The sequence below is a fragment of the Peromyscus leucopus genome, chromosome 4 (assembly GCF_004664715.2).
Source record: "Peromyscus leucopus breed LL Stock chromosome 4, UCI_PerLeu_2.1, whole genome shotgun sequence".
NCBI classification, from domain to species: Eukaryota; Metazoa; Chordata; class Mammalia; order Rodentia; family Cricetidae; genus Peromyscus; species Peromyscus leucopus.
This window is the reverse complement of record NC_051066.1, coordinates 85,097,362-85,630,735: the sequence shown is the minus strand read 5'-3', so window position 1 is coordinate 85,630,735 and position 533,374 is coordinate 85,097,362. Positions and strand designations below refer to the sequence as shown.

At 37.1% G+C, this 533,374-nt stretch overlaps 4 protein-coding genes and 2 pseudogenes across 7 annotated transcripts; 2 read left to right on the top strand and 4 right to left on the bottom strand.

Annotated features, from left to right (window-relative positions):
* Positions 1-57,513: 57,513 nt before the first annotated feature.
* Ano3 (anoctamin 3) lies at positions 57,514-312,834 on the top strand. Of its 2 annotated transcripts, XM_028882377.2 has the most exons (27): positions 57,514-57,806; positions 118,109-118,303; positions 125,308-125,379; positions 137,715-137,833; positions 176,801-176,959; positions 187,513-187,613; positions 191,183-191,227; positions 196,543-196,674; positions 200,138-200,244; positions 202,369-202,424; positions 205,603-205,724; positions 210,347-210,481; positions 224,374-224,470; positions 240,027-240,087; positions 275,266-275,348; positions 275,739-275,879; positions 276,734-276,898; positions 285,806-285,842; positions 290,355-290,466; positions 291,294-291,351; positions 296,562-296,659; positions 299,103-299,236; positions 300,465-300,617; positions 301,024-301,171; positions 304,821-304,901; positions 305,060-305,165; positions 310,390-312,834. In XM_028882377.2, the coding sequence occupies exons 1-27, from the start codon at positions 57,761-57,763 to the stop codon at positions 310,570-310,572; spliced, it is 2,946 nt and encodes a 981-aa protein (XP_028738210.1). In that variant the 5' UTR covers positions 57,514-57,760; the 3' UTR covers positions 310,573-312,834. The 2 variants fall into 2 exon arrangements, with proteins under 2 accessions (XP_028738210.1, XP_028738211.1); XM_028882378.2 differs by lacking the exons at positions 57,514-57,806; positions 118,109-118,303; positions 125,308-125,379; positions 137,715-137,833 and adding an exon at positions 150,001-150,680.
* LOC114702100 (developmental pluripotency-associated protein 4-like) lies at positions 120,338-121,999 on the bottom strand. The gene has a single exon (XM_028882379.2). It carries the CDS (start codon positions 121,742-121,744, stop codon positions 120,848-120,850), a length of 897 nt encoding a protein of 298 aa, XP_028738212.1. The 5' UTR covers positions 121,745-121,999; the 3' UTR covers positions 120,338-120,847.
* LOC114702101 lies at positions 136,322-137,514 on the bottom strand (annotated as a pseudogene).
* On the top strand, positions 137,891-138,000 carry LOC114702117 (annotated as a pseudogene).
* On the bottom strand, positions 240,302-254,401 carry Muc15 (mucin 15, cell surface associated). Of its 3 annotated transcripts, none has more exons than XM_037205083.1 (4): positions 254,163-254,401; positions 246,768-247,492; positions 244,512-244,661; positions 240,302-241,561 (listed from the first exon to the last, which is right to left on the bottom strand). In XM_037205083.1, the coding sequence occupies exons 2-4, from the start codon at positions 247,453-247,455 to the stop codon at positions 241,401-241,403; spliced, it is 999 nt and encodes a 332-aa protein (XP_037060978.1). In that variant the 5' UTR covers positions 247,456-247,492; positions 254,163-254,401; the 3' UTR covers positions 240,302-241,400. The 3 variants fall into 3 exon arrangements, with proteins under 3 accessions (XP_037060978.1, XP_037060979.1, XP_028738213.1); XM_037205084.1 differs by having other exon boundaries at positions 240,302-241,506; XM_028882380.2 differs by lacking the exon at positions 254,163-254,401 and having other exon boundaries at positions 246,768-247,549.
* Positions 312,835-320,177: 7,343 nt separating the features above from the next.
* Slc5a12 (solute carrier family 5 member 12) lies at positions 320,178-365,213 on the bottom strand. Its single transcript, XM_028882381.2, has 15 exons — positions 364,569-365,213; positions 362,095-362,160; positions 359,364-359,415; positions 358,447-358,514; positions 349,801-349,955; positions 349,544-349,684; positions 346,083-346,212; positions 345,054-345,142; positions 342,220-342,332; positions 336,574-336,641; positions 331,479-331,565; positions 327,589-327,755; positions 326,789-326,892; positions 322,604-322,731; positions 320,178-321,236 (listed from the first exon to the last, which is right to left on the bottom strand). Exons 1-15 carry the CDS (start codon positions 364,905-364,907, stop codon positions 321,084-321,086), a joined length of 1,860 nt encoding a protein of 619 aa, XP_028738214.1. The 5' UTR covers positions 364,908-365,213; the 3' UTR covers positions 320,178-321,083.
* Between the last annotated feature and the right edge of the window lie 168,161 nt (positions 365,214-533,374).

Sequence of the window (533,374 nt, the reverse complement as noted above, 5' to 3'; positions counted from 1 at the left end):
GCTTTATGCAGCTCCTTGAAACTTCTACGATGTCGGCTGGAAAATTTGAGCTGCATAATCTTTCTCCCAAAGTCTTCAGACATGAACGGGATTCCAACACTGATTTTACTTTAACCAGTCTGACTGAGCTCTCTAGTGACTCCAGTCAGTGGGAACTCCAGCACTCTGCTTTTGACACCACAGGTAAGTCAAACTTTAGATTGCTATGTACGATAGCTGAACATATATCTGTAATTCCTTACTAGTAAAGGCATGGAAGGTAACACCTCATGTCATCTAATTTGTGACACTACAACTAATGTAATTTTAGGTTCTTCTGTGTCTTGTTCTTCAAAGTGTACAAGTGGGTTTTGAAAAAGAACAGGAGAGGGTGTGGGTGGAAACTTGCTTTACAGTGAAGTGTCAAAAGAAAAAAATAGCAGGCTCAGAAAAATTGAGAACAAATGTACAGATTTGTTCTCTAGGTGCTCTGCCATATCAATGCTAAATTTTCCATGATTGATGAAATCAGGCATTTATACTTAAACTGAAGACCATAAGAAACAGTATCTTTCATGCATCTCTTCTATTCCTGAGTCATTTAACATTTATGTGATGGATACTCTATTTTATATTTTCATTGAGAATAAGTGGTTATTCCTGTTGCGTATGTTTTGACATAACCTGGTATATATGATAAGGTATTGCAAAGTTGATAGATGTCAGAAGGAAAAACAAACTGGAGACACATAGGAATGAGTAATTTAGAATCTCACATTATTTTTTTTTTACTTTCTCTGATATTTTGAGGGAATTATGCTCTTATAGTTTGTATTCATCAACATTTTTCAATTTCTGAGATTATAATATAATTACAACATTTTTCCATTCCCACTCCCTTTCCTCCCTTCAAACCTTTCCATATACCACTTTCCACTATCCTTAAAATTCATGGTCTCTTTTTTCATTAATTGTTATTGCATGTTGATTGCCTAATGTTAAATTGTCAAGCCTGAAAACACACACACACACACACACACACACACACATATATATATATATGTAACATTATGCAGACAGAGAAGATTATATTTAGGAATATATATGTAAATATACAGACATGCATGAACTATTAAAGAATTTGAATTACAGTGAAGAGTTTTCAGATACCAATGGATTGATTGTTCTTTGTAGTTGGCTTTTTTTTTTGCACTAAATGGATACATTTTAGGTGCTGTAAATTAAAATCACATTATGATTGCTTTCCTCAAACAGGAAAGTACAAATCCAAATGGTCAGAAGAATTATTGGTACTCTGGTTGTCATTAGATATTTATCTTCCCCATTGTGAATTATTTTGGGAGATTAGACATTCAGTTTCACACCCAGAGGATTGTTCTGAGAATTTTGCTGCATGTCTTCACTATGGATTCATTAGCAAGAAGTTTTATATGAGCAATAAATAAGCACTCATATTGGATGACTTGTTCATAGTAAATGGCATTCTGAAGCAGTAAGATAAGACATCCTTTGGAAAGATTCTTCCAATGATGAGAAAAGAAGTCTACATGCTACTTCCCTATCCTTAAATCACAGGGCTATTTCTTTTTTCAGGGACTTAAAGTTCTTGTCATATAGGTCTTTCACTTGCTTAGTTAGTGTTACCCCAGGATATTTTATATCTTTTGTGGCTATTGTAAAGGGTGATGTATCTCTGATTTCCTTCTCAGCCTGTTTGTCAATTATATATAGGAGGGCTACTGATTTTTTTTGAGTTGATCTTTTATCCTGCTATGTTGCTGAAGGTATTTATAAGCTGTATCAGTTCCTTGGTTGAATCTTTGGGGTCACTCAAGTATACTATCATGTCATCTGCAAATAGGGAAAGCTTGACTTCTTCCTTTCCAATTTATATCCCCTTAATCTCCTTATGTTGTCTTATTGCTCTGGCTAGAACTTCAGGTACTATATTGAATAAGTATGGGGAGAGTGGACAGCCTTGCCTTGTTCCTGATTTTAGTGGAATTGCTTTGAGTTTCTCTCCATTTAATTTGATGTTGGCTGTTGGTTTGCTGTAAATTGCCTTTATTATGTTTAGGTATCTTCCTTGTATTCCTGATCTCTCTAGAACCTTTATAATGAAGGGGTGTTGGATTTTGTAAAATGCCTTTTCTGCATCTAGTGAGGTGATCATGTGTTTTTTTTTTCTTTGAGTTTGTTTATATGGTGTATGACATTGATGGACTTTCATATGTTGAACCACCCTTGCATCCCTGGTATGAAGCCTACTTGATCATGGTGGATAATTGTTTTGATGTGTTCCTGGATTCAGTTGGTCAGTACACCTAATTGTGCTAGAAATCTTATCCAATGACTGAGGCACCCGGATGCAGAGAGCTCCAGGAGTCCAATTGGCGAGAGAGAGGAGGGTTTGTATGAGCAAGAATTGTTGAGACTAGGATTGGAAAAAGCACAGGGACCAATAGTCAAATGAATGAAAACACATGAACTATGAACCAATGGCTGGGAGGCCCCCAACTGGATCATGCCCTCTGGATAAGTGAGACAGTTAGTTGATCGGCTTGAATGGTTTGGGACCGGGTCCTGTGCTCAGTGCATGAGATGGCTGTTTGGAACCTGGGGCTTATGCAGGGACACTTTGCTCAGCGTGGAAAGAAGGGACTGGATTTGCTTGGACTGAATCTACCAGGTTGAACTCAATCCCCAGGGGAGTCTTTGCCCTGGAGGAGATGGGGGGGGGCTGGGGGTAAGGTCAGGGGGGAGGACAGGGGAATCTGTGGCTGATATGTAGAATTGAATTGAACTATAAAATAAAAAAAAAATTAAAAAAAAATCACAGGGCTAATTGGTTACGGATCCAATTTTTCAAATTTAGGAAAAAATTAATTCTCTATACATCAGCAAAGCCTCATAAAAGTGTACTTGACAGCTTAAAAGCAGTTGGGGTATTCTATGTCTCACTGTGTTTTCCCATTTTTGTTGGGGCTGGGAATATCTGATCATTTGTCAGAAGTGAGCCTTTTCTTAGACTTGGCCACTGTCTTTATGTAGCTGACTTTCACCTCTTTCCCTCGGGTGTAATCTCATTCCCAGTGCTGTATACTATAGAGAGCCTTGAAGACATGTTTACCCCATTATTTAGGCGGTACATCAATTCAATGCAAATCAGCTGAATTTACTAAAATTCATGTCTTATTCTTCACTTTATGTTCTTCCTTTTGTCAGTGACCCCAAAGTTAGCTTGACTAATCCTTAGCACTTACTGTAATAAAACACATATATTTATCTATGTGTATGCTAGTTTATTATTCATCTTTCTGCATCTTTGTCTACCTTGGAAATTTGAGTACATAGTAGGACGTGGAGCAATAAAATCTTCTTAAAAGTATACTTTGAGAAATAGTTTTCCCCAGAGATGAGCATACCCATTGCTTATCCAATTTCAAATAATCATCTCTGAAAACATACATACAAGCAATGCAGCACAGACTGAGCAGGTTATATTTATGAATTTTGGAATATATATATATACATACATACATACATACATATATATATATAATATATATATATATATATATATATATATCCATGAATTTAAAAGGGGGCAGAGAGATGTACATGCCAGAGTTTGGAAGGAGAAAAGAAAAGAGTAAAATGGTGTAATTCTATTCTAATCTCAAAAAAAAAATAAAATAAAGGAACACAAACATTTTGACACATATACTATCTTTTTGAGGGACTGACTGAAAGGCTAATCCTCCACTCCTCCCAACACAAGCACCTATGCAGTACTCTAATTGGCCTCACTTCTCTAGGATTCTGCTAACAACCTTCCTGCCCCCGATAGTCAAAAACATCTTGGCACCACAAGACTCCCCCACCTCACCTTTGTTCATTTCTACATCTCGGTGAAACTTGTGTTACTACCTACCCTATTGCTCTGAAATATACACTCTCTAAGTCCCCCTACCAATTTTTTAAATTCCTGTGTAGCCTGCACATATTCTATAATAAGAATAAACTGCTTTCTTAAGCTACTGCTCATATTTTTCTTTCAAGAAAATTCCCATTTGCCCTGCCCATTACCACCATTTATTACAATATCACTGTAATCAGTATTATCTTTTTTAATGCCTGTGGTTACCTCTCTGTCTAAAAGGCTCCGTCTCTGTTACTGATCTTCTACAAAGATTGTCCTTATGGAGCTCTTTGCATTCTAGATTTTTCAAAAACTGCATATACCCATGACTTCTCGCCTAATAGCTGATTTTTCTTGTGGCTTACTTCCCTTTCATGAATGTCTGTAGTTTGTGCACAATGCACACGCAATTGATTAATAACACATCACTGTATATTTTAATCAATTTTCTGTCATGAAAAAATTCTTTTAAATTAATTAACAATTTTATTTACAAAATACTACATATCGCCGGGCGGTGGTGGCGCACGCCTTTAATATCAGCACTCGGGAGGCAGAGCCAGGCTGATCTCTGTGAGTTCGAGGCCAGCCTGGACTACCAAGTGAGTTCCAGGAAAGGCACAAAGCTACACAGAGAAACCCTGTCTTGGAAAACCAAAAAAAAAAAAATACTACATATCAATCATCACACAAAATACTACCTGATGATACTGTTGTTTTAAACAACATTTATATGAAATTACTCTTTCACTTAAAGCTTTGTGAAGTATTGAACACATCAGACTGTATTCTGCATGTTGCTTCTTTTGCTTCATTTTCAAATTTTAGTTAATCATTCAAAATATGTTTATTTAATATTTATGGTTGGGTATTAGTTGCTGGCAATAAGAATATGATGAAAGTTGGGGAAGAGCTGTACCCTTTTAACCTTGACATTATAGCATTTTGTTGGTAGGCTATTGCCACATATATATTCCTAGAATGAGAAAAAAATAACAGCTGAGGTCAGAAGAAGTTGAGTTATATGTCTAAAAATAAGCTTCTCCTAGTCAGACAAGAACAGTATGAACAGCCTTCATACATATAATCATTAGATGGCACATAACTCTGAACAATGGCAATAATTCTTACAATTTTTTTTTTTTTTTTTTTTGGTTTTTCGAGACAGGGTTTCTCTGTGTAGCTTTGCGCCTTTCCTGGAGCTCACTTGGTAGCCCAGGCTGGCCTTGAACTCACAGAGATCCGCCTGCCTCTCCCTCCTGAGTGCTGGGATTAAAGGCATGCGCCACCAATGCCCGGCAATAATTCTTACAAAATTTTTGAAGTAATGATCATTTATTTTTCAACTCGATTTAATAGATAAATATCTAAATTCTACAGAAGAAGACTGAAACCATGCCATTCTCTTTACTGTGTGTGGTTTTTTTTGTTGTTGTTGTTGTTTTCGAGACAGGGTTTCTCTGTGTAGCTTTGCACCTTTCCTGGAGCTCACTTGGTAGCCCAGGCTGGCCTCGAACTCACAGAGATCCGCCTGCCTCTGCCTCCCGAGTGCTGGGATTAAAGGCGTGCACCACCACGCCCGGCAACTGTGTGTGGTTTTATAAGTGTTTCATGGCCAATGAGAGGAAGGTGTAAAGCTCACAATCTGTTTTCTCAAGAAAACATACTTGCCTTTTCCTCCCCAATGCTAATTTGCAATTAAGTTTAAAAAACAGTGAACCAAAAAAATAGTTCTTTGTATTACAATAATGTATTTATTCATCAATTATAATAATCATACAGATGTTCTCTCTGGATTTTGAAATGTTCTTTAAATAACTTTTTAGGCCATAAACTGTTAACCATCATAACAGTCATTCTGTTTTAATGAAAAACATATATGAAGTGTTTTTATGCATCATTGAATGTCTTAATTGGTAACTACAATGTAGAACTATAAATTGTAGGTAATATTATGTATACAATATTATATATTTTATGTAATATATACTTTATATAGATAGATAGATGATATACAGATAGACGATAGATAGATGGATAGATAGATGGATAGATAGATAGATAGATAGATAGATAGATAGATAGATAGATAGAGAAGATATTCACTTAATCCTCAAATGAGAAGTTTATTCCTATGCAGGATCAATAAATATTAATTCCATTTTAGGAGAGCATAAAATTAATTTTAGTAAAACACACAGGTAACAAAGACTACTATTTATTTTCAAATCCATTTAATCCATTTTCAAATCCATCTAGTTTAGATCTTAATTCTTTTATATGTTCAACTAACCAAGCCATTCTTTAATAAGGATATTAAGTATTTTTTGTAGATCAATGAGCCATTTTTCCTTTGTAAACAGTGGGACATATGGTTGACATAAGTATAGCCAACTTTGTTTCCTAAATAAATGATGTAAATAGACAAAAGTGCATGAATATAACAAACATCTTTAATATTTCACAATAATTTATTATGCATTTATCATTCATCATCTGTTGAAGATGTGACATCTGTAAGTTTAATGGTTGTTTGATTATTGGCTGTCCTATAGATTTAAAAGTACCAAATTAGGTGTAAACCTGTGTGAGCAGAGATGGGTATAGTTTTAAAGAATATCCTCTTCTCTTTTCTTCAGCATTACTTTTATAATGTTGACATTGAGCTAGTACAATGCTTGATCTTTAAAACTTTACTAGTTCCTTGATGTTTCTGAATAGTAAACTCTAGGGACTTTGGCCTCTCATTTTTATTCTCATTTATTGCTATTAACTTTAGTAGTCAACCATCACTTAGTTTTACAATATATCTATCACACTTACAGAGTAACATACAAAGAACAAATCATGTAATTGTAAAAAAAGTGTACAAATATTATATTGAGACAAACTGTTGACAACAAATATCAAGTTGGATAAGTGAGTTTATATTTAAACATAATAGATCCTACTTATATAGATATTCAAATGAATGGTGTCCACTGTGGTGGTACTAAATATACAGGTTGATGACAAGGAATATATAGTTTAGTCTTTCATTCCTTTTAGCTTCTGAAAGAGATGTGTCCCAGTGTTAGTACTTCAATTTACAGTGTAAAAAAGCAACATTTAAACCAAGGTGTGTTTCATATGCATCACTTAGCTGTAAGTCTTTAAAACAATTAAATGGTTAAAATCTTTTGAACAGACAGGGCATGAAGACGCATGCTTATTCTCCCAGTACTTTGGAGGGTGATGAGGGAGGGTCATAGAAAATTTGAGGCCAGCCTGGACTACTTAGTAAAATCCTGTTTCATAATGAAATTACTCATAATGTGCATTATAATCTATTCCCATGGTTTTCTAACAGACTCAAGTATACTTAAAATAGAAATAATTAAGCATTATAGATTTATTTATTTAATTTCATTAACTTAAACTAGAATTCCATGTATTTACAACAACAGATCCTTTGTATATAGGATATTTCCCAAAACTCTTCAAGAAGGACTTTTTGTGCCGTTGAAGAAGTAAGGTGACTATTCTAAAAGTAAGTAAGAAATTCCTGCTGTTACCACAGGTTGTGCATCAGCTTAGGCAAGGCTGTGATCTTCTAGCTTAGTAATTTTCTTTATCTCAGTAAGTCTAGATTAAATTGATCTCAAAAGCCACATAAATCTATATTAAAACCTTACCAAAGCAATTTTGATGTATAACATTAAGTTAATTAAAATCTAAATACAAAGAAGCATATAAATAACAAAGTCTCTGATAATAATATAAAACTGCAATTTATAAGGAATTTTTAAAGGTTTTTACACATGTTTTTGTAACAGATTCCTAATATTCCCGCTCCTGAAATACTTCAAGCACCAGCTTCCCCATTACTAGTTTGCATGGCACTATGGTACCAGTGAGAAAAGCAATGACAAATATAACTATAATCCTTTGTAACTGCTAAGCCAGATAATTGACATTATAATCTAACTTCATATTATTATAATCACCTATTATGTTTCAATGTAGGTTTACATATAGTTAAATCACATATTGCCATACATTGCTTACGACTTCATAAAGTGGCCCTTGCAGTAATTACTTCTTGTTTCAATATATTAAGAGCCTATCCACTGAGGATATTTTCTGCTTAATACCAAATATGTGCTATTTTTCTAAAATCAATTGTTCAACTCTCCTAGATTAATTAGACGAAGTAGAATTTGATTCTTCTATAACACTTACACCTAGAATTAGTTTGAAATCACAGATTTAAAGGTTAAGTCCCTCAAGACTTCTTCCATTTCAGCCACCCAAGGCACATACTGAATTCTCAAATTATTTACACTTTTGTCAACATTGTTACAAAGTTGGGGGTTCCTACATTCTTCCCAAATTTCAATGTCTTCCAGAAGGATTTAATTAATTTGTAGAAAAGAATACCTTTATTATACTTTATTATTGAAAGTAAGAGTGAACAGATCATAGGATAAGATGGGGAAAAGTCTAAGCCATGTCCCTCAGTCTTCACAGAATTAAAACAAGCTGCCCAAATCTACCTATGAGTGATTTTTTGAGCCAAGAAGATCCCAAAACTCATAATTCAGGAGCTTCCCTGGATATTTCATTATACAGATATGACTTTCATGCAGCTTCAGCTCCTGTTCTCTCTCTTGTTGCTGAAAGATGAAAATTTGCAGTTTAGGCTTGCCTTGGGTTCTGGTGAGCAGCCTGTATCTTAAGGCTGGCTATGGGTTTACAAAATGACAACTCTTGAGAGCAGCAAATTCCTCACTAAATTGCAACCACTTACATGCCAGAAACCTGGGACAAGGTCCAAATATAGCTCTGGTTGTATCAAAGCATTGAAGGATATAAAATAAAATTCCAAAGAATGGATTCTAATCTCTGACCCTTGAATAGAGACTGAACATTAGACTAACTGAAGCCTAGAAGATCACATCTGCCTAAAGAGCAGAGGACACTGCATAAACAATTTTTTTCAGAAAGAAGTTTGGTGGTAGTGTGTTCCCCAAAATATTGTGCACCCTAATAAACTTATCTGGGGTCAGGGAACAGAACAGCCACTAGATACAGAGGCTAGAAAATGGTGGCACACACACCTTTACTCCTAGCATTCCAGAGGCAGAGATCTACCTGGATCTCTGAGTTCAAGGCCACACTGGAAACAGCTAGGCATGGTGACTCACACACCTTTAACCCCAGTGAGTGATGGCAGAAAGCAAAAAGGTATATAAGGCGCGGAGACCAGAAACTAGAAACTTTTGGCTGGTTAAGCATTCAGGCTTTTTAGAAGCAGTTCAGCTGAGATTCATTTGGAGAAGGACTCAGAGGCCTCCAGTCTGAGGAAACAGGATCAGCTGAGGAACTGGCAAGGTGAGGTAGCTGTGACTTGTTCTGCTTCTCTGATCTTCCAGCATTCACCCCAATACCTGGCTCCAGGTTTGATTTTATTAGCAAGACCTTCTAACATTCATGCTACAAAAAAAGTGTTCAGGAGTCCTAATTTCTGAGATGCTCAGAGCACCAGTTATCTGTTTATATTGAATCTGTTCCTGATTTGGTGTTCCCTCAGCAAGCTATAGTCATCACATAAACATTCTGGCATCAGATTTTAGAGCACGTATACACATATTCTCTGGAAGAACCCAGGAATTAGCAGTTCAGAAATTTCCTGTTATGTTTAAATACACAAAAATTTGAAAACAGTTGCTCTGGTAACAGTTATAACTGGCTAAACAGGAAAAACTCTCTGCAATGAATTCTAAATAATAACCTTTGCTTTAAATGATTTCTGATGGTAATAGCTGTACTCAGCTATAGCCTTTGGTCATTGGGCTTTTATATAATCATATAAATGATTTACAGACATCCATTTAGACATTATCCAAAGATTTTTTTTTCTATTTTCTGTTTAGATGTTAACTGCAAATGTACTCATATTTTACATGCCATTATTCACATCATTTCTTCACAATAGCACATTTACATGCCTCATTTATAGTGAATGCCCAGAATGACCAATTTGATACCATTGATAATAAAAGGAAAGTTTTATTTCCTTTTAATTCCTAAATTTAAATGTTTCAGTCTTTAGGTTTTATATTTGGTTTTTAGTGTACTGTCTTTCAGCTAAGAATGGTATTTCATAGGGTCATAAGTATGGATTACTTCACTCTTTCCCAGGGAGAGATCAGCAGAGAGCACTGTAAGTGGAAGAAACCAAATCATTTGCTATTAATATGACTTAAAATGGTGGATCAACAGATAAAATCCTTCATGACCTCTAAATTTAAAAATCCAACCCATCTCCTAATGTCTCTGTCTATGGCTGTTAAACCCATTCTCTCTTATGAGCAATCTCAGCTCATATAAAATGCATATTCTAGGTGCTGTGGTAAAATAAAAAGTTAATGTTAAAGTGATGCTGTGAATGTAAAGTGCAATAAACTCCCAACAAGCATCATTTTGTTAAATGCCTGCAGAAAATATTCTGCTAGGAATTGAATGGATCCATTTTACTTCAAGTGATGAGATATGTTCTTTTCTGATAGTCATAAGCAAGGGGTAAAAGAAGTATTGGCAGATAGCCATTACATTACAGTTTCACCCAGATGAATTTCGATAGATATATAGAGATAAAGATAGATAATGACACAGGTATACATATATATACAGATACAGAAATAGCTACAGATAAAATACAGGCTTGTGGACAAGAGATGGCTCAATGAGTCATATCCCATGCTGCACAAGCACTTGACCTGAATATGAATGCCTGAGGCCAGCTGGAGTATCACTTGTCTGAATTCCAGTGCTCCTGTGGAGAGATGGGAGTTGGGACATGAGAATTCCCCAAAGACTAAAGTCCATTTAGCTTGGCATGCACAATGGCAAAACAAAAGACCGCATATTAAGGTGAAGGTAAGGACTGACAATCATCAAGGTTGTCCACTGACCTCCACATGTGAGCCATGGCACAACCAACAGTTACACATTAATACCCACATACAAAATATACACAAACATTTTATGTGTAGATGCAGAGATATCTTCCTTCAAGCATTTCCTCGTGTCATATTTTCCTCTTAACAAATGAGTAATTTGAAAATGTTTTTGTAATAGAGACTGAGACTTCAGTTATTTCATATATCTGTGAAATAAAGAAAAGATCTATGGTAAATGTTTATGGTGAAATACTTAAGTTAGAATTATAAAACGTAGTCATGCCCTTTGCTTCATAAGGCTCTTTCCTGGAAATGAGGATGACAAACTCTCAAAGCACCGGGTGTGTTCTCATATGCAGTATAGAGTTCAGATGAACCGAGAGTGATTTATAATTGCAGGAAATGGAATGTAGAACAAGTTGCAAGTATCATTCCCTTAAATGTAAAAATGTTTAAGAATCTCTCTAGTCAATCAGTCTCATTTCTTCCCAATGCATGTTCTAATTGGGATATAAAGTAAGAGAATACTGCTACATTTAGTGATTATTTATTCTCCTTACATTTCAATAGCTTTGAATATAGAATTTAGAACTAAAATTATAAACTAATATTCAGGGATATAAACATGAGACAAAGGGTAATTGGGAAGACTGTAAATGAATATAATTTGTCATATTTCAAATAGCTTTCAACTCATAAACAGTCTTTCATTCATAGATTCTACACTGAGAAATTCGTTTCATAAAAATCAAGTGTGAATGTAGTAATATTAGGGAAGTTTAAGAAAGTGCATTTTAGTCACAGATGGTTGGATATCTGAGGATTGATTTTGAAGTGGCCCATCTTCTTGAGTCACCTTCTGATGCTATCTGAAGAAAAAAATGACTTATTAGGTATTGGGACATATTGCTCTTTCTCCTAGAATTATTAGCCCTAGTGCTTAATATCATTGTCATTTAGAAGTATTCAAATTTAGAATGTTGTTCAAAAGCAAACAAATAGCAATTTATTTTCAAAGACAATCTGCAAATGGCAAACAACTAATTAGTTTTGGCTGAAATATAATATTTGAGTGCCTTAATACTATGCAATCTCAATGCTCTCTCTCTCTCTCTCTCTCTCTCTCTCTATCTCTCTCTCTCTATCTATCTATCTATCTATCTATCTATCTCTATCTCTCTCTCTCTCTCCCTCTCCTTCTCTCTCTCTTTCTCTCTCTCATTGGTTGTTTTCATTTTCTTTGACACTATAATTACATAATTTCCACCTTCATTTCCCCCTTCTATCCCCTCATATACCCTCCCTGATCTTTTTCAATTTCCTGGCCTTTTTTCATTAATTGTTATTATACACACACACACACCAAAGTTCTACATATGTGAGTTTGGCCTACCCAGTCTTTATAATGTTTCTTGAACTAATATATTTTATTTTTATTTTCCTTTTTTTGTTTTATTACTATTAAGACATTTTTTATTCATTTTATATACCAACCACAGATTCCCCCTCTTCTCCCTCCTCCTGCCCCTCAGCCTTCCCCCTGCCCAAACTACCCCCTATCCCAACTCCCCCAAGGCAAGGCTTCCTTTGGGGAGGCCCCTTGAAGTGGGCTTAGGATCGGTCCCTGGTGCATAAATGGGCTTTTTGGAGCCTAGTGCCTATGGTGCAGGAGGGAGGGGGCTGGACCTGTCTCAACTGAACTAATATATTTTCAAGATTGACCAACTGGTATTTGATAGACAGTTTGATGCTCTTACCTAAACATGAGATGAATAGGCTAAACTAGAGTAGACATGCTAAAGTAGAAAAGGAAAATCTCAGAAGGCCTCAACCTATACAAGAACTATAGGAAACTAAGGATCACTGAGAAGGAAAATAGTCCTCATTTTCTTTAACTGTATCATCTAAATTATGTGGATATTGCTGATTGGAAGACAATGGCTCCTGTCAACTAAGCTTCAAATGTCATTGCTGCCACAGTAGTAACCATAGTGAACTAAGTTATATTTTGTAGCTCATTTCACTCACAGGAATTTCTCTACAGTCCTACTTACTGCTACAATCTGTCACAGGAATGAGAAAGATGCATTGAAGAAAGATTATGGCTCACTGAGATAATTTTTATATTTTTCCTTCAACTATTGATTTATTTATATAGATATTAAATAAAAATAAGCTATCAGACATTGTTATGAAGGAGGGATGCACACAGAGGAAGATGGGGAAGTAATTTATATTAAAGGAATATGATTTTAAGTTACTGTTCATAAAAAGTGTCAGTCATGTAATTTAAAAACCAAAGAAATGGTTTGGAAATGCTCTGGTTTATGTTTACCTTATTCATATCAATGAATTGATGAGTAATTGTCTGTATGATATAATACCTTTTATGTTTAAGCTTTAGTCACCACATTTGTGAGACTGGTCAGCATAAAAGACACATAAATCTGGACTTAACTTTTAAGCAGACATATTTGGATGCAGGCTCCTGAAATGAAATACAATGTACCAAAAATGTTCTATTTAATGGGAATGGCCAAATCTACTAAGACTAGTAGAGAAAATAACACTGTATTTTATTTATATGTTAGAGTATTTCATGAATACAATCTCCTAAGAGTGAAATATGGTTCTTTAGAGAATGCTAAAGACTTTCATTTTCAGTGCATTTTTTAACCAAGATTAAGTGCCTGGCTTTCTTTTGACTATAAATGCTGAGTGTCTACTTTACAAAATCATCCAATTACATCTGTAAGCTAAAGTAATGTGTTAAAAATTATTTCCCAGTGAGACAAAATTATTATGATTATTAAGAAAAATAGCATAAAATAATTTTTTCTGCTTTAGCATTTTCCTAGTTTGGTTTCTATTGAAATAAACAACATGAAAACCACAACTAGCTATAATACAGAGATCAAGTGATCATGAGAATCCCAGCTCCAACTGATAAGCCTACATCAAATTCCCTGTACCTAAGGCTTGGGGAACACTGAGGAATCGGGGGCAGAGCAGAAAAACCGTAAGAGCCAGAAGCCTGGGGTCTTCATGAGATTGTGTCTCCTGGAAATGACAGAAAAGCAGCACCCGTGATAGCTGTCACAACAGTATGCCTACCTAAACAAGACATAAGCAATGTGAACTGACATGCTAATGCATAAGGGTGAAATATCCTGGGGTCTTACTTGTAGACAAAGAACTGCAGTTAACTAATGACTGCTGAGAGAGGGAGAAATAAACTCTCCTGTAGCTGGGGTTTTTTTCTCTGGCTCCCGCCAAACCCCCACAGTCCCACAGCCCATTTATAAAATAATCACTCAGACGCTTATATTACTTATCAACTGTATGGCTGTGGCAGGCTTCTTGCTAACTATTCTTATATCTTAAATTAACCCATTTCTATTAATGTATACATTGCCACGTGACTCGTGGCTTACCGGTACCTTAACATCTTCTCATGGCAGCGGGCTGGCAGTGTATCCTTGCCTCAGCCTTCCACTTCCCAGAATTCTCTTTTCTCCTTGTCCCGACTATACTTCCTGCCTGGCTACTGGCCAATCAGCATTTTATTTATACAGAGTGATATCCACAGCATTCTCCCATGGAATAACCCCCAAAGGAGTTATCCAATGCAAAATGGACAACACTGAAATCATATACATCTGAGCCACACTAAATTACTCAGCACACTGTATTTATATATTTAAGCATTTGATTGTGTAACAATACATTTTTTTTTTGAAAGAGGCCATCAGTTGTAGAGGGAGTTGCTAAGACAGGAGAGGTAGGAAGTAGGAGAGAGAAACGGGGAAGTGATGCAATTTTTTTAGTTTAAATTTTTAATTAAAAAAGTAAAAGAAAACTGGGCAGTGATGGTACATGCCTTTTATCCCAGCTCTTGGGAGGGAGAGCCTGGCCGATCTCTGTGAGTTCAAGGCAAGCCTGGTCTACAGAGCGAGTTCCAGGACAGCCAGTGCTACACAGAGAAATCCTGTCTCAAAAGGAAATCCTGTCTCAAAATAGAAAACAAAACATAAAAGGTAAAAGAAGTAGCAAACTAATATAGCATAACTCGTAGCTTGTTCCCCAAATCTTTAAGAACTACCTACTTTGTTTGACAGGAATACAACAGATTAAATCACATTTACCAAAGTCAATTTCATACATCTATACAAGCCTTTACTTCTCCTATGTAAGATAAAACAGTTTACTGGATTCCCACTGATGTTTTCACTCTGGAAGTACTCTCCAACAAAATGTTAACAATCTTCATGTATTTAATGTCCCTTACCTTTGGATTTTAATGGATAGTGCTGGTCAGTTGGCTTGCAAATGGTGCAAATGAAATCTCATCTAACACCTGGTACATTGACCTCTTCTTTCACCATAATATTTTTTCTAGTCTTTGATGAAATTACCCTTATAGTTCATTTCTGTGAATTAAAGTAGCAGCAATTACTTGGTTATAGCTGAAGCAACCCTGCCCTCTACTGGCTGCCCTTCAATTTGCACAGCAGAGATTTGTTCCTCTTTTCACTTGGTTAGCGTGGCAATCTAAGTGAGAAAGAAATCCATACACAGTAATTAATTGTCTCACAGTTTCACCAAGTAATAGTGTTCATATTTGGGTTAATTTTCTTAGGATAATTTTGAATGTCTTGAAATAAATATAGTCTCAATTAAAAATGAAAATTAGTGGAGTAACAGAGCGGGAACATTTGAGGAGAGACACAGAACAGGAGGGGAGAGGAGGGTAAGGGAGAGAGGTGCTAGAGGGGTCAGAGGGGAGAAGGGGGATAAGAGAAGAGAAAGATGGTTAAAGGTAAGTTTTCAAGATCTGGAATGAAGACAGCCTTCAGTGTAGATAGATCCCATTATGAAATGCTTCAATAAAAGTAACATTAAAGAATCTGTTTTGACTCCCTTGGTGCCTCTATCTTAGATCATATGGATAACAGGCTAAAGTATAAGTTTACTGGCAATCTAGAAATTAGTCATTCAAAATCCAGCTACAATCAATCCTTTTCTTATCTCCTATGACCACTTTTCACATAAAAAGGTTTTAACCCTGTGGCAATACAGACGGAAGACACCTTCTCAGGATATTCTATCTCTAAACTGATAGTTTCTAAGCTTTTGATTAAAAAAGCTTTTCATTGACACAAAACTATAAGAAATTTTACAAATTTCAAATCTAAAATATATGTAGAACTCATACAACCCTCAAACTAACTGACAAATGAAACAAAAAGTCAGGTAAGTGATTTGAATAGACATTTCTGCAAAATAGATGGACCAAGACAATAAGCATGTGGAAAGTATTGCTGCCTGGACAGGGGCAGCATCCAGCAGCACAGGGTTCAAAGGGAAATCCACCGAGTTGGCACATACAAGACTTTCTTATCTGAGTGGGGTTAAGGGAATCAGACCCTCACTTTTCCTTTTTTATTCTCTATTCTTCTGTGATCTTTCTATTGTACACTTTTTCTACAGCTTACATACCCCAACAATGTTTTTTCAAGCAATATAGGAATTACAATGTGGTTACATTCTGTTTTTTCAAGTGAATGATTTACAATGAATACAAAACAAACAGTAAAAAAAACCCAGCATGTTTTACATATCCCTTACATGATTAAACGTTTTAGGTATTACATGTGAAAAACAAATTTTTCCAAGAACTCACATATATTTGTACCCAAGCAACTTGTTATAGATTAACCAGTTACAAAGAAAGGGCCAGTTACTTTATTATTTATATTGAAAGATAACCTTATAAGGAATCACAAACCTAAACTTTTATATGTGAAGAAGAATCAGTCAACACTACTTTAAATTTTAAGTTACATACTCACTCATCAATAGATTTTTGTGTCAGGATATTGAGGGCAAAAATGGGTACAAGATATAGATCATCATTTTTGGTCATCAACCAATCCTAGGAAGAAAAGTGCTTCAGCTAGTAATAATTGGGCTACTTTGTTATTGTTCCCTGACCTTAAAGAGTTCAGCATTCAACTATGTGCCTTTCTGAAACTTTAGATTATCTTCTTGGGTTTTTCACCTCAAAGCTATTTGACAAAACATCTTAGTCTAACTTTATTTTCAAAGCTTGGTTTCAGTTGTGATACACTCTGTAACCTATGAACACATCTCCCAACATTAAGGCTAAAAGAATTTAAACTAGCTAGCTAGCTGAGACTCAATTGTTTTTTTTAATCATTAACCTAAGCCACAGTCTATACAGCTCCTCAATAAAAACTCATGTGTTCTAGCTGTGTGACACTTCCTTGTTTTATTTTTTACCATCGAAACTCTATTTAAACTAATGTTACTATTATCAATTAGACAGTACAGCTTAGGAAGAAATCATCTTCATTATAATCCACACATAAAAATGTTCAGTAGGATGGGATGTTTACATAAGATAAACAAACTATATTACAGGCAGTGAGGATCTCCCCACACCCATTCACACCATTTTAGAGACCATAGAAAGATAACAGCATTGAACATATTAAGGCACAGCAGAAACAAGACATTCTAGGGTCTGTGGTCTTGGGGCCTTGCCTATCCTAGATACACCCATCAGGGATTTTCCTATTGGTGGGCTGACACCTGAAATTCAATTGCCCTCTGCTGCTCCTCTGACATGAACACAACCAGTAGAAATAATACTTGTCACCATTTGTCATTTTGCTTTGTGTGATTTAAAAGATAAGGCAAATGAAGACAGCCTTGCAAGGAAAGCAGAATCTTCTAGAGAACCACCAAACATATTAAATGATGACAAGTATCTGGGGATAAACTGTGGATTTACTGTGTTCCATTGGCGGATTGCCCAACTTCATACCTTCAGAGTGGTGGTGGGCTGTTCTATTTTAGGGCTCCTGTAGTGCTAGAGAGAATGTGATGGGAATAGAGTATGTCAAAACAACTGAATCTTGCTGATTTTAGTTTAGTTTTTTTTTTTTTTTTCTAGAATAAGATCCACTTGGATAGCAGTAAATCTTTGTTTCATTCCCAGAGAGCTAAAAATAGTATCCACTCCTCCAACCCCACAGTGTTTTCCACAGGATCTGTGCTCTCCTCACTGGTTCTCAAGGATAAATTTTCCCAGTTGTTAACTCTTACAAAGGCAGCACAACTGGAGGTGACCAGATGTCTCGAATGTTATGACTGCTTACTCCATATATGGCGAGTACTATTATGGTGTCACAAGGGTTTTCCTGCTACATTCTATAGCCACAGCTACTTTGAGAGCAGTTACTACCTGTGGTGCTAAAATGTGAAATTGTGAAGTATTTTTATTCTGTTTTCAGGCCCACTCCTTCAGAACAGGAAGGACTTCTAATCTGTCCAGAATTCACTATAACATGTCAGGAGAGTTCCTAATCTCTGTACAGCCGCAGAAATGCCACTCCCATATGCTTTATGGAGACTAGGACCTGACTGATTGATTCTTGTTCTAAAGAAACTCAAGAAGAGTAGAAAATGCCTATGTCCTTCACTGGACCACACAGTCACTATCACAATAAAGTTCAGATTTTTTTATTGTTTATAAAATTTTCAGCATGTTTTGGACAAGAATCTAGGTTTCAAACTCTTTGGAGAGAGGAAATGTGTGGTGATATTTTATCTGTGTCCCCTAATAAAATTTATCTGAGGATCAGAGGAAAAAGCCAGACACTGTATTAAACATAGAAGTCAGGCAATGGTAGCACACACCCTTAATCCTATCATTCGAGAGGTAGAGATCTGTCTGGATCTCTGTGAGTTCAGAACCACACTGGAAATAGAGCCAAGCATGGTGACACACACCTTAAATTCCAGCATTAACCGTAGAGGTCTGGAGGTTTGGACAGGCAGACAGGAAGTGATGTAGGTGAGAGGAGAGAGGAAATGAGTTAGCATAATAGAAAGGAAAATAGGCATGGGTATACAGGAAATAGGTCTCTTTGAAAGCTGAATTATTGGTGAGGTGAGATTAGCTTGTGGCTTTTTCTATTCCTCTGATCTCTCAGGTTTTCACCCCTATATCTGGCTCCATGTTTTTTTTTTTTTATTAATAAGACTATTTAGCAATTTGTAAACAGAAATGCAAGCAAAAAATAAATTCATAATATTCATAATTTGGCAACAAAATAGCTGTAATTGTAGTAAAGCAAGAATCTAAAAATGTTTTATCAAGCAAGGTATGTCTTATAAAATGATGGGACTATTTCTATTGTTACAATAATTCATATACTTATTGGCTGTGTCTTATTATCTGTGTTGTCATTATTTTTAAAGAGCATTTAAATTACTTTTTTTTGAAATAGTTAAAAGTTAGCATGTAAATGTCACCTCCCAATCTATGTTTTTTTTTTTTTTTTTTTTTTTTTTTTTTTTTTTTTTTTTTTTTTTTTTTTTTTTTTTTTTTTTCCCCCAATCTATGTTTTTATAAGGTCATGCAGTGGGCACACGTTCCAGGTGCCATGTTAATGATTTTATGTGTGTAATCTCGTTTACTCATTCGCAAGGTGTAGGAGTGTGGGTTTTAGATGTGCTGCATAAAGAGTGATGCTGAAAGGTCCCTTCTCTATGCATGCGCTGATTTACAAAGTGCACTTGGATGGAAGCCACAGTGCCCTACTACGGTCTGTGTGATGCCTTCATCACTCAAAATGGAGCCCCTAAGGTGGTGGCAGATGAACGCTCTCCAGTGAAGCATGTGTTTCTAATTTGGGATTGTCTTCCTGCAGGGGATCTGACATCAAAGATTCTGTGAGTTCTGAAAGGCCTTGAGGTTTATCATTTGTTGTCACCTCACAGGGAATGATGTGGCATAAACCACCTTTTGCTTAGGATATGATCATCCTAACAGATGGCTGACTGCTCAGCCTACTGGGAGCTCTGCTTTCCATCTGGAGACCGTCTGGTTAGTCCTCCAAAGCCTGAGCATGCTTGCCATGGAGCAAAGTTCAGGGGTAATGAGGACATGCAACAGCACAGTCAAGAAGAACACACAATCCTTACTGTATACATTTTTATCAATAAATGTTCAGGACTCATCTAATCATGGAAAAACTTAGAGCAAAAAATGTTTAACCTTAAATATTAAATAAGAGGATGAGATCATTTAATACTTCTATAAACTACTAAGTCCACACTATTCTTCTATCTCCTTTTGTCTGCTAAGATTAAGGAATTGTCAAATAATGTAAATTGTTAACATCTGAAGAGTCTTAGAATGACCCTCTGTAGATCCACATACTTTCACTTCCAAAGTCCCATGGGGATCTGCTCTGCAGAGGATAGTGTCACCACTGTCTTCATCATGAAATTATCTGGAAAGCAGACAGTGGCACTCTTTCCTATAAATAATCTGAATATCTGCAAAGACAAGGGACAAAGCTCCTGGGGATAGACACCCAGGAAGCCTGGGAGGGTCTGATACACCAACTCCAGCAAGGATGGGTCAGTGTGCTTAAATATAAAACTATCCACATTTTCTCTCATAGTTGCTTTGAAGATGAAGTCAACATTGACTTCATGGTTTTATCATTTTTGATAATCTGAGGCTGGCTATTGAGAAGGACACAAATGGATCCCATTTCAGCAGGTAGAGCAGGTTTTTCCATTTTCTGTTTTGTTAGTTCTGAAAATGCAACTTCACATGAAATTACAATCCAAACCCTTTCGTGGTTGCTTTTCAGTGAATGGCTAGCAAATAGAACAAATGCCCAGAAGTAAACTAAGGTGGATGAGTGAAACCTGTCTTTCAATTTCAGACCAATTCTACTGTCAAGTGTGTGTCTGGAACCAAAGGGCAAGAAATTCCTAAAGTAGACACATCTTTATTTCTGTACGACCACCCAGAAAGCAGCAGGGTTGGAGAGAGAAGAGTATTGCTTAGCCAACTGGATATATCACATGAGCCAACACAAATGTTTTTGAAATTGAGAATACTAAATGATCCCTGGGTCTGGTATGTAGTACCTATTTAACTGTAAATGGTACACACACATAAATGACAATAATTTAGACACTAAGTTTTGCAATGCTCAATGACACTATATAGTTAAAAGTTATTGCTATTTCTATAAGACAGATAAAATCATGTATTTATATAAAAATCCAGGTGGGAAATAAGTACCTAACATCAATATTAACTAACAGATCAGATTGAGGTGTTTAAAGGTTCTTAGTAATATATCTCTCTGATTTCTTCCTGGAGATGCTATTATTTGGAGGTATGTCTGAGAAACAGAATTCTTTGAGGTAAATACTTCTCAGGTCCTCCCCTTGACATTTTACATTTTGTGTTCTGAAAAAAACTGTCTAACTCAGGATGACTGCCTGAGCTGTTATTTATTTATTTGTGTTATTTATTTATGACCTTGGGAATTCTTGTGGGATAAGTAGGCTCCAGTGTGAACTGAAAGGGAGATGGTTGAAATACCCCATGGTACACAGATACCATCACTATTGCTTATTGCCTGAGTTGTCTTGCTATAGGTTTTTCAAGCAAAGAAATGCAGACAACATAGTTTAGTATTCTTTATAGGGTCAGCAAAGTGGTTCATTTGATAAAGGAGCCTGCCATCCAGTCTGACGACCTGAGTTCAATTCCTGGAATCAACATGGTGGAAGGAACTGACTGCTGAAAGTTGTCCTTTGACTTCCACATGCACACATGCATTGCCTACCCAACCCCCCAAAACACATGTGCATGCACGTGCATACACACACACACACACACACACACACACACACACACACACACAAATATATAAATAAAATTAAAATGTTATCCTTAATAATTGGCATTAAATAGGGAGATTGTTTCTCCTTTTTGTTGACAACTGATTTTATGTGCAGTGATTTATGTACAAAAATTATTCCAGGTACCTGAGGTAAATGTTTTCTCTTTAAATATGAATTTATTAAAACCCTCCTGTAACACTAACTGCTACATGGTCTTATAAATAAAAAACATGGAGCGAGATATTGGAGTGAATGCTGAAAGATTAGAGAAACAGAACAAGCTACAGCCAACCTTACCTGGCCAATTCCACAGTTGCTCTTATTTCCTCAGACTGAAAGCCTCTGACTCTTCACCAGAATGGATCTCAGCTGAACTTCTCAAAAGCCTCTAGTTCCTCAAAATTAACATGACCTCAGAATGTGGTTCTACCAGCTAGACAGATTGGTTACTTTTATAACCAAGATTAGTTTTATCATGAAACTTGAAGTTTTAAAAAGGTCAGGAATTATGAGGAAAGAGAGAGTGAGTCATTCTATATGGAGTGACAAAAATTATCTCATATGTGGAAAATTATAGATACCTCTAATATTTTGCTATAATGAGTAATTGAAATTGATGACTGATAGCAAAGACTCGGTTTGGGAAACACCCATATTTCTAAATCTAGTGGAATTTTTAAAATTAAAAACACATTTCCATAATTTGTATATTTGTGGAGTTAGCTTTCATTATGAGAGCTATTACCTTCTAAGCTGCATAATCTCAGGTTTACTCTGAGCCCTTGCATATCACTCACTCAGTGCTTTAAACGGATGTTTCTCCACATCACCTACAACTTCCACTGGGTACCTCCAGAGATAGGGAGCCATGATCAAGGCAGTCTTGTTCACCTGTTTATCATTTTAGACAAGTTTTAAAATTACTTGATTCAAGCCGGGCAGTGGTGGCGCAAACCTTTAATCCCAGCACTTGGGAGGCAGAGGCAGGTGGCTCTCAGTGAGTTCAAGGCCAGCCTGGTCTACAAAGCCAGTTCCAAGACAGCCAGGGCTGTTGCACAGAGAAACCCTGTCTCGAAAAACAAAAAAACAAAAACAAAAAAAAATTTACTTGATTCAAATATTTATAAGGTATATTTTAGGAGATAACTCTTGAGATTTCTTTGTACAGATTGAGGGTGGAAATAACTGACCACTGTGTTCTTACTTGTCAAACATTACCAGTTCACTGACTATTCCTCTTAAGCTTGTGAGTTACCCTTTCTCCTCTTTTCTCAATATGTGCATCTGTAATACCCCCTTGACCTTGCAGATATCTATCAGGATTGTCATTTGTGAGGAATTTTATTTTTAAGGAAGTGTGTATTGGTCACTATTAGAAATAACCAGTGGGTGTCAGTGTTCCAACACAGAGAACATCTGGCTGTTCTCAGAGTCCAAAAGCAGCTTGTGGAAGGAATAAGCAATGTAATTATGCAGAACATAAGTAGTGAGCTGGAAGGGTTCGGGGTCCTTTTAATCCACCCACATTAGCTACTGTAGATAGTTTGGACAGATTGTCTGGCATCTTTTTTTTTTCACTTGTCTCCTTCAGTTTCAAAAGATTTTTTTTTATATTTCTGACATACATTACATACCAATTTCAATTTCCACTCCTCCACTCTGCCCAGTGTCTTCCCAAACACCCCCATCCACTACTCCTCCATTCCCCTTTAAAAAAATGCCTCCAAGGGATATCCACTAAATACGGCCTAACAAGTTACAATGAGACTATGCATAAACCCTTATATCACAGCTGGACTAGGAAACCCAGTAGGAGGAAAAATGTCCCAACCATAGGCAAAAGAGTCAGAGACACCCCCTGCTCCCACTTTTGAGAGTCCCACAAGAACACCAAGATGTACAATCCTAAGGTATATGGAATAACCTAGTTCAGACACATATAGGGTCCTTGTTTGTCTCCAGTCTCTGTGAGCTCTTATGTGCTCGGTTTAGTTGATTCTGTGAGCTCTTATGCGCTCGGTTTAGTTGATTCTGTGAGCAAAGTTCTCACGGTATCCTTGTCAATCCCCTCTGGCTCCTACAATTCTTCCTCCTCCTCTTCTAAAGGATTCCCCTGGCTCCACCTGTCATTTGTCTGTGGGTCTCTGTATCTGTTCCCATGTTGCTTGACGGTGCTCCTCTCATGATACCTGAGGTAGGCACTGATCTATGAGTATAACAGATACCATAATATCATTAGGAATCATTTCAGTTCCTTTATTGTTCTTTTGCCAGTACTGTTTGGTTCTATCCTGGTTCTTTAGGCTGTCCTGCCTCTGGTTCCTGGCTATCCAGTCAGTGTCAGGCATGGGTCCCCTCTCCTGGCCTAAGCCTTGGATTCCCACAAGTTCTGTACCACCATTATCCCAACACATCTTGCAAGAAGGACAGATTGAAGGTCGAAGGTTTTGTGGCTGATGAGTCTTGTCTTGTTATAGAAGATGGCCAGGTTGAGCTAATTTGTATTACAAATTACTAGGGACTTCACTAGGATCACCCTCATGGATTCCAGGGAGTTTCCACTGCACTAGGTTTCTACATCACCTCTATGTCCTCCAATTGCAGTCATCTCCCTGAGTACTTTCTTCCTCCACCTCCTCACACCTCCAAACTGATCTCTCCTGTTCCCATCCCAACTTGCCCTCGGTCCACCCACAAAATCTATTTTATTTCACTTTCCAAGGAGATCCACACATTGCACCTTGAGCCCTTCTGGTTACTTAGCCTGTCTGGGTCTGTGGATTGTACCATGGTTACCCTTTACTTAACAGCTACTATCCATTTATAAGTGAGTACTTAACATTTTTGTCTTTCTGGGTCTGGGTTACCTCACTCAGAGTATCTTTTCTAGTTCTATCCATTTGCCTGAAAATTTCATGATGTCATTGTTTCTATCAGCTGAGTGTAAATGTACCACATTTTTCTTAACCAGTCTTGGGTTGAGGGACATTTAGGTTATTTGCAGATTTTGGCTACTATGAATAAAGCTACAATGAACATGGTTGAGCAAGTGCCCTTGTGATAGGATGGAGCGTCATTTGGGTATATGCCCAAGAGTGGTATAGCTGGGTCTTGAGGTAGATCAATTCTCAATTTTCTGAGAAACCTCCATATTGATTTTCACAGTGGCTGTACATGTTGGCATTTCTACCAGCAATGGAGGAGCATTCCCCTTGATCCACATCCCTGCTGAAATGAACTGTCACTAGTATTTTTTTTTTATCATAGACATTGTGACAGGTGAAAGATGGAATCTTAAAGTATTATTGATTTATATTTCCCTGATGGCTAAGGATGCTGAACATTTTTAAAATGTTTTTCAGTCATTCAAGAGTTCTCTATTTAGATCCGTTCCCCATTTTTTTAATTGGATTATTGCTTTGATGTTGCCTAGTTTCTTAAGTTTTTTAAATATTTTGGATTAGTCCCCTGTTTAATGTGAAGTTGGTGAGAATCTTTTCCCATTCTGTAGGCTGATGTTTTGTCACTTTGACAGTGCCCTTTGCCTTACAGAAACTTCAGTTTTAGGAGGTCTCATTTATTGATTGTTGTTCTCAGTGTCTGTGCTATTGTTCTGTTCAGGGAACTGTCTTCTGCCTAGTGAGTTCAAAGCTATTTCTCACTTTCTTTTCCATTAGGTTCAGTGTGTCTGGTTTTATGTTGAGGTCTTGTACTTGTACTTGAATTTTGTGCAGGGCAATAGATATGGATCAGTTTGCATTCTTCTACACGCTGACATCCAGTTAGACCAGCACCATTTGTTGAAGAATATTTCTTTTTTTTTTTCCATTGTGTATTTTGGGTTCTTTATCAAAAATCAGGTGCTATAGGTGTGTGCATTTATGTCTGGGACTCCACCGATGAACATCTCTCTTTTTATGTTAATACCATGAAGTTTTTATTACTATTGCTCTGTAGTACAGCTTGAAATCCAGGATGGTGACACCTCTGGATGCTCTTTTATTATACAGGATTGTTTTAGCTATCCTGATTTTATTGTTTGTTTGTTTGTTTTACAGATGAAGTTGAGTGTTACCCTTTGAGATCTGTAAAGAAAGAATCGTGTTGAAATTTTTATAAGGATTGTGTTGGATCTGTAGATTGCTTTTGTTAGAATGATCATTTTTACCGTTAATTCTACCAATCCATGAACATGGGAGATCTTTCCATCATCTAATATATTCTTCAATTTTTTTTCAAAGACTTGAAATTTTTACAAGTCTTTCACTTGCTTGGTTAGAGTTACCCCAAGATTTTTTTTATAGTATTTGTGGCTATTGTGAAAGGTATTTTTCCCTAATTTTTTTCTGAGCTCATTTATCATTTGTATAAAGACAGGATGCTGATTCTTCTTAGTTAGTTTGTATCTAGCCACTTAACTAAAGATGTTTATCAGCTGTAGGAGTTTCCTAGTAGAATTTTTGGAGTCATTTATGTATACTATCATATCATCTGCAAATAACAATACCTTGAATTCTTCATTTCCACTGTGTAACCCCTTGATTACCTTCAGTGGTTTTATTTCTCCAGCCTAATTTTCATTTAGTATACTGAATAGATATGGAGAGAATAGAAAGCCTTGTCTTGTTCATGATTTTAGTGGAATTGCTTTGAGTTTCTACCCATTAATTTGATGTTGATTATTGGCCCCCTGGAAATTGCCTTTATTATGTTTGGGTCTGACTCTTGTACCCCTAATCTCTCCAAGACATTTATCTTGAAGCAGTGCTAGATTTTGTCAAAGGCTTTCTCGGCATCTAATTAGGTGGTCACATATTTTTTTTAAATTTCAGTTTGTTTATATGGTGAATTACATCAGCTGATATTAGTATGTTGAACCATCCCTGCATCTCTGAGATGAAGCCTAGCTGATCATGGTGAATGATCTTCTTGATGTGTTCTTGGATCCAGTTTGTCAGTATTATATTGAGTATTTTTGCATCCATGTCCATGAGTATAATTTGTTTGTAATTCTCTTTCTTTGTTGAATCTTTGTGTGGTTTGAGTATCAGGATAACTGTGCCCTCATAACATGAATTTTGCAATGTTCCTTCTGTTTCTATTTTATGGAATAAATTGAGAAGTATTCGTGTTAGCTGCTCTTTAAAAGTTTGGTAGAATTCTGCACTAAAACCATCTGGCCCCATTTTGTTTGTTTTTGTTTTTATGACTGCTTCTATTTCCTCGGGTCATATGTCCATGTGTCTTCTCTTGATTTAATTTTTGTAAGTGGTATCTATTGTAAAAAATGTCCATTTCTTTTAGATTTTATAATTTTGTGGAATACAGGCCTTTAATGTATAAAATAATGATTCTTTGAATTTCTTAGGTGTCTGCTGATTTTGTTAATTTGGATATTCTCCTCTCTCTCTCTTTCTCTCTCCTCTCTCTTCCCTCTCTTCTCTCTCTCCCTCTCTATCTTTTTGTTAGTTTAGATAATGGTTTGTCTATCTTATTGATTTTTTTTAAAGAATCAACTCTGTTTCATTAATTCTTTGTATTATTCTCTTTGTTTCTAGTATATTGATTTCAGCTCCAAGTTTAATTACTTCCTGCCTTGTACTTAGCTTGGGTGAGCTTGCTTCTTTTTTCTCTAGTGCTTTCAGCTGTGCTGTTAAGTTGCTAGTATGAGATCTCTCCACTTTCAAAGAAAAATTTATGTTGTTTTCTTTTCAAAATTTAATACTTGCCATTTGCTGAAAAATGTTGCTTCCACCATTCAACATTGTGTAGTTCTTAAATACAATCTTTCTCCTTGATTTCAGTTATTTGCTCAGTGGGTTATTGACAAAAGGGGAAGACAATGATTCTTGCTGTACACATTTGTATCAGGCTTCTTGGTAAGCATTCTATGAACATCATTTACTCTTTAACAAACTAGTAAAGTATTCATTCATGCATTGAATGAGTCTGGGAGAGAGGTAACAAGAAATCAAATAACTTCACTCTATAAAAAGCATTCCAATAAGTAAGAGAAATTGTGTTAGAAGTCAAAATGACTGGAGTCTCTGTCTTCCCATCATATCCTTCTTGCTTCAGGCTATACCTAAAAAATCAAGGCCCTTAGAATCAATATCCCTGTTCTTGAATGTGTTGGATTTTTAACAGATTCAATAATGGTGTCTCTTATTTCATCACTTTGATTCTAAACAATTTTGAAGTAGATACAAGAGAATTAGGGATGGATACTTAAGGACTACTTGTGTAACTGACAAACACTTTAAAGTATATGGCCATTGACCTTATCTACTTCCCTCTCTTTTATCTGAATCTGATAAGAGTTGTCCACCTATAACCAACACAGCCAGGAAAGCCCAGGCTACCCACACAGGCCATTTTTTCATACCACGTGTCTAGAGAGAACAGAAGAATATAGAACAGAAAAACAAAATTGGCAAATCTAGCATTCCAAAGTCATTTTCCCCTGTTTTCTTTTAAACTAAAATATTATATAATCCAGATAAAGCAAGATTTCCTCCAAGTAAGAAGAAGCCTGTTGTCTATATTGTCACTCCCCATGAAAACATGAGAGAGTAAGAGAACTGTTGACAAAATACCCATGTTTTAATATTTGAAATGTCAAACAAGATTATGTCAAAGAAGATGTAGTACTTTCTCTAATGTGGTGGTTGTCTGGAGTTAGGTTGTATGTAAATAAAATTCATTGACTCTACTGAGTGATGAATTTTAAGATGAACCATCATATTGGCTATTCTTCATATGTTAGTACTAACACACACACACACACATACACACACACACACACATATGTTCATAAACATAGAAAGAGTACCATATTCTTCATGCATGTAATAATGGGGCTTCTGAGATGAGGAAGGGAACCAGCAGGAATGAATGAAGGATAGAGAATGGAGTTGAGGAGAAAAATTAACAAAGACAAAATGTGTAAGAAAATTTCAGTCAAACCTGTTATGTGGTATGCTGCATTGTAAAAAAAAAATCAAAAGCAAATAAAATGTAAAAGCACATGGGAGGAGTCTAAAGGACTAAATGGAAAGGGAGAAATGAAGCAATTTTGTTTTAATTAAAAAATTAAAGGACAGAGAATGGGAAATCAGTGAGCTGATGTTTCAGGGTTAGTGAGTGAAATAGAAACATCTATACAAGGAGAAGAATTGGTCTTAGTAAGGAAATAGTTGGTCTCAAGTAGGAATGAGATGGTGGGATATATCACTACAGATGTGAGTAGGTGTGTGGGGACTGGAAGTTTCTTCACAGCACTTCAAGTGAGACAGGAAGCAACCATCAGCTGACTGAGATTTAGAGAGGCGGTGTTGAAAGACAGTGTTTGAAAGTGAAGAAGACGATAAAATTGTCTTCTAGGTAAATAAGAGAAAAAGTGTGTAGGGGAAATACATTTTCTCTAGTGGGCAGCCTTTATGGCCTGCTTGAAGTCTTTATAAATCTGAATATATTTAGTGTTAGCTTTTTTTCTCATATAGTTGCGCACTAGCTGTACAGACATGATGAACAAATGCACACACACACACACACACACACACACACACACACACACACACACCAGATACAGAAATACAAACATACATACAGAGAGAATCACAGACAGATACACACACCCACACTTCTCATCCCCCATACTTTAAAAGAATTTTATGTTTTGTAGACTCTTCAAAACATCCTTTGATTTAGTGCTATATTCATATTACAGCTATATTTGAAAACTATTAAAAATAAGTTCACAAAGAGTGGATATGATACATAATTGTAGGCTGGTCTACACTCCTTCTCTTCTTCCTCTCTTCCTCCTGTTCTTCCCACCCTCCCTTCTCCTCCATCTCCACTCACTCTCCTCCCTGTTGGCCTTCTAAATTCTGAAAATTGCTCTTAATTGTAAAGCAAATAAAAATATGAACACAAGCATCCAAACAAGATAAGTAACTAAATATATAAAAACTAAAACTCACTTGAGAAATCACTCTTCCCATTCTTTACACACAGGGATACTGAGGATCAAGGAGAAGGACTAGTCAAAACTTTTCCAGATTTTATACATTTCTAACCAGCCATGCATTTCTACCTTGTCATACCACAGCTTGTTTCATTTGGAATACTTACTATTCAGCCTCTAATAATCATTTTAATTAACCATTTTGAAATAGTATAGATACAGTAGTGATGTCCAGTATAGTTTAAGGTATGAAGAATTTATGTGTAAAGGTCCTTCATGGGTTACATTAATGCCATAATGCCCTTTTATATGTTAAATTCATGATAAAGTATTTATGTCTTAAAACTAACTTTATTGTGCCATGGTGATCATTGATGTGGTTCTTAGGTTTCATAAGTTAGTAAAGGCAAGAGGATCAGGGAGCTTATTTTGAGACTGTGTCTCCTAGTAATGTCAGAAGCTATATCCACAAAGCCTCACTGACTTCACTGAAGAAGGACATGAGCTGAAGAAGGATAATGGCAATGGGCATTCCAAACTGGATGGGAAAGAGCTCATGAGGCTTCAACCCAATACAAAGAACTATGGGCAACTAAGGAATACGGCAAGAGGAAGAGGTGGTCTTCCCCATGGAAGAAACTCAGCAATTGATAGTCTAGTACCAAATAGTCAGCCCTGAAAACATACACAAGCAAGGTCATACAGACTAAACATATTATATATATATATATATATATAATAAAAATTGGTTAAAGAAAGAGGCCATGAATTTGAAGGTGAATGGGGCAAGATATATTGAGAGTTTATAAGGAGAAAAAGGAAGGAAGAAATATTGTAATTACATTATAATCTCAAAAAAAACCCCTAACTTTATCACACTACAAACACTGATTATGACATGGTGAATTGTATTCCAAAAAGTGTAAGTTCTACTAAATTCTCCTCACAAAAATACTCCCCACAAATAACTACTCTTATGGTTTAATATCCATACTCTTCCTTATATTTCCTGACTTATGCATCATAGATAAGTAAAAATGGTGAAGCTACAAATAATCATTTTACATTTCTGATGCTTTCTTCTTTATGTAATGTGTAGTGATCTCTTTATACATCCACACTATAATACCACATCATTCATTTTCTGATGTCTTCATTTGTACAAAAATATTTTAAGATTTACATTCAATTTTTGGTATTATATATGAATTGCAACATACAACATTCTCCTTTGATTATTTTGTTTGTATATATGTTTTATTAAAAAGATCATAGCAGTTAATTTTTTAGTTAAAAGATGCATATTTGGGATTGAGCTGATGCCAATTTCTCTAGCAATAATGTAATATATACCCCACTTCTCTAGAGTCTCAACTCTGTCTATCACTGTGTTTTGAAAAATGCTGAGAACTTGCTGGATAAATGGCATTTTTAACTTTATTTACTAGTAAAAGTCGGTACCCTCTTCTTTGAACAATGTTTATATATATCAAGGTATGATGTCAATCTAATTGTATTTTGATTTCTCTTGCATTCAGATTTAATAATGAGCTTTATGAAACTCCTGGAATTGATTTATAATTTTACTGAAGTATAGGCAGACAATAAACTCAACAATGTACTCCTTCTGTACCATTAAGTAAAAAAAAAATTCTGTGTCTACCTGCTTGACAGCCTGTGGATGTGCAATGATTTATGGGAGCTTTTTCAGGCACTAACAAAGTCTAGATGGAGATTGAGCTACTCTTTTTCCCCAATCAATCACACAAAAGTATATCATACCTGTAGCTGAGGTTGTCTCATGCTTTCTATTTATTGAATTCACATTTTTATATAATTACATAAAATATACACACTACTATTTTTGAGCAAGCAACCTGACTGTATTCTATCCATACTTCTCAGAAGCTTTTCTTCCTTAAAAGAAGAATTTATTTTAATTTATTTTTTTTATAAATTTTGTATTTATTTTCCCATGTAATCTATTTCCACATAAACTTAATAGTCACACTCATTGTTTTACTCATATATTTTTTTTTTTTTTTTTTGGTTTTTTCGAGACAGGGTTTCTCTGTGTAGCTTTGCGCCTTTCCTGGAGCTCACTTGGTAGCCTAGGCTGGCCTCGAACTCACAGAGATCCGCCTGGCTCTGCCTCCCGAGTGCTGGGATTAAAGGCGTGTGCCACCAACGCCCGGCCTTTGTTTTACTCATATTTGTATCACATATTCATGTGTATGTTACAGATCTATGATCTTGCGTAGCAGAAGTGATAGGAATGTCATTCTGTATGCTGTGAATGTGTGTTGCTCTGATTGGTTGATAAATAAAATTCTTATTGGCCAGTAGCCAGGCAGGAAGTATAGGCAGGATAAGCAGAGGAGGAGAATTTTGGGAAGAGGAAGGCTGAGTCAGGAGACACCACCATTGGGCATTGATCCACATAGACCTAAGAAAGCTTAAAGATTCTAAAAGCACAGAAAAGGAGCCACATTAGGCTTCCTGGTCTCATAGTCTCAAGCCAGGAGTAGTGCAGACTTGTCTCCTGACAGCTGCCTGCAAGATGGAACTGGCCACCAGCCACCATGAGCTAAGTGGCATGGCTGCGGATTCCCGCCACAGCAGTGTGGTGCATGGTGGATTTAGCCTTTGCTAGTACAAAAAAAAAAAAAAATGTTTCTGGACTATACGCTGCTTTAATGAAGACATAGACCCACTGTTTCTGAGAGTTGATGGTACTCATGGCTCCCAGAACTGATGATAAATATACCACTGCCATGTTAAAAAGTTGGGGTGGAGAGTCAGCAGCCGAGGCCCAAACCACTCTGCAGTTTAAAGCAATAGATTCACAATAAGACAGATCCAGATAGAACAAAACTCTACACTGTTTACAGAGTCTGTAAAAATGTACATAGGCTTGGAAGAGAGAGCAAAAGGAATATGGACAGTTATATAAAGAAATGGATATTTAAAAAAATAAAGTCTTTAAAGAGAAAGTAAAAGTACTATAAAATATAAGCCACATAGAAATGAAAATCACACAGAGAGTCTGGATAATATTGTTGTTGGAATTTTAACTTCAGAAAGACATTTGATTATAAAAGCTGTTGAGTTAAACTAATATATATATTTTAAAGATATCTTGATTTCAAAATCTATGTCTAAGGATACATTGCTTTAGAAAAGAGGTTCTGCTTTTGTTTCCACAGATGATGATAACCTGTGGATTGCTTCCAGACTAATATGGCTTGTCCAGCCAAGACACCCTGAAGGTCTCCAATGACAACATACCCCAGATCATCCAATATCTAAAATCAACTTCAAGGCAACTTGCTCAGAGAATATAGCCTCACACACTACTCTAGCCAGAACTTGACCATAATCCTAAAACTTTATTTGTATCCCCATAAGAATACAGTGCCCCTTATTAGCAGGAAGTAACCTAGAAAACTACACCCACATTCCCAAAAAATGGACTATAGATGTTTGTCTTTGTTTAGGTTGTTGGTTACAAATTGTTATTGGTCATAGTCAATATCTTTCTAAAAGAAGAAAGGAAGATATGACATAAAAATTATAGGATATAGATATGATAGGATAAAAGGGTGGATTGTTGAACCTACTTTTAAACAGAAATTTGTTTGAAGTGTTTTACATTGCTATAAATTTTAGTTTATTGATACAAATTTAAAGTTAATTTTGTTATACTGTAAGTACATCTCTTATTTAAGGTGTTATGTTTCTGTGATGCTTTTAAATTGTAATGGATAATTAAGAAACAGATTAATAATTAGTCTTCTATGGTAGTCAAACTTATAGTCATGTTAAGTTTTCTAAGTATACATAGATATAATTCATATAAGTAGATAATCTTCAAACACTTCAAAGACCTACAGAATATGGCATTTAAAATGCTTTAAAAACTTAGACTTTCTGGACAACAAGGCACATCTGCTTCTGGCAGCACTGAATTATTTCAAAGAGAAAGATGGGCATCAAAGACACTCCATATGGAATTTATCCTCTTCTTGGCAAAAATAACCATTTGGGCAAAAAAATCTTCTTGCCTGGACTGCTTGAAAAAAATGTTGTATCAACTGGACATGCAGGACCCATAGAAAGGTGACCACTGAACTTTGCAAGGTGAGATGGTCCTTCAGGTTCCTGCTTTGCTTAAGAAACTGACAGACATTCTATAGGACACAGAGAGAAGCAACTGAGAGACTCTAGGCCTGTAGACTGAAGATGGATGCCCCAACATTACAGAAGAACTTTGGGTAACTGTCCAGGTAGCCAGCTGTCTCTGTCATTCTAGATTTTTGGAAGTTGCTTGTAATGTTCTTTCTGTTTACTTACATAATATTATATCCTTCTTGGGTCTTTGGTGTAGTTGAAGACTAAATAGTTATAATTATTATTTTCCTTGGTTATGATAGAAGATAAATTAGATAGGAAACTTTAGATTCACAAATATAGGATAGATGATAGAATTTTCTTTAATTTTGCCAAATACAAATAGATTAGATATTATAACTATAATTCTTGCTTGATAACTGTTTTGTTATATGTAATTTCACTATGTTGAAGTTAAAAACCTTACTTTTGAATAGAAAGAAAAGAGGAAATAATGGGAATGTTGTTCTGTATGCTATGAATGAGCATTGCTCTGATTGGGTGATAAATACAATGCTGATTGACCAGTAGCCAGGCAGGAAATATAGGCAGGATGAGCAGAGGAGGAGATTTCTGGGAAGAGGAAGGCTGAGTGAGGAGATGCCAGTGCTGCTGAAGGAACAACATGCCAGCAGACTGGTAGAGCCACGGAACATGTGACAAAACATAGATTAATAGAAATGGGTTAATTTAAGTGTACGTGTTAGTCAATAATAAGCCTGAGTGAATAGCCAAGCAGTTATAATTCATATAAGCCTCTGAGTAATTATTTTGTAAGCATCTGATGGACCACCAGGCTGGAGGAATGTGGGGCCTGTCGGGACTGGGCAGGATGGAGAAAACTTCTAGCTACACAGAATTTTGATGAAAATACATGCTGTGATCCAATGTTCCAATTCAATACCTTGTAAATTAAAAACAAATAGCTGAGGAACCCCCAACTCTGAATAAGTGAGACAGTTGACTAGCTTGAACTGGTTGGGAGGCACTCAGGCAGTGGGACCAGGACCTGTCCTTAGTGCATGAGCTGATTGTTTGGAACCTGGGGCTTATTAAGGGACACTTGGCTCAGCCTGGGAGGAGGGGACTGGACCTGCCTGGACTGAATCTACCAGGGTGAGGTGAATCCCCAGGGGAGTCTTTGCCCTGTTTGCCCTGGAGGAGATGAGAATGGGAGGTGGGCTAGGAGGAAGGCAGGGGGCGTGGAGAGAACAGGGGAATCCGTGGCTGATATGTAAAATTAAATTAAATTATAAAATAAAAAAAATTGTAAAAAAAAAAGTGAGTTCTTCTGTAAACAAGTTCAACCCATTCATTTTATAGAAACATAAATTAATACTGAAAGGTAAATTCCTCAAAGTTATCCAATTAGTTAAGTCATGACTCACTTGCAGTCAGAACTGACTCATTAGCTCTTTTGAAGACAAAAGCAATATCACACACTGACAGCTCTGGACTTAATCATGAAAAACAATTGTGGAACAAGTGTGTATCGTCATCAATAATGTGTGACTCAGTCTAGTTTGAAGATCATCATTTGCCATGTATGCCAGTGAGTGGTTTCAGACAACACTGAAAAGTTCCAATTTCTCATTTAAAATTGTCTTGGAATGAACTTCCTTTTCTCTCATCCCCTTTTCAGTTTGTGTAGCTCCCCCAACAAAGATTGTAATAGGCCTTGTAATAGACTAAGTAACATATTTACAGAATTTTAATAAGATCCATGTAAGCTTTACTGCTGTGATAGAAAATAACCCAGTGTTGGCCTTATAAAATCATAAATGATTAAATATATTTCCCCAAAAAAAGCAAGTTTGATAACATTCAATGCTTAGTCTGGATATACTTACCTAGAAGCCCTCATTTTAATAAACTATTTAGAATCACTTTTGTGTTTATATCAAGTTAGCTCATTCATTTAAAGTTCTTTAACAACTTTTAAATAACTATTTTAATATAAATCTTAATGTTTGGACAAGTATATACAGGCGCTTGCATTTGAAACTGTTGTTCATAGGTATTGGAGACACCCTCCATAACGGCATTTAATATCTAAGATTCTCAATCACAGAGCTGAAAATGCCATTGTTTTCAACACCAAATAATCCATGCATGGCTTTCACTTTTTCACTGTTTTCTTATTTCTTCTAAACAAAGGTGGGTAATAGCTAAGACTCTGTCCCGATCCTTACATTTTTTCCAGTCTCCTCCTCTCTTTTAAAAGCATATTCATTGCACAGGTTCAACACTCATTGTTGTATAACATTCTAATTCATGTCTCCCATTGCCATCTGCCTCTCTCTCTCAGGCCCCTGGATACCTGGATGGAATTGTCTCGAATTCAACCTAACATTGGTATATTGGAAATGGTGATTGCGTTTTTACAAACACTTGGTTTCCTTCCTCATATTCCTGACTTGATTAATGAAAATATACATGAGAGTTTCTAAGTCTAAAAAATAATAATAAAATATGCCCCCCCTCAATTTGCCATCTTTTTCTCCTTGTTTGCTCTTAAGCTGACTGACTGAGGGTTTTTGTTTCCTTTGCAGTTACTTGGTAAGCCCCTTCTCTACTGCCACAGTCTTTACTGGAAGTCCCGTTCTGTCATCAGGGATTCCTGGACAATCTGTGGAGCTCTCTACCATTACTTTCCCATAATCAACTGTAGATAGTTGCCTAAATAATTTTTATTTTTTGAAAATGTCTTGCATGTACAGTTTTTCTTCCTCACTTCTGTCTTCCATTTCTTCCTTCGAGCTATTTCTACCCTGTCCCCATACACCTCCTACTTTCTTCTCAACTTGGTGTCTCTTACTTTTTTAGATTATAATACAGTTGTATCCTTTCCTCCCTCCAAATTCTCATATGTCCCTCCTTGCTCTCTTTCAAATTCATAGCCCCCTTTTTTTCCCATTGTTAATGCATGCTTTTATGTACAAGTATGTACAGGTATATTCCTAAATACAACCTGCTCAGTCTGCATAGTGTTACTTGTGTGGATTTTGGGGGGATGGTATTTGATATTGGATTACCAAATGTAATGCATATTACATTTTTATTACTTTAAAATTTGTCTCTTAGACTCCTCTGACCAATAATTCAAAAGGAATTTTTGCTTGTCTGGTACTGTGGTCTTTCTTAGACAGCCTATGGCTTTTGGGAGAAAACATTATCACCCTGAGTGTCATAACTTAAGCTACACACACACACACACACACACACACACACACACACACACACCACATTTGTGTGTGTTATATGAAAATTTAGGAAAATATAGAATACCATGGTTCCTTGTTTCTTTTTTCAAATATCCTTACTGCTACTTATCTCGCCTTCCTCTCCTTCTATATTGTCTCTCCCCTCCAATTAAAGTTCCCCTGCTTTTCCCATTTCTCCCTTCACACAGCCTATATTCTGGTGTTGTTACTCTCTTGATCTTGTGTAGGTCTTGTGCACGTAACCATGTCTTTTATGAATTCATGAATGTAGCAGCCATATCATGTCCAGAGGCCAGCCTTTCATGGTACTCCTCATTCTGTGACAAATGATCTTCTTAAAATTTAATTTCCATAAATAGATCCCATTTCCAAATATTTTTCCAAGGTAGTTAATAATATAACAGAAAAAGAATACAATACAGTTTTGTTGGCCATCACATAATTGGCTTGAACTATGCCTGCTCTTAAACTTCCTGTAATTGTACAATCCTCTTCATTTCTTTGGGATTCTGTCAACAGGCTTGTTCAATGCAGTGTTTCTTTCTTTCCTCTCTAAAACCATTATCTATTCTGACTCTTTGTTTCTTTTTTTTATTTCTAACACTTAGGAATAGTCTCACTGTATCTTGTAACTTGTTATACCATGTTTGGTTTATATCCCTGAGAGAATTGCTCTTTTCTGAGTGGAAAAAGAGGAGTGGATCTGGGAGAGAGAGGAAGTGTTTGGGGGCACTTGGAGTAGTAGAGGGAGGAGAAACTGTGTTTAGGATGTATTGTATGAGAGAAGAACAAATTTAAAGTAATTATTATACTGATCTTTAATATCTAGTTTTTGTCTCGCCGAAACCATTTATCTAATTAGCTTTCTTCAAACACACAGAAGTGCTGGGCAAGAAAGAATAATGAAGATACTAAGATTTAAGACTCAGCTCAATGACAAGTTGTGTCCCTCATGGTCATCTATGGCAAATGTTAAGTCTAAAGTTTGCAGTTTGGTAACCTGTGAAATAAGATAGGTTGAATCAGCTTGTCTCAATAATCTCTTTCAATTTATATCTCATAGGCTGATACTTAAAGGCATTTTAGTACAAAATACACCTTACTGGTACAAAAGATAAGTGATAAGGTAGACTATGGAATTAACATTAATTCTAGTGAACATTAAGTTCTTAACGTCCAGACCCATATCAAAGCTTTCAAATGTCAAAATAATGGATATAGATCGTTTTGCTTTTATCCTCTGGGATGATTTCTAAAAATACTACATGAAAACTTGGGGTTTTTTATTTAAATTATAAAAACTGGTAAACACAAGTAATAGTGTCAATCATTTATAAAAGAGGTAAAACCTACATAAACAAAAGAATTGGTGAAATATTGGGCATTAGAGATTGTTGATTGTTATCATTTTAATGAATAATTGCTGTGAGACAAGATCTATACCACAGGCTTATTTATATAAAACCTAATAATATATATGTGCCAACTCTAATTTTTGCAACATTTCAGTGTTATTACTATTTCTATTTTCCAGGATTATGGTCAGAGAGCTCAACATTCCCAAAGTTTTATGGCTATACTGTTAATAATGTATTTTCCACTACATCTTGTTGCATACCTTTGTGAAGGAATGCTTTCCTCGGTCTCTGTCTCTGTCTCTCTCTCTCAGTCTCTGTCTGTCTCTGTCTCTCTGTCTCTCTGTCTCTCTGTCTCTCTCTCTCTCTCTCTCTCTCTGTGTGTGTGTGTGTGTGTGTGTGTGTGTCTAGTCCAGAGGTTAACTTCGGGTATCATTCCTCAGGAGATATCCACCTAGTTCTTTGAAATAGGGATTCTCAGGTAGACCTGAGGTTCATTAATTCAGATAGGGTGGATGGCCAGCAACTCCCAAGAATCTTCTTGCTTCCCCATCCTGGGATTACAAATGTGTACCACCAAGCATCTTTTCCTTCTTCCTTCCCTCCCTCCCTCCTCCCTCCCTCCCTCCCTCCCTCCCTCTCTCCCTCTTTCACTACCCCCCTCCCCTCCTCCTTTTCTTCCTTCCTTCTTTCCTTCCTTCCATATGTGTGTGGCTGTCTGTGCCACAGCCAGTATATGAATGTCAGAGGACAACTTGTAGGAGTCAATTTTTCTTTCCACTATGTGGGTCCAGATTTTCAAAGTCAGGTCACCAGACCTCACTGGCTGGTTGAACCATCTCACCTTGCTCCAAACCTGACTTTTTTTAAAAAAAGATTTATTTATTTATTATGCATACAGTATTCTGCCTGCATATATGTCTGTAGACCAGAAGAGGGTGCTAGATCTCACTATGGATGGTTGTTAGCCACCATGTGGTTGCTGGGAATTGAACTCAGGACCTCTGAAAGAACAGCCAGGGCTCTTAACTGCTGAGCCGTCTCTCCAGCCCCCTGGTGCTTGAGAGTGAACTGACCCTTCCACTTGCATAGCAAACACTCCACTGACTGAATTATCTACCATCATAGAAAATTATTTTCTAAAAGTCATGAGTATCATTAGATATCGATTTTAATTTGGGAAATTGGCTTTGAAGCATCACTTAGAGCTGTGTTTTAAAACATAAAATCATAATTTTTACTGACCTTGTGGGCAAACAAGACATTCTAGTACAGATGAGTAAATCAGGAGAAACTGGAGTTAAGGAAGTACAGGTCATGGTTATGGAATTTTGATGGCTTAATGTGGCTATGAAAAGGAGCATTTAAGCAAGGAAAATGGTACAGCTTTCGAGGTTGGGTTTGCAGGATACAAAAAGAGCATGTTACTCACGCTGGGAGAATATAATTGGAAAATCTGGCCATTCTATGCTTTTTCAACGATGACAGCTAAATCAGCTTACATAACAGCAAAGGGGAACCTACCCACCTGGTTAGTTTTTAATGCAATTTACTGAAAGTTGTGTCTTCCTACACACTTCTTCAGAGTAACTTCAACCTATTCCACATAGTAGTTTTACTGCAGCTACAGTAAATACAATAGCTCTTTTTTTTTTTGGTAATTTTCTGTTCTTTCTGGTCTACTGATTTTGGAGAAATTTTGATCTTGTTCTTTTGTTCCCTCTCACAGATGTGCAAAAGTTGTACTCATCTTGTCAAGGGCTTGAGAAGAGGATGTGGGCAGCCCACGGTGAATACAATGAAGGTAAGCTTTGGGGTTGAAGTTTTAGGTGCTGCCTCCAACTCAAACCCCAACATAATATGGTAGCAATTTGGGAAGTTTTACTCAGTGTGAAATTCTAAAATAAAAAATTATTTTTACATTTCATATATATAATGCTATATAGCTTAAAGAGTAGATTGCAAAACAAATTCACACCTGCTGTTTAATTATTTCCTCACAGCCTAAACTTCTAATGTAATTTCCTGAACTTATAAACTTTTAACACAAGATTGTATACAAACATTATTGGTGTGTTCATTGTTAAAAGATATTTTTACATCTGAAAATAATACCATCATCTCTATAGCAAAGGATAATCAGCAAAGACTACTGGATGAATCATGTATTATATATATATATATATATATATATATGTATATATATAAACTTTAAAATAAAATGTACATTATATGAGGTCCTGGTTCAATTTATATGCATGATTACATACTATCTATATATAAAAGATCCAATTTCCCTATAAAATATTTGGAAGGTAACCATATGTAAACCCATAAAACTAAAATATTATTAATTAAAAGCATATCTAATGCACACCATTATTTTTCCGAAAGTCCAATTCAACAAGTAAACAAAGTTATTGTTTATTAATAGAACTAAAGAATAAGTCACTTGAAATGTTAGAATCAAGGGGCCTGGAGAGGTGGTTCAGTGGTTGAGAGCACTTGATGCTCTTTCATAAGACCTATGTTCAGTTCCCATCACCCACATGGTGGCTCACAACTACCTGTAACTACAGTCATAGGGAATCAAATGCCCTGTATATATACAGACATGCAGACAAAACCCCTCATGTACATAAACTAAAAATAAATATGTCATTTTTTAAGTGATAGAGGTCAAGTAAGAAAAAAAATAAAGTAAAATGCAAGCACTGATGATTTCTGTCAGGAAAATACTTCACAGAAGTCTATATTCAAATCCAAAAATACCCACTGTTTAAAGAGCAAATCGAGAGAACTACATTTGACAATAATAGTCAAATGATGTCAGCTTTCCAAGTCACACAGATAATTTACCTTATCTTGGTTCTGGGTTTGACCAAATCCAGAGGTTTGTTTGTTTGTTTTTTGTTTGAGTTAGGGTTGTGTAGCCCTGGCTGTTCTGGAAATTTCTTTGTAGATAAGGTTGGCTGCAAACTAAAGATCTGTCTGTCTCTACATCTCAAGTGCTGGGACTAAAAGCATTCACCACCAGACAACCAGAGTCTTTAGATTAAAATATGTTCCTAGTGTATCCTATAATGTGTTTGTTTTGGCAATATATGTACTAGGTTCACACTATGAATGTTAGTGTCCCAGGAGCACTATTTTCCATAAGAATCATTTTATTAGTAATTTATTGATATTTATAACAAATCCTATAAACTCAGTTATTAGGACTCTACTTTTGTAAAAGCAAAAGTATTTTTCTAAAATTTTCATATCTCTCTCTCTCTCTCATGTGTGCTCGTGTGTGTGTGTGTGTGTGTGTGTGTGTGTGTGTGTGTGTGTAACTGATTCATTCCTTCACTGTCTAAAGTCAGGTCAAAGTCTTTCAGTCTGGCACAGCCTAGAATCAGGTGGGAAGAGAGTGTCAATGAGGGACTGCTTAGATCAGGTTGGTCAGGTTGGCCTGTGGGCATTCCTGTTCTTTTTTTTTCTCAATTTTATGAGTGAGATTAGAAGACAAACCATGATTGTGCATGGTACCATTTTATGGACTTCCCCCTGAATTGTACAAGAATAAAGAAAGCCACCTGAACAGTAAGCATGCATGGTTTATTCTCACAGTAATAGTTACTTGCTTTAATACTGAGTTTCATAAATCCATATTATCCTTTCTATATTTCACATGTGATACTTGTATTTTCTCTGTAAATCTCAAGCAGGCTTTTAACTATGCTTTTGGAATAAACAAAGAGAAAGTTGTAGATTGTCATTCTTACATATGGCTTCTGGAAATTCCATCTAATTGCCCATCAGTCCATACATGTTCATTTATTATCTGTTATTTCCTATACTTATCTCTCAGTCTATAAAGATCAAATTCACCACAGCACCTTAAATTCCTCTTTGGTTATAGATTCCATTTGTTTACCACTCAAATTTCTTCAGCTGGAAACTTCTCTTCCATTTGTTTTTTGCACTGTCCTGAAGTCTTCCCTTCAAATTCCCAGACAGGGATCAATCTGAAGCTTAGAATATTAAGTTCTTTCAAAGACTCGGCTCACCATGTGGGTGATAAGTATGGACCACAAACAAAATTGAAGAAAAAATTCAATCTACACTTGACTTTAGAAGTGTGATGGATGAGTTGGAGTCAGGCTGGAAAAAAGGCATTATCTGTTCAATTGAACAGCCTTTTGTGATGTTTTAGACAAATAGCCTCCTTTTTACAAAAGAAGCTGAAAGATTTGACTATGTGTTCAAACCCTTTAACAAGATAAAACATTGGTAGACCAGATTAAACAACTCCAAGCTCAGATTTGTATCAACTGGATTCTCTGCTGTATGACCTTGACATCAAATAACTAGCAGCCATTTCTCATGGTTTCATTAAAGTTGTCATCTCTCACTGGAGGAAAAGGTATAAACAGGCCTGAACTGATAATAAATCACCAATCTCCTGCTGCTCACAAATAGGGTACTTTGTCCCAGGGTGAACACTAGATGGAGACACCAAAGTTTACCAGGAAGAGTTTCTCATTTCACACCTGTGGGTCTCATTGAGAATAATTATTGATAGTGACCGGACCCCTTTCATGCTAAAAGAATAAGCCATGGGCTGCAGATGTAGCTCAATGACATATAGCATATGTTTAGTATGATGTACATACATTTGATCTATAGTAAAATATAAATGAAAGAAGTAATTGAAAATAAGTTACATAGTCACACTAGTACTGGGTAACATGTGTCTTAGCTATTACCATACTAAAATTACACAAATGTGGGTGTGTGTTTGTGTAAATAACTGTGAGATGTTCTATAAGATAACCTAGCCAGGCTCAGAGCAGACTAGTTGACTTCAAAATTAGAACAGTTTCAATAATTTAAACTTATTTTAAGCTTCAAAATCTATTTTTACAGATACTGAGACAAAGTTTTGGTAAAGTTCTAGTCATGGAAATACCCTAGGAATTCACAGCACAACATTTCCTGAGATCTTTTAAGGTCAAGACTGCCTATGTCCTCAGCTGTTATCTCTTTGGAAACCAGAGACCAAGTATTATACTATATATAACCACACTAAAGGTACAATTTAGTGACACATCTCTTAGGAGAAATAGAAAACACAGCACATGATTAATACTTAAGAGGACATGACTAACTGGCATAGAGGAGTCAGAGAACAACCATGGTTTGCTTTAATTAAGTGTTAACTTTCTTAGTAAGGATAGAGATATTCAGAAGACATCTTGTGTGGGCTAGTATATTCAGACAATGAAGGGTCTTGGAGAACTAGACTAGTGAGCAGTAGGTGGAGAACAATCTAAAAACTCTCTCTCTCTCTCTCTCTCTATATATATATATATATATATATATATATATATATATATATAATCAAGTGGGTACACAGAAGGGGTTGAAAGTAGGAAAAGGAAAGGGAATATGATATAATTATATTTTGATTTTTAATGCAATTTTTTTAAAAGAAGGTAACATTTTGTCTACTTTATACATATTATATATACATATATTAAATATATATTATATATACTTATATGGGTATATGTATATGTATATGTGTCTGCGTGTGTGTGTGTGTGTGTGTGTGTGTGTGTGTGTGTATGTGTGTACATTTAAGCTGAGAGTCTGTACTGATAAACAGAGTGGTATCTGGTTAATAAATCATTAGACTAGATGGTGAGATGCCTTTAATGTTCAGTTTTTTTCATTCATACATATGCATAACTTTACAGAAATCACAATTATAGTAATGCATATTCTTTTGCATGTTCAGCCATTTCTCCTTTTTTCACTTTTGGCTTCTTCTCTCCATATCTTTTTCTCTCCAGCCATATTTATATACCCACCTATGTTAACTAGTATCTAACTTTATAAATATTCTTCTCATTTGAATAATTGAATAGATTTCATGGTATGATAAATATGGAATAATTTGACACATTTCTGGACATTAATATTTTCAGTGTTTTGTAACCACAATCAATGATACAACAGACACCCTGTTGTATGAGTCACTATTTGTTGGCTGTTTTGTTTGTATGAAATAGTCTTCCAGGACATTCTTGGTTAAAGCATATGCTATCACTTCAATTCCAATTAAGGCATGAAGAATACTTTCCTTAACATCTATAAAAAATTAAATATATGGCTCCTATCTACTTTCTTGCTAATCAAGATTTTCTCATCACACCTTTTATTTTACTGTTTTTAATTTTTTATTTATATTTTATCCGACTAATATTTCTTTTCTCCATTTAAGATCATTTTCTTTGGAAAGATTAGAGTCTGTGAATGTAATTGGTAGACATTCTATGTTCTTGTTCTTAAAGCATCATGGAAGAGAGGATTTATTAAAGAACTATTAATTCATGCAGGTATAAGATTAGTGGGAGAAAAGAGGCCTCAAAGGGGAAGCTGGAAGCTCAGAGGAAGGTCACATGAAGAGCTTGTGAAGCACAGCCATAGACCTGAGGTGGAGTCCTGATAAGGCACCAGTGGAGCAGTCAATAGAAAGGATGTGGCCTCCATACTTCCTGGTAAGCTGCAGTTTCAGAAGGACTAGGACTAGAAGGACTAGTCAGAAGCAATCTGTCTGCAGCTGTTTCATTCACTATCTCTAAGAACAATTCCCTCCACGCTGCAGTGGTTTTGGTTTCCAAATGCCTTTCAAGACTTTTACTAAGTTTTCATTCTTTTCTGAATTGAAACCATACAAGGAAGAACCTTCCAGAAAACACAGTAGACTGCAGGTGGTACTCTGGTTATTCCCCAGCTCACTGGTGTCTGACAGTGTGTTTTGTAAACTATTTTAAAGAAAGAATATGGAATGTGTAGTGGAATGGACACAGACCAGAAGTCATAAACTACATCTAAAGTAACCATAGATCATACATATCATAGATAAGTAACCGGGAAAAGCAATCTGGCACTTTGGGTGTTTACTTTTATCTATTATTTAAATGTTTAGAGAGCTATTGTCCCTCATTATATTTGCAATTATTACAGTTTTTATTACCTAACATGTTGATATTTATATTGAAAATTGCATGGCTTGCTACTTAAAATATGTGATATTATATCTTATTTGTGAATTATACCTGTTTTCTTTAATATTTTACAATTTGCAATGTAAAGTTTCCCTTCTCTGTGAAGCAACCATGACATCTGGCTCCAAAACATAGAGCAGTTTAAGATTAGTTATTAGGAACTATGCTAATCGTAGGCCATAGATAAAGACAATCCTCTATGGACCTGAACAGAGGGATAAATCTATTATTCTCACTTTTGAAAAGTTAATTTTGAGACTTCTAGGATGCAAGGGGTCATACAGCTATTGTTCATAGACAAGATGGCCATCCTTTGGTAACCAGGCTTTTGGATGGGTCCCCTAGGCTGAATTATTATTCCCAGAGCCATCAAAAAACACCAATGAAAAACAAAGAGATGTCTACTCTGATCTCAAGATCTGTTCTTAAGTAGGCTTTTTGTCCTTCTCTTCAGCTCTCTCTCTTCTCTACTGATGAGGACAACTGTGTTAACAACCTGTGATCTGTAGTTAAGTTTCACCATTGTAGAATAAGGTTGGAAGAAAGTGTCAGAGGCTACATCAATCATTGGAGTTCCAATCTGAAAAGCTTCAACATTCTAAGCAGGCCTATCTGAAAACTTCTCTCAATTCCTCCATATCTGCCTCGGGTCTTACAAGCAGGAGACCTGTGCCTTTTGTGGGACCACATCTGTTCAGCCTTTTCTTTATGGGGGGAAGTGACACTGAACCCTATTTCAGTGGGAACCTATCAGAAGACTGCACAGTCAGTAAAGGGCCTGGATAGGAAGGAGAGGATGTTACAGTGGTGGAGTTTGGGCCTCTAGCCTCTTCTCTGTAGGAAGAGTTTGGGTCCTGGTGTGTTCAGTGTTAATTTTGTAGCTAAAAGGGCTGAGTCACTTTTACATAAGCGAAAAGGCTTCAGATTATCCTGCAGAGAGTTTAGAAAGCCTGCACACAGGAGATCTATGACCACTTCCCTGCTTTAGGACAGAAGCCATCTAACTGTTGAATCATATTATGACTGATATTTTTGTCAGAAGGTCAGGTTTCCTCAAATTTCAATTTACAGTCAGATTAAACTGTGGTACAATAAAATACGAGATATGTCCCTGCAAGGTTGAGAATCAGAGCATCCAAAGAATCCTAAGATGCACTCCAGAAGATGGGGTCTTGTTCAGGGTGGTTCCACTTCAAAAGAGAAGGTAAAGGTGACCTTTTAAGAGAAGTGCATTATAGCACATTATGTAAAGGAGAGAAAATTAGTGATTTTCCCTTCTTCTAAAGCACTTGTATTTTTCTGTTTCATGTAACACATCTTTTGAGAGAAAGCATTTCTTTCACTTTCTCTTCTCCTTGGCTTAGGGTGTCCCCACCACTGGCCTCTTGTTGACTCTTGGCACTCACAGTTTGAGCTGACAGGAGAAGCTGCTCTCCTTACTTGAGTCTAACTCAGAATTCTCCTTGTCTGTCTTCTCATCTTCCCTCAAAACTCCTGAAAATACTACGAACTCTGACTCTCCTGATCTTAAAAGCCAGAAATAATACCTTCTAACTCAGTGTCTGAGGTGGCTCTGAGCTCTGCCAATTCCTGTGTTCTATCATCCATTATCTTTTTTTTTCTTATCACACTAACTTCCTATTTTCAGGAGGTTTTTCTCCTTAGTAGTATAATTTTCTTTCCCTTCTTTAACACACTTCAATCTTCCCAGTTCTGTCCCTGTCATTCCCTTTTCATTCTGGACAACTCCATGCATCCTAAGAGGAATACACTTTAACGTACCGTGTCCCTTCTTTGCCAAACACATGCTACATTCTCTACATATTCTTCTCCTATTAAGTGGTTTCCCATCCTCTCATGTTTTACATGTATATCGTTTTTATTTCTGATTTTATAAAAATGATTTCTCAAATTCTAGCTCCACTTTGTATTCTTTATAATTATTTTCTCCAGTGTTTTTGTTTTTTTTTTTCCCTGATGTTATGAGGTTCTTTTATAGACATATCTCCTCCATGCCTTCTCTGGGGGATTCCTCACTATGCATAAATCCCATGCCTTGTCTTTTGCTTTTCTTACTTATTTAGAATATTTTTCTGAATTCAGAGCTTTCTTTTTCAAAGACTCACTTCAGCTCTTTCCTGGACTAGAGGTAATCATAATACCTCAGTAACTTTGTTCTACCTGCCCTAACTTGATTGTTCTGTTTACTTAGCATTATATTTTCCATTCCCCTATCAAAACTGTACACAGAATACAAACCCACCTAATATGTGATGTTTTAAATAGGAATGTTCCACATAGGCTAATATATATGAATGCTTAGTCATTGACAGGGGTGGGGAGACATGGCACTTCTTGAGAAGAATTGGGAGGTGTAGCTTTGTTGGTTTAGGTGTGGACATGTTGGAGGAAGTGTGTCACTGGGAGTGTGCTTTGAGGTTTCAAAAGCCAGGCCCAGTGGCTTTCTCTCTTCCTACTTACTGCCTATAGATCCAGATGTAGAAATCTCAGTTATTTCTCTAGCATGATGTCTACCAGTATAACATCATGTTCCCCGCCATGATGATAAGAGACTAAACTTCTGAAACTGTAAGCAAGCCCCAGTTAAATGCTTTATCTTGATTGTTGCCTTGATAATAGTGTCTCATCACAGAAACTGAACATTGACTAAAACAAAATTGCTACCACTGAGTGGTGTAGCCATAAGTGTTCTCAGGTCCTGCCTGGCCCCAGTGTCCTACAGGCTCCTATAAAATAATCATTCAGAGGCTTAATATTATTTACAAATTGTATGCCCTATGGCAGGCTTCTTGTTAGCTAGCTCTTATAACTTAACCCTTTTCTTTTTTTATTTTTTCTTTTGAAATTTAATTTAATTTTACATATCAGCCACTGATTCCCCTGTCCTCTTTCCTCCTGCCCCACCCACAGCCCAACCCCCATTCCCATCTCCTCCAGGGCAAGGACTCTGCTGGGGATTCAGCTCAGCCTGGTAGATTCAGTCCAGGCAGGTCCAGTCCCCTCCTCCCTTCACACGGCTGAGCAAAGTGTCCCTGCATAGGTCCCAGGCTTCAAACAGCCAGCTCATGCACTAAGGACAGGTCCAGGTCCCACTGCCTGGGGGCCTCCCAAAACACTTCAAACTAACTGATTGTCTCACTTATCCAGAGGGCCTGATCCAGTTCCATGGGGGATCCTCAGCTATTGGTTCATAGTTCATGTGCTTCCACTAGTTTGGCTATTTGTCCCTGTGCTTTTTTTCAATCATGGTCTCAACATCTCTCCCTCATACAATCCCTCCTCTTTCTTGCTGATTGGACTCTCAGAGCTCCACCTGGGGCCTGGCCGTGGATCTCTGCATCCAGTTCCCTCAGTCATTGGATGAGGGTTCTACCACGACAGTTAGGATGTGTGGCCATCTGATCACCGAAGTAGGTCAGTTTGGGCCTTCTCTCGCCCATTGCCAGTAGTCTATTGTGGAGGTATTTTTGTGGATTTATGGGGATCTCTCTAGCACTTTGCTTCTTTCTATTCCCATGGGGTCTTCATTTATCATCGTCTCTTATTCCTTGTTCTCTGTCTTTGTTCTTGTTCCAGCTGGGATCTCTCGCTCCCCTAAGCTCTTTTTCCCTCAACTCTCGCCCTTCATTAGAGGTCTTGGGGCCAAAACTCAACCCATTTCTATTAATCTATAAGTTGCCATGTGGCGGTGGTATTACCAGTCTGAGGGCATCTTGCTGTTCCTTAGGCAACAGCTGGCATCTCTCCTCTGCCTCTCCCTTTCTTCTTTCTGTCTCTCTCTTGGATTTCCTGCCTGGCTATAACCTGACTCGCCATAGGCCAGAGCAGCTTCTTTATTAACCAATCACAGCAACACATATTCACAGCATACAGAAAGACATCCCACAACAGAGTGGCATATTGCTGTGATAAATCCAATCATGCTGTTAGTTGGAGGAATATGAAAGACTTTGGGACTTTGGACTAGAAAATTGTTTGGACACTTTAAGCATGTCTTAATGGGCCATACTAGTAAGAGCATGGAAGACAGTGGTGCTGAGGTAGATATGAAATGTGGGGACCCAGCAAAAGAGTTTCAGAAGAGAAGAATATTAGTAAGTGGTCTAGGGGGTTCTTATGATATTTTGGTGAAGAATGTGGTGGATTTCTACCCTTGTTCAAAAAATCTTCCTGAGGCTAAATTGAAGTTTGTTAACTTATGGCATAAGCAGAGGAGATTCCAAGACGGCCTAGTATTGACTCTGTTGTATGGTTTTTCAGTTGTCACTCTTATGTGGATTTATATTGAAAAGGAACAAAGTGAGCAAAGAAAAATACAAAATACAGGGTTTGAGATTAAAAGGAGCACCAGGAAGTTTAATAGAGGCAAATCCAGTACTCAAAGAGAAAAAAAGTATGAAGAAAAGTCTGGTGTTAAATGGAATAAAGGGATTGGTTACCTCAGTACAAGACCTCTCACAACTAAGCTTCCAACTTATGATAAGTAATTAAAGAAAAGCTTAAGCAGTGAAGAAAACTATTGAGAACAAATATATATGTATATAAATGATGTATATATAATTGAAAGAGGGTGCTATGTTCCAATGTCAGTAAGTAGGAGAACTTGGCACCTTCAGCCATGTTCTGGCTTTAGAGTCAAGGATACAATAAAGGGGTGGTGTAAGCTCCTTCCACTGCTAAGGAAAACTTCTGAAGCCAGGCCTGTATCAAGAGTATTCATGCATGGAATCACAGAGAGTTACTGTGCAACACTCTGGAAGTGAAGTCTGCATTATGTTGGAATGCCCAAGAGATGTTTAGAGATGCCAAAACCATGGGATATCTGCTGAGGAAAACCACAGACTTGATGTAGAAATAGACCAAGAGAGAGAAGGTGTTGCTGTCAACAAAGCTAAAAGAAGTTAGAGATCGAAAGAGTGCTCTGACATCAAAAATAGAGATGCGGGATTTGTCCAGTTGGTTTTCAGTCTTCCTTTGCTCTAATAGTTCCTCACTATGCTCCTTTACAACAATCTTGGAATGTTAATGAATATTCTGTGCTATTAGATGTTAGAAGTATATGATCTGCTTTTTTATTTTTATTTTATCAAGAGTTATGCTTAAAAAATTACAATGACTCTCAGAAAAGACTTTGAACTTTGTACTTACAAAGAGTGTTGATACTATGAGGAATTTTAAAATTGGATAAATGACTTGTATTTGATATGGCTACAAACCTAAGGAGGCTAGGGAGTAGAATGTGTTGGCTTAAATAACAATGGCTCTCATAGACTCAAATATTTGAATGCTTAGTCATTGAGAAGCACTACTTTAGAAGGATTAAGAGGTATGGCCCTGTTGCAGTAGGCATGGCCTTATTGGAGGAAATATGTCACTAGGGATGACAAAGCCTAAGCCAGGCCCAGTGGCTTCCTCTCTTCTTGCTGGTTGAAGATATGCATACAGAATTATTTGCTGTTTTTCCAGGATGATGTCTGCCTGTGTAACACTATGTTCTCCACCATGATAGTAAGATACTAAACCTCTGAAACTGGTAGCAAGCCTGAATTACTACCTAAATACTGGACAAATTTTATTAAACCTGAAATATATCTGTCAAATTGCCATGGGATAGCCTATTGAGGAATGTACCCTATCCATTAGTGGAGAAGGTTAATGGAAGGCTACCTATTCATCTCCAGGAGAGAGATGACAAAGGGAACATCAGTGGGATGTGCTTCTCATTCTCCTTCTCAGGGGAGAACATTTTCCTTCAGAAATCCTATTTAAAACTACTACAGATAGTATTGGTGTTTTACAGTTGTCCCAAAGTAATTGACAGCCCAGTTTGATACTCTGACTTTCTGCCCCTGAATAACACTCCATCATGTATTTCCAGAGAAATTGAGGTTGTAGCTGAAGGAAAGGGGAGGACATAAAGTTGAATAGAGGAGAGAGGTAGGATCTGGGAGATTATGGGAGAAAAAAAGCATGATCAAAATATATTGTATGAAAAATATTTTTAAAAAGCTGACGGAATCCAAAATGAAAAAAGAAAAAGAAAATAGCTTTCATAAATACATCTTTACTCTTTAGGGATAATATATAATTGATCTCTGAAGAAGGAGATACTTACTGTAGTCTCCATTTAAACATGACAAGCCAGTCATAAGAGTAACACTATAATACTAATCAACTACTTAAAAATGTTATGTGCAAAAATATTTATTTACTGGGAAAATATTCTTGATACCTATTGATAAATGTAGACAGCAAAAGTTCATTACTTTTGTAAAGGGTATATGTATATCTGTCTGTAATAATTACAAAATGTAGCTAAATCTGCCTGAAGATAATATGGAATAAATGATTCTATTTTCTTTTGGTTAGTGGTATTTTAATCTTATTTTCCACTAATAATAGAATAACATATGCTAAGTTGACTTTGTTCTACTGTAATTATTAAAAGTCCCAAATTATAAAAATTCTATATATTTTTAATTTAAGGAAGAGAAACTTGGTGTAGTGGTTTGAATGAGAATGGCCTCCTGTGCTCATATATTTAGCTGAAGCAGGTATTGAGACACTAAAAGGGGTCTTAATTCTGTAGGTGCCTTCTTATTAAAGCATTGAGCAGAAGCATGAAATATGAACTTTCATATAATAAATTACCACATTCTCTAATCTAACTCTCTACCATCTCTTGATGCTATCTTCTCAAACAAATCATTTGTGTTCTTGTCTCAAATCTGCTGGGTAAAGATTAGAACTCAGGAGGCTAACCTCAGACAAGGTGAGGATATTGATTTTCCTCTGCTCCCTTTTCTTAGTAACATCTATTAGGCTTGTCATTTCTGAATGATGCTCTGAGCACAAGTCTGGGTGTCAGCAAGGCTGGCCTGATTAATTCCATTGTTATACTGTACCTAAATCCAGGAAAAGGGGCTTTGAAGGAAATAATTGTTAAATTACACTTCATCCTTCCTAGTATGATTGCATATTCTTTTCAAAAGTTTCAATTCTGTCTCTAATAAAATATGGAGGTAAATGAGAATAAAAATTCATTTGTTACATTAAAAATATAATTAAAACATATAAATATTTTAATAGATTGCCTTTGTCTTTGATCAACAAGAGGAATAACTGCTAATACCACTAAATAAATACATTTCTGAAGAGACTTTAACAATTTTAAAATTCATTTATTTGTACTTTACAAGCATACATGAAGCCTATGGAAAAAGGAACTACACTCACTGGTCTATGAAGATAGTTTACTAATCTATACTTAGTCCTGGGGTAATATAGTATATACCCTAGTAAACTTGCCTGAGAATCAGAGAAGCAGAGCAGCCAACCACTAGTTCTTACCTCTATGAAATCCTCAGCCTAAATAGAGTTCCTGTTTCTTCACACCTTATATACCTTTCTCTGCCCTGCCATAGTACTTTCTGGGATTAAACGCATGTGTGCTTCTGAAGCAAAGACATGAGTTCTCAAGTGCTGGGATTAAAGGTGTGTGCCGCCACTGTCTGACCTCTATGTCTAATCTCGTGGCTGGCTCTGTCATCTGATCCTCAGACAAGTTTCTTAGGATATTCAATATATCAGTACACAATCCACCCTCGAGGAGACTACCTTTCTCTCTATTATGTCCTGGGGTGAGAGTTTTCTACTCCTTGCTGCTTGCAGATGAGTGTTTTACAAATTTCCTTTGTGGTTTCTTTCACCCATTAATACCTTAAATAACTTGAATCTATAAGGGAAACTCTGCAAAGACATATTCTATTAATGTGACTGTTTAGGCAACGAGAAACAGAAGGCAACTTTAATCTTAATTAAGGCTGCTGACTCAAGACCCAAACGGGCAGTCAGATTTCTCTTGATTCCCCCGATAGAGCATAGGATAGAGAGATGGAGAATACCTTATGTCTATGAAAGCCATTTTGCAAGATTCAAAAGATAAGCGCCTTCTAGTTATGTAAAAATTGAAATCCTGGACACTCTGGGAGGAAGGAAGGGGCTGATATATTGCTTAAGGACAGAAACAGGTGGAGAGTTTTCAAGGGAAAGAGCTGAAGTAACAGTTCCTGCAGTCATTGACTAAAGAGAAAGAAAGTGAAATAATATCAAGATAAATATGAGAGGTTTGGAGGAAGGTGAAGATGTATGTATGATTTATGTATATTATTGGCTTAAATATCAGAATAAAAAGAGGGATGTATTGAAAGTAGAAGTCCTAATTGCAATTTGCTGAAGTAATTAATCTGGACATTTTTGGCCTGTTTCTTCATTTTTATATTTTGCAAAACATTGAAAATCATTGTGTATATTAGACAAATCATGATATTAACTGGAAAAATACAGAAAATAAACAATTTTCTCAAAGCATTAAAATTTGGAGAATGTTTTGAAACCAAGAGCCACCAGAAAAAAACCAATCTACCACAGTTTGGTCTGCCTATTGAGGCAACTTAATGCACACTGCTAAACGTTTTACAACAGCGACTGCAGTCTAAAAATGCTTCACTGGATCACAGGAAGATTTCTTTTCAATAAGGTTGTTGTTCTAACTCTTCTTTGTTCACTTTTTACCTCTAATACATACACACTCTGTTTTACATACACACACACACACCACACACACACACACACACACACACACACACACACACACACACACACATTTTCCCTGCCTTTTTTGCAATGTCTTTTCTATCAAGCAGATGGAGCTTAAAATTTCCCCAGCCCCTCACAAAGCTGTTTCTCTAGCAACCTTCCCTAAAAGACTGATTTCAAAACAAGTAAAAATGTTCTTTAAATCTCCTGCTAATCAATCTGGCAGTACAAACTCAAATGATTTTTTTTTTTTTGCTTAAAAAGAAAAGTAACCAAGTATATATGAAGATGATTTAATCATAGCTATATTACAGAGGTGAATGGGATGATATTATTCTAAACTCATTGCTTAAAAATAATCAACTTGAAAAATCTCAGTTCATCTCCAGTTCAAACCTCAAATCATTGTATCCTTTCTTTCCTCCTGCCGGCAGCTGGTCAGTATGTTAGTTGGAGGCAACCATTGATCACCCACAGAGGTTCTAGGAGGCTAGAGTGCTGTTCCTATGCCTGGAAGTGTCTTCTAGAAACAGAGGCTTTTATTTCCTTTCTATGAGTCTCATGGTAGTTAATTAAATTAGATGGTTACATCTCAAAGTTATTCCTTATTCCAGTAGTTTTGAAACTATTAAAAGCAAATCAGATCTCTAATCAAATCACATTGACAAGGATTTATTGTGTGTTAGTTTCTTTCTATGATTCAGTTCCAAAATGTACTGCCTGGTTTTAGCCTCATGTGTGAGGTTTGGGTTGTCTTAGAATCTCAATAGTTAGAGGGCATCTGAATGAACTATGAGCTCAGTTTTACCATCATTTTAACTTCAGATGGTATAAACAGAGAAAAACAAACCAGTCTCAGGATGGTTATTTATTGCTCCTGGATTTGGTCTAATTGTCTTGAAAAGTAGCTGTATAAAAGTATTTCTGAGCCGGGCAGTGGTGGCGCACGCCTTTAATCCCAGCACTCGGGAGGCAGAGCCAGGCGGATCTCTGTGAGTTCGAGGCCAGCCTGGGCTACCAAGTGAGTTCCAGGAAAGGCGCAAAGCTACACAGAGAAACCCTGTCTGGAAAAACCAAAAAAAAAAGTATTTCTGTTTACTTAAATTTTCAGATTATGACATATTACATCATTCTCCTCTTCGTTTTCTCCCATACATCCCTTCTTGTTCTCTTTCAAATCCATGATGTCTTTGAATATCAATTGTTACATGCATATATGTTTCTGTATATGTATATATATTTCTAAATATAACCTGCTCAGTCTGTCTAATGTTACTTGCATATGTTTTCAGGGCTAACCATTTGGTATTGGATAACCAATTGTTCCCTTTCAAGAGGAAGACCATTTCTTAGCATTCCTTAATAGCCTGTAGGGTTGTGTTCTCTTGGGATTCCCCTGTCCAGTTTGGCATGCCCACTGGGTGTGGACTGGTCAAACATGAGCTGACGAAATGCTATGTCACGGGTAATGGACTCAAGTGTGTCTATTGTGAGATGAAGATCTAGCAAAGACCTACCCATTGTCTCCAGAAACACATGTTAGGTGGCTGAACAGATGGGAAGGGCATTAAAGAACACTTACTGCTCTTTCAGAAGGATTATTTTGGCACCTACTTGGAAGCTCACAATCTTCTTTAATTCAGGATTCTTTAATCTTCTAATTCAGCTCATGTTTGACCAGTCATCTTCATGAGACTTTATGGGAGTGTTTTCTGACATTAATAGGAGACACAATCTTACAGCAAATTCCTCTATCCTCTGCCTCTTAGAATCTTTCTCCCAATTCTTCAGCAATGTTCCCCAAGCCAGAGGTGTGGGAGTTGTTTTATAAGTGTATCCCTTAAATTTATAGTCCTTTTTAATTTTTTTTATTTATCTGATGTGAATAGTGTTTTGCCTGAATGTGTGTATGTGTCACATGTGTGTACAGAGTCTTCAGAGACTATAATGATCCTCGGGGACTAGAGTTAAAGAAGATTGTGAGCTTCCAAGTAGGTGCCCAAAATAATCCTTCTGAAAGAGCAGTAAGTGTTCTTTAATGCCCTTCCCATCTGTTCAGCCACCTAACATGTGTTTTTGGAGACAATGGGTAGGTCTTTGCTAGATCTTCATTTCACAATAGACACACTTGAGTCCATTACCCGTGACATAGCATTTCATCAGAGTGTGTGTGTGTGTGTGTGTGTGTGTGTGTGTGTGGCTACTACTCATTGCTCAGTATCATGGCATATTCTTCTAAAGTCCTTCTACTCAGAGTGGATCTCAGTAGCACCTGTTCTGTCTCCATCTCTGTTGACTTCTTACTTCCTCTCCGTTTTTGGTTCAGATTACCTCACAGCTTGCTACTGTAATATCAAAAGTACTCTGAGAACAGCCTAATTGATGCTATCCCCCTTATAAGTCACCTTTACAAACAGTAATCAACTGGAGCGTTAAGCTTCTCAGTTCTATAGACCTTGGTGTAATGGGGATTTCTTTCTTTGAAGCCGATCTTACTTACCTCTATAGTCTTTGAATCATGCAACCTGTACGAAGATAAAGCAAATTTAATGGTAACTCCACCTATTTGAGGTTTTTAAAATTATGAAATAGGATTATCACTTTAAAACCTGCTTTTATTTGCACCTTAAACTCATTCTAAATTAATTAGTCTGACAAATCTTCAAATTCAGAAACCAACAGACCCTTTATTGTATATCTGTTCAATAATACTTTGTTTATCCTGTTCTGTGAGGAACTTCAGGGTTGGAGTCAGGAAGCTATGGTTGTATGGGGGGGAAAAGGAGGTTACACTGGAATATTTGTGGAGCTGCTTCTTGTTCTGAATTAGCCACTGCTGTGGTCCTCCAAAGGCTGTTCCATTTCTTTGGGTATTAGGCACCTTCATTTCAAGTGTGCTTCCCATTTATGTAATAATGGGACTTACAAGCTGCTGTGAGCTTCCCTTTATTTATAATATAATATAAATTATTTTTAATTGCTTTAACACAATTATATTGTATACCATGGGTGATATTTCTTCAGCACCTGTTTGGAAGAATTAAACATTGCAGGATCACACACACACACACACACACACACACACACACACACACACACACACACACCACAAATGAAATCGAAGTAGCTGAAGCAGAAGAGAACTTTAAATGCAAACCTTACTGCTTATCTACTAACACAGACCATGGATGCTCTGGTGGCCTCCCCCACATTTAAATTTAAGAAGGAAAGAGGAAAACAGCCCTGCATCTGTTAGTACCCTCTTGTCAAGACAGATTCCAACTTCACCCTTCTTTATTTACAGACCAACTTCTAGGAAATTAATACTGATGCCTGGGTGTGCTAAGGAGGCTCAGAGCTTGAAAATGAGCGCATTCATAGCAGCTCTAGAGCAATGCTTGGATTTATGCGTCGTCCTTAAGAAATTTCTGCCTCTCCCACATACACCAAACCCCTTGCAACACCCACCCTCACTGCAGCACGGAGAAACAGCCTGGATGTGGGGTTATTACACAAGTAGCCACTGAGGGGAGCCGGTCGCAGGACTGCCCTCCCACGTTGCTATGACGATGAGACTGGCGGGCAGACAGCCTTCAGAGCTAAGTGCTGGCTAAAGCAGGTGTCAGATTGCGATGAGCTAGGTGGCTCTGGGATCACTCAGAGCCCCAGGAGTGTCTCCAGAAAGTCGGGCTACTATTCTGCTGCATCCCTCTCGGACAGCTCCTTAACTCCTTCGGAACAGGCAGAGTGAAAATGGTCCACCACTCAGGCTCCATTCAGTCCTTTAAACAGCAAAAAGGTCAGTGAGAATTCTCTCCCTGCGGGCACCACATCCCGATCCGATCTGCGTTTCCTTGCAGTTATGCGGGAGCATCCTTTCCACCTGTGTGTTGAAGAGCTAAGGGACTCTGTAAAGTTAAGACCCCCTTTTATAGATGTTTCACCTGCATAAGCGATGAGTCTGATATCCGGAGCCCCACAGAGCTCTGGAGGGAGCAGGATCTGTCTTATCAGGACTTGTTTGTGTGTCTCTTAACTATCCTTCAGTGCATTGCAGTGAACTCTTTCAGCAGAGAAGGTCCCTACAGCACCCTAGGGTTTGAAGACTGAAAATTTGGGTGATATTTGCCCCAGTGTACGCTTCTAGTGCCGCTTAAGGTTCACAAGAGCAAAATGCATTACTTTTGCTGAGCTAGGGAAGTCGTAGGATATAAATGATTTTGTGGAAAATTCCAGAAGTTGGCCAGTCCCAGATGAAAGAACTCTGTAATTTCCTTAGAAAACTTTATATTTCGCCCCCATGTATGATTCTGGGTTTCCGGTTTTTATAGTTATTGAGTTTTTCTTCCAGGAACTTCCCAGCATATCATTTAGCTTTTACAAATTTCTCACTAGTTGCACGGTCAGATCAAAAATGATCATCACTCTTTGTTCTGTTTTCTTACTTATTTAAGTGGATTTTCATAAAGCACATATTTTTTGAAAGACACAGATTCTGGGAATTTTATTGTCGGATGCATTTATTCAACACTACTGGAATTTAATGAATGAATAATGGTAAATATGTCACATTTGCTTATATGGTTGCTAACATATGTAATTCTGTAGTATTACATTTGTTAATTAAAGTAATTATTATTACTCCTCTTCTGTCACTGCTAGTATTCCTTCTCCAAATGGTTTAGGGTAGATCTTTGGCTTTGTTTTTAAGCAAAAACCTTGGATAACCCCAGAATAACTTAGTAGGAATTCATTCTTCAGGCATAATATCATGCTGAAAGAGCTTCCAGTCGGGAATTATAATCTGCACAAATTCCCATGCTCTGGTGTCTTTTGTATATATGTTAGAATTGAGGCTGAAGTGAGAGACTGTGGGAGGAGACTGAAATTTGGGCTCCTATGCAGTTCTATTTAAGCTCAAAGATTTCAAAAGAAAATTCAAGAAGTTTCCTTTCTTTACATCATTAAACACGTATAAACATTAGGGACAAAAAGAAAGAAATAGAAACCTTGAAACTGCCTCCTCTGGTTATGTTCTAACGCTTTGGGAGACCTGGATACTTGAAATGTGCCCCAGAGTATCCGTGTTTTGATTCATGTTATATGTTAGGGAGCAAAGAATCATCAACTTTGAGATTAGTTGTTTTTACTCAAATGAGTGATAAACTTGTTCAATTCATGACATTTCATAATTTCCATTTTATAATGCACCATGAGCCAGTTATTTTCAAATCTCACATTTTGGCACACACAAGAAAAAAACAACATTAGCAAAAACGTAAACATGAGAAAATGGAGGTCCCCAAAAGAAGCAATAACTTTTAACTAAATGGTTCTAGTTGTGTTTTTTTTAACACCACTTTCTTTAATCTGTTGTCCCCCCCTCCAGTCCCTCTGTCTTCCCTTCTGTCAACCCCTCCATGTCCCTTGTCTACTCTCTAGCTGATAGCCTGTTTTTCTTTATTATTGTTATAAGCAGACATACTCGTGTGTGTATTATGAATATACACACATTGAGTCTATTTTTATTGTTTGTGTGTTTATAATTCAGGACTGACCTCTCTGTATTAGACAACTAATAAGGGGTGCACTTCTGGGAGAGGATAATTCTCCCAGTAGACATTAGTTGCTTATGGTTCTTTGTCTAGGGGTAGGACCCTGCTAGAAAATGGTAACTCACATTAAGGATCAGCTATTTTAATTTTTTCAATAGGAAGAAGCATGATGACACTCTGTGCTCCCTCTGACCTGGAAGTGCTTTTCAGTGCTGCTCGCCACAACCTAAACTCAAAGGGAATTCTGTACTGAAATTCTAGAGTCTTAGATTTCAGTCTTGCCTTTGGTGCTAGATGAACAATTTTGGAAAGTGTTTATCTACTTATGATATTAATTTATGTATAATATGAAGACTGTTGATTTCTGACCTTCTGTTCTCCTTCCCTCTACTGATTATACATTTAATGTTAAATATATAAGCTAAGAGGTTTCACCATATTTCCACCCATTCACATAATATAATTTTGATGATGTCATCATCTTTATACTTTATCCCTCTTTCCTATTCTCCTCCCTCTTTCCAGTGTCTTGTACTTCCACTTTAGTTTCAGATTTTTCTACTACCCCACCCTCAATTTCCACATATGAGAGAACACACACAATATTTGTATTTGTGGGAATGGGTTTCTAAACTCCTCCTCATGTCCAATTCCATTATTTTACTGTAAACAACATAATTTCATTCATCCATATAATTTGATAATTTCATTCATCCATAGATGGGCACATAGAGTAATTCCATGGCTTGGTTATTGTGAATAATGCTACAACAAAAGTGGGTGTGCAGGTATCCCTACGTTAAACTAACTTTTATCCTTTTGAATAGAAATGGTATGTCAGGATCATATGGAAACTTTATTTGGGAAACATCCATACTGGTTCCCCCTGTGGCTACATTTTTTCTTTTGTTGGATAGCACATGCAGTTAGCAATGTGAAGGCAAAGATTTTTTTCTTCTGATCTAGGAGAAGAAAGTCCTATTTTAATTTCATATTTAGGAAATTGTTTAGTTTAGTGAACCAATTGTGCCATTTATTTTTATTTTATTCAATTGTATTCAATATCTGTTAAAAAGCATTACTGACCACTCTGAATTGGACAATCAACAGGGAGTCTCATTCATGGAAGAAGCTAATTCTCCTTTCCCCAGGAGTCACTAGTTGCCTGTAGATCTATGTCTAGGAAACACAGAATACACTGTCATCATGCATTAAGACCTAAATATTCATGGATATTGGAGACATATGTAATTATATATTTGTTAATCAAATACAATCACTGATAATGCTTATTCTAATTAATAAAACCAGTGGAGATGACAGAATAGTTATCTATTAAAAAAAAAAAACAATTGTTAGTCCAAAATGTCCATTACTTGATATAAAGCAGTAGTTTTCAACCCGTGGGTCACAATCCCTTTTGGGGAATCACATATCAGATATACTGTATATCAGATGTTTACATTGTGATTCATAACAATAGAAAATTACAGTTATTTAGTAGCAGTAAAATAATGTTATGGTTGAGGGTCACCACATCATGTGATAAAGGTCACAGCACTAGGAAGGTGGAGGACCACTGATCTATATTTTTTTCTATTTGTCCTGAACATTAACCTTGCATGTGCTACTGACAGCTTTAATATTAAGTCTGTTAGTGCTTACCTGAAATGAACATAATATCTAATGTACAGTATTATAATAGAACTAAAAATCTGTGTGACAGGTAGTTAGGATCCAAAATTTAGTGACCGATAAAAGACTAATTATTGTCATTTCCAGTCTTATCTATCTTTTTATTGACATAGTAGGCCAATATAAGAAGGCCTCAGCTGTACACACACACACACATACACACACACACACACACACACACACACACACACACACGCAGATTCATTTCTTTTTCTATTTTTTCTTCATTTGGTTTTGATTTGGGAGAGTATCTTATAAAAACAGTGGGCTCTGGGCATTAGAAAAACTTTTCTTTGTAATAATATCAGTTACAATCACACACTCTACCTAATTAATTCACTGTCCCCAAGGAAGTTTAAAAAGTTGTCATAAAGAAAATTCAGATGTACAATTAATTTCATACGTTAAAGATTGCAATGCAGTAAAATGGGATTTATTCCCTCTATATTCAATGCACATTTACATAGCTATTTTTTGCTTTGTGATAGTATCATTCAGAACATTTTCATTCCTGAACATCTTACAAAAATCAACAAACAAACAAACAAATACTCCTTTCCACTGAGAAGTTGATATAGTAAGAAATCTGAGATATCTGCTGAATCTATGAGAGTTGTGGACAAATCTGCATTGTTGTCGGGTTGATTTTTTTTTTCTTGATAATGTCCTTTGTGTTTCTAAAAAGATCAACAAGGTATGTTTAATTTTTTTCCATTTAAAATACTAGATTTTTTATGAAAAATTTTTAATAGATTAAGACATTTTGAAAGTGAGAATCTTCAGCAAATATGAGAAATACAGGTAATTTCCTTATGTATGATGTTTCAAGGGTATATTGGAGTGTTCACGATTGCAGACAACTTGGAGGACACACTTGTTATTACTTTAGCACAGCTTGATGTAAACACAAGCTGGCAAATTAGAACTCGTTTCTGAGTAAAATCTGACATTGTTCAGTAGACTGATGTGTTGTGTTTCACTGAACTTATGATGGATTAATATGTCATATAGACATGGATGAAAAAAAGGGCAATGATAGTTCTGGCTTCTCATGGCTGTTTATTTAGCAATATAGCTACCAAGATATTCAGGGAGGTCATAGGTTACATCAAACACAGGCTGTCTCAATCATCTTGGACTTAATGATCAGTTAAAGCTGTGAGGGTTTCATTAAAAATCCTGTAAATGACATTTGGTTAAACACAAAAATAGTATTTTTTAAACAATTCTCCAGAATCAGGCATTTTTGTACCCAGACTAACTATTTAATTATTATGGCTTTAATATTTATATGAAGATCTGCAGGCTGAAAATAACATGCGTTCTCTTTTTCACCAACTAAATTGTTAATGCAAGTACCTATCTGCAAGCCTCTTCTAAATTCAACTTTGTGCTCAATTCCTGCTTCATGACACACAGAGGAATGCTTCTGGGGAATTACACCTACTCTCCAAACCTCTGCTTCTTAAACTTCATGTTTCCTTGGACAACATCTTCAGCATCAAAATATTCCTGTACACTTTAGAAAACAAGAAAAAAAAAGAACATAAATATATTGAGAGAAATCTTTTCACCTTTGTGCACTAATTCCCACTGGTATTTCCAGACTGGCCTTTTATTTATTACTAAGGAAAGAAAGACTATCTCTTGTAAAAAGAATCCTAAGTTTTGTGAGTCATAGGTGAAAAGTTGAAGTGAAAATCCTGGTATGACTGAATTTGATATCCAGTAAAAATCTGAGTATGTATACCTATGTGTGTGAGAACTATGGCACCTAAGGGCCCTGCCATCAGACTGGATCTGTGACATGAAATACTTTAATGTAGAGTAAAAATTGATTATGAGGCCTGTGTCTTTTCTAGGAAAGATACCTTTTTGTCAATGCTCTAATTATGATGGGCACATATCTCAACAATTGTGTTGAGAACCTGTGTTCTGGTAGCTAGTCTTGCAAACGAATACAATGGCCACCCCATTGCATCAAGTAGGTGTCATGTCTCTTGTTTAATACTGTTACCTTCTAAGCCAAGAGTTGACTTAAATTGCATAGGCATTCATGGTCAGATTAACAGTCCTGAGTGCCATTGTAGGGACTCAAATATGATTTGTTACAGAGTTCCAACTGTGCCCACACAGAACACTTAAGAGCCAACATAACTTTCTTAATAAATGATACCATAGTAATAAGGACCATACTCTTAATATCAAATGTGTTTTCTCTGAGATAGAAGACAGAGGTATGACTTCTGGATAATTCCCAGTCCATGATGCAAAAGTAAATGATTAGTAGCTGGAGTCTTTCTATCTTTGACTGGGGTTTTTGTATACTCTTCTCCAATAATGGAGTCAACTGGAGTACAAACAGCATGTCTCCTGTCCTTGGCAAATCTTTAAGAATGGAGCCTCAGGGCTGGTAGCTTGTGCAAAAATGAGTCCCTCTGCTTGTAGACAGTGATGGAATCTGGTAAGCTGGACTACATGGGTGGATGAGCTTGGCACTGGAAAGCAAGCTTCACAAAGGATGGGAAGCTCTACATGAGAAGACATTTCTACCTTATCATTGTTAAGTGTGGGAAGCACCTGAGTCCCATCAATTTCCAGAACACCTGTCTGTAGCTAATTTCCTTGCTCTACCTGTTTTCTTTATCAATCAGTACATTTCCATGACGAATTTTACTATATTCAAGCTTACTCATTGGCTCTAATAGGCCACTGTCCTTTCTGGGGTCAGTCACTTTGTATCTAAAACAAAATTGTGTGGGACATTAAGAGCCAAATCCTCTGCTCTTGTTTTACTTCAGCAGGAACTACAGAAGTGTGAAATTATATTCTAAACTTGGCAGCACATTAGTACAATCAACCTTGCTGTCTCTTCAGCTATTGTCTTTCCTCCTAAATTACACTGCAAATAGAAACTACTTTCAATTGTGGCCTTGACCCAACACTTAGCTATGTAGGAAGCCTGGATCTACTGCAGAATACAGTAAAACATGAGTCTCCCATCCTCACAACTGAGATCTGCTGACCCATGAATCAGAGGTCTTCTTTGTAGGTTAAAATGAGTGGACATGGAAACTATGTATCTCAAAATATTTTGCAAATGTTATATATTAATTGTTCATACTTATCAGGTTCTAGAAAGTTACTTGATTGACAAAAACTTATCACATATATAACCCATAAAAGCATGTATGTGTTATTGTTGGCTTTGACACAAACACTTCTAGAAGAAAATTTTCAGCGTAGTGGTGGCTAGGTATTAAATATATGCACAGATACAGATGAAAAGAATTCGTCCCTTCATAGTAGTTTGAAAAATTTATTTTATCTACTTTTATTCATTTATCTAAATCTATGTGATCTAAACTTCTTAATTTTCAAGATTCAAGAATTATCTAGAATTCAATGAAAATCATCAGGCCTTCCAGTCCATTGAATTTAACTTTCATAGAAAAGGACTAGGACTTTGTATTCTTAACAATCAAGCAGAAATGCCCAACAAGTAAGTCCATTTCAGAAACAATAGAAAAAATTAATAATATAACTGTGCAAATGCTGATTTTTTAAATGACTTCAAATGAATTACTAGTGGGAATTATTTCATAGCAAATTTTATAAATTCTAAAAGTTTAGTTGTATACATGCATTACATACCATGCAAACATAATTGTTCTGTACTTATAATATTAATAAAAATATTCAATTCTAGAAGAAATGGTAAATTCCCAATCACATATGACCTTTCAAAATTAGTCATGGGAATATAAACAGCTTAAACAGATCCATAACAAGAAAGGATTGAAGTACTAATAAAAATCCTGTCACTTCAACTAGCCAATGAAGTTGGGGCAAAGAGTCATCTACCATAAGGTTGGACTGGAGGTGGGACTGACCACTATGGGGGAGAATCCTCCTAAACCTCTTTGGGTCTGGATCTGAGTTTCTGTGACTGTGCTTCCATGACTATAATGTCATTTACAGTATTGAGAAGAGAATGAAAAATTCATCCTCTCAACTCCTTGATGTTTATATAACCTTAAGAAGCTATTTTCTATTTTTATTGAACTTTTATTCTTACACACTTAAGTGAAGAGGTTTGTGGATATATAAATTGTCAAAATTGAAAAGATGTGCCTTTTCTTTCATTTTATTTTTCTCAGCTTTGACTTTGTTTTTTGCTATTTTTATCACCTCCTTCATCTTTCATCTTTTGTTGGTTTGGTGTGCGGTGAGTTTGAAGGTATATATTTTGATTTTTATTTTCCTAGTATCTGGGACTATTTCTTTCCCTAATGCAATATATATTAGATCATTTACATATTTACTTCTTCACTCTTTTTTTCTTAAATGTTTAAATTATGTTTACCCATTTGGGTGAAGGATTGGCAGAGCACATATGTGGAGATCAGATGATTACCAGCAGGAGCCCATTCTCTTCTTTACCATGTGCTCCCAGGACTCAGCTTCTCAGGCTTAGGGACAAGCGCCTTTACCCACTAGACCACCTCGCTGGATTGTTTTCTACATTACTCTGGTTACACTTATCAATTCAAAAAATGTTTCAATAATGTAGAAGTTATCTCTATTCTGAATGTTGAAAGCATTGCCTAAGACACATGACATATTTTTATTTTGTTTTTGCTTAAAAGGCTGATGGAATCTAGATCTCTTTAAAAAGATATTACTTAGTTCTCTTTTAATTTTGACCATAAAGAATTTTTGCTGAAATTAAATGATTCAGCACATATAAATACTTGTGCAAAACTGTGGTAAGCAGGTGATATGTCTAAGACTATAGTGACTGATTTCTCATGAAACATTTGAAAAACTAAAATAAATACATTTTTCAATCTTATATACTATAAGGTCTTTATTATAAATTTTTAATTTAATATTAATTATTAATTAAGAATAATTAATAACATGTTATAGAATTTTTGAAGTTGCTAAGGAGGTAGATCCTGTGTTAACTCCTCTTAAAAAAAGGCAAGAGGCAGGATCAACGTTTGTAAGTGATGGGTATATTACAGCATGGAGAGATGAAAGTTGAATCTTTTCACAGGTTTATATGTAGATACAAACACCTTATGCAGTCAAGTTGTATACATTAAATGCCAATAGCCTTCAAAGCACTTAAAATAGTTGGGTAGCTGGACAAGATGTCACATACCTAATATTTGGTAGGTAAAGGCAGGAAAATCAGTAGTTCAAGTTCAACCAGGAATGCAAAGTGAGTGTGAAACCATCCCGGGAATAAAGGAAGCCCTGTCATATAAAACTGAAAAGAGCAGGGCAGTGGTGGCACACGCCTTTAATCCCAGCACTTGTTAGGCAGAGGCAGGCAGATCTCTGTAGTTCAAGGCCAGCCTGGTCTACAAAGCAAGTTCCAGAAAGGCACAAAGCTACACAGAGAAACCCTGTCTCAAAAACAAAAAACAAAACAAAAAAAATTAATTAAATAAATTAAACTGAAAAGAAATGGCAGAATAATGACAAAAGCTAAAAGTCATCAGTATCATCTGTGGCTGATCTGAATTCCTCAAGTATTATGTAATTTATTTGTTAAAATTAATTTCTTACAGAACTACTTGAAGCTAGCTTTTTAAAAATAACATTCTTATTGATTTTTTGAAAATTTTATACCTTTACACTGAGGATCTCTTTTTTTATTTTATCAGCATCAATTTGACTAATCAGTGTGTAGTGTTATGTTTTTATTAAATAGATTGATGCTTAATCAAGTAGGAGTTAAATCATTATGCTAAGGTTAATTTTCTTTTTGGTAATTTTTCCCAGAGAAATATTTCAAACTTTTTCATTCACATTATTCATTTTTACTCTTTCCTAATTTGTTTGAAAGTTTAAAAAAAATTACATATTAACTATTTTCTCCTTGTTTGAAGTTTATAAATTTTTGATGTGTGGTTGGCGAAACTAAGGAGCAATCATAAGCCTGTAGTAGGTGAATGAGTGAATGAACTCTTGATTTTATTTTCATGATTTTTTCTATTATTTTATGATACACTTTCTCCAATATTTTCCTGAAAGTTAAAGAGATAATTGTTTAGAATTTGCAATAAAATGTCTTTATTCTCTTAATTACAAATGTTTGATAATTTGTCAGGTCTGCACAGATAGGGTCCAAAAACTGAAAGAAGCAGACTTATGTCCCCATGGCTAATGTAGAAGCAGTCACCAATTGTTAATCACTTGCAAAGAAAACTTTAGTTTCCTCCAAGGGAGACTTACTTGGGAAAATAACTACTATTAAAGGTAGGCTGCATGCCCAGCAATAAATGACCAACAGAAAACAAATTAACTGCATTTTTGAAGGTTCCTTATAATGTTCTTTTGAAGGTTCTCAAAATGTCAGGTCTTTTTCTTTTTTTTATATTTTGTTCTTTTTAATTTTTTTTTATTCATTTTATATACCAACCATAGTTTCCCCTCCCACCCCTCCTCCAGTTCTCCTCCTCCCGCTCCCCTCCTCCCACCTATCCCCTCATCCACTTTTCCATAAGAATAAGGCTTCCCATGGGGAGACAACAAAGCTTGGTACATTCAGTTGAGGCAGGACCAAGACCCTACTTCACCCTGCATCAAGGCTGAGCAAGGCATCTCACCATAGGGAATGGATTCCAAAAAGCCAGCTCACACACCAGGGATAGATGCTGGTCCCACTGCCAGGGGCAATTTTTCTCTTATTTATTAATTTTATTTTATGGTTTCCTTCTCTCCTTTTAACCTATAGGTCCTTTGGATGTATATAATGGCTTCCACTTTATCATTTTTATGAGATTCTTGAGTATGTAAACAAGCGCGTTTCTGTGGGTTTTTTTTTGTTGTTTTGTTTTGTTTTGCTTTGTTTTTCTTCGTGTGTGTGTGTGTGTGTGTGTGTGTGTGTGTGTGTGTGTATGTGTATGGCTTCTCTTGGCTTTTTTCCTTATGCTTGTTAGTTTGTCCAATTATTAGGTATTAGTTTTTGTTTAATACTATTATATTTTGTTTTATCATTATCCATTAAAAGTTTATTTTTTAATGAGAGACAGAAAGAATCAATACAGATGGGAGGGGAGGGGAGGAGGAACTAGGAGAAGTATAGGGTGATGAAACAGTAGTCAGGATATATCATGTGAGAAACAGATTTATTCTCGGAAAGGAGAAAAGTAAAAAAAAAAAAATGAAAGGTCGTGAAGTTGAGAGGAAGTTGGGGAGACACAGGAATAGTTGGAAGAGGATACAGGAGGTGTAGAAATAATATAAATGCATCATTCATTCATGTATGAAATTCTCAAAAGTAAAAATTTCACTTAAAAACAAATAAGTAAATAAAATCTCAAAATGAGATTTAAACAATTCTTTTTTTTAATTTTATAATTAGTTTAATTTTACATATCAGCCATGGATTCCCCTGTCCTCCCTCCTTCTGCCTTCTGCCCCGCCCCCTGCCCTCCCACCATCCACTCCCACCCCCCCATTTCTATCTCCTCCAGGGCAAGGACTCCCCTGGGGATTCAGCTCAGCCTGGTAGATTCAAACAATTCTAAATGAAAACTGCTTCTTCTTAAAACTTTAAGAGCATGATTTTGTAGTTAATTTCCAGTTGACAAATTTACCTTTTTGTGTTCTTAAGGTCTTTCTACATCCTTGCTTTTTTAGCATAATTTTATTATATTTCTATTCTTTCGTTCTCATTTTAGCTCAACATTTGGATAGTTGAACAAACAATAAATATATGTTTGACAAATCTGCTCTCATTATGTGGATGACCTGACACCTTTTGGCATCTTTCTTGCAGTGAGAATTTTTTTTTTTTTTTTTTTTTTTTTTTACATCAGAACTGGTAGCATGCTTAGATATTGTCCTTAATTATTTCTGCAAATTCAAGTTCACACCTAAGTTTTATCCTAGATTCATACTCAAAATACGAGAGTACTTTATAAACTTGTTTGCTAGAAGCCAGAGAAAGACAGGCTAGGTTTCAGAACTAATTTAATCATTATCATTTCTTACAGCCTGGGTAATGGCTATTGTCAGAAACAAGGCATATACAGGTACCAATGTCTCAGGGAGGGAATAAAGGCACCCAGGTGATTTTTTTTTTTAAATTTTGTATGTTAAAGAGAACATTAGAGTATTAGATGTACTTTTCATTTCAAGTATATGATGACATTTTACTGTTCCAAGCTTTCTCCTAAACCATAGCTGTGAATAAAATCAGAACTGCATTGAGTCAACCAATTTTTTATTGTAACATTTCCAATAAAACATCATTGTATTCAATACAGAAATGTGTTTTCACTGCATTTTGCAATATGATTGATGGTGCAATTATAATGATTGTTGAACTGTTGCTTATGCTTCTCTGTTATGAGTGCCAGGTATGAAGGACTAGAGGACATTTGCACGTAATATATTTACAGCGTGGGAGAAACACTGGTAATTTTCAGATTGCTAATGCCAGCTGCCAAAGTTCCTTGCTGTTATTATGATATACAAGCTCATATTTGCAAAATATTGTTCCAAGAACATTATCTATGTCCCATATGGGAGAATGGTAGTCCCTCACAAACTGTCAGTATACTGCAATCTTTACTTTTTTATTTTTATTTTTTTTATATTCCAGGTGAAGATATTAATTTTTTAGGAACAGCAACCCAATTAATTAATCTGTGTATTTGGTTGTATTCTGGTTCTACTTGTAGATTTTAAAATCTATTCTATTTTTTTTCTAAAATGCCTCTTTTATTGTCTCTTGCCTCAAAAAATATATTTGAATGTAGCGTTATTGCTACTAATTCTTTAAACATCCTCAGCATCTGATTCACAGATTTGGTAGAGTTGCATATTATTGTCTCTACTTGCTGTTCCCTTCTTTGATTGTGAGTTTATATCTTGACGGTTACAATTAAATGACTTCCTTGTCTAATGCCAATGACATCGCATTCTTCATGGACCACTGCTGTGTTTCTCCATTCAGATGAGACTCAAATGTTCTCAAGAGAATATACTGGAAAGCTAAAGTTAGTACTACAAATTTGCCAATCTTAATTTTTGAAACAAACTGAACTCTGTATGCTTACAGAGTCAAATATCCAGTTTGAAGTTCTTTGTGTTTTATTTCTTATCATCATGGTAACTACATAAAATAGATGTGGTTTTCCGTGTAACTGAAGATTTTAAAGAACAGGTAACCTAGTGAAGCTCAGGATGTTCCTCATGGACTCTCTAATACTTCTATGCCTGACCTTGAATTCCCTCTTATTTAATTTTGCAAGCCAATTTATCTTAATACAGTGACTAGCTGAAAGCAAAAGTTGCTGATTTTTAAGCAGATGGTCTGGTGGCAATTACAAAACCATCCCAACAAGAGCTGACCCCCACTAGAGTTATTTTGCCACTGATATAAATAAATGAATACATGTGCATCTTGAATATGCCCATAGTATCAATTTACCTCATAAATCAATTTGATCTTTAGGGAAAGGAAAGACCTTTCTGTTTAAGGCAGAATTATATTGCTAAGGCTCCATTCTATGATTTAGGAACTAGACCAAAAAGTGAAATTATACATCTCCCAGGGGGGAAAAAAAGAAGATGAGAAAAACAGAGGTTAGGAAACTACCTTTAAACATGATGTGTTATGACTGAGAACAGCATAAAGAAGCCAGTATGGTGCTGTACAACTTTAAAATTAGCACTCAGGAAGCTGAGGCAGAAGGATTCAAAGCCAGGGAAGCCTGAGAGTATACAGTAAGAACTGTCTGAAAATATAAAACAAAAAAACATAATAAATACAAAGGAGAGAAAGAGAGGGAAGGAAGAAGGGAGGGAGCGAGGGGAGAGAAAGATAGTATGAAAAGAAGGAAGATAGAAATGAAAGAAGGAAGAGTGAAGGGTTTTACAATCATAACACAGGTGTTTTGTCCCCATCAAAAAGTTAGAGAGAACATATCTACACAGGCAAATACATTCTCATTTATTTGTCTACTCCAAATGAGAGATATTTGACTCTGAATCAACAGAACTCTTCAACACTGGAAGGTCATGTATGTGCATATGTGAACACAGTATACTGGGGAAGGTAAAGGCATGTAGTGGTTATTCAAATTCTACAAAGAAACTTAAAAAAAATATTCCCAAATCAAGTCCATTTGGAAATGTTTCAAGGTCAAAGGATCCATTCAAACATCTAAAAATAACATATATAAATATAAATATATATGTATATATTTGTGTGTGTGTGTGTGTGTGTGTGTGTTTCTGTGTAGTTTTCAATGCATCCAGGGAGTAATTTCCCCTCCCTCCACTCTTCCCAATTCATCTCTACCTCATCTCTCCCCCAAATCCATACCTCCTCCATTTCCCTTTTGAAAAAAAGCAGGCTGCCCAGGGACATAAACTGAGCATGACACAAACCCTCACATCAAGACTGGATGATGCAACCCACTAGGGCAAAAAGGGTCCCAAGAGCAGGCAAAAGAGTCAGAGACACCCCCACCCCCACTGTTAGAGGAGTCTGATAAGAACACCAAGCTAACCATCATAACATATGTGCAGAGGATTTAGCAAAGACCCATGCAAGCTCCATGATTGTTCCTTCAATTTCTGTGAGCTCCTAGGATCCCTGCTTAGTTGACATGTGTGGGTCCAGCTCTCCTTGTTTCCTCGACGCCTCTGGCTCCCACAGTTCTTCCTCCATGCATTCAAATTTTCTTGTTTTCATTATTCTTCCCATTGTCCTCCTCTCCCTTTGCCTCCTCTTACTACTCCTCCTCATACTTCACCCCGAGAGTCTTCCCTGGCACTCCTTTTAAAACTGTCTTCACTTCAATCTGAAAGCTCCAAAGCTAGAGAAAATAACATATTGTTGTGGGTTATTTTTTTTTTAATTTTTCTGTTTAAAATTGAAAACATTCTGTCAAATACCAATGTTTTGTTCTTTTTTTCTTTACCTTTGTTTTAACACCCATTACAAATTTTTGATTATTTCCTCAATTTGACTCTCTCTCCCTCTGTCTTCTTCTTTCCATTTTTCAGTTCTTTCTTTCTTTCTTTCTTTCTTTCTTTCTTTCTTTCTTTCTTTCTTTCTTTCTTTCTTGTTTCTTTCATCTTCTGCTTAACTTTATTATCTCTTCCCTTCTAAAGGTACCATAAATATATACCATTTTTGCATGGTTTAACCTTTTTAAATTCAATTTTTATTTTTTGTAAATTTCATATATTTTTACTGTATTTATATCATTTTCATCACCTCTCCCCACCTCCAGCTCCTCCTGTACCCCCTTTCAAATTCATGACCACTTATTTAATGCTGAGTTACTTTAGTGTTGCTCATATATGTATGCATTTAGGGCTGACAGCTTAGCATTTGATAGCCTATCTAGAGGGCTAACCTCTGGAGAAATCTCATTTTCTTTCTCTAAAAAGCCATTAATTGATTGTTGCTCTTCATGTAGAGTAGGGCCTTGAGAGATTTCCCTCATCCATGGTGGTGTTTCAATTGGAATTGCTATTGTGCAGGGCTTGTTTGGACTAGCTTTCAGTATCCGAATATGCTGTGCCAGTTGTCAAGTAAGAAAACAATGAATAGTGTTATGCAACTGTAAAATCTATGGACCACATCAATCAGCAGCTCAGAAAGGTATCTCCAATGTTATAATAGTGGCACATACCCAGGGAGTGTGGTGATATATTGTGTCCCCCAATATATTGTGCACCCAAATAAAGCTTATCTGGAGATCAGAGGAAAAAGCCAGCCACTGTATTAAACATAGAAGTCAGGCAGTGGTAGCACACGTCCTTAATCCTAGCATTCGAGAGGCAGAGATTCATCCAGATCTCTGTGAGTACAAGGCCATACAGAGCCAGGTGTGGTGGAACACACCTTTATTCTCAGTGCTAGTTAACCATAGAAGTCTGGAGGTCTGTACAGACAGACAGGAAGTGACAGAGCTGAGCAGAAAGAGGAAGTGATGTAGCTGGGCAGAGAGAGGAAGTGAGATGACAGGGACAGAAAGAATATAGGCATGAGTATACAGAAAGTAAGTCTCTCTCTTTGGCTGAAGATTTCTAGTGGCAAGAATGTGGCTGGCTTCTTTCTGCTTCCCTGACCTCTCAACTTTTACTCCAATATCTGGCTCCTGGTTTATTATTAATAAGACTGTTCAGCAATTCGTCTTACAAGGGAGTAATCAATAGTCGTCTAATTGGGCTTAAGTGCTCCCCACATAAGAGAATTCATGCCTGGTACTATTAAAAACCCATAGCTAGTGATGTCATGGACTTCAGAAGAGAACCTACTACTGCCATTTTCCTAAGCCATTGTAACTTCAAACTGCACTCTCAATACAAATCTGTAAACCCACAGACATACACTTATACCCACAGATCAGTGTAGCTCTCATCCCTCATCAAAGAACTTCCTTTTTCAGCAGATGGTGATCATTGCAGAACACTACAGCTAAACTCTTATTTTCAACAAGGTCTGATGTTTCACTTAAGAATATCTAACAAATTAAATTTGGAGGGGGCAGTGGCGTTGAGACAGGGTTTCTCTGTGTATAGCCCTGGCTGTCCTGGAACTTTCTCTGTAGACTAGACTGGCCTTGAACTCACAGATATCCACTTGCTTCTCCTCCCAAGTGCTGGGATTAAGCCACCATCACCAACACCAGTTGAATTCTTAACACAATCTTTTGCCATATTTAGATCTATTTTCTTTTTGTCTACTGTAATGCTGCATGTAAGACAACATCATCCATTGCTGCTTCAAAAGACACAGAGCATTCACTTGATTACTGTTATTTTCTAAACTGGAATGTGTCCCTAGTTGGGTTCAATGCTGAGTCATCCTGTGGGAGTTAGCTGTGGCTCCTCAAAGCATTTCAATTAGTCAACACTAGCATGTGTCTTTCTTGTATACTGCTGATACCCTAAAGACAAAATGAAATTAAAAGGATGAATTTTCTCTTCTCTCCCTCCATCTAGTCAAGCTGCACTCTTCATGTTAAGACTAAATCTCTTCTTGAATAAAAATTAAATTGTCCTATAACATGAAACATGTGCGCGTGTGTATATGTCTGTGTGTCTGTATGTGTGTATCAGGCATTCTTATAATTACAGCTATTAACAAAACAGACAGAATGTAGACAAATTTTAAAACAATCTTATTAAATAAAAAAATCACGGAGCCAAATATAGGGATGAAAACCTTGGAAAGATCAGGGAAATAGGGAAAGCCACCCACTGGCCTTACCTCACTAAATCTGCAGCTTTCAAAGAGAGCTACTTCCTGTTTTACTTACGTCCTTATGCCTTGCTGTTCTGTTCTCTCATTGTCTTCTTAGCCCAGCTACATCACTACCTCTTCCTGCCCAGCTCTGTTACTTGCTGTCTGTCTGTACAGACCTCCAGACTCTATGGCTGGTACTGGGATTAAAGGCGTGTGTCACCACGTTTGGCTCTGTTCCCTAGTGTGGCCTTGAACACACAGAGATCCTGCCTGCTAAAGGATTAAGGGCATGTGCTGCCTGACTTCTTTGTTTACTTAAAATGGCTTGCCTTTCCCCCTGATCTCCAGACAAGCTTTATTTATTAAAGCACAAATAAAATATCATCACATTTCCATACAAATAAAATATCACCACAATAGAATTATGATTTCTAGGGCCTTATTATTCTACTTGTTAGAAAGAATAAGATTAAAGAAAATACATATTACATCATATAGCAATTGGTGTCAGACATAACAATAAAGAAGGAAAATGGATTACAGACTATAATAGGTCAATCAGTGGATTTTACATAAAATAGCCATGTTGACTTCAAAGTTTATATTTATAAACTTTGTATTTCCAAGCATGCATTTCCACGGGCACAAAAAATGGCATATATTTACTATAAACTTGTTTGGATAATACAAAAAATCAACTATGACATGAAATCAATTATAAGTTGATTTTTATTAACTAGAAGTTTCATTTTTATCCCTTCTGCTTATTTTTCTAATTCTAGAGATTTACAAACATACATGTACTCATGCATTTATATATACACATGTTCATTGATAGAGCCCCATAGATACATATAAACATGTTTTTCAGTCCCCATTTGTGGTTATAGAGCATCTATGAATGAATATTATACTGGGATTTTCTCTGTTTTTAGTTACAGAAATAATTTATTTGGTTTGAGTAAGAGTACCTCTTCTACCTCTTCACTTAAATAACAACTATTCTTTCTCACTTTCATATTTGTGTGACAAAAAATAGTTTGAAGCATTGAGTATTGTTTCTGGTAATAGGTATCAGGTATTATTGTTGGAATATATTTAATATTAGAAACTTGCCATGACTATGGCAGGAGTGATGACTTTCATTACAAGCCGATCTTAACAAGTAAAGACCCATCGCTACAGTATATGTATGGCAAGCTATTTGAGGATCTATGCTTTTATTAAGTATTTTCACTATTGCTGACTTAAAGAGTCTGGACATTAACTGCACAGAAATAGTTTGGTTGTTGATAAATTCCATACATAATGGTGATCCCCCAGGATTAATTGTCTAGAAGTGGTGTTATCATCTTATCCTGTGTAAGTACTCTCTGATGTTCCTAAAATGATTCATTTTCCTAAAAATTTATGTCCCTATTGTAAGGAAATACATAACTACAATTTCATTAGAGTGTCTCATATGATTACACTCTAAATTTGATCAAGATAAAAGTGAATTCTTGTTTTCTAAATTTATATGCAACTATTTCTATTCATACATTTTATGTTTGTGTACATGCAAATGCCCAGAAACTTATCCATCCACACAAAATAAGTTCCTAATAAATATTTAATATGTCATGTATTTTTGAATTTTATTAGCTTAATTATTACTGCCAAAAATGTTTTTAAAATACAAATTATGAGATATTCATCAGTATTTTATATATATGATCTATGAGCTCAAGCACCCTGATGTTAGATGCAGCCAAAATTTTAGGTATTATAATAGTTTTGATTGTAAACTTGATGTTGTCTGGAATCACTTGAGAAACAAGTGTCAGTGAAGGATTATCTACATAAGGTTAGCCTGTGGGCAAGCCTGTAGGTATTTTCTTCATTACATTAATTGATGTGGAAAGACCCAGTCCACTCTGCTTGGCACCATTTCTGAGTTTGTGTCCTGGACAATATAGGAGCGGAGAAGATGAACTGAGCATTAAGCATTGCATGCATTCATTTCTTTCTACTCTTGACTGTGAATGTGTTAGGACTAGCTGTTTTAAGTTCCTGACACCTTAATGGCCCTGCCGTGCTGAACTGCAACCTGGAATTGTGAGCTAAATCAACCCTTTTGTCTTAAGTTGCTCTTTCTGGGGTACTTTATCACAGCAATGGAAATGAAAGTAGGAGAGAAGGGAAACACAGTCGTGACTTTATACTTAAACATGTTTATAGTTCAGTGTTTGAGTCAGAAGGCACTGGGACAAGATGGGTGTGTATGAGACAAGAAACACATTCAACAACTGCATAATAGCAGAACTCTCACACCCTGGCAGATACAGAGGATATTTTTGGTGACAGAAGATGCCATCTTTGAGGCTTTCTGAAAAGAAACTTACTAAGAACAATGTCATACAATGATAAATGTAGTCATATTTAAAACTTTTCTCATGGTTGATAGAAAAGAATAAAGATTTTTTTCCCAAAGGAAAAACTAGATTTTCACAAATTTATGAATCTGTGATATAAAAAAAGTATTGCATCAAGGATAATAAAGGAAATAATTACAACCTCTAAAAAGGCTTATTTGTCTATTTTTGTGAGCAGAAACTCTCACTGTGTAGCACAATATGACCTTGAATTTGCCACAATGGCTTCAAACACCCAATCTTTCTGCCTTAGTTTGTCAAATGTTATAACTGTAGATATTCACCACCATGTTCCACTAATAAGTCACTTTAACAACTCATAACTCTGATATAAGTTGAATTCAGATGACCTCTTAGCTGCTAAGGAGTATGCATTTGGTTGTTGAATGATAAATGTTATAGTTGCATGAACAAGTGTCAATTGTTCAGTCCCAAGAGCCTCCCAGTTATAGTCTTCACTCACTACTCTCACCTAATCTCATAAAATTAAACTAAGTTTTTTTGGAAACAACTACCTAAAATGTCCAAAATGCAAGTCTATCCATTATAAATATACTAAAGACTAAAGATAAATTAAAATGGAAATTAAACTATTTTTAAAGGATATTGAGAAAAGTAACATTGATATCATGAACAAATTTTGAGAAAAGAACAAAATGTACTACTTTTAATATCCAGATTATTTTTATTTTATTCAAATATTATTTACTTTAATTAGAAAATTAAAGTAAAAATTAAAAAAAAACTAGAAAGTTTTGTTCTGAACAGTTCATTTAATTGGGTAAGTAAAAATTAAACTAATAATTTTGTGAAGATAGACCATACACACATTGTTCACATATATTCCTTGCTGGCATTAATTTTCATGTAAACATGTATGTCAGTTATTTGCATATAGGATAGGTCTTTCTTTGGAAAATAATATGGAAGAAAACTATTCCATTTATGTGGTATAAACCTGACATGATATGCTATCTGCAATAGATTGAAGGAAAGATATGCCAGGAAGTATTAAGAAATGTTGCCAGCTACATTTTTTTCTAATGTCACATATGTTTTATGTTTTAGTTTCACTTTAAGAATAACACAATTTGTCCTAATTTGCAATTTCATCTCTGTTATTAGTCTCATTTTTTATTGTTTTAGAATTTCAAGCATTGTATACTATATTTTTTTAATCAATTTCAACCTCCATCTAAGCCATTTCTCTATGTCCAAAAGTTATGTTTTCCTTAGCCAGTGTCTATTTTGATTAACCACCTTTGCAAAAGGCTGTATTGATTGGTCACTGTGAATCTCAGCTGTAACACATTATATCCCTTTATGAGTGTGGCAAAGTAAACTAAGAAGTGTTCGGTGGCCAATCTCAAACATATTTTGACAAATTATATGATTGGTAATTGATCTTGAGGTATAAATGTTATTTTTTAGTGACTTGTGGACTAACAGCAGAATTTGTACTTTATTTAACTATTGACAAAAAACAGATCATGTTAGGGAATGTCCAATTATGTTGTTGGGAAGTAATATTATTTAACTAAATAGTAGTAATTAATATATGGCCTTATTGGAATTATGTAATCATGTAAAGACAGATGATATACATAGCGGCACTGAAGGAAAAAAAACTAAAAGAATCATGTTCTCCATGAGGAGGTGAGAAAATGTTTGTATTTGCTATAGTTCAGTGGGAAGTAGCACAAGTATACTGTTGTTATAAATGTTAATAGGACTGGAAGGAGGGCTCAGGGGTAAGAGTACTTGCTGCTCTTCCAAGGGGCCTGAGTTCTGTTCCTAGCACATATGATATGATAGTCACAACCACCTGTAACTCCAGATCCAGGAGATTGGATGCCCTCTTCTGCACTCCAAGGGCACCAGCATATACAGGCACATACTCACATAGACTCAGACACACACAAATGAAGAAAAATAAATCTTAAGGAAAATGTATTGTAGGCTGATAAATACAAATATACCAGTTACTTTTCTAATTACTGTGAAAAGAATCCTGACAAGATGACCAGGAAGAAAGGGTTTGTTTTGTAAGAGAAGCATGGTAGCAGAAGCTTGATGCAGCTGGTCACATTGTTCTTCTGTAGGAAGGCAGAGAAAGATGGACACTGTTTCTCAGGTTGTTTTCTTCAGGCTGGTACCTCTGAACAGCCTCTCACATCCAGAGTTGACCTTCCTTCTTCAGTTAAACCTTCCTGGAAACACTTTCACAGACAAATCCAGAGATGAGTTTCTGTTCTGGTTCTAAGTCAACTCAAGCTGACAATGTCAATTAATGATCGCAACTAGTAAGTAAGGTGAACAGTTGAATTCCAAGAGTGAAAATAGAAGTCATGGGGAATAAATAGTTGCTTTCCTTTTTAAGAATTATTTTGTCACCAAGTGGTGATGACACACACCTTTAATCCTAGCATTCAGGAGGCACAGCCAGGAGGATCTCTGTGAGTTCAAGGCCAGCTTGGTCTACAGAGCGAGATCCAGGTCAGACTCCAAAGCTACACAGAGAAACCCTATCTCAAAAAAACAAAAAAAAAAAGAGAATTATTTTGTCTATTTTTTGATATTATAATACAATTAAATCATTCACGCCTTCCCTTTCCACCCTCAAACTCTCCCACACAACCCTCCTTTCTCTCTTTCAACTTCATAGCTTCAATTTTTCATAATTTTTGTTACATAAATATATGTATATATGTGTGTGTATATATATATATTCCTTAATATATAAATGAAACTTTCTGAATTTATATAATGTTATTTATATAGGGTTGACCATTTGGTACACGAGCTGAACAAGGACAAATACAATATATATGCTAAAGCGGGAAAACTCTACATGGAAAACTAAAGGCAACTAAGGAATGCTGAGAGTCAGAGAAACTAGTCTGTCCCGAGGAAGAACACACCAATTAGTTATCTAAACCAGATAATAACCTCCTTTTATATTCAGATAGCAGTTCAAAAACACACCTTCAATAGGGTTTTTCCTGCCATGAAATCCTTTTAAAATAGTATTCATGTTATTGCACTCCAAATCCCATCTCATTGTTATATTTTGTTTTATTTATGACATATTGAATTATTTATGTAGTATTGATTTTGTGTCTTTGTGTTTTCTACTAGAAAGCAAATATGGCTGTCTTGCTCACTAAGGCACATCACAATACTTGACCCATGATGGGAGATAATAAATGTTTAATGAAATAGTGATTTCATTGGATGTCATTTAATAATCAGTAGAGCCTAGTTCTCACATTGATGTCTAGTCCATAATTCTTGTTTGTCTGATCTAGAATACCGCCCCCCACCCCCAAAATAAAAAATCAAGTCCTGGTACCAAACTTCCCCTTTCAGGAGACTAGACAGGGCCAATTCTGTCAAGGTAGTTAATTTTTAAAATTTTATTGTTTGGATGTTTCACTTGCATGTATGTCTGTGCACCACATGCATGCCTGGTTCCATGGAGGCAACTAAAGGGTGTCACATTCCCCTGTAACTGGAGTTACACACAGTTGTGTGCCACCATGTCAGTGATAGAAATCAAACCCTGATCCTCTGGGAGAGCAGCCAGTGCTCTTATCCTCTGAACTGTGTCTCCAGCCACACACATAGCAACTTTTAATTGTGACATAGAACTCATGAATCTCTCATAGAATGGCTGCTGAGTGTGCTCCTTTTAAATATAAACATAAAATGTACATACCTTTTCTGTAAGAAAACTTCTGATTATATTATTTGTCAACTCACATTTTAGAGGTAAGATTATGTTATCATAATCAGTTTATAATAACATACATTCCTTCTTAAATTCTTCCTAAATTCTAAAAATTGGAGTCTAATAATTACACGAATGTGTGTATTTTTATATTATACAAATAGATTACCAGTGTCATTAAAAGTGAAATAGTTCATTCACTTAATTTAGGCTACAAATACAGAGTATATTAGTTTTTGTTTTCCAAGTTAGTTCTGAGACAGTAATTTGAGTTCTATTGATGGTCGAAGAACAATATCTAAAGAACAAATGCACAGCATGATAACTTTCAATGCAATGAGTATTTTTTTAAATGATGGCCATCTTGAAACTATTCACTTTGCTTGGTTTTCCAGAGATGAGACTTTAACTGGCAAGAACATCTCTAATATATTGCACTAGTCCCTTCTGTTCTTATGCCTCTCCCATTTCCAGTACTACCTCAGATTAGAATGAGTATAGGACTGCTATCCTGAGACAAATTTTAAAGTTAGTTAAATAAGACAATATAAAACAGGAAAAACAAGAAGCAAGTTCCTGAAACTGACTGTTGTCCCTAAACATTTCTCTAATGTGAAGTTAGTCACCAATGTGAAAAATCTCATTTCCATCTTCAGCAAGCAATAACAGTTATAAGCCCAAATGTTTCTGAACTGTATTATCTGTCACCTTGAGAAGACTCCAGTGATATGCAAATTTGCACTGCTTATATAATTAGAAGTATATGTTACCCAAGCTGTGAAAGTGGCCTTTTCAGTTGTGAAATCACTGGCACTAATTAGGAAGCAGTTAGGGAATTACAGCCCCTAAGCATAAGCATTTTTGAGTCATTATATCATCTTGTAGTAAAGAGAATTTGGCTTTCATCTTTGATGTCTCCATCACTGAATGAACAGGTACCGATACTCAGATACCTATGGATAGATACCATTTTCATTGAGTTGAGTCTTGTGTGGGAAAATGTTAAATCACAGATATACTGCCCTCTATCAGACAACACTGTCTATAACATCGTTTTCCAAAGCATGATATAAAGAACCCAATTATATATTCTAAAACAAAAGATGTCAGTGATGAAATAAGAACTTGTTTCTTAATGGTATTTATCATTGCCAAATCACTTCTGGGATGGACATTAATAATAAAAACTAGCACATTAAAATTGATTTTACAAGCTATGATCAAACTTGTTTTAAACAACAGAATTTATCTTCACCAATATTTTCTAACATCTCAAAAAGTGCCATATAGATACTCATAGAGAAATGTCAGTCTAAGAGTAGAGCATTTAAAATATTGTATCTGTCATGTCAAGCAATAACTCTCTTCATTTCTAGATGCTAGGTGAAGAAGAAATTTACGGAAAATGTGTGGGAGAGTATGTGGGGTGTGGGGTGCGTGCGTGTGTATGTGTGTGTGTACATGGCACTTATGTGGAAGTCAGAAGAGAGCTGACAGAATTCTATCTACTTTCACCATGTAGATCCTAGAGATTGAATTCAGGTCATTGAACTTGGAAGTCCAGCTTTTGACTTGCTGAGACATCTTACTTACTCTCTCAAGATTCTTCTTGTGGCTCTATAGGACTGGTAAATACTTTTTATAATTAAATTCAAGGAAGGGGTTGACTATTTAAATATGTCTGACTTAAGTGAATTTATAATATAAAATTTTGACTGAAAACATGTCAGTTGATATTTTTATAGCAATCTCAAGTTATTTCATAGAAAAGCTACATTAATAAACAAAACAAAACAGAAAAAGAAAAAACGAAAATGATCCTGAATTAAGTACCAGATTTCAACTTGGACTAGAAAGTAGAAAACAAAATTGCATTCATAGTTCTAATTAAATGTGTATATCACTTAATGTAATCAAATGAAAGCTGTCAAGACAGCAAAGGAAAACAAATAATTTTAAAAATTCCCTTATTGTCTGATAAAATAGACTTTAAACCATAATTAGCCAGAAGAGCCAAAGATCACTTTGTATGATGAAGGAAACAATCCATCAAGACATAACAGACTCTTGCCCTGTGCCCTGCACCCCTGACAAATGGGCAGAAGCTAGCCACAGGCTCACTTGGCAATACTCTGCAGTGCCACTATAATGAACATGTATGTGGTGGGGAAATAAGAGAGAAGAAGACGCAGAGTGGTTCATACACTATGGAGATAAGTGGAACTGAAGACACAACATTGATGGAGAACAGGCTGGTGTGGATGGTCTATGCTGCAACCTGGGGCCATGTGATGTCCAGGCCTGTGCTGCCACCAAGTACCATGTCTGGGTCCATGGCCCTACCACAGCTAGGGTCTGTGTTAATGTCTGTGGCCCTGTGTTGATGTTCATGGCCCATGTTACCACAGAAGACCATACAGATGCCTATGGTCTGGGCAGCCATCTGAGGCCATGTTGATGTCCAAGGGCCATGCTGCCACAGGAGCCATATTATGTTGAGTAGCCAGCACTGCTATCCAAGTCCATGGAAATGTCTGGGCCAAGTTGCCATGTCTGGGTCCATGAACCTACCACAGCTGGAGTCTATGTTCTTGTCCATGGATTGTGTTACCATCAGGGGCCATTGGAGAGCCAGGCCCAGTGGCCTGGTAACCAGAGAACTCTGGTCCTGCCCCTAGCTGACCTCTTTAGTGGAACAGTTTCCCCCCAACCCTGCAAGAGAACTGGCCCTAATGGAATAGGCATTGGAGAGATGAACTTCACCTAAACCAGCCTTCTGAGAACTGCCCCTCTTCCATGCTACAACAATGGAAGAAGAGGCCCCACTCAGCAAGCAGGAGAGCTGGCCCCACCCCTTGCCATCTGCCAGTGGGAGAGCTGGCATTGAGCCTCACCTGGGGGGTGGTAGTCCTGGTATAGGCCCAGGCTGACCAACTCAGCTACCACCTAGGCCCACATCCAGGGTTTTGAATTGGCCCACCCCAACATCCACACCATCTGTGACCTGCTAGAGTTCATGAAGGGAATGGTCCTGGGGAATCATAGCCACAGGATCTTCATGACTCTGAGCAAAAGCAGGATATCCAGAAGTTATTTCTGCGAGGGTCCAAAATTGTTTGTATACCAGAAACCAGAGGCCTTGAACTAGACCAACAATTCATTGCAATGAACATTTTCAATAAAGGCTTTTTGGGCAAAAGAGTATACTGTGTGACATATTGCAGTTCCCAAGGCCACTACTACAAATTATTACATGATGGAGAGGCAGGAAAGATAGAGCAGCGAGATATTCTTAATTTTATTTTGGGGATGGGAGGCTACAAAGCTGGAGGGATGACATGGAAAAGGCTGGGAAATAAGTGGAACTGGGGTGCATGATATGAAATTCCCAAAGAATCAATAAAAATTGTGGACAAAAGAAGACATTACAATTCTGAAGATACGTGCAGTGAACATATGTGTACCCAGCTTCATGAAACACACACTAGTACATGTAAAGACACAGATGATCACCAACACCATAATAAATAATAACTAAATAAAGTGGGTATTAATAAAATTATAAATTAACAGCAAAGAGATACTCCATGCAGGAACATACATATGGAGTAAGAACAGTGCACTACAGAATGATGAATGGTCATTGAGGAAATTAAGAAGAAATCAAAAGAACTAAATGAAAATTAAACCATACAAGTAACATTATATAAACTTAGCAGGTTGTATTTTTGTATTTAGGAATATATATAATATATAGGAATATATATACATATATATAATGGGAATAAATATATATAGTGATGGTTTGGTCAAAGAACATTTGTGTTTTCTTGTAATTTTTGGTTATCCTTAGTAATATGATGAACAAATACAATATATTTTAATCATATCCATATACACCTCCAACATCCCCTCTCTGGCTCCTCTGGGGTCATTCCCTCCCCCATATCCTCTTCCAAACTTCCCCTTGCTTCCTTCCTGTCACTGAGTCCAATACATATTGCCCTTATGTGTCATCCACCAAAGCATGGACAAACTACTACAGGCCACACCAATGAAGAAAATTGACTCTCTCTACCCAATTTGCTAACAACTACCAAAAGGTCCTCAGCTAGTGGCAGGTCCTGGTGAGCCAATGTGGAGTATTGACTGGCTTAAACTTGTCTAAGTTTTGTATTGCAAACACAGCAGGTGTAAGTACAAGAGTGTGGCTGTCTATCTGTCCTGGGTCAGTGTGCCTGAAACCACTATCATTTGATCCCTAAATTAACATGATGAGGCATTCCAACTTTTTTAAATGGGGTGGGTCAAAGTAACTAAGGTTAGCACTTAAGTTCTCTTTTCTTGTTGCTGGACTTTCTTTTAGAATGCTACTAGAGTCCTATTTTTTAAAATTCATTTCTGGATTTTTAATAACTAATGGAAAATTTAAAAACAAAATTATACACATATGGATATTAGTAAACAAATTACATAAAATAATTATTTGAAATGACACATTTTACCTAGCTAGATGCAAAGCATCCCTGTTATGTATGATGAAAAGCATTGAGTATTATGTGTCAATTAAAGCAAAAATAAAAGAAAATCAAGCCTGCAACAATTTATTTAATGAAATTATTTAATTAAAATATAATTATTTCATTCCTGCCTCCTCTTCTGTTTCTTGCTCCTCCCATATATACTCCACACTCCCTCCAAAATTCACCTCCTCTTATTTAACCATTGCTATTACATATACATACAAACAAATAAATATAGAAGTACAACCTGTATAGTATTGCTTGAATGTATATTTTCAGGGCTGAACAATTATTATTGAATAAGCAATCAGCTGAGACTGAGCTGGCCAAAGACTGGATAACCAATCATGAGGCTCATCCTTGGGGAAGGCTAATTCTCAGTTCCTCCACAGCTGTCAGTTACTTGTAGCTCTTCATATAGAAGTGGACTGTGACTGTTGTTGAAATTGTTCAAATTTTCTTTATGCAACCAAGTTGTTGTGAGTCAATGTTATAGCTTACAGGTCTTAGACAGAAGGTACAGAGTGAGAGAGAGAAGAAGATGGGGAGAAAGTACAGAAAGGAGAGAGGGGGGGAGGGAAAGAAATGAGCAATAAATAATTCTCAATCTCTAATACATAATTACCATGTTGTGTGTTATATATTTCTCTAACTGCTATCAATATATGCTTCTTATTTACAAACACTTAGCAAATGGGTTACTATAGATAGTATTTCATACTTCATAAACCTTGATTAACATTTATAAAGAATTTCCTGATTCCTAAGAAAAGTCTTACATTCTAATTATGAATATGTATGAAATGTACATGTTTGCTAATTTTGTCTGAAAGTTGAATATCTCAATTACATTTTATTGTGCTTTATTTTTTCTTTTTACAGCTTTTAAAAAGCTATTGTTATATTCTTGAATTAAAGACCAAGGAATATTGAAATTCTAATTTTGTGTATATTCTCTAAAATTCTAGAATTTAAAAGAGGTTTAAAATAAATTATGTACTTTTCAAATATCATAATTAAAAGACACTGTGAACCTCTGGTCCCTGTCTCTGAAATCCCTGCCAAGACGTATTAAAATTTCAGTGTGGGTGGCATGAGCTGGCTTAAAATGTACTACCTGAGAATAGACAGAAGAGTTTAAAAAGGAGACAAGATACAAAAGACATCAAGAAACCATTCACTGTTTTGGCATCATGATAGTCTGATAGTTAGAGGTAATTGTCAGCTTGATAGAAATTGAGTCATCTCTGGGCATGCCTGTTAGGGATTCTCTCCATGGGTACTGACCTGAGAAAAGGATTGTGAATAGAACTATTCTGTGGAGTGTGGATCATGGACTGTATAAATGGAGGAAGCAAGCAGTAGATGTGCATTCATTGCTCTCTGCTCTTGACACAATGGAACTAGTTGCTTCAGTTCCCTGCTGCCTTGACTCCTCTCCCATGAGTGGCTGTACTTCCAACTTTGAGAAAAGCAAAACCTTTCTCTCTGAAGTTGCTTTTGTGAAGGTATAGTCATCACAAAATGAAAAGAAAGTACGACAGGTAGTCTTACTTTTACTAAGTGTTTTCAAATTTTTGGAGCCCATAGGAAGTAATTTTGTAGCTGGCAGACAATTTTAGTTCTAACCCTAGAATATTTACAGTAGTGTCATTCTGTTTGATTGTAGTGAAACCTTAAAGACCCATGCTTGAGATTTGTGTTGGATATTAAACTGAGTATAAAGAGAAACCACCTCTCGTTTACTCTCTGACGTTGATTTCTTCTGTTTTATTTGGATGGGTACCTTTTCATTCCTCTGCTCCTTCCTCATTTCACCATCTTTCTCTTACCTTGTCACAGCTGAATAATCCTGCTGTAACAATTCCTCTTTCTTATAACATCATCAGTGCGACCACAACATTTGAGAAATTGTCTTTTATTGAAAAGCCTTGTTGCACAGAATACCAGAGTACCAAAATACCACCTAATTTGATTTGGCAGACTGTCAGGATCAGTAGTTCGTAGTAATTAATAAGAATTTAGTTTTAAGTGGGCACAAGTATGTAATCCTTGACTCAGGTCTTGGGAAACTGAGACAAAAACATTATTTTATCCCAGGATTTGGGGACTTGCTTGGATATTATAGGGATAGCCCTGTCTAATACACACACACACACACACACACACACACACACACACACACACAGAGAGAGAGAGAGAGAGAGAGAGAGAGAGAGAGAGAGAGAGAGAAAGAGACAGACACACACACATACATACACATGTATGTGCATATACATGTCTGCCAACAAGCTTCATGATCAGGTCTGTCACAGCAATACCCCACTCCTGGTAACAACTTCTGTCTTAGTCAGTGTTCTATTGTTGTAAAGAGACACCATAACTATGGAAACTCTTATAAAAGAAAGCATTTAATTGGAACTTGCTTACAGTATCAGAGCTTTGGTCCATTCTCATCATGGTGGAAAGCATGGTGGCAAACAGACATGGTACTAGAGAAGTAATTGAAAGTTCTACATCTGAATCTGCAGGCAGCAGAAAGAGAGAGCCACTGAGTCCAGCTTGGTATCTTGAAAACCTCAAAGCCCACCTTCAGTGACACACTTCCTTCAACAAGGGCACACCACCTAATGCTTTCAGATAGTCCTACTCTCTGGTGACCAAGCATTCAACACTATGAGCGTATAGGGGTCATTCTCATTCAAACTATCATAAATGATAAATAAGAGGGTACTGCAATATTCCAGGAAGGAGGAGAAGTGTAACATGAATCTTAAAAAGTCTTATTAATAAAAAACCCAGAGCCAGGTATTGGGGTGAAAGCTGAAAGATCAGAGGAATAGAACAAGCCAGCCAAAAGTTCTCACTGCTAGGAAATCCTCAGCCCAAGAGAATTACTTCCTGTGTACTCACACCTTATATACCTTCCTGTGCCCTGCTATTTTATTTCCTCTCTCTTCCCAGCCATATCATTTTCTCTTCCTGTCTATCTCTATCACTTCCTATCTGTCTGTACAGATCTCCAGACCTCTATGGTTAATTAGTGCTGGGATTAAAGGCATATGCCACCATGCCTGGCTCTGTTCCCAGTGTGGCCTTAAACTCACAGAGATCCAGATGAATCTCTGCCTCCTGAATGCTAGGATTAAAGGTGTGTGCTACCACTGCCTGACCTCTATGTTTAATATAGTGGCTGGCTTTGTCCTCTGATTCCCAGGCAAGTTTTATTTGTTAGAGCACAAATAAAATATCACCACAGAGAAGTTACTGTGAATTCAGATATGGTCCAGAAGAAGTTAAGGAAGAGAAGGGATGTTTACTTTCTAGCTCTCTATATAACCATGTACCCAGAACCAAAATAACCTCTGCCTGGAGACCAGTTCTAAGTTGCCCTAGCTCCAAATTCATTGAACATGCATGAGCTCCTAGAAGACTAATATCCAGAAAACTAATGGGCAAAACCTTTCTGTGTGTTTTGTTTATAATCAGAAAACAGTCAAATAAGTATGTATGATTACCACATTGTAGTGACAACTTGTACTACCCACCCATGATAAAGAATAGTACTCATTCGTTCATTTATCCAATTGGCATTTGTTGCGTGCTTTATAGATACCAATCATGGGACATGAATCTGTACTCAGAGATTTAATGCTATTTGGATGTATCTAAATTTTTGAACTCTTTTGTTTATGTATTATATATCATATATTATGAGTTTCTGAGGTGGCTCCTGTTTTTTCTATCAGTTTCTTTTTTTAAAATCATATATAAATTTGATCAGTGAGAATTTTACCTCGATTTTTAACTAAAATAATCTGCCGTATGCTAGGCACAACATTCTCTTTCTCTGCTTCCTGAAAAAACAAGTCGTAGAAAGAAATTAAAATAAAAAAGGTAAAAAAAAAAAAAAAAAAAAAACTTAATGCTTATCAATAAGCTGAATAGTTTTGAGGGAATTTGATTCTTTTAGGCTAGTCTCAAGCCTAGCTTGCTCACTCACCAACTGAATCATCTTGAAAAATAACACTAAATCATTCTCAAAGTAAGAATAATGACATGTGAATAGATTATTTTTAATATAAAATCATATGATAGAACTTATAAATTCTAAGACTACATAGTTAATTTCAGTTTCCCTTCCATGTCTTAAGAATCTTCAAAGGCATGGACTCTGGAGCAGCTGTTAACATGAAAAAAGGCCTTTAGCAAGGATTGAAACAAATTTTGGCAGAACAACTAGACATGTGTACATCTCAGGTCTTCCCAGACTATGTTGTTCCCACCTCACTCTGGTGCTGGCCACTGTTCATGGCTTTGTGGTCTCTGTATTTTATTCCTTTTACCCAATGCTGCCCTCGCTGACCTCGCACTACATTACCAAGCAGAGACCTGCATAGCTGGGAGTGAAAGAAGGCAGACATTTCTGGCCTTTGCTTCTCCAAAATAACACAAGCCCAGCATTACTGCAGCATCCCCCCACCCACCCAGGAGGAAAGAAGAAACACACACACACACACACACACACACACACACACACACACACACACACACCACCCTGATATAATTTCAGAGTTGTCCTCATTCTTAAAAAGGTATTTTCAAAACTTTACGTGAATAAATAGTTAAACATACTATTATGCTTTTGATGCTTTGGTGAAAGTAAAGAGATTATTTTGACATTTAGAGGAATCAGGCCTGGACTATTAAAGGGAACTAACTTTCAAGTTAATCTTCTGTCAGCAACCAATTGATCTGTAAATGCATTTTAACGTTTATTCAAAAGGCATTTACAAATAAGGGAATGTTTTCACCAACTGGATGGAGAAAGCTGATTTAAATTCTCGAATACTGAAAAGTCAGGGGTGGGATTTCTTGACTGTCTCCTATCTCCATGCTGGGACTGGCCTGGCTCAAGCACAGATCTTGTGTGTGCTATCACACTCTCTTTAAAAATATTATCTTTATAACTGAAAATAAAAGTTTTTAATATTTTATTTACTTGAATGCACTGAGAAAAATTGATATCCATAAACCCTAGATACAATTGAATTGCTATCATTTGTAAATATGTCAAATGGCAAAACCAATCAAACTTTATCTTCTGAAAAACAGTACTATGTAATGTCCCATTAATGAAAAGAAGTTAAAAATTTAAAACTGATTTCTATAGATTTTCACAATTTTATGTAGAAAGTAAAAATTAGTAAATTAGTGTCAATATATAAGCAAATGCTCATGTAATATTATCTCTACAGAGGTCTCAGTTTTCAGAGGTTCCTGGAAGAAAATACCTGACGGATAAACCTTTGTGGAATTTGGGACTTATCTAAGCCTGAAAGTTTAGATAAACAAAGTGATTAAATCTAGTGGTTATAATGTCTAATTTTACAAAGAAGAGGTGTTGAATACATAAAAAGCTAAAGAAAGCAGGCCCTTCCAGACTCATGCTGTATACCTCTTGTCAGTTTTACATCAGGCAGGAAGCATCACACTAACCTCCCTATAAATTTTTAATGAAAATAATTTCTTCATCATTGTGCACACAGTAATCGATGTCTACTTGAGCCATCTTGTTTATTTTTGATCTTATCATAATTCTCTCACTTCCACTGTCTTTCTCTATATTCTGAGGCAGAAAGGTGTGGTCCTTTATCAGAAGACTTGATTGTTCTTTTTGTTGTTGTTTTTCACATCTGTAGTCCTTCATTATTATCTTTTAGTTCTAACATAGATTCTGAGATTCTGGTATTAGTATGGGTTGTGTTTAGGAGAAAATGTGATGATTTATTATTAAATAATTTCAGAGCCAACTAGTTCAAGTATTAATTTGAAGGAAAATGTGTTATCTCTATTTTTAATAATTTAGCCATCGATAACTTTGAAGTACTTGGACAAGCTCTTACATGATCACTTTTTAAATATAATATTTGATAGTTTATTCTATGGTACTCGTGATCTTTATAATAAACTTTTTATGGAGAAGTCTTTTTGTCCTTAACATCAAGGTCAGACGACTACTAGTTAAAGGTCTATTTAAGCATCTACAGTCCCACAGTGGCAGCCCAAGCTCATGATAGAATCGTTCTTCCAAACTGCTGAGCATTGTTCCTTCATTTTCTCATTCTCCTGGTCCTTAGAAAAGTCTGTCACTGCAGTTGTCATATTTTATTGTAGCCATTGGAAAGTGTTCTTTCTTAGTCCTTTCAGATAGTATGTTCCAAACACAAGGATGAGTGATAGTAACTAAGCCCCATTCCTGTGAGTTTTTTCACACCCTGGCACATTACTTTCAATGATGTGTTAGTATATGCTTATGAGGAGTCCTGCAACACCACACTCTTTAGTCTTCAAACTGTATAGACTCAATTCATTTCCATAGTATAGTAACCTAATACATGAACTAGCTATTGAGTTCTTGCTGTGTAGCATGCACTTGGCTACAATTTAAACTGCATTGTTTAATCTGACCCTCTGGTCAGATTAAGATGATCACAGAAACTCGAGTTTCTCCTTCTCGTAAATTCAATATAGATATATGTGGTTATTTTACCATTTATAACTAAGTAGATTTGTATAATGTTGCCTCATGATCAATTAACATTTTTTTGTTTGTTTTTCAAGACAGGGTTTCTCTGTGTAGCTTTGTGCCTTTCTTGGTAGCCCAGGCTGGCCTCAAACTCACAGAGATCTGCCTGCCTCTGCCTCCCGAGTGTTGGGATTAAAGGCATGCGCCACCACATTTTTTAAACCAATAAATTAATTAGAGAAAGTTGCTAAAGAAAAAAGACAGACAAATATGGGTTAATACTCAGACAGTTTTGGATCCTAAATATCTATGGACTTAAAAAAAAAACTAATTACTAATCCTAAGTATCACATTCTTCCAGTATAACAATATACAATTTCAAACATGGCAATGTGTACACATGTGGAAAATTATATTCATACATACACATACACACACACATATGTGTATAATATATATATATATATATATGAGTTGTGATATACAAGATCTAGTTACACTGCATGTGCTTCCTAAGTTTTCATTTAGTATGATAGTGTCTTTCTTTTTTTAAGCCTGGAAGTTTGTTGTAAAATAAAATATTATCTTGTATTATATAAGATAATTAAAAATGTTAAAACTTAAAAGGATCTTAAGATTACTCTGAGGAAGTCAGTTCATGAAAATACAAACAAAATTCCCTGGTACAAAAAGAAGGGACAGAATAGAAACAATGCAGATTGTGAACACGATCAAATCACATGCATGCGTACATGTATGGAAACATCAACATGAAACTCCTCTCTGTGTACACTTAATATGCACTCATTTTCTAGGAGGGAATATCTTTCAAAGAATAGAACTATATTTTGTATATATTTAAAAAAGATGAAAACATCTTCTGGGTGATTTTTTTTGACCCAGTCTCTTGTGGATTGTGATACTTTTAACTTATCTCTGACATTATCAGTTCCTATATTCAACTTTAAATTGTGAGGAAATCGCATTATCTTCAACCTTTCAATTGTTAGAAGAATAAGTAAGAAAACAATCAAGAAAATAACAGCTCTGCACATACAATAGTACTGTGTTGCATAACAAATATGTGGCTAAAATCTGTAAAGCTCACTAAATATTTCAGAGAAAAGCACTCTAAAAATAACTAGGTAATGCCAAGTGACAGCTTTGGCTTAGAGCCCATTAATAGGAATGAACTCAGAATCATGCTCTCTGCCTATAATGTCTGCATTCTTAACTTTTGTAAAGCCATATACAGCACAAGTGATTTTTAAGGCAATTGGTATTTGCAAGAAATGAAATGGCAAATCAGCTAGCATATAATCATGGCATTGTGTTTTATGAATTTGCAAGAGATTTCTAGGACTACAGTTTTATCTTTGAGAGAGAATATAGAAAAACTGCCTGAGAATGGTAAAAATTAGATTTCATATGAGTAGGCAGCATTTTATTAGTTAAAAAGCAAAACCCTGAGCAATTGTACTAAAATTTTCTATTTTCAAAAATATTATTTGGTGATTTATGGTAATATGGGTGATTATTTAACTTTATAATATTGCTTGTTTACATATAAGATATTAAAATTGGTCATCACATAAGGTTTCATAGTATAATCATATATGAGATTATGATTAAGAGAGTGAATGAAAGTAAGTGTGACTTGAATTTTGGAAAATACAAAGATGAATGAAAGGTAAGCAGATGCAGGGTTTCCTCACAAAATCAGGCAGGATGCACCCTGCAAAAATAGTCAGGGATGCTATTTGTGTAAATGGCTCTGGGACTTGTGTCTCTAGTATTGGTGCATACAGCAGCCCAGGAAGGGGAGAAATCAGAGGACCATGAAGAACCACCACGCCATTTAGAAATAGAATGGAACTAAACAGGCAAATCCAGTTCATGAATGTGCTAACTTTTCAATCCATCCTAAAGGAGTAGGATTTATGGAGAAACCAGGTAATAAAAGGGATACAGATCATTCTTGCCTGAGGGAAGAGCCAGTGTAAAGTCACAGAAAGGGGAATCTATGTTGCACATACATTCTCTTCTCCAGAATTTCACCCCTGTGTAGCTAGAGTTTTCCTGCCTTGCCCACAGTCAGGACAAATCTCTGTCACCCACCAGTCCCAAAGCCGCTCAGACCCAACCAAGTAAACACAGAGACTTATATTGTACAAACTGTATGGCCATGGCAGGCTTCTTGCTAACTGTTCTTATAGCTTAAATTAATCCATTTCCATAAATCTACACCTTGCCACATGGCTTACCGGCATCTTCACATGCTGCTTGTCCTGGTGGCGGCTTGCAGTGACTTCCTTCTGCATTCCTGTTCTTTTTTTTCTCTCTCTGTTAGTCCTGCCTATACTTTCTGCCTAGCCACTGGCCAATCAGTGTTTTATTTATTGATCAATCAGAACAACACATTTGCCATACAGAACATCTTACAGCACTCCCCCCCCTTTTTTTTCAAAAAGGAAGGTTCTAACCTTAACAAAGTAAAATTATATATAATTTGGGAATTTGGGCATAGATTCTCTTACTACTTCTGCTGGAGGGGCACGCTGTATCTTATGGGGACACAAAGAAAACTTTAGGATTATAGAATAGTCCATGAGGCTGTATTGTCTGAGCCAGTTGCCTTCAAACCATTCTGGGTGTTGGATCATCTGGGCCATGGTGTCATAGGAGACCTTTCACGGGGTCTTGGCTGGTCAAACCTGATGTAACTTAATTTGGAACAAATCCATAGCCTCTGGCTTTCTGTGGGAACAAAAGCAGAGTCTCCTTTCCAAAACAACACATCCTTACATCCAAATTTTGAAGTCAAGATATCTTTAAAATATACATATTGGCTTAACTCAACATCTTTTATGATCAAATGTTTTTCTGCAGTTAAAAATTCCAAAGACAACACAATCCAGATTCTCTGTGTAATATTCATCTTTATGTGGCTTACTTTTTATATTAATTTTATTGTCTCTTTAAAGACTTTATTTTTTAAAACTATGTATTTGTTTATATAACTGTATATATCACCTTTTTTGTCTCTTTCAAGCCTACTTATATTTTACACACATTGCAAACTATTACATCTGAATCTGTCTTATTGTGAATCTATTGCTTTAAACTGCAGCATTTGTAAGACTGAAAGGGCACTATGGCTGCTGGCTTCGCCCACCTCAGCTTCCCAACATGGCGGTGGTATGTTTATTGCCAGCTCTGGGAGCTATCGTGGGTCTATGCTTTTATCCAAGCAGCGTGTAGCCCAGAAACCTCTTTTTTTGTTTTGTACTAGCAAAGGCTAAATCTACCATGCAGCTTAATGTGCCACTTACAGAGGCCTCATTCCCGCCATACTGCAGGTCAAACTCACACACCAGGAACCCACAAGTAGCTCAAACTGGCAAGCTGCCACTCATTTGAGAGAGACAATTAGGAAGCTGTTTTTAGCTCCGTTTTGGAATCCTTTCTCAGGTTTTAGGTAGAAACTCTTGCCAACTCGTCGGGCGTCATTTGTAGATGTAACCAACCATCTTATTAAATAAGAAACACAGAACCAATGCAAAGAAGAAAGCCAAGAGGTCAGAGCTAAGAGCTAAAGCTTACCCTTCCTCCTTTGGTGGTTCTACCTTTCCGAACCAGAGCTACTTCCTGTGTTAAAGTCTTTATATAGTTTCTGTTCTGCCTTCTCATTGGTTGTAAACCCAACCACATGACCGCCTCATCACGGCCTCTCTGTATAGACCTCCAGGTTTTCTATGGTTGGTATTGAGATTAAAGGCATGTGTATCCAATACTGGCTGTATCCCTGAGCACACAGACTTACCTAGCACTGCCTACCAAGTTCTGGGATTACAAGCATATGCCACCACTGCCCTGCTTTCCTATTGCTTGCTAATAGCTCTGACCCCCAGGCAACTTTATTTATTAACATACAAATAACATTTTAATACAAATAAAATATCACCATACCCCTGTCCACTACAGATTCCTGACAAGACTCAAGGTCCTCAAAATCTGTGGAGATAAAATTAATTCTAACCTTCCCCCACCCCCATCTGCTTGGTAGTCTATTTTTTCTTTCTTTATCCATCCGTCTTTGGAGTTCCCCCAATGCATGCTGGAGCAGTGAAGTCTTAATCTGCATGAGTCACCTCTCTGGGGCATGTGGTTTCTAAAAGTGGACCACTGGAGGAAGGATGGAGCTAGCATTTGTAGAGTCCTTTGCCTTAACAGCTTTTCTAAAAACAATACCTCTGTGTTTGAGAGGCTTCAATTGCTTCCATTTAAAACAGCAATCCATTAAATACACACTTCTCCACATGACCTTCAGGACCTTGATGATCTGCTTTTAAGCTTTATTCTGACTCCTTGCTATTTTCCCTGTGCCTCAGCTGCTTGTATCTGAACCATCTTCTAGCTCCCCTAGAGGCCCATATGGCGAGGAATGGTTGGCAGCCTTGCATCAGATGCCGATGGGACTCTGTTACACCATTCACCAACTGTTGTCATTTGGACAAGTTATTTCCTCAGGGATTGTTGAGTCCTCCTTTGTAAATGGGAGAAAAGCATTTAGTTTTCAGAGTTTCTGTGAGATTAAATGAAGGAGATATAAATAGATTAAGAGGCTTTCTAACATTCATCTCTCAACATCATTAGTTCCCCCTTTGTACTTAAATATAGACCTTTGATTTTGACATTGTTTGAAAAGTGTGTGTGTGTGTGTGTGTGTGTGTGTGTATGCACAAATGCATGCTGTCTTTCCACTAACAACATTATTTTAATTAGTTTTGTCTTATATATTTATTTTGCCCCTACCACACTGTACAATAAGACTGCCTTCCTCTTTGCATTTCCCCTTCATGGTGTCAATTATCTTCCTCAAATCTACTGGCTTATTGCCTATGGATGGGCCTTTGCTGTTCACACTCTGCAAAATGCAGATATTGTCGGGATTCAATTTTTAGCAAAAACTTCAGAAATATATACAATTCTACAAGCCACATAGAGACTAGATATGTTTCTCCCTCTGGTGTGTAACAGTATTGTCCTAAGAGCTACATAACTGTGTTTGGTGATTTTGTAATGCAGAGATTGTTTTTCCATTTTACTTCTGACCTGGAACATTAACAAAAGCATGTGAGAAAACTTCAGTGTGATGGGTCATCAGGAGAAATGGTTTCTGGTCATTACTGGTAATGGACCCACAGTAAATTGCTAGAACATTATCATAATCAAGTCTTGATTCTAGAAAATACTTAGCTGGCTGTTACCACAAGCACAACACAAGTCTTCTGTGTATAGGATATAGAAAAACACATAGTATACAAAAAACTCCTAAATTGCAATTTGTAAACTGAAAATAACTATAAAGCATTTTTGAAAATAACTTTAAAAAACTGACTTGTACAAAATTTTAGGTTTTTATTTTTATATCACTGATCCATCTTTAACCTTAAGTGTGTATGGTAGGTGCCATTGTATATGATATCCTTTACTGTGTAATGTATCTTTAATACTTCTAATTTTTTTCATTAAAATGTTTGCTTTCTGTGGATGATATATTGTGCACCCTGATAAAGCTGTCCTGGGGATTACAGAACAGAAAAGCCACTAGATTAGACATAGAGGCCAGACAGTGGAGGCACATATGCCTTTAATCCTATCACTTGGGAGGCAGAGATCAGTCTGGATCTCTGTGAGTTCAAGGCCACACTGGAAACAGAGCCAGGCATGGTGGTATGCACCTTTAATCCCAGTACTTGAGATCTCATGCCTTTGCTTGGGAAAGACACACACCTTTTATCCCAGGAAGTGATGGCAAGAAGCAGAAAGGTATATAAGGCATGTGGACTAGGAACTAGAGGCTTTTTAACAGTAGTTCAGCAGAGACACTTTTGGGTGAGGACTCAGAGGCTTCCAGTCTGAGGAAACAAGATAGGCTGAGGAGTTGGTGAGGTAAGATTGGCTGTGGCTTGTTCTATTTCTCTCATCTTCCAGCTTTCACTCCAATATCTGGCTCCCAGTTGTTTTTATTAGTAAGACCTTTTAAGATTTATGTTACAGCTTTCTACTAAGTCTTATTCTAGATATTGAAGATACAATGGTGAGTAATGTATGTATAGCTAATTTTAATTATGCAATGTGTATATATATGTATATGTTTATATTAAATGTGTGGATTAAATGAAGCTTTGTTAGTTTAGAGACAGAGGAAATTAACCTTTTTAAATTAATAAAAACTATCATTGAATATTGAATTTTACAAACGCACATTCCCTTGATTTTAGATATACATCATGACAAGGCTCACACTCTACACCCTAGAGAAAAACACCAAGTAGTTCCTATGAACTACTTTCAACCACTAGTCAAGTATGCTATCTTCATTAGTCAGTGTTTTGTTTGAATTAAATTTATTTTGAACCGATGAATAAATCATAAAATTGAAAATGGTGATAGGTAGCATGATATTCAAGTACATGTATGTACTCACTGTATAATGTTTAAATCAGGTTAAGCAGGTCTCTATTCTCAGTTATTGTTTCTTTATGAAACATCCTTTCAATATAATTTCTTCCAACTTTTTGAAATATAAACTTCACTGATTTTAGTTGTAGTCACGCTAGTCTGCAATAACCCACCAGAACTTGTTTTGTTCCTAACTGTGACTTAGAACCCATGAATCATCCTCTCCCCATTTTGTCTTTTTCCCAACTCTCCAGTCTCTGGTATTCTGAAATCCACTCCACATTTCACAAGATCAACCTTTGTAAGTTCCAGCATATGAGTGAGTTCATGTGGTTGGCTTGTTTACCTTCCCATAATGATTTCGTGCATATCTATGTTGTGGTAAATGCCTAAATTTTGTAATTGTTATGACTGAGCAATATTTAGGCATACACAACTTTAAACATTTATGTATCATTAGTCAGTTGTATTGTTTCCTTTCCTTGGTGACTATTAATAGTGGTGTAATGAACACTGGAAAGCAGGTATCTTTTTAATACACAGGTTTTAGTTTCTTTTGGATTTGTGCCCATTGATAAGATTGAAGGACGTTGTGATAGGTCACTATCACATTTTTGGAGGAACTTCCATACTCATTTCCTTGTTGGTCTTAATGTATATGCTCATCAGTAGTATATAAACATTCCTACTTCTCTAGATCCTTCCTACCAGTTGCTATCTTTAGTTAATCCTATAACATAAACTTACTGGCATGATAGGATGCCTCATTTTGGTATGGATTTTCATTTCTCCAAATATTACTGATGTTGAGTATTTTTCCTCATACCTGATGGTTATAGGAATGTCTATTCAAGTTTTTCCACAATTACTAACTGGGTTATTTATTACTGGAAAGCTTTTGGAGCTACTTGCTACTTATGTATTTTAGCTATAAGTTCTATAATGTGCATGGTCTCCATTTTTTTCCTTTCTATACATCATATAGATAATGGCTTCAATTTGTTAATGAGTACATGGTTTATCCTAACTTCTCTATTCTGTTTGATTGTGTATGTGTCTGTTTTTATATGAACATCATAATGTTTGGTTTAGAAGAGCTTTGTAGTATATTTTTACTTTTTTGAGAGTCAGGGAAAGGGTAAAATGTGGAGAGGATGATTAAGGGGTTCTCCGTCACTGTTTGGAACAAAAGATACCTGTTTTTGGTTTTGGTTTGGTTTGGTTTTGGTTCTACTGTTGTTTTGTTTGGTTCTAAGGAATGCTTGAACTTGTTTTGTCTGTGTTTCTGGTTCCATTTAAATTTCCAGATTATTCTTCTATTCCAAATTCCACTGATATGTTGACAGAAATTGTAGTGAATTTTTAATATAACTGAAAAAAAAAGTTAGCCACACTTACATACCCTTGACAAGATTACACAGAAACTGGGAAATCAGAACATGTTAGTCATTGAGTTTGAACTTTCCTGTATGCCTGCTGTGGTCAGGTGCTATATGGTCAGGTACTGTGTAGTCAGGTGTGGTGCAGATGCTCAGTCATGTACTCAGTGAGTATGCTCAAACAGATATCAGACAGCTTCTGACTCTACTTTGTAAAGGGTTTTCCTTCATTTCTTTTCTTCCATTATGCTGTTTCTGTTTCCTGAGAGAATCCCCTTCTCACATCCTTGCATTCTTACATGACATGATAGGTGTGCTTTACAATCTCAAAAGACATACCTGGAACATTCAGTGCAATTGAACTCAGGGCTTTCTGTATGCTAGGGAAACACCCACAAATGGAGCTACATCCACAGCACAAGGAGTTTTTAAAATACATTCTTGATACATTAGGAGCTAGTAACTCAATTTTTCAATGACCTAGATTTTAGACTTTCTCAATATTAGTGTTTCACCTGAATTGAGTACATTAGTGGTCATTTGCTTCTTACCAGTTCCCCATATAGGTTGGGATAGGCAAAATTTCCTGAATTTTTATAATGGCATGTCCCTCTATACAATCTTTCTGTCCATTGTGCCAATTCTTTTTTGCTAGATTTGCTGTTTCTCCAGCTCATTGCCCACAGCTTTGGCATAATATTGAAAGTTAAGGTTTCCAATACTATAACTTTTCAAATCATCAACAATCATTTCCTTGGAAAAGATCTGTTTTCTATCTGCATTGAATTTGATTTATCTGAAGTTTACCAAATCTTTCTTTAAGAAATTATTTTTGAAATTAAATGTAATTAATTATATCATTTCTTGCTTCCCTTTCCTCTTTCCAACACCTCATATGTACCCTCCCCTTGTTCTCTCTCAGATCCATGCATTTTTTCTTGTAATTGTTCTCTCTCTCTCTCTCTCTCTCTCTCTCTCTCTCTCTCTCTCTCTCTCTCTCTCTCTCTCTCTCTCTCTCACACACACACACACACACACACACACACACACTTCCTCAGTCTGTATGATGTTAGAAGTATGTGATATCAGGGTTGGCCACTTAGTATTGGATACCCAGTTGACCTTCCCCGAGGAAGACTATTTCTGCAGCTCTCAGTATTTCTTGTTGCCTGTAGTTCTTGTCTAAGATTGAGACCTTTCTTTCCATTTTAGCATGTCTATCGGTATAACCATTTTTTAGGGCTTGTTTATATCATTACCTATTGTTTAGATTTTTTCTTTTCTCATATAATACATTCTGACCATAGTTTCACCTTCTCTACTCCTCCCACTTGTCCCCTTCTCCTTCCCCTTTCCCAGATCCACTCCTCTATTTCCCTTCAGAAAAGAGAAGACATCCCAGGGATACCAACCAAACACTGCACAACAAGTTATAATGAGTGTAGGCATAAAAGTTCATAGCAAGACTACATGAGGGAACTTTGTAGGAGGAAAAGTGTCTCAAGAGCAGGCAAAAGAGTCAGAGATGTCCCCATCCCACATGCTTACTATTAGGAATCCCAACAGTGAAGAACACCAAGCTACACAACCACAACATACATGCAGAAGACCCAGCAAAGACACATGCAGGATCCATGATTGCCACTTCAGTCTCTGTGAGCTCCTATGAGCCCAGCTCGATTGATTTTCTGTGCCTTATTCTCCTGGTGTCCTCAACGCCTCTGGCTCCTAAGATCTTTCTCCCTTTCCCTTCTGAAAGGTTCTCTGAGCTCTCCCTAATGTTTGGCTGTGGGTCTCTGTATTTACTCCCATCAAATGCTGGATGCTGGATGAAGCCTCTCTGATGACAATTGGGCTAGGCACTTGCCTGAGGACAACAGAGTATCATTAAAAATCATTTCAGAGACTTTTTTTTTAAATGTCAGTCGTATTTAGTTCTGTCCTGGGTCTCTGGGCTATCCAGCCTCTGATTTCTGGCCATCCAGGCATTGCTGAGCATGGGCTCCTTCTCCTGGCATGGGCCCCAAGTTAGACCAGTCATTGATTGGTCATTCCTACAATCACTGTGCCATCATTAGCCCAGCACATGTTGCAGACAGAACAATGAATGGTAGGTCAAAAGTTTTATGACTGAGTTGGTGTCCTAGTCTCACCCCCGAAAGCCTTGTCTGGTTACATAAGATGGCTAGTTCATGCTCCATATCCTCTATTACTAGGAGTCCTCTCTAGGGTCACCCTTGTAGATTACAGGGAGTAACCACTGCACTAGATTTCCACATCCTCCCCTAAATGCTCCCCAATTCCAGTCATCTCTTCTGGGACTCTCTCCCTCCACTCTCTTACTCCCTATAGATCTTACCATGTTGATACGATTTTATGGTTGTAGCTTTTCTGATGGTAGTAGAAGACACATTCTCACAAAAAAAAAAAACTTCCTGTTCCTCTGGCTCTTATAATCTTTCAGCTCTTTCTTCCTCCATTTTTCCTGAGGCTTAGGTGCAAGAATTGTATTGTACATGTATCAGGTGGGACTGGGCACCATATCACTACTTTCTCTCTGCACGTTCATGGTTGCAGTTTTCATTAATAGTCTTGATCTGTTTACAGAATAGTTATGTGTTTATTAGATTTGTGTTTCTGCATCTAAGTAAAGATGGCTTAAAAATGAATGATAAAGTACATTACAAAGGGTAGGACTGATGAATTAGTCCCCAAATGTTGCTGCTACTCAAGAACATCTGACAACTTGGCATACATTAATAGCAAGAGCAGTGGGAATAACTGTGGCCATTCAACTGAAAAGTTCCATTTAGTAAGAAGTTCAAAAATGGGCCATTTTAGAAACTAATAGTTCACATAATGTAAACATTATTTCTGCTTACTGAAAATTTATAAAGAGGAAAATACAAAGTTGCTTTTCAGAAAAGGCTTCATGGATAGTGTTGCATGTTAAGGGACATTTTTTTTTTAAATCCGAGAGTAGGATTTAGTCTTTTCTAATACCAAAGGACCAATTTCAGTTAGAATATATGGCTATTCTATATTTATGTATAATACATATAATATATGGCATAAATTATATATATATATATATATTATGCCAGTATACCACATGCACTATGAACTTACATATCAAGATATATGTTGTAAAATGACATATCTCACATTATCATCAGGCTACAAAGTACTTTGAAAATGAATAATGTTCATAGCTGCTGTGGGACTGTGAGATGAGGTGATAGTGTACCTATGATTTCCATTCCAGTGTTAATCAGCTTTTAGCTATCATCCCAAGTATGTTCTCCAGAGATGCTTCAGAGATTTTTCTATTCTGTTTTAACCAGAGATAATAATTATATTGTCTGCATGATGTGTTTGTTCCTAAAATAAGAATATTTCAAGCTAAGAAAGCTTGTATTTTTGGAGAAAACCCTTCTTTGAACTTAATTTAGGTGCATCTCTTTAGAATATTCTGTGCTTTGAATTTCATTTAGAGGACCAACCTGCCTAGAGAATTTTATTTTGAAATCCAGCCTGTCTTTATGTGCTACAGAGCTAATTTAAATTTGTTAAATAATAAGAAATTAATGCCTTACTTGAGATGGGTGACTAATTTAATCCTAACACACTAATGCTGTAGAAGACATTTATCTATTTGTCATTTTTGATCTCTGGGTTTTATTAATATTTCTATTGAAAACAAGATATAAAAATTGGCTTTAGAGGATGAGTGGATCAGTGGCTAAGAGAACATATTGCTCTTGTAGAAGATCCAGGCTCTATTCATGGCCACATTAATAGACTGCTCACAACCACCTGTAACTCCACTTACAGGGGTATCCAAAAACCCCTGACTCCTGTAGGCAATAGCACTCACCTGTACATACCCACACTAAATATTTTTTTAAAGTCTTTGATAGGAAGACTGTGTTTTAGAGATAATTTAGGCACAATGGCTCTTTCCCAAGTTTATAAATATACACATACCAACTGAGTCTATAGCTTCCTTCTATTTATTGGCACCTTCACAGTGGCAGACTTAAGGAAGTTGAACAAAGGCTAAATGAAGTAGAAATGAAATAACTAGACTATGTGATTTTAAAATAAAGATTTTCAAACTTTTTTTAGTTACAGAGTAATAAAATTTAACCAGAGAATTCTCCAATCTTACAATTGGACTCATGTAGTAGGTGGATGTTTTCAATCATTGAGTAATATCAATTGGGGATATTATTGTTATTTATTTAACATGTAAGTCTGTGTTCAATGTTCTCTGACCAATTCATTTGTTTAGGTTCAAGCAAAACTGCTTAAGATTTAAAGGACTGAATCTTTTATCTTTTAACTGACTACATTTACCTCTAACACATATAACCATGAAAATGAAGCTATATAACCATAGCCAAGCCAAAACTCAGTTCAGAGGAGATGAGTGTGGGATGTTGTGGTATGGTGTGGTATGGTGAGGTGTGGTGCGGTGTGGTGGTGGTGTATGGGTGTGTGTGTGTGTGTGTGTGTGTGTGTGTGTGTGTGTGTGTGTGTGTGTGTTCTAGCTCAAAGCGCTTTATTATAATATCTATCTGGATTCTTTTTAGAAGTTCCTCAATTGTCTTACACTTTCCCTGAAACAAATTTTTCAGGTGGCAATCAGGAAAAGAAACATGTTAGAAATATTAGAAAGTTCAATTTTGTTGTGGTGGCTTGAGATGAGAGTATTATCTATACCTAATCAAGCACCTTACACATTCAGAAAGATCTCCTCAAGCCTGAATGAAGACGTTGCATCCAGAGTTTCAGTGTTATACTCTGTCTTGCATTGAGTCCAAAGGCATCTGTTTATTATTGCACTCTTTTACTACAAGTGTTGACAGGGACTCTAACCCATCTGCAAGTTAAGAGGAAGAGAGTAACTTCAGTGAAATTGCATGTCTAACTTAGGAATTATGGTTCCAGCTTCTGCTAAAAGCTGAAACAGCTTGTAATATAATGCCTATTGAATCTCTTTCACTTTGTATCTCATTACACTTCATCTTTTTTCATGTAAAAGAAAAAAAGAGCAATTTCCATCACTCTTTCAAAGAAAATGCAAAGCATTGTTTTGAGATAGTTTACATGAGACTCTACCAAGGTTCAGTGAAAACCAGGAAAAAGTCAGGCATATGTTCTCTTTCCCTCACCTTTGAACTGGACATTCAATATCCATGCTAACAGATATTTCCAGAAAAGACTAAATGAGGGAGAACGATCCTCACCTGACTGAGATGCACCTTTCAATGGGTGGTCTATGTATAAAGAGGCCCAGAGAGAAAGGAGTGCCTTTGCCTCTTGCTGGTGGCTGTGTCTATCCCTGTTGATGTTTTTGCTGCTGCTGTCTTTTGCTGATGGAAGACACCAGGTTCTTCCCTTCCAGCATGCACTAAAGACAAGCAAGAGTAAATTACTGAAGCAAGACCAAAAAATACTGCAGAGTCTCCAAGAATTTTCTGGGATCTTAGCCCCAGATTTAGACTGCTGAGGCGTCAGCCTTTTAAAATGAGTGGCTACCAGGTTCTCGGCTTCTCCAATGTTCGCATGACCATTGTTATTTTACTGAATCCCTTTTGTATAAGACTACATCGTAAATCCACTTTCATAACACACACACACACAACACACACACACACACACACACAAGCTCCACATAATTTTTTGTAATATAATTTTTTAAACTTAGTCATTTACATTTCACTGGTTCTAGTAGATGAAAGACAAATAGACAAATACAGAATAGAAGAATGATCAGGAAAGACTATACTTGCTGGGATATTTTCATCTCTTGGATTAGCATACCATTGGAGTCATTCTCAAGAAGTCTGGAATAAGAATGTCTTTTTCTGAGATTTTCCCTAAGGCCTCTGCACCCTGGCAGTACAGTATAGGAAAGGAAAGGTTTTGTAGTTATTTTCAGGCCATGGATACCATAACTCCATGCAGGATGAGAGTCAAAGTAATATAGCTGGGGCTTCCATTGGATTTAATTTATGTTTTGTACTTCTTATTATGAATGTCCTTAAGTTTTCTCACTATTAATTCAGTGTGGTTAAAATTTCCATTGAGGATTTTTGTGGGAGTTAAATGTATCTATCTGCTCTGTGACATTTCATAGAAAAACATGGACAAACACCTGTTTACCACAGATGGAAACTTGACACCAGACCAAAGAAATGATTTTACTGGTCTACCGAGTTTATATGGTTAATTCCAGAAGGATATGTGTTTCAGGTGGCCAGGGTCTATGCTGTCTGTATACAGATTCTGTGTTTTATTCAAAGAATTGAAATAAACACATGAAGATTGCAAAGTACTAAGGGTGCTTTATTCCAACCAATGCAACAATACAGATTAAGAGGGGAAATATTGTGAAAATTTGCAGCATACCTCATGAGTTAAGGTATTCACAGTTCTCAGTTGATGACAGGGCTTTCCATCTATAGGACTCAAGAGAAGGAGGCACTTGATTGCCAAGAGTGTGGCATGGGTGGTTTTCTATTTTGATTTATGGGTTTGGATTAGGTTGGCATTTGCTTACTGTGCATGTCCTTCCCATGATGAATATGCTTTTAATTATATGCATGCCCAATTATATATAGGCATAACATGGTAAACAGAAAATTCTCTCTAACTGTTCATATGAGGACACAGTTTTGCCTTATTGTGCATGCATCTAAAACTATTCTAGACTAGACTAGCCCATTATCCAGAGTCCCCAGACTATGTTACTGTATGTATTGGAATAGAAATGGTTGTAGATGAATTTATAAACAGTTCTTATTAAATAAGAAACACAGAGCCAATTACAGGGATCCAAGCTGTAGAGATCAGAGCAATAGCCACCAACTAACCTTAGCTCACCACGTCGCCGCAGCTTCCCAAGAGAATCTCTTCCGTCTAACCTGCGCCTTTATTGCCTTCCTGTTCTGCCTTCTCATTGGCTTTAAACCCAGCCACTTTACTTCCTTGTCCCTGCTTGTCTATACAGACCTCCAGGTCTCTAAGGTTGGTACTGGGATTAAAGGCGTGTGTCACCATGCTTGGCTGTGTCCTTGAACACACAGAGACTCTGCTTCCCATGTGATCAGATTAAGGGCATGTGTTACCACCGCCTGACTTCTGTTTATGGCTGACTATGACCTCTGATCTCTAGGCAAACTTTATTTATTAACACACAAATAAAATATCACATTTCAGCACAAATAAAATATCACCACAAATGGTACATTATCAAGGGGCTGCCAAGGATTTAAACTAGTGTTTAAAATAGTAATACCTACAGCTTCCAGCAGGTAGAGGTCATAGTTTGCTAACAGGTGCCAGGCATGTTGTTCAGAGGTATGTATATAGTCCAAACCAAGTGGAGTTCCAGATTGCTATATTATTCCTTATGTCTGCTTACCTCATAGATGGAGAGTTGCTTACAATGGTATTTTTGACTTGAAAGTAGCTGGATCACCAGCATTGGGGATGACTAATGAAACCTGCATCTCTGTAGGTACCAACAACTCATACGAAACTGCACTGGCTGGATAAAGCCCCCTTTCTGTCAATTATTTACTGCTTTCATAACCTTGAGCATGGGCTGTGCAAATCTTGTAAGTTTATTTGCTTCCAAAGCCCTATTAAGCTGTCTCTACTTCCTAAGTACTGTGAATTTCATTTTCTTCCCAAGTCTCATAAGCCCCTCCACTGTCCAGGAGGGAATGTCTCAGTCTGAGGAAATAGATACACAACAGCATCAACTATCATGCAGAAATGGAAGACCTATTTCATAGCCAAAGAGCAATCAATAAAATTGACCACACTAACAGATTTAAACTGAACTAACACAATATTTAAGATCAGAAACAGCTCAAAGATATCTACTTTTACTATTCCTGCCCAATATTTTATAAGAAATCATAGAAAATCCAGTGAGAAAATGAATGAAACTAAAAGAATTCAATCATATAAGTGAGAAATAAAACTAATCATACTTATCAAGAGTAAGTAATGTAGTAAAGTGACAATTAAAAACCTGTTTCTGATGTTAATAACCAAATTTGAGAGTTCACTGGATTGAGTCCTCATCCTCTGAAGAACAGAAAGTGTCCTTTACCATTGAGCAAACATTCCAGGCCCTGTAAATTTTCTATAAATGAAATATAATTGAGATCAAGTTGATGTGTGTATTATTTATCAACAAATGTATGGCCTCTGAAAGAAAAATACTGGAAACTATAAAGCTACCAGAAAAAAAATAGCTTTCAGGAAAATATCCTTCACATTGACCTTGACAATGACATTCTTGATATTATATCAAAAATTTAGATAACAGAATCAAAAATAAATAAACATAGCTGAATTTACAACAATTTGGTAGCATAATTCACAATCAGAAAAAGCTGAACGCAATCCCAATATCATGCAGTTGAAAAGTAGATGAACAAATCATAATTTATCTACACAGTGGAGTGACTACAAAATATAAAAAGTAATAGATTGCAAAAATCAATTCAAAATCAGACAAAGACCTTAATGTAAGATCTAAAACTGTGTAAGGAAAAACACTTCACAATGTAGACATGGACAATGACTGCTGAATAGGACTCCCGTAGCTCAGGAAACATACCAAGAATTGGCAAGTCAAATTACATTAAATTAAAAAGCTAGAGTAAAACAAAAGAAACAATTACCAGAATGAAGAGATGTCTACAAAATGGGAGTCTTTGCTAATTTATATGCACTGTAAAGATAGCAATCATGTCTGAAGCACATGACTCTCTTGTTCTAGCGGGGATATTAAAGATTGTTCTTTCTCTCTTTGGTTACTCTTTTGTATTTGTTGAGATTCAGATGTCTGCATTTGTGTTAGTCTCTTTCCGAATTTTCTATTCACCTGACAACAGATCAACAAACTAAAGATCTAAACACACACACACACACACACACACACACACACACACACAACACACACAACCCAACAAATAGATAAATGGGCAAATGAACTGAAAAAACAGTTTTCTTAAAGGAAGTTCAAGTGAATGTAGTTGTGCATGCTTGTAATCTTAATGCTTGAAAGACTGAGGCAAAGGGATCATTAGGTGGACTACTTAGCAAGACCCTACATTTGACTACTTAGCACAAAAATAACAAAACAAACATACAAAAATACAGATGACTAATATATGGCTTCAGAGAAATACAAATCAAAATTACAGGAAGATTCCATATTATGCCTGCCAACACAGCAACATCAGGAAACCAAACAACAGTAAATGCTGGCCAGAATATGAAGGAAACCCTAACACAATGCTACACTGTTTTCTCCCATATGTGGAATCTAGTGATTTTTTTAATGACATGAAAATGGAATTGGTACCATTTGAAAAGAGGAATGGAAGAGAGATAGGAATAAGAGAAGATAATAAATTGGTAAATAATATCAACATATACTATATACTTTATGAAAATGTCATAATAGAATCTATTATTTTATACAGTTAACATACAGAAATAGAAGTATGAAAGCAACGGCTTTTTCATACTCCCAGAAGAACATCCTCAAATATATTTTACTATGGAAAGAATGTAACACTGAAAGATATGGTGTGATTACTATTACATGGCAGATTAAAATTGAAAGCTAGACATAAAAATTATATAAGAATGTATTTTATATATGTGTATACATGTGATATGGTGTATGCCTCAGTATGCATGTGCATTCACCTGTACATGTATGTGCCTATGGAGAGGTTGATGTTGCGAGTCTTTACAACTGCCTACAAATTTTTTGTTGTTGTTGTTTTGCTTTATTTTAAGATAGGATCTATCACTGAACTTGTAGTTTAGGCTTTACTGGCTGACCAGCAAGTCTCTAGGATCCACCTTTCTCCAAATCCATCCTCCCCTTGTACTAGAGCTACAATACACACTGGAGCTCCTGGCTTTTATGTGGGTGATAGAATCTGAATTCAGTTCCTCAAGGTTACATGTCAAGCACTTTGAGCACTTAGCTGAGACATATTTCTAGCTCAAAAGCCATCACCATCTTAATCAGAATATCTGTGATTACATGCAAAATAACCCTATGATTAAACAAAATAACTTTCCATCATAGGGTGATATAATGAGGATCCTTAGACCCTCACCTGAATTCTAGCCACTTCCTCCTGGTTTTCCTCACATAATTCTGCCACAACTTTATGTGGTCTCAGAAGGTGATGGATTATGAATAGTTAACTGTAGAGGGAGCTCTATTTATGTAACTATAAAAAAGTTGGCATCCACTCTGAAATATAACTTTGCAGTGATGTGACAACTTTGAGGTCATCTGTCCTCCTGTATGTAATTCACTCGCCATGCTCCTATAATTATGCACTAAATCATTTCATCATTTCATAAAGCTACACTGGATGGGATCATTAGTTTGTTCTAACCTTTGTGCCCTATCTAGGGTGAGTAGACATTTATTCACATCTCCCCAGGAAAGTTTACACAACAATGTCAAAACTCACCTGTATATCAAAAAGTGAATTTCATTTTTGTAAATCAGAACCAAATAAAATAAAATAAAGAACCAAGAAAATTATCCCATGGAATGCACATGGATTTTAATGAGACCAGAAAATACTTAGCAAAAAAATTCAGCTTTAGGTTAAAATAACTCAAAACTGAAAAACTTCATAATCTATCTGACAAGCACAAAGTATAATGTTTAAAATATGATTTAAAAGATGAAGGATCAAGTAATATTAAAACTAAAAAATGACTTTCTATAAAGAAAGCTATAAATCCATGGGAGTTTATTTAGGAGTATTATAGAAATTTATTAAGGTAAATTGAGGAAATATACTCATGAATACAGAACAGAGTAGACAGCTGAAGTCGTCCTCTGATCTGATGGGGAACAAATCCACCTTGCAGGCAGGAGCAGGGAGAAGGGGCATGTGACCCTTCTCCCTCGTCTTTTAAGCTGTCACTTACAATGACTGCCTCCTTTGGTCCCTAAAGCCCAAGGTCATGGATAGAGCAAATACCACTACATATAAAATATTGCTGATTGAAAGGAACTTTGGCAATACATTAACCATCATTTCTACAACATAATTATTGAACAATGACAATGAATACTATTTGTCTTTGTTACATATTCTCTCTTAAAAGCTGACTTAATTTTTAAAATAACATGCAGTAGCAGCAACTGAGATTTTACAATTTTAGACTGGTTGAAAAATAATTGAGACATTTTCTTTTAGCATTAGTAGAATAAGTTTGCCCATGCATGAACACTTGAAATTAGTTTTTTCCACTTTTGAAATATCAAGCTGTATTCCAAAGCAGATGTATAAATTTCTAGCCTTTGGCACAGCGTGTCAAAGCCCACACACAAGAACAAGAGCAGCAGGTGGCAAGAAGTGGGAAGTTGTGTGACTACAAATGTTCAAGAGAGGCTAAAATATAGAACAGGTTGTGCCCCGATACAAGCACTGCTTATACTAGACACAATGTGTTTGGGTTCATATTCTATGCATCAACAAAATTGCTTCTAGCTGAAGTATTGCTTTTACCAATAGTGTGCGTATATGAACATGATTGGCTCAGATTTCTACAATTTATGTGACATTATACCTGCGAGACATGGGTCTCTGGAGAAGTCCCCACTTCTACAGCGAAGTGTAGCATGGGTTCTCTTATTGGGTTCAAGTAACTCAAGCAGAACACAAATGCTTTTCTTGAAGTCTTTGGAATGAAACAGCCTGTGCTGCCACATTCCTCCTGGCAATAGCACAGATTCTGCAACTTTGCAGCTTGTCAGAAGCACTACTAGATTTTACTCTTGTGTCCTAATCTGAACCCAAGATGTGTTCTCATTAGTATACATTTCCATAAAAAAGTACAGAAACCCCTGGGCCAGCATAGACAAAAATAAAAACATATCAAATGAGGTGTGGTAGACACAAATACAGTTTTTATATTGATGTTTACAAGATATTTGAAGAGTGTATTAGCATGACCTGGGTTAAAAGAGTTACAACTGATTTTCATATCTTAGCCACAGTGCTGCTAGCAAAAATCAAATATTAAATGTGATAAACAGATATGGCGACTGAGAAATTTACACTGAATGATTATTCAAAAATGATCTGTTTTTAGCTAACCTCATACAGGAGTCAGTTTGGCAGCAAAATCTTAAAGGTATCTTGTCCATTCTGGTGAAGATTCACAAATTATCTTGGGTTACAACCTTGGAGCAGGTCAAAGGTCATACATTTTAGACAAACATGGTTAGATGATAATCTTCCATCAGAAACTCTGAATGCTGAAGTTCCTTCAATGGTTACTACATAGTAATCTATTAAAAAATATTGCCATTCTTTCTCCCAGCCATTCACCTGTAACTTTCTGCATGAGGCTTGCCTATGCTACATTAATAGCAGAAAATGTCCATGGTTTCAGGGACTATAGGGAGATAATTTGAAGAGTATACTTACACTTGTGATATACTCAATATCACTTGTGATGCCAGTAATAACCAGACTGTCTCTAATTGGTGTTCCCATAAATTCCAAACAAGAAAGTCTTAGATGGTATATGAAAAACAGCATGTAGTACACATTCTTTACTCTTATGTCAGCCCTATTATATTAAAAGCTTAACCAGGCAGTTCAGCATGAGCATTTACTCCCATTTATTGTCCTCAATCAGAATATTTTCTGTGCTGGTGAAATTCCTATAATTTCCTATGAAGTGGGACAGGGGTTGCTATTGCTTTCAAACTTGAATTTGTAGAGAACTCACTGTACTTGCTGTTTTTTTTTTTTTTTTTTTTTGTGTGTGTGTGTGTGTGTGTGTCAACTTGACACAAGCTAGAGTCATCAGAGAGGAAGGAGCTTCAGTTGAGGAAATGCTTCCACGAGATCTAGCTATAAGACATTTTCTCAATTAGTTATCAACAGGGGAGGATCTAGCCCATGGTAGGTGGTGTCATACCTGGGCTGGTGGTCCTGGGTTCTATAAGAAGGTGGGCCAAGCAAGCCATAGGAAGCAAGCCAGTAAGCAGCTCCCTTCCACGGCCTCTGCATCAGCTCCCGCCTCCAGGATCCTGTCCTGTTTGAGTTTCTGTCCTGACTTCCTTCAGTAATGAACAGCAATGCTGAAGTATAAGCCCAAATAAACCCTTTCCTCCCTAACTTGCTTTTTGATCACGGTGTTTCATTGCAACAATAGAAACTCTAAGACATTCACTAATTTTCAGATTTTCACCTCTTATTCACTTAAGTCATGAACTACTACTTTCTTTTAACATAGGAGACTGTCCCTTAAGCATTTCTTTTGGGGATCCTCTTTCAACTATTTTATTGTCTTAACATAGAGGCAGCCACTGAAAATGTCTTATGACCTATAGAAGCTTTGAAATAATAAACATATACATTTTACATAAAAACCTTATTTTTTTCATTACACAGAAAATAAATTCTAATTTAACTTTACTACATAAAAGTAGCTTTGTTTCTAGGAACTCTAAGTAAAAGGAGGATTCAGAATGGGAGGCAAAAAGAAATTGAACTGGGCTATGATAGCAAAAAATGAAAAGGGGTCTATATTCTGAAAACTTGAAATACATAGATGTATGACCATAAAATGCACCTAATGCTTGGTAGAATGATAAAAATTCACTTAGGAAAATATACATTATAAGAACCACTAACAAACTGTCAGTTTTGCTTTGAGATAGCTTGCTTTAAATAAATCTTTTACTGTGAGTTTTGGAGTCTTGAATTTGTAAGCTTACCACTTAGTTTCAGTTTTAAGTTTATACTTGGTGGCATAGTGTTAATATTCATTACCATTTTAAAGAGCTGGCTACTAACACAACTATTGGTAACTATTGAATCTGTGTTGCTCAGGATGGGGAGGGAAGAAAAAAAGGAGGGAATAAGATAGCATGGGATGGGATGGGATAACATGGTATGGGATGGGATAGCATGGGATGGGATGGTCTTTTGTTTCTGCTACACTATCAATAATGGGCTTTCTCGAGGGCTCCTATTGGATATCCTGTTGTTGTCCTGAGTTGTGGAAATCCTGCAGTTTTGGATCTATAGGTTCATCCCCTTCACATTCTCTGACAGTTTATGGATTCAGTGGATGTTGGGGTGCGTTAACTCATAGTTCTGGGCCTAGGTGGTAGCTGGATTGGTCAACGCTCCAGCTTTCCCTCCACATTACTATCCAGGCAAGTTCTCCAGCACTGCCTTGGCTAGTAGCATGCCCAGTGAAGCCTGCAGCAAGGCCGGTTCTCAGGTCCTCAGGTCCCAAGATCCGTCAAACTCACACTCACACCACCAGGGCCAGTTCTAATGTTTTGCCCAGGTGAGGTGCAGGGCTCTCTCTTCCTACTGCTGCAGGGGATATATGGGGGTAAGGAGTCAGCTTTCCTGCTCTCATGCCCTCAGGGTCAACGCTAGCATGTTGTCCAGGAGTACGCAGGAACCGCTCTCCTGTGTGCAGCAGCTGTTGAGGGGCAGGAATAGCCCTCTCACTCTCATGACCCTGGTGGGCCAGCTCTCTTGCCTATTGCAGGTAGCATGGGGCAGGGTGGGGAAGGCATCTTTGCCTCACCCATGCCACCACATGACAGACAGGGGAGCAGGGTCAACTCTACTGCCCTTACCACCCTCAGAGAAGGCTCACCGGTGTCCCTGACAATAGGTTCAGCTCTAGTGTGCTGTCCTGGTGAGTTGCACACCAATGGTGAGGGGTGGAGTTCCAGGGTGTGTTAAGCTCTCCCCTGAGAGGTGGGGCCAGCTCATCTGCCATAGTATCCAGCAAAGAGCTGGGCCTATTATCCCAGGGCAAAAAGGGCAGGGCTAGCTCAGCTCAACCCTCAAATTTCCACACATGTGGTTCCTATCACCCACTGTACTTATGCAGGCCATGGACATCATCACAGACACCAGCTGACACAGGACCACAGACCCAGACATGGCCTTCTGCAGCAGCCGGGTCCCAGGAAGTCACCATGACCCCCATGGCAGCACAGGCCATCCAGATCAGTATGGCACAGTATGGCCCTCAGAAACGAACATGTTCCCAGGTGACTGACCAGAACCTGGGAATCCTTCCTAGTTCAAAATTCTTGTAATTGTAATGCGTGTGTCTTATTTAAATTGTGAAATTAGTATTTAAACTAAAGTAACTTTTAAACTTAAAGCAGAATTCCAGAAGTCTAACTACAGTGCACTTAGGTTTCAGAGTAGTGCAGAGAGAATGGGTCATGTTTAGTCTTTATAGTATCATGGAGCTTTCCCTATGTTGTCCACTGCTGTATGACTAAATATTCATTCAGATATTATGTGTGGAGACATACTGCCAGGCACCCAAACTGTATATGTTTATTAACTAGACAAACATGAATCCTACCCTCATGCAGTATGTTCCATGCTAAAAAAAGAGAGTGCTAAATAATAAACTCATTAAAAATGAAGATAGGGTCTTTAACCCAGGAGCCTGCATGGAACTGACCTAGATACACTGCATACATGTTACAGTTATGTAGCTTGTTCCTCTTGTAGCATTCCTAACAGTGGAAGCAGGGGCTGTCTCATACTCTTTTACTGGCTTTGTGACCCTACTCCTCATACTGGATCACTTGCCCAGCCTTAATACTTGGACATGGGCTTAGTCTTACTGCAACTTGATATGAAATGTTTTGTTGCTATCCAGTTGAGACCTGCCCTTTCATGAACAGAAACAGAAAGGAGTGGATTGGGGGTGGGTGGGAACAGAGGGGAGTTGGGAGGGAGCGATAGAAAAGGGAGGAGGGAGGGGAAACTGCAGCCTGGATGTAAAATAAATAAATAAAGCCCTTCTACATACAAATGGTAAATGGGCTGAGAAAGAAATCAGGGAAAAAACACCCTTGACCATAGCCACAAATAATATAAAATATCTTGGTGCAACTCTAGCCAAGCAAGTGAAAGACCTGTATGACAAGAATTTCAAGTCTTTGAAAAAAGAAATTGGAAAAGATATCAGAAAATAGAAAGGTCTCCCATACTCATGGATCCATAGGATAAACATAGTAAAAATGGCCATCTTAACAAAAGAATCTACAGATTTAATGCAATCCTAATTAAAATCCCAACACTATTCTTTACAGACTTTGAAAGAACAATACTCAACTAAATAACCCTGTACAATAAAAGAACTTCCGGAGGTGTCACCATCCCAGATTTCAAGCTCTATTACAGTAGAATAATAAAATTCACCTAGTATTGGCATAAAAACAGACAGGTAGATCATTGGAATCGAATCAAAGATCCAGATGTAAATCCACACACCTATGAACATCTTATTTTCAACAAAGAAGCCAAAATTGTACAACGAAAAGAAGAAAGCATCTTCAACAAATGGTGCTGGTATAACTGGATATCTGCATGTAAAAGAAAGCAAATTGATCCATCTTTATTACTTTGCACAAAACTCAAGTCCAAATAGATCAAAGAACTCAACATAAATCCAAATACACTGAACCCAATAGAGGAGAAAGGGGAATAGCCTTGAATGCATTGACATAGGAAACAACTTCCTAAATAGAACACCAACAGTGCAGACACTAAGACTGACAATTAACAAATGTAACCTCATGAAACTGAAAAGCTTTTGTAAGGCAAAGGACACCATCAATAGGACAAAAATGGCAGCCCACAGAATGACAAAAGATCTTTACCATCTTTACATTTGAGAGAAAGCTAATTTCCAAAATACTATAAAGAACTCAAGAAACTAGACATCAAAATACCAAATAATCCAATTAAAATGATGTATAGAGAATCTCAACAGAAAAATCTAAAATGACTGAGATACAATTAAAGAAATGTGCAACATCCTTAGCCATCAGGGAGGTGCAAATCAATACTACTTTGAGATTCCACATGTCAGAATGGCTAAGACAAAAAACACAAGTGACAGCTCATGCTGGAGAGGATTGGAGTAAAGAAAACTATCCTCCCATTGCTGGTGAGTGTGAAAACTTGTACAGCCTCTATGAAAATCAATATGGAGGTTTCTCAGAAAATTGAGAAGCAATCTACCTCAAGACCCAGATATAACACTCTTGGACATATACCCAAAAGATGCTCAATCATGCCACAAGGACATTTGCTCAACTATGTTCACAGAAGATTTATTCATCCAGTATTCTTACTCTCAGCTATCCCCAGCTTCCATCTGCATATCTCCCTTAGTTTTCCCCAAAGAACATTTGTTTGTTTACTTATATTTTTTTCTTATTTCTATAGACAGCTCTGAAAAAAAGCCACAGAGAAATAGTTAAAAGTTTAGTGTTCTGTGCTGGAGGTTCTTATGCAAAATGATGATTCACAGAAGTCAAAATTATTTGAAGAATTTTTTTCTATGTTATCTCTTGATCTTAGTATTTAAACCATAGTTGGTCCTCATTTGTAGGGAGCATGTAGTATTTTTAATGGTAGCTTAGAGTATTACTTGAGAATAAATGTTTCAGTCATTGTCATTACAAAGTCCTAGAAAGCTAAGAGAGTGGATATAAGTTCTTTCAATCAATTCACAATTCTTCCTCACATCCAATTCTTTTCATATTTTATTTGCATAATAGTATCAAATACATAATCATGTAAAATCTCTGCTTGTTAGCTTATTCATGTTGCTTTCTTTTGAAAGAAAGGGTGAGATGGGGTAAGAGGGAGAGAGAGGGGGAGGGAGGGAGAGAGGGAAGGAGAGAGAGAGAGAGAGAGAGAGAGAGAAGAGAGAGAGAGAGAGAGAGAGAGAAGAGAATGCATTTGGGTAGGTAAGGAGGTGGGCAGGATCTGGGAGAAGTTGAAGGAGGATGACCAACTATATTGTATACAGAATTTTTAAATAAATTTTACTTAAATATTCAACATCCTTATTCATCTGGAAAATGCAAATTTTAAAAAGAAGAATTCTATGAAGCTATTTTTATTGCCATCAGAACAGACTCTGTTCATGATGGAAACAACTATTGTAATGTTCCCTCTTAACCCTTACTCACTGGTCATTTTTTGTACCATTCTGTGTTACATTAATGCCAGTTCTAGGTGACTGTTTATTTCATTTGTGCTTTTAAATAGAATACAAATGTGGGGTCTTTTCAATAACACTAATTTGGATGTGTTGGGTTTGGTTTATTCTTCTGCTTGCAAACCTAAACAGTTAGGTTTACACATTAACAGTCCTAGTAATTGCCATCATAACTGCTAGGTTTACACATTAACAGTCCTAGTAATCGTCATCATAACTGCTTAAGTATTTGTCCAGTTTCTTTTGTTTCAGAACCCTCAAAAATGGTGAAAGCTCAACTTGATGAGAAGCTATTTATTGCCATATCTATATGACTCTTCCCTTGGCAAAAAGAAACAAAACAAATTCATTTCTCAAATCTAGATTTTTTTAATTTTTAAGAGTATATTCCAGGAACTACCATTATAAAACTTATTTATTGGTCTCTGATACAAGAATTCCATTACTAATAATCATCATTTTGTATTTATAGGAATGAATGTAAGCAAAAGTGAGATAACAACAGAAGCTTCGTTGAAACCATCTCGGAGATCCTTGCCTTGCCTGGCTCACAGCTATGCTCATTCAAAAAGCTTGAGCCAATCTGCCTCACTCTTCCAGTCAACTGAGAGTGAATCTCAGGCTCCAACTTCTGTAACATTTCTTTCTGCTGATAAGCCTGAGCACGGTGAGTGACAGTTTATATTATCTGCTGTTAAGTTTTTAAAAAATAAGGCATTTTAATAATTGCTTTTTTCCTGCTTTGCTACATTTGGCTAGTATTTACTTAACTCTTTAGGAATGAGTCTGGCGAAAGTAGGAAATCAGTACAGTATATGGGTCCTAGGAAAGGCTAGTTGGCTAGATGTATGTTTATTTTTGTCTTGCTTTACAAGTTGCCTATCCCATGGGAATCTGAACTTTATATTGGGTGTGTTAAGAGGAAGACAAAGCCAGCTCATGAGTCACCAGCTCATATGACTCCTATTTTATATCCCTGTTGATAGAACATCCCTGGCAATAATTTACAGACTGTATTCAGTAATGTGTCAGCAATAAAGAATTCTATTTCCTTTCAAAAAGCACCACCTGAAGACACTCAAAGGAATTGCACACAAAAGTAAGAAATATGTACATAAACACAAAACCTCAGACAGATTAAATATTGCTAGAAAAACAGATAATTCAATAGCAATAATGAAAACTATCAAGTAGTTATTTAGTAAATTATCAATTCTCCAACATAAATAAAGGAGAAATAAAATTATACATATCATCTTAAACAACTAGGAAAAATCACCCCCCCAAAAAAAAATACCAGCAATTAGTACATACCTTTAAATTATAATGCTACATATAAATGGTTTTAATTCTGAAATAAAGGTATAGGTTGACTGACTCATCAGAATACAAAATAAGATCTAGTACTTCCTGCCATTAGGAATCTCACACCATCACCATACACACACACACACACACACACACACACACACACACACACACACTGAGAGTGAAAAAATAAGATAGGCAGCATGGACAATGCCCACAGACACTCAACACAGACAAAATCTCAGCACAGAAGAGGAAAGAAAGCCTGAAATCTCACCCCTAGCCAATAAACTATTCACAATTGATACCTGCTGAGAAACAGAAAATCAGTTTTCTTCCATGGCTTGACACTGGGTATATCAACCATACTCCAAAGTGGACTTCATAAGCAGTAGTTGGCCAACACAAATGGGACTTTTGTCTTTGTGTGTGTGTGTGTGTGTGTGTGTGTGTGTGTGTGTGTGTTTTAAGAAAGGGAAAGAACATAGATATGGCTGGGTAGGGAGGTGGGAGAGGAGCTAGAAGGAGTTAAGGAGGGGAATTAATACCAACATGTATGAAATTCTCAAAAATAAATAAATAAAATCATTATTTTAAAACATGCTATAATGATTGAAAGTTAATTTCTTTCTAGTGATTCAAGAATGGATATTTCAACATAAGAAAATCAATAAATGTAATATATCAGGTAAAGAAACTGAAGGACATTAATATCAAAGTATTCTCAATAGAAACAAAAATGACCTCTGATAAATTCAAAAACCTTTTATCATGAAAACTCTTGAAGAAATTAGCAATATAAGGAATATGACTATATGTAATAGAAATTATATTCAGCAAAGCTACCAATAACATTTTATTGAATTGGGCAAAAGTTAAATCATTGCTCTGGGATCAGAATGAGATAAGTATCCATTTTTGCCTCCTGTTACTCAAATGCATTGAGTAAATGCATTGCTTTTAATCATAGCACTCAACAGGTTTAAGCAGAAGTTCATGATGTTGACAAACTGGGCTATATAGTGAGGTCCAGGCTAGCCCATCCTCCATAGACACTCTCTTTCTCAAACATGGAAGCAGGCAAACAAAGCCACACTACAGTTCCATAGTACTAAAGACAACATGGCACAGGCACAGTATTCAATACATGGACTAATAAATCTCTGCATCTATAGTCACCTTACATTGACAATGTTGCCATCATAGATGTTGTAGATAAAAGAATCGTTAGCAAACACTTGAAAAATAACATGCAGAAGAAACTCTATACCTCTGTATCATCATTCACAAAAAGCAAATCAGAATAGATCAAAGGCCTTGGCATAAACCAGAAACTTAAGAGGGAAAAATAAGAACACTTAAAAATATTCTAAGACTTTTTTTTGGTGTAATATTTTGCAACAGTAGAAAACACACTTAAGGACCACACACTAACATAACACAACCCAGGAAAGGGGGCATGCGGAGGCTACAGGCATAAGCTAAGTCTCTATAATGGACCACAGAACTGGCCAAGACCCTATTGTGCTGGAGACAGGACAAGCAGTACTATATCTAAGTACTATGTCTGGAGATGTCATATTCCTGACCCAGGACCTCTTTGCAGCAAAACCTGTAGGACACTTTCTGTTCTTCACACAACAGGAGGAGGTATAGCTACTTAAACCTAGTCTTCACAATGAACAGAGGTTCATTGCGTCTTGGTGGCTTCACTGGTTCATTTCTCAAGCTGCTCAAACTACAGCAACAATTAGCGAATGTCCCATAGTTTCTGGGTGATATGGGCATCTTCCAGGGCATAGATTCGGGTTTCCATCAGTCTCTATCTTGGCTGCAGTTCCATAGACCACTCCGCCAGAGTGGGTGATGACAGCAGCTAGCCCAAACCTAAGAGATCTTCCCTTTATCCATGGAGGCTCTTATTTAAGATCTTGTTCTTGTGAACACACTTGGGGCACAGCATGTTGTCCTCCAGGTGTGGGGGTGGAAAGTTGCAGGCTGGAAGCAGGAAGAGGGCAATCACTTTCCCTTTCTTCTCAGAGACCCAGGCCTGTCCAGCATGTAACTGCAGCCGAGCCCAACCACTTGAGTTTGCAGGAAGGCTTCTCCCATGAACCACACACCACATTTCCCCATAGGTCTCTGATGTTGCTGTGGATGGCACTGCCTCATTTTTCTTAGCATTGGCTGCAATTCTGGCCCAAGATGCCAACACGGCCTCCGAGGCAGTTGTGGTCACAACAGTTGTGGTGCTGACTTCTTCATAGAGGACAGGAGGCTCCGTAAGGGCAGGTACCTGCTCCTCAGGTACAGGTATAGGGACCACTTCAAGGGGAACTGCCATCTGAGGACAAGGCACTTCACCCTCCTCTGTCTTCATTTTCTTTCGAAATGTCTTCACTCTGGCCTCTTTGGGTGTGTCAGGAACGTTCTTTAAATCGGACATTTGCTCTGGGAAAGCCCTTGCAAGAAGTCGTTTATAAGCATCTAATTTCTGGCCTTTGCTGCTCAGCTTCACTTCCTGGCACCATGCCTGCGAAACATCGCGGTGAATCAGGTTCACTGGGGGCAGATGGGCCGGTAGAGGAGGAATTGGTACCTTCCTACGAGTGGGTCTTGGAGTCTCAGCATCTCCTGCTTCCTCCTTTGGTTTACAATCATTATCTTTCACTGTCTTTCTTTGTTTTTTCCCCTTTGCCGGGCTCTTTGCAAAGGATGTGCTTGGCTGACTGGACATCTGGCAGTCTACTTCTCTTGACTCTCCTGTGCTGCTCCACTCCTTGCTTCCAGCATGCTCCATCTTCAAATCAGATGAACCCGGCAAAAGAAAATTCTTCCAGCTTCCAAATGACCTCTGGCCTCAGTCGGCTTTTTCTCTAAGACTTTTTGAATATGACTCTAATGGCTAAGAAAATAATAAGAATTGACAAATGGGACTGCATCAAATTGAAATGCTTTTGCATAGCAGAAGAAACAAGGAAGGGACAGCTATTCATCTGTTGGTAGATTAATTTCCAGAATAAAGATCTACAAGAAAAAAATAAACACATAAAGAACAAACAATCAGAATGATCAAAGGACTGAGAAGACAATTTATAAATGAAGGAGTAAATTGTTGCCAGAGTCTTCCTGCCTTGCCCACAGTCAGGACAAATCCTTGTCACCTGCCAGTCCCACAGCCGCTCAGACCCAACCAAGCAAACACAGAGACTTATATTGCATACAAACTGTATGGCCGTGGCAGGCTTCTTGCTAACTTTTCTTATATCTTAAAGTAACCCATTTCTAGAAATCTATACCTTGCCACGTGGCTCATGGCTTACCAGCATCTTCACATGCTTCTTGTGCTGGCGGCATCTGGCAGTCAGTCCTTCTGCCTTCCTGTCCTTTTATTTCTCCTCTCTGTTAGTCCTGCCTATCCTTCCTGCCTAGCCACAGCCAATCAGGTTTTATTTATTGATCAATCAGAACAACTTGACATACAGACCATCCCCCAGCACAGCCAAGTGCAGACCATCTCAGACACTTGCACTCAGGCCCATGGTCCTAATCATCCTCTATGCGGACCTGCTGGGTAACACCACAAAGAACCCAAGAAGGGCTCCCACAGGACATACAGAACATCCCACAGCAGTAAATGGACAAGTACATATAAAATATCTGACAAGTGAAGTCATCAGGGAAATTGAGTGTAAAGCTCCATCAAGTTCCAGGCTTGGTAAACTGTGTCTGAAACCTAACACTGTGGATGTGGAGAATGGCAGATTATTAGTCTGAAGCCAGCATGGTCAATATATAATTGTTTCAAAGTCAATCTCAGCTATAGGGTGAGAATCTATCAAAACAAAACAGAAAACCAAACAGACAAATAACAACAGCAAAATCTTCTAAAATGTACTTCCATCTTATCTCATTTGGAATGGCTATCAGTCAAACAAGAGAGGCACAAACAAAGCAACTAAACAAAACATACTAATAAATTTTGGAGAGGATATATGTAAACAAAGAACTCTATACACTATTAATAATGCAAAATAGTTGTAAATTCATTTTGGAAATTAATTTTTATGCTTCTAAACGAAGCAAAGGCTGAATATAGTAAGGATACCTACATGCCCATGTATATTAACGCCTCATTTATAATAGCTTTTACAGAGCCATCTTATGCCCATCAATACATAGACAGGTAAACAAAATGTGACCTTTATTCACAATAGAATATTATCCATAAAGGCAGAGAATGGAATGCTTGTCACTTCAGGGAAAAGAATAGAATTGGAAATGTTCATATTAAATGAGATAAGGCCAGATTCATAGAGACAAATAGAATATGCTTTGAATCTGGGAAGGAAGGCACAGTCAGGAAAGCAAAGTCAAAGTCAGACTATTAGAGAATAATAAAAGGATCAGTAAGAGGCAGGTAGGGAAAAGAGAGGGAAATGGGAAGGCCATAAAAGATTTGAGAAATGTAAGAAAATTTCACAATGAATCCAGTTGTTATGGAATTAATATATTTAAAAGTAAGAAATACCAACTGTTTTCATTCATAGTGATACCAAAACAGTAAAGAATTGATAACTAGAGATGAGGTGGTATTGTGTAGCACGAATTGTTAGAGAGTCTTATTAATAAAAGCAAACTCAGAGCCAGGTATTGGGGTGAATGTTGGAAGATCAGAGAAGCAGAACCAGCCACAGCTTCCTCACCTTGCAAATTCTTCGGCTGATCCTGTTTCCTCAGTCTGGAAGCCTCTGAGTCCTCATCCAAATGGGTCTCAGCTGAACTACTGCTCAAAAGCCTAAAAGCTTAACCAGGCCAAAAACTTCTAGTTTCTGGTCCTCACGCCTTGTATGCCTTTTTGCTTTCTGCCATCACTTCCTGGGATTAAAGGCTCTTGTTACCAGGCCTGGCTGTTTCCAGTATGGCCTTGAACTCACAGAGATCCAGGCAGATCTCTGCCTCTGGAATGCTAGGATTAAAGGCGTGTGTGCCACCATTTTCTGGCCTCTATATCTAGTGGCTGTTCTGTTCTCTGACCCCAGATAAGTTTATTAGAGTGCACAATATTTTGGGGGGACACAATATCACCACAGTATTGGGAGCAGAACAGAGTTGAATTTTAAAGCATATACCAAAAAAGATGCTATAGTGAAGAAAAATTGGAGCTGGCATACTCTTGTTCACACATTTACTCATGTAAGACACATAATATACTTTTAGACAACCCTGATCATAAAATGGAGCCATACTCTGTCATTCAATAGATGCTTATATTTTTCCATTCTCCTCTTGATGTTTTTCCAATGAAAATGTATTGCATTAAGAGTCTTTATAGAAATGCAGAATTTTGTTTTACTTTTCTTCTTTCTTTCTTTTTTTTTTTTTTTTTTTTTTTTTTTTTTGGTTTTTTCGAGACAGGGTTTCTCTGTGTAGCTTTGCGCCTTTCCTGGAGCTCACTTGGTAGCCCAGGCTGGCCTCGAACTCACAGAGATCCGCCTGCCTCTGCCTCCCAAGTGCTGGGATTAAAGGCGTGCGCCACCACGCCCGGCTTACTTTTCTTTTTTTAATCTATGTTGTTAACACACAGAAAAGTTAATTGTTTGTGTGTGGAGGGACATATGTCACAAACAAAATGTCTCCCAAGCTGGATTGATGATGGTTGATGTTGGAAAACATCTTTCCCTGATAATTTTGAAAGACTCCTCTTTGCTCTCAGGAGAGACATCCTGATGTTGACATATGTGACCACCATGGCACAAAATGCCTTGTGTGGGAAAACTCCAAATTCATTTTTATATCCCTCTCCCCCTGTACCATCAACATAGACTTAGTTCCCTTAAAACTGAGATCTTTTGGAACCTGAGCCCCAAAATTGTTTTGCGGGTCTATTGGGCAATCTGGACTTTGCAGTGGTATCATTGAGTGTCCTCAAAAGAGCAGGAGTTCCTTTTATAAAAGATTGTGGATTGTCAGATTGATACTTCTTCCCTGTTCACTTCATTTCCTGAAAGTCAGGGTCAGCTTGTGAAAAGTTGTTAATCTGGCAGTTCTTTCTTCTTCTGGACAACTTGGGAATACTAATATTTTCTTTTCAATAATAGAGCAACATTTTCTATTATAGTCAACTTACAGTCATTTACAATGGTGTTAATTGCTCAAGAGAATGAACATGTTAAAATGTAACATAGGTGGTGTTTTGTTAAAAGTTAAATTTTGACTGTTGTTCAAATAAAATTTAAATCTCCATACATTAACTTAAAACTTTTTTTTTTTTAATTGAGCATCATTTAGACATCAGGTATTATAGGCATTTTATAGTTATGCATTTATTTCCCCAAATTACAAAGTGTCTTTGTTTTACAGTTAATTCTGAGGAGAGTAAAAAAGACTCTACTCTCAAATGTTCCTTTGCTGACTTCAGTGAGTTTTGCTTGGGTGAGTTAATTTCCAATTTATTTTCCTCTCGCCAAAAATAAACTATGTTCTTCAAATCTAGAATAATTTTGCGTAAAAATGTTCATTTTGGGGTCTTTAAAATTTGAGCAGTGAATATAAAAATCTGAGTTTTATAATTATTAATTGACTTATCACACAATTTAAAACTCAAATAATATGAGACTGCAGTGAATAATACTATAACAAAATGTCAGTGAATTTTACTTTTAACTTCTTATGAATTTCTTTCCATTCTATACAAATAAATATATTTACACTGATATCATGAAATGTACCAAATTTTGCCACTGAATGCTTTTTGTGCTAGTAAAAGTTGAAAGATCTATCGTGGTTCTCCATTAGTGAATAATATACATGTTTTTCTATACTTTTCCTATAAAGTTCAAAATTAATCTATAACTAACAGATACTGGTCATGAGTTTTCTTTATGAAAATACTGTTGATGTGTTTGCATTGCCTTTTTGATTAAGTGTGGAGAGACTGAAGACTTCTGAGAGCTTTTAAAATTCTGTGATCACACCAGCAACACATGATCAGGTTTAATTTGTCTAGGGGGTGACATGAATATCCACACTTTTTATTATTTCCTGGCTAAACATAAATGTAGCAAAGACAAAAAATGCCTAGCCCAATGTTTTTATCTTGTTCTAATTTTTTAGAGATTGTCAAGACATTTCAACATTTGCACTACCTTGAACTGTGTTGTGACAACATTCTGAGAACTACAAATTAATCATGTTTTCATAATATTTTTTAAGCTGGCATAGAAACAGGGCTACCTTATTAATTTCCTAATTAAACATTATCTGGTTCATTTCACATAAAAAATCAAAAGGAACTTTTCATCAGAACACAAGAAAGTTTTTTGCTTCAATACCTCATTTTGTAGCATGATCTTCAGTCACTCATTTTCTGAAAACAAAACAACATGAAAATACTTGGTTTTCTTTATTCAACACATCCACACAGGTAGTAAAGTTTACATTAAATTTTTACTAAACTAGTACCACTTAATACTTTAACAATTACACCAGAATCAAAATACTCTCATTAAAATTCCAATGATCTTATTTTTTTTTGAAAATTTGTTATTCCAAATTGAATGTATTTTTTCCTATACCCAGTAGATTGGAACAAATTGTGTTGGTGGGTCTCAACCCATCTGATATTGATATCCTTCTACTTGTCCAGCTTTACACTTGATATTTTATAATTTGTCAGTCTGTAACTCCAGTATTCAGAATGCTGAAACAGATTACAGCTTTCAGGTTAATCTGAGCTGATAGCAAGACTGACATTAAAAGGAGAGAAAAAAACTTATCCATTTCAAATTTCGCAAACCGTATTTAAATGGAAAACTGCCATTATAAGGAAATTTGCTAATATTTGTGTGACTATAATCATGCTGAACACCCACATAATCCATGCGGATATAGCTCCTAGTTGACAGATACTTTTATCACTTATCTCTTAGAAGGTTCTCTTTACAGTAGGTGGGGATTAACAGAGAAGTCTACAATTGGCCATGATGTGGAGAATAAACGACTGCAGAGTTCTCAGCCCTTATTGAACATATATACTACATCCAGTCTTCCAACAGATCAAAGTTCATGGTAGAGGAGGGGGAAGCAAGAGTATAATAGCTTGAGGAGTGGGTGACTAAAGGAAACAGTGTCTATAGGATACAACAGGGAAGTTGCAGATATAACTCACACTAGTTATGACAGCATGCACAAAATGTATGCAACCCCAAACCAGACCAAATTCCAGCCTGGAGATGGGAGTTTGGTGTGAAATTCAATGACTAGCCCTGAAGATATTGTCCATTCTGCTGTGAGAGGAAAAGACAGTCTTCTCTAAGAGTGTAGTCCTCAGTAAGTCAACTACTCTCTAATAGAAGACCACACATGTAAAGATGTTTGGGCAGCACAAATTGGTCTTGACAAGGAAAAAAAAAAGTTAGGTGGATTTGAAAGTAGTCCTGTATCTGAGATGAGTTAGGAGGGTAAGTATGATATTAAAAGTATAAAATAGTCAAATAACAAAAAAGAAAGTCTACTGTATCTCTGTAATATGATGTTTTCCTTATCATTGAAGGGAGGTCAAAGGAAGTAAGAAGCATTGAGTATAATTAAATAAACATGAGCATGTCAGCAATGCATGTTCAGCTGCAAATGCCAAGCAGTCTTATTTTCTGCATTTGCCTTCAGAGCACCATTGTATTTGAAGGTATTGAACAGGAATTTCCAAGCACTGTGAACCAAACAAGTGCATCTGTGTAATGACTTTCCCTTTTCACAGTGAACTACTTGGCACTGCTAATGAGAATATTAATGCTGCAGTATAACTGACTGCATGTAGACACTGTTTCATTGAGGACTGATATTTCCCCTTCCTTGAAGGAGGAGCTCTGAAGGAAGAACTTACTTTTATTGCATTAGAGCTTATGCTTCCTGCAGAGCTGATGTTTTAGTTACTTCTCCAGCTGCTATGATAAACATCCTGATAAAAACAACTTAAGGAAGGAGGATCTATTTTTAGGCTCATAGTTCAAGTGTTTGATCCATCATGGTAGAGAAACCATGCAGGCTAGAGCTTGAGGTAACTGGTCACTTTGCATCACCTCTTAAGGGCAGAGTGCAAGTGGTGTTTGTGCTCAGCCACTAATTCCATTTATATAGTCCAGCACACAAGCCAAATAATGTTGGGTGGGTCTTCCCACTTCAGTTAACTTAATCAATTTAGTTCCTCACAGATATGGCCAGAGCTTAGCCTAACCTAGATGACCACTCACATGCTCGCCTTGTGGCTGGTGTTTTAGATTATTCCAGATCCTATCAAATGACAAACAGTACTAACAATCACAGTTGCCTTCTACAAGTCTTTCTTGATTAAAATGTACTTTTCTAATCCATCCATCGATCAAATCATTCTTGTATCTACTAACTCTGTAATTGTGGCATTTTATTTCATGTCTCTGAGTATTTGTGATTTGATTTGTAAATTGGAATCAATAATTTATAGTTTGCCTGACTCTTGTCTTAAACAAAGAAGCATAGTTTTACCATGGCTACTAGGACACCCAAAAAAATTCATTGATGTGTTTAGTGACTCAGTTTATTTTCACATTTAAATTCTGATGAATCTCCGTGTCTTTGCCATACCAATTCATGTTTAGAGATCCTATTACCATCAAATATGATACTTATGATGTAACATAACAACAGTAATTCACTGAACTTCTTATCACACAACACTTTTCTTAGTTCATCTCATGTAATTCTCATAAAATCCCTTGAGGGTGAGTTTGTTATTATCACCTCTTGAAAAATTTGAAAACTAGTTCTCAATGGATATAATAAATTTTCAGATGATGAAAAGCTACGCAATAGGGAACTGGAGTTCCCTGGAAGTCTTAATCCTCAACTTCTCTTTCATTATTATCACATGCACAAAGATCTTTAAGGTAAAACATAAATAGTGCTGTCCACATAAGACTCATTCTGTAATATTTTCAGTTTCTAACTGTGATTAAACTGCATGGAAAAATGTACTTGTGGAAATGATTGATTTAAACTAACCAGACTTTCAAAACTTGTTGTTTGTTTTCTCCATTCTATTGTGTGACATAATGCTGAATTCTGCTTTTCCTGAAGCATCTCATAAAGTCAGAATGTCATTGTCATCTGTATTTATAAAACACACACACACATACATGTGCATGCACACAAGTGTGTACATGGGTTCAAGAGTACACATTCAGTTATGTTACTCATTTATTCACCCATGCATTCACATAAATCATTCAACAAAATTATAATTTTAAAATCATTAGTTTTGGAATCCCATTAAAGTTGGAAAATGACAAGGATATGATAATTAACATGGATGTGTTTGATTATGACTAGACAATTTAAAATTAATTAACTTAGAAATAAAATAAACTTATCTAATCAAAACCGGTATATTTGACTTCAGCCAGTCAAAATGTGTGTTTATCCAATCAAATTGTAATGTCAAAATTTTGTTAATGTTATTAATGCCTCTTAGTAAGGGGTCTTACTAAAAAGTTAAGACATTTACTTGCTTTCTACAAGCTCAATAGTTCAGACTGACTGAGTAGTAATTGTTGCTTCTTAGAGTAATATGGCTAAATGATTATATGGTAATTTTGCTTTCCTTACATTGACATTATCTCTATCAAATTTTATTAGTTTCCCAAAAGCATTTCATATCAAATATGATGTAAGGAACAACTACCTACTAACATAGCTAACCTACTTAAAGGTTACAGAAATAAGAGAATTATTCTTAAATCCCCATTTGCGGTGATGACATTACATTTATGGCAAACATTTTAAGTTATTTGTCAAACTTGTATAATTAACAGGTATTCTTGGTTCAACTTTCAAAACACATTCAGAATATGACCACTGCTTACCCCATTCACTCTTTTACGTAGTCTGGTCTATGACTTCCTGGCTATCCCGGTGCAATGGGTGTCTAATTAGACTCTGTGATCAAACTCTTGCATCCTTACAGTCTATTTTCCACAGTGCTATACTGAAAGGAAAACTAAATTTCATTATTTCTCTGCTCCAGTCTTTCCAAGGTTTCTCATTGCTTTTAAAATATAAACTTACTTCGGCCTTCAGAGGCCCTGTGAAATCTGGGTCTATTCTATATAGGCCAGTTTTTAATGCTTCTTTTCAGTAAAAGTGCTGCAGTCAACTTATTCTTGTGATTTTTCATTCATCATAATATTGCTCTCATCTCAGAACCTCACATTAAAATAAACCCGATCTACACCAGCTCCCCCTTCTGTCCCAAAGCATTTCTTCAGAACGGGTATTGTGACTTAAAATTGTATGATTTATTTAGGGATCCCTACTAGAGATGAAAATGTAGAGACCTTGTTCGTCATGTTAGCATTTGTAGCCCTATAATCAACAATAGTATATGATACCTATTTTATGCACAAAAATATTTTAAGATCAGTTACAGGAGTGAGGAGCAGAAATAAGTCAGATTATATTGATACATCCACACACTTTCAGAGAGTCTGGTGTGCCATCCGCTGGCTGCTTTGCCATTCATTACAAGGAAAAATGAACAACAACCTGTTAGGGATAAATGCATGGCAAATTTTTGCCCTGAATAAGATAAGATGTTACGTGGAGTAAACACTGGTGCACAGGCATACTAGGGTTCTCTGAGTACTATCAATAGCATGGATGGAACTCTCTTGCAATAGTAGTATAGAAATAAGATATGGTTATAGACAAATAAGAAATACAGGAATAGAAAAACTTTATTACATCCTGGGTCCTCATTATCACTATATTAAATCCCTGAATAATCTATATAGGGATCATCCAAAGAAAGTTCCATATGGATAATTATAAAAAAAATGAATATGTTATCATTCAAAGGGGGTAATTTTGTATGCCAATCCTACATCTTACTACCTGGATTCACACCATTTGTACGTCAGCTTTCTGAGTTGTAAAATGAAGACATTGTTGATTCCCTTCTTATACAATGGATATCAAGCAGGATAGAATTAAGATTTTTGTGACAGTCAAGTAATACAATGTATGTTGGATAAGACATGTAAATTATAAACATGAAAATGTTAACCCACTATAATTATTTAATTATGCATTCTCATATATTCTGATAACCCTAGATAAACTTTAAATAGAAAAGTTTCAAATTAGGGAAACAGACTGATAATGTTCTCACACATTCAAAATTCTCCAAAAGGACCCTCATCCATTCCCAGGCATCTCTCTTGTACCTTTGGTAAAATAGAATAAATAATTAGATGAAATGACATTATGAGAAATAATGGCAGTTGGAATATGATAGCTACTGAAATTATAATCTCAGTTCTGGCTGCAAACTTTATTCTTTTATCAAAGACACCTACTTAGGGTAGAAAATGAAAGGTATGTCCTTTTAAGAAACTCCAAATGCCATTTATCTTACAGATATATAAGTACTAGAATTGTAAATTAATAGCAAACAGAAGGAATATGTGTTTGTTTAATATTTTTTTCAAGTAATTTTTCATGGATTTTTTCCATTTAGTCCTAGGAAGTAATCCCTATAAATATTTTATTACCTCCCAATTTTATGTTAGGAGACTCTTGCAAACCCACTGTCATTTTAATAGTAAATGAGAAAGCCTAGATTTTAAGTTATATTGTTGAAGCTACAGTTCATACTTTTCTCACTCTATTAGCTTCCTTATGTCAACATGTGATTTAACTTTTCTTAAATTTCAAACTGTTTTCTTTTATTGGGTGCATGTTGTTAGACCTTTGGGAAAGGAAAAATCAGTAAGAGTTCTATTGGTTATGGCAAATGTCATCAAGTGTTACTGGCCCAGAAGCTTCTGTGGTTGGTGCTTTGAAAGTCATTTTTTTTCTTAAGTTTTCATTTTCTGAGTGTCAAGATGCAATTAAGTGCCGAAAGCACCATTAAATTACTAAGAACTTTCAGGGGAAAGTGGAGAGTTACCATGTTTGTTAAATATGTATATTGTGAACCTTATTTTAATTTCTGAAATGCTATGATGTGAAGAAAAGGTTTATAGAAGGGAAAATATGATGGATGTTTGATACAAAATTTCAATGTTATTACTCATAGAATTTTTTATTTGAAATTTAATTGATATTGTAGGCATCTGTGAAAGAAATGCATTGTCAAACGAGGAGGATTGAATACAAATAATACTGTCTTTAGTAAGACCCAAAACACACTGGCAGATTTCATTTATATTTCAGGAGATCCACTAGCAAAGGGGATTTGATTAGCTTCAGGAATCTAAACACAATATGGTCCTCTCCATTGTTGCCCACAGATGTAGACTGGCAGAAATACCAACTTAAGACAATTTTAAAGTTCTGACAGTTATGATTCAAACATCCCCTGCTAAGAATAATAGAAAAGATCTAGAACTGGGGCAGGAATGAATTTCTACTATGGCAAATCTAAAATAAACTATCATATCTTCTTTTCATACTGTATTTTCCACTCTTAATCCTATCTTAACCTATACCTAGGGTATTTTTTCCTGGGACAGTGATAAAATACTCAGATGAAAGCAGCTTGGGGTGGGTTTATTTTCTTTCACTTACAGCTCAAGGCACAGTCCATCATGATACAGAAGTCAGGGCACCAGTAGCTTAACATACCTATCAATATCACATACTCTCTCAGCAAGCTAGTGTCCAGCTCACTTTCTCCATTTTATGCAGCCTAGTTTCCCTTGTCCATGAGATGATCCTCTCTATAATTAAAATGGTCCTAGAATATCAGTTGAAGTAATCAAGATAATCTCAGAAACTTCATCGCATGCCTTCTGTTATGTATTTGTATGTAATCTTTGCTTTCTGGATTGATGCTTCTATCATTGTCAATTTGAGGATCATATTTACAATCTAGTGTTTACAGCATTTACATTTAATGAATGCATGAAACTTTTATATAGTTATTTTTTCCCTCTTTGAATCTTCTGTTGCTCTCAAGTCTCCAGAGTGCTGCATGGCAGTCCTTTTTCTGCATGAGGCAGTAACATGCATAGTGGCATGGATTCCTGAGTATAAATGTAGAGCAGAAGCACACCAGTTCTGCTACACATGGGATGAAGGACTTCAGGTTATGATTTCAACATCCTAAAAGCTAAAACCAAGGCTGCCAGCATGAATTTTAAAGATGTGGTAAAGTAATACATGACACTGAGACCCTTTTGTATTCCAGTCATGACTACCAAAACTGCTACTGACTTATTTCTTATGTATGCTATATTCAATAAAATTGTCTTTTTCTTTTAAGATGACTCTTTGATCTGACAAGTATTAGCATCCCTATCAACTTGACCCAAACACATCTTCTCTCCTCAGTCTTTACAAGGTCTTAGTCTCTTTTTCCTCTACCTTTAGCCCCTCAGTCTATTCTTTTCTTTGCAGTATTGGTTTTGTTAAAATAGAGATGATGCCACTCTGGTGTCACCCTGTTTAACTAAGATGAAAGATAAAAGCTGCCCAGTGGTTCACAGATCTACAGATTCCACCCTTCTCCTCTACCGTCACTCTCACACATCACCATGTCATGCCCTTCTCTTTCCTTCCCCAGCAGCATCACTACCACTGCCTGGAACGTGCAGGATGGCATACTCAACCTCAGGAACCTATCCTTAGTAATATCCTTTGCCTGTATCATGCTTCCATTGAAATCCACTTCCCTCAATGACATTTTGTTCCAGGGGTAGTTCTGGGTGGCAGCTTTTGGCAACCTTTTTAAAAACATTACAGTCTTTCCCTACCTAATATTTACTTTCCCAACTTCTCCTCCAGTTTCTATTTCTCATTGACTGTATTAGTTCCTAATACATATGTTGTTTCTTCTTTACCACTGTCAAGTTCATTGAGGTAGAAAGTACATTTATTGTGCTTTGTGCTGTATCCCACCTGGAATCATCCAAAGTACACTGCAGAGCTAAATATATTTATCCATTGAATGGAGAGAAAATGTCACTAGAATAGGAAATAACAGGAATAGGTTGGCCTCTGGCATCTTTTTGACCCACTGGCCAGTGCAAGCTCTCCAATGTTAGCTATCTTTTACCTTCTCCTGTTTAACCACACATGGGGATCCTGATTGCTGTCTCATGTGGGAAAGAAGAAAAGAATGGGGGCAGGAAGACAAGGAGAAACACACATACTAGCCCCTCCCTCCTGTCCAAACAAGAAGGCAAGTTGAAGGCACCAGAAATTTGGTAATTTCTCAAATAAAGTCTAAAATGGCAACTTTCTTTTATCATATGTAACAGCAAGAGACATGTCTACAATGTGCACTTATTGCTGTCACTGGATGACCTCTTCTTCCAGTTTTCATGGGTAACTTTCTGCTCTTCCTCTTCATATCTGTACTTAAATGTCCTTACTGTCCACTTTATTAAATTAACACCACTTCTTTTATCACTTGTTTCTTTCCCTCCTATCGTATTTTCTCCAATGCCATAGCCATATGACATAGTTTTCTTAATTTTTTTCTTCTCTTTCATGTATGTTTTATGAAGGGGAAGTTGTGTTTGTCACTATTATATTAAGTCTTTTACTTAGAGAAGTGGTTTAATGACTAATTATTAATGATATGTAGTTTGCCTTAATTTATAGGAAATATCATTTAATATTCACAAATATCAGCTTTAAAATCATACATAGACTTTACTTTCATGCATATCTTATTAGCATTATAACTTTACATAATCATTAATTATCAGGTTATGTATTTATTAAATATAAACAAAAATAATATACTTCACAAAGTTATTAAGTTAAAGAAAGCAATGCATATAAAGTTTGTGACTGTGAGCAAATAGTAACTGTCAATCAGAGGATCATTTTTCTGTCCATGGAATCATAATTAGGTTAAGTAACAAATTTAACCACTAAATATTCAGAACATCTTATATAACCGGTTATTAATGTATCTTAGGAGATAAGATACATAAACAGCTTATACTAATGTTTTTATCATAGTAGCTTCATATGCATCATAACATAATATGTATTTAAAGTTAATAGTTAAATAAACTAATGTTCTCTTTGTGAGAAACATTGCTTTTCTTCCCTGTAGTAAGTCAACTGACTGAATTATTCAAAGTACTGTGTACAGGCCTTCATGTCAAGTTCATGTTTGATTGCTATAAACAACTTTGATAATTATTTCCAAGACTCTTATTTCTTGGAAAAGGTTAAATATATAACATTTAATGAGATATTTGAGTCTTATGAAATATGAATTTTGTAAAATATTCATAGTTCTTTATGGTAGAAATAGCCATCATAGATATTTCCTATCTTATAATCTATGTTAATTATTCCTTATAGACATCTTCTTATGCAATTGACCTTATAATGTAATATAGTTTTATTATTCTAATCATTTTAATTTTTTATACTTTCTTGGCAATTGTAATTTTTAATCACCTAATTTCTGTAGTCTTCATAATATTAGTTAGCATATCTCTTATAGTTTGCTTTTGTGGATTTCTTTAACCCCTTAGTCAAACTCGGATTTCTAAAACTTCTCAAATTTTAAGGCAATGAACCCCAAATTAATGTATTTGTAATATCAAAATGTGATTAAGAATCTGTAGTCAGAAGTTTTCCTGTGTCCTGCCTGGTCCTATGGCCACTCAGAAACAAGTAAACACCCAGAGATTTATATTATTTTTAAACTATGGCCATGGCAGGCTTCTTGCTCGCTAGCTCTTATATTTTAAATTAACCCATTTCTATAAATCTATACCCTGCCATGTAGCTTGTGGCTTACTGGTACTTTACATCTGGCTTCTCCTGATGGCAACTAGCGGTGTCTGCCCCCATCTTCTTTCTGTCTCTCTGTCTGGATTTCCCACCTGCCTCTAAGCTGCCTTGCCATAGGCCAAATGGCTTTATTTATCAACCAATCAGAGCAATACATTTTCACAGCATACAGAAACACATCCCCCATCAAGAATCTACTCAATCATTACAAATATCTTCACCTAAAATTTCAAGTCATACAATATGTCTAAAATAGTTTTCATGGCTCTGGGTGTGTATTTAAGGTCTTATATACATTAAGAAGCACAGAGCTGCTGAGTTCACATGGAAATCATTCTAAGCTTCAGCATTAAGACAGTAATTAAGGGCAGGCAGTTGTGTGATTGTTTTGAGCTTATCCTTTGGATAGACATTATGTAAATATTTTGTTTAACTAAACTTGAGAAACTTAAAAAGTACAGAAATTTTCTTTTTTCTTTTTTCTTTATTTTTTTTTTATTTTATTTTTTTCGAGACAGGGTTTCTCTGTGTAGCTTTGTGCCTTTCCTGGAACTCGCTTTGCAGACCAGGCTGGCCTCGAACTCACAGAGATCCACCTGGCTCTGCCTCCTGAGTGAGAGTTCATGGGGTGGTGGTTAACTCCCCCGGTTCTGAGGAAGGGATGATACCTTAGGAAATCACTGAGAATCACACACTGCCTCAACATTCCTGGGCCAATACAGGGACAGAGAAAGCCCTCAGGAAGACATGATCTTCAGTCATCCTTAATCCAAGAGGACAGGTGCATAGGGACAAAGACACATGAGTAGGGGTGGGGCGTGCTTCTCTGGAGAAGAAACATATCCACATCTCTGGAGGTAGTGCTCATGATAGCCACACTCATTTCTTACCCTTGATGAGGCTGTCACTCCTCAGAGTACAGCATTCATCCTGTAGATTCTGCACTAGATTGACAGCAGCAACATGTTGTTCTGTGACATGGCAATCCTCTTAGAGAGGGCCTGGGTGGCCCAGATCTTTCTGCGCTTGATGTAGCCAGGATTCCGATTCAGTGCTTCATGGAGCCTCTTGGCAGCCTCAGCCTGCACTATCTTCCCTTGCTGTTCCTGCTTTGCATTCTCCACCAAAGGTAGAGCCCACTGGGCTTCCGACAGGGCCACTTGTTTGGCTTCTATAGCAGCTGGGTATTCTTGGCTAAACCTCAGATCTGTGATAACTGCATCACTCAAGATGAGGCTGAAGTCCTTGGTGTGCTCTGCCAGTTCTTTTCTGATCAAGGGTGATACCTGAGCCTACTGGGTAATCAGCTGTGAGGCAGTAAACCTGGAGATCACACTCTTGTTGACAATCAACAGCAGCACTCACTCCTAGTGGTCTACCCTAGGCTCTGTTAAATGCTAGAGGCGAGGGGGGGGGCGGGGGCCGGCGTCCTTAACTTTGAGTCAAACACCACATGCAGGGAAAAATTCACCAGCTGCAGGTCTTTTGAGCCTGTAATGGAGGAGTTTTTTTTAGGGTCTAGCCCAAACGTCATTGATGATAGAGTACTCGAACCAGGATATCCTGAAGTTAAGGCCTTCATCCAGGATTGTGTCCTGATGTATATAGCCAATCTTACTAACAAAGATTGGTCTATGATCACCTTCCAAAGTAAACATGGATTCATAGATATCATATGTCATGGCCCCCAGTAGCAGTTTCACTGCCATGACCATGCCCCAAAGTCCCTGGGACAGGCACCCTGCTATGTCCTTCAAGTTCTGGGCCATATCTGATCATCCTGAAGGCACTGGCACCAGAGGTTGGGAGATGGTGTCCACCTACTTCTATCTCACTCCAGTTCAGAGACTATGCCCTGTACATGAGCATCAGGGACCACGGTGCTCTCCAAAAAGCACAGATTTTAAGTGAGGTATTTTCTGAATAAAATGAGTGGACAAAAATGCATATAACTTTTTCTTTTTCTGTTTTAGCTCTAGGCAAAGATAAGGATTACATGGATGAATCTGAACATGCCAACTATGACCGATCTCGTCTCCTTAATGACTTTGTTATCAAAGATAAGCCTGAATCGAAGACAAAATTATCTAAGGTAATTCATACTGGATTATCTATGCACAATTTTTGTAATGTAATTTTTAAAAATTTGGTGTTGTATGAAAGGAGAGAAGGTTAGCACTCCCCTTGACAAGGATGGAAGAGGCCCTTGGGCCTAACAACACACTTACGGAGCCGGGCGGTGGTGGCGCACGCCTTTAATCCCAGCACTCGGGAGGCAGAGCCAGGTGGATCTCTGTGAGTTCAAGGCCAGCCTGGGCTACCAAGTGAGTCCCAGGAAAGGCACAAAGCTACACAGAGAAACCCTGTCTCGAAAAACCAAAAAACCAAAAAACCAAAAAAATAAAAAATAAAAAATAAAAATAAAAATTTGAACAGTAGTCTGTATGATTGGATTTGTGCTGGAAAAACTAAAAAGACATGTAAGTTAATATGTATCTTAAAGGATTCAAGCATGAAAAGATGTTTATTGACATAATCATTTATATTATAAAGCAATTATTTTATTATTGAACAGATCCAAAATTACCCCTTTATTTTTTAAATTTATTCTTTAATTTTTAAACATATTTTATTTCTAATTAAATATAATAATACTATCCTCCCCATTCCTAAACCTCCTCGTGTCCCTTCATTTCCTTCTCTAATTCATGACCTCCTTTTCTTCAGTTATTCTTCTTAAACACACAGAGATATGTACACACATATAATGAGTAAGAATATAAACACAACTTCCTGAGTCTATTTATTGTTCTTTATATGTATAGGTTTTTAAGGCTGACCTCTTGGCATTGGATAATCAGAGGTCTCAGCTATGAGAAAACTGGTTATTCCCTCTCACAATTGCCAATAATTGACTCTAGCTCTTCATCTAGGGTTACGGTCCTGTGAGATTTCTTCCATTCACAGTGGAATGCCAAATAGTATTTCTTCATTCAAGTCTTATTCTGGCAAGTCAAAGATACAATCTTACAGAATATGTCCTTGTTCTTGAGTTTTACATTGTGCTGTACCCTCTTCTATGACATTCCCTGAGCCTTAGGTAGAAATCTATCTGGACTGTGGATCTCAGAGTCAGTTGTTCTCTATGCTTTGATCAGCTGTGACTTTTTGTAGTGGTCTCTGTATGCTAAAGAAAGATTTTTGGTAAGGCATGAGAGTCTACACTTAGATATGGGTATAAGGATAATTATTTGGAATGCTACTGGCTTAGAAATGCAGCAGTAGTATGCTCTCTTCTGAGGTCCATAATTATGTGTATGGGACACGATGAGATATTTCAATGCCTGTATATATTTTAATAACATAGTGATTTGAATATCACTGTGAACATTTACCATTCATTTATTGGGAGAGCATTCAAAATTCTTTCTTATAATTATTCTGGCATATCTAATACATTATTATTAACTGCAGTTATCCTACAGAGCCATAGAATACTGCATGTGTCTCCTATCAAATTGTGGCACTGTACCTGTCAGACATAATTATTTAAACACCAAATATAAGCCATGAAGTTATTTGTTAATAATTCTTTTTTGGAATTAGTCCTTCACTTTTATGTTTTTCTCCTCAAAGTTAACATATTAACATAGTTTTATACTATATAATTTAAATTATTTGACTTCCAATTCCACTTATTATTAGATATAGTGACATGGACATATTAATTACACACAATGATTTTGTTATCCTTATCTGTAATTTTGAACATACTGTCTGCTTGACATAAAACATGAAATGACTTTGTGAAAGTATCTAGGGCATAGCAAAGCCTGAGTACATACCAGAATTTTATAGCAACTCGGAAGTTGAGATTGTAGCATTGAAATCATATTTTACCAACAAATAAAATAACGAAATATAATTTAGTTTTAAGCCTCTTTAGTTCACTGTTTTCACCATTCCTCAAATTCAATGCTTTTGCAGATTTTCCAGGGCAACTGAATGAGACAGTCCAGAACCAAATTGCTGGTGATTATTTTCATGACAGTGACTACAACTGACTTACATCTCCTCCTAGATGCTAAGATAAATACTATCTCAGAACAAGTTTACCCCCCTTTTCCTGTTAAAGTGGGGTGTCTTCTATAAAGAGATGGGGAGGAATGAAGGAAATGAGGAAAGAGGAGGGAGAGGGAAAGTGAAGGGAAGGAAATAGTCTGAATATTTAATTTAGTCCAAGAAATTGCTTAAATTTCAATAGCTCCTGCATAGGTACTACTCATGTTCTTGAACATAATTCTCTCTGTGATGCTTAGTTTGTTTAAACTAGATTAATTTTCTCTTTATTAGTCACTACTACTACTAAGACACTTAAAAAGAAATCTAGCCGAATTTAAATATAGCCACACTGTCAGGAATGAGTCCAAACTTTAATATATTCCAGGTTAATTACTTTTGCAAAAATTGTTCATTTATTATTTCTATGGTTTTTTTTAACATTTTTTTAAAACAGTTGACCAATCATGGTTTCTTCACTGTGTGGCTCATGTACTTCCTTGTATCAGATAAATATTACTTGAAGTGAACTGACAAGAGCTACAAGAGAAATCTAGTGTTCCTCAATAAGCTATTGCTATCTACTGAAAGACAAACAGTATACATTGAGTAATTAGAAAATGACATAAAAATCCAATCTGTATAGTCTACCACTCTATGATTTACCGCATGGCTAATAGTTAAATCATCATCTAATTTGCTCACAAGAGTCATGCCCCAAGTACCATTTTTCATTAGGCTTGAACCTTAGAATGTTACAGTTAAAATAGTTAGGAAAACTTGAGTAAATTTCTTTGAGTATCAGACAAGAAAATAGAATAAGTTCAATGAAAGAAATAAAATAAGTAGTTCAGTAAAAGAAATATTATTCAAATGTACTACTGAATTTGTGTGACTGCCCACCTCCAACTCTTACTCTTCTATGAAAACCACCCCCAGCTGTCTGGGTGACTCACACCTTGAGCTATCAAAGGATGTCCACTTTTATCCATTGCATATGTGAGAATGAAACACAAATTCTATTTCATAGAAGATTTCAATTGCATAAAAGGAAAATAATGCTGAAGATTTTTCAAGGGTATAATAATCTGCCTAAAAGATATTATATAGGAGATTCAAAAAGTAATTAAGTTACCTAGATTTGCATTATTTGCACTATTATCTGGGCGCTGTATCTTACAAATCTGCTGTCTTTCTTCTCTTCTTACTCCTAAATAATAACTTATATATGTAAACTATGTATGATGTCTCATATCTGCAATCTGAGGATTCTGGAGGCTGAGGTAGGAAATTTGTTGCAAGATTGAGGTCAGCCTATTCTACACAGTAAGCACCAGGTTAGTTAAGCCCAAATCGCAACACCATAAGGCAAGGAAGGAAAGACAGAAAGAAAGACAGAAAGACAGAAAGAAAGAAAGAAAGAAAGAAAGAAAGAAAGAAAGAAAGAAAGAAAGAAAGAAAGAAAGAAAGAAGGGAGGGAGGGAGGGAGGGAGGGAGGGAGGAGGGAGGGAGGGAGGGAGGGAGGGAGGGAGGGAGGAAAGAAGTTATTTTGTATATATGTATGTATACATATATATGGACATAGATTTTAAGTTGCATTTTATAAAATTGTTAGTCTTCATTTGTGACTTAAAAGTACCACAAATTAATATATTCATATACATATATATGTATGATAGAAACATATACAGGTTTTAATATAAAAACCTCTGCCTCACATCATGATTTACTTTGGAGAGTTGTTCTGGTTTCAGTCTGCACTATGCATATTATACATAATAAGTGAAGTGCAAAGGGAGAATTTCAGATAGCAGTAAACACATTTATAATGAGTCAGCAGGAAGGAGCATTAATTTGAAAGGGTGACTCATGCCTAATGAAAACTATATAGTGGCATTGGATAATTAAAAAAAAAATAGAGTTCTACACCAAATTAGCCATCAATCATGAACTAGGATCAGAAAAAATTATTCTAAATTCTCTAACGTGCTACTATATTATAACACAGCTGTGTTGAGTTTTTCACCATTTGTAAAAACTAACCAAGAATTTTAGAAATATATCTGACTGGTGGCTTGGTCATTTTATAGATGAATTTCAATCTGTTTGAAATTTTGTTTGTGTTTGCTTTTATAACCATTGTATAACATTTCTAGAGTGGTCTTGAGTCCAAATGGTAAATATTTTGTTTTCATCATTGCTTTTGCTAGTTTAACATGGTCGTTTGAACATCAAAGCACTTGTAGCCTTGGCTTGAATACTTACTAAATCCCCAGTTGGTGGAACTGTTGGGAAAGATTGAGATGCGTGGCCTTTTTGGAGGAGATGTGTCACTGCTGACGGGTTTTGCAGTTTCAAAAGACTCATGTCATTTCAAGTTAGTTCCTCTGCTTCCTGTGTGTGTTTCAGGCGATATGAGCTCTCAGTTGCTGCTCCAAGGCTATGCCTGCCTTGCTGCTGGTGTTTTATAACAATAGAAACGTAGCTAATATATTTAATAAAAATTAAGTATACTTATAAATAACTCTTGGTGTGAGGATCCATCTTCAGAACAAGAAATTGAATTTTAAACTCCTTTTGGAGATTAAAACTTTTTACAATATTGACTTCTGATGTGATGAAGTGATAATGACAGCATAATAGGATCTATTTGGAAGACACTGTTCAAGTCTGGTACTCTAGAACAGAGAAAGATGGAAATCACTAGATAGCTTCTATTATCCAAGTGTTGAGATACAATCCGTGGAGAAAGCCAAAGGGCTCTGGAAACCAGAGATATCAAGTAAAGTCTGAATCTGAATTCCGCTAGTATTAGGTCTTAAAACAAAATTCATATTTAACATATCAATGATGTGTGGGAGATAGAAATGTAATCACTGTACCCTTTAATTTTGTTGAGATTTTAAAGACACCCCTATCAAAAGGTAAAGTCTATTGAATTGATTTTAAGGCTTTCTTTGATCCTAAGACTTTAACAGAAGTCACTTGATACTACCACTAAGCTTTGGGTTCAAATAAAGCTTGAATTTCTGTTCTATCTCTTGGGATTCTGCCTCTGTCAGGCCTACATACCAGAGATAGCCTTGAAGAGGAGAAAGACCACCCATACCAGAGACTAATGATTATAGTTGTCCTAATTGAGATAAAGATGTCAGAAACTCAGCAGTTTAGAAACACTAAAAATGAGGAAATTCAGCTGACATTAAAAGAACTCACAAGTGGGAATGGCTTATGTACATAACCATGAAAAATATTTGAGAGTGAATTTTTCTCATCAATAGATATTAGAGATAGCTTTAAGTATTAAAGGAGAAAATGGTGGCTTATAACAATGATAAACATAGAATTAATTCTTCAGATACTGGGAAGATTAAAAAAATGTCACTGATTTCCACAAAACACTAAAAATGCTCCTAAATTCTTGGAGCCTAGGTGTATTTCAAATAGTTTAATGTAGATCACTTTATATTTTAGAAAAATGCTTAAACTCTCTGAAATGGTTCATCTTTTCAATATTTTATTTGTAAAAGTGTTGGGCCAGAGAGATGGTTCAGCAGTAAGAGTGCTTTCTACTCCTTTTGCATTATTTAAAAATTTTTCGTGTAATATATTTTGATAAAATTTTCCTCTTTCCAAACTCTTCTGAAATACTTTCAACCTCCCTACTTACATAACTTTATGTTCCCTCTTTTTTTTCTAAAACAGAAAAACACAAAAATTTAAATCAAAACAAACAAGCAAAAAATAAAACAAAATGCCAAAAAAGCAAAACAAAACAAAAAGCCCATCAAACAAACAAAACTCAAGGAGTAGATTTTGCATTGGCAAACTACTCCTGGGAATGGGGCCTGCCTTGGGGAGTTGTTAATATATACTGTGACACTCCATTGAAGAACATCATATTTTTTTGCTCTTTACAGCAAGAATTAATTACAAATTGTTTCTTGTTTAGGGGTCGGATTTTACATGTAATGCTCTTAGTGTCGGGACCTCCTCTGACTTGAACCTGTGCGAACCTTGTGTGTACTATCACAGACTTTGTGAGTTCACATGTGTGTCAGTTCTATTGCATCTGGAAGACATTGTTTCCTTGGAGTTATCCATCTCCTCCAGCTCTTACAACTTTTTGCCTTATAACTCCTCCTTCTCATAGATCCAAGATTCTTGAGGGGAGGAGCTTGATGAAGATACCTCATTTGGGACTAAGTGCTTCACTCCACACACTATCCAGTTGTGGGTCTCTGTGTTCATTCCCATCTATTGCAGGAAGAAGCTTCCTTGATGAGGGCTGACTTAGACATGATCTATAGATGTACAATATGCCATTAGGAGTCATTGTATTGCTATGCTTCTTTAGCCAAGTAATAGCAATAGGTTTTCCTTAGGCCCATGATATGTTTAGTCTCAGGTTCGTGAACTTAGCAGTTTCTGGTATTGTTGCTTTTGCAGAGGATCATGGTTTCTCTACAGCACACACACTGAGAAACTAGTAACCACCTGTAACTCCAGCTTCAGGTGATCCAATGCCCCTTTCTAGCCTCTGAAGGTACAAACACACCACACACCACACACACACACACACAACACTCTTATGCACATGCAATAATAGTAATAATAATGATAAATTTAAATCTTAATTACATTAAGGAAAAAATCCAATATTTCCACTAATTGAAATATACATTTATATTATTAGCAATGGTCAAAAAATTAAGATTAGCAAGGAAAATATATTAATGAAAGTTTATTTTCTTTACCACACTTGTATGGCTGAGAAACTTTAGGAAACAATTTCATAGGACAAACAAAAACATTCTCATAAATAGGCAAATTGAAGGAATTAACTTGACCGATTAGAAGTGGAATCCTAGAGAAAATGTGATGAACTTCTTTTACAAATGTTTGTGAAAAGATTTTCTTTTCCTGGTTTATCAGTGTAACAAATACTATAAACTTTTGACAGTATGGTCCTATACAGCAAGATTTCTTCTTTCCTTCAAACAGCCATGCCTTGTTCAGCTGCCAAGGCTTATATGAGAGGACAATAGTCAGAGAACATCTGGAGTTAGGCTTGGTTAGAAAAATCAAGTACATGTAGTAGAGGCCATGGCTTCCTGGCAAGTGCTTGTTCTTAACTCTGACACTGGGGATGCAGAAGTTGACTGGTGAAATTGCCAACTATGATTCTGGAACTATGAATATATTTCCCTAAATATGACTTCTCCTTTGAAAGGATGTTGAATATCAAATCAGGCAGAAGAGGAGTTATAGACAGGAAACTCTTGACATGAATATTTTAGTAGTTCATTAAAATTGGATCACACGGCCATTCAGTTTGACTAGATCAAGTGCCATGGGCAGATGGTGTTCATCATTTACTCAACTTATAATATGGGTAATTTTCTGTAAGAGTGGAGACACTGATCATTTTATCAAGGAGGTAAGAAAGATAGAGCTTCTGTAGATTTTGATACTGTGCCTTTCATGTGGCCATTGCTAAAAACTTCATTTTCATAAATGACTCTCAGTCTATAAATTGTGTACAGGTCTTAATTTTCTGAACTTACTACTATACAATGCTATGTGATATTATTGACACTGCACTTTTTCCATAATTTTATCAATGTGTGATTTAGATTACAAGATGAGTAACCGCTTGGCTGTATGTGGCTTCTGTCTTCCTTCCTTCTTTTTTTTTCTTTTGTTCTTTCTTTCATTCTTATTTACTTAATTATATATTAATAGAAAAGATTAATTCTTGTGTTTTGCTATGGAAGCTTTCTACTATTAGACTATATATGCCTAATCCTCATTTCCATGTTTATCTTGAGACATAATCTCACTAACTTGCCAAGCTAGTTTTCAACACACCTGTATTCTAGGCAGGCCTTAAATTTTTATTTTTCTGCATCAGTTTCCCAGGTATCTATAAGCACAGGCTTGCTCTATCTTCCTTGGCTATGTAGATGCTTTAATTGAGAACATTATGGTTGACATAAAAGGTAGAAATCCTTGTATACAAATGGTTTGCAATGCCATGAATTCAAAGATTCACAAATAAGGAATTTCAGTAAAGAAAATTACAACTTCAATGAACATATGAATGGTATCTTTCCTTTTTATAGACTTTTTTATTTTTAAGAGTATTAGTATTGGCTTTCATATCTCTATGTGTACCACATGTGAGATGGTTGCCCACAGAGGCCAAAAGATGGCATTGGATCATCTGAAACTGGAGGTACAGGTGATTATAGCCATCAAATGGATGCTGGGAACCAACTAAACCAGGTTCTATCCGGGAGAGGCAAGTGTTCTTAACCTCTGAGCCATCTTTCCAATTGCAAGATTCTTTTCTTGTTACTATGTTCCCTATATGCTATAGCATAACAACTTTTCTGGCATTTATATTCTGTTCAATGCTATAAGTAGGTTGGCAAGCTTGTGGGAAATATGCTTAAGCTACATGAAAACTCTCACTTTTAAAAATCATCACTTTTATAAAGAAATTTGAGCATGTGTTAATAGGACAGCCCTAGCAGAGATAGAGCTCTCCCCCTCTAATGCTGAGGAATGACTTACTAATAGGGTAGATTCTGTTTACATTATCAGTCACTTTCTAAAAGATACACTTAAAATTTCCTCAATTTTACCTTTGAAGTAACTTTCCTTTATATTTAATGATATTGCTGTGATAAATAGTATCCTTAGCACATAATTTTTATATTGTATATGGAATAAGCATGAAATCACTGATTTTTTTTGCTGAGGATATTAAACTTCACTTCTTGACTTATGTTAATAAACCCCCTTTCTAGCAACATAACAGATGCCTAATATCATAAACTTCATTTAATCTTTCAGAAACCGCATTTAATACTGAGAAGGAATTTATTATCCCCATGTAACCACTGGACATACCTTCTGTTTTGGACAATTTAATTTCATTAATCTTGGAACCTTCTCTAATAAGAAGTGAAGGCTTATTCTACAGTAACTAATTGCTAGAGTAGATTTTTCCAGATTTACTATAAAGTAGTTTGCATTCTCTCTACATTTGCATGGATAGCAATGTGTGGCTTGTGGTTCTCTCTCTCTCTCTCTCTCTCTCTCTCTCTCTCTCTCTCTCTCTCTCTCTCTGTCGTATCTTTGTATGCATATATAAAATAAAAGGAACATTCCAAATCAGCAACAAAATTTTTAACTTTCAGAGCATGTTGTAATATGTTAACAACAACTGGGAAGGGGTTAAATGTTTTTAGACATCTTCCTCTCACAACTTAAAATGAAATGAATCACTGAAAAAGCTAAATAGTTAATGAACTAAAAATGAATACATTAAAGGAAAATAGTAATATTTTTTTAAAAATAGTGGGATAGAAGATAGCCTTTGACCCTGAAAAAAAAAGTTGATAGTTTAGATAGTAAACACACAGTACTGTTAAAATTATGTTTGAGTGACAGAAATGAGCTTAAGATTTAGTGATAAGCTGATATGCTAGAATACACATGTCGGATCAATGGCTATATTCTTAATATTCAAATATATGAAATATAAATATGAGAGTAAAAATACCTGCAAGGCAATTTAATATTGTCATTTAAATTTATTAGTAGTACTGGTAATGTCAGAAATGCAAAGATGGTCAATGAATTTAATTAAATTAGAAAAGAGCTTAAAGCATAACAAAATCAGTGCTAAACTACACACCAAAATCTGCCAGTTTTCTTCATGGTGAGGAGATGTGTTTATTGAGCCAAATTTTGTGGGAAATGAGTTGATGATGATAGGGAGTTTAAAGTAATAAGTAAATGCATTCAAATAAGCTTGCACTTTGAGTTCTATGAACTTATCTTCAAAATATAATTAGATGTTTGCCCAAATAATCATGTTTAAGATGTTTCTTTCACTTTAAATGGGGAGACACTTGAACACTCAAAGTTAATGACATCATTAAAAATAATAATGCATTCAATCAAAGCCCCGCAAGCACTTAGTGATTATAGAAATTGATTGCCATTATGATCCTATAATAAACATATAGCTCTAAAACAAACACATGAAGCATGAGGCCAATAATGTAAAAATATTCACATTTCCCTTTTATTCCTGACAAAATTAAATGACCTAAAGATTACTATATGTAACTTTCTATTCAAGCCATGTGTGTTATCATATTCCTGTTGTCAATTAGAAATCTTACTCAGCTAATAAATAATTGGAGTAATGGATCTAGGTGTTTTAAAAAAAATCTGCTTCTGTAAGGCTTGTTTCCAGTCTACAACACTGGAAAGGTGACAGGAATATCAAACTCTTCATCCAGTAAGTTTGGGAGGAATGTTTTTGTACCTTCCCCTGGTACGCAGACTTCCACTGACTACCGTCTATTTCCCAACTACTTCCTTTTCTTTCTCTTTTTTTCCCCACAGTTTTTTATTTCAGGTGTTTGTATAAAGCATGAGGAGGAGGAGGAGATTATTGACTATACCATAGGTGACACAGCAGTGGCTACCCCAGAGCAAAGAAATAACATTCCTCTCCTGCAGGCCAGGACCCACAACAGCTCCTCAGAGAGGGGTGGGCCTATTGAGACTGAGCTTCTCGATCCGTAACAGAATGTTTGAGGGGTCCAGAACTGTGCAGGTCTTATACTGGGATCCATAGCTGCTGTATGTTCATGACTAATAGCCAAGTCAAATGCCCAAAAAATGTCCATACTGATTTTCCCAATCATCTGACTGTAGATGAATTTCTAAGCGGTCGAATTAAATAAAAAACACAGAGCCAAATATAGGGATGAACACCTTAGAGATCAGGGAAATAGGAATAGCCACCAGACACCTTACCTGTGCAGCATCCAAATGCCACAACTTCCTGTCTACCCAGGCTTTTATTGCCTTACTGTTCTGCCCTCTCCTTGGCTCTCAGCCCGGCTACCTCACTTCCTTGTCACTGCCTATCTGTACAGACCTCCAGGTCTCTATGGTTGGTATTAGGATTAAAGGCATGTGTCACCACACTTGGCTCTGTTCCCCAGTGTGGCCTTGAACACACAGAGACCCTGCCTGCCAAGTGATTGGATTAAGGGCATGTGCTACCACTGCCTGACTTTCGTGTTTACTTAAAAAGGCTTGCTATTTCCTCTGATCTCCAGGCTAACTTTATTCATTAACATACAAATAAAATATCACCACATCAGGATCTGAAAGTCTTTCCACTCCCTCTTCCATCACTTCCCCAGTAATGGGCAACCAACAGTCACTTTGACCACTCCTGAGTCTGTGTTAATCTCCATCCACTGCAAATTTTATTATATATATATATATATATATATATATATATATATATATAATATATATATAATTTGCTGAGAGCTGAGACCCACACTAGTTCGTGTGTATAGAGATGAAAACAATTTGACTATTTGCCTATTTAGCAAAACAGCAATAGTAGATTTTCCACTAAAGCTCATGACTTCACAGCCATAGGTTTCTGACTAAGATGTACAGTATCAGGCATCAGTTTCTTCCCAGGGACACATCACTCATTTGTTGTTTGTTTGTTTTTTCCACAAGTGCAGCAGAGTTCATATGGTGGATCTTCTGCCTAAGCCTGATTTAAAGGGAACTTTAACTATGAAATGACAGCTACAATAATTTGTCTGTAGAAATTTCACTGACATTGATTTCAGTTACTATTTGTTACTAGACAAACTCAAATAAAATCAAATTTGCTATTTCACCAACCTGCAAGAAGATTAATTTGTAAACATGATGATCAATTTAAGGCCATATCCAATAACTGTTGTTTCTTGGATTCTATGTCTTATCAGTTCTAACTCTAAGCTGGCCCAAAGACAATTTTTGACAAAAATAAACGCAACCTTCCATTAAATCTCATCAAATAAATTCTAATCAATGGGACAAAATTGGTGAATTTTGTTTGTGTTTAGGTAACAGTTAATTCTTTTACACTTGTACTATATAGTACATCAACCTGGAGCCAATACAATGTAATGGGACATTTCACGGTGCTGGATTTTTCAGAAACCATAAAGTTTCTATTGTATTTTGTGTTTTTTTTTTTTTTTTTTTTTTTTTTGATAGGGTTTCTCTGTGTAGTCCTAGATAACCTAAAACTAACTATGTAGACCAGGGTGGCCTTGAACTCACAGAGATGCTCCTGTCTCTGCCTCCTGAGTGCTGGGATCAGAAGTGTGCACCACCACTGCCCAGCATGTACTTTTCTCAATTGAATAAAAGGACAAGGAATTTTCCTACAAGTGCTTAAAAACAAAAGGAAGTACTTTTAAATTCCATTAAGCTACCAAAAAATATAACTAGGCTCACCAATAAAGAAGGTCACCCTGCTAGACCTCTATTATTTAAACTAAAAATATCTCCCACATTTTGTGTCAATCTATTCAGCTCATTCAAATACCATATGTAATGGATTATTTAAAATTGACAGTAAAATCATCAAAATGTCACTGGCATTATAGGATTAAATGTCACTTAGATGAATCATACATCGACACTATTAACCAATGACACACGAGGCAACCCCGTACTGCACTTCAGCCACCCCCTAAAATAAATTAATAGAAAGCAATGCAGAAGTTCTTATAAAGGGATGCATTGTCTCTTCTTCTAAAGTCATTATGCATATCCAGGCATTTAAAGAGTTGCCTGAAAACCCTCCAGTCAAATGCTTTGTGCAGCATTCACGATGTAAGACTCCAGCTAATGGATCAAGCAGGCGGTGGAAGGCAGAACTTTCAGCTGTCATGCTGAAGAGTGCTTTAAAGAAGAAGACTGTCATTTGAGACGGTTGTCAGCAGTGAAGGGTTCCAGATGCAGCTGAACCCAGAATTCTGACTGTGGTATGTTTAAAAGTGACTCGATCTAGGAATTTTGTGCTGCTTTTCTGTTTGCTTAAGCGTGCATGGGGAAGCCAATTAAGAATAGCAGATATCGATTTTCAAATTGAGAATGGAGAAGTTTTAAATTTTTATGATGCTTGAAATGTATCTGTTAAGATGGAATAGTGTGATCTAAATGTGTATTTGACGACCACCAGTCTTTATCTTGCATGCCAAACAAGTATCATCTCTCTGTGAAGTTGTGGTTGTGCTTAAATGTATGATTATTGTTTTTAATGGAAAAGCTGTTGATAAATTCTACCTGATGTAGGCATAGATTTGGAATTATGTAAAGCATAATATTTTTAAAGATAAGTATTTTCTGGTCATTCTTGAGGCATAGTTTCATACATGACTTATTGATTAATATCAAAGTACAAAGTCTGAGAAGAAATGCTTAAGGAAAGAAAACTGAGCATTAAACCTTGAACTAAACATATGACCTGACTATGAATTTCTCAAGCAGGCTAGCTAGTAAGTGGCATGTTTTCCATCTGCTGTCTTTAGTTTCCATGCTTTTAAAATATTTTTAAAGTACTTACCCTTTCCCAGTGTTAGTTTTCATTTCTTCCTTTAAAAATATGAAATAACCCCATCTGGAAATCAGAAAGTCAAAGTCTCTATCTGCACTCAGAGTCTCTCTATCTGCACTCAGAGTCAGATTACTTAAAATAAGTAGTCACTGATAAGGAAGGAAGTGGTCATTTTTCAGTGAAAACAAGTGTTTAAAAGATTCCTTGTGTGGTATTTACCATAACAATCAGTGGCCAGGAAAAGGATATGCAAATGTATTTGTTGTAAACTAATTCTGCAAAGGGAATATTTAGAATTCACATCATAAATGGATTCACTACATTAAGAACACAACAGAAAAACATAGTCTGTGCCCCATCATGTTATGCTGAAAACATTTGGCTTTGGTTCTTCATCAGATAAAGTAGAAACTCTTTTATATTGAATAAATAACAATAAAAGGAGAAAAGAATTAAGTACTTTTAATATAGTACTTAGTCTAATGTCTGTTATATTGTGCAAATTCAAAATATATTTTGCTTTTCTCTTGTTCACACTTTTATTTTCTCTCTATCTGGGAACTATTTATACTTGTTTAGTAATATTGTTCTTTTGTGTTTTATTACATGTGATTAGAGAATACAAATCATATAACTTAGGAATTTGGGGTCCACTCCTTATTATCAATAATTACCTTGCTCTCTTCTCTGTAGTCCTATCCTTTAGCAATGCTCAGTGAAATACACATATCTTATAGAAAATTGTAAGTGTGAAAATACACTGATTTCTCTTTAAACAAGGTAAATAAAATTATTATAGGAAGAATATATCTAGGAGACAACAGGTCTAATAACTCAATTCATTGTTTGAATCACCCTGAAAAAATAAAAAATGCAGGTTTTTTTAATTCTCATTCCTCATCTTAACTAATTTAACATCAGCTAAAAGTAGAAAAATAGCTTTATATTTGAGGATATTTTTCAGAGAAAAATGTAAGTTGCATAATTAAAGCTGATATGCATAAGAAATGTTTCACTTTCCTAAAAACAGAAATATCACTAATTTCAGATTCAAATATAATTTTTTTCCTTTGGCATTTCTTCCTCAAAAAAAAGGAAGAAGAAGAAGTGAGATTACATTTGATGATATTTCAGACTCACTTCTCACATTCTAAGAAATTTGGGCTACAGCAAGCTTTAAAATATTCATGCTTCTTTTTCTAAATAGATACCTTGTAACAGAGGTTGGTGAACTTGTGAATATCAAAATTACCTGTAGGAATTGTTTTTTTAAAAAATGACAGCTTCTTATAGCATTAGGTTCCACTGAGGCCCCAAAATATGCAGCTTTAACAGGTGTCCACGTGATGCTGAAGCTGTTGCTTTGGGTACCATATTTGAGAGCTGTTATCCTGCATCTGCTTTTAGCAGCTCCAGCCCACTATCTGCCGGATTGCACCTGGCAATCCATTGACAAAAAAGAATATGCAAAGTCCTTTCACTTGCAATGCTCTAAGCACAATGAAAGATTAAGAAACAGGCAAGCCACTGCATGAGCATGTTTACAGGTTGTTAAGTCAATGCAGGGATGCAGAAAGGCCACCACCCTGCAGAAGCAGCTTATCAAAAGGTGGATGTTGTGCATGAGGAGTGGAAGGTGAGAGGTCAATACGGGGGAGAAATGGAGTGACTGGCATCAAAGCAGTAGAAGAGCCTCGATGAGGCCTTGAATGTCCTCTACATTGTTCTATGCAAGGAGAACACAGACAATGAGCATTGACGCACCCCCCCCCCAAGATGAGAGCAGAAGAGTTACTCAGGCACGGCACTTGAGTGGTCTGTGGTGGGACTGAGATGTTCATCTGAGTCTAACAATTTTGAAGAGGTTTATGTTCATAAGGTGGCTCTGCCCCTGCAAGTGGAGGTGGGATGACCTTGCAATAATCCAAGTGGAAGATGGGAGTGCTTTGACCAAGAACAGATGTATGGGGTAAACATAGAATTTTGTAACATTAAATGGTAGACACTGCTCATACATATAAAAACAGAGGTGACATTATTAAAAATAGCATTATGCTGATTACTTTATGATACAGAAATAAGGAGTTTAAAAGAGGTTAGAAAACAAAATTAAGATCATTTGTGTGATAGAGATCAGCAATAGTAATTGGGATATGGGACCTTCCTTCTTCTTGTTGATAGCAGTAAGAAAACCATATATAAGTTTGCACTTAGAAATCTATAAACCTAAATATTTCATAGAATTTGAGGTGAAAAATCTCAAGTTAAATGGTTAGTTGGTGTGTGTGTGTGTGTGTGTGTGTGTGTGTGTGTGTGTGTGTGTATACATGGCAGGGATAAATGAGGTATAATGGATATAAACTGTGTATAATGGAGTTGATAGCCTCAAAAGGCTTTTAGTTTATTGGAGACAAAAACAAACAAAAAGGTGCTTTAAGGAATAGCTCTTAAATGCTAGAGTGAAGAATTATGCTTTCTATTCTTTCCAAGTCCTTTCAGATGTAAATTGCTCCTATCACAACCACCCTGTGAACAGGCCTTGAGTAGTCCTATCCTGACTTGTTCCTGGTAGTTTACACATGGAGTCATCTCAGTCTAGGAATGCTCACACATGCTCTGCTCTCCCTGCTGTTCTCATCACTTCTCTAGGACTCAAGTCACTTGTCACTTCTGAACAAAGTTTTCTAAGACAGTCATTTCATCTTTGCTGTCATAGCATGTGAACTCTCTTTCTCCCCCTCACAGTGGAACACATCTCACCAAATTATAACATGTTCTCCTTTCTTCCTCCTTGACTAAATTATTCTCTTAAAGGAGCAGCACCATGGAGCATTTTTCATTGCAGTTATCCAAACCCCTTGCACAGGCAGAGCTGACTCACAACAGGAATGCAGGATGAATTTGTTAAAGGAGTGCATTACTAAAAGAAGGGACCTGTGGAACACTGTAGCTTGAGGTCACAGAGAGCCACTAGTGTGGGCTTCAAGGGTGTGGTTAAAAAGCTCATTTTTAAAAATAGACATGGTTTAAATGTAATGTTCTGCTAGAAATGTGTATTAATTAAATGATTAGAGAAATTAAGAAGAATGTAAAAACACGTGTATCGAAGGCATCACTGTGGAACAGAGCAAAGAATAATTTAGTAAAATAAATCTACATCATCATTTGGTGGGAAATAAATAAATGACAGATATATATCCAGTTATGTAAATGTGTGTGTATGTATGGGTGTATGTACCCATAAAACTGTTTCAGCTACTGAAAAGTGCAGTGGGACATGGTTATCATGTCCCTCAAGTGATCTGATGGCACAATAGAGAAAATATAAGTATGCAAAATCGTGGTGTCCCCTACTTCTGGGAAATATCATACTAAGAGCAATGAGACTTTTTCAAGGAATTCCCTGGCCCCTTCACATGGAATCTGAAAAAAAAAAAAATATGTGGCTGAATGATGACACAAATATTGATGCTTCCTCTTGTTTTACTCCAGCACTGTTCCTTAACTGCTCTCTTACTATACTCTGTACCAGCCAATTAGAATTCTCCATCCCTTAGGCCCAGTCATTAAAATTACACCCTGTTCTTGCAAAAAACCACAGTTGCTTTCCAAGAATCAAGTGGTTTACAGTCTCTGGTAACTCCATTTCCTGGGGCTCAGAGAAACTCTTCTGGCCTCTGTGGGTACCTGCACTCACATCCTCCTACTTTCACACAGACATATTGACAAATAAGAAAGTTTTGACAACTGCATCTGAGTTTCCAGACCAACTGTTCACAGAAACTCTTTCTAGGTTTTGGTGTGGTAAATACTTGAAGACATTTTGCTCCATGAACACAAAAGTCTTTGAAACTAGGAAGAAACTACAGTTGTCTAGTTTAAATTTGATTTCCTTCTCTTGGAAGAGAAAGAGTTCTAACAGAAGTCTGTGGCATTCTGTACAATAAGAGCAGACTTCATAAACACTGCATGTAATCTTTGTTGCATGTTATTTATCACATACACTGTACATCCATATGCATGCAGTTGATTCTGTGGTCTTGGAGACAAAGTAGGCTACTGTTGTCTCATAATTGCAGTTACTTCTGAGATTTTTTTTCAAACTCCTTTCCTCCCCTCTTCTTTCCTCCCTCTACTCTTCTTTTCTCTGTTGTCCTCTATCTCCCTTCTTTCTTTGATGCTAAGGACTGAATCACCAGGGTCTTTCACACGTTAGTCATATAAATCACCACTGAACTATGGCCCCAAATCTGCCCATTATGTTCATTACACATCATGGGAAGAACCAGAACATAGCTGGAAATAATAAAAAGTTCAGCATGACATTGCTAGAACATAGGAAAGTGTTTGAATCTGGAGGAATAGCATATGACAAGGTACTGAGTTGAAGCGTATATGTACTGAGTTGAGAACGTATGTGTGCCTGACCAGAGCAAGAAGAGAAGTGAGCAGGGGCAAGACTGTAGGAATGAAGAAAATATGGGGTGGTGGAGGAAGTTGTGCTTGGGAGCACATACTGCTTCATACCCACAGTCACAAACTTGTAGCATTCCTCAAAGTCACAAAGTCCTCTCAACTCTGAGCTATTTCCAGTCAGATGACCCTGTGCTGCTTACATACATGACAAAATGGACCCTTCAGTTTAGCCAATGCATCAGGTTGATTCTGAAGAGCTCATATTAATGTAGAGGATCAGTTGTTTATAAAACAGGAAGTGTTAGTCCGTGGTCTTTAATGTACCTGGTAGTATTGTAGTAAGAAAGGGGTTAAAAACTAAAGTACCTCAAAGATTAATTGAGAAGTTTCTGTTTGCTAATTCACGTAGTTCTGTACTAGATATGATTTTTATCACATTCATGAGTGTAAATCTTCCTGTGAAACTTGTTATCCTTAAGAACATGGACCGCCTAAGCTATGATGTCTTAAATCCTGGCATTACCTTATAGATGTAACCGTCTTATTAAATAAGAAACACTCTTTAAGATTCATGCTACATTACCTTTTGTACTTAGTTATGGAGCTGGAGAAATGTCTCAGTGAGTTAGAGTATGAGGGTCTGAGTTAAAATCTCAGCACCCACATAAAGAGCAGGGCATATTTACCATCCTTCCTGCAGGATCACTAAATAACTTGTATTAAATAAGGTGGAGAGTGATAGAATGCAATACTTAGCATCCTCATCTGGCCCCTGTAAGCCTGTGTATTCAGGCATGCCTAGAGCACCCGCCCTTGTGCACCCTCCACATGTACCTCCCCCATCTATGCACGCATATACTCACATTAACACATGTGAAGTGAATAAAATAAAATAGAAACAGAAAAGTATTCACATTCCTATAATTAAAAAGTCGTCAATGATTCCAGAGGTTAATATTGTCCAAGAATGAAGTGATAGTGCATGGCATCTGGCCTTCCCACAGATCGTCTGACCGTGTGAGGAAGGGAATGAAATCAGGGATAGGGAAAGAAGAGACAGAAGAAAATAGATGCTGTGAATTTGTGCAGGAAATAAAGAGAAGCAGGAAAGCATACTGGAGAAGGGATGTGTGTAAGATACTCTGAGGCATTTAGTCTCTTCTCATTTTGATTTTCTTCCACTTACATCATTTATCTTCAGGTAGGATTTTAGGTAAGAAAATAAAGAGAAGGTTCATAAACATTTTATGTTATATACCTGTAACTTAAAGCAAAACTACCTAAAATGTTACGTATTAATTAGCTATATTCTCTCTGAGTTGGGAAATAAGTGCTATTTTTGAAAGGACCTGAGCCTATCCAGAACGGAGGATGTTAGTTATATTTATTAGGTATTGAATGGCAATGGAAATGGAGAATAAAATTAGACACCTGATAAAAGTGTACTTCCCCAAACCAAGATAACAGAAGGGGAAGATTCTCTAGACAAAATCAGGCTCTGTTCTTGTTCTGAGAAGTTTCTAAATTATAAGCAATATGTGAGACATAGCAGCTTCATTTGGGCATGATGGCACATGCCTGTATGCCAGCACTTAAGGCAGAGGCAGGGAGTCACTGTGAGGACTTAGCTGGAGCTGCAGAGTGAAACTGTCTCAAGCTTCCTTAACCAAATACATTGGCCTCCTAATAATACTTCACATAAACTAACATTTTTCTGTTAAGTGTTTCTTGATTCGTGTGGAATGTGATGGAGGTGCCACTTGAGATTTATTGAAATTCTGTAGAATACTTGCCGACTGATCTTTGATTTTTGAATTTATCCACTTAGAAGTAAATTTGATACAGATAATTTATGGGTATATGCCAGAAAATAACCAATTTAGAAAACACCTGACCTCAGACATTTTCCTAAGAAAAACTGACACATGGTGTAATTAAGTTTTATTTGTATCTTTGTCTGTGAGTCTAGCTCAATGGTGAGCACATAGCTAGAATAGCCACAGCTCCAGGGTGAACTCCAGTTCTCTCTGTCTCTCTGTCTCTCTCTCTGTCTCTGTCTCTCTGTCTCTCTCTCTCTCTCTGAGTGTGTGTGTGTGTGTGTAAAATTTTGTAGTTTTCCTTTTCTTATTAATTATGCAAAACAGTAGGTTTCATTGCAACACTTTAATACGTTTGTAACATATGTTAATAACATTTACCTCACTTACCTTCTGTTGTTTCCTGTTACTCCCTGGTCACCTTACTATTCCCAGATACAGTTCATTCTTTTTTTTTTTTTTTTTTTTTTTTTTTTTGGTTTTTCGAGACAGGGTTTCTCTGTGTAGCTTTGCACCTTTCCTGGAACTCACTTGGTAGCCCAGGCTGGCCTCGAACTCACAGAGATCCGCCTGCCTCTGCCTCCCGAGTGCTGGGATTAAAGGAGTGCGCCACCACCGTCCGGCCATTTCATTCTAATTTCATGTTAGATCCTTTTAAAAATCTAGATTCTACGTGTTAGAGAAAAATATAAAATGTCCTATATAAAATTTTCAAATTTCACATGAGTCTGGCTTATTTTGTTTGACATAATGACCTCCAGTTCCACCCATTTTCCTGCAAATAATACGGTTTTGATCTGAGGAACAGCTGTATTCATTACATTCTATTCATTACAATTTCTTTATCCATTGATAGGCAACTAGACTGATGCCATGACTTGGAAATTATGAATATGGCCATGAATCATAAGTGTACAGATATTTGTTGTATGTTGCATTTGATCCTTTGATATATAAATCCAGAAATGATATAGCTGGATAATGTGGTAGTTCTAATGTTAGTTTCTGGGGAGCATCCACACTGATTCCACAGTGGCTGGACTAATCCCCACCAATGGTATATGCAGCCTGTTTTACCTATGCATCCTAACAATTTGTTTTTTGTTTGTTGGTTGGTTTGTTTCTTGGTGATAACCATTCTAACTAGAATAAAAGAGAATCTCAATGTAGTTTCAGTTTGCATTTTCCTGGTGGCTGAGAATACTGAAATATTCCATGTATTTGTTGTACTTCTTGTGAGGAGTGTCGTTTGGTTCCTTTGTCTGATTGTTGATTGGATTATTTGCCCATTTGTACTTAACATTTTGAGTTCTTGATATATTATGCATATAAAATCTCTCAGATGAATGGCTGGAAAAATTTGTCTCCAGTTACATAGCTTGTCTCTTCTTTTTGGTGATTATTTCCGTTATGTTCAGGAACCTTTGACTTTGATGCAATTCTACTTGTCAGTTATTGCTATTACTTTCTGAAATACTAGCATCCTATTCAGAACACTGTTGTCTCCATATGTGTCTCTTGAAGTAATTTTCTGTATTCGATGAAGTAAATGTTATTTAAAATATCAAAAGGGGAGTTAAATACCCACTATTGTATATAATTAGGATTCTTGAGCAGAGAACTGGGCATTTGTAGTTGTGGTTATTTTCTCTGTGATGTCACTTTATTGGATGATATTTCCAAAAGTTGTAGGTACAATTGAGAACTCAAAATGTTTAAGTTATTTTAGACAGATATTTTCTTATTAGTTCTTGTAAGGTAAGTGTGTCTTTGTCTTATAACAAGAAGATATTCAGAGTGATGGCTTCATAGCCTTAGCCACCTGACAGCATCTTCCAATTTTGCAGATGGTACCAGCATATTCAGCACCAAAGCAGAATGCTTACATTAACCAATGAGATTTGCTATAAGCAAAAGAAACCCAGATAGCTTCAATGAATAGACAAACTGCAAGTGTTGATATTTAAATTTCCCATGTTCCTCTGATAAGCTCATATAGTAATCAGGTGAGCAGAAAGGGCGCTTTGAGTAGAAGAAGAATCATTGACAAAGGACTTTCTGAATTGTATTTAAAAGATTCCTTCCAACTTCTGTACTTCTCATCATCATTATTTAATGCAGTTCTCAGGGCCCTCTAGACACCAGGCTAATTTACAAGGGCCCTTGAGATATTTCTTGCTTGTTACCTAATACACAGTATGCATTATTTGCTGAGGACTTTAGAGTTGTGCATGCATATGATTTTGCTTTTGAATTTAATAAAGGTTGCTCCCTTAGAGTTTCTATTGCTGTAAAGTGACACCATGACCATGGCAATTCTTATAAAGGAAAACATTTAATTGAGGCTAGTCTACAGTTCAGAGGTTTAGTTCATTATCATCATGGTAGGTGGCATGCAGGCAGACATAGTGCTGAGAAAGGAGTTGAGTTCTACATCTTGATAGGCAGTCAAAAAGTGAACTGTAACACTAGGTATAGCTTAAGCATAGGAGACCCCAAAGCCCACCCCTACAGTGACACACTTCCTCCAACAAGGCCATGCCTACTCCAACAAGAATACACTTCCTAATAGTGCCACTCCACCTGGGGACCATTTCCTTTCAAACCATCACAGTTAAACTAGAACACTTTAATTACTTTGGTATAATTTTTCAATCTGATTGTTCTTTTGTCATGTAGTTATTTTGTTATTTTTCTACTCAGAAATTTGCTGGGAAGAAATTCTGTAGACAGTTTAGAAGGGCTATAGTGTCTGAAAGATAGACAATATTTTGCTGATCTTCAAAGCTCTTTTCAGAATTACAGTTTTGTTTGAGGTTCTATACAAGGGTACATTACAAAAGATTCAAATCAGCCAATCAGTAACAAAGAAATATTGCCCTGCTTTCCACAACAATTTCCTCATGGAACACATTGTAGATATTAAACAAAGACACTGGCCTGAACTAGGCCCTCTCTGGATCTTGATTACTAACATCAATCTTTAAGACTCATGTAGCTTATACCCTGCTTTCCCCCTCCCTTTTCTTTGAAGCACTCAAAGAATAGATCTCCCTTCCTGAACTTCAGATATCCTGGGTACCTCCACTTGACCTCCTCTGGGCATTTCCTTTTTGTTTGAATTGTGAGATTTCAAAATTTCAGTCTATTTCTTTCATGTCTTGCTCCTTGCTAATGAAAATATTAAATAAACCCAAAAGTTTTATTTAAGCTAAATAGTTCCATGTTTGCCAAAGCAAAGTCTTTAAATAATTTCCAAGATGCACAGTAACTCCTTAAATAGTTTAATACTATGATTCAATTTTATTGTGTATTAGAAAAAATCTATATTACTTGCTACTAATAATTTTTAAATTAAACCTTTAGCAAGGTCTATATTTTTGAAAGTACAATCTCAAGAAAAATTACTAAGTAATAGCCCCCATAGCTTTGTATATTATATATATATATATATATGGAAACATAATATTATATAAAGAGAGAAAAATAGTGAGGAACAATGCCATATTGTGTTTTGTCTAATAACTTCCCAGATAATTCCATTTCTCACTTCTCTTAGCACCGCAGATGTCTGCCACTCACATTAGTTCTTTCTTGACTTTTTGTTGCTTTTTTTAATCTATGATTTTTATCTTGTGAATTGTTCAAAACAAGTTTGTAAACAGACTCATTTTTATTACTGTATTGGATTTCTACGCAGAAACTTAATCATTTTACCCATACCATAAAGACACCTAGTTATTTCTACTCTTTCTTTTTAAAATTGGCCTATAAAATAACAGATTTATTCATGGATTTTCATGTTTACATGTTTTATTTTATTCTCCCTGCATCCTGTTTTTCCTCCCTTATCTCCCTAACCTACTCCTTGTCCCCATTCTCAATTGTATCTTTTCAGCACCAGGAATCTATCTTCCACTTTCTTATAACATGCATTTTAATGCATTCCTCTCCATCCCTTAATACTTTTTGATCCCTTCTCATGGGTCCTTTTCTAGTTTTCAGGCCTCCACATACAATTAATCCCTACTAAACAAACATATCTATTGACTATAAGCCAGGATCTGCTTATGACAGATACCATGGAGTGATTGTCTTTCTGAGCTTGAGCTATCTCATTTAATATATTTTTCAATTCCACATGTTTACTACAAATTTCACTTTTCTTACAGATAAATATAACTCCACTGCTTGAACATACCACATCTCAGTAATCTACTCTTCTATAATAGATATATAACTGGCTCTAATTCATTGGTATTGTGAATAGAACAAAAATAAACATGAATGAGCAAGTATATTCGTTGTGGGATATAAAGAGTTCTTTGGCTGTAGAACTTGAAGTATGGCTGGGCCATAGGTTCAATGTTTTGTGTTTTGAGAAACCTCCACACTGATTTCCATAGTGTCTGACCCCAGTTACACTTCAACCATCAAATGTATAAGAATTTCTCTTTCCCTATATAAATACCATATTTTTATGGTAGTGTTTCTACTAGTGTATTTATGGAATCACAAAGTAGTTTTAGTGTACATTATGGTATTGGTTAAGTATGAACACTTTAAAATATTTATTAGCCATTTTTATTTCTTCTCTTGAGAACTATCTGTTCATTTTCTTGGCCTGTTTATTATTTGGCTATTGGGAAGGAGTTATTTAATTTTTGTAATTCTTTATCTACATTCAACACTATTATCACAATTTTTCAAAGTACACAGGCACACACACACACACACACACACACACACACGTGTGTGTGTGTGGGGGGTGCAAACATGTACATGAAGTACATAAGTGTTCACTTGGGGCCAGCAAAGGATGACAGAAACTAGAAGGGAAAGGGAAAATGGAGAATGAACACTAATGACCATACAAATATTTTATGTATGATGAAAGTTTCCAAAAGGCAGTGGTGAACATTGTCCAACTTTGTGGACATACTAAGTTGCTTTTTTATATTCAAAATAGATAAATTGTATGATGGATGGATTTCATATCAATAAGCTTCTTTGAAAGAGACATTGAAAATTTAATTCACTTGTATACAATGACATAAAAATGTGGGGTTTTATATAAAGTGCTAGAATGTGAAACTGAAGGTGTATTGATGCTGCCATTTATCTCTGAGGAACTCTTCAAATGAATATACTGTTATAATCAAGAGGCTTCCAAAGGGCTTGGAAGATTTCCCATAAAGGATTTAACTAACTTCTACCAACCTTGAAAAGAAGAACTTAAGTTTACAAGCAGATACATTTGTATATTCCCATATTACCCTAAACCTGATGGGTCTCATCAAATCTGGGAAGCCAAGTAGGGTCAGTTCTGGTTAGTACTTGAATGAAAGAACAAACAAGATTATGATAAACATTGCTAAAGCCAGAGTTTCCCAGGCTATGAATCCCCAAGAGAGCCCACAAATGAGCTTCAAGGAATCTATTAACCCCTTGAAGCTCCGTGGATAATTATTTCAATGCATATGTATGATTCTTTATCTAAATATATTCCCTACTGCCAAAGAATGGCTAAAAGTCACTTGTTTGTATTGAATTGTCTTCTATAATATAAGAAATGTTACAGAAGAAAGTTTCAAACAAGAAAGTAGCCTCCATAAACCAGAAATCTCTAGGGCTGCAATCTCCACATTCAGAATTTACCTTTCTCTCCTTGCAAACACCTAACTTCTAACAGTAAAAGTAACTGTGGGTCTGGAAAGAATGACACATTTATAAAAATAGTCCTTAACAGTCCAACATGTGTACAATGTATTTTAGAACCTTTCCAAGTTCTTAAAATGTCTTGAAACTCTGAATAGATTATTTATAACCAAAACATGATCATCTGCTTTATAATACTAACAAAACATAGCTGGTTTAATGACTCATCTTTCTCTTTTCTATGTCTTAAGAGATATTTGTCCTTGTGATAGAATTTACAGGTGAAAAGATCAGGGAACTTAAGATCACTGGATTATGAAAAACACTTTTCTGAAGATACAGGAATTCATCTTTCTTTGGGCTTGCCTTTTTTGCACAAGCTAATACATTCTCATCAGATAAAAATCATGTTAATGTAAAGATTATGGGGAATTTTCTCTTTGACACATCAAAGCATTTGAACAATAATAATCATGTAACTATTAAGAATAACTTGCTTTGGAACATCTGTGTCTTTCCTAACATGGTTCTGTTAATGATATTAGGCAAAAATTGTAGCTGAGGTTTTGATAATATAATCTGGAAGTCTGGCATTTCACATTAAATATTCCAGTAAAATGATAGTCTTTGATTGAATAATGTACTGGGAACATCCCCATGTTTCATAGATATTTTGTTCTATATTTTGGTATGACACACTGATTTTTGCATTGTTAAACTGAAAATAAATCCAACTTGGATGTGTATAATTGACAACTTTGGTTTGGGAGTGCCTTTCTTTTAGGCACCTACTTGCCTGTTGTATATTACAAGCATAGAACCAAAAGCAGGGAATATCTTAATAATTCAACTTCACTTACTATATGTGTCCTAAAAATACCTGCAGCTTGGATTATCTGACTCACTTTCCATTGTAACCCTGGCACCTAGAAATTTTCAAAAACAAAGCCCACACTCACAGGCTCTGCAAATGTCCTTAGGGTTGAAAGTGGATCAAGTGCTCTCAGGTAAGTCGCTGAGCCCTGAATTATATTTTACTCTTAACTTGACCCGGTGCTTGTCAATTACCCAATGTGTATAAATGTTTTAATTTCATTATAAGAGTTAATGTAAATAACCTGAAATATAAATTCAGTGATTTCTTGCAAATGTTTTCATTGTACCTATGAGATGACCAGTCTTTTCAGTATTTCTGTGTATTGGAAACCATCATATGATTTGTTGTGTGAGTTCCTTAATGGATAGTATGGCATTAATAACAGCAATAATCATTGAAATTATTTGCATGATTTATTATTAAATATGACTTTTACTTGTATGTTCTGAAATAGTATTTTTCTCTGCCCAGTTGTGGCAGAATCTGGACTAGAACATTAGCCATCCTGCTGCCCAGTGTCAGCATTCCAGTTACTGTTTCAGAAATGATTTGTGTTACTGACTGTGCCATATGGAAAAGAGGAAGAGCTGGCACTGTGAGCTGGAGGTAATGAACCTGGCCAAGCTCTCATCAGCACTGAGCATCTGCTCAGTATTGAGGTCAGAGTTTTGGCATTCCTAAAACTCATAATTAAAGATTATTTGAACAGGAAATTCAGCATTACTTTTCTGGTGTATTTAGAGTTAAGCAAGGTGCATTAAAATGCATATATGTTAATATATACTTTATTCTCTAGAACACTTGGGAAATTAAAATATTTTTCCTAATAAGTACTATTTTTAAAATGAAAAAAAAATCTAGCAGAGGAAACAGAATTTTTAACACTTTGAGCAAAATTTAACAAATTTCCACTGTGTACAAATTTCTTCTGAACTTCAGCATATGATTTTTTTCTTAGTTTGTTTTAATAAGGATTTTTGGAAATATAGACACATATTGTTCATTATAAGAAAAGGTCTATAATGAGCTAATGGTAGGAGATGGTTGCATCCTGAAATAAACTGTAATTATATGCCGAGTATCTGGGACATTAATTGGGAAGCATAAAGCAGGAAATTCCTGGTGAAATATGACATCAGACTAACAGCATCTAGACTACCATCCCCTAACTCGAAATTAAGGCTTACTGCAAAGACTCATAGGAAGTCAAAAACTAATATCACTAATGAAAACTATGAAAAGAATATTTGATTTTTAAAAATCATTTATGGAGCCCCTAGGACATGATTAAGAACAAGTGTGCAATATGACAATGACCTTGTGGGTGAGGACTATCCAACTAACTACTCAGATTGTGGAGGAGAGTTGGACCAATCTGTCTGTTGTGTATCATCAACATTGAGCTAAAGGAGCTGCATAAACAAGCCACATAAGCAGCCATTGCCAATCTAAGTATTGCAGTATTCTGAGAAAGCCTGAGTCATGCACGGCCCCTTTGTCTCTCAGTGACTGTCTATGTTACTCACTAAATACAATTTAAAAAAACCTGAAGAATTCATAAAATGGGCACAGTGATAACTGGTTATCAAAATTTACACAAAAAAGTCTATGTGAGTGGGAGCAGATATGGGCAGCAGTTAGGAATCCTGCATACTGGGAGTGTTCTATTCTTTCATACTATTGAGGGTAATAAAATAAAATCTTCAGTCTAGAACTAGACTCAATAATCAAGAAGATTTGCCCTATGCAAGCTATTCGTGTTACATAAGTCCTTATAAGACTCTACCAATTTAGGGTTGGGGATTTAGCTCAGTGGTAGAGCGCTTGCCTAGCAAGCACAAGGTCCTGGGTTCGGTCCTCAGCTCAAAAAAAAAAAAAAAAAAAAAATCTATGTATTTAGCCGGGCAGTGGTGGCGCACGCCTTTAATCCCAGCACTCGGGAGGCAGAGGCAGGCGGATCTCTGTGAGTTCGAGGCCAGCCTGGGCTACCAAGTAAGTTCCAGGAAAGGCGCAAAGCTACACAGAGAAACCCTGTCTCGAAAAACCAAAAAAAAAAAAAACAAAAAAAACAAACAAACAAAAAAAAACTCTACCAAATTGAGCCAGGACCTGTACAACAATATGTACTACATATCAAGACTGACAGACTTAGATACATTCTCTATAACATAGGGTTAACAAGTGAACTATGACCATCTTTATTTCAACCACGGCTTTCATGGGTGGACAGTAGAGCTAGGTAGGACAAAAGCAGGGCTACATGGACATGAGGAAAGGGATATTGTTCTAAGTGACATAGAACAATTGGATAACTACATAACAATAGTGAAGCTTGGTCCTTACAGCATATTGTATGTGGTACATTTCCATCCAGCAAACATTGGTTGTTCATCTTTATTTTTACTCCTATTTAATTATTATATTTTTATTCTACCCGTGTGTATGCCTGTGCACCACTGGTGTGTCTGGTGTCAACGAAGGCAGGAAGAGGGCATGAGAGTTTTCTGAGACTGGAGTGACAGTCAATTGTGAATGTCTTACTTACTACCAGTGTTCTTAACCACACAGCCATATCTCCAGGCCCCGATCTCAGTCTCATGTGGTAAAAGAAGCTTGTCCTACACAATTGAGGAGGAAGAAATCCTCACCACCTGGGAATAAAGAATGTCTTTGTAAATAAGGGCAAAACACCTTTAATGTTAAAAATACAGATAAATTAAAATTGAGAATATGACCTTCAATTATCATTAAAATAGTGAAATCCAACTGAAGACAAAAATCATAGATTTTTAACATAAATAGACGTCAAAAGGCTTGCTAACTAAAATGTTTGTATGACATAAAATTATTAGAAATGGGAATATAAATTAAAACCACAATAAATTACTATTATATATCTCCCTGCCTTTGAAAGATTGGAGAGTAGTCATGAGCCACAAGGCACAAAAATGCTGTTGGCAGAGACACAAATCAACTTACAATGTTGTGGTGATATTGTGTTCCCCAAAATATTGTGCACCCTAATAAACTTATCTGGGGTCAGAGAATAGACATCCACTCAGATCTCTGTGAGTTCAAAGCCACACTGGAAACAGCCAGACATTGTGACTCAAGCCTTTAATCTCAGGAAGTGATAGCAGAAAGCAGCAAAGTATATAAGGCATGAAAACCAGGAACTAGAGCTGGTTAAGCTTTTGAGCAGCAGTTCAGCTGAGATTCTTTTGGATGAGGACTTTGAGTCTTCCAGTCTGAGGAAACAGGATCAGCTGAGGAATTGGCAAGGTGAGGTGGCTGTGGCTTGTTCTGTTTCTCTGATCATTCAGCATTCACCCCAATACCTGGCTCTGGGTTTGATTTTATTAATAAGACCTTTTATTTTTTATTTATTTAATCTTTTTATTTTCTAATTAACGTAATTTCACATATCAGCTTCGGACATTTTAAGATTCATGTTACATAATGTTGTTTATGAATCAACAGTTTTCTCATAGGTACACCTGATAGAAAGACCTCTGAATAAGTACTGCAAGACATATAAATGGATGTTTATTATAACTTTATAATAATCAAGACAGGATGTAGCCAAATGTCTATCAACATAAGGAGACAGAACTTCTGTTATATCCATACATTATGATAATGCATGACAAGAAAAGAAATGCAAATGACTGAAAATTAGAAATGGATTTTACATTTCGTGAAAGTAGCTAGACATAAAAATCATCTTGTGTTTATATTTGGATAAACTGAATGTTTAATGGCATACCCTTTGTTGCTGAAACTGAAGAAAAGTAAAAATATCCGAAACCATAACAAACAAAATTTGTGCTGAGAACTGAGTATGGAAGACACTGTAATTAAGAGAAAGAGAAAGGGGGATTTCTGTAAGAGTTGTTGAGTTTCTATTTCTGGAATTAATAGTCATAGAGATATTTGTTTTGTACTGCTTCATTAAACTAGGAATGTTGCTGGCTTTTTTGTACTGAATTGTGATACATGGTATATATCATATAAGCATATTCAAAATGTCTAAGTCAGTGTCTTTTGTATTACTTGTCTATGTTTTCAGCCATCTTTATCCTGAGAAAGACTGTTTTTCTACAACTTAAAGGGGAATTGAATCACTGAAAAGCAAGCAATACTCTAATACAAACTGAAGAGATGAAAGTTTTATATACTAGTGTTTGCTACATTTATGTATGTATTTAGTGTATCTGTGTATCTGTGTTTGCGTGTGCTTGCGTGCATGTGTGCGCGCGCGCGCGTGCGTGCATGCGTGCATGCGTGTGTGTGTGTGTGTGTGTGTGTGTGTGTGTGTGTGTTCTTGATATATCATGTGTGTGTGGTCAGAAGGTAACTTACAGGATTTAGTTCTCTCCTTCCACCTACTTCTTTCACCATGTGGGTTCCAAGGATGAAACTTATGTTGCCAGGCTTGTCATCAAACACTTTATTATGCCAAGCATGGCCCCATATAACTTTCCAATTTTCCCCTTATAATAATAAGTGACTTTGTATGGTCTTTAGAGTGAATCAGGCAGCAATGTTCCCTCATGCATTATCTCATTTAGTCATAGTAATAATCCTTTACAGTTGGTATCATTATTATTCTGATTTATAAGCTGTAGACAGGAGACTGAGCACTGTTAAACTAAATGAACAAGAGGCTCAGTTAATTGGAGCCCAAATTATCTGAATCCAGATTTAAATACCTCAACCAATGTAGCATACTGAATTATACTAACTTGAAAGTGTGGCCAACTGATAATCAGGAACAAATCATAGACTGATTACATGATCTAATATTATGTCATAATCTTTACTGATTTTATTAAATTCATAATGTGACCCCTCCTGGCTACTGGAGCCAATTAGATAGTTTCCTTCTGACTGCACCCTGTTATTCAATTCCTTGTAATCATCCCTCTATATGCTGTTTTCAGTATTTCATTAGCATATACTCACCATATGATTATTGGTTTCATTACATTTTCATATACGTGCATCATGTACTTAGATCATGTTTACAGTTATAATTTCTTATCCCTCTGTCTCCGTTGCCAGCCCTTCCTTTTCCTAAGAAGTTCCTATTTTACTTTCATTTCTCTATTTTTTTACTTTCTTTTAAAACTAGATTGAGCATATGAGAGAAAGCAGACTGCCTGTCAAAGTTACATAAATACAATAAAACTGGATAAATACCAGAGGAGGAACTAAAAATAAAAGTAAAAACTTTTTACAAAATAAAATAAATTAAAATACTACTGAAAACATAGTAAATATAAAAAGGAAGAAAAATGTACACACACACACACACACACACACACACACACAAACTAGAGAGTCTTTTTCATGGATCTTATAACATTTGGATCAGCCTGATGGAGGTGATATTGGATTGTAACTGAGGACTTTTCTCTGTCTTTCTTGCAATTCATTTGGTGCTGTATGTGGGTTAAGGGCCAGTGAGAGATCAGGTGTTTTTTCATGGCTGTATCCACTTTAAAAAAAAAAAATTCTACTGTATGCAAAGGCATACCAGAATCCAATGCTGTCTACACTTTGATTTGTGGCCAGTGGACTGGATGAGCTTTTACTTCTCCAAAGATCTCCCAGTTTGTAGTCCAGGTTAAAGCTAGTGTCAACACTGTGGAGTATTCCACCAATAAACCAGAGAGTGGGAAAAATGAGCAAAACTGTAAGATTTGCACTGGACGGGGAGAACTTCACTCTGCCCACTAGCAGAGTGCTTTCAGACCTCATCAATTATAGAGAACCCTGGGGGAGGGAGATGAGTGCAGAAATCATGAACACAAGACTTAGTTTGTGAGGTTGGTAGTTTTTAATACTACCTAACAGCAAATGCACATGGTGGAGGTGGAGAGTAACTCCAAGGATGACATGTGAAAACCTCTGAAAACACTCAACATCTTCTTATTTCTTACACTTGGAGATTAGCACGGTGCATAGCACACATTAAGTGTTCAATAAATGTTGGTTAGATTCAAAATAAGTAACATACCCACCTTATCCAATATATACAAAAAACAGCTACTGCCATTATTTTATTTTTAAAATGCCCTCTGACAAATCTCCACTATTATTTTAGCAATAGGCTAAATATTTGTAAAGCTTTCCTTTAAACATGAGTCATAAGTCACCAATTCTTGAGATAGTCTTTAAAATCAGCTTTTCCAAATGTTTCTGAGATCCATGACTTTCAAATGCATGATTGTTTTCAAAGTTGTTGGAAGGTTAGCGGTTTTCTAGTAATCTTTAAAGTACTATAATAAGCGACATGACCAAAACCAGCTTAGAGACCAATTTTTTTTTCCTTTGCTTAAACTTCAAGGTTATAATCAATTGTTGAGGGAAGGTAGAGCAGAAACTGAAGTACAGGCCATGAAGGATGCTGTTTAATGGCTTGTTCCCTGACTTATGCTCAGCTAGCATGCTCACATAGCACAGGCCCACCTGCCTAGGAATGGCGCTGCTCACAGAGAGCTGTGCCCTTTCACATCAATCATTAGTCAAGACATCTCCTCATAGACATGGGCATAGAAATAATTCTTCATTTGAGGTTCCCACCACAACCAGGTGACTCAAGGTTGTATCAAGTTGACAATTAAAACTAACCAACACAAATGGGCACCTGATAAATTAGCTGTGTCCCAGATTCTCTGTAAAAGCCAACATTATTCCATGTCCTGGAAATAATAAATATTAAAATCTTGAATATAAATTGAACATGCCCCACACTGATTGGAAAGCACTTTACTAATCTAAATCATTATTATTTGATTTTATACTTTGTCAACTATGTTTATAAAAAAAGTACTTGATGCTGGGCGGTGGTGGCACATGCTCTTAATAACATCACTCAAGAGGCCTGGTCTACAAAGTGATTTCTAGGATAACCAGGGCTATACAGATAAACTTTGTCTCAAAAAACAACACCAAAAAAAATACTTGAAGTTTTCCTATTTGCACCTTTATATAATAATATGTATGATAAACTTTCTATCAGTTCTTCATTTAAACAAAAAATACAATCATGGATTAGTTAACACCTCAGTTAATGATTGTCATAGTTCAAATAAAACACAATGTTCTTAGTCATCTAACTATACTGAATCTATATTTAATTCCTTTCACATGAATTAGAAAAAAATCTCTAAATACTGCTTTGATTTTTTTCTATTTTTGAATTGATGTTGTATTGTGTGTAGGAAAACTGGAAAAATTCATTATTGCAAATTTAGATTTGACAGAATGATTGGATAATGAATTGCAGCACTGGTTAATGTAGTTTCTGGCATTGTTTACTCTGACAAAGGTGACATGTGGGTATACTATTATACTATATATAAATACTATATATTTTCAATTAGATAGCAATGTTTTCATCAGGCAGGTGTTTCTTTGGGTAAGCTTAGCACCCACTTGCTTAAAAATGGAAAACTATATATCTGTAACAACCAAAGTTCCATTGTCACACCCTGCAGTTGTCCAAACAGCATTAAGTCCTTTTGAAAGTGGCCTGTTTTGTGTTAGTTACTGTGGCAACCAATCTCTTGATTCATAGTGCTTATGGAATGTCTTCTTCACCTAATATGCTGCCAGTACTGCAGGTATCAACTGCTGTTTTTTGTTTGTTTGGTTTTTGTTTTTTACTAAATTGAAGAGGGCTATAAACTAAATAAAAGTAAAATACAGAGCACACTGGGGCTTGAGTGTAAAGTAGTAGGGGAGCTGTTAACACTGAAGTGTCTTGAAGTTGATGTGAAAGTTCACTGTAGATTCATATCATTGATCTTCTATTAGAGGGAAGAAGTTGGTAAATGAACACTCCAGTTTTTCCTGGCCTTAATATCTATTATGTTAGTACTACCTAGCTACATATGGGTCTTCCTTCTCAATCCGTTCATATACTCCTGCCTTTTCCTTCTTTTCCTTTCTACAATTATTCATTGACTCCTACTATCTGCTTTGTTAAAAGTCATATATTTGAACTACTCACAATAGGAAAAGGGGGGCTGAAAAATCACTGTGAGAAATTGTCTCCATCCAGTTGGCCTATGGGTATACCTGTGGGATTGTTTTTTGATTGCTAATTGGTGGAGGAAGACCTCACCTACTGTGGACAGTGACACACCTAGGCAGGTGGTTTGAGGTTGTGTAAGGAAGGCAGCTGAGCAGAAGCATGGGAAGAGGGCAGTCAGCAGTGTTCCTTCATGGTTTCTACTTTAAGCTTCTACCTTGAGTTCCTGTCATAGCCTCTGCTCCATGATGAACTGTAACCTGTAAACGGAACAAATCCTCCCTCCCCAAAGTTACCTTTGGTATCTGTTTTATCAAAGACAGAATGGCAAACTAGAACATTTACTTTATAAAATTCAATTTGTAACAGCACAAAACAGTTGGTAAAAACATGAATAATTCAGTACAATGACAGAAGGTATCGAGTGCTAAGGGAAATAATATTAGATAAAGTGGGACCAAGAGTAAGGAACACCATAGGCAACCTCTGGAGAGCCTGAGAGAAAGGTGTCACCTGACTTCATCCATGCTTAGTACCTCACCCCTCATATTAGAAATGGAAGAGAGGGGAACAAGGTAGACAAGTCAGACTGTTACAATAACCTAATCAAAAAGTTATCACAGTTACCATAGTGAGTGGGAAACGGTATAAATGATGAGAAAGAGGAAACAAATTCTGTTTAAACATAGTTGCTAGAAACCCAGAAAAGATGGTAAGTGGTTGGTCATTCTGGATTAACTGTTTTCTTTTCTATGACATCTGGGAATCAGCTGAGTTTCTGTGTATTCAGAACAAGATACACCTGAAAGGCTACATAGGGTTAAATTAAACAACGTTTGAAATACTTAGTAAAGTGTGTAGTTTCGAAGCAGATGTTTAGTAAGTGATAGCTATTATTGTCAAATTATAAAGTATATTATTTGTTAAAGTAATTTACTTTATTAATTATATTCAAAATACATAATAACAATAACAATATTTTATAAAGCCTTATTGTATCTGCTAGTGGTTGTAACCTAGTCTCTCTATCAGGCAGGATTATAAACAGAAAAGACAGAATGGAGATATATACATATATTCATTCTATTTCAGTATATAATTTATTAAATCAACTTACATTGAAACAGCACCAACATCTGTGTCACCCTGAGAAGCTGAGAACCTAAGAGTTCCTCAGACCACAAGGCTCCAACCTGGTGGAGAAAACCTCTCAGTTGGGGGTGAAGGAGGCCTGAAAACACTAATTCTAACAACAGCAAAGGAATCAGCAGCCATAGTAAGGAAAAGGCTAAACAAGCAACAAGCAAATGGTCTCCCTCCTGCTATGGCCTGTTTTACTGGACTGCTACAAGAAAGTGCCATCTGCATTTTTGGGTAGCTCTTCCCACATCAATTGAGTATATCAGAAAAATTCTCAGTTGATGCTTCCTGCATAGATGATGCTAATTTGTTGCAAATTGACATGAAAACCAACCACCATAGTCCTGGTGAGCTACTTAATAAAATAATTCTGGAAAGTTTGTTAATTTTCTGCTCATTATAAAAAGGACTATGTACCACACCTTCTTGCCCTTGAGCTCAGGGTCTCTAGGAGATGAATTCACGTAGTAGACTGCTCTATTTGAATAGCAGCGCATATCAGGGCTCACGAGAAACATAACCTAGTGTTGGGGTATGACATTCTTAGTCACTTCTTTTTGCTTCCTTCACCTGAATGACTTCTTGCTTTTTAGCTCCATGAACACTACTTCCTCACTTCATCGGACACTCAGTTCTCTCAACTGAAACTGCACATCTGTACAGCTCTTCATAGTAGTTCAATATGCCTTTGTCTAAAATTATGTTAGTTCCCGAGATGTTATTCAGTTTGTCTGCATCTCAAGAATGTCTACTTAGGAAACATTGAATAACAAGCAGACACAGTCATCCAAATCATTGGGAGGCAGTAGAGAATGAAGGACAGCTGGATATTTGCTAAGAATGCAGACCTGGGCTCAAGAACTTGCTCTTCTGTGTGATCTTCAGCATTAGAATGGTACAGCACCCTTAGGAAAGTCACCAGGAGAATGTCTTCATTGGTATTTTTGGCTTTATTTAGTAATTTATGTCTTGTCCAACTTTGAGGTGATAGTTTTTGTTTTATCCTATTCTATTTTATTTTGTTATATATATTTTTAATGAATGAATGAAATCATTGGATAGATGAACAAATGAATGGAAACCTAGCTTCTAGGGTAAAGACTAACAACTGAACTGTCACTTATACCTACTGGGAGATTGAAAATCAGTTTTCTCTATAGAGTGACACTGGGTATATCAACCACTGCAGGACAGGCCTCATGTTCAGGATTAGTTGACCAACATATAATTGGACACAACAACTTTTTTGTTTGTTACAGTTTGGTGGGGATTTGCGTTTTTTTTGTTTGTTTGTTTGTTTGTTTTATTTAGTTGGACATGTGTGGTTTTATTTTGGGGTTTTGTTTGGTTTGGGGCAGTTGTGTTGTTTTATTGTAGTTTTGTTTGTTTTCTGAGAAAGAACTTGTGGGTAGGGATGCAAAGAAGATCTGGAAGAACTTAGGGGAGAGGAAGAATAAGATCAAAATATACTTAAATTTAAAAATTGTTTTAAATAATAAAATATAATTAAAAAGAAGATAATACAACTTATATAGTCTTAGTAGTATTTTAAGGGGGACATGGAATGGAGAGACATTTTGGAGCATTATAGAATGTTGGTTAAGTTATTTTTTTCCAACATAGTATTTTTATTGATTATTTGGGAATTTCACACAATATACCCTGATCACACTTGCTTTCCATTCCTCCCAGGTCCACCTTCTCACCCTTGTGCTCACCCTCAATAAAAAATGATACATCAAGAACAATTTTGTTGGCCATATACTCATTGGAGCATAGACAACCTCTTAAAGATAACTGAGTCTCTTGCCTACCACTACCCTCCCCCCAACACACACACACACACACACACACACACACACACACACACACACACCAGTAGCCATCAGCTGTGAAAAGCTACACTTTCAGCATATTTATCACAATTATTTTATTAAATCTATTCATTTATTTTACATCATGACCACAGTTTCCTCTCCTGCCATTTCTTCCCCCCACTTTCCCTCAACCCTCTACCCCAATTCATTGCTCCTCTGTTTCTGTTCAGAAAGGGGGCAGGCCTCCCATGGGTGTCAACAAAGCATGACATATCAAATTGAGGTAGGAGTAAGCTCTTCCCCTTGTATTAAAACTGGGCAAAGCAATCCAGTATGAGGAATATGTTCTCAAAAGCCAAGCAAGGTGCTAGGGTCAGGCCTTGCTCCCACTGCTATAAGTCCCACAAGCAGACCAAGCTACACAACTGTCCCACATATGTAAAGAGCCTAGGTCAGTCCCATTCAGGCCTCCTAGCTATTGGTACAAACTGTGAGCTCCTATGAGCCCATGTTAGTTGTTTATGTGGGTTCCCTTGTGATGATCTTGATCTCCTGGCTCTGGCTGGTACAATCCTTCCTCCCTCTCTTCAACAGGATTCCCTGAGCTCTGCCCAGTGCTTGGTTGTGGATCTCTGCATCTGTTTTGATTAGTTAATAGATGACAGCTCTCTGATGACAGTTTGGGTAGTCACCAATCTGATTCCAGAAAATGGCTAGTTCAGGCTACCTATCTACTGTTGCTAGGAGTCTTATCTGGAGTCATTTTTGTAGGTTTAGGGGAGTTTCCCTTGCATCAGGTTTCTTCAATGACTTCCTGTCTAGGCTGTTTCTCTTTGGGGGACTGGGGATTGTAGAAACCTTCAATGTCTCTCATTCTCAACTATTGGGTCTGGAGTTATTGAAATCTCTGTAACACAAGCTTTCCTGCCCATAACAGCAAGTGGCAGTACATATGGTATTTCACATGGTTTCCCATGGTTGCATGGACCACAGATATCCACATGGCCCCCAGCTGCACCACAGAAGATGGAACTCATTATGATTAAGTTATTTCAAGGTGAATCTTGCAAGGAAAATATCTAGATGAAATAAATAACTGGTGTTTATGAAAATGACTCTTACATGGATTACGAAGATCCACACTCAGTTCCCGAGGCTTGCTCAGTAAACGTTTTTAGACATTGAGCCACCTCCTCAGCATCTTTAACTAGTCTTGATGAGCTAGCTATGAGTGCACTATTTCCATCACCATCTATTTGCAGTCGTATCCTAAGAGTAAACATTTCCTGAAGCTTGCAGTTTAGGAATTATTGTATGGTCTCAGCATTATTGAACAACTGTTTAGAAAAGCAGAGATTTGTGAGAGTCTTAAATAACACATGGTGTTATGTTGGTTTCATTTCTTTCAGCCTTAGTGTCTTTATGTTTGAAATGTAAGTTGTGAATCAGCAAGATGAAGTATGAAAATAATTACATCTGGACATGGTTTAGTCAGTATGGAAGATATACTAACTGGTATTTTTTTTACAGAGACTTATTGGATAAAACATACAACTCAAGGATCAGCCATCAAGTAATAAATCTAATTACAATCCTGTTAGCTTGTCTTCCATTGTAGATTGCAGACTAGCTTGAATTATCTTTCCATGGTTTTCAGTAGGAGTCTAAAGTACATTTTATTTTTTCTGGTATCAGCTTCCTAGTGCCTATATTTAACATGCATGTTTCTCTAACTCACACTATTAACCCTTTTGTTTTTGTTTTGTTTTGTTTTTTTAACAGAATGACATGAATTACATAGCATCCAGTGGACTCTTATTTAAAGATGGCAAAAAGCGAATTGATTACATCCTGGTTTATCGAAAGACAAACATCCAATATGACAAAAGAAACACATTTGAAAAGAACCTCAGAGCAGAAGGCTTGATGCTGGAAAAGGAGGTAAAGGCTTTTCCATTATCAGTTTCTTTTTTTGGACTAATATTCTGGGATAGATACTATCAGTCATACTTTAATATATATGTATGGTCTATGCATTTTCCCAAGTCCAAGTATAAAATAAAAACATATGTACTATTCCATTTAAGTATTTATTTACTTTTTCACCTATGCATATCTGTACATTTTAAATATTTTTCAAAGGGTTTGGCTATTTTTGCAATTTTTGAAAACTGATTATGTAACGATTATGCCCATGCAAAGTAGGAAACCCTGAGTAAGGAAAACCAAATGTTGAAAGTGTTCGCCAAGCTGCTGAAATGCAAGTTTGATTGCTAGAAGTATGGGCACCAACCTTCATCATCCTCTGTTTTGTTTATATGAATCTTTTGAAAGGACTATTTTCTTTTTCCTTCTAGTAAAACAATAAAAGGATCAAGGCATCTGGAAAAAATAAGAACATAGAAAGGAAGAAAAACATACTTTTCATAGTTCTATGATGATAAAATTGCCACTTTTGTTATTTTAGTTGAATATTCTATGGTTTAATTTGTTTGGTTTTAAACATCTATTTTATTGATTTTAAGTATGAGTACTAGTGATTGAGTACATACACATGAGTGCAGATGTTCTTGGAGGTCAGAAGCATTGGATTCCTTGGGCCTGGAATTTCAGGCAGTTGTAAGCCACTCAACATTGTTGCCGGAACTAGACTCTAGTCCTCTGAAACAGCAGTACTCTTTCTTAATCACTGAGACATCTCTCTAGCTAAAGCTAAACAATTTTGAAATGGGCACATGAAAAACACTATGAGATCTTAAAATAGTATTTGAGCTATATTCTCGAAATCTTTGAAAACAGTTCTCCAAAGCAGCAGTATTTATAGACTTTTTTTTCTAAGTGGAATTGCACCACAATTCTCTTTTTTAATAATTTTGTTTTATTTTTTTGAAATTATATCATGTCATATCATACCTTCTCTTTCCTCCCTTCAGTCCCTCCCATTCACTCTTTGCACTATGTCAGATCCATAGCCTCTTTTTCTTTGTTTTACACACACACACACACACACACACACACACACACACACACACACACACGACTTTAGGGCCAACCACTTGGTATTAGATAACTAATTGGGGGCTCTTCTCTAAATCACATTTTATCACATTAGAGAAAGATAAACCCCTAATGTAAAATAAATAAATAAACAAATGTAAATCCAAGAAACATGGAAAAATCAAGGCCAGGGTCCACATTGCTACCCAAATAAATCTCATTTCCTTTTCAGAACTTCCAAAGAGCTGGTTTCCTGCTAGCTGCCTCTCAGTATGTTTTATGCACAAAAACAAATCACTGTTATATCTACAACCAACTCTTTGACTCTGCCAAATATCACAACATACGGATCTACTCAGACATTTTTAATTGTGTAAAAATTTAAATATTTGAACAGTTAACTTGTAATTGCAGTGTTAAAACTTAATTTTTAAAAATGCTAAAGTAAAAATGAAATATTGCGAATTTTCTAATAAGATTTAGCAAAATGTTGCTTGGTACTCAGAGATATGGTTCTGAAACCCTCTGACACCATCACTTTCATTTTTCATTCTCAAAACATGTCTTAGAATTAATTTTTTTTTTTTTTTTTTTTTTTTTTTTTTTTTGGTTTTTTGAGACAGGGTTTCTCTGTGTAGCTTTGCGCCTTTCCTGGAACTCACTTGGTAGCCCAGGCTGGCCTCGAACTCACAGAGACCCGCCTGGCTCTGCCTCCTGAGTGCTGGGATTAAAAGCATGCACCACCACCGCCCGGCAAAGAATTAATTTTTTAAAGTAATACATTTTAGGGAGTACTAAACTATTATCCAGTGTCTCCCTTAATAACTGAATTTATTTGTAATTATTAAAATTCTTTCCTACAAAACAGTAGATACACAATGAGTTCACAAGAAGAAAAGCTTTATTTACACACTGCCAAATGACACAAAACAGGGAAAGTGAAATTCTTTTTCTTTTCTTTTTTCTTTTCTTTTTTTTTTGAGACAGGGTTTCTCTGTGTAGCTTTGTGCCTTTCCTGGAACTCGATTTGTAGACCAGGCTGGCCTTGAACTCACAGAGATCCACCTGCCTCTGCCTCCCAAGTGCTGGGATTAAAGGCGTGACCACCACCGCCCGGCGCGAAATTTTTATTTTAACTTTTTATCTAATATTTTTCTTATTTTTCCTGGGACCATTAACTCAGAATATCACTACCTCTAGGAATTAGACATATGAAAGGGTACTTATTGAAAAAGAGTCCTATAGACTGCTTTATTTGTTTGATTTCCTTGTGATTTCTACTTCACAGAAATAAGAGCACATACTTCCTAACCGTACAAAGCAGTTTATACACACACAGATTATACTCCGTACTGGTAGTCATGGTGCTCAGATGATTTATGTTCACCTATGTATTCACTAAGTAATTTTACAAACACCAAGCAAGCTTCTACGGAACCCGATATTTAAAGTGGACCAAATCATTCAGTATACTGAGTGACACTCGCCTATACAGACCAGACATACACACCGGGTACCTTGACAGACATGATCACTGCTTCTCTCTACTCTGTTGGGTCTTCTTGGCCAAAGTTCAGATGTTGTTGAGTCTTTTGCCTTATTCCTCTGAATTAATACAAAGAAAAATACTCCATGATGCATTAAAAAAACAGTTATGTTCCACACTGACAGGGATGTTTCTCTATTCTTGTGGTTTCTGTTTATATTGGCACACAGCAAGATAGAGCTCTCTGAGTCCTGCTATTGCTGGACAGAGGATGCTCATTCTAGTTGCATAATTACGTTTTTCTCCACTTCACTTCACTTTCTTTGGGTTTAATCCACACATTAAAGAGTTAGGAAAGCCGGGTAAGTAGGTGAATCAAGCTGACTGCCTGGATCCTTGGACCTGCTGCTTCCACCACTGGAGCCATTGTACTGTTAGTATTATTTCCTCTCTCCTCTCCAGTGCTCCCCTGTTAAAATAAATGTGTTGTTGTTGATGAAGATGGTGATGGTGGAAAATATTAGGGGAATCCATTTGTCCAGATTCCATATTACTAGTGTTAAATCTGAGGTGGATGTTTTTATATTTCCCCTCTGTAAATGCCTCATTAAATTTGATGTAGGTAACACTAAGAAACTCTGGTTGTGTTTCCAAGAGAGGAGAAAAACCGGGGTGGGGAACAAAGGTATATGAGGATGAAAGGAGGAGACCAAATATAGACAGAAAATTTCTAATTGTGTTAGTAGATATTAACTACACATAATAGATTTCATTATGATACTTCCATACCTGTATAATAATTCAAACAAAGCAATGTTATGTAAGGAATGTGGCTGGGTGCTATGTATAAACTGAAAGAAAATTACTTAACTGAAAAGGAGTCTTTATTAGTCAGAGTTCTCCAGAGATAAAGAACTGGAATGAATACCTATTAGAAAACGTGTTTATTAGATTGGCTTACACAGCAGATAATCCAACTATTTGCACACAGGAGAGGCTGAGAAATCCAGTAGCTACACAGTCAACAAGGGTGGGCACCTCAGCACTCACAATCTGACTCTGAGGGCCTAGATGATAGATACCTGGAGAGTCACTAGTTCTTAGTCCAGATTGGAAAAACAAAGGGTTCTAATGTCACAGAGTGGGCTCACCAGTAAGGAGCTAAGGCAGCCAGATGCACACTCCTTTCCTCAGACCTCTTATATCTGCACAGTCACTAGAAGCTGCTGCCTACTCTACAGGATGCCCCATCTATTTACTTCTCCAGAAAATATCCTCACAGACACATACAGAGAGGTGACTGTCTTAGTTTATTCCAGATCTCATAAAACTGGCAACAAATTTTAACACTCACAGAGTCCATCGTAGAAATACAGAGAAAGAATTCTACCCATAGAAAGAAGCAGTAACAAAACTTATTACTGTCTAGAAAAGAGCTAGGTTTCTTTTTTGAAGGGAGTATATAGAAGAAACATTAATTATTGTAATTCTGAGAAATACAAGTAGAGATATTTGAAGGCTAGACATAAATGAAGATTATGACTTGAAGATAAGTACTCTCTCTAGTCAATGAAAGTATGAACCATATACTGGGAAAAGGGCAGTAGTGATAACAGAAATCAAAACAAAAAAAAAAGGAAAAATCCTACAGAATGATAGGAGAGGAGAACAGGCATGTGAAATCATCAGGGATAAACTCAGGTATAACTGTATATTTAACAAGGCAATTCCACATAACTTATCTGGTAATCAAGAGAGGTTTATTTTTGAGATAACTTACAGCCAATAAGGGGTTGGTTACAGGATCCAGGAGAGATGAGGTGCCATCCAGCAGAGAACTCTAGCTTCATCTCCCATCTAGATTCCAGGAACATGAGGTATTCAGAAGGGGGCCAGATATGTATGCACCATGAGTCTTAAGGGGCTCCCTCTCAGCCATGCCCCAGGGACAAGCCAGCCCCAGGGGCAGGTTATAGGCAGGTGTGACAGTTACCTGCTGTCACTCTAGGGGCAGTGTTTCAAGGTCAAAGCTGGAATGGCTACTCACTACACTCAGGAGCCTTAGGGAACATCTGGTCATAGGAAAACATACTGCAGAAAAGTTCAAGACAAGGAGACCTGTTCATTGGAGGATGTGGAGGCCTTTAGGGCAAGCAGTAAGAATGACTTCTCTGAGAAGACAGATGTACACTATGCTAGCATGCAGTAGATGATGAAGTATACTATCAAGAGTAGGTAATGGAAAATAAGCACACATCATTCACCTGCTTGTCTGGGTGAGAGGTGAAAAAACCACCAGGTTGGGGTGGGTGAACACTCTAGTGAGATTGCCATCCATATTTTCTATTCACTTTTTTACTTTTTTTTTTTTTAAAGATAGGATGTTTAAATGATTAGGAGTAAGATTCAAGAGAAGGGGAGGGAATCATAGAGGAAGGAAATAGAAGGGAAGAAGTCAGGAAAAGGAGACAAGAAGGAAAAGAGCACTCGGGAAACAGAGAAAATGATGTAATCATTAAAATCCCCAAAATAAAATAATAAATAAAATGCCTTTAGGAAAGAGTAAAGGCAACGATTATAAAATATAGAGGAAAATCACTAAATTATGCATTTGTATTGCCCTTATCTATTTATTGTGTGTATGTTTAGTTATGCGTGTGTGTGTGTGTGTGTGTGTGTGTGTGTGTGTGTGTACCACAAATATCTGCCTCCACACATGTAGAGGTCAAAGGGAAATTGCAGACGTATGTTCTCTCCTTCTAATATGTGAGCCCAGTGAACAAACTCATTTCATCAGGCTTGGCCATGATCACCTTTACCCACTGATCCATCTCATCAGCCCCTTAACTTTTACTTCAAATTTAATTTTACAAGAATTTATTTTGCCTGTTACAGGTACTTTCACAAAATAATATCCTGATCTTGATAGTGAAAAAAGTTTTTACATTTAGCTTATTAGAATTTTATTTATTATTTATGGTTTCATGTATAAATCAACCTGTTACAATAAATAGATTACAAATAAACAAAAACATTTTTCTAAAACAAGCATTCTAGCATTATATCATAAAACATATATACTGTTTCAACATAGTGAAGACTGTAGCAGGAATCTTAAAAGATCTTATTAATAAAATCAAACCTGAGGCCAGTTATTGGGGTGAACATTAGAAGATCAGAGAGACAGAACAAGCCACAGCTAACCTCGCCTGGCCAACTTCTCAGCTGATCTTGTTTCCTCAGACTGGAAACCTCTGTTTTCCTCATATCCGAATGGCTCTCAGCTGAACTGTGCTGCTCAAAACCTAAAAGCTTAACCAGCCAAATGCTTCTGGTTTCTTGTCTTCACGCCTTATATATCTTTCCTTTCTACTGTCACACCCTGGGATTAAAGGCGTGTGTCACCATGCCTGGCCATTTCCAATGTGGCCTTGAACTCACAGAGATCCAGAGGGATTTCTACCTCTGGAGTGCTAGGATTAAAGATGTGAGTGCTACCATTTTCTAGCCTTTGTATTTAGTGGCTGTTCTGTCTCTGACCCCAGATAAGTTTATTAGGGTGCACAATATTTTGGGGAACACAATACCACCACATTTTGAAATTCCTTGTTTTAGTCTTCTAACACTGAGTACAAATTATCACAGACTTGGCATCCTAAAAATAAAACCCATTTTGTTCACTCAGAATTTTGGAGTTGAGAATTTTTATATTAAGTGATTGAGCTGTTAGGTAAGTTTCTGTGCAGAACACAAATCAGCCTAAGTCAAGGTATTTCCAGAATGTCTTTGTGCCTGGAACGTGGAACATTCTTTGAAGCTTTTAAGGTGGTGACACATTTCAGTTCCTGAGGATTGGGTGCCCATTGCTTTGGTAAATTTCATCCCTTAGAGAGCATCCTCATTTTTTTGCTACATATCTACTCTGCAAAAACCACCAACGAGGTATCTCACCTGCATCCTTGTGCTATTTGCAGTCTGAATTGCCAGGAAGAGATCAGTTCCTTTTATGGAGTCATAACCCATGGAGAATAATCTGTCCTTTTTTTTTTTTTTTGTAAAGATATCAAGTGTGGCATGTAACATAATATCTAATTGTGAGTATCATATAGCATATTCACATATCCCAGGGATATAATGATCAAGTACAGTGAAGAACAGAGATTCTAAGAGCCCTGTCCACATCACTACTACTAAAAAAAATCAACACTCTGAATTCTCCTGTTAAGCAAGAGGTTTAGATGATAGAATATAACCTCAGTAAATTTTGAAATAAAATGCTTTTATAATTAAAAACTCATTGGTATGAAAATACTCATAGCTCTCTAAAATATTAAATCCAGTGTTTTAAGGTTAGTGATACAGAATAGTAGTAGATGCCCTTAAATGCCCTGAGTGCTCAAGGGTGTCAGTTTAGTGACCAGCACTCACCCCTCAATTTTTTTCAGTATTATAAACATTTAAAACATTAATTAGCTTTCAAAGTTTCTCTTATTGAATATTATGTACGTTGGATTCAATTTTATTTGATAAATATAGAGTTGAAAATATTTAGCGTTTTTTTTGTTGATAGGAGGGAAAACAGTTTTGTGAAGATATTACAAGGCATGAATTTGCTAGCTAAAATATGGAGGTTAGAAATCTGTCCATGTTTACAAATGAATATGCACGGAGCTAAACACTGAGTCTGGCAGAAAGAACTCAAATAGTCATTAAATTTCGTGCCAGTATGAACAGTTTCTAAAAGAAAGCAACATCAACTGACAGTGTGTATTTCAGGTGACATCTTTGTGCACAGGAAGGTTATTTGTCACTAGGAAGTTTCGGTCTCCTAATTCAGTTCATATCAGCAACTTGCCTTACTCCTGGACATGGAGGATGCCTTGAGAGACCACATACTCTTTTCTTTGTTCTGTATCCAAATCATGCAAATAACTTTGTGAAAACATGATTTCTAAGTTTCCTCTTCACCCAGGAGTAAGTGTTCTTCCCCTTGGGAATTTTGGGTGGAATAATTAGATAATAATGAGAAGTGTGAAGGTTGTGGGTGTTTTGTTCCTCTGAGAAGCCTGCTTTCAGTAGAGATGAGCAGAAGAGACCCTGATTGGCAGCTAGTGCTTCTAAAACGGAAGGTGATCTTTCTCCCTGACAGCACCATCTTGTCACCAATAGCATCAGCTCACCTGCGACCAGCAGAGAATGAAACCAGTTGACTTTTGTGTTCTCCGATGGTGACAAAACAAAGGAGAAATGAAGTTGAGAAGCTATAGAAAATATGAGTTCATCCTGGTTAAAATGGTCTTTCAGTATGTGTGCAGTTAAAACTAAGGCATGAAAATGAGATACATTCTAGCTGTGTGCACTTAGCCTGACATTTTACCCAGTGATGACAGTCACGGAAATGCAAAACCCCTCCTTCCAAAGCAGCCTCTTTTTTTAGGTGGTTAGATTATTTCACATTAAGAGCTTGACAGCAATGAATTAAGAACCTGCAAGAGGCAAGCTGTTCTTGGTGCTATTTTGGATCCTGACATAGTGCCCCACTGCGGAAAATCAGGCCCTTTGCATTTGCTGTTTTCCTTATTTCTTGCTCAGGTGTAAGTTAGACAAAATGTAGACTCAAAATAACTTAGCTCACCAGGCATGGTGGAACCCATTTGTGGTCTCAGTTCTCTGCAAACTGTGACAGAAGGATCATGAGTTAAAGGCCAGCTGGGTCTATACAACTAGTTCCAAGCAAATACAGGCTACATAGAGACACCCTATCTGAAAATAATCGAGCATAATAATAATAACAACAAAATAATGATAATGGTAGAAGTGAATAAAAATGAAAGTTAACTAACTCATTCATCTTTTCAGTGCATGGTCAGTGAGTCTGATACAGAATTAAATGCATGGATATACATGCCATATGTCTTCACATAATAGAAGGGAAAATACTATAATTAATAAAAGCCTCTGTGTGTTTACTTGGGTCTGAGTAGTTACAGGACCAGGCAGGACACAGGAATTTTATAAGTGGCTGTGGGACCTTGGTGCCAGGTGAGCACAGAAAAACTTTCAGCTACAATGCCATGTAATTTTAAAGGGATAGGCAGCATGAAAAGAATGTAAGTTGTGCTCTGAGAGTGAAAGACTAGCTGACATAATTAGAATAGTGGGCATCTAAAATCAAAACTAGGACCTTCATTAATGCCTAAAAATAATTTCATACAAATAATGCCAAAAAAGTATAGTAGAAGATGAAATGTGTCTTCCACTTGTTCTGGGTGGGAGAATCATTTAAGTGGAAGACTTAAGTTTTCTGTTTTAAATTTTAATTTACTTATTTATTTTTATTTTGTTATGTGGTGCTGAGGTTCAAATACAGATCTGGAACATGTTAAGAAGGCCCTCATTAGTTCTATGGGAGTTCTAGCAGCAAAAGTTTTTTTTTATTATTATTATTTCTATCATGCCTACATAGAAACCTTTCCATTAAGTCTGAACAGTCATTATAAAGAGCCTGGCAATATCATCATGATAACCTCTTCTTTTACCTTGATCAATGACAATATCTAGATGGATTATAAATATGTTTAAGTAGTTATTTGAATAAATAAGTAGTGCTTGTAAAATTGTATGGTATTTGCAACACTAATAGATTCACCAGTGAGTGTATGTGTGTATAATTTCAATAATTATATAAGAGAAAAGGTCATGAATTTGAGAGGTAGGAGTACCAGAGGAGTTGGATTGAAAAAGAAGTGTTAGAAATTTTATAAATGCATGAAATTCTCCAAAATTTACTTAAAATTGTAGATGTTTTCCCAAGCATAGGTAATATGTTTAATGTTGGACTAAATTTAAAGACCTATAGAAACTTAACATACTATGTCTACTTCTGGCATGGGCAGTTACAATTTTCACAATATTTTACCTTTAAATAAAAACAAACATTTTAAGCAGAAAGGGGGCTTCAGAAATTTTGCTAGCATTAGACTGTCTTGTATTGTGTTTCTTGTGATTTGCACGATTCTATGCCTTCATTAAGCTTATAAATGTAACAGTCCATCATGTCAAAGGCATCTTATCACTTAACCAGCTCATTTTCCTCAGAATAAAATCACTGTACCCAGCAAATAGTTGAAGGATTAGATACTTCAAAAAATGTGGCAGTAGGATAAATGGATTAGTTAATTAGAGACTTCTGATGATTTTCAGTGTTTTATGCACTCTCTGAGTGAAAATGAGGGTCTTGATTATCTGACATGAAGAATAACTTGAAACTCTTAGTTGTCTTATAACTGCTCTGAATAGGGAATCTACATTTTAATAATGGTCAATGCAAGAAAATTACGATGTCTATTTCCTATACACAGTAACTGAGCAAGGACAAGGACCCACTAGTCCTTGCACTTGTTAAGCAACTATGACATCACTTTTTGGGGAAAGGAAAGATTTTATTGAAGATCTGCCATCAAGAAGATATCAAATGTGTCATTTCAAATGGCAGAGGTTGGGAGAATACATAGAGGGGAGTGAGGAGAGAAGCTTACTGTTGATTTGACAACCAGAAGTGAAAGCATTAAGGTTCTTTTATACCGTCAGAGATAAGCGCCATGCCTATTCATGGGTCACATGTTTCTTTCCAGGGGAGTTATAATGTTTTGTGTGGGAATTCTGACTTTATGTTATCAAAAGGCCATGATTGAGATGAAGAGCTTTGTTTTATGGATGTCCATCAGGTTTCAAACCAACTGCCTCTGAAGGCAGTTCCCTACAAATAATTTACAGACACTTTTATATTTAGGAAGTTTATTTATGGGTGTATATACATTTACATTTCTTAATGGCATTTAATATTTTAAATACTTTTATCAAGAATTTTTGACCATATAATTTCCCTTTATATAAGTAAGAATGATCCTTGTATAGCCACAGAGATAATATTTCTTTCTTTGAAAAAATTATGGTAGAATTTCATCAGTTCTGATTCTAAATAATGGTACTCTCTGCTATCCCTTTTCAGCCAGCTATTGCAAACCCTGATATTATGTTTATTAAAATTCATATTCCGTGGGACACACTGTGCAAGTATGCAGAGAGGTTGAACATCAGGGTGCCCTTCAGGTACTTTTATGTATTATTTCTTTTTTTTTTTCTCAATATTATTAGGATGACTCTGTCTTTTGTAACACCTAGCAGCAATAAATGTGAATTTTATTCAGAGGAAATTATTTCTCTTTTAAATTTTATTAGAAAACTATTTATATTAGATAGTTTTCCCTCTAAATTGTTTGACTAATGTGGTAAGCTTTCTGATTCCATGGACATGTATTATCATTTTAAGGTAGACTTGCCTAGAGATAAGGTAACACAATTATTTTCAGATTTCAACTTTAAGCAACTCCCAAGATCAATCCTCATCCTTATTTCATATGAATGTAATATAACTCTGATAATGGTTAGCAAGAATAGTTTTTCAGACCAGGTCATCCGGGACAATTTCTGAGCTCTGGCTTCAATATCAATCAGTAAGTGAGAAAAATAGATGACCTTCTTTCAAGGATTTCCAGTCCGTCTTTTGGGCAAAGAAATGTGTTGGCCTAGCTTGACTATCTGGTATTCAATGTAGAGTGTACCAGTTCCCCCATCATGTGCCATTGTAGCTTTTATAGTGCACACACTATATGCAGAGTGTTGACTCAATTGATAAGAGTACTTCCATGAATGTAGAGTTCAACAGATCCCATCAGATACTAAGAAGGAGTAAAAGGGTCAAGAAAAATGAGATTGCAAGTACCATAGTAAATGTAAGTGAACACTGAGTTCAAATAAAAAATATGAAATTTTCCTGTTCGACACTGGAAAGGCTTATGTTAAGCCTCAAGGTCATTCAAGATAAAAGAGGGGATGCTGATGCAAGTGTCTTGCGACATCTGAAACATGTCAAGCCTCGAAAGATGCAACCTCAGTCATTGTGCAGAAATACGCAATTAAACATTATTTACATAAAATTTCCATTATATTGTGTTTATGTTATCTAGAAATAATTTTAAATGTACATAAGGATATCTGAAGGTTAGCTAAAAAATACCAGGCTGTTTTTCATAACTTTGTATATCTATACAGTACTGTATATTAAGAGTACTCTAGAACTAGTTCTTTTAGAATATGGACAGACTACTGTATAAAATCGTCATCATCTTAATTAACAAAAGCACATACCTTTTTAAAGAACAATATTTTTATTATTGAACAAATTATTCATTCTAAATTATCCATGAAAATATTTACTTGTGAAACCTATTACATTCCAGAGAGAAAAGCTACAACCTGGGTCAGCAAGATGGCTCAGCAGGTAAAGGCACTGGATCCTGAACCTGAGGATCTGAGTTTGACCTCTGGAAGGAAAGACCTTCCCTCTGACCTCCATCTAAGTGCCTAGCACCCAGATGCTTACACACACAGTGATAAATAAATAAGTAAATGTAAACCTAGCATTTTGTTTCAGAGAAACAAAAGCCTAAAACTTTCAAATCACTTGTAATATATGCATGCCTTTTAAACTTCTGTCTATGTTTGAAAAAAAAATGAAAGAAGATACTAAAAATGCAAATTTAGTTAGACAAAGCAAGCCTTGAAATTTTACATCTGAATTCAGTGTTGGAATACGGCAAGAACATTTTAAATCTTTCTGAAGACTGTGGCCTATGTTCTACTCTAGAAAAACCAAATCCAGTTGCTGAATGTATGTAAAGGATACTTACTAGACTGGCCTCCATGACATAGTCTGGGCAGTCCAACAATGACTGTCTTGCACTGAAGAGGCTAGGAACCTGGCAGATGGTCAATTGACGGGGCAAGGGCCCTCACCAGTCCCAATCTGGGGCTTTAGGCCTGGAGGATTCCTGGAGAATCATTGATGTTCACTCCACCTTGGCAGCCTGAAGAAGCTGGGTTCTGATGTCTGTGCAGGACAGCGGCATCAGCAGCATTAACAGCACAGATGAACTTACCAGCAGGAAGGTGAAGGAAAACAGGCAAAAGCAAAGCCTCCTTTTTCTGTCTCCTGGGTGTGTGCTGCCAGGCAAAGGGCCACTCACATTTATGGTGCATCTTGGCAGGTCAAATAACCTGGTAAAGAAACTCTCTCACAGGAGTGCACAGCAGTTTGCCTCTTAGTTGATTCCAGATCCTGTCAAGTTGACAAGTGAGATAGACCATCACAATCTGTGATTGAAATTAAACATGTTATCTCAGAGAGCTTCTTGAACATTTTTAACTGCATTATAACTGATGATTAATTACTAATTGCACCACCATGGGATTCACTGAGCTTCTGAGGTGTGTTTTAGTGGTTAAGTTAGAGGGTCATTTTGGAAGGCTCAAAAATCAGATATCTGAGTTCCAATAAGAGGATATAGAATAAATTACTCATAAATAAGTTAAGCTTTGCCATAACAGTTGTTATCTCTGAAACCAAGTGTGTTACACTTCTTTGCATATCTCTTTCCAACAATCACATATTCTTGTTTTGTTTCATGAGCTACTGAGCTTAACCAGGCTCTCCACATTGCCACAAATCTGGAGCTACCCAATGGTGGGCTCACCAGTTTGTGTATAACTGAAGACAATGACTCCTACTTTTCCAGTATCTATCAATAGCTAGTAATTCCCCAGGGATGGGGAGGGCCCCATCAGTCTCTCAATATCCATGAGTGAATGATGACAGATTTAGTTTTATGATGTTCTAGTTCAGACAGTCATAGCTACACTCATGTTTGCAATGACTTCCCCAGACCAGAAGATAGCATTTCATCTGACTCTCCACATTGTTCATGCCTCCACCTCCATGGTGTTTCCTGAACCCTAGAGAGGGTGGTATCAATGTCATGTTCAGGACTGAACACTCATTCTCAGCACTGTGTGCTGCCCTGGGCTCTGCATTCATAGTTATTCATTGCAAATATACCAGATAGGCCTATGGGCATTTTTGTGAAATATTTTCTTGATTAATGATTAATGTTTGAGGGACCTAGCCCAACATAGGCAGTATCATCTCTGTGCAGGTGGTCCAGGTTTGTATAAGAAAGCAACATGAGCAAGCCAGAGGAAGCAAGCTGCTAAGCAATGTTTCTCCTTGGCCCCTCCTTCAATTCCTGCCTGTGGGTTCCTGCCTTGAGTTCTTGCCCCATTTCCCTCAGGGATGAAATAGTACATGGAAGTGTAAGTCTAGATGAACCTTTTCTTCCCAGGTCAATATTTGCTTAGTATTTTATCATGATAACAGAGAACAAATTAGAACAATTACATATGTGTTTAAAAGATTGATGGATAGACGATTGCATTGATGACTTTATATAGCATGGAAAATAAATAATCCAGTTAGTAAGTACTGAGTTACAGAAGACAGACTTTCAAATATTTAAAAACAATGTATCAAAAAATAACCTATGAATTTAAAATTATTTTGTTATAGTTACTTTGTAATATTTCTTATATTTTTATTAAATTATCATTATACTTCTAAAATTTGCATTTATTTGTCTTCATGTTATAATGTAATGGCTTAATTTCAAATGACTTAATTTCCTAAGTATATGAAAATAGAGTGTTGATACACTTAATATTGTTGAATACTGCCATTTCCTGGTTTAACTGTATTTTCTTCAGATGGTTTCTAATTTTTTTTTCAGGAAAAAATGTTACTACACTGACCAGAAGAACAAATCAATGAGCAGGTTAGTGAATGCTTCACATTTTTATTACCAATTTGTCATTTACAAAAATATAAAGAACACCTTCGATTATCCATGTCTTCAGTTAAAATTTTAGGAAGAAAATTATGTTGATTCCTTGAAACAATTTTTTAATTTAACAGCATTTCTTTATTGAATCTTTGGGAATTTCACATCATGCACCCTAATTCTGCTCACCTCAAAGTCCCTCTGCCACATCCTGCCCTCATCCTTGCAGTAACTCCACCTCAAAGAAAGCTGAAAAGAAATCAATCCAATCCAAAACAAAACAAACAAAAATCAGAAACAAAACAAAACAAAAACAAAAACAAAAACAAATCTCTTCAATCCTCCATCTTCCCCGACACTCGAACACATCTTCCTCCATCCTGGTGTCTTTGGGGAGCCTGGGTGTGTCACACTGGATTCCCTTTGCCCATGCAGCTTACTTACAATTATTCATTGCAATGAGTCATTGGTCTGATTCAAGGCCCCTGGTTTCTGGTATCTTTATCACTGGATCTCACAGAATCTCCTCGCTGATATCCCACCAATCCAGCAGTAGCATTTCACAGGACCAGTCCCTTCATGAGCTCCAGCAAGTCCCTGATGGGATCGATGTTTGGGTGGGCAAACTCCAGGCCTGGCTGGGGCCCTGGGTGGTAGTCGAGTTTGTCAATCCAGGCCACTGGAGCCTACCCCCTCAGACAAGGGGAGGAGATAGCTCCCCTAAGCCCATGCCATCAGGGTCAGTTCTCTCTTGCCTGTGGTGAGGTGTGGTGCCATCTCTCCCATCAGGGCGAGGGACAGCTCTCTTGCTGCAGTTTCCAGCAAGGGACATGGACAGCTATCCCAGGGCCAGTGAAGGATGGAACCGGTTCAGCATGGCCCTCTGATTTCATTATGCATACTTCCTATGCAGCTCCCCCCCATCCCCCCGGGGCCACAGACATCAACACAGACCTCAGCTGCAACAAGGGCCACAGACCCCAACTGCAAAAGCACCATGGTCCCAGACATGGCCCTGGGCAGCAGCCTGGGCCTGGATGTTACCATGGCCCCAGGCTATGGTGCAGGCCACTGAGATCTGAGATCGGCATGACTCCAGTGGCAGCTTGGCTCCTGGACACTAACACAGCTCCAGGTGACAGCCCGAACCCTGGAAATCTGCACGGCCCTTGTGGCAAGAGGAGCTGTGGAAATCAACACAGACCCTGGCTGCAGTAGGGCCACATATCCAGACATGGCCCTTAGCTGCAGCCCTGGCCTGGACATCACCATGGCACCGGATAGCGTTATGTGCCACTTATGTTTTTATAGCCCCAGAAGCAGCACCAACATGGTCCCTGGCTACTGATCAGACCCCAAATAACCATATGGCCCTCAGTTGCAACTGGAGACTCAGGGTCTGTTACAGAACTAACTTTTCAACTATGTTATTAATAGGTCTATTTTTTGAATAGTCACTTTTCAGAGATTTAACTAAAGAATAAAATTTTGAATATTAAAATCTATAAAAAGTATTTTACATAAAAATACAGCTTGGTTTTGAAGTTAACTTAAATTTAAATGAATCATACATATTAGTATGTGTAAAATTTACAATTTGAAACATAGTTTAACAATTCTAAAATGGTTTTTTGTCTATGGTGCTCAACATTTCAAGTAAAATAAAAAAAATAAACACTGTATCATGTTGTTTTGTGATTTTTTATGTTGACTATTTTCTGTTTATTAATATTAATAAAAGCTGTCCCTCATATTTCATTCCTTGTGAACAGCTTTCTTGATTTTTTTTAGTTTCATGGATTTGAGTGGTGAATGCAGGCATCACACAGTAAAGGGAGTCAGCATCAAGTGACAAGAAAAATTTTCTGTTGCTTGTTTATGTTTGTTTCCATATTCACTTGAGGAGAAGATTGTGAATTTTATTTCAGTTTGTTTTAGGAGAAAAATGTAAATTCTGTATGTGAAAGGTGGACATAAATGATCATTGTTTGCAATATTTTTAAGCATAGTCAGTAAAACCTATACAAAGTATAAAATTTATATCAAATGCACACATTTATTTTTATTAGTGCATTTCATTTATTGCAATAGAAAAGATGTTTGTGCATAGTTAACTTTGGCTGGTAAACACTAAGAGATAAACAACCTAGGCAATTATCCATTTTCTGAAGATCATCATATCTCTAGGCCCCTTTAGAGGAAATAACTAAAGCATTATTATGGCAACAATGTTTATTTACAGAGCATTTTCATGTTCAAATATTAAGGCATCATCAAAATAGCCTGCAATGAGGATAGAACAAAAGGTAACCAGTGTTGCAGATGAGGAAAAATAACAGACTCTTACGGTACCCCCACCCCCACCCCCACAGTTCCACTCAGAGCTTTCCCAGATGTTTGACAGTTTGCATTCTGGTCAGATTCTCAGAGCCCTTTGATCTATATTTCTAGCTTACATAGAATTATCTTACCTTGCCCCCAGATTTTAATAAAAGACACTAAAACTGTGCTAGAGGTAATCATGTTTTATCAGAAAATCCAGCATTTAAAAGATGCCCAAGATAATAAACATGTTTGGATGTTGAGAATATGATAAATAGTGTTGGTGTCAAAGTTTGTAGCAACACAAACAGTAGCTCACCTTCATTTCTCACATTATTACCTTGACTGAGCACATACTGAACTGTTTCTACTATCCATTTAGTTCTCAAGGTGTCATTTCTCTTAATAATGAAAAAAACTGAATGAAGCTCAAGGAAATAAATTAATTAGACTCTAGAATCTGGTTTCAAATCCAGAATTGATAATATTTTATTGGTTGAAGTATTAAGGCAACTCCACATAGTTAAAAGGGAGGTTTATTTTGCGGGGTAACTTGCATGCACAGGGATAGGTTACGGGGTCCAGGAGAGGTGAAGTGTGTGTTCTCTGGAGAACTCTGCTCAGTCTACCTTCAGCATCCAGGATCCAGGAACCAAGAGAGCCGGCACATCCGGATCTCAGGTCTTAAGGGCTCCTGTCTAGGCCCTGCCTCATAGGCGTGACAGTTACTGGAAGCCTCAATGGTGGTAGTACCTCCAGGTCAAAGTTGGAACAGCTACCCACTGCAATATTTCACCTTCTGAGACCATTTTTTCCCTTCTCAGAAAATGTGTAAGAAGGTTTAAGTTGATAATATTGTTTTTCTGTTTTTAGTAGATGATAATCTTAAGTTTCTTTCATAAATTTTAGAAGTTTGCTTATTTCTAGATTGTTTTATTTAGCCAGAGATCATAGGCCATTAGGTACTACAGTCCATCTACATTATCCAAGTGTCCTTGAAGTTACCCCTTTAGTTTGTTTTGACCCTTTGCTAAATGTGGGACAAATGGTATCACTTCCCCTCTTTAGAGCTGAGAACATGAGCTCAAGCATTGAGCTGTTTTGTCTAGTTACAGAATCTGGCAAATTCAGCTTCCTCCACCATCTAATATGCATATTCCAACAGCAATGCTGAATTTTAAAGACTAGAGAAATTGATCTGTACTGTTTTCTTCATGTCTTTGCATTGGCCTTGGGATACAGTGATAGTCTATCAATTCAGGGGCCTTGTTTATAATGAGAACCAACAAAATGAACACCCCAAAAACTGCTTGTTAGTTTAGGATTAAAACAAATGTTGCAGTCCCTCCAAAACTGAAATGCTTGTCATCTCAGTGATAGTCCTGCTTGGTAAGAAATGATCAAGATTTTTACAACCTAACCTTTTCAGCAAGATTTAATTCTTATTTAAAATTCTGTGTAGTAATTTCACTATAATAAACTTAAATGAACTAATTCTTAAGATACAGTATTTGCTGCCTGCCCTTTGCTGTCTTAATATTTTTTTTTTCTAAAGTTCAAGAACCTGGTAAAACCCATGTAAAGACAGAGTGTATTTGTGTATAGAGATATTCTGTCCTGCCATTTTGACTTCTCAGCATCACACCATTATCACAGTGGAAACACTGCTTAGTATTTTTAAATGAAAACAGCTGTTGTTATAGTAACAGAATTCAGATTTTCAGAATCAATGCTGAAGGTCAGTCTTTTGTTTTGCTTTTTTTTTTTAGTCTGTAAAAGAAAAGGATAGAAATTATTCCAATTAACATACATATATTATGCATTTACATGCAAATTTTCATTTTTAAAGAACCGGGGAATAATCTACATTTATATATTATATATATATATAAAGCTTTTAGAACTATATTGTGCTGCCTTTTATAATGTTGCTTCCTATGGCCGTCTTTATGCAAGGTAATTTTCTATGGAGATATTATTTCTCTGAAAGGAGTTTAAATAAATGTGGGCCTTGCTTTATTATTTATTTCTTCTGTGAGAAAACAGAAGTGTGTGTATACGTATAAGTGTGGATGTGTATGGATAGTGTATATGAGTGTGTGGTGTATGTAAATGTGTTACTTGTGAGTATATATGTGCATGTGTATATGTGCGTGTGCGTGTATATGTGCGTGTGCGTGTGTGTGTGTGTGTGTGTGTGTGTGTGTGTGTGTGTGTGTAAGTGTATGGTGTAGGTATGTAAGACGAATCTTAAGAGGTCTTATTAATTAAAAAAACAAACAAAAAAACAAACAAAACCTGGAGTCAGATACTGGAGTGAAAACTGTAAGATCAGAGGAATAGGACAAGCCACAGCCAAGTCTACCATACCAATTCCTCAGCCTCCAGAGAGACCTACTTCCTGTATACCCACACCTATATGCCTCTTTGTCCCTGCCCTCTAACTTCCTCTCTGCCCAGCTACATCACTTTCCTCTTTCTGCCCAGCTCTATCATTTCCTGTCTGTCAGTACAGATCTCCAGACCTTTATGATTAACTAGTGCTGGAAATTAAAGGTGTGTGCCACCACGCCTGGCTCTGTTCCCAGTGTGGCCTTGAACTCACAGAGATCTGGATGAATCTCTGCCTCCCAAATGCTAGGATTAAGGGCATGTGCTATCACTGCCTGGCCTCTATGTTTAATATAGTGGTTGGCTTTTTCCTCTGTTCCTCAGATAAGCTTTATTGGGGTACACAAATAAAATATCACCAAATAAGTATCTGGAAATCTTTTTTCTCTAGTATCTAAGAAAACTGTCACAGAGGACTTACCCCTTCTGAGGACTGGATGGGGAGTGGGTGGGGGGAAGGTAGGAGGGGTGGGAGAAGGGAAAGGAGGGGGAACTGTGGTTGGTATGTAAAATGAAAACAATATTTAATAATAAAAAAAAACTCACAAAGCTCTGGATACAACCTTATCTAGTTCTGGAATTTGACTTGGTTCCAGGGTACAAAATTATTTCAAAAGAATCAAAAAATGGATGTCCCAAAACCCAATGGTTCTTGACAAGTCAGCGTTTCCAGAACTGGAGGAGTCAGACTGCTACACTGGCCCTTTCAGCAGAGCCAGGATTCACCAGTGAGTGCTCATCTCTTTTCTTCTATGTCTTGGCTTTGTACTTCCCATTACCTCAACCATGTTTATAGAGGAAAAATAACTGAGGACATTCCCGTTGGTCACCACCTAGGTTGAGAATGTATCATTGTATTATAATTTATATTTAACTTAGGTACAGCACTAAATGAACATTTGGTTCTATATTTAATTTCATAATTCAGAGATGGTCAAGCCATGATTAAATACTATCCTATAGGCTGGTAAACTAGATATTCTTTTGAAGTAATAACTATGTAGGCCTGATACCCTCACAGAGGAGTTTCTGGCACAAATATGGAGGCTCACAACTGTTTGTAACTTCAGTTACAGAGTATCCACAGAACACACATGGAGGCTTATGAATGTGTGTGGTTCAAGCTATAGGGTATCCACAGCACATACATGGAGGCTCAGGACTTCCTGTGACACCAGTTACAAAATATCCAATACATCTCTGACTTTCTTAGGCACCAGGCACATGTGTGGTATACATACATATATGCAAGAAATGCAAATGCACATTAAATAAATTCAATAAATACTTTAAAAATTATGATAGAAAATAATTTATTTAAAATAGTAATTACAACAATAATAGGATTGCTCCTAACAATAACATTAATTAATGAATTACTAAAACTATAACTTTACTTAAAAAATACATTTAGTATTGAAGTGGTTTATTCACTCTTATTCAAATACAGTAATTGAGAATTTCTTTAGAGAAGACTACCTGTCTCTAACTTTCTTGTCTTTCTCTCTCCCTCTCCCTCTCTGCCAAGCCTTTTTCTTTCGCCTTGCCTTCCTTTATATCTGTTTATTTGTCCATACTTTCATTCTACTATGATTTACTGAGTTTCTACAGGCCATTAATTTAATTACAAGATTCATTATGGCACGGGTTCTGCCCTCTGCCTTCATGATCCTCCTAGTCAAATGCTATAGACAAGAATGAAATTTGTAAAGCTAAACAAAATTAGGTAAATATAGAGAAGGTGAAATATTCAATATTCACAAAATATTGTTGTAAAATTGTAAAATATACAATTTAGTATGGGACCAAGGCTATGGAGCCCACAGATGCCATTCTGGATATCTGGATGAAACTTTATTCTGGGATGTGGGAGTTGATGGAATTATAGACCAATCTCTACCACAGCCAAACATCAGCTAGAGTTTCTCCTCCTTAAAATATTCTATTCATTTTATTATTTAATCCTGGAGACACATATAAAGCCATCCTTTCTAATTCCAGCTTTGGAGAAATCAGGGCAAAACAGAGCATGGACTCCCATGTATAGGGAACTCACAATCCAGGGAACTTCAGCTTTCTGTTGTACTATCACAGGGTCTTAAAGATCTGTGGTTGCACCAAACAAGGTGAAACAGAATGTTCTTCTCGTTCTTTGAAAACTCAAGGAAACAGCTCAGTCTTTGAACAACACTAATCAAACCATGGAAACATCTGGCTTACATCTCCCTAGTAGTGTCCCACTTCAACTTATCACACAATTCAGTTTTTGATTATTTTCAGGTTGGGCCCCCTGCTGTCACCCTGTGTACCTCCCTCACCCCCACTACTTCAGGCATCCTCCTGTGACACACACAACTACACTAGCCTTGGGCCCACGACTTAGCTGCTCTAGTGAAGCTCCAGCTCTATCTTTACCACTTTTCTCTTCTGCTGACCTATCGTGCCCCTAAGTTTTGCAGAGTGTTCTTCTTCCCATCAATCAGTCTGCCCATATATCAGAAAATTCTTGTTATTGTCCCTTCCTCAAGTCACTCACTACATCATTATACTATTACATGTTCTTCACATAAACCAGATGGAATATATTTATTTATTCACTTGTTGATTATACCACCTACTTAATTCTTCCATAATACAACCTGCTCAAAAACTGAACTTATCTGCCTAAGAACTACTTGCTCTGGTAGGCTTAAATCTCATGGTGAAAAAAAGATTGATAGATTTTCTTTCTGCTAACTATATTAACCAAGACTCTGAACTTAATATATCTGAAGACAGGAATAAGACACATAATATTAAACACTGAGGAACTCAAAATGTAATAACATGGTCTACTGTACAGATTAAAATAAACAAGGCTGGGTAAAACCTGTTAAGAAGACAAAGGTCTCAAAATCTAGGCCAGCAGCACTGACACACAGGAACAGGGTAGTAGTTCCATGGAGACAGTGCTTCCACAGGAAAGTTATTTAACTTGGTAATCTTTTGATATGGAGGGTGAGGAGGAAGCAAAGGATAGAATAATTAATACTCCAGATGAAATGTCTGACAGAAAGATGGTTCATCATTCATAGAGATAAAGTGCCTGGAAGCAGAGAATGTCACCATCTAATAAGTTCCAGTTCATTCCACTGCTTAGAGACTCCCACTACATTATAAAGTAAACATTTAAACAAATCCATCCTTCTCATTGTGAAATCCCCCTTTGCTTTTCATATCATCCACACTCACAAGGCTTCTCGTAAAATGAATTGCTAAACAGTCTTATTAATAAAAAACCTAGAGCCAGATACTGGGGTACAAACTGAGAGATCAGAGGAGTAGAAAGAAGCCAGCCACATCCTCAGCCAAAGAGATCTGCTTCCTTTCTACCCACTCCTATATGCCTTTCTGTTCTGCATCTCACTTCCGATCTCTGCCTAGCTACATCACTTTCTGTCTGTCTGTACAGACCTCCAGACCTCTATGGTTAACTAACACTGGGATTAAAGGTGTGTGTCACCATGCCTTGCTCTGTTCCCCAGTGTGTCCTTTAACTCATAAAGATTCAGATGACTCTCTGCCTCCCGCATGCTAGGATTAAAGGTGTGTGCTACGATTGTCTGATTTCTATGTTTAATATAGTGGCTGGCTCTTTCTTCTGATCCTCAGATAAGCTTTATCAGGGTGCACAACATATTGGGGGACACAATATATCACCACAGCCCCTTGATACTCTTTCTACACAGGGACATTTTAGGGTATCAGGGAAAAGAAAAGGAGAACTATGGGATACCACTAAACTCTGAAAATTGAGTAAGATAGAATGGAAAGTGTTGTGTGGGAGATAATCTCAATTTTTAATGAAACCTATTTGGAGCAACATTGCTTGAGGAGGTACAAACCCCAGCCAGTAAATGGTAAATTTTATTCTTACTCTATGATGAACAAGACATATGAGAATATCAAGACCTCTTTACAAACTGAAAGAAGATGCTAAAAGGAATATTTGATCATTCTCTGCTTTTACTGTATTTCTTTTCATCTGTCAGTTGATTTTTTGTTAAAGATGATGACTCTTACCCTAGAATATTTTACATTCACTGCCTTTGATTACGGAGACAGAAAGATGGGTGTTACCCAGGAACTTATAATTTTGACTAGATTTTGTGTTCTATTCTAAATATTAAACCAATCCCTTCATCCTAACAGCTTTATAATAAACAATAAGGACACCTTCTTCAGCAATGCTACTCGAAGCAGGATAGTTTATCACATGCTGGAGCGCACCAAATATGAAAATGGAATATCAAAAGTGGGTAAGAACATTATTTTACAGACATAGTTTAAAATATTAAAAAAGATCTACAGAGGTAGAGTGTTATAACAAATGAAATTTGATACTTTCACTCATTAATTATGAGATGTATAACACATTAGACACAAATTATGTGAATATTTTGTATTGCTACTTTTCATAAAAATATTTTTGAGGGCATTTGGCCACTGTATCAAATGTGAACTATGCAAATATTTAAGAACAAAATTTATCCTAAACTGATACAGTTTTTAATTAAAGGATTTAATTTTATTTCTTATGTGCTGTATGTTAAACACTTTATGACACAGATTTTATACACAGAAATTAAAATTAGTTTCTAGATCGAATTGGCTTTGAAAGATCCTCATGATTCAATAAGTAAAGAAGAGCAATTTACAAAACTATTAGTCTAGTGTGATTCCATTTTCTTAATACATAGAAATAAAAATAAATGAAAGTCTAGAAGAATATGTAAGTAACCTAATGAGAGATTGTTTCTGGAATATTAAATGGCCACTTATTTTAACTTATTAAATTTTGAAATTTTGTGTCATTTGATGGAGTTAACATTTTAGTACATATGTAATATGAAAGAAAATTGAGAGGTGTGCAACTAGAACAAGATGAATAAAATTGAAAGCCTTACATAGAATTGAAAAAAACAAAGCTAACATACACATTGACAATTGTGAAGCTTAATTGAAGAAATGAAGAAATCAGTTAGCCAAATGTTCTAAATTCTTCAAAGTTCAAAACTGACAACCCATTGGAATCTATTACCATAATTTCCTGATTATGCTAGGATGAAGAACAACACTAGTTTAAAAAAATAGCATGTTTCATGTTTACTTTGTAAAGAAGAATCTTCATGGTCTAGTTTTTTCTGACTAACAATTCATTTGTAACTGAGCAATCAAAATAGTTGCCTTAGACACTAAAACTTTACCCAAAACAATGAGAAATTTTCTAAAGAAAAAAATTAAAATACCCAGAACATGAGCTGAAAATTTTCTTATGATGGAAAATTGTACTTATATGATTCAATGACATTTTTAATTATTTTTCTTCTTTTTTTTTTCTTTTTTTTTTTTTAAAAGATTTATTTACTTATTATGTATACAGTGTTCTGCAAGCAGAAAGGCACCAATTCATTACAGATGGTTGTGAGCCACATATGGTTGCTGGAATTGAACTCAGGAACTCTGGAAGAGCAGTCAGTGCTCTTAACCTCTGAGCCATCTCTCCAGACCCATTTTTAATTATTTTTTAAAAAGTATATTCTTTGTGGGAATATGCTAAACACAGAAGAACAAAAATAAAATAAAAAGTATTCCTAGTCACAGTTATCAGTAATGAATTTATAGAAAAAATGCATTATTTCAAAATATAAATGTGTATTGTATATGCATTTTTACTTTTAAAACTATTTTCTCGTCATTATGTATCACATGAAAATAAGTTGCAAATTCCTGTAGAACAGTCTAAGATAAGCACTCACTAAACTACAATAATTTACTGTGCACCTTATATAATTTTGTTTGCAGCATTATAAAAGGTTCCATATTTCAGGTATACAAATATTTCTTTCTTGCATGATAATAAATAACATTGTAACAAACGTTGCTCTCCAGAAAGTTTTTCTCATTGCTCATTCTCAAAAGGAAATCTCACAGTACCTTCACCAAGATGACAAATTTTAGTGTGACATTTTACATCCTTTCAATTTAGCATAAACAAACATTTCTCGATCCAACAATATTTTCTGTCAAATGTCAGGAGTAGAAAATTCCTCTCTGACTAAATTTTGTTGTATTTGGTAGGGGATAGATAAAAAGGTTTTCTTGGTTCGTGTGATCCCAAGAAGTGGAAATTAACAGTGTACCACTCATTATGGTGTGATTTGGTAAAATGAAACCTTGTGCTGGTGTCTTGTAAACAATGTGGCAAGGACACACACCTAGGCTGAGTACCAATCTCTTTTTCAAAATTACTATCCCTATAGTTGATGTGGATATGGAAGTCATTTGAATTGCTTTAAGTCTTAAAATAATTCTGTGCATTTATACATGTTTTAAGGGAAAACCTTCATTGAAATTGACTCAGATCTTTGTTCTATTTCTAGGTATCCGTAAACTTATAAATAATGGCTCATACATAGCAGCATTCCCCCCACATGAGGTAATTTTGAAAGATATTTTCCATTCAACAAAACAAAATATTTTCATTCTCGGAGACAGTATTAGTTACTTTTTGTTGTTGTGATCCAACACCACAACAAGTAACTTATGAAAGAAAAGTTTATTTGGGCTTCGGTTTCGAGGGATTAGAGTCCATGACAGAGCACCATGGCAGCAAGCAGCAAGAATGGTGGCTAGAGCAATGCAATGAGAACTCACTTCTTGAGCAGTAAGAACCAAGCAGGGATAGGAACTAGGATGAGACCATAAACTCTCAAACCCCATCTCTCCTGGCCATACCTCCTAAACCTCTCCAAACAGCTCCACTAACTCAAGGCCAAGTTTCCAAATGCCTGAGACCATTAGAGACATTTCTCATTGAAACCATGACAGTGCCTGAACAATTTCATTCATTTAGATCTGAGTACCCACATCTAGAACAGTTCACCAAGACAGTATTATCATCCTTTAGCCTCACAGTGGCCCATCAACTCCAAAACATGTCTACAGTTTTCCCTATGGGAAGAACCCCAGCCTCCCCCAGAGCAGTTTAATATCCTAACTACTCTCTGTTCCAACACAATACATCATGATTCATCCTGCTTGAAATGCCCATTCCTTCCAAATTAGGCAGGTTCATGGCTTGTATTTACTATTTTAGAATACCTGAAAGTCAAAAACAAGACCACAAACAAAACCTCCATGCATTACCTACCTCACTTCCAGACAGATTATTATCTTGCTCCAAGTTTTAACTAGAAAGATGTGGATGGCCCTGAACAATGAAAAGAGCATCTGTTGAACACCTCCCTGGCCCCTGCTATACACACCCATAGTTTATTTTTTAAACTGTGTCACATCTTAAAATAAATTAGAAGTTTTACTTCCATACTTTCAAAACCCATCATTCCTTGATTTCCAAAGTTAATGCAATGAGCCCCAAAGTTAATGCATATGAGGAACTTGCAGCCCCATATAACTATTAGTAGATAAAATGAATTGGAAATGTTGTATTTGTCAATGAGATAAATATGGACTATCTCTCACTTGAAACAACCCTGTGGTACTGACAAAAAGATTAATTCCATTATAAACATATATAATCCAGTTACAAGAAGGTAAAATGTCAAAGACAGTTATAAGCATAAGAAGTGTTAATGATCTTCATGAAATACCCACTTACAATAAAAAGTTAGGGATAATAATCATGAGCATTTTTTTCATATATTTCATGTGCTGAACCAGCACGTTTTACCATGATTTTGCCTGTGCAGAAAGAAGTAAACATTATTCTCTCTTTAGATATAAAGGAACACAGCTTAGAAAAATTAAACACCATTTAAAATGGTGGCAAACTAAAGTGATCAGAGAAGCACAGCTAAGGGAGTCATTTAACACAGGAAATTTGGTTTGTTCTCTTGGGCACAGTAATTTTCTCTGCATAATTAGCTTGTACACTGATAGCTCACTTGAGTTTCTCATGGGAAATTTGGCAGCTGTCATAACTGGGTTGTTGATGATAGTCTTTTTAATTTATGTATATAAAGTATTTGGAATATAAATATATGTTATGAATATATAATAGAAATAAAAAGTATCATTGAGTACCATTGCATACTGTAAATATACAAAAGATAATTGAGAAACAATGAAATTGGCTAGGAGTTGACTATTGATTTGAATTGCTATTTACTCATGGGAGAAAAGCAAGATTTACAAAGAAGAAAATGAAGTCAATGGTATTAATATATAGTCTAATAAGGATATTTTAAAGTATATGTCTTCCTTTTTGATTGATGCTAGATACTATATTCAGTCTCATAATTTTTAGTCATAGTTGAGAGTTTTTTTTTAATTTTCTTACAAAAATGGCAATAGCTAGAGGAGCATGGCAAATCCTTCTAGGGAAAACGGACAGGAAAAGGTAAAATCAATAGGCCAAAGGTGCATATGTATGAGAAAACTTTGTCTAAGACATGAGTCAAACATACAATTCTTTCAAGGATGGATCATGGAGGAGAGTCAATCCAAGGTGTGATTAGGGACCATTGACAATATGTGAGCCTTCAGAAAGGCCACAAGCGACTTTCTCTTCACCCAGTTCTCCCTTGCAGCTCCCCTCTTGTCACTGTCAAGCTAGAGCGGTGTAGTAGTCGGTGTTAAGTGCGGGTTGCACAGTGGTGTCCTAGGTACCCTAAATTTTAGCATCTAGAAATATATATGGTCTGACCACTAAATCTGGGCGGATGCCATATATTAGAATTATTAGCACTGACTGCAAAAGAACAGCAATTTTGCTATTCATCCTTTTGATAAGTATCAAGCAGGCAGCAATCTAGTTTCAAGAGCAAATACTACCCCAAATGGATATTCTGCACTTGAAATCAAGGTGGCTTTTCATTTTTCTCTTTGGCTTCCAATTATTAAGTTTTAAAAACTTGGGCTATCTTAGGGAGGATACCTTGGGCTTGTACTTTGAATGTGTATCACCCTGTCCCTAACTATTTTTTTTCTATTTTATTAAAGTGTCAGAGATGGCATGAACATGTTATCCCCTTGCAGCCTGAAGACACTTGCAAAACAGATCTCAAAGTTTCAAGAAAGCTTCATAAATAATCTCATCCCTGGTGATTAGGGAACACTCAACCATATGAAGGCCATTTGAAAGAAAACGTTGTGTTTTAAATGCTTAAATTTTGAAATATTAAAAGTAAATTTACAAGACCCTAGGATCTAAACACATAGGTGGCTCTAAAGGTTATAACCCCATTCGTTTTAAGCAAATATTTGTTCTCTTATAATCTATAAGTAAAAGAGAACTTTTCTGTATCTAGCTCACTTCTTAAATCTAAATGGTATTCAACTTATCAATGAAAGATTACAATAATTTTATCATTTTTAGTTAAAAGATCCTGATCCAAACAGTGAAATATGAAGTCTCATTTACTTAAGTAAAATGGGCCCAAATTATTTGAAAAATTATTTAAAACACTATTTTCACAGAACTATCATATTTCCAATGATAAAGGTATTTACCATTCCAGTGGTAAGCTTGAGTATGTAATCTCTAATTATTTTATATATTGATACATTTCCTTGTTAGGGATACACTAATTCTTATTCAGTTCAAAGTTCAGTAAGAAAATGGATTCTGATTTACGTTGTTGTATCTCTCTCAGGGAGCCTATAAGAGCAGCCTGCCCATCAAAACCCACGGACCGCAGAATAACAGGCATCTGTTGTATGAGCGCTGGGCACGCTGGGGAATGTGGTACAAGCATCAGCCTCTGGACTTGATCAGGTGCTGTAAATGGACTGGCTGGTAATAATGAGCAAACTGTTCTATTGCCGTTTTCCTAGCCTTGAAATTATTTCTTATCACAGCTATTTCAGTTTAGAAACTCTCTGCAGAAAAAAGCAAACAACAACAACAAAACACTGCATGACTTTTCAATGGAAGGAACTGAATGCCAGGAATTGGTTATGGAGTGAGTGTGAAAGGTAATAAAAGAGTCTTTAAGTCAATCAGAGATTGATAGCAAGAGGAAGTGACCAGCACCCTGGAGGGAAAATGGTGCCATATGTATTACACACCCAAAGTACCAGGTTCTGAGGAATACTAGGTTGAGGAAAATTATCCTGGATTGTTTATTTGTTCTTCATACTTCCAAGTCTTCTAGTACCTCATTGCTCAATTTCATCATAAGCATTTTACAATGGAGCTAGAACAATGGACTACCTTATGAAAAAAATCAAAACAAAGAAGCATTCAACAGATATGAAGGCAGATAGGCAAACAGCCAACACATCACATGTGTGTATGTGGTAGGCTGTCAGTATTCACAAGGAATTAGTTCCAGAAACTCCTTTCAAATGACACCCTCCACGGTACCAATATTCCTTTTATATAGTGTGTGTTTAGACATAAGGTACATATATACTTCAGCATACTTTCAATCATCCCTAGAATTTTCATAATAACTTATACAATGTGAATGTTAGGGAAATAGATAGTATGTTATATTACTTAGGGATGAATGGCAAAAATAGAACATGCGTGTTTAGTGAAGACACAACTTTAATCTATGGATAGTAGAATTTGTAGGTGTAGAACTTGGTAATACACTGGACTGGCTATATGTGTCTTCCAAACAGGTGTTCTCTCTATTTTTGTGAGCACTTTCCATTGAGTAGTTGCTCTTAACTCTATCATCTGTCTATCTATCTATCTATCTATCTATCTATCTATCTATCTATCTATCTATCTATCTATCTATCTATCTATCTATCTATCCATCCATCCATCTATCTATCTATCTATCATCTATCTATCTATATATCATCTATCTATCATTTATTTTGAGACAGAGTCTCACTGTGTAACCCTGTCTGCCCTGAAACTTACTGTGTAAACAAAGCTAGCTTTGAACTGACAGAACTCTGTCTGCCTATGCTGGGATAAAAGGCATACAGCATCATGCCTGGATTCAGTTTTATGTTTAGAATATTTATATTTGAATTTTACATAATTTATTTTAGTGCAGAAAACATTGTTCATATAAAAAGCATAAAATGTATGTTAATACTATTCTGATTTGCTAGCTAATGATGAATATCTATGGATAAAAGAAAAAACACGTATTATTAAGCTATATGTGTTGATACTTTTATCTGTTTACAGAATATAAAGAATAGCTCACAACTGTATTAGTCCGTGTCTCAGTAGGATACAGATCACTGAAGGAGTGCTTGAAGGGAAATCAGTAAGAAAGAAGATATAGAAGTGGGAAGTGGAATCATGAACGCCAACACCTAATGACATGCTCAGGGACTAGTAAAAACTAGAAGCAATTATTAAACCTTATCTTAAAGACATAGGAGGAGGAAGGACTTGCCAGAACCAATTAATACTAACCCATAGAAGGAGGTAATAGATACAAGCTGTGACCTGAGGAAGAAAGTAGTTGTAGACAAACCATGACCCAAGAGAAAGGAAACCATCTACCATATAGATCTTGAAACCAACAAGCCTGTCTGGAAGTCAGAAGTTTTGAAAAAACAGAGTGGATAAGGTCCGCAGTGGTGAACTCTGTGGGTCACAGGATAGTAAGTGGAGTAAGCACTTGGAGATACGCAGGATGAATACTCAGCAAATGTTAGTAGTTGAACATATCCAGAATCAAGACATTTTCTTACTATGTCAACCATGATAAATTCCATTATTCTAATGTATTAAAGTAAAGCATTATTATTTTTGAAATCTGTGGGCACTATATAGTAAGACATGCTGGCTCATAAAAAATGTTTTTTTTAGGAACTAAGATGATAGTTTTTGAGTAGCATTTCAGTGCGAATTACTTTTTTGTTTTTTCCCGAGGCAGGGTTTCTCTGTGTAGTTTTGGTCCCTGTCCTAGATCTCACTCTGTAGACCAGGTTGGCTTCAAACTCACAAAGATCCACCTGCCCCTGCCTCCTGAGTGCTGGGATTAAAGTTGTGTGCCACCACTGCCCGGCTGAGTTACTATTCTTATCTACAGGCAGCATTGCTATTATTGCTTCAGGTAAATTAAGCAAGCATCTTTTATGAATAAATGGGGTCTCTATTACAAACATCCAGGGCTCTCCAGCTACTATTGTTTGACTACTCACAGAGATGGGTAATTTTCCTGTAAGAATATGTGTTAGTTAAAGTGACTAAGCAATAATGCATCATGAAAGACCCACCAGAAAAAGGCATACAGTAAAGGAGTACGGGTGATATGTCAATGGACAGCACTGCCTAGGAACTTAGTTATAGCTAAAACTGAAGCAGTGATGTGGAGGACATTCAGCTTAAACCACAGAAAGCTATTTTGGACAAAGCACAATTTCCAGAACTTTTAACTCTTTATAGTTAAGTTGTTCATGAGTCTTTCTGTTGCTTCCTTTCTATAATAAGAGCAGGATGGTATGTGACAGTTGGGTTATTTTGATCATAGCTGATGGGATTTCCACAGGCAAATCAACATTGTCATGTCCAGTATAAAAATACCTTAATGTGATGTATGTGTCAAAAGCTGTCAATTCATCTTTTTTTTTTTAATGAACAATCATTTCTGGAGATGCAGTTATATTGTTTTGCTATTTTAAAATTGATTCAAACACTTAATAGCTAAAGCTTATTTAGTTTCAATCTAATTTCCCATGGAAACTATTTTAGATCCAAAGGAATAGTTTAAAAAAATCATCAGCTGCAAAAACAGGGGTATGACATTTCAAACAATTCTAATAATTGGTATCAAAGGGATTTAAACTTAAAAAATAAAGTTGTTGAAATAAATGATTATTTCTAAAGTTATAGATACCAGGGTTTACTTGGAGATAGAAGTTATTTCAGCAAGGGACAGATCATCAACTGAAATGTCACAGGGGGAGCTTTAAATAAAACAGACACAAAGAGAATGGCCTTGGTTGAGCAGTAGTGGGGAACTGCTGCAGTAGTATCCCTTTGTCCTCTTTCTTCTGCAGGATTTTTTTGTATCTCTAAGGAATAATTATTGTAGATAGTTGTAAATATCGGTGTTGCAGGGCAAGGTCATTTTTGGCCATTTTTCTTTGTCTGCAGCTAGCTTCTCCACCCCCTGACACACATTGAAGCCTGCTTTGACTTAGAACATATTTTAGCCTAATAATATTAACGTACATTAACTTCAACAACAACAACAAAAAAGAAAAAACAGATTAATGCATTAGTGTCTTATGAGCAGATCAGTCCCTGCAACTACTCTCCCCATTGTCATAAAGATATCCCATTGTTCACAACGCAGAAAGGGAAGCCTTGCTAATGAAAACTAATAATTAAATTTTCTTCCCAGCAACAGTCACTGTGAAGCATCAATCTTTAACAGTGTAGCTGTGGGCAGGGTTATGTTAACTAACCAGCTTTAGAAAATGGAGACCTCACAGGAGTAAGGAAATCAGGGAATGTAAAATTATTTCTATCACCCCTTTATAAATTATGGAACTATAAAAAAGCAACATTGGAGTGAGTGAAGGGAGAACAGCTGAGTAGATCTTAGAATTGCCTCATTAATCTGCCACTTTCATATCAACTGAAGACTAATAAGGTTTTAATTCCTTTAGTTTCATTTGCTCTTCTAAGAGTGGTTGCTAGTGAAGCAATAAATGCACAGCTCTCACTTCAAGAGGCTTAAATGTTGTGAGGGTAACACTGAATTGTGGTATGAAGGAATGTTATAAGGCATCATGTCTGACAACACTAAGGCATTGGAACAAGCACAAAACACCTAACAAGGGTGAGAGAGTAAAGCTTCCTGGAAGAAACAATATGAAGAAGAAGACAAATACCCGTTACAGGAAGAGGGAAATGTTTTGTTTTAGTTAGAGGCCAGTGGTAATAAAAGAAAATGTGCTTCCGACAAGCAGAATAGAGCTTCAGTGGAAGAAGGTGAGATGTAACCAGGCAAACTGTAGCATAAGCATGTCAGCGTCTCAAGTGGAGACACATCTTGCCCTGAACTGAGAATCCAATCAGATGGCCAACTGATTTTTTTTTTTCTTTTCTCTTCTTTTTATTCTCAGGAAAACATAGCTCCATTAAAGACTAAAAAGGTATACTATTAGGAAGATGGAGAAAGGCAAAAATTGGGTTATGAAAACTATTTTGATAAAGTTGGACCAGAAATAGGTACTGTTGAAAGTTGGTCTTGTACTGTCCCTTTAGTGGCCAAGTTTACAGAAACACATCATTGCCATTGTGAGAGTCATTAACAGCCAGCAGGGTCAGATACCCAAGTATTGCTGACAAGTACATGGGCTAGAAGCCTCAGTTTACATCTGATATCGTCATTAGTTGTGGAATTGGAGATTGTTGGGTCATTTATGTTGCGTTAATTCAAACTGAAGACTGGCTTTCTTGTGCAGGCTATACTTTGGTGAGAAGATTGGTTTGTACTTCGCATGGCTGGGATGGTATACTGGCATGCTGATTCCTGCAGCAGTTGTTGGCCTGTGTGTTTTCTTCTATGGATTAGTTACAATGAATGAAAGTCAAGTAAGGTGAGCTATGAAGAGACTTCTCCAATGTATTTGTCCTGCTTTGTAAAAGTACAAATGCCTATGCACAGTGGAGATAAATAATAGGACTGCTGTGTCTGTGTTTTGTTTTGTTTTTAGTACAACAGGAGTGCTGTCAAAATGTCATTTTTATAGTTTTATGTGCAGATTCTTTTGAATATATCCAAGAGTGAGTTCTTATCTCTTTGTTAAATTTATTTTTCCAATATGGATTAAATAATCTAAAAATATCAGCAAACTGGGATTTAGCAAAAGTAAATCATATCAAAAATGTGATCACAGTTTTAAGAAAAGTGACATAAAATTAGAAATAGGAATGAATTATTATTACAAATAATGCATTGTTTTTCACAAGTATAACATTGAATTTAACTCTATATAATCAAATTCAAAACACAAAGAATCCCTTGTTGGGGCTCAGCAGTTAAGAGCCTTATTCTTTGCAGAGGACCTGATTTGGGTTCAACCACCTTAACTCCAGCCCCAAAGGATCTGACACAATCTTCTAATGCCTCTAAAGATGTCTACATACAGATGGTACATATGCATACACTCAGGTTCATGTACATACACATAAAATAATTAAACAAATCTTTAAAAAGAGAGATTCCTTTATCAAAACTCAGCATTTTGTGCTCCTTTTCTTAATCTTTTTGCAATGACCTGGCTACTAGGAAGTACATATTAACAGCTATTGCTGATATAAAATTATATATATGTTAGTTTCCCTGTATTTCTCTTTAAAATATTAAAATATATATAGTATTTTTTCCTGGAAAAAAAAGTATCTGCATTGCACTGGAGTTTACTAACCAAACTCTTTGATTTGAAACCTCTGAATTCTCTTGATTTTCAAAACAAACACTATAGGTAGAAACCATATGATCTGATCACAGGCTTATTTCAGGATTTTACAGAATCATTCTGATGCTGAGAGGCAACATGATCCTATATAAATCTCAGCTTTGAGACCTTATTCCTTCTCTGCTTCTTTGGGGGATTTTCCTATATGCTATTCAATAAGTGATGTGGCTCAGAGGAGAGGCTGGATTACAGTTAAAGGTGTCCTGGAAAAAAAGCCGTTCTTTTGCAATGAATGAACAAATAGAAGCAAATTCTTTCTAAGGATAGACAGAAAGGGAGCAGGTCCAATAGGGAGAGGAAGTGGGAGGGAGCTGGGAGGGAATGGGTCCAAAGAGGAGGGAATGTGGGAAGGAGCTGGGAGGAGTGGAGGGATGGGAAACTATAATCAGGATATATGGTCTGAGAAAGAATCTATTTTCAATAAAAAAAAAAGAAATATTGGAAAATAATCACTCAATAGTTACTGCTCAGATTAGACCCATGGAGCACATTGTCATAATTTCAACACTTCATAAAGTTTTACTATGAGATACAGACACCTCCCTCCATCAAAACAAACATAAAAATATGCAAAAGTAGGAATGCACAAAAGGTAAGAAATTTACTGTCCCTATTGACCAGTGAGGGGACTTTGGCTTCTTTTGTAAACATATTCTTTAACCTTTAGTACAAGGAGTGTTTTAAAAGGCATTGCAAACTCTTCAGTTACATGCTTTTGGTATTATATTACCACTGCTGCTGTCACACTATAATTAAGATCTTGTCAGACTTTCTATTCTAAACCAAGATAAACAGCACTGAATATCTTGACTTTCAAAATTTTGAGACTGATATTTTTCCATTCAAGGTGCCAGACATGGTTGAGTCCTGGCTGTTATCTTGGTGGGCAGGCAGGGAAAAGACTGTTTTGCTTTGTGTTGATTTGTATTACTATCTTACTAAGCTCCTTTGTGTTTGTTACAAAGTAGTGAGATGATAAAAAGCTGGAGACATGAGTCTGTTTATTATGGATCTACAAAATATTGACAACCAAAATACAGTCATATTTATTTTTGTTTGTGTTTTTGCTATCATGTTTACCTTTTATTAAAAATAGATTTTTTTTCTCACATAATATATCTTGATTATGATTTCTCCTCCCTCTACTCCTTCCAGTTCCTCCGTGCCTCCATTCCTTCTGGACCATCTGCTTTCTGCCTCTCATTAGAAAATAAACAGGCTTCTAAGGGATAATATATTTTAATATAATATAGTAATGAAGATAGAAAAAAACTAACACATTGGAATAGGACTAAACAAAACAAACAAACAAATGAATAAAACAAAACAAACAAAAAGGAGAAAAAAAAAAAAAGGAAAAACCCCAAAAAAGGCACAAGATTGATGGATCCTGTTGATTTAGAGAAATTTGTTTTCATGGTAATCTCCATCCTTTCTCTTATAATCTTTTATCTTCTCTTCCACAGGATTCTCAGAGCTTTGAGGGGAGGGATTTGATGATGGTATTCTGTTAGGGCTAAGTGTTCCAAGGTTTCTAAGTCTCTGCAAAATATCTAGCTGTGGGTCTCTGTATTTGTTCCCATCTGCTACAGGAGGAAATCTCTGATGATGGCTGAGCAAGGCACTGATCTATGCTTATAGCAGAATGTCACTGAGAGTCAATTTATTGCTACTTTCTTTTCTTTGTAGAACATTAGCATTTTATCCCCGGGCCATCTAGTCTCAGGTTCTTGGTCATCTAAGCATTGTCAGGTATGGGTTCTATCAGAGAAATGGATGAGATCTACATGAACAACCTGGATGTGAGTGGGGGTAATGAAGGGCAAGGTTTAGGGAATGAGAGCTTAGGGAAATGGAAGATCCCAGCTGGATCAAGAACAGAGAGGGAGAATAAGAAATAAGAGACCATGATAAATGAAGACCACTGTAGCTAGAGTTTTTTCTCCAGGTCCCACCAAGCCCCAGCAGTCTGACAGCCCACAGTCCGACAGCCCACTTATAAAATAAACACACAGACGCTTATATTATTTAAACTGTCTGGCCTAATGGCTCAGGCTTTTAGCTATCTAATTCTTACATCTTAAACTAATCCATTTCTATAAATCTATACCTTGCCACATGGCTTGTGGCTTACCAGCATCTTCGCATGCTGCCTGTCATGGTGGCGGCTGGCAGTATCTCCTTCCACCTTCCTGTTCTTTCTTTTCTCCTTTCTGTTAGTCCCGCCTATACTTCCTGCCTAGCCACTGGCCAATCAGTGTTTTATTTATTGGCCAATCAGAGTAATTTGACATACAGACCATCCCACAGCAGACCAAATGAGAATAGGAAGAAGCAAAGTGCTAGAGAGGTCCACAGATATCCACAAAGATACCTCCACAATAGACTACTGGCAATGGGTGAGAGAAAGCCTGAACTGACCTACTCTGGTGATAGGATGGTAAAATACCCTAATTGTTGAGCTAGAAATCTCATCCAATGACTGAGGGAACCGGATGCAGAGATCCATGGCCAGGCCCCAGGTGGAGCTCCAAGAGTCCAATTGGCAAGAAAGAGGAGAGTTTGTATGAGTGAGAATTGTTGAGACCAAGATTGGAAAAAGCACAGGGACCAGTAGCCAAATGAATGGAAACACATGAACTATGAACCAATAGCTGAGGAGCCCCCAACAGGATCAGGTCCTCTGGATAAGTGAGACAGTTGATTAGCTTGAACTGTTTGGGAGGCATCCAGGCAATGGAACCAGGCCCTGTCCTCAGTACATGAGCTGGCTGTTTGAAACCTGGGGTTTATACAGGGACACTTGGCTTAGCCTGGGAGGAGGGGACTGGACCTGCCTAGACTGAATCTACCAGGTTGAACTCAATCCTCCGGGAAGTCTTTGCCCTGGAGTAGATGGGAATGGGGGGTGGGCTGGGGGGGGAAGGTGGAGGGCGGGAGAGGGGAGGACAAGGGAATCTGTGCCTGATATGTAAAATTAAATTAAATTATAAAATAAAATTTAAAAAAAATAAAAAATAAAAGTCAAACCAGATATTGGTTGGTAACACCCACAAGCTTTGTGCCACCATTGCACTAGCATATCTTACAGGCAGATGTCAATGTGGATCAAATGCTTTGTGGCTGGCTTGGTGTTTACCTTTTTCCTTTGATAGCATGCAGAGTACCTTTCTATACCATAGACTCTAGAACATAGGGGTGAAGGCTCTGTGTAGGCACCAGGTTGGTTTCTTCGTGTTCAGTGAGTTGTGTGGGTGATGTATTCAGCAATGGGACAGGACTTACTGTCAGTTTATGGAGAACAATCTATAGTCTTGGCAACAGCCTGGGCTGTTGTGGGGTTCCAATGGGACTGCTTTGGCCAACAACATAATACCAATACTGGAAGCCTCATTTGGTGACAAGAGTCATCCAGTTTAGCACTCTGTCTCCCCATTATTTAATGATTTCATTTAGATTGCCTTCATATGTGGATATTTACAAAGCTTCTACTGTATTAAATTTCTATACTGCCCCCCAAATAATCCTTAACTTTAGCTCTTTCTCCCCATATTCCCTCCTTTGTCCTCCTCTTCATTTCCCCTTCCCCCTTGATCCTCCCATTCCAGTCTCCCACCCCATCCCCCACCCTGCCATACATCCATAACTATCTATTCTATTTCCCTTTCTTAGGAGCTCTATCTGTCCCCATACTGCCTTAATCTATACCTAACTTCTGTTTCTCTACAGGTTATAGCTTGGTTTTCATTGACTAAACAGCTAAAATTCACATATCAGTGAACACATGCTACATTTGTCTTTCTGGGTCTGGGTTACCTCACTTAGGGTGATTTGTTTCTCATTCAATCCATTAACCTGCAAATTTCATGATTTCATTCTTATAACAGCTGAGTAATATCCCATTATGTAAATGTACATTTTCTTTATCTTTTATTCTGTTGAGGGACATCCAGTTTATTTCTAATTTCTGAATATTACTAACAGGCCAGCAATGAACATGGTTGAGTAAGTGTCTCTATAGTAGGAAGATGTGTTCTTTCAGTATATGCCTGAATGTTATAGCTGGACCTTGAGGTAAATTCCCATCTTCCTGAGGAACCCCCACACTGATATCCATCAATTTTGCACACCCACCAGAGATGGATGAGTGTTCCCATTACAGCATGAGCTGACACTTGTTTTATTCGTCTTAGCCTTTCTGACAGGTTTAAGATGACATCTCAGAGTAGTTTCAATTTGCATTTCCCTGATGACTAAGGATGATGAACATTTTTTAAGTGTTTTACAGCTATCTGAGTTTCCTCCATTGAGTTTTCTCTGTTTAGACCTGTAGCCCCCTTTTTTTGTAATTGGGTTGTCTTTGTGATATCTAATTCTTTGAGTTCTTTGGAAATTTTGAGAGTAGTCTTCTATCAGATGTTGTGTTGATGAAAATCTTTAACTATTCTGTATTGTCTGAATGACAGTGTCCTTTGCCATGCTTCTCAGTTTCATGGGGTCCCATTTACTAACTGTTGATCCTAGTTCCAGTGTTAATGGGACTCTGTCCAAAAAGTTGTCTCCTTTGCCAATAAGTTCAAAGCTACTCCCCACATTCTCTTCTATCAGCTCCAGTGTGTCTGGTTTTGTAGTGAGGGCTTTGATTCATTTGAAGTTGATTTTTGTGTAGGATGATTAATATGGATGTATTTGGAATATTCCAGTTTTACCAGCACCATTTGTTGAAGATCCTGTCCTTTCTCCAGAATGTGTCTCTGTCCTCTTTATCAAAATCAGGTGCCAATGGATGTGTGGATTTATTTCTAGATCTTCACTGGTCAATGTGTCTGATTTTGCACCAGTATCATGCTGGTTTTATTACTTACTACAACTCCATAGTACAATTTGAGATCAGGGATGGTGATACCTAGAGCAGTTTTTCTAATATTCCGGATTGTTTTAGTTATCCTGTGTATTTGTGTTTCCAGGTGAAGCTGAAATTTTGTCATTTTAAGTTTTGTAAATAATTGTATTGAAATTTTTATGGGGATTACATTGAATCAGTAGATTTTTTGTGTAGGATAGCCAGTTTTACTATATTAATCCTATTGATCCATAAGCATAGGAGATCTTTCTATCTTCTGATACTTTTTTCAATTTTTTCCTTCAGTCTCTTAAAGTTTTTATCATACAGGTCTTTTATTGTTTTGGTTACAGTTACCCCAAGATGCTTTATTTTTATTTGACACTATTGAGAGAGGCATTGTTTCCCTGATTTCTTTCTCGGTCCACTTGTCATTTGTACATAGGAGGGTTACTGATTTTTGCAATTATTTCATTGAGTATTTTTGAATCTTTGTTCATAAGGAAAAATTGATCTGTAATTCTCTTTCTTTGTTGGGTCTTTATGTTGTTTGGGTATCAGGATAACGTGGCCTTGTAAAATGAATTGGACAGTGTTCCTTCTGTTTCTATTTTGTGGAATAATTTGAGGGGTAATGGTGTTAACTCCTTTGAAAGTCTCATAGAATTTTGCACTGAAAACAGTTGGTCCTCAGCTTTATTTGGGGGGAGGGGAGACAACTTTTAATGACTGCTTCTTCTATTTCACTAGGGGTTATAGGTATTTTTAAATTGCTTTTCTGATTACGATTTAACTTTGGTAAGTGATATGCATTGAGAAAATTATCCACTTCTTTAGGGTTTATAATTTGGTGGAATACAGGTTTTTTTAAGTATGACCTTGTGATTTTCTGGATTTCATTGGTGTCAGTTGTTATGTTCCCTTTTAATTTCTAGTTTTGTTCATTTAAATATTCTCTTCACTTTTTATAATTTGGATATGGTTTGTCAATCTTACTGATTTTCTCAAAGAACCAGCTCTTTGTTTCATTAATTCTTTACATTGGTTTTGTTTGTTTCTAGTTTATTGATTTCTAACCTGAGTTTGATTTTTTCCTTCCATCTAATCCTTTTGTGTACAACTTCTTTTTGTTCTAGAGGTTTCACATGTGCTACTTAAAGTTACCAGTATGAAATCTCTCCTTTTTTGTTTTTAATATAGGCACTTAGTGCTGTAAACTTACCTCTTAGAGCTATGTTCATTGTGTCCCATAAATTTGAGTATTGTTCATTTTCACTCAGTTCTAGAAAGCCTTTTTAATTCCTGTCTTGACTCCGCTTTCATCCAGTAGATAGTTGTCCTTGTTCCATGAGTTTGTAAGCTTTCTTCTGTTTCTGTTGTTGATTTAATCACTGGAGATTTTATAGAATGCAGGCTGTTAGTTTAATTTTCTTATATCTGTTGAGACTTGCTTTATGTCCAAGTATGTCACTAATCTTGGAGAAGATTCCATGAAGTGCCAAGAGGAAGGTATTTTCTTTTGAGTTTAAGTGAAATGTTCTGTAAATGTCTGTTAAGTCCACATTTAGTTTCTAATATCAATTAGCTCCAGCATTTCTCTGTTTAGTTTTGGTCTGTAAATATTTCTCTAGTTTTTTGTTTGTTTGTTTGTTTGTTTTTTGTTTTTATTCTGTATGACCTGTCTATTGGCAATAGTGCTGTAGGGAAGTCTCCCATTATCAGTGAGTGAGGGTCAATGTGTGATGTAAGCTGTATTAGTGTTTCTTTTATGAACTTAGGTTTCCATATATTGTGTACATGGATGTTAAGAATTGCAGTGTCCTCTTGGTGGATTTTTCCTTTGATGAATATGGAAGGTACTTTTCTATTTCTTCTTATTAGTTTCCATTTAAAAATCTGTTTTATCAGATGTTAACATGGCAATGTCAGCTTTCTTCTTAGGTCTATTTGTTTGGAATTTTTTTTCTGTCTTTTGCAATGAGAAATGTCTATCCTTGACATTAAGATATTTTTCTTGGATGCAGCAGAAGTATGGGTACTATTTTCAAGTCCCTTTGGTCAGTCTATCTTTTTATTGGAGAATTGAGACCATTGATATTGTGGGATATCAATGAACAATGCTTGTTGATTCCTGCTTTGTTGTTGTTGGTGGTGGTGGTGGTGGTAGTGGTGGTGGTGGTAGTGGTGGTGGTGGTAGTGGTGGTGGTGGTGTGTGTATGAGTGTGTGTGCACATACATTTCCCCTCTTTTGATTTGCCATTTGGGATTATTTGTTCCTTATTTCTTCTTAGGTGTTGTTAATCTCTTTAGGTTTGAGTTTTCTGTATTGCCTTCTGTAGAGCTGGGTTTGTAGACATTGCTTAAATTTAGTTTTATTATGGAATGTCTCATTTTCTCTATTGTGATTGAAAGTTAAGACAGACCTATTAGAATAATACCTTGCTTCTCCATAGAGACTCTAAAACCTAGAAGGGCCTGGACAGATGTTCTATGAGATCACAAATGCCAGCCAAGACTACTATACCCAGGAAAGCTTACAGTATTATTTCTTAACTGCCCAGCAGCTAACAGTAGGAAAATAGAGCATTAAATTTTTAGATCCCTCTCTGTGTACATATGTATGTGATATATATGCAACATATGTACTTAACTGAAATGTTCTTATCAATATTTCAGAGAGGGCATCTAATAAGTTTTAAGAAAGACTAAACAGTTATGGGTGTCCTGCTTCTCAAGGCTCTGGGCTTCAGGACGAGGTAAAAGAGCTGAAACTGCAATTTTCTGGAACCTTCTGAATTGGCATCAGAACATCAAAAGAAATGTATGCAATGTTCAGTCCTGACCTGCTTTACAAACGCTGTTGTATGTTAAAGAACCCTCCCCGAAACAAGTTTCCTTTTTATGCCTATCCTCAGCAATAAGAGTCTCTTCATTCTTTAGCTGCCAGTTGGGTGCTAGGTAGATTATCATATCACTTAACTAACACCCCAGTTACCATCCTCATATTGAACAACAAAAATAAAACACCACCACCAACAACAAAAAAAAAACCCTGGTCTTTCTAGAAGTAAGTGATTTGTTCAGAATATTCCCTTTAAGGGATTAGCTAAATTTCAAATCTCTCAGATTTGTTTTATGAAACACACATTTTATGGTGTGAATGTTTAAAACTAGACCAAACTTCTTATAGTATTATTAAGTGCTCACTTGTAAATGTGTCAACAAGTCTCTCAAACTCATTCATTGTGTGAGATAGGAATTTCATGGTTCTTTGAGCATCAACTATGTTTACCATCACCTTTCTATGGCTTCTGACAACCACAGATAAACACCCCTTTTTTTTGTATGGGTTTGACTGTGCTAGCTACATCAAATAAGTGAAATCATTCAGTGTTTGTTCTTCTGTGATTGGATCATTTCACTATTGAAAATGTACACCCATGTTGTCATATTTGACACAATTTCTTCTCTGAGGCCAAATATACTGCTTTAGGCATATATACAGTGGGTTTTTTTTTTTATCCATTTGTTGATACATAGAAATTTTGTTTGTTTAAATATCATTGGTACATTTTAAAAATCATTCAAAGAAGATGGGAGTGTTAGGGTCAAAGCCTGGGCTCTGGTAGCTGCATCAGGGAGGCTTGGCCAACTCACCAATTAAAGACACAGTATTGGGGAAAAAGAAGATAGCCACAGTAGGATGAGGAACAGATAAAGAGATCCAGTGACATCAAGTTTGTCTTCACAGGACTGACATGAGGTCTAGCAAGAGGACAGTACACATACACAAACAGTTCTAACTAAGGTCCCACCCAACAGCACCAATGAGCCGCCATTGACCCAGTGCTAGTCTGTCTGAAGAGGCGATACTACTGTAAGTTGTTACAGGGTTAATCTCTGAGAGTACAAACTCATCCTCACAGATAAGTGGAAGGATGGTCTGTCCTGTGAAGCTCTGTCCTGCCTGAAATTCAAGGCAATTAAAGAGACAAGATTAAGGAAAATGGTTTATCTTTGTGCCTTCTGACAAGTACAGACACAGAGTGAAGGCAGAAATGCCAACCTTGCATCCAATTTTTGGTTACCCTGCAAAGAGTGAGTTGAATGCTTTTTTCAATGAAAGATGACTTCAAAGCACTGGTTTCACCACCTCTTCAAAAATCCTGATTTCATTTATTTTTGTACTATACCTAGAAATGGAATTACAGGACCATGTGGTATCATATGAGATCATTTAATAAAAAAATTTGAAGCACTTTTACAGTTTCCCATAACAGCATAGCATTTGAGATTCTCACTATGTACTAAAGTTTCAGTATCTCCACATCCTTAATGATACTTATTTTCAGTGTTACTATAAAATGTTCTAGGCTGCCCAGAGAAACCCCGTCTCAACCACCCCCCCCAAAAAAAAACCCACAAACCAAAACAAGCAAAACCCAAAAAAGTGTTAAAAATCAAATTATATATATAAAATCTTTCCCTATGGTGGAATATCTTGCTCAGCCTTGATGCAGGGGGGAGGAGCTTGGTCCTGCCCCAAGTTGGTATGCCAGCCTCTATTGACTCTCCAAGGGAAGCCTTACTCCCTATGAGGGGTAGCTGAGAGAGGGGTGTAGAATGAATCTTAGAGAGTCTTATTAATAAAATCAAAACCGAGGCCAGTTATTGGGGTGAAATGCTAGATGGTCAGAGAGACAGGACAAGCCACAGCTAACCTCACCTGGCCAACTTCTCAGCTGGTCTTGTTTCCTCAGACTGGAAGCCTCTGAGTCCTCATATCCAAATGGCTCTCAGCTGAGCTGCTCCTAGAAGCCTGAAAGCTTAATCAGCTAAATGCTTAACCAGCCAAATGCTTCTAGTTTCTGGTCCTCATGCCTTATATACCTTTCTGCTTTCTACCATCACTCCCTGGGATTAAAGGCTTGCTTTCTGGGATTAAAGGCGTGATGAGTCACCATGCCTGTCTGTATCCTTGAACACATGGATTTCTGCCTCTGGAATGCTAGGATTAAAGGCGTGTGCTACCACTGACTATCCTCATGTTTAATATTGTGGCTGTTCTGTCTCTGACCCCAAATAAGTTTATTAGAGTGCACAATATTATGGGGAACATAAAACCACCACAGAAGGGTGGGGGGGAGGAAGAAAGGGAAGGAGGGGGAACTGTGATTGGTATGTAAAATGAAAATAAATTAAATAAATTAAAAAATAAAATAAAGTTCTAGCAGTTCAGGCTGGAGATAAATCTCAACAGGAGAGCACTCACTTTATGTGACCAAGGCCCTAGTTCAATCCCTAGAAATCTCCCCAAACCCTTAAAATAAAATAAAATTTGGTCTTCATTGTCTTGGTGGTTTTGACTTACAGTTGCTTCATGTTGACATCTAATTCTAAACCGATGCTTTGTTCATGCTGTCATGTTCAAACTCTTTGCCTCTGTCTGTGCTCCCCTGTGTGCTATAATGTGTTCATCATCCAGCTGAGGTTTCCTGCCCTCTGCTTGTCATGTGACTTGAATCACTAACAGTGGTTCTCAACCTTCCTCACACTGCGATCCTTTAATACAGTTCCTCACGTTGTGATGACCAACCATAAAATTATTTTGTTGCTACCTCATATCTGTATTTTTGCTGCTGTTTTGAATAGTAATGCAAATAATTTTGGAGATAGAAATTTGTCAAAGGTGTTGCAATCCACAGGTTGAGAATTGCTGCACTGGGAGTATTACAGACCAGGGGTCCAAACACCTACCCCAAATGGACTGTTTCGTTTTTTTAATTGGTATTAGTCATTATTTCTTTGCAATCAGCCTTTACTGCACAAATTTAGCACAGATATAAAAATAAAGAAAACCACAATTACAGTGGCAGTGTAGATTGTCAAGCTCTGGAAAAGAAATGATGACGCATTCATGATGGGAACTTTCCTTCCCTTTAGATGCTAAATAAAATAAATTTGTGATATGCAAATCCCTTATTTCAGACAGGAGAAAATTGTCAAAAAAAATGATTATTTCTAGTCATGGTGGAGATGGCTTGGCATGTAAACGCTGCCAAGCCCAAATACCTGAGCTTGGTGCCTCGAACCCACATTGGGAAAGAAAGAACCAACTCCTACAAAGTGAGGTGTTCTCTGACTGTCAGAAGCACCCTATGGAACACACACACACACACACAAATAATTAATTAACTAATTAATTAATTAAATAGAATGTAATAATTTAAAACAAAAATAGAGAATGATGGCACACATCTGTAATCCCAATACTTGAAAGGTAGAAGTAGCAGGATCAGGAATTCAAGGCCACTCTCTGGCTATAGAGGAAGCTGAAGCCAGCCTGAGCTAGAGGAGATATGGCTGGTGAAACAAAGAAACAAAAATGTTTAATATTTTTATACAATGTATCAAATTAAGATTTGAGCAAATGACAGAAACTGAATTTTATGATTATGACAGTAAAATAAGACCCCTTGTAATGATTTAAATTCTGGACATGGTAATTTGACAATAAAGGCTTTCTTTCCTGACAAAGTAAAAAAGATGATATACTACAGACCAACTCTAAACCTTCCCTTCGTGTGAGAGTCCAATGTAGGATGAACTGTGCAGCAATTGTGAGAAACAAATGAGCTATTATAATTCATCTATTTTAATTAAAATTTTCTTCAAAAAGTATGTAAAATTCTGCTTCTAAAATGTTTAGGATTGCTAAGAGGCAATACTGTGTTCTCTTGCTTTTTGGTGTTAAAATATGTGGGTTTTTTTTTTTTATCACTTTCTCCTACTCCATGTAAACATCCTAATTACTAGAAAAGTGAAAGTGGAAGAAGAATAGTATGGCATGCATCATGTCATCATTAGTCCATCATGAATGATGGACAGATTCTTCTGAGTTTGAAATGAACTTGATTCTGTTTCAATTATGTTATAATTAATGGGACACTAGATTTACAATCAGTAAATTCTTCGTGTCCTTGAGGTACCTTTCTCAGCTCTGTGACCTTGAGCATGACCTTTATATGTTTATGGTTCCCTGCTAAGCAGAGATAATTGGCATTACCTTAGATTGGTGAACACTAAGCAGTTCAAGGGGTATCAACTCCTCTTTTGCCTGAAGCAGTTACTACGGCATATCATTGCATAGTATTTATTTTCACTTTGAATTGAGGTTATAATCTCACATTGAAATACATATTTTTTAGTGTTCACTCAACACATTTTTAAAGGCATCAAATCTTGCTGCAAATTTTGCCAATTAAATTTAAATTGCCAGTTGAATTTCCAAACATGTTTTCTAAAGCCTTTAAATTCTTTTCAACATTTTAAAGTAGAAATTATTTTAAACATTTTACTAGGGCAATGCAAGGTGGGGAATGACCATGAATGGCAGATAAGTGCACAAAACATCCTAAAATGAGGTTGTTACAAACTCTGAGTAAATAAAGCTTTCAAGAAATTGCTAATGATTTCTTATTCTTATCAGAAAGCTATCTATAATATACACTGGAATATTTAACAGTCATGGAAGTGATACATTCATAAAGTTACATGCTCATTGAAAACATATTTACATGGAGACAATGTTATATTATGATAATTGTCAAGAAATCTCTCTGTCTCTGTCTCTGTCTCTCTGTCTCTCTCTCTCTCTCTCTCTCTCTCTCTCTCTCTCTCTCTCTCTCACACACACACACACACACACACTCCTTTAGTTCTTAGAAAACATTTGGCATAAGATTATGTACTGAAGTGTATGTTATCGATTATCAGATCACTATACTTGAGAAGTCAGAACAGCCAGTTGTGGCTCTAATTAGTTCATTCTATGGTGAGGTTGGTGACTACTCTAGAGATTACCGCCTGAGATAATTCTGTGTGCCATGAGAGATCATGGATCAAAATGCCTTTATTTTAAAATAAAGTATTATACAAGTTAACATATGATCTATTAGTATTATTTGTCAGAGTTTTCTAAAATTAAAGAAACAAACAAGGACCTTCCTGTCACAAGCCTCATAAAATATTTACGTGGAAGCCATGATCTAACTCTATCCTGGTTGTTTCTTATCTCTTCCCTGTTCCTCTCTGCATTGCTCCTCCAGTAGTATGTTCTGCACAGGCTAAGACAGAGGTTCACACTTTTTTCCTTTGCTTTTTCAAGCCAAGAAATTTGTAAAGCCACCGAAGTCTTCATGTGCCCTCTCTGTGACAAGAATTGCTCATTGCAGAGACTCAATGACAGCTGCATCTATGCCAAGGTGAGTATGGGCCTGTGCAGTTTCTGTCCTGAGCTCCAGTTTTTCTAAGAATTAGGTAGTAGAAAGTTCCCCAGTAAGTAGTTTTTCTGCAGAAATTAATTGTCTACAAGTTTATCAACAATCATCGGTGTCATTGATAACTGAAAAAAAAATCAGTCTGTTGCAATTAAAAAGAGAATATATTTTGTTTTAATATATTTTTCTTCTTGTGTTATTATAACTGATAACTGACATCTTAGGTGCAAACCTCCACTTGACATTATATCTGATTCATTTTATGAGAATCATTATTTCCATGGTGATGATTCAATTTATATCTTTCATGAATTTATTAAGTTAAAATACTTCTAGCTGCAGAGAGGAAATGAAATGTCATGTCTCAAAGTCCCATATTACTGTCTACCAAGATCACCTGAAGGACTTTTAAACTCCTGAAGAGCAAGCATCATCCCAAAGCCACTAAATGAGATTCTCTACGTTAAAATCTAGATGTCATCACATTCCAAAATTTCTAAAAGTTCCTAGGTGAAAAAAGGCTCATACAAATGTAAAAAGATACCAGTTTTCACAGTTTTTATTTTCAGAATAGTTTTATTGAAGAATAATTAATACATAGTAAACTAGACTAGACACATTTGAAAAATAAAAATCGGTACATTTTGTTAATGCATATGTAGCTGTGAAGCACATCACCACAATGAAGATAATGAACATGTCTATCACCTCCAAAAGCTTTTGTGTACCCTCTTACCCTCTCATCCTTCCCCAGCTCTCCCACACACTCTCTCTGCAAGTTCATCTGTTTAGGTAACCAATTGCAATGTGTCATTACTGATAACCATGCATGTTTCTTGACTTTCATGTATATGGTATTAAATGGTATGAATTTTTATGACTTATTTTATACACTGTAACAGTTTTGAAATTATAATGTGGCATTTATCAACAGAGCATTCTCATTATTGCTGAATACTTTTTCATTTTTTCTATATGAAAATTTGTTATTTGTTCACATATTAATGCATTTCCCATTTTAAGTACAGCTTTTAACTGACAATTGTTATTTCTCTTTGGTCAATATCTAGAAATAGAATAGTCAGGTTATATAATAGCTTTATTGTTAACTTTTGTATTAATCCAACTTATCTTATTGTGATGATTTGCCTGAGGTAAGTCACCTATCTAAGAAAAGAGGTTAATTTTAGTTCGTTATTATTGAGGTATGATATTTCAGGGTACCACCTGGTAAAGGTCTTCTTGCTGACAGACACTTAAGTTAATGCAGAGGAGAGGCACAACATAAGGCAGGTAGGGTGAGATTGTGTTTGGTCACCCTCTCATCTTCATAAGATCAAAAGTTCTATCAAAAGGACTGGGCTCCTCTGATGACTTGTATAATCCTAATTACTTCTCAAAAGCTCTAACTCTAAACATTAGAGTAGACTACATTTCCACCCTGTTACCTTAAAATTAGGGAGTCAAATTATTTATATATATAATGACCTTTGGAAAACAGCTAAGCAACCATTGTCCACTACATTATATAGCATGTCTTTTGCAGTCATGTCCTAGAGTTGTTTCTGTAGCAGGAATCTTTAAAGTTCTTATTAATAAAATCAAACCCGAGCCGAGTTATTGGGGTCCATGCTGGTAGATCAGAGAGACAGGACAAGCCACAGCTATCTCACCTCACCGGATCCTCAGCTGGTCTTGTCTCCTCAGACTGGAGGCTTCTGAATCCTCATCCCAATGGCTTTCAGCTGAATTACTGCTTAAAAGCCTGAATGCTTAACCAGCCACATGCTTAACCAGCCCCAAATGCCTCTAGTTTCTGGTCCTCATTTGCCTTATATATCTTTTTGTTTTCTACCACCACTCCCTGGGATTAAAGGCTGGCTTTCTGGGATTAAAGGCGTGAGTCACCATGCTTGGCTATTTCCAATGTGGCCTTGAACTCACAGAGATCCAGAGGGATTTCTATCTCTGGAATGCTAGGATTAAAGGTGTGAGTGCCATCATTTTCTAGCCTTTGTATCTAGTGGCTGTCTGTTCTCTGACCCCAGATAAATTTATTAGAATACACAATACCACCACATTTCCTCTCTTTTTGTCTAAAATTAAAAAAAGCTTATAACTAATACAAGAAAAACTATCTTCAATAAGTATATGCAATATACAATCAAGATTACATTAACAATTTCTAGTCCATTAACATTTGACAGATCCAGACAAAAAAACTCCATTATATATATTAACAATGTCCAGTCCAGTAACATCGGATAAACTCAGACCAAAAAATTTTCATTACTTATCTTATTTAAAACAAGTAGTTCCTTTTTAAAAGTAGATTCCATAATCTCCCTTTTTATCTTATCATATTCATATTTTCTCTTTTTTCTTTTCATAATAGATTCATTAGTCTACCTTTTGTCATTTTTATATCTTCTCCTTTTTCTTCAGTGTAGATTCAATGATCTACCTATTTATCCTATTATTTCTTTCTTTTTTTTTCTCAGAGTAGATTCAATGATCTATCTCATATCTTATTCTCTTTTTCTTTTTGCTTTCTAGGGGTGAAGATATCTTTAGGGAATCTTGAAAAGAAAATTTTTGGGTTAATTTTCAAGTCCTGTATCATTTGTCCAGTCTCTCCATAAAAGGAAAGTTCAGGGCTTTGTTTCAAGTCCTTGTTCAAGTAGTCTGTCAGGCTGGATCATCTCAGCTAGCCATCTCAAAATTGTCCTAAGCAGTTTGTAGTCCAAGCAGATCTTTCCGAGGTGTTAATCAGCTTAATGGCTTTACCATAGTCCTTTTGAGGATTTCAAAGTTGCTGTTAGGTGTGGTCATGGTTCCATGCAGATTTTTTTTTTTTTTTGCCTCCTCTGTGGTTTGGAGCAATTATAGTCTGATAAATGTCTGTCTCTCGGAACCATGAACATTCTTCCCTAGAACAGAAAATCTTCACAACAATTTCTCCCCACCATTTGTCTTGCCAAACTTTTCCAAACTGACCTTTGCCGATGCTTTCTTGTAACACGATGGTCCTGGCAATTCTCTGAACCAGCAGCAGTAAACCCTTCGTTCCAGGTAGCAGCATCACCGCAGTCACCAACATGATGAGAAGGAGCTGGCAACGTGGAGCAGTAGCCACTGCTTCCATGGTCCCACCACTGTTTGTGGCTCAGTCCAGGCCAAAGCTTCTCCCAAACCTCCTAGGCCAGCCTCAAACTCGGGATCCTCCTGCCTCTGTCTCCTTCAGCAAATCCTACCGGCGTGCGCCACCACAACCGCCTGAGTGTAGCTTGGGCCTGAGCTGGGGCTCACAAGGCCACAGGCAAACAGCTTTTTTCATGAATTCGTAACACGAACGTTGGGCGCCAGATGTACCAGGAATCTTAAAAGTTCTTATTAATAAAATCAAACCCGAGCCGAGTTATTGGGGTCCATGCTGGTAGATCAGAGAGACAGGACAAGCCACAGCTATCTCACCTCACCGGATCCTCAGCTGGTCTTGTCTCCTCAGACTGGAGGCTTCTGAATCCTCATCCCAATGGCTTTCAGCTGAATTACTGCTTAAAAGCCTGAATGCTTAACCAGCCACATGCTTAACCAGCCCCAAATGCCTCTAGTTTCTGGTCCTCATTTGCCTTATATATCTTTTTGTTTTCTACCACCACTCCCTGGGATTAAAGGCTGGCTTTCTGGGATTAAAGGCGTGAGTCACCATGCTTGGCTATTTCCAATGTGGCCTTGAACTCACAGAGATCCAGAGGGATTTCTATCTCTGGAATGCTAGGATTAAAGGTGTGAGTGCCATCATTTTCTAGCCTTTGTATCTAGTGGCTGTCTGTTCTCTGACCCCAGATAAATTTATTAGAATACACAATACCACCACATGTTTCCCACACAGGCACCAAGCCTCAGTGTGTCAATCTTTGTAATTGTAATGACTCTGGTAGATGTCTAGAGGAATCTCATTATGGTTTAGTTACTTGAAAATCATTTGATGTCTGGGAGGGATCTTTTTGCTTTCAAAATATTCAGTTTAGACTACTGCAATGCTCTGTCTAGATCTAATTGTTTCTACAACAGAACCAAGACCTTCCTGTGTAGTGTACTAAGGAACCAGGAATGATGGGGAGCTCTAGAATGGCTAATGGAAGTAGGTGCTTGGGGAACTCCGGTCCATTTTTTGTTCTATCCTTGACCTCAGGTAGTTTCCTTATATACATGCACACTTAATACACAATTAACATCAAATGACTTAATTAAAACATTTTAGTTTCCATAGTTCTTTATATGCCTGGAATTATTTTAGGAAAATAATCTCAAGTATCATCTCTCACCTCTCCTGTTGCTGTACCTACTTTGTATAATTTCGCTTGTTTCTAACATAGGAGTAAATTGATTCTTGTTGGTCTATCAGTTCACTGTAACAAATAATTTTCAGAGTTGAATGTGATATCAATAGTTAATCACTTTATCACAAACCAAAACTTAGTAAAGTTAGCTTCTCAATTTTTATCTTGAGTAATTAACATTTAAAACAGTTTGCAAAATTATTTTATTTTATTTTAATTTTATGTTCATTGGTGTTTTGCCTGCATGTATATCAATGTGATGGTGTTGGATCCCCTGGAACTGGAGTTATAGACATTTGTGAGCTGCCATGTGGGTGCTGGAATTGAACCTGGGTCCTCTGGAAGAGCAGACACTGTTCTTAACAACTGAGGCATCTCTCCAGCCCCCCACAAAATTATTTTATAAAACTGTTTACTTTTGAGTTCTCTGGGAAGGCCCAACAAAGATGATACCATCTTAGATATGAAAATCATGTTTTGCAGCTGTTTTTTCATATCATTTTTTGAATAATTCCAGTGTAGGACACATAGATGACACAGATTAGCTATAACAAAGACAAAGGTAGACAGATGTATAAGCCACTCTGTTATGAAGTTATGAACTGCCATGAAGTTCCAAAATATGATAGCCTTAGGGATATCAAAGGTCTAGATATATGTTATTTCTTTTACTTCTAAATTTTCTTTGAAAAATCAAATAATGGCAAGACATGAACACTAAAGATCTGTGTCAGAGTTAAAAAGTAGTGAATTTGTCCGAAAATGTTTAAATCTAGGGTTTTTTTTTTTTTTTTACAAATATCCAGTATAGACAGAGAAGATACACATAAAGACAGACATAGTTCTGAACTTGTTTGAAAATTTATAAAGAATGTGCAAGAGGCAACCTGCAAAGAAAACACTGCCTCCTGCAACAAGAAATAGGTCCTGTGTATATGAAGTATTTAAGGTCCTGCATTTCTCTATATAATATTAACTATTGTTACTTGTGTTATACCTATAAATATCGTGATTATTCTGTATTTGATGGAGGAAAATGAATCCTCATTTCATGTGTTAAGCAGTCTAGATTTACATCACTAGCTCCAAGAAGTTATCACTTTAGTTCCTCATGGCATCCATCAATTCCTGAGACCATGGAGAAGAAATTAAAGCCTATCATAATTTAGTTTTAAAATGCGTATGTGTTTGCATATAAAAATTGCATTTATCATATGATAAAAGTTTATACACACACACACACACACACACACACACACACACAAACAACGTTTCCTTCAGTTGACTACTTTGATTTTAACAATGAAAACTACAGGAATTAAAATATCACATGACAACTTTAGAGACAGTACCTCAGTTTCCAGCTTGTTGCTCTGCAAAATTTGGGCCTCCAACAGCAAAACCATTTTTTTCTTTTTTGCGACAAGGTCTATGTATCTTAAATTGGCCTTGAACTTTTGATGCCCCTGCCTCAGTCTAAGTATTGGAATTATTGGTACATACCATCAGATTTCAAATAAACCCATGTGCATATTAAAAATATATTTAACTAAATAATTTAGTGATATTTGTGCATCCATTTAAAAATACAACACTGCTGTGCCCAGATCATAACCCCCAGAGAGACCACCAAGAAGGAGCATACCAGAATGCAAAAGCAAGGTTTATCTGTTACAAGTCATGACAGGGAACTCAACTCAAGCCATCTCAAGTGAGGCAGAGAAGGGTTACTCTTTCTTGGGGAAGTTAGTTTTTATAGGCAAAACCCATAAAATTTCTTAGAGGGGAGGGGGTTAGTACGGGTCCATCTTTGATTGGTTCAGTTTTTCCCGGGGGCCTGGACTTTATCTTATTCTAGCTTGTCTGTTTGCCCTGTAAGGAGTTTTACAACTCCTCTCCGGGGTCTGGTCATGTTATCTCCAGAGAGGGGCATCTCGTGGTTAATTGGTTACCATCAGACATCCTGACTCTGTTCTTTTGTTCCTGGGGCTGGTGCCATCATTTCTGGGGACTTGAAACTGGCCTGGGTCTATCTATATTGAGATATCTTTGTCTAAGGCCCCCTTTTTGAGACAATAGAGTGAGGGTCTTGTGCCTAGATCACATCCCCAAAGCCACCACTGGAGACTTTAGGTACAGAATGCAAAAGTAAGGTGTTTTCTAAGTTTACAAGCCTCCAGGGAGGCTCTTCCAAATCTCTCACTCACAGCAGGGAGGTTGGAAGGAGAGCTCCCCTTTCTTTGTGAGGCTAGTTCTTAAAGGCACAGACCATATAATTTATTTTAACCTGCCTCCCTTTTTAGTCTTTTGGTCGAATATCCTGATTGTGTTTTCCAAAGTCCCTGTAGCAGATACAGCCACCAGGAGAAAAGGGGTCTAAGTTCTTATCTACACTTAGGAATCCTGGTTTAAGCTTCTCTTTGTCTGTAGGGGATAGAGTGGGGGGTTTTACTGAGGTATCACAAACACTATACTATCAATTCATGCCCTGCCAGCAGGGCTTCAACGGGTTCTGACCACCCTAAGGAGGGAAGGTAGGGACAGGCGATACAAAGGAAAAGACACCAAGTCTAGATTCTGATCAAGGTGCCACTTTATTTCCTTTCACAAGGGTTTATATAATTCCTGCAGGGTAGGGGGAGCAAGAAGCTGTCATCTGCATAAGGTGGGGCAAGCTAACAGGATGTTTGTATAGGATATTTACAGGGTGAGAGGGTCAAGGGCTCTGACTCAATGTCCTGTTGCTAGGCAACCTGACTGTAAGATGATCTAGTTCCCTGTCTTATTGGGGGTCTGTATTTTTCCACTAACTAGAGATTCTGTCCTTGTCCCTGACATCTCCCCCTTCTTAGTAATAAATCTAAGGGCCACATAAACCAAGTTTGAATGGTCTAAAAGGAGGGCTCTGAAAGAGGCTTTGCATGGAGGATTACAGAGGCCCTATCCCTCTAAAGGTTGTGGGAAAAGGCCCGAGAGGGAATGTCTCTCTAGACTCAAGCACCACAACCACTATGCAACAGGGCATATAATCCAGGCTCTCGGAATTTGGGGGTACCATGGTTCCCAGCCTGTGCAGTCCCAGCTGCACTCCAATCATGTCTTAAGTGAGCCCTTTTCCCACACACAGGTGCAGCCTCCCCCAAGTGAAGGGGTCTGTGTGGGGCATCTCTCCTCAGGGGAAATTTTAACCCTGGAGTCCTGCATATCAAAGCAGTGGTAATGAACCTGGATCTGCCTGGCCTGCAGGTCTGTTATTTGGCTTCGGATGAACTGAGTGAGCCAGGAAAGTGCCCAAAGGCAAGGACCAGGAGCAGGCCTACAAACAGGTCCTAGGAGGGAGGAAAGAAGGGTCATTAGCCAAGGGGAGTTTGAAAAACTAACTCTAGAACCACCCAAGCTCTTGTTTTCCTTTTTTTTTTTTTCTGTTTCTAGTCCTTTTCTAACCTTTACTATCTCTGACTACTCCGGTGTGGTCTGTAAAGAAGCAACATTCCTCTTTGAGCACAGTACAAAGGCCACCCTGTTGTAAAAAGAAGAGATCCAGGCCTCTCCTGTTCTGTAAAACTATCTCAGCTAGGGAGGAAAGGGATGACTTGAGGGGAGAAATTCCCTGTTCAAATTGGGCAATGTCCTCATCTATGGACAGGTGAAGCTCAGAGTAATGTTGGTTGAACAGGACCAGAGAGGCAATTTCTGTGCCTGTTTCTGCTGCTCCAACCCCCAGAAGGACTGCTAAGGTGATGGCAGTAACAGGCTCCCGTCAAGGCAGTCATCTCAGCACAGCTTTTGGCTTCTCTTCCTAAAGATCTAGGAATTGATCTGAGGAATAATAGGTTAGACCTAAGTGCCCTGAGTGGCATCTCTGGTGATACCCTGTTTGCTGTGCTACCTGCCAGCCACAGGCTGTGTCAAGCTGGCCCAACATGGCTATGACCACCTGTGACACCAAGGCCAGCAAGTCCAACAAGCCTTTCTGACACTTTGGATGAAAACTTCAGCACTGCCCTTGGAAACATGACCCCTGCTGTCAGACTGGATTTGTGACAAGCAGTGTCCCTGCTCAGCCCAGAAAGTGATTGACTATGGGACTTGTATACTGTGTGAAAGGTCTCAAACACATTTTGCTGTAAAGTTCCCGCTGTCCCCCCACAGGAACCCTGAGCAGAGTGATAACAGAGCTAAAGGGCTGGTGGGGGTTGCTGAGAATGAGGACAATAGCCTGGGTTGCTTGCTGGAGGGAAAGCATTTGAAACAGAAGAAGTTTCCTCAGGAGAGGGGCTACCTCACCTGGGCAGATCAGATATATTTACAGCTCTAACCAGGCCTTCCGGCAACCATCTAGGAGCAGAGTGTATCTCTTTTATGGCACCATTAACAGGATTTAGTCTTTTTGTGATGATCAGCAATAATGTTAATGCTGAATGTTTTCCTACCTCACATCATGAGAATCAGAAGGCTGCTGCCCCCCCCCCAACTTCCCCTCCCACTGCGGGCCCCTGTGACTGTCTCCCCATGAATGAAGGAGCCGGCAGGCGCCAAGGTGGAAAGGCTCTCCCCTCCCACTCAGTGCCACTAAGACCTGACCCTCCACAACAGCAAGCATCAGCCCCACCAGGACCCTAGTCCCGGGAACCACCTCCAAGGGCAGCTTCACCCCCCATAAAGACAAAACATCACCAACTCCTACAATTTGAGATCCTCCACCACTACCCCCTCCAGACCAGCCTTACTCTGTTAGAGCAGAAACATGATCTCAGAAGATGGCCCCATCCTGCACACTAGGTGACTGTCTATCCAGAGACAAAATGTCCCCAGTCCCCTCTAGCCACCCAGGGGACTCATGGTTGCCTTTGCAAATCCCGAAAGCATCAGTAGCTACCCCAAGCCCTAGTTCCTGGCAGGCAGGGTTTGCATTTTCAAAGGCCAAGTGTTTAATGAAGGTACTTTGGTTTTTGTCCAGCCCAAACAGTCTCTCGGCCTGGAGGGAATCCTGCCTGTGCTGCATTTGTATCATAGGGGGAGTTGCCGAGAAGTTTCTTTAGCGTCCAAGTTTTTGAGGACAGCTGTTCAAGTGAAGTAGTGGGAGTGGAGAAGGAACAAAGAAATCTGCAACTGGTTGTGATCAATCAATTGAGATAACTCACTACCTTTGGACAAGCCCTCTAGGAAAACCTCCTCGGCAGGATCTAGAGGGAAGCTAGAGCCAAAATTGTTAAGAGAGGGATAAAGATGGGCAGGGGCGGACTCCTGAGGATTCCTAGGTTTAAAAGTCATGAGCATCCCCTCTTCCATAGAGCGCAGTTCGTGATCCTAGGGACAGACCGAAGGCACTTGAGAAAGTGCTCAGGGGATCTTAGGGCAGGTATGAAGGGTTCACAACACGCCCCCACAGTCGCATATACCAGGCAGACACTTCCGCCTAGCCAATTCCAGGTCAGGATAGGCATTTCCGGGTCAGGGCGTGTCTCATAACCAGGATACCCGGCGGACCTGGACACCTCCGCCTAGCCAGTTCCAGGTCAAGATAGCCATTTCCGGGTCAAGGCGTCTCTCGTAACCAGGATCCATGACGTTACATGGCCACCACATAAGCGCGCAACGTGACCATGTGATCTACGCACACGCGTGGAGTAGTGACGTGACCTGACCACGCCCCCAGCCGGTTTTAAAGTGGAGCGCCATGTTCCCGGTTCTCTCTCCTCTTCCTCTTCTCCACGCACGTGTCTCTCCCACAGGCCTGCACACTCTCTATCCCTTTATCTCTAATAAACTCATAAGCGGATTCTGTCATGTTTCGTGACGCTTCCTTGCAGGGTAAAAACACAAGGCAGCTAAATAACTAACAAGGTAGAGGGGGAGTAAAAGTCTTCTTTGAAGATTTTTTTTATATTAATAAGCTCTTGTATGTTAGGGGAATATTTATAGACCCTAAGAATGTCATTAATAATCAAAAAAGGCTTTAAGGTCTTTTTTATTTACCCTAGTTCCTTGTACCTTAAGGGGCTCATTTAGGCCAGAAATGAATAAATCTCGTGACGAAGTTGCCTGTCCCATGGCTCGTCACTTTCTTACCTGCGTCGTCTCTGCTCTCCTCCGGGATTGCGTCCTGAACCAGGACATTTCAAGGGGATCCAACAACTTCACCAAGGCCTTGGTCTTCCTCCGGGAGATGATGTTCCAAACCTTAAGAGGTGGTTTCATCCACGTAGGGTGCCAGTCGCTCCGGGCAGCAGGGCTTCAACGGGTTCTCGACCACCCTAAGGAGGGAATGTAGGGACAGGAGATACAAAGGAAAAGACACCAAGTCTAGATTCTCATCAAGGTGCCACTTTATTTTCTTTCACAAGGGTTTATATAGTTCCACAGGGTGGGGGGAGCAAGAAGCTGTCATCTGTATAAGGTGGGGCAAGCTAACAGGATGTTTGTATAGGATGTTTACAGGGTGAGAGGGTCAAGGGCTCTGATTGAATGTCCTGTTGCTAGGCAACCTGACTGTAAGATGATCTAGTTCCCTGCCTTATTGGGGGTCTGTATTTTTCCACTAACTAGAGATTCTGTCCTTGTCTCTGACAAATTCATGCAATGCCATGATTGTTCCTGAGGGTAAAATAATTAGTCACTCAATGTTTCATGTAGTTGTAAAAACAACTCTGTGTAGATGTAACCAACCGTCTTATAAATAAGAAACACAGAACCAATGTAAAAGAGAAAGCCGAGAGGTCAGAGCTCAGAGCAAAATCTCACCCTTCCTCCTGCAGTGGTCCTAGCTCTCCGAAAAAGAGCTATTTCCTGTGTGCATGTCTTTTCATAGTCTTTTGTTCTGCCTTCTCATTGATTGTAAACCCAAACACGTGACTGCCTCGTCACAGTCTGTATGTACAGTTCCCCAGGTCTTAAAGGCATATGTCTCCAATGCTGGCTGTATCCCTGAACACACAGAGATCTACCTAGCTCTTCTACCAAGTGCTGGGATTAAAGGAGTGTGCCACCACCGCCATACTCTTGCTATGGCTCTAATAGCTCTTACCCCCGGGCAACTTTATTTATTAACATACAATCAAAATCACACTTCAGTACAATTAGAATACCACCACAACTCTGTCCTTTAAATTACCCTCATTCATAATTTTCCCTTAAAGTACTAAACTTTTATTTTTTTAGAAAATACTTATTCAATACTTATATATGAATCAAGCTATATATTGATTATAAAACTACAACAGAAATAGAAGAGACAGTAGACATTTCCTTTAAGAAATTTCAAGAGTCTAGGAGACCACCTATCAAAATTACAGAGGACATTTATTTAAATAGAAGACTCCAGTATTTGAAAGCTTAAAATCAGTTAATCAAGAATAACATGTAGAAATCTACCTGTTGAGCAGATCCATGTTGATCTGATTATGATTCTGAGGAACACATTTTAAGACTATTGTGTAAAGGTGAGCACTAAACCAAGTTTCCGTATTTTGTGTACTTTGCATCTGGGTATATTGAATATAGACCACTATGCATTCTCTCTGCTACCCAAGAGTTAAAGATTAAGAAGTGAGAAAGAATTGCATCCCAGACTAAAGTCCAATCCCCTCAGGAGCATGCTATCAGTGATAGCCTGGCCTACAGGATTGAATGAGCTGAGGAGATCCCTGCTCATTTGCTGTAGATGAGATTTTATGAGTGTGTCACTATCTGGGCATCATGCTGTCCCAAACCTTTTAAGGTATGTTAGAGGAGATCCAATAGTCATAGCAGAGGAGACACAGACTCAAGTTTCCATAGGAAGGGCGTGTCCCTAAACAATACTAACATTCATCAATGACTAACCCTGCTCAGCTTTCAAAGCTAAATTAGACATCAATCACCATGGAGAATTTATACTGTAGGTTCAGTATAGCCTCCCTTCTTACAATACCCTCTGCACACCAACAACGTAAAATTAAATGGTTGTTCATACATACATCTCTTTAGTCATAAAGGCAAGCTATTTTCAAGTAAAACAAGTCATCGCAAATGTATATTTTTAGGAATAACAAGCTTCTGTTGTTTTTAGAAAAGTCTATTATGCTCCTTGAAGTATTTTTGCAAGTTTCATTTGATGTTTTCTTTGAAGTAGCAATTTTTTTTTTCCTGTTAGACAGGTCAAAGCTCATAGTTCTCCTTCCAATTACCTCAGATGTAATCTTGAACCCTCTCTCAGTATTCCCCATTTTAATTCAGCAGCTTTTTTTTTGTCAGTAACATAAAGTAATTAGTAACTGGATTATAGGCAAAGGCTAATTGCTTATCACTTTGATCTCCAATATCATGATACCTTTCTTATGTAAACAAGTTTGTGAAGCTCACAAAATTATTTTAACATTGTTACACTCCTGTAAATTTTGAAATATTCCCTGGTTCTTATTTTAGTTCTATCTCTGTCATATATATATAATCCACAAATAAAATATCCATGATTAATATTACATATATCCACTTTAATTGAATAATACATTTCTAAACCATTAATGCACACGTTTGAGCTCAAACATACCTAAAAGGCCTATTGGTGAACTTTTGAAAAGATAATGGAAATCACTTTAAAAATGAATGCCACATAATCTATGAGCAATCATATCCAAGAAGCATTTTTTTTCTTTTTGTTAACTATGGCCTTTTAGTTAGAGGTTTCCATAAGCATGGCTGTTTCTGAAGCAGGGGAAACCCTTATTTCTTTGTGACCTTTAAATCCTCACATGTAAAGTCTCTGGAGCACTCTGAGAGGCTGTTCCTGTCTGTTTAAAAGGAGAAACTGACAGCTGTTCAACTACTAAGACAGCTCAGGTCTCTCTGCTGGGTGTCCCTGAAAACAAAGAGACTGGATTCCCCTGCTGGGTCTAATTTTATGAGCTCTGTGGGGAAATTTTTCTATGATCCTTGTCCCTGCTGTCCGTAATGACTATATAGAAAAAAGCAACACATAATATTTTTAGAAATCTCCAGCCTTAACTAAAATAAAATTTTAGAACCACAAAGAATATTTTGTACCTTACACAAACCCTTAAGCTTACTTCATGGTTTCTTTTCTGTGCTATGCTGCGTGGATCAGACCCAGGGCTTTCCTGTGCATTCTAGACAAGCTCTCTTTCACTGAGCTAAGCATCATTCTTAACGTTTTCAAAAGGCTACAATTGAAATATACATTAGCATTATTGTAATGCCCTCTTTAGGAACCCTCTTGACTATATAGACTAAACAAGGGGGATGCCATTCTACCCTAACTTCCATTATAAAAGTGTCATTTGAGCTGAGGGTGGGGGATGGTGGTGGTGTATGCCTTTAATCCCAGCACTTGGGAGGCAGAGCCAGGCAGATCTCTGGGAGTTCAAAGTCAGCCTGGTCTACAGAGCAAGATTCAGGACAGGCACCAAAACTACACAGAGAAACCCCCGTCTCAAAAAAAAAACCAAAGTGTCATTTAACCCATGATTTGCCTTATTGTCTTTGGGGATAATACTGTCATTTTCCTCTATACAATAGCCTTCCTTATTGGCAGCTTCATTTTCTGTGATTTTATTTTACTCTAATAAACTGAACTTTCATAATATTAAATGAAAAATCCAGTATTAAATTATCCATACGTTTTAGATTCCATTCCATTAGAGTTTTCCTGCTTTGCCCACAGTCAGGACAAATCTCTCTCACCCGCCAGTCCCATAGCCGCTCAGACCCAATCAAGTAAACACAGAGACTTATATTGCTTACAAACTGTATGGCCATGGCAGGCTTCTTGCTAACTGTTCTTGTAGCTTAAATTAATCCATTTCCATAAATCTATACCTTGCCACATGGCTTGTGGCTTACCGGTGTCTTCACATGCTGCTTGTCACGGCGGTGGCTGGCAGTGTCTCCTCCCACCTTCCTGTTCTCTCAATTCTCCTGTTAGTCCCACCTATACTTCCTGCCTGGTCACTGGCCAATCAGTGTTTTATTTATTGACCAATCAGAGCATTTGACATACAGACCATCCCACAGCACTTCCATTCTATCCTACCTGGCACAGGAATCATCTCTTTGCATATCCATGTAGTATATGCTACCCATCTGCTAGCTATACAGAAGCCCTTGGGTAACAGATCTATATTCCCAGTATCACAAGTGACCCTTGCATGGTAGCCTCATGCAGCCTCACAATGGCTCCCTCACTTACTTCACTTAATCTCCATCATTTCCACAAGAATGGTGAGTATAATGTTATTAAGATTTTTGTGCATGTGAGGAAGTCCACAGTCACATGTGATTTACTGTATGTTGTTATATTTGCTCCATCCTATCTTTGGCTACTATTGTTAATCTCTTATTGTGACAGATTTATTTATTAAATTTTAGCAAACAGGGCTTAGCACAGTCTGAAGTCCTGAAGTCTTTGCAATATATTCCCCATGGATATTTAGAAGACTGCTGTTATTTGTGTGGTATTTATTTACATGCCAAGTGTTTACTTTCACTAATTTCTGGGCAAAGTGTTGTGCAAATTAAAGGAAGCAACAGTAAATCAGATTTTATTAAATCTGAATTTTATTAAAATCAATCAATCCTTGAATACTGAAAATTATATTCTATAACATTGAATAACTTTACATCCTTTATCAAGCTTTATATCAGATAACAGCTGATTTAAAAAGTGCTTGATGATTTATGCAAAAAACTTCTTAAAACTTAAGATGAAATAAATCACTATTGGACCCATGGCACATTTTGGAAGACATGAAAGATCAGAAATAGTACCATGACGGAATTCAGTTGAAGAAGCTTGATCACTACCAGATTTCTGTGTTTTATAACTTCCCCATTCTGGAAACTTGGTAACAGAAAACAAAACCTGTAATGCTTTAACTTACATTTCCCAATGTAATGTGTTTGACTATGGTATAAAATGGCTTCTTTGGGAATCTAGAAACACTTAAAGTTCAAAATGAAGGTGGGGAACAGAGAAATCAGAGAGAAGAGAGAAGGGAAATCTATTGCTTCCTCCTCTCTTCCCAGGAGTAAATTACATAAGCTAATGGAGGACCAGTGAAGACCCCAGGTCAGCAGATTAATAGACTGGACAATGTTGTGATAGAATCCAGGGAGGAATCATGGTACCTAAGGCAAGCAATAATTTCTGTTTTAGTACAATCATTAGTGTGATTAATGTTTCTATCTTTTTTATTAAGGTAACATATTTGTTTGATAATGGAGGGACAGTCTTCTTTGCTATTTTTATGGCAATATGGGGTAAGTATTCTTTTTTGTTACTTATTTTCCAATTCTGACTTTCTAACAGTATTTCTGTGCTGCATACACATGTATACACGCATACACTCATGCGCGCGCGCGCACACACACACACACACACACACACACACACACACAGACATACAAGTACACATGCAAGTGCCACTCACACTATGTATTGATTCAACAATAATATCTCTAGGATGATACTTACTTTTTTTTTGCCTTCTTCATACATTCACTCACTGGGAATTTAACTCTTATTTAATACTCTAATCTCCAAGGCTTACACTATCAGAGACAAACTAAAACTAAAGTTAAATCTCTTGTATTTTTACTGGTACAAGAAGTGGTGATGAGTTGGCTTGATGATTTTACTTGTTGTTTTGCCTTGTGCTTCATACCTTTAGAGGGACGGACTGTTTCACATATGACTAAACAAAAATGTATAATGTATTGCAAATTCAATTTCTAGCTAGCAAGTTAAAATCAGACTAATTATGTATAGGTATTCTTTAGTCTTTTCCTCATGTTTCTCATTGAGATTTTTAAGGAGCCTAATTAATTGAAACCTGATGTGTACTCATGCACATTGGAATTGCTTAAAACATTGAGGACTTTTAGGGCAGCTATCATTTTCCTGGCTGGATTTGGTTTACTTACTGGCCCTGCTGAATGCATTCATTGTCAACTGGCCAACCAAAGAGACTGACCATGTGTGTGTGTATGCTGTTGTAGAAAAGTGAAATGTATTAGAAGACGACAGTGCTTTCATTATTATTGCCTTAATTTCTCAGGATCAGAAACTTTACCATATCATATTTCTGGCTTTGAAACAAACAAATAAAATTGCCATCTAAATTGTACCCCAAGAAAATGCTTGCTTTGTTCTGTAGTTCTTGATTACAGACAAGAGGAGTGAAGAGTTAACGCTAGTTTCTTGTTTAAACACCAAATATTTTAAGAACATGTAGTTTTGGTCCCCAGATTTTGTGTGAAGAATGGTTATTATTAAGTTATCGTTCAGTGCTACCATGGTGATGTGTATTAATTTTACCTAATTCCACAAAGGTTTTCTAGAGAAATAAATGGAAACACAAAGTATGATTATATAGTGCATGCTTCAGCCCTCTGAAGACTGCAAGGAAAGAAAGCTTTTGGGTGATGGACCTGCTGTTCTGCTGCACGGCTCCTGCCTCTGCAGCTCTCCCTGTGCAGAAGGCACAGCAATGATCTTGCAGAACCTCTTGAATTTATTAAAAGGTCATGATGGAGATGAACTCTTGCCCTCTGTAGCCATTCTTCTCCTAGTTTTATATCGAGGTTCGAAGTGAAGGTATATCATCCATGGGAATGCTATCATGCACACTTTCTCCACCTTCTGGCGTGGTTGAATCTCTCACAGTTGAGTTGTAGTAACTAGAATTTCCAAAATTGATATCATAAGGTTCTGGTGCATTGTCTAATCGCAGAACTGAAAAAAAAAAAACAGCAAAAACAACAAAATAGTTTTATGGCAATATTCTAAATGATGAATGCTCAGCCACTTAATTACATGATCAGACTGTACGAATTATTCTAGGTGATGAGCAGATACATCTTCTATGTGGGCTTCTCAGACATTACTTTTGAAATATTAGATAAATAGATTTTACATGACACATTTATTTCTATGAATAAGAAAACAGTGGTATTTCTAAAATTCTAAATTGGACATAAAATTAAGAAAGTAAGAAAAGCATCTCAACAAAGCATACCAATCAATACCTTATACATGAAAATATAAATATAAATAATCAACTTTGAATTTTGTGGTTTCAATCTCTGGTACAAAAAATATGTTTTAAATAAGGACAGTTAATAAGACATCATTATTTACTGACTATCTTAATACCTTGATAGTCACCCCTGTGAATGTGTAAAAGGAAGCAAGGAGTTTATGAAAATATGCTTCCTTCTGATCTGATAGATCCAGGTAATAACTCAAGATAGTCTGATAGAAAATTCAGGAGATTTCTGTTTCATTTTTAGCAAAGTGAAATACCTTTTTAATGAGCTTCAGTACATTTTTCAGAGAAAACCTAGGTTGTCCTGGGCATCTCACAGTACTGCAAGCAGGGATTCATTACTAATTATATTAGTGATCTAATTATTCCTGTAAGTATTATGTTGCCTGCCTATTTATTAAGCCATCTGCTTACAAACTAGCCTCTTGGGAGCTCTGGGTCTTCGAAGAGGTCTCCTAAACTGTATGGAAGAGATCAAAAAGGGTCTCATAGCTGCCTTGCTCCTCTAAGCATTAAACTACAGAAAGTAAAAAGCTGACAGAATGATTTTTTATATTATGTACATAAGACACGCTTCTTATTATATATATATATATATATATGCATATATACTTGAAAACTTTAAAATCCTCCTCTTTAACTTTGAAACATGTCACTTTCTTTCATTTGGGTTAGTAGAAACCCATAAACAGAATTATCCTGAATTTACGGTAAATGGATTTGATTTTGAATATGTGTAATATATCAATGATGAACTGAACTCATGAAAGTTCAATGGGACTTCACCAGTAGACTCATTAGAGGCAAGTAACTATTTGTTATGGGGGCAGAAATCTTTTCAAGAAAAGAGACCTTCTCCTAGAGCATAAGAGAGAGAAGAGTCAAATGTCTGTAGTGATTTCATTTATCTTTTGTTTGAAAATATATATTAAACTCTCGGCTTTATTTAGTATATCTATTTATGTCAGCTACAGATATTATTGTTGCCTTTTTAATCTCCTCTGTGTGTGTATGTGTGTGTGTGTGTGTGTGTGTGTGTGTGTGTGTGTGTGTGTGTGTTACGCTTATGCATGTTTGCATGTGTACATGTATGCATATGGAGACTGGAAGTTGATGTCAGGGGACTTCCTTAAGGGATTTTCACCTTATACATTGAGACATAGTCTCTTAGTTTAATGCAGATCTCGGCAATAAGACTAGGATCACTAGTCACCTTGTTTGGGGAAATTCTACCTAACAAGTGCTGAAATTACAGGCTCATTTATCAGAAGTTTCCATGGGTTCTATTATCTGAACTGTGGTTGTTATGCTTGGGAAGCAAGTGCTTCAACCATTGAACTATCTCTAGAGCCTGGTTGGCTTTTAAAAAAGCATTATATGAGTGGGAAAGTTCTGAATTAAGGTATGATGTTTTTATTTCTGTACATAAGTCTTGGTGTAGGGAGGAGGGGACTGGACCTGCCTCAACTGAATCTACCAGGCTGGGCTGACTCCCCAGGGGAGACCTAGCCTTGGAGGAGATAGGAATGGGGGGTGGATTAGGGGGAAGGCTGAGGGGTGGGAGGAGGGAGGACAGGGGAATCCGTGGCTGATATGTAAAATTAAATTAATTATAAAATGAAAATATGTATTAAAAAATATGAAGCTTTCAGACACTGTTTCAGAGCCACATCTGTTTTCTGGGTTTTGCTTTTATTATTATTATTAATTATTATTATTATTATTATTATTATTGACTAGAACTGTTTGTTTTCTTTTTAAGGGATAACAATAAAAAATACAATATAATAAGATAAAACAAAGACTAACACATTGGAATTGGACAAAACAAACACACAGAAGAAGAAGAGCCCAAGATAAGGCACAATTACCACAGACTCACTTGTTCTCACACTCAGGAATCTCATAAAAAGACTAACTAGAAGCCATAAAATCTAAATGGGGCCTAGTGTAGACCCATGAAGGCCCTATGCATGCTGCCTCAGTCTCTATGAGTTCATATGAACTCTGATCATGATGCTATAGAAGGCATTATTTTGGGGGGTTCTCTATCCCCTCTGACTCTTAAAACCTTTCTCCTTACTCTCCTGTGGGGCTCCCTGAGGCTTGAGGGGAAGGGTTTGGTAGAGACATCCCACTTACAGCTGAGTGTTCCAAAATGTCTCACTCTGCATAATATCTACCTGTGGGTCTCTATTTGTTCCCATATGCTGCAAGAGGATTCTTCTCTGATGATGGCTGATTAAGAAAGTCATCATAATTTTTTTTCTGGGTCTGGGATATCTCACTCAGGAAGATTGTTTTGTTTCTAGTTTAGTCTACCAGCAAATTTCAGAGCCACATTTAAGAATTTCATATCACTGTCTTCAAAATTTACATATGTGTTTTTGATTTAAGAAACATTGTTTAAAGCCACTTTTAATACAATGAACAAAAAATTCCAAGTGTTTTTTTGTGTTACAAAAAAGTAATGCTAATTATCATTAATATTTAATAGTAAAAATAATTTGGTGAAGGAGATGGGTCCAAATGAATCTTGTCTGCTTCTGTCATACAGCTCTGACTCCTTCCTAGGTAGAGGATGGTCACCTAACTAAAGCCATTGTGTGGGAGTGACGGTCTGAAAGCAGTCTTTACCTGGTTCATTTCTGTCATCATAAAGTCGCCGATGGGAAAATGAATCTGTTTTCCGTTGTCCACACAATAAGTAGCCAACAAGGCTAAGCAGGGAAGCACCCAGAATCGCCCCTAAAATGGTGCCAAATACTATTGCTGTATTCTTAGTCTCTGGAAGAAAAAAAAAAACAAGTTACAGTTCAGAAATAGAAAAGGAATTATTCAACAAATGCAAATGGATGCAAGGACACAATATATAAAAGATTTGATATGTCTTAATAATTAGATAATGGTGACAGAGTGTCTTTGTACGTATGCTTTATCATGTACTCAGTATTTGTGATATAGTGGTTAAAAATATAATTCATTGTAAAACTGTACATCTACATTTTTACTTTCTTTGAGATACTTCCAAGTTTTTTATTTATAATTGCCTGATTACTTATTATCACCAAAAGTACTAAAATGCCATATTTTTTAGAAGATCTAAATTCAGTAATTAACACTATATTCATTAAGCTTTTTATAGACCCTGAATCCATGAGGAAATTTAAAATAAAAATGAATTTGACTTAGTATCATATGTATAAAACAATAAGTAAGTGAGTAATACATAACACAGCTACTAAATGTCAAGTAGAAGATACTAAAAGGAGAAGCAATCTACTTTGATATAAGATACTTACAAACTAAGCAAATGAAAGAAACAAAGGACAAACCAAGATGTTTGTAATGCCTGCTTATACCTCAGCTCAGATATCAAGAAACTAAAATTTTACTGTATTCTACCCTGTAGTGGAATACTTGACCTGAAAATTAAGTAATCATTAAACTACTACCACCCCTGGTCTCTAGATACCAACTGTACTTTTAAGTGTCTTGAGAAGTTCATTAATTAGATAATGAAGCTGTTCTTAGGCTCTCTAAAGCTATATACCAGATTTCACTCCTAAAAAAATATTAATTCATTAGGAATAGAAAAACAAAAAGGTTGTTACAATAAAAAGAAGCAAACATAACAATTTTGATAAAAGAGCTATTGTATGGGTCAGTGCTCTGTATTCACAACATCTATTTATTGAGTTTAGACAGACAAAGAAACATTTTAAATATTCTCTCTAATGGATAAAAGATTGTTCAAGAATGATGGGATGTGTTAAAATCATAACATGAAACATCATAAAATTAAAAATGAAAGTGTATGCACACACAGTATATTGCTATCATGTTGTTTTAAAAAGCCTAGATTTTAGAAGTTAAAACATTTCCCATATGCTGACAACAGCTTGCAAATGCCAATCTGACTATGTGTTTACATATTTTAATAATTTTGGCCTCAAAGAAAGTCCATCAGAAGGCACTGAGTTCATTTAAAAAAAAGAAGTTTTTATTAAAAATAATAAGTTCACTTAGGCATACAAACATAGAGCCCTGGGAGAAATTATGCTTAATAAATGTATAATAAAGCCTCCAATAACTTTCCAACTTTATGTTTTTAAATTAGACACAGTTTTTAAGGGAATCACACAAATGTTTATTTAATAATGCTGTGATCCAAAATTATATTTATATGACTGTCATTAGATATTAAACTAAAAGTTAAGGACATTTTCTTTGTGGTAAGGGGGAAAAAATTAAGCTTAATAAATGCATAATACAGCCTCCGATAGCTTTCCAACTTTATGTTTTTAAATTAGACACAGTTTCTAAGGGAATCTAAGGAAATGTTTATTTAATAATGCTGTGATCCAAAATTGTATGTATATGATTCTCATTAGATATTAAACTAAAAGTTAAGGATGTTTTCCTGTGGTAAGCTTACCCAGGTAATTCTTGGAATGTCACTGCTCTGTTATTATCCTACAGTCACTCTGTGAGGTCAGATAATCTATAAAAGCACTCATTTTGTTCAGTATTTCAAAGCTCACAAGCATATATTTTAAAGTTCATTAGTAGACTATTCCTGAGAGCATCCGAAAGTACAGATTGTCTCTAAAGAGTCAATGGAAGTGTTACCTGATGCCTCGGGTAGCATTTTCACTTCGCATCATCACCTTTTGTCCCACTCTCTCCTTATGCTCCTACCTGCTAATAACTAGCATGTGCTCAATTAAGCTCAATTCACAGCTTCTGTTGTTTACACCTCATAGGTAAAAATGACCCATACCCCTGTAATAGCCTGCATTTCCTAGAATGGCACTCCTTGGATTTAATGTATATGACTTCTCTAGAAATTTAGTCTTACATAGCTAAGAAATTAAATCTATTTATATATACCTTTTTGGGGGTCGGATGGATTGGGGAAAAGTTTTGAATTATTGGTGAATTTTAAGGTAGGCTGCAAAGTTGTTTTTTCTTGATATGGGGTAAACCCAGCAAAGTTGTCATCGTTTGTGTCAAGCCATCCAGTAGGTTCAGTTGTCAAAGGGGTCACAGGTGTGGTCATTGGAGGCAGAGGGAGGATGCTGGCTGTACTGGAAATATTGTCAGGAAAATGCATGGTGTCATTGTCCAGAGACCAAGTAAAGTTGTCTGGTGATGTGGGATGTACAGAATTGGAATGTGCTGAGACTTGTAAAGGATTTACATCTGCTGTGGATGAGTTCAAAGGTAACTTGGAAACAAAACCATGAGCCAAGGGAGGGATAGAATATGTAGAGGTGGGTCTTGGATTCTCAGTAGAGATAGCTGTTAGCCAGTTACTGGTGGAATTTCTTGTTTTGTAGATTGTGGGTAGATCCAAAAGAGAGGCATCTGTCACCATAGGTTTGGAGGTGTTACTACTTTCATTCTCTGAAGTTATGTTTGTGCTCCTTTCCAAAGGAATGGATTTGTTTCCCATTGTTTTCAAATCTTCTATGGTATACTGAGTTGCATTTCTTCTTGGATTTTGTTTCTGAGGCCTCCCAAATGGTAACATAATGAACAGACTTGAGATCAATGCAACTTTGGCTAAGGTCAACATGGTAGCTTTCTTTGGTATTGGTTTTAGTATGAGGAATCTGAAAGAAAATAACAACCATTTAAATTATTAAGATCATCCTGAGTTTTTCTATGGATCTTCATTACTAAAAGGAAAAAAATACAGAGACTTAATGTTGAGTTGATACTATATTTCTTATTCTAAAATGTTTGCTTTGGATGGATTGTGGATTTAAACCAGTGCCATTAAATTCTATTTTCTATATAACCTTTCCTTCTAGGAAAATGGCAGAGAACAGCCTTGTCAAGTTAGATACTGCTATTTCAAAGATCACTGAGCTTGAAATAATTTGAAAGGATATTTATTAATATATGTGCATATCCATAGACTGCTAAGTAATGTTTGTAATGTTGTAAATATAGAACATGCAGAGATGTCTGGTTTCTTCAAACTATCTAAGAAAGCATTCTCTATACAGAGATGTTATTTTGAATGCTGACTGTGAAGATGATTCTACTACTCACACACTAAATATTTCATTCTTATATCTATGAAGGAAGTCTTTCCAAAGCTCCCTTGAATAAATTTTATTCATATTTACTTTTAATTCATTGAAGTTGAGATAGCAGCTGTGTTACAATAAATGAAGAATATGGTTGAGGGTATGTGATGTAAAATACTAGGTATTTTACCTAGGTAATTATGGCACTATTAGCTAATAAAACCATGATGGTGACCTTGCTAATCCAAGCACACTATTCTGCTTAATACGAAAGTTCCCTAACACGGAAGTAGGTGATAAGGGAAAAATTAGAGTAGGCCTCTGTCATAAATAACTTATAGAATCATCATTAGTATAAGTTGTTAATATATTATTGTCAAGGTAACCAAACTTTTTTACAGTATTATTTTGAAACTAAATCAAATAGTATATGAAGAAACATTCAGAACAGTATCTGGCCTAAAGTAAGTAATATCTCTGTGGTACAGCAGTTTTCAACCTTTGGATAGTGACTCCTTTGGGGGTCAAATGACCCTTTCATAAGAGTGGCCTAAGACCATCCCAAAACACAGATTACAAAATTACAGTTATAAAGTAGCAACAAAAATAACTGCATGAGTGGGTGTCACTACAGTATGAGGAATTGCATTAAAGGGTCTAAGCATTAGAATGGTTGACAACCACTGCTATAATGTCTTACAAGGTTTACAATTAATATTGTATTGATCATTGGTACAGTGATACCTTAAGACAAGAATAGCTTGTGTTATGTTCTTCATGTAAATGAAGAAACTGAGACTCAGAGTGGCTAGCAATAGAAACTAATAAATAGAAGAGGCAAACAAAATGCTAAATGATGGAAGTATCTTTAACTGAACTCTTATATTTAAAATGTTAGCCTGGAGCTGAGAACATTGCTTAGTTGCTAGAGTGCTTGCCTAGCATGCAAAAAGCCAACATTCCATCCCAGCATTGCATAAACCTGGCAAGCTGGTACGTGCCTGTATTCCCAGCAGTAAGGAGGAGTATGCAGAAAGTACAGGATCAGAGGCACAAAGTAATTCTCAGCTACACAGTTCGAGGCCAATATAGAAAAATACAAGGCTCCATGTCAAATAATCTCTTCAAACAATAAAGTCTGAAAACTTATTTGATGCTCTTCAAATTGGGTTTTACTTTTCACTAAAACATTCCAACGTGACTCAGGAAAATGGAGAAAGTTCAACTGCTAAATTTTAGGATTTATGTTGCCTGCAATTTTTTTTAAGATTTATTTTTATTTTATGTGCATGCGAGTTTGCCTGAATGCATGTATGTGTACCACGTGCATGTCAGGCACCATGGATATCAAAAGAGGACATCAAGGATGATGGAACTGGAGTTATAGCTGTGAATTGCCCTGTGGATTCGGAGAATCAAACCAGACTCACTAGAAGAGCAGCCAGTGATCTTAACCACTGAGCAATCTCTTCAGCCCCTTGCCTGCAATGTTTTAAGGTCTTTCCCTGAATTTTCACTGCCAACATTGCTGTTTTTTAAATGGGGTTTAGAGAGCCTTCATGCCCCTCTGATTATAATTTGATTGTATTTACTGCTCTCACCTTCCACCCAATGATATGTTGCAAGTTAAAAACATCTGCATTATATTCTGATATACCATCTCATCAAAAGCTTTCAGAAATCAGCCTGAGGTTTTGCATTCCAAAGGTTTTACTGGGATGAAACATTTCCCATCCCTGTTCTAATCACTTAAGAAAAGTCTTCTTAAAATATAAAGCAGGTAGGCATGCGGGAATATTCATAGGCACATTACTTATGAGTGTCTGGCTAAAATCCACCAGCAACAGATTGAACTACAAATCCTGGCCTATTCATATGCTGAAAATTAGCATCTTACAGTTTTATGCAGCATACTGGATGATTATCATCAACATAATGCAAAGCCTAAAAATCCAGGCATATAGTGTAATCCCATACATATAAAGTTCAAAACAGGCACAACTCTCTGTTAAAAGTCAAGAGATAGTGGATGGATACCTGTGGGAAGAGGGTACTGTTCACTTAAAGGGTTCTTATTTGCTCCTCATACTGTTTCCAGATAGGAACTACAGAAGTATTTACATTTGTGGTAATTCCATTTCCATATATTTTATTTCCTTTTTGGTAAATATCAATATAAGTGGCTTCAGGCCTAAAATTGTTAATATAATCAGGAAATTGTGTTATTAATTATAGACTTATTATATATTAAAGTTTTATACATTTTTCCATTGTATCCTTACAAAGCAATCAGACAGAACAAGATTTGTCACTGTAAATAATTTATAACTACAAATAATTAAGTGTAGGCATAAAGAGTGTTAACAATGTATTCAAGGACTCACATCGGTGAATCAAATATAGGGGTAGAATAAATCTTTGCATACTTGAGTTAAAGCTAATATGTGGGGTTGTTGCCCAATAACTGGAGTGAACTGAATTTAGAGTCTTCCAAGAACCTGGATATCTGCAGCTGGTAAAGTCATTTATGGAGTGTGGCTTAATAACTGACATATTACATAGTCCAATCCTCCTATATACTTCAAATGCTTCTAAAATACTTAAGATACCAGAGACAAGAGATAAATAGTGGAAATGCTAGCAAGTTTAAGAAACAATGACAGGAAAGCATTTGCCCATGTTCAATGCAAGCCTTTATTCTAAACTGTTTCAATTTGCCTTTGCTTAAATATGTGGACACACGGCCCATGAATGTGCAGGGCCAACTGTACTCTGTAGAGAAATTACAAAGGAACATACAACTTAGTGCATTCTGTCTTTGTAGACCTTCCCACCATCATTTTAAACAAAGTTTCTAAATTGAAGGTTTTAAGCCATACTAAAAATGCTGCAAACACAGGTCCTTCTAGCCTAAGTGCTTCTCAAACATGATGAGTGTACTTTTGTCTTAACATAAAAAACTCCTACAATTTTCTGTATGGTTTCTTGTATGATCCACATGAATAAAACATAATTTTTCCTAGACCCATAGCTTGTCAATATTCCATTCAGGGAGAGCCATCTGTAGTTTAGCTTGGTAAAGCTACTTGTGCATTTCAGAGGTAGTTTTCTCCAGTGAAATCTGTACAGATCACAGCACACACTGTTGTCTTTCTTTCCATCGGCCGCCTGTGCTCTGCTTTAGGCCTTGTACTTGGTCACTCTTTTTATCATTATTATGCCAGTTGGTTTCTATTCTACTTAGTCATTTTCCTTAATTTCTTCTCCTAAGAGTATGGTCACCAGAGGGAGGATAAGGGACTTAGCTGTTCTAATTTTCTTTCAGTTTTTCATGAGGAACTTAGCCTGGAGCTTTCACTCCCTTCCTGTAATGAGAATCCTCATCTCTCCTGCCAACAAAGTGAGCTTTATTGTGCCAGTTTCACCTCGTCTGTGACATTGAACCACCCAGGGCATCTCTCATTCCTCCGACTCACTTTGGAGTGTAACCTGAAAACCTTGGGTATCAATACCCCAAATAAGCCAAAGCACTGTTACTACCTATAACTTATCTCCTGGGAAATGATTTAAAATGAGTGAAGAGAGGAACAGATATTATGCCTGAATACAAGGTAATGTTAATGGAGAAATGGATACAGCTGTGGCCATGGTGTTGCAAAGACTTATTTAGGCCTATAAGTCTGACATTTGTATCAGCAGATAATTTTGCTTCTCCTCCCTGGCTTCTAGGGTAACCATATAACATGTCTTTGATACCTCTCATCTTAAAGGGATAGAAGAAGCCCAAAATCTAAGCCATCAGGTATTCAGAACTCTAGCTCTGACAGTTTGCAGAAGCAAGGACAATGTGACTCAGTTTAACTTGGACCCATCCGAATTAAACAGTGTACACTGTGAACAGTAAGAGCTAATGATGAGGACAATATAAAGCCTACAGAGGACAGTGGATCAAATTTCCACTTTTCCCCTTTCATTTTTCTTTGAACTTCTCCTCATATATAGGTTTCAAGCATTTAAATGATGTGGTGTATCAATGTAATATGTTAAGCTGAAATTAATTATGCTGTCTTACGAATGGCATGCTTGAGTTTGCCTAAGTTCATCTACCAGATAGATGTCCTGTGGAGTGGGAAGAAGGTGATAAATTGGAAGATGAAATGTTCAGAGAGAGAAAAAATATCAGGAATACGAAGTAGCGGTATTTCTCCCTATTCTTTTGCCTCTTCTTGCACTTGCATGGGAGTAATACTGGGGGTATAACATGAAAAGAAATTTAGGAAATGTAACAGAAACAGATGTGTAATTATCATAAACTTTAAAAACTAAGGATAGAATTGTCATACATGGAACAGAAAGGGAACATGATCCAGAGCCAATCTGTATACCTTAAGTCCAGATTCTAAATGTCCAGAAAGTGAATTTGTTACTGCTCTTTGTATTTAACAACACTTAAAATGTGATTTCAAAGAGTAAATTTCAATTTTTGAACAATTCTTCTACAGGGAGAATGAACACTGTCGTATTCCCTTTCTTGGGTCTTGGCACTGTAAGGTGGCTTCCTATGGCTAGATCTCCATGGAGGGGTTGGACACACCTGGAGAGGAGGCAAACTTATTCACGGAGGCAAACCCTCCTGCTGTGCTTCATTTTAATTGCTCTTAATTGTATAATGTCATTATTCTGCCAAACCTCCCCTTTGTAACCGAGTCATACTCTTCCTACCAAGTCTTAACAATAAGGAGGTACCCTGGCTGTGTCTGGCTGCAAACTCATGCCAACAAAAGGATGGTGTTCATTCTTAACTCAGTCAGAAGAAGAGTTTTCAATAACAGTATCAGTTCAGCTCTTGGAAGGAGTCATACAATGTTGTGTGCCTGTGGTGAATACCTGAGGGCATAGACCTTCCCACTTTGCCCAGTTGCTTTTGATTGCTTCCTGTCTCAGATCTTAACTTCCCTATGTAGAAGAGGTTATTTATTCTGTTTAGTTTTGTCATAAAAAGCTCAGTCATCCATCCAGGTGGGACTTAAGTAGTTGGTGTTATTCAAAGTAGCCGTTGCAATTTTGGCTGGTATTAAGTATGTTCTTTAGAGCCAGATTAACAAAAACGTAAGAAATTATGTTCTAAGACATAACTACATAAAGATTGGAAAACATGAGAAGCCAGACATTCTACTTGTACCTGAGTACATTCAGTATAATTATTGTTTCACTTTTATTTGAGGAATAAGAAAGAATCAATGAATGATTTTTTTTGAAAGAAATTCTCCAAGGTTTCTGCTACCATTCTATTAAGAGACTCAGATATACATAAATCCTGGAAAAAATAAAGAGAATGACATCTTGCCTGCTAACTTAGGAGTCCAGTCATGAATTTCACGACTGTGAAAAAATAGATGGATGACTACAAAGCTTAGAAAGAATGTGTCTCCAAAAGAAATATTCTGGAGCCAAACTCCCAAGCACGAGGGGTTAGACTTCTATCACATTTCACTGTCTTTAGAAACAGCTTCTATGGATCAAAGAGAAAGTAGGTCAACAGGAAAACTTTAAAAAAAAAAAAAACAAAAAAAAAACTCAAAGGGCCGCAAGCTGAAAATGACTTTCGCAAACCCTATCAAAAACCCTCATTCCACAGCAGGTTTTCTATGAGTGACTTAGCCTTCTGAAATTTCTAGGAATGCCATACATGCTACATTAAAATAATGAAATGTACAGTTTTCAATTTTTTTAGTTAAGAACACCATTGAAAAAGATGTATGGAAGCTTTTAATTCACTGCATGTAATGATTTTTTTTTTTAAAAAAAAAAAAACAGTATTATACTTAAAAATAAAACTTTAAGCCTAAATGCCTATTTGAAAGCTATTCAAATTGTGTTCTTGCCTCCAGTTCCACCTTAAACATTTTGATAGCTTTGCTCAGACTTGACGAAACCCTGTATTTGAGACACACATTTAAAACAATATTTTCACTGAACTCTTGTGCTGGGTTGGTCAGTTACCAAGTCTGGCAGTACTTCCTAAAGCTAACTCATTTTACAGTGCAAATGTTCACTTAGAAGGTAATTAACTAAGGAGACAATGGCCTGTTTATACCAGAGTCTCTGTAGCTACTTGCTTGATTGTTCTGTCAAAGGTGAGGTCACCGTGATTCTCCTTGATAAAGGAAAGAGAGAGAGAGAGAGACAGAAAGGGAGAGAAAGACAGAGGGAGGGAGAAAATGAATCCCAAGAGGCACACACTTACCTTCAGAAGTAACAGGTGTTTACAGATGGGAAATAAAATATCAAGTTGTTCTAGCTGGAATGAGTCCTCAGCACATGAAAGAGCAGGTGGGTTAAGTGTGACAAAGTGGCACTGAGCAGGACACAGGCAGATGCGAGAGACACAAAATTAGGTGGGGCTGACTGGCTGACTGGTTGGCTGGCTGGCAGTATCTTGCTTGTGTAATGGAGCAGCCAAGAACCTGACTGACCTGCCTCTCAGCTGTAAGCAATAGGATATCACCTCACTCAGGTCTGAAAAAAGGCCCAACCCTCTAGTTTTCATAGGTTGCTTTGTCAGATTTTGAGATAGGCTCGTTCTCTGCAGCACTAGCAAAAGGGGGATTGTTTATTTCTTGAAGGGGAGTGGATTGGTAGCATCCTCTGGTGTATTAAGAACTCTTGAAACATGCTGGCTACCTCTTTGCAGGTACAGAAACCTGAGTGAGTCATGCTCCACACCTACTTCTGTATGCTAGCCCCAAATTATTCATCCTCATAAACAAATACTTCAGTCCTTCTCTGCAGTGGCCCTTTGTTACCTTAAACCTGAATGTGAAAAATTCATAGGTGTCAGTAGTGAGGGACTTACCTGAGATGCATTGAAACTGGTATTACAGAAAGTCACACTTATACAAAGTCAATAAATGGTTATTGGGATCCTTGAGACTGCTATGGAGGGTTACTTTAGAAATAACCTCCAGTACTTATATTGAGGTTCTTGCTGATTTTCCAGGCTTCAGAGAGTCACTGGGGCCTGTGTGAGAATGAGCCGGGAGCCTTCTTGATCAAGCAGCTTCCACCCTTTGTTCCATTAGCTTTTACTCTCATGTTAGAAGCTAGAAGATTTCTAGAATGCCCAGGTCATACTGAATTAAATAATTGAATTAATAACGAATTTCTATGCTTCCTTTTGGCCCCTTCCATGTCTTATCAAAGGGAGAAATTTAAATGTAGGATATTCTTCACTTCAGTATTTGGGGACTGGTAACAGTCTGTCCTGCTTAATATACCTGAGGTTTACACTTCATTTCTGTGGTATAAACAGTTAGATTCCATCTGCTGAAGGGGTAAATGAAACTTCAGCTAAAATGAATGAGCTGAAGGTTGGAGTTGAATGTACGGAATCTGCTCAGTTAATTGGTTTCAGGAAAGAATGAGGTAATTCTATAGTTTTAAATTTTCTGCACCCCAAAGGCTGGCCCAGAGTTTGATTAGAAATTAAACTCCTAAAAAGTTTTCGTTCAAAGGCTATTTAAGTTGTGTCTACATTGGCATGAAGAAAAACAAGTTAAACTCACTCAAAAAACTGGTTGCTGAGCGATGGCTAAAAAGAGTTCAATTGGTTATCTTCAGATTATCAAGTGGCTAGGAAAAGAATTTACTGAGGATGAGGATATTCTCTGTCTGAACTTAGGGAACTGAGTATGGACTAATAGCATTGGGTATATGGTATCCTTAGATATTCTCCTAGGTGTGTGTAGGAATATCATTACCCCTTCCTGACTTCATTCACCATAGTAATTATATAGCTGATGACTGGCAGGAACTATGCAAAGCACTTGTGCTCCAACTCTCTCCTTTTGTTGCCCTGAGGTCAAAGCTGTCTTGACCTTTTTCCTGAAGATGTTAGCTGAGAGCTTAGAACATTTATCATCATTGCCTTCCTACAGCCATAACCATCTAATTAGAGTACATGTTTAGGGAAAGCCCTATTTAAACACCCATCATGAGCACATCTAGAAATAAACCAAAAACTGAAAAACATATATTAATTGAATTCCTCACTTGTTATTCAGTTTATTTGATAGTGATCAGAAACTTTTTATTTATGTGAATCTACATGTGAATAACTTAGATCGATAAATAGATAGATGGATAGATGATAGATGGATAGATAGATAGGTAGATAGATAGATAGATAGATAGACAGGTAGATAGATAGATATATAGATAGATGATAGATAGATAGATAGATAGATAGATAGATAGATATCGCCAAAAAAATTCTCATGAGATACAGTTCCAAGCATCTAGGTAAGGCTAATCTCTCCTGAGAATCTCAACCAAAAAGCAATTACTGACAATATCAATAGCCAGACCAGATGAGATGATACATTTTGCAGTGTTTATATACATTTTGTACTTACCCGCTGTAAATTCAAACTATTTTGTTGTTCGTTAGTTAAGACTTACAATCCACACCGGGAAGAAATACTTCTTCCTGATCTTAAAGTCAAATTTAATACAAACACATATTCCTATAGATTATAAATCTGAAAGCAAATCCCTGCAGCTCATAATCTCACTTAAGGCTGTTCTAGAAGCAAACACTCTTTTAGATACACATACATATGCAATAACACATCCTTGCATGCATACATACATAAGTATGCTAAGGAAAGTTGTAAAGTTGATAAGCCACTAGAATTAACTTTATGTGATAGATTCTCTATTCATCTTTGGCATTTATTTCAACAAATAGTTCAAAGAAGTGATACTACTGTAACAAAATCTGTCACATTACTTTGTGAACAGATCCTCTTGGTATATTAGTCACAAAAAAAGTAAAGTATAGTTGATAGTGAGACAAACCCACTGCATTCTAATATAAGCAATAGGGCAGCATGGGTAACTAAGCCAACTAAAGAACAAAGTACTGACTGGTATCCTGATGAGATATATTTGTAATAAAATTTGTATTATATATTTAATGCTGGATGTATTATATAGTTATTTTGAATATTATATTTTGGGGTATATTTTGTTTTATTAATTATAAGATAAATTCTATTCAGGTTGTCTAAAGTAAGTTGTAAATGACCAGAAGAAAAGGAAATTCTGTATTTTTATTGTTGCTTTAAAGAAATAGGACAACATAATTAATAAATATTTTCCAAAGTAAATAAATATTAATTTTCTAAGACAAGGGTAGAATGGAGACAGATTTAAAGACAAAATAAACTATTAAATTTTTTAATTTACAAAGAAAATAAGGGCTTACTAAATTTTCATTTTTCAGGGCATACAAGAAGTAAACGATCATTATGAAAAATGATACCCAACAATGCTTCAAGTATTCAGATATTCAAAAACAGTTTATTGGTTATTTTTATATATATAGTACAAGGCCTGACACATTGCCCACTGTGTCTGATTATCTACCCTTCAATTTCTGTAAACAAAAGGTAGAAAATGATCGTGGGCTGCTGTTTCCTAAGCACTTAAAAATCAATTTCTTCCTTAGTGTCCCCTCTATTAACAAGGCCATGCTCTGACTATGTTAATGGAATAGCATTCCAGTATACAGCCCCACTGCCTGCTCATTCAGTATAAGACTTCTTAGGCTCACTCTGGCAGAGTTCTCAGTTCTCATACTCAGCAAGGCAGCTGTGTGCGTGGTGAGGCAAGATTAGCCACTGAGTCATAGTTCCTTTATCAAGTCCTGATTTTGCAGCTTACTCATTTCATAACTGTGTATAGTCATATTTCTAAAGCTGCCCTCTCATTTGTAAAACAGAGAAAGTAACTCCTACTCCCTAGTTGCCTGTGGGGAGTCAATGACTTCAAAGTAGGGAAAGAAGAGATCAACTAGGCCCACTTAATGACAAGCATGATCATTTTTATTTTTGAGATGTCTGAACTTGAAGCTTAGCATAGCCAGGAATAGAAGTTAAAATGAAACCAAACAAGGGTTCAAACACTTATATTGAATTATTCTGAATTTGTGTATATCTCTTGGCATAGGAATTGGTCAATAATACTCATTGAATAAAATATGAGTGCACTATTGATATTTAATTGATTTTTCTATAGGAATGCTTTCCCTGATCATACTGAGTTAAGCTGTAACTCTCTCTTTTTTAACATCTTATCACCTCCCTCATATCTTTCCCATAGCATTTGTTGACCTGCATAATACTTTATATCTTATTGTGTGTCTATGTTATATTATGTTGCTATACTAGCCCATCAACTCAAGTAAGCAGGGATTTTGGTCTGTTTTCATCAATTTTTTTGTCCACAGAACTGGATTAAGTTTATAATGTAAGGACTGGCATAGAAAAATTGCTCAACAAAGTATCAATTAATAAATAATTGAGTGGATTGATATATAAGAAAACAACACATTTAACCTCAATGATAATTAAAATCAAGTGAATATATAAAACATCTTTAAATTCACTATATTCTACCTAGAATACATTTCTTATTGTTGGCTAATTCAGATTTGAAACCTGATGCTTCACTTTTCATTTAAGTTTATGCTTTGCCTGGATCCAGTGGCACATACATGTAAGGCCAGCACTTGAAGGTTGAGGCAGGAAAAACAGGAGTTCAAAGTCATCCTCAGCTACTTACAAGTTCAAGGCCAGACTGGACTACATGAGACCATTCTCATAAAAAGGGAGCTATTCCTTGGATGTATTTGTATTTGTACATATAGTCCTGTGTTGTTTCCTCTAGTAGTTAATTAGGGGAGGGTGATCAGTCACAAATACTGACCTTAGTAAGAAATGTATCAGTCTTCTGTTCTGAGAATGCAGAAGATATGGGCACAACTGTATCTAAAAGGACAGATATGATTTGTAGTTGGAGTTTTTCTGTGTCCACCCGGCTCCTGCAGCCACTCAGACCCAAGTAAACACACAGAGACTTTTATTACTTATAAACTGTATGGCTGTGGCAGGCTTCTTGCTATCTAGTTATTATGTCTTAAATTAACCCATATCTATAAATCTATACCTTGCCATGTGTCTCGTGGCTTACCACTATCTTTACAGCTTGTTTCTCATGGTGGCAGAGGCTGGCAGCATCTCCTGACTCAGCTTTCCTCCTCCCAGAATTATCCTCTCTGCTTATCCCCTGCTTATCCAGCCTATACTATACTTCCTACCTGGCTACTGGCCAATCAGCATTTTATTTATCAATCAGAGTAACACATTCACAGCATACAGAAAGACATCTCCAGCAATAATTGGGAGAATGCTGTCTTCTGATTGCTTCATATTTAATGTTAAGGTGAACAGCAAAGTTCTTAGTGACAGAAATATAGGTGATAGATATTAAATGGAAAAAAAATATTATAACATGGCAGCTAGTGATGACCACACAGAGTTAATGATCATTAACTTAAACAAGTCACTCAGTATAAAGCTTTTTTTTCCTGATCATGTTAATATGCATGAGTACAGATAGATATAGAAAAAATGAGGAAGAGGATGAGGAGGAGGTAGAAAAACAAGAGGAAAGAAAAAGGAGAGAGAGAAAGAAGAGAGAGAGAAATTATGACAAACAGGAATAAAGGACAGTAGACTTGTGATAGGATCAATAGTTAAAAGTCTGGATCAAGAAATTGTTGAGGACTGGAGAGATGGTTCTGTGGGTGATTTATGCTCTTCTAAAAGACCCGAGATCACTTCCCAGCTTCTGTGTCAAACCTCTCACATCTGCCTGGCAATCTTTTGGCCCCCATAGAACCTGAAAGCACATGCCATGCACATAGACAGACAGACAAATACAAATAAATAATAAGTAAATAAAAATAGAATATATCTAAAAAACAAATAGTTGGAATTTATAAATAATAAATTGGACTGATAGATACAAGGACTTAAGATCATGGTGTGCTTAAGATCATCAAAAGCATGTCCTGAAGAGGGCGTTATGAATCAAAGCAGCTTGGGTAATCCAGATCAAAGAACACAGAAGCCAGGGTACTGGAACAATGGCCTCTGTGTACCGTAATTTATGAGTTATTTTGGGAGACTGATTAGCCAGATTTATACTAAGCCATGAGTTAAAAAGCATCTAGAGAAGTAGAATAAGAGTGTCTCCAGGGAGTAGAAGACAACAACACTGAGAGGCAGAAGGAAGTATGAATCAATAATGAATATTCAAACCTGTGACTATTGGAAGGAGATAAAATGGTCCTGGGTCACAACGAGGAGCAAAAACTTTCAGCAGCTCATCTTCATTTATTATTGATGTTAGAGACAGCCATCAGCTGAGAGCATTTCATGGAAAGTGGGAATTTAGGGGAGTGCCAAGTGACAGTTAGGGCAAGAATGTAAGGAAGCAGAAACTACTTAGCTATTGATTGACTGAGTGACAGAGGGGGCAGCAAGCATGCCATAGGAGGTGAGAAGATGGCTTTTCAGAAAAGCAATCCTCTTTCGCTGGAGGAAGGAACATTAGGGAGTTGAGGGGTGATCTGGAAATTTGGAGCTCCTTTAAGTAATTAACAGGTGCAGGGTTAAGTTGTACAATGATATTTACTCTAATGTGCCAGTTGTGATTGGTGATAAGAAGATAGTGAGACTAAAGCATTATGATTATACGGAAAGGTCTAGGCATTCTCTGGACACCAGCTGACTTTAGAATTCCAAAGTGGAACATTTTCCTAGTATTCAAGGGTCTCTAGAATCTGGAAGGGTAGCTTTTTGCATTGTAAAATTACATTGCTTTCTGCAATAAATGCATATTATTCTTTTGTGCACAGACACCAGAGCTGATTCACAATAATCCAAGTTTTCTTCCTTTAAATCCTAATTTCATTATAGAGTCTAGTGTCTTTTGGTAACCCTTGCCCAATTGATCAAACATTCACTTTATGTGGATCTATTGTATTAACTGAAGTTACAGTCAGGCATAAATTTAATAAAGCAGGGAAGATGACAGATTAATATTGCTAGGACTTGCTATAGCACTCTTAGGAACAGACCCTTGTGATTTATTCAAACTTCTTAAATCCCTAAGGCAAGATAATCAGAAACTCATGGAGAAAAATCACTTATTTCTACTTGGAAAAAAAGTGTCATAAATAAAACACCTCTGCTACAACATCACACAAGAATTTTTATTGAGAGTTCTCACTACTGAGCTATAACTTTGAGAGGATAACAAAGGGTTCAGGAAGACGCACCACCAGTGTGCACCCTAAAGAGGAATCTTGGTAGGCTTCTTGACTCAAACTCTAGCATAGGAGGAAAAGGGCACTTATTTAGGACCCAAAAAGGTTTTTGAAATCAAATTCACAGGCACCACATAACAATGCCAAGTGGTCTTTTCATCGACTGGAAGAACCTAAAACCTTTGTAAAGTACATTGAAAAAGCATGGTTTTTAATTAAACTCCTTTCCTAGAGGTCCTTAGCTACAAAGAAAGGATATTTCTGTGCTGAATCAGGAAAGAATCCTGAAAGAGTGACACATAGAGATATCATAAATCCCTTCCTTTAAACCTGGAGTTCCAATTAGTAACAGGATCTCAGGCATCAGAGCAACTTGAGTCAAGTTCATTCTCAACAAACTTGCTATACTTTCTGAGCTTTAATGTGCTTACCTGTAAAGTAACTTCTTACAAAGGAGACAGTGGCAAAGGCTTAATGAGTAAATGTGCAGAGCATGTAATAGAGTAGCAAGTCCGCGTAATACAAGGAAGTTTTGTATGTGTTTCGGTAGAGAGACGAGAATTCCTTATGTAGCCTAGGCTGGCCTTGAACTAATGACTTTCCTGTCTCACCCTCAGTTCTAGGAAATAGTTATGGGCCATCATCACCCTCATGTGTTTTTAATGCATTTTAGCTATTTGTAAGAAAAGGAACAAAATCTTTGAAGACCTGACCTACTTAAAGAATAGAAAACAAGTCATAGCCGGGCGTTGGTGGCGCACCTTAATCCAGCATCGGAGCAGAGCAGGTGGATCTTGTGAGTTCGAGGCAGCTGGGTACAAGTGAGCTCAGAAAGGGCAAAGCTACACAGAGAAACCTGTCTCGAAAAAAAAAAAAAAAAAAAAAAAAAAAAAAAACAAGTCATACAAAACACAAAATTAGGCACAAAGGGAAGGAGAATGGAGACACTGTATGGAAATCTGCATCTAAACAATTTCCCAGCAGTCAGGGGACTGAAACAAGAGGGGTCATTTAGGTCTCTGACTCAAAACCAACAGGGTAATAAGTGAGATGAATAAGGAAACCACACATGTCAAGGGCTCCAAAAGAATATACAGCAAAGCAGAGTATAGAGCTCACATTTTATCAGTTCACTTCTTGATACTTCTCTGGGATGCTTTTGATCTTGATTTTTCTGACTTTTTTTTCAAATATTGCCTCTTTAGGGAACAGTCAGTAACACAACTCAAGAACACCAGACAGAATTATACTTTCCTTTCCCTCCAGATTGTCTAAGTCAATACCATTTTTATTATTGATAGTATAAAACATATTCAACTTTATAATGCTGAATGTATTGTGCAATTTTTAAGATTGTTATAAATTCCATAGTTCAAAGCTCACTACATTTCAAAACTAACCTCTCTCATTGTCTGTGCTGAGCCGATGGAGGATAAGCAGATAACCACATAAGCCCTGGCATGGCTCCTGAGAGACTCAACATAGGAATGCCAACAACATTCCTCAGGATCCCTTGCTGCATGAGCACAGTTTGAAATAATTAGGCAACATGTGAAAGTGCTGGTATAGCACATATATGTGCCTTCCTATACACAAACTAAGCATATCCTGACTCCATATTCCTACTGTCTGCTGTCAGAAACACTCAGGGCCACTCTGCCATCCCCTACTTGAAGAAAGTCAACATTGTAGCTATGTTTACAGGATGCTTTTACACACAGCAAACTATGAGCAGATCAGTTATTGCTTGAAAAATTGCATGTTATTGAGTTTTATATCAAGAATCAGAAAATGTGAAATATAGGTATGGATTGGAAACCAAAGTATTTTGCTACAAATTCTCTTGTGTGCAACAACTAGGAGTTTAAAGACAGTAATTAGAATTTAGTATACCCTTTAAGTCCATTAAACAGAAACAGACCACTGACAAACTGCCTATAACTTTATTTTCCAGAAAGCATTATGAAGTCTATTTATTAGTCTCATTTTAAGTTTCAAAATGGACATTCGCTATTTTTTAATTTACCCAAGACCATACATTCAGAAAAGAATACAGACATCATTTAAGCCCAGATGATTCCTAATTTAACCCATGCTCTTTGTCCAGCGAACTACCATCCATTCATAGGTATTCTAAAGACAAGACTTTGATCAAGGTATATTTTATTGTGTTTGTTATGAAAAAGAAGTTAGTAATTTTTTGTGGCATTTTCTATGTTTTTATCAGTATGTTCTAACTATGTTACTACATCCAGACCCAGACAAAAGTTTAAAGGTAGAAAAAGTAAATACTTTATAATGTTTAGGTTGCTGACATCTGCCAATCAGGAAAAATGAAGGATTCGAATTTTGAGCGGTTTTCTGGGAGGCACAGCTATTCCAGATATTAACAATAGATGGAGATGGAAAGCTTAAATCATGTCTCCTTTTTCTTTATAAATTAACAGCTGTGTGATCACTCCTTTGAACATCATTAAGATACAATTCTTAAATACACTGTTTAAGAAAAATACTTGAGTGCCTATGTCGATAGTTGCTGTCTATTAATGGGACAGTGATGACTATAGTGCTTCTCTACAAGTGTAATTCATTTGGCACAAACCCCTATATAACTAGATTTCAACAAAAGTCTTGATCCAGCTATTTCTGCTTGGTATTACATTTGTAATAAAAAAAATGTCAAACAAAATTAACCAGAAACTCTACCAAACAGATGAAAGGTAAAGTGAGAAAGGACCACAAGGAAAAGCAGCCTCAGACTTAACAGTGTTTTACTTGTTTGATAAGAATGCACTGTAGGGGCTGGGAGATGGCCCAGCAGTTAGCAGCTCTTGCTGCTCTTTGGGGAAACCTCAATTCCCAGCACCCACATCCAGTGGCTCACAACTGCCTATAACTCCAGTTCCAGGGTATCATACGTTCTCTTTGGTCCTTTTCTGCTCATATTCACAGACATGTGTGCATTCACACACATGTACACACACACACACACACACACACACTTAAAATATGATATTTTTTTTAAAAAATCAAAGATAAAAGGCTGTCATGTTTATATTTGTATAGGCACATTTAATATTTTAGTAACTAAAATGTGAGTACCTATCTTAATTTGAATAAGTGGTACTACAATATCTATTTAATATAGAAATTCCAAAATCAAATTAAGTCACAGAAGATTTCTTAGTTTTATTTTTTATTACATTTAATTAATTGATTACTTGTGTGTGTGTGTGTGTGTTGTGTGTGTGTGTCTATGCTTTTGCACCTATGCCAAGAAATGCATGTGGAGAACAGAGGATAACTTGATGGAGCTGCTTCTCTACTTCTACCATGGAAGAGAGTGGGATTCAAAGCTCAAATCCTTGGGTGTCTTTGCCGGTCAAGATTATAGTGAGAGTTCTTCCTCCAGTCCCCTTCTACCATCTCTCCTTTATCTCCCCTCCTCTGCCATTCCTTCTCTTTCTTCTCACCTCATATCTGCTCAAATCATGGGCTTCAGTGACCCTCCTCCTTCAGCCTCCTGCTTCTTATTTCTCCGTGGATTTTCCTAAGAGGTAGGAAAAAAACAGTTAATGATTTCAGAAACTTGTAGATAGTTCCAGAACTTAGCAAGACTGACTATTTTAGCATCTTCTCTCTTACTTAATGTTAGAGAATGAGAGAGGATGGGAGTGTGTGGGTGAGACACTGCATGTGAAGTTAGAGAGAGAGAGCTTGAACTAAGACTAACAAGTCTAGACTAGTCCCAGGTATGTTTCTCTGAGGTAGGCAGGGCTGAGGTCAGCCTTCAGATCTTCCCCTTCACACACATTCTTCTTTCACAGGCTTTCCAGACCAAAAGCCATCTCTAGGCCATTATTGCATTCTGATAAGATGTTAGCTTAAAAACAAACAGGAATGTACCCCATGGAAGTGTACCATATTCATGGCCCTTTTTTTCCTAAGTGTAGAACCTGTTCCACGAGGTCTCTAATTCTACCCTGTGTGTAATGGTGTTGCAATACTGCACAGGGAAAACACTTTATACTTGAGGATGTTACCGAAAATAAATCCTAGAATAAAGGAAGGTCTTCAGTTGCACTTGGGTGAAGTCCAAACTGGCAGTCTGCTGCTCTGAATCGGCCTGCTTCAGGTGGGCTTTCCACGGAGAAGGCTCCAAGGCTTTATCTCCTTTGATGAATACAATACATGTATTTCATTTTGTCCTCCAGGTACAGACATATTTAGCATCATTTGGAATTGGACTTCATCCTTTTTCTCTGCTTTTTCAAAACCCATTTCCCCTTAGAAATGTAGTAAAGTAGTTTGCAGATTTTATTTTTTCCAAAATAAAATAGAACTTGATACTTGATACCATGAAACAGACAAGGAAAGAGGGAGTCTCTGGTCAGTGACTGAGTCTTCCCCTATCCCAGTGAAATTCCATGTAGCATAACATGAAAGCCTGGAATAATGCAAATAGCACAAGACAAGGAGTAACAGCCAAACCCCTGGAAGCTCAAGTCATTTTAACAAACCTTTATAGACCATTTAGCATGGAAAACGGTAACAAGGTCAGGGCCTGGAGAGATAGCTTAGCGGTAAGAATGTGTGCTGCACATGGGTTAGATCTGATTCAGATCCGAGCAGGTATGTAAAAAGCTGGGCCTGGTCACACATGTACCCATAACCCTCCCTTGGTGCTATGTGGTTGTTGGGAGGGTGGGAGAGATACCGAGACAGGAAGATTGCTGGGATATGCTGGCTGTCAGCCTAGGTCCAAATTCAGAGACAGTTTCTCAAAGAAATAAGGCAGAAGGCAGAGAGTGATCCAATATCCTCTGCTGGCCTCTGCATGAATATGTACAGGTATGCACAAGCACATACATGTACACACACACACACACACACACACACACACACACACACACGAGGAATGGATTAAGAAATTGAAAAGAATCAAATGAAACTCTATTAAGTATTATGAGTTCTTTACAGGTTTGTTGACCTTACAGGGTCAGGAAGGTCTCAATCATGATAGGCCTTCTATTTTGTGACTTCTGTATAAATAAATAACTTGAAACAATCCACATCATCCCCTAACCTCCTTTACATGACCCTGTGATTCTGTTCTCTAGCTGTTCACTCTAAATGAGGAAACATGAGCAGTCTGTGCCTGGTCCCCTTACTTACGGTGAACATGAACAATCTGTGTTCCTCTGTAGAGAAAGAATGGGATCATCGCATGCTCCTCTATACAGGCCTGTACTCTGCAGAACATGCATGCGCTCTGTGATCTACTTCTCCCAGACAATTTCTATTAATATATGATACATGTTCTTTGAGCATTACATATTCATAATAGTACTATACCTTACACATCTGCGCACACACACGCTTATGTGCAATTCTACTTCTAAGCTGTCCCATGTCTATCCCTGCATTGACTTTTTTTCCCTCTCTTAAAAATTAACCATGGCTTCACTTCATACACTTTTTATCGTAAGGCATTTTTATTTTTTAATGAGTAAGCTTTAGTGTACTCCTTCCCTTCTCCACTGCCTCACTCCTGTCGCCATGTTCATTTGGGGCCACTGTCTTGTCTTTGCACTCCAGGCTCCCTCCTGTGAGTTCCATGGGATTTGATTTCTTCTCATTTTTTTTGTTTCCTCACATCTCCAGGACATTTATTTCACAATGGTATCATGATTATCACAACTTGCTCTCAGCTCTCCATTCTCACCTATCAGCATCTCAATTCTCAATTCTACCCAGTAACACGGAGGGATGCTTTCCAGGGTAGAAAGGTAGTAATCTGAGAAGTAGGCTAACTTCCACAGTCCACTTCAGCTTTAAAAATCCCAAATTTCTAATCTGGTCAATAATCATTACTGCTGTGTAGCACACATCATGTATAATAGATGACATGCAGACTTTTGTTAATAATTGTGAGATTGAGCATTACAGATGTTGTTAAGGGCTGTATGCATTGCATGATCCAAAAGTGCTTCCTATATGGTTACAAACTGAGACAAAATGTTAGTCATTTTTCGTGTCAGTTTGGTCTACAGCTTTGGCACTGAGGTTCTACTATGTCAAGAAGTGTGACGTTGATTTCAGTTTCATTTTTTTTTTATCAGTATGACTGTTTTACCTAGGAGATGGTATGCAACATTCACTGCATATTAGAAAACTTTAGGAGCTTTGAAAAAATACTAATGCATAGCCAGGTGTGGTGGCACACACCTTTAATCCAAGCATCTGGGAGGCAGAAGCAAATTAATTTCTGAGTTTCTAATTTCAAGCCCAGCCTGATCCACATAGTGAGTCCTGGCCAGTCTAGTCTACATAGTGAGTTCCAAGATAGCCAGAGCTACATAGTGAGACCCTGTCTCAAAAAATACAAGTAAAGTTATGTGGTTGTTCCCAGAGGTATTATTAAAGCAAATGGCCGGAGGCACAATCAGAGCATTAAATTTTTTTCAGGCTATAAGATGCGAAGGACAATGAATCTGCCCAGTTCCAATTTCTATATCTCTCAATGTCCCACACTCCTATCTTCTAAACCCTGTCTGGGCCTTTGTCATTAACGCTCCTGTGTTCTTTTATCCATTGCTTACTTCAGAGACTGGATAATCATGCAGGATCACAAAGTCAACTGTGCATGCCAAGCTTCCCTCCAATGATTACCAGGAGATAACTAAAATGTCTTTGCTGCTTTCTGATAAGTTTTAGGCCTCCTGAAGGCCTCTCCAGTGACTCAGCAAACCGAATCAGACCAAATTAGAAAGTCCAGGTTTAATGGGTAAAGTGCTCCCACGCGATTCCCCACCCTGTAGAAAGAAGCCAGACTGGAAGAACCACCTGTCTGTTTTCTGAGATGTCACTTATATACCCTGTGGTTGTGGTCTTGAGCCTCTCTGGGGGAGGAGCTGTGTTTGACTGGCTTTGAAGGGGTAGGTTTGGGGAGGAGATGTTTTTGGTGAGCTTTGAAGGGGTAGATTTAGGGAAAGAGATGGGGAGGGAAGTTGAGGTGGATCATCCACCAGACTCCTTCCAAACATTCTAGGCTCTTTAGGTATAGGGATGCTAGGGTGCCAGGTGTTGAGGTGGAGCTACTACCCAAACACTTTCATTATTTGTCAAATGGGTCTTTGAAGTGCTGGATCCATGGCACCCCATGCCTTGTACTCAGTGCTGACCTAGATGCCAATTCAACCTCCTTCTGCATCCTATTCCTTCTAGTGAGAATGGAATTCTCTCAGGATGTGGTGATGCATATTGATAATCCAAGTTAAGACAAAAAGACCATGAATTCTAGGCTAACCTGGGCTATATAAGGAGAAACTGGCAGAGAGATGTGTTGGAACCAGGGGGAAAGAGTCCTATAATCTCTGAGAGAAGAAAAGCATTAACTGTGTTTCCATCTTCTACACCCATCATTTGAAATTTGCTTTTTATTTTGGGATGATGTTAGGCAACATGTAAACCAGTAAGTCAAATAAATCTTCACTTTTTTAAGAGCAAGCCATGATTTTTACCTATTTATTTTTATTGAAAATAAATACCTCTCTCATAAATACATCCCTGACCACAGGTTCCCCTGCCCCCAGTTCTCCTAGCTCCTTCTGCTTCCCCTCTTCCTCAGACCCCCGCCCATTTCCCCTTAGAAAAGTGCAAACCTCCAAGAGACAGCAACCAAACACGACAAAATGCAAGACACAATAAGACAAAGCAAAAACCTTCACACCGAGGCTGGACAAGGCAATTCAATAGAATGAAAAGAAGCTGGTCTCTCTCCAAAATTTTCATTTTTTAATTAAAAATATTCTTTAGGTGTTTGTGAATTTTGTGCTATGTGGTTTAGTATTGTTTACCCTTTTCCCAAACTCCTCCCAGGTCCTCCACCCTTTTGTATGCACTCAACTTGGTATATTTTTTTAAAATCTGATCAAATACAATTTGTGCAGCCTTTATAGACTGATGTGGGGCCTTCCACTGGAATGTGCTCAACTTATCAGGTACAGTCTTAGCACAAACTGACTTTCGTTCTCCTAGAAACTCTCAATGGTCAATTGTCTCTTTAGTTAAGGGTGGGTGCCTATCATTTCCCTTCAGGCCTGGGTCCTGAAATGCTGGCTAGGGCCAGCAAAGAGATGAAGAAAGGGCATTCACAGAGACACACATACGAAGAAGCTGGCATCGGGTGGGATTCTCCAATCACTACCACCACCACCCAGAACCTCATGTCCATTCGGTACAGTACATAGGGAAGAGTTAGCTGAGGCCTCTGTAGGTTAGTAGCCTCAGTCTGTAAACATCCAGGAGGCAGAAGCTGTAATTGCTAGTCTTCCCACACACTGATCAGTCCCTCATAAAACTTCATACTCATACTCCTGGGGAAAGCTTTGCCATCTCTCTTGAACCTGGCCTATAAGATTAATGTCTTTGCCAATTTACCATGGACCAATTGGTCTCAGAGTCCTTGCATGGCCTTGCTCATGTCAAAAATACATTCACCCAGGACTTCACTCACTCAGTGCTTCCTCTGTTCCTTACAGTAGGAACCCACCTCTGTGCTCCATGCTGCACTTCGTCTTGGCCTGAGCCTGCTGAGGTCTTGTGTACCTCAGCTGCTATGGATTCATTGCAATTGCCCCACTGTATCCCAAACCACTGTTTCCTTATAGTCATCTATAAGACAGTTCTACCAGGGGACTAACTGCTCAGGGTTCTGTTTGTTTTTGCTCAGCCTACTTGTCAGATCATTTCTAGTCCCTGTGCTTCTCATTTGTGCTAATAGCTAAATTAAACCTGATTATGTAATGGCAATGGTCATGCAAGCTGAACTCCCTACTGCTTAACGACAGGAGTTAAAATTCCCGTGACATCAGAAAATTCAAGCCTGGGGAAGACCACACTGTTGTTATGAGGATCTAGCCAAGTAATGTATCTGATCTGCTTTGTTCTTTTTCTTAATTAGTGTTGACTGTATACGTGAATTCATGTCTCTAACAGCAGCAGTCTGAAGACTGAAGCAGGATATTCAGTGTTTTGAGACTAGCTGGAGCAATACAGAAAGCTCTAGGCTAGCCTAACATACACAGTGAGAAACTGTCTCAAAAGAAAAAAGTATTTACTTACTTCTGTTTGATATTGTAGGATGGTGGTAGAGTGAGTTCTCTGCCCATCATTGAAAACAAACTCCAAAAATAAAATAAAATAAAATAAAATAAAATAAAATAAAAGCAGGACAATGGTGGTACATGCCTTTAATCTCAGCACTCGGGAGGCCGAGGCAGGCGGATCTCTGTGAGTTCAAGGCCAGCCTAGTCTATAGAGTGAGTTCCAGGATAGGCTCCAAAGCTACACACACAAAAAAACTCTGCCTTAAAAAAAAGACAAACAAACAAAAATACCAAACAAATGTTCTAAAACTGTTGGAGTTGTTTAGTTTTGAGACAGATTCTCAGTATGCAATCCTGGCTAGCCTAGAATTCACTGTGTAGAAAAGGCTGGCCCTACCGGGCGGTGGTGGTGCACGCCTTTAATCCCAGCACTCAGGAGGCAGAGCCAGGCGGATCTTTGTGAGTTCGAGGCCACCCTGGGCTACCAAGTTGAGTTCCAGGAAAGGCGCAAAGCTACCGAGAAACCCTGTCTCGAAAAACCAAAAATAAAATAAAAGAAAAGGAAAGGAAAGGAAAGGAAAAGAAAAGGAAAGGAAAGGAAAGGAAAGGAAAGGAAAGAAAAGAAAAGAAAAGAAAAGAAAAGAAAAGAAAAGAAAAGAAAAGAAAAGAAAAGAAAAGAAAAGAAAAGAAAAGAAAAGAAAAGAAAAGAAAAGAAAAGAAAAGAAAAGAAAAGAAAAAAGAAAAGGCTGGCCTAGAACTCACAGAGGTATGCCTGACTCTGCCTCCTAGTCCTGGGACAGGGATGTGCTCTACCATGCCCAGACATCATAACAACAGTGTGGGCTTCCCCAGTGTCAGAATTCCTAGCTACTCCCCAGCTACATGACCATGAATGCACTGTCCATCAGGCAGGCAGAATGCTTAGTCACCCCAGGGCCTTGCATCCTACATCATCTGTCTGCATGCATTGCGTAGCTACATAAGCCCATATGTGCTTGCTCGGGGGACCCATAAAAGCAGATTCCACCCGTTCTCCTGCCACCTTTTTCCCCATTTTGCTTCTAGTAGGTTTATTGCACGCCTCTTCACCCTCTCCTAATAAAACTCTTATAGTGAGTTCCATTGTATCTGGTGTTTTCTCTCACGTGGTAAATAGCGCCACAAATAAATAACACCCAGGTTTGCATTTCTTTCTCTTTTTTTTTCTGTTTTTGATTTTTCGAGATAGGGTTTCTCTGTGTAGCTTTGCGCCTTTCCTGGAACTCACTCTGTAGACCAGGCTGCCCTTGAACTCACAGAGATCCGCCTGGCTCTGCCTCCCGAGTGCTGGGATTAAAGGCATGCGCCGCCGCCGCGCCGCCGCCACCACACCCGGCCAGGTTTGCATTTCTTGGTGTCACAGCAATTTTAACTCCTATGGTGAGCAGTAGGGAGTTTGGCTTGCATGACCATATCACATTCCATAATACATAATCATTTTTAATATCCCAGATGCATGAACTGGCTTTTTGGAACCCATTCCTTATGGTGGGATAACTGTTCAGTCTCGATGCAGGGGGAAGGGGCTAGGCCCTGGCTCAACTTGGTATGCCAGACTTTGTTGACTACCCAAGGGAGGCCTTACCCCCTCTGAGGATTGGATAGGGGGTGGGATGGGGGTAAATGGGGGGAGGGCAGGAGAAGGGGATGAAGGGGGAACTAGGGATGGTATGTAAAGTGAAAAAAATATTTTAAATAAAAAATAAATAAACATGAAATTTAGATCAACAGTTGTGCAGCCTGCATGGGACTGGACTGGGTCCTGTGCATAGTGAGACAGTTGTGTAGCTTGATCTGCGTAAGGGGCCCCCTGGCAGTAGTCAGAATCCATCCCTGGTGCATGATCAGGCTTTTTGGAGCCCACTACCTGTGGTGGGATACTTCCCACAGCCTTGAGGCAGGGGGAGGGTCTTGGACCTGCCTCTACTAAATGTACCTCCCCATTGGAGGTCTTACCTTCTTGTAGGAGGTAATGGGGGTGGGTTGGGAGGGGGAGGCTGGAGGGGTGAGAGGAGGGAAGAGGGGTATCTTTGATTGGATGTAAAATGAATAAAAAAAATTTTAATTTATTTTATTTTACAATACTATTCAGTTCTACATAACAACCACAGGTTTCCTTGTTCGACCCCTTCCTGCCCCCTCCCCTTCCCCCCAGCCCACCCCCTTTCCCACCACCTCCAGATCAAGGCCACCCCCGAGGACTGAGATCGACCTGATAGACTCAGTCCAGGCAGGTCCAGTCCCCTCCTCCCAGATTGAGCGAAGCGTCCCTGCATAAGTCCCAGGTTTCAAACAGCTATCTCATGCAGTGAGCCCAGGACCTGGTACCACTGCCTAGATGCCTCCCAAACAGATCAAGCCAATCAACTGTCTCACCTATTCAGAGGGCCTGATCCAGTTGGGGGCCTCTCAGCCTTTGGTTCATAGTTCATGTGTTTCCATTCGTTTGGCTATTTGTCCCTGTGCTTTATTTTTTAATAAAATAAATAAATAAAAATAAAGTATAAGTTAAATACATCAAAAATCCATAAACTAAGCACAGTATTACTATTTTTGAAGCATGTATGAACTTGTGAAAACATCCCTTCATTAAAGAAAGAATACACTGTATCTATCACTTTGGCTGATCGCCAGAAGCAATGACAGTTATAATTTTTCAAGTTAGATTTTTATTTAATTAGTAAGTTTAGTAGTTATTTATAAGTAATAAATTTCATCCTTCCTCTATGTCTGGCACACTAAATTATTCTGGAAGCTTTCTTTCTAATTAAATTTAAAAAGTAAGAATATGGATTCACTTAAGAGCTCCAATAAATAAGCCATGCATGAAATAAATGTGTCTTGCTGAGAATGGACTTTTAACACACAGCCCAATTCAATATTGAGTTCAATGAAAATGCCATCTTGCCTAGACTCAGTATCTGTTCCTGAACCTTATTGCTTTGAAACTTCAATTGTTAAAAGACCACTTTTATTTTATTTAGATTTTCTGTTAGATGCCTCTTGTTCAAGTGCGTGCTAGTGAGGACGTTAAGAGCCAATTTCACACAGTTCAACTGTAAGCCTTGACTGAGACTAATGTCAATTAAAATGTGATTGAACATTCTGCGTTATTGTCCATATTAAAAATGTAAAGTGCTCTGGGCCAGAAGTCATGGCCTCTTATCATTGCTTAATTAAAACCGTGCCTCATATTCTCTCTCTGTCTCTGTCTCTCTGTCTCTGTCTCTGTCTGTCTCTGTCTGTCTCTGTCTGTCTCTGTCTGTCTGTCTGTCTGTCTGTCTGTCTCTCTCTCTCTCTCTCTCTCTCTCTCATTTCCTTCCATCCAACTTCCCTTTTAAGTCTTTTAAGATCCCTCTGTTGGTAATAGTGGTTGTAGTCTGTTATTTTAAAAGCTAACCCAGTGCAGGGAAAACCTCATTTGTTTTTTAATCAGTGAAGTCTGGTGATGTTGCCTCTTTTAGTCATTACTACTCTTTTAAGATTTTGTAAGAAATCAGTACATAGTATTTATGGGACATCCAGGAATGGCAGAGAGAACCTGCAGGCACCAGCCAGGCTTGAAAGTGAAGAGCACCAGCCCTGGATCTACGATTATAGACACAGGCTTGTATTGCCTCTATATTCAAATCTGAGTAATCATAATTTTCATCGTCTTCTTGAAAATTTTAGGAGATGATCAATTATCTCCTAAATAAAATTAATAATACATAAAAAGGAATTTTATACATTTTAAAATGAGATTAAAATGTAATGTAAAGTAACTGAATATGGTATTTAATAACTAATATATATTCTGACTTTTAATTATAAAATTAAGTCATAATAAAAAAATCTCAAAATCTCCACTTTTCCCATTCTTTGGCACTGAAGTCAAGAAAATAATGAAATCCCATTGAAAGACCTGACTTTGCTTCATCAACCCGAACTTTTCTTAAAACTGTATCTTGCTAATTATACTGTAAATCTTCCTCATTATAACTCTTACATTTTATTTGTGAAGACCAGTGTCTTCTTCTGCTAGATATGATGATCTTTGAGGTTACAGTGCCTTGACCAAAATACAAGCATAGAAAATAGATGGATACTCGTACAGATAGTACATTAAACATTTGGGAATGTACAGATTAGCTCTTAGCTAGAGTCACAATATCCTCAAAGGTGTAAAGTGCAGCCACAGTCTCTCACATATTTTTTTTTCAACTGTTACCTTCCTTTTTTTTCCTTTTATTTTATTTTACGATATCATTCAGTTCTACATATCAGCCACAGACTCCCTTGTTCTCCCCACTCCTGCCCCCTCCCCTTCCCCCCAGCCCACCTCCCATTCCCACCTCCTCCAGGCCAAAGCCTCCCCCGAGGACTGAGATCAACCTGGTAGACTCAGTCCAGGCAGGTCCAGTCCCTTCCTCTCAGACTGAGCCAAGTGTCCCTGCATAAGTCCCAGGTTTCAGACAGCCAACTCATGCAATGAACACAGGACCCGGTACCACTGCCTAGATGCCTCCCAAACAGATCAAGCCAATCAAATGTCTCACCTATTCAGAGGGCCTGATCCAGTTGGGTGTCCCTCAGCCTTTGAGGAGCTTTGTTTCCACCACTTCTCTTGGGTATTGGAAGAATAGTATCAGGTTTTGATTATCATTAGTAGATGAAAATTTGAAGTTTTGAGGTAATTTTGAATAAGCATAAAAAAGACAACAGCATTTTGCTCTCTAATCTTGACTTTCTCTCCCAGCATCACTTCAATATACCATGCCAACAAAAACATCACCAATTTCAGTGTTAAAATTTGCCTGTCCTTAGTCATGCATATAGACAGCATTATATAAAAACCAGAAAGGAAGGTGATAGAAGTTCAAATTCCAATATTTATTTAATAACAACTTAATCACTATAAAGAATTTAATTATATGATAAAATATACCAATCTGAAGAAAAACAATGTGGTGTGTTAGTGATGGAGAATTATTATTACTGTATAATTATTATTATCATTATTATTGTTGTTGTTATATTTATAGCCACAGTCTTTCTTGAGTTTTGGAAAAGAAGAAGAAGTATACTGACCTATGCTTGGGACCTTATTGAATGGGAAGAAGAGGAGGTAAGCTATCAGGAAGGCAGGCGTTAAGGAATGTGGGAAATCATAAAGCTTAGAGCTCCTCAATGCACAGACCAGGGACAGATTCATATCTTTAAAACACATTGACAAGATTCCTCACTTCATGAAGGTAACAGGGATCAACGATGAAGCATATATTGCTAAAACCATTTCTATAATGTTTTCTTAGAGTGGATGCATAGAAAATTGTGTTAATTAAAAATACACCCAGGGTTTTATTTGAAATTTAAGTAACATTGTTCTTTAAAAGGTTGTGTCTTTCAGCAAATGACACAAAGGCAGGCTAAGTTTAAGAGTTTGTGTTAATTCTTGGAATTTTTTTTTTTTTAATTTGTGGACTTGCTATTTAAGTAACCTTAGTTTCTCTCATAGGAAACACTTCGCCCCCAGTTTGAAGCAAAATATTACAGAATGGAGGTGATAAACCCCATCACAGGGAAACCTGAGCCTCACCAGCCTTCATCTGACAAAGTCACACGTCTTCTTGTGTCTGTCTCAGGAATCTTCTTCATGGTAAAATATAGTCATTGGTATGAGAATGCTGTGGGATTCCAGGTTTAGAAGGATAGTCTGGCATACCAACTCATTTTTGTACTCCTAAGAATGCAAAAGAAAATGACTCTTTTCTGTAACACACACACACACACACACACACACACACACACACACACTCACTCACGCACACACGCAAGCACGCATGCGCACGTGCCACCTATAATTGGAAACTACAGCCAGTTTGTGACATTTCCTCAGAGCATCTCAGCATCTATTTGAATAAATACTATTTGGAAGAACAGCTAACATAAAGTAGAAATTCTGAGAGTTAGTCTCTACAACTGAAATGTCGCCTTAAAACTAAGCACTCCATTTGAAAGAGGGGCTTGGGACAGAATTTTGCACTTTAGTATGATAACTATTTTCCATACTAAAATAGCTTGAATACTTCTTGATTCTGTTTTGATTTTGTTTATTACATATAGTCTTTGAGTGCTTGGGATTGAATTGAGGGCTTTACAGATGCTGGGTGCATACTGTAGCAACGAGTTACTATTTATGCATTTAATAGAATAGATAAAGTGTGTACTTAGCACATGAAGCATGATGTTTTGACGTATACTTGCAAATGTAATGCTTCAATCTGGCTAACTAAAAGTGTATCACCTCATAGCATTTGTAGGTTTAAGCTTAAATCTTGCATTGCTTTCTAAGTCTAGTTTAACTTCCTTCCTTAAAGGAGACAACATAATTTATGTATTTTTTCCCAGAAAGACAAATACTTTCAACTTTTGAAGTACTAATGTGTGGCTGGCTTGTCACTTTTAGTGACACAAAAGACCAAGTGTACTCTCTGTGCTCTTACTCTGCAGATCTCCTTGGTCATCACAGCCGTGTTTGCAGTTGTCGTGTACCGCCTGGTTGTCATGGAACAATTTGCATCATTCAAGTGGAATTTCATCAAGCAGCACTGGCAGTTTGCTACATCTGCTGCTGCTGTCTGTATCAATTTCGTAATCATCATGCTGCTGAATCTTGTAAGCGTTTATGGCATTATTTTCAATAGTCACAAAGACTGTGAGAAAAGTCTACATTTCCTCAGTGTTGAAATGCATGTGTGTGTGTGTGTGTGTGTGCACTTACATATATATATTTCTGTTACAAACAGCTCATTTTAACAAGAAGTATTTGATACACTTTGGTTTATTCACCAATTTTTTTTTTTTTGAGATAGGGTCTCATTACATAGCACTGGCTGGCTTGACTCGCTCTGTAGACCAGGCTGAACTAAACTCACAGATCTCCACCTGCCTATGCCTCCTGAGTGCTGGAATTAAAGGCATGTGGCACCATGCCAAGCCTGCAATGGATTTTTTTAAAAATCAAAAACAATGCCAATTGTATTGTCTTCCTTGGCCAGTGCCATTGTAGCCCTGGCTATTTGTGGTCTCAGTTTTACTGTTTGGTATATGCTAGAGAAAGGGCCATGCACTTTTTGAACAAATGAGGTATTGTTTGTATTAGAAAAATCAAACTTAAATTCAACCCTCTAGTAAAAGAATTTGTTGGAAAGATACAGGAAAATCTACCTCAGAGTGAAGCCCCAGTATCACCCTTTCATTTTCTCTAGAGCTAATTCATTCTCTCTCTCTCTCTCTCTCTCTCTCTCTCTCTCTCTCTCTCTCTCTCTCTCTCTCTCTGTGTGTGTGTGTGTGTGTGTGTATGTGTGTGTGTGTGTGTGTGTGTGAGAGAGAGAGAGAGAGAGAGAGAGAGAGAGAGAGAGAGAGAGAGAGAGAGAGAGACTATCACAATTTTTAAAGTGTGGGTTATGGTAGGAGGCAAGTTAAGTCCTAGTGAATATGTGTTGTTAAGATGAGCATGGCTGAGTCAAGGACTCCAGTGCTTTTGACCCATCAGAAATAGCAAAGCCTCCTTGTTGCTATGCTCAGGGAAATGGAAAAGCTTTCTCTTCTGGTCCAAATGCAAATGTCCATAGTGTGTGCAAAAATGACTACCAAAGCTTTCTCCTCAAAGCTGCTTAGAGCCTGAAGACTGCTCTCCTACAGAGGATCTCCTGCCGGCATCAGCTAAACCCGCCTCCCTGTTCAACTGTATATAATAAACATGCAGAGCTTCCAGGATGCTGTAGCTTGGCCATCTAAGAGCCCATTCTGACTGATCAGTGTTTCTTCTCAAGTAACTGCATGTTTGCCTTCTCTTCAGCCTCTTTGCACCCACGGAGCTCAATCCTTGCAGGATGTAGGAGTTTAACTTCTTTGGCTCTACATGATCTATCTGTCAGGTTACTGTGTGATGATGTCTAAAATGAACATCTTTGTTTCAAAAATCACATGTATGTGTTGACTCATAATTGAATTTGTCTTTATGAAATAGCCTCATGATGCTTGGGCTAGCTTTTAAGAACTGTTGTCAATAAAAAGCAACTTTATCTGAACATATAAGACGTGACAAATTAAAGATAGTATCTGTTACCTAGAAATGATATAAAATGTTGATTCTATTTTTCTAGGATATGTATACACCTATATAAACATCCCATTCTAAGCCACATTTATCCTCTTCTAAGTTTCTTACAAAAGGTTCTTTTATTTCTTAATCTTACTAAACCAAACTTTGGCTGAGTTTCCACAGATGCACCAGACTCTAGTTTCACTGTTCTAATTGTTATCACTAATCTCCTAAACTGGGCTTTATTCTGCTACCCATCTCTATCTTGAGTTGCCACCATTGGCTAGAATCACACATGACTCTTGGGCCTGCAGTTTTTGCTCTTTCCTAGGGATTGGGCAGATGGGTAAAGCTGTTGCCATACAAACATGTACTGGAATTTGAATCTCCAGAACCCGTATAAAGCTGGGCATGCTAGTGTGTATCTATAAGTGCAGTTCTCCTACAGGGAGCTATGAGACAGAGACAGAAAACTCCCAGGAAGTTCCTGGGTCAGTCAGCAGGCCATACACTGCAACCAACACCAAAAGACCATATCTCAAAGTGGAAGCTGAATACAGGCACAGACCTCCATGTGCAAACCATGGCATGGACAAGCCCACACCCCAAATACAAACATATGAAAGACACCACACACACACACACACACACACACACACACACACACACACACACACACAAACAACTGTAAAAAATATTTTAAAGAAAAATAGTTCAGAGACAATTTTTCCTCACTAAGTGTCTGTTTGGGTTGGAGGCTAACAGTTTTTATTTACAAAAAGAAAAGACTAAAGTCAATAAAGTGAATGTCTACCTGTGAAGAACTTAGAAGGTAGCTAAGACAGTCCTAATATAGCCATCAAGTCTGTCACCTAACAGCCTCATAGTTGCACTACCTCTACTCAGTGACTCTGGAGCCAAAGTCTTTTTTGATCCTGAAAATCAAATACCCAGAGCTAGGAGAACTCAGGCTCAACCAGCTTTCTACTTTCATGTATATTTGTTTGTTGGGCATTTTTACATTAAAATTCAGAGATTATTAGATTATAAATTCTTCTTTTCCCTTACAACTATACCATTCAGAAGAATTGTAAATGAGTTTAGCATAAGCAAAGGAAGTATAGAGCCAGCTCAACCAATGTGAACACTGTTACATTCTTCTGAGTCAGTCAGTATAAGTTAATAATGCTCTTCAGAAATTTATGTATTTGCTTCCTATCCAGACTGTTAAGGCACTTCACAAATTACTAGACACTCTTTCCAATTCACCTGAATATGCAGGATTAATTTAAGAGCTTAATACAAATAAGGACACAATAAAATGTCAAATATTATATCATGAAAATGTTCATCTGACTATCTAAAAACTACCTCTTATTATTTTCAGGTCAAATTCAATATGCAGCTTTAAAATGTGCTTATAAAGGACTGAGCCTAAGTAAAGGTATTCTGTTAGTCTAATGTGCTTTTCAACTCTAATCTGAATGCATTAATTTATGAAATGTAGGCATGGAAAAATACTTTAAATCATTAAGCATTTGTCTTTAAATCAGGAGTCTTCTAGGCTCTTTAGGAAATATAAGGTAGTCCACAAACCATATGCTGTTCTGGTGCATTTTTTTTCTTTTTTATCCTATTTCTGATCACTTGTTGTGAATTTTGTTTCTGAATCTCTATTATCAAGGCTCTGCTCAGAATTCTCCTATCTGCTTTTTTAGTTTAGCAATAGGCATCTAAGAATTCAGTCTTCCTGTGATTTTCTCGACCTTCTCCTCTCACTGGCCATATAGAAGTTGAAAGGATATGTGTAAATTACATATTTGAAGGTTTTCTTTTTTGCCTGAGATTGTTTAATGGTTTTTCCTCCTTCCAATGTAAATTATAGACTTGTTAGCTTAGTGAAGGAGAGGCTGCTTTATTTAAGCCTGTTTTTCCTTTTGTCTACATCCACTTCTCCTTCTGTCCCTCTCACCATCCTCCCTCCCTTCCAGTCTTCCTCCCTCCCTCTCTTGTCTATCTTCTAGCATGAAAAACCACTTTTCCTCCTCCTGAGCTTTGCTAATTCACACCCCCAGTTTCTTGATTCACAGAGCTGTCTCTGTCTGGAATGTCCTGTTTTCCTTTGGTATCCTTGGAGAATATCTCTTCATCACTGAAAATAATAGTTAAGGATCACTTCCTCCATAAAGCTTTTTCTGGGTCCCATATGTAGAATAGAATTATCTCTTTGTTTTATTCTTGTCACAAGGTTCTAGAACTGCCTGTTGTTCCCAGCCATGGGATCACTAGAGAAAGTAAACAATATCTTTGTGAACATTGTTCTGTTGCTTGTCTTAATACTTTTCCCTCACTGTTAAAATGTTGAGTTCCTTTAGCTAGGGCCATAGCTTCCTATTCTTGTTGCTGTTTGTTGGTATATTTTAATCTAGGTCCTCAGGTCTTTTTTTTAATACTGGCATAGCATTTAAAACATATTCTTTGATCACATTGTAGGGATTTTACTTTCCAAACGTTCTAATGGCAGGCATATTATGTGACCAAGTTAATTTTTGTTACTAGAATTATATTCTTAGTGTCTTTCAAGTTTGCAGCATATATTTTAATTTAAACTAAACCAAAGGCTGTACTTCCCCAACACATGCACATTTTGAAAGAAGTATATCATGACATCTCTAAATAAATATTCAACTGAGGAGAAAAATATGTTCTACTGTAATCAAAATTTAAACACAATTCCATTATACTAATCATGAAAGTAATTTTAAAAGTGTGTCCCATTCAAATTGTGTATCAAATTGCTTACAGAAACTCCTTTGTGTGGTTAGAAAAACTGTATTAAAAACAAAACATTCTAAAATTCTTTGTTGATTCTGATCCAGTCAGCCCCTAAAATCACTAACTTGTGAGATCTAAAATAATACTGATACACAGCCAAGATTGAAACTGTATCTTCAAAAAAATAAATCACAAATAATTCAAACATAGTTAAAACTTCAATTTCTTGTTTTAAATCTACTTGCCAAACATCTATTGTAAAATCTGAAAGGACAGAATTTGAAAAAATGGTTGCTTCCTAGGTCCTTCCCTTTTCTGACTTTGTTACTCTATGTTATGTTGTTGTCCATACCATAGCTCCGATTACACGTGGAAACGTACCCAAAAGTACTGTGATGAAGACAACAATGTGAAATTGTCCAAAAACATACTCCTGCTACTTGACAGTTAAACCTTAACTGTTTTTGTCATATTATAGTAAAATAACAGCTGCTTGCCATTGTAATTAAGGAATAATTCTTAACAAAAACACAAAAGAAAAGACAGAGAAAAAGGAAGGAAGGAAGGAAGGGAGGGAGGGAGGGAGAGAGGGAGGGATGGGGAAGAGAGAGAGAGAGAGAGAGAGAGAGAGAGAGAGAGAGAGAGAGAGAGAGATTGAGAAATCTGAGCAGTTTCCAAGAGTAAATCACCCAAACCTTTACCACAAAGTCAGTCAAAGAATGACCTCCTTTGAGTACTTCTGTGATCATAAAATGTGCTTAGTATACAGAGTATATAATATGGGATTAGGGGGCTCTAATGTGCTAGCTAATGTAAATCATCCACATTAGTTCTGTAGTCCTCTCCATCTTGAACTTCCATCTGTAGAAAGCAGAGCACACATTCCTGTTTCTTTCAAGGATCCAGTCACTGCAACAGAAAACTTCAAATATACTTTGTCTTCCTAAATGGTTAGGTATCTCGTCACCAATTATGTCAAATGGGTTATTATAGAATAGGTTAGGTCAATGATTTGGGCCACACCTCTTAACTAGGAAAGTAATTCATGCCAAATGTATTTAGTAAAAGGCCTGACTTTTTAAAAGAGCAGTGTGCTTATTTGATTTATTTATGTCCATGCTCATGGTTTCTAGGAATCTAGAAGATCAGTCTCTTAGACCCTGCAAGTCTGTCTAGAATTCATTTCCACAGTGGACGCTGGGCAGCCCTGTTCTGATGCAGAGACAGTACACACTGAAACGGGTGCAGAACTCCCTGACATGCCTTTCTTGCATTTGCTGCTCTTTTCTTCCCAGTTTATTGTTATGTAATATACCAACAAAGCATTAGTGGAAAGCTGATTCTGTCTAAGCTCAGAATGAATTCTAAAATGATTGTCATGGCCAAAAATATCCCTAGAAACCTGTTTCCCTCCAGGATTACTCTGGTTCATCAGTTACTAATTTGCTCTGCTATTTCTGCCACTGCTGTTCTAAGTCTGTGCCATTGTGATGAGACTATCAATCTGAGGACCTTTGCATTCTTGTCCATTTTCCCAAGGTATTTACTCTGTCCACATTTTTTTCTTGACACTCCTCTTTGCTTCTTAAGGAACTGCCATGTCCTTCAAGAGGCTTTCTTACTGTAAAGTAGGAGTTTTTTTTTTTTTTAACCTATTTGTTTTTGTTTTTCAAGACAGGGTTTGTCTGTGTAGCCCTGCCTGTCCTGGAACTCACTCTGTAGACCAAGCTAGTCTTGAACTCACAGACATCTGCTTTCCTTTGTCTCCCCAGCGCTGGGATTAAAGGCATGTACCATCATGTACCACCTGGCTTTACCTCTTAACATACATTTTGGTCATTTTTGCCTTCCCACTGGCAATTAAGTTCCATAAAAATATAGACTATGTCTGCACAGTTATCGATTGTTTGATTTTTCCAACACTATCTAACATATTAGAAATTATTGATGAATATTTAATAAAATAACTATATATGAGCAAGAGAAATTCTGCTTACTGTATATAACAGTGGGCAATTTTAGAAGCTTCCCAAAGTGGTATATTCTGTAGTGTACTGTGTAGGGGTTAGAACCAGAGGGTTGTCTGTGATCCTGCTCATTTTTAACTCCCCCAGTTATACAGCCATTTCACTTCACATAGTCAAATTCACGCACAGACAACCTGCTCTCTCTACACAGTTGCTGCCATATGCCATACATCTGAATATGTTTAAGTCATGGGTTTTTCCTGCCTTTATTGTTGGATTCAACAACTCGTTTTGTGGACTGACTGTGGAGTATAGCATGTGGGTGGTATCAATTAGCTGTGTCATTTGGGTCTAGACTATTCAGGTTGTGAATTACCCTGGATAGGTTTCTAACAGCCATTTATAACTATGCTCCAAGTGTTATTGTCATCCCTAGAGACATTTCATCATAGACTTATAGATGGATTATATGTGCCAAGTACTAAGACAATGCCTAGGAGGTAAGAGGTGCTCATAAAAGAATATTCTTACTGTACTTCTTAGTATTTTATTCTTTTTTTATTAAGAGATTTTCTATTCATTTTACATATCAACCATGGATTCCCCTGTCCTCCCTCCTCCCACCTCCCCCAGCCTCCCCCCACACCTCACCCCACCCATTCCCACCTCCTCCAAGGCAAGGTCTCCCCTGGGGAATCAGCAGAGCCTGGTACCTTCAGATGGAGCAAGTCCAATTCCCTCCTCGCTGCACCAAGCTGAGCAAAGTGTCTTAGCATAGGCACTAGGTTCCATAAGGCTGGCTCATGCACTAAGGACAGGTCCTGGTCTCATTGCCTGGGGGCCAATCGACAAGAGAGAGAGGAGGGATCCTATGAGCAAGAGATATTGAGACCATGATTGGAAAAAGTACAGAGACAACTAGCCAAACTAGTGGAAACACCTGAACTGTGAACCAATAGCTGAGGAGCCCCCATGGAACTGGACTAGGCCCTCTGGATAAGTGAGACAGTTGCTTAGCTTAGTATTTTATTCTATCAGGGCCACATGCCAGGTATTCTCAGTCGCAATCCCCTGTTCTGTCAAATGGGGTTGTTATACTTACTTGACAAAACTGTTGTATAATTACCACATGGAAGATGATGGCACATATGAAATACTGTAAATGGCCACTATTTAAACAGCATTGGTCTTCAAGCTGCAGGAGGACATTCTGCTCAGTGCTGACAGACACTGGCTGGCCACATGCTGTTTGTAAGCTGATAAGGCTCATTCTGTTAAAATCCTGGGATGACCTGTTACTGTCATCTGACTGTATAATGGGGCATGGAAAAGGGTGTGGCTATTGTGGGCATGGAAAAGGGTGTGGCTATTGTGGGGCATAGAAAAGGGCAAGGTGCATTGAGAATAGCATGTCCTTACAAAATCAAAGTAATCTTGTTTAAAATTTGAAAATGGTAGCTCATGAGTAGAAGTAAAATAAAAATCAAAATAAGTCCAAACAAAATGCTGCACTAGAGATAGAAGAGTATTTACTGAATATAATCGGTTTCCAGATAGTTTTGATCTTAAAAAGAGGTAGATTTGGATCATGGCTAAGATGAAATAGTGATAGTTTTATTGAAAGGGCAGGCAGAGAATATAGACAATTTTTTAATTATTCAGATACATTCCTTGAATGTTTAATACTTTAGGTATGACTATTGCTTTGTTGTGTTGTACTTTACATTATGTGTATATACCAGTGTCTGGATGTGTGTATGGCACATGTGTATGGGTACCTGATGAGGCCAGCAGAGGGCATCAGATCCCCTAAGGCTCAAGTGGCAGACTGTAACATGAATCTTAAATGGTCTTATTAATAGAAAAAACTTGGCAGCCAGTTATTGGGGTGAATTCTGAAAGATCAGAGAAGCAGAACAAGCCACAGCCAACCTCACCTCAACAACTCCTCATTCAATCCTGTTTCCACAAATCCTCAGACTGAAAGCTTCTGAGTCCTCACCCGAATGTATCTCAGCTGAACTGCTGCTAAAAGCCTAAAAGTTTAAAAGCCTCTAGTTCCTGGTTCTCATGTCTTATATACCTTTTAGCTTCCTGCTATCACTTCCTGGGATTAAAGGCGTGTGTCTTTCATAAACAAAGACATGAGATCACAAGTGCTAAGATTAAAGATGTGTGCCACCATGCCTGGCTCTATTTCCAGTGTGGCCTTGAACTCACAGAGATCCAGATGGATTTCTGCCTCTGGAATGCTAGGATTAAGGGTGTGTGCCACCACTGTCTGGTCTCTATGTCTAATCTAGTGGCTGTCTGTTTTCTGACCCCAGATAAGTTTTATTAGGACACACAGTATATTGGGGGACACAATATATCACCACAGCAGACAGTTATGAATCACATCTCAGCCATTAACTAACTGAATGAATTTTGTTAATTTTTGTCTTAGGTTTAGGGAGTAGATATTCAATGAATATAAAGACAGCAACAAAGAGTTGTTTTACAGATCATAAGGTGTCTACATGTATACATACACATGTATTTCTAAACGCATTCACAGGTCAGCTATTTTGTGTGTATATACATGTATAGAACACTACATATTGTGTTAATAAATACTTCTACTTCTCTAAAAATGTATCCTCCTTGTAGATACACTTTGGGAACTTCTTTGAAGAATGTCAATTCTAGCACTGTATAATATAGAATAATATTTATCTGTACACTCCTTCGCAGGCTTATGAAAAGATTGCATACCTCCTCACTAACTTAGGTAAGTTCCTTTTCCTTATTTTCCTTGTAGTAAGTAAATGACTGTATATTAGTCTTCAGTCGTTTTGTATATTTTACCATTTTTATGTCTTCAGTTATGCAAGAATTTGCAAATAACCAGAGAGAAATGGGGCTAGAGATTAATCTACCTTAGACAACACAAGGAGGCAAAGTGTGTCATCTGAAACTATCCATCAAGAAGACAGGAAACTTATTTATCATTACTTGGGAAACTTTTTCCCCAGATTTCTCAGTTCTTTGCCCACCTCCATGTGTATGTGTGGAGGGGTGAGTCACAAACATGCTTTGGCCTCTGTGTGGAGGTCAGTGGAAAACTTGAAGAAACTGATTCAATTCTCTCCTTCCAATTCAATTCTCCATAGGCTCTGAAGTTGGAACACATGGGTTAAAAATCTGTGTTCTACAACTTATTCTAGTTAGTTACAAAGTAGCAACCAATATAGCCTTGCTTCTTGAAAACTCAAATTCATTGCCTAAAATAAGGATTTTTTTCTTCTTTCCTTCCTTTCTTCTTTCCTTCCTTCCTTCATTCATTTATTCATTTATTGGGTTAGTGGGGGTGGAGTGGGGGAGTCAAGACATTGTTTCTCTGTGTGGCCCTCTCTGTTCTAGAACTTGCTCTGGATCCTAAGCTGGCCTGGAAGTTAAAGATCTGCCTGCCTCTGCTTCCTGAGTGCAGGGATTAAAGGCATGAGCCACCATTACCTGGTGAGTGTAGTATTTTCTAAGAATGTCATTTAGTATTACTGTGATACATATGAGTTTTGACCCAAAAGCCCTTAAGAAAAAAAGGTAGTGGTTAGCCTCTAGAATGTCTACTTCCCATTGGAGAATATTAAATTTCCTTTCTTTCTGTTTGTTCCTTTCATTTCTATGTTTTGATGTCTTTCTTGTAAAAGACTTTTCTGAAGTGCTGGGTAAATAACGACTCTCATTCACTTAAAGTTTTGGATTACATTTGGTGTGCGTGTGTGTGTGTGTGTGTGTGTGTGTGTGTGTGTGTGTGTGTGTGACAGACAGACAGACAGACAGACAGAGACAGAGGGAGAAAGACAGAGAAACAGAGACAGAGACAGAGACAGAGAGAGAGAGAGAGAGAAGACTACTTTTGGAGTCAATTTTTTGCTCCCACAATGCAGGCTCCAGGAATTGAACTCAGGTGTCTGGTTTGGCAGTAAACACAACACAATAAAACAAAAATAAAGCTCATAGGACACCTGGTATGTGGATTGTCTACTGGTTACCAGCCCTATACAATGAAAAAGATTCCAGTTCCATCTTTTGCTTGAAAAGTCCAACTGTTAGAATTTTAGATAGTGTCTCAGATTTGACAGTTTCCCTTCAGAGACATGTTTACCTGTTTGTACCACATTGTTGACTACTGACTCAGGAAAACAGCTATGGCTTTCAGAATATACAAGTGTATACAGTATCTCTCCTGGGCTCCTCCGCATCATATCTCTATTGATTCTATTTTGCTATAGTACTTGTGATTCTTCTAGCTTTCTATGATCTGATAAACATGTCTTGGCATTATTTTAGGAGGTTGCCATTCTTCAGCCACTAGCTCCAAGCTCAGACTTTGGTTTTGGCCTCTGCTAATCTAGTTAGTTATTTGATTCCAATTAATTTTCAGTCTCTAAGAAACAGACTTTTCCCATCTGCTGGCTTCTCCTTTGACCCAGTCTCATTAGTTTTCATGCTTCTGTATTAATACCTATTTGAATACTTTGTTTTGAGGCATTCATAAAAGATCCATCTGAATATGTATACTGCAAAATACTTAAAGTAAAGACAGAAAGAAAAATAAAAACAAAGAAAAGAATGTGGAGAGAAGTTCATTTCTTGACACTTTGGTTGTGAGCATAGCCTTTAATAGCTGAATAAACTCTCTAGCCCAAGGTTCATTTCTTAAACAGTTATATAGTAAGAGATTTGTTCTCCCCCACTACCCCCATCAACATGAACAAAAGCTATATTCCAAGATTCTGTCCTGCCAATGCCTACAATTAGGAGGGAAACACTATAAATTATTTTTGTTTTTTTGAGACAGGGTCTCAGTATGTAGCACTGTCTGCCTGAAACTCACTATGTAAATCAGTTTGGCCTTGAATTCGTAAATATTCACCTGGCCCTGCCTCCTGGGGCTGGGATTAAGGGCATGTGCTGGACTTGGCTATTTTCTTGTTATTGTTATTTTTAGTGTAGTTTTTGTACTTGAAAATTTTGAGTAATAGTTCCCATTTCATCATTGTGGTTCAACTGCCCAACACACTGCAAAGTGTACATTAAGTGAAAATCATCTGTTTTGTTGTTCTTTTAGGGTTGGATAATAAAATACTTGAACTGAATTATAAAAAACTTTCTTACAAATTGTTCCAAAGCTCTCTTCTGTCTCTGAAACCTATGTTGATTTCTTTTAAGATATTCTATCTCCAGAACATAGGAACTTACAAGAAGAGGGGTGATGGTGGCTATAATTAATAGGAAAAAGAATAGCTATTTGTTCTAAGTAGCAGTTATGTCAAAGTTTTACCTTAGTATTTGATTTTTCATATATGAAAGCCCAGTGATGGCATAGTGTCTATGGATCCACAGTTCTTAATTAATAATGATGGGTTAGCCAGGCGGTGGTGGAGCACACCTTTAATCCCAGCACTCGGGAGGCAGAGGCAGGCAGATCTCTGTGAGTTCAAGGCCAACCTGGTCTACAGAGTGAGATCCAGGACAGGCACCAAAACTACACAGTGAAACTCTGTTTTTAAAAACCAAAAAAATAATAATAATTATAATAATGGATAATACTGATATATCTTTATTTAATACAATCTGACTGTATGTCTATGTGTACTTATTTCTTATATTCTTTATCTAAGCTAATATATACTTCAGTTAGAAATTAGATGCCATTTACCAAAGAGACAGGATTCTAAAAGAATATTTTTTGGTTTTGTTTCTTGGACTTTTCCAAATATTTTATTTTCAGAAGCAACAACAACAACAAAACCTATTTAATCAAAGTTTCAGTTCACACTTTCATAGATCCAAAGTGAGATTTATTTCACTTCAGGTTTATGGTTACTGAGAATTGCACCAAGATGATTGTTAGTTGTTTAAAAAAATAACCAATTACCTATTATAATGAGTGACCTTGATTACACAAGTCCGGATTCCAGGCAACAAAGTCAGCCAAAGCATGAAAGTATAGGCTTCATCAGAAGTCAAACTGAATCATATCACTATCATCTTAAAATTAAGAAACCACATAATACACACAGAACAAAATTTTAAAATATAGAAATTAACATTCTAAGTGACCTACTTTGTGACTGGTGGTGATGTCAAATAGCCAGTCTATCACCAGTAGCTAGTTTATTATAAGTGAGTGGATGCATTGAGGGAAAGCTAAGAAATAGTTTGGCCATAAATGCATTACCGAGAAAACAATATTTAGATTGTCAAGGTTTAGAATTCATTTCCCCTCCAAGTTAAATGCTCATTCAAAAGGAGCGAGAATTTGTTCCATGAAAGGATGTTATAAAATCATTGTGTTATTACTTGTAGTAGAGGACCTAGGTTAATATTAAAAATTGTCATATTAAACTAAACTCTTCTTGTTATACTTATTGATACATAGCAAGTTATTCTGAACTTAGTAACAGAGGACAATAATTTCTTTGGTTTATTGGGATTCTGTAACCAGGTTAACTTGTTAGGCAGTTTTCCTGCTCCATGAAGTTATCTGCTAGTATAAAGATATCTGCAATGGCCTCTTCACTCACATGCTGAACCTCATGTGGGCTTTTGGGATGGCTGATCTCTTTCATGGCCTTCACCTTTATTCATGTCCTTTCTTGGATGTCTGTCTTGAGTTTGTCTGTAATAGGACAATAGCAATTATTACATGACATCTAGCTTGTAAGGGGAACCACACACATGTAGAAGCTCTTATCATGCCTCTATATCTCAACTTCCTAGTCTATTTGTTGGTAAGATTGAGGTACATTGCTCAAGTTCAAAGTCAACATTAGAGGCAACTCTATCAGGTCATATGTATAGATACTAGAAGAAATAATCCCTGGGGATTGGTATAAAGATCTTGCCTGAGAAACCTTCATTCCAGAAATACTGTAATCTTGGTCAGAATATATAGAAAACAGAATAGCACATTTTAAAACCACCCGACTTCTCAGAATGATTTCCCCAATTAAATCTTAGCAACCTCAACTTCTTAGTCATTCCAAATGTGACCTATATGGAGCTTTTATTGATCCAAAGGGATTTTTCCACACCTGACTCTTCTCATAATGGCTTGTGACTATTTTGTTTTCACAAATAATGCATAACATCTTTTGCATCTATTTCTATTTTGTAGTCCTATATATGCTCTCTTTTGCTTTTTCACTGCAAGACTGAAGACCTTTTAAAGGTATAACACTGAATTTTTTTTTTTGTTTATCACATGTAAATCAATAATCTGTGTTTCTTATAGAATATCCTCGAACAGAATCAGAATGGGAAAACAGCTTTGCCTTGAAAATGTTCCTTTTCCAATTTGTCAATTTGAACAGTTCTATCTTCTATATTGCATTTTTTTTGGGAAGGTAAGTTAACTTTACACATCCTGCCATTGCCAAGGAGAAAGCAAAACATAAACATCTCCATTGCCAATTAGGAAACCGAAGTAGAGAGTTCTTAAACTCTGCCTTAGAATGTTGTGTAATAGATTTTACATATGTTTTTACTTAGTAACCTCTGAAAGCTACTACCTCTTAAATTTCATAGGTGCATGCATATGTGTGTGTGTGTGTGTGTGTGTGACAGAGAGAGAGAGAGAGAGACAGAGACAGAGACAGAGAGACAGAGACAGAGAGAAAACATCACCTGTAAGTCATCATCTAATTATCATTAACTATTATTTTGTTTAGAAGGAAATAATTTTATTTTATCCCTGAGTTATAATTTCTTGGTGTGTAAACCAGGATTTTAATTATTTTTCCTCCTTTGCTCTAAAATTTGAGAAACAAACACATAAAATTAAGGAGCCCAGTTTGCTATTTGATTAACCCTCCATCCACATGGTTCCATGGGAACATTCAGAAGCTAGAAACATTTTGAACAAAACCATTCAGTACATTACGAAGATATTCATTAACCTGGTCCACACAATATTAAAACTCTACATGGAACCAAGTATTAAATGTCATCAGATTGATATATCTGCACTTTATCTACTTATTGGTACTGAGTTTATGCATCACTTTCTCCTTTTAAAGTCAGTTACTTTGATGTTGATTAAGCATAGCAAATATCAACTGTATGGGACAAATTGCACCAGTGAACAATTATGTCTGCCCACGCAAGCACTCTGTGTGATGCATCAGCGGGTGAACTTCACTTAATTGCTAATGAATTCACACACTTTTTACAGATTCGTAGGCCACCCAGGAAAATACAATAAACTTTTTGAGCGATGGAGACTGGAGGAAGTAAGTAACCCCATGAGAGTGGGTGTGTGGATGGGTATGGATACAGGCCAGTGACTGTGGGAGGTAATGGGCTGAGGAGGGAAGATTTCCAAGAGTGTTAGAGGCAAAATTTGGAAGAGAAGAGATTTCTGTGTTCAAAATGGAAGCAGCTACATTTATTTTAAAAAGGATGATGCTTTTACAATTAAACACCAATATTCTGGTCTCTTCCCTTATTGCTTTTTAAATCATAATTGCTTGCTCTTGCTTGTTTGTTTTCTATTATAAGCTCCATGAATATAACCCCATAAGTTTACCCATCTTGGAAAAGTATTATCATCTATTGAATGAGTTTCCAAATGTAATTATGTATATGTTTCCCTTGATGAAATGAAAATTCAGTCTAAAAAGTATGAAATAGTCATCTATAAACATATTGCACATGTGCTGGAAGCTCATATTTCTTTATTGATTTACAATTCATATGACCCAGAGAAACAAGATGAAGGGGTAGGTTCACTGCATCTCATGAGTCTTCAATGAAGTGAGAAAAAGTCCTTCAAAAAGTCAGCACTTCCTAGAGTGTATATAATCTCTTTGTCAGACTTTGACCAACACAAGCATTTGTAAATGATATAACTAGTGAAAGGATATTTCCCTGTGATTTTGGTTCCTTCAGTGGCAAATGAGTCAAGAAATACTATTTTCTATCTATGGTTATGTTATATTTCCTTTTATGGGTGTTCTTCTGTTTCACTTTCATGATATTCTTTCCCTGCTTATTAATTCATAAACTAATATGTTGAATCTCATATTTCAGATTTGTTTCAGATTTTCTCAATTTGTTTCTCTTTTAGTTTCTTCTTAATAGCTCATTTTAGAAAAATATTTAGCATTTATCTAATGAAAATGGCAGATTTTTTTTGTTTTGTACGTCGTTGTTTCTTTACTTTCTGTTAGTTCAATTTGAAAAAAAAAAGTCTCATGCAGCCCACAATGGCTTTGAACTAGTTATATACCTGATGAAAACCTTGAACTCCTGGCCTTCTGGCTTTGACCTCCCAAGTGATGAGATCATATGAATGCACCATTATGCCTAGCTTAAATGACACTGTTCTTATTGGATTTATTGATATTATACTATAAAATTTCTTCTCAATTCTAGAACCATAAAATAACTCATTTTTATTACTGTTATTTTCTATTATGTGATACTTTACTAATTAAAATTTTACTTTTGTGTAAAGAATAATTAAGTATTTTCTACCAAATAGAAGCTGCATATTTAATAGCAAAAGGAGACTCTAGATTTGTTGAAGCCTATGTTTGTAATTTTATCTGTGTCTTGTCTCTGTTCTCCTGATCAAAATTTTGTTCCTTCTCTCAATCAAAATTATTTTCATGATTCCATTATAAAAATCCAATGATAGATGTTGTCTTTGATATGAGTTTATAATGTAGAAGGAGTGAAGAAAAGATTGCAAAAGAAAAATGAAAGGAGATATAATTCTATTCTCTACAAAAAATGGTCCTTAAAATCACAGGGAGGCCTCATTTATGTTCTTTACAGATTGTTCCAGAAATTGTCTCTGTACATGAATAAAGCCTAAAACTTCCTAAGAATACATGCTTTACAATAAAAAGCTGGGCTCAAATGTTACTTACCCTTGTAATTTGTTCTTTGTGCTTAATTCATCATTCATTGACTGTCTGGTTCTCCATGCTAAACCGGCAGTAGTAATAATTATGTTGGCAAGTTATTTATAGATAGTAGTTAATTCACAAAACACAATAAGCACAACTATAGACTATGGGAAGATCTTCACAATTTTTGCTGATACTTATCACTGTTATGGCTCTGTAGCTACAGTTGTAGTATTCTGTGGGCAAAGGCAGACAAAGGCTGAGTGCCATGGTACATTCCTGTAATCCCAACACTTGAGAAACTGAAAAAGCAAGGTGACAAGTTGGAGGCAAACACTGAGTGCATAATGAGTCCCACATCTACATAGGCTTTTACAAAGGAAGACACTGAGGATGGGGGAAAACACTAAGACCTTTCATAAGCCTGGGATTGCCTGGAAGTCTCAATTTCATTTTCAGTTTTATTTTGTTCTATTTATCCATACGTCTGTTAATTTATTTTTGTTGTTATTTTTGGCCAGAAATTATACCCACATCCAACAAAAGCCTAGTTACCCTGGTCATCCACTTAGTAACTTAAGGCTTACTTCTATCAAAAGGTCTTGACTGGATTAGTTAGGAAGTTGAAGGTGGAACAGAGTGGTTATAGCCACATAGATGCACATTGACACCCTTTTAGGAGTTATCACTACCATTAATATTCAAATGTATATTCTTATTCTTAATGATGAAATTGTGGGAAATCCTGATTACTGTTTGAAAACTCCAGAAAAATAATTATAATACTGGTATCAGAAAAATGTCTCATAATCGTTCTCCACATTTTCCATTATAGATGAGATGTGGTGGCTATATTTACCCACAAAGGAAAGCATAAAGTTAGCATTGTAATTTATGATACACTTTAGAAATCTCCAATTATAGAGAGAGCATGAAAATCAAGGAGAAGTATCGAGTCCGTATTCCTTCACATAAGAAGCAAGTATGAGCACAAGCTTTATGGCAAGCCTCTGATGGAGGGTCTTCAAAGGACAGTCTCATTGACTTATTTGATAGTGTTAATAATCACGAAGTATAGGATATATTCACAAGTGAACAAATGTTTTGTCCTTAGGTTCTAGTAGTCTGTGTACTAGAATTTCCCACCTAGAGGAATATCTTATATGGGAATCTCAGCTCCTTCCTTTTTAAACTGGTAACAGGAAGAACAAAAGAGGTAGCACAATATTCTCATTTGTGAAATTAAATTATGCATTTCAAATAACAGGCCCAATTGATAGGAACCAGTATAAAGAGATAAAAAACAATATAATTTATCAGAACTTTTATGAAGTGGTTATATTGGATTTGGACTCTCACTATAGTTATGTGATCTCACAAAAATATCATGTAAGTTCATTATTAAATTGTTCTAAATTGCTGACATTAACAAACACTTACTAAATGCTGGCATATTGCAATAACTGCTATAAGTGCTCTTTCTGTAAAATTTCATTAAATCCTCATAACAATATTATTATTATTATATTAATTTCATAGATGGGTGAACAAAAGAATAGAGAAGTTTTATAATTTGCCAAAAGTCACAAAACTGATGAAACTATGATGCATGTAAAATCAGCATAGCTTCAAAGTCTTGCTTTGTACACTGTTTGCCAGCCACCATTGGAATGGGATATGTGAGCATAGCCATGGAAATGCATTTGGCTGAGAAGACCAACAACTGTGAGTTGGCTTTGGAGTAAAAATTGTAGAGTAGGTAAAGGTAAGGATTGTGGAGCCTGCCAGTTCTGGCCAGTCCCTAGCTTCCTCAACGAAGGTATAATGACTGAAGACACTCAGCCTCCCTCTCACCTTCCCTACACACATTCTCACCAAGAAGGAGAGAATATGTGAAAACACTGAACTTTGGTTTGCTCATAAATGCCTTGGTCTTTTGCACAGTCATCCATGACCATTTATACATTCTAAGTATGAGATGTTTTACCAAGTGAAGTTTACAGTATTTAACGATTAGCTTTAGCTCAAGGTCATCACTATGTGAATTGGACAAACTAACAGAAACCAATGTTCCTTCTTATTCTCTGTAAGAAAGATAAAGAAATTTGTAAATTACAAATTCTTCAAGACTCAATTTTAACCAATTCATTATTGACTTGCCTTTTCACTTTCACCTGCCCTTTACTGGAATGATTCAATCATATATCTCTCATTGTTTTCTTTCTCCTGTCCCTTTATAATACTGCATGTGTGCCAAGCCTACACTCCAAGGCAACAGACATATTTGGTAAATGGAATTTATACTTAGCGTGGTGCATTATGGGAAGAAGACCAGAGTATTCTTTCCTCAGACTCTGAGCAAGTCAATTTTCCTCCAGGTCTCTCTACAAAAATGAAGAACCATCTTGAACTGTGATCATCACCTGTATCTTAGTGATTCAGCTTCCACATTCCACTGAGCACATTAATGGTATAAAGTGAGGAAGAAGTCAGGGGGACATATGCTTATGCTAGAAGGAAGAGGTGTACTAGGATGATTGGAATCTGGACCCTGCTATGCCATGGGCATGGCCATGGGCAAACCTATTCTCTAACTGGTTGTTGAACTACTGGGCTGGAACAGATAAAGGAGGCTCTTTTATGTCTTAATTATTCATTCCTTTTGAAGTCCCACTAGTACCAATTTGACAAAAATAGAAACTATGATCAAAGTCACAGGAACACTCATCCTTATGAGCAGGACATGATCTCATTTCCAAAGTTCCAGACCCACACCTGAATTGCTTTTATAGTGCAGTTTCAAGCAGCACAGTTTGGTTGCAGTATTTACTTAAGTCACATTGTGTGTGTGTGTGTATGTGTGTGTGTGTGTGTGTGTGTGTGTGTGTGTTTCATACCAACTTATTGAAAATCTAAACAATAGCAAAAACTTAGCACAGAGAAGAAAATCAACATAAAACAAAACAAAACCAGTGATCTTCAAAACTTCTTGAGGTTACAAAAATGCTGTCCAGAAGAGAAGAAAACAGGAAGACGTGAAAGACATGCAATGCAGTATGCTAATTGCCTTGTTAAACAGTCCTGGAGGAGAGGGGAAAAATGCCAGTGATGACTGCAGTTTATTGAATTACAATGCACTACTGTTAGTTTCTTAGCTTTGGGTTGAATGGAGAGGAATATATGAGAACTTACTAAAATGTATGACTTTTTTTTCAGAAAATCTAAAATTATTTAGAAATAGAAAAATACTTGAAACAAAATCATAAGCTGTATCAGAATTACTTTTCTAATATCTCATTTGCAGATGTAGAACATTTGTTAGCATTCCCTATATGGGACTATGATTGACAGTGGGAGCTAGCAAGTACTCACTAAAACCTAACCCAAATTCCACCGGAATTACTGAAAGTGTCATTGTATCTGTTTCCATTTTTTCACACGAGAAAATGTGACCCAGATGTAAAGTTTACTTTGCAATTTAAAGTTGGAGATATTTGAACCAGCTTGGGATGCAGGGGCAGAAGCAGGATCCTTGGGGTGTGGGGCGTGGGAGCAGGATCCTTATGGCTCTTGCTGTTCTATTTTAGTGCCATCCTAGTGGCTGTCTGATAGACCTCTGCCTGCAGATGGGAGTCATCATGTTTTTGAAGCAAATATGGAACAACTTCATGGAGCTGGGATATCCGTAAGCATGCTATCTTTAGACGTGTCTTATCTGTAGTTATAATCTAGGGTTCGTGAGCAGTGAGATGATCGGTCACTGTCCCTTACTAAATGTGTGAATGCCTGTAAGTTTAGGCTTTCTGAACCTGAATTTTCATGTCTTTAAGAAAAGATAAATGGTAAGATCAACTTCAGGACCAACTGATGAGATTAAAGGAACTAATGTACATAGAACACTAGTTCAGCTTGTTAGCTATTTTTAAAACATTAGTAAGAAAGTATCTTAAAAATAATTTTCTGCTGTCTTTGAGTTATCAAGAGATATAGGTGATGGTGACATTACTGTTAAATAAAAAGAGCCTCCTTTCCTTCCAAAATGATACAGTCAAGCAAAAGATGTCAGGCAGAACAATGTTTTCTAGTCCTTTCATGATGCTTTCCTCACCTCTACAAAAATCATTAGTAGCAAACTGATGTGATACTATCCTGTGAGGACATTTAATACGAGGGAGAAACTGATTAGCTGATTGATGATATAAATGGATTTGCTCATTGATTAATGATATAAAACAAGTTTACTCGTCAAATTTTACTTTCATTCTTTTTCAAGTCTTTCTATAAATGACATTCTTGAGCCACCAACCTAGTGGTGGAGAAGCCATTAACACAGCAGCATACCGGGTAATGGTAAACTATGGGGAGATTTAGAGCATGGATTCAGAACTATCTACTCACTATTTGAATTCCTTCTCTGTTTCTTACTAATTTTGATCAGAGTTTGTGTCATCTCTCTGAGATTTTTCTTTCACTTGTAAAACAAGAGAAAGACTAAATGAAATGACCCAATAGAATTTATATTTAAATTTTAAATAAGAAAACACTTTGGAAGAGTGTATATTATATACAAATGTATATGTAATGTATTTGGATATAATGTATGTATAGGTTATATAACAGATTCCATGAAATCTCTTCTACGTGAAGCCTGAATAAAGGGTTAGAGTTCCTCGAGCACTTGCTACGTCCCTTCCTCTCCTTTGCTTATCACTTTAAAATGTATGGGATGGGAAGTACATAAGCACAACTGAGGAAATTAGGCATCAAGTGTAGGGCATAGGATTGGATCTGCCATGAGCACTTCATAAGTTCCAGCAGGGTGGAATTGTGAGCCTTGTAGAACAGAGAAGGATTCTTCGCACCACCATCACATGTGGTCTGCTGTGTGCATTGTTCATGTCCGATACTCATTTTAACCATGCCCTGAGTCAGATGGTAAGCCTGGATCGTGCATGTCAAATACTGAGGGAAAATAGCAAGAGATATTCATTCCATGTTTGTTTTTCAAACACTTAGGAAAGGCCTTGTAGGTGAATACCTGGCAGGACTGAATGGATCACCAAAGCAGTGGTTTTCAAATTTTAAACCACAATTTTCCATTCAATTAAAACCTTAAGCAAAAACAATACAGATAAAATTTAAATGAGCAGAGCTGTGTCAATTCTAACCTGTCTCCCATTTTAAAATCTTTGTGAGATTCCAAAGGCGACCTCCATGGGATGTTGACCAGAGCACTCTGTCTTCAAACAAATTCTGAATTTCCAGTTACTTAAAATTGAGCCTTAAGTGTTATTCAATGAACTATGAAAAAATATGTCATCCTAGAGTATCTTTCAAAGTCTTACGTGATTCATCATACAAAAGCTGCTCACAGTGCACACCAGGCTATCTCTAGACAACATAGTGTCATGACCATTCCCAGGCCAGAGATAGAGTATTTTCACTTATTTTCCAGACCACAGACAATGACTCATGTAAGTGTATCCATTGCCTGACAACTTCCATTAATGATAGTAGCAGAGTGTTGGCATTAGCGTTCAAACTTTTCATGTTTATAAACTGAAAAATGTTAATTGAACAAATATCCCACATGCAATGCAAGACAAGATGGACCAGAGCTAGGACTCTTGAAAGTTTATGTAGGCCTACTGTTTCATGCAGAACATAATTTTATTCACATCCACATGTACAGCCCAAACACTGATGGAGTATGAGCAATGAAGGGCACAGAGCTAAAGACAACAGGCAACGTAGGAGTTTTTATAGGTGGAGGCAGGAGAAATGAATTTAGCTGAATCAGTATCAAAGAATGGTTCAGTTTAATGGCCTTGAATTCTCAATAAATATCTAGATGTTTGGAGGACCTTAGAGAGCTCCAGGACGATAGAATCTAGTAACTTTCACTAAATCTTTTTTTAACTTTATAATTTAAAGACTTTAAACTTTTCTTAAGTTGAGACTTACTTTATTTTCACTTATTGAAAAGTTAAAACCACTGACTGTCTTCACTTCCAAGAATACTTGATACAACAAAAGATTAGTTGAAATTTGTTGTTTCATAGTAAATATACATTTCCACAGATGGTTCAGTAACAGGTTACATAGCCTTGGTCTGCTCTCTGATACAGGTTAATCCAAAACTGGTGGTCACGACATAAAATCAAGCGGGGAATACAGGATGCTTCCATACCACAATGGGAGAATGACTGGAATCTTCAGCCCATGAACATTCATGGACTGATGGATGAGTACTTAGAAATGGGTAAGGAGAGGCTTTTCTGCAGGACCATTTGGCTGTGTTGATATTGCTTTTTCTAGTTAACATGAGCTTTGGTTTAAGAGGAAAACAGCAGTAATGACAATAATCTTTTTTCACCCTGATCATTCTGAAATACAAGTGACTTTATCCTAACAAAGTCAGAAGTGTGAGGATTATAGGCATGCATCACCACAGCAGGCTACTGAGCAAATATTTTGATGAAAAAAATAACAAAGCTGGATCAACTCTTTATAAAGAAAAATAGTATCCTTCTCATGGAAAGTCATGGTTATTTTTGAATAACATGTTTGTTAATTCTTTAATATTTTGATACATTATATTTGTCCCATATTTACCCATCCTCCCCACACTTCTCCCATATCCATCCTCTCCACACTCTCAAACCCAGTCTGAGTTTCTGCAGGAATGTCCTTAATTTATATTAAGAGAATATGGCTTCCCGGTCCAGTTGTTGACTTATTTTCTGACCTTCAGTATCCCCATCTATCAAAAGAGAAGATAAGGTAGTGGAGTGGAGAGCTTTGGGGTCCCTGCCAGAGCCTTAAGGGAAGTATTCCTCTTTGCTTGTCTTTTTGATAGCTTTTTCCTCCTCCTCACCCTTTTCTTCCTTTTTCTCCTTCTCCATTTTCCTATCTTCCTCATATTATATGGGGGGTGGGAGAGAAAGTATACGTTAAATATACCCATATCTGTGACGGAGTACAGATTTTTAACATTTTCTAGCCATCTACTCTTTAACAAGTTTACTTATCTCTTATGATCTGTATTCTGTTCTTTTTTTTTCGTTACAGCAGTCGTATAGAGATGATTAGACCATCTGAGTGCAGTGTTGAGATGTCTACTTGCTGTTATTCTGTATTCAAGTTTTCTGATTGATCAATAAATAAACCTGATGGCTGTGCTACAAGATAGGATACAGAGACTGTCAGAGCATGAAGCATAAAAGATTGTAGAAATGCGTTACTTTAGATAAGAAGTTAACAGAGTCTCACGCATACGGTAACAATATAAGTCTCTTGTTATTTTGGTTGGCTTACTGCTGAAGAGATTTGTCTGACTGTAAGCAGGAAAATACAATTAAAAAAAATAATAAAAAAATTTATGATAATATCATTAAAGGTAATTCATCTAATGCTCGTAATTGGTGCAGTGAGGCACTCAGTAGATTTTATTATGTAATTTATAACTCCCTAATGTTCCTGTCTTACAGTTTTGCAATTTGGTTTTACTACCATCTTTGTTGCTGCTTTTCCTCTGGCCCCTCTTTTGGCTTTGTTAAACAATATCATAGAAATAAGATTGGATGCATATAAATTTGTGACCCAATGGAGGAGGCCTCTGCCAGCTCGAGCAACTGACATAGGTAAGACTCGATTTTCCCTTTTTTGAAATAGTATATGCAACATCTCTAGTATCTGGGGTATGTGGACTGTAGTTAAAAAAAAAAAATAGCAAGGGGCTGAAGTGATGGCTCATCTGTTAAGAGCAATTGTTGCTGCTCCCAAGGTCCAGAGTTCAGTTTTCATCATGAACATTATTGAGTGGTTTACAAATCTGATGCTCTCTTCTGCTCTCTGTAGGGACCCAAGTGCATGAGCACACACACACGATAAATAATACAATATAACCCTTTTTTATTTAAAAAAAAAGTAAATGGTGAACAGAAATATGGCTCAAAATAAACAGAATATTATTGCCAAAATTAAATAAATCAGAATGCTTTCATCTTGTTTGCTTTTATTCACTAGCTTTATTCTTTCTCCAACCAGGTATCTGGCTTGGAATTCTTGAAGGAATTGGCATCCTGGCTGTGATCACCAATGCATTTGTAATTGCTATTACATCTGACTACATCCCACGTTTTGTCTACGAATACAAATATGGCCCTTGTGCAAATCATGTAAAGCAGAATGAGAAGTAAGGTTAAAATTTACATATTTTTCTAATCTATTTCATAATTGCAATTAAAAGGAGAGCTTACTGGGAAGTTTTGTTCTGTGCCCATTAAAAAGTAATGTTTCTGGTCATTGTATTTATAATGTGTTTATTAGATAAAAGCAAATGGAACTGAGAACAGAACATGCTTTCTATAGCAACTTATTTTAGAGTCTGTTTTTACTTGAAAATGTGTCAAAATGCTAAGAACATTCTAATTCTTCTGGAAAGAGCCAGTTCTAAAGCCTGAATAGACTCTTCAGCATCTTCAAACCAGGCAATTCAGAGTTGTTGCTATGCAGATGGGAAAGTGAAGCTCATAAAAAATGGAACAAAGACAGTAAAAAGTGAGAAACAGAACCTACAAAGTCTGCCATCTTAGTGCCTAGACATTTTCAGAAAGCACATAGAGCCAGGGGTCTGACTGAAGCAGAATCGCCTCCCTTTGTGTGGTTAGAATGGGCTTTCCATTCAAAATTGTAAAGCACACTTCAAAGTAGGGTAGCCTATCAACTTCTGCAGTACTTTTTGTTTAGTTTGGTTTGGTTATTGACATTTTAATTCAAACAGTTCTTTCAAGTTAGGAAGGGGGCTGTTTGGCTCACTGTATGATGCTTAGCAGCATGTGTGGTCTCTAACCAGTTGATATAGTGACAACTGTCTTAATCCATACATTCTGATAACAGTAGGTATCTCTAGACTTTGCCTGCTGTCCCCTGGGAGGCAAAATAACTAGATATAGACAACCACTTTAGGCAATATTTGTTACCTCACATTTTTCCTTTGCATAAGGTATTAGGGGACAATTTATGTGAGAACTGACTATAGAGAACTGGGGCACATTAAATGACTTTGTAGGTGAATATCCACCTTAGATGTAAAATCTGTAAGGAAATGTAGAAGAGTGAGAGCAACAATAGGTATGGATAGAGATCATGGGCCACAACAGGTGGAGCTTTGCTTTAGGGTGGCATTGACCCTTAATGAACTACTGGCTAACTGGTGTTTCCCTAGAACACTGGAAAAGCCCTTGAACACAAGTGTCCCTTCTTTTTAAGAGGAGTGGTGATAGAAGCATTGTACAATTGATTTTTTTAAACGAGTCATAGAGTGCTTAAGAGATTTAAAGGGATTCGATGTTAGACACCTTAAATTTGAATTCTAACTTTGTCATTTGTTAAGATATACATCATCTGTGTGACATGGTTGATTCATAATAGTAAGTGTTCATAGGTTGTACGATTATGAAATGGTGTCTGTGAATGCACACAACGTAATCATAAGGTTGTTTCAATACCGATACTTGAAAAGCCAAAATGCTGCCTTTTTGTTAATGCAAAATAATCTAGGAGCAGATTTTAAGAATTTGAAAAGTATAAGTCAATCATTTCTCAAACTTTTGGCTAAGATCAAGTGTGAAATATGTAGAATTGCTCTCTGCTGTCTTTCTTACACAAATTACTAGCTAGTAATTCTATTGCCACCTAGTGGTGGTTGGAAATTCTACTGGCTAAGTTTACATTGCAGAACCTGCCTTTCTTGTGGACAGCACCTGACATTTCCATATTCAGTGGCCAATTTCAGCTGCAGATCAATTTAAAGGCAAAACTATGCAGTTCTTCTGTGATTTGGACATCATATATCAAGACGGATACTCAATTACTTTATAATCTTCTAAGTATACTTAGCAATGAAATTGAAAAAAAAAATCTGTCCAGGTTAGAAATTGCAGAGCAAGCCCTGAAGAGACAGACAGTAGTGGAGGGAATATACCGACAAGAAAACACTTGACTAATGCTACAAGACAGAGAACGGACATGGCATACAGTTGCCATTGTTGCATTGTTACTAATATTTCAAAGGTAAGAATGTAATAGACACGTCCTTGGATCCAGATTTTAAAAACCATTTTTCTTAGAAGAGAATTTCTCAACATGTGGTCTGCAAGCATTCCTTAGGGTCTATGATTTAAACACAGTTTTGAAATTATTATATTATTTATAACATTACTATTATATCATAATATTATTATATATTATTTATTGATGCATTGTGTGTATGAGGGAGCATTGTGAAAGTTAAAAGACGCATTGGGGTATTTCCCTTCCAACACATGTGATAGAACTCAGGTCCTCAGGCTTGGTGACAAGTACCTTAACCTCCTAAGCCATCTTATCAGCCCACATTAACACTATGTTCACAGTAACACTAAGACTTTTTTTTCTACTTTCAACTTTTTACATTTAGATTGATGGTGCATCAACAATGGTGGCTACAGTCCCATATGAATTTGCCTAACTCAGAATATTGGCACCAATTTGCTAATATTCTCAACCATCATGTAACCACCTTGAAAATTCCAATGAGAAAAGCAAAGTGTCCTTCATGAAATATTAATAATTATTAATTTTACTAAATCTGCAACTTTCAATCTTCTGTGTAAAAAGTGTCACACTTTGCCTTACAGAGTGCTACTAAGCACTCTGTAATTGTTGGAATTGCAAGAGAAAAGTCAGTCCCAACAAGAAATAATAATGACCAGACTGTTTTTCAGACTCTGGAATTTAGTATCTACTCTTTTAATATGTAAAGTTAAAAAATCACCTGACACATTTAATTATTTTTATTATCTATATTCAGTGTACATGGCATTGGGTGATATAAGAACTTTTTAATAGAAGTATGCTGCATACTTAAAGTGTATTCCCTTCATGGCCACATACACTAGCTCCCCTCTCAATATTCCCCATTGTATATCTAGACTGTTTGATTTCTGCTTTTATGTCATAGTTGCATACATAATTTTATGCATTTGTCTAAAATCTAGGAAACACACATGAAAGAAAATATGTAACCATTGTTTTTCTGGCACAGACTTAGTCACTCAATATAATTATTTTCATTTGCAACCATTTTTCCTACAAGCAACACAACCATCTTTCTTTCTTTCTTTCTTTCTTTCTTTCTTTCTTCTCTTCTCTCTCTTTCTTTCTTTCTTTCTCTCTCTCTTTCTTTTTCTTGTTTTTGTTTTGTTTTGTTTTGAGACAGGGTTTTTCTGTGTCGTTCTGCATATTCTGGAACTTGATCTGTAGACCAGGTTGGTCTTGAACTCAGAGACCAGACTGCCTCTGCCTCCTGAATTCTGGAATTAAAGGTATGCACTACCACACCTGGCTAATAACCATCTTTCTTGATGGATAAAAGCAACTTCACTGTGTGTAAATACCTGTTTTGCTCATAGTTGAGTATCAAGCACTGAGAATTTTTGTAACAAAATATAGATGCACAATAAACATATTAAATAAGTAAATAAATAATAAATATTACTTATAATTAGCCAATTATGTTACATGCATGTGTGATTACAAAAGACTTACAGACTTTAAATGCACAAGTAGCAGGATGACTCATGGACAGAAACCACTTTTAAAAAGTAAACTAAATAAAAAAGCAATGGGGAAAATATTGAGAAGAAATGACAGGACAAGAAGACATGAAACAGAAATAATAAAGCTGAATACTTAAAATAGAGGGAATAATGGCATTTATTAAATCCTGTCACTTGGAAAGAAGAAATCATTTAAGAAATGTATTAATTTTTGACTCATTTAGTCCTGTCATTTTTTCCCAGTTGCCTAAAAGGATATGTCAACAATAGCCTATCCTTCTTTGACCTGAGTGAACTTGGAATGGGAAAATCTGGTTACTGCAGGTATTTACCTAGAATGTATTTATCTTTCCTGCTTGCTTTTTGCCATGCCATCTCCTCCCTTCTACATGTAAAACAGCTCATTTAAACTACCACTTTGGAGTTTGGGTAATCAAGAACATTTTGCTATCTTTCATGCTTTCTGTTTTTGTGGCTTGCAGGTACCGAGACTATAGAGGCCCACCTTGGAGTTCCAAACCCTATGAGTTCACATTACAGTACTGGCACATTCTCGCTGCTCGACTGGCCTTCATTATTGTGTTTGAGGTTAGTCACGGGAGCGGTAACTGTGAATAACTGCCTTGCCGATTGATATGTCAATTTGATGTCAATTCTTTACTGACTTCTAAGAAAGGACTTTGGTAGGCCTGGGAAAAGGCTTGGATATGGTAAATTAATTATAAGGAACATAAAAAATAATGAGCCTGAGCTGAATAATGTAACCACAAGTTAATAGGTAAGAAAATCAGAAAGAAAGATACTATCTCATAAAAATTGTGAAGCTCCTAGTTTCAAGCTCTTAGTGGTGACACTTAAAAAGAAAGGGATAGTTTTCAAAAGCTGATAAATTAATCCAAATCTACCCATGAGGATAGTGTTGTGCCCAGATCGTAACCCCCAGAGAGACCACCAAGGACGAGCATACCAGAATGCAAAAGCAAGGTTTATCTGTTACAAGTCATGACAGGGAACTCAACTCAAGCCATTTCAAGTGAGGCAGAGAAGAGTTACTCTTTCTTGGGGAAGTTATAGGCAAAACCCATAAAATTTCTTAGAGGGGAGGGGCTTAGTATGGGTACATCCTTGATTGGTCCAGTTTTTCCCGGGCCTGGACTTTATCTTATTCTAGCTTATCTGTTTGCCCTGTCAGGAGTTGTACAACTCATCTCCGGGGTCTGGTCATGTTATCTCTGGAGAGGGGCATCTCGTGGTTAATTGGTTACCATCAGACATTCTGACTCTGCTCTTTTGTTCCTGGGGCTGGCGCCATCATTTCTGGGGACTTGAAACTGGCCTGGGTCTATCTATATTGAGATATCTTTGTCTAAGGCCCCCTTTTTGAGACAATAGAGTGAGGGTCTTGTTGTGCCTAGATCACATCCCCAAAGCCACCACTGGAGACTTTAGGTACAGAATGCAAAAGTAAGGTGTTTTCTAAGTTTACAAGCCTCCAGGGAGGCTCTTCCAAATCTCTCACTCACAGCAGGGAGCGCTCCCCTTTCTTTGTGAGGCTAGTTCTTAAAGGCACAGACCATATAATTTATTTTAACCCGCCTCCCTTTTTAGTCTTTTGGTCGAATATCCTGACTGTGTTTTCCAAAAAGTCCCTGTAGCAGATACAGCCACCTGGGGAAAAGGGGTCTAAGTTCTTATCTACACTTAGGAATCCTGGTTTAAGCTTCTCTTTGTCTGTAGGGGATAGAGTGGGGGGTTTTACTGAGGTATCACAGATAGAAAATTCGATATTTCTGAATAATTAACTCAAAATATAGTCAATCATGCATATATTTGTTTTCAAAAATGGGTGATTCCATATTTTGCCCAAAACTTTTATTTAAAATGATTGGAGTTTGATTATCACAGACATGATAGTATTAAACTGTAATCCTGTGAGGCAATTTTGAGAGAACTGCATACAGCATTATCACCTTGTTTCATAAATCATCATACAGTGAAGAATTTAGCACTGAGATGTATTAAACAACTTCTCTGAGTTACCACTGAGTTAATGAACAATTTTCTATGTTTTCTATGGCCAAAACTCACAAAACTTATTATGGGTGGTCCAGCCTTAACAATCTTCTTACCAGGGCCCAGAAGAGAAGCTACTAACGATGGCATGAATTATTTTCAGGAAAAGAATCTAAGTACACTGAGCTCTTTTGTCCATCTACTTCATTCCTCAGGGATAAAATTCTATCTACACAGCTTCAGTTCTTCTCTCATACCTAGCTCCTTTCTTGCCTGATTTCTCTCTACATTTATCTGCTGTCCCATCTGAGTTCTATCTTAATTCTCTCATCTTAGTTCTGCCCCATCTAGGTTCTCATCTATCTACTTCTTTCCCATCTCAGCTCTTCTCCCATCTCCTTCTTTCTCATCTTGTTCTTCCCCATCTGTCTCTTCCTCGACTTCTATCTTGTTCCTCTAGTACTCTCTTCTAGCCCTTCAATGTAGTTCTTCTCCATCTCAATTTGTTTCTCTCCCATTCTTACCCATCTAGTTCTGCTATTCTCTTTTCTCTTCTCAGTTTCATTCTCTCAAGTCTCTGAGGTTTACAGTTATATACCCATACAATAACAATGCTCTGGTTAAAACGAGGTCACCAGGCTTGAATTCCTTCAGGGTCAAAAGGAGTGTCAATAAGATCTACACAAAAGAGCAGTAATTGCCAGCCATCATCTGCAACCCAAAAGGGAAGTAGTTAGTGGGGAATAGCATCAATTGAGGGCTAAATTCTGTTAATATCAGAGCAAGGGGTGTTTTATGTACTCAACTGTATTTTTGGAAGTGGTTAGGTAAAGTATTAGGAGCCTATCAGTGATGAGTGAAAATAAAACTGCCTTATTTTCCTTTGGCCCTTTATCTGTCCAAGCTATCTGGGCTACCGCTTTCTGGCTAGGCTGGGGAGTGTACTGGGCAGCCTGATTCAGATTGATGTACCAGTATGTAGAAACTTTTTAGTTCTGAGTTAATAGTCAGAGGTAGATCCAAAACTAGAGATAAGACTTTGGAAAGGGAGAAAGTTAAGCTTAATTAGCACATCCAACGGCCTTTTCAAACAGATAGTCCGGATGCTTAAGTTTGTTCTTAGAGAATACAGAGGTATCTCTGATAAGATACTTCCGTCAGATTCCTGGGGATAATCCTGATCAGATGCTGCTAATGATGATAATTACAGAAAGGCCTGAAATTAGGGAGCCTGGTTGTGTTACTGCATAGAAGGTTATCTAAATATTCCATTAGTAGAGGGGAAATTGTGCTCAGTGAATGATGGAAAAGCTACAACAGCATAGGAAAAATTCATAGCAGGAAACAGCTAATAATCAAAAGTCAATATCAACAAGACTCCTTGAGCCTTGGCTTGACCTCTGGAAGGCCCTTGGATTCTTCCAGATATTAGCTTGTCATAACCAGCTGAATTCCTATTTCATGTTATTGTGGCTTGCAGTACAAAAGAGATAAAAGCCATGTCTAAAATTTTTGGAACAAAAAAAGGTTTTGTTTTTGTTTGTTTTGTTTGTTTGTTTGTTATTTGAATAACCTTCTCATGTATGCCAAACTGGTTTCAAACTCACTATTTGGCCAGGGTTGATTTCAAACTCCTAATCGTCCTGCCTGTGCCTCCCAAGCAACAGAATTACAAGCATAAACCACCACACCTGGTTCCTATGAATCTGGGGTAGAAACCCAGGCTTTGTGAATACTAGGCAAACATTCTACCTACTAAATGTTGAAAACCCCCTTTTTAAAGACAATTATTCATTGCAAGTGATTTCCAGATATAAATTAAAAGTTTGTAATGAAATATCTGAAAATGAAATGCTTGCCTCTAAAGGTCTTAGCCAGGACTAAAATTCTCTGATTTAATGACTTTCAGAGTCAATAAAAATATATCTTTACTGAATGAGACTTTCTACTTCATTGCAGGTAGTATAAACAGTTCAACTCATATTTTCAACACAATATTTCAATGAAATATTTATTATCTAGTTTTAAAATGTATATATTTTGTATATTCCTCAGAAGTCAAGTGAATAAAGTTAATCAGACACAATTCAGAGTCTCACTCGTGGGTCTGTGTGAGAGAGACCCTCTTAATTTTTCTTTCTTCATTCCCCATTATGGATCCCATAACCCCCAATCAACCTCTGTGAAGCCCTTACACTTGTTGATTTTTACATATGGTTGCTTGTCTATGTATAAAAAAGTAGTATTATTATGGGCATCCTATTTTCCAAATAACTTTACTTATTTTGTATCTTAAAGCTTTTTTTTTTATCTTTATCTTATTTTACTTCAGATCTAGAAGAACGTGTCAATGAGCACCTGCTTGTGTTTAGAACACATCTGCTAAACATGAACTGTAATCTTAAAATACAGTGAAGTATTTATTGTCATAGATTAGACTTTAGTAAATCATGGCAATATTTTATTTGTATTCCAACAATTTTAAGGAATATTATTAGATTTTTTTATTAAGGATTTTTTTTTTCATTTTAAATACCAATCACAGACCCCCCTCTCTGTCCTCTTGTATCTTATATTTAAATGATCAGGAAAGAAAGTCCTGATTGTGTGTGGGAAAGTATGAACTGCTTTATTGCTATCTATTTTTAAATGAATTTTCTTGGGACTCATAAACAAGTACAACTAAACGTACAATGAATTCTTCCTTTTCTCATGAAGAGGTTATTGTCCACTAAAAGCCCTTTACATAAAAGTATTGTTTTAATGGGCCATGCTAACCCCACAAATACCACATTGTTCTCTCTCTTTTCTGAGAAACAGAAAGACCTACCATTCTCATAGGATATGAGTAGGAAATACCATTTGAGCAGGGTTCCCACTGTGCCAACCACTCTCTGAGCCTCTACAAGTGTGTGTTTATTTATTTCCTTTAAGAGGTAGTATTGTCATCACTATCATAGACACAGAACATAGATGAGTTGCTCAAGGATAAACAGCTGTTAGTAGGATAAAGGCTTAATTGGTCTCATTCAAATTCCAAGCTTTTACTTACAGGTATAATGTCTTTTGAGTTACGTTCTTACTTGTTCAAGTCTATCACTAAACTGGGTGTGATGGTGCACATCTTTAATCCCATCACATGCAAGACAGAAACAGGTGGATTTCTATCAGTTGGTTCACAAAGAAAGTTCTAGGCCAGGTTGACCAGGAATATATAGCAATATATTAATTCTCAAAACAAACAAACACAAAATAGCAAACCTCCATTTTTGACAATTTAATTTTAAAACATAAATAATACATATTTTACCAAAATTATGTAACACAGCTCAAATGATTCATAGTAGTTATAGTGAAGTTATAGAATGGAATTTATGAAAAATAAATTGGTTGTGATTGAGTCTAATAACTAGCTCACAGGTTATGTAGCATGTATTTCTGTCTATTGAAAAGACATTTTCCTGAGAATAGCCATTCATATTTGTATCTGTTAATGGGTATTAGAGTAATATTGCATAGCATGTAAGAATTTTGAGCACAAGAATTTAAAATACTTTTTTATGAAGTGATATCATTAAACAGCATTAAAAAGAGGAAACACTTCGTTATCTAACTGATACTCTACAGTGACAGTAATATTTGTGTTCTCCATATAACTCTTGAAATCAGTATTCTAAATGCTGCACATTAAGTTCTGATGCTCGATTTTAAGGCAAATGCATCATTGTTCATGACTTTTCTGTTTTACAATGAGTGTTCTGGAACCTTTGAAAACATAATTTTTCCTCTTAACTTACAGCACCTGGTGTTTGGGATTAAGTCATTCATTGCATACCTGATTCCAGATATACCAAAGGGCCTCCGTGAGCGCATACGACGAGAGAAATACTTAGTCCAAGAAATGATGTATGAGGCTGAACTGGAGCATTTACAGCAACAGAGGAGAAAAAGTGGTCAGCCTATTCACCATGAATGGCCTTAGGCAGTGCCTGTTAACCAAAAGGGGAGGTACCATTAGTGTGAAGGAATGAGGCCCTTGAAATGTAGATGGGATCCAAGAGGAAAGCATAGTTGGCAAAACCATATGTATAAAATGCTACTTGGAAATACATCACAGCAGCCTTTGGGATTGGAATGCTCAGACTTCTGAGGAAAGAAAAGACTTGTGACCTCCAAAGGGATGCAACTGACATGTCAGGGAGTCAGGCTCGGATTCTCAGAGCAAGCCCTCAGGGGAGTTCTGTGTTTGGAGTCCACCCAGTTCCATCAGCAGCAGAGCAAGTAGGAAATGCAGTGATGAAATTTCCAAAGACAGATTTCCATGTAAATGTTCACATGCTGGGAATACTAATCAGATTCTAGGACTTGCAGTTGAGTTCAAATATTCATAAGAAATGAGTTACACCGGTTGTTGGCTCTGATGTCAGAACTCCATGTCCCTTCAGTTTACAGGCTGGTGGAGTTGTTTTTGTCTCATTGAGATAATGGGTGTATGCACATGGCATTTATGCTGCTTTATGTCGACTATGCACTTGAACAGTTGCACATTACCATAGTATTCAAACCAAAATCTAAATTCCAAAAAGAACACCTTGGAATAATTCTATTATATTGGCTGTGATTTAAGTTTGCTTTATCACTCAAAGCCAAGTGCACTGCCCATTTTTAAATTAATGAATGCCACAGATCCACTTTAAATATATGAATGCCTATTCTTGTATCATGTAGACATGACTAATTCGTACTTTACTGAAGAAGCCTATTTTATATTCTATTCCATGTGCTCCTCTCTGAATTATTACAATCTCACAGAACACTATGCTGAAACAATGTAAATATGTCGATGTTCTTTCACTGTTTGCACTTTTTACACTGTGTAATGCGAGTTCTAGCTTATGGAACTCTATGACTAGTTACACAGGATGCTACTGTAATTTCTCTGTTCATTCAGGAAATCCAAAGCCAAATGTTCTGCAGCACTTAAGCTTTTTCTATAATATGCACTATCAATTATGAGCTAATGAAATAATGCATGCACAGAGTGTATTATTTGCATAAAATACCTTTCTGAGTTTCACTTTTTAATCATGGAATGGAGATTTCTTGGTTTTGATTTGTTCTTTTTTGTTTTTTGATGAGTTGATTTTTATTTAATTTCAAAACTCTCTAGAAACAAAGTCAAATTAATTATGAAGATCATAATTTCATTTGTTGTAGACTCCTTATTTGAATGTCAATTTTGTCCACACACTGGAGGAGCACAAATGAAGGGGTGTTCAATTCAAGAAAGTTCAGAGAAGGCATAAATTAAGGAGGCAGAATAGAATGAAAGGTAAGGGGTGAAATATATGGTTATATGGTAAAAATCAATACCCCTTCCCTTGCAAAACAAGATGGGCCAAGCTTTTTTCCCTTGAGAATAAGGAGGGAAATTACACAGAGAACACACACACATACACATACACACAGAAAGAGAGCATGATTTGTTCAGTTTGCTTTTGTTCAATTAAGCAAAAAAGAAATATTTACAAAATTTAAAATATTGGATTAGGCACACACAAAAACGAAACTACTTTGCACACATACTAATGAATCTCTAAAACTAATCAAGGAAATTAGTTTCACTTACTGGAAGTGTGCTGTACTAATTCTAACACTTACAAAAAGCTTTGTTGACTTGATTATGGTTGTTTTATAGTTTCTCCCTAGGACATTCACTTGTCTACTTTCCTTGTGATTCTGGGCCAGGTATATGCCCTGGGACTCTAAATTCTTCCACAGGATCTGAAAATGTAGCTCAGTGGTAGTGTGTATCTAACATGTATGAGGCACACATGGACTCAACTCTGAGCACCACTAAATACATACATATATTCATAATACATACATAATATATACATACATAATATATACATACATACATACATATATACATATGAGATATGTGGTAAATTCCTACAGAAATCCTTGTTCCTGGGATTCTTTTACTGCAAATATAATGGCTAATTCCACAAATTATCCAATAGAGATTTTAGCTCCTCAATTTTGGAGCATTTTTGCTCCCTTTTCTTTATTAACTAAATGTGTACACATGCCTGAGCATAATATTTTCTTTACCTAGCCTTCACATCTTTTCCAAATTAGGGATGCAAGACATACATGGATCATATAGGAGGACAAACAATAATAGATGTTTCCTTGAGAATTCTTTTTCTAGGGTTTTCTACAGTCCATTGGGGTTTAAGTCATATTGATTGATATGAACAAAGAAAGATATTTTAATAAAAGTTGTAGTATATTAATTTAGAAATGTGTTGCTGATATTTTTGAAACAGAGATGAGAAAGAGAGAACCAAAAAAATTGTCTGAAATATTTGTTTTGTAAGCAGTTGCAAGACAATCAAACTTGGTTTTATCATAACTGACGGTAAAACACAGACAGCCCTCACAGTATGTTAACTTTAGAGGATCACTCTGCTTAAGTTGAGAGAAATGTTTTATACGTGTTTTTCATATGAATATGAATTATCTCTCAAAGATTTATAGCACACTATATTCTCAGGAATTCTGTATGATGTGAATGCTGCTCATATATTTTCATATTCTCACTTGTTATCTTTTTACGCTAATAATTAATGGATATGTGCATGCAGTCTGCCATGACAAGTTGTGTGAACCATTTTAAGTCTTAACTGTAATAGTTCTCAATCGTCTGGTCTGAGTCTGTGTAGGCACTTTTCGGTGAGACACTGCTGCCTGGCTGCATGATGAGATTCAACTTGAATGCTAAATGATTCTTGGCACAATATACTATACAATGGAATGGATAGAAGATTTTTTTCACTCAATAAATTATCATTTTTACTATAATCTGCACATTACAGTTCTTTCTGTTTTGGGTTATTTTGTTTTGTTTTGTTTTTGTTTTTTGTTTGTTTGTTTTTGCTTTTATCGAGACAGGGTTTCTCTGTGTAGTTTTGTGCCTTTCCTGGATCTTGCTCTGTTGACCAGGCTGGCCTTGAACTCACAGAGATCTACCTGCCTCTGCCTCCCGAGTGCTGGGATTAAAGGCGTGCGCCACCACCGCCTGGCTCTGTTTGTTCATTAAATAATTTAATTGAAATCTGTCGAATGGGTATGGGCTGGAAAGATTGCACATTCTTTAGCCCCTGAAAGCAATAGTTTTGTTATTCCTGGGGAAACTCACCACTTTCAGACTATCTCCTGATAATGTTCTCATCTTAAAGTCATTTGCAGTACTGGGTAAAATGGGTAAAGTGTCTGCTGTGCAAGCTTGGTGACCTATGTCTGCATCACCAATAATCACATAAAAAGCCAAATATGGTGGAATATGTCTGTGACCCCAACTCTAGGGAGACTGAAATAGGAGGATCCTAGGGACCAGCCAGTGTGGCCAATTGGTGAGCTCCAGTTTAGTGAAAAAACCCTGTTTTAAAAGATAAGGTAGAAATCAATAGAAAATCCTAGACACTGACTTCTGGTCCACACACACAGGCATACACACATGTTAAATTCACCTAGGAAAAATAAACCTTAAAATATGGGTTTAAAGAGATGGCTCAGCAGATAAGAGCACTTGATATTCTTGCAGAGGACCACAGTTTGGTTCCCAGCACTCATTTGGTGGTGTACAACCATCTGTAACTACAGTTCCAGGAGATCCAGTGACTTCATCCAGTCTCTGGGATCATGAGTCACACATGTGGTGTGCAAACATACATCCATGCAAAACAATCATATACAAAACACAATAAATAATATTGTTTTAAGGAAAAAAAGGCTTTATTTTAGTCTATGGTTCCATGGGGATAGAGTCCTTGTCAACAAAGGCATAGTAGCAAGCAAGCTGCTAGCTGATTATATTTTTCATCCATACACAGGAAGCAGAATGAAGGAACAGGAAATGGGTTGAGGCTATAAACCCTCAAAGCCCATCCTCAGTGATGTACTTCATTCAGCAACGTTTCACCTCCCACAGATTCCATAACCTCCTCAAACTGCACTACCAACTGTGGACTAAGTTTTCAAACACACAAACCTACAAGAAGCATTGCTTATTCAGACCACAGAATTTGCAAGACAGCTCTGGTAATTTGAATGTGATTTGACTCCATAATCTCATAGGGAGTGGCACTACGAAGAGGTGTGGCTTTGTTGAAGTGGGTATGGCCTTGATGGAGGAAGTGTGTCACTGTGGGGATGGGCTTTGAGGTTCCCTACACTTAGGATATCACCCAGTGTCTCAGGTGACTTCCTGTTGCCTGCAAGATGTAATATTCTCAGCTCCGGCAACATGTCTGCCTGCATGCCACCATGCTCCTTGCCATGATGATAATGGATTGACCCTCTGAACTATAAGTGAGCTACCCCAATTAAATGTTATCCTTATAAGAGTTGTCATGATCATGGTGTCTCCTTACAGCAATAAAAACCCTGATACAACAGCTTATGGGTGTGAACCAAGGAGCTGAGGATTTGAACATTGTTCTAACAATCTATGTTGAAACAACCAGCACAATCTCCCTGGGACAGGACAGGAAATTAGACATAAATGCAGTGCAAACCAAGGGAGGAGACTCTTATGTTACAGCCAAGAATCACCAGCTTACCCATTTTGGGTTTTAGATTTGATGGTTCAACTTGAAAATTAGTGCTGCTTATTGAGTAACTTAGCTATATTGCTGGATAGCTTAATTGGTTAATTAGGGGAAAGTTTAAAAAAATGTAATCAGACATGTGTACTCCATTGTACCCAAACTAGATTAACTCAATGACATCCAAACAGCATTCTGGGTTTTATAGAGAGAGTCAGTTAACATCTTATCTTACTGCTTCTATTCTTGAAGCTCCAAAGAGAAAATTTTGAGAAGACCAAATATTCTGGTTTCATTTGGAAAGTTAAATGTTTTCCTATAAGCATTTCTATTCAAAATGAAGTGTGCCAGCAATGCATAGGCTAAAGGAATGATTAGTTGAGATTTAGCTTCAATTATTAATCAGGCCAAGTTCCTACTACTATGAACTTTTACCTTTGTAGAGGTGATTAATTTCTTCCCATCAAACTTGCCGTCTTTGTTTAAGTGGAAATTACCCTTGTGACTATATTTGATAGATTTTTCCTAAAGACCATCCTTGTTTCATCCACAGTAGACCTTGAAAAAAAGCAAAAGTGAAAGCAGGTGGGTTGTTGAAAATGTCTCCTAGTTGGGGCTAATCTAATATCTAGTGTCATCCAAGTCTACCATCTCAGAATAGTAGCCTAGTAGATTCCTAAATCTTCTAGCAGCTTTGTAATGGGTGAGCTGTTAAAGCAACCTGATAAAGTTGCTTTAGCATTTCTTGACCCTAAATGGCAACGCTAGGTTACAATGGACAATCAGCATCAGCTTTTCTCTTTGTCTTTCCGTAAAATTGTGTCAAGGCACAATTTTAGAGCTTATCTGCTCTGATTTCTTTAATTCATTTTTCCAACTTAAATCTTTGGATGTAGAAAGCAATACCTTTACTCTCTTTATTTTTGAGAAAGCAAAATTCCTAAATTACAAGTTGAAAAGAAAACATGAGAGATATATTTGGAACACTTCTCAGAAATGTAATTGTGGTGTGGATGGCCAGCCATACATGATGCTAAGTCTCACAGTCTCCATTTTACCTAATGCTACCAAACACCTTAGGCCAAATTCACTATATTTTGAAGCAAGAATTATCAATAGACACTATTTTTCTTGGTGAAAAATATTGCACTATTTATCTAAATGAGCAACAAGGGATTGAATGACCAGAAAGGAAAACAAATCCAATTGCAAAGTATTAGTGGAAGTAATGATTTGGAGGTGGTGGTGGCAACTTGGGAATATCTGACCTAGGTACAAAAGGTCATCTTCTCTGCAGGTGCTCCTTTACCTTCAATTGTGAATATATCTTGCTTTTTTCTATCCAGATACCAAACAAGTTCACTTCATGTTTGAACACTTAAAAACAAATGAGACTCATTTTCTTTTCTTTCTTTTTCTTTTTTTTTTTTTTTTGGGGGGGGGATTTTTGAGATAGGGTTTCTCTGTGTAGCTTTGTGCCTTTCCTGGAACTCACTTGGTAGCCCAGGCTGGCCTTGAATTCACAGAGGTCTGCCTGCCTCTGCCGCCCGAGTGCTGGGATTAACGGCGTGCACCACCACTACCGCCCAGCGAGACTCATTTTCATCCTGTGTATTTGTGTTTGTGTGTCTACCTTAAGGCCCAAATAAACCAAATACTGCATACTTTAACAGTGAAGTTTATTATAACATCTGTTTACTTCTTAGCTAATGGATCCATCTTAGTCTCTAAAGTTTACAGAAAGGTTTTCAATGTAGTAGACCACCATGCACCCTACTCATAGGAAATATTCCAGAGGTCATTTCCGTATTTTTCATTCTGAATTTATTTTTAAAAGAAATAATTTAAATAATCTTAATTATACATCATTCCCCACTTTCTTTAAAATTAAATAGTTTATATAAACAAGACATCAAATTTAGAAGTATCCCAGAATTCATGAATACAAAACAGTGTTAAATTTTAGAAATACAAAAACATCTCATTAAATTTCCTATTGATAAGCATAAGTACTATTATCATTGCACATTTTTCTTCTGTAAGGTGAGGTATTTCTTTTCTAATTTGCAATGAAAATCTGAAACTCCCAGTAATGGTTATATTTCTGCTAAGCCACATATTAGTACGTGTAAATCTATTCTGAAGATTTCTGACAATTCAAACACCAAAAGTATTCTATTGGAAAACTACATTTTTCAGTATTTGTTATTCACATGTTTGCAAATCTTTATTGACTTGTTCAGGAGTTTTTAATCATAGCATTCAGTCTTCCCAAGAACTACAAATAAAAATAACCCAACAGTGATTTTCTATCTATCAAAAGTTGCAATTGATTTTGAAGGTTCTAGTATTTCAATAGGTATCCTTGGTGATACCCAATTAATTACAGTTGTTCGAAATGGCTCAGGTGACTATGTTTTTAATATTGGGCAAGGTGGTGAAATCCTCATTAAATCTACTTTAAAATATTTAGATTATAAACACATAGAATCTGTAAATACACAAATGGACACAGTAAAAATTTCTGTAATATTTTAAGATGATTTATTACTAAGAGAACAGGTGAAGGAAAACTCATATTTTTTTCTGACATATCTATTTTTTATATTCTGAGAAGATTATAATGCCATCAAAACATTTCAACAATATTCACTTTTAAATACTGTGTGGAAGTGTCACAGCCTACAGGGCTTTCTATCTTCCTATTGAAACACCTTTGTTACCCCTGATAGTCACAAAGAGTAAAATTACGCAAAAAATGCTGTTTGAATTAAACAAAAGCAAATCCTACTCTCCTACTGCTGTTTGAAGATCCACCCTTGCAGAATTCCTGCGTGCTGTTATTGACTTAGCTTATGATGTTGGCTCAAACCTTGCATTTACAAACATAAGGCTTATAAACCACAACAGGGTATTTTGTTTTCAGTAATGAACTTGTGGATCTTTATGATGAGATCTTTCTGATTTGTAGGAATGTAAGACTTTTAATAATGCTTTATGAATACTCTAACATAAAAAAACTAGTGTTTGGGAATCAGTACATAATTTTTAATTTGTTATTGTGCTTACCTCATTAGTTCTATTTCTGTACAGCACCTTTGTAATACATGTACTAAATCAATGTCCTCAAAGAGAAACAGTGAAATGACCACTTAAAATGAATACCATTTTCTCCATAAACTACACAGTGAGTGGCATTATTGAACTCTCTGAATGGGCCAGTCACTGGGGTAAGTCCTCACAATAATTCTGTTAAATAAAAATAGTTTCTATTTCCTTTAATTGGCATTTAAACTAATATTTTTAAAAGGTTTTCCCCAAATGACCAGGATAATTTGTGTCAGTACTCATGTTTGAATCTAAGTCATTTGACTCAGATACCTCGTGCCAGCCAAAAAACTACACTTTTTGCTCCAAATCATAACACAGAGAATGTCAGCCATCTAAATGAGTTTAATGAGGTCAAGGGAAAGAGACATCCTCACCAATGTCTGCCCTTATGCATAAGAGGCACAAAGGCCAGCACTGAGTTTAGCACTTGTCACACTTCTGTAAACTCATCACTCACAGCATAATGTATTGAGAATTCTCATTCTGTGACAAAGCAACCCCAAGTTTAACCTGTTCCTCTGAACGTGGCCCTGTAACACCATTCCGAGCTGCCATTTCTAGAGTAGGAGGTGGGAGGAAAGGAATGCTGGGACTAGCTGAGCCTACTGACTGTGCACGTTGTGGTGTTCTTCCACTTCACCACACAATTAATGCAATTCCCACCCCTGCATAATACATTTGCTTTTTCAGATTTCTTTCTGCTCCCTACCTAAAGGCGTGTTTGTTTGGATGATCAAAAGGTAACCTCTACTCAGAGTTCAAAAAGGTCTTTAAATTTTATCTACTTGTGCCTTATAGTTTGTTATACAAGAGGAGACTAAGCCATTTCTATAATAAGATGGTTGTATGTCATTTTATTTGTGTGATTTTGATAATACTTTAAGAAAATTATAGACTGAAAAAAAGAACAAATGTATTTTAGATCTAACTCCAAGTGTTGATTTAGTGAGGTAGCCTTGGAGTAACTTTTAGTAAAATGAAAAAAAAATTGAGATATTTTGCTTTTGGAAAGTTCCACGAGAAAATTTACAGCTTTAAAATGGCTTCCAAATCAATCACTTATGTGTTACTATGAGCATATATATATAGGCATGTAAACAGCCTGTAGATACATTTACTGCTATTGTTGGTATAATCTAATTCCCAGACATTGGTTTTTCTTTTCATTTACCTTTTAAGAATTTATTTTCTATTTCCAACTGAGTTTCACTGCCCTCTCATTTCTCAAATCACCTTTTACTTTGTAATAGCCTCTGCTCCAGAACTTTGAAGTTATTCTCTAGAATTAAAATGGTATAGTACTTACATCTGATGGAGTGACTTAAGCTTGCACATGTGGCATGAATGAATTCTGTGGATAGTGAGTAAGCCTCCACAGTTAATGATCTCTGCTCTGAATAGCAAGCTCCTGGAAAGGTTCATTTACAATATGCTGGCTGATGTCACAGCTTTCTGTAAAGCGTCACTTCCCCTTTTTTCAGCTTTGGAGAGTAGACTTTCAACTTTTGGGTGAGCACAGAGTTTTTTCATTTAAAAAATTTGAATTCTTTACTATGTGTAGGAGTATGTGTCTGTGTGTGGCTATGTGCACATGAAAGTGGATGCCAATAGGAATCACAGAAAGGCACTAGATTCTCTGATGCTGGATTTATAGGCAGCCATAAGCTACTCAACTTGAGTGCTAGGAATTGAATACAGGTCCTCTGGAAGAGCAACAAGTTACCCGGGCGGTGGTGGCGCACGCCTTTAATCCCAGCACTCAGGAGGCAGAGCCAGGAGGATCTCTGTGAGTTCGAGGCCAGCCTGGGCTACCAAGTGAGTTCCAGGAAAGGTGCAAAGCTACACAGAGTTGTCTTGGAAAACCAAAAAAAAAAAAAAAGAGCAACAAGTTCTCCTAACTATAAGTCCAAATTTATCATTTTAAAGTGATAAAGATAAAACACTTCCTCAACAGGGAAAAGCTAACATTGATTTAGATGTAATTACCCCACTGGAAAGACTGATTTTTTCTTCTCTTCCTGTACTTAGTACAATTACTCTTAAAGTTTAATCATGACAGCTTTAGCAGCAGAATCACTAAAGGAATACATAAAGGAGGCAATGTGAGGATACCAATGGAAGTTAAGTGTGCTAGCTGTGGCCACATGGAAGGCATGGATATGTCTACTTGCTACATACATGTGAGACATGATATGGGAGATGACGTCAGTCCTGTTTTATTGGTCATGTCAGAGAAGCACTGAATACTCAGATTCCCCTTTATGTTGTCTCCACCTCCACCACAATAGTTTGATTGTTAAAACTTTGAAATGTGGACTAGGGTCAGAAGTCAGGCAGATATTTTATAGGAACAAGGTCCTATGCTTAATTCTCAGCACCAAAACCAAACATAAACCTGCAAATAAACAACAAACTCTGAGATTTAACCTGACAAGAAGAAAAAAGAGTTTGACTCCCTGCGTTACAATTAAACTCAGTCCTGACTTAGTTATGTAGCATCAGGCACTTGGGGCCTTGGCTGATTTTTCTCAAATGAATTTGGGACTTTCCAAAGAATATCCTGAGAAACAGTCTTATCATCTCTATAAATAAGTATAAATAGGTATTAGGCATCTTTGTTTTCTGAAAAGAATCTGTACACAATTCTATGACAGGAAAAAGTAGCATAGTGTACGTGTGTGTGTGTGTGTGTGTGTGTGTGTGTGTGTGTGGTGTGTGTGTGTGTGTGTGTGTGTGTATGAATATATTTTCAGTTGCATGTATTGTTCTAGAAATGAGTGGTCTTCTCCTGAACACTGTTGCTGTAGCTTTTGTCCGTGGGGTTGTAGCCTGGAATCTGGGCCAGACTTTCTTGTTTGAGTCCATTCTGTAGGGCAGATTCAACCCCCTGTTTCCAGGCACTGCCACTGTCAAGGTAATCCTGAGGAATGTAGAAAGACACATATTAAAAGCCAGTCATGACAGGTTTAAAACCAACTCAAGAGATATTGTGGAACTTCTGCACATTTATGAAGGATGACCAAGATAGTTTTGCATTCATTTCTACTTTCCTTCAACATCTTTCACAATCCTTCCACTGCTCAAAACATACAAAAGCATACCCTGCCTCCCTCCTGCAGAGGTTCAGTAATGCCTAGCTCTTCTGCAGTTCCTCAGCTTGCTCCATTGTCAGTCAGCACCAATTTACTTCCAGCTCAAGCTGATCATGGTGGGTCTTGACTGATGAGAATGCAACTCTTAAATGTCTCTATTGGTCTATCATAGATGTTACTTCTGGGGGATATAGAGTCTAAGGAAGTTGGTTGTATTTTGCTGCTTCTTTGACTGTAATTTCTCACCAATATTTAATATTTATAGTTGTTATGGTTTGAATATGAATTGTTTCTCAATTTCACTTCAGCTAGGGGTGCTGTGGGGGAGATTGTGACTTTTTAGGAATTGGGGCCCAGATGAAAGAAATTAGGTCACTGGAGGATTTTATTTTGTGTGATATCTTTCTCTGACACCTGCCTGTATTCCCTTCCCTTCTATTTCATCCCCACTGAGAGGTGAACAGCCTTTTCCTTCCGATGTTCCCGTTAACTTCCTAATCTGTCCAAATGCATAGAACTAAGCAATCATAGATGAACCCTTTAAGATTGTGAGCCAAAAACAAAACAAAACAAAACAAACAACAACAAAAACCTAAAAATTCTCCTTTAAGGTGTTCTGTCAGGAATTTTAGTAAGAGATAATAGGCAAAAATAGCTAATATCCTAGAGAATTAAAAAGTTGTGTCTATGTCATTATGTATAATGTCCTTCTTTAGTTCTCAAATAGTAAAGGCTAAACAAAAGGAAAAATGAGACTTTGAACCAGGGACAGACCCAAGGCTGTCTGACTCTCAAACTTGTCATCTCATCTATCACATTTCACTGTGTTTTGTACTTTATTCTTTTTCTAAGACTTATTTTTATATTTTTCCTGGAACTCATCTCTCAGGGGTTAAAAGTCTTTGGAAACTGATCACTTGCAATGTCTACATCCCAGCCATGAGGCACATTTACCTATCAACACACACACTTAAAAGACTATCAGCTCCAGGGACTCTTGGGATCAAAATCTATAATTTTGAAAGCTGTTGATATTTACCGTCCTCCATCCTTACAGTCCTTTCCCTCACAGTTGTTGCAAGGGGGAGGGAGGGCACTCCCAGAGGTAGAAGGGAACTCCTGGTAGTGGAGTGGAAGAAGGGCACTCTTCCCTCTAAGCCAATGCCCGTTTGAAGAAGTTCAGGCATCCACTCACCTGCTCTGTTTCCTGGTCATGCTGAACTCCACACCAGCAGAGAGTTTTGTATTTCTTAGACCAAAAGCAAAATAAATTGCAAACTGGTCTTATTAAAAGTGGGTCGATATCTTTGCCACTTTGTTTGCCTATTAAGAAAAGGAAGATGGATTAAATGGCTTCAACCTTCCAGGCCTTCCATTTCAGTACAAGCCTATCAACTTGAGAATGGGTTATTGCTTAACAAAAATTGAAAACAGGCTTCAGAGGTGAATCTATAGAAAGTGGTAGACTGTGGAAAGGGTACAAGCTAGCAGTTATAAATTCACAAGTTGTCAGGTCAAGAAAGTCAAATGGTAATAACATACTCATTTGAAAATATTACTCTAGTAGTAAATTTTCAGGCCAAATGAAATAATAGGAAGTACATTTTTTCTTCCTCAATTTTTAACTAAATTATACATTTTCAGGATCATCTAGGTTAGTATTTTTAAAATTAGAAAGATCGTTTTTACTGTTTCTTTTTCTTTCATTACAGCATCAGCATCTTAGACAATTCTTTAAAGTTCTGCCAGCCAGTCACACTTCATTTCTGATCCTCAAAACATACCAGTTCGGTCACTTTAAATCCTACTGAGGAACAAGTCAGACTGACATTTATACTGAGACTTAAAGGATGATGAAGTCATCTTCCCAGAATCTTTTCAAATTTTCTGGCTAGGAAGACTAGTGTAGATACCCTATCCCACAAAGTGCTGGTGAGTATGAGTGTCAATCCATCCAGAGGTCCCTGGAGGAAGCATTGGAGTAAGAGTTACATACATTGATCAGATTCCTCCTATGAGCTGTGAACCTGATGTTATATGTCTGACTAAAATGTCGTGCCTGTCCAAAAACCATGTTCCACAGTATTATGTCAGTCTGTCAAAGGTGTTTTACTTAATAGAATTGCAATTAAGTTGATATTTGTCAATTAGTGCCTTCTACAGAGTAGGTACATTTGACTGATGCATTGTTGATAATGAACTTTATATTAATTATTAAATAATGCAACAAGAAAGTGGCCATTTGTGATCTTAAGACTGGTAGTAGCTTTGTCTTAATGACAGTGAGAGGAGAGAGAGAAAGAGAGAGAAAGAGAGAGAGAGAGAGAGAGAGAGAGAGAGAGAGGTTGAAGATGATGTGCAAAACCTCAGACAACTGTAATGAAGAATGTCAGTGATGTTCTGCATCAAAGGATTTCATTTAAAACCAACCCATAAATATTTGTCTGCATATCATGTGTCTACATTCCCACAGAGGCCAGAAAAAAAGCATCAGATCCCCTGGAACTGAAGTTATAGACAGTTGTGAGCTGTACTGTGGGTGCTGGGAATTGAACTTGGGTCCTCTGGAAGAACAACATTTTCTATTAACTTGATCCATCTCTCCAGCCCTGACTATCACTACTTTTATTGAAACTTTGGTTTGCCTTCCTCTGAACAAAATCAATTTTGTGTCATGAGTTATGATCCATCCTCTACTTTCCCCCATTGTGGTCACCATGCACAGTGCACAAGCTTCAAAGTCCTGCAGTGAAACCCTGAATATCCAAATACAAGATAGGATTATTGCTGCGGGCCACAGGAATATATCATAAGAACTCAGCTAGTTATGGCAAAGTCACTACCTGGAGGGATCAGGGAATTCCTCCAGAGGAAGCCAAATTCCAAGGAGCTTTTGGTGTTATTTGGCTTGTGATATATCAGCTGTATTCTGTTATGAAAATCATGTGTGCCTTCATAGTCTTTCCCAATTGACTTTTTCCTAAGAAGGGCTAACAGTGTGGACTGATCACTCTCTGGACATACACATTCCAGGTATTTGGAGAACAGCCTCTGGAAAGGCTTTCTCTGGAATCAGATATCTCCCTTAGCCATTCTTAAGGACTAACAGTAATAACAAGTCTCCTGATTTAAGGTAAATTCCACAAGGAGACACTACCTAAGTCAGGTGGACGTTAAGTAATAGCTTTACACAATTTAGCTAGGACCCACCTTTCTTACAGCCTTACTAACTTTATAGACCTTTAACTCCTTACCTAACCATTTCTAGGAATATTTAGATAACTTTCTAAGCTGACAGCTATGCTTAGCCAGAAGCCCAGTTCAAGTCTCCCTGTAAATATCATCATTGGCAGCATCTGGCCAGGTTTATCCCCAGATAGAGGAAAGTACCTTATCAGAGACACCTCTGTACTCTCTAAGAACAGACTTAAGCATCCAGGCTACCTGTTTGAGAAGGCCTGACGGATGTGCCAATTAAGCTTAACTTCCTTCTTTCCTCCAGTTCTAACCTCCAGTTCCAGATCTCCCTTTACCTATCACCAGAGGCATCTACCTGTACACAGGTTGCCTAGCGAATAAATGGCAGATAGCTTGGACAGATAGGAGCCACAAGAAAAAAGAAGACAGTTTTATTTTCTCCCATTGACCTAGCAACTTACAAATTCTTAACATTTTCTACTAATCACATTTAAGACTATAGTTGAGCACATAAGATACCTCTTCTTAGATATTACTCGGATTTAGCCTTTAGTTAATTCATTTCCCCATTGGTTACTTCCCTTTTGGGGCTGAAAATGATAATTAATGGTTATTGCCTCTCTATGTGATTCTTATCACCCCTCCATCTGACCCTGGAAGCCTGGCTTTGCACTGCCAAGTGATTACTGCTTGTAAGTGTATATATACCAGGACTTCCAGAGCACTGGAGAATGGAGAAGAGAAAAGAGAATGGAAGAAGTAAATGGGTAAAAACTTGAGAGAAACAAACTGAGATGGGGAAGAACTAGATTGAAGAGCTAGAAGAGAATACTAGAGGAACAAGATGGAAGATGAGGAAGAGCCAGATGGGGAAGAACAAGATGAGGAAGAACAAGATAAGAGAGAAGGAGATGGGAGAGAAGCTGATATGGGAAAGAACTAGATAGATGAGAACTTAGAAGGGCAGAACTAAAAGAGGGAATTAAGATAGAACTTAGAGGGGACAAGAGATAAATGTAGGGAGAAATTGGACAAGAAAGGAGCTAAAAATGAGAGCAGAGTATCAGCTTGTAGAGAGAGAACCCACACAAAATAATAAAGTATATGGACTAAGGAGTTTTGTGTATATAGATTCATTTTTTTCATCAAAGATTAATTATCAGTTGGTTGTAGATTCTTCCCGGACTCTGGGAGGGGGCTATAGAGGGGTTGGACCCCCAAAGTCCTCCATAGATTATTTTGGGAGTCAGGTCAGAAACACTTAGTATTTAGTCTTCCTTCATGAGTGATGTTACAAAGAATTTCTAATACCCATGTATGATGATAGAATCATGTTTCAAAATATCTTATTTATTTTCTGATTGTTAAACACACAGAGACAGACAGACAGACACACACACACAGATCAACTTAGAAACTTAGAGGCAGTATGTATCTCTCTTTTTTAATGTCTATTATATTTATTTAGGTTATGATTTTATAAGATTATACATTTACTATATTTTATCAAATTGAATATCATAAAGATGATTTTGCCATATTTTGTCCAAATGGCATACAAAAAAACATAATCAAAATATTTTTCATGACTGAAGGCTTAAGAATCAAGTTTAAATATACTTACATATACTGTAACTTTTAATTTTATAAATATTAGCACATAAATCATTCAAATTTTTCCATCTCTTTTAATATTTATGATTTCTTTGTGTTATGAATCCCCAGGGGGAGTCCTTGCCTTGGAGGAGATGGGAATGGGGGTGTTGGCTGGGGGGAGGGCGAGAGAAGGGGGCAGGAGGAGGGAGGACAGGGGAATCCATTGCTGATAAGTAAAATTAAATTAAATTATAAAATGAAAAATTTAAAAAAACGTTCTATAAATAAATAAATAAATCTAGAGATGTTGAGTTCATAGAAAGTAAGAGTGGATCATTGGCTGCCAGAGGCTAGATGAGGCAGAGATGAGGAAATGTTGGTCAATGTTATCAATATATAGCTAGAGAGAGAAAGAATTTTCATGTGCTTCTGCAGAGTTGTTGGACTACAGATAATTGTAATATACTCCATGTTTCCCAAAAGCTGGAAGAAAGAACGTATATCTCTTTGAGAAGAGGACTCAGAAGCAAATTGGTGAGGCTGCCAGGTAGTCTTCAAGTGCAAAGAGAGGACCCAGATATCCCACCTGTCAAGAAGCTGATGATTATTCCAGCAGCTATGCATCCCAGGAAGCCCAAGGCACTATAGTAAAGGTAGGAGAGAGAGTACCATGTGTCTGCTAGTGCAGGTCTGTGGAGAAAAACAGCACATGTCATCAATTCTGTTCATCATTCAAAAATAAGAATATGATCTCTTCCCTGTTCACTTTAGGTTCTGGCATATCTTAAAACCCCAAATCTTAATATTTAATTCTTTAATGAAAAACAATCAGGAGCTAGTGTTGCTTTGCATAACTATACACAATCCATATCATTACTGATTTACAAATACAAATAAATATGTGTGTATATATGGAGAGAGAGAGAGAGACAGAGACAGAGACAGAGAGAGAGAATTTCTCAATGAGGGTAGTGTCTTCCACTCCTTTTAAGTTATTTACTACTCAATTTTTCATTAATTCCAGAGATACTGGAAAAATTGTGACTTGTCTGTGTGTATAAACTGACAGAAAATCTCCAAAGGGACTTCTCAGTCCTATTCAAGTTTTATAGACTACAAAGAAAGAATGCAGCCTTCAGATACCTTGCACTAAGATCATGACCCCTATCTGTTCTTTAGTCCTCCAGTATACTATTTTCACTCTTGTTTGCCTGAATGAAGAGAATAGCCATCTGCAGAACTCTGTGTAGCCTTGCACAGTACCATTCATTGCTAAACACATGCAGATAAGCAAGAACTAGCTCATCAAATTACCGATGAGAGAGGTTTCTCCTCTTATTTGCTGACCTACTTTGGAAATTAGTACAATTTTTAAAGTCAACATACCTGTTGGAAAGCTGCGGTCCTACTGTTGCTGTTATATTTAATTGTACACACTGTTCTGTTGATAGAGGTAAAGGTAATGTCTTAGAGTCTGGTGCAGGGTAAATGAAAGCCCCGATGGCAACCCAAAATGACAACGTGATTCCAGTAAGGAGGCCTCCTAGAGCACCCTTGGAGAAAAATAGAAGATAATAAGAAATTAGACAAGGCTTTTCTTGTTTGCAAAAATATTGATATAAGGTGTAATGTATTGTAGAGAGTCTAGATACACTTACTTATTTACTTACTTATTCATTCACTTATTTTTGGTACTAGGTATGGATTCTAGGGTCTTATGCATGTGAGGCCAGTTCTCTACCACTGAGTCATAACCTTCAGCCCCATGAAGCAATTTTTAAGTAAGAGTAAGTTGTACCTTGAATAAATTTTTTTCTGTCTCTTATTTGTTCCCCCTTTTTACTTGAAAAGATGGTGAAACCTCAATGTTCAATAAGAGTTTCAGAGCCATGGAAATCTTTATAACATGTAGTCATTTTTTATTGACAGATGCTATACCAAAAGTCTGGCTGCTATTTCTTTCCACAAGTTAAAAGAGTTTCCTGATGCTTAAGTTTGGTTTGCTTGTTTGGTTAATTGGTTGATTCTAAACTCAAGTAAGTGTATTTTTATTATGCCTGCATATAAAGACCATGTTTCTTAATAAACGGTTGGAATTGATGAATAATTTCTCCTGTAAGCAAATAGAACAATTCTCACAAAGACTTGGGTTAGTGGAGAATCACAGTGGATGTTTTTGCTCACCACTATAGAATTGAAACTTTGCAAAAGAAAGCAGATTGTTGAAGTTCCTATTATGCACAAATGAGTCCTTTGTAAGGGCCCAGAATCTTCCTCCATTATTGTTTGGTAAAATTAAAACAATATATACAAATGAATATTTGTGCTTTGGCACATGCAAGCATTCTGTGAACTTCTGCAAATAGCCAGGTACATGTATTAGGCTTTGTGATTTATGAAGTATCTGCCACAGCTATTAATCTCTGCCATTGCACCACAAGAGAATTATGGACAATACCAAATAAAAGAGGCTGGTCATGTTTCAGTGAGGTTTTGTTGATGGACATTGAAATTCAGTATTAATGTACCTTGAAATATAATTATTTTTAATTTCTTCCGTCTACTTATAAATGTCCATACATTTTTAGATTGCAGGTCACACCCTCAAACAGGAGGCCAGCTATATTTGTTCTAAGTCAAAAATTCCTGACCACAATTTGACTGTAAAAGACAGAAGGAGGGTCAAACTAGGTAGCTGCCTAGACAGCCATGTTGAGGCAGAATCTGAAGCTGTTCTTATAGTCCCTAGGAAAAGGATTAATGATAGAGTAGTTGAGATGCATGAACAAGGGAAGATATGGCACAGATTTATAATATTTGCTATCCTCTATCTAGAATTAAGTCTTTTTCCTGAATAATCAGAAGTACTAAAGCCTACTAACATAGATTATCTCTTTTTCATTACTTATTTTATTTTTTGAGATTAATATAATTACATCATTCTACCTTCCCTTTCCTCTGAACCCTCCAAATCCCCCTCCTTGATCTCTTTCAAATTCATTGCATCTTTTTTACTAATACTAATTGTTGTTTCATGTTCATGTGTGTGTGTGTGTGTGTGTGTGTGTGTGTGTGTGTGTGTGTGTGTATCTTTCTCAATATGTATAATGTTACTTATATGTATATGTTTTCAGGGCTGACTATTTGGTATTGTACAACAAATTAGTGCTGTGGGATGGTCTGTATGGCAAATTGCTCTGATTGGTCAATAAATAAAACACTGATTGGCCAGTGGCCAGGCAGGAAGTAGGTGGGACAAGGAGAGAGGAGAGTTCTGGGAAACAGAAGGCTGAGGCAGAGAAACACTGTCAGCCACCGCCACGACAAGCCGCATGTGAAAACACCAGTAAGCCACAAGCCACGTGGCAAGGTATAGATTTATGGAAATGGATTAATTTAAGCTATAAGAACAGTTAGCAAGAAGCCTGCCACGGCCATACAGTTTGTATGTTTGTATGCAATATAAGTTTCTGTGTTTACTTGGTTGGGTCTGAGTGGCTGTGGGACTGGCGAGTGACAGAGATTTGTCCTAACTGTGGGCAAGGCAGGAAAACTCTAGCTACAAATTAGTGTGCCCTTTTCTGGAAATGGCTATTTCTCCCACTCTCACTAGTTGAAGCGTTGTGGTCTTTCCCCTGTCCACATTGGCATGTCTATTATTATTGTCCATGAAGTATGTATTCTACTAAGAACTTACATAGCTATGGCATAGATACAGTCTTTTGACTGGTTTTAATGACTAGGTGCTACCTCAAATTATAACTGAATGGCATAAATATTTTAATAAACCCAAATACCACAGAAGTGATTTTGACAGTGTTCTCCTAATAAGACTGCAGGATAATTTTTGCAAATGCCTGAATGTTCACTATATATCTAAGCTACTTCCTGTAATAGTTGAGTGAAAATAACCCCATAAGAGCATAGAACCTGGCACTACTGGGAGGTGTTGCCTTGTTGAATTAGGCATAGCCTTGTTAGAGGAAGTGGTCATTGGGGGCCTTGAGGTCTCAGATGCTCAAGCCATGCTATGTGTGGCTGTCACTTCCTGCTGCCTGTGAATCCAGATGTAGAACTCTCAGTTACCTCTCCAGCACCATCTCTGTCTACATGTAACTGTGTTATCCACCACAAGGATAATGGACTAAAGCTCTGAAACTGTAAGCTAGCCCCAATTAAATGTTTTTCTTTATAAGAGTTGCTGTGGTCATGTTGTCTCTTCACAGCAATAGAAACTCTAACTAAGATACTGCCTAATCCTACAAGAGCTATCTAAAATAATATCAACAAAAACTGTATAGCTGTGTACATTTAAGTAGCTGGGACACCAAACTCGGGATTTATACATTTATAAATGCAGGCAGACTTTCTGGAGTCTCTACAACTGTGTGTATAAGTGTGTAGAGAACAATTATAGTGACCCTTGTACTAGGTTGAGAAAATTATGTTCTAAATAATTTTAAATAATATTATGTTACTTTTCTTAACAAATTGTCATCTGATCTATACCTTGCATACAGTCTACCTATGTTTATCTGAAGACACACTATTAGCAAAAGAAGTATCAGATGTAACAATATCTCTGGCCTGTCCTTTCCGTGTATTAATCATTCAGCATATGACCATTCAAGGTTGCCTCTTTCCTTATTTGCCTTTTACTTCTAAACAGTTTTCAATATAGTCTTATATAGGAGGGCCCAGGTCCCATTTAATTCTATGCTTGTGTATATGTAAATGTTTGTGAAAGAGAAATACAGGTAACATGAATTCTTTAGATTTATATTCTGGAAAAAATAAACACCTTTCCCAAGCAGAAGGAAAAGGAGATAGAAAATGAAAAGAGCTGCTGTGGATGTCTTTCTGTATGCTGTGAATATGTGTTGCTCTGACTGGTTGATAAATAAAGCCATTTGGCCTATGGCAAGGCAGCTTAGAGGCAGGTTGGAAATCCAAACAGATAGACAGGAAGAGAAAGGAGAGGTAAGGTAGATGCTGCTAGCACCTCCAGGAGAAGCAAGATGTAAATTACCTATAAGCCACAAGCCATGTGGCAAGGTACAAATTTATAGAAATAGGTTAACTTAAGATGTAAGAGCTAACTAGCAGGAAAACTACCATTGCCATAGTTTAAAAATAATATAAGCCTCTGTGTTTTTATTTAGGACCAAGCAGCTGCAGGATGTAGGTGGAAGAGATTCCGCATGACCAGAGAAAACTTCTGGCTACAAAGAGCCTTATTTGAACTGGGCTTATAAAGAGGTGTACAGAATCCTTACCTTCCAGTTCACAAAAGGAAACAGGATACCTAGAGAGAATAAACCTAGCATCGGTCCCCCACACATGCCAAGGATGCTGAGGGCAGCCTGTAGGAAAAAGAAGACCAGATGAGCCCTACAATTCCACTGCCTCTGTAGCTTATCATGACACCACCATTGCTTCCTTGAACCTTAGGTGAACTTGAGTCCCATTTATTAATCACGTATTTTCTTTATAAGAAATACATATATACATACACATGCATACTCATACAACTATACAAATACACATATACGACTAAATGTGTACATGTCTGTGCATAGGTTTAGAAAACATCAATTCAGGTAAATTGTATTGGTTGAAACCATTTTAACTTGTTATATAGCAAAAGGACTTTTTTCTTGTCACTTTCTTAGCATGTAAAAGGCCCTGGGTCTAATTCCCAGCACCATAGAACTTATTTTGTTTGTTGGTTGGTTAAGAAATTTACTAAATCAATACAGCTCTATAACTTATTTTTCAGATCCTACATGGTTCATTAGTTGATTGAACTTGGTTTGAAATTTTCTGTCATTTCTATAATAACATTTATCTGGATCTTAGCCCTTGCCACCCCACCCATGCCACTTCTGAGATACTGAAAAGTTCTTCAGTATTTGGAACACTGTGAAGAGGCCCCTTCCCTTTTATTTCTCTTTACATTCATGGCTCCATCTCTTTTGAATAATAAGAAATTTTGAGTAAAGCATTTTAATATCTCTCGTTTTTAAGTGACCCAAATGAACTGGCTTAGAGTTCATGTAACACCTATACTATAAACGTAAGTAAAGACAGATTTTCTGCAGTCTCTATAGGTTCATACATGTAAGTGTATGAGAAATGTAAGACAAAAATAGCAGTTTGGAAAGACTGAAAAAGTGTGCTTTCAGCATGAAGAGTAGTTCCTTCTGAGAGCCAGGATGCAATTCACTGAATTGGGCATAGAGTATACACACACATGTGCACAAACAACACATGTCAAGCTACTTTCTCCGCAGCACTTTTTATATCTGTAAAAGGACCATGGGGATTTTATATCAGGGCCAAGCTTTAGAATGCCCCCAAGAACTTGCAAAAGTTTGTATGTTAGGTGCCATTCATATGTCAGTCAGTCAAGGAGATCTGTCTGTGTACTCCAGACAATGCCTCCTTTAATCCTCACACTCACCCAGTTCAATAACAGTAACCAAAATTTTTAGAAAGGAAACTTGGAGCTAATAGAAACACATTCAAGTCTATTTTCATTTAGAAAGTTCAGATTTGTCTGGCTTTAAAATTTTACATTTTCTTTCCTAAAAGCAGTCTTTTAAAAAAATATTAAGGGTCAGTCTCCCCACCCCACCCCACCCCCGACACGGGTGAGAAAGTTGATTGGCTTGATCTGTTTGGGAGGCATCCAGGCAGGGGACCTGGTCCTGTGCTCAGTGCATGAGTTGGCTGTCTGAAACCTGGGGCTTATGCAGGGATGCTTGGCTCAGTCTGGGAGGAGGGGACTGGACCTGCCTGGACTGAGTCTACCAGGTTGATGATCTCAGTTGGTGGAGGCTTTGCCCTGGAGGAGGTAGGAATGGGGGGTGGGCTGGGGAAGGGGAGGGAGGCAGGAGGAGGGAGAACAAGGGAATCCGTGGCTGATATGTACAACTGAATGATATTGTAAAATAAAATAAAAGGAAAAAAAAAAAGGAAGGTAACAGTTGAAAAAAATATGTGAGAGACTGTGCCTGCACTTTACACCTTTGAGGAGAAGGGAATGGAGGGTGGGCTGGGGGAAGGGGAGGGGGCAGGAGTGGGGAGAACAAGGGAATCTGTGGCTGATATGTAGAACTAAATTATATTGTAAAATAAAATAAAATTAAATTAAAAAAAAACAAAAAAATTAAGAATGCAAATCATCATAATGCCTTCAGGGTTTTACTTAAAGGAGAAAATGGTTTTGAAAGAATCTATCTTTAACAATTAGACTGTTTGAATTCTTACTATACCCTGTTATATATCTCCAAGATTTGATGAACTTTCTGTTATTAACTTGTTATCATTCAACTTTCACTCTCCTCTTGCTATGCAATATAAGTGCTTTTCCCAGAAATATGAGCTGCAAAATAATTTTGTGGTGGTTTGAATAAAAATGGCCTTCATAGGTCCATAGGGAATAGCACTATTAGGAGGCGTGGCCTTGTTGGTGTAGGCATGGCTTTTTTGGAGGAGGTGTGTCACTAGGGGTGGGGTTTAAGGTCTCAGAAGCTCAACCTATACTCAGAGTGGCACTCACTTTTCCTGATGCCTATGAATCCATATTTAGAACTCCCAGCTCCTTCTCCAGCATCACATTTGCCTGTAAGCTACCATGCTTCCTGCCATGTCGATAACGGACTAAACCTCTAAACAATAAATCAGCCCCAATTAAATGTTTCCCTCTGTAAGAATTGCAGTGGGCCATGGTTTCTCTCCACAGAAATAAAACCCTAACTAAAACAGATTGCTTTTCCAGATTCATTTTCAGACACTTTAATCCCTATTTTTACCTTGAATAAGACAGGGGCATGTACAATTAAGTTTCTTTTCCCCTGAGTCCAGTCATTTAATATTTGTGGCATTTCTTTGCTGGTGGTAGAATTAATTCAACAATGTTGTGGCAGCTGAAATTTGAAGGTTATTACTAGCTATCAAGAGAAGAGTCAATAAAATCTGAAGACATTTATCTCCCTTTGAGTGGGGGTGGCTTATAAAGACCAACTTGCAATGTCTTATGCCTCGGAGCAAAAAGCAACAGAAAATCAATCCAAGAGTCTCTATTTTTAAACACATATACATTCAAATGTTCTCTTGTGTATCTGTAGTCTACAAAGGCAACGGACTTCCATTTTTACATTCTTTTTGTTGTCCTTCAGTATGTGTAATCAGAAGCAAACTCAAAGCTAGTCTAACCTAGGTTCTACTTCAATGCCCAGAACCCATCTGAGCTTGTCCTACAACTGGAGGACAGTGTCCAGGATTTTGTGCTTCAGCCCTGGAGCTGCTGACAGGGCTTGTGAATGGCATTTAGCTATGCTAGGCCTTAGCTTGTTTAAAATGTCAGAAGGGCATCTCATCATACCCACCTCCTGGACTTTTTTCTGGTGAAAATGTAATGTAGACTCCAAAAGAAAACTCAGAAAAGTGTTTAAGCATGGTGATGTGTATTAGGAGTGGCCCTGAACTGCCCACTATTCTCACTGTTATCTGTCTGTGCTGTGCCCTGCTAGGGAGCTTTGATTTCTGTGCCATGGCTTCCAAATGCTAGAGTGCTGTAAGATCTGGAAAGACCTGCTTGAGTTGAGATAAAAACATGTCTTCAAACTGTTCCATCCCTTAGCAGAATTCCAGGTAGTTCTGTGGCCAACAGCATACTGTGTAAAAAGCCGTCTTGCAGTATTTTTACTCTCAGGGATCTTAGAGGCCTTTGAATTTTAATCATAATTAATCTCATCATTACTTCTTAGTTTAATACCTTCCTCTTCTATAAGTAACCTGGCTGAAATTTTACATATTTACTTAGTTCACACATGACATTAGTGAATGTCAGAATGTGGGACATAAGAAATGAGCAGTAGATTCAAAACCAGAGAGCAAAGAACTACAAAGCAAGGGTGCCCCCAGGAAGCTCTCCAAGGCCCTCATCAGGGGACGAGCCTTTCTAGTCTCATCTGATCCCTCCCTGCATCCTCCAGCATCATACTATTTCAAGTGAAACAGCTTTACTTATCATTAGACTTCCCACAGCCTTCAGTACCCTATGTGCTTGATCTTAGGGAAGGGAACATCATATGCGTATCATTTTTCACATGGGACCTGACTGTGGAAATTGTCTCCCTTGGAGCATTCACAGGTTGAAACTTTTCAAGACATACTTTGTAAATTCCTACACTAAAACAATACATAAAACTTTAAAACCAAACAAATAAACAAACACCAAACCAAAAACAATCATTGAAGAAAAATTTATTTAGCTTTTATGGAGCTGAAAGCTGTGGCCACTAGTATCACCCACAAATACATGCCCTAAGTATACTGTGGTTTTGTGAACAAGAAATTAAACCTGGTTCTATCATTCAGATTTCTGAAACTTTAGTTTTTGTCTGCTTCCATATGTAAAATCAGAATCTGAATATTGATTTACTAAATTCAGCATAGCTAAGCTGATTTATAGTGAAAATAATAGAATTACATCTGCCTTTATTTGCTCAAATGTGGCAAAAGAAATTAGTGGATCATCATAGACCAGTGGTTTTCCATCTTCCTAATGCTGTGACCCCTTAATACAGTTCCTCATGCTGTGGTGACCCCCGACTATAAAATTATTTTTGGTGCTACTTCATAATTGTATTTTGCTAAGATTATGAATTATAATGTAAATATTTTTGGAGACAGAGGCTTGCCAAAGGAGTCGCACCCCACAGGTTGAGAACCACTGCCTTAGAGCTGCTCATCCCACCTGAAAGACAAGATAGGGGGTTCCTTTGGTAGCCTGTCAGCATCTATGCTGTGTGAACTGTGTGGTACACTCTTTAACCCAATCAGGTCAGTTGAGCCAAATTCTCAGCTAAACAAGGACAGAGGGATGATGAATCCAGCTATCTTAACTCACTCACTTTAGGTACCATTTCTATCCATCAGTCACTGGGGGTGTCCTGGCCTTCTCTGGCGCCTGCAACACCTTAATTAAAAATGATTAAAATGCAAAAATCTCTCAAAAATAAATTCAATTACTCACAGTATCATTAAATTGGACAGGATGAATTTTTTTCTTTTTTTAGTAACTACTGATCACAATGAAAAAGAGAAAACAAAGGCTCTTAAGAGAGAGGGAATGGGAGAACACATGTTCTACGAACTGAGAAGATAAACCCACTGCAAGCCATCCTATTACGACTTTACCCTCCAGAAAGTAATTTTGGTTGAAATTTTCATGTATGGTTTGTTTGGATCTGGTGTTCGCAGGTATTAATATTGGGCCTTGGAGTAATCACACAAGGCTTTAGAAAGGATAACTGAGGGAAGTGTGCTGTGAAATCAAATGGCTTTTCCTTCTTCCATTACCTGGACAACACTCCCCATGAAGGATGCAACCACAGCCATGGAGGTACACATAATGCCAAACAAGAGACCTGAAAGAAAGAAACCATATGATGATATGTTCTCCTGAGGATATCCCTGATCACCCAGCACTGTGTCCTGAATGAAGGACTGAAGAAGGAGAACCTTCTATGCACACAGACAGCACAGTCTCTACCTAGGATTTCAATAACTGTTTCTCAGAGCAAATGAACTGGAGTACAGGATCAAAAGATTTCTATATATCATTCCAAAAGTCTGTCATGTGAAACAACATGAATGTGGAAAGAGCCCAAGCAATTCCAAACTCATTATGTGGACACCAATTCCAGGTCAGCCACTCTCCAGGGATAAGCAGAAGGAGAAGCAACTGGACTCTTTGAGATATGGATAGAATTTCACCTTTTATGTGGTGAATCCGCATTAACACACTGATTCACAGGATCAAAAACCTGAAAGCTTGTCTGGTTTTCCCCTTGGTGCTTTATTCATAACACCTTAGTAATGCTATAGTATTATTACAATTAACAATTGATTTGTTTGTGTATCAACATAAGGATTTATTTGTTTATACACCAGCATAAGGAACTTCAGGCAGCACTCTTCTCTGGTACCACAGAAGCTTGACATTTAAATTATTGTATTGTTATAATGACTTTTAAAGATGTCTTCTTTTAAAATAATAATGGTTTTTACCCATTTCCATTTTTAAAACACCCTGAGTGTGTTCCTATAATTTTCATCAACAAAATAAGAAAGAGAAAAATAGTGTCAGAGATAGTAACAGACACAGTGGCAGTTTTAGTTTTAGTATTCTTAGCCAGTATGATTGCTAGTTTTAACAGCCAACTTGACAAAATCTAGAATCACTTGGAAGGGAATCTCAATGAGGGATTGTCTAGATCAAGTTGGCCCCTGGGTATGTCTATAGAGGATTATGTTGTTTGCATTAATTGAGGTGGGAACCTCTTCCTTCCACACATACACATGCTAGCATGTGTGTGTGCACGCGTGTGCAAACACACACACACACACACACACACACACACACACACACAAACACTGTGGGTACCACCAATCTCTGGATAGAGGATCCTAAACTATATAAAATGGAGAAAACAAACTGAGCACATCAGACATATACTCATTCTCTCTGCTTCTAGCTGCAGAGCTAACTGGCTGTTTCAAGTTCCTGCCACCTTGACATCCCTGTAATGATGGACAGTAACCTGTGAGCTAAAAATGAAGTCTTTTTCTTCTAGGTTGTGTTTGTTAGGCTAGTTAATCCCAGAAGAGGAGATGAAACTAAGACCACTAAAGATCCAACCCAGCTGCTGATATTATCTTGGTTCAATTTTACTAGATTCTCACCATAGGTTGTGAACTTCGCTAGACATCATGGTTGTAAAGTCAAAACTTTATTTTTGACCCAAAGAGTTCACATTCTGAGAAGGGACTACACTAAAGGAATTCAAAGTGTTTCCAAAATTAATTTCTCAAGAATTGTACTTGTGGATTTTGTCAGTACTATATCAGATCCAATGATAAGACAACACATTTACAGAAATAACTTCTTTAGTCATGCTTTTCCATGAGTATCTGCCAGTAGCTGGGGATTGCACTGAATACACTACCCATTCACCCTCTGGGATCTCTAATTCATGTAGTGAAAAAGATCCACAGACTTCACCCAGTTAGCAAATACAATTGCATCCATCTAATCTTGTACAAGCATAAATAAAGGAAAAATGTATACTATCATCTCACCATCTGTGCTTAAATGAGGCCACAAGGAGTAATGAATATAATGAATATTTCTGGAAATAATTTACCAAATAATCAGGAAAATACCACCTAAAAACTGGCAACCTCAATTACTACAGAGATTATATAGGCGCATTTAAACAAAGAAGTATGAATACAAAGAAAAAAACATAGTCAACTAAAACAACGCACATGCACACAAAATCCAACACCACTAAGTTTATATGAAAATGAATTCAGATGCAACACCAAGGCATTTCAAGTAAATTTGAAACCTTAAGAGTTGACAAAGCACATCTACTGAAGAACAAGTATGTTTCTTAAAAGGATTTTGCAAGATTATTCTTAATTATCTCACACTGAAGCAGCCCAGGATATATGCTAATGAACAGCAGTTGATACCCCAAATCCATGATTTTGTTTTGTTACATTCACCTAAGCATGACTGAAGTGTAGGAAAAAGAAATATTGTAACTATATTTAACATATACAGACTTTATAAAATCTGGGTCACTGTGAAGTTCCATTTATATGAAATTCTAGAAAAGTTAAAAATCTACATTGGAAAAACAAAATCTGGTAGTTGATTGTCTCTGGAGGAAGCTAAGATGAAAATGATGAGAAAAGCCATGGGGAAACTTTCTAAGGTAATGACCATGATGACATATCTTGCTAAACAATTGGGTTTCATAGTAGATGCATGTGTTGGTTAGTTTTATGTCAACTAGACACAAGCTAGAGCCATTAGAGTGGGAGGAGCTTCAGTTGAGAAAATGCCTTGATAAGATTGGGCTATAGGTGACTTATAGGGTATTTTCTTATTTATTGATTAATGTGGGAGGGCCATGACCATTTTAGACAGAGCCATACCTGGATAGGTAAATGGTCCTGGGTTGTATAGGAAAGCAGACTGAGCAAGACACGGGGAGCAAGCCAGTAAGCAACACCCTCCACTGCATCAGCTCCTGCCTCCAGGTTCCTGTCCTGTTTGATTTCCTGTCCTGACTTCCTTCTATAATGGATTGTGATATGGAAGTGTAAACTAAATAAAAACTTTCCTCCCCAACTTACTTCTTGTCATGGCATTTCATCACAGCAATAGTAACTCTAGTTAGGATAATGCATTTGTCAAAACTCAACAAATATGTATGTAACAGCTTTCCATTTCATCATATGCAAGTTTTATATTAAAAACCTTGAAACATATATTAAATTCTAGTTAACATTATACAACCTAAAATAATTATGGAAAATAAAATGGCATGTGCAATTTACTTTTAAATAACTGAATGATATAAAGGATTCTTAAATTGACAAAGAGCTGAATGGATATGTGAAACAGTTCAAAGAAATTAATGGATTATCACATATTTATATCAGAGGTTGATATATTGCCACATTTTTTATAATAAAATGTAAGGAACAAAACATAGGACCAAAAATAAAAATAACTATTGCTAAGAGATTTTTATTTGAAGAGTGTTCAAAGTAATATTGAGAGAAACATGTATTTGAAGTATGCAGAGGAAAAAACTATGACAAAAAAGAACAAAGAAAAGTTAAAGATAAGAGAAACAAGCAGCCAAAATGAGAAGAATAAAGAAGTGGATAATGAAACTGCTACTACATACAAAAATCATATCTCCATAAAAATCAACTTAAATTTTGTGAATAGACAAAATTTGGGTGAACAGCTGTATATGGTCTTTGCAGAATAAAAACAGGCAAAAAAATACAGTAATTTCACATTACTATCCAACAGTTTAGGAAATGTTGTGTGGTTTGTGGCCATACCACTCTGAATTTAATATCTACTCTGAACTTGGTAGCTAAGCAGGATCAGGCCTGGTAAGTACTTAGATGGGAGAAATTATTATGAGGAAATCATACCATCCACAATATCAATAAAAAGAAAAAGAACAGGAGACCAGAGAGAAAGAAGATATGGAGAAAAGAATAAAGGTTTGAAGGAGATAATTTAAAGTTGCAGGCCAGATAGTGCAGAGAAAGTATCTGTCATTGTTAATGCGATCTGCATCTTTAAAAAGAAACCTCAGGGTCAACACTGGGACCATCTGAAAGCTTCCCTGAAGGGAGGACTCCACCCATCAAAGGCTCTAACTGTGGTAAATGAAAATATTTTTCAAAGTAAAGATCCTGGGGTGACAATGCTGTTGCAGATAACTGTCCGGGGTAGAGTTTTCTCCCAAGGTCAACAGCTAAGGTGCCCAGAGGACCCCAGAGCTGTGGTCAGCCACAAAGAAGGAAATTTGTCCTTTACTGGAAAATGGATGGAACTGGAGAACAGAGATGTTATGGGCAGTGAATGTGTTCAAAATACATGACAAATGAAAAAAAATGTACTTATGAAGCTCATCACTATGTACAATAACTATACACTATAAAAGTAACAAGAATATAAATGAAATAAGTAAGCCACTGGAGAATATATTATATAATCATTGAGCTCCTATGTTTTCAAAGAACACATAAGGAAATGCACAGTGTAGATTGCTACACGAAAACAACCAGAAACATAATTAGGTAGGTATAATTTTACTTAAAACTAAATTGTTTTTCTAAATTACTGCACTTTCTATTTTGAGCATATAAGGTACATAACTTATTTGTACTTTAAGAGCAGCAAATTTGAGGGTTGGAGAGATAGATGCTTGTTGGTTAAGAGTACTTACTGCTCATGCATAAAACATGAATTTGGTTCCCATTACCCACATCAGGTAGCTCACAACTGCCTGCAAGTCTGGTTTTAACAGATCTGACTCCCTCTTGATCTCTATGGGCACTACACTTGCAAACCCTTACACAGACATAAACATATACACATAATAATAAAAATAAAAATAAAATTGTAAAAAAGCAGAAAAGTCTGTGAAAATGTAATTCAATGTGGTAAATGTTTCAGTGATTGTAATATGCAGTTTTTAATAATTAAAAATCATTGAGAATTTTATTTTTATATGTAGTATATTTGAACCATATTAATCCACCACTGTCTCCTTCCAACTACTCCTGGCTCCTCCCCAAACTTTCCTCCCAACTTCAGGTCCTTTTTATTAAGGAGCTGAATCCAATTAGTGCTGCCCATATACTCATGTATGTGAGAACATCTATTGGTGCATGATCAACCTATTCTTATAGCACCAAGAAAATTGAATCTCTCCACATAACAACCATCAACTGTCAATCATCTATATCACACCATTTGTCCTTCAAGCTCAGGAAATATCTGGATAAGTGGGCAGAAATATTATAAGAAACAGATGTTGGGGAGAACTGGAGCAAAACTGTGTCATTTGTACATAACAGGACCTCTGCACTCATGAACTCACAGCAGCCATAGTTGATTGCGTAAGATCTGTATAAGATCAAGCTAATCAATACAACATTCCAGCATGGATGGGTGAGCAACAAACAAGCCCACATCTCTAACTAAGTAGATAATATACAATTTTTTATTTAAACAGTAACATTCATCCCCTTAGAGTACATTAATCAGAGTTTGGTTTCAAGGGATAATTATTAGATAAAGTGGTCAGTCATACTGAACAGCGCATCTCTTCATGTAAAACGTCTGGTAAGATCAACTCAGCATTATCAAGAAACACTACTTTGAAGATATTAGAACGTAAGGTACCTGAAAAGTAATACCAGAGCAAAGTGAACTAGCTAATCATTCTTTCCTAGTATCCTTCTGATAAGATATTTGAAAGTGTGAGGATCTACATGTCTGTGTCTCAGCATGCATTTATGTCTACTCATGCTTCCTGAACAGCACGTGCAAGATTTTGATATTTGGACCATTTAAATTTCATAATATGGAGTGGAATTTCCACCAGCTATACCTACATAAGCCTTTACTGATCCAGGTACTCTTCTTGTCGGAGAGATGTGGAAAACAGCTCTTGACAAAATCCTCAAAGGTCACTGTTGCTAAGGCATTGATGCTGGCAGCCACTGTGCTACAGAAAGAAAAACAAATAAACAAACAAGAAGACAGTCCAAACTAAAAGGATGAGTTATATGTCAGCCTTATCATCCAGGAGAGGCAGACAACACACAGCTTTGTAAATACAAATACCAAAAATGTCCACATTCTAGAATTCAGGGAACTACATGGCCTGTTTATTCATCCTTCAGATCTTTATCTATGAAAATACTCTCTGGAAGAAGCTAAATTTTCATATTACAACTCAAATTAACTTCCCTTGACAATATGGTAACAAACAGAAAGTACTAAATGGAAGGACTTTTCACACGTATTATACCAATGTGTGAGCATGTGTATGTATATGTGATGGGGGTGTCACTCAAAGCTTGAGCGGAAGTAGCAAAGTAGTGACTATCCTAACCCAGAAATAAGTACAATTTTCTATTAATTAGCAATATATTTCTCTGTGTATCTGTTTATTCATACATTAGTTTTGAAATCGAACGTCATAGTCCTTGCAATCTACCTGAGAATACAGACGTTCAGTAACCAATTTGCAATTTACCAGAACTGCAGAATTATTATGAAGGACAGTGATAAGGTGCTGTGACACTGATAGGAGATGGTCCCTTTAAAAATAATGATTAAGAAAGACAGGGAAGAGATTCATGAAAAGTGGGTGAAAGCCCTTGGAGAATAAAGGGCAAATCACATCCATACACATGGAGGTGTGAAGGTGATCACTGCTTTCTACAGCCTGAAACTTCCAGAGAGGCTGGAACAGAATCAGTGAAGGAGAAAGAAGAAGGAAGTCCGGAAAGGAATAAAGACCATAACCAGATAGCAACACTGCTCTCTTTCTGACTTCACAGAATTGTCTTGATAGACCCATCAGAGAATCAGAAAGTTGGTGTTTTCTTTGCAAAATACAATGAAAGCTTATTTAAATTCCTCACATAGAGCAAGAATCTTTGAGTTAGTTCAATAAATAACTAAAATAAATTCAAAATTACCATCCAAGAATGGTTCCTTCTAAAGAGTATAATAATGATTTCTAAAGAGTATAATAATGATTTCTACTCCAGTTATTTGTCATTGTTCAAAAAGCATAGTTATATAAGAAGACAAAGGAATATAACTAGTAGAAAAAAAGGAAAACTCAAAGAATATTGGGGCTTTAATAATTTGAAAGGGGAAATTTCCCAGAAAATCAAGCAGAAATAATTGAGATTAAAAAAACCCACAACGTACCAAAAAATGTGCAAAAGAAAACGAATCACCAGCCTCAGCCCTAACACACAATACTATATGTTACAGTCATGAAAAGCACTGACATCATAACAGCTGTAGACCATGAGAGAAACACAAAAAAGAGTTTATAAGATATTTCAAATATATAGAAGAATTAAGATTAAATAAAAGTAATCTTTCAAGTCATTGGTGGAAAGATGGCTTATTTACTAGAAAATAAGACAAATGGCTGATCATTTTAAAGGGAAACATATCACATGCTCTACTTAATTTTTATATCACATATATAGGATAGATGATTCAATAATTTAAATAGTTTATAACATAATAAATATACTATGTTATTCCTAATCATAGAATAGATTCCCTTACTGAACATATTATGAACCAAAAAAAGATAATATCAAATGTGATTTTTAACTTCAATATCTCAAGGATTGCTTGGCGATGAGGCAGCATGATGCAGGGTTATGTTGCTGGAAATAACGCTTTATAGGACAATGTAATAGAGTCATAGCAGTTGAGTTGAAGCTGCAATGGAGACTCAAGGAAGACAGAAAAGACAGCACCATGCACTGGTCATTGGAATAAGCTATGAGCAGCTGGAAAAGCCAGCTTGAGGCATTGGCCATGTGAGTTGCAACAGCAAGGACACAGAGTCAGGACTTCTCAAACTCTTAGGAGCCCATCTTCCACTCTAATGCTCCCCTGATAGAAGACATGGAACATTAGATTTAATGCCTGCAGTTTTGGATCTTAATCTCGGCTCTGGCCAGTCACCCCCTTTTGTGTGTGCTACCAGAATTTGAAAGTTTAGGATTTTCTTTTTGATCTTTTTTTTCATGTATTCACTACTGAGTTTGCCTTGACTGTAAAGGGGAGACTTTAGGCTTTTGATCAATGCTGAAACAATGAAAACTCTTGGGTCTTTTATGATGGAATGAATATAGACAAAGTTGAAACAATAACCAGTAAGTTTTAAAGTAGTAGTTAAAAATACACCTGCCTTAGGCCTCCACAGTTTACTTACTATAAGTCAGTTGTAGCCAGGTGGTGGTGGCGCACGCCTTTAATCCCAGCACTCGGGAGGCAGAGGCAGGCGGATCTCTGTGAGTTCGAGGCCAGCCTGGGCTACCAAGTGAGTTCCAGGAAAGGCGCAAAGCTACACAGAGAAACCCTGTCTTGAAAAACCAAAAAAAAAAAAAAGTTAGCTGTATCCCTCATCCTTATTAAGTCTGTTTCCTTATCTGCAAACTGGTGAGAATGTGAGTGAAGATTCTTCTTCACATGTTGTGTGGTACCTATGATCAATGAGAAATACTGCATCGCAGTAGGCCAAATTGGCACTCAGTAAGAGTTCAGTAGACAGCTGACCATGACTTTCATCATTCCCGTTGGTTCGTCATCACTACTACCATCACCATCATTATCATCTTCAGTCAGTTCATCATCATCACTACCACCACCATCATTACCATCTTCAGCTTGTCGACATACTAACCTCAGAGTTCCACTAAAGGCACAAGCCACAAAAAGTCCCGGCAGTCCTGGCATAGTGGCAAAAATCTCCATGACAAAATATGGCATCAACTAAAAGAAAAGAAGCAGAGATAAAGAGGGAGGGGAGAGGGGAGAGAAGGGGTCTATTAATAGTTATCACAGCAATGTCTGAAATGTTGGAATATCGATTCCCACAAAAGGAGATGAGAAACTTACTTCCCAGTATCTTCAATGTGTGGATTTTACTTACCTGTTTTCACTAAATTTATAATTAAGTTCTAAAATCCAATCCTTAACATATATATGCCTTTCAGGGGATCTAGGTATACCCAGCTTGTGAGAAAAGAGACTAGACATGACAATGTGTCATAACTGAATTCATATGTAGAGAAAGCGGGAGTGAATGCTTCCCATGAGCATCCTGTCTTGGAGTTTTCCAAACCACATCTACTATTCTATGCTTTCATGATATATTTGTGTTATGCTGGGAATATTTGATAACAGGCATTGTGAGAATAAGAATTATTTGTTCAATTTTATTTATTTAATGTTACTTTGTTTAATTTTTGTGTTTTTGAAACATGATCTCATACAGACCATGATATCCTCTCAAAATCACTATGTAACCAAGGCTAGCCTTACACTCCTGATCCTTCTGGCTCTAATTCCAAGTACATAATACTGTGCTCATTTTTGTTCAATTTTCAATTAAAGAAACATTAATCAGCCCAGACTACTTAGAAAAGGAATATCAAGTATTATCAACAGCCAAAGCCATGGGTTCAAGCTGACTTTCTAGTTAGAGTTGGCCTGTCTTCAGACTTTGTCTTCATGAACAAAGGGAAGTGTCCTTTTCCTGCAGACCCACTTCTACATATTAGATGCACTGTGTAATGTCACCCAGGAGTTCAGGTAAGAAACCAGAGGCTTGTGCTTGGCAAGTGAGTGAAGGTCCAGGCAAAATAAAGACTGTGCCACTTCTACTCAGCATAATCCAGACATTCTGCTGCAAAACCAAGAAAGTGCATACCTGGTCTGGTGCTGAAATAATTCCAGAAGTCCAAGGGTCACAGTCTTTGAAGTTCGAGTACATGATCAAACCAGAGAAGACAGCGCACACCACAATCATCCAGAGACCCAACAAGTTGAAGTACAAGGCACTGGAAGAGGGACAAAGGCTGGTCAGTAAGCTGTCTGCCACACTGTAGCAGGGGAAGTTCATGACTAAAGACCGGAGGAGGACTCACTCTCTAGCTTTTGGAAGCATTACACTGTATAATATCACATTAAAGGAGTCATTACACTTTTTTGAATAATTACAAATTTGGATAAGCTAAGATTTAAATGGATTTTCCTTTGAAAAGTTTTTTTTTTTGCCAAAATTGTAATATGTGTGGTACATGACCTATTTTCTTGTATAAAAATTTACATGCTGATCATTCCTATTACATAAGTTTAAGTGATTCTCTAGTCCCACTAAATTAATGAAACTCTAAAAAAAAAGCCAACTTACATTTTAATAACTTCTTCCAGGAAGATAATAATAAGATAACATAAAAAATAGACAATAGTATTGGTTACAGTTGCTTTGGAGATGAGAGCAGATGAAAATTAAAGTCAAGTGTTTTAAAGATAATAGGAAGAATAAAAGTTAAGATCATCTTACACATTATTTGAAGAAGTTAATTCTATTCTCCAGTAAACAAGCACAATTACAGTTGGGTCCTCTTTCAAGGTCCTATATGTTACTTTGCTTTCATACAGGCATTTTAATGTCAAGATTTTAGTCATATTCCTAATCTGAAAGAAGACTTGAAAGTAGGCATCCTTACATTGTGCTGATAAAATAAAATTTCATTGTGGTGAGATTTAGACTAGCCATTTTTTTTTTAAAAAAAAAAATCTAGTCACAGTTTGAAGATGATTCCACATTCAAATGTAAGAACACACATTTCTTTCATGGCAGCATGAAGTGATGCTTTGAGACAAATGAAAAAGCATATGCATAAATGTATGTGTGTACACATGCTCACATGCACACATTCTTCCAATATGAGTGTCTATGTGCTCCTGCATATACACAAGAGAATGGCCCTCCTTAAGCATTATATTTTGTTTATATTGTTTAATAAATGACAAGCATGTAACAAGCACTATGTGTTACTCTTGGTGTTTTAAAAATGATGAGAAAGATATAGTTACCAACTTTCATTTACTAAATTTTTAGAAACCAGAAATTCAACATATCACAAGAGAAAGTAATAACTGGCACATGGCAAATACCTATTATTTTAACAATTCAGGAGTCTGAGGAGAATGAATTCTTGTCCCCAGAAGTCTAAGGCTGTTCTGGAATAAACAGTGACCTGATTTCAAAACTAAATAAGTATATTAAAAGGAAAGAAGAAGGGTATTATTTATTTTACCAAAAGATTCTTTTCTTTGTAGATAGTTGACTCTAGTTTATCTAAAAGAAGATTTTTACTTGAATTTTAAATGGATTTTAAGATCAAAATAACATGCATTTTCAATTGTTTATCTATTTGATAAAGTGATGGCCATCTGTGTGGAAGACTTACTTAATACCATTTACTGTAATGGGATTTTCATGTATCACAAGTGGCTTGATAGAATGATAGATGATGAATCTGTTCTCTTCATTTTGCATTATATATGTATATGTATGTGTGTGTGTGTGCTCGTGCAATTGTGTGTGTGTGTGTGTGTGTGTGTGTGTGTGTGTGTGTGCAGTGACATGATAGTTCCCACTCTGGAATTCAACTTATAAAGAGGTTGAATTATTTCAAGACAATCCTGTCTCATTCAGGGAAAATAAGAAATTGTACATTTAAGTATTTTTAAATTGTGTGAAGAAATAGTCACAGTGACTGGACTGGGGCAGAGAATTATGAGAAGGACCCCTGGGGCTGTAATTCCATTTTGTGTGAAATTTGGGATTTTTTTTTGCTAGTTTTATAAAATAATAGAGAAATGCCTTAGGTTTCTCTAGAAAGTGGGCTGTTCTGTAACTTTTAGTGGAATCGCAGACTGTCCAACTGTGCCTATTCTCATATCCTACAATAAGTTCTTCTTTTGAAAGCTGGAGCAGCCACAGATACATTCAGACACATTACCTTACATTTTATAGCTCTTAAATCTCTCTCTAGAAATGTTAAGGCTAGCAACATCTGTTAAAATCAATTAAAATGGAGACCAGACCTGAAGAACCCTGAAGCAGAGAGATAGATGTAGAAAGAACTGAACTCTGATTTGATTTTAAGTTGCAAATGTAAGTGAAGCTTGCTTTGTTCCATTTTTTCCAAGTGTCTACATTTAGAAAAATTGAAGCTTAGGGCAAACCTATAAAAAGACTCCAAACAACTCAAAGGACTAGGGCTTCTCACAAGGATGAGAAAATAAGGTGGTTATGTAGCTGTAATCAACAGCATGTATTCTTTGCTTCACATCTGTGTTCATACTGTGAAAGTGCCATCCCTGTAATCCTTCAGTGGTGCCACAGACAAACAGTATTTGAGTAGAGGCTGACTGACTTATCAGTTGCAATTTATTCAAAAAAGTGCTTTAAAATGTCAAAAAGGTATCTGAATTTACCTCCTAACACATAAAAAAATAAACAACTGAAGACAGCACACAGTGAATAAAAAATGATCAGGGCCATCTCTGTATGGAGACTATAAGCAAGAAACATGTGATTTGCACCTCATCCCTACTCAATGCACCTAATCTAATCTATTTATTTCTCAGTAAATGAAAACAGACATTAATTGAGCAAAAACCCAAGCAGGATATGCTGAGATGTAAATAGTCATGTTTGACTGAAAACAGTTGTTGAAAGGGCTGGAAAAATGTGTGAGAGTACTTGCTTCACAAGCATGCAGACCTCTGTTTGGATTCTAGCACTCATGTAAAAAGCTAGGCATGGCTGTGCATGTAACCCAAAGCTGTGAAAGGCAGAGACTGGAGGATCACTAGACCACCAAGCTAGCTCCAGCTACAAGGAAAGATCATGTCTCAAAGCAATAAGACCTGGAGGGGCCTGATGGCATACACCTTTCACCTAACACTTAGGAGGCAGAAGCTGGCAGATCTCTGTGAGTTCAAAACCAACCTGGTCTACATAGTGAGCTTTAGGACAACTAGGGCTATATAGAGAAACACAGTCTCTGATTGATTGATTGATTGATTAGTTAATTAATTAAACTGAGATAGAGAGTGATGAATCAAGGCATCCAACATCCTCCTCTAGCTTCCACATGCATGCACTTACTATTCCCCAACACATACTTTTGCATACGCCACACTCACATGCATACATACATATTCACTTAAACACACATAAAAATGTACACAAAGACTTTGAACGGGTTAAATAAATCTCTTCTGCTTATCTATCTCTTTTACAAACATGCATACTCACACAATGACTCACCAAGATAAACGATAACATAGGAACTGTTCTTAATAACTTACAGCTTAGCATGCTTTTCTGTTTTGCAAGAGATGCATCTCTGGATGGTTGATTGGTTCACTCCATAGATTCCAAGCCAAGTAAAAGTTCCTCCTACTGTAATTGTCCAAAATGTGTGCCGTCTGAGGGGATCTACATCAAAGCTGTGACACAGGAAGGAGGGAGTAACAGAGACATTTCTTTGGTGTCTGGATGTTATCCTTTTATAAAATCACATAATAAAATTTTATAAAGGGTGACAAAATAGCATTGCACATACTCAACTACATTCATCCGGGATCCATTTCTTGCTTGCTCTAATACATTGTGGAACCCACCAGCATGATTTGATCCTTGAATGAGAACTGTTAAGAAGCCCACAATCATGACAACCATCTGAAATGCATCTGTCCACACCACTGCTTTTAAACCTCCCTAAAATGGGGAGAATGGTATGAGTTATTGAAAATGAGGTCTGTAACCCCTCCAACTCCAGTCTCCCTGTTACTAAATCATGCAAAGCTCATCCTGAGTGTTACTGAACATCTTTTAAGTGACAAGTTCTGAGTTAACATATGATGACAAAATGGTAAGTGAAGGAGTTAGGTCACCTCTGGAATTCCATGTATTCGTAAGTTTAATGGGAGAACTGGAAATTAAATAAGAATATGTCTGGAGAGTATGAAGGAAAAGAAAGTGTCTCTGAGGAAACGAGAGAAGCCTGGGAGATACAGATGGAAGGTGTGGATAGACCAAAAGGTAGGTTGATGAATTTTCTGGAAGTCAGAGCAGATAGATTTAGATAAGACTGCCAAAATGATTTCCTAAGAACAAAGAGAGTATGATGACATGTGTTTCACAGTAACCATTGGTCAGCTACTGTGAATGGCAAGTCTGGAGATAGAACAGAAAGTTCCCAGTTTATTCTCATTTCCCATGTCCAAGATGATCATGAAGCAGGGCAGAGATGTAAAGAACTCCATGGCTTTGAGAGATATTCAAGAGATAAGATTCTCATACTGCATGATTCATTAAATACAGGTGAGGAGACAGTGAAAGAATTGAATAATCACACAGGCCCAGTTGGACAACTTTAGACTTTTTATGTAACTAGTGATAGCATGTTTTAGAAAATTAGAGGGAGAGACAGAGAGACACACAGAGAGAGAACAATTAAGAAGAAATAAATAACAGTTTCTACATATGTGTAGAGGAAGACGTTTTAAGAGCAACATGGTGATTAGACAACCAGGCAAATACACCAGCATTTCAGAAAGATTAATCTAATAGTTCAGTTTAGTATAGTTATTGGCAAGAGGTTAAAACAGTGACTATACTAAACCTGCCTCCCTTTTAGTGGAGAGGGCAGGGAGAGAACAGTGCCCATTTTCCTCCCCAAGGATCTTGAATAAACTGAGGCTGGGGTTGGGTCCTTTTATTCCTGATTTTTCAAAGTTTCACATGATTCTAATGTAGAATTCTTGCTGATAACATGCACAGAAGGGAAGGAGGAAAGTGAGAGCCTGCTGTAGCATCCCATGACTTGAGTCCCCTAGGACCATAGTGAGCGTGACAAAGGCAATTAGGGAAAGATGAAGTAGCATATAAGAAGTGTTTTGCAAGTGGATAAGTTCCAGTAACATGAGAGAAGATGATATTTTTAACACTGAAAAGATATCATCCTGTTACTCCTCCAGAGTGTCAGTAACTTCTATGAAAAGTTGACATATTTATCTTTAGCTTAACAAGAAAGAAGACACTGGAGTAACCCATCATTTATTTAGTAATTAAAATGAAAATATAATTTTAAATAAACATTTAAGTCACATACTAAAAGCATTGTGTTTACATATGATTTCTCAAATCAAGTTTTGAAGAACGATAAATCTCCCTCCCCCAGCCCACATACACATCGCCTATACAACACTAACTTGATTTTCTTTAAAGTTGTTAAAACTACCAGGCATGTTGGCACAAGAACTTGGGAGACAGATCCAGGCAGACCTCTGTGAGTTTGAGGCCAGCCTGGTCTACAGAAAGAGTTTCAGGACAGCCAGAGCAAATAGTGAGATCCTGTCTCAAAAATCAAAAAACAAAAACAAACAAAGATGTTAAATCTTTCTGATTCAAACCTCCATTTTTCAGTACTATGAAGACCAAATATCAAGTGCCTCCATTTTCAGAGTACTTATCATTAGCTGTATAAGATCCTCACATACATGAACATCAGTGGGTCATTCAAGTGTACAGACTGTCAAATGTCCTTCTAAAGTGAAATATAGTCACTGTGAGGTCTTACCTGATTGTAATAACTATGAAGTCTTATCTCTCTCTCTCTCTCTCTCTCTCTCTCTCTCTCTCTCTCTCTCTCTCTCTCTCTCTCTCTTTCTCTTTCTCTCTCTCTCTCCCTCCTTCCCCATCTCACTATATTTAATTAGTCTCTGTTATATGAGATCTGATGTTCAGCCCACTATATTGCAAATGACCTGCATAGCAGGAATCACTTTTAAAAATTTCTTCCATTGACTATTTCCCAAGTGTGGTGCAAGATCCAAAAGTAAAAAAGTACAATATGAAAGTCACTGTTTGTAGCAGACTTTCTTGGACCATGAGCCAGCTCCCAAATCAAGATACAGAGGCTTATTATCAATTATGAATGCTCAGCCTTAGTTTAGGCTTGTCCCACTATCTCTTATAACTTAATTTATCCTGTTTCTCTTCATCAACATTTTGCCTCAGGGCTTTTTATCTTTCTTTCATTCTGTATGTCCTACTTCATGTTTGACTGATCGGCAGCTGGCTGGCTGGCTAGCCCTAGATGTCTACTTCTCTTTCTCAATCACTCTCTCTCTCTCTCTCATTCTCTCTTCTCTCAAGCCTAGATTCCTCTGACTACTTATTCTGCTATTGGTAGTTCAGCTTTTTATTCAACCAATAAAGTGCCTTAGGCCAGCAAAGCAACATATTTTACACCATTAACAAATGCAGCATAAACAAATGTAACACACTTTTATATAATTGAAGTAATATTCCACAACATAAACAAATCTGAAACACCTTGATGTAGTTAAAGTAATATCCCACAATATTTCCCACTATTATCTAAATAAAAAGAAAGGTTTTGATTTTGACATAGTAAGACTATATACAATTAGAACAATTATCAAGCAAAAATTATATTCACAATATCCAGTTCATCTGCATTTGGCAAATTCGAAGAAAATACTCCATTATTTATCCTGTCTTGGTGAGTCCAAAGTTCTGTACCCAATTTACCTTCTATCATAACTAAGGAACACTGTAACTATAACTATTTAGTTTTCAATGCCATCAAAGACTCCAGAAGGATATACTATCTGAGTAAACAGGAAGTACAATGCAAGCCACTTCCAAAACTATAGAAATGACAGAGACATCTAACTGCCTGGACAGTCACCCAAGATTCATCTGCAATATTGAAGCATCCATCTTCAGCCTATAGGTCTAGACAATCTGTCAGACTTTTCTATGAAGCCAGAATTTTGAAGGAATATCCCGCTTTTTTTTTTTAATTTAATAGATTTTTTTTCCTTTGTGTCCTGCTTGCCCAGTTTGTACAGCATACTGTCAGCAGTCAAGGCAAGGGCAGTTTCTTGCCCAAATGGCTAGCTTTGCCCCCAATGAAAGCAAACTCCATATGGAGGTTCTTTGATGCCCATCATATTTTTATGAAGTAGATTGGTGTTGCCAGGAGTAGACATGTCTCATTGTCATTAGAAGTCTTAGGTTATTAAATATCTTAAATGCCATATTTCGTATAGATGACTAGCTACTAACTTGCATTTCTTAATTATACATTATATTTTTAAATGAGCTGCATAAGCACAATGACCCAAACATGAATAGAAACACACATGCAGTATAACAAAAATAATTTAAAACTTTATATCAATATACCAAAATCTACACCAATGTAACATATATGAGGTTAATAGTTGTCTTTTTATCCTTTATCCACCTAAATGATTACAAATAACCATAACCCACCAAATGACCCAAAACCATCCACTCCACCTCTTGGAAATGTGGGTATTTTGTTTTCTAGACTGCTTCCCATTGTCTGAAGGCAATGGCATCTGTAGAGGACCCTGAGAAAATTGATATAACGGTCAAGTCCTAGGAAAATGAGTTGTAATATTTGTTGTCCAGTCTTGAAACTGTTCCCATGCAGAGGGATCAATATATACATGTCACCTGTCAGGTAGTCTTTCTTGGTTTATTTTTTTTATGTCTGTAGCCAAGATTTTCAGTTCTCTGCATCAAGCCTGTTCTCTATTAACCTTGAAAGAATCCACATCTTTTCATTTCCTATGGAAACAAAAGTATAACCTCTTCTCCAACACAATGCATTTTCTGAATTCCATTATAAAGTTAAAGCATCCCTAAAGCACCTAGGCTGGTTTGATTCAGCACCTCCTTTCACAATCCAGTGTCTCTCAGCAGCTATCATTTGTCCATCAGCATTCAAAAAATTCAAAGTCAACACAATACCATACAAGATCCAGATTTGCTGTTTATTTCCCATCTTTTTGTGTCTTATTCTTTAATATAACTTTACTCTCTCTTTAAAGACTTTACTTATAAACTATTTACTTCTTTCTATGACTGTCTATACCTATTTTCCTTTCTTTCTTAACCCTATGCATGTTTTCAAACACACTGTAACCTATTTAGAGGATTTTTTCCATCTGGACCTGTCTTTACTGAGTGTCTCTAGCCTTTTCTGACCTCATGAGCCAAACATTAAACTGCTCAGTAGATTTGCACTGGCAGCTGACTCTGTCCTGCTTAGGTCCGTGAGTGTTTAACCTGAGGCTGCATTTAACCACTCCAGCTCTAGGAAGCTGGTGCCTTCAGGTTGGCAGGCATTTCTACTTAGCTTGCTATTTCTACTTAGCATTCCACCTACTTGAGTGTTCAGTGTACAGCAGAGCCTTTTAAAGGTGCCCTATCCATTTCTTTCTTTTTCTTTTTTTCCCCCGAGCTTCTCGGGCCCTATGTGCAAACTCAGGCCCCCTGTTAGAATGCCAAATGTGGCAGGCTTTCTTGGACCGTGAACCAGCTCTCAAATCATGACATGGAGATTTACTATCAATTGTGAATGCTCAGCCTTAGTTTAGGCTTTTCCTTCTAGCTGTTATAACTTAATTTAACCTGTTTCTTTTCCTTTACATTTTGTCTTGGGACTTTTAACCTCTCTTTCATTCTGTCTGTCCTACTCCATGTTTGGCCGGCTGGCGGCTGCCTGGCTGGTGGCTGCCCGGCTGGCTATCCCTGGGTATCTCCCTCTTTCTCCCTTGTTCTCTTTCTCTCATCCTTCTCTTGAGATGAGATGCCTTCTTCTATTTATTCTGTCTACCAGCCCCAGCTATCCCTCTACTGCCTCACTATTATCTGTTCAGCTTTTTATTAGACTAATAAGGTGCCTTGGGCAGGCAAAGAAACACGTTTACATCATTAAACAAATACAGCATAAACAAATATAACATTCCTTAATGTAATTAAAGTAATATTCTTCAACATAAAATGTAACACATATTTACATAGTTAAAATAATATTCCACAACAACTGTTGGACAAATAAATTGTCTTTTTGGTGAGAATTGTCACCTCTTTCCTGGCTAGCTAGGGAAGAGATTCACCAGATGTGTGATGAGGACTCAGCTATATCTAATGACATCATTTCAATTCCACACTAACAAGCTTGTTGACCCATGAACAGTCAAAAGCAAGAATTTGGTCAGTCAACATGAATAAATGATAGTTTTAGGCATACAGGTTGTGCAAGAAAGATTGGAGGTGCCGAGCTGGTTAAAACATGAAACTTTGTTCTCTGATTTGTATGTAATATTATTAGATTTTCTATATTATTATTTGTAAAGTAAAAACTTATAAATAATAATTGTAATGTAGAGTTTAGGTTTAAGAAAAATGACCCCTTCCAAATTATGAAAGAATAACATGTGAATTAGGAAGATATCTATCATATTTAAAGCTTTAAAAAATCTTGAATTTGGGGCATTATCAAATTGCTTAAAATTTGACTTTTATGAATACAAGGGAAATTTTCAAAAGGATCTATTTAATAAAACAGCTAAAATGAAAAAGTGGTATCTAAATAAAGCATCTTCAATGTATCTAAGCAATAGAACAAGAAAATAAGTGATGACAAAATATAACAAATAGACAAATTTACATATAAATCATACTAAAACAACAATTACCAAATGCTAAAACTTGTGAATTTTTTGTATGGAATGCTTAGTAAAGATGTGTTTCACATTTCAGAGTCTTACTGATGTTGGAATATTTGTATAGATTTTATCATGGAGTTGCTAGTAATCCCAATACAAAATCTAAAATGCAGAAAAGTCTAAAGCATTTTGAGCATCCTTCCCACTCACAATAAGTACCAGATTTTGGTGGCATTTTGAACTTTTGGATTAGTTTGTATTTTCTTTCTTATCATCAACAGCAACACTACTTAAGCCAGTCAGCTTTTCCACAGTATTTCCTTTAGATGAATCCAAGGAAATGATTTGTTAGTCATAAGTACTCAGATTAACTGATATTCAGTTCCTCAAAGATAGCTTTGTTGGAAACCTAACTGTAATTTGAGAGTTGTTTGCCCTCAATTGGTGAACATACTATTTCACTATTTCCAGCTTCTATAATAAATAGTAAAAATTGCCAGGAAATCTGCCAGAAGAGTTCATGCATAGGCTCTTTTTTATGTCTTCCATATGTATACTGGTCAGTGTTATCACTGACATGCCTAAAGATGGACTTTTCTTTATCTCTAAAGATGGTACTTGCCAAACATAGATTCCTACTTTTGTCAATTCTAATGTACTTCAAGACATAGTATTTGTAAATATTGTCTTTTCTCCATTCTTGGTAAATATACCAAGTCTCCCCTTAGCCTCCAATTGAACATAAATTGAATTTCATTTTGTCATCAATATCTTTTGTTTCTTTTTTTAATTTCATCATCTTTCTGAAACATGCTGTTATTTTTTAAACTGTATCTTCCAAGATGACACTCATCTCTTCAAATGTGTCCCATTTATTAAAATAGTTGTAACATGACTATTCATGATATACATTATCGAACTAGTTTATGCATGTCTCTTTATTCAACATCTTGCAATTTAATATATAGTATTCCTGAAAGAAATAGCTCTTGTTTCAGGTTTCACTGTTCTTCACTTGTGGTGCATTGTTACATTCTATTTCTGATGATATAATATTTTAGTATTTATTTAGTATTGGGTTATTTTAGCGTCCTAAGCTAGATTCATTCTCCAGAAATGTTTTGTACTTTTTTACAAAGCATGAATCAAAGTGAGTTACTAAAGTTGAATCACATCAGATCCATCAAAATATCTAAGCTTAATTAGAAAGTCCCAAACTCAGCTGGTATCCATAGGAGCCTAAAGCTCACTAATCCAAAAAAGGACACACCTATGAGCTTGCCCTACAGAGAGTCTGGTCCATCTTGCCCAGTACTGTTCACACCTTCCTGATGATCAAACATTTAAGTTTTTTTCTATATTGTACTGTTTTGTTATTTCTATGTGGTGGGAGTGTTGAAAGATGTTTTGGGGGGCTCTGATATTCTATGAAATCTCAGCCACAAATCTAAAAATTATGTCTAGAATCTAGTTTCCTTTCTAATAGAGCAACAAACCTGTCATACATGATCAGGGTGGACAGAGGAATAGCCTCTTCTTAAGCAAAGTATGAGGAAATGTATAAGAATTATAGTTGTGAGAACAAAGAGAGAGAGAGAGATAAAGATAAATGTTTCAGTATTGAGAAATGGTGGGGTCCACAATATGTAAAAGAGAGATAAAAGCATCTTGAATTGTATATTATGGTGATATATGTCGCAAAGGGTATGTGATATGAGCATAATGTCAAATACATGGATAGCCAGCTATAATATGTCAATTGTCTTATTCTTCTTTGCTGTGCAAATAGACAATGTACCTACCTGGTAATAAGTAGTAAAGTATAACCAGAAAATTATATGATGATTCAGAAGAATAAAAGATTTCAATTGTATGAAATAGGTACAAAATAAGTACATATTAAATATTTATTGATCTAAATTTATTGTCAGAACTATATAAACATTCTAATAATACCACACAGCTTGGTTGAAAACTGAGAATTCATACAATCAAAATATTATACATTATCTTATATAAACAAGAGACAAAATAACCACAGATTCCTCAGATTATTAAATGCCAATGGTCCTTGATCATTCACATGCATGTACTTTGTCATTTTTCTTAGAATATCCAGAAAAATATAAATGTTATGGATTTTTGGAAGTTACAAAGGGTCACTTACCCTCTGATCGAGAATATATTTCTTTCACTAAACTATTTCTCATTAGACATGGTTTACTTGATGTCAACTCTTTTATTCTTCTGAGAAAGCTTGATTATTTTAGGATTTTAACTGGGCTACTTTATAGTCCTAAATTTGATTCTTTCTGCAGACAGGCTTTACACTTTTTTAAATTGCATGAATCAAAGTGAGTTACAAAACTCAAGCCACTTCAGATCTCTGCAATGACCCAAACCTAGTGAAATAGTTGCATGCTCAGCTGCTACCACAGGGACCCCAAAAGAATAGAGCTTTATTCTTCTGAATAATCTCAGAGCCCAAATACTCTTTATAATGATCACTGCCAAGACTTTTAAAGAAAAAATAGTGCCTTCCTCAAGAAATTATATCAGAAAAAGGCAATATGCCTTCATTTCGTTTTGGAATAGCTAGTCCCTCCATAATTACATGCCCTCTTGTTGGAGATTTACCCTTATCCCATATTAGGAAGTAGTTCATAATATTTTTTTCATGGCCCTATACATACCAAACTACAGTAGAATGTGCAAACGATTCCTGTTGCAAACACAGAGCCCCAGAGATCAAACCCAGTCACTACAAAAGAAGAAAAAACATTAAAGCAAACTTCTCTGTGAAAAGTAAAACAAGTTTGACCTCCTCTGCTTCTGTATCTTCAATCCTAGGTCAAGCTTTGGTGTTGCTTCTTAACTATGTCTACGGAGCAATCTGAAGCCACCTGTGCTGATTTTGAAGATTTTATTTCTGTCATCTATTTGTAAAGTGATAGGTAAACATCGCATGGAGGAAGAGCATGAATTTTGAGCTTGCTGCTAATTTTTAATATCAAGTATATATTTGATATACTTCTAGGCAATATAAGAAATAGTCTTGAAGCTAAGTTTTTGAGAAACTAGTACTTCCCAATGTAACAACACAGCTCAATTAATTTGACTACCAAGTTCTTTCAATATGAGAGATGTCACTGAGAAAGCTAAATCCCATTTTTGTTATTTTTCTTTCCAGGAATCTATTATTTTGAAAGGATCAGCTATACATCTCAATGTAACTATAAGCATCTTTTACTATTGTGCTCTGATTTTCTACTCTATGAAGTGGTCTTCAACACTGATGACCTTACTTAGTACTTATGAATATACAATACCAAATCTGCCATCATTTCAAATATTGAAAAACAAACGAAACACCCAAACAAACAACATGCAATTGAACTGTCTGTTCACAATCAAGCAGCTCTGTAAAGCAAAATCCATTAGGTATAGTTTATATTATTTTCAGTATTCAGTACATTTTTAGAGCTTCACACATGTAGTGACATTCAGAGCCTACTAACTACCAGGATATCTCTCCCATGAGGTATCAAATATATATATATTCAAAGCTGAGAATTCAGGAATCTTGAGGTGAGATATGCCAATAACTCACCTTGATTGAGAGCCAGAGCAGGGGCGTAGACCACGACTCCTGTGTAGAGAATCTGATGTAGACACAGGAACAGAGAGAAAGCAGCATGAGAGGGAAGCCGACCTAGAAAGTTTTTTATTGACCTTATTCTGAATAAGTTACTTCCTGCAGCACTTCACCAAACATTTCATTTTCACACAGTCCTATTTTAAAGTGGCTTACTCTCTATTTATAGGGGGAATTCACCTATAAGATGAAGAAAGATAGGTGAATTGTAAAGATTCTTACTAATTTTGTACTTGGTATTTTCTGAAGGATAAACAGCAACTCCGGAAGCTTTGATGGGCGGGAGGGATGGCTTCCTCAAGCAAGAGGACTGGGTTTGGGTCTGCAAAATCTACACAAACGCTGGCTAGGCATGGCAGGTTCCTTGTAATTCCAGCTTCAGAAGGTAGAGGGAGCCGTGGAGCAGATTGGTTAGAAGGATGGTTGTGTTTGTGAGTCTGGGAATGATTAAGAGACCCTGTCTTAAAGAATATGAAAAAGCAATCCAGGAAGATATCTGACATCTGTTTTTTCTACCTACACACACACACACCTCTGTGCACCTGTGCACCTGTGCATATGCAAATGAGCACACATACACATATGCACAGGACACATATAAACACATAAAAAGAATAAATAAAAATCAACAGCAATTTGCTACCAAAAAAAAAACCAACAACAACAAAAAAACAAAAAGCAAACAAACAAACCCTGAGAATAGAGATGGGAAAGTCTCTGAGAAGGAACTGTGCAAGGAAGATTGACATCAAAGGTGGCCGCCACTATCAGAGCTTGCTCTAATTTACATAATTGCAATTGATTCACTGGTGGAAATTAGTTAACTTCCATTTTATTTTAAACCGAATTTCATAATTTAGAACTATGTGAATATGAATCCCATGTGAATGCCATGGTTTTAAAATGCAAATATGGGCTGTTTAAGACATGAACTATGAACCAACAGCTGAGGGGCCCCCAACTGGATCAGGCCCTCTGATGGGTGAGGCAGTTGACTGGCTTAAAACGTTTGGGAGGCATCCAGGCAGTGGAACCAGGTCCTGTGCTCATTGCATGAGTTGGCTGTTTGAAACCTGGGGCTTATGCAGGGTCGCTAGGCTCGGCCTGGGAGAAGGAGACTGTACCTGCCTGGACTGAGTCTACCAGGTTGATCTCAGTCCTCAGGAGAGGCTTTGCCCTGGAGGAGATGGGAATGGGGGTGGGTTGGGGGGAAGGGGAGGGGGTGGGAGGGGGAGAACAAGGGAATCCGTGGCTGATAGGTAGAAATGAATTGTATTGTAAAATAAAATGTAAATAAATAAATAAAAAACAAGCACGGAAATGCAAGTGCTGCCCCACCCCCCAAAAAAAAGAAGTATTGCTTTTTACAAGTTGGTTGTACAGTGTCAAATGGTCAGCCCTGAAAGCAGACATACAAGGAGTATCATATGTGTATGGACTTAAAAGGTATATTTAGGAATAAATTTGTATATACATGTGCATATATGCATGCAATAACAATTAGTGAAAAAATAGGCAATGAATTAGAAGAAGAATGGGAGTTGGGTATATGGGAGGTTTAGGAGGGAAATAAGGAAAGGGAGAAATGTATTTAAATTGGAATCTTAAAAAAAAGTAAGACTGATTGGGATAGGAACCTTATGTAGTACACTCACCATTTAATTAAATATAGCTAGTAGCTGGAAGGGAAAGGATTATTCACCTCCTATTTTAGGTAAACCCTTCAAGCAGAGGCAGGGTTTTAGGAGGGCAGGAGGTTATCCTGTAGCAGAGGGTACTAGGAGGGTGGCAGGAAACAGCTTTTGTGTGTGCAGTTGAGCTTGGGCAGCTTAAAGAATCCCAAAGCCCATGTGGGGAAAGAATCCATAAGAAAGAAGCAGGTATGTTAATGGAAATTACTGCAGTAGAGGCAAGGAGCTTAGAGAAAAAGCAAGCTTTTCTGGTGTGATTCAGTTTATCAGATCAGTTTACAAAATTAAGCCAGGTGAGGTAGTGCATAAAACAACCCAGGACTTGAGATACAGAGGCAGGAAAATTTCCAGACTGGGTTATATTGGGAGAACTTGTCTCCAAATAAAACAACAACATAATAACTTATTAGATCTTTCCATAATTAAATCTTTAAAATGTTGAAAGGATGAAATAAATTTGAAGAAAAATCTTTTCTCTGTGGCTTCTGATACAATTTGTTTTTATTATATATATATGTGTGTGTGTGTGTGTGTGTGTGTGTGTGTAATATACATACAATTTGTATTTGCATGTACATGTGTATACATACATGGATTTGTATGTACATGTGTATATACACATGTATGGGGTTTTTTTTGTGTGTGCGTTAGTTTTTTGAGACAAGGCCCTGATTAACATCACTATGTAAACCAGAGTGTCCATGAACTCAGGGAGATCCACCTGCCTCTGCCTCACAATGCTTGGATTAAAAGCCTGGGCTACCATGCCCAGCTTACAATTTGTTTCTAGTTGTTGGTCCAGACATATGGAGTCTATATTGGGTAGATTCATCTCAGGATAATTACATATCTTAAAAGTGCTTTCTTTAGAAAAAGATAATAACTTTTTAGTATCAAAGCTGTCCTTTAATTGAGAGCACTTCCCCTCAAAACAAACAGAACTGAAGCTATTTCTTGTCACCCTCAATTCCCGGTCCTGCCACAATCCTTCTCACCGTCTGCACAATGTAGATGACCGTTGCTGCATAGCGAACTATTTTGTTGAATCGTAACTGTAAGTACTAGAAAACAGAGAAAGGCACGCAGTTAGTGAGTTTTAGACAAGAGTTGTGTTTAGGTTTCTATTTGTGTGAAGAGACACCATGACCATGGCAACTCTTATAAAAGGAAATATTTAATTGTGACTTGCTTACAGTTTCAAAGGTCCATTATCATCATGGTGAGGAGCATGGCTACTCCATCACTGTAGAAATCCTTCAAGACAGAAGTTATTATTGACAATACAGAGTGCTTAAGAAATTCCTCCGGCCATGCCGCTAGCATATGGCAGAAGTGGCTGTCAAAGCCAAGCAGGTTGACATTAGAGTTTATTCTGTTTACCTCTGGGCCATACTGCCAATTCTTGTAAAGCATAGGCCAAACCCAATATAACCTCACAGGTACTTACATAAAATCCTCATGTGCTCCTGTTACAGTACTAAGGGTTTTAAAGCATCCTGGCTCACAATAGTACTTTTAAAACAAGTTTGTATCTAAATTTAACATGTAAATTTGAAAGGAGTCTTAAATCTCTTCAGTTATGTGTTTGCAGTTTGTGTAATTGCCTTTGTTGTATCTCATTCACTTTACCAAAACCAGTTACAAGTTACAAGGATTGGAGAAGGCAGCTTGCTCCATGTAAACGTATCATGCAATCATTTTAAAGTAAACATAGAAACTTTGGTAACCTAACTGTGTTTGCAGGGCCACATTCACTCAAATTTGTCTGCAGAACAAGTTATCTCTGATTACCTGAGGTGAGCACTGTGATTTTTGTGCCAGCAAAGACCAAATGTGTTAATACAGTTAAATACTTAGAACAGTACTTAGTCCACAGCTAAATACTATGCAGACAACCTTAGGTTATAAATGTTTTATGTATGTATTGTTAGTCTCACTTGCATGAACGGAAGCCCCATAAGGGTAGATCATTAGTTTAATGCATATCCTCAAAGCCTGAAATGTACACAGGATGAGTAAATGCTTTATGAGTATTTATGGAATAAATGGCTAGTCATAGCATATATTCTAAGAGGCAACATGGACATAGAGTTGAGAACGTTCAAAACATTTCTAGAACAAAATTAGAAAACCCAGCAATATCTTCTGCAGTCAAATGCTCACACATGGATGGGAAAACCCAGGCCACATGTGCATTTTCAGAAGTACATTACTGTTTAATGGCATGTGTGCACATTTTTAGAGCTAATCATAAATTTAGCTATTATCTCTTGAGTTTGTGTCTCAGACTATGCCTATTGAATTTCCCAACTGCAATTAATTTCTCAGCATCAGGATAATTAACATTGAACATTTGGGATATGGCAGGCTCTCTGTATGTCTTAAGACTTCCTTTAGAGTATTCATTTGCCTGAATGGCTTTGGAAGGCTAAACAAACATAATAGTCCATCTCACTGATTTTTTTATGATAAGTTTTTTATAAGTCTTCTGCTGTGACTTCCAGAGTTTTCATTGACAGTGAAATTCTATGTTTTTTTTTCTTTCTTAAAAACTGCTTTATCATCAATCTTAAATACTGGGCATAAAAATTCAGTTTTGAACATGTTGGTTTTATTGAACATTGTTTCAAAGCCAAAATTCCATGGTCTTATTTTCCACTCATTACAATTATTTACATATTTTTATTATTTTGGGATTCCTTCTTACTGAAATATTTCTCACTTTTCCAAAATACTCTTACTTGCTTCTTAAAAATTGGAATTTAGTAATAATTAGCATTAGAGATCTACTGTTTGATAGATGGGCCATAAAAAAGATCATATACAAAGTAGCTTCTCAGTAGATTTTTATTTAGTATTAAAACATGCCTAACTTACCTATCTAGATCTCAGTTTTCTCAGCTGAGAAATTATAATGTTAATAGCATTATATCTTTTCATTGTCTTTCACCAACTAAACATAAATATTATAAATATAAATATTTCTCACTTTTTCCCAAAATATATTTTACACATTTATGCTCAGTAAATCATGGGAATAGCCAGTGAGCGTAACATTATTAATTGCCTGCTACAAAGTGACAAAATATAACACTCCCACCCATAATGCATTCTATCTTTTTTTTTTTTTTTTTTTTTTTTTTTTTTTTAGTTTTTTGAGACAGGGTTTCTCTGTGTAGCTTTGCCCTTTCCTGGAACTCACTTGCTAGTCCAGGCTGGCCTCGAACTCACAGAGATCTGCCGGGCGGTGGTGGCTCACACCTTCAATCCCAGCACTCCGGAGGCAGAGCCAGCCAGGCATTCTATCTTTTTAACAATATGGAATTGCCTTGAAAGTACTACCCCATTACTGGTGTCAGGATTATATGCATTCATGGAACATCAACCCATGAAGGAAAAGAAAAACCCTCCAAGTGGAAAGTCAGTGGCATCTCCCAAGGCACTGGATAGGGAGGAGGTGGTCTCTTACCTCATAGGTGCTTGTGATGCCAGATCTGTAGAACACGGGAAGAAAGAGTTCAGATGTGCAGAGGACCACAAAGGCATACGAAATGATGAAAAGGAGGAAGGATGCTCCGAAGCGGTAGACTTCAGCAGGAGTCCCCAGGACAGTGACAGCTGACATGAAGCTGGCTGTCAGAGACAAGGCTACAGGGCCAAAGCTCATTTGTCTCCCTCCTACCAAGAATTCCCGAGATGTTGCTTTCTTTCTCTCCTTTATGGCAAAGAAGACACCAATTCCAGAGGAGATGACGAAGAGGCCTGCAAATACAACATAATCCCAAGCTTCGAAGTTCTTCACCTCCATTGCTCAGAAGTGAACACAGGAGTCTCTTTCAAGCAGGGCTCAGGGAGATGTTTCCCACAACAAATGCTCTTTCCAGAGGGAAGAATGTGATTCTCTGAAGAGTTTAAGGCTCACCTATACATGTGTAAATATCCAGATGCTAATTATCCTCAAAGTTCTCAAAAGCTGACTGTGAAAATAATTGATGGTGGTACTAGTACCAAGGGGGAAAAATTAGAAATATAAATCTGATTCTGGTCACAGGTTGTCTGCTCCTCTCCCGAAGCACATGCCAGAGAAGGACTTCAGATGTGTTCTGAAGTTAACAGCTGGGGGTAGAGGGAGTAGACTAGCCAGATAGCATGCTTTTTTTTTTTTATCCCCTAGATATTTTTAAATAAAAGTTAAACATTATTAAGAAACATGGAAGTGATAAATTTTGACTACTTCAGCATTTTTCATTCCTGAAGTGGAATCTGAAAATGCAAACACCACTGTCAGTGGCATCTGCCTCCTGACTAAGGGAGTGTGGAGCATGCATACCTATAATTGCCTGGGTGGAGGGTAAAGAGCAAAGAACTGGTAATCCAGAGACCTTTGCTCATGTCGTGGCTCAACAATCACAACTGAGTTACTGTTAACTAAGCATTTCCTTCCCCTGAGCTTTCCCTGGAACATTGGGATAAAACCTGAGACTCAAACTTTCTGACCCCTTTGTTCTAAAAAATCTTTGCACTTGCAATACAATCCCATAATTGTATTCAGATAAATTACATAAAATCATTTCTCACTTGACTTTCAGACTCAGAAAATGAATTTACCAGTAACTGATACATTGTAGCCACTTTATTTTCTCCTCCACTCCTTCATTTTTACTTGTTTCCTATACTTATATCCAAAAGCTAAGTTAGAGTGAGGACCAAGTCAAATAAGAGGATAAGGGAGATGTGGTAGGAGATTCCTGCTTCAGCTCTATGTAGGTTCCTGGGCAACTGGACACATCTCTAGTAGGGTGTTTGTGAGATAGTCTCCATTTGTTCACACATCTTCTTCGTTCCCATCCCTATGGCTTCATAGACCTCAGCTTTGCAGCCTGTCTGGCCCCTGTGGTGGAATTCTTGTGGAGCTCCCTTAGTGCCCTGCAGTTATTCTAATCTATATTCAGCAATTTCTGCCCACCCCAGCCTGACTGGGTGTGCCTAAAAGTCTGATGCTACAAATTCCTGACTTCTTGGAGACAGAGGCAAAAGGTCTACTTCCTGTACCGTTTCAATACAAGCCATTGTAGAAAGTAGTCATAGACAAACAGGAGAAATGTTAAATTATCTATGATGTTCAAAGACAGAACACTTTCTGTCAAATAGAAGAAACTCTGTTTGTTTGTTTGTTTGTTTGTTTGTTTGGGTTTTCAAGACAAAATTTCTCTGAGTATCCCTGGTTGTCATGGAACTCACTTTGTTGGCCAGACTGGCCTCGAACTCAGACATCTGCTGGGGGATACCTAAAAAAGGGAAAGTGCTGGGGGATGTCTTTCTGTACTCTGTGAATACATGTTGTTCCAATTGGTTAACAAGTAAGCTGCTTTAGCCTATGTCATGGCAGCTTAGAGGCAGGCAGGAAATCCAAGGAGAGAAACAGGAAAGAGAAAGGCGGAATGGGGAAGATGCCAGACTGCCATCCCAGGAGCAACATGTAATGGGATGCAGATAAAGCTACGGAACATGTGGCGATACATAGATTAATAGTTACAGTTAAACTGTAAGAGCTAACTAGCAAGAGGCCTGCCATAGGCCATACAGTTTGTAAATAATGTTAAGCCTCTGAATAATTATTTTATAAACAATGTAGGACTAGCAGGGCCAGGTGGGACCTGAGAAAACTCACAGCTACAGAGATCCATTGTTTCACCCAAGTGCTGGGATTAAAGGCATGTGCCACCACCAACGGGCCAGAAGAAACTCTTAATTCTGCTTTTAGATGACTGAGCAAGTCTTTCATTATTAGTTCCAGCTAGATGATATTCTCATTTCCTAATTCTTTTCTGGGACCTCTGTTAGATGTGAGAATGTTCTGACAGCAGTTACAAGAAACATGAAGACCTCCTATCCAACACTGACCTCTTTGGGTTCAACTATTTAAATTTTTCCCTAGATTTGTACAGTTGGTGGGATCGTTATAAATGGGACACTGTGGCACAGCCATATCTGGAAGGGCAAAAGTCTTAAAGCCAGCAGAGCTGCTTGACAGAGATCAACAAAGCCGAGCCACATGATGGGCACCATGCAACTTTTGTTTTTGATCTCCAAGTGTTGCATGCCTGGGGAGGAGCTTTTTAATATTTATACAACTGGGACATATTGGAATGATGGAAAATTTCTTATGTATCTTGGATGCCTTCTCCTAAAAGTACTGCTTCTAAGATTCCCCAGGAAAGTCTTGAGCATATTAACTCTCTTGTTTTTAGAGAGATATCCTTATCTTGTTGAAGGTTTCCTTATGCCTTGGAGGTTATGACACACATAAAGAAACCAGAGAACTCTTTATGAGGCTCTGAGATATTCTCAAAAACATCTGCCCCTACACCTTCTCAGGAACAAGATTATCAAAACAAAGTAAATTTTAAAAGGTCTGTAACACTGTTCTGTGGGCTAGAGGAGTTGGCCACAGATTAGATTACAAGCCTCTTCCTACTATACACAAAGGCGAATACATGGCATATACAGCAACAAAGTTAGATTAGCTGAAGCTGCCTTTGCCCTACACAGGGACTTATATTGATGGGAAAAGAACTGTGTAGAAAGATGATAAAAGAATGAGGTGTCAGGACCTGCCTTTCTCAGAAAAGTTAGCTCTTGGTCACTGTGCTGTCACATGACCAAGAAGCAAAAGAATGCCAGGATAAGACATGTAAAAAAATTCTATAAAGATATACAATGTAGAAACATTGTATTATACCTGAAATTGAATAATAGCAGCAACTTTGTCCTGAGGATTTTTCTTGGGCACTCTAATCATTAAGAGTTAATACACTGCTCAGGACATGGCAATTTTCCCAGGCTGGCTTGGAGATTTTCATTCCGTCTAGTGTCCTTGAAGCCATAAGAACTGCCAGCCTGTCATATGCCTCTAGAGTCTTGAAAATTGGGTTATGAGGTTGATGAATAAAAATTACTATAAAAAATAACTGTTTATCAATGATGACTAAACCTGAGGGAAAATGATTGTAAAAGATAACTTTTTTTTTCTGTCAGGGTTCATCAATGATGACTAAACTTATGATCTCAGATGCTCAAGAAAAAAAAAAGTTAAACACATGTCCAGAAACAAAAATGATATGATTTATGTTTTGGAACAACATGAATCTATCCCTGCTTACTGGATTCTTTATAAATAAAGAAACATTCTGACTGCTAGTTAGTCAGGCTACAAGATTCTCACCACCACATTTCTTCCTTTGCCTACTCCTTTCCTCCTCTGTGGAGCCTGTCAACCACCAGTGCTTGCCCTAGAAACACCGAGTATTTACTGTCTTTGCCTTAGCCTACACTTCTAATTATTTTTATCATGAAGTACAGGCATTCCTTTCTTTTTTAAATTTTATTTAATTTTTTTTTCATTTTACATACCAACCATAGTTCCTTTTCCCTCCTCTCCTCTTGTTTCTCCCCACCTTTCTCCCCTGCCCATCTACTCCTCAGAAAGAATAAGGTCTCCCATGGGGAGTCAACAAAGCTTGGTATATCAAGCTGATGAAAGACCAAGCTCTTCCTTCCTCCCATCTCCCTACCCCCACATCAAGGCTGAGCAAGGTATCCCACCATAGGGAATGGGCTCCAAAAAGCCAGTTCATTCACCAGGGAAAAATCCTAGTCCCACTACTAGGAGCCCCACAAACAGACCAAGCTACACAACTGTCACCCACATTCAGAGGGCCTAGTTGGGTCCCATGAAGGCTCCCCAGCTATTAGTCAGAGTTCTCGAGCTCCCATTAACTCAGGTCATCTGTCTCTGTGGTTTTTTTCCATGATGATCTTGACCCCCTTGCTCCTAGAATTGCTCCTGCTTCTCTTCAACAAACTCCAGCAGCTTAGCCCAGTGCTTGGCTGTGGATCTCTGCATCTGCTTCCATCAGTTGCTTCCATCATTTACTGGATGAAGGTTCTATGATGACAATTAGGTCAGTCACCAATCTGATAACAGATGAAGACCAGTTCAGGCACCCTCTCTACTATTGCTAGAAGTCTTTTTTTTTCTTTTTATTAAGAGATGTTCTATTTGTTTTGCATATCAACCACGGATTCCCCTGTCCTCCCTCCTTCCACCCCCCATTCCCACCTCTTCCAAGGCAAGGTCTCCCCTGGGGAGTCAGCAGAGCCTGGTACATTCAGTTGAGGAGAGGTCCAATCCCCTCCTCCTGAGACACAGAATCTGCCTGTGCCAACTAGACCAAGAGCTAAGATTGGACCCAGAGGGGCCCCTGAGACACAGACACACCAAACATAGAGTGGACCAATAGCAACCTGCTCAGACACAGGCACCTCTTATACCTATTAGAGGAGGAGATGGGCAGATGTTGAGGTAAAAATACATACAACAACATAAAGAACAATACTGCTAGGAGTCTTAACTGGGGTCATCCTTGTGGATTCCTGGGAATTTCCCTAGCATTAGGTTTCTCCTTAACCCCATAATGGCTCCTTCTATCAATATATCTTTCCCATTGCTCTTCCTCTTCATCCCTCCCCCAACTTGATCATCCTGTTCCCTCAAGTTTCCTGTTTCCTTTAATGTATTCAGCTTTGCAAATATTGCATATTTACAACCTGGAAATTTATGGTAATGTCCTGTCAGGTAAGTCTTCTAGCACTGCTTTTTTTTTTTTTCTTACACTGTGTATTTGATTGTTATCCATGCAACATTTTAAAACAATCATTTCACTATTTGAGCTTTTCTATCATTACACCCACTGTGATGATCTGCAATCAGGAAGCTTTACATTATTACTGTAATTATTTCTGTGTCATGCACAGTGAACATGATAATTGTGCATGCTGTGGCTGAGCCACTGACCATTTCCCTTTGCCTTTCTCTATCAATATGCTACAATGACTCATAAGTGTTCCACTAAAAGGAAGAGTCATGTAGATCTCACATTAAATCATTACTGCGAGGAGAAACTCTTAGAAAACTAAAAGTGCTATGAAGATGAACATTAGAAATAAAAGCAGTCTTCATGCTGAAGTAGAGAAATTTGTAGTGGTATGAATAGACTCAAACTAGCCACAACATTCCCTTAATCTTAATTTAGAAGAAATTCTGTTCTCTTTGCTTCTATGAGGTCTAGGAGTAGTACAGAAGCCATAAAAGAAAAGTTCAAATCTAGCAGAGGTTATTTTATAGGATTTAAGAAAGAAAGCCATTTTAACAACATAAAAGCTCACGATTAAACCAGCAACTCTCAATGTAGAAGTTGCAGTAAACTATCCAGAAGATCTATCCAAATTAATGGATGAGGTGGCTCCACTAGATAACAGATTTTTCAGTGCCGAGGAGTGACTTACTATTACATTAAGAAAACATCCACAAAATTAGCAGCCAAAGAATAAAGTCCAATGCTTGACATTGAAGAACAAGCTAAATCTCTTGTTAAGAAGTACAGCTGTCTTTAAGCGAAAATCAATGCCAATATACCATCCAGACTACCCCTAAGGCTCCCTAAGTGGAATAATAATGCTTTGATAACTATACATTTATTTTATAGCATGATTAACTGAATAATTTAAGCCAACTGCTAAGCAAATGATCCCTTTAAAAATATTGCTGTACATTCAAAATGTACCCGGTCACCCAAGATGCTGACAGTGGTAAATACATTCAGTGCTTTTTCTTGTCTGCTGATGTAGCAATCATTCTTCAGCCCATGGACCAAGGAGTAATTTCCATTTTCAAGTCTTATTATTTAATAAACACTTTCAATAATGCTATCTTCCCCATATAGTGATTCCTCTGACAGATGTGAACATAAGGAATTGAAAACCTGAAAAGGTTCACCATTCTAAATGCTACTATAAGAATATTAATGATTACTAGAAGAAAGTCAAACATCAAAATTAACAAAACTTTGGAAATAGTTGATTACAAAATGATTTTGATGGCTGAAGATTTCAGTGGAGAAATTAACTGCAGATATGGTAGAAATGGCATAAAATCTATAGTTAGAGCTGAAGTAAGGGGATACGACTCAGGTGTTGAAATCACATTCAATTGTTGGAAAAACCTGAATGCATAAAAAGATGCTTCTTATTGATGGATAAATATACTGTTGTTTGTTTGTTTTTAGGTGAAATATACTACCAGTAAAGATGCTGTTAACACATTGTTGATGCAACAAAATTATCTATAGAAGAATTATTATAATGTAAACTTACTTACCAAACTTGTATTAATGCTCCAGAATATTGACTCCAATTTTGAAAATTCTACTATGAAGAAAAGTAAAATACTACCAAACACCATTGTATGCAAAAGAAAAGTTTTCAAGAAAAGGGGAATCCATCTACTTGAGAAAATTCACTATGCTCTCATCTTTAGCTGTTGCAACAGCCACCCCAACTCTCAGCAAGCATCAGTGATTAGCAACCATCAACATTAAGGCAAGATGGCCCTTCACAAGTAAAGGCTTATGATTTGCAGAAGGCTCTGATGATCTATTAGCATTTTATCAATTGTTCTGGCTAGTTTATTTCAGCTTTTTTCAAGCTCAAGTCATCTGAGAAAAGGGAGCTTCAACTGAGAAAAATGCCTCCATAAGATCAGGTTGTATGCAACAAACTTATAGGACATCTTCTTAATTAGTGATTGATGGGAGAAGGCCCAGCCTGTTGTGGGTAGGAACATCCTAGGCTAATGGTTCTAAGTTCTATAAGAAATCAAGCTTAAAAAGTCGGTAAGCAGTACAAGCCAGTATGCTGCGCTCTTCCATGGCCTCAGTCTGCTTCCAGGTTCCTGCCTGATTTGAGTTCCTGCCTTGCCTTCCCTCGATGGACTATGATTTAGGATATATAAGCCAAATAAACCTGCTATTCCCCAAGTTGCTTTTGGTCTTGGTGTTTCATTATAGAAATAGTAACCTAACTATGACAACCATTGAGGTATTTTTTTATCCAAATACATACGTTTTAGAAGTTATTGTACGAGTCACAGACCACAGTATCATAAGAGCACAACATATATATATATATACACACACACACACCCCAAATTCATGTAACTAACTTTACTGCTATAACTGCTTTCTTGCAGTGGTTTGGTACTATATCCATCCTATGTCCAAAGTGTGCCTTTATTTTGACCCTGCTACAGACTTTCCTTGTGGTGGTCTCAGCAGAAAATCAGAACCCTGTTGGACTTTCAGAGATCAGACTGCTTTGTTTAATATTAACATTACTATGTGTTAATATTCAATCCACAAGACTTGTAAACACTTTGTAAGAGACAGGGAATTCTTGTTCAAAACATGTCCATTACATCAAAGAGGTCCAAGGTTAAGTACTACAAACTTGTAACTGAAGAATCAAGGGACACTGATAATTAAAGAATCAAGGCGCATTTTTAATTAAACTAAATCTAGAAACACTATTATCCATGTGATTTCTATTAGTCTTGGGTTGCAAAGTGGTTATAAGGATGTGAATAATGCTTCAACAAAAAGAATAAATTGTTTTTAATATGTCTATGATATCAATATATTAGTCTAATGTTCTGCTCTTTTCCTATATCTTTTTTTAACCAATTTTTACCTTTGGTAGCATTTAATATCCTCACACTCTCTTGCTGTTCTCTGTTAAAATTCATTCCATGAAAGATTCATCCTGTTTATAAGGCACAAAATCACATTTTAATAACTATTCAGGATAAACAAAAGAACTCTTAAATTCAGTAGTATATTCCTATGTCAAAAAATTCATGTGGGAAGAAGGGGATGTATACCAATTTGACATGAAGAAAACCAGTATTTTCTCACCATGCTCCAGGAGTCTCAGATGTAAACATCTGTGACAATAAATATTTATTTAAGACTTCAAAAGGCAGATTTCAGAGTCCACATATTAAGAACAGCAAAGAACAGTATTTAACAATAAAACAGATGATCAGAATAATCCTAAAGTTAACAATAGGGTGCTTAAAGAGAATATCCAGATGAAAGGGTCATTGGGCATGAGGTCCCTTGCTCCTCAAACCTAGTATTCTTAGCAACTCCTCAAATGCTGAAAGGCAACGGTGAACCAGCAGCATGGCCTACTGTGGATCTGATTTGCTCAATCAAGCATGAAGGAAAATTTTGCTAGGTTTGGACTTATAGACATAAAAATAGAACTTTTGAATTGAACCCCAAGAGGGAAAGGTATCTACTATTGCCAACATTTACATTTGTTTTACTTTGGTACTTATGTAACTATAAAAGTATGTCAAATCATTGACTTTATTTTACAAATGAAGATATATTTGATTTTAAGAGTCCATCTTTCTTGGGGTCCTGTTTTCCAGGTAGCCTCACTGGTGATGTGAGTAGCAGTCCAGTCATCCTTGTTCCACATATAGTATCCTCCTATGAGTGAGTACATACCATATTTGTCTTTCTGAGTCTGGGTTACCTCACTCAGGATGATTTTTTCTAGATCCATCCATTTGCCTGTAAACCTCATGATGTCATTGTTTTTCTCTGCTGAGTAGTATTCCATTGTGTATATGTGCCACAATTTATTTATCCATTCTTCAGTTGAAGGGCATCTAGGTTGTTTGCAGGTTTTGGCTATTACAAACAATGCTGATATAAACATAGCTGAGCAAGTGCTCTTGTGGTATGATTGAGCATTTCTTGGGTATATGCCCAAGAGTGGTATAGCTGGATCTTGGGGAGATTGATTCCCAATTTTCTAAGAAAGCACCATATTGATTTCCAAAGTGGTTGTACAAGCTTGCATTCCCACCAGCAGTGGAGGAGAGTTCCCTGAGTTCCACATCCTCTCCAGCATAAAGTGTCCTCAGTGTTTTTTTATCTTAGCCATTCTGACAGGCGTAAGGTGGTATCTCAGAGTTGTTTTGATTTGCATTTCCCTGATGATTAGGGATGTTGAGCAATTCCTTAAATGTCTTTTAGCCATTTGAGTTTCCTCTGTTGAGAATTCTCTGTTTAGTTCTATAGCCCATTTCTTAATTGGACTGTTGGTCGTTTTGATGTCTAATTTCTTGAGTTCCTTATATATTCTGGATATCAGTCCTCTGTCAGATGTGGGGTTGGTGAAAATCTTTTCCCATTCACGGGGATCACCCAATGACAGGGAAATGGATGAGATCTACATGAACAGCCTGGACATGAGTGGGAGCAATGAACGGCGAGGGTCGAGGGAAAGAGAGCGGAGATCCTAGCTGGATCAAGAAAAGAGAGGGAGAACAAGGAATAGGAGACCATGGCAAATGAAGACCACATGAGAAAAGGAAGAAACAAAGTGCTAAAGAGGCCCACAGAAATCCACAAAGATACCCCCACAAAAGACTGCTGGCAATGGCCGAGAGACAGCCGGGACTGACCTACTCTGGTGATGGGATGGCCAAACACCCTAATAGTTGTGCCAGAAACCCCATCCAAGGACTGAGGAATCTGGATGCAGAAATCCACGCTAGACCCAGCGGAGCGCTGGGAGTCTAGTTAGCGAGAAAGAGGAGGGTTTATATGAGCGAGAATTGTTGAAAGCAAGGTTGGATAAAGCACAGGGACAAATAGCCAAATGAATGGAAACACATGAACTATGAACCAAAGGCTGAGGGGCCCCCAACTGGATCAGGCCCTCTGAATAGGTGAGACAGTTGATTGGCTTGATCTGTTTGGGAGGCATCTAGGCAGTGGTACCAGGTCCTGGGCTCGCTGCATGAGATAGCTGTTTGAAACCTGGGACTTATACAGGGACGCTTGGCTCAATCTGGGAGGAGGGGACTGGACTTGCCTGGACTGAGTTTATCAGGTGGATCTCAATCATCAGGGGTGGCCTTGATCTGGAGGTGGTGGAAATGGGGGGTGGGCTGGGGGGAAGGAGAGGGGGCAGGAAGGGGGAGAACAAGGGAATCAGTGGCTGTTATGTAGAACTGAATAGTACTGTAAAATAAAATAAATAAAAAAATTAAAAAAGAGTCCATCTTAACCTTTATGTCTAGCAACGTTTGTTCTATGAAATCATAAACACAAATATTTGGAATGTACATAATTATTATACTCTCTTGACAGAGTGTTCTCTATGTAGTAACTTTCTTTTTATTTTCTCAATAATTGTAGTATAAAATTTGCTTCCTCAGATATTAGTATAGATATTAGTGCTTGGTTTTTATTCCTTTGCTTATAATGTCTTGTTCCATTCTTTCAGTTTCCAGCTAAATCTCTGTTTGCTGATGAAATGACTACAGCTAAACCTCCGCTGTGTGGGACGGGCACCATTTTTGGTATTATACTTTACACATTCTCAGGTCAGCAATCTCACTATTCAGAACATGAACCTTACTGGTTGATGGGAATTCCTAGACACAGGGAAATGCAGGGAACTTTGAGTCCTAGAAAGATATTGAGATAGAAGCCTCTCAAAATGGCTTTCTGCCAATACACTGCAAACAAGTGCCAGGAAGACAAGAAGTACTTCCAAGGACCAGAATGTTCTGCAAACTTTAGGACCTTTGTTTGCTTAGACTGTAATTCTGGTCAGCACTAAAACCAGTGTTAATTGTGTTTCCTGAGTTTCTAGTTCTTACTATCTCTCAGTTCCTGCGTTCTTTTATGTTTCCAACTGCAATATGTGTGTGTAGAGGAAGTATGTAAACCTGTTTCAGTCTCCAAAATATGCACGGTTTGATAGGGATATGAAGAAGAAATGTAGAAGGGCCATTGTAAGCAGAGACATGGAATTTATTATTCATTATACAAACTGTACATACTGACAGTGAGAAGTCACACTAGACAGTACTACCCTCAGCAAACAGTTTGTGATGTCACCCTTAAAGGGGACATGTCAGGCAATGAAAAGGCAGAATTGACTGACTTCCTGCCACTGCCTCAGGCTACCTTGTAGGCCAGTGATGGAGTAATCTGTTTCTAATCACAGAAGTTTACAAGAGGTTCCCACATTCTAATACCTGTTCACTGAACAAGTTTGCACGTGGAAAATATTTGGGAAAGAAGCAGACCATCTATCTGCTAACATTCTACAGAAGACCCCACCCTATCATGTGCAGCATTCGCACACAGGAAGAAGAGCACTTCATACTGCTGTCAGTCTATGTTTTGATGTTTGCATTTCAGCCTATAAGGTAGAGTTCTTTGTATGTTCATTTCCTGTCACTAAATAATGAAAATGTCCCACATGTCTGTTTCGTTAAAGTCAATATCAATATTGACAAGAAAATAAAAACCAGGAGAAAGTAGGCCTACTTAAATTAGGAGAGCAGCAGAAACAACTGCTTTTGCTTTTCTTCATGTGTGAAATTTAACTTTTCATGCAATTTGCCTGTAAGGATCAGCTGACAATATTTCTTCTGAAAAGGAACAATATGACTCTTAGGAAGTCTGTGTACTGTTCAGCTATGCTTACACCTCTAACAAGAACCTGATGTGTCAATCAAAGACCTCTTATTACAAACAATCAACTAAATTTGAAAATCTGATGTGATGCTTTAAATGGGAAATGAAGATCAAAAATCAGTTGCTGGTCTTATAAGGAAGAGCTAAAAATCAAGTTTTGCAAAGATATGATATAGTAGTCAAGTCATGATTTCTATTAGTTTGGAACTTGGGGGTTTGTTTTTACCAAATCTACATTATAAGTTATGTTCTTCTCTTCAGACTTAACAAGAGATATGGCATTTCAAACCCATTGCTTTCATCTGTAAAACTGGTAAAGAACCAGGAAGGGTAGTTGTGAATGTTAAGTAAGAGATGCTTTTAAAATGGTTAGGATATAAACAGTAAGAGCATAGACAGGACTTAGTAAGTGATAACAATATAAGATTAACAGAGGCTATGAAGTGTTTAAGTGTTCACACACACACACACACACACACACACAAAAAAAAAAAAAAAAAAAAAAAAAAAAAAAAAAAAAAAAAAAAAAAACTTCGTTTCACTTAAACTTTTAATGTTTTCTTAGCAATTCATCTACAGCTAACTAAGGCTATTTTTCTTCCAGTTAGAAGTTTGATTTTGGACTTTGGCTTTTGTTAATTATTGTTTTAATCTGGTGATAGATGTTACTGCTTATCTGTACCAAAGTGCATCGGACAAAAGCATGAGATATAAATAACTTCCTCTGTGTGTTTAGGAAAGATAAACTCACTCCATAATTTAGAGAAAATTGACTCATTTACTTTTAGAGGGGACATTGGAGACATTCTCAAGGATACTTAAGACACAAAACATCATGAATCAAAGTATTCTAGAAGTTGATTTCCCACTGTGTATTCACAAGGAACTAAACACTCATTGAGGGACTACATTAAGCAATCTTATTCCCAATGCAAAGTTTTTCACAATTATTGATTAATCCACTGTCTGAGCAATACATTATATTCATATATCCAGCTGTTTGTGGCTTCTACCCTCAGTTATTATGAACAACAGTTCCAAGAATATGGGTGTGAAATATCTCTGTGACACTCTAGAGTTCATTTGGATATATGGTCAGAACTAAGATTTCTGGATCACATGGTCACTCAATTTTTAATCCTTGAGAATCCTTTGAGGCTGCTTTGTGTAGCAATTGACCTGCTTTCCAATATGTCCTCACCAATATTTGTTATTTATTTCTCAAATCTTCTAATAGATAGCAGGTGATAATCATTGTAGCTTATTTTCACTTCTCATTTGATTACTGATGTTGAACATTTCTTCGTGTGCTCTTTCCTCTCTGGAGAAATAAATAACTGCTTCAGCCCATTACCTATTTTTCATATGATTATTTGTTTTGTGGTTAAATTTGAGGGAGTTTTTTTTTATATAGAATCTCAACACTATCCCTTTATACGGCATGTTCTTTGCACATTATCTGTCATTCTATATCTTGCCTTCTATGCTTTGTTAATTGTATAATTTTCTATTCATTCTACATACCACCCACAGATCCCCCTCCTCCCCGCTCCCACCTCCAGCACTCTCTCCCAAGCCACCCCACATCCCCACATGCCCCAAATAGAGGTCTCTCATGGGGAGTCAGCAGAGCCCAGCACACTTCCCACTGCACCAAGGCTGTGCAGGGTGTCACACCACAGGCACCGGATTCCCAGAAGCCTGCCTATGCACCAGGGACAGATCCTGATCCCCCTGCCTGGGTGGCCCACAAACAGTTCGAGTGAAACAACCATCTTCTGTATCCAGAGGGGCTAGTGCCGTCCCATGGGGGCTCCACAGCCACCAGTCCACAGTTCATGGGCTTTCACTAGTGTGGCAGGTCATCTCTGCGCGTCCTCCCATCATGATCTCGACATCCCTCACCTGCAGAATCCCTTCTCTCTCTCATCAGTTGGATTCCCGGAGCTCAGCCTGGTGCCTGGCCGTGGATCTCTGCATCAGCCTCCATCAGTCACTGGACAGAGAGAGGCTCTATGATGACAGCTAGGTTATTTGCTAGACCGGTCACCAGAGTAAACCAGTCCAGGCACCCTCTGGACCATTGCCAGCACTCCAAGGTGGAGTCATCCTTGTGGATTCCTGAGAGCCTCCCCAGCACCCTACCTCTTCCTATTCCCATGATGTACTCATCTATCATGGTATCTTCCTCCCTCCCCTCCCACTCTGTCTCTGTTCCATCTTGACCCTCCCATTTCCCTATGTTCTCATCCCCCACTCCTTGCCCTCTGCCACGCCCCACACCCAGTCTGCTTATGTAGATCTCATCCACTTCTCCTTCACTGGGTCATCCATGTGTCCCTTTTAGGGTCTTTCCCTGTTAGCTAGCCTCTTTGGAGTTGTGGGTTGCAGTCTGGCCATCCCTTCCCTCACATCTAGTATCCACTTATGAGTGAGTACATACTATGTTTGTCCTTCTGAGTCTGGGTTACCTCACTCAAGATGTATTTTCTAGATCCATCCATTTGTCTGCAAATTTCATGATATCATTGTTTTTTACTGCTGAGTAATACTCCATTGTGTATATGTGCCACATTTTCTTTATCCATTCTTCAGTTGAGGGGCATCTAGGTTGTTTCCAGGTTCTTGCTATTATGAATAATGCTGATATGAACATAGTTGAGCATGTGTCCTTGTGGTAGAATTGAGGATTCCTTGGGTATATGCCCAAGAGTGGTATTGCTGGGTCTTGAGGAAGACTTATTCCCAATTTTCTGAGAAACCACCATACTGATTCCAGAGTGGTTGTACAAGTGTACATTCCCACCAACAGTGGAGGAGTATTCCCCTTGCTCCACATCCTCTCCAACATAAGCTGTCTTCAGTGTTTTTGATCTTAGCCATTCTGACAGGTATAAAATGGCATCTCAGAGTTGTTTTGATTTACATTTCCCTGATGACTAAGGATGTTGAGCAATTTCTTAAATGCCTTTCAGCCATTTGAGCTTCTTCTGTTGAGAATTCTCTGTTAAGCTCTGTAGCCCATTTTTTAATTGGATTGTTCAGTATTTTGAAGTCTAGCTTTTTGAGTTCTTTATATATTTTGTAGATCAGCCCTCTGTCAGATGTGGGGTTGGTGAAGATCTTTTCTCATTCTGTATGCTGTCATTTTGTTGTATTGACCATGTACTTTGCACTACAAAAGCTTCTCGGTTTTAGGTGGTCCCAGACAACTGGAAGTTTTTAAGTCTGATGTTCCACTTCTATTTCCTTTCTTTGTTACTTACTGTTCTGAATGTCCTTCTATTTTCTTCTTATATTATTATTATCATTTTAGATCTTATAACTTATTGTTGTTAATCCACTTTGAATCAACTTTTGTGCATGGTGTAAAGTAAGAATTTCATTTCATGCTTTTGCATTTTGAATATACATTTCTCTGAAACCATTCATAAAAGTGACTGTCCTTGTCTTGCTGAGTGATTTGGACAGCTGTCTCAATGATATTTTATTACTGAGCTCTCTGTACTATCTAATTGGCTTATTTGTATGTTTGTGTTGGTTGTACATTATTCTACTCTGAGTGAATAATATACTTTCAAACCATGAAGTATAAATCTTAACCTTTGTTCTTTTTCAAAACTGTTTTGTCTACTCTATAAAATACCAGGTGTTGTGGACATAGCTCATCCAGTAGAATGCTGGCCCTATAAGCACTGGGACCTAAGATCCATAACTAGATCCCACATAAACAAGATTTGTATGGTGCTGTGCACTTGTAATCCTAGCCCTGGAGAGGCAATGGCAGGTGGATCCCTGATACTCAATGGCCAGCCAGCCTAGCCAAATTGACTAGTATCTGTTATTGTATGGGAACTAGTGTTAATATCTGAGATATGTAAGTCTATGTTTGTACATGGCAAACATATCTTTAAATTTCTCTTAGAATTCATAAACAAATACAAAAATATATTAATCTGCTTCTATACTCAAGGTATGTTTGGTAACTATACTATACAATAGATTACATTGTAAAACCTGGGCATATGCTTACTTAAGAGGTAAAATTTGTTCTAGTGGATTCATTTCAAGATTATCCAAAGTAAAAAGTAGAGGTGGGATTGTGAGACCTTGTTTAAGTTCCACAAATTAGCTAGTATCTTGACATCTTTTACAAAATGAAAGTAATTAAATAACAATGCCTGCGTTCACACCTCATGACTTTGACTTAATGAATAAGTGAGAAAATCAATTTGAAAAGAGGAATTGGGTTAGTGAATAAGTGTTGAATAAACATGTCACCCCTACAGAGATGATTATACATACATACTTTGACATGTATGTGTCTTAGTTAGGGTTTCCATTGATGTGAAGAAGAGACACCATGACCATGGCAACTCTTATAAATGAAAACATCTAAGTGAGGAGGCTTGCTTACAGTTTCAAAGGTTCAGTCCATTATTATGGTGAGAAGTATGGCAGCATGCAGGCAGATATGGTGCTGAAGCTGAGAGTCCTACGTCTTGTCAGTAATGGGAAGTTGATTGAGATACTGGGTGGTGTCCCGAGCACAGGAAACCTCAAAGCCTGCCCCCACAGTGACACACTTCCTCCAACAAGGCTATACCAACTCCAACAAATCTATACCTCCTAATAGTGCCATTCACTATGAGATTATGGGGGCCAATTACAAACTACCACAGCATGTTAAATATCTATTTAGCTCCTGTGTTCACAATTACTGACGGTGAAGGTTGTTAAAGGTAGAAACCAGTGCACAGTAATTAGGTTGTGATCAATGTTTGCCTCAGAGAGACTAATTTAGTTCTTGTGGGACCTTCATGAGAGCAGGATTGTTTTATTTTGTTTAAAAATATCATAAAGATAATCTAGCTATGATTTGATCTCTGGCTTCCTCTCTCTCCGATGCAGCTATCTTAATGTGTTCTCCTTCCATGATGTCATCTGCTCTCTTGTGATTCAGTGTTGGAAGTTATTTCCAGAACCATTCAAGTGCTGGCCCACACTTTCAAATATTCTGATCTGTGATCTAGAAGCTCCAGATTTCAGTATTAGATCAGGGATTGGCTAAACTTGGTCCTCAGCAGAGTTGTCTGTCTATATATAAAAAAAGTTATATGGGGGCTCCACAGCTATTGTTCCACAATTCATGCTTTTCCACTAGTTTGGCTGGCCATCTCTGTACATTTTCCCATCATGATGTTGATATCCCTTGCTCATAGAATTCCTCCTCTCTCTCATCTACTGGACTCCTGGAGCTTGGACCTTCCTCAACTGAATGTACAAGTCTCTGCTGACTCCCTGTGGGAGACCTTGCCCTGGAGGAGATGGGAATGGGGGGTGGGTTGAGGGGGAACGCTGGGGGGCAGGAGGAGGGAGGAGAGGGGGATCTGTGGTTGGTATGTAAAATGAACAGAAAATATCTTAATAGTAAAAAAATAAAAATTTATACTGGAGAACAACTGTGACACTCATTCACAATTGCTTCTAGCTGCTTTGGTCTGCAAAGCTTAAAGTATTTATTCTCACTTTACAAAAATGTTTGTGAAACCATCACCTATGTAGTTGAAAAGTAAGGCATATGTTGTTGAAAGTGTATTTAGAGAGCTGGAGAAATGGTTCAGCAGCTATGAGCACTTACTGCTCTTGCTGAGGACCTGAGTCCAGCTCCTCGAACCCACACTAAACTGTTCATCTCCACCTGTAACTCCACCTTCAGGGCATCTGACACTGTCACTGGTCTCTGCGGTACCTGAACATACAAGGCGTAAACACATACGAATATATGTAAACAGACATTAAAAAGTATTTTTTAATGTTAATATGGCATACTCTAATCTGCAGCGTGAAGAGGAATACTTATGATTTTTTTCTAACAAGTCAAAGAACTTTTTCATTGAATTGTTATTTTGGATGATGGAGCTGTGAGGCTTGAGTGAGCCAGACAGTTGCCTTAGTTTTGGCCTTACTACTGTGCACATGAAATCTTCACTAGCAAATTGTCAAAATCTGTAATTTGTTTCTCTAGCTCTCTCTTAGAAACTATAGAAAGCACAAGGAACATTCTACCCTCTTTTATATTCCTGCAGTAAGTTCCTTAATAGTAAATGTTTATCAAGGACTGTTGGCAAGATAACTGTGTGTTATACACCAGTATCACATATTTATTTATGATGATTAACTCTGTTCCTGGTGAATGTCCATATCAACATAAACAAACAGGCTTGTGTTTTTGCTGGAGCTTAAAGAAGACTGGGAGTACTTTTGTCAGCAAAGAAGCATTAATAGAGCCAACCTTGATTTCACATAACAAAAAGGCATTAGCTGTTAGCTGACTTTTCATCCAACATTATTACTTGGTGAAAGGATATTAGGTTCTGTTAATAGATTAAGCAGCATTTAAATTTTATAATATTTAAGGTGTGAATAATAAAGTTAGACTTCATTTTACTTTATTTATTTTTAACTATTATTCTTCTCTCATACATTACATAGTGACCAGTTTCCCCTCCCTCTTCTCCTTGTCCCTCCCTCACCTCACCTCTCCCCCAGATCAACTCCTACTCTGTTTTAAACACACACACATACAGAGAGAGAGAGAGAGAGAGAGAGAGAGAGAGAGAGAGAGAGAGAGTAAAAAAGAAGAAAAGAAGAAGAGGAAGAGGAGGAAGAAGAAGAGGAGGAGGGGGAGGCCTCTCAAGGATATCCACCAAACATGGCCTTAAAACATACAATAAGACTTGGCACAAACCCTCATATCATAGCTTGATATGGCAACCCAGTAGAAGAAAGGAATCCCAAGTAGGCAAAAGAGTGAGAGACACCCCCCACTCTTGTGGGAGTCCCACAAGAACACCAAGCTACACAACCATAAAGTATATGCAGATGACCTAACTCAGACCCATACAGGGCCCATGTTTATTGCTTCAGTCTCTTTGAGCCCCTATGAGCCCTGCTTAGTTGATTCTGTGGGTCAGTTTATCATGATGTTCTCGTCCCCTAGACATTTTTTTAAAGAGAACTTCTGGTCAGAAACAAAAGCTGTGACAGACATGATCATACTGACATTTGAGATTCAAGGAGTAACCATGCGATGAACAATAATTACCTGAAGCTTGAGCTCTACCAGAACCAAGCTTTAACTGCAGTTGTTAGGGAGGAAAGCTACATATTTTAAACATTTGATAGTATACTGAATAAGGTAATCCAGACCCAGAAACAACAATACGTTATGTTCTCTCTCATGTGTGGGTCTTAGCTTAGAATCTTCAGAATTTTTTGTGTTTAACTTGGAGCTCCTGTGGAAACCAGAAGACGAGGATGGGGCCATCAATTTGGAGGATATAGTATAACACAGGTGAAATGGAGGGGGAATGAAGAAGAATGGGAGAGTAAGGTTTAGGTGGAAAGAAAGATGAAAAGCTAAGAATTGGAAGTGAGTAGAAGAGGGATAACTAACACTAGAGTGTTTAGAAAACCCATATGGAAACTTGTTAAAGTTTTATATATATATAATTTAACAAATATTATAATAAAAGATGAATTTAGATGAAGGTACCCAACACAGAGTGATAATGCTCCCAGAAACCATAGCTTATTAAACAAAACTCCCAATGCCAACCACAGGATACTTCCCTTTGAGCTGTTGGTTGGGAATCTCAGAGGTACCCCCCAAAACAATACAAGCTTTTGCCATAGCTTTTGCTTGCCCAGCAGAACTTATGGTAAGATCCTATTGCTGAAGACAACACACACTTTGGCCAAAGGACATGCAGGAATCAAGCTGGTACTGACTTTGAAGTTTCCTTCCTGTGAGCTAGCTATCATAGTGCCAGAAGATTCCATGTAGGCTGCTAGGAGAGAAAAGTCACCAACAGCCTTACCTAGCTGTGAACTATGCAAACTGCAATAATGACTGGCATTGTAAGATACTCCTATCATTGCAATAATGGTATGAATATTTTGGGGGTGACCAACTGCTTTCTGATCAGATTTAAGTTCTGCTTCACAAGAGAGAATTTATGCTTGGTATTAGAAACTCAGCCAGAAAGTCATAACTACAGAGGATTAGTTTTCTTCTGCTGCTGTAATAAAATACTCTGATCAAAAACAATTTGTGAAGGAATGGGTTTACTTGGCTTAGACATCTAGGTCAGTGCTCATCACTGAGGGAAATCAAGGCAAGAACTCAGCAGGAACTTGAAACAGGACTCACGGAGGATTGCTGTTTGGTTGCTTACTCACCAGTTCTTACTTAGCTATCATTCTTATACTACCCAAGACCACCTTCCTAAGGAAGGTAGTCTCCATGGGGGACTATGCCCTTCTATATCAGTTAATAATCAAGATAATTCCTTCAGACATGTCCACGGGCCAATCTGATCTAAGTAATTCTTCAATCAAAATTTCCCTTTCAGATGACGCTAGACAATGTTAAACTGAAAATAAAAGCTAACTAGGATGTCATGAGTGCAAGGGGAGAACCTCCTGCTGTTATTTTGTCAAGTGGGCATAGTACAGCATTGCAGTCTAAATATATATCTTTATATCTGTAGATCAGTGCAGTGCTAGCCCTCCTCAGATAAAGCTTCTTTGTTTTTTCCCACAGTGAGCAGAGGTTAATACAGAAGCTCACATTTGGTCAAAGTACAAAGAATAAATGACTGTGGAGTACCCAGCCTTAAACAGACATTGATATCACACACACCCACCCAAGGTTTAGAGACCATCATGAGAGAGGTGGTGAAGAGATTGGAAGAGCTATCGATTGAGAGGATTGTTATAAAACAATCTTCTGGACATGACGTGGCCATTTCACTTGGGACTTCACTACCACTGGGGTAACTCGCTCAAAACCTACACAAGAGTAAGTCACTCAACATTCCAGCACTGGAAGGACGGGGCATACAGGCCACATCCCTACCTGCAGAGCTACTAATAGTAGATGACTACTGGGAGAGGGGTTTTTTCCAGGGGTATGATTCCCCAGAGACTGCCCTTGCTCCAGCGCATGACTCCACATCCATGAACATTTGGCAGCATTAATTGGAATCAATGGTTATGAAAAAAAAGTCATGTTTTTTAAGGACATGAAGTTTGGAGTAGGATGTGTTGGAAAAGAATCTGGAAAGAGTTGGAGAGGGGGTGGATATGTTCAAATTTGAACAACTGTGAAATTCTATGAAATTCTCAAAGAATAAACAAAAAATACATAACATGTCTCCATATAAACACTCTTCCTGTTTGCTCAGGGATCTTTTCAATAACTTAACTTTCCTATATTTACTTAATCTTCTCTATTTCTATGTATTCCTCCAGCTCTATTTTATGACACTGATGGATTAGGACAAGTTTACTGAGAACTCATGACAGAACTAAGAAAAATGTATGAGAAAAGGGAAAAGTGGTTTTATATCCAAGGAAATTTGTTTTAAAAGAAAAGTCCACACCAGAACACGAGAGTAAATTCTGTCCAATCTGAGATCAGATTTGAGACTCCAAAAAGTGTACAATTGAGTTCCAATGCAACCTTACCTATCACTGAAAGGATCCAAATGTTATGCAAATTAATTTTACAGTAGACCTTTGAGTCTCTGGCTATCCTGACCAGATTATACATCAAACATTGGAACAAAGGTGAATGGGAGCAACCATGAGTTCATATGTTCTTAACTAAATTGCATATCTGAAGACTATCAAAGAGAAACTCATCTGTACTCTCTTGAGATGAACAGGTAATAAAATATGACTCAAAAAGTGGAGTATCCCTGAGATAGTCTATCAGAGTTATAAGTCATCAACAGCCTGTGTAATAAAAGTTCAACCTAAGGGTTACCACTGATTCGTTGAGAAACAGCACAGAGTCTAAGAACTCTATATAAATTATGTCTTTTAGTTCTTCTACACATCCTTTAAATAGGGATGGGATAGTGTTATACCATTGGCCTTCTAAGGAGACAAGCGATTTACAGAATATACCACATGTATGGTTGTAGAGTCAGGTTTAAGGAAATTCATATTTCTCTGGCCACAACCATTGATGAGGTAAACATGTGATATTATATGATCACCAACAAATTAGTGGAAGGCAGAGCACCAATTGAAGAGCTGTTTTTTTTTTCTTTTAAAATACTGACAAATTTTAGTGACAAACTTTAACTTAACCAATCATTCACTCTTTCAGACATTATTAAACAGACATCTGTATTATTTGAAACTTACTCCTAAAAATCTTAATGTTAAAATATCATTAAATTCATCTTAACTGACTTTATATGCTTTTTTCTGAAGAATGAAATCACCTCTAATACTGTTATGTTTCTGTTTTTTTTTTTTTTTGTTTGTTTGTTTTTGTTTTTCCATTGCTGTGGTCAATCAGAACTAATCAGAGCAACATAAGAGAAGCGATGTTTAGTCCATCAGGTCAATCTCAGTCCTCGGGGGAGGCCTTGATCTGAAGGTGGTGGGAATGGGGGGTGGGCTGGGGGGAAGGGGAGGGGGCAGGAAGGGGGAGAACAAGGGAATCTGTGGCTGTTATGTAGAACTTAATAGTATTGTAAAATAAAATAAAATAAAAATAAAAAAAAGAGAAGTGATGTTTGCTTTGGCTTGTCATTTGAAAGGACATAGTCAATCCTTGAGGGTAAAGTGATATGCAAGTGGGAGTAGCTGAAGGAAGGATATGACACAAGAGTGTGAGGCTGCTTATATCTGGGTGAACCAGGAAGTAGAAGGAGTATGAGCTATGTTGTAAACCTTAAGGCCCACTCCCTAGATGCCAGTTTTCTCCAACAATAACCAAACTCTTACAGTTCCCGTAACTTCCCTTATTAAGAGTCCTACCAACTAAAGACCAAACATTTGAACACAAGAGTCTGTGGAGGAAATTTCACATTCAATGGCGTTGTGAATATGGCCCCATTGCATAACACAAATATATTCGGTCCAACTTCAAAAACCCCTATAATTAATTGACCCAATACTACTAAAAATCCCAAAGTTTCGATGTAATTTTTAGTTGTGAAGTACCATAAAAATGAAAACAAGTATACTGACTAGTTTTTGTGTCAACTTGACAGTGTGGAGTCATTTGGGAAGCAGGAACCTCAGCTGAAAAAGTGTCCCTACCATAATGACTGTGGACAAGCCTGTGGGATATTTTCTTGATCAATGATTGGTATGAGTGGGCTTATACCACAGTGGATAGTCCTAGATGGTCATGAGGAGCAAGTCATTATGCAGCACTCCTCCATGACTTCTGTTCCAGTTCCTGCCTCCAGGCCCCTGCCTTAAGTTCTTTCCTGGCTTCCACCAGTGATAGACTAATAAGCTATAAGGTAAAATAAACTCTTTACTTCAAGTTGCTTTTGTTCGTGGTGGTTTAATCACAGCAATGGAAACCCTAACTAAGACAATAAGTTATTGATTTCTAACATGTAATGTCACAGTGTTAACGTAGTCATTAAATAAAGTCGAAATGGAAGCACAGCAATGACAATTTGGATGAAAGCCAGACTGAAAAGTCCAGGCCTGTAGCTCTGTAATAATCACCATTTAATAATCACCATTTAATAATCACCATTAATATATGAGCATGTGTCTACAAATTTGAAGGCTTAATTAAATTGTGGTTCCTTCACAAAGATTCTGAATTGCCAGGGATGTTCACAATATGTTACATCACTTTTGTTTCCTCTTTCTTTTCTTTTACTCTTCTCCCCTCCCTTTTTCCCTCCCTCATCTCTTTTCTTTCTTTCCTTGCTTCCCTCCTTCTGTTTCATTTCCTTCAACTACAGTGTATGTTCTTTAATGACAGACATAATAGTGTATCATATCTTGGGTTTGCCATGACACAATGCACACCACTAAAACTAGAACCAAATTAATAGAAATCTACAAAGCTATAATTACTTCATGTTTCAAGTTCAGCCAAGGGCCATGTGTATTAGAATTCATGAAAGAAAAGGCCTTGGACACCACAAAAACACTTTAATAGCCTTTAAAAAAATCAAACCTCTCATAAAAAAAATCCTGAAACAGATTTGTAATATAATCTAAGTCTTTAACACTCTTTATGAATGAAAATACTCATAGTCATCTTTATCATATACTGTGACTAAATGTGAATATAGGAAGTGTCTCCATAAGGTAATATCAAAAATTGGATTTTATTTTTATGTACATGAGACACATGCTTATCTGAGCTCATCTCAAGAATCATATTTCTGTAATATCCCACTTCAGAAAACATGACCACACAATGCGAATCCTCTTTTCCCTTCCCCTTTGCTTAGCGTAGACAGTAACCTATTCCTTCTGTTCTAGCTGAGCTCATCTATATCTGGATTCTTTTGCAATTCAGTATTCCAAATACCATTAATAACAACTATAAATAAATATTTTTATTTGATCTTTATATAAAGTCCAACTCCCATCCAGCTTGTGAAAGCTTTTGAATGGAATCACTTAACTCCAGAATCTTCTATATAAATCTAATCTCATACCAACCTTTGCTCTGATCAAACTTATTTACTCTATTAAACTAAGCCAAACAGCTCAGTAGGTGTGACCTTTGGCAACTCTTTATACTTTAGTTTACAATAAAGTATAAAATGTGATAATGAGGGTTATCACAAAGATTAAGTTAATACAGTCACAGAAATTCACACCTGTGTTCTCTTAGTTAACTCAATTTAGAGGCTTATAATAAGTCTTACCTTTCCACATAACAAAAGATAAGACTGATAACAGTTCATACATGGTCACAGGGTTTTAAATTTCAGAAATCAGGAAATATGACAGAGAAGCCTGATTTCAGAAGCCTTTTCAAAAGATATATGAGCATCATCCAACACCATCTCCTAGACTACTGTGTGCCATATATTACAAAAATACATTGTATTTGGGCTTGCTGCAGAGGCGTTCTAGAAATTTAAAAAGGCAATCAGAAAAAAACTGTGGTATAAAACAAATAAAAGAGGTCTATCAAAGGGATATTTAATAAGAGTTGCCTAGTAAGTTCTATCCAGATTAGATCCAGAAGAAATTAAGTCTGTCCAGAAAGATTTGAATAACCTTTCCCTAAAGAGACTTAGCAAGATGACAACTTGAACACAAAAATCCATGCCAACCAGATGAAAGTAGAGAATAAATAACAAGGACAGCCACACAGAGGAGCAAGTATGTTCAGAAGTATGAAGAAGAGAGACAAGATGGTTTTCCTGGGTGCTTTATTATATTGAAACAAAGACTTTAAATGAGGTAGAAACAAGTGAGGCGGGGTCTGCTAGGCAGCTAGCAAACGGTGCTTTGCAAAGAGGATATAATTTTTAAGACATTCATTATGACAAACCATTGGTTCATTTGCAGAGCTAGGGAAACACATTATCTGATATATTCCTTTTGTTATTCTTCCAAACCTTTTTAAATACCACCAGGGGCAAAGAAAATCACTTTGGCAACAAGGAAGTAACAAGCTGTCATGGGAAGAACACAGAGGCAGAGCAACCAGTTCAAAGGTTCCTGTATCAACACACAGAACACACAAATAACCCTCCGATTATCTTGTCTACTTACAGTGCATTTCTGAGCCCTGAATGACTGTACTATGAATATTTGCTACGTACTTACTAGTAAATAATTTACCTTTTAGTTTATCAAGTGGAAAAATCTGAGGTTAATAGAGAGAATTATCATCTCATTATTGTTGTTGGTTTTGATATGGTTTCTGCTACTGTTTCTGGTTTTCCATGACTCTAAATCCTCATGGTCCTCTCATCGTTTAGCCCCTTCTCTCAATCACTTATGTCTCATTTTATTTTCAGCCCTCTTTCTCTTATTTTCTGGAAGCTACTGAAGACAAGGAAAAGCAGCACTTTGCAGGACTCTGGCTTAAAGCTCTGTCTGAGGTACTTCTGCTGACACTGAGTTCTCTACACAGTCCCCTTGTATTTAGATACTTTGAATTTTTTTCTATTTTGGTTTTTCAAGACAGGACTCACTATGCAGCCCTGGCTGTCCTGGAACTCACTCTGTAGACCAGGCTGGTCTCGAACTCACAGAGATCTGCTTGCCTCTGCCTCTCAAGAGCTGGGATTAAAGGTCTGTCTCACCACCACCTGGCATTTAGACCCTTCCTAATCTCCAATCCTCAATTTCCTTCTCTTTTCAAATAGAGCTATTCTTTGAAATGCTTTTCCACTCTGACAACTTCAAGCGATGCCACACATTTGGTGGTATGCTTTTCTATATATATGTATATCCTGCTGCATTCATGTGTCTGAGTTACATTGTCAAAACCACAGAGAGACAGAAAGGAAGAATGACTCTGTGGAATGATAGTTTGATAGAAATAGAGGAGGGAGCAAGACATAGCTTTGTCACTTTTTTCTTTTTCTTTTTTTCTATTTAGAACTGTGGGATTTTTGACTGATTTATGCTTGGCAGATGAGGAGAGGTTGCTGAAAGAACTAACACATACAAAAGGAGGAAAAACATGATTTAAAGACAAAAGACCCAGTCAGTTAGCAAGTCTGCGATGTGAATGAGATTGCCAGCACCATCCCCTGCTCTCAAGTCGGAAGGACAAGAGGGTGTGTCAGACACACAAAGCAGCTGGCTTCTTAGAAGCTGTGTGGGTTCTGTGGTTGTCTCTGAACCCTGAAACTCGACGGTACTGGTGACAGTGGGTGAGACCTATATTAGGGTAAATCAGAAGCCTTTTCCGAACTGCCAAGTATTAGTAATTCCAACATTAATTGTTTCACTAAGGAACCACCTGCCACTGGAAAATGCCAAAATTTGGAAAAACAAATGAACAGAGGAAAAAACATGTGTTTGAGGATTTTTTTTTTTTTTTTTGCACTACCTGAGTCTAAGACATCTTTATAACACCTTTTCTATGAGCATAATACATAGTTTTTGCATGGCCAGGTTTTCTCTCATTTGGGAAATGTCCTCAGACTGCGGCAAACACATACAGTAAGGTGCTTTGTGAACTTCCAAGGGCCTGCAAAGTCTGGAGACAGTAAGTCATTCAGGAAAGCGTTGGCGGCAAAGCTGACAGAAATGAGCCACACACTCTAATCAAATGATCCTTTCTTTTAAGAAAGTCATAAAAATGCCTGTAAGACCCCAGTCTGCTCTCACACATCAATAGGATTTGTTCTCATAACTCTTGAAGTCAGAAACGAGTGTCATGTGACCAGCAGTATTTTATAAGGAAAAGTAGGCTGACAGTTGAAGCATGAGATAAATGACCACCAGGTGGCAGTCTCTTCATGCTTAACTCCCGGATGGCATCTCTACCTTGTTTTTAAGGACCGAAAATACTGAGCAGAGAAGGCATTCAAAGACTATAGATGTATGAAACGTAATTTACTTCTTTTTAAATTTGTTTATTTTTACTTTAAATCAATTTTGGTATGTGCGTGTGCTCTGTTTGTGTATGTGTTACATGATGTGTACACCTTATGTATGTGTGTGAGATGTGTGGATGTGTGTGTGTGTGTGTGTGTGTGTGTGTGTGTGTGCTTGTGTGTGTTGCTGTTTCATCTGTTTGTTTTTTCCATCCAAAAGAAGAACAAAGCACAGCTAGTTTACAGAGTCCATAGGTCTGTCTGGGCTGACTGATTGAGCCTGAGAGATCTCAGACCACATGGACGTCAAGATTGCAGTCAAGAAGGGAAGCTGCACAAGCCGTTATTTTTTTTTGATCATAGTTGCCACTTCAGCTTGGAGTCCTACTGCCCTTCATCAAAGAACTTCTTCTCTAATGTGCCTATTCCCCTAACGGTCTTAAGTAATTGAAATATTACCTAGCATTTATTTGTTTCATATCTCATTTTAATTTAATTTTCCCATTTAGCATACTCTTTCAATGGCCTTGGTATACACTTTAAATTATTTATTTTACTGAAAATCTAGCAAAGACAAAATAACTGCATTCAACAAATGCAGCTGATATTGTTGATTTTTTTTCAATAAAAAGTCTTAGTTTCAATGTATACTAATGAGGACAGATTTTAAAATATAGCAAACCAAAGGAAAAACATAGAGCAACGCGGTCACATTGCCCACAGAGAAGCTTTGTATTTTACATGATGCCAGGGATATAATAGAGTTATTTTGCAAAGTGGGATTTTTTTACATATAGATTTTTCTGTAATTTGAAAAATTAACAATGTATTATATACATTTCTATGTAAAAATATATGACACAAATGTGAATAATTTTACAGTACTCAGTTGTGTCCACATGCCATAACAGTTTAATTAAGTATCCTAACAAGTATGAGTCTTTTTTTTTGGGGGGGGGGTTCGAGACAGGGTTTCTCTGTGTAGCTTTGCGCCTTTCCTGGATCTCGCTCTGTAGCCCAGGCTGGCCTCGAACTCACAGAGATCCGCCTGCCTCTGCCTCCCGAGTGCTGGGATTAAAGGCGTGTGCCACCACCACCCGCAAGTATGAATCTTAACATACTACAAGAAAACAGGTAAGGAGGGGAGTGGAGAGAAAAGAATAGGGGATGAGGTTCAGAGGAGGCTGAAAGACCAAGAGACAAAGGAAGTGCCGTGTGGATGGTGCTGGGTGGAGGAGAAAGAAGAGATTAAGGTGTTTTCCACCACCAAGCAGAGGATTCCTTCCCGTTGCATTAACAACTTTCAGATCATCAAATTTTATCTCTGCTCTACAGTCATCCTTTGTCTTAAAGGCTAGTACGTTTTCATCACTGGTTCAGTAAAGAAGTAAAAAGAACAGATGCAATACTGAGATTATTCTCTGGTCTTACAGAGAAGAATGCATAGCTATTGTTTAGATTTGGCCAGAAGAACGAATCTAAGGGAAGGTCAAACAACAACAAAACCATATTTCTATTTCTGGTTCCCTATGTGAGCTGAGAAGAAACCATACTGAATGATGCCTGTGAAATGTGATCATATGCAAGGTTATAAAATACAGTACACAAATGCATGCATTTTGTATTAAGTGTGTGTAGACATGGTGATGCACCAGGGTATGTATTGAATTAGAACTAGCTGTAAGATTAGGGATTTAAGAGTATGGTAAAATAATAATTTGAGTTTTTACTGAATAATTTTTAAAGTCAGGTTTTTTATAGCAGTGTGTGTGTGTGTGTGTGTGTGTGTGTGTGTGTGTGCCAGCATTTCAGGCAAATGTGGTTTCTGTTATATAGCCCAGAATGACCTTGAACTCTGCTATAGCAGAGCCTCAGCCTCCCAAGACTAGGATTGCGCCATACATTGTTCTTTAATAAATAACAATAAAGCGATAAAAATGTCAAAATGCTGGTTATCTGAATGCAGATGGTTCATGGACAGAAGGGAAAAGGATGATTTCCCTAGCGTGTGTGACTTAATGTTGACAGGAGCCATACCTCTGGTGTCCACTGATGCTTTCTCGAGCAGCCTCAGCTGGTTGTACAGTCTTATGTTTCATTTGATGCCATGTAACTCCCATGTGAAACTGTGGACTTTAAGGCTCCATTGAGAGAAATCATTTTGTGAAGCTTGCATTTAGACCTCTTTAACTTCAAACAGCTGCAGATGTCAGCACGAGGCTTCAGGGGAATGGAGTGGATCACTGGACTTGAGTCATTAAGATGAAAGGCATTGCGAATTTTTAAATACAGAAGATTTTAAAATGAAACTCTCCTTTTCTGTAACACAATGGGATGATAAAGTAAAACCAAAGAAATATTAAATTCCCCAAATAAATGTGTTCCAAAAATAAAAGTGAGCAAGTTAGTACTGATGCACTGTAACTGTTCCCTCAAATATCAGTTCTCGGGCCCCTCTGAGATTTCAAAGATGATTATAAAGGTTTGGAACCACTGAGAATATTTCTTAAAGGCTTAATAGTAACTGCATTTTCCCATAATGAAGTGAAGTTGGAGTTAGCTACACACAAGAGATTCCTTGTGCACACGCACACATCTCTCTATTTAATTATAAACCTAGGTTCCACATGTGCAAGAGAATACTAAGTACTTTCATTTTGTTCCCAGCTTATTTCACTTGGCAGAATGATTTCCAGCTTCATTCACTTTCTGCTGATGTCATGATTTCATTTTTCTTTATGGATAACAAAATTCCAACATATATGGTGAAATAATGATTTCAATTTTTACTGGATAGTTTTTGATGTTAATGATTTTATAGTAAGCCATACATGTGTTTGTTTGTTTTGAGACAAGGGTTTATTGTATAACCTAAGATGGTTATGAATATGAAATCTGTTTTGTCTCCTCCACTGGGTATAATGCTCTTTCTTGAAATCAGCCAGAATCTTTATCCAGACTCTTGTAAGTCTCTGTGCTAAGGGTAATTGTCTAACCCTATCCACTAGAGACCAGGTCTTCTTCAGTCTAGTCAAATGGAATGAAACACATTTGGAAACTTGGTGGCCCTAAAGTGACTAACGGAAGGTTTATAAGACTATCATGAGGACCTTAGTGATTAATCACCTTAGTGATTAATACTTTTTAATGACACTTATGTTTTGAAGTTCTAAAATAAGAAGACTGCCCCCTTTCCTTTAACATAATCACCACATTTCTTTAAAAGAGTGTTTAAAGATTAATTCAATAATGCACTAATGTTAGAGTCACAGAAGCATTTCAGAGACTCTGCTAAACCATTGGAGAAACTCAATCAGGAAAAGTTCATTCCGGATGTCAAGCAATTTGTAAGTCAGGTTTGTAGGATATGGCATAGGGTCATATAGCAAAGAACTATGCAAAGACCAATGCAAAGAACAGACAGAAGAGCCAAAGGGCCTTATGACTAAGAAAATGGTGGGCTTTTCTCTATAGACTTAACAAAAAGGTTAAAATGGAAGGACAGTAGAATCTAACTAAGGGAGGAGTGTGTGAGCAAGGGCATGGGAGCAGAAAGCATCCACCACAAAGACGAAAGATGGAAACACAGCTTTATAGCAGAGCTGGAGGTGGAGGTGAGTTTAATGGGAATAAAATATGTATAAATTTCAAGGCCAGAAACATAAAATAATCTGAGTTCTAAACTACAGATTCTCCATGCTCCCCTCCTCTCCTTTGAGGTGCTACTAAGAAGTTTTAAGCAGGAAATATTTTATGTTTTAAGTTTTAGAATGATTTACCTGGCTACAGCAGTGAGTTAAATTGGAGGCCAAGAAAGCCATTATGAAACTAATTCCAATGGCAGATGTTGAAAACCGGCAATCATACATTACTGCAGGGAAAAGAGTATGATTTGGTCACAAAACATCTGTACTTCACAAAGGTAGGCACTGAGGTTTTCCCTGCACTCAATTTCATTCTTGTCACTGCCAATGAGGAAGTTCTAAAGTAGTTGGTTTCTAGTCCAACTAGAACTTTCTGGAAACATACTTGAAGATATATCTGCTTTCTGTGTTTGGGGAATATCAATCATGCCCTGTACATGCAAAAGTAAAAACCTGGTAAACTCAAGACCCGGTGCTCATGTGTCCAAATGCTACTCCATCCAAAGAACAGGTTTAAATGTCACGGCTTCTATACTGGTCAATGCAATCCCTCTGCCCCTTTGCAGGAAAGTTTCCCAAGTTCACTGTGGGATATTTATTTTGAATTAATATTTAAGTTTAATCAGTGTGATTTAATCATAAAATTGCCCCCACCCCCTGCCCCCAAAAGCTTCTGTGCTTGAATGCTCTGTCCTCAGGTTGGGTATGGTGGAGCCTAGGTAGAGGAAGTGGCTCACCTATGTGGGACTTAAGTTTTTATAGCCTTGCCTCACATCCTGTTTACTTCCTGCTTCTTGACTGCCTCATGTTCCTGCCGTCAGGCCATCTTGGCCATGATGAGTTGTGTTCGCTCAAACTTTCAGCCTTAATCATTCCTTTCTTATAGAAGTTGCTTCTTTTTAGGCATGTGGTTATAGCAATGAGGTAAACTAATAGAATGAATACATGTAATACATAGTATAATTTAATTGGAAGTAACTTTTTAGATCAAGAAAAAGATCTTTCCTAATATCTACTTTCGTAATTCCTTCCTTGTTTTCCAAAATTGTAAGGTATATTACAAACTGTTCTGGCTTTGAATTATTTAGTCAAATGGCTGCTCTTTGAACTTTGATCTTGTTGGTAGGACTTTTTTTGGAAGTGTTTATACCAAAAGAATGGAAGCCTTTGATCCTACAACTTGCTGAGATAACTTTCCAGCATATTTTCATATGCAGCCTAGATATATTACCACTTTTTTTTTTTTAGAATGCTTTCAAATAACCACAGCAAGGAAAAAAGTGAAAAATATAATAAAAGGTCAGACAGAGACAAGAAGCAAAAAGCCCATAAAATCCCAGACAATGGACAGAAACAAGGCCAAATTGACTTTTCTGGGAAGAAAATATGTTTCCTGGTGATTTGTCTTTGCTCTGGATGGGAGCATGCAGCTAGATCTCATCCCTCAGTTCATTCTTTCTAGTTTTTCTTCCCATTTATTTATACTTTCTTTTTCATGCCATATGTTTAGGTTCTGAAGCATTTCCAATACCAGATTTTTGTTGACGATTAACGCAGAGAGAGAATATCACAAGGAGTCAGAGTTTCTTTGCATATGGATCTGACACTGGAGATGATATAAACTCGTGTTTGCAGTGGTAGATTATTGCAGTGCTCTGCAGAGTACATGTGTTACATGCAGATGTACACTGCCTGAGCACAGCACACTTACCTTCAGAGCTTATGTGATCAATGAATACAGCTCAGGAAGCTCCTGTCTGCTTCTGTAGTATATGACCTAACCACTTTTTAACTTTCCTACCAACTACACATCCAATGCACTCCTCAACACCTCCTGTGACAATAACCAACTTTGGACTTCCCTGAATTTAGCAAAGAGCTTTCTCATCATGAACTGAAATTGATCTGCCTGTAGGTAATTCCATTTCCCTCCCTTCTTACATAAAACAAGAAAGATGCCTTTTACCTCTGTTAAGATTTTTCTAGCATTGTAGAGATACTGTCATAGATCCTTCAAATTCTTCTTTCCCTGGGAAAAAAATTTCCGTGTTCTAAAATTCTTGTAACTTGCATCTAGCTACAACCCACATGTTCACAGTCCTATTACTCATACCACCCAGAACTATACACAATTCTTTAAAAAAAACATTTTATGTTTATTTAAAAAAAAAGTTAGAATACAGACAAACAAAAAGTATTGTTTTGGATTACCTATGCAGAATTTCTATGCAAAAATAGTCACTTTCTCATTTTACCATATAGCCTTGCAAAATTATTTGCATTCATACAAACACAAGCTGAAGTTTAGCAGAATATTTAAATCAAGCTGGACTTGAAACAACATCTGAAGTCTATACCAAAAATCACTGTGGAAAAATGATTTTCCGTGACGTTCCACTTGACTACAGCTCATGGATCACATCATGTCTTGGTTTCTACTGCTGTAGAAACCTACTTTCCCCTACTTTCTTGCTCTCCTTGTCTTAAAAACCAAAGGGTTTTTTTTAAGAAAATGAAGGTCTGGAGGTGTAGCTGAGCTGTGCTTCCCTTGCTTAACTTGTGGCAAGCCAGTTTTCCCTTTAGAAGACATTTGCATATAAAAAGAGTGTGTGTTCACACACACACACACACACACACACACACATACACACTCATACACAATTTTTAAATGTTATCAACATTCTTTACTTACAAGCTAAACATGCAGTCCTTTGCAAGTCTCTGTTCTTTAGGAGAGATTTAAAGCAGATTTTTAATTACAAACCCAGTATTATTTGATACACAGAGCACTTCACTGAGGATGAGTTAAAGAAATTCACAGAGCAATCAGGAGCCCCTGTGAAGAAAGTAACAGTCACCTCCAACACCTCCACAATCCAGCACCGTTTTGATTCTCAGTTTCAGTTTGAATTTCTTTGATGGGCTAAGATGTTCCCAGATGTGGTTTGACAGGTAGGACATACATCAAGGGGTGCACAATTGGGCTAGCTAGAATAGTAACCAACATCCAGATTATTGTGCTAGAGTTTTAAGAAGGGAAGAAAAAAAGACCTTTTCCATACTTCTTGATTAACTAACACAGTCTAGTAAAAATATGTCTTGGAATTAATGACTCACAACGTGAATATATTCTTAGAAGGTTTTAATCCTCAAAGGAATTAATCTATTTGCATCAGGGACTATGCTGCAGTAACAATTTTGCCAAATTGGCTGACGGGAATGAAGGCTGATGGGCAGCTGTCCCAGAGAGCTCCCCTATGCAGCTCCCCAGACAATCAGGCTTCTTTCATTTTGTGATTTCATATATTTAATGCATAATATCCTTGTTTGTCATGGAAGGGGAACAAATGTCACAATCATTCATGTTTATTACAGTCATGCATGAACTGGCACATGTTAATTTTCCCCTTACATGTATTGATCTCAAACTAACTGAACAATGTTTGAAAACATGGTTGCCTTATGTACTTAGAGGAAGAAAGTGATGACTTAATACCTATCCAGTCTTGGTCAAACAGCCTTTACCATGTGTGAGTATAGGGAAAGGTTGACAGGTCACATATGGAATGTGTAACCTTCTAGAACAGCAAGTATACTCACCATAGTTACCAACAGCATACATGGCTCAAAATCCTGGCCTTCGTTACTGACTTACTTTGGAGTGATGGAAGTGACAGCACACTGAACCTAGATTAGAAAGCACTCTATCAGTTTGAATCTTCATTTGACTGGACCCTAAGTGTAACTGGACCTTTCAGAACTTGAAAAGGTGAAGAAAAAATGGAAAGTAGAGAGCCATCTAAGAGTATGTCATATTTTAAAATAATTTACTATACACAATAAATATCTACAACCTACAACTATCTGTTAAAAATAAAAGGTATCCCCTTGTATTCTTTTATTTAGATATATACATATACTCAAGCATTGATTCTATTTAACTGAACAACTTAGAGTTTTAAAAAATAAAATCTTCCTAAGTAAAAAAGAGTAAGTATTCACTCTGAAAATATGCTATCACTCAATGGAGAAACAACAAAAGAAAGCAAAGTGAAGAGAGGGAATTTTGGGAAAATGACCATCAGATTAGCTCTAGAGAGTATTCTCTGAGCTGAAAGAAAAGGAAAATGGAGAAGAGAGGAAAATAGGACAAAATGGTGACAGAAATAAAGAGAAAATTGTGCTGAAATGTGCCTCCTTTATTGCCTAGGATCCTGCCTACTAAAATCACTTCTTGGGCAAGATAGAGTTAAACATGGTTAAAAGAGGTCTATTTTTTTTTATATATGTATTTAGTATACAATGGTAATATGAGAGTATTCAACCAATACAGGCCAAAGGAAAAACCTGCTGCTGTTCCCTGCTGTGATTGTCTCCTCCGTTTTCCATAACAGAGTGTCAGCTTTCTTTGTGAAAGCAATGATCACAAATTTTGAAACCACAGAGGCAAAGTAGGATTGACCTACTTTCTACATTCGGAGGTATGTACTTCATCCACATTTGTCAGTTATTAATTGGTAATTATCAGAGGAAATATTCTTTGAGTTGGGAAGAAATTAATACATAAACACTCAAGTTAGGCAAACAATATGGACTGGACTCTCACCCGCGAGGGGCTGTCTTCTATCAGACTCAGTCTTGAACTTTCTGATTTTTAAAACTGAAGCCACAGTAAGTTCCTGTACTGTGCTTTTAATGCCAACCTGGAACAAACCCACAAAGAGCAAAACTGAGAAACGGAGACAGGTAAATGATGGATGATGAGCTGTGAGTATTGGCACTTACCTGTATCCACAGGTATGATGGCTTTTGTAGATACATAATACATAATATGATGTTTTGAAGATACACGACCTGACATCTGTCTGTACCAGCTTCACTTCCTTTGTTCTTCCTTTTGCAGTGTTAGTTGGGTTGATGCCTTGTAAGAGATTTGTAAGAGTCCAGATTAATTCAGTTGTTGTGAGTCTTAAACTGTCATTGATTAGTAAACTTGGAAATTTAGTCAAACTCTGACTTCTCAACTATCTACATATTAAATAGATAGTAGGTAAATAGATATTTCTAGGGTACTTGAAACTTAGAAAACATTTTTATTTCACCTCCATAATGTTTATGAAGTAGTATCTTATTGGATTTGATTTTAAAAATCTAAGAACTGTATATCAGGCACCATTCTAAACCCTTTCCATATAGTCACCTATTTGGATTCACAACATCCCTGTGTTGTAGATAGTATCACTGGTCTCCCATTTTTTGACATGAATAAGGTGAGACATAGATGACAACAACCTTCTTTAATGTAATGGTAAAAACTGAGCCTATATATGAACCCAGACATTCTAGAGCCATGAAGCATGCTCCTAATCAGGACTCTACAGGTCCTTAGGGTGATATCTATAGACTGTTGGGTGTTCTTCAGATCCCCAAGGTCAATATTGTTTTCTCAATAACACTATAGCATTATTTATGTCTTTTAACATGATATTTGTACCAATGATATAAAATTACAGAGGGCAAATGGCTGGTTCAGTGGCACATACTATATGCTTGGAAATCAACTAAAAAAGACCATAACGTCCTTAACAGAACATTACCACAACTGATTACATTAAATCTCAACTTCAACTTCTCAGTCTGTGTTTTTTTTTAAATATTCTGTGTATGATGAAATTAATATATACAAAACATTCATTCTATTTATAAAATTTGGCATGTTTCTAAAGGAAAAGCACTTGTTATGTGATGTGGGAGACAAGATGACAACTTTTCTCATGGAGCAATAGTTTTATTTGGCTAAATAAAGGAAAAGTTAAGGTCAAGATTGCATTTTCACACATGTATTTAATATGCTTTGATATTATTCACCCTCCCGTGACCTCTCCATCCCTCTGCCCTCTTGTTGCTGACCTACTTCTTCTCCTAAAACACGCCCCTTCCTCTTCATTTTTGTCCTCTACTTGTGTCTATATTCCTCATAAGAAAGGAAGTATTGCCTTTCTGAGTCTTGATTATTTTATTCAAAATTAATCTCTTATTTTAGCCACTTTCCTGTAAATTATATGATTTCGTTCTTTGTGGCTGAATAAATGCCATTATTTCTACATAAAGCCACATTTTTGTTATCTGTTCACTTATTGATGTGTACCTAGACTGATCCTGCAATATGACTATTATAAACAATATCATTATATATATGGTATATGTATCTCTTTTTTTAAAAAATTACTTGCCAAAATTTTTGGTGCAGTGTTAAGGAAAATACATTCAGTATTTTAGTTTTTCACATTATTAAACAAAAATAGTATACTGCAACAAACTAACACAAAAGTCTATATGGTAGCATATCCCTTTGATACTAAATCAGATGTTAAAGGGATTTACAAAAATGTACAATACCTCTCACTGACTTTTTTGTTTTAGAAAAAATGATTAAAGCATCCTGTGAATTAGTGTGTGGTGAGTCAATCATGTTATTTTATAATAATGAACATACTCTTGAAACTTGAATTTTTTCGTTTTCAAGACAGCAAATATCAATGGATATAAATATATATCTAAGAAAACAAAATATAGTGTCAGTTCTCCACTCCAAAACAAACAAACAAAAAACTTGCCTTTTAGGAGAAACACAGGGCTTTAAAATAAACATATAAATAAGCAAATAACTAAGAGTTAGAGAAAAATGCCGTGGATAAAGAAATCAAAGGCTATCATGGTAATAGAGGATGAATAGGAGGCTGGCCAGGGAAAGCTGCCTTCAGGAAGAACAGCTAATCTGGGAAATGAAGAAATTTCACTGTTTATAAGAAAATGAACAGAACTGGAAATATCATGTAAAGTGTAAAAACAGTGTCTTAGGGTTTCTGTTGCTGTGAAGAGACACTATGACTAGGGCAACTCTTATTAAGGAAAACATGTAATTGGGGTAGTGGCTTACAGTTCAGAGGTTCAGTCCATTATCGTCATGGTGGGACATGGTGATGCACAGGCAGACATCGTGCTGGATAAGTAGCTAAGAGTCCTACATCTTGTAGACAACAGGAAGTAGACTGTGTGCCACACTGAGCAAAGCTTGAGCAAAAGAGACCTCAAAGCCCACCCCACAGTGACACACTTCCTTCAACAAGGCCACACCTACTACAAAAAGGCCACACCTCCTAATGATGCCATGCCCTTTCTTTCAAACCACCCAGACAGATGAAGATTATATCTTTTCAATCATGTGGAACCTGGAATAAAAGAAGAATATGGAATGTATCAAGGGGACAATTCAGGATGGAGAAGGAGAAAGAAAAGGAAGAGAGTACTGATAAGAAAGAGTAATTCAAAGTGACTGCTACCAAAGAACATCACATACACGTATAGAAATGTCATAATTGAATGCTTTACTTTAAACAACTGATACATGCTTTTTAAAAAAAGGATGACTTATAGGTAGTGCTTCAGGCTAAGGAAACAATGACTTTTTTAATAGGGTACAGCAGAGAATCCCTGGAACAATGCAGCTAGCTTGGAATGTATTATAGAATTATATCATTCCAAAGCCATGCTTCATTCTCCCCATAAACCACAACTGGTTTCTCTTAGGTCAGTCATGCTCAGACCTTGGAACCATCCATCTGGAAAATGGAGTGGGGGTTGTCTTGATTCTTCCTGACCAAGTACTCTATGTTCACCAAGTTGGCAGGTTCATTAGGAGTTAACAGTCTCTGTGTCAGGAGACTGTTGTTTCGAGTAGTAGTAGGGAAAAGGGGTGGTATTGACTTTCACAGGAAGAAGACTTAAATGGGACCTATAAATTATGTAGTTATTTTTCTATACCTTGGGCCCCATCTGGAATTTCTCAAAATAAATTATTTAGGCCAATTTTACTGTGGTTGTGAATATTACATACTGCACTGTGGTCTCTAAAGTATGTGCCTGTTGCTGAGTTGGCATTTTTGAAAAGCTGCTATGAGCAAATAATGACAGTGGTAGTTCCCAGGGAAAATAGGCTCTCATTCCCCTACTCCCCCAGAGGCTTGTGTGGGGCTCCACAATGGAACACTAACCACCACATGTGTAGAGGAAAGGGAAACATTCCGCATTATTTCATCCAGTGACAGGATTTCCTTATTTTTCCAAAAGTCAGAAAGTAATATATCATCTCCATTCTGGAGAGATCCTCTGCAGAGGGGTAACTGGACAAACCCAGAGCACAGGGAATGAGTCAGTATCACAGAACAGGCTTCCACGTGGAAGACAGACCACAAAGGTCAAGCTATCCACTGGGTCACCATGACACCAACAGTTGGGGAACTAGGGAAAATCAGCAGCCTGCAATTTGATTCATAAATCACCTCTCTAATTTACAGCTGACACTCAAAGGAGCCTGGGTTTATGGCTGGATGATGTAGACAGCGATCCACAGGACTTTCCCATCTGCACAGGCGATGTGGTAATTTACCTCTGGCTTCCTTACATGACTCTTTTCCTCATAAAAAGATATTTGTTGTCAGAGTTCCAATTGTTATCTCTGTGCCACTGATTCAAATCCTTAGTTCTACTCCTGTCTTTTTGGAAGTTATTATCTTTCGTGTATGTCTTTTAGATATCTTATCACATTCGTGTATGTCTTTTAGATATCTTATCACATAGCTATATATTCAAAATCAAACCACATATCCAATATCAATTCAGTGACACTCCGCTCAGTGCTGGCATTATCTCCTGTATTTCCATTTCCTCATCTCACTGCTTTTATTTTCCAGTTTAGGAGCTCAAAGTATTATTTCCCTGTCTGTCCTGAAAATAAAAACTTATAAATAACCAGTGCAGCTGTGAGGTCAGTCTGAGCTAGTCATTCCAAGAGCATACATGCTTAAGTCACAGCATTCTAAGAGGATCTGGGAATTTCACCTGAACCTGGGTGGACTTGGTTCTCAGGACAGAAAAGTTGCAAATGACAGTTCCCAGATGAGATGCCCTAAAATGAGATCACCTTTTTGAGAAAGTTCATGAATTTCAACCCCCTGGAATAGACTGTGACATATTTTTTCTCCCAAATTTTGTTCATTATCACTTTCATACATGTATACAATGTGTTTTGGAACCTGCCCACCTACCTTCTCCCAATTTCTTTCTGTCCCTACTGCCACCACCACCCACCCATAAATCTCTTTCCCCCATTTTTTTTTTTTTAGTTCTGATTTTGTTTAATGTCCTGCAGAGATTAATTGGGGTCATGTGGGAGATCCTTAGTTTGGGACTACCCATCAGTGCCTGATAGGACACCAGTAGGTACACAGTTTTATACTATGCTTCCCTACTCTCCCAGAATCTGCTGATTACTAACAGATCAGTACCATGTGGGACTTCCCCCATGGTCCCTCCCCCTCCATAGATGAGTGGGAGGAAGGCCCAACTTCTGTGGACTCAGTTGTACAATTGCTGAGCTTGCAGTGCCCATATCCAGACTGTGCGTAGAAAATGGTATTTCACAGCCCCTCTTCCCACCCCCCCCCCCCCCCCCCCCCACCCCGCAGCGTACACATGCCTCTCTTCGACAACATTCCCTGTGCCTTAAGGGGATGGTGTAAATGGCTGCACCCTCACCAGGACTCTGCCATCCTCACCCTGTACAGTCATTGTATAAAGGGACACTTAGTGAACCTTTTAACTTAGGGGTTGTTCTTACAGTTCTTTAGTTCTCTGAAGTAGGATAAGTTGGATTTTTTTTTCCCAATTGATTTTTTTTTTGGAGAAGTAGAGGAAGGGTTAAAGGCTTAAATTAACCTGATTTTTTTTTCTGTTTGAAACCAAAAGAATCAAACTGGCATTATAGAGGACAGTTTAAAAATCAGAAATAGGGAAGTCAAAAAAAAATCTAACACACAAAACAGGTAAGTGATGTTGTTATAATTAGACTCAAGGAACTTCCATTAGGACCAGCTTGTTTCTGCTAACTCCTCTAGCTCCCTCCTCCTCTGCCTCCTCTCCACCTCTCTCTCTCTTTCTCTCTCTCTCTCTCTCTCTCTCTCTCTCTCTCTCTCTCTCTCTCTCACTCTCTCTCTCTCTCTTCATCACCTTCTGAGATAACTCCCAAAGCATAAACTAGAATCTTGGGATTCCATAGAATGCCATTAAAAGTGAACTGTTTTTCTCTATCCATATCTCACGTTAGCTATTCCTGTCTAAAATTGTTTTACTCTCTTGCACCGCCATCATCAGAGTAAAAATATAATCTCACTCAAAAATTTCCTTAATCTAACCTCTGCTGACTACTTTTACCCACTTGAAACTTCTGGAAATATGCATCTGTGGTTATCTGTTGCTCTAAAATTTGGAAGTCCCTTAATTCTATAGCACCTACTCTAAGGCCCTACATACATTAATAACGGTCAGGTGATACAACAATTTTTAATTATTGCTGTGGAACAATCTTTGTACACTGCAAATATGTATTGTTCTCAATGTTAATAAAAACTGATTGACTGATAGCTGGGCATGAAGAGATTGGATGAGACAGGCTGACACAAGGAGAAAATGCTGGGATGAAGAATGGCAGAGTCTAGGAGTCACCAGCTAGATGCAGAATGAGTCAGACACACAAAATAGGATAGAGGTAAAAGTCACAAGCCTTGGAGCAGCATATTCATGAATAAAAATGGGTTAAGTTGTAAGAGCTAGTTAATAGCAAGCCTGAGCTATCAACTGAGCATTTATAATTAATATAAGCCTCCGTCTTGGTTATTTGGGAACTGACGGGCAGGAAAGAAAGGTCTGCCAACCAATTATCTCCCAAAAAGTTATCCTTCACCAAGGACAGCCTCAAAATCATATAAGATAGACACAATAATTCATGCTACCATGTTCTAATAAAGCTTTTTATTCCCCAAACAATATCTTCCTCCTTGAACACCCAGTTCAAGTTCCATCCATTTTCTCCCCTAATCTGAAACAGTATTCATGTTCTACTGTACAAAATTTAAACTACAATCCACAATTCTCCCATGCTGTTTTCAAATTACTTCTTTGTTCTTCTTTGAGGAGCAATGGATTAAACCACTAACATGTCTCATCTTGGATCTTGATGTCAAACAAGACAATTCTATTTAGGAATTTCTGAGAACTATTGGGAATGTTTACTTTTTTATTTTTCTAAAATTTTTTAAGACTTATTTATTTTTATTTTGTGTATGTACATGTATATTTGTGTAGCATGTGCATGTCTTGTGGCAGTGGAAGCCAGAAAAGGGAGTCAGGTCCCCTGGAACTGGAGTTATATATGTGTCTTAGTTACTTTTCTATTGCTGTGATAAACAGCATCAGCAAAAGCAACTTGGAGAGGAAAGGGTTTATTTCATCCTACAGCTTGTAGTCCATCATACAGGGAAGTCAGGCAGGAACTCAAGGCAGGAACCTGGATGCAGGAACTGATACAGAGGCCACGGAGGAGTTCTTCTTACTGTCTTGGTCCCACTGATTTGCTCAGCTTGCTCTGTTATGCCACCCAGAACAACCTGTTCAGGGTAGCAAGAGCTTCCCCTGGTCCAAGTGTGGATATTGATAGTGTGTGCAAAAAATATTAATTGCAGCTCCCTCCTCCAGATGACTGCAGCCTGCGACTGTTCCCCTATAGAGATCCCCTACTAAGATTAGTTAACTAGTAGGGCATTAGTTAACCACCTCCTCCTTCATCTATATATAATAAATGTGCTGAGTTTCTAGGTTGCTGGTGCAGCTCTGACAGAGCACATGGCCCACCCCATCCCAGATTTCCTACACCTGCATTTGTAATTTTCCATTCCCTGTCCCCCCAGCCAGGTCAATCTCAAAGTAGCGCAGGTCATGGCAAGAGTCATGAGTCTACTTCTCATAGAAGTTCTGATCATCTTATCAATTCTCAGTTTTAAACAACCCCCTTGTTTCTTCGCAGTATTACAATTACTTTTCTTACATTAATTTTTATTGCCCATGGTCTGGTATAAGCTATAGACATTGCCATGAAACCCTCAATAGAATGCTAAGGAAATCAATTATTTTTAGCCACTGATTCCATCCAAGAATCTGGCCCAAGTTCCTGAAAAAAAAAAAAAAAAACTTTGATAAATCAATGATAAAAAAATGCTTAACTAATGTACTGAGAGTAATTTTTCTACCCTGTATTTGATAAACATCCATATTTTTAAGTTCAGAAATCTTATCATTCTACTCCATAGACTGACATCTTTAAAATAATCTTTGGCCCTTCATAAAAATACAAAATAAGAAGTTCTGGAGAGATGGCTGAGTAGTTAAGAGCAATGGCTGCTCTTGAGGACCAGGATTTGTTTCCCAAGTATCCACATGAGCTTCACAACCATGCTGTCCTGATCCATTTTTTTGCCAACTTGACACAAGCTAGAATTATCTTGAAAGAGATAATTGTCAAAGATAATGCCACCATCAGATTGCTAATAGGCACCTGTGTTGAATATTTTCTTGATTGATGATTGATGTGGGAGGGCCCAGCCTATCATACACTGTAGGCAAATTTCTAAGTGGTCTCATTAAATAAAAAACATGGAGCCAAATATAGGGGTGAAAGCCTTAGGGATCAGAGAAATAGTGAGAGCCACCAGCCAACCTTACCTCACCAGCTCTGCAGGTTCCAAATGCCATGACTTCCTGTCTACTTAGGCTTTTATTGCCTTGCTGTTCTGCCCATTCATTGGCTCTTAGTCCAGCTACCTCACTTCCTTGTCACACTGCCTGTCTGTACAGACCTCCAGATCTCTATGGTTGGTACTGGGATTAAAGGCATGTGTCATCACGCTTGGCTCTGTTCCCTAGGGTGGCCTTGAATACACAGAGACCCTGCCTGCCAAGTGATTGGATTAAGGAAGTGTGCTACCACTCTCTGACTTTTTGTTTATTTAAAACAGCTTGCTATTTCCTCTGATCTCCATGAAAACTTTATTTATTAACATACAAATAAAATATCACCACATTTCAGCACAAATAAAATATCACCACAATACAGTTATGTGTTTTTACTTGTTTCATTCAAATTGGCTCAGACTGTTGTGTTTAGCTTGAAGCCACATAAATTTTTGTTTTGTTTTGAATCAGAAATAAAAATTTTACATATTTGGGGCTGTCAGAATGGCTCAGCAGGTAAAGGCCATTGACTCACAATTCTGACAATCTGTGTTCAATCCTTAGAACCCAAGGTGAGAGAAGAGAATTGACTTCTGAAAGTTGACCTTTGACCTCCACCCATATCCCTTTGCATGTACATACCTGCATGCATGCACACACTCAGAATAATAATAATATGGAAATTTTAAAAAAAGAAGAAAATCGAATGTATTTGTTTTATATAATATATTACCTTGGAATTTGCCTACACCATAGAATTACTACATAGATCTAATCTACATATACTTTATTTCAGAAACATAAGCTATTTGTCTGAAGTTTTGAATCCATGAAAAAATATGCACCTTTAATAATACAACAGTGAAAAGAAGTGAAATATTGTGTGTGAATCAGGGCTTTGCCAAAGTATTTCATGCAATATGTAGTGTTTCTCTCAAATATATCTGCAGTATCTATAAATAATGAGCACCCCCATATGTAGGAAAAAAATGTCTCTATTTATTTATTATTTATTGGCATAAAGGTGACATCAAGTTTGTAAGTTACTATGCTCTAGAAAAGCTGAAGGGAAAGACTAAAAGAACAATTTTATAACTACATAAATCTTGGAAGAATTTCCTTGCCAGTTTCTCAGGCATTATTATTTCTTGGACAGATGGTACAAAAATTAGAGTTATTTTTCTTCCTAGAGTCATTGCTCTCCCACTAAGTTGTTCCAGCAAAGTCTCATTTTTTACCTGTGTGTTTGGATGGTATTCTTTTTTTTTTATTTATTAAGAAATTTTCTACTCACTCCTCATGCTATCCACAGACCCCCCCTTCCTCCCTCCTCCCACCCCCAGCCCTCTTTCCCAAGCCACCCCGTATCCCCACATCCCCCAAATCAAGGTCTCCCATGGGGAGTTAGCAGAGCCTGGCACACTGAGCCTAGGCAGGTTCAAGCCCTTTCCCACTGCACCAGGGCTGTGCAAGGTGTCACACCACAGGCACCAAATTCCAGAAGCCTGCCCATGTACCAGGGACAGATCCTGATCTCCCTGCATGGGTGCCCCCCAAATAGTTCAAGCCAAACAACCATCTTCCGTGTCCAGAGGGCCTAGTCCAGTCCCATGGGGGCTCCAGGGCTACCAGTCCACAGTTCATGGGTTTCCACTAGTGTGGTCTGGTCATCTTTGCACATCCTCCCATCATGATCTAGACGTCCCTCACATGCAGTATTTCTCCTCTCTCTCATCAATTGGATTCCAGGAACTCAGCCTCGTGCCTGGCTGTAGATCTCTGTATCTATCTCCATCTGTCACTGGACAAAGGCTCTATGATGACAGCTAGGTTATTTACTCTGGTGGATGGTATTCTTTACTCTCCATTCCATTGCAATTCAACAATACCTGGCTTAAAGAAGAATGCATGCTGTGGATATCGTCCTATACAAATAAAACACTGATGGCCAGTGACCAGAGAGGAAGTATAGGTGAAACAAGGAGAGAGGAAAACTGAGGAAACAGGAACAAGGGGGGGAGAGACACTGCAGCCACCTCAAGGACAAGCAACATGTAAAGACGCAGGTAAGCCACAAGCGACATAGCAAGGTATAGATTTATAGAAATGGGTTAATTTAAGATATAAAAACAGTTAGCAAGAAGCCTGCCACGGCCATACAGTTTATAAGTGATATAAGCATCTGAGTGATTATTTTATACGTGGATTGTGGGACTGCGGGGCTTGGTGGAACCTGGAGAGAAGCCCTCCAGCAACAAATGGCACCCAACGGCTCGAATTTCCACCTTAAACCTGAGAATATTTAATAACCAATTCTAAACAGAGCCAAAACCAGGTTCCTGCTTCTTGTCTCATTTGGGCAGCTAGACACTGCAAAACACGGGTTTGAATACTCGCGGGTTCCTGGCGTGTGCATTTGACCGGCAGTATGGCGGTAATGAGGTGTCTGCTAGCAGCACATTATGCTGTGTGGTAGATTTAGTCTTTACTAGTATTTAAAAAAAAAAAAGGTTTCTGGGCTACACGCTGCTTTGATAAAAGCTTAGACCTACTATTTCTGAGACTTGATGACTCCCAGAGGAGGAAAAAAGGTACCACCGCCATGTTAAAAAGCTGAAGAGGGCGGAGCCAGCAGCCACAGTGCTGTTTCAGGCTTACAAGGCTACAGTTTAAAGCAATAGGTTCGCTATAAAACTGATTCAGATAAAATAGTTTATAATGCATGTAAAAATGTACGTAGGCTTAAAAGATAAAAAAATATACTGTTATATAAACAAATAGTATCTAAAAATAAAGTGTTTAAAAAAACAGTAAAGATAATAAGCCACGTAAAGATGGCTATCACACATAAAATCTGGATTATGTTGTCTTTGATATTTGTAACTAAAGAAAAACATTTGATTGTAAAAGCTGTTCAGTTGTGCGAAAATGTAAATTTTAAAGGTACCTTGACTTCAAAATTTAGATATAAGGATATGTTACTTTGGAAAAGAGATTCTGCTTTTGTTTCCACAAAAAGCCAGAGGCTATGGATTTGCTCCAGATTAAGATACATCAGGTTTGACCAGCCAAGACCCCCTGAAAGGTCTCCAATGACACCATGGCCCAGATGATCCAACATCCGGAACGGTTTCAGGCAACTGGCTTAGACGATACACCCTCACAGACTACTCCATAATCCTAAAATTTTCATTATGTCCCCATAAGATACAGCACCTCCCTCCAGCAGGAAGTAGTAAAAAAAGCTATGCCCAAATTCCCAAATATACCAAGCTGGCTTTAGAGATGGAATTGGCTCACTCCTCCTTTAAACCCAGACATATTGCTTAAAAAAATGGTTAAGAGATTCTTATGTCCCAAATCAAAAGAGCCCTCTGGTGTGGGACAGAGAAAAAACCAATATTTTTATTTAAAACAGGTTAATTATAAATATAATCTCTTTCTAAAGAAAAAAAAGGGGATAGTTTAGATATGATAGGATGAAAGGGTAGATTAATGAACCTACTTTTAAAGAGTAACAACTTGTTTAAAATGTTTTACATTGCTATAGATTTTAGTTTATCGATACAAATTTAAACTTAATTTTGTTATACTGTATATATATATTTCTATTCTTGTGTGAGGTATTATGTTTTTATAACTCATTTAAAATTGTAATGGATAATTAAAAATAGATTAATAATTAGTCATCTATGATAATCATATTTGTAGCCATGTTAGTTAAGTCTTCTAGGTATACATAGATATATTTCAGATAGATAGGTAATCTTCAAACACTTCATAGACCTAGAGAATATGACATTTAAATAACTTAGAATTCTGTTGATGTAAGACACAATTGCTCCTGGCTGCACCAATTTGATCCCGAAAGAATGTTGGGCTTCTAAGACATTTCCATTTGGAAGTTTGTCTTCTTGGCACAAAATGGCCTACTGGGCAAAGAACTGCCCTTGCCTTGACAGCTGACAGTACGAATGCAATGCTGTCCTTTCTGGACAAGCGGGACACAAGGAAAGCGACCACTGTACTCTGCCAAGACAGGGTAAGATGGTCTTTCAAAATTCCTGCTTCTGAAAATGGTCTGTCAGATACTCTAGGCCTGTAGCCAATTTAAATGCACCAACAATGCTGAGAAACATTAGGTGACTGTCCAGGCTGCCAGCTGTCTTGGTCTACTCTTGCAAGATTCCTAAAAGTTGCTTGCATCCATCTACCATTTCTCAGGTACCATTAAGTTCTTTCTCAAGTCTTTGATGTGGTTAAAGACTAGATAGTTGTAATTTCCTCAGTTATGATAAAAGATAAGTTAGATATAAAACCTTAAACTCACAAATATAAGATAAATAGGACATCTTCTTCAATATTGTAACTGTAATTCTTGCTCAATAATTGTTTTGTTATATGTAATTTTACCATGTTAAAGTTAAAACCTTCCTTTTTAAAAAAAGAAGAAAAGGGGAAGTGCTGTGGATATCGTTCTATATAAATAAAACACTGATGGCCAGTGACCAGACAGGAATTATAGGCGAAACAAGGAGAGAGGAAAACTGGGGAAACAGGAAGAAGGGGGAGAGACACTGCAGCCACCTCAAGGACAAGCAACATGTAAAGACGCAGGTAAGCCACAAGCGACGTGGCAAGGTATAGGTTTATAGAAATGGGTTAATTTAAGACATAAAAACAGTTAGCAAGAAGTCTGCCATGGCCATACAGTTTATAAGTGATATAAGCATCTGAGTGATTATTTTATACGTGGATTGTGGGACTGCGGGGCTTAGTGGAACCTGGAGAGAAGCCCTCCAGCAACAAATGCACATACATACAGATTCCTCAAAGAGTTTTTGTGTGTATTTATATTTTAACCCATGTAAATATATATCAATTCTCTCTCTTTTTATAATTTGGCAGATTTTCCTTTAAATCTACTTATGTTGTTGTTTTTCTTTCATGCTTCAAATTTAATAATATCCTGTCATTGAAAGTCATTCACTAAATTCTGCTCAATCACAGCAGTTATGGGAGAGGCACCCAAAGGTTTTCCCAATTCTCTGCTTCTGCAAACACTGATCTAATCAGTTTCTTTCATGGAGTTGTGGACAAGTATGTGGATTTCATTTCTAGGATTTCAAATCCAGATACCAAAACCTAGATCTGATTACAAATGGGAAGGGATAAATTGTAGCTATATAAAGGGCACTTGGAACACAGAATACAAAACAAATACATCACAGAAGAAGAAATCATAGTAATAAAAACAGGATTTGAGGTGACTGTTCTAAGTGTAGAAAACAGAGTGCAGCATACAACTCTAGAAAAGAGAAAGGAATGGAAGTGTACAGGTAGGTCACAATTTTTAATCAGGAAAAAATGGGGTTTACTAGGTCCAGTCAACAGTGGTTTTTATACAGAAACTGCTTAAATCCTTGAGCATGTGTGGACTATTTTCCTTGGAATTTGAAGTACACCCATTGCCCAACCAGAATGTATTGTAGCGTGACTTCAAGAATGAGAAATCCTTTAGGAATATCCCCAAAGCCCCCTGACATTAGTTGAGGGAAAAGCTGAGAGTAGTTTCCCTCATTTTTATAATCTTGCCCCTAAACCTACTTTTAAATGGTAAAGTGCATCAATAATGAATAGATGTTAGCTAGTTTGCCAAGAGTTTTACACTGAGTTATCGACATTCATGATGATGCTGGTTTCAGAACTGCATGTCAGCTATAAGGAGAAGTAAGCATATGATTAATGCAGATGACATTTCAGTCACTGTAACAGACCTGCTAGAGAAACACAAACTCAATTTGAAACCAAGTGAGAAGAGAAGTAAAACCAAATGTTAGCATGGAGAAGTAGCATGCTTCAGTAAACTTTAAAAGAGAAATACTGAAATTGGCTTGTTAATAGAACTCTATACAGTCCTCTAGAGTCTTGGACTTGTGAACCATTTTAGTGTCCTTTCTAGTGGTAGAACCCATCACAGTCTTTATTATTCCATCTTTCCATCTCCATCTTTATTATTCCATCTTTATTATTTCCATCTCCACATCTCAAAAGTGGAGAAAGGAAGCAGTGAGGCTACTGTTCCATCAAGCATGTCAATGTATATGGTTAAGCCGATAGGTTCTATAAACATATTTGTTAAATCTTGATATAGGTTCTGCATTCCCTACTATTGCACATTATCACTATAGTGGTGATATTAAAATACTGTTTTAGGTGGTTTAAAGAAGCAGTTGAAGACCACTTGAGACATTGAATTCACCAGGAACTTCTTTTGTGCTAGAAAATAGTCCCAGATCAAATCTACAAGACCCAGGAAAGTCACAGAACTATGGACAGAGCTTGGGAGGGTTCTAAGTGAGGACATCTGTTTGATAGTACTCCAAGCCCAGCAAGAGGCTGAAATGATGGGAAAGTGAAGTATTTTCAAAAAAAGTTAATATTTTTCATGTTTTAAAGGTAAACTAAGAAGTACTGAGTTTAAGTTCTGGATCTGTCACCACAAGCCACACAGTGTGATCTGTTTTCTCAAGTGTAGATAGAATATACAGGAACTTACTTTCCCTCTGTTGAGACAATACAACATAAAATTAAGGATTTAGGACTGAGACTCAGACTTAATTCTGTATTTGAAGATGTCTTTGCACATAATGTGTCTGAATATTCTTTACCTTAAAACTTACAATTGGATAAAATCATCAGGATCAGAAGCCAGTGAATAATAAGGATAGGATGAAATCTATTCAGGGCTGACCAAGTATTGTGCAATGGGTGATTTTACCAGTCAAAACATGAAAACATTTTCTTGGCTTGGACCAGCGTCTGTCCCAAGCCAACCAACTGATGGCCCCACTATCTAACTGAAGACACAAGCTTGCCCAGCAAGTTACCCTGTAAGCTTCAATCTGGAACTGGGCAATGCATCCATTCTGCTTATTTGGTGTCTATGGCAAACTAACCACTAAATGTCATATAGCCTCTGAATTCCTCTCTGCTCTTTCACTAACCAGCCTGGGCTTGGTCTTCTTGAAAACCTAAAGAAATGAAGTTATTTCCTTTCTCTCACTCATTCCCAGTCAGTTCTTGTTACCCATCTTTTCACAGGGAAGGAAAACAAGTACGATGAAGCTGAAACTGAATTTCCAATAACCAAGGGTTTGCTCTTGTTTGGTTTTGTTTGGTTTTGAAGTTGTGTGGTCTGAACAGGCCACGGGATATTCCTATTTAAAGCAGCATTGTAACATATAAGGATAAGATGCTAATGAAGTTCAAGTCTAAGTCCCATTGCTAATGTGTCCTTTTAAACAAATGTCTATCTCAAATAAACTATTGAAACTTTATATGCTGGCCTTCTTCATTTTTGATTGTTAATAAATGGAGGCCGGAGAGATGGCTCAGTAGTTAAGAGAGATTTGCTGCTCTCTCACAAAGGACTAAATTTAGTTTCAAGCACCCACATCAGGTGTCTTACAACAACCTGTAACTTCAGCTCCAGGGGATCTAAAGCCCTCTTCTGGCCTTCATATATGGCATACATTGCAAAGATACATACATACAAGTAAACACAAAAAACAAACCTTTTGATTGTAATAATAATCAAACTGCTAGCATGTATTGAGAAATTACTGAATACAGTATTGTTTTATGAATGTTCTTCCTTAACTCTCATAATAAAATATGTGGTAAGTAACTTTTCATTCTCCTCACAGTGAAAATATGCAAAATTCAAAGAGATTAAGTATAATATTTTTTTCTGTTCTGGATTAAATAAAGCTAAGAGAGAGCCAGACTTTGGACTTAATTGTCTTATTCATGACAAATGCTCTTAAACACCATCACACACACACACACACACACACACACACACACACACAACACACACACACACACTGTTTTCTTTGTTGAGTATTACTCTCTTAGTGACAAACATACACCTAAGAATAAGAATAGTTTTAGTGAACATTAATATGTTTATAGTCAGCTATCTCGTTGAAACTATCCTAAATGATACAAGGAATGTGTTTATCATAATTCTGTGATATCTTTATGTGGGTCATAGCACAACAGCCTTGTCATCAAGGATCTAATCTTGGAGAAACTTTGAAAGTACAACTGGTTCTAGAATTTGTAAAACTAGTTACAGTACTTATGATCAAATCTAACCCTTCCAGATGATAAAATTCTGTATGTTGTGTTCAAGCATAGCAGAGAAGATTTTTTTACCCTGTAGGGCGGGGCTAAAAACTAGAAATAATTTTCAGAGACTGCAGTATATAATGAAAGGCAGCTGCCATGTAAGTGTTTTGACTGACTGTGGAATTCACATATGTGCTGAGTTTCTTGTGTTTCAGTATTTAGCTTTTCAGGCATGCCTGCTCTGCCTCCTACATTATTTATTTGTGATCTATGAAAGACTTTCCCTCAGTGTAAATATCCTTTATTCATGTCCTCTCTAATTAAAAGAGCATTTACTAAGACCCTAAGGAAAGCACTTGAATATAATAGAGATTTATTTTTCTTATATTTTCAGTGATCTAAGGTATGAAAGGAGAGGCACTTTCAGTGTGTATGTGTGGTGGAAAAGGATAAATATCTCCAAGAATAGTCTGTTGACATTGGTGTTTCAGAATAGTGATAAAAATATAACCCCAAAAATAGAGCTTTAATCATACTAGTTTTATAGACCAACCGTGTGTGTTGCTTGCCTGAAAGTCCAGTAATGGTTATTTTGCAAATAAATAAATACTGCATCTGTGGGACACAGCAGCATTTACATTTACTTACTAGATTGGCCTTATATGCCCTTTTTTGGTCAACGTTGCTTCCAAAGTGAGTCACCAATTTTTTTCATATAGGCACAAGGCTCATTGCCTAATTTCAATGACTGTACAACCTTGATAGGTAAGGGTGAGATACATACAAGAAAAACACCAAGATACCTAGAATACAAACAAAAGATTGAATAGAACATCAGAAAATGGGCTGTGGAGAAGCAGGTGAGCACAGAGAAGTCTACATAAAATAAATAAGAATACTTTATAATGAAATGGAAGGAAGACCACTGAAGTCCATAAACAGGAATGATTAGATTTATGCTAGAGACACCACTTACTTACAAAGTGTAATAAGGACTGTTACAAAATGGAGAGATCAGGAAATAATAGAAAGTTCAGATGAAAGTATAGAAAGGAGACCAATGAGAGGAGACTGGGTCAAGGCTGCAACATCACTTTCATGAGATTGTGGAGTGGCCTGAGCATTGGAGGAAGGGAGGAAGTCAGGAAAACAGATGCCAACGATCAAGGGAAGAGAAGGGTGAATGGTGGACTGAGGCTGGAAGAAAGGCTTTCTAAGGTTCAGATAAGCAGAATTCTCTTTTAGGGAAACTTTTGACACTAGTGGGAAAATAGCAGGACTGTTCAAATAAAATCGTGCCTTGAAATTTAATTTCTTTGCTTCAACTCAGCTCAGGACTTTCCCTTTTATTCCTTCCCCCACAAACATATTTTAGTGCCTCTGTGACATTTACATTGTGAAAAGCCATCATCAGAGAAACCAAGGATTATTATAGTTATATTAACTATATTATTATTATAGTTAAAGCTGTGCAAACAGCAGTCCCCAAATGAGAACTTTGTTGTTATAAATTTAAAAGCTATGGCTCTTAAGTGAATTAGTTCACAACATTACATAAATATTTTATTTTCATACTTTAACAATAGTAAAAAACACAAACTCTTTATAATCCGGCATAGAAATCACTTAATCAAAATGATGGTATCTGTGTGTATGTGTATGTGTGTGTGTGTGTGTGTGTATGTGTGTGTGTGTGTGTGTGTGTGTGTGTGCTCATGTGCATACTCTTGCTATGATATGTATGTGGAGATCATAGGATAACATGATGGTGGGGGGGACAGGTAGTTATTTTCTTCTACTGTTTGGCTTCCAGGAATCAAGCACAGGTCTTCATGCTTGGTGACAAGCACCCATACCTGCTGAGCTATCTCACCCCCTCCCCATAATAATGGTGTTGTTAAGCTGGAAAGTATTTCTGTTTTTTCCAAACAAACCAGACTTTTTCTATATGATATGAATTTGAAAATACTTTTGTGAGAGGAGAGACTTAGCTGATTTTTTGGATATAATGTAAATTTAAATGCATACATATCACAATATTCATGAATCAAATAATAAAAGATATCTATTTAAAAAAAAACCTTCAGTGACACTTTCCTTGTAATTTTAATTCAAATGACTGAGAAAATTACTCTGGTTAAGTAAATCCTCTATTATCAACAAGGTCTCCACTGGAGTTTGCAACCACCAATTCCAAACATGAATTAGTAGAAGCTAATTTATGGTCAAGGCTTCCGTTGGTTTTCTAGTGCTATGTAACAAATTACCACAAAGTAAATTATTCAAAACACTCATTATCTCCCAGTTCTATGACTCAGAAGTGCCAGCACTGCTTAGAGCCATTTCCAAGCTCTTCAAGTGGTTGGCACAATTTGTCTCTTTGAAGCTGTGGGACCTAGGCTCCCTCCAGACCGTTGACTATGGCTAAAGGAGTCTCTTCACCCCAGTACTTACAGTGTCTCACCACCAGTCTCCTGCAACAGGCAGTTCAGAATATGGAACTTAACTTCCTCAGGCCCAAAGGGAAAAAAAGCAAAGTAGAAGTCTCTCCCACAAGTGGTAAGACAGACACTTTGTGTGTATGTGTGTGTACATATTTAGTGTGTATACACACATACAAAGTAGTAACCACAACAAAAGACATCTTAATATCTTATCTGTCAGAAGTAAGCAGCTTGTCCACCCAAGCAGAATATGGGACATGAAATCATCCTAAGGTTTGTCCCTCATGGTCTATGTGATGCAAATAATATTTTAGAAAGTGACAGGAAGCCGGGCGGTGGTGGCACACGCCTTTAATCCCAGCACTCGGGAGGCAGAGCCAGGTGGATCTCTGTGAGTTCGAGGCCAGTCTGAGCTACCAAATGAGCTCCAGGAAAGGCACAAAGCTACGCAGAGAAACCCTGTCTTGAAAAACCAAAAAAAAAAAAAAAAAAAGTGACAGGAAATTTTATTTTAGTGAACTCTTATGGTCTAGAACATGATTTCCCAGAATCACGGTGTTCTGTAGTAAATACATGAATTCTGTTTCATTTCCTAGAGTTCTCTTCTACAGATATATGTTCACTTATATCTGTTAAAGGAGGGGTTTAAAAAGGAAGAGAAAGTAAGGCAGCTTGACATAATTTCCACGCCAAGAAGAGAAAATGGAATATAGACATATTTTTCATTTGTCATGGAAATAAGAGTTCCATATTTTTTTTTTACATAGGATAAGCAAAAATAACAGTAGAGCTAGTAGTCTAGTGGTAGAGAGCACTTAAAGTTACCTTAACAACAAAAAACTACCATATGTGTTAACATATAGTGTAAAATTCTGTGTAAGTATCTAGGAATTTTCAGGGTCCATAAAGTCCCTAAGAAGCACAAATAAAGACTCCTTTCAGCTGTGGAATATATATGTACGAAGTGAAACTTAACCAATTCATGGTGTATTTTATTCAATAAATTATTGGATGTTTTGAACATTTAGATCATGTAACGAAAACAGCTGTATAAAACACTGAACTGTCTAGTGCTTTCTAAAAGCATTGAATAAATACACCAATAGACTCTGGTTATTTTTAGTTACTAAATTATTTAATAGTTACCACAAAATATTTTAATATTTAAATATATTTAGAAAATGTTAACTAAATAAAGATGTTGTTCATTCAATATTTTTAATCGGTTTGTTCATTTCTAGTGGGCTTCCCCTAATATACAGTAAAGTGGAAGCAACCATGTTATGGTGCCGAGGAGACGACACTGAGTAAATCATTTATCGCACAAGCATATGAACGTGAGTTCAGATCCCCCAAACACAGACACACAGACACAGACACACACACACACACACAGACACACACACACACACACACACACTCGTGTGTGTGCAAGAGAGAGATTTAAAAATTATCAAGCATATTTGCCAGTAGAGTCAAAAATAAACTCCAGAAATGCACGGAGAAATGATCTAAGGACTAAAGCATTCAAAGCTCACAGGAAGAAGACTGACAAGATGGGAGTAATTTTCACTTATTTCTAGGACAGTGTTTTATCTTGTTAAATGAAGCTGTCACCTTTATGCTGCTTTTCTTCTTTGATCTGTACATATCTACATGAATTACAGAGTACAATGAATCAAGAGACTGCAGGACCCAGAGGAATATACCAGGACGGACAAATGTGTGAGTTGCACTTACACTGTATGTTTCCCTAGAAGACCTGTCTATCCTCCACCCTGGTCTATTGTTACAAACAGCAGTGTAATGTAGTGATCAAGTTGGAATCAAACAGTTATAGGCTTGATTTCCAGCCCCATAGAATGACTACTACTTAAAATAACATCCTTTCCTATTAGGAAATGGTGCGAGGGAGTTGCTGTAGTTCCTATAAAGCAAATACTTCATGAATACAGGAAGTTTTATTGTGGTTAATATTGGCCCCTTATTGGAAATAGCAACAACATATTATCCAAAAAAATTCAGAGTAGAGCATGGAAACTTGTCTTCCAACAGAAAGATAAAAGAGAGTAACATAATGGAAATATTAATAAGTCTATTAAGAGTTAATCAAAACTTTAAGTAATTATAAATTAATATCTGAGTATCAACTAGATTTCTATCCCAATCTGTTTATATTATTGTCGCACTCTACCTGAATTATAAAATGAAAGACAATATTGTCATCTTCAATCATAAAAAGCTATTTTAACAAAATCCACCTCATATGATCCACGTTAGTGTTACATGTCAACCCCTGGAAGCTTCTAGCACATTTCTGTGGAGACGGAACTGCCTGTTTCACTTCTGTCTTCTGTTTCTATAATGAGCTAAACAGAGAGGAAAAGGCCAGACACCTGTGATAAATAACGCAGCCGCACAAACACCACATCTGGAAAATGTGTCTGTCATTTCATGAGAAATAAATCTGGAATTTTCTTCAGTAAATCACCAGTATTTTGAACATTTAGATGGGAGAAGGAAACAAATTATTTACTTTTAAAAATGAAGTTTGAAAATGGCCTTTCCCCCTGGTAATTCTTCCATGTGCTAATAATTCATGGTGTTTTGTTTTCGCTAGGCTCTGGAAAGTTTTGAAGAGAAGGAAAAGTAGGAAAACATAATCTGCAGTTTCAAATTATCCATGTGCGAGGAGCAGCAGCTGTGTTTCAAATTACAAAGGGGAAGGTCTCAAACCATTCCCAAGTGCCCAGTCAATGCCATTGGAAACGACAGCAGCACATGTGTTCATAAACACCCCCTCGGTAGTCTTCCTTTTCCTTACTAACACATTGCAATTATAGATGAACAATAAATGTAGTCTACCCTAAACATATACATGTACATGCATGCATATATCGAGAGAAAGAGAAAAGCCACTTCAAAATCATCATATATGTGTATATATGATATATACTACACATATAACATATTAATATGAACTTGCCACTTCTTCCTAATAAACATCCACATTTTCCTAATAGCAGATCTTAATAAACAATATTTTAAAAGTAATATCTGTACTTCACAATACATTTCATGTCAATAAACATATATTCATTTTTTACTGATGAATACTATAATCATGCTGATTTATGGGGGATAGTGTGATGTTTTGATATGTGTTTACAATGTATAATAATCTTGTTACAATAGTTAACATTTCTACTTTTAAAACTTTTTTGATTAATGTATAATAATTATACATCATCATAGAATATAGTGAGACATTTTAATACATGTATTCTATATTTTCTAATAAAATCAGAATACTATCTCCTTTACCACGACTTAATGTTCAGAATCTTCGAACTAGTTATTAGTAAAATGTGTGATTAGTTAATAGAAACTATAATCTCTGTTTATAATCTCTGTTAGTGTGCTGCAAAGCACTAAAATCTATTACTTCTGTGCAGCAGTATTTTGGTACCTGTTTATCTAAACCTTTTTGCCCTCCCTTTCTCTACCCTTCCCAGCCTCCAATAATCACTAGGCTAACTTCACTGAGTCTTTCACACTTCCATTTCTAAAGGCTGATAACTAACCCACAGCTATGTCTTTAGAATTCACTCTACAGTCCCATTGGCTCCAGCACTACTACAAATAGAGACCAGTGTGATCTCATTTTTGGACAGTTGTGTTTTTATATCGGTCTTCTTTTTTCTTTAATTTACCTCTAGAATTAAAAGTGTTGCAGCAAGGTAAGTGCATACTTTTGTAATTTTTTTGTTACATACTTGATACATTACTCTTTAAAAAATTGCACATTTTTACATCCTCATTTACAAGGTTTATAATATCCAGTTCACATTATGAATGCTGGCAATGGCTTTTGCTCTTTTTTTGAAAACATATTCAATCTGATCATTCTAAATTTATATTTTTATATAGATTAACTTCATATATTAGATCTTTTATTTAGTTAAATATTTTAATAAGTCATATTTATGATTTTGAGAAATCTCTGGCATTATTTCTTATTTTCTTTGTAGAGCTTCTTTATTCATTGAGCGATTTTGTAAATGAAGATAATTTTATGATAGCTTCTTCAAATATTTCTGAGTACTGTATCTTTAATGTAGTTTCCAAAGATTTTTTCAATGTTTCTGATATATTACAAATATTCAATTTATCATATCAACTATAATTTAAAGTATAGTGCCTGACTTTATTTTTTGTAAGTATAGAAAAAGTTCTCAAACACTGAATAGTATGTTCTCATACAGTCTGCTTTTAAACAATTATTTCATTTTCTTTTTACTGGAGACTGATTTTACTATAAGGGATGATATGTGAGTTCAGCTTCATTTCATTCCCAAAAGTTATCTGGTTGTCTGAACTCTGTTTACTAAAAACCTGCCTCCTTTTTTTTGGATATTCCATTCTCTTTTTAATGATTTGTCTGTCTATTTTGGCAGCATTCTGGCTTGTTTTAACACGAAATATACTTCAAGAGTCACTAGGAAAGTCGCCAGGACATCTTATTTTCCTGTAGTACTTCTCTTTAATGTTCTGATCATTTCCTAACATGCTCAAAGGACAATCTTGAATGTTCTGTGTGAGTGGTATTTTCAACAAAGTTGAGAACAAAAGGGAAAGATATTTTACTTTAGTGAACATTTATTATATACCAACCATGATTTATAGGAAATAACCATATTCAATCTTATATCATACTGGTGAGTTTATAGTGCCATCTTCATTTTGTGTGATATCATCAAAATGCCAGGTGGAAAGTAGAACTGAGGTTTGAACTTGGGTCTACTTAGTTTTAAAGTGAATACTTTTTCCTGCTTTCCGTTAGCGAAGAAGCTTTTCAAAGGAAAAAGACTAAGCAACAGAAAGAAGGAATTTCCATACAGTCCATAAAGTCTCACCATGAATGTCCTATTCTGGGAATTTCAGTACTAACACCGGCTCCCTTGCCATGGTTCTCTGTACAAAAGAGAGAGGACGATGTCATGCAATTAATTCCAACTCTTGTAGCTGAGCTAAATGGTGTGGATACAGAATAAGAAGTCTGACATTCATTGCTAATGTTCCTTTCTTTCTGTGGGAGGGCTAGCTTCCCAGTATCTAGTTTTCTCAACGACCAGATAATTTTAGGATAAATGATCCCAAGCTTCTTGGGTAACAGAGCCAGTAAGTTTCCAGAAGCTAATGAAAAGAACACGGCCTCATGCATTAAGGATAAGGTCTTGTTTATTTTTGAGGTTAGCAGCAATTGTAAATATTTGAGTTCATGTGAGGTTCCAAAAAGAGGTCTTGTAAACGTGGAACCAATTTTAAAGCAAGAAGTAAGGCTCACTTTATAAAGCTATCAGCTGAACATTTGTGATCTATAACAGAAGAAGAGTAAGACTTGGGAAAGACAGATAATATCGTATGTAGTAATGGAAATGTCATGAGAATAAACACTGGTGATTGGGGAGAAATGTTTTGTCTCCTGAGCACTGCTGACTTGTTTGAATATCTGTATAGAAAGACAAAGGTATCCATTCTATCATGTTATCCTCTATGCAGATTCTAATAAATAAAATTCATTATGAAAGATTCCTCCTTGCTGGAATCACAAATACTCAACAAATAACTTTTTAGGTAAATTTCTAGTTTTTATGATTCCATAAACTTAATGCCCTATGATTTTATATATGGAAGACAAGAGAGATGATATCTGTCACTGTTGGAATGAGATTTATCATATTGGACAGAGGTTCCTTTCAAGCTGAGGATCTAGATGCAATCATATACACACAAATAAAAGTCCAGATGCTTTACGATTAATGTGTATAAATTTTTTTATTAAAGTTATTTTGAAAAAGGTAGAGCCAAGTCCTAAACTTGCTTCTTAACTTCCACACAGCAACAAACTTTACCTCAATATCACTGTGGTTCAAATATACTCATTTCCCTCCATTTACAAATCTATTCAGTATATCCTAAGGCTCCAATTATGACTGTGGTATAAAACTTTACTGTTGTCATAGATCTGGGATTTTTGGAAATAAAAGGAAACCAAGAGATCACAGATTATTCTTCTTTGTTTGGATAAGTAAACCATGTTCCTCAAAAAGTAAGAATTGATTTGGTTATATTGTTTGCTGCCTTCAAACTAACTACCAAAGCTCTTAACCTCCAGTTCAACATGTAATTAAGCTTTATAGACTTGTTCATTTATTTCTTCAAATATAAATAATATCAAGAAGGGCATCAGCTTACTGTTCAGATAAAGGCAAAACCAAATGTAATCCCTGATCTCATAAATATTATCATTTGTTGTGAATTGTCAGGGATTGAGGAGGTGGCTCAGTAATGTGTCTGCCACATAAGAATGGGGACCTGAGTTCAGAGTCCCAGGACTCATGTAAAAAGTCAGGAGTGGCAGTGCTGAACTGTAATCCTGGTGCTGAGAGGCAAAGAAAGGCAGATCCCTTGAGCCCATTGGTTAAACACAATCTAGACAAGTCATGAGCTTCTGGGTCAGTAGGAGAGCCTGCCTCAAAGAATAAGGTGGGAAGGAACTGAGAAAGATGCCTGATATTGACCTCTGACCTACACATGCACACACTATCAAGTTAACCCCCACCCCAGAACTCTGAGGAGTTTTATCAAAGTAGAATCGCTGGTCTTTGGTTGAGATTTAAACCTACATAAGTGAATGAAGACGTTTGAGTAGAGAGTGAGGTACAATGAGTGAAACAGAGAAATACTGAATGCAGAGATTCCAACATCTAATTGTCAGAGATGGAATAATGAGATGCCAAAGATGCAGAAAAACTAACATGAAATACCAAGTATAGGATTATAGAAAGTAAGAGAACAGGGTCAGTTCAGGTTCATATTATCATTGTTTTTCTATCTATAAACACAAAGTTCAAAGAAGACCACATATACTTGAGTGCTAGTGTGTAGTGAGTAGCCATTCCAGCTTTGATCTGGAAGTTCCAACACCTATTGAGGCTTTGGTAACTGTCACACCTACAAGGCAGGGCCAAGAGAGATCAGATGGACAGGTAGTCTTCAAACACTTCATGGACCTAGAGAATATGGCATTTAAATAACTTAGAATTCTGCTGACGTGAGATACAATTGCTCCTGGCAGCACCAATTTGATCCTGAGAGAATGTTGCGCTTCTAAGACATTTCCATTTGGAAGTTTGTCTTCTTGGCACAAAATGGCCTATTGGGCAAAGAACTGCCCTTGCCTCAACTGCTGACAGTATGAATGCTATCCTCCTGGACAAGCAGGACACAAGGAAAAGTGATTTCTGAACTCTGCCAAGACAGGGTAAGATGGTCTTTCAGAAATCCTGCTTCTGAAAATGGTCTGTCAGATACTCTAGGCCTATAGCCAATTTGAATGCACCAGCAATGCTGAGAAACATTAGGTGACTGTCCAGGCTCCCAGCTGTCTCTGTCTACTCTTGCAAGATTCCCAAAAGTTGCTTGCATCCATCTTCCATTACTCAGGTACCATTATATTCCTTCTCAGGTCTTTGATGGGATTGAAAACTAGCAGTTATAGTTACAACTTAGTATATACAAACTATCTTAGATAGAACACATTAAGTATTCGATTCAGATTCTTTAGGCTAGGACACCTTTTGGAATGATCTTTGTAACATGCCATTTACCTATGCTCTAGACTTCTCTGGATTTTAGTATGTGTTTCTTGATTGATATTGTTTGCATTGGTTGTAGTTCCATCTTATCTAGGTCATTATCCCTCATTACTCCTGGACAATATTTGATAACCATTCCTTTGTATATAGTCTTGTATTAGGTTAGAACCTTCTTATTTAGACAAAAGGGGGAGATGTAGTGGATAGCCATTCCACCTTTGATCTGGAAGTTCCAACCCTCATTGAGGCTTCGGTAACTGTCACACCTACAAGGTGGGGCCAAGAGAGGGCCCTGAAGACCCAAGATCCAGATGGGCTGGCTCTCTTGGTTCCTGGACCCAGGACACTGAAGGTAGACTGAGCAGAGTTCTCCAGAGAACACTGCCAGACTGCGCTACACTTTTCCCAGACTCTGCAACCTATCTCTTCACTTGTAAGCTACCCCACAAAATAAATCTCCCTTTTAACTACATGGAGTGGCCTTAATAATTTCACCAATACTAGTGTCCTAAAGATCTGGTCATAATGTATATCTGTTAATATAACTGATAAGAATGGTGAGAGGCTTTGAAAGAACTAATGATGCCCAGCAGTGGTGGTGCACACCTTTAGTCCCAGCACTTGGGAGGCAGAGACAGGCAGATCTCTATGAGTTCTAGGCCAGCCTGGTCAACAGAATGAGTTCTATGTAACAACCAGGGCTATTGCACAGAGAAATCCTGTCTTGAAAAACCAAAAAAACAAACTAACTAAAAGACTAATGAGAGATACGCAAAAAGATCACAAGGCAACTAAATCGGCAGCCTAGGATCTACCTTGTAGGTCTAGCCCTGCTCACACCAGCTTAAAAAAAAATCCTTCAAAGTTTCCTGAGCAGAGAGGGTGGGTGCTGTTACTCTGCCACATACTGTGCCAAGCAGTCCCTACATCTCCCAGACACTCCTTTCCTAACTTGTAGTCATTAGTCATTTCCCTGAATTTTAGGAGAATTCTTGGCAACTTGAAGATACTAAGAGAGGTGGAGATGAAGGTATTGTAAAAGCAAACTCGCCCTTGTTCTAAATTAAATGACATCATCTTTAGATATGATAAACCAATGTAGATTCAATGTGCTTTGTCAATATAATCACTTCAGAGTCCTGGGGATTTTCTTGTTTATGTCAGTGTAGTAGTGGAGTCAGAGAAGGAACATGAAAAGACATTCTTTCAGAATGAAAAGGAAAGAAAATGAAAAAGAAGAAAAAAATTAGTGAAGAAATATGAGTCGCTGAAGTCTCACCTTTTGGAACTGGGAACTGTCAAATGACGAAGACATTCAGCCAAAAAGAGATGGCTTATCCATTCAAATACCACTGCTTTGGTGCAGTTTAAATTCTCAGGAAAACAAATTACAGTGGTTTTCTGTCTCACAATGAAAATGAACACTTGTAGTCAGTGGTTTTTAAATTCTTGAGAGCTCCTGATGGCCTTGTTATTTCACTTGCTTTAAGATGACTGAATGAAAACTCCCAGTCAACATGAGGTCTTGGAATTTAGGTTGACATTTGAAAATGGTTAAAAGTCCGTGTTTGTGTTTCATAGAACAGCATTTTCTGTCATTACTTGCGGTTACTCAGGATAAAGAATTCTATGAACTGAAGAAATAATTCTGTTCACTGCTCTAAAATCAGAAGCCCAAAAACTGAAGACAGGATATTCTGTACTAAGGTCTCAAAATGGGATCCATATCAGAGAAGTCACTAATGTGTCAGAAATATCAAACCTTGGACTTCATGCCAAGCTTCCTAAATTAACGTCTCTAGGAATAGATACCAGTGCTCTTTTTATAATAAATTTAGGGGGATTGAAATGTTGATAAAGATTTAAAATTATCAAGGTAAATCATTTTTCTTCTTAGGTGGTATAAAATTTATCACTTTTGCTGCTAGAAAATAACATTTTCTCTCTGCCCATCTTCATGACACTCTGTTCTTGGATCTGGAGCTTTTCATTCTTTTCTTCTTCATTTTTTGACTTGAAGGGCAGTTATCATGGTTATTTTTGATTGTTAACATGATGGGATTCAGAAGCTAATCTCTGAGGGATCATCTAGACTAGATTAACTAAGATGTAACATAGGTGATGCCCTTCCATTGGGTTAGGTTCCAAGACTTAATAAAAAGTAGAAAGTGAGCCCAACACATGTTTTCATCACCTTCTGTCTCTTAACTGTGGATGCATTGTGACCAGATGCCTCCAGCCCTGGACACCACACTGTCCCTACCATAATGGATTATAAGTCAAAATAAATCTTTCCTATCTTAAGTTGTTTTGGTCACAGCAACAAGATAAGCACTATTTCAGTAGTTAGACAATTGCAGGAATGTCTTTCCAGTGGTTTCTGCACTGAAGACACTTTGGAAGGGAATTTTAAAGCAAAAAAAAAAATGCAAGTATAAAATTATTTTACAAATTTCAATGAAGAAATGGGTGTAGTCTGAGATCACCAAGTTCACAGATCATGGTATAATATCAGAATCTTACTTACCCCATGTCTTCTCAGCCCCAACTCAGTGCTTCCACACGATCACTGACTCCCTTGGTCTGATGATATCACCATGTGTGGAGAAATCCCTGAGATTTTATTGTCTACAATGAAGAAAAAACTAGTAGATCACAGAGTAGTAAACCCCTTTGGAAGAATACACAGTGCTTATAGAACCTTTAAGTTGTTCTGTCCTACATCCCAGAGGCTTATTTTCTGGGAAATCTAGCCTTAGATTGGATACTAATGTCTTATTTTAAGGCTTAGGTTATTTGCTTTTCCAATATCAGTAAAGTTGGAGAATATCTGAGGACTAGTACATGCAAACCATAGTGTCTTTTCACCCTCCTTGTTCACATGTTTCTTCCATCTTCCACGCTGCTCTCTACTCCTGCATTTTGGATATTGGCAGATTGTATCCATCTCACAATGCTCCTGTGCTGATTACTTTTATGTCAGTTTGACATAGGCTAGATTCTTCTGAAAGGAAGGAATCTCAATTGAGAATTGCCTCCATAAACAAGGCTGTAGATAAGCCTATAAGGTGTTTTCTTAATTAGTGATTAATGAGGGTAAACACAGCCCGGGTGATATTATCCCTGGGCTAGCAATGCTAGGTTCTATAAGAAAGCAGGCTGAGCAAGCCATGAAGAGCAAGCCAGCAAGCAGTACTCCATGGCTTCTGTATCAACTCCTGACTCAAGGCTCCTGCTATGGTGATATTTTATTTGTACTAAAATGTGATTTTATTTTGTACTAAAATGTGATTTTATTTGTATGTTAATAAGTAAAGTTGCCTGGGGGTCAGAGCTAATAGCAAGCCATAGCAGAAGTCTGGCAGTGGTAGCACATGCCCTTAATCCTGATCACATGACAGGCAGATCTCTGTGTGTTCAAAGATACCACCAGCAAGAAGACACATGCCTTTAATCTCAATACCAATCATAGAAGACCTAGAGGTCTGTATAGATGGGCAGTGATGAGAAGGTCATGTGGTTGGGTTTACAACTAATGAGAAGGCAGAATAGAAAGTCAGTAAAAAGGACAAACACACAGGAAGTAGGTCTCTTGCAGAGAGGTAAGACAGCAGCGGCAGTGAAGGGTAAGGTTTTTAATCTCAGCTCTTAGCTATTGCTCTGACCTCTTGGCTTTTAACTCTATATTTGGCTCTGTGTTTCTTATTTAACAAGACAGTTACATCTATACCCTGTTTCAGTTCCTTTCCTGACTTCCTTTGTTGATGAACAGTGATGTGGAAGTATAAGCCAAATAAACCCATTCTTCCCCAAGTTGCTTTTGATCAGTAATAGCACCCTAACTAGGATACTAGGCTGGCCTCTAAAGTCAACAGTTAATTTACATACAGTATTCTAGTTGTCCAGAAAGGATTACCTTGAAGAAAGAGCAATATAATTTGTTCTCTATAACTTTACTAAAAAAGATCACAATTTTCTTGGCAACTTGAAGACCAATAATGACTAGTCTCAAACCCATGAAAAAAATGTTTTAAAAAATGTATTATAACACATAAAATAAGATACAGAAAACTAAATTAAAAGTTTTAAAATTATAGAAAAATTTTGGGAAATAAAGTCTTTTCTAGAGAGATTTTAGTAGATTCTATAAGTGGCTGATCAAAACCCTGATTTTGTCTGAAACTGTAATGTAATTGATGAAATCCAGCATCTCTGAGATGTTTACATAGTTAACATTATAATATAAAATACAAAAGCCAATTGAGAAAATTTAGCAAATGATAGATATAACTAACTCAGTAAGTTAAAATGTTAGGGAAAGCTTTATTCCAAACAAAGAATCTATAGAAAAAAACAAAAGCAACTATAATCATGGGAGACCATAACCAGAAAATGTGAGTAAAAGAGTGAAATACTTCCTGCAGCCTAGTTGAATCATGTGTGTTCTGGGTACTGGTTAAATTCCATGTTAAGGTTACTGACGTAACAAGTAACCTCTGTGGTTAGTCTCATGGCCTAGTTCTTAATTCATAGTCATGATTCATATCAAACCAACCACTAGCATGATGGTAAGTTGGAGTGCAGGCTCAGCAGAATCAATGATTAATGAAAAGAAAACTAGGGCTGAATTAGAATTCAGCATTCTCCCTTTCCTGATTGTCTCATTCATTTCAGTTGAATTTCTGGTCATTGTATGAATTCTGATCAACAAGATTTATCAAACTCTGACATGGAAAACATGGTTTATTCTATTAAGGTATATATTACAGATGTTTAAAGGCTAAATGCAAATTGTGTATGACTAGGAGTTAGAAGTAGGCACTACATCAAAGCTTACGAGTTGCAGTATCTTGCACAGTAGGGGCCAGCTTCATACAACTATTTGACATAAATATATATTAATAAAGTAAAAACTGATTGTTCAGAGGCGCAGTAGTCACATTTTAAGTATTCTATAGTCACATTTTACCGATGCTTGCTATTTGAATGGAACACAGAACATGCCACCAAGCCAAAATTCGGTAGACCTAATTCTGACACTGCTCTAGAGAAAAACAGAGCAAGGCAAAATATTCTACAGCCAATTAAAGTGTCATATCAGTTGGAACTGACAGTGAAAGGCACCACAAACTAAGCAGCTGAAACTACCTAAATTTATTATGTCAGAGTTCTAGAGTTTAGATGTCTGAGATAAATGTATCAGAAAACCATGATGCTTCTCAAGGTACTTGAGCCTCTTCTAGGTCCCTCCTAGCCTATGGTAGCTGCTTGACTTACAGTATCATAACTCCAATCTTCACATGGCATTTTCTGTATGTGTGCCTTTGTGTCAGAATTTCTCCTTTTCATGAGACCACCACCTCCATTGAATTATGACGCCCCTCACCCCAGTACCACCCAGTCTAACTGTGCACCAGCTGCAGCTTTGTTTCCACAGAAAGTCACCTTTAAGGGCACTGAGCATTAGGAATTCAACCGTGTATTCAAAGATACACAGTTCAATTTTTTATTAGTTTACTTTTCTACTGTTTTGATAAAATGCTATGAGTGAGACTATTTATAGAAGAGTTTACTGGAGTTTTCAGTTCCAACGGGATAGGAGTCTATGAGAGCAGGGTGGAGGCATGGCTGCTGGAGGAGAAAGCTGAGAGCTTGTCTTCAACTGCAAGAAGGAAGCAAAGGGAGAGAGCTTAAGATGATATGGCCCTGAAATTCCCCAAGTCCCCTCCTGTAGTGGGTGGCTTTTAGAGTCATGCCCTGAAGCACCATCCCTAGTGAGGTAGCAGGTAAGTATTACACCTGTCTATAACCTTGAGGTACATGCCCCTGGAATGTAGCCACTTGGGGACCCCTAAGACCTAGGATGGCTCTCAAGAATGCTACACCTCCTAAGCCTTCCAAACAGCAGTATCATTCGGGAACCAGGTACTCAAATGCCTGAGACTCGGGGGGGGGGGTGCATTTCTTATTCAATTTATCATAAAATCTTAACACATATTATTCAGGATATATCATAACATTTTAAAAGTACAAACAAGAATATCTGATATGATCCCATAGATGGTGAAGTGCTGAGAAGAAAGTAATATGCAAGAGTTTTCCTCTCTCTCTGAACACAAATTTACTTTAACATACAAATCCTATGCTACAAATATTGTATAATTACTTATATTTTATTTATTTTAATTACTTATTGGTCATTTATTTATTTATCTTAATTACTTATTGGTCATTTAACCAACTGACAATTTTTCAGTATTATGAACTATGCCTCCATAGATGTATTTTAAATACGTATCGTGGAGTACATTTTATTATTTAATCAGTTTAAATAATAAATTCTTGGCTTTGTATGTGGATTTACAAAAGAAGATTTGAAAGCCTGAAGCCTTCAAAACTGTAGCTTACAGGTCTTTGGTTAGCATTTGGGGATAATTTGCATCAAAGAGAAATGTTAATTTATGGAAACCCACACTGTTTCAATGGGAGTGGCCGACTAACAGCAAATTCCTGTCCTTTTGTACAAATAGATTGCAATTTTTTAGTTACTCCATGGCTTTTCTTAACTCTATTGTTATTTTCTTTGCAATGTAAAAACTTTACAGTTTATATAATCTCTTTTGTCAAATTTTTGTTTCTGATGCTTATGCTTTGGGGATATTTCTTAAAAAAAATGTTACTTACACCAAAGTCCTGGCAGTTATTTTTCTTCTGGTGGTTTAATTTTCAAGATTAATTTTAAAAGAAAGATTAAGATTGAAGATATGCCAAAATATGGGAGCTGAATTAAAAGATCAATTATTATATTATATATATATATATATATATATATAATATATCAATTATTATATCTAGTATGGTAACTGGTAACAAAAGAAATAAAATTGACTCCTATTGGAGATAAAACTAGATATTTTCAGAATGAAAAAAAATATAAAACTTTGAATGTATTATAAAAGGTAGTTTGAGAATTTTTTTGTCATTTAAAAATTTTAGCATACTTTTTAGCTGTGGGCTAATATATCTGACAAAAAAAATTTAATCATTCTACAGTTTACAAAGCATTGGAATAGACATTCTGTTTCTCTCTGATACTGTTTTTTTTTTTTTAATATTGTTTTGTTTTGTTTTCGCTTTTTGAAAGAGATGTGTCAAGTTGTCTGCTTCTTTTATGGAAGAATACTGTTCTACTTATTAAATAAAGATCCCAACCAGAAACTCAATGCCAGATATGTAATTTAAAATTGGCAAAGCTTATTCCATGTGTTTGGCTTGCCTCCTTTTTAAGTGATTCTTATTCTGTGCTACTTAAAGTCCTAGATGCCTGTCCAAGCTTCCACTGCAAACTGATGGAAGAAAGGGGGTTAGAACATGAGTTGCCAGTCTCCAGCTGATACTCTTTCCACAGTATGCTTGAATTAGTTAAAATGCCAATTTATCCTGTGGCTGAAATAGATCAGAAAGAATATAGAGTTCAGTTGAAGGTCCCTTTGGAAAATCTCTCTCTCTCATCTGACACTTACTGATGGCCAGTTCTTCAAATGTAATGAAATCTACAGAGAAATGCATCAACCATAACCAAATGGAAATTCTATTGGAATCAAGAACAATGTTATCAACTACACAGTCAATAATTACCTCATCTAGACTGCAATTATTTTCTGAAGGTACCTGAAATAATAAGAATAAAAAGTTTACAGATTCCCAGCGAAAGAGTAAAATTAGTGTAAAAATTAACTTTTATAGGCTCCACTGAACCAAACAGTGGGGTCAGTAGCCTAGGGGCTATGAATAGCCCTGTACCTCATATATCAATTTTTCTATAAAAATTGAAAGAGAAGAATATATTAATCTTGGAAGATAATTGTTTTTTCCTATAGGTCTTTCTTTGAGGTTCTTCTTCTTCTTTTTTTTTTACTTTGAAATAACCATTTTATTTCACTTTTTGTAAAATCAAGAAATACAAGTAGACCTGAGGTGAATGATATATTTCTGCTGACTCACTGCAGCTGGACCAATCACTTCTCTGACAGATCCTTCATTCACACAGCTGGTGTACTAACGTCTCTCTTCACATGATGTATCACCAGTCACAGGGTTCCACTCACCCTTGTTTCATAAAACCTGGTGGTTTGGGGATGGTCAAATTTCTTACATGGTGTATGTCTTCCAAGAGAGAATCTGCCTACCCTCCAGAGGCTACTTGTAGGACTAGGAAAGAATCACTTCCATTGAATTCATTTTGTAAAGGTCATCCCAGAGTCAACCCAGATAGGATTGAAGCAAGGATTATTCTTCTTCTAATAATAATATAGACTTATATAATTATATTTCCCTTCTGAGTAGAGGAAAGGCTTGTTTACTGTCAATGTTTCAAAAAATATCCTCCTCTAAAAGAAGGATCAGATAAATCAGTCTGGAGTCCATTACATGGAGTTTCCTAAATACAACTTAGAAATGATTTGCCACCCCAGCCCTGCCAGGTGCCTCCACTGTGATGGAAAGTTTCTATAATATAAAGCATCCACTGTGCTTTTTTTTATAGGCATGGGATCTGCGAGACAAAGAAAACCTATTACGACACAGGCTTCATGCTGTGTGCTCTGTCCCAGGTAGTGGAAATGCTGGGTCATGTGATAGTTTTACTTCTTGGTCTCATTGTTTACCTCAAACTACAGCACAAACTGGAAGTTCTTCCCCTACCCACAAATGATTCTCATCCCAACAAACACAAAGCAGAACATCAGTCTCCAGAATATTATCCCTATAAGTTGAGCATTTTGAATAATTACTTAAATTGCCTTCATTGAAATTTAATGTTTATATAAGCTACACATTTTAGTAGAGGGGTAAATGAATTATAATATGTTGACATGTTCACATCATTGGCATGCATTTATGGATAGTAAATTATCTTCATCATAATAGCTTTCTCTTCCCTCTTTTCAGGTAATCACCCCCTACCTTCAACTAGAGGCAAAAACTGACCTTGTGTCAGTGCCATAGATTAATTTGAATTACTGTGGAAATTTATTTATGTAGCTATATAATGCATTTATCGTATCATTTAGTCAAAGATTATTATCTGTATTTTAGTACAAATCTTTTGTTAGATATTTGTATCACAAATATTGCTTATCTGAACTCTACATTCACGTTATTTTAAGTGTTGTTTATAACATTTTTTGCTTTGATGAAGTTTGTATTCTATATTTTAGCTTCCATAATAGTGAATTTTGTATGCAATTTGAAAAAAAAAAACACGTTTTTCTTCCTTCCTTGTGAAGAAGATTCTGTTGTCTTTGTAGAAAAGAAAGTGATCATACAAGAACATGCCTATTGCCTACCTCCTATGTATGTCTCATTGATCTATGTATCCCTCTGCATATCAATCACAGGTTATCTCAATTATTGTAGATTTATAAATACTGAATGAGCTAGTATGTACTTTCTCAAAATGTTTAGTCACCTTTCTTTCCCATTTTTCAAAATTTATTTTGCTCTTCGAGGTTCTTTACATTTTCATATTAATTTTATAATCAGCTTTAAAATATCTACAAAAATCTAAGCCATTTGAGATATTGATTGTCCAATTTATGGCTAATTTTGGAAAAATTAGTATATCATGAAAGATGTTAGAATTCTTTAACAGTTTAAACGTATTTTTAATTTTATTTTATGTGTATGGGTGTTTTGTCTTCATGTATGTGTGTGCAAAGCCAGCCACATTACCCACAGAGGCCAGTATAGGTTTCAGATCCCCTGGAACTGGAGTTACAGATAATGACTGTGTGCTATCATGTAGGTGTTGAGAATTGAATTCATGTCCTCTTGAAGAGAATGTTATTTACTACTGAGCCATCTCTCCAGGCCCAATGTTGGAATTTTTTTATTCTAATTCATTATCTACAACACCAAAAATCAGTAATGTGTTAGACATGTTTTGTAGAGGTTATATAAGATATTAATACTAAATCTTACCATGCCTTGCACATAAATGTTGTTTGTTATTGCTATTTGTAACCACATAGTTTCATGTGTCAGTTCATGTCAACTTGACCCTAACTTCATAAATGTATTGGGACTTAGTACTATTAAGAATTTGTTTAGAACATTTTAATAGATGTTTATTTTGTGGATAAAGAAATAAATATAGAAAAGTAAGAAGTAGAGGCAGAGTCTTGCATCAAATAAGTCCTTTAACTCCAACATTCTTTCCACTGTAAGAGGAATTTATGGGAGGAAACAGGAGTCGGACCTTAGGACATGTAATCACCATAAACAGAATGAGCAGGGGGATCAACAGAAGAAGACACTGGAGCCCCACAGTCTCTAAACCTGAACTCGCCTCGTTTGTCTCACCTCTCTTCACTGACCCCACTGTCACTTTGTCAGCCTTCCTACCAATGACCTACATTTTGAAGGCCTACTTATGGCTTGGCTTCCTCACCATTACATTAGCCAAAATAAATTGGAGTTCAGTCAGTACTTGTTCCTCTGTCTTGAGCACTTCCTCTGAATCAGACTCCAGTGTGTTTGCCCTTAGACTACCTATTCACATCTGATGTGAAGCTGAGACAAACCAGGGATGGGATGCACACTTTAGTGCAAACATCCCAGCCTTCTTGGCCATCCTCCCCTCGTTTAACAGTTTATATTTCGTAGTATGACCTCATGCTGGAAGCTGCTGGATAATTAATAAACTACTCTCTCAGCCTTTTCCTGTCCATTACAGGTGCTATTTCTTAGCTAAGTTTAGTCCTTGAAAGAATAATCCAAATAAATTAGCTACAAAAGGGTTGCAAATGTTCATGCCTAGCAGGTCTCCCATTTACTAGCAACAACTGAATTAATAGCTGAGGGAAATGTAAACATTTACTCTATGGTTCTCGGCTTGGCTTCAGTGGAATATTAATTTTTATGGACATACTAATAAACTCATGCTACTCTAGAGTGAAAGAGAAGGAGTGTAATGGAAACACTGACATTTTCCTGATTATATTTTACTTTGTCTCCAAACCATAAACACTCTTTTGACTACAGGGCCTGGAATGAATTGGTAAAATTGTGGAATATGTGTTTCATATAAAGGTTTTCAATAGAATAGTTTCTGTTTCTTCAAAACAGTTACTGGTACTAAATGTCACGCTCAAATGTCTTTTCCCAGATCTGACACATGAAAACATTTTAATGTGATTCAGCAGGGATGCTAATTCTATTCCAGATGCTGGAAACCAGGAGAACAATGAAGGCAGGAAAAAGTGCAGTCCCTGATCCAAAAACACCATGGGAATGTCTTCTGAGAAGCAACGAAGGTTCATGAGTTGACAAAAACAATTGCTGCTTGGGATTAGGAAGAATCAAATGAAGGAAGTAGATGCCATGTTTAGGCAAACTAATACCTGGTAGTTTTAGATTGTGCTCTGAGTCATTAGCATCATGGGAAGTAGAGTGACCATTATCTGTGACACTAGAGATTGTGCGTTTCAGTTTAGCTCAGTATGCAGGACTCAGAGAAAAAGACTGTGGACTTGACTCAAACAAATTTTAATTGTAGGTAAACCTAGGATTTGAGAATATAAAAGGAGCATCCTCTTACTGACATGTTTTGTGTGTACATGTGTTATATATGTATACATTTAGATATACACACACACATATATATATATATATTGCTATTCTTAGATAAAGTTAGACTTAATTCATTATACAACATATTCATACAATAGATTTGTTTAATAGTTATATAAATTCTTTATTTTTTTGAAAAACAAACTACTCTCAAGACATCCTTGAATCCCCCTGCTCTAGCACAGGAGAAGGCATAAGCTGTCTCACTTTCGTAAATCCTGGAAAGGCAGAATCTTTTTATAGCTACTTATAAAAAATAAAGTTAAACAAATCTGATATGCACTCAAACCATCATCGTATGTGACTAACATTTGGGGAAACCTGCGAAAAGCTAATCTTTTATTACTTTATAGATTTTGCACATCATTATTTAACACAAACCAGCATGGAAATATATTATTTAAGTATAGTATACCCTATCATCTCTCTTCAGAATGAAAATTAAAGTAAAGACATGAAAGGAAGCCAAGAAAGCTAACTTATTAGCATTTCATCTATTTAAATAACAGTGTACAACACTATGCCCTCTGAGGAGTGTCATGAGAACAAAAAAGAACGACTGGTGTAATGTGATTAGCATAGAATGTTGGGTATCAGTGGTACAGTCAATGCTCTAGATAAAAGCACAGAGTTGCAGAGCAATGTTGTGGCTGGAGCTCCAGTGAACCCCTTAAGTATATGAGGACACACTTAAAACAATTTGTCACTAAAAAGCCACATGGAGATGAAGTAAAAGCACATGTATGTGAACCTTCTCTCCACCATTTATTAGCTATGTGATGTTCCTTTGTGATTTGACTTTCAAGAGGGACATTATTCAGCTAGAAAAACAGGTCCTACTGAATATAATATTGTAATGGTTTAAAGCAATACATATATAAAACAGTAAATTCTCAGTAAATGATGAGTATTGTGAAGGCATGTATAGTCTTAGATGATGGTTATAATATGTTCGTAAGAAAACGCTCTCCATGGCCTTTGTCCAAAACTATGAACTATTCAAGGACTGGTCCTCTGGCACTAAGCAAAAGGTGAGCCTAGGGTGGTGGAAATTCAGTGATGACATTGTAAAGTAAGGTGCTCAGATTTTTGGAAGGACAGTGTGTCATGTTCACATGATGCTCTGTGAATTCATCATGATTAAAATGATGCTTAAACTCAATGGGTCATAAAACAAAACAAAAAGACATGACTCTGGCAAAGAGACTTACAGGGAGGAAAAAAAGGCTGAGAAGGGGACAAGAAAAAGTATGGGGTGCTCCTTTCAAAAGTCATAGGATATCTAATGAAGAGCAAGTCAGACAAGGAATAGCTTCACTTGAGTTCTTTGTCAGGGAGTTCTGGGACACGCCCCCAAATTATATAAGCAATGAGCACTGCTCTTGGTTGCTTGCTAGAACTTGAAGTGAAGACATTGTTACTGAAGACACCATTGAGTTCAGTCACAAGACTCAGAAAATTCAAGCTGATATTGACTGACCTGGAAATGTAAGAAGGTGATATGCAAGTTTCCAGGGGATAACAGTTTTCAAGAGTAGTAACCAAGTATAAATACTGCAAACTACAATCATGACCAGCCCAGCAGGATGTAACCAGTTCTGCAATAGTGGCAAGGATGTCTTGGGAATAATGACTGTCTTAGTGGACTTAAGGCCCACTCAATAAGTGGGAACATATGTTTAAACCTCTCTAGTATGGCTAGAGAGTTCATAGATCTTAGAAAGGAAGCTACAACTTCTATTTTTGCTAAATTAATATAGTATCCACCTGCCTTCTAAATGTCTACTTTATAGTTATAGATAGGTACAGCTCTACTCTTTGTCAAAGAAGCTACTTTTTGCAGCAGAAGGAGGCTATTACAGAGAACCACAAGTGATCAAGGTATAGAGAATAATGACCTGGGAATGGCCAACCCCACAGAGACAGACATTATAAGAGTTTTGCTGAGGAGCCCCCAACTGTATCAGGCCCGCTGGATAAGTGAGACAGTTGATTAGGTTGATCTGTTTGGGAGGCATCCAGGCAGTGGGACTGGGTCCTGTGCTCAGTGCATGAGTTGGTTGTTTGAAACCTGGGACTTATGCAGGGACGCTTGGCTCAGCCTGGGAGTAGGGGACTGGACCTGCCTGGACTGAATCTACCAGGTTGAACTCAATCCTCGGGGGAGTCTTTGCCCTGGAGGAGATGGGAATGGGGGTGGGCTGGGGGAAGGCGGGGCGGGGGGTGCACAGGAGTGGGGAGAACAAGGGAATCGTGGCTGATATGTAAAATTTAATTAAATTATAAAATAAAAATAAATAAATAAATAAGAGTTTTGTTGAAGGATGGGCTGCTTGATAGGCTGGCCAAGCCTGAAAGGTCAGAACTAAATGCATGTGCACATGGTCAATAGTAAATAGACTCAATGTGTATGTTTGTGTGTGTGTGTGTGTGTGTGTGTGTGTGTGTGTGTGTGTGTGTGTGTGTGAACCAATAATAATTATTGGAGATGACATGCATTTTAAAGGATATCTAGGAGTTTGGGGGACACAGGAAGAGTTTGGAGAGGAGAAGAAGAAATTATGTAAATACAGTGTACTTGTATATAAACATCTCAAAAATGGTTGATGGCTAAACTTTTTTTAAAAAAGAAGCAATATAGGGAAAGAGTAATCCGAATATATTATATACATGCGTGAAAATAAACTTAAAAATATGGGCCAGAAATTCTGTTTTCCTTTGGAGAAGTATGTGGCAATGAGGACAGCCTTGGGATGCAGAGAATGGGGAGATTTGTGAAGCAGGGAAAAACAACCCAGTCGCCAGACCACAGAATAAATTAATCTGCTTAAGTCAAAGACCTGTTGAGCAAAACAGATTTCTCACATCTGCAGGGAAATAAAGTTTTATTTAGGAACTGAGGCAAAGGAAAAAAAGCATTCTTCCAAGGCTTGCCTCGGTCTACCAGGGAGCTGCAGGTGTTGAAAGTTGTAAAATCTGACAGCAAGCGAATTAAAGCTTACTTAATCACACTGAGCAGGTGAGCATGCACTCACAGTGGAGGGCTATTTCATCATCCCTGTCAGCTTCCCTGTCTGTATTCTGGGCCATGTGTCAAAGAACTTGTCTGTGTCACCCTCTCATTCCTGCCAATGGAGTCAGTGACGACTGAAGGAGAAGCAGAAGTTTGAGTGGCATTTTATTAGGTAAGATTTGTTCCCAGCCCAACTCCAGTGCTCTTGCAGGCTCTGCCCACTTCCTGATAGCTTTCACACCCTGCCCTGAGTTTTTACATTTACTGAATGTAAGTCTTTACTACAAAATCCAGTACTTGCTCAGTTTACCCATGTGATTTGTAAGATTCAGAAACAAGACAAGTAGATACTTCATGCATGGTATAATTTATGTGTCCAAAGGCCTGAATCTGGTCATGTTATATTTTTCTAAAGTTTTGATGTTAGCGCACACATGCCATTCTACTCACATAACTTCTGAAAGCATCAAAACCATGATTTATTTTGGAAACATTGTGAGTTAACCAGAAAAAAAAAAAAAACAGTCATCTTATTAAATACTGCTGATGCTTTGCATTCACTGTAAGCTCATATTTTATGAAATTGGAATTCAAAATTCAACTATAGCTATAGGTGTCTGTGCCCATTTTAATTCTAAGTAGTATCATACACATGTACAGACTATAGAGCTACAAAGAGTTGAGAAGCCAAGTAAATAAGAGCTTCAGATCTTCAAAAAACCCGAGTTCCCACATCTATTGTCTTGAACACTTTTTTGTTATCATCCGCATATTCGGTATATTTCCATTTGTGCATTTTTCCTCAAGACATAGCTATGGAGTAGGGGAGTAGCATTTTGTGTCTCCCAGTGCTAATACATTGGACTTAGCTCTCTAGTATAGACGTGTGATAAACCATCACTTTTCCCCCCTCACTGAATCTTTCACCTTTACCATTGTGCATACCTAAAGCGTCTCCTAAGGCTTGACCTTTAAGCTTTGGACTTGCTTTGTGTCTTTCCCTCTACCTATTTATAATGTAAATATTTGTTCAGATTTAATTTTCTTTATAAAATTTACTTTCCAGCTGCTGTTTCCAAAATTTTTCCCACTACCAATAGACTTTTAAGAACAGTTTTAAGTTCACAGCATAACTGAATAGAAATCACAGAGTTCCAAGATATGCCCTGCCCACTGTACATAAATCTTCCCAACTACCAATATCCTGTATTAAAGCTCTGCATTATTACTTAGAATCCATGAGCCTGAATTAAGGCACTATTACTTAGTGTTCATACTTCATCTCAGGGTTGTTCTTGGTATTACACATCCTGTGATTTGAAATGTATAAAGACATCATCTACTGGTATGGTATCAAACAGAATAGTTTCACTATCTGCGAACCCTTCTGCACTCTGCCTGTTATCCCAACCTACCCCTTGATCTATGGAATACATACATACACAATTTATGATATGGTATGAAAGTAGAAAGGTAACTATTGGGAAGCAGAAGGAACTGCTAGGAGTATGGAAAGATAAAAATACACAAATGGGAAGCTGAATATGATCCCAGCACATATTTTATCATCGTAAAATCCATCACCTTGTACTATCAACATACACAAATATTTTTTTTAAATTGACCGTTGCCAATATTCTGCCCTTTCATATTTTTTTCTGTTCAATTGGTAATATGCATTTGAATTTCTTCTCTGTCTTTTCACATGTTTATTCTGAATAATATTCCATTTCATTTACATGAGACATTTATCCTTCACCTACTGAAGATAACATGTTTGCTTCCAACCTTTGGCAATAATGAATAAAACTGCAAAAACCATCTGTGGTAACACTTTCATATATACAAATATTTTTAATTAATTTGGTTAAATACCAGAGAATGTGATTACTACATTATACATTGAATATGTTTGGATTTATAAGGTGTTCTATTTTTTGAGATTATAATATAATTGCATTTCTTCTTTCCCTTTCCTCAATCCAAACCCTCTCATATACCCCTCTCCATGCTCTCCTTCAAACTCATGGCCCTTTTCACTAATTGTTATTGGATGCATGCATGCATACATACCTCTGTGTGTGTGAGTGTGTGTGTGTGTGTGTGTGTGTGTGTGTGTGTGATGTGTATTCTCAAATATAGTCTGCTCAGTCTTTCTATTACTTTATGCATGTTTTCAGGGCTGATTGTTTGGTACTAGATAGCTAGTTGGTGTGCTCATCTCTGAGGAAGACCATGTCTTCTGCTTACAGCATTCTATAGCATGAATCTTAAAAGTTCTTGTTAATAAAATCAAACCCGAGGCCAGTTATTGGGGTCAATGCTGGTAGATCAGAGAGACAGAACAAGCCACAGCTATCTCACCTCGCCGGATCCTCAGCTGGTCTTGTCTCCTCAGACTGGAGGCCTCTGAGTCCTCATCCAGAATGGGTCTCAGCTGAATTACTGCTCAAAAGCCTGAATGCTTAACCAGCCAAAATCTTTTTTTTTTTTTTTTTTTTTTTTTTCCTTGGTTTTTCGAGACAGGGTTTCTCTGTGTAGCTTTGCGCCTTTCCTGGAACTCGCTTTGGAGACCAGGCTGGCCTCGAACTCACAGAGATCCGCCTGGCTCTGCCTCCCGAGTGCTGGGATTAAAGGCGTGCGCCACCACCGCCCGGCCAGCCAAAATCTTAACCAGCCAAATGCCTCTAGTTTCTGGTCCTCACACCTTATATATCTCTCTGCTTTCTACCACCACTCCCTGGGATTAAAGGTTGGCTTTCTGGGATTAAAGGTGTGTGTCACCATGCTTAGCTATTTCCAATGTGGCCTTGAACTCACAGAGATCCAGAGGGATTTCCGTCTCTGGAATGCTAGGTATAAAGGTGTGAGTGCCACCATTTTCTAGCCTTTGTATCTAGTGGCTGTCTGTTCTCTGACCCCAGACAAATTTATTAGAATACACAATATTTTGGGGAACACAATACCACCACAGCATTCCTTGATTGCCTATCCTTCATTGTGTGAGAACGAGGCCTTGTGGACTTTTTCCTATCCATGTTGGCATTGCCCATTGGTGTCATCCTAATTCAGCTCATGTTTAGGCAGATGGTGAGACTGTATGTATGCAACTTCTAATATTACTGGGAGACACAATCTCACAGCAAACTCCCTGACCACAACCAATCAAAATACAGAGTTGTAGAGCCCAGTCCCAATGGATACAATTCAAAACTCTCCTGTACCTAAAGTTCAGGGAACATTGCAAAAGGGAGGGTGGGAATAATGTAAGAGCCAAAGGATCATGGAATTTTCTGTTAGATTGTTCTATTGTTTTCAGCAACCACATTTGTGATCATTTACTGAAGAAATTCTAGGAAAATGGCACAATAATTCCCCCACATGCACATACACACTCACATATATATGGTGTCTAAATAGTGAAAAAAATAGAAATACATATCTAGCATTTTGATCTCAATAGAAGAAATGGGCTCAATACATAATGAAGAATTTTGGAAATCGCCTTCAGCTAGTGAATCAATGTGTTCTCAAGACATTTCCTACTTTTTCCTTTTCTTAATGTTAGAATAACCTTTACTCTGCTTCAGAAGCTGGAGTACTGTAATAGCAGAAAAATAAACAGAATTCATATAAATTTTAGTGTATAAAGTACTCATTATATCAAACCCCCAATAAGAACCTCAATAAGCAAATGTCAAGTACTACATTCAATTGTAGATAAAAACGGAGGACATAGAGGGCAGTACATAGACACATGGGCTATAAACTCAAACTCTCATGCTTACTATTTGATAATCTTGGTCATCTCATTTAACTTTTCTTAACCTTACTCTTATTGTCTACAAAGTGGGTATAGTATTAATACCTACAAAGATAAATATTGAAAGGTATTAGAAATAGGTGTGGGTTATTACATAGTAAGTATTCAATGCTCATGACTGTACCATTATTTCTACATTTTTATTCTGATAATAGAATCCCCTCTATTATTCTAAATACAAAATAAACCAAAAAAGATGTGGCTCAGACAGTTTAAATGTGAGTATTCTGATTCAAAAGTATACTATCTTAAATATTGTCAAGGAGAAACTCACCACATGCTATGCATGAAAGGATGGAGGCTGGCACACAGGAATAAGCAACTCTGAAATATACAGTTCATGCAAAAATGCTATTTGGATATGGCCTATCTACAAACAATAAATTGCCCTGGGGCAAATCATAATCTGTGTTATTTGGCTTTTCCTTTTGTGAAAAGTATTAAATATTATGGACTACAGACTGAGAAAAGATTATGCAAATGAATTACAGTTGTGGAAAACATGAGTATGCTTCAATGTACACTCCTAGCCATATGTACAAAACTATACTTCATTTTTAAATATTTTCAGGACAGAAAAATACTATTCACAAATACTATAGAGAACAACTAAGGCACTAGTTAGGTCAAAACCAACATCCTCAAAATTGCACTGTCTTCTTTGCGTAGTTATTCATTGAATTTTCACAATAACTGCAACACTTGATTTTATGGAGACACAGAGGTTCTAGAAAAATGTGTCCTAGCTAATAAAGTCATGCAGCATTTAATGGCACAATAAAAGCCAACTCAAGTTTGCCTTGACTCAAAGCTTAAATGTGGGTGTTTGTCTAACATAGTTAGCCTGTTTAGTTCTTTAGCTAAACTGGACTATGGGTAACAAAAAGCAAAGACCAGAAAATCCCATTGCTGCACAAAGCCATGCACTCATTCCTGAGTGCCACTCCATTTAGCAGTCAAGGCTTCCGGCAATGGGCCAGCAGTGAATCTGAGCTTTGTTTCTGGATGATGGCCACAGGAAGCCTTGATAGAATTTTTTTTTTAGGAGTTTGTGCCAATTTAAACAAACATTGAGGTTCAGGAAATTGTTCCATTCATCTATGAGCAGAGCCTGAAAATCCACAAAGCTAACTGAAAGTGCCTTAAAGAGGGAGTAATCGAAATACAGAAACAATTTTCTGCCAGCCTAGAGGATATTGCCTTCCATGATAGACAGAAGAGAATCTATTTGACTACACTGCGTATAAAGTAAAACTGGAAGGATTTACCAAAAAAAGATTCTCATTGTGTGTATAAAAAATGATGTATCTGTTATTTTAATTACACATTTTAAGAATATCCAAATTTAATTGTTTGGAAAACATTTGCATAAAATGAAAATTTATGGGGGGAGTTTCTCTGTGTCTCAGCAGCCACTCCAAAATAACCATTCAGAGACTTCTTGTTAATTATAAAATTATAAAAGGTTGGCCAATAGCTTATGCTTATTACTAACTAGCTCTTACAACTTAAATTAACCCATATTACTTATCTACCCTCTGCCATGTGGTGGTACCTTCTTTCAGCATGACATGTTCATTTCCTACTTCATCTGTGCTTTGCTTGTGACTCCTCAGACTCCACCCTTTTTCTTCACAGTGTCCTTAGTCTAGTTCTCCCACTTAACCTTATCCTGTGTGTAGATGTAACTGTCTTGTTAAATAAGAAACACAGAGCCAAATACAGAATTAAAAGCCAAGAGGTCAGAGCAATAGCTAAGAGCTGAGATTAAAAACCTTACCCTTCACTGCCGTTGCTGTCTTCCCTCTCTGCAAGAGATCTACTTCCTGTGTGTTTGTCCTTTTTATTGACTTTCTATTCTGCCTTATCATTGGTTGTAAACCCAACCACATGACCTCCTCATCACTGCCCATCTATACAGACGTCCAGGTCTTCTATGGTTGGTATTGAGATTAAAGGCATGTGTCTCCATGCTGGTGGTATCCTTGAACACACAGAGATCTGCCTGTCATGTGATCAGGATTAAGGGCATGTGCTACCACTGCCAGACTTCTGCTATGGCTTGCTATTAGCTCTGACCCCCAGGCAACTTTATTTATTAACATACAAATAAAATCACATTTAAGTACAAATAAAATATCACCATACCTGTGCAGCTATTGGCCAGTCAGCTTCTTTATTAAACTAATCACAGCACCATATATTTACACAGTGTAAAGGAATATTCCACAAAAATTAATGATGTTTCTACCAAAAACTGAAGATAAAAAATAATCTTGACTTCAGTCAGGAAAAAAATATATACATTTGGGAGAAAAGATATATTTCCTCTCATCATCTTACTAGAATTAAGCACTCATAAAGTAATGTCTAGAGTACAAAAAGCTTATCAAGTACAAAGTTTATAACCTACGACTACCTTACAGAAAAGAAAGCAGAAAACTAACTTTTCAGACACAACAAAGATAAGAGATTATTGCCAGGACACTTGAAGTTCAAGAATTGAATTTTCTAAGCAATATTAGAACACAAGACAAAAAACTTGTATCTGTACAGAATGATGAGGCCCAGCAGAAACAATTCTACCCAAGACCAGTTTATTGAGCCAATGAGTTTCCTGGGATTACTTAGAGGAGCGTTGGTGATTCAAAGGCAACTGTACCACTGAAAAGTCTGCTCCAGCATGGATTGCTATGCAGAAGAAAGCATCTGCATGATCTCTCCTGCTGTAATTCCTGCCTCTCAGTGGTAAGTTCTTTCTGGGCAGACAGCATGTTTCATGTCTTACCGCCCACAGCAAAAGCCACACAACTGCACCGCAGTTGGCTTATGATCCTTTCCTGTGTGTGCTACTTTTCCTGACTGCAGGATACTATCAAGTCTATCTCCACTTTGGGGAAATTCCCATAATCATAAGGAAGAATCCCAACTCATACCATGTAAGGAAGAGAGGCACTCTAGGATTCCCTCCAAGGATGTCCCATGCTCAGGAGATTTGGTTTGGTGCAGATTTCATCACACAATGCAGAAAGCATGTAGCTATCACTGCAATGAAGAGGCACACCGTTCCCTATCCCACAAGGGAAAGGTAGATCCTGAGTTGCCACCACAGTTGCTATACTCTCAGATGAACCAACTTCAATTTCATGTCTTATCATTCACCACAAAAGCACATAACTCCGTAAGTCATCTTTGGTCCTTTCAGTCCCTAGTTAGGTGCCAATTATACCAAGTGAGTTTTTCTGGGATGACTCAAATGCAGCTGCATCCCCCAGAGGCTCCTCCTAGTGTGAGTGACAACCCATAAAAGTTATTACACGGAGTTTCTGCACAACTTGCAGATAGCTCCACTAAAGGATTTGCACTTTGCTTTTGTTCCCAACACTCATAGCCAGGAACAAAACTACCTTGTTCACTTTTTTAACTCCTGTGTTGACCTCACATTTTACTGTAACATAATGACTAAGTCTAAGTTGCCTATTATCCATCATCTAATGCCTAATGCCATTGCCTAATTCCAATTTAATATGCCTTGAATCTTTTTGTTTCTTTTGTGTAACTAAAAGGGTAATAATAAGAAAACTTGAGAGGCAATTGCAGTCTGTAAAGCACAATGAATATGATCTGATGTACTCCAGACATAAGGCTGTCCCTCGCCCTCCCATCCCCTCCATAGATTGGGTGCATAATCTAGGTCAAGGAGAAACAATAATTAGACGTATGTGGAAACATATGTGCTCTGCTTTCCTCCTTCATTTGCCCAGTTTGGGAGAAAGAGTGACGTGTGCGCCTTTTTTACACTTACTGAAAAAGATGTAGAAACAAAACTTTAATTACTGGGAAAGTCATTAAGAAGAACATGTATTTTATTCATCCAAAGCCACAGGTCTTTTGGGACAAAACTCTTAAGCCTCTTCATTGCCACAACTCCACAAACTAATGGAAAGCTCATAAATTGAACAGTGTCATTTCCTTACCACCACAGTGGTCACTTAGATTGAGGGATGGAATATTCTAATACATGTTTCATCTGTTTGATCATTTGAACCAAACTAGACTAACATTATTTTCCAACTACCCTGCTCCAGTTAGCATGGGTATGGAACAAATCACTCTATAATGAAGTTATTTGAAACAGTAATTTATCATCTCATAATTTCATGTGTCAAGAATCCAAGAAAATCCATCTAATATGGACCTTCTTACTTGAGGTCTGTCATAAGGTTGTTTCAAGGTAGATATGCCTAGGATTGCATGGGAAACTTCCCTACTCCCAAACTTTGATACCAGATCTGAACATCCATACGTATTTCTATTTCCATGAGGCCTCTTCACGTGTTTTCTCCAATATAGAGAGGAGTTTAGAGGGATTGTTTTTCATGTTGATTTCATACTTTGCAGGTGTATATTACAAAAAGGAAAGAGTCAACTGGACTGGGGAAGACATAATGTCACTTCTGGTGATCACTTTGATTGAGGCAGTTAAAATGATCTATGCACAGAGGGGGAAAAGGAAATCTAGACAAAAAGAGGGGGAAAGTCGATAAAAAAAGAAAAATAGGAAAGGGGAGCATTTAAATGGGAAGGCGTGAAGAAAAGCACTACAGAGGGATAAATAACACCAAGGATGTTTGTAAATCCACAGAAAAAATCCTGTTTTGTAATACACACCTATGTTTATGTACATACCTAGATGTGTGTGTGTGTGTGTGTGTGTGTGTGTGTGTGTGTGTGTATGTGTATGTGTGTGTGTATACATATTTGAATGAAGTTATGTCATTTGGGCTGATAATACTTCCCATAAGAGCCATAGAATATCTAACAAAAACTCAAGTGCCACCCTTGAGAAACCATTCTTCAGTTGTTAGTCAGGGAGGTGGAAAAGACTCCAAAAAAGACTTAGGCTATTGTCAGCACCCTTGGTTGTCTGCCACACACACACTAACTAACAACTAACTAAAGAAAATGTCATTAGCTTGAAAGGGAGTGGAGAGGATAATGGAGGCCATGGGTGGGGTGGGGAGAGGCAATATAGGAAACATAAATGTAGCACTCATGTATTAAATTCTCAGAAATGTTTAATTGTAAAAACAATTTAACAGTGTATAAGATGGTCATCTTTACAAAATACTACCTTTCAGTCCCTCCTTAATTCACGTCTCTGAAAAACATCCTCTTATTCATGAAAACAGGTTTTTTTTTAAAAAAAAATTATCTGGTAGGAAAGCTATTTTTTTTTAACTGAGGACTGGTCAAGTCACTTGTGTTTTAGGATTGTTGCACCAATCTAAGTAGGACCTATTCAGAGATCAAAGTTTATGATATTTTATAGATAAGAAGCATGGTTATATTAAAACTAGGAAATAATAATTTTGAATCTCTAGGTAAACTGCTGCCACATATTACTTATTTAAATTATGGTTACCATTAATGGGCAAGCATCTATTAAATGCCTGATATATTTTAATAGTGAGAGTTGTATAAAAACAACTTATAAGACAGATTCTTCTTTTATTTCCTGGAAGTGGAATGTAAGGCAACCTATTGTAAGCTTAAAGTTCTTTCTGTCAATAACTTTATCTGCAGAGGCTTCATACAATAATCTGATGCCAAATTCTAAGTTCTAGCTGGATATAATGGTGTTTGCCTGCTAAACCAACACTAAAGGAGCTGAGACAAAAGGACCACAGAAAGTTAGAGATCAGCTCAGGATGTGTAAATGAGATCTTGTCTTGGAACAGAAAAATAAACCAAAATATTCATCCTAAATGACTTTGGACAAGAGCTTGGTTATAAAAGACTAAGAGTTAGTCAACATCTTCTCCAGAGTGTGTTGGATAGATCTTGAAGCAGGAACTTAGTACAGGGAGATTGTCAGAAAAGGTAAGAGAGAGCAAACCACAGAAAATTGCATATGATCTTCACTTGAAGAACAAAATGTATGAAATCAGTATTCCTTTCCAAGTATTTTTCTCCTTTCAAAGAAACAATCATATACTGGTTATAAAATAACAGAATTTTTTTTTAATTTGCCTAATAAAAAAACCACCTGAAACACTGTAAGAAAAAATAAATGTAATTATTATTTTAGTAGAAAACAAGTCTAAAATACCATGATGATTTTCAACTAAAATGCATCAAGGAATGCTTAGCTTTCTGTTTCTAATATTTTGTAGTTCTCAATGAAGTATGTGTTGAATGCACACAAAATGTCAGTGAGATGATGATCACAAAATAGAGAATAGAAAATTTTCCATTTTTGTCTATATGTGAACATTGAGATATCTTTATTTTTTTTCCTAAGCATCCTGAGTGATGAGATTACAGATGTGAGCCACCCAGTTCTTACAGAAGTAAATCTCATACAATCCAGTTTTCATGGGCACAAACATTTGCAATAATAACATGAATTATTTATTGGACTTCTAAATGCCAGGTCTTTCCATAAAATGAAATCCATTTTACATGATAACCTTATTAAATGGGTATTGTCATTATACTTAAGAGGTACAGAAACAAAAATGAGGCTAACAATCTATCAAAAGTACCATTAAGTAAAATCAAAGGTATTATTTTGAACCAGAGTCATGTGACTCACTCCAGGGCTGTGTTTCAATAAAGAAAATTAGATGCTTTGAGTCACTGTCCCAGTGGGAAGATAATATTCATTAATAGAGCCAAATAATACAGTGACTGACATCAACACTTAATCCAGTGACACTGGGTTTCTCATTTGTCTGTTGTTTCTCACTTGGGAAAGTTTTTTAATTCTTTGTGCTGAAGTTCATTTTATTGAAAGAGATAACTCTTTCAAAACAATTGTAATTGTACCCTAAAATGAATAAGCAAAAGACATGCTATTATGACAACAGCTACTGCTATTACCTTTACTATAGCAATAATGCTTATCATGATATATTTATAACTGACTTGTGTTAGAAGTAAAGCTTAGACTAGATACAAAATAGAAGCTTCATAGTAAAATTACGTTTGATGTCAATTATGAGTTGGTCTTATTGATGAGATAGTAAATATCTTCTGTAACAAGCCCTCAGTATTGCTCCAGAGATGACCTAAACCATAGAAAACAATTGTTGATGAATTTGTACCCCTCCTTGTAATCCCATCACATGATGGCCTGATTAACCTTAACACTGTCTGACATCATCCCTAATACCTCTTGCCTTTTTATCATTTGAGGTACCTAGAAAGAATGACTATTGACACAGGATAGATTTCAGGGTGTGTGTAGAACTAAAAAGCAAAAATATAATCAAAGAGGAGGAAATCCCTTTACCTAAAGAAGAATTGCAACTAAATGAAATCCCCCTTAAAATTAGAAATTCCAGATACTATACATAACACTTAACTAAATCTGAATTTCAGATAAGTAATAAACAATTATTAATATAAATTTGTACCAAATCCTCGTGTCCTCCATGATACTTTGTGTGTGTGTGTGTGTGTGTGTGTGTGAGAGAGAGAGAGAGAGAGAGAGAGAGAGGAAGAGAGAGAGAGAGAGAGAGAGAAAGAGAGAACTGTTTATTACATTATTTTTTTACTTTTTGAAATTATAATTACATCCTTCCTTCCACCAAAGCCTCCCATATACCCCTCCTTGCTCTGTTTCAAATTCATGGCCTCTTTTTAAAATTATATCATTGTTACATATCTACATATTTATATGTATATACATACATATTCCTAAATACATAAATCCAATCTGCCCAATCTGTATAATGTTATATGTATGTATGTTTTCAAGGACTCATGTTTTAAGGCAATTGCTAACTGAAAGGACACATGAATCACAAAAGAGGATATAAACCTATTTCCTTTTTTAATTTGAGTTTCAACTCCATCATATTTTTTCCCTTTTTATGATAAATCTGTGAGTTCAACTTTTTTGTATACTGAAGAAGCAATAGTCATTTTTGCATCCAAAATAGTTCAACATGTGTTCTTCCTCTGAAGCCATGACTGTGTAAATTGAGCTTTCTTTTTAATTTCATTGACCATTAACAAACTAGGAATTTGACATGGCTAGTCACTGAATACATTTGAAACCTTGACTCACTTAGAAAAATTGAATTAAAAAAAATTTGTTCTGTGGGGAGGGTTCTGTAACCTAAAACTTTTCTCTTTTTCCCTTCTGTTTTAAACTATAGTGAATTATTTTATTATAGTGTTATTTAATATGCAAAATTATTGTTGTACATACAATAAAGAATGCTTTTTAAAAACTATATAAACTACATTTGCACAGAAGCAGAATTCTCTAGTGTTCTACAGGACAGTGTCTGACTTGTTCACAATGATGTATAAAGAGCTCAGAGATGGATATTTGAAGTTTCCCAACATAAAAGAAAAGAGTGAATATGTAGGGAGTGGGAAATTCCTATGACTCTGGTTTTATTACCATGTGCTATGAACATGAATCATCACAAAACACCCTAAATACTGACAATTGTGCATCATTAAGACATTTAAATTTATAGTTGAATATATCTAAAATACATTAAAATTTTACAAAAACAGATACACAATTTCTGGAATCAATGTGAAGCCTGTTGTGACATGTACTTTACCAGGTGTTCATTAAAATTTTGAGAAAAAAGATTTTTTTCTCAAAAGAATTGCTATTGCTATTATTATTCTAATTCCAATTTTCTTATGAATGCCACTAGAGATCAGTAAGGTTAAGTAAGTGGCTGAAAGTCAGCTAATATGTGTAGAATTCAGGTTCTAGTCTGAGGCATTCAAAGTATGTCTTCTCATGCTGACTCAAGGATGAAAGTCAGTCTGAAGAATGTGAGAAAAGGGTACAGAGGAGGATGTGCCAATTTTATTCAGACAAGGCTGCTTAAAACTCCTTCTTGGAAAAGGTGAGTGTTCAGTTGATGAAAGAGTTAAAGGATTAAAATGTTCATGTTTGTTCTGCTAAAAGATTCAAGGAAGGAACCATTAAAAGACTAAGGAGATGAATGACAGAGTCAACTATATATGCCTCCCACAATTTCCTAACAATTAAAAAAAAAAAAAAAACCCTACCCTTGTTCTATGGTGATAAATACTTCTCTTTGAGCACCGAAGGAATTCAACTCCTTTTTGTAGACTTTTCTGGAAGACACCTATTCATTCTGAACGCTTTGTCCTTTTTTTGTTTTGTTGCTTTCTTTTACGGTTGGATCTCAGAGCGAGCATTCCAGCTTGTCACCATGTCAATAGTCAAATCAGGATGATGATGAGAACAGTGTGCTATATTAGTAAAAGAAAAACAAGGTTGTAAACCCTCCTTCAGAGTCTTCATGTTGCTCTTGGCTATAGCTGAGAAAGGGCTTGAAGCAGTCAAGCAAGGAAATATAAAAAAGTACAAATACCGCTTCAAGGAGATCAGTGACGAGTAGCACAGTTAGATGTGAAATAGATTTTAAGGTTAGTCTCTGAAAAGCTAACACATAGTCCATACAGTCTAAATATAAATGAAAGAGATTAACACTGTAAAAAACTCCCTGTTCTCAACTGTACTAGTTCAAGGAGGTTTGAATTCCCCTTATTTGTATGTCCTTAGCTGAGTGCTATAGATTAAATAAGAAAATCTATCACCTGGACAAGAACAAAGGAGGATAATTTCCCCCCAGTTAAACTTTTAGTAGTCTCCTCCATCAGTATAAATAATATAGTGGAGGCAACAATGAGGTTAGGTAGTTGAGAGGTGACCAACTGCTGCTCTTGACATTTACTTTGTGCCATTATGCAATGCAAATTGTTTTGCCATGAATGCTTTCTTCTGCAAAATACAAATAATTTTTGTATGACATCATGTGTTTAAAGATTCACTTAAGTGATATAATCAAAGTCAGTATTTGGCCAATGCCAGTCAGCACAATGTTTTAAGACTGATTACATTAAACCTTAATGACAAGGCTGATGGTCGATGAGCACTAAGTAGACCCAAGCCTTATTCATTGCTAGCATTCATTTGAGTTGCTTAGTTGTGCTGCATGCCATAACTAAATATTTTGCCTCTCACTTCAGCAGTCCAATGCTATATTACTGCCTCTTATTTATGGCTTTGGCTAATAAATACTGAGTAGCATTCACATTGCTCTCCTAAGAAGAATGTAGGTGATGCTTTTCTAGAATTTTGGACCTGGGTCTTAAGTTCTTTTTTGTACTGATTAATGGTTCCTCCTGATTTATCTGGGTAGTTCACCTGCAAGAACACTGCAATCCCTGCTGAAGCTAAATCTGGTAGTAGTTCTATCTCATTTCTCTCTTGAAGCAGAATGCCTAAGGCAAGGGCATAGTCAGATTTTTTTTAAAAAGAGGCATGTTAACAGGAGTGGCTTGTTGAAATGAACTAAGGCTCCTGAGAGCAGACCCGGGTGTGTCCCACAGACAGTGGCTTTGCCTTGGAGCAGCCACCAAGGCCTTATGTAACAGAGGGCCTGCTTGACTCCAGCAGGAAACCCAAGCCCAGACGACACCCTGGCTCCAGATGGCTGCCAGGTAGCAGCTGACTGTCTCCTTTCTTCTCTGTTCCCAGTGCGAATGCCCTAGAACAGCTTTCCCCTCACAGCCTGAATTCATTAGATTTATTTTCTCCCAGCCATGCCATGGAGGTTGAATTGCCCTCATTCATAAGCTGACTCCAGACCTAGAGAAAGAGACAGCGGGATCCAGCTATTGCACCTAATAAAATGTGTTCAGTGGAAATCACAAGGGAAGACTGCATGAAAAATTCAAATAAGGAGCCCCAGGAACCTGCGCTGGAAAGCCAACATCTTCACAAGGCTTGGGGTATAAAGATACTTTGGGCTTCACCTTTAAGCAAATTGTGAGACTTCTCACCCTTGATCACAAGTTCCTTCTGGATTTCTCATGATCCCAAAGGGATTTCATCTCTAAAGACAAACCTTGAACTTTTCAAGGTCGGTAGCTAGAGCATAAAGACAGAGCAGACAAAAGAATGTGTGTCTAATGGGTTTTATCTGTGCCCCAGTTCCCTCTCCCGGGCCACTACCTCCCGTTCTTGCTCACTGATGCTGTTGGTAATTAGCACTGTCATGAAGTTCTTTTGTCCATAAACACTCAGCACATTGCTACTGGTTTTTCCCAACACAGCATGCTACACTCAGATTTATGTAAGACTAACCTCCATATCACAATTTAGTCTATAAAAATAAAGTAATTGTATAAAACTCTCACTCTCGTTCCTCATCTACCTCTTTTGCTTCTGTCCAGGTCAAGCAACAGAATGTGCCCAGGAAAGATTTTCATAGCAGAGTTCTAATGGGTCCTGTATTTGAAATCTGATTTGAGGCATATTTCTACTTATCACAAATACACCTCCTTTCACTAAGAAAGAAGTGAGGGCAAAATGGAAGTAAAAGGTAAATTTCTCCTTGATACCCTCTAGTCAATTCCACTATCCTTGATATCTCTCTCTCTCTCTCTCTCTCTCTCTCTCTCTCTCTCTCTCTCTCTCTCTCTCTCTCTTATTTTTAAAGTTACCAGGCAAAGTAGTGGGTTTCACTGTAATGTTCTGATACATACATGCATATTGTCCATCTTATTAAAGTAAATATATCAGGGAACACAATAGCCTATAGTGTAAAAATGTTCCTGAGTTCAAATGCACTATGCTTCTCTGAGTTGTAAAAGCTCTATTGTGAAAGAGAAAGAGAGAGAGAGGGGGGGGGGACAAGAGGGAGGGAGGGAGGGAGGGAGGGAGGGAGGAAGGAAGGAAGGGAGACTTCTGAGGGTATAGGAATAAATATAAACCCATGTTAAAATGCCAGATAAAGGACTAGCTTGTGCTTTTTTTTTTTTTTTAAATAAAGTTCCCTTCATCCTTCTTATGCCCACAGCATTTACTCTGAGAGCCTGGTGTACCTTTATAGGCTATGTTGTTTCTTGCTATAACTACCGTCAGCATCAAACTCTGCCTTTTAGTTTCTCAGAACATTGCTGTTATACTTCTTTTTGTTTTAGTAACTTGGTCAAATTAGGAAAAAGTGTACTTAGTTATATTATTCCTTTCAGATAATATTCACCATTTTAATAAAAATGGAAGCAGTATTAAATTTAACTCAAAGCCCTGAGGTCTTCACATAAACTAAGTTGGTGATTATTATATAAGTACTAATTTGCAGAGCACTGAAATGCACAAAAAGAATGGTAGGTATGAATAAAATCTCCAGAACTTGTAGTGTAGTGGGGAAGACAGACACACAGAGTCCAGTGAGTGTCTGAATGGAATCTGAACCAAAAGTCATGGGAGAATACAGGAGTACAAATTCAAGTAGGAAGACTATAGGAGCTTTTCTTACTTGAGGCATGTTTGAACTAAAATTTTTAAATTTAATGAAGTTTAGAAATGTCATGAGTACCTTGACCCAGCAGCTGTGCACTGCATAATACTTTTAGAAAGTGGCAAGTATAATGTGGCAGATGTGATTAAAATAATAGTATGGAAATATGGAATGTAAAGAAAATGAGTTCGAGGCCAGCCTGGGCTACCAAGTGAGCTCCAGGAAAGGTGCAAAGCTACACAGAGAAACCCTGTCTCGAAAAACCAAAAAAAAAAAAAAAAAAAAAAAGAAAAAGAAAAAGAAAATAATGTTAGATTAACAATAATTGAGAGACACATTTGCTACATAAGAAATTTGAGCTTTTTGTATATCGTGAAATCATTGTAGGTAGTGCATCAAGAGAGATCATGACTGTGTATGTTAGAGAGATACATGTGCTTGCAAATTCCTATTGAAATATTATAAAGTTCACAGCAAGGTGACCATGTTTACTCCAACTAGGGACCAAGGTAACAAGGCAATAGCAGTCTGGTGATTACAAAGTGATGAAGGAAGGAACAGGTGGTAAAGACATTTAGGAGGCAGAGTATGCCTAGTGCCAGACAAGGTAACATTCCACGTTAGTCTAAAGGTTTTGGTGTTTTCATAGAAGACAGAAAATAGAACAGTGCAACCTGCGACGTGGGTAATCTATGAGTTTTGTTTGGGTATTACAATTAAAAAATAAAATTAGTGTGCAGCCCACACATTCCTGATCTTGGGCAGCTCTGGATCTTCAGACCATAATTCCCTAACCTATAAAATAACAGCACAGCTCAGGCTGTGTGTATCTGGGCTGCCGTGAAAATTGCTCGAGGTTATGAATGCAGCTGTATTTTCTAAACTTTCAAATCCATTCACAAAAAGTTGAATCAATAAAACTATTCAACTCACCTTTTCTGTTCTTGGAGCCAATTTTAACTGTGTCAGCATGGTGTTCCCTCATATAAAACAAAACCTTGATCTCTAAGGAAACTGGTTGTTAAAAAATAAGGCCAAAGAAAAGGGTCTCTAATTTTCAAATATAATCTAGCAAACTCAGTTTTTTTTTTTTTAATTGCAGAGGTTTGAGATTGAATAACCACCATTCAAGGGTTTAAGCAAAATGTTTTCAAAATGGAGAAGGAGAATAAAGGTAATTATTATGGAAGCTTGAAATGTCTCCATTTCCTGCATCTGGTTCACATGTGACTACTTGAGATACCATGGAATGGCTTAGTGCATGAATGATGATGTCTCCAGGCAACTGAAGAGGCCTGGAAGAGGAAAGGGAACTCATTGAAGGAATGGGACTGCTGATGCCTTTTTTACTATCAAACTGTGCCATGTGGCATGTGGACAAAATTAACACCTCGCTGTGCCTTCTTAAACTGAGAAATAGTTATCTATGATCCAACTTCTCATTGAATGGGTAGGAATCCTGCTGTGGGTAAGAGAAGACTAGATACGTTGAGATGTGATTATAGCTCATGAGTCTCTGCTAGAAACCTAAGCAGCTAATAGAGAAAAGGAGTGTGATGAGTTTCCTGACACATGTATGCTTAGAACATGGAGTCTGCCCCAAAGTCAAACTGAACACTCTGTAGTTTCCTCACATAGTCTAGCATATACGTATAGTTTTGCTCCAATTATATATTTACGTTCAGCTTTTGCTGTAGAAAGAATTAAGGCAGCTTAAAAGCAAGTAGTGACAAAGGAAAAACAAAGGAAGTTGGAGTACAGGGACAAGAGAGAATAAACAACGAATATGGCAATAGTATTAAGAGAAATGAAACATTGTGCATTGCTGTCAGAGTTGCCAACTACTTCTTTCCCAAAGTTTCTTTAGAGTGGCTGTTTTAATAGGAAATGTTCCCCACAGCGACATATTTGGACAACAGTGGGCAGTGCTGTTTGTAGGAAGTAAAAATCACCATTTTGACTTGTGAGTAAAAATTTACTATTCTAACCTTATTCTAGTTGCTTAGTTTGGACAATATTAAACTTATGCAAGTTCATTATACAGAAAATACACTGTATCTGCAGAATTCACAGCCAATGTGATGATGTTTGTATAAAATGATCATTTTATTGTTACTTTTTGTTATTAAAATACTATATTTTTGCATAAATTTTATAACATAAAATCAAATACTAGGACCACAGATATATGGTCCAGCTGGCAAGGATGTTTGTTGCCAAATCTGTTATCCTAAGTTCAATTTCCATGACCCACATGGAGAACTGACTCCCACAAGTTGTCCTCTGGTTTCCATATGCATGCAGTGGCCTGTGCGTATACACATTTACAAACACTCATAAATAAGTAAATGTATTAAAACACTAAAAATTAAAATCACTCCATTTTATCACTCAGCTTCTTTGTATAGTTATATATTTGCAAGATGAATTCACTGTATAATGTATCTTTAACATTTGCCTTTTATAAAATTTGCATAATTTTTCAAAAATGAAATGTAATCATTTAAACTGGCTGTGATTAATTACAATAATCCATTGCAGCTTATTTTCTGCTGCATAATTTAATAGTTGAGCTGTTACATAGAGGGGTAGAAAATGCAGATAATAACTATTACTAAATCTTAGAATTTCATATGATTCTTTTAGAATGAAAATTTTTTGCTAAACTTTTCATTTGAGAAAAATTGCTCAATTCTCATAATAAATCATTGCTCTTCCTGGCCAATCAGGAATTTACTGGCATTACTTAAAGCAAACAAAATTTTTTTTAATGCTGTTTGCTTTCAAACAAAGCCAAACTGGAAAAGAATCAAGTTGTAGAAATGTCTCCACAACAGAATTTGAAATAAGATATAATCAGGAGGATTTGTGACAGAGAGAATATATTGAAAATAACTCTCTTGCGTTAGAAGTCTATAACATAGCTTAAATATTTTTGAAATTTCCAATCTATGTGTTTTATACAATATTTTCACAGGCTGCTACTAAAGACTGTCATGTGTCACTGTTGATTTTGCAAAACGTTTTTGGATTGAGAAGTCTTAGCAAAATATAGCATTTTGAAAAAAAAAATGTATTGTTTTTGTGTTTCCATTTTTTCCCAATCCAGTCCCTCAAACATCATAAGTACTATGACCAGTTTGCTGGTGCCTTGCGTTTATATTGTAGACCCAAAAATCATAAGCTGCAAGCATAACCAGAAACCACAGAGCTGACTGGATTAAGTTGGGTCCTTTCTGAAAATAGTATGTCTTGATTCACTGAAATCCTCGAAGTATTTTTCATGTCTAAGACCAGAAAGAGTCACCTTTGGAGCCAGAATCTCATTTACAAACTAAGTAAGCAATCATTTACTTTATCACTGGCAATAGTTGGACCAAAATAAGATCTTTATTTTTGGAGTTCTTGTAGGTGATTTTGGAAATAGGAAAGCCTAAAAGGCTATATTCTCTCTTTGATTTCATGTTAGAAAATTGTATATCATAGAGAGGTGAATTAAGTTTTCCAAAGTCACTGAAAGAGACTATATCAGACTTTATTTGAGATCCAGGACTTCAACTCTTTTGCCAAGAAAACATTTTGTGCCACCCCTGCTGTTAAATTGAGAATGTCTAGCAAGATTTCAAAATAACCACAGGCAATTAGGAGAATTTGACATAGACATGTTACAGATGTTTGGAATTTAATCTTCAAATATTTTTCAATAGTTCCTAAAGTGAAATATTATAGCTTGCCTGGAAAATATGTATCAATTGCAAATATGATTATTGTCTGAGCTGCTTTTTGTTAACGGGATTTACTGTATTATCCAGTTTAATTTAATGTTATGTAGTCATTAGAATAATTTGTTTAGTAACATTTTGTCTCATCAAGTGCTAGTTTGTAACATGTGGATAGTTGCCTGATTGTTTCTTGTCTTAACCCAAACACTGACACAAAAATTGAATATAAATATATGAAAAATTAAAATAATAATTTGTATCTATCTCAATATTCAGTGTTTAATTATAAGATTGATACTGTTTGATGTTATAAAGCTATTAAGTTACCATTTCACAATACATATAATAGGCAGCTTTTTAATAATACATTTCAAATAAAGGAGGTATAACACATTTTTTTTATTTCAATTTTTATTACTTTGCATGAAGTGCCCAATAATGTTACAGGAACTAACAAACAAGAAAAAAAAAACAGAAAGGAGAAAGAGAGGAGTAAAAAAAATGAAAGCATTGCCTATAATCCTGTCCTTACTTTCATACTTAAATGTATCTTTGTTGTTATATGCTCTTATCTCTAAGAATATTTTCATGATTATAAAAGGTACAATTTTTATTTCATAAATAAATACATAAGACACATTACTTTTGATCTGACCAACATTTTTAGTCTTTTTAATGTACCTCAAATTGAAGAAGAATGTGTTCTACAAAACCATCTATCAATCATTGGTAATTTAAGGGTGTTTGTTTGTTTGTTTGTTTGTTTGTTTGTTTGTTTGTTTTGAGACAGGGTTTCTCATGTAGCTTTGGTGCCTGTCCTGGATCTTGCTCTGTAGACTAGGCTGGCCTCAAACTCATAGAGATCCACCTGGCTCTACCTCCCAAGTGCTAACATTAAAGGCATGCGCCACCACTGCCCAGCTGCCATCAGTGGTTTTGATCATAGCTTTTCTGACAAGCATAAGGCGGTATCTCAGAGTCATTTTGATTTGCATTTCCCTGATGACTAGGGGTGTTGAACAATTCTTTAAGTATATCTCAGCCATTTAAGATTCTTCTGTTGAGAATTCTGTTTAAATCCGTATTCCATTTCTTAATTGGATTATTTGGTATTTTGATGTCTAGTTTCTTGAGTTCTTTATATATTTTGAAGATCAGCCTTCTGTCAGTTGTGGCATTGGTGAAGATCTTTTCCATTCTTTAGGCTTTGTCTTATTGACAGTGTCTTTTGCCTTACGGAAGCTTTTAGTTTTTATGAGGCAACCCAGATCCAGAAAGACAAGCATGATATGTACTCACTCATAAAGGAATATTAGCTGTAAAGTAAATTATAACCATGCTACAATCCACAGCCCAAGAGAGGCTATGTAACAAGGAGGGCCAAAAAGGGACACATGGATTTCCCTGGGAAGGGAAAATAGAAGAGATCTCCTGAGTAAACTGGGAGCAGCACAGGCAGGTGGGGTGGGGAGGGATGGGCACATGAGGGGTCATGTTGGGTGGGTTGAGGGTGAGATCTAGGGGGAAAGTAATGAAAAAGATGTCTTGATCTGGGTGGGGAGCATTTCAGGGGGGGGGGCATTTCAGAGTCAGGGAGAAACCTGATGCCAGGAATCACAAGGATGGCCCCAGCTAAGACTCCTAGCAATATTAGAAAGGGTGCCTGAACTGGCCATCTCCTGTAATCAGATTGTGACTACCCTAATAGTCACCAGAGAGCCTTCATCCAGTAACTGATGGAAATAGATGCAGAGATCTGCAGCCAAACATGGGGCCAAGCTCCATGAATCCTTTTGAAAAGAGAGAGGAAAGATTGTATCAGCCAAGGGGGTCAAGGTCATCACAAGGGAACCCACAGAGACAACTAACCTTGGCTCATAGGAGCTCACAGACTCTGGACCAATAGCTAGTGTGCCCACATGGGACCTAACTAGGCCCTCTACATATGTGTGACAGTTGTGTAGCTTAGTCTTTCTATGGGACTCCTTAGCAGTGGGATCAGGGCCTGTCCCTAATGCTTGGGCTGACTTTTGGGAGCCTATTCCTCATACTGGGTTGCCTTGACCAGCCTTAATACAAAGAGAGAAGCTTAGTCTTACCTCAACTTGATATGTCATGCTTTGTTGACACCCATGGAAGGCCTGCCCCTTTCTGAACAGAAACAGAGGAGTTGATGGAGGGGCAGAAGGGAGGCTGAAGGGGAAGTAATAAAAGGATGGAATAATTTAAAGTTAAGAAAAGTTGGCAAGAAACAAGCCAAGCTAAGGCCAAGCATTTATAAGAAAGAATAAGCCTCTGTATGTGATTCATTTGGGAGCTGGGTGCAAGCTCCCCAAAAGAACCAAAAGTTAAAAAAAAAAAAACCTCCCAGCAACAGTCTACATCCAATCAACTAACCTGGCCTCATAAGGGCTCATAGAGACTTTAACACCAACCAGAGAGCTTGCATGGGACTGACTTAGGTCTTCTGCACATACATTACAATTGGTAGCTTGGTCTTCTTGTGGGACTCCTAACATTGGGAACAGGGGCTGTCTCTGACTCTCTTGCCTGCTTTTAGGATTCTTTCCTCATACTTAGTTGCCTGGTCCAGCATTAATAGAAGAGGAGGTACCTAGTATCACTACAACTTAATATGCTGTCTCATATGCATGATAGGTCTACCTTTTTCTGAAGAGAACAGAGGAAGAGTGAATGGGGAGTTGGAGGTGGGGACTGGAAGGAGAGGAGGCAAGGAAGGGAAAATGTGATTGGGCTGGGAAAATTTGATCCATCAATCAATCAATTAATTAATTAGTTAGTTACTTGAAAAGAGAAAGTTCAGGAATCCCTAGCCAGAGTAAAAATAAAAAGAAAGAAAAAGTCCATGAGGGTAGACAAGCTTCAGGACACATACTGCATGTTTTGGACCCATTTCTTGGCACTACACTATAGAAAAAGGCAAAGTATACAAGAAAGTAGCAGAGAAAATGTGGGAGAGATTTCTCTTATGGCCCAGTCCAGATAAACAGCCAATGAACTGTTCCAGCTGGAACTCTTGGGTGGTCTCAAAAGGTAGAACTAAACAAAGCTGTTCCTCCTCCAATCTGGAAGTCCCATATGTACAAGAGAAATGATTGTTCAGAGAGTCACAATAAACACCACTGTTTTATGTTCATTTTCTTTTGCTTTGAAGAATTTCAAAAGACCAGTTTCTCATCAAAATGATGACTATATAATAGATGACAGAAATAATAAGAATATGGTAACCCTTGAATGGTAAAAACAAAGTTGGTGGATTTCTATGAACACCTATTGAGTGTCTACCATACACCAACCACTTTTATATTTTCTCATGCAATACTTCTTTCAATCTCTGGAATAGTTTCTACATATTATAAGAGATAAAATGAGGTTCGTGAGTGAAATTGTTTGTACCTAAGGACAAAGATCAAGGAATCAAGTTAAGATACCTGACTCACTTTGAATCTTTATGAAGCATTCTGATTTCCTCTCAAGAGCACAGGATGGGACAAAACAAAGCTGCCTGTTCAGATCATAGTCCTTCCAGTAACCAAGCATCTGCGAGGGATACTTTTTCTGTCGAATTGACACAAGCTAGAGTCATCTGAGAGGAGGGAAACTCAGGTGAGAAAATGCCTCCATAAGATCACAATGAAGGCAAGCCTTCAGGCATTTTCTTGATTAATGATTGATGTTGGAGAGCCCAGTCCATTTGTGTATGGTGCTACCTCTAGGCAGGTGGTCCTGGGTGGTACCAAAAAAAAAAAAAAAAAAAAAAAAAAAAAAAAGGACAAAACAAAGCAAACAAAAGAAGCCAAATGAAAGGAACAAGGAGGAACAAACCAGTATGCAGTTCTCCTCCAGGGCTTTTGCTTCAGGTCCTGCATCCATCCAGGTTTCTTCAGTTCCTGCCCTGACTTCCCTCAGTGATGGACTGTGACCTGAGAGTTCTAGGTGGAAATAAATCTGTCCTCCCAAAATTCTCTTGGACATGCTGTTTTTATCACAGCAACTGAAGCCCTAAAACAGCATCCTTGAGCCTTCCCATCCATCCATTCTCTTATGTCACTAAACTAGTCTCTTTTTCTTGGAGTCAGGGTGCCACCCCACAGTAATTTTCCTTCGTGGTTATAACAATTTAAAAAATGTCAGGGTATTAGTGATGTGTTCAAGACTCTTTCAACTCTCTTTCTCAAAAGAGAGACGATTTATCTAATCCACACTGAATATGTGTTTCACAGAAATAGTAGATAATTCTTTTATTCTTACTTGATGACTTACTTGGTGATATCAGAACTCAAATTTTGTGAAGAAATTAAAAACTGTTACAGACGTATTGATACAGAAAGCATCTTATAATTGGATGTGCACTGGGAATTAAGCGGAGCACATTACCACTTTATGATGACAAGCCAAGAATTGCATCATGTTGCCTCTTCCATCATATGATCACAATTTCATGTGAAATGGTTTGGCATCTATGGCCCATCTGCTTCTGAAGCTTTTCTCCCAAGTTGCCAGAGAAACAGTGAAGCCAGAATCATTTTATGCAGACATTGATAAATTTACAAGCATTATAATTCTTGCCTGATTACTTACAGTCATTCTTTTTATGTTTTATGAAGTGTAATGTTTTCAAGATTCTTCATGATCATTCTAGGAAATGCTTCAGCAGAAATCATTCATTAAAGTCGCCCTATAAACCATCTTCTGTCATTTTCTCCCAGTCTCCTTATAAAGAGAATGCAATTAGATGCCTATGTAAATTCAAATTTTAATTTCGAATAGATCTTATTACCTGTCTTCAATGCAGTATGCAGATGATAATAGCTCTTCACCTAATTTCTGTTTAAAAGTTGATCAAACAATATTCATAAAAGTAATCTGCCCGCTCTTACACAGATGTTTGGTATCGAAGAAATGACAATTACCCTGGTAATTTTGGTTAGTAGTAGTTTTGCCAATTTCCAATATGAGTTGTGTAAAATAATAGCGTCCTGATAACTATAAGCAGAGATTCAGGTGAAAACATGTGTCCCAGGTCACTGAACAACATTATTTCACCATTGTCATTGGTTGTGAGAACAATGCTTGTGAGATAGTCAAAGGGCTCCTGGCAACTAAAACAAAATGTTTAACCCAGGGCATCTTCCATCCATTTGTCCACAAGCATCTGGCAAATGAAACACAAAAATACAGTTCATATATTTTTAAAATGACTAAACTAGGGCATGTAAACATTGCTTCATATCAGGACTGAGGATTAGTCAAACATAAACACTATGCCCCAGATAGATATTTTCTTCAGGGTCCAGAAACAATAAATACACAATGTATATTTTTAAATTGAGTGTTAAGATAAAAAAATTGTAAGTAAAGACAGATAGTGTTTTTTTTTTTATTTAGTGTGTGTGTGTGTATGTATGTGTGTGGAGAGAGAGAGAGAGAGAGAGAGAGAGAGAGAGAGAGAGAGAGAGAGACTGGTGCCTGCAGAGGCCACAAAAAGACATTGAGTCCCCTGGAACTAGAATTAGAGATGCATGTGAGCCACCATGTGGATGGTAGGAACTGAGTCCGAGCCCTCTACAAGGGCAACAAGTACTCTTGGTCATTGAGACATATATCGAGCCCTGAGACCAAACACTGATAACAGTTTATTAGAACCATAAACCATTTATTGAAACCAAAAATAAGATTTTATTTAAAATTCTAACAATTTAGAGAAATATTTGTTTAATGCCCTGTAAATAAGGATAAACATAAGGAAAAAAGGAAATGATGTGGTAAATCGAATGTTTATAAACATATTGTAGAATATTATTTTAAGGTGTGTTACTTTTGTTTCTGTTGCACTTGTTTAACTCTGTGAAGCTGTATTACTGTGCCTGTCTAAAATACCTGATGGCTTAATAAAGAACTGAATGGCCAATAGCAAGGCAGGAGAAAGGATAGGCAGGCTGGCAGGCAGAGAAAATATATAGAAGGAAAAATCTGGGAGGAAGAAAGAAAAGACAGAGAAGAAGGACTCTAGGGGTCAGCTACCCAGTTACAAAGCAAGCCATGGATTAAGAAACAAAAAAAGTATAAAGTAATAGAGAAGGAAATGCCCAGAGGCAAAAGGTAGACAGGGTAATTTAAGTTAAAGAAAGCTGGCAAGGAACAAGCCAAGCTAAGGCTGGACATTTATAAGTAAGAATAAGCTTCCATGTGTGATTTATTTGGGAGCTGGGTGGTGGGCCTCCCAAAAGAGTAAAAATAACCAAGAACATTTTGGCATTCCAACATGGGCCCAAATTTCCATGTAGGGCTTAAAAAGCTGAGTTTCTGCCTGCTAGCAAGCCCTTGAGCAGCTAGTACATTAGGTAGGAACAAAAAACTAAGTAAAAATGCCTGCCACAGTGCAAGCATCAGCATTCTAGAGCTTTAGAAAGGTTGAATGCAGTTCCTGGTCAGACAAATCTCCAACAGGTCTCAGGTTTCACATTTGGTTTTCACTACCCAAGAAGCAGGTGGAGCCAGCTGAGAGCCATATGCAGAGGATCCAAGAGTATGTTAGCACTTTAAAGGTTTGCTCATATAGTCAAAAAAGGCTGAAGATAAGCAATAAAAGAGGTCTAGACAGAAAAATCTTTAAACAGGTTACAGTGTGACTAACAATGTGCGTAGACTTAAAAAAAGAAAAAGGGTATAGTCATAGAAAGAAATGAATAGTTTAAAACAATAATAAAATCTTTAAAGAGAGATTAAAAGTAACAACAAAAGCCATAGAAAAAGAGTCTGACTTATGTATGTTATTATGTTGATTTTGGATTTTTTTGATTGTTGAAAAGCAAAGGACAGATGCAGAGAGACCTGGAATTGAAAGAGGGACTGTTGAAACAAATCACTCTATGTACCTTAGGAATGCCTTACCTTTTAAAAAGCCAAAAATATATTTGTCAAATAGAAATAAAAAATGCACTGGAGTTTTGTTCCCACAGGAGATGAGAGGCTGTGAATTCCTTCAGGGTTAATATGGATCAGGTTTGATCAGGCGAGACCTCCTGAAACATGACAGGTGATGTCTATCAGCAGAGGTTACTGGTGCTCTTCCCAGGACTTTATCATTATCTCAAAATTTTCTCTCTGGGACCCTAAGGATACTTCATCCACAGACATCAGGAAGCAGTTTGGAGAATACTATGCCCATATTCCCAAGAGATGGGGTAGGTGGTCTTTGGTTATCTGGTTGGTAATGGGTATTTGTCATCATTTAGAGGAATATAGTATATTGATACAAATTTAAAGTTATTTTTGTTTATGTGTGTGTGTGTGTGTGTGTGTGTTTCTACTCTTGTTTAAAGGATTTTTGTATATTGATAAAAATTTAAGGCTATTTTTGTATATATTGTATGTATGTTTCTATTTTTGCTTGAGATATTGTGCCTATGCAGTTCATTTGGAAATGTAGGGTGAAATTCTAGTTTTTCAAAGCTATTATTATAAATTATATAGGACAATCAAGAAACAATGTCAATAGTTAGTCATCTATAATGATCAAATTTGTAGATGTGTTAGGTATGTTTTCTAGGTTAAATGGATATGTTTGAAATAAATAAGACTTCAAACACTTCAAAGACTTACAGAATATGGTATTTAAATGTTTTGTTAGTTTAAACTCTATCATCACAATGAGACACATCTGCTCCTGGCAGCACCAATTTACTTCAGAGAAGATGATGGGCATTGAAGAAAGTCCTTATGGAGTTTGCTTTCATTGTGGCAAGGTTAGCCATTGGGCAAAGAAACTGTTCTTGTCTTTGACTTGCAGATAATGTGCTGTGCAGCCTGGGCATGCAGGACACAAGGAAAAAGACCGTTGAACTTTGCCAAAACAAGGCAGGATAGTCCTTCAAAATTCCTGCTTTATAGATGAGTCTGCCAGATACTCTAGGGCTGTAGGCTGAAGATGGATGTCCCAAAGTTGCAGAGGAATTTAGAGTAACTGTCCAAGCAGACAAATGTCTCTCTTGTTAGATAATGTTACATCCTTCTGGGTCTTTGATGGAGTTGATGACTAGATAGTTATAGTTGCAGGTTTTCCTTAGTTATGATACAGAGTTAATTAGGTATAAAACTCTAGATTCATTAAGATAGGACAGATAATAGAGTATTTTCTTTTAATTTGCCAGATACAAATGAACTGGAATTCATTACACTGTCAATGTAATCTTTACTTGATAATTGTTCTTATTGTGTACAGTCTTATTATGTTAAAGTTAAAAACCTTTCATTTTTTGTTTAGAGAAAAAGGGAGGGAGAAGGAAGAAGTAGCCAGAAAAGGAGGAGGACTCCAGGGGTCAGCCACCCAGCTACACAGCAAGCCACAGAGTAAGAGTAAGATTTACAGAAGTAAGAGAATGGGAAAAACCCAGAGACAGAAGACAGATGGGTTACTTTTAAAGTTAAGAAAAACTGGCTAGAAATGAGCCAAGCTAAGGCCACGCATTTGTTATTAAGAATAAGCCTCTGGGGAATGCAAGCTTGTACAACCACTTTGGAAATCAATATGGCGCTTTCTTAGAAAATTGGGAATCAATCTCCCCCAAGATCCAGCTATACCACTCTTGGGCATATACCCAAGAAATGCTCAATCATGCCACAAGAGCACTTGCTCAGCTATGTTCATATCAGCATTGTTTGTAATAGCCAAAACCTTGAAACAACCTAGATGCCCTTCAACTGAAGAATGGATAAATAAATTGTGGCACATATACACAATGGAATACTACTCAGCAGAGAAAAACAATGACATCCTAAGGTTTGCAGGCAAATGGATGGATCTAGAAAAAATCATCCTAAGTGAGGTAACCCAGACTCAGAAAGACAAATATGGTATGTACTCACTCATAGGAGGATACTATATGTGGAACAAGGATGACTGGACTGCTACTCACATCACCAGTCAGGCTACCTGGAAAACAGGACCCCAAGAAAGACACGAGGATCGCCCAAGACAGAGAAATGCTGAGATCTACATGAACAACTTGGACATGAGTGGGAGCAATGAAGGGTGAGGGTCGAGGGAAGAGAGCAGGAGATCCCACCTGGATCAAGAACAGAGAGGGAGAACAAGGAATAGGAGACCATGGTAAATGAAGGCCACATGAGAAAAGGAAGAAACAAAGTGCTAAAGAGGCCTACAGAAATCCACAAAGATACCCCCACAAAAGACTGCTGGCAATGGTCGAGAGACAGCCGGGACTGACCTACTCTGGTGATGGGATGGCCAAACACCCTAATAGTTGGGCCAGAAACCCCATTCAAGGACTGAGGAATCTGGATGCAGAGATCCACGGCTAGGCCCCGGTGGAGCTCTGGGAGTCTAATTATCGAGAAAGAGGGGATTTTATATAAGCGAGAATTGTTGAAACCAAGGTTGGATAAAGCACAGGGACAAATAGCCAAACGAACGGAAACACATGAACTATGAACCAAAGGCTGAGGGGCCCCCAACTGGATCAGGCCCTCTGAATAGGTGAGACAGTTGATTGGCTTGATCTGTTTGGGAAGCATCTAGGCAGTGGTACCAGGTCCTGTGCTCATTGCATGAGTTAGCTGTTTGAAACCTGGGACTTATGCAGGAATGCTTGGCTCAATCTGGGAGGAGGGGACTGGACCTGCCTGGACTGAGTCTACCAGGTAGATCTCAGTCCTCGGGGGAGGCTTTGCCCTGGAGGAAATCGGAATGGGGGGTGGGCTGGGGGAAGGGAGGGGGGCAGGAAGGGGGAGAACAAGGGAATCTGTGGCTGTTATGTAGAACTGAATGGTATTGTAAAATAAAATAAAAGGAAAAAAAAAAGAATAAGCCTCTGCACGTGATTTTTGGGGGAGCTGGGTGCTAGGACCCCCCAAAAAGCAAAAACAAACAACAGCATATATTAAGCCTACATTGATCTTGTCTTATAAAATATAGCAGGCATTCAAAATAATTGAAAATATATGCATATAAGTTTAAAGAGAATAATAAAATGGATTTTCTTGGTTCAAACACTCAGGCTGAGAAATAGAACACCACAGAGCCCCACCAAATCCCTGTGTGCCTCTCCTTATTTATCTGCAATAATCTGTGATTCTGAACTTGTTAGTCCTTTCTTTGCTGTTCTTTCTGGTCATTACTACCCATTTGTGTATCCTGAACCATGACATTATTTAGTTGTGATTGCTTTTAAATTTTACTTAAGTGAAAATATTAGTCTGTTAAATATATGTAGTTCCTTTTCCAATTTTCTCTGGTATATCAGAGTTATGTTCTATATATCTCACAGTGCACATACACTCGATCTCTCTAGGTTACATAAACTGGAGCCAAAACACTGGATCATTTTATATATATATATATATCATATTACTAGGAAATGTCAAGCTGTTTACCCAAAGTGTACAAATGTATTGTCCCCATAGAATAGGAGCAAACTCATTGCTTCCAAACCTCAGAAAGTTTCTTGCCATACTTCCTAAGTCTGACAGGTTTGTGATGGCAGATTTGCAGAAATTTAAAGCATATTTTCCAATCTTATATATGTGTTCTACCATAATTGTCTCTCATTTGGGTTTTTTTTCTTTTTTGAAAGGACCTTTTTGTAACACTTTTTGACCCATAGAAAATATTAATTTTAGTGAGGTCAATATTTCCCTGTATCACTTGAGCATTTGGTGTTTTGAGAATTCCTTTTCCAGTTAGAAATCTTTAAGAGCTACTACATTGTCTTCTAAGAGTTCATATTCTTGCTTTTCCTATTTATCATTAATTTACATAGACCTGATATTTGCTAATTGTGTGACACAGGACACTATTTTTTTCATATTGTACCAAATAGTTTTAGCACCATTTGAAGAAAAAAATAATTCTTACTGGTCTGCAGCAGCATCTCTGTCATATATGAACTGGTAAGCTAAGCTAGGTATGGGGTTGTTTCCAGACTCACAATGCTGATACCTTGGTGTAAGGTTCTACTAGCAGCTATTATTATGGGTACTACAAAGGATTTTTTTACTTAATCTGCCCTCACCTCATGAAATAGGCAACATTGACACTTAATAATCAAGTCACTTAAATTTGCATTAGATACCTGAAAGTCTAGTACATGTCAGTGGTTAATAAAATTTAGTGAAGCCCTTGCTGGCTCATATGCCAATGTTGTGCAACTTGGCAGGTCTCGACTGAAAACCCTGGCCAAACCCTGGCACATTCACTCTCTTCTATCTCTCTCTCTCTAAGTGAGCTACATGAATGAAGAAGGTCTTGCAGTATTTTCTAACCAGCTAAGTAAAGTTGATTATGCCATTAGTATATTGTGAATTCTCTGGGCATCAGGTTTTTTTTTTTTATTTTATTTTAAAGATAATAAGTTTGGGATGGAACAACATCCTAGCTAGTCAGGTGCTTCTTTGTGGCTCTTTTCCCTCTTCTGCTGGTCTCTGCTTCACCAACTAAATTATTAACTATTTTAGTGCTCACCGGAGGTCAAAGGAAACAGCACAGGAATAGCTAGAACTTTAAAAAAAAATCTATGATTTAAGATCCATGAACATGAATTCCTCTCATTAATTCCTAATGGATTTGGAGATTATAAACTTCTACTCTGGGGAGTCAGTTATGTGGTTCAAAAGCAAGTTATATATCCCTCAAAAAAAATAGCATGATATCAATATTAGCATGAACTCATATAACTTCAGCTTTTATACTTAAAGATCAATGCTGGAATAAATATTATATTTTGCTCATTTGAGACAAAGATTTGAAAAAACTCAGCAATATTTTGAGATGTCAAGTTATTCTGGTAAATAAATATAGAATAAATGTTCTGGGACTGAAGGGCCCGAATGTTCCTCTCAATGTCCAATATAGAGAACTCATGAGTATGTTACACTTTAACTAAATCAGAGCCTATATTCTCATTGGCCATTCATATTGACCTTGCATCTCATGCAGATCTCACAGCTGTTGTGAAGAAATGTTTGATTACTGCCAAGGTCCCAGAAGGATGGAATCACTGTGAGTCAGAATTTCTGCAGAACCTAATAGAAATTTTTCTTGTACAACCAGGCTCACAGATCTTAATAATGGTCTTCCTGTCAGAGAAAGTACTGGTAAATTTTGGTACTAAAATATTCCTTACAATTTGATTTGGCACCAATAGGTTTAAATTTTTCTATTGCTTTATGTACATTTTAAATGATTTCCCATTGGAGAAGAAATGTTCATTTGTCCTTTCCATGTGCCCACACACTAACCTATTGCTATTACTCTTGAGAGCTGAGACAGAAACATTTATAGCTTGAATCAGAATATTTAATAACAGAAAAGGAAAACTTTAATGCCTTGCTTGGGCCTATTTCAACTGGCTTTTTTCTAAGACACCAAAATATTTGTTAAAGTTTAGGGTTTGCTCCTTTTCATTTGTAGTATCTGTTTTCAAAATAATAAAAGTAAGCTGGTGCAAGTTTTTCTTCCTATGTATGATGTGGTTGTCTTAACAACTTATATAAATGCTACATTGGCTCACTTCCTTTATCCTACCACCACTGAGACTGGCCTTCGGTGGTTAGTCTGGTCTTTAAAGCACAGTGCATGAGCTCTGGAATCAATTTCTATAGAACTGTTCATAGCTCCTTTGCCTGCTACTGTCCTAAGACTTTGAACAAATCCCCAAATAATCCACCATGTACAAAAACTATTAAATGAGATTTTATCATAAGAAGCAAGCATTCCATTAGTGTTTATGATAGAATGTCCAGCTTCTGGGTACCATATTGGATACATCCCAATCACATTCAGTTCTGCGTGGTGGGTCACAGAGTCAAAAGCCCGGTTGTTTTAGTTGAGATTTCTACTGCTGTGAAGAGATACCATGACCACAGCAACTCTTATAAAAGAAAACATTTAACTGGGTGGCTTACCAGTTCAGAGGTTAAGTCTATTATCATCATGGTGGGACATGGTAGTGTGCAGGCAGACATGGTGCTGGAGAGGTAAGCGAGAGTTCTACATATTGCATAGGCAACAGACAAACAGAAGTGGTTTGTCTCACTGGATATGGCTTGAGACCTTAAAGGCTGCCTCTACAATGACATACTTCCTCCAACAAGACAGACATGTGTCATCATCCCAGCTTTTATATGGATGTGGGTATCCAAACTCAGGACCCCATTGCATCATATATTTGGAAGGCAGTAACTGTGCAGGCAATGTTACAGTAGTCCATAGGACTAGCATAGTTTTCAACTAAGGCTTTTGGTTTGATTAAGTAGTGGGTCGGTATTTCTCTGATGACTGAAGAGCTTACAGGGACTCATGGTTAGATCATAGAACTGGATGTTTAACTGATCACAGTGAGAAACCAAATATTTTACTTTCATGTTTGTCATCAAATGTGCACATCTCATGTGTTCATGTGACTTATCTGAAGGTAAGAGGTCTTCCTGGTACAGTAACAACCAGTTTATTTTTCATTTTAATGCATAAAATTTAGTGTAATGAAAACATAATAGAATCAAAAGTTATGTTTTCAAGTTCTTGAAATGACCAGCTATTAGCTTTTACTAAAGCTAACTACAGTCATTCATCTTGTTGTTTTTAATCTATTTTTATTTGTGTTTATGTATGAGCTTGCCTGTCTGTAAGTGCATCATGTACATGAAGGTGCCCTCAGAGGCTAGAATAGTCTGTCAGATTCCCTCAACTAGACTTACAGGTGATTGTGAGCCACCTGATGTTGGTGGAACTGAGCCTAATTCCAATGCAAGACCAATGAGCATGTTTAACATCTGAGATGTTTCTCCAGTCCCCATCCTGTTGTTTTCTTATATGAAAGAGAATAATAGTTATAATCTCAAGGTGTTGTGATGAGCTTAATGAGATAAAGTTAATGAGGAAAACAAGAAACTATAATAAATTTTGACATTTTTTCTCAATTCTAATCTTTGCTATTACAATTCTTATCATTCTTCTGAAAATAATGGCATTGTGTATTATTTCAGAATTAACTCAAAATATTTGAAATTTGAAATTTGGATTTGACTGTGAAACAACTTGTGCTTTCCTCCCTCCAAGTGAACAGTGGAAAATTTAGAATTAACAAGTAGTTGTGCAATGATTCCGATGACTGAAGATTATAATTCTTTTACGATGAATTATATGTGAGAGCACAAAATTCCTTTGGTTCATTCTTTGAAGAAAGAAGTTTCTCAGTCTTGGAAATCACAGTGCTTATTCTCAATTATTTCTAGACTTCTGCACTTCTGGACTTTTCCAGGAATTTTTATCAAAAAGTATGCAAGAATGGTAAAAGTTAGTCACAAATGCAGTTAAACACTTTTATAGAATGGAGCTGTCAATAAATGATGGTGGCAAATGTGTTCATGTGTTTGGAGACAAAATAATAAACTTATTTTACCTCATAGCTCCTGCCAAGTAAATTCCAGAAAAAAGTAAAATTCACTCTCAAAAAACTAAAGCAATTGAAGCATGAAATAAGTCTGTAATCCTAGCACTTAGAAAGCCCAAGTAGGTAGGTACCACAGTAAGCTCAAGGCAAGCACAGTCTAAGTAAAGAATTCAAGGCCAATTAGAGCCATTCAATGAAACCTTGTAATACAAACACAAACAGCCACCATAAGACAACACCCAGTGTTACTATTATCTGCAACAGGATATTACTTTCCAAGTGTTTGGTCTAATGGGATCTAAACACCAAATAGAGAAAACATAATGGAAATTTTGATATGTTTGACACAAAATATTGTAAGACTTAATGATCTCAAAAAGACACATTGAAAAGTAAAGAATATCAAATGTCAAAAGTCAGGAAAGACAGGGGCAATTGAGGAATTATGAAACACAGATGCAAGTTGGAATCCTGAATGGAGCTTGGGAGTAGAAAGACACTAACAGAAAAAGAATTAAATCTAAATGATTTCTTCTCTATCTGTTTAATAAAACTTTAGCTCCTCCCTTTTCACCTTTGCTTTGTAGTTACAAAAGGAATGAGAATCCATGTGTAGAGGAGATGGAGACACAGCTCCTTTGTAAATATAAACGTCTTAAAACTAGAATTGGGAATAATTAAAGGAAAATGGTAAAACACAAATTGTTTAATTTGATCATGAGAGATTAATGCATTTAGTGAATAAATACATTATGTCCATATAAAAATGCCCTAGTAGAGAAAGAGTAATACCACCAGGCAAATTGCTCTACTAAAAGTTCTCAAATAAATTGCTCAGTGAGTAAAAGTGTTTTCCCATGAATAAAATTACCTGAGTTCAGTCCCCAGTGTCTACTTGATAGAAGAACATCGATTCAGCATGGTGTCCATTGACCTCTACATTACAGCAAGAGCACATACAAGTATGCATGAACTCATGTACACTAAATAAAAAAATAAATGCAGAATTAATTTTTAAATTTCAACCTCAGTTTTAAAAAAAGTGCAGCTGGAGAGTTTGCATGGGACCACACTAGGCCCTCTGAATGTAGGTGAAAATTGTGTGACTTGATATGTTTGTGGGTCCCTGGCAATGGGACCAGAACTTATCCTGGGTACAAGAACTGGCTTTTTAGAGCCCATTCCCTATGGTATGATGCCTTACTCAGCTTTGATGGGGTGTGGGGGTGGGGTGGGGTTAGGTCCAGCCCCAACTTGGTATTCCAGCCTTTGTTGACTACCCAAGGGAGGCCTTACCCTCTATGAGGAGGGGAGGGGGTGGAATGAGGGAAAGTGGGGGAGGCAGGAGAAGAGGAAAGAGAGGGGAAAGGGGTTGGTATGTAAAAAAGAAAGAAAAAAATTAAATAAAAAAATTTTAAAATGTACAAATTATACTATAAAAAATTGTTTACTCCATAAAATTGACAAGATTTTTTAAAAATGTGTAACATCAAGCCTTAGTGAGGATATAAGAACATGTAAATCTAATGCCATTTTATAAGCTCACTTACTGCTCTTCCAGAGGACATGAGTTCAATTCCCAACAACCATATCAAGTAGCTCATAACCACCTGTATGTAATTCCAGCTCAGGGGAATCTTAAGCCCTCTTTTGGCCTTTGTAGGCACTGCACTCACATGTACATACCCAAATAAGAGACACATAATTTAAAATAAAATTAATCTTTAAAAAATGATAGCACCTGCTGGGCGGTGGTGGCGCACACCTTTAATCCCAGCACTTGGGAGGCAGAGGCAGACAGATCTCTGTGAGTTCGATGCCAGCCTGGGCTACAGAGTAAGTTCCAGGAGAGGCGCAAAGCTACATAGAGAAACCCTGTCCTGAAAAAAAAAAAAACAATAAATAAATCAATAAATGAATAAATCAATAAATAAAAATGGTATCACCTGAATGATTGACACACAGAAGGATTTCAGAGCAGGGATCATTCCTTGTATGATACCATATTGGTGGCCCATTTTGTTATACATTTCATTTATACAAAAGAGCATAATGTGTGGAAATTGAGTTGAGAAAAGGCAAAATGAACATACTACAAGGATAGGTTGAATGGTTCAGAGTTGAGCAATAGCTGGAAAACATTCACTGAGAGACTCCTGTGCTGGGTAATGGGTAAGAATGAGGAGGAAACTCAGAAGAAAGACGGGCCAAGCAGAGAAACAAATAAACTGGGTGTCGGTGTTAATTGCAAGTTTTCCCAAAAGTTCTTGTTCAGTTGGCTGTAATAATTTCAGAATGTGAAATGAGCTAAGGCTCATTTAGTATTATAAGGCATACTTTATACACTTATACAAAGTCAAAAGAAATGATATCTATAAAGGGCTTATCATAATACTTGTCATTACATGACTGTGGCAGTCGAATAAAATGTCTCCCATAGGCTCATATATTTGCACACTAATGGTACTGTTTGGGGGAGTTTTAGAACATGGAGAGTTGACAAAAGGACCATGTCACTGGAGCAGGCTTTTAGAGTTATAGCCAACAACCACTTCTAGTTTACTCTCTACCTCTTGTCTGTGTTTGAAGATTTCAGTACTCAGCTTCTTCTTCCTGCTATCATGCCTGCCTAGTGTCATGCTCTGCCTATCATTATGGACTCTAGGCCTCTGAATCCCTAGGCTAAAATTTACACCCTTCCTTCCTTAAATTGTTTTTTATTAGAGTGTTTTATCACAGCAAAATAAATATGTTTCTAATATAGATAAGTATCAGACAGTGGAAAATTGCTGTAAAAAAGACCCTAACATACTGTCTTATGGAAGACTTAGGAACTTTTGACTAGATAAGTGGTTGAATGCTATAAGGAAAACATAATGAACCATTTTAGTAGGACCCTGGAAGATACTAGTGCTGAAAGGAATGTGACCTGTCGGAGCCCAGCTGACAAAGTTTCAGAAGGAAACAAGGTCTCTATTAGCAACTAGACTAAAAACCATTGTTATGATATTTTGGTAAAGACTCTGGCTAAGAACTTGCCTGATGTTAAAATTAAATGTAATGGACTGATTTCTTTGGTGGAGGAAATTTCAAGACAGTGGAACACAGAGGCAGTGGCATGGTTATTATTGATAGATCTTATGCAAATCAGTCAGCCAGAAAGAAACACAAAATATATAATTTGGAGAGAAAAAGAACATGAGCAAAATTGTTCTAGTCAAGGCAGACACTAAAGGGGGCTACATTTTTAACAAGATTATTACTTGTAATGAGAGACCTCCTGCTCATCACTGGAGTAACAGGAAGGATGTCCTTCAAGGGAAGACCCCACCTAGCTAAGCTTCCAACTTATGAGAGCTTTCTGCTCCTAGAAAACATATACATACAAAGGTGCTTCTAATCTAATTCCAAGTAGGAAAGGGTCCATCCTAAGCTGACAGCCATAACCCTTCAATTTCTTCTATTTGCCTACATACTTTCTAAATTCTCATAGCATCTACACAAACACAAAAAGAGCTTTAAATTTAATTCCATGCTGCTGTTTTTTGTTTGTTTGTTTGTTTTTTTTTTTGCCGTTGTTGTTTGTTTGGTCGGTTGGTTTTGTCTTGTTTTTAAATTTTTTTCAAAAGATTTCTGTCTAGTGTTGGGGTCCAGCCCTAACCTGTTGAAGGGTCATTAAAGGGGAGAGTGAGGAATTGAGAAATGCTAGATAGGAAAAAATATAGATGTAGACAAAAAAAAAAAAAGATAAAGACACAAAATTGCTTTGAGAGGGCCCTGCGTCAATACCCAGTCGCCTTGGTTTTATTCCTAATGGGCTTTTTATACACTAGCAAGCGGAGAGGCAAGAGACCTCCCTCTTCAAGATCAAAGTATGAAATACACACAAGTACAGACCCTTTCCTAATTCTCTAAACACCTGGTAACCATGCCTTTGGCTAAAACATCCTATTACGCAGCCTCAGAGAGCAACACAAACTCTGACTCTCTGTCTGACCTTGAATCAAAATAGAAACAAACTACAAGTTAGAATTTTTGCAGTGTCCCAGAGCCTAACTCCTTGGCAGTATCACTTCCTTTGGAAGCCACTCTTCTAGCAACTTTTTGGTTCTCTCTTTGTTTTGGAGTTTTTGTTCTTTAATCAGTGAATTTTGGGCACAGTTTGGGGGTGTCTTTGTGACAGCAATTGTTGATTTTCAAGAAGTCTCTACACATGTGACCTGGGGCCATCTGAATAGCATCAAAAGACTTCATCTAGACTTAACCATCTCCTGAGCTGTCAAGCCTGGCATCTGCTAGCAGACTCTGGCATCTTCTACTCTCAGAAGGATGGGGAAGTAAGATCCCCTGTTCAGTGATGATATAGCAGGCTCTGTTCAAAGACTAGAAGCAGTGAATTAGAAAGAAAATGTTAAAGCATGAGCAGATTAGTGGATGTCTATGATGTCCAACCTGCTTGAAAGCTTGTGCCAATCAAACTAAATTGATTCGTGCTCACACACTATGTGGTACCTCAGAATATAAGTATAACATGATGTTGTTAGGCATCATTCATTACATTGACATTTTTCCTCTAGTTGTTTTTGGTTCTATCCTAGGTCTCTGGGCCATTCAGCCTCTGGGTTCTGGCACTCCAGACAGTGTCGGAGTGGGTTCACTCCATGGCATGGGTCTTAGGCTAGACCAGTCATTGGTTGGTCACTCCCACAATCTCTGTACCACCCTTACCCCAGCACATAGGCAGGACAGACAGTAGGTCAAAAGTTATGTGGCTGGGTTGGTCCCTCCACAATCTCTCTACTAGAAGTCTTGCCTGCTCACAATAGATGGCCAGTTCAGGTTATGTATCCATATTAAGAGGAGTCTTAGCTTGGGTCTTCCTTGGGAATTGATCTACCTCAAGACCCAGCTATACCACTCTTAGGGATGTACCCAAAAGATGCTCAGTCATACCACAAGGACACTTGCTCAACTTTTGCAGCCTGCAAGACCAGCTCTCAGTGCTGCATCCAGGGTTACTCAGAGAATTCGTCTCAGGAGCAGGGACTTAGAAATATTTCTTATCTGTAATAAATTCATACATGAACTGTTCAGCTCATGCTCTTTTATTTTTCTCCTACAGCTCTAATTCTTCCTAAATTCCAACTCCTCCTAAGTTTTCATTCTTTTTTGTTGTTGTTGTTCTCCTTTCTTCTACACAGCTATACACATATTCAACAGTAGGCTTTTTTCAATAATAAGCAAAATTACAAAAGCTACCTCTGAAAGTCATAGCACATTCCTTGAGTAAACAATAAGGAACAGAGCCATTCATCATGACAACACATAGGCAGGGACATGGTGCTTGGCACTTTTCCAGGCAGTGACTGCTGGTCTGTGTTTTCAGTGAGACTTTAGCCAGTGAAGAACTGGCATAGTATCTTAGATTGCTTTGTGATAATAACCTTGATTCTACAATTAGACATTTGGCAAATTGTCCTTGTGTATTTTTGTGGAGGTTAATCTTATGAGGCATTTGTAAATGCATTTAGTTTAGTTTAAATTTGCTCTAAGGTTAAGAATTAGTTAATTGCATGTAGCTTGTCTTAGCCTAGGGAGAAATTGTTATTTTCTTATGTTAGCCTGAGTAAAGAAACTAAACAGGCTTCTAAGTGTCTCACAATCCTTGTGGAACAATAGATCTAGTTATGAAGGATATTCTAGTATATATTCTATATATTAAAATTATACAGCTTAATGAGAAGTCATCTTCCTAATCATTCATAGATATATGTGCCCATAAGATTGAGATATAATCATGAGATTACATATACATATCACATGAAAATGCATGGTAATGGGGAGATTTCACAGCTGTTTTTGCATATGTAAAATTACAGACAGGAGCAAGAGTTCAGAGTAAGTGGTTCCATAAGACTTGCTTGAATGGGTTTCTCCTCCAACAGAGATTTGTTCATCTGGTAGGTTGACATCTGAGTTATCAGTTGCTTTCTGCTATATCTGCATCATGGCCTGTGACAGCTCATGACAATCAACTATGTTCATAGCACCTTTATTTGTAATAGCCAGAACCTGGAAACAACCTAGAAGTCCCTCAACCAAAGAATGGATAAAGAAAATGTGGTATATTTACACAATGGAGTATTACTCAGATTTTAAAAGTAATGACATCATGAAATTTGCAGGCAAATAGATAGAACTAGAAAAAAATCATCCTGAGTGAGTTAACCCAAACCCAGAAAAACAAACATGGTATGTACTCACTTATAAGTGGATATTAGCTATAAAGTAAAGGATAACTATGCTACATTCCACAGACCCAGAGATGCTAGATAACAAAGGGAGCTCAAGAGGGACACACCTGAGAAGAAGAAAGAGAAGATTTTGTGGGTGGACTGGGGGCAGGAGGGGATGGAAACATGAGGTATCAGGTTGGGGTTGGGTACTGAAGGAGATGACTGTAAAGGGAGGTGGCAATTTCAGTATCAGGTAGAAACCTAGTACAAGGGAAACTCCCAGGAATCTACAATGATGACCAAAGGTAAACTTTAATTTTTATAAAATAAAACTGAGATTCTTTTGACATGTAAAAATTCAATTAAAACTTTCAACAGATGAGAGATTTGTGGAATTATACTTAATTATATTATATTAAGTATATTATTATAAACTTAATATATAATTATACTACATATAAGCAGTATGTTTATAATATGGTTTCAGGTTTGCTAAGAACTTACCTGTAGTTATTTGTACTCATGGGACAGATGTGCCACAAAATGGCAGGTGGTAAAAATACCTAAGAGGGTCTAACAGGAAACACTTCTTCATTATTCTCATTTCTTTTGCTTATGCCCAGTTATTTGTTATGTAATTATGATTGCTATGGTAAGTACAGAACTAGAAATTACAAACCATTGTACAAGTTATTCACAAATAGTAACCAAACTCAATCAAAAGTTCCTTTATACTATATTTTTCTTACTTTGTCATGTCTCATGAAGTTGTTGTATATGAATATCTTAAGATTTCTCTGTCCATTCTTTGATATCATGAGATTGGAAAGTATAGTATTAGCATGCTTCTGTAAGATATGTGTGTGTGTGTGTGTGTGTGTGTGTATTTTGTTGTTGTTGTTCATCTGAGCTATCCCCCCAATATGACACATTTGAATTTACTATAACTTCCTAGATAAACCATAGATTGTCATATTTTAGCATTTCTATGTTCTTAAAAGCTAGGATACTACAGAGCCTTCATTGTACCTCTAGCATTACACCAGATTCTGTCCCTTGTTCTCTGGTATAATCATTCATGGACATATGGCATAGCATCAATAGGGGGACAATGAGAAGAAATCGAAGGGGCATGAAAGCCATGGTGATACACCCTCTGTAGTGCTTCTAATTTTAAAATGTCTTGCTCTTCCATGACACAGAAACAGGTATTCCAAGAAAAGCCACGAACTCCACAACCTACTTCTCTCTACCTCTCCTTCAATTCCTGACACTCATAATCTGAACATGTGTCCTGACTCAAGAGCCTGTTATTCCAGATGAAGCTATTTCCTGTATTTTCCAAAAGTATTGGCACTAGAAATAGCTATAGAATTTGCCAGAGGTCAGATTCTTCCCCAGACTTTGAACAAATATGTAACCATAAAGATAGCATTAGATCAAGTTGACAAAATCCAATGTTAGCCCATTAACATTACATTCTAAGTCTCCTTGATGTTAGAGAAGTCCTCTATCTATACCCTTGAGGTTTGTTTCCTAGTAAAAAATGCTGACAAATTACTTATTATATAAAATTAATTTTAACTAGCTTCTCAATTTATCAAATAAAATTTGAGTATATCATTCCCAGCCTCCCAGAACTAATCTTCATATGACCATTTTAAAAATAATTTATATAAATTTTATTTTTATGTAACTATATATTTAATTTTTATATATTGTATTAAACATACATAGAGAGAGAAAGAGATCAAATTTAAAGAAAATAAATTACCAATTTAAGAGAGAATAAGTGGAAGGATGCAATGGGTGGGTTTGGAAGGAGAAGAGGAAAGGGAAAAGTAATGTAATTATAATATAAGAAAATAAAACAATTATTAAAATCTAGTAGGTAGAGAAGACATACATATGATGTTCATATTTTTCATTCTTTTAGAGAAAAGAAGAAATGAAGTTAGGAAGGGGTGTTTTAGGGTATCTAAGGAAGTTGGAGGGGGGATTAGAGGCAGATATGATCAAAATGCAATATATGTAAGTATGAAAGTTTCAATAAATAAGTAAAAATATTTTTTAAAACAGAAAGAAAGACTGGCCCAAGAAGGGAGAGGTCATTTTATTGGGGGTATTATATAATTTGTCACTAGAGTCAAAGAATTATATTTTAATTGCCTCAATGTTAAGTAATGGGTTTTGCATATATAGGCAGTTCGCTTCAAGGACAAAAAAAAAATCAACTATTTGAAAGGATAATTTCTCTCAAACAGTCACACTTTGCTTATAGAAAAATACATTTTATCACCAATAAGAATTTATTTCATGGTTTTGTTAACAAAGGACCCAAATGTCAGAATGAAAACCTTGAAGATGAAAAAAAAAAAAAGAGAGAGAGAGAGAGGAGGATAGTTCTTTGGCAAGACTGTCTGAGGAATTTGGCTTCTCAACAGTAAAATAGCCTCAGCTACATAAATTATACAGGTTGAGTAGTCTGCATCTCAGCCTTCCATGGAGAAATCATGTGGGAACCATCCAAACTCCTTACTTAAAAAGATTCTAAGAGTAATTAATCCACTCAGTGGAGCTGGGCAACACTTGTCAACTTCTTTTCAGTGGTTATATGAAGAAAACAGGTTGACCAGTTAGAAATGACCATTTATTCCAAGTGACATTCATGTTTGAAAAACCATTGTTTTGCATACTATAGTGACTCTAGATTTTAACAGAGTATTGCACTGAAAATTTTTATAAGAGTTGAACAGTCTCATGACACAGAAAATTGTGTAAAGAAATTAATATTCTGATTAGTCAAATTAGCTATTTCAAATTGTATACATATTTCAAAAACAATATGTTATTGTCCAGTAAGATTAAAAAGAGAAAACAGATTTGGAAGCAAAAGCATTATAATCATTGAATAATTTTCCTGGAGGAATAAATTTTTTGAGTCTTTTACTTAAAGCCTAAAATGATGCAAAAACAAACAAAACAATAACAACAACAAAAGTCAAGCTCGAAGCAGTGAACTGGTTGTAACACTGCTTAGGAACTACATCCAGGATGCTGAGCATTGAGTTCTAAATGGGCTAAACTCAGTGAGTCAAAAGCAGACATGAGACACAGAAGCAGGGACAGGGACCAGAGACAGCCAAGGAATGAGCAAATACACAACAGAGAAAGGTTACTGAGTTCATGTCTTAGCTAGATTTCACACCTATTTCTTCCTCATCAGCACAATTAAACATAATGACATAGAGATGTGGTTTAATATATCACTCTGTTTAAGTTTCAGACCTTCAACTAGAAAACAAATGATAACCCTTTACTGTTTCTTATACGGTAAGCAGCATAAGGATACACTAACTGGTACTAATATTCACAAAACAAAAGAATGTGTTTAATCCCCAACTGGAGGATCTTCCATGTGAACATGACATGTGGCATTTTAGCCCTAATTCTGCAACACTATTTTAATTGTTATGATGACAAAGTACCAAGCTGGACTTGATAGTGTAAGCCCGTAATGCTAGCTACTCAAGAGACCAAGGCAGAAAGACTAAAGTTCAAGACCCATTTGGGCTACAGTGTGAGTTCAAGGTCAGCCTGGGAAACTTAGTGAGACCTTGTTTTAAAATACAAAGTAAAAAGAGGGCTGGGATGGCTTAGTGGTAAGGCATTTGCTTGCCAAGTATGAGACCCTAGGTTTAATCCCCAGCATGGAGTGGAGGGGGAGGGAGGTAAGAAAGGGAGAAGAGACACTAAAGGCACTGAGATACTGAGTTGCTAGGACACTGAAGCGGAAAGCTTGTGACAGAAGGTAAGTTGTGCCTGTGAGGTGTAGAAGCTCAAATGCAACTGAAATGTGTGTGAGCAATACAGACATCAGAAGTAAGCAAGGAGAAGCAAGCTCATAAACTCCAGTGTGGAATAGACTCAAAAATGACCATGTTGGTGTACACACTATCGTTACAGTCACCAAAGGCTACCTACTAGTTAAGATATAGCAAGCAGTAATCAATCTGCTTAGAATTTAGTTATGATGAGAGTAGATGTGTAGTAAGTGAACCACTGGTGCTCTCAGTCTATTTCTTACGTGTGTGTGTGTGTGTGTGTGTGTGTGTGTGTGTGTGTGTGTGTGCTTGCATGTGTGCATGCGCGCATGCACCTGAAAAATAGAGGCTTTTTCTTTTTTCTGTTTTTGTGTATATGTGTGCTCATGAGTGAGTGTACACATGTGAGAGTATAATGTATGTGTGTGTGGTATATGCACACATGTGTGGTGTATGCACACATGTGGGGGGGTACACACATAAAGGCCAGAGAATGTTACATGTCCAAATCTATCACTGTCCTCCTTTCTTGGAGACTCAATTTCTCACTGAACATGGAGCTGCCTAGCAACCAGCCAGCCCCAGAGATCTTCTGCTTTCCATAGTACATCAGTTGCAGGTGGGGGTGCAGTTATTTCTAACTTTCTATAGATTCTAATTATGGGAACTCTTGCCCACTAAGCCATTTTTCCAGCTCTTTTGCAGTTAGTTTAAGGTTTAGATTACATAATGATGTAAGTCCAAACATACTATAGATTATTCATAAGTGTTGGTAATGATTGTTAATGCTCAGAAAGATATGAAGACAGAGTGGTAGGCAAAGGGAGAGGTTTGCAATATGCTATACCAGATGATTGAACATAAGAGATAGCAGAACAGGTAGAATGGTAGTCAAAGGCAACCTAAAGCTTTCAAACTTTTGTAGAATCAGGGGTACCAACGAGTAGTATTCAAATTTGAAAAGGAAAAGATTACACCTGCAGAGACTGAGAGAGCATGACCTCACTTCTCCTATGCAAAAATTTAGGGATGTTTAGTGTGTTCAACAGTTATTACTCTATTGAAAATGCATCTCACCTATATTGTGAGGTCCTGTGGACTTTATGCTCTCGAGTTCATTATGGCTCAAAATGAGGTCCCCAGACTAGAAGTCCTTAAGAATTCCGTGAACTTGTTAGAAACATAGGATAGGATGTGTAGCTTCTCTGAGTGCCTACTGAGTCATAATCAACATTTAAACAAAATTCCAAGGCAACTAATGAGACAAGTTCCTAGCAGCTTTTCATCAGCAGCAGTGTAGGGAGAAGGGCTGGAAGAGGCAATGCCAGTCAATTAGATGACTGAATATCAAGTGTTTACTCTTAGACTGTAGCCTGATTAAAAGAATTTTCTGTGTTTGCTCACTACACAAAAGAATTCAAGAATTGTATGGCAGAGCATCATGCTGCCTCAGTTTGTTCCACTTAAATTTATGAGTACTTAACGAGTCAGAGAAGAGACTACAAACAGATGTTGGGCTATTTGAAGTAAAATGGTTATGGAAAAGAAATATTCACATATTTAAATTCCATAAAATAATAAAATGATCACAAAGTTGTGGCATCCATGAAGAGAAACAGCTTAGCTTTTGCTATTATGTTCAGATTTGGATAAAAAAACTATTTTGTTTCCCCAAACCATATGTCTTATGTCTTATTTGACTTACACAGTTGCTGTTGTAAGCCCATGCCATTTTCTTTTGTATGTTTCAGGTATAATGTATCCTAAAACTGTACATATAGCAAATTATTTTTGACAGTGGTAATGTTGAAGAAGCTTTTACAGAAACCTGCCACACTGAAACATCTGGAATCATTTAAAATCAGACTGGAAGTATTTATTTTTATTGTCACAGTAGATCATCCCTATTACATATTTTGCCAAACATTCAATTCTGATTTGTAAATTTATTTCCTCCCATACACAAAGAATAAAAATTTAAATATGGATATTGACAGATAGAATTTGATATTTAAAAATTAAATTAGCCAGTATTTACCCGTTCTTATTTTGGTTTCAAACAGAAAAATTCAAGGTATGGCATACAACTATGGTATACATGAAACTGTTGGTTTAATTTCCTATATAAATAAATTCCCTAAATAAATAAATAGAAAGCATTGCCAATATTCATCTTAGATATAGCTCAGTACACTATTAATTTGAAAGATATGTATTGAGAACCCACTATGTGAAAACATTCATGAGTCTGTTTACTGTGCAGAAAAGATACAACATGGCTCATGAAAATAAACATCCACTTCCTTATGGGAAATTACACAAATTACAAACAATATATATTTACAATTATAAAATGTGGGCACTATGCTGTAACAGTAGCTGTTATCAGCATTTGAAACTTTCTGAAGGTGTCATCCTGAAGAGGTAATGACCCAGGTAATACACTAAAAGATACTGCTACAAATATGTGTCAATTGTAGAAGAGAAAGATCCAGGAGAGAATGAAGTCAAAAAAGAAAATGAATTCTAAGCACAAGAAAGAACATAGATATGGTGTCATTGTGTTCTAGGGAAATAAAGGACGATTGGAATGGCAGAAGGAGAAACTGCAACAGAGATAAACGAAGAATGCATAAGGCTGGAAGAGAACGCACAGGACAGAATAGAACACGTACTGCAAGCCATAGTAAAAATTTAACTGTTCCATATGGAGGATCTTAACAGGCTTGACTTAAGCAAACAGACATTATTTCCAATTTTTTTTTGTTTTATTCCTTCATTCTCTGAGAGTTATTTCTTTTTATTTTCTTTTCAGGTTATATTATAATTACAAACTTTCTCCCTTCCCTTTCTTCCCTCTAAGCACACCTTTGTTCCTCTCCCAACTCTCTGTCAAACCTATTAACTATTTTTTCATTGTTTTTGCATGCATTTATTCCTATGTATGCACATATATCTTACTAAACATAGCCTGTTCAGTCTGTATGATATTGTATGTATGTATGTTTTCCAGGGACTCACTTCTTAAGGTAACTGCCCACTGAAAGGACACATGACTAATCAAAGAAGTTATAATGCTTTTGTTTGTTTATTTGTTTGTTTGTTTTTAGTTTCAACTCCATTGTAATTTTTTCTTTATTCAGGATGGATCTTTGAATTCAATTTTCTGTGTATTAAAATAGCAACAGTAACTTTTGTATCTCTGTTAACAATAATACATTTTGTAATCATATCTATGTTTTGTTTCAAAACTTGTTCATATTTATTAGTTCATTCTAGGATATCTGCAGTGTAAGAAAACACTGATGTTTTACAGATAGGAAGTGTGATTTTAATTTGGCCAAAATTATGAAGGTGAAATATATATATCAAAGAGATGTTTCTCACAGTGAAGTTCAAAGCTCTAGTCCTGTGCTGATTCTTATAAGGGAAAGATAAGGGAATAAAGAAAATACGACAATGGAAGGAAAAGCCTTAAGAAAGTTGCAATAACTAGATCAAACTCTACTCCAGAAACTAGGTCAAACTGTACTCTAGCAACTAGACCACACTCTACTGGATCAAATAATATCTTTAAGTTGCTAGTTGTTTTGGAAGATGAAATTGTTTCTACATAGTTCTGTCCTAGGGAACATTCTTGGCTTTGCAACTTGGAGATCTCCTGGACTTAAGATACACATAACATTTCAAACAAATTAGTGTCCTAATTTCTACTACAAATATGTTTCATTTTTGACACCTCATTTTGATAAAAGATTCTGGTCTATCAGGAGTCTGAGCAATAAAGCTTGTAAATACCCAAGCTCTTTGTTCTTTGGTCTTCACATCTAACTGCGAACACTGTCAAATCTATTCCTCTGTTTCCCTCCTGTTTATACCCACTGTTACTCCTAGTCCATGCTCTCTTAGTTTTTCCTTCATTATTCCAGTCACATCTAATATGTTCTCCTTATCTCTCATCTTTTTGTTTCCTAATATAATCTCCACACTCATATCTCAGTAATGCTACATTGTCATGGTATCATATCTATCTCACAGACTTTTTAAAAATTTTAGAGCTTTGCTATAATCTGTGAATGGAATTGAAACCCATCACACAATATACATACACTCTCACCATTTGACTGCTGCCATCATATTTGCTTCATCTCCTATCAACCACACTGCATACCGTGCATCTGAATGCATTCTGCTTAAAATACATTTTATTCTGCTCAGCCTTTAAGAATCAGCTCCTAGGTGTTTTTTTATGTTCTGTCTTTGTTCACCCCTCAAACAAAAGTCAACTGCCAGTGATCAAAGACCACAACATAAAACTGAAAACATAAGACCTTTTTTGCTAGAGAAAACCGTGAAGATACTACATAAGACACAGGCATAAGTAAAGACTTCTTAAATAGGACACTGCTTGCTCAGAAAATGAGGTCAACGCTTTACAAGTAAAACCACACCGACTTGAAAATGCTTGTGTACAAAGAAAGTTGTCAATCAAGTGAAGAGGCAGAATGGGAGACAATCTTTTCCAGCTTTACAGCTGACAGAAGATTACTGTTTAGAGTACACAAAGAACTCCAAACACTAAAATTAAGAAAACAATCTAATCCAAAATTGGGCCATGGATCTGAGTAGAAATTTCTCAAGAGGGGAAATTACAATGTCCAATAACATTTTAAAGTGCTTAACATCTTTAGACACCAGAAAAAAGCAAATTAAAACTACTTTGAAATTCATTCTCATCCCTGTCAGAATAGCTATCATGAGGAAATTAAGATGCTGTTCAGTATATGGGGGAGGGTACCATTATTCACTGTTGGTGAGGGTGTTAACCAGTGTTGCTACTATGAAAATCAGTGTGACTTATGAAAAAGCTAAAATTAAAACTACCACATGACCCATGTATACTACTACAGGGCATATATGCAAGGGACTCCCTCTCCTACAACAAAAATACATTCACATCCGTGTTTGTTGTTTCTTTTTTTAACACTAGGAAATGGTGCTATCCTAATGAAAGAATACTAAAAATGTATTACATATACACATTGAAATTCTACTCAGCACTAAAGAAAAATGGTATTATGAAGCAGTAAAATGGTTTGAGTTAGAAAAAAATCTTGAGTGTGGCAACCCAGACACAGAAAGACAAGCCCATGTTCTCTCTCTTTTTTTAATTTTATTTTATAATTTAATTTAATTTTGCATATCAGCCACAGATTTCCCTTGTTCTCCTCCTCCCTCCCCACCTTCCCCCCAGCTCACCCCCCATTCCCATCTCCTCCATGGCAAAGAGTCCCCTGAGGATTGAGTTCAACTTGGTAGATTTCAAATGTTCTCTCTTGTATGTGGATCATAGCTTTCAATTTTTAGATTTTTGTGTTTAAACTGAAGGGTCTGTAGAATGAACAAGAAAGAAGCCATGAGAAGTGTGGTGGGAGAAGGAAGCTCTTAGAGGGAAGGATATAAAACACACTTAATATGAATGGGTAGACAGCATAGTAGGAATATTGAAAAAGTTTAAATAAGGGCAAAGAATAAAGAAAAGGTGGGGTCATCAAAAACTTAGGATACAGGAAAATTCCATATGTAAAACTGTTAAATTATTAGGTAATGAAATGATGTAATTAGTCTTTTTAAAGTTTGAACAAGAATACCTTTCATGGGTGGATGCCACTACTCCCAGAAGCCATAGGTCTTTAAATAAAAATCCAAGTTTCAGGTATGTGATATCACCACCAGAGGCTCTCAAAGAAATAGAAGCTATTGCCATTACTCTAGTCATACACCAGAAGTAGATGTGAAGACTCTATTTCTGAAACACTTCACACTTGGGAAGCAGTAAACAGATAAGTCTAGCTGGAACTAAGCTGGAAGCCACCACCCAATTGGCAGCATTCATAGTTTCAGAGGTGCTATGCAGGCTGCTGGGGTGCCAGGGGAGGAAACAACAGTCCTACCCAACTGTGGATACCTGCCAGGTAAGGCAGCCAGCCCCACTAGTGTGAGTGACAAACTACTTTCTAATTGGGCTTGAGGACTGATCCACAGCAACCAACATACCCAGTACTAGAAACATGCACAAATAATATATGTCTGGGGATGTCAAAGGCCCTATGGACAGAACTTGCTATTGATATTAGTCTAAATAGATTTGTTGCCACGCTACTTTTAAAATATTTATATTTAGCCAGGCGTTGGTGGTGCACGCCTTTAATCCCAGCACTTGGGAGGCAGAGGCAGGCCCATTTCTGTGAGTTTGAGGCCAGCCTGGTATACCAAGCGAGTTCCAGGAAAGGCACAAAGGGACACAGAGAAACCCTGTCTCGAAAAACCATAAAAAATTGTATTTATACCATTATTTATCTTAGACAGAAGCATCCTTTTGGGGTGAGCAGCAGTTAATATAGACTCATAATATGTAAGAATAATGATAACATAGAAACTTTAAAAATAGATAATTTTACATGAAACATAAAAATAAACATTTTATACATATTATTAGAGTACAATTTCAATACATGTAGCGATAAACCAGTGTATGACAACAGTTACCATTTCAATGTGGGGAAAAAATTTTATAAACTTTCCTCTAGCCTGAAATGTACAGTTAATTATTGTTATCTCACTTACTATGTGAGAGTACATCAGAATTCCTCTGTAATTCTAGCTTCATAACCACTAATTAATCTCTTCCCATCTCTCCTTTCCTCTTCTCAACCACAGTAGGTCAACAATTTTATATTTCACATAGGAGTGGATTGGGTGTTACTTACTTGTTTCTCGGTGCCTGGCGTATTTCGCTTATATAATCATCTTCAGTTCTGTCCAGACTTTCACAAATGACAGAATTCCATTTTTCTCACATGGCTAAATAATACTCTATTGCATATATGCATACATTTTTAAAACAATTCATCAGCTGATGGGCAATTAAGTGGCTTCCTTTTCTTGTCTGTTATTATGAATGCCTCTTTAAAAAAACACAGAAACTGCAGGTATATGTTCAACATATTGATTTTATTTCCTTTCGATCTATACCCAGTAGCTGAATTTCCAGACCGTTCTGCAATTCTATTTTCACATGTTCAGGAATCTTTATATTATTTTCCATAATGCATATTCTAATTTATAATTCTAACACAAATATCCAAGAGTTCCTTTTTTCGCCATATTATTAACAGCTCTTGTTAGCATATTTTAAAAAATCCACTATTAGTCAGAGGTAAAAGCTAACTGTGGGAAAATTTGAATTTCCCTGACCATTAGTGATGTTGAACACTTTTTAAAATATACTTGTTGAGCATTTGTGTGTCTTTTTGTGGAAAATGTGTGTTCAGGCTTATTGCTTGTTTTTACAGATCAGCTTGATTTTCCTATTGAGTTTTCAGCATTCTGTATCTACTCCAGATATCAAACGTTTGTCAGATTCTCCAATTTGTAAATATTCTCCCTCATTTTTCAGGTTGTCTCTGTGCTTCTATTTCACTGGTTGTGCAGAGAATATTTGAAAAGCATTGATCTAAATATAGTAACTTTTCAAAGATTCATTTTTTGTTTTTAATGGGGGCATTGTGCACAAGAATGCAGGTACCCTCCAAGCCCAGGAGATGGCTTTGGATCTCCTAGAGCTGGAGTTACAGATGGTAGCGAGCTTCCCTGTGTGGATTCTAGGAACTGATTTCAAGTCCTCTGCAAGAGCAGTAAACAGCACTTAACTGCTTGAACCATCTCTCCATTTACTTTTTAAAATGTGCTTCTGACCTTGCTGTTAGTGTTTTCTTCCTTACATTATTTTTTTTTCATTTTTCTTTATTAAGAAATTTTCTACTCACTCTACATACCACCCACAGTTCCCACCTTCTCCCTCCTCCCACCCCACCAGCCCGCCCTCCCAAGCCACCCCACATCCCCCAAATCAAGGTCTCCCACGGGGAGTAAGCAGAGCCTGGCACACTGAGCCTAGGCAGTTCCAAGCCCCTTCCCATTGCACCAAGGCAGCACACCATAGGCACCAGATTCCCAAAAGCCTGTCTATGCACCAGGAACGGATCCCGATCCCCCTGCCTGAGTGCCCCCCAAACAGTTCGAGCCAAACAACCATCTTGCATATCCAGAGGGCCTAGTCCAGTCCCATTGGGTGTCCACAGTCACTAGTCTATAGTTCATGAACTTCCACTAGTGTGGCCAGTCATCTCTGCACGTCCTCCCATCATGATCTCAACGTCCCTCTCCTGTGGAATCTTTCCTCTCTCTCATCGATTGGATTCCCACAGCTCAGCCTGGTGTCTGGCAGTTGATCTCTGCATCTGCCTCCATCAGTCACTGGGCAAAGGCTCTATGATGACGGTTAGGGTATTCATTAGACTGGTCAACAGAGCAGACCAGTCAAGGCACTCTCTGGACCACTGCCAGCACTCCAAGGTGGGGTCATCCTTGTGGATTCCTGAGAGCCTCCCCAGCACCCTGCCTCTTCCTATTCCCATGATGTCCTCATCTATCATGGTATCTCCCTCCTTGCCCTCCCACTCTGTCCCTGTTCCAGCTCCACCCTTGCATTTCCCTACATTCTCATGCCCCGCTTCTCGCCCTCCGCCAACCCCCAACTCAAAGTACACCCATGGAGTGGGGGGTTGGCAGAGGGCGAGGAGTGGGGGATAAGAACATAGGGAAATGGGAGGGTCTAGCTGGAACAGGGACAGAGTGGGAGGGCAAGGAAGGAGATACCATGATAGATGAGGACATCATGGGAATAGGAAGAGGCAGGGTGCTGGGGAGGCTCTCAGGAACCCACAAGGGTGACACCACCTTGAACTGCTGGCAGTGGTCCGGAGGGTGCCTGGTGACCAGTCTAGTGAATAACTTAACTGTCATCATAGAGCCTTTGTCCAGTGACTGATGGAGGCAGATGCAGAGATCCACAGCCAGACACCAGACTGAGCTCTGGGAATACAATCGATGAGAGAGAGGAGAGATTCTGCAGGTGGGGGACGTTGAGATCAAGATGGGAAGACGTGCAGAAATGACCTTTACATTATTTAGACCCTCAAATAGAGAAACTGAGATATGAGTGTATCTCTAGAATCTATCACAGTGATTGTCACACAGTGTGCCCTAAATAGTTAAATGAAGAGGAATGGAAAATAACTATATAGTGATATGATGGGATGCCTGAAGGAATGAAACCAGAAGAATCAGGTCAATCTCACTGCATACATTTGGAGATGCTTCTTAGGTTCTCAGGCCTTTGTTTTCTCATCTTTCAAATCATATATCATATCTAGATCCCCACAAAGGCCCTTGGGAGTGTTCCAAACATATGAATATGGAATTCAGTTGTATTAATGTAGTCCTACAGTTTAAGCAAGTCCCAAAACATGCAGTGTCCTTTGGCTACATGAGAAAGTCAATTGTCTTCCAAATAGTGACCAAATTATTCCCTAATCACCGGCAGGAATATTTCCAATCTTTTATAAATAGAACTATTCCAGTAACACAAGCAAAATTTATTGAACCTAGAGAATGAGCTCTTGGAAAATATGAACAAATCTCTCATCTCCTTTGGAAGATGGGTCTGATTGTGGAGACTTTTCATCTTAAGTCAGCTCGCACAGGAAAATCCCACTTTGAATGTAAATGCAACTCATACTTGGATTCTTCCTGCAGTATCTCTAAAGTCATTTGCTCAGTTCAAAAGTATTTAGCAAAATAAGTATTTTTGACAAAGTTTGTGCTTCCCTAATAGCGTTTGGAACTGAAAAGGCCTTCTTGCTTATGGAATATTCATTATTGGCAATTTGGGGTATATTTTCAAGCCACAAAAATCCTCTGCTGATTATGGATCCTCTACAATTTGTTATAGTGTTCTTTTGGAAGAAGCTGAACTAGGACAATTTGGAGCCAAGGTACAGCGGCCTTATCCTGGAAGCTCACAGCAACTGGTATCATGTTATGCTGCAGCACAGTTTAGTAAAGGAACATCATCCGAGACATTTGGCATGAAAGAAGGTACTTTTTTAAAACTACTCCTTAGTTGTAGTCAATGCACAGGAAAAGCTGACACTAAGAGACATTGAATATAATAACTCTGTGAACTGTGCAACTATGACTACATATATCTGCAAGACAGAACCAGACAGGTCTCAGTGTGAATTCAATGATGATACAACAATCATGTTGCCCTGGATGTAATCCCAGCTTCTTGCAGCTACTCATGAATTTTCTCTTAAGAATGTCTGTAGCCAGTGTGTACACGCAGTTCATGATTTCCCTAAGACAAGGGCAAACTTGATTACATTCAACATTACTTTGTAATTGAAATATTTTTATATGTGCAAAATTTTATGTGCACACATTTTTCATGCATGTATGTCTGCATGTCTCATTCACACAAGGTGCCAGTAGAGGCCACAAGAAAGTGTCAGATACCCTGGAACTACAGATACAAATGGTTGTGGGCCACCATGTGGGTTTTGGGAATCCAACCAGTGTTCTCTGGATTTAGGGACAAACTTCCTTTTTTTTATTTTTGACATTGGCACATGCTTGACAGAAGAGTAAAATAAGTTTTCTTATTGTTTTAACTATTTTTTTAAATCTATTGTATAATTAAAAATAATAAATGAAAATTACTCTTGGAAGGATTTATTGCAGATGTTAAGGAGTGATGTCTGAATTTAGATTAAAAAAAAAAAACATGTTTTTTCCCATTTGATATATCCATCCTACTGAGCTCTCTAATATACTTTTAAATTAAGCAATAATGCTACTTTTTGAAATCATTATCACACCACAAACTCAAACAGCAGACCTCTATGTTATACTGAAGTGGAGGAGAGATGGAGGGATCTAAATTCACAATCTATTGCTAAATACAGAAAAATTACAATTTAACACATACTTGCCTTGTTATCAATGCAACTGCAGAAATCCCTAAAATTGACACTAATTTTTCAGGAAAAAAAAATGTGACATATCTTCAATGTTCTATTTTTCATAATGTAAAGATAGGAAGAAAAATTTTGGGTGCTAACACTTGTTGACATTTTCCATCCTTGGTCTTGAAGTGCATAGAATCAAAGTGAAAAATTCAATCATAAAGAAGAGGTAGCTTTTGAAAAAAATATGTCTTAAAAAGCACTATTGAACATCTATAACAAGACTTAGCACATAACACCCCAGAACTCTAAACTCTATATGTTTCTCCAGCAAGGGACTATTGGGTATTTCTATCCAACATATACCTATCTTTTCTCTTTGCCTTTCATATTGGCTTTACTAATAGAGGTAAGCCAGTCCCTGCCCATTTTCATGTGCGTTAGCATGGGTAGCCACTGTCACAGCACAAGCTCTTAGCAAATTCAATTAGGTAAAATCTCATGATAGGCATGAAGAGAGAAGAGAGAGATGTAAACAAGACACCATTGTTGGGACTTTTGCTTGAGAAATAAGAAAATCAGTTGTGTGTATAGAGAAAAGGCAAAGTTCCCAGGTGAAGAAAGACTTACTCTCCTGTTTCTAGAAAGAGAAAGCTTACCATGTCTTCAATTGTGCATTTAGGGTTAACACTGAGAGAGTAAACTGCTGTTCCAAGCCTGCTAGGTCATCAGATTGCTAAGAGAGGCTCTTAAAACATAAGCCCCAATCAAAATCCCACACAATCAAAATCCCACACAATCAAAATCCTCTAAAAGTTGAATCTAAAAGTCTACTTTAAAAAAATCTCCCATTCTAATAGTTTACTGGCATAGAATATGTGGATATAATCTGTCCTGGCAAAACAGCGATAAGATTCACATATCAACAAAATAATTAGTGCATTTGCATTCAGGGACCAAGCACAGCAGGTTGGTTCCCAATGAAACTGTTTACATCAGGGAGTAAGGAAAACCAGATTCCATCTCAGCTTATCTAGTTATTATCTGAACATTAGTAGGTAAAATGTGTAAACACTTATTATTATGTAAAGTGTGAGCAGGAGAACCCAGTTGATAAGGCCACTGTGGGGATTAAATGGAAGGTGGGGGGCACACCTGTCACCTTGTCTAGCATTTCAGCGTGCCAGTTAGCATTTGGAGAAGGAGCTGTGGAAAGTGAAGATCTGCATCTGTTACAGTGTTTCCTCGTCTGAAGCAAGCTTTATTGAGGGATTTTTGGAAGGCAGCTGTTCCCCTGGAGAAGTGAAAAGTTGTGTTTCTTTGAGAGCTTTCATGGCTGGAATCAGTTTGAGAACAAAGTAACTCTCTAGTGGCTTGAGGCTTTTCAAAACGGGCAGTTCTGTGTGCAGTTCAAGGATATCGCCTTGAGCAAAACCATTGTTACAGACTTGGATGGAAACATACAAGGGAGGTGGATCAAATCTGCAAGCGACAGGAATAGAGTGAGAGCTACTGCCTGGTTTCTTTCACAAGGTTACAAAAGCATTGTGTAACTCTCCCAGTAGAAAGAAAGAGACCAGATGCAGCATTACTGGCATGAGAAAGATCTAGTATTAAGCTCCAGGATATTATTATTTTCAAGTAAAGGATGTGAGCGACTTAATTCCAGTTCACATGAACAAACTTTTCTCACATTCATTCTGTGCTCCCACTGAATATTAGTGTTGTATTTACAGTAGCACTTGTGACACTTTGCCACATTGTTTGTGTGGAATCCATCTCTACTTTAGTTTTCACTTAGTATAAATATCAAAGTGTGCCAGGAACAGTAGGGCAGGCATGTGATCTCAACTACCTATGAAACTGAGAAAGGAGAACTGAGATTCAAGGATAACCTGACAAAAGAGAATTTCTCTCGAAGTTTGGGCTCCATTGCTTAGCTGACTAAAAAGGCCGTCTGGTAGAATCTGTCTAAGGAAAAAAAGAAATGAAAGAAAACACAAACCTATAGAACAAGAGCAGTAACAAAAAGAACAAAATAGATGCTCTATCTTGGTCATGTTTAAATACTAAACACTAACTCCTGATTTGGTATAGTGTTTGCTTCCTAAGTATTTCTTACATGAGAGATAAACGTGTGCTCTCAAATTCAGGATATAAAAGAACTGTTGTGCAAAATCCTCAAGATGAAAATACACTTTTTTTTGGTTTTTGTTTTTTCAAGACAGGATTTCTCTGTGTCGTTTTGGTGCCTGTCCTGGATCTCCCTCTGTAGACCAGGCTGGCCTCAAACTCACAGAGATCCGCCTGGCTCTGCCTCCTGAGTACTGGGATTAAAGGTGTGTGCCACCACCGCAAAATACACTTTTTAAAAAGAAGGCTATAGAAATGGGTCCAGCAGTAAAGTGCCTTGCAATCACGAAGACCCGAGTTCAAGTCCTCAGCATGCCCATAAAAAGCTAGGTATGATGCTACAGATGTGTGATTCCAGAATTGTGAGTCAGAGACAGGCAACTCCCTGGGGCTCCACGGCTACCAATGCTAGTCTGCTTGGCAAGTTGCCAGTCAGAAACCTTGCTTCAAAATGGGAGTAGACAGCATTTCTGAGATACAGTGCCCAAGGTTGGCCTCTGGCCTCTCCACACACATGTGCTATGCACTCACACAAATACACATAAGAAACGCATGTCTAAGAAAGGTTGTATCCTTGAGCTAATTTCTTCATCATCCTCAGAGACAGCAGATTCTGTAATCCTGCTTCACCTTCTCCAATTTTTGATTTTTGCACCATTCTGTTGCTTTTGTGAAATAGTGTCTTTCAAATCCCAAAGCAAGTTCTCTGGCCTTCTCCAGGGACGTTTGTTTGTTTAAAATGTTAATTTCTATAATTTTATGGTGTTTCTGCAATGACATGAATAATATTCCTGGCAAAGAGGGGTCAGAAGCTAAGGAACACAACATCAGAGAAATATACACAAATGAAAGTTAGTATGTGACCCTGCCAAGGTTCCTGGTCAAGTAGAACTGAAGGACAGGCACACAGCAGAGGCATAGAATATACATCATACAACTGTATGAAGAACCTAACAGACCAAACACAGAGGCATCAAGCTAATTTTTAAATAAATAAATAAAGTTTAGTCACTAAAGCTTGCTTAGTAAAAGTTCTTCTAGGTCTAAAAACTAATGAAACAGAGGTTTTATTTTCAATACTGTGTTTTACCTCTTATAAGAGTATTAGTAAGAAATATTAATGAAATTGAAAGAAAGTAATGAGAGAGAGGAATATGAGGAGGCTCAGAAGGTGAAGAAAAATAGTAGGATGATACAGACCGTTTAGAAATGAACTTATGATAACCAAACTAATGAATGCAAACAAGTCAAGGAAATATCAGTACAAGATATGAAGACATAGGAAACAGAAAAAATAAAAAAAAAATCAATAAATGAAGTCAGACTCTCGGCTAAAGTCATCCGGAACAAAGGAAACGAGGAAGAAAACGACTACACGAATTCCTTAAGGAAAGATCCACAGACTGCAGTACATGTGATCCCATCCTGATACAAACCAGGACTCAAGAGCACCCAGCCAAGGCTGCTACTGAAAACACTCAACATCTGCATAGCATGGGCCCTGCTGCAAGCTGTGACAGGGAAGCTACTGTAGAAGGGATGTCATTGTTCACGGTGTTTATTAGGGAGGGTTCCTGATTGGTATCTGTGGGATAGAAAGTAAGCAGGCAGGACTGAGAAGAAGGTCTCAGTTGTCTGTTGTAAAGTCTCAGTGAGTCACTCTGGGAGTTGCACTGAAGGAAGAAAACTGGACCTTTATATCTTTTGCTTAAGCACTGGTAGCAGGCTTCTTCTAAAAGGGGGCATAATGACAAATGTGACCGTAATGTTGAGCTGAAGCAATAAGGATCTCAGCAGACGGCATAGCCTGGCTGTATTCCCTGCAGCTGGGTGAATCAATGATTCTTTGCTGAAGGGGAAACTGGATTACAGCATCTATTAGAATAGACAACCCAATCAGAATGGAAATCAACTTCTACATTGCATTTGTGTGTACTGGCTGAATGTCAGGCCTTTGTCTGGTGTACTGAATAGTCAACTAATAAACCACATTATTACACAATACTGTCTGAGGTCAGAAAAATCACACCACATTCTCAGAAAAGAAAAACAATATAAAGTGAAATTATGTATTTTCACAGCAACACAAGAAACTAATTCTGTATCAGTAAGTTGTCATTGGTTTCCAAGAAGGCTACTGATTTGTGTGTGTTAGTTCTGTATCCTGTCTCTTTGCTGATAGTATCAGAGTCTTATATATAATAAATCACATCATCAGCAAATAGGTATACATACTTTGATGTCTTCTTTTCCTATTCATATAATTTTGTTTCCTTCCCTTTTCTTACAGAGCTATCTAAGATTTCAAGCACTATATTGAACAAGAGTAAAAAGACACCACCTTTGTCTTGCTTCTGGTCTTAGTGAAAATGCTTGAGTTGTTTTCTAGTTAACATGATGTTGTTTATGTTTTCTAGTTAACAGGCTTGTTGTATATGCCTCCATTATGCTGAGGTAAGCCCCCTTCATCCCCAGCCTCTCCATGCTTTTTATTATAAAGAGATATCAGCTTTTGCCAAAGCCCTTTTCTGAGATTTCCATGTAATTTCTGTCTTTGAGTCTACTTATGTGATGGATAACATTTATTGACTTATATATACCGAACCATCCCGGTATCTCTGGGATGAAACCAACTTAGTCATAATGAATGACATTTTTGATATGGCTTGGATTGAATTTGCCAGTATCTACTGGGGCTTTTTGCATCTGTGATCATCAGGGAAATCAGTCTTTAATTTTGTTGTTGTTATTGTTTTTATATCTTTATCTGGTTTGGGAATCTGGGTAATATAGCTTCATTAAAAAGAGTTTAAATGCCTATCTTCCTTTTGTATTTTACAGAACAATTTAAGTACTATTGATACTGGTTCTTAGAAGTTCTGACAGAATTATGCAGTGAACCCATCTGTTCCTGGCTTTGTTGTTGTTGGGAAAGTTTTTATTACTGTTTAAAACTCATTGCTGGAGCCGGGCAGTGGTGGCGCATGCCTTTAATCCCAGCACTCGGGAGGCAGAGACAGGCGGATCTCTGTGAGTTTGAGGCCAGCCTGGACTACCAAGTGAGTCCCAGGAAAGGAGCAAAGCTACACAGAGAAACCCTGTCTCGAAAAACCAAAAAAAAAAAAAAAAAAAAAAAAAAAAAAAAAAAAAAACTCATCGCTGGTTAAGAAATCTGTTTAAATTAGTTAATCTTGCTTTAACTTTCTTATGTTGTATCTAGAGATGCTTCCATTTCAGTTGGACTTCTTTACAGTTTAGTGAAACAGAGGCCCTTAAAATTTTCTGAATTTTATTGGTGTCTGCTGTAATGTCTGCCCTCTCATTTATAATTTTGTTAATTTAGATCTTATCTCTATTCCTTTTAGTTAATTTAGCTAAGGATTTGTCAGTCTTGTTTATGTTTGCAAAGAATCAGCTCCTCATCTAATTGATTTTTTTGAATCATTATTTGCTTTGTTTTTATATCATTGGTTTTTTGCTCTTTTTGGCTTTGGTTCATTCTTGCTTTTCCAAGGCTTAAGATGCCTTAATCATTACTTTCAGACTTCTCAAATTTTTCTTTTTTTTTTTTAAGTTTCATATATTTGTAATGTGTTTACATAATTTTCTTCCTTCCTCTCTTCCATCCAGTTCCTTCTATGTCCAAACACCCCTGACTCACTCACAAAGTCATGACCTCTCTTTAGTTATTGCAAGTATGTACATACATATATATATATGTGTGTGTGAATAAATATAGAAATACCATCTGCTGAGTACATTTAGTCTTACTCATGTGTATACATACCCTTTAGGGCTGATAATTTAGTATTGGATTACCAATTAGGAAGCTCACCCTGGGAAAGATGGATTCTCCCTCGGTCAGCAGCCATTACTTGCCTACAGCTCCTCATCTAGGGATAAGGCCTTATAAAATTACCCCATCTATGTTGGCAGGTCACCTGGTATTGCTATTACTCTGTTTTCATTTAGCAATCATACCATTGTAATTCCATGTGTGCGGGTTCCATATAATATATGTGTTTTGATGTAGGTGTTTAGCACTATATACTTTCTTCTTTGAACTGCCTTCATTGAGTCCTATAAATTTTAGTTATTCATGTTTTTATTTTCATTCAATTCTAGGAAAACAAAATTATAGTTCATTGTGTAGCCAGTTTCTTAACAAATGTTATTTGCAGGGCAAGGTGAATTAATTTGCCAAAATCATGGCATGAACCTCTGTGGCTGAGAATGACAGACAGATAGATACAAAGCATTCCCAATTTTCAGTTCTCAACATCTCATAGAATCTGGATCATAAATGGGAGGATTTTTCTAATATTCTTTTTTAAAATTGCTTTTACAATTTACCAGATTAGAACTCCTATCTGCCAGGTGGTGGTGGCACACACCTTTAATCCCAGCACCTGGAAGACAGTTCGAGGCCAGCCTGGTCTACAGAACAAGTTCCAGGACAGCCAGAGCTACACAGAGAAACCTTGTCTTGGAAAGACAAAACAAACAAACAAACAACAACAACAAAGAATTAATATATTTTTATCAAAACAAATTGGCATTCTGATTATTTAAAACTCCCAATGAACCACATTTTCTTTATTCAGAAAAGAATATTTGCCCATAACTTAAACCCATGGTCCACCAGGGAACTAGGAGGGAGAATGGGCCCCATCCTCCCACAGTGAACTTTAACTGTATGTGAGTTTAGAGGACTGTCCCCTTAGCATGCCTACCATGTTCCTGCTGGTGCTTAGCAATCTGACCTTATTTGCAAGAAGCTAGCCAGCTCTGCTTCTGAGTCCAAGCCACTGATCACATCTAAAGTGTTATTGCTTCAAACCTAGAAAAAGACAGGAATTTATTCATTGGAAAATATGTTTTCACCATAGAACTTCTGAAAAAGGATGAACAAGCTATTTTTCCCCCTCTGGACAGCAGGCCATGTATGAAATTGAGCTGGTGGTAGCTCTTATAAGTATTATATCCACAGCAATACAAACAACACAATAAATATCAAGAGCTGCCATGCTGAAACGATCACCTTCCCCTTGTGTTTTGCTTGGGGCAGCATGCAGCCCTGAGTGGAAAACCGTCTGCTGGAATGACAAAAGAGCTGGATTCTCAAGCCTCTGCAGCCACAGAAAATTGACTTTTCCAAGGATTCATTAGTTTAATAGCCTGGCTTTCAGCAAATGTTGCAAAGAAGAAATCACGAATATTTATACTGCTTTTAGTTCATAGAGTTCTTTGTGGCTCACCAAGTGCCATGCAAATAGACACAACTTCTCACATTAAAATTGGAGAGCACATGCAAATTCTGATGGCCAGGTCCCTCCCATACCATTGAAATTAAAATCTCACTGGGGAATACTTTGGCTCTAACCTTTGCTATAAACATTCTAGGTGATTCTAATGAGAATCACACTATCAGAGAGAATGTTAAGAATAGGAAATGCATGGTGGGAAAGTTATGCACTTAAGAGTACATCAGGTCTTTATCAATCATCAGTGGATTTGGGGCCAGAAATTTGGTCACTAAGTCTTGTTTTCTTCATTTGCAAAGTAAAACTGTAAGCCCTCTTATTCTTCGTAGGGAAGCTCAGGTTTTAGGAGGGAGCCGCTGAACACACTGTGGGGACCATGGGTCTGAGTTCAAATATCGGCCATGAGGTTATTTTGATGGTAGTTCTGAAACAGAAGCATAAAGTAAGAAAGCAAAGCAAAACTCACAGCCAGTCTGGTGGAAAGAGGCTCTGGAAAGGATAGAGGAAAAGCTCTTCAAGACCTAATATTATGGTCTTCAAAGCTTAAAATGCTTGGGTTTGTTTAATACCAGCAATGAGAAAATGAAATTCCAGGAGTCGAACTTCAGGAATCAGGAAAAAAATGAGAAAGAAGATTCCAGAAGAAGGTACGCACAAGACTTCCATGATCCTACTAAAATCTCAACAATTAGTATAGTTTCAATTTAGGCTGGGCCTTCTCTTTGAGTATTAGACTCATGCTATGTAGTTAGAGTGCTTTCACAGTGTAAACACCTAATATCCACACTAGTAAATAACTTAAGAGAAATATTTTTACTATAAAGCTCTCTCTACATACATAGTCATAATTTGAACCCTGAAAATGAAAACATACAGAAGAAAGAGAGGCATGTTATCCATGAATAATATGAGACCAAGTGTCTGGAGCAACATCCCAGGGACACACAGGATACCAGATTCTATCTGATGTTTATTTTGTTTGGCTTCTTATCATCTTCTGTGGCCCAGGACTTGTGCTATGTATCAAAGTTTCATTGCTGGATAATTCATGATTCCTCTTCCACAGCAGATTACAATAAGCTATTTAGGAACCACGTAGCATTAGACTAGGATAGACTGTGTGACTCTGGACAATGGATTCAGCTTCTTGGGATGACAGAGTTAAAATGTCTAACCGCTTCTGAGCATGGGTAAGAGAATTTGGTAAGAAGATGGTTGTAATGCATTCAGCAAGTTTACCAAGCACACATCAACTACTGTTGTTCCTAACCACATCACCAGGCTTGGTCGGGACAAGAGAAAGGGCAGTGAAGGAGTGGGTTATTTTGCATGACTGAAACTGCAGTCAAGCAGGATGCTTTCTTGGCAGCATGAGTGTGCATGTGGATATATTGAGTCTGATGTTGATGCTTCAGTTTCTATTTTTTCCCCAGGAGCTGTGCTCTCAAAGATGATGAAACGCAACTGGCCATGCTCAGAGTTTAAAACCACTTGTATGCTTGATATCTGTGTCCCTGATATAAACAACCATTTATAGAAAGAAGAATAAAAGAAAACAACAGTTGTTGACTTTCCAGTACTAGGGTTGGAGTAACCTATATCGTAGACATTGCTATTTATAAGAAGCAAGAGGAGTCCTTGGACTATTCCTGCTGGAGTTTCCACTTGAATACAGCAGCTGTGGACCAGATGGTTGTCTGTGGGCAGACCAAGGCTGGGATGTGAGCATGGTTTGCAATGGTGAGGAGAAGGAAATTCAAAACAAAACTCACTTTCCCTTGGAAAATATTGCCTCAGCTTGCTCAGGGAATTTACCTCATCAGCAACAACAATCAACATGATGGTGATTAACAAAAGACAAGGACAATCATTCAGCAGTATTCTTACATCTGGCATGGCACCAAGTCATGGGTTTGATTCCATCTTGGATGATTCAAACAGAAGATAATTTAGAGACCAATTCCTTCAGTGTTTGGGAAGTCAGCTTCCTAAGCAGAAACATTCTTTTGAGAGATATGGGCTGTTTCAAGGTAGGAAATTTTGGTCTCACCTTGATGATCCGAGTTTCCTTTAGTTCCTCTAGGTTCAGATCTCATCTCAGTGATGTTTGTAGGGCTCACACTACAGCATGTTCAATACATGGTATGCATGTGAGTGCTTGTGTACGTAAGAGTGTGCATCTGGGGGTCTATATTAATTAGAGAAAGAAAGAAAGAAAAACACAAAGAAAAGAGAAAAGAAAGCAGGGAAGAAGGTGAGATGGGTATTAGAAAGTGGAACATGAGCCGGGCGGTGGTGGCGCACGCCTTTAATCCCAGCACTCGGGAGGCAGAGGCAGGCGGATCTTTGTGAGTTCGAGGCCAGCCTGGGCTACCAAGTGAGTTCCAGGAAAGGCGCAAAGCTACACAGAGAAACCCTGTCTCGAAAAACCAAAAAAAAAAAGAAAGTGGAACATGAGGCACAGGAAGGAAAAGGATAAAACACATCACAGGAGCCAGAACCATGGGAGACACAGACATCTCAATAGCTGGGAACATGGGAGAGTTTCAGTCTCTTCAGCAGATGGTCACCTCTACCTGCCAAAGGGTATGAGCAGTGAAAAACATCACATAGAAACCAGTCTCAAAAAACCTCAAATGATATGAAAAGTGATTATTATCCACGCCACCTTTATAAAAGAGATACAAAGCACTTGTTTATTTAATTTGTGTTCATTATTACTGTGTATGATGTGGGGGGTGGTATGTCATGTGTGTATGTGGTCACCAAGCTTTCATGGAAAGTATGTTTACCTGCTAAGCCACCTTACCAGCCCACATCCTCTGATTTTCTTTAACTGCATATATATTTCTATGACACTGAAATCATCACATTTCCATATTATCTGTGCTTCCCTGTATAATAATCAAAATTCTAATGCTCTCTTATGTTTTCAAAGACATATATTTGATCAACTGTCTGTATTTTTTTTTGACAGTGTGTTCAAAAAAACTATGTAAAGGATTTCAAAGACTTGGGATTTAGAATTATCTTTTTAAATATATCAGAATTACGTGATATATAGTATGTAATCTATGGTGCAACAGACTTGTAATGTACTGTCAATCCCCCCCACCCCCACTCTTAGCAGAAAGTGTTCAGCTATTTGCCCTTTGAGGAATTAGCTTTGGAAAGCCACCTTGCCTCAGGACCTTCCTTTCCTGGAGAGCTCATACACACTGATCAATTAAGGTAGGCAGTGAAGGTCTCTCCATTTCAGTAGAACAACTCTGATCATCTATGTCAGTTCCACCTCTTCCCAGGAGATGCCCGAGACCATTGTGGAGCATTGAAGGTCAGTCTTCCAGTTTCCACACCTTGCTTTCTTTCCCTTCACGCTGCAGGTTTTGATCCCATGAGTACTCATAATATCTTGACACCTAAACGCTATATCATAATGAATTTCCCCATAATCCTAACCTGTGGCTTTGATTAGAATCTGATCCTCTTCAAGCCCGAGATCTCAATCTATGTAGCACCCATATGCTAACCCATCTCAGCACTTAGAATGGTACCTGCCAAATATCATGTGCTTTAAAGCATGTGCTAATTAAATGAGGCTTCATTTACCTACTACACACACTCTCTCTCAGAAGAAAATAAGATAGCCAAAATAAGGATGAAATTCTGGTTTCTATTTATGATTTTATCATAATCACAAGAAACAGTGGGGGTGTGGGGGTGTTACATGCTTGTATACATCCTTACTTGTATGTGGATGCACATATATATCCAAGGTTGACATAGAGGTATTCCTAGATGGCTCGCTACATTATTCATTGAAGCAAAGTCTCTCACTGAAGCCTGAGAAAGCACAAAGTTCAGAAATAAGAGAGTTCAAAGCCTTCAGAGAATAGTAGAGCCTGTGGTTCATTTAAGACAATGTGGAGAAAGGATGGAGTAGGAGTGAGGCTAGATGGTACAGCAGCCATGAAGAAGCAGAGCCCTTGATGACTGTCATCTATAGGGAGCAAATATAGATCCATTAGATAACAAGTTCCTAATAAAATGTCCTGGTGCTCCATATTTTTAAAACTTCCCAGAATATGTAAGCAGATGGGGTCAACTATAACATAATGAACGAAGTTCACTACAATCTATGGAGGATTAATATAAGATAAACAGTAAGTCATCTTGAAGAATGCAACAGTTGGGGAGAAATGATTACGCAAATTTTTCCAGATAAACAAAACCTGTTGTCCATATGCAAGCAAAATTCAAGGAAGATTTACATAATTCATAAATTTTCTTGAGAGCTTAACTTAAACTTTGGATAGGAGAGTCCAACATTCCTTCTCTTTGCAGACTCCCCAACCTAGGCTGCAGCTTTCTCTATCCTGCCTTGTAGAGTGGTCTGAGGTTCACTTAAGGAGGACCACTTTTAACAGCCCCATGTAGAATCCCTGTCACAATGAATGAGATCACACTGGACTAACATCAAGAAAGCCATAAACAAGCTGGCCTCCCAAGAGCAATGCAGAACTCACACACACTTGGCACTGAGCACTTGTGAATTCAGCCCCTTCATGTCTGGCTCACATAAGACAAGTGTCCTTCCCTTATGGAAATGGAAAACAGGGCTTCCAGGTTTGCCTTCAAGCATTGCCTGAGACTCAGGAGAGCCTATGCCTGAGGCAAGCTTTCCAACAGTACAACACTTTCCAGCTCAAACTGTGGTTCAAAGCCTGTGGTTAAAGCATGAACTCAAAAAGCTTTCTTTTAGTATACACAGACTTGGCTGAAATTGAGCTAAATTTTTCTTTTTTGTTCCCTCCAAGTTTTTTCTACATTCCACTTTTTTCTACTCTCTTTAAATTTCCCCATCTTGTCTCCCTTCTTTTTCTCTTGCTCCCTTCCCTTTAATTTCTTCATATTTTCTTCTTACAATGTACTTCATTCCTTTCTTCTTTCCTTTCATGAGTTTCTTTCTTTCTTTACATTTCCTTTACTTTATGTATGTTCCCTCTTCTTTCTATTCATCATATTTGGAAAGTTTAGTTGCAAAAAAAAGGAACTTAAATCTGCCAACAACAACAACAACAAAAAGTTTCATCTACTTATAGTTTTCTAGGTCCACACTTTTTAAAATACCCCACATTTTCAGGGCAATCAAAAGAAATTATGGGGGAATTTCAGAAGTAGTGTACTAACAAAGCATGTCCTTCTCATCACCTTAAGAAAGGAATGTGACAGTATGCATTCTTTATGGCAGTGGGGCTTAGGCCAGAGATGGCAGCATACTACTGCAGCAGCAGCCTGGGTGTCTGAACATGGTCAAAAGAATGATGTGTGGTGAACAATGCCTTGAGGAACTGTGAGAGAGGTCCAGGAAAAAAGGCAGAGGGCCTTTTACGTCTGGTATATTTTGTTCCCTGGATTGTTCTTGGATGTGATTTCCGTGGCTTCTATAACAAACATTTATATTTAATTTATAAAATATTTTGGATGTTGGAAGTCTTGTTGGATGTCAGATCATAGCTATAGAACTTAATCTGGTCAGTGTACCCTAAATCTGGATATGACCTTCTACCTTGTTTTCATGCTTTCCTAGGTATAATCTATAGTATGTGTCAGGCAATTGTGTTTAAATTGGTCTGTCCTGAGAAAGTTGTAGCAAAGGGCTGCTATGTCAATATTTCTTAGGTGCTTAGGGTGTTTGTTTACATGCTGTTCTGATCATGTTTTTCTGAACTCAAACAACCTTCTTTGGATCATTGCTTTCATTGTTACATTTGAGTATAAAAATACACTGAAACTGAAATAAGGTTGTCTACAGCATTCGACTGCAGTCTGCCCATTCCTCAATCCCAGGCCTTGCAGATACAGATCAGAATAGGTCAGCAAAAGTCAACACTGGGGAATCCTTTCCAAGACCTTCAATCTGGCAAAGACTACACCACAGAAAACAATCTCAAGGTGTGCTAGCATTAAGCAGTCTTACTAAGGAGATATTTAGTGTGGATTTAAACATGGGTTAATGAAAACAGAGATGCTCCACAGGAAGGATAGGCCATACACAAGCATGGATGTGGGTGACTATGGAAGGCTCTCATCAGCAGAGACTTCTAAAACCAAAGTTCAATGAATTGCTAAGGAATTCATTTTTCTCCTTTTTAAGAATGATGAACCAGCCTGCCTCCAACTTATTCTTAAAAGCCATCTTATAGTAAAGACAAACTAGGTTCATTCCTGTTTATGATTAAATACAAGGATTGGGCTCTGCCCCACTTGTAACCTTAACTACAGATAGTTTTGCACTGCCTTTTCCAGGAAATGGCAGCCATACTTTTGTTTCAGAAGGTTATTATGACCACCTGTTGTTATGACCACCTTGCAACCATGTCTTTGTTTCAAGTAGTTATGACCATATGTTTCAAGTTGCTATGCTTATGTTCTGACACCGTAACCCTGCCTATTTGTCTGCCAAATCCTCCAGTCTGCCCTCTGGGGCATGAGAAGAGAACTGTCCCCTCCCTTTGCTGCCTGCTGCATTGGGTGAGCTAGTGGGGGGCAATGCTGGGAAGCTTGCCCTGGTGGTGGGGGTGAGGGAGAGCTGGTGGGCTAACTGACCCAGCTACCACCCAGGACCAGAACCAGGGCTATGAGTTGGCCCACCACAACATCTACCTCATCTATGAACTGTTAGAGCACATGAAGGAGCCAGTCCTACAGATAAAAACTGTGGAAGGCCGGCTCCCACCTTTTACAAGGTTCCTATGAGGAGGAGAGAGGCATAAGGAATTTATAGATGGAAAGATAGCAGAGATGAGACAGACAGAAACACAGGATAGCTTCAGGAGGACCTGGGTCAATACCTAATGGCCCCTTCTGTCTCTTTAAAAGGGCTTTTTATAACAATGCCAAAGGGTGGAGGCATACCAAACAGCTAAGTGCACACCCTTCCACACACCTGGTAACCACTTACATCATCAAGTCATCAGATTCTGCAGCCCTTCTGGGTAAAGCAAGCTCAGATCTCACTAGGAAACCTCTGCGGGCTCTCACACAAAACTTCAGGATCCTCATGACACAGGGCAACAACAGGATATCCCAGAGGAGTCCCAGTGAGGCCCTAGTATCAATAGTGTATCAGAAGCCAGAGGCCTGAGCCAGAACAATGACTCATTGCAATGAACCCTGTATTTAAAGATTTATGGACTAAAGTGTGTACTGTGTAACTCACTGTGTCACATTACAGCTTCTATGATGAGATTTCCTTTTTTTCTTTTAAATTTCATTTTATTTGGATTAGGAGGTGTTGCAAGGACAGAGGGTAGATAAGAAGGGACCTGGAGATGAATAGGTTCAGGATGCATGATGTGAAATTCACAATCAATAAACAGGTTTTTCTTTTCTTTTTAAGTAGATCTTCCCACTTGAGTTTTTGTTAATTACAGCTGTAGTCAAGTTGACAACCAAGAGTAGCCTTCACAGGAGTTAAAATGTATCTTTCTATATAAATGGAATTTCTTGGGTTATTCCCAGAATATTCCAGGTTTATAACTTTGAAAAGAAAAATACCATGTTCAAAGGTCATACGGACTTAAGCCTTCAGCATGATTTTTATTAGAAATATCTCTACATAAGGAATATGACAATATAGGCAACTTTTACAGCAATCTTTTTTTCTGCTAGAGTATTCATCTTTCATCTGGAGGGAGGCTTCAACCAGATTCCAAGATGAGATGCTTCTTTCTCTTTCCATATCCTCTTACTTTTTCTTATCTTCTAGACTTCCTCCCTTTCTTCTTTCCTGTCTCCTTTATTTTCTCCTCTTTTTATTGTCATTTTCACTCTCCCTAATCAATCTTTACTAGTATACTCAAGACAGATTTCTAAATGGAATGGAGAAAGGATTGCTTACTCAAGAGTGGTATAAATTTGTGATTTTACTCATTTCCTTTCTGTGACAATGTGATTTAAGAAAACTTCTTGTCTCTACCCCACCCCAAGATAGTTACATAAATTATTCCATAGCTAACACAACTATTTTCCTTCATTTGGAGAAAATTAACAATGGTAGAATAATTCTAAAATAAACCTATTGTGAAACATGGGTATGCATTCATGAAATCACTAAACAGATGTTTACTGACCTCTTTTGTATGCACTGGCATTTCAAATACAGCATTGCATAAAACTAATCCCAGTTTTATTTAGTGGATTACGATTTTAGAGAGGCATCTTTTTTTGGATAATCATTATGTCATATTGCCTAAAAATATGTCCTCTGCAATCAAGGAGATCTGTACTTCAAAGATGACTTAGCCTCATAATAGTTATGGGACTTGGATAATTACTTAATATCTTTAAGCCTTTAGTTTATAATTGGTAACAGAGCTAATACCTTCGGGTTTTAATTATAAAAGTTACTTGCTGATAATGCTGTCTGGCACTGAAGGTTGCACATGCTAGGAAAGGGCTCTACCATTGAATCACATCAGCAGCACACTAAAAGTTTTTTAAAAGTTAAAAATATGTGCAGAACTGAATTGTGGGAGACAATTGTGCAATTCTGTGATTTTATTAAGAAATAATTAAATTATACATTTAGATACATTGACTTATAGTGTATGGGGTACAACTCAACAAAGGCTTGAAAATAGATGTAGTATACTCAAATACTTTTCTGTTTTACCCTGTCCTGCAGCCATTTCCAAATAATCACTCAGAGGCTTATATTAATTATAAATGTTTGGAGGATGGCTCTGGCTTATTACTAGCTAGCTCTTACATTTAAATAAACCCATATTTCTTACCTATGTTTTGCCACATGGTTTGTGGCTTGTTGCCTCATTTTCTATATGTCTTGCTTCCTCGGCAGCTGGCTCACATCTGTCCTGACTCAGCCTTTCTTCCTCTCCCATTTGATTATACTGTCCAAATTTATTCTGCTTGGCTATTGGCCAAAGCAGATTTATTATCAAACACTGAGAGCAACACATATTCACAGGTTTTCTCCCTTTTGTGTAATCAAAAAGGAAAATTTTAACTCTAACATAGTAAAATTACATATAACAAACAGTTATCAAGTAAGAATTACAATATTTCATCTATTTGTATTTTACAAAATTAAGGAAAATACTCTATCATCCATCCTCTCTTTGTTGAATCTAAAGTTTCATATCTAATTTGCCTTTTATCATAACTTGGGAAAACTATAATTATAACTAGTCTTCAAATCCATCAAAGACCCCAAAAAGATATAATATTACCTGAGTAAACAGGAAGTACATTGTAAGCAACTTCCAAAACTCTAGAAATGAAAGAGACATCTGGCTACTGGACAGTCACTCAAAGTTTTTCTGTAATGTTGGATTATGCATCTTCAACCTATAGGCCTAGAGTATCTGGTAGACTTTTTACTGAAGGAGGAAATTTGAAGGACTGTCCTACCTCTATTGGCAAAGTCTGTCAGTTGCTTTTCTCTGTGTCCCGCAAAATGTCTGGCAGTTTCTTCTGTGAAGCAGGAACCTGAAGGACCATCCTGCCTTGTTTTGGTAAAGTATAGTGATCACTTTTCTGTGGGTCCTGCATGTCCAGTTTATATAGCATACTATCAAGCAGTCCAGACAAAGAGTTTCTTGCCCAAATGGCTAGCCCAAAAAACTTGTCATAATGAAAGCAAACTCCATAAGGAGTTTCTTCGATGCCCATCATCCTCTTTGAAGTAACTGGTGCTGCCAGGAGCAGATGTGTCTCACTGTCAAGAAAGTCTAAATTCTTAAAATGTTTTAAATGCCATATTCTGTAGATTTTTGAAGTGTTTGAAGATTACCTATCTAATTGAAATGTATCTTTGTATATCTAGAAAACCTAACTAATATGGCTATAAGTTTGATTATAGATGACTATTAATCTGTATTTTTTATTATACATTACATTTTTGAATGAGCTGTATAAACACAATACCTTAAACAAGAGTAGAAATATACATACAATATAACAAAATTGACTTTAAATTTGTATCAATAAACTAAAATCCATGCCAATGTAAAATATTTTGAGATCAACAGTTGTTTTTTTGGATTAAAGTAGATTCAATAATCTACCCTTTTTTTTCATCATAATTGTCTACCCTTTCCCCATCATCGCTATATCAGATGTAATTATGTCTTAGAAGTCCAGAAAGAGAAAGGTATTATTCCTCACAGAAGGGAAAGGACAAGGCCATCAAAGGCAATCTAGGGAAGGGATCAAGAGATTTTTTTGAGACAGGGTTTCTCTGTGTAGCCTTAACTGTCCTTGGATGTCCTGAAACTTGCCTTATAGACCAGACTAGCCTCAAACTCACAGAGATCCTCCTGCCTCTGCCTCCTGAGTGTTGGGGTTAAAGGCATGCACCACTACTTCCTGGCTGAGAGATTCTTAAAGACTCTGATTTATGGAAGCAAACATGAAGTCACCAGGCAAAGAGAAGCATTTTTTTCCAAATCACAGGAATACAGGATTTGGATGGTAAATCTTGACTATTGTGCTAAAAGTTTTAGATATAACCTATGAAGCTGATGGAAAAATTTAACAGCCATTGAGCCAATGATAAAAAGTACTATAATCAGTTGTATTGGTGCAGATGAGAAAAACATCTAGAAATCAATAGGCAGATCACAGGAGAAGTAATGAGGGACTGGATAGTGCAGGGATCAGCAAGAAAAAATCAAGTGCAAAATTCAGTAAAAACAAGAAAGTGGGCCTCGGTGATTGGAATACTCTCCCTAACTACTGGGGCACTGCAGAAACAGTCAAAATGGCTCTAATTTGCAGCTTGGGGTCTTAATTTAAGTAAAATAAATTTGTGTTGCTGATAGTAAATACAAATAGCTATTCTCAAGCACGTTTAGCAAGTTATTAAATATGAGACTGAAATTCTGGAACCATGCATGTAGAACATAGGGCTAATTTAATACTGAACTATTGAGTAAGATCTTTAGTCTACATTTTGTACCTAACCCCTTGCCTAACTCCTTGCCTGAAGTTATTGTTTGATCTCTGTATTGCTATAACCACTCATGTAAGAAATTCTTTTTCTGGGCAATTATCTGAAGTTTCCATCAAACTCTCAAAAAAGTCTTTGACCCCAAAATAGGTTAAGAACTACCTCTCTGAGCAATGTCAGTTGAACAAAAGAAACCAGAGTTTCTTTGAACTTCTCATCATCTTTCCATCCAAGAATAGCTCAGATGAATTCAGAGACAGGTTTGATCCCATTCTTGGTTCCTGAATCATTTTCCAGTTCTATCTTTCCATTTCAGAGTCAGTGTCCTGATCCAGGGTCCAGATAATTTGGCCATAGTTGTTATGATTCCCATCCAAAGTGAAACACATTATTAAAATGTTCTTCTAGTTCATATTGAACTGCAAAAAAATTATCCTCAAAAGCATTTCAATGGGACAGTTCTGTTAATTGTATAAACATAACTAAGACTAGTTTTTCTGGGGAATAAATGTGCATTAACAATTCAGTATGTCTGGCTGGTGAGGTGGTTCAGCAGGTGAAGTTGCTTGCCACACAAGCCTATGACCTCAGTTCAATCCCTACATCCCAGAACCCATAGTGAAAGAGAAGAGCTGACTCCAGAAAGTTGTCTTTTGACTTCTACATGTATGCCATAGCAGATATGTACATGAATGTGCACATGTGCACACACACACACACACACACACACACACACACACACCATATGCACACACAATAAAAATAATAAGTAAAATATAATTTAAAAAAATGAAATCCATCATGTTATATAAAATAGACAGATGGAAGATTTTTTTAAAAAAATGGTCATTACTCTATGCCATTAGCATAGACTTAAAGGCAAATTAGTGCAGACATTTTAAGAATATGCTGTTTTACTAAGAAAGGAATCTAAATGGAATAGTGGCTGTTGTGCCCAGATCGTGACCCCCAGAGAGACCACCAAAGATGAGCATGCCGGAATGCAAAAGCAAGGTTTAATTCTGGATATCCAAAAGCAATACAAGCCTAGGCAGGGACTTCGTCCAATACATCCAACGCAGTGGAGGCTGGAGGAAGTGCCCACCTGTCTGCAAGCTCAGTTTTTAAAGGGAAAAGTCACAAGGTTACATCATTTAGGGGTGCTAGTATGGATACAATTCTGATTGGCTCGCTTCTAGGGACTTCTAGAAATTACTTCTAAGGGAGTGGTTGCCCGCCACCATTTCTCATTGGCTGCCCTCAGGTGGGGGCATTTCTGTGTTCAGTTACCCTGGAAACCAGGGAGAGGACATTCCATAGTCTGGCAGGCATTACCTCGTGACTATCTTGTGACTCTGAACTTCTACACTTCCTGGTTTCTGGAATCTGAACTGACTGGTTTCAGTAACTAATGGCCTATTCCCAAAAGGAGAAATCTTAGGCCTTAGTTTTTGGGTGAAAGCATTTTGGTCTTATTTCTAAGATGGCTCATTTTGGTCTCACAGTTGCAAAATAACTAGACATGGTTCATTTCTCTTCAGCTCAACTTTGCTCTGTGCTTGTCAAGATATAAAATGGAAATACCACTGTGTCAGGCATCATTTAATTAGGCTGTATAATAAAAAGCGTGATTCTGTTAGAGAAACAGCTGTTGAGGTGGAGCAGAACACGTGGTGGTTCTGTTTCATTCTCAGCAACTACTCTGCTTTACACTTAAAAAGCCTAGAATTGGGCCCAGCTGGAAGAAATCAGCATCTCAAGTTGTTGGGTAAAAGGAGAGAATGTCTCCTCCCTGGGTGTTTGTATGGAGAACCAATGAACTTTGCATTAAAAAAGAGACTAGTGAATCAAGAATGTCTAGGTTATTGGTGTCCTTGTTTATAAGAGTTGGAAGAAGTGTAGGATCTCAGGAAAGAAGGCTCCCAGGCTCTCTTGGTCACTTTTCTATCACTATGATAAGACACTATGATCAAGGCAAAGTACAAAAGAAAGCATTTATTTGGGGATTACAGTTTCAGAGGGTTGAGGTTCCATGATTATCATGGAAGGGAACATGGTAGCAGGCAGGCAGGCATGGCTCTGGAGCAGTGAGCACACATCTAGAAATACAAACATGAGGCAGAGAAAGCTAAGTAGAAATGGCATGGGCTTTTGAAACCTCAAAGTTTTAAGACCTCAAAACCTACCTCCATTGACACACCTTCTCCAACAAGGTCACACCTTCTAATTCTTCCCAAACAGTTCCATCAACTAGGAGCCAAGTATTCAAATACATGAGCCTATGGAGGCCATTCTTATTCAACCACCACACAGGCTCATACTATGCTTTTCTGTGACACTTAAAATAGGACAATAGCTGGGTGGTAGTGGTACACACCTTTAATCCCAGCACTCCGGAGGCAGAGCCAGGTGGACCTCTGTGAGTTCCAGCTCAGCCTGGTATACAGAGCAAGATCCAGAGCAGGCATCAAAACTACACAGAGAAACCCTGTCTCGGAAAAAAAAAAAAAAAGCACAATAATGAGTGGCAGCCATAGGACCAAGGAGCAAGATTTGAGAGAATATTAAAGGGAATATTATTAGCAGGATGAACCATAAAATTTGATGCTGAGGGTAGAGAAGCCAGATGAACAATATTATAGGGAAATAACATGTATCTAAGCAAAGATGGAAAATGGCAAGACTGTGTGCTGTGGCTTCCTTGTGACTGTGTTTAAGACTTAGAAGTGGTTGAGTTGTGTGCTCAGAACTGAAATACAGATGATACTCTTGAACTTATGGCAAGGATACATGCCAAGAAATCCATTTTAAGATAAAATATATATTTTAATCCTCAAATGCATTTTAAATATCTAATTCGCTGAAAGACATGGCTCACCAAGACAGAACACCATAGAGTGTCTGATGGTCTTGTGTGGGGACCATCTCTAAAGAGAAATCTGTGGACTTTGCTGCCCTAGTCTATAGCAAGCCAGAGGCTGTTTCTATATTTCATACTTAAACTGCTCTGGGGGCTTATCATGTGCCAAGATAGTATATTCATCTTTGGACAACTCCAGCTTGTAAAATGTCATCCCTTTTACTAAGCTGAAGTCTACCTCCTGGGAGAAGACTACAATACCATCAGCCTTATGTCCACTGGCAGATCAGGCAAACTCTTTCTGTGACCTCAAGAACCTTGTGCCTCTATAGAAAAGAGTGATGGTAGAAAGCTCTCAAGTTGCCATCAAACGTGACATATTTTTGAAGCTCTAATTATTAAAATACTTGAAAGTTTTATATTAGCCTGCCAAGAATCTGCTAGGTTTTACAGCCCAGATCTTAAAGTTTACAACTGAAGTCATGGCTTAGGTTTACATTTTAAGTACTAAATAGATTTAAATAACTGCTTAGGTTTGTTTGCCATATGACAAACTTGTTTTCTCAATGTTATTTTTATGCCTGAAGATTTCCAAGTAGGAGATAGGTGCCAAACGCTCATTCCCATATATCATCCAAAATGAAAACACAAGTTTTATGTGATTAAATACAAAATTCTAAACCTGATCGTCATTCTATACTTTGGGAATTTTTTGGCTTCAGACAAGCAGAAAGTGAGTGTGAGATGTGCTGCAAATTGTATTTATGAGTCTCCATTACATCTTTCTAATGTTTCCTTTTCCACTGACTTTCCTTCTGCCCTAAGAAGGTTCACATGAGTATCCCACTGCTGCAACAGGCCCAATAGTCCTTCATACAACAGACATGCATAGATAGCTCTTACATGTATGCTAAATCCTTCCTATCTGTGAATAAATGCCCTTAGGCCATTCATAACTGCATGGTATAGTAGGCTTCTCAAGTAAGTCATTGCTGTGAATGAAGTTTCTGTTCTTCTGGAATCCATATGTTGAATTCCAAATCACCTTAACAGTGCTATTTCAAGATGAGTCATTTAGGAGATATTGATGTTCAGGTTTAGTCACAAAGTACAGCCTCTATGATGAGATTAGTGTCTTTCACAATGAAGAAACCAGAGCTTCTCTCTGTGCACTTACATCTATGAAAGGCAGCATGAGAACATACTCAGAGAACCCAATGCAAAACTCTGTTACATTAGAACCCTGATTTTGTACTTCTTGCCTCTGTAACTATTGGAAATTAACCTTTGTCATGTAAACCACTCATTCAACAAAAATTGCTTTATAGTAGCCTCAAGCTGACCAATACACTTGCCAGCTGTTTCCCTCTTTAATGTACTCAAATTGTGCTATTTCCCTGAAATGTACTGCAGAGGTAGAATAGAAAAGTTATCTTCAAGCAGCAGCTCCACACCATGCAAAGCAGCTTGCTGTGGATGTCTTTCTGTATACTGTAAAATTGTGTTGCTATGATTGATTGATAAATAAAATGCTGATTGGCCAGTGGCCAGGCAGGAAGTATAGTGTAGGTGGGATAAGGAGAGAGGAGAATTCTGGGAGGTGGAAGGCTGAGGCAGGAGATGCTGCAAGGCGCCACCTCCATGAGAAACAAGATGTAAAGTACCAGTAAGTCTCAAGCCATGTGGCAACTTATAGATCAATAGAAATGGGTTAATTTAAGATATAAGAACTAGATAGCAAGAAGCCTGCCACACCACAACTATACAGTTTATAAGTCTCTGTGTGTTTACTTGGGTACTGAACAGAACCAGGAAAACTTTAGCTACAGCAGCTAGGGTGAGCAGGACTCAACCAAACAATGCTCAGGGGGAGGGAGAGCTCTAGCCCCAGGCCTACGAGAGCACTACTGCAACAATTATGTGCCAACCAGGAGCCCTCTCGGAGCCTCTGGTGCTGGGCAATCGGCCACCATTATGGTTTTTGAGGTCAGAGTGCTGTGCTGAGCAGGCCATATCCCCCACTGAATCCTACAGCAGAAGAGCTGGTCCTGCACTCGCACTCAGGAGAGGCAGCCCTGCTATGCTCCTCGCCATTGGCTTGAACCTTACCTGGACAGCACACTAGAGCTGACCCCCTTGTTCAGATGCAGGTGAGCCAGCGCTGAGGGCATAAGTGCTGCAGAGTTGACACCCCCCATCTGCCATGTGGTGGCATGGGTGAGGGAAATATGCCCTTCCCCCATCCCTTGCTACCTGCAGCAGGTCAGAGAGCTGGCCCTGTGATCACAAGAGTGGGAGAACTAGTCCTGATCCTCACCAGCTGCAGCACATAAGAGAGTAGACCCTGCAACCTACCAGGACAGCACACTAGAGATAACCCTGTTGTTGGAACCCAGGTGAGCCAGCCCTTAGGGAGTGAGAACAGGAGAACTGACTCTGACCCACCCTCACATGTCCCCTACAGCAATTGGGAGGTAGGGTTCTGCTGCTGGGCAAGACAGTGAAGCTGGTCCTCGTGGTATGGGTGTGAGTGAGCTGGACTGAGGGCCTGAGAGCAGAGCAGAATTGGCTCTGCTCCTTGCAGCAGAGACTACATTGCAGTTGCAATGGTGGACTGGCAGAGGCAGAGATGGAGAATGCATTGGGGGAGGGGGTTGACAATGGGGGAAACTTGGTGTACTGACTAATTCAGCTGACCCCCAGGACCAGGACCAGGGCTGTGAGTTGGCCCACCCCAACATCTACCTCATCTATGAACAGTTAGAGTAGGAGGTGGCAGGGTCCTGTGCTGTTGTTCCCTTTAGGGAAGGAGGTGAGTAGGCATATAGTCAATGACACAGACTCTGGGAGAATGTAGAAACAAGCCCAGTTTGTTAGGAAGAGACAAACCTTATATGCCCTCCACCGTGTCCGGGGCGAAGGTCTGATGAATATAAATCTGCTGGTGGAACATGGCTGACTTTCATTGGTCCAGGTCATCTCCAGATCATGTCTCAGCTGCTGTTGTTAAGGCCTTTAAGCAGACCCAGGTTGGCTCTCAGGAAGTATCTTATGACTGTTTTGGGCTGGCTGGCCCTCAAGCTTGTTAGACCTGAGTCATCCCACAGCAGGAGAAAGGTAAGAACCTACAAATCCCAAACTACAGGATCTCCACTACACAAGACAATGGGTAGGGGGGAAGAAGTGCAGGTGGGGGTTGGGGTGAAACCCATTGTTGGTGACTTGACAGAGGACTGAGGCCTCGAACCAGACCTATGACTCAGGGCAATGTACACTTGTAAAAGAAGATGAAAGGCCTAAAGGATGAAGCCTCACCACAACTTCCACAATAAATTCTTTTTTTTTTCCCTGTCTTCCTCCCCCCCCCCCTTCTTTCTTGTTTGACTTTGCTTTGTTTTGTTTATCTGGTTTGGTTTTGGGTTGTTCTTTTAAATTTTGTTTTGTTTTCGGGGGAGGTTGTAAGGGCAGAAGGCAGGTACAGGTGGATGGGGAGATGGGCAGGATCGGGATACATGATGTGAAAAACACAAAGAATCAATAAAAGTTATTTATAAAAAAAGAAAGAAAGGAAGAAAGAAAGAAAGTTAGTTTATCTTCAGCACTCATGGGACCACCCATCCTACATTCCTGATACTATGATTCTATTTACATGGCATAAGCCTATACTTCTTTATATAATAATCAAACACCTCTGTTGCCTTGATATTTATTTTAAAAGCTATCTTTCCAGGACTGTTGTTAATAATTCATTGTTAAGTACTTATTGAAAACTGACTAACATGCAGTAGGCTTCATAATACATGCAAAGAGAGGATTCAAAGCTGCTGACTCTCCTGAGAGACTTAAAAGCTAGTCTGCAACCTCAAGAAGTATGTCACTATACTACATCAACTATTTCGAAAGTCAAAAGACCTAAGGCAACCAACAGACAGAGATTTTATATGTGCTAAAATGATAAAGGGTCACTCCAAAGAGAACATAGCACTTTTCACTTGAATTACCTCCTAAGGAGAAGAATTCATTTATCATACAAATATTTATTTTATATTGATATCATGCCAGAAAATAGAATAACATTATTTTATTAAGAAAATTCTCTGATGTAACCTAGTTTTCAAAAGCATCAAGGGTTTCCCAAGTGCTCAAATGCTTTGCTAAATAGGCCTTCAAGAAAAAGAGATGATGCCAAAGTCAGTTAACACTTCCTTTGCAGAAGTCCACTGGGAAGAAAAGGAAGACACAAGAATCATGTATCCACATCTGTCGCCAATTATCATTGATTTTCACTCTGCTAAGATGCATTTAACATCGATACCCTTGTTGGCTTATACAACTGAGTTATTGGCATTAGGCAGGAAAAAAATAAAAGACTACAGGCTGCTCATAGGCTGGTGATTACACATTAGCTCATGATGAAAGACCCATGTATAGCCTCATCACTACCCTCAGACACCAGAAACATAAATCCAAATAATCTGACATCTACCATTGCTCTGTTAAAGTACAACAGGATTTAGACCCCAGAAAATATCTAGTGCGTAGAAAGATAAAATATTTACCTTATAATCTCATGTATATTCCTTTTTTCATATTTATTTATTTATTCATTCATTCATTCATTCATTTATTTATTTATTTATTATCAGCTTGATACAGCATAAATTCTTATCCTAATAGTGAAATGTTTCAATGAGGCTTGCCCAGTAATTGAGTAAAACCAAAACTTATTATAAGCCATAGTCATCCTAGGATCCCCCTTCTATACAGCCTCCCTGGTTCTGTGGGTTGCAGTCTGATTGTTCTTTGCTTTATATCTAGTATCCACTTATGAGTGAGTATATACCATGTTTGTCATTCTGGGTTTGGGTTACCTCACTCAGGATGATATTTTCTAGTTCCATCCATTTGCCTGCAAATTTCATGCTGTCATTGTTTTTCTCTGCTGAGTAGTACTCCATTGTATATATGTACATTCTTGACATAAAAAGGTTCCAATAAAATAGAAGTAGCTTGTTGTAGCACTGTGTTGAGAGACCTCTAATCTTCTGGATGGACTTGATGGGAAAATGTTCAGTAACTGATTAGTAATGCCTGCTTTCTGCATAGAAGAAAGAGGTAGTAGTTAAAGAAGTGCCATGTGTTTACAAACTAGGCCAATACTCTCCATATACAAATGGAAAAACTGGGGCCAGGGATTCCAGGCTTCACTCAAGGTCACAGAGCTGGTTTAATATGAACTGACTTTATGATCAATGGGGTCTTTTCAATTGCTGTTTGTCTTTTTATTTAATATCCACCTTTGGTTTGCGAAAATTAAGCATATTAAGTATACCTAGACTCCAAGAGTGAGAAGCTCTTGGGTTTGATTCTGGCTGTGCTAACTAGAAAAATGAGTAAGACAAAATATGAACTGGCATACAACTACCTCAATCACGTTCATTCATTCCATGGGTAAGAAAACAGATCTAAGTAGAGGTTTCAGTGAATTTATATATTATAATTTTTTTTTTTTTTTTTTTTTTTTTTTTGGTTTTTCGAGACAGGGTTTCTCTGTGTAGCTTTGCACCTTTCCTGGAGCTCACTTGGTAGCCCAGGCTGGCCTCGAACTCACAGAGATCCGCCTGGCTCTGCCTCCTGAGTGCTGGGATTAAAGGCGTGCGCCACCACCACCCAGCTTATTTATAATTTTAATATATATATAAAATCTGTATATAATTTTAATAATATACAGAAACTATAATTGAGTTATGCCTCCTATATTCCATTTTCTGGTATCCTCCATGGTGACATTCCTAATTTATAAGATCCTCTTATTAAGGATTAGAAAGACAGTTCAGCAGGTAAGAATACATATTGCTCTTGCAGAGGACTCAAGTGATTTCAGTTCCCAGTACCCACACTGAGTAACTCACAACCACTGGTTTCCTCTAGGAATCAGTACCCTCTTCTGGCCTCTGAGGGTACCTGCATCTATGGGAACATCACACATACACACACACACACACACACACACACACACACAGGCACGCACGCACGCACGCACGCACGCACGCGTGCATGCGCGCACACACACACATAATTAAAAATAACATAAATCTTTCTAAAAATTTATTTATGTAAATGAGATAGAAGAAATTATATTTGTTGTAAAAATCACTTATTAAATAAGCATTTGTAGTCAGGCAGTGGTGGCGCATGCCTTTAATCCCAGCACTCAGGAGGCAGAGCCAGGCGGATCTCTGTGAGTTCGAGGCCAGCCTGGGCTACCAAGTGAGTTCCAGGAAGGGCTCAAAGCTACACAGAGAAACCCTGTCTCAAAAAAACAAAATAAAATAAAATAAAAATAAATAAGCATTTGTTTAGAGCCTATTATGTGGCAAGCATTGGGTTATAGGCATGAGACTTGAAAAACAAAAGCAGTGGCTCAGTGGAGGAACTGATTTTGTTGACTGAGAACCACCCCCAAAAAAGGCTATGTAAATTTCTAAGAAACAAGGGAAAGGGCAGCTATCTTTCCAGGGCATAACAAACCCAAAGAGGAGGTGAGGCATAAGATCAGCTCCCAGCTTTGGGAAGATAACTAAATTAGTAGAAATAAAGTAATCAGAGATGTGAGAGGCCAGCCAGGAAACAGCTTGAAGGCCCTATAGGAGAGAAACAGCTATCTAGGTTAAGTTGATATCACTATCAGAAATGACCAGGGACTAATTCAGTGATAATTACAAAGCAAGACCCATTGTATCAGCGACACACAATGAGAAAAAGCCAAGAAATAAACATAATGCATGCTGCTTACTCTTCCCTGTGGAAGAAATAAACTAATGTATGTGTAGTAACCCTTTCAGCATCTTCTACAGTGCTAGTTTGATGGCCATGAACTCCCTTTGGTTAGTTTGTCTTCAAAGGTCCTTCCTTATTCCTTAGTCAACTTTAAGATGGCTTTGTTGGACTTAGCCATCTTTACTGGAAGTCATTTAATTTCAGGTTTTGAAAGATGTTCTGTCTTTTAGAGTTGCGTTGCTAGTGACAGATCTCCTAACTCTGATGTATTTTGACTTTGAAGATGAGTGTTTTCCTGCCACAGCTTTTGTTTCTTGCTTGGTATAGCTGGTGTTTTGACTATATGTCATGTAGTAGTTCTTCTCTGGTCAAACCTATTTGTGATTCTAAATAAATTCTTCATGATTTTGGATCTCTATTTTGCTCTGTAAATTTTGGGAAATTCCTGCTATAATTTCACTGAGTAGATTCACTGTGCCATTAGAGGTTATTCGTGTTTTCTAGTTAAATATCACCGTGGATATAGAAGAGAAGGTATTATTTAATTTTTTATTTATTATGGCTTGCTTTGTGACCTACAATATAATGAATTTTAGAGAAGGTTCTTTCTCTACTGAGAAGAATGTGTATTTATTATCTATTGGTGGAATTTTCTATAGATATGTTATGTACAATAGATCTGTGGTATAATTTAGCTTGAGAGTTATTTATTTAATTTTTTATTTAAAAGACCTATCTGGATATGAGTGTAGGTTGTTGAAGTCTCTATTATTACTAGGTATGTACCAGGCTTAGTTAAGGTTTTTATTGCTGTGAAGAGAAACCATGACCATGGCAACTCTTAGAAACATTTAATTATGGTGGCTTGCTCATAGTTTCAGAGGTTCAATTCATTATCATCATGATGGGGAGCATGGCTGCAGGCAGGCAGACATGGTGCTGAGCTGAGAGTGCTACATCTTGCAGGAAACAGTATGTCAACTGACAGTCACAATGAGGGAAGCTTGAGCATAAGAGATCTCAAAGCCTGCCCCCACAGTGACATAATTCCTCCAACAAGGTCATACCTCCGAATGGTGCCACTCCCTTTGAGGGCCATTTTTCTTTCAAATCACCATAGTACCCATGTGTTCTTTTATGTCATTGGGTGTTTATTTTATGCAAATACAATCCCCCTTGGTCTTGCCTGTTGGTGCTTTTATTATTATTATTATTATTATTATTATTATTATTATGTTTGATAGATTGAGTCATTTCCAAAATTTCTGTTCAGTACCTTTTTTGTGCCTCTATTTCCTTTCTCAATTTTCTTTACACAAAATTTTTTTTCTCCATAGTTCTGATTCTTTCACACACTTTGATAATGTTCTTATCTATGTCTTGAATTGACTTTATAAGCTTTTTCCATATCTTGGACTCAATTCCTTGTCTATTTGAGTCCTTTCCTTGCTCTTTGACATTTTTTTAAGAATAACATTCTGGGGACTTAGAAGATGTTTCACTTGTTAAGAGCCCTTATTGTTTTTGCAGAGGCCTGGGTTTAGTACCCAATACCCACTTGGTGGCTCATAACCCATCTATTACTACAGTTCCAGGTGATCAGAAATACATGCATGCATGCATGTAAAACACTCATTCATATGAAAAAAGAAAGTACTTATGTTCTGAACTCTTTTTCTGCCATGTCTGAAAATTGATCATCTTTATTTTTGTTTATTCTTTATGGAGTTATTATGGTTCAATGCTCTCTCTCTCTTTCTCTTTGTTGTGTTTTATATATCTGCTAGAGTATATGTCTTCTGTAGCTTTTCTCACTTTAATACAGTTTTTATTTTGTTTTATGTGAGTTCTGGTAGATTGTCTTCACTTGGATTTATGACTGGAGGAAATTTAACTTTTATAATAATTATGATGGCTTCATAAAAATTGATGATTGCTGCAGAGGATGAAAATATGTTCTTGACTTGTATAAACTATGAGATGTGAAAACAGGAGGACTACAATACAATCTCTCCATATGCTATTCAAGGTCACTTGTTTTGAAGTTTCTAATGATGCAGTTCACAGAGATTCCTAATGCACCAGGAATCCTTTGAGAAGATAGCCAGCTTTCAACACTTCTATGGCTACCCCTGGAGACTTGCTTCTAATAGCCTGCTCTCAGGCCCCTTATTTTTCACTCTGGCCTTCACTGCCACGTGCTATACTCCATATCTCTGGGCCAGAGTGACCCAAGTGATTCACCCATAAGGTCATTCTGCTCCCTGCCTCTGCATGCTTTGACTCTCAGGGATTTGGGCAAGCTGGATAGTTCCATTCCCCTTCCTAAAGGGTCTGGGAAACCCATATAACCCCCTCACCCTCCCCATTTCATCCATGGTCAGTCACTGTTTGTTTTTTCTTAAAGAAACGTTCCTACCTCATGAAAAAGGTATCTTCTTACAGTTTCTAGTCGTAAATGACATAAGAGCCTTTAAAGGAAATCACTGTAATTGAGTGGCAAACGATCTTTAAATGTGTGAATCTGTTTTGGCTGCTCTACTAGTAAGCTGCCAAATTGCACATTTTGATAATTAGCAAAACATCTGCACTGGGATTAATGTTTCAGAAAAAGCAGCTGCTTCCTTGATAAGAGAGTAAAGCAGGGGATTTGGGCATGAACTTCACTTTAGCCCAGCTGTTTTCCATTTGAAGAAAGGATAAAGGGTAGACACTGAGTCAGTGGGAAAGCATCAAGACAGAAATGAAAGGGACATGAATTGAAATCACACTGGCCCTAAGTTGACTCAAGTACATACCATTGGCATGTGGTGAACAAAGTTCTCCTGCTCTCCACAGTCCTGGGAGCAGGCCTCATCTGCCAAAAATTGTTCCAGTGAAAACATTTATATGAAAACAACACAAAGGCAGTGTTAAGAGCACTGATGACCTCTTGCAGTTTCAATCTTGTCTCTCCATAGCAACAGGACTTGAAAATTCTTCTCCCAGAGAATGATGCAAGACTCTGAATGACACTAGGTGTTTTGAGCACATCTTCCTGGCAATGACCACAGACTAGGAGGAGCATAAGGAAAGCACAAGTGGATTATAGGAATCCTTCTTTGGAAGAGGCTGTTTCACTGGGAAAAGCTGGGAAAGTTATTACAAGAATTGAGCTCTGGCTATGTACCAGGAAAATATACCTGGCTAAATTAATTCATTTATTCAAGTAAATCAACATATACTTATTGAGCACATACTATACTCAGGGCCATGTGCTAAATGCAAGGAAATAGATACACAAGGTTCTACCCTTATTATCTTCATAATCCATGAAAGATTAAAGATCTTATTAGAATTGCTAAAATGGTTATTTAAACCAGTTGTATTACAAAAGTCAACCATGCAATGAATTCTGAGAGTTCACAGTTTTTACTACCTTTGATTGCTCTGTACAATAGTGTTTATTAAGTGTGGTTAATACAACCTCTGTATCTATATCCATGAGCCTTGGACTGTCCTTTCATTTACAACACCATCAACTTAGATCACATTAGCTTGAGTCCTACAATTACAGTTTTCTGCATACCCTTCTTGCAGTATCTTCTTAGTTTCTAACTCATTAGCTCCCACTCTAAACCTTGTTTGTAATTCATTGTACATCTATTTCTCCATATTCAGTACTCAGTAGATACTCTTTCAAGACATGATTCAATAAAAATGATAACATTTAATGAATGGCAGACATAGGCATAAGCTATGCTAAATTGCTGTTTTGTTTTGCTTGCTTATTTGTGTGTTTTTTGTTGTTGTTGTTTTTGCAGTAGCAAAGAGTTTAATAAAACCTTTGGTCAAATAATTGCATGACTTTTCCTAGAGACACATGAACAAATGTCTGCTCACCATAGGTAGTAAACCAACAACAGATAAAAGTAATGATTCTACCAAAGTCCAACTTGGTGAATCAATGAGTTTATTGGAGCTACCAACAAAACATGAGTGATGGCTTACAGAAGCATAAGTAACTCAAAAACAGCTGCCTCACTGAAAGGCACATAATAATCGGAATGACGCAAGTAGCTGGAGAGGTCAGAGAATCTCCTTTCTACTCAGAAGTCTTTATTGATTGTATAATCTTAGAGAGAGATGTTGTGAATCTTGTAAGTTTAGAAGACTTCCTGACATTTGTGAGTTGTTTACTTCCTCCACAATAAACTTTCTCCTTTGGAACTTCTTGAGTCTAAGTGAAACTCATTTCACGATAGAAATATTTGGATTCCAAAACTATTGTTACATAATGGGTGGGAAGATAATCCCTGTCTTTAATGTCCTGGGCAGTGCCAAATATATACATGAGACATGATGGTGAAAGTCAAAATGGACAGATATGGCATTACCTCTGGTCAGCAGGGTTGTCTTAAACTCTTTCAAAGTGATATTGTTGCTGTCAAAGATACATCCATCAACCTCAACTTCAGCAGCACATGTTGGGAAAATTGTCATCAATGGGAAAGTTATCTCCACCTTGCTGTAGTAAGAGCTCACCGACATCAATGTGATACTGGTACCAAGTATACTGTGTACTTTCTTCTCATAAACTGGAAAATAAATGTGTGAACAAAAGATTCTGATTTAATAAAGAATGCTCTCTACTGTAATGCTTATCAGTTATTTAGCCTCTGGCCAAAGTCAACCAAGACAACCTCAGCATTGTGAGGAGATATATGACCACAGTACATGGCATTGCTCCCACCCAGAAGATCATGGATGCCCCTCTGGGAAACTGGCATGATGACCATATCAAGAAGGTAGCTAAGTAGGCTTTGCAGGAGCCTCTAAAGGGTATCCTGAGCTCTACTGAGAACCATGTTGTCTCTTGTGACTTTAATAATGCCAACTATTTCATAACACTTTTGATTCTGGAGTTGGCATTGCCCTCACTGACCACTTTATCAAGCTTTTTAATCACCTTGGCTATTGCAAAAGGTGATATAACTTATGGTTCACATAAGCTATAAGAAGTATGATCCTAGTGGTTGTGCCAGAAACCCCATCCAAGCACTGGGGAGTCTGGATGCAGACATCCATGGCTGGGCCCCGGGTGGAGCGCTGGGAGTCTGGTTAGCGAGAAAGAGGAGGGTTTATATGAGCGAAAATTGTTGAAACCAAGGTTGGATAAAGCACAGGGACAAATAGCCAAACGAATGGAACACATGAACTATGAACCAAAGGCTGAGCCCCCCCCCCCAACTGGATCAGGCCCTCTGAATAGGAGAGACAGTTGATTGGCTTGATCTGTTTGGGAGGCATCTAGGCAGTGGTACCAGGTCCTGGGCTCGCTGCATGAGATGGCTGTTTGAAACCTGGGACTTATGCAGGGACACTTGGCTCAATCTGGGAGGAGGGGACTGGACCTGCCTGGACTGAGTCTATCAGGTCGATCTCAGTCCTCAGGGGTGGCCTTGATCTGGAGGTGGTGGGAAGAGCAGGGTGGACTCAGGGGAAGGGGAGGGGGGCAGGAAGGGGGAGAGTGGGGAAATCTGTGGCTGTTATGTAGAACTGAATAGTATTGTAAAATAAAATTTAAAAAAAAGTATGATCCTTGAACAACCCAACACAGCAAGAACAGGAGATGAATAGAGACTCTGCTGTAACTCAGCACTGAATACTCTCACATTTCCATGCCAGCTTCCTTGAATAAGATAGACTTTTTTACTTTTTTACATGCCATCAATAAAGTTTACTATACCCCAAAACCCAAGATTATCTTTATTTTTAGCATTACTAAGAACAATAATTTTATATATTTTCCGTGTGTGTGTGTGTGTGTGTGTGTGTGTGTGTGTGTGTGTGTGTCCTAGAGTCTGACTCATCAGTGAGAATTCGATAAATACTTACCAGGGGAATTCTCTCTTTCTTTCTCTCTGTGTGTTTTGATTAAGGTAAGATAAATTTAGATTCAAGAAAATGAGATTGAAAAAACATTAACCCATATTTTCAAAAATTATACTTATTTTCTTGTAATCCCACTGATAAAGATGAGGGGGGACTCACTGTTCTTTGGGACACTGGGTGGATATTAACCACCATTAAATGAAGCTAAAATTTGTTTTAAAGATTACTATCAGTGTTTATGCTAATTTCTTCCCTGAGTTCATATTCCAAGCATTCCTTCTGGTGTTCAATCTCCTGTGAATAAGCAAAAACACTAAGATGAGGGCAATCTGATTCCATAATTAACATGTGTTGGACACTCTCTTACTGCCTTGAGTAGAAGGACTGTCAGAACTGAGACACTGTGGCTTAATGAGGCCCTTCTGTAACTCTTTCCAGTCATATGCCTCTGGTTTTTAATCATCAGGAAATCACAAGGATGGTCCACTAAACTCCATCTTACATATGAGAAGAACCAAGAGTGGTCAAGTAACTAGCTCAGAATATCTCCATGTATTTGGAGAATATGGAAAAGAGAGTGGGTCCTCCTAGGTGGCCTATAGGAACTGAACTGAGATCAATGGGTAGAAATTGCTAGGAAAAAAGTGTTCAGAAGAGAGACTTTCTATGAGTCAAAGCTAGTTTTTCCGGAATACTATTAACTATCATATAGATCATGAGGTGTCCACCAATAACTGTACTGGGCAGTTAGTGCATTTCTCTTAGAGCAGTTAATGATATTATCTGGGGGAAAGAGTCCTGGTGCTTAGGTCTGACAAAGGTTACACTAAAGGAAAGCTAAAGTCTGCCAGGATTGCTTTACTTTTAATTTGGGATTTTTATTTTCTAGTCATCTGCATTGGCATGTATTAATTGCATAAAATGAGTTTAACTGTACACTTTCATATATGCATAAAATATATTTTGATCATATTAATTCCCATCACTCTCCCTTATCCCCACCCATGTCCTTCCCCTGGCTTCCTTCCTCTTTGCAAATAGGGCCCATTTTATTAAAGAAAAACAGCATCTAACATATGTGTGCTTCACTTTTTTATTTTAATGGCAATCTTGATGGAGAAAATGCTTATAGAATAATTCACCAGTATTTAATTTGTAAAACTTTTTGACTACTTCACAAACAGTTTTATACCTATCTTTAATTTTTCCAGCCACCATGAGTTATGACCACTGTTCCCAAACCACAGAAGGAGAGACGAAGACTGTCAGAGGTGTAGGTGCTAGGTGCTAAGTTCAGTACCCCTGCCTACATTATTCTTTGCCCCAATTATTTTGCATTTGACTACTGTAAAACCTTGGGAACTTGAGCTCCCAAGGAAGAGGTGCCATACATTAAGATATAAGCAGGGTCACTCAATGGTGAAAGATACATTTTAAATAGCTTTAACACTTTTCTGTCCAAGTTACCTGAATATTCTTTTTTCATGGGTCCCTGGATTGTTGCATTTACACATCTTTCTGGTTATTTGATGTTATGTAAAATGTTTTGAATAGCATTCTTTCCGATGAACAATCAACAAAATCATCAAAATATGGGCCCATTACTTCTTTCCTGGGATAAAAATGACACTGGAGAATAAAACAATTGGAATAAGAAAACAAAAAGTATCTTGGGAGCAAGATTTTAGTGCCAGGAAAAGCTCACAACTGGTAATGATTTTAGGTGATTCAGGCAGAGTCAAGGCTACATGAAATAAAAAACTTAACTCACAAATTCAACATTCAATGGGCTCTGGCACCAAGAAGCTAAAGACAAGATAGCCCTCAACTGCATCAATGGAAAATCCCAGCTGCAGAAAAACCACAGAGCAACAGCCAAAAACTTCCACCTCATTGCTTCCAATCTGTGTCGAAGACACCACACATTTATCAGTGGTCGGTAAGGCCTCCCAGTGAAGGGGAAAAAAATCTTTAAATACTTAAGCCATATTTTAATTTTGAAAGGACACATCTTGCTACAATTTTCTTCTCTGAGTTTTTTTTTTCCTGTAACTGAAATACTTGTTTTGAGGTAGAATGTGACACTTTCCTCAAAATGTGGTTAAGATTGTAGGCTCAGAACTCAGACTACCTTTTCCTTTGTCTTCAATGTTTGGCTCAGACATCTGCTTTAGAAATGAGAAGCATGTAAAAGTAGCTTAAGCCTCTAGACATCACTTTAGTTGGCCAACCTGTACATAAGGATCATTAGAGCATTTGTATTACATGGTTTTTATGCAGGTAAAATGAAGTATTGCATGCTAAGAGCTTGAAATAGTTTCCAAAGTTTAGCAAACATTCTAAAATTAATACTTGATACAATTTTTTCTTGTTAAAAACTAATCTATGGATAGGGATAGGATGCTTATCAAATTCCCAAGGGCCACATTTTTAAATAAAGTTACACTAGTAATCTTCAGTAAAATTTGACTACTTTTTCTACCCACATGCCATCCTCCCTTCAAACTAGATCTTCTAAGATATTTACTATTCTATGCTGCCTCAGATTCTAGAAACACACTCCCTCAGAGTACAGTATGCCCTAACTGCTTTCTCCATCTTCCACTCTGCTTTCCACAAAAGAATGCTTTTCCCTCAGTCTACAAGGCTTTTACTGTTTTTCCAGAAGGTTCTCATTTTCAAGGTAACACCTAGCTGGCAGAATTATCAGAGGAATAAATGACATGATACATGTAAAGTGTTTTAGAAGTTAGCTGATTGTATGAATGTGTGTCATGTATTAATGCTTAAATATTAATATTACTATTTTTCTCTTGACATAAAAAATATTAGAAATTTGTGTGTCCTAGTAAACCCTTCCACTCTCTTGTATATCATTTGTATATATATACAAACTGTATCATTTCAACTATCTCCAGTGTTTGAGCCCTGGAATGCTTGAATACCTGGAATCTGAAAAGCATCATATGTCCCTGAAAGTAATTCAATGCCCCATCTGTATGTCTATTACCATAGTTTTTCTGATGAATCACTTTTGTAAATTGCACATTCACATTTAGACTGTATACATCCTGATCACAAAAACAATTAGATCATTTTGTCTCCCCAGAGTGTCTTTCAAGGGCTACTGTACAGTACGTATAGTGTAAATAGTTAAATACCCGTTTTCAATAGAGAAGCCTCTTGAACTTAGTTCAAATGACAACATAAAGACATTGATCTCAAGCCAGGCAGTGGTGGTGCAC

Bases quoted from the DNA above. Each gene is read 5' to 3' on its own strand.
- Ano3 (XM_028882377.2), top strand. From the start codon at position 57,761: ATGGTCCACCACTCAGGCTCCATTCAGTCCTTTAAACAGCAAAAAG. The intron at 205,725-210,346 runs GTGCTGTAAATG...TTTCTTGTGCAG, and splicing joins CAGCCTCTGGACTTGATCAG to GCTATACTTTGGTGAGAAGA. The intron at 275,880-276,733 runs GTAAAATATAGT...CTTACTCTGCAG, and splicing joins TCTCAGGAATCTTCTTCATG to ATCTCCTTGGTCATCACAGC.
- LOC114702100 (XM_028882379.2), bottom strand. From the start codon at position 121,744: ATGGAGCATGCTGGAAGCAAGGAGTGGAGCAGCACAGGAGAGTCAAGA.
- Muc15 (XM_037205083.1), bottom strand. From the start codon at position 247,455: ATGTTGACCTTAGCCAAAGTTGCATTGATCTCAAGTCTGTTCATTATG. The intron at 244,662-246,767 runs GTATATATAAAT...TTTTTCTTCCAG, and splicing joins TCCATCCGACCCCCAAAAAG to AGACTAAGAATACAGCAATA. The intron at 241,562-244,511 runs GTAAAGACTGCT...TTTTTTTTTCAG, and splicing joins TGATGACAGAAATGAACCAG to TTCTGCGATTAGACAATGCA.
- Slc5a12 (XM_028882381.2), bottom strand. From the start codon at position 364,907: ATGGAGGTGAAGAACTTCGAAGCTTGGGATTATGTTGTATTTGCAGGC. The intron at 342,333-345,053 runs GTTAGTATGTCG...TTCTTTCTGTAG, and splicing joins GCCTTTAGTGGAACTCTGAG to CACAGTGGCTGCCAGCATCA. The intron at 321,237-322,603 runs GTGAGTGGATGC...TACATTCCTCAG, and splicing joins ATGACCAGGAAACAGAGCAG to GATTACCTTGACAGTGGCAG.